At 37.0% G+C, this 576,716-nt stretch overlaps 8 protein-coding genes and 2 long non-coding RNA genes across 22 annotated transcripts; 4 read left to right on the plus strand and 6 right to left on the minus strand.

Moving 5' to 3' along the window:
* Window positions 1-17,800: 17,800 nt before the first annotated feature.
* On the minus strand, window positions 17,801-18,492 carry LOC124166850. Its single transcript, XM_046544556.1, has 2 exons — window positions 18,295-18,492; window positions 17,801-18,054 (listed from the first exon to the last, which is right to left on the minus strand). The coding sequence occupies exons 1-2, from the start codon at window positions 18,416-18,418 to the stop codon at window positions 17,837-17,839; spliced, it is 342 nt and encodes a 113-aa protein (XP_046400512.1). The 5' UTR covers window positions 18,419-18,492; the 3' UTR covers window positions 17,801-17,836.
* Window positions 18,493-26,062: 7,570 nt separating this feature from the next.
* Window positions 26,063-42,421, minus strand: LOC124166968. Of its 3 annotated transcripts, XM_046544713.1 has the most exons (10): window positions 42,101-42,421; window positions 37,336-37,497; window positions 36,600-36,887; window positions 36,446-36,511; window positions 36,181-36,348; window positions 33,870-34,169; window positions 31,814-32,038; window positions 29,962-30,205; window positions 29,743-29,883; window positions 26,503-26,625 (listed from the first exon to the last, which is right to left on the minus strand). In XM_046544713.1, the coding sequence occupies exons 1-9, from the start codon at window positions 42,233-42,235 to the stop codon at window positions 29,777-29,779; spliced, it is 1,695 nt and encodes a 564-aa protein (XP_046400669.1). In that variant the 5' UTR covers window positions 42,236-42,421; the 3' UTR covers window positions 26,503-26,625; window positions 29,743-29,776. The 3 variants fall into 3 exon arrangements, with proteins under 3 accessions (XP_046400668.1, XP_046400669.1, XP_046400670.1); XM_046544714.1 differs by lacking the exon at window positions 29,743-29,883; XM_046544712.1 differs by lacking the exons at window positions 29,743-29,883; window positions 29,962-30,205 and having other exon boundaries at window positions 26,063-26,625.
* Window positions 42,422-47,884: 5,463 nt separating this feature from the next.
* Window positions 47,885-155,997, minus strand: LOC124167191 (sodium channel protein para). 11 transcript variants are annotated; one of them, XM_046545029.1, is made up of 32 exons: window positions 155,742-155,997; window positions 148,215-148,244; window positions 146,094-146,249; window positions 142,137-142,342; window positions 141,130-141,258; window positions 139,773-139,864; window positions 134,110-134,322; window positions 132,340-132,397; window positions 131,240-131,384; window positions 130,035-130,199; window positions 129,332-129,589; window positions 121,305-121,382; window positions 112,179-112,658; window positions 107,944-108,046; window positions 106,377-106,445; window positions 95,314-95,564; window positions 90,667-90,840; window positions 90,410-90,572; window positions 89,779-89,966; window positions 87,744-87,948; window positions 76,873-77,013; window positions 73,073-73,211; window positions 70,879-71,003; window positions 69,318-69,592; window positions 67,928-68,101; window positions 62,032-62,154; window positions 58,134-58,256; window positions 57,083-57,277; window positions 56,853-56,990; window positions 55,319-55,426; window positions 54,962-55,232; window positions 47,885-54,202 (listed from the first exon to the last, which is right to left on the minus strand). In XM_046545029.1, the coding sequence occupies exons 1-32, from the start codon at window positions 155,886-155,888 to the stop codon at window positions 52,941-52,943; spliced, it is 6,384 nt and encodes a 2,127-aa protein (XP_046400985.1). In that variant the 5' UTR covers window positions 155,889-155,997; the 3' UTR covers window positions 47,885-52,940. The 11 variants fall into 11 exon arrangements, with proteins under 11 accessions (XP_046400985.1, XP_046400982.1, XP_046400984.1 ...); XM_046545026.1 differs by having other exon boundaries at window positions 87,714-87,948; XM_046545028.1 differs by having other exon boundaries at window positions 95,314-95,588.
* A 3,512-nt stretch (window positions 155,998-159,509) lies between these two features.
* LOC124166730 lies at window positions 159,510-415,916 on the minus strand. The gene is made up of 5 exons (XR_006866488.1): window positions 415,144-415,916; window positions 289,938-289,973; window positions 231,070-231,175; window positions 177,810-177,874; window positions 159,510-159,589 (listed from the first exon to the last, which is right to left on the minus strand). It is a non-coding gene; the product is annotated as an uncharacterized LOC124166730 (long non-coding RNA).
* Window positions 415,917-454,754: 38,838 nt separating this feature from the next.
* Window positions 454,755-468,317, minus strand: LOC124166401 (glycosylated lysosomal membrane protein A-like). The gene is made up of 6 exons (XM_046543925.1): window positions 468,089-468,317; window positions 467,732-467,986; window positions 467,379-467,561; window positions 462,433-462,669; window positions 459,636-459,919; window positions 454,755-456,445 (listed from the first exon to the last, which is right to left on the minus strand). Exons 1-6 carry the CDS (start codon window positions 468,215-468,217, stop codon window positions 456,274-456,276), a joined length of 1,260 nt encoding a protein of 419 aa, XP_046399881.1. The 5' UTR covers window positions 468,218-468,317; the 3' UTR covers window positions 454,755-456,273.
* A 326-nt stretch (window positions 468,318-468,643) lies between these two features.
* Window positions 468,644-486,858, plus strand: LOC124166400 (conserved oligomeric Golgi complex subunit 1). The gene is made up of 17 exons (XM_046543924.1): window positions 468,644-469,034; window positions 469,251-469,418; window positions 469,495-469,640; window positions 470,908-471,065; window positions 472,153-472,354; window positions 473,430-473,583; window positions 474,594-474,729; window positions 475,167-475,399; window positions 475,883-476,046; window positions 476,134-476,356; window positions 478,312-478,480; window positions 479,960-480,148; window positions 481,816-481,970; window positions 483,585-483,741; window positions 483,889-484,011; window positions 485,105-485,335; window positions 486,550-486,858. Exons 1-17 carry the CDS (start codon window positions 468,898-468,900, stop codon window positions 486,685-486,687), a joined length of 2,883 nt encoding a protein of 960 aa, XP_046399880.1. The 5' UTR covers window positions 468,644-468,897; the 3' UTR covers window positions 486,688-486,858.
* Window positions 486,859-489,477: 2,619 nt separating this feature from the next.
* On the plus strand, window positions 489,478-492,510 carry LOC124166475. Its single transcript, XM_046544005.1, has 3 exons — window positions 489,478-489,500; window positions 489,638-489,767; window positions 490,151-492,510. Exons 1-3 carry the CDS (start codon window positions 489,478-489,480, stop codon window positions 490,754-490,756), a joined length of 759 nt encoding a protein of 252 aa, XP_046399961.1. The 3' UTR covers window positions 490,757-492,510.
* A 3,738-nt stretch (window positions 492,511-496,248) lies between these two features.
* On the plus strand, window positions 496,249-500,331 carry LOC124166956. The gene is made up of 2 exons (XR_006866550.1): window positions 496,249-496,452; window positions 498,636-500,331. It is a non-coding gene; the product is annotated as an uncharacterized LOC124166956 (long non-coding RNA).
* A 16,292-nt stretch (window positions 500,332-516,623) lies between these two features.
* On the plus strand, window positions 516,624-537,710 carry LOC124166768 (tectonic-1). The gene is made up of 9 exons (XM_046544447.1): window positions 516,624-516,740; window positions 521,737-521,945; window positions 522,460-522,692; window positions 525,528-525,773; window positions 527,526-527,685; window positions 528,642-528,886; window positions 529,854-530,237; window positions 533,766-534,061; window positions 534,975-537,710. Exons 1-9 carry the CDS (start codon window positions 516,712-516,714, stop codon window positions 535,564-535,566), a joined length of 2,394 nt encoding a protein of 797 aa, XP_046400403.1. The 5' UTR covers window positions 516,624-516,711; the 3' UTR covers window positions 535,567-537,710.
* A 20,120-nt stretch (window positions 537,711-557,830) lies between these two features.
* Window positions 557,831-574,548, minus strand: LOC124166476 (pyridoxine/pyridoxamine 5'-phosphate oxidase-like). Its single transcript, XM_046544006.1, has 6 exons — window positions 574,510-574,548; window positions 562,609-562,769; window positions 561,307-561,406; window positions 560,881-560,952; window positions 559,077-559,279; window positions 557,831-558,640 (listed from the first exon to the last, which is right to left on the minus strand). Exons 1-6 carry the CDS (start codon window positions 574,546-574,548, stop codon window positions 558,499-558,501), a joined length of 717 nt encoding a protein of 238 aa, XP_046399962.1. The 3' UTR covers window positions 557,831-558,498.
* Between the last annotated feature and the right edge of the window lie 2,168 nt (window positions 574,549-576,716).

Raw genomic sequence — 576,716 nt, forward strand, 5'->3', positions numbered from 1 at the left:
TTATTTTGCATTTTCCTCGCATCGGACTGAAATTCTGTTTCTAGCAATAAAATTTATCTCTGGAGTGTTATTTCGAACTTTTCTCACATCGGACTGAAATTCAGTTTCTTGCAATAAAATTTAATACTGGAGTCTTATTTCGCATTGTTTTCCACATCGCTCTGAAATTCTGTTTATAGCAATAAAATTTAGTTCTGAGTTGTCATTTCGCATTTTTCTCACATCGGACTGAAATTCTGGTTCCAGCAATTAAATTTAATACTGGAGTGTTATTTCGCATTTTTCTCATATATCACTTAAATTCTGTTTCCATCATTAAAATTTAATTCTGGAGTGTTATTTTCCATTTTTCTCGCATCGGATTGAAATTCTGTTTTTTGCAATAAAATTGAATTCTGGAGTTTTCTGAATTTCACATTTCTCTCACATCGGACTGAAATTCTATTTCTAGCAATAAAATTTAATTCTGGAGTTATATTTTGCATTTTTCTTAAATCGGACTGAAATTCTATTTCTAACGATAAAATTAAATCTGGAGTGTTATTTCGCATTTTTCTCACATCGGACTGAAATTCTGTTTCTAGCAATTAAATTTAATTCTAAAGTGTTTTTTCGCATTTTTCTTACAACGGACTGAAATTCTGTTTCTAGCGATAAAATTTAATTCTGGAGAGTTATTTCGCATTTTTCTCACATCGGACTGAAATTCTATTTCTAGCAAAAAAATTTAATTCTCGAGTGTTATTTCGCATTTTTCTCACATCGGACTGAAATTCTGTTTCTACAATAAAATTTAAGACTGGAGTGTTATTTCGCATTTTTTTCTATATCGCTCTGAAGTTCATTTACTAGCAATAAAATTTAACTCTGGAGTGTTATTTCGAATTTTTCTCACATCGGACTGAAATTCTGTTTCTTGCAATAAAATTTAATACTGGATAGTTATTTCGCATTGTTTTCCACATCGCTCTGAAATTCTGTTTCTAGCAATAAAATTTAATTACGAGTTGTCATTTCGAATTATTCTCACATCGGACTGAAATTCATGTTCCAGCAATAAAATTGAATACTGGAGTGTTATTTCGCATTTTTCTCACATATCACTGAAATTCTGTTTCCATCGTTAAAATTTAATTCTGGAGTGTTATTATTATATTTTTCTCGCATCGGCTTGAAATTATCATTCTAGCAATAAAATTGAATACTGGAGTGTTATTTCGCATTTTTCTCACTTATCACTGAAATTATGTTTCTACGATAAAATTTAATACTGGAGTGTTATTTCGCATTTTTCTCACATCGGACTGAAATTCTGTTTCTAGCAATAAAATGTAATTCTGGAGTGTTATTTCGCATTTTTCTCACATATCACTGAAATTCTGTTTCTACGATAAAATTTAATACTGGAGTGTTATTTCGCATTTTTCTCACATCGGACTGAAATTCTATTTCTACGATAAAATTTAATACTGGAGTGTTATTTCGCATTTTTTTCCACATCGCTCTTAAATTCTGTTTCTAGCAATAAAATTTAACTCTGGAGTCTTATTTCGCATTGTTTTCAACATCGCTCTGAAATTCTGTTTCTAGCTATAAAATTTATTTCAGAGTTGTCATTTCGCATTATTCTCACATCGGACTGAAATTCTATTTCTAGCAATAAAATTTAATTCTGGAGTGTTATTTTGCATTTTTCTCAAATCGGACTGAAATTCTATTTCTAACGATAAAATTTAATTCTGGAGTGTTATTTCGCATTTTTCTCACATCGGACTGAAATTCTGTTTCTAGCAATAAAATTTAATTCTGGAGTGTTATTTCGCATTTTTCTTACAACGGACTGAAATTCTGTTTCTAGCGATAAAATTTAATTCTGGAGTGTTATTTCGCATTTTTCTCACATCGGACTGAAATTCTATTTCTAGCAATAAAATTTAATTCTGGAGCGTTATTTCGCATTTTTCTCACATCGGACTGAAATTCTGTTTCTAGCAATAAAATTTAACTCTGGAGTGTTATTTCGAACTTTTCTCACATCGGACTGAAATTCAGTTTCTTGCAATAAAATTTAATACTGGAGTCTTATTTCGCATTGTTTTCCACATCGCTCTGAAATTCTGTTTCTAGCAATAAAATTTAATTCTGAGTTGTCATTTCGCATTTTTCTCACATCGGACTGAAATTCTGGTTCCAGCAATAAAATTGAATACTGGAGTGTTATTTCGCATTTTTCTCATATATCACTGAAATTCTGTTTCCATCATTAAAATTTAATTCTGGAGTGTTATTTTCCATTTTTCTCGCATCGGACTGAAATTCTGTTTTCTGCAATCAAATATAATTCTGGGTTGTCATTTCGCATTTTTCTCACAACTGACTCAAATTCTGATTCTAGCAATAAAATTTAATTCTGGAATGTTATTTTGCATTTTTATCGCATCGGACTGAAAATCTTTTTCCAGCAATAAAATTGAATACTGGAGTGTTATTTCGCATTTTTCTCACATATCACTGAAATTCTGTTTCCATCATTATAATTTAATTCTGGAGTGTTATTTTACATTTTTCATTTCCCATTTCTTTAATCCCATACTGATGCAATAAAATACAATTCTGGAGTGCTATTTCGCATTTTCGTTTTCTCGCAATGAAATCAAGGTTCTAGAAACAAAGTTTAATTCTGCAGTGTCATTTCGCATTCTTTCTTAAAACCTGCAAAGAGATCGTGTTTCTAGCAATAAAATTCAATTCGGGGTATCAATTGGTATTTTTCTTACCTCGCCCTGAAATCGTATTTCTAGCAATAATCTTCAATGCTAGAGTATCATTTCGCATTTTTCTCACATCGCACTGAAAATCAGTTTCTAGCAATAACATTAAACTCTGGAGTGTCTTTTCGTATTTTTTTAATCTAGCATTGAAATCGTGTTTTTAATTATAAAATTCAATTTGGAGTATCATTTCGCCCGCAACTAAATTCAACAACTGTAGTGATATTTCGCAAATTTTTTATCTCGCAATGAAATCGTGTTTCTAGCAATAAAATTCAATCCTGGAGTATCAATTCGTATTTTACTTACCACGCCCTGAAATCGTGTTTCTAGCATTATACCTCAATTCTGGAAAGTCATTTCGCATTTTTTTAAACTTGCACTCAAACCTTCTTTCTAGCAATAAAATTCAATTCTGGATGGTAATTTCGCATTTTTTTATCTCGCACTGAAATCGTGTTTCTAGGAAAAAAAAGTGGAGTACAATTTTGCATTTCTTTCAATTCTGCAGTGTAAGCTTGCATTTCTTTCATTTCGCTTTGCAATCGTCTTTCTAGAAATATTCTTAAATTTTAGAGTATCATTTCGCATTTCTTATACATCTCACTGAAATCGTGTTTCTTGCAATAAAATTCATTCTGGAGTGTCATTCCGCATTACTTTTATCTCTCTCTGGTGTATTCTGGAGTGTCATTTCACATTTTTTTTTACTTCCGTGAAATTGGGTTTCTAGGAATAACATTCAATTTTGGAGTGTCATTTCGCATTTTTTTATCTCGCCCTGAAATCGTGTCTCTAGGAAGCGAATTGAATTCTGAAGTGTCATTTCGCATTTTTTTAGCTCACCCTGAAATCCTGTTTCTAGCATATAAGTTCAACTTTGGAGTGCCATTTCGCATTTTTTTTATCTCACACTGAAATCGTGTTTCTATCATTAAACTTCAATTCTGGAATGTCATTTCGCATTTTTTTTATCTCGCCCTGAAAAACTATTTCTAGCTATAAAATTTAATTCTGGATGGATATTTCGCATTTTTTTATCTCGCACTGAAATCGTGTTTCTAGCAAGAAGAAATTAATTCTTTTGTGTCATTACGAATTTTTTTTCACGCCCTAATATCGTGTTTCTGGAAACAAAATTCAATTCTGGAGTGTCATTTCACATTTTTTTCCGTGAAATTGGGTGTCTAGGAATAACATTCAATTTTGGAGTGTCATATCGCATTTTTCTCACCTCGCATTAAAAATCCTTTTCGAGCAATAACATTTAATTCTAAGTTGTCTTTTCGCATTCTTTATCTCGCACTGACAACGTTTTTTATGCAATAAAATTCAATTTCGTAGTTTCATTTCGCATTTTTCTTACCTGGCGTTGAAATCTAGCATTGTATTAAATTTCCGAAGTGTCATTTTTCATTCGTCTTACCATGCAATGAAATCGTGTTTCTAAAAATAAAATTCAATATTCGAGTGTCATTTTGCATTTTTTTTATCTCGTACTACAATCTTTTAATAGCGATAAAATTTATTCATGAGTGTCATTTCTCATTTTTGATCTCGCACTGATATCGTGTTTTTATCTATAAATTTGTATTTTGGAGTGCCATTTCGCACTTTATTAACTCGCCCTAAATTCGTGTTTCTAGCAATAAAATTCAATTCTGGAGTATCATTTCGCATTTTTAAATCTCGCCCTGAAGTCGTGTCTCTAGCAACTAAATTCAATTCTGGAGTGTCATTTCGCAATTATTTTATCTCGCACTGAAATCGTGTTTCTAGCAATAAAATTCAATCCTGGAGTTTTATTTCGAATTTTTCTTATTTCGCCCTCATATCGTGTGTCTAGCAAAAAATTCGAAACTGGATTTTCATTTCACATTTTCGTTACCTCGCAATGAAATCGCGTTACTAGAAATAATCTTTAATTGTAGTGTCATTTGGCATTCTTTTAATCCTGCACTGAGATCATGTTTCTAGCAAAATATTCAATTCTGGAGTACCAACTCGTATTTTACTTACCTCGCCCTGAAATCGTGTTTCTAGCAATAAAATTTATTCTGGAGTGTCATTTCCCATTTTTTTTACCCATACTGATATCGTGTTTCTAGCAATAAAATTCAATTCTGGAGTGTCATTTTGCAATTTTTTCATATCGCACTGAAATTCTGTTTCTAGAATTAAATGTAATTCTGGAGTGTCAATTCGAATTTTTTTTAAATCGCTCTGATCTCGTGTTTCTAGCAATAAAATTCAACTCTGAATTCTCATTTTTCCCAGGTCGCACTAAAATTCGTTTTCTAGCAATAAATTGAAATTCTGGAGTGTCATTTCGCATTTTTTTCACATCTCCTTGATTTTGTGTTTCTAGCAATAACATTTAATTCTGGAGTGTCATTTTGCATTTTTCTCACATCGCACTGAAATCCCATTTCAAGCACTAAAATTCAACTCTGGTGTATTCAGGAGTGTCATTTCACATTTTTTTTACTTCCGTGAAATTGGGTTTCTAGGAATAACATTCAACTTTGGAGTGCCATTTCGCATTTTTTTATCTCACACTGAAATCGTGTTTCTATCATTAAACTTCAATTCTGGAATGTCATTTCGCATTTTTTTTTTATCTCGCCCTTAAAAACTATTTCTAGCTATAAAATTTAATTCTGGATGGATATTTCGCATTTTTTTATCTCGCACTGAAATCGTGTTTCTAGCAAGAAGAAATTAATTCTTTTGTGTCATTACGAATTTTTTTTCACGCCCTAATATCGTGTTTCTGGAAACAAAATTCAATTCTGGAGTGTCATTTCACATTTTTTTCCGTGAAATTGGGTGTCTAAGAATAACATTCAATTTTGGAGTGTCATATCGCATTTTTCTCACCTCGCATTAAAAATCCTTTTCGAGCAATAACATTTAATTCTAAGTTGTCTTTTCGCATTCTTTATCTCGCACTGACAACGTTTTTTATGCAATAAAATTCAATTTCGTAGTTTCATTTCGCATTTTTCTTACCTGGCGTTGAAATCTAGCATTGTATTAAATTTCCGAAGTGTCATTTTTCATTCGTCTTACCATGCAATGAAATCGTGTTTCTAAAAATAAAATTCAATATTCGAGTGTCATTTTGCATTTTTTTTATCTCGTACTACAATCTTTTAATAGCGATAAAATTTATTCATGAGTGTCATTTCTCATTTTTGATCTCGCACTGATATCGTGTTTTTATCTATAAATTTGTATTTTGGAGTGCCATTTCGCACTTTATTAACTCGCCCTAAATTCGTGTTTCTAGCAATAAATTCAATTCTGGAGTGTCATTTCGCATTTCCTTTATCTGGCACTGAAATCCTGTTTCTAGCAAAAAAATTCAACTCTGTAGTGACACTTCGATTTTTTTTTCTCGCCCTTAATTCGAGTTTCAAGCTATAAAATTCTCTTCTAAAGTGTCATTTCGCATTTTTCTTTCCTTTTCCTGAAATCGTGTTATTAGCAAGAAAATTCAATTCTGGAGTGCCATTTCGCATTTGTTTTTTATTTCGCACTGACGTCGTGTCTCCAGCAATTTAAATCAATTTTGGAGTGTCATTTCACATTATTCTCACTGTAAACCAGTTTCTAGCAATAACATTTAACTCTGGAGTGTCTTTTCGTATTTTTTTATCTCGCATTGAAATCGTTTTTTTAATTAAAAAATTCAATTCTCGAGTATCATTTCGCATTTTTAAATCTCGCCCTGAAGTCGTGTCTCTAGCAACAAAATTCAATTCTGGAGTGTCATTTCGCAATTTTTTTATCTCGCACTGAAATCGTTTTTCTAGCAATAAAATTCAATCCTGGAGTTTTATTTCGAATTTTTCTTATTTCGCCCTAATATCGTGTCTAGCAAAAAATTCAATTCTGGATTGTCATTTCACATTTTCGTTACCTCGCATTGAAATCGTGTTTTTTAGCAATATAATTCAACTCTGGAATGTCATTTTACATTTTTTTTTTATCCCGCCCTTAATTCGTCTTTCTAACAATAAAATTCAATTCTGGAGTGTCATTTCGCATTTCTTTTATTTCGCACTGAATTCTTGGTTATAGCAATAAAGATTAACTCTGGATTGTGATGTCGCATTTTTCTTTTCTCCTTCTGAAAACGAGTTACTAGCAAGAAAATTCAATTCTGGAGTGCCATTTAACATTTTTTTTTATTCGCACTGAATTCCTGGTTCTAGCAATAAAATTTGAACCTGTAGTGTCATTACGAATGTCTTTTTTCTCGCCCTGATATCGTGTTTCTAGTAACAAAATTCATTTCTGTAATGTATTTTGCATTTTTTCAAATTGCACTGAAATCATGTTTCTAGCAATAAAATTCAAATCTGGAGTGCCATTTCAATTTTTTTTTTTTGTATCGCCGGGAAATTGGGTTTCTAGGAATAAGATTCAATTTTGGAGTGTCATCTTGCATTTTTCTCACCTCGTACTGAAAAACTTTTTCTAGCGATAACAATAAATTCTAAGGTGTCTCTTCGCATTTTTCATCTCGCACTGACATCGTGTTTTTTGGAATAAAATTCAATTTTTGAGTTTCATTTCGCATTTTTCTTCCCTGGCATTGAAATCAGGTTTCTAGCATTCAAATTCAATTCCGTAGTGTCATTATGCATTCGTCGTACCACTTTGTACATTAACCCCTTATTATGGTTACTAGTTTAGTAACCTGGGGAAGTTCATCAGGAAGATTTTCCTACATTCATTGCTTTTAAGTTTCTCGCAATTGCAGTAGCATTATTAAGCCTGAATAGCACGCCCTATCGTAACAAGTAAAAAAAGTTTGAAACACGCGCCGAGATGTGCATTCAAACTTCGCGGCAGCCTTGGACCACTGGCACAGATGTATCAAAACTTATACGCATTATCTTTATGGGTATGTCGCCCCCTTGCTAAAGGTACGACCTCGAATATCTCGAATACTTGGAATTTCGCGCCATACACTTTCGCACGCACGTCGTTGGTAGTTGACTCAGAAAATGTTGAGAACTCTAATCGTATAGTGCATGCATCGCCGTTTTAAGCAAGTTGACGAACTACATCAAATTCGCTCTTTAGAGCGGTGAGTGGTGTTCGACGTGGGAAACCGAAAATGATCGGGAGAAAAAATCCGAAAATCCCCGGTTCCCCCCACCAGGAGAACCTCAGTGCCGTGGGATAGTAACTACGTAGCACAATTCACAAAATCCGCCACCCCCTCCATCCATCAGCCCTCGGCCCCTCCTCCGATGCTTTCCTCTTCTCCGAAATCAAACAAAAGGCCCCAGCTCACGCAGGGTTCGTATTACGAAGACCATAAATCAAAAGCTTCAAAAGAAAATATCAAGTTACAGGAGAACAATAGAATCGTGTTCCACCCTTCTTTCTTTCTCCTCCACTGACCTTTTTCTGCCTACCTGCTTCAAAGTTCCCCTTTTTCTGGAGGTCAACTGCTGCAAGATCACTTATTTGCCCTAAAGTTGTCTAACAATGACTTTCGGCTATTGATACTACACCTTTATTGGATTGAAATATAGTAGTGTGTGCGTAATTTAAAAAAAGAACAACAAACACGACGTATTTCTGACTTTATTTAAGCATTTTACGCAAGGAAATAAATGTCCAAATACGACGGAGACTTAGCATTCTGGCGAAACTTGATATCCTCGCAGCTGACGTTCTCGGAAGTTGATATGGTATTTTTTTCGAAAACATATATCAAGTTACAATTTCTGAGTTATGCTATAAATCTCTATTGTCACAGTCACAGACGAAGGGATATTTTCTCAGGATATTTGGTTTCTCCCTGATAGCAATTGGAATTCATTTGCTTATCTCATGGGAACTTACAAATATGGACTGAAAATAATTGAAGAAGAAAATCCGGTGAAGAAGCGCGTGTATTTCGCAAAACGCCTCGTATTGTCCGCTAGCACTTGACAGTAGGAATGGGGGTATAGCGAGCTACCTGTTGAAAATAAGAAGTTGGATGACGCCGAGTAGGTATCAGATGTGCGTGCCGCTGAAATGGCGTTTGGTATATAAGAATGCATACATCAGACTGAAATCCATCGTAGCAGTGTAAATGCCGAGTCGGCAAGCAATCATTTTTTTGCGAGGTGGTGTGTTCCCTTAGGATATTTGAAAGAGATGTTAGTTGAGTCAACTATATGCCCAAATTGTTTCCATAAAATTAAAATATTCCATAAATCAACTTAATTCCTGTTTGAATCCTTTAAAGAAAATCACAATTACTCGCCAAAATCCTGAGTTTCCTGCTGCATAGGCAACCTAGTAAAACATTCCCGAATTCATCGTTTTTTTCGTCCATCCCCTTGAAAAACGATAGATCTTGGTTCCACTGAACACCTTTTTGTTTATGCACTCGTGAAGTGAAATAGAATAAGAATCGTACGTTTAATATGCTTTGCGCAATTCTAGTATTTGAGGTATTCATAATTCGAGGTATATTAGAGCAATAATTTAATATTCGAATTCGATATTCGAGAAATCTGCTATTCACCCATCTGAACTTTAAACCCTTCAGTTTTGAAATGGGATGAGTTTAAAGGGCTAAAAATTGGGTGGTGCTCTCTTGTAAATAGAGGTTTTAAACATCCATATCTCACCGAATATTTATTGTACAGAAAATTTACAAAAAGCAAAATTTTTGTCATTAAATAAGCTATAATTCATTACACTAGCTTTTATATCATATCCCCAGTGTTTTTGGAGTTATGTATTTGGAAAAAAGGTCATTTTTTACAAAATTGTAGAAAATCTTTTTTCACTTTTCGCTCCAATTATTTCAAAATTAAGCATATTAAATTGGTCAAACTTTTGGATCCATTGATAATACCTAAATAAAGGAAACTTATAGATAACTATCAATTTTAATTAGGGTGATAATAAGTGGGTGGTTTTCACTGATTTTTTTCATAGGAAAAAGTAGGGACTGAAATTATTGTTGTCATAACTCATTTAAATTTCATGCTGCAAATTATTTTTCCCTCTCAAAGAAAGATTTCTTGAAGTACACTATTAGTTTTTATTGTACGATGCATAGTTTTCCACTATTTGACATTGAATCTCTTTAATTTAGCATTTAACAAAACTAATTTTAATCATTAACAAGCTGTACCTTGGTTCATATTGATCATTCCCTTCAAAAATGTAGTCAGTAAAGATCATCTACAAAAATCAGTTATACCAATGAAATTCTCACCTTCCGAACTAATGCATTAGTAGTTCCTTGCATCTTTCTGAAATTCGTCTACTTATTGATAAAATCGCAGATTTAGCAGACCACACGCGCAACTTTGCAACTTCCATTTTCCAGAGAACTGTTTTTCTGTGAACTTATACAGATTTTTCATGGGAACAAGTAACTGAGTTACATTGTATGTTAATGCCAATGAGAAATTAGGATTTTAGATTAGTGACTGAAGGGCTTATAGTTATTCTTTTCAAGCTACTAACCAGTAACTTGCACTGTACTAGTTCCCCTTGGTAAACCATTCACTAATTTTACCACTGATGGGTTGTGGTTTATAACCCCAGAACTTATTTGGCCAAACAAAACGATGCTAACATTAAAATCAATCTTGCAATCGGATAATAAAATATTATCCAAAACAGGAAAATATTGGAGTATAGCATGTTTTCTCAATAATTGGAAACGGCTTGATCGTGATATTGAAATCAGTAAGGAAGTTATAAATACAATAAGAGCAAGAGAAGGTTTCGCAAATACTTTGATAGCAGAGGGTGAAAATAAGCATAGGAAACAGGGGAAGCAATAGTTCACAGAGACAATTGCTTCTGACATTTTAGACTTTCCAGAATTTACACTTCCTGGCTTGATAATTTTTTTTACTAGAGTTACCATATCAAACAGAGCCTATCATATATGGCTGAGATTCTGGATGAAAATAAAAAACTGAAAGTTAGTAATTCTTAAGAGAATTATAGAATATTAAGAGTTTCTGTGTCACCTAGGCATTAAATAGAACGAACTGCGATTGTAATATACAGCGAATGGGATCGGATGTGGCAGTATATTGCTGTGATTGTGGTAAGAGAAATTGAAGAATAGGGTGTTGCGCTCATATATCTGAAATAATTATGTAATGCAGGACCAGCCGAGATTTTAAACAGAGTAGTTTTCACAGCCATTTTTGGGACCAGTTTCCACAAAAATCAGTCCCTGTGTTGGGTAATACAATCGGTATGACCCTTTGCGCTCATGAGAGGATGAAATGCTTGTAAAATGGTCTGTAATGGGTGTTATGGTGGGCCAGAACATAGAGAAAACAGGAAAAATTGGCCAAAATCGAATATTCTTCTTTTTTTCGCGATGTTCCACCACAAAAAAATTTCTGATACACTAGCCAAAAAGTATTCAAAAACACCCCTGGAAAACATTTTTTTTGTGGCCCTCTCAAAAATATTTTATGAAAACATGCATTAGAAATTTTCAAGTCGACGCCATTTTTCCTTTTCCCACTGAAAATTCTTGAAAACAATTTGACATTTGCTCCATTGAATAAGCTTTCAAATGCTGCGAACCACATTAAAATATAAGCTTTCTTGACCGAGATATCTGGAAAAAGAGTGAAAATCATATTTTCGAGCTAGCCAGCCCTGGTGGGGCTCTAGCGGGGGACTTTTCACCCTCTTATGCCCTTTATTTTGCTTACCTATCCAAATTAACTCTCAGGGATGTCAATCACATTGAGCTACAACTTTGCATTCTTCCACTTCCGATATAATTCAAGTGTCTTGCTACTTTCGATGAGCATTACCTTCTTTAATATTTTTCAAATAAATGTCCACCCCAAAACCAGTTTTGCCTGCATTTTTTTACAGAGCACTAGTGCTGACAGATTGTCTGCGGACACAGTTTTTGATACAAGTTGTCTACTTATTTTGTATCCATAATAGGGTAGTTTCCTTCATCAAAGAAAACGAAATGCATTGATTGCTATTTGTTACCCACCATTAGGGTTTTCATAATATACAAATTATTTGGTTTTAGAAATCCCAGTTTAGACGAATGGCAATGGTCAATTTTAACCTCATTTGAAAAAGGCCAGATTGGCGCCCATGCGATGCCACTCCACATGACGTCACAGGGACCTAGTTTCTACACAAGTAGATAGAAGTTTTACATCGTCTGAGATTATCAATGCATGCATGAATCACAGAGCTCAGGGAAACATCTCTTAATAATCACTTATTAAAATTATCTAAGGTGGGAAAGTTTTCTTTGTTTGATAAGGTATTAATAATCCTTATTTAAGCCAAGTGCTACCAGCTAGCAGGGTACTCTGCTACCCGCTAGCAGCCTGCATCGTATCAGCGCTCAAGCCTTGCCTTAACGTCACCTCACAGGGCGGCAGCAGGAACCAGAAATACCTCACACGGACTTTTCCCATCATTCCTACTTAGCCGTCGCTTTTTCGCATGCTTGAAAATTTTCACTTTTCATATGATTGCGAAAAATAGATATCGTCATTCGAAAATCTAAGAGCGTGAAATGCGTACTCCAGGAGTAATAATCTTTCGATTTAGGCAATAAAAAATAATAGGAAAGCACCCTATAGCCAGCCAGGGATATGCTCAGAGTGCTAAGGCCAGATGAAAATGAAGAGGTTTGATCCTTAGTTATTTAAAGTACATATTTAGAACATTTTTTGAATTTTCCAAAAACATCACAAATGATTTCCAACATTTTGGCTCTGGAGATTATACTTCTCACTAACAAAATATCCCTGATGTAAGCCAGGGTTCAAGGTTCTTGATTTCTATCTCTATTTCATCTACACTAACTTTAAAGCATTCTGCTAACTCCTGTAATACGTTGATTTTTATTTCAATTTTTGCAGTCAGGATAGGTCACATCCCAAAACAATTATTTTTTTGTGCAGGATTTTATGAACAAATCTTGACATAAAAAAATTTGTTAGTGAGAAAGTTGTACATACTGAGAGAGCCTCAAAATAAAGGGCCACTAGCCTAGGCCCTAGCTGCAGAGGGTGCGATCAGAGGCTGCTCAATGTTCTCCACTCCCAAGATATTTCGGTAGATAGATAGGGAAGATGTTGAAATATTATGCTCCATAGTTCTACTCCTCAATGTTTTCTGTCTGCTAGGATTCTGGAGTAACAATTTTGCCTATTGTGTATGCACGCAACATCCGCAGCATGCTATAAGTGCATGGTTTGTGCTCTTTGTGTAGTTCGTGTATTTGGTGATGTTTATCTCAATACATACCGTATTTCTCCGAACATGGTCCCCTGCCTCTAATTTTGAGACTTCAGTTTTGGGAAAAGTAAAAAAAATGTGCTTGAATATAGTCCCCTTGAATATTGTTTACTTTTACCACAGGCATTTTTGGAAAAAAAGGGGGCACTATATTCAGACATATATGGTATTGAGGAGAGGAGGACCAAGCCCATGTTATCAGAGCGTATGCGTTTTTGACGTAGTTCTGGAGCTGTGGCTCAGATGGCTCAATCGCGTGGGCTATTTGATTCTCGTCCTATAGAGCACTCCACATACAGTTGACAGCATGGGTTCTTATGGAGATTCGTTTCCCATGTTTTTCTCCATACGCGCGGTTCTGGTACGCGGGAGCGCGGTTCCAAGCCGTCAATTACAGCATGAAAATTAATATTGCGCTCTGCATTAGTTAAAAAATGCATTCTAATGTAGAATGAGGCACTGCACTCATTGGTACCAATAGTTTTTCAATAAAAATTATAACAAAAGCTATAAAAAACATTTCCTTAAATTTCCGTTAGAAACGTGTATTTATTTACTTTATCTTCTTCTCGCAATTGTCGCCTAGCCGTTGAGTGTACTGAATTGAATCTTCTGCATATATTTCTTCATACTATTTTCTCTTTGAAGGTTTTCACCTTTTTTCAAAGTTTTAGGGGAAAAAAATTGTTATACCGATGTTACAACCAACAGGACAAGAAAATTTGTAAGGTGAAAAGTAGTCGCCTACTAACTTACGTTTCTTACGTCATAAGTGGCTATATGCTGTGAATCAAATTTGAAGAAAACTATAAAGCTATTTTTAGTGAAAAAATCATTTACTTATCTCAATTTGGAAGGGAGTTACAAGGCTTTGATATTACAAAAAATATTGCGGAGCCACTGAGCCGAGCTTCTCGCTTTGTCTTGCAACCTCCATGTGCGCGGAGGGAAAATTCTCGGGCGGGAAAGGATATTTTTGTCAATGCTTACTAGGAAATATGTACTCCTTCATTACATAACCCTAAAGGAGAATACTGATAAGTTGTCATTTCAATACTTACTTACTTATTAAGGAAATAAAGCAAATTTTGACGGCTTGGAACGACGAATTTCGCCTTTGGTCTTTATAATGAGGTGGCTTCGAATTCTGGGGCCTTGCTACCCAACATATTATATTATTTTCACTCATTTGGGGAGTTATGCTGACCGAAGACAATGTTTTCGGAGGATGAGTAGTGGGTTTCTCGAGAGGATAGCTAAGGTTTATTTTTCATTTTTAAGAAAGTTTATCAATTTTGGTTGTAGGAAGACTTGTCTGCTGTAGAAGGGCTTGTCGGCCCTTGTATGTACTCTAAAAACATCGGTTGCCGTATCATAATTTATAACACAATTTTCAGTGTTCAAGGTTCTTAGCTGCATTTACTATCATTTTACTTCGGCGTTTACCGCGTCGAGAATCTTTAATTTCTGTGTTTGATTGGAGAAGATCTTCTGGTATCCATATTGCGGTAATTAAATCCTATTGATTTTTCAATAGCACCAGTGTGGGATGCTTTATAAATTTTCCCGACATTCACTTCGACAAAAATCCGAAAATTAATATTTCATAGATGAGGAAACCATTTTTGCGACAAGGTATCTATTTTTACCGATAGAAACTCCATATACACGCTCACGTATACTTCCCATCATTTTTGATTAGTTTCTGCATTTTTTCAAAACAGTATTAAAATTACTTGACCGCATTGAATTTTGTCAATTGTACGTGGGTCGTTTAAAACATTTTTATAGAATTCCTTCGTGCAATGTGGGCATTAAATATTTCAAGGCAGTCCATACATATTTTGATAGTACATAATATTTCAGAGGGCTGTTGCCACTATTCATCTGAGTTACCATTTGAACCTTTTTCTCTGCCACTACAATACAGCTACATCAAGTCACACTCTGAATCCATTCGTCTATCTCGTAATAAGTCGAACTCAATTCTTACTTCTTGAATTTTTTCTGCGCCATAGAATTTTTACCACATTCGAAGACAAATATCCTAGAAAGTGAACCTTAAACTTTACTGTTTTAGCTTATGATTGATTCTAAGTATTTTGGAACCATGATTCACTATTTAAGAAATTAATATAGTATTTATTTAATGCAATTAATTGCCATGTTAAGGTCATTTGTCTTCTAACTTATCTCAAAACGTTCAAGCTTGGAATCATTGAAAATTACTTTCCATTTTGGTATGTATAAATAAATCCGATGACCTCCTATATCGTTTTTATGGTCGTTCAAGAGATTTTCAGAGAATAGTTTTAGTAAAGAGTAATTTTATAAAAAATAAGTTTTTTGGTGGAGAGAATAAAATAGCATGATTTGTGTAAAGGATAGTTTACAAACTTCAGTTTTTTACTATAAACACACATTTATCACTTTTTTTTATTTATGAGACAAAATTCTTATCTTTTCTCTGCTATTGCGTTTACCGACTGACATCCATTAACAATTTTTTTAAATTAGGCATGCAAAAAGCAGGTCAAATACATAGAATAGATGCAATTTGCATTCAAGTGGAATGCTCGCGTCAGTGTGGCCCTCTAGTTTCTCTTTCAGATTTCTTTTCAACTTAGAAATTAAAGTTTTTCTTAAATTTTGTTTATGTGAAATTTTTTTTTTTTTTTTGGAAAACTTTCAAGGCAGCTTTAGTAAAAACAAAAAAGTCACTGGATGGGTAATGAAGACCATAAGATGCATTCTTCAGGCCAGGAAAGGTCTTATATAAAATTAGGAGTTGAGACTTATCGCTCATGTCCTCCTTGCCTACAAATATTTCCTTGCGCTTGGGACAGGAAAATCTTTCTATCAGTCTTCTTACCAAGTACCCAGAGAAGTATACGTCGGAGCAATCCTGGAGGGTGACCACATCCGTTCCGATATCAAAGTTGACGTCAACATGCTCCTCGGAGGAGTTTGTTGAAGTGTCTTCTTCACCTTCTTCCATATTCGTAGGCAAAGTTGAAGAGCATGGCTCCATGGATCTAATCCTTTCCTCATTTTGCATGTCCAGCATGTAGCTATCATTCACGTCGTAGCCTGAAGATCTAGGAGGTTTCAGCAAACTTAGCACAGAAACTTGCCTGAAGCTCGTTCTGAATCCCTTTACTGTGGGATTGCGATTAAATCCCCCCTTCTGCCTCATCACGGAGAAAAAGTTTTCCAGGGCGTCTTGGTTTAGTTTTGCTGTCACAACTCCCTCTTCTCTAGATTCTAAAAGTGCCATAATGGACCTAATCGACAATAGAAAGCCGTCAAAACACGGAGGTCGACTTCCGTCTACTTTTGTTATCCCACTCATTATCCGATACCCTTCATGCAGCAGCTCCTTGGTTTTAATATTGCTATCACGAGGGCGGACATTTAATTTTCAGTTGAGCAAATCAAAAATGTTGTTTATCATTTCAATGAAGTCCGCAGTAGAGGTAGCTGATGATAGTGTCAGCTCTCCTGTGGAGCAACTCGCACGGATTGCGGCGGCGACGGACAAACTGAATATTTGAGTAGCCAGCTTCACTGACATCTTCTGAAAGGCATTTGGCCACAAATGAGCCGGCATTAATTTCCGCATCACTCTTGTGGTTGAGCTCGAAGTGTCGCTCCTATAGACACAGCGGATATTTTCAAATGAAATTATTTTTCCATCCACTACAAAGTCACTAGTAAGTAAGTTATTTCTTAAAGATTTGACAAGATGAGGCACATCAAATATACAATGAATTTTTCTATTTTTCACCTCAAAATAAGGTTTCTCAAATGAGACGCCCATGTCTTTTAGTGCTTTTCTGTTTGAGCTTCCCTGATCACAAATAAAACTGTGTGGACTTAATCCAACGTCCAAAACCTTATCACTTAAATCATACAATATTCTTTTTAATTGGGTGCCTCTTAGTCCCTTTTCCGATATGAAATATGCAACAGGTATTTTCCAGTTCTGCTGCATGCCCCTTACAAGAAAGACTGATGCATATTTCCCAACATTTTTCGTCCTGCCAAGATGTCCCAGATCTTCAAATCCCTCGATTATGTCCATCGAGTTTGAATAATCAAAATTTGCCATGAGGGACATCTCATCAAATAAAATTACACAATCTTTGCATTTTTGAGACATCACGGACACTTTGAGCGCAAGCTTTTGGAAGAATAGCTCATTAAACCCGGTCATATATTTGGATGAGCTAGATACCCATTTCCTCAGAGTTGAAACAGCTGGAAGCGTGAGCTTTTCTAATAGGAATCTATACGCAGTAGGGGATTTGAAATATAGAGATATCGCAAAATTCTGCTCCTCCCTACTCCATGGAGTGAACTTCTTGTGGCTCAATTGCATTTGTGTGAGGATGAAAGATTCCCTAGATTTGAAATTCTTCCCCATTAATTCTAGGTTCATACACTTCAAGGCTTTCATAGCTCTGTTGGCTCTCCTTAACCGTGAAATAGATGAGCGTAGTCTGGCAATAACTTTTTATAATTTTCTATGCGATCTTTCAGCTTTTTCTTTTTAGGAGTCTCAACGGCTGTAATTTTCGCTGCAATTTGACGAATGGGAGATGCATTTGGCTTGAGAGGAGAAGAGGGACTTGTTTCAACAGTCCATAACGCCCTGCGAGCAGTATGAAGGGGAGTTGACCTAGTTGTTGAGGAAGAGGCATGTCGACCAGTAGGTGGCGTTAAAAACGACACTTTGGCAGGTGGGCAACGCTGGGACTAGGAAATGTAGTTGCTGGTGATTATTTGGATGGTTGCCTCGTATACAGACGAATATTCTTTTGAGGTGAAATCAATTTCAGCGGCCGCAGGCGTCCTCCGTACTTTGATCTTCCTCGGTTGATTGATGCCCCCTTCCTCAGTCGACCACTCGGATATATATCGTCCTTTTCAAAATGATTCTCACATATCACCTTCTTGTGTAGAGATTTCGGAGACAATGCAATCAAGGAAGTGTTTCCTGTAAAAAAATCAAGGCATACATATAATAACATCTCTTAAATGGAAATAGTTTACTTTCCCAGTTAGAAAAATATTGAAAGAATTTCATTAATGAATATTTGAACGTGCTTTAAAGCCAAGTTTTAATGGTGCAATGAATTTAATATTCTTTGCAAGTGAATTTTAATTTGGAATGCTGTTTAATATTTGCACTGTCATTGCTTTGAAGTAGACCTACACATTTTAGCTTACCACTCACCTGTATTTTCGACCCACTGATTGGAGATATAACAGCTGACAGCCGGGAAACGGAAAAATCTGAGTCCAGGGGATGTTCGACGACTGTTACTGCAACCAGGGTACACGCATTTATTTCCCACCATTGAAGACAGTGAATCCGATGTTAAGAAAATTATGTTCACTCTCGGAAATGAAAGTTGACGAGTCCTATGGACACATTGGTCTGAGAAAATAAAAGAGAATAAAATTAATAAAGTTATTGTTTACATTAATATTACAAATCAAATTAGAAGATACTAATGGTGTAAAATTAAATATTTGCGATGAATAAATATGTAATGGATATTAATTTATTTTTGTATTTAAATAAATGAAATGTGTAGTAAAAATTCCAAGAAGCTTTTTCTTTTAGCATTTGCGCAAACTATCGTCACAGAATACCTACCATACTGGGTGCGTGGTTATCGCCAAATATCTTTTGAGTTAAGTTATCACGCCATAGAAGTTTCTCATAGTAGTCAAAAGTTGAAAGCGAAGAGGATAAATAAAGAAACTTTGAAAATTTTCCGTAAATGGACTCCAAACGGGTATTTCACGAAGGTATCAAAAACTTTTTTCTTTTTTAATTGGGAGAACACCCTACTGCATCGGATACAACGTGATTTCATAGTAAAATTTATAATTGGTAACCAATGAAAAAATTTCAATCATTTAAATATTTTAGTCATTCTCAGTTCAACTATAATTTCTTAACAAATTTGACTAAATTTCCAAGTACATGCCCGATCTCGTTTTTACTCGAAAAACTTAGGAGTCAGACAGCTGGTAGAGTTTTGGAATGATTTCAAAGAAGGAAAATACATCATTTCTCGGTGATATGGTTCTTTATCCATATTTTCCATTATTTTTGAATATTTTGGTTAATATATTGGCGTAGTGTAATGTCAAAAAATGACGGACCCTTTTTCCTAGCAAAACCAGAACCTTCACAACAACCTTTCCTAGCAAAACCAAACCAAAACAATACCTTCAGCACCTCCATCCACAAAAAACCCACCAACCATGAACAATACCTACACTACACCAGTTGCCATCCACCTCACACCAAACACGCAATCCCCTCCTCCCTCTCAGTCCGTGCCCATCGCATCTGCAACAATTCACCATCTCTTCAAAGAGCCACACAGAACCTCCACCATGCTCTCCTCAAACGAGAGTATCCAGAATCCCTGCTTAAAAAGAAAATACTCTCTCCCTCTGAACAGTACACCCCACGCACCAAAAAAGAACAAACTAGCAAACTTAATCTCACCACCACATTCTTCCCTGGCACTCAAAAAATTAAAAAAATATTAAAAGATCTGTACCCCATCATCAGCAAAAACAAAACCACAGCTGCTCTTCTTCCATCCTGCCCCTCCATTGCCTACAGAAGAGCACCTAACTTATGTAATATTTTAAAATCCACCCGCCCCCTCCTCCGGCACACACTCCCCCCACTTTCCTCCCTGACTCCATGCAACCGCCCCCGTTGCAAGTGCTGCCCTCTGCTACGCCCCACCACTTCACCTGTCATCAATAGATCCTCCTCCACACCGTCTTGTACTTCCTTCAACGTTGTCTGCAGGCTGTTTTGTAATTTTTGCCCCTCGTACTACATAGGAGAATGTACCACACCCATATCCATCCAAATGAACAACCACAGGCACTCCTGCAAAACCCCCCCCTTTCATGAACCCATCCCCATTCACACTGCCTCACACAACAGTTCTTTCGATAAATGTTTTTCCCTAACTATCATTGAAATTCTGCCAGAGAAGGCAACCATCATCGAGGTGAGAACGAGGGAAATGGCCCATATTTGGGTTGAAAAGGCGTTTGAAACGCCCGGGCTTAACATTGCCCATTAAGAGTCAAAGCAAACCCTACCCTCCCTTCCCCCCCTCTCCCCTTCTTCCACCCCCACTACTTCACCAAGGACGGCTACTGGAGGATCTGCCTGCAGCAGTCCACTTTCAGCACTGAGGATAGCGGGTCAACCCGCTGAAACGTTTGCAAGATTCTTTGTGAGTGTCCTTTTCTACGTGTTTCTATATTTTTATTAGTGTTTATTTATATATATAACTGAAGATACTGTTTTTTGATACACAGTAAAGTTTTTCGAAGGAAATCGATAACGGGCATGGTTTTGGGGAATATGGTCATGTTTGGTCCTCTGTATCTCAGTAACAGGCAATGAAAAATGACTCATTGTTCTATAATTATCGACTATTTGTGGCCATATACGCCAGGTTTCAAGTCCATTCCTCAGAAAAAGCAATTTTGACTTATTCCAGCTTTTTACGATTTCAGACTAATGTGCAGCGTCGCAAAGTTTCTTTCGCCCAAAATTTGAATCTTTCCTGTAATCAAGGGTATTAATCGGGTAGTTAAGGAGGAAATCTTAATAATAACTCTACAATCAGTAATTTTGATCGACATCGCCGAAAAATTATTTTTGGAAGATAAAATAAGGGAATTTCATTTCTCTTTCAACATATTTTTAGTACACACAACTTTATATAAAAAACAATTATGAAATATTGAGCGATCTAGCGATTGATGAGAATCAGGTGATTGACGTGAAATGCCCCTGCATGGGTGATAAGCATACTCTTAAGATGAAGGGCGAATGTAGAGCGAAAGACAATTTTTTCGGAAAATTAATATTTAATTAGGTCTAATTTTTCCATTATTGCGAGTAGAAATCGTTCAAGGCCAAATTACTACCTTGATTTATTTAATCACTCCCCATATTAATAAACATAATTCTCAATATTGATTGAAAATATCTATAGGCATTCCGCTACGAAATAAATGTGGTGGGATTAAAATTATATGGAAATCCGACATTTGACAAGAATGGAAGGGTCAAAGCACAATGGGAAAAATTAGAAGCATATTAACTAATGATTTTTTGGAATATTGCATATTTACCGAGCCCTAATGGTCGAAAAAGGCCTAATTCCGTTGCAAATTAAATATGAAAGAAACCGAAAAGAAAAGGTACATGGAGGTATGATACAATAATTTAGAATTTCGCTAATTGAAATATCATCTGAATTCTATCCAAGCACAGCTATTGATCACTTGAGAAATAAAATAAGAATAGTAATGAAATGACTTACCAAGCGCCACTTCCGTGGAGATTCAGCGGGGGAAGCTTCAGTAGTGTTTAAGGTGCAGCACCGTTTTTTCTTCTCCTCGGGAAAACATTCAAACCAAATCTTCTAAGTAGATCTTATACCTACACGAGGATATCGGTTCACCGGTGACTTAAGAGTACTTCCACCTTAGAGCGTTTATAGTCTGGCAATGCTCAGTGGTAATTGCACGTGCACTGTTTTTCTCAACCTCCAACTCACACGATGCCGATGAACAGAATGTTGGCAAACTCTGGAGAGACTACCAAAGGAGTTTTGCAATGGTTTCGACGGTCTACCCCTTACTCTACGTTAGTCAACCTCATTGGAGGATTTCTGTTGACAAGAACCAATCAGAAATAAGGTGGCATGTTACCCGGTGGTGGTGTTTCTCATCCAGCTGTACGAGTGGCCACGCATTGAGCTTTCCCGATAATAACCCTCTCCTCTGGGAAAATTATTTATTGCTTCTCCCTTCTGAAATAGACGTGTTTAAGTTGTAGCTTGGAGAGATATTTCTCTCCGCGGAATGTCTCAATCAAGATTCCACAAAAAATATTTCCTAAGAGTTAGAATCTCGAAGTTTCTAAAGGTTGAAACAGAGAAATATTTTAGGTTATGGATTGCAATGCCTTCGCAAAGAAAAAAAGTTGCATGCTGCCTGCGGGTGATCTCGGAATTCCTAGCGAAACTTGGTATCTGGGAATTACCGGTGGAGCTGCCGCTCAGGGTTGGGGCAGGGGCTGTCTTACCGTTTTTTCCCCTTCTGCCAAAACCAAACAAACAGCTTTCAAAAGCCGACCGCAAAGTGAAAATTCACCATGCAATGAAGATATTACCAAACCAAGACACAAATGTCTTTCCTTAATATTTTTGCATTATATAATTAATTATAGCATATAATGAAATAATATTCCTCAATCGGGATTATCATTTTTGTATCTCTTCCATGTAGATTATCATTGATTGAAGGCTTTTTTAGTTTGAATTTAACATCATAAAAACCCTCAGAAATTGGATAGCAAGAACTGAAAGATCATGTCCTTGTTCCACTGCAACCGGAATAGCATATACTTATATTATCGGAAGTACAGTATTGTTAGTTTGATAATAAGAACCGTCCCGGCTAATTATCGTGTATAAATAGAAGTTGAAAGATATTAAGGGTAAATTATCCGTTGATTTTATAATGAAATTACAATAAAAATAATTATTATTTCCTTAGGAAAAGCCAAAAGATATTGAAAATTAAATGAAAAGAAGAAAATTGATTTCATTAATGCTGAACTCTACCAGAAAACTGTGTTTTCAGCACTAAGCCATGCATCTTTCCAGCAAAAAGCGTGAACATCTCAAAGATCCTGGCGTAACAGCATGCAACTTTTTTTCTTTGCGAAGGCATTGCAATCCATAACCTAAAATATTTCTCTGTTTCAACCTTTAGAATCCACGAGATTCTAAAGCTTAGGAAATATTTTTTGTGGAATCTTGATTGAGATTTCAATTTTTTAATAACTTCACTTTAAAAAAAATAATGAAAGGTTCTAAAGACATATTTGCTGCTCCAAATGTATCTGAAAATAATAAGCAACACTCAGAAGTAATTTTACATGAGGAATTTCAAACCCCTGCGCCTGATTTAATGACTTTGGACCACAAAAAATATTATGTACTTTCGAAAAAATGTTTTTAATTTTATCATCCATTTCGGTAACAAATGAACAATTTTGCAATTGACTCAGTACCTTTATTGGCTAATTCGGACAACTAAACTCTTCAAACGGACTCTAATGAAAACCTGGTTACCTTTGATTTTGGATTTGAAAATGTCAGCCTTTCTTACTGAGAACTAAGGTATAATACCGGAAATTTTAGGAAAGCCAAAAATTCTCAACTTCAAAAAAAAAATTTCAACGCATCCGATTACTTGTTAATCATTCTGCTCTGTCATCCACATTCTTTCTCAATAAATCTTCATCCTTCCGTTTGGTAGCCACACTCACTTATGTACCCCACCTCCTCAACACGTGTTTCTTTTTTTCTGGAAACTAACCCTTCCCTTTGCCTCCCTTGTGAATCGTAAAACGAAACGGTACACTCTCCCACAATTTGGATTTCCCGTTTAGTTTTTCTTTCCTCTCCCTTCTACTTCCAGTTGAGCCCCAACTACCGCGTAGTTTCCCTTTGTATATTCCCAACCCTTCCTTCACCGCCGACACTCGCTAATCCCTTAATGGGACGCCGAAACTATCTAAGCTATTCATGTTCTCTCTCCCATTTTTTTCTTTTCCGAACTCGTTAGATTTATGTCAACCCTTTCTTAACCTCGTCTTAGTCTTTGAACTCTCTGCTCTTCTCATTACTTTTCACCTTTTTCCGAAGTAAACGCCCTATGGTGCAGGTTTTTGAAATGGAAATTGCAATCAAAATTTGCATAATGGGGATTTGTAATCCGTCGGTTAAAATACGCCATCGCGTAAGTATTTTGAGTTATCCATTCATTAAAGGCTACAAAATATTTGATGCTATGTACCTTAGATATTTATTGACTTTTTGCAAAGAATGTAACGAGCCAAAACTAATTTTTTGTCTTAGATAACAAATTATTCAACACAATATTGATTTTCAATGTTAGTACAGTATTTGTTCCTAGTGTGCAACATAAAGTTCAAAGTTCTAGCTGCAAACGACCTGTTGACGGCCCCTCCGGAGATACTTTCACTGAGTGGCTGAAATGTAATCTATAAATAATTTTCCCGAGATAAAGCCCTCAATTTCCTCCATTGTTAGGGACTTTTTTCCCTACGATTGAAAACTAGTGAAATGTTTTCAGAAGTTAAAAAAAACTTCCACCAGAGGAAAAACATTTTGTAGGAGTGTATGCTTGGTAGTTTACTTTAGAATTGGCCCGAAAATACCTTATTTTCGGCGTGTATCAAAAACATATGTTCGCAGGAGAATGTTTGTGCTAATCAAATGGATTGAGATAGTGAACTATTTTGTGTGATTCTTTTCGCATGTTGTTGTGCGCCAACTTTTACGTTTTATATGCTCTTCGTTCCTGAAATAATAAACTCCGAACGAAAGATTCCTACTTTCATCAATTTGTCTCCACTTTTGCGTCAACTTATCAGCGGATAATCTTTAATTGCCTCATTTAATGGAGCCCAATAAGTTTCACAAAGTGGCTTATCTCTTCCGAAAAAATACTATAGACGTTATTATTTTTTAAATTTGCCTTTGTGCCAGTACCGTATTGCGGAAGGCTGCAGAACTTCGTCAAAGGACTCATTGAGTCTCACATTGCTGAATATAAAATCCTCTGAACGTCAATTCGATATTCGTGCATCTCCTCTCCAAATTTCATCAAAATCCCTGGAGGTTGAGTGGATACTTCCCTGAAGTTTTCTCACTGATAGCTTATTCGTTTAGTTTTTCAATGTAGAACAAAATTCCCTAAAGGAATATGACCCGGAATGGAGAAGCATTAAGAATTTAAGAATCTGTTCTTTCGGACCGATGGATAATATTTTTGCGGAAAGCGATGATTAATTTAAGGTTAGATTACATAATTTAGAGTTTTCAATAATGAAGGATGCTTCATTTTTCACTTATAACCATCAAATCAGGGGTCCCGGTGCCCCCCTGAAAATTTTTTCTCTCTTCTCTTCGGACCGCATTCTTTGAACTGTATGAGACTGTTTCAACAGTTATTCACAGCTGCATGTTGTAAAATTGTTTTCAGTAGTAACGGGAAGAGCCAAGCAGAGAGAAGAGGGAAGGATTCGTGGAAGACGCAGCTCACCAGGCGATAAGAAAATCCCTCCTATCCACGCTTCTTTTGTCCAAACTCCTCTCTCCCACACACAGCCCGATCGGACTTTGTCTCCCGTCGGACCGAGGTGTCGACTGTCCCCCCGTCAGTTTTTTGAGGGGAAAGGGGAGAGGGAGAGGACCCAAGGTCAGCTTACCCGTGCGGGAGTACGTCACTGCCCTCTCTCGACAGCAATTCACAACAACACATGTACATCTTTTTCCCCATTAGGGCTGGCCCTCTCTTCTCCTCTCTGACGGTATCAAAAACTAATTGTGTGAGTTTTATAACCACTCCCTAAAGTGTAATAACAGAAGATATGTTATAACACAATAAAAGTCTTCCCCATACAGCCATTTACTCATAATTTTAAAATAAAAAAATGCAATATTTGGCTCCCACTTTTCTTGTCTGGTGGTGTCATTAAAGTTCCAGTCATTCTTAGAGACATGATCTTTGACGGAAAGTATTACTCACTAGGGTGTTAAAAACAACGAAATACATTAGATGAGTGTGCAAGGCTGAGAAGTAGAGGAGAAGCAGTGAGCCACTTGGCAAGAGTCATTAACATTATGAACTCATCAGCTAACGGGGCTAGAGCATGGATATTTTGCTGCAAATAGCTTGAGAATCAGGCATCAGATTGTAAAACAGAAAAACATGGATCTTTTCTTTTTTCAACTTCAATCACAATCGACAATAATAAAAATGATGAACAAGCACTTCGTATTTTCTCATAGTACAATCATATTATGCAAACTAATGTTATCAAGAAAGTAAAAACACAAGAATATGGTAAAAAAACATAAATTCTTCATCTTTATTTATGAGAGGGTCACAATGTCACAGATTCATTAAAAACACTGACATTTTAACAAAATGGAGTAATATATGGCACAATTAGTATGATCAAAAGTTTTTCAAGTGAAAAGATTTGTACTAAAACATCATTAGGGGCATAAAACTAATTGTGACAAAAACAGGCAGAGCACCTGCGCTTTGAACTATTACTTAGGAACTTGAATCTACTGCTTGACCTCTTTGGCACTTGGGATTTGGGACTCACCCTGGACGGTTTGGCATGTTTTTGCTGAATGAATTCAACTTTTGTCTTCCTCTTATTCAAGTCGTTTTTATCATTCAGCACACAAGGGTATTTCTCTATTGTCTCCACAGTTCCCATGGGATGTGCCTGGGGCAGACAAGCCACCTTTTCTTTTTGGTCAAACGGCAGTTTAATATGTCTGCTTGAGACTTCACCAGGAATATCACTCTGGCCACCATAATTAAAATCTTTGCAGTCACTCCCATAGCCACAACATTCATTAGAATTGTGAACAGCCAGTTTACGTTTCTGCAAAGGAGAAATGCATAAATCAGTTCATATACCAGAAATCCCACCAACTGCTTAATTTTAAGTACAGTGAAAGCAAGGCTCTAGGCCACAATAAAGAGAACATGTCAGGATAATGTGGAATTTTAAAGTGAAATTGCATATAAAAATATTGTAAAATGATTTGTAAGTGAAAAATTTCTCTATGGAGAGGTCGTTTTCCTGACTGGAAGCCACCAGCCAACTTTGTTTGAGGGAGGTTTTTTTTAATTATAAAGGTGCATTACGGGAGATTTTTCTGCATGGATTATGCATGGGAAGGAATGGATTATGCATATAGCTATTTTTATGGCAAAAATTTTACAAAAATCCTCAAATAAAAAAGTCACAACCCTGTCTTAGGTGTCCCTATATGCAATTCCACTTTTAATTCCACATCAACCTAACATGTTCTCTTACAATACATATACAGTAAAACCTCTTTACATCGTAATGGAGGGGACCAAAATTTGGGCAATTTGATGTATGGAGGTTCACTATATGGAGGTTTCAGTGATAGGCACCATTTTTTCATATCCTTTGGAAATGAAAGGCACTACTGTCTTTTATACCATTATATTTATGTGTTTAAACAAACATGCATACATCAGTGAACATATATTTACTATTTAATAATTACAGAAAGCGAGTGCTATCGCATGATTTTTACTAAGATTTGGGAGAAAATTATGTGATCTTTCTCAATTCAACAGTAACTTAAAATGATTAGGATAGTTGGATACTTTTTTTCTTATTTACTGTTAGGTATGCTCTCATATGGAACAAAATGGCCACAACTAATGGTTAACGTGAAAATTACAGCATATTAAAGATACAGTGCAACCTCGATATAACGACACCCCACGGTGTACTAATAAACACTCGCTATAACGAATTGTCGCTTTACCGGAGGTGGAGCAAATAATAGCCAATATACCTGTTGCGAACAGATATACAGGAACAGGAGTGGTGCGGCGACAGATAAACATCTATCCGATAAACGTAAGCATAAATCCAGACGATAGGCTTTGTTTTTTTTCATCACTAAATTTCCTTACTCAAACAATGACTAACTACTCAATAAATTTATAAGCGCCGCACTGAATAAAAATCATGCAAGGCATTGTTTCGTCAATCATTATGCCAATGCACAACCGACGAAGCCATTTTTTCTATGCACTTAATTAGTTCATTTACGTGATCATTCTATTATTTTGGTATTTTCCACTGAAAATTCAAAAATTAATTGATAAAACAGTATCGCGGTTATTTAATGCCTCAAATGTTTCCATTGGTGTACGTTTATTGTTTCTGTACGTTATGCGGCAGTGAAGTGAAATAACGCATTACATTTGTTTCTACATGCGAAAACGGTAGAAGGTTGTATAACGTTCCCGCCTTGGTAGACTTTTTCTATCAAATAATGTAATACCTACATAATCTACGGTAAAAAGTTTGCTAAGCTTGGAAAATGATGTGATTAAAATTGCCGTTGTTGAAAAAAAGTTTCTTTTTGAGTGTTACGCTCGCGACGTACCTATTTGAAGTAATACACCGAGTTTACTACGGCACTGCAAACGAGAGTTAATTGTTCTGCGAGTTCTTCCAGCGGCCACCAGGGGATGCTCGGCTACCCACGTGACAAAAGAGAGCGCCAGTACGACTCCGACCACTGACGCGAATAGTTCACCCTTGTAAATCCGCAACGGAGAATAAACACGTCCATCCGGGCAATTCACGCTGAGTATCATTGCTTCGTACATCCTAAATCATCGCTAAGGCGCACTACCTACCTTTAGAGGCATCATTGCAAGAAATACCTCATACTGCAAGGGTTTTGTCGAGGAGTTGTATGTAAAAAAGTTCCGTTTCGTCTATGTTATATGACGCGGGGAATACTTCTACAGATACTTACGATCGGAGTCCTTTCTTCCACGACTTCGGGTTTACACCGCAGGCATGACCAGCAATTATGAGGGGAGATAACGCTTTGGTGCTTCGCATTAGTATAATCAACCTTCTGCACTCTTAAAACTCTCGATTCGCAATCTATCCCTGAAAATTTCCGCTTTAGGCTTGGGCGTAGCCCCTTTCTCAGAAGTTCCCGCAGATTGGAATGGGCAAAACCACCCGAACAAAGCTCCTTATAACTATTCATCGTCTGCATTCCTTGGGCGCTTCTGTGTTTTTATAATTTTGCAGAGCGAATAGGAAGATAAATTAATTTCGACACTCTCATATTACTCCTTTATTTTTATTTTCTCACTTAGACGTGTTTGGTGTTTTTTTGGCCATGGTGACTGCCATCAAATGCTTTCTATTCACGCAACTCACGGACGTGCGGGTATGCTGCCGACTGCTTTCTGCCGTCCGAGGAACAAAAGAAGATGAAGCATTCGCGAATGCTAATGCCACAATATTTTCACCTAAATTAACTACTTATTTATCGAACGACAGTTTACCACATAAATTTGAGACTGAGAACTCCATTAACTTCATATCTAACAGATCGCTAGAAATTACAGAGGTTAAGAAGTCTTGATGAAAGTCTTCCGGCGGTGAAACACTTGCTATGGCGAGAGGCAGCACCAAAAGGGTGTCGTAAAAACGAATTTTTTAACACGCTTATTATAGGGTCAATTGACGGTGCATCGGCTATCTCTCGTTATAGCGGGAGTGTCGCTATAGCCCGTACTCGCTTTAACGAGGTTCCACTGTATATAAGAAAAAAAAGAGTGAAACATTCATTGCTGAAAATGTCATTCGATGTAGGTAATCACGGCTGCATTAATGGTCTCTTTTTGTCTCGGTACGATTTGCAGAGGTAGTTAGGCCGTCTCGGGGGTATCTCCTTGGTATGATAAGTGGAGGTTTTACGATATAAAGAGGTTCACTTCATAGAGGTTTGCCTATAAATTTACATGTAAATCAGACGGGACCATAGGGGTGGTATGATGTACGGAGGTTTATGATATAAAGAGGTTCACTACATAGAGGTTTTACTGTATATATAAGAGTAGGATACAGGAAGTGCATTACATACATCAAGCTACAAATTATGGAGATCCCCTAATTGATTGGGTATAAAAGGAACAATACCTCAGGAGTAAAAGCTTGAGCTTTCCACGGATTTTCATTTCCTCGACAGTTCATGAATACGAACGGACAATGCCTGGCGAACGAGTTTCTCATCTTTTTTAGGATACCAGTCAAGAATATCTTGGAATTTAAGAGCTTGAACTGAGGAAAAATATACATTTTAGCCCAGCTTGTATATCAAAAGAGTGAAAACATCAAAAAGAAAACAAAGTAAATTACCAACGATTGCATTCACAGCTTTGGGGCACAAGCATGGTTTGATGTTTGCTCCCTCATTGTAGGCAGCCCTACCCTTTCCTCTGGGAGGTTTGCCCGAAATGCTACAGGCTTGTAATGCAGCCAGAGTAAAAACTCCTTCCAACAGTCTACGGGCTGCCATAGTTGATGACTTTGATTCCCTAGCCTGTTGGTAAGTATACTCCGAGCAGAAAATACTGTTCTCTTCATCAAGGACATGTTTATCCTGTCAAAAGATTGAGAACAGAACTTAGTTTGTGGCACACTGGACATATTGCAGGCATTTATGCATGAAAACCAGACAGATGGCCAGTAATTTACTTCGTGGGGCATTAGGGTGGTACTGAGGGTTGCCTAGACAGGTAATTTGTTGCAATGCACATGGATTAAAAAATCATAAATTTTATTAAATAAGCTATTAATTTTCTATTCATGGTGCAGACATAAAGAGCCATTGGTTTTTACAGATATTAATATAGTTATTATGGCCTTCATAGGCTCCCAAAATCAAAATCAATTTTTCAAAAAGTTTACTTCTTTAGGGCTAGAATTATTGATGTTTCTTCAATGCCATTGAGGGGCAGACATAATGAAATCTAACAGTATCGAAAGATGAGTGTTGCAGGACAGGACTCCAGGTTAGACTTAGATTGCTTGAAAAATTGAGAAAAGATATGTATAACACGTTGCGTACCGGGGTATTTAAATTCCTAGGAACGCCGATTCTGGGTGGAGGTGTTGAGATTGGAAATATGTGCCTATTAGGGCGTAATGCCTTTGGTTTAAACATGGTTAAAAAGCTAATGTTTAGAATATAACTTTACCCAATCAAACGTTATGATGCATCAATTCATTATGAATAACGAACAACAACTGAAAACATACTAACGAATACGTATTGTACACTTTAAAACTGTTTAGGTTGACGCGACTAAATGACAAGAATCTTCGTCATCCGTCCGGAACGTTCGGGAAAAAAATGATGAGAATTCTCGCCATCCGAACGCAACGTGTTAAGAACCACATGGACAATATCATCTCAGAGTCATCACTGTATTTCCAGGTCCGACAGAAGCAATAAATTAACAGTTATTTTGTAAAACAGATAGATATGGAATTCATTTTTCACCCAAACCATTAAGGAATTTCATAAATGCTAGTCGTAACTTTGTTTAAGCATTTGTATTTCATAAGTAAACGGCTGGTATCCTAACACCCATGCCATACAGATTTTTAATGTCGCTTGCGGGGTGGTGTGTAGATGTATCCTACCTACAGCCTCATTCAAATATGACTTCACGGACTTTCCAGACCATTTTTGTAATAACGTTTGGGAATACTTGCATTACTTAGCAATTTAATTTGTACAGGCAATAAAAATTTAATTAAGGCCCACAGAAAATTCTTTCTCAATTCTTTTAGCCTCTAAAATATTTAAATACATCTTGAGATTCAATTCTGTTCACTCTGGATTATCAACGTGACTGAAAAAGAAGTACATGTATTCCACACGCCAATCTGAGGAAATGATTGATATAAGTCGATGTAATCAAATAGTTATTTGATGCAACTAATTTTTAAGATACAATTTAATGTCAAACATAAAAAATCACGTGAAAAATCATGGGCAAGAAAATAGAATTCTAATAGAAATTACCAACCAATTACTTGCTCTTTGACAAATGGTCTGAGGTCTGATCATTAGTCATCATGTGAAAATATCATAGAACTTCAGAGAAAGCCAAAATTTTGCATATCATTTTTTAGAACTTTAGAGAAAGTTCCGCATGCAATTCGCAATAAATAAATAGCATAACTTAATAAAACTTCTCACCTTTTGCTCAAGAGGTAAAAACATTTCCCCGCTGAAGACGCATCTAGATGATGGTGAATGAAAGCCCTCATTACTCGTTGTCTCTGGAGTGCATGTAATCTCCTCAGGAGCAGCATGTTCAGGAGTTTTCTTGGGAGACAAATTATTAGCCGCTTCAGATAATATTGAAGGTGGGAGACTATCAAGTAATATCTTCAATGTTTTTAATTTAAATTGTGAGACCAACTGTGAACAGAAAAGATAATATGCAACATTAAAGGCCGTACATTAAATAGGCTAGAATCAGAAAGTAATGGCACTGTTTTGGGCAGTTGAGTCAAAGTATTTTATATTAGAAAACATAAGATAAATGATTGATTATTTTAACATACCTGGTAAAGAATGGGCATAAAAATAGAATTCCAATAGAAATTACCAACCAATTGCTTCCTCTTTGACAAAAGGTCTGAGGTCTCACTTACTTCAGATAGTATTTATGAGATAATGTTGGTTCATTATGTCTTGCTTGATATCTAGTGACAAAAAATATGGATATACTTCCCTAGGTGCCCTTCGATACTATGGACATAAGGTTTACCTTGAAAAATATCTCTTAGCTTCCAGCATTTCTGATATGCTTCCAAAGATGAATCAACATGGGAGAAAGCCTATTTCTGCCATCTGATCTGCTGTGCACAAGCCTACAGCTTAATTAGTGATTTGCTTTATTTTATAATTTTACAGAGAATAACTAAGATGTAACAATATTTGCATGGAAAAATTTGGCTTCTACCCAAGTGCTCAAACTCAAAAAAATTTCTTCTGTAGATATCCTAAAATAAAAGAGACTCATATTCCCCAGGCATTGCCAATTCACCTTTATGAATTGTAAAAGACTCACAAATCAGTGAAAAGCTCAATCCTACTTGCAACTGAGACAGTTACTTTATTTGTACCATATGAGTACTCTCTTCAATTTTTAATTTTTGAATTAAATTATCCTACGCCTAACCACACTAAGTTGAAGATAAAAATGATAAGCATATAAATAGATACATAGTTCCAACCTCCTACCCATGATAGTTAGAAAATAGTGATTCAACCTAAAAATTGCATATTGCACAAAGCAGTATAACTGTAGACTATTAGAAATAGGTTTTGCAAAAAAATAATTAGAGCAATATTGTCTAAAACTATTAATTGTTTGAGGCGTAACTATGTGAAAGCGATTCATAATTAAATTAAGAAAGAAGAACTTTGTACTTTCACATTAATATTTAATCACGACCATGGTTTCAACGTTAGACGATGATGATGACGTCTAACGTTGAAACCATGGTCGTGATTAAATATTAATGTGAAAGTACAAAGTTCTTCTTTCTTAATTTAATTTCTTAATTTAAGTCTAAAACTATTATGAGCACTCATTTCCGTTGGTTGTGGCCCTAAATGTGTTGCCACTAAGGCATTTGTATTTATTCAAAGTGCTTAAATTGTTAGTAAACTTCTCTCGGGTTTCCCACCGGGTTAAAGGCTTCATAATGGCCCGAGAGAAACCCGAGAGAAGTTTACTCACATCATTCACCGGGAAAGCATCAAATCTTTCTGCTTAAATTGTTTTTGCCAGAAGTGGAAATATGCCGAGTGGATGTGACAAATATAAATATAATGTAAGGAGTGAGTCATTTATAGTACCAAACATACCTAAGTTAGCATTGTATACCTAAATGCTGTTTTCTTTACATGGGGCCAAAGTTATTTCATTCACTGCCCGCTAGAATTAAAAAAATTAAATCCCCAAAAGCCATGTTAAGACTTGTTAAAGACTGGCTTTTCTCGCAAGAAATAGTTGAAAATTTATTTTGATGTAATTTATTTAAAACACTCACGTATCATTTACTCCATTATTATTTTTTTATTGGCATACATTTTGTTATTGATGGTGGTTCAGTTCTGGTCCTATGACCTTGGAGACCACTTAAAGCTCCTGCTCTTGTTTTTTGTACTCAGATGTAAAAACAAAATGCAGGAGTAAATAAGTTATTATTAAATTAATTATTAATAAATATTTACTCACCTCCTTTTCCTCCTTGGACTGTGCACCACTATCTGCAGTTATATCACAATTGCTTTCTTTCTTGGCAAAAATTTGTGAAGTTTTCAAATTTATTTCTCGATCACAGCTGTTTTCGATGATGTCATCACATTGGGACAACTTTTTTGATCCCTCGGTGACAACATCTACATTATTCTGAGAGGTTTCACTATCGGCAACTAACTCCTTGTTCACGCTGACAAGTCCTTTAACAGGGGAGGCCGGCATGAAATTTTCTTCCACAATTCCATCATTTTTCCTCTTTCTGGCCACCATGGAGGGCTGAAAGATAATTTCAAACATATACATATATGATTAAAAAAGTAATAAAATATCTTTCTTGACATATCTCCCATTGCATACATTACTATAGAGGAATTCCACAAAACTTTATTACAAAAGTTGGCACTAGATGATGCAAAATGTTTTTCAACAAAAACAATTTTTCAGATGAATTACAAGAAATTACTTGGATAAAATAATGAATGCCAATCACAGATGACAAATAAAGAGCTAAGTTGCTGTTACCAAAAATACATAAAATACCATATGAGGTGCTTTATTCTAATAAGCACATTTCATTCATCATGAATGCTTATTTAATAAGATGTTACAGAGCAAATGGCTTTCTGTAATTATGTAATAGCTATAGATTTAGCTGAAGGCACCAAGGGGGACCACCACTTAACATCCCATTTGATGGACATACGGCAGACTCCCGATGTGGTACATCCATGTTGCGGATTATCCATGCTGTTGCATGTGTCTTCATGGCCAATATCACTTTTGTATACGTTTAGTTTATTTTCTGTTTTTAAGTTCATTTGTTGTTTGTTTTGTTTATTTGTGAGCATGTTTGTTTTCATTTTGATTTCTTTATTTCTTTGTTTGAGACGATGCTATGGTGATAAAAGATAAATAATGAATTGTTGAGGAGAGAGCCATCTCGAAGTGGATGTAAAATGATAGGATTGAGAATAAAACAGTGTGTCAAGTGATATTTACATTGAATTTAATCGCTGTGATACGTTAGTGCATGATTTTCACTCTTGCTCAATATTTTCCGCAATCTCTATAAAAATAAAATTGGACACAAAATCACCAAAATTACTGTTTTAATGCACACTGGGCTTATTACTTCCGTAGGAATCACCTTCATGTAACGGAAACCATCACGAGCTAGCTGAATTTATGGGAGCACCGTGTTCCTGTTTTCCAAGCCTCGCAGTGCACGACCACGGATACACGTCCTGCAGCAGTTGCAACCCAGGCAACTTGTGCAGGACTAGAATTTTAAAAAATAAATCCTCAAATGTAATGTTAAGACTTGCTAAAGACTGGCTTTTCTCGCAAGAAATAGTTGAAAAATTATTTAGATGTTGTTTATTTAAAACACTCATGTATCATTTACTGCATTATTGTTTTTTATTGGCATACATTTTATTATTGATGGTGGCCACGTGGCGTGATGCCTGACAGTGTAGTTTCCAACGTCGAGCAGAGGTTTTGAAGCTTTCGCGCAAACTACTTTTCTGTATCTGTGATCACACAGCAACACAGGTGTGGTTTTCGAAACCAGGCCTTACATGGAGCATTAATAATACGAGTATAACCATGTTATCGCCACTAAAAAGATCGCGAACTGGTGAAGAAAGCTATCAATGAGTCCGGGAAGCACTCTTAAATAACAGAATAACTGCATAAATAATAATAATAATATATTGTTTGTTTAACGTAAATTATGAACATTACAAGACATAAAAGTGAAAGTTTGTGTTATCTGTGTTTTCCGATTATTCGTGCCGTCTCTCCCCGTCATTAGCCTGGATAATCAGAAGTGTGCTGTACATACTTGAATTGTCCTTCATAAAAACACTCAAGCAGGGAGCCTCTGAAAATTCTTTATCAGCAGCAACATCTAAACTCAGGGCAACAGTGTGTGAAGCCAAAATTCTGTTTACCACACCAACCTGATCCCCCATGATATTTTGGCGATTTTTATTTTTGCTGTTCTTTTGTTTTGAGCTCACCACTAGATGTTGTAGGTTCATTATTTTGGTGTCTTTTAGTGAGTCTTTTCTGGTGGTCATGGAGTCGCGCCATGAGACGAACGCAGACTTTTGCATCCATTTTGGACTTCAAACTTAGTATCCCACAAACAAAAACCCTACATTCTGAAAAAAAGCCATATGCTCAATTTTTTTCACTGCCAACCAGTCCAGCAAAACTTTAATGGCGTAAGACTAACATGCATGCACCTCTATTGAAGTTAAAAGCGTTGCAATCAGCTCACCAGATCATCACAGGCCCAAAATGGTTTCCGACGTACCCTGGCAGGACGCAATTTTCGTGAAGGCGGTTCCACACTTGAGCCCAACTGCAGGGGACACAAACACGGTGATTCTGCATGCACAGATTCCACAGATTTTTTTCCTTCAACTTCCTTTTCATCATTGCAGCGCTACAAGGAATTCCAACAACTACGTTAAAAGCACAAACACAACCTACACCATATGATGGTTTCTCTGCAAACACAATGACCAAAAAAGAGTAAATACCTGAACTAGCACATTTTTAATGGGTACTTCTACAATTGGTTCCAACGTTACATGAAAAGCCTCTTCCTGCAATAAAATGTCAAATCATAGATTTGAGCAATGGAAATGTCCATTCACCAAATGAAGATCAGGTAAATATAAAATGTTAGCTCACCTCTCCTTTCTGTATGGGATATGCATCATTTTCTGTCACAAGGTGGCAGTTTCCAGGTGGCAGGGTATTTTTACCATCAGCGACTCCTTCACAGCTCTTTTCCTGATCCTTAAAATCTGTTGAATTTTCCCTTTCTTCGGGTGCAAAATGCATATTATTCTGAGCACTGATTTCATTTTTGGGAAATAAATCCTTGCTTACCCTGACTAGGCCTCTCACATGGGCAATTTGCATTATTTGTTCTCCCTGAATCCCACCATTTGTATTTTTCAAGGACACCACAGGGGGCTGAAAGATAACTTCAGGCATTAAAATTGACCCATTTCATAAAATAATCTCTTATTTTACATACCACATATGACAACAGAACATGGTCATTTTGGAAATTACAATGAAAATTTCTACATACACCCAAACATAATGCAAGGATAATTTCCTTGAAATAGCCTTGCTTCTACTACTGAATTTGAGTATGAGTAACTCTAAATTTTGCAAATTAGAGGTAATTGCTCGTTCGTGCAATTAAAATACAGAGCCCCACTTAGCAGCGTCAGCGAGTACTTTTGATAAAACAACAGAATTGCACAGACTAATCCAGAATTTTTCAAATGCCATTTATCTATCTAGTTATAACAGGATTTTTTTGGAACTCTGGAGGGAATTAATGATTAAGCTTAAAAAATCCATAGAGATAGAGGGAAAACAATTGATTCAGTGTTTTGAAAAATTCACTCACCTGTACCTTCCCACTATTGTCTAACAGATGAACAGCACTTTGCAGCCTACTCTCGAAGGTGACCTTGCATTCCCAGCAACGCCTCTTAAAAAGCCTAAAATCTGCCAGCTTATCAAGGCAGCTGGAGCATATTTGCCAGGGTAAGCCATTAGTGTTATCAACCTAGAATAAAATTTTTGAGTGAAGTAAGATCATACGTTGTAGGACACTTTCAGTTCTCGGACTTACCATAATCTGTTCACTTTATTTTTTAGGGTGAGCTTTTGAGAGAGCTCAGACACACTCAGAGAGCTTTGCGGATGGGGGAGGGGTACTACCGAGATACAGAGTGGGAGCAAACTTAATGTTGCCAACTGTACATATCCACCCTAGTTTATCAATGAAAATGTGTGAGTTATGGGTGGCCACAGGTATTTTGAGCCCTGCACCGAGACAATATACCTACTCATGGTATGGTATTTAAAGGAGGCGACCGATAGCTTAGGTCATTTGCGGGAAGGGTAAGTAAGGAAGGGTGGAGAGAAGCCCGGCAACATCCCATCCGACTGACGGAGTATTGTCCTTGAAATATCGTCCACACAAAATCCAAGTAGGGATCGGTAAGTCTCTGAAAATTCTTTGACACCGCCAGGATTTGATGCCAAGCCCACAGGGTGGGAAGCCAACACTCTAGCCACCATACCAATCCCCATACCTACTCATTTGAAAGGTATTGAGTATTAGCCCTTTCGAGACGGTGGAGTTCTTCCTTGGCAAGACTGCTATACTGAGCCCCAAGAGACTCTTCTTTCTCGTGGTATGGAGCACTTTTAGAGGACATTCATGAAGAAGAGTCTCGCGGATAATCACACGCTTTCAGCTCCAACCTTTTTCGCCTCTCCCAGCCAGGACTCGCATTATCGTGGACTGCGAGGGTAGTTGTGCTCCCTCCTTTCCGGGTTTATGGCCATACCTGTGGCATTGTTTTGCGGCCAACTTATGGATTGGTTATAAGTGTTTGGCATATGGATAATTGTTGCTTGCACGTAAATTGCAGACTTTGAAATGAATTCCTTATTTTTTTCTGAGCATTGTCAAATTTTAAACAAAGTTCTAAGGTCAATATTAACGCATTTAATGCAGCAACAATTTCCATGTTGATGTTTATGCAGAACTTGAGATATTAGTTAATATTTATCATAGAATTTCGTTTAAAAATTGTAAACGCTGCTCAAAAGACAAATAATTCAATTCCTAGTTTATATTTTTTGAGAAAGGAACAAATATTTATTTTGCAAAATGGCTGGATGCATAATTGTATGACCTAAGAGGGGTAATATAAGATGAGGGGTCTGGGTACCTGCTCTGAGAATTCGAGGGTAAAGCCCAAGCCCTGCTGTGTTGGGTCCCAAAAGAAAGACATCACACACCGGCGACCGTCATAAAAGGGGGAAAGCTAGGAACGTTAGGGCTAGGAAAGCTAGGGCTATTCAGCATTCGTTCACCTGTGTGAGATAATCTCCGATGAAAATTTGCTGCTTTCGTCTCCCAAGTCAAGAAACGTCCAGATGCATATTTTCGTCTTTCGTGGGGAAAAGGTTAAGGTATCTCTTCACAGAAGACCAGACATTGCGATCTACCATGCTGAATGTTACACCATCAGTGAAAGGCATGGTGAACGACATACAAACATGGAGAACACGTGAGGTTTGGCAACACTGCTCCACAAGAAGATTCACGATGTTAATAGGGTAGTTTCCTTCATCAAAGAAAACGAAAGGCATTGATTGCGATTCGTTACCCACCATTAGTGTATTCATAATACACAAATTATTTGGTTTTTGAAATACCGGTTTAGACGAATGGCAAGGGTCAAATTTTATCCTCATTTGAAAAAGGCCAGATTGGCGCCCATGCGATGCCACTCAACATGACGTCACAGGGACCTAGTTTCTACACGAGAGGATAGGAGTTATATATCGTATGAGATTACCAATGCATGCATGAGGCACAGAGCTCAGGGAAACATGTCTTAATAATCACCTATTAAAACTGGCTAAGGTCGGAAAGTTTTCTTTGTTTGATGAGGTATTAATAAACCTTTTTTAAGCCAAGAGCTACCAGCCAGCAAGGTACTCAGCTACCCACTAGCATCCTGCGTCCTATCAGTGCTCAGAGCCTCAATCAAGGTCACCTCACAAGGCGGGAGGGGGAACCAGAAATGCGTCGCACGGACTTTTTCCCATCATTCCTACTTACGCGTCACGTTTTCGCGCGCTTGAAATTTTTCACTTTTCATTTAATCGCAAAAAATAGATATCGTCATTTAAAAATCTAAAAGCATGAAATACGTACTCCAGGAGTAATAATCTTTCGATTTAGGCAATAAAAAAATAATAGGAAACCACCCTATTCAACAGAGGTCTGAGAGCGACTGAATTTCCGAGGTGCTAAGCCATGCCTGTTGTCTGCTGATTGGCAAAGGGAAAGTCAAGCATCGAGAAACTTTCCCTCCTCTCACCCCCACTTACTTCAGCCACACCATCTCACCCACACAGATAAAATGAACAGAGTCTAATTCAGTAAAAACCAGGCTACATGAATCAATTACACATAAAAGTTAATGTGAAAATCCATATACCCAGGAATGAATGCATGAATTCACAAGGACATAACTTCTCCAGGGAGAAAAGTATTTTTCTAGACCAGGATTTGAATCTGGATCCAAAAAATTCATGACAGATGGAATACCACAGTATGAACGCAACTTACTCTGCTTCAGATTTTTATTGGCTTTGGGGCCAATTATGATTTCCACTATCAGACATACACTATCACTTAAGACACCATATCCACATGCAAAACAATACAGTCCCAAGACTAAATCCAGAAATTTGGATGTTAGGGTATTAAAAAATAGATATCATTCAAGGAACAAAATATAAACTAACTTAAAATACAATACCAAGTAAGTTTAAATGTTTGAATGCTGAATTGAGGTGAAACAATGCTGAAGTCCATAAAGTTCAAAAGCAATAAAGAGCAATGCACGAGAAAATGAAGAATGTGAGTCCTACTTTTGAGAAAAAAACAGGAATTGCAAGAAAATTATAGGCAATAAAAAAGAGACAAAAAAAGAAACTCTCAGAGATGCATTGAAAGAATTCAAAACAAAAACATTGGGCAAATATTTAGACTACCCTAAGGCTTTCTGGTCATACACAAGGGGAGTAGAGGGAAATAGTGCTAGTGTCTCATCCCTTATAAATGAAAAAGGAATAGAGGTTGAATAGATTTTACTATAACTATAATAGCTAAAACAATGAGTGAGTGAGTTGAGTGGTCAAAAATCGAGATAAAGTTAATATCTTTAATTCCTTTATTCATTACGCCTTCAATAATGTAACAATAAACATACCAATGCCTTTTCCTCAACTCTACCAAGAACAAATGCCATCTAGCAAGTAATGATTTAGAAAAACAACTCAGATCCATTAATACAAACTAATCTCCAGGTTCAGATCTCATTCCACCTCTCGTATATAAGGAATCCGCGTCAAAATATGACTCCTTACTCCAACCCAGTGTTAAAATAATCCGTTACAGAACACACTGTCCCTTAAGACTGGAAAACCATAAATGTCACACAAATTTATAGGGCAAGGGGATAGGGAAAATCTTAGTAATTATACCCCTATCTCATTTACTTCTAGTTCTTGCAAAATCTTGAGAACATTTTATTTTCAGTTCGATAAAGGGCCATCAAAAAGCGACAGCAAAAGAAAAGTGCGGATTTAGAAAAGGGAGGTCTTTGGGGAGGAGGATCCCAATGTTTTGACGAATTTTTCTTAATGACTAAGCTGATATTTTTCTAACATTAAGAAAATAAAGGATTTACACTGCAAAACAGTGACATTTAAAATGCTATACTTTCCTTGTTCTATAGGGATAACAATAGCGTCTCATGAAATCTTCTCGGGAAATCAGCCGGGTGATTTCCCGAGAAGATTTCATCAACAGCATTCGCCGGGAAAGAACCAAATCCTTCTTCAATAGCGTCTCAGTCAATAAAATTTATGGAACTCGCTACTAAGATGACTCATACATGGCATGTTTATTTTTTTCTATTGTACTAACCTTGAATGGATTTACTAAAGGAATTGTCAATTGTTTACTGCTTTTTTTGTTTTGCCTTTGCATGAATGTGCACGCATTTTTTGTTAGTATGCATAATATTTTTATGACCGTGTGATGTGCCAGTGGGCATTGCCTTGCATATGCTGGTATTTGGTCAGCTCCCGCCAAATATCTCAGAGGTGGCTCGCAGGGATTGTTGATTAAGATCTTTGGGAAACCACACACAACAAGATAACATATTACGGGTTTGCTACAACACAAGTAGGTATCTTTCGTTTGATTTAAATAATGTAATACAAGTCATGAACATCATAACTAGGCGAACAATTAACGTTAAATTACAGAGAGGAAAATTTCACGAATTTGATTGAGAAATAAGCGATGACTCATCACACTTTGATACAATATATCAGCCTCATGGGAGAGAGTGGAATGCCCATAAATTGATGCTCTATCGATTCCAATAAGGAAGAGAAGGTGCGTCGTGCAAACAGAATATGCATATGTAACAGAGCTTGATGAGAATCTGGAAATAGCTTCACTATGCACGAAAATAGAACAAAGAAAAAATTCCCTCCAAACCATTACCGGCTGAAAGAAAATAAATAGCTAAAACAATTGCTCACAGTAGAGCTACCATAAAGCTTACCTCGATCCGCAGCAAATCATTTAGCGCTTCTGTTAGGGAAAACTCCACGCCACAATCATCTTCGAAGATATCCATCAAACGATGGCTGGCACAGAGGCATAATCTACATACACTATATTTGCGGAGTGTGAGCATTTTTAAGAACAAATTCACTTCTGATTGAATTTTCTGGATCACATCCCAATCACAGTAAAAACGACTGTAAAAATATCGATTCCACAATCCACCAATTATCACTCCATTGAAAAAATTACGATAAAATCCAAGGTAAAAACATACAGACTTCTCGTCCCAGTTTGAAGGAAAATAACAATTGCATTACGTCGACTTTTTCTAATCGAGTATATCGCAATCGATCAACAGTCGATAGCTCGCAAATTTCAGATTTGGACGTGCTGATTGGTGGAGGGTATCATCTTTCGGATTCCCCAACTGCGCGTAATTTAAACCTGACTATACTATTATCAACCAATGTTTTGACGTATATTTTTTTAGATGACAAAGCTGATTTTTTGCTGGCATTATATTATGAGAATACGATTCATACACTAATGGTGGAGACACATCGTGGTGAGTGGGATATGATTTGAGTGTTCAAGGCAGTTGTGTATGCTTTGGGGGAGATGGGATGGCCTGCAGGGGTGCTGACCCCTCCCAGGTCCGGGAAATTTTTTGAAAAACTAAATGCCTGGAAATACATTTTACATAATTTTGACACTAAATATTTTACTTTAAGCAGATGCAGTTATTATTACATGTCAAAACTATAGTTTTAAATATTTTTTTTATTTCTCTGCGGCTTTGAAGGGGATCTGTCCCATCATCTCTCCCCATAGTTACACCACTGGTTCAAGGCGTATCCTCTGCAATATTCAATCTGATGGATGGAAGAGTCTCAATAAAAAAAAGAGACAGCTTGCAGACTCGTGCATCTTGAAACTTAATACTATATTAGGTATATTCAGAATCAAACCTTATGAAGGGAGGGGACCAATACCACTCTATCCATACACTGTTATCACACATTTTACCTGCATTTCCTTCCACTTCCATGCCACAGAAGCTGAAAATGGTTTGCAGGTGTATCAACATCATCATGCTACCAATCACTATGCCCACGCTTTGTCCTGGCTCGAAGTTTAATGTCTATACCTTTAGCTCAGTTTTAATGCATAAGAGTTAAGTCAACAGGTCAATTGCTGAGGAAACTTTTACGTGTCTTTTTTAAATCTCATTCAGAAGTTATATAGTAAAGGAATAATTCACAAAAGCAATAATTATGACAATAATGGACCTTTAAGTGTTGCCTCTCAGATTTATGGGACCACACCAGAAATACCTCCACCAGGCGGATGGCTGTTCTTGTTCAACAATCGACAGGACTTCCATTAATTGAGATGTCATATTGGTCGAGGACAAGGGGTCACTCAAAACAAGGCCAACAAAAATGGCTGTCACATGACTGCAGAGAAACTTTATACAAAGATAGATTATTCACTGTTCATGGTATGTATTTGAAAATATTTCATCAAGTAGCATCAGGGTAATGTGAATAATGATAAGGTGATTTATTACCCCTTTACCTCCCTCCTCACTGGCAGAAGTTAAGTAAAAGGAACTCCCAAGTCCAGAGGTCATACTTTTTTATATTTCAACTATTTCATAATCATTTCCGACTTTTCTTTTTGAAATTAATGGGACAATTTACAACAGGGCTATTTTTTACAGATTCAAAAAGATAGTTTAACCGGTACACTTATAACGAGTCTGGATTTTAGGGGGTACCCCGTACCGGCCCAACTACAGCACTGCCTTCAGTCAAATCATGTATGTCTTTACTTCACCACAAATTGGTAATTATGATATTACTCATAGTAATTTTTATTCCTCAGTTACATGCTCTAAATCTTTTCTTTTATTTATTTATCAATATGCATAAATGTTGTCCTGTGGCAAAAGAGAATGAATTATTTTTTTCTTTAAGATGATTTGGTGGTATACAGCATTATGAAATTTAATGAGGTATGTACATATATGGAAAGATAAGTATAAGAGGATAGATGCCCCTGGGTTAGTGGTCTCCTCAGCATATGTACTGGGGGTAGTTGCCACAAGAAAAAAATTTTTAAGGGGGTGTTTCTTAAACCTACTGGCTACTGCCGGGAACCAACCCTAAGTTTACAAGTCTATACTAGGCTCTTGGGTCAACAACCAATAATCTATCATTTTTGAAATAAAAAATATTGGATCTATTTTGGAGATGATTTCCTCACCTTAGTGAGGTTGCAGGCCTCATTTTACTGCAGTTGAACATTCGGAAAAATACAAATGTAAATGCTCAGATACAGTTATTCAGAGGTATAAGCAGCACCAAACTCAAACTTAACAGCAAGGGTTCAATTCATAACATACATATTTGTAATTTTTTCGCAATTCCAGACATACTGAAATGATTCCAATTTGCTGGCTCTTATCTAATCTGCCACAATCAACCATACGTAACAATATATTGTTACATTATGGTTGACTGTGGCATGCTATAGCATTGATTGTGGCTGTTTTTCTTCTCGTTGGTGTGTTCTGTTGAAATGTATGGTTACTATTTCCATTGAAAAATGTTGCCTCACCTTACATTAAAATAACTCTTAATCTAAAAGAACTGCGGAGGAAAGGACATTAACTATTACGTAGACAACCAGGGTAATGGATATCCACATCTGCAACAAGATGGGGACATGTGAATCCACGAAAAATTTTGCTTACAAGTGATTGCTTCATACTTCTCCATAAAAAACTAAGCAACCAAATTGGGAAATGATTAATATTTCATACTTATCAGTTGAAATATTGCAAATAGTTATTAGAAAGTACGTAAGAACATTTGCTTCAAATGTTTAGTTCAGGGATGATACTCCATGCAAGGCCATACAGGCTATCATTTGGTATGGCGACTGATGATCAAATTCTTTCCTCCTAGACATCGCTTCCATTGAACAGTGGCTGTCTAGGACCAACACAATATCATTGAACTATAATAAGGACAACTCAATGAACACAGCAAGAGTTCATGTATATCACATGAAAATAATTTAGCAATTTTAATAGGGGCTCAGTGAATTTGCGAAACTTTGGCACTCACCACCACTGGAAGAGAGCCCTAGTCTATTTAAGTTCTCATAAGAGTCTTACATTAGCATTTACCTAATCTCATTTCTTGTTACATTCTTGCAGTTACACCATTCATTAGTAATACCTAAGTTATACTCAGCAGTTTATGAATCAAAAAACACCACTGCACTCAGTGGCAAGGAATAATATGTGGCGTTACCTACGTCGTTAAATCTGCTAGATTGTTCACGTATAAGCCCAGACATAGGGTAAACTCCAACCGTCGGTCACAAACTGGTGCAGGGAAAGACTCCACAAACAAGAATCAGCACACAAGAAAAAATAGCCAAAAATATTTACGAGTTATTTTTGTTCAATATCAATTTGAAGTAGAGTATTCAAAATCAGAATTATTACAGAAAACAACGATGATAACTAATGATCCCCTAGGAAACATTACCAAACTAAATACCAGCAGTATAATTTGTCTAAAATCGGCCAAGTCAGTCACGCCATCCATCCACAACGAGGGCCCGAGCAGAAGAGAGCTTGGCTATTCCACCACAAGACAGGATTGAGGGGAGGGGTTTTTTCCAAGGAGCGGAGGGGTAGTGAGGGCTTATGTTCCATCAGCTGCGTCACTGCCCCTGTTGACAGGCTGCTCCGCAAAACATCATCCCTGGGTTGGAGTGAACAGCATACCAGCCAGAAATTTCCCCTCAAACTTCTGGGTTGGAGACATCAGTCGAATCAGAGGGATCTTAAATGGAACAGAAGGAGGGGAGAGACATAGTGGGGTGAGGTGTTGGAGGGAGAGAGAGTTGTGATAGGACTATGGTAATACTTCTCACTCCAAACTGCATGCTAGGGACTTAGCACCCATTTCCCCTTGCTTGCCAATGAGTACGTATTCCTCCGCAGTAGTCCTATATAAGTCTTGCACTGCTGGTAGGCTGGGATTTCGGGGCTGGGTTTCTGGGTGCTGGGTTTCTGGATGCAGGGTTTTCTGGAGACAGGAGTTTCCGGAGACAGGAGTTTCCGAGACAGGAGTCTCCGAGCCATTGTCGAAGGGCCTTTGCGCGAAAAGTCCTTAGCAGGAGAAGTTCTGCGGATAAGTTCGGAGGAATTTCTGGGGGGGATGCCAGAAATTTTTTGGGGGGGGGGAACACTAAAAAAATGCCACAAGTTGATCCTTTAAATAATCGATAATTCAAGCTACCCAGTAAAATTTCAATCGAAATACAAATATTTACTTACATGCATAGGTGTACCCAGCAAGGGGCAGCTGCCCCCCCCCCCCCCAGAAGCAAAAATCGCAAATGACTTTAAGGAAAATAATATCTTTTCAAGCAAATAATTTTAAAAGCTAATAAAGAGCTGCTACAATTTCCTTGAAATGTTGGTTTCATTCACCTTTTCCATGCTTAAATCTTACCTATAACTTGAACAACCTTGGCTTGTATGCCCCTAGTTTTGATCCTGATTATGCCCTCGGTAACATCTGCTCATTTTTCTTTCACATTCAGTGGAGTTTAAGTGAGGAAGTTGAATGAGGTCAAGCATATTACCTACATTAGAATTCTAATCTTCCAGTTTGATTTGAATTCCTATAGCTGTATGGATTACTCTCAACATCAATTGAATACCTGCTAACCGAACACACAACAGACCTTTATCCCAATGTTACCACTGCACAAGCCCTTGTATGGAATCCTTAAGAAATCCCAAAAAAAAGAGGTCCTTTAGTGTGTGAGGGCAAGGACGTACCCAGGATCATAACTAGGGGGGAGGGGGCAAGCCATGGTCTATGGGGGGGCAAACCAAGTTGTGACATTAGTTCATGAGATTACGTTTTTCCTTGAAGAAATAGTTTTATTTCAGTTACATATCTCATACTAATACATATCATTTTTAGTGGGTTAAAAGAAAATTTGTTGAATACTTTTGTTTCAATTCAGTACTTATTTTGCTTAAAGACTTTTGCGATTTTTATGGTGGGGGGGGGGGGGGCAGCTTCCCCCCCCCCTGCCCCTCGCTGGGTACGCCCATGTGTGAGCGGAAGGAACTGGCTCTCCATTCTGAATGTGTTACTTATGTGCCTATACGGCAAGTCTTGGGTGGGCTTTACACTTGGCCAGTCCAAACCAACCTTGAGATTGAATTACTGTGATCTCTTCATTGCAAAAAGAAACAAGCATCATTGTTTTTTTAACATTATTTAAAGATAATGGATATAATGGATACTTTTGATAAAAAACAATCATTCCATGGAACAAATTCCAACTTTCTCTGGTGATGCTCCATGATAAATGTTCCACTGTTAAAATTCCCCATGAATTTAGTACAACTAAAAGGTAATTTTTTTTCCAAGCACTACATATTCCTTGAAGTAGTTACACATGGAGCCTATGATATCTGAGCCTGAGATGTGAGTTTCAAGAGATAAAAACTGAGATATCTAACTTCCTTTCCAGCATTAAAATTCAGTGAGCCAACTGCTGAGTTCCTTTAACACGAGCCCACAAGGTCGTACCATCATTTCATTTCATGCTTATTAAAAATGAGCTGGCCTAAAAGAAAGTCAGTATGGAAAATATCATCTCCACACATTATCATTCTACTGTCAAGACTCAAGTGACACAGGAAGACATTGCAATAGCAAACACAACCCAGGAATTTCTGTGGTAAGTTATCAAAAATTTATTCGATGATGTATTATGTACAGATATTATAGTACAAACTGTGAAATCGAAAACATTGGTACAAAGGAAGTGCAAGCATAAAGGCAAAGTGTAGAATTAAAATTAATGGCAAGTTGTTTACTTATTCTTTTGTATGTAAACCAATCTTTAAATAAGACTGGACACATTAGTATTGGCTAGTGGTTTTTTTCAAGTTCTGTCCCTTTCGTGGTTATCTGGTTCAATAACTGAGACCAGATCACAACACTATATGTGTCTACAATCTACAGCAAAGATGGAAAGCTACAAGTGCCCATTGTTGAACCAACATAAAAGCATTGACAAGTTCGATCAGAGTGCTCCGTCGAATGTCTGTCATCAATAACACCATGTGTCTGGATTTTAGCTATACCCAAACTGGGTCCACATCATCAGTACATATCTGGCAATAGTAAAGGCTTTCGGTTTGCAGTTACAAACACGGTAATTATCTGATTTCACCGGATCGTTGTTTTATTTTATGTACATTTGTCTGTGTATATACATAATTATATATTTATTCTTTTCATATAAACACAACTAAAGATATAAATAAGATGCGCAACCAGTCTCACACATCACACCTTTTAAAAAGCAGTCAATTTTTTTATTGAGAAACTAAATTCATTCTTCCCCACCATGCACAACTGTTGTGAGAAGAGGCAAGTTATCAAGAGCCATTTTTACATAGATGTTGACATATTCCCTGGAAGAAATGTTTCAATTTAAAACAAAGTGCAAGCTTTTGCACCAAGCTCTACTGTACGCCACAAAAGGGGTATAAATGCACAGACCTATCGAAAAGTCAAGAAAATGCCTCGACGCAGGCACACAAGCCAGCTCCAACAAAGGATAAACCAGGCGCCAACAACTCCCCAAAGACCATGACCGCACACACCTTTTGCAGCCAAAGCAGGGCTTCCAAAACTAATCCAGTCAAAGCCTCCAACGACATGGTGTAATGATTATCATGCTATGACATCGTTAAAATTCTTCAATTTTGCATTTAGGTGAGAATTTCCACAGGGGAGGAATTACATAATTTATCTACAATATTTTCTTCATTCCATAGCATTCTCAAGTCATTCATCCCACATTCTGTATACCTATTCACTGCTTTTGAAACAGTGTTAGTCACAGAAAAAGAAAATATAGATGCTACAGTTATGTAAGCTCAAAAAGCATCCATGAACCCCATATAATTCAAGTCAACTTTGCAACAGTCAAATCACAGGCATTATAGTTAGCTTTATATATAATTTTTTTGTAAGTTTATGCATATTTCCTTGGGACATAAAAGCCAGTAATCCAGAGGGTAATATAATATCCTTTATTTTGAGCAACAACTTTTAAAGCCCATGCCATCAAATGACTTATGGCATTCAGTGTTCTTAAGAGCATATAACCAGTTTGTGCACCAGTATTTACAGGTTAACCGTGAACATGTCTGAATGTGCCAGTGTAACTTTAAATGAATGTTTTTATTTGGTGTTAATGTAATGATGTTGAATGAGTGCATGTTTCATGTGTTTTGTGTTTCTGAGAGTGTCAATGTGTTAATGATTAATGACTCAGTAATGTGTCAAAATGAAATGAGTAGTTTTTACCATTATGTGCTAATATGCATGGAATTTCATCAATAAACCTGTTGTTTACGAAGATTTCACTTGCATAAATGCATGATTATGTGTCTTGTATTAATAACACTCAATGCAGTATACACAGACATGCATTTTAGCAATTGCAGCAAAGGGAGAAATCCAATACCTGCACATAATGCCTGATGAATGCGATTTAAGGAACCAGATTTAGTTAGACTTATATGTACTACTTTTTGCTGGAAAACAAGCAATCACAATTTATCCTCATCCTTCTCATGGTCCACTTTGTGATTACAACTACAAGTGAAAGCTGTGACACAAAGGATTACTTTCATTTGAAGCCAAAATTGTTATGATTTTATTAATACATTAATTTTTTAAAAGTTTTAAAACAATAATGATTTAAATTTTGTCACCACAGGCCTTTTTAATTCCATATAATGGAGTTAAAAAATATCCCTATATTTGAAGTTGTGAGATGTAAACAAACAACTCGTTACAGAGGTTCAATTTCCTTCCCATATATGTATATATATATATAAGTACAATTTATACCACGGTATACATAGATACGTACATATATATATAATTATACGGCATCCTCACTGAAGAGACAAGATATCTGTGCAAAGCAATTAACTTGTACAGAATGTTGGAGATTACCCAGCTATGGCATGACTATGGTGGAGGGTTGATGGCAATTATGGGCATCCCTGGTGATGATCAACACACTCCTGTTCCGCGCAATCAACAACAACAACAGACAACACTTTCTCTCGCATTCTCTCACTCCCTCTCGCACACACTTTTTTACCACTAGCGCACACACTATCAATTTTCACCACTTCCACGTCCTCTTCTTTGTTTTCTCACTATTCCTCATTTCTTCCGAGTCAGCACTTTCCTTCCTCTCTCTATCTCTCCTGGCTGTTAAACTCGACACCCACTCTTTTTTGTGACCCACTCGTGTTCTTTAAGGGAGGGATGCCAAAACTAGGCACAGTGTGATAAGTTGAATTTCTTTAGAAACACCTCTTTGTGTGCACAAAGATTACACATGTCTTAACAGTTGAGCTTATTTATATTTTTTTTATTTTCCCCCCTCAGCTGAATTTTCACAATGCAGGTTTTATATATATATATTTTTCTTGTTGGCTTGCGGTCATCACTGGGCACAATGATTCCAGAAATGGATTCAACAAAACGCGAAACAACACAAACGGTCGTCTTCACACTGAAAACGTTGACAACTGACAAAAAACAGGAAGCTTCTCATGAGATTGGTGTAACTTTTGGAGGACAAAATGAAACGGGCCCGATGTGCAGCGATACCCCTCGGCTACATCGAGCCACACGACTGACAAGGGGGAAGAGATAGGAACGTGCGGCTCGATGAGCAATGCAAGGGTATCACTCACATCTAACACACAACAGCCCTAAGTTAGATTACACTCTTTATTTATGAAACAAGAAATCCAAATTCAAGCAGTAATGGGAAAAATGCAGGCAGAAATTGGGGATCAGAAAGTAATATCTATAGAACAGCATGAAAATATTTTGGTAAAAAATTTCATTATTTTTGTTTTCATAAGCAAGCAATCTTGATGAAAGATAAAATGGTTATATTCATTACTACTACGTATCATGTTGTGAGTTATTAACCCAATATTTACAAAAATTACTCCCCAAACTAAGCCACACCTAATCCATATGAGGTAATGTTTCTCATTACAACTCTGAAGCAAATATACTTGTCAAGTTGTAAAAAGCATATATTCTCTATAGTCCAATCATTGAAATCAAAGTAAATTTAGAAATGTGAATTAAAAGCAAATTACCCTAGATGTAATCCATCTTGATTTGATGTGCCTTAGTTGAATAATCCAAACCGAAGGGTGATTCATATGCTGAGGATAGCCAAGATTAGAGTTCTAGGTGGACAGTGGTTATAAGTTTCAACAGGGTTATTAAATAGATAACAATAAGTTCAAAAATTTTAAAATATATCTCAGGTCTCCATACCTGCACATTTATAAAATTGCATTAACATATTCCTAAAAAAAAGCCTTCAAAGAATTTATTGTGCTTAATATAGTTGTGCTTGTTGACGAAGTAGAAGCAGAACAACAATTTTACTTGGCAGTAAGATGAAAAGGAAAAAACTCATGAGTGAAAGGAAATAATTAATAGTATCTTAGAACTCTATACTTCAGCTTTCCCCAGACAAGCAGTGAATAATTAGGATATAGCCAACTTAATCATTGCATTCTTCCACACGGTTTGCATATGTACAGGATACAAAGACATTTCTTATTAAAGAAATGGTGTAGAAAAATAACAAGTGAAAAAACATCACAAGAGCATGAACAGAACAACAGATGTATGTTACATTATTTTGTCACTCCCAAAAAACTAGTAACATGCATTTGTTACTTCAGATGCTTCTTTGAGCCAAGTTTAATAGTCATTTCGTCAAAGCGAGTGGCCCAACGATATCAGCAAAATTAATATAAAAAATAACTGATGTGGCAAATTCATCCCGTTTCACATTAACAGAGAATTTGTGATAATGGCAGAGGATAGGATGAATGATCCCTTGAAAAGCCCAAAACTTTCCTCTCAATCAAACACATTTTTGGCATAATGATCAGTGACCCTCCCTTCTGCACTCAATAAAACTCATTATTTTTGGGAATGGACCGAAAACAGAGCGGCAAAACACTCCTCTCTATCTCACTGCCCTACCTGGTTTTTGGGAACACCACTCCCCCTTTGCACCTGCCTTTTGTTTTATGCACCAAACAGCTTATAACACCAACAACAGTCCCCGTTCACTCATTTTAAGCGCACCATCCACACATGTTATGCAGAGACAACCGTGTATACAACCAAAACGCAGCAGCCTCTCTGTGCCACGCATGTCAAAATGGCAGTGGCACCCCTTATGAGCCAAATTTCAACCAGCCACACTCCCCCCCACACCACTTTTAGTCTGATCCCCGCCAGTTGCAATGGAACGTCACCCACTGCACCAAACGCCATCCAGAGAGAGCCACCCCCACCCACACCTCGACGAGGGAGGGCGCAAGCTGCTCTGTTGGGAGCGCGGACGAAAAGAAACAAGGAAAAAAAAAGAGGTGGCAGTGGGGATTTGTTTTACACAATCATTCTGAGTGGTCTTGCTCTCTCTCACTGTCGACGTGGCCCCGTTGCCGTGGCCACGCGAAAGGGGCGGGTGGGGCGATTGGTCTCGAGAGCTCAGGGGCACAAGGGGTGGAGGGAGCTAGGACTGCTGCTTCGGCTGCTGCTGTTGCTGCTGCTAGTGCTGCTGTATGTGAGCCGTGGTGACAGTGGCGGGCACTGCCGACGGCGGAAGAGGCAGGCGGGAGGGGGGGCGGTGCTCCCCGCGCATCAGACATCGGCCGAACGAGACGTCAGACTGGGCGAGCGGGAGTGAATCACGACGCGGTGGCCATTCTTGGTGACAAAGCCGTCGCTCTCGATGAGCACGGCCGTCTGCTGCCCGTTGGTGCCGTTGGCTCCAACACCCCCCCCTCCTCCTCCGTTGCCATTACCACCACCCCGCGCACCGTCCTCCTCCTCGCCATCCTCCTCTTGGATGTCACCAGAGCCATGCCTCGACGAAGACGGCCCACCTCCCCCATCGCCACCACCATCCCCACTCCTTATGCTGCCTCCCCCTCCCCCACCACTCCCACCATCGCTTGACTGAATGCAGCGCTCCCGAAGGCTCTTGTGCTTGCGCCACGCATTCTGGATGAGACGAGCACAGTACTCTTCCCGCTGCCGCCACAAGGTGGACGAGACAGGCTCGTAGCCCACTTCTTCGGGACGGGGCTGAACCTCACTTAGATCTGCAGATTCCTCGATAGGATTACCCTTGCGGGCAAAGAAGTCTTTTGTGAGGGCATCCAGAATGTCCACGCAGAACATGAGGTCTCCCTTGCAAATGGGAATGTCCATCGACACAATCTTGTACTTGTTGGGCTTGTGTATCTGCAATGGAGGTTCAAGGACATCCAAGAAGTCTGACAGCTGGTCGTAACGAATATATTGAGTGCCATCTGGATCAAACTGCTGCCAGATTTCATAGTACATGTCGTAGTCATCATCGGTTAGACCTTCCTGAACATCCTCAGTAGCCTGAGAATAGTTCTCTAAAATGACAGCAATGTACATGTTTATGACAATGAGGAAGCTAATAACCAAGTAAGATAATAGAAAGGTGATGCCTTTAGTACTTGAACCACAATTCCCTGGGAAACCCATCTCATTGTCTGGCTGAAGACAATCTTCTTCATTTATGATACCATCAAGAACTCCATCCCAGCCAGCTGAGGTGGACATTTGAAAGAGCAGTATCATGGACTGGCCAAAAGTCTTGAAGTTATACACATCGTCCAATCCACTTTTGTCCTTAACATGCATGAAAAATGACATTCCAAAGATGGCAAAGATGAACATGACCAGAAAAAGCAGCAAGCAAATGTTGAAGAGAGCTGGCAAGGACATGGCGAGTGCAAAGAGGAGAGTTCTTATGCCCTTAGCTCCCTTCACCAATCGTAGAACTCGACCCACTTTTGCTACCCTCACTACTCGAAGCAGTGTTGGAGATACAAAATACTTCTCTATCAAATCACTCAACACCAATCCTGCAAAATAAAAGTCGTTGATTACAATCTGTACCTTGGATTTGGGTGTACATAGAACATAAAAATGAGAAAGGTAGAGTAAATCACACAGGTCACAATTATATTCTAAAAATAAAAAATGAAGGGAAGATATCATCAAGTCCATCAATTGCATTAATGTCTTCATTTAATTTTTAATTACTACTTAAAAGCGGAAGCCAAAGTGTATCTCTGTCTTTCTTTGGCTCTGAGGTCAACGCATGAACCAAGAGTTGAAAACAATTTCGAAAGTAGTACATATCAATTAAAGAAGCATAAATTGAATGGTATGTAGCTCATGCTATCACACCATTCTAATCTCATATAAATTTTCTTGAACATGTTATACACATATACAGGGAGGACTCAATGATATCATGAATCCAAATACTAAAGAGACATATATTTCAATTTGAAATGAATTGCTAATATTAAGAGTATATTGCAAGTACACTAAAAATCATATATAACAATCAAACAGAATGAAGAGGGTCAAAAGATGCATTTGTTTGGTTTTAAGCATTTTTAGAAAAATTTCTTGGATGACAGACAGTTTCTTGCTTAAACAAAGATGGTTTAAGGAATAAAATTTGTCAATCCAACAACATAATAGGGAAAAATATTTCAGCCCAGATCTAATGCCATCCTACTTAGAGCAAAATAGAAGGCTTGTCCCGTAAATTGTTTATGCATGAATTTTAGAGTAAAAATAGATGTATGAAGTATTAAAATATTTCTTACCCAATATTGACAAAATCACAACCACAAAATCGAAAAGATTCCATGGTTCTTTGAAATAATGGTAACGAAGAGCAAAGATTTTCATAAGGCATTCACTACTAAATATAACAATAAATATCATATTGAGATGATCTAAAATAAAGCTGAAAGTTTCCGATTGTTGATAGTGATCTAAAGTCATTGTGAGCATGTTAAAACCAATGAACAACATGATGATCATGTCAAACTTCTTGTTGGTACATATTTCAAAGACGATTGCTTGTGGTTTCCACTGAAATAAAATTAGAGAAAAGAGTAAGTATGTATAGTTCAAAGAGAAAATTACAAGTTCTGAACCATTCCAACAACATTAGTTACCCTTGGTCTAGGAATAGCTTTGAGTGGTTTCTTTGACCCCATCTTTTTCATTGCATTGTAGTATTTCTTCTGATCTTCTGTCATGAACATCTCCAGGGATCCTCCTGCGTATATTCAAAATATATCTATGATTTTTCAACTACTACACAATAAAGACAGCATGACTACAAAACATGTACATTCCTGAATGAAATTTTAATAAAAAAAAAGAAAGACCAGCACAATATCATAGAAAGAAGAATGTAAAATTATCTTTATAGTGCTTATTGTTCTTAATCCATGGTATAAGAACATTTGATTGCATTTCCATAATAATTATAACATGTTAATATGTAATATTTACTCCATGATAATGTGAAAAACTGGGTACTTCAGCAGTAACTTTGTGGAAAGTTTCAACATTCACGATGGAATAATCACCCAAGATAATGTGTTGGCACAATGTATGTGTGTGACAGTCACTGAAGAAGCGAGGTGGAGGGTTTTGGGGGATAAACCCCCCCCACAGAACTCAGAGAAATTTAAAAATTTAATCCATTTTACTAAACTGAATAAATAGTACATACTTATAGAATAGTGTAAGGATTAATAAAATATCCCTCAGAAAGCCGCATCTCACCATCACCATTCAGAACCATTTATCTTAAAAATTCACCATTTTGAACCATTTATCTTAAAACTTTTCTGGGGGAGGGTACCCACACCTCCCATATTCCATACCCCCAGTATTAGTTGCTCCTAAAACCTCCCTAGCCTTAATTCCTAGCTGCAAGCCTGGTGACAGTTACCTAACACAATTTTTCTGGAAACTCAAGATCTACAGTTACAAAAATATGCTTTCTTGGGGATAATACAATCAAATTTCAGAGCAGGCAAGGGCATAAGTTTACACATTTTAAATCTGATAAATTGATGCCTTCATTGTAAAAATGTAAATTCAATAACGATATACATAGAAACTTTTAATCCATTTCAAGTTGCGGAATGAAAATTATTTTCAATCCGATTGAATGCTGAGAATTGAACACAATACAGTTGAAAAATTTTTCATGCGACTGCCTAGTATGACAGAATTTTCCTTCAGTGGTACAAAAAACTTGAGAAAGTTTGAAAATTTATTTCAAAGAAGATGCTTATAACGTAATGGTAGCTAACTGTTGACCAGTTATGCTAATGCATGTACCAAAAACCAAAGAGACATTCGATTCAGTTGCAGGCTTATTTCATTATTATACCCAGAATACACAAGCAAATTCATTGGAAAATATTTTTCCTCAAACCCCCTTGATATTCCTCAAATCTAAAATTGAAACTTAAGTCACATTCCCAATTTTTTTTAACACAATCAGCACCAAATAAGACGTATCATTTACTTTGATGAAAGCTCCAATTTTTAACCATTCAAAAATTCATTAGAAATTAGTGAAGTTTAATCAGAGATGTCATCACAGTAAAAATTGCCAAAGTTACACATGCTTAAAAATGAAAAGAACATTAAAGGAGAAACAAACACAAAAAATTGAAAAATACTTATCTTTTTCTTCTGTTCATTGAAATTGTCAATGATTACTCCTATAAACAGGTTAAGGGTGAAGAATGAACCAAAAATGATAAAGAATACAAAGTATAAGTACATATAGATGTTTGTCTCTCTGATTGGCTGCTTCCCAACCTGCAAAATGAAAAAAAAATATTTATAAATTACATTTTCGATAACAAAGAACACACATTTATATAATCTGTTGTACTATGGTAAAAACATACCTCTCTGGAGTCTATTGCATCGTTCATGATTTGTATCCATCCCTTGAAGGTGGCTACTTGAAAAAGAGACAGGTATGCTTTCCCAACATGATCGAAGTTCATTGGGGAGTTCTCCCAGGTATAATTCTCAGCTATGCACGCATTTCGATCGGCAATGATTTCATAGCTAAGGGTAGTTTTATTTGCGTTGACACACTGGAAAAAGATTCAATCATAAAGATCATTGAACACTCAGAGGATGAAGACAAATGCATAATACTTTTGTTGGCCATTTCAATGTATTCTCTCATTAGGTTAGTTGTTGATAGTATAATCTGTAGTGACCATAAATATGGACCAATTTTTATTTTTGTACAAGTTAAATTTAGAGTTATACATGACAGATTTATTTTCACAGGAAAAATAACAATGTTCATCAACATAAAGATGAAAGGAGTATCTTTTACTTTGATGACTAAGAACAAAGCATAAACAGTGTACAAATATTAAAACCTGTCATAAGATGGCGTAAACACATCTCCTCCTCTACCATATTTTTTAGTGACAGATTACTTGTGTAGAACTTATGCTATCACCTTGAAGTTTTCAGGCTATGTAGAGTAGACATTGGTCAATATATTTCTATATCTCAAATTTGAAATTTTTACCTCTGTATTGTATCCAATATATTATTTTTTAATATTTGAGAAATATTCAAACGTTGACAAAGGTCTACTAAATACACTCTCAAAAATTTCGAGATGATTTCAAGTTTTAAGATAATAATATGTCAAAACAAAAGACAACTGGCCAAGAAGGAGGGATATTTATACTTAAGTAGCCACAGCTTGATCTAAAATTAACTGGCTACAAATGAAGGTGGCCATTGAAAGCAGAGGAAATATATATGCACAACTTAAAAAGAGATGTAAGTAAAATCTGGTTCAGGAAATAAGGGGCCACTTACAACACTGACTGCTGACTATGTACATACTGGCAATTTAGGCGGATATTTCTGATAGAATATTTGATAATGGAGAGGTTGGAGGCTAAGCTTAGTTTCTTCACATACCTTGAAATATTTTCCGGCAAAAAGCTGGACTCCCATAATGGCAAAAATCAACCAAAATATAAGGCAGACGAGGAGTACATTGAAAATACTGGGAATGGCTTGAACCAGAGCATTGACTACAACCTGGAAGGGATCAATGATAGAGTTATTGTGGGATACGGTATGAGTACACGATTGATAGATGTGAAATTAATTATATTCATTGCAGTCTGCATTTATTTCATGCAGATATGAAGGCCATGCACTCTCAAGATTTATTGCTTTCAATTTGTGTCCTTAGAATTTTTTTTCTAAATCCATTTTAGATCATTGACAAAGTCATGCATTTTCTAAGTCCATTCTCTAATAGAACTTTCCACTATCTCTAAAAATTATTTTTCATTAAAATTCAAATGTTGATGGTGAAAGAGCAGACAAGCCAGAGCAAGTGGTGGCAAATGATCAACTGAAGCTGCTAGATAACTAATTAGAGTATCTGAAAACAATACCTCGTTTAGTACCCAATAAGCTTTTATATATCCCCATAAGGCTAAAGTAAGAGCCAAAGAAAAAAATGAAGTGAAATGATAAAAACTAACTGACAGCTTATTAAAATTAGCAGGAAATGAGCTAAGAGTTTAAAGTATGTGAAATTACAAGTGCTAATCACATTGTGTTGGTTTGGATTTGCCAGAACAATGAATAAACACTCAAAGATAAGTTAATGTGCTTCAAATGATGGCAGGATGTTTTGAACATGTTAGGAGGGAGTGATATAGTTACATCTAACCATATTGAGAACAAAAAGTAACACAACTTGATACAATAATTTTGTAGCAATGGACTACCTACTTCATTAACTTCATGACTATTTGATATATTATCTCTCAACACAGCAGAGTGGTTAAAAAATTTCTTTTTCCAATGTGCTTATGTACCCACTTTAATGAATTGGGAAATCAAACTTACTTTAAAAACTTCAACCTGCACACATATATTTCATCAACAAAGCAACAATTAAATTCACCATTGAAACACATAATGAATATCAACCAAAAAGGTCTCATAATTAATCCCACATTGCTACATTATGAATTTGAACTTTCTTATTGGAACAACTGGCAAAGAGTTGTGGTTTCAGAATGAGAAAAGTAAAGAGAATGTGAATAACAATATCCTGTTCTTTTAAAAGGCAAATCCATTATCATGGCAGATTATGAAAAAACAAAGATATGTACCTAAAACCCAAAAACATATGCATTAAAATATCGAGGTAAAATCCAATATTAAATACAAGTATAAAATTGAATTTTCATAACTAATATAAATACATGCTGGGTCAGCACTGCACACTGTATTAATATGATGAATATCAGGATAATAATGCATGGCATTTGAAGAATTCTCTGAATAATTACGCCAATTAGAACCACCAGCTGAATCACAGCACAAAGTACGTGATACACCTACTTATAGGTGGCAGGTTGCATCATTATTTCTCACAATAATTAATGGACAGCTGCACACTGCCAAATGATATAAAATAAACCAGCTTATGAAGTAATAATTACACAAAAGTCTAAACACTAAACACTTTACATGTGTACTTTATCTTGATCTCAGTGACAAGTGATAGTAAAAGGCTTCAAAAATTATGTTGGGTGTATCATTGGAGGGAGGTAAATTATGATGAAGTATATATACAGGTCACACATATTACAAATAACTGACTTCCAAATAATGAAGGACAGGGTTACACAGAAAGCTTAATAAACTGGGAGTTGAAAATACAGGAAAGGAAAGATAGTTTAATGTTGAATGAGAATTCACCATTGGCTGAATCATACAGTTTGCAGGTGCTTAGTGGAGCCAGAGAACAACTATATAGCTATAGAGAGTGTGTGTGTGAAATATATTTGTTTAAGAAATAGTGAATCATTCGTTTATAAACAACATGCAGGTTCTGGGTTACTAAGGCAAATTACTAGCACAAGATACAAAGGAATGACTAGTATGTATGACACTAGGATAGCAAGTACACCACATAACACTAAAGGAAAGTGAAGAAGAATGGTAAGGAAATTGCATGCAATAGGATACAACGGCAGCTTTACTAATTTGGAAGAATGCTAATCCCAAAGTCTCATGGTAGCCTTACAAGGAGGGTAGCCTTCAAGGGGTTAAGAACTCCAGGTAAAAATTCATTTTAAGCAAGTGTAAAAATGATTGTATTTTTTAGGCATTGTGATCCAGTGCAAAAAACTACACTAATAAGTTATCGAAGTAGCCAAAATCATTTGTGTAAGTTGATTACATAAGCTTGAATGCTCTAGAAATTTTCAAGTCAGTAAATGCTAAATTTTTTATAAATAATTTATCATAGTAAGTGAAAGTTATTTAGCCCTTGGATGCACTAAACTAAAAGCTTTAAAAATAAGTAATGGCACTGTTCAAATTTAGGAACAGAGATATCAACACGTTTAAAATATGAACTGGAATTACTTAAATTTTTTTCCAAGAGGTAAATTAGAACTTCATTTCTGAATCTATGCAGATACAACAGGACGAAGACCAAAACCAAAATTTTGAGACAAAGGTAAAATCTGCATTGATTACTTTCCAAAATAAAAATCTTGTAGCTATAGTTTCAAGGTTTACTTTTCATGGAAAGATTGAGCATATTCATATCTAATACCTCACACCATTCCATCAAAAAATGAATCATTAATATATTATGAGCACGAAAAATTAAAATTTTGTATCAATCTTCAGGATAGCAGTATTAAACATAGTTAACCCTAAATACCTGGTTATAATCATTCAACATGCATCAGACTTGATTGTGAGACATTCATTTATCACTTTCATGGAAAAAATTTTAATACTCCCTGTAAACTAGAAAGTTAATTCCATATTTCTATCGAAAAATCTTCAATGTGTTATAATCATCCACATTAAAAAATTCATTGAAATCCAAACCAACTAATATAATGTCATTTACGTTTTATTTACCATGCATCCGAGGGTTAAAGCAGTGAACTCGTTAAAAAGTCTACATCTTTGGCAAGGTAGCATGCTGAGACTCGAGCTTGGCCTTTTTTCTATGCACTTGTGAGCTAAGTGGTCATAATCCAGGGTGTTCAGCGAGTCCAAAAACCTTTTTCCATCAGTTTTCCAGGTTTTTAAGGAAAAGTTTTGCATTTTTCCAATTTTGTCGAGCTACTTTCAGAATGATTCTCACTGAATTTCTTATAAAAAGCTGTATCAGAATATTGAAGTCTATCAGTTCCTTTGTTATACTCTTGTTGCACTCCTCTTTGCACATTTTTATCAAATTACTTATAAAGAAAATTTACCATTGAGTAAAAACGAAAAACAACAAATTGTGGAACCTACTTTGCCCTGATAATAAGAGTTAGCAATGTACATAGAGCAAGTGATAGTCTCTTTCCCAACAAAAGAGGATAGATGGCTAAAACTGAACTAGGTGCAACTTTGAGCACTGAAAGCTAGTATTAGAACAAGCTCAAAAGCCATGAAGGACATGGGCAATAAAAGTTCAGAGTTGTTCAATTTAGGCTAAATGCGAAGAAGCTAAAAATTATCCTCCTAAATTATTTTAAGGATGGAACAAGAACCGCATAACCACAAGTGAGCGTAATAGTGTGCTAAGCCATACATAAAAGCTATATTTTTCTTACACACTCTTCTTGAAAACGTTCAGGATTTATTGGGAAAATGCATCTATTTCCTGAGTTTTCCAGGAGTAAAACTTTCTTTAAGTTATGCAGATATTTTCTAGCTCGCTGGGCACCCTGAAATCATTTCTCCCAATGGAAAAATAACGAAAGCACGCCTTCATGGACAGGAGCCAATTGCTTGGCTCCTCCCAGGCACCCCATTGAGACTGAGTACATACCCTCATGCCCTGCATTCTAGACATAGCCCTAAGAGGCCTAAGGGCTCTGAGAGTCCTCATTGTTTTGAAGGCTTGAATGCCTCCAGCACCGACCAAGGATGCTACGAAGTTTATGAGGGACACCTGGAGTAGAGATGAAGTTAAGACAGAATGAAGGAAGCACGTCAGTGGGCCACAAACACTACAAAATGGCAGGAAAGTATGAAAGGCATCATCACCAATCTTTGCAGAAATGGATGGGCGAGCATAAATTAAAAAAAAAACATCCCTTTGGTGAGAACATTGACATTACAAAGCAAAACCACACGAATCTAAAGGATATGAATGACACAGATTAAAACAATTTCTCCTTTCACATCTGTCCAACAGCACTACTAGAACAAAAAACACTCTCCATTCTGCATTTCACAATTGGTGATGAACTGGCCCCACTCCGGGCCCTCAGATAGGAGGGCCCATTGGAGGGCCGACAGGGGGATCTACACCCCAGCCCTTCCCAATCCCACCCTACGGAGATGTACCGATGACACACCAAACGATCAACAGCATTCGAGGAAAATTCCTCCCTAGGCTCCTGAAATAAACACACAAAGCTTTTGGGAAAAGGGGGAGGTCACACAGTGAGCACAACATACCATGATTGACATGGCTAAGAAAGACCAAAGCGGCAGTAAAAGAACAGTACAAAAGACAGACTGAGAAAGATAAAGAGAGAAAGAGAGGGGGGAGTAGTATTATGTAGTTCTGGGTTATTTTTGGTGTCTTGGGGTCAAACACACGCACACGAACATTTAGGAGACACAAAGAGAAAAGGGTCGGGTTGTAAGGGGTTCCCAAGGATCAAAAGTCAAGAGCGGACACCAAGAACATGTTGTGGCAGCTGTGTCTCTTTCCTCCGCCCACCTCCGTCGGCTGTACTTACTCTCATGCCTTCCCACCGCGAGACTGCCCTGAGGGGTCTTAGTGCACGCAGAGTTCGCATGGATCGGAATGCAGGGATATCGGCATATCCGGTCCATATGGCCGCAAGGTTAATCAGAGACAGCTAAGTGGTAGCAGGAGGGAAATTCATTAGCAATGGCTATTTTAGGGGTGAAGTGGTTTGGGATCTCCTGGCTAGGGGCAGAAATGATAGTAAATAACTTTTGCTGAACAATACTACAAGGACTTCAATGAGTCAAGAGCAAAACATATTCTTAGATTTTTTTGGAGTTGCTGGGTTTGAAAATATACTTTAAAGCATATGACATAAGTATATATTTCAAAAAGTCTACTCTTACCAGAAAATTCAGGGAATAAATAAAGTGGTGCATAAATCATATCTACCAAAACCAATGTTATGAAGTGTGCAAAACACAAAGCATGGAAAGACTATGGACAAAAAAAATTCCATACCAAATAATTTAACGCCCTAGAGTAGAATCCAAAATTTGATTGAATCTGTATCCCACACTCAAATGTTTTTTTTAAAGCCAAACTGCATATCCTCCTAATGATATCCACATAATTCTTCTATGTCTATAGGAGTCAATCTCTTAATAGAAACTCCTAAATTTTGAATCTTCATCATGGAAAAAGCTTCAAATGTGTGAAACAAGCCAATTAGGTGGTCAAAAATTAAATTTCTTCAGGTTTTAATTTGAGAAGAAAATGTATATTCTTAATACTATTATTAAGCACGGATAATACATATTTTCCTCCTTGAAGCCATGACTTTGAAGGAAAGGAGAGAAAGGACCCATTTTTAGATAGGTACTCTCCATGCTACCACTGAATTGACTGTCCTCAAGAAGTACAAAAATACTTTGTTTATCAGTTTCATAATATCATAATCACCACTAGACAGTGCTTTCATAAATGGGATTCCAAAAATATAACCCTAAAGCTCGTATGGACCAAAGTTATTGATAACTTATTGCAGTAACTTTTTACCTGCAAAGAGAAATTCAAGAAAATCATCACCTTTGTCTTGACGTATTCAGTTTGATCTCAATTGCAGTAACAGAAAGGCGTTTTACACAGGTTGTATAATAGCATTAATTTTTCAACTGATTTGCTGCCTTCCCATTGCTACATTACTGTTAAACAAAATATGATTCTTTAGATAGCAAAAAAACTGCAGATTAAGTTCCTAAGTGCCAAGTTTGATGGATGATGAACCAATTAGCCATCATGTCTTGGCCAAAAATTTGGCCTTTTTACTTCAAAGAAAGGATCAATATTTCAAATAGCAGAGTTGTAAGTGCATGAGGAAAACTGGCAACCAAATATATTTACTGCGATTACTTGCATTTTCAATGTGCTCTACTGTAACTATTGTATGAACTGGTTATAAGACATGGGAAATTGTTGGTAGAAAGTGATTTAAAATAATTTTAAAAGGAAGTGAAGATGTAGTAAAAATGGATAAATACTGGAAGAATTTAGGCAGTTATTTTATTCTAAATTGCATCAAATTAATGGCTACTAACAACAAAAGTATTGCTGTATGCAGAGAATGCTCTCTTTAAATTTATGATAAAAAATCTTCAAATAAGAGAAAACTGCTAAAAAATGGCAGAATTCAAAAAGAATTTAGCAAAAGGTTTCCATTTAAGATTCATATACCTTAAATAGGATACAGAACAGAAAATTATCTTCTGTTACAATACAATTTATATTCTAGCAATGAAGTAAAGGAGACCAATGTCACTTGAGGCTGAATATTGTCCTGGACATTACATTTCCAAGTGGGGTTTCCGTCATTAGCAAAGGAAATATACATTAAAAGATCCTATCTGGTGAATCTGAATAGCCATTTTAATTGTATACCTTTTAATAAATGCTCTCTTCATCAACAATTTCCTATTACCAACCAGTTAATGTGAATCTTATATCCAATAAATCATAAAGTATCTGCCACTTATTTAAGGATAAGGCACAAATGGTAATGAAATCTGTAATCTGTGGATTCAATTAGAATCAACCGAATCTCTAAATCTCTGTCCAATCCTAAACATAAAATAATGTCATTGGAAGAAACTATAAAACCAGCAGTACTCACTCTTAAGGGTGTGATAGTTCAGAGGGATTGGTATGTCTCACCATGCCAATAACTGAGAAACATGGAAGGTTAATTTGAAGGCTGGGAACAGATTAGACCAATTGAAGGATCACGTAAACAAAAAAAAAACAGGAATTTTCACGGGGAAAAAATATGTATATGACACACTATGTAATTATCAAGGTGAAGTTACTTGATCCTTCAATGTTGAATGGTTCCACCAAAATTGTCATTACAACTTCAATAACATAATTATTTAGCAAGACAAGAGACCTCATTCAGTAGAAAACTAACAGCCAGCTCTTGAAAAGTACCATTTTGAAATTAGGAGCAAGGAAGCTAAGAAATTGAATGAATGCTGTCTCAGTATTTATCCCAGAACTGCAAGTTATGATTAAGCCAAAGGCAATAACCAAGATTATGAAAAGACTATGAGTACATTAAAATCCTTAAAAGGTACATTCACAACAATGAGATATAAGCTCCTTATTTCTGATAGTGCAATTTGAGCATGGCTACAGTAATAAAAATATGTAGTTTCAATCTTAAAATACTGATAAACATCGTAGGATAAATAATGACCGATGAATTGAAAATGTTGGAAGATTTGAGATGCAAGAGCCTCACCAGGAGTGCCAGAAAAAAATTAAAATAAAACTCTGACCCTAAAATAAAATGAGACTAGTTTCACTAATTTCAGCAACCGCCATCAACTCTGGAATCTGCATCAATAGAAATCAAAGGAAAAGATCTTCTGATGCAGCTGAAGATTAGAATGAAGTAACAATAGAGGCATGAACAGATAGAAATAAATGATACCACTTTATGAAGACAGTTGACAGCTGAAACGTAACAAACTAGCTAGCATTTTTGAGAGTACCATGGCATGCCCCTCACAAAGGCACATGATGGAACTTCTGCAGCAGTCACAAAGTACTTTTGCAACGGGAGGACCAATAGCATGAGGAAGAGATAAATTGGGAAATAATATCTATAATTTAAAAATGTCAATGCACATGGATAAACAAAAGATAATAAACGCAGAAAAATGTGATTCAATTATTTTCTCTTAGTTCAGTTGATATCGAGTAAATTTTTAAAAGAGGTGATAAGAGAGAATGCCAGAAATATGAGAGTATCATAATTTATCAAAAAGATCTTCCTTGATATACAGTTATGGTACCCAGTTTCATGAAAATACTAATTTGCATACAGAAAGTATGATTTTCAAGTAAAAATATGGAAAAACATACATCACTTGCATAAAATTTAAAAGGCATGATGAAAGCAATCCCCAAGATTAGCAAATAATTTTTCGAGGGATACAGAATCCAAAGAAAATGTATATCTCTGAGAAAAATAAAAATATTACTTATAAATCTAAATTCACAAATAATTGCGATTTAACTCAACAAATACGGACACAATTGAAATATTATGCCATAAATAAAGAAAACTACAGTTAAAAAAATGTCTGAAAGACTAGGTAAATGAAAGTTGGAGCAGTATTTCTTCATAGCTAAGTTTCATAATAATTTTATTTGTATTCAATAACACTGTGGCTAACATAACTGCAACTGAACCCAATTACTTTTTATTCAATATGCAAGCCATCACTGGTAATTATCTGTAGAGTTAGGAAGTAAATATTTTCAGTCAGAGGTACTTATGCTATAATGCAAGGGATTTCAAATCCTATTCTGTCATTCTGAGACACAGTAAATTAACTTTTAGGAGAGAGACTAATTCAGATAAAGACAACATTATTCAAAGTTCAACCTCTAAAGTATCTCAGATAAGACTTGATGACATCTGTGAGGACATGAGTGGATTATTTCGGATATTGTCGAGTATAAGCCCAATAATGCAGTATAACTAAGGATTCTGCCGTGACTGTGGTTTCAGATAAAAACTAACGATGCCAATCATCTGCAGGCCAAAAAAACGACCTAACAACAGAAAATTTCTAGGCTAACTTCCAAAGGAATATTTTCCATTGAAACATTAAATCAATTGTTCAGTCGAGATACAATATCCACAATAAAGGGAAGTTACTGGAGAGAGAAATTGTGGATCTAAAAGCTTCTAGGTAAAAACAAGCTGGCAGCTAGATTGAATTCATAAAATAATTGTAGGAGGAGCGATATAGCAAATCTCAAGTAGTGATTGGGTAATGACAGCAAAGGCACTCAAGAATCACTAACGCTATAATTATACAAATGTATCTGATGGCAGTTCTTAAGCATGGAGACATGGGATGTTTGCTTCACTTCATCTGCACCCAGTGAGATTTCTGTAACAGTATTTGAAGCAGTACATATCTCCAAGAGTTAATTCCACACAAAATATAAACAAAGTATGGATTAATCAACCTCCTTGCCATGTATAAAGTATACATCCTCATTTGTACACTACCGGCAAAAAATTAAGAAAATTTGGTGAGCACTCTATTCAGTCTATAATGAACCACCATAGTTTCCTTCAACTACATCTATGAAGACTATCTCTTTCTGATTCTCAGAGTTTCTGATTTTACAACAATTTGATTAATTCAGATCAGCTCTACACATAATGATGGTCAGCTTCTGATTAAAAATACAGGTAGTTCTAGTCAAATATACATATGGGCCCTTTAAGAATAAAAAAAATGCAATGCTCCAAGGTAAGAAAGATAATTATAGATCAAAAGTGACAGAAAAATATTCAGGGAAGTCTTGCAAAAGATTGTAAGAGACACTAAATAAACCACTCTTATAAAGAATTGCCATCAAAGTTGAAAATGTATGTTCTAGACATGTATTTCAAACAGTAAAATGTAGAAACTAAGGATATGAATTTTAAGGTTTGACTCACCATTACAATGATGAAATCCAACCAGCACCAAGCATTTGTAAAATACTTCTTGAACCCCAAAGCAAGCCACTTTATTAACATCTCCAGGAAGAAAATAACTGTGAATATTCTGTCCATATAATACAAAATATCCTGTAAAATTGGACGCTGAGGAAGGTGAACATCTTCTAAGGCCTAAAATTGGAATGGAGGAGAAAGTAATAAGTTCAATGACCAAGCAACAGCAACCTTTATCAAACAAAAGTACAATTCCTATTAACACCAATAGAAAATAGAATACTCATTAGCATGCTTAAAAAAATTTGATGAAAAACATATTTGATGATGAAAGAGAACAGACTGTTACGCAATCACAGTTGTTTTTTTTCCTAATTCCAAGAAAGTTTGAATTGTTATTTTTTATAACATAAAAGGCACTGCAGAGTTAAATTAGGAAAATTACTTGACTGACAAATGATAGGACCTAATACATCAGGGCCCATAAAATATACCCCAAACACATGAAACCAGATGTTGATGGAGACTTTTGCGGGGTGGTGCAGCATGCGTAGCAAGGCTTTCGGGTTTACCTCCACATCGTTTCATCTTCATGACGACAGTTTTGCCGGTGCTGCAGCTAGCGTCACTTTGTACCTGAAGACGCTAGCTGCAACGCCGGCGAAACTGTCGTCATGAAGATGAAACGACGCGGAGGTTAACCCCAAAACCTTGCTACGCATACATGAAACCAGATTTGATACTTTCAAAGTGAACAATTTGAGTTGATCATAAATTGGTATTCATTTGGTTAAGTTCAGTTGGCACTGATTTTGAAAGTAAAATCTGCCATTACTTCCACTTTCATGAAAACAATGGCAAAGTTATTCTTCAAAGGATTGGAACCGTCACTAATGGTCCACATGGAAATCAATAAAAACTTTGATTAGGGTGAAATCTACTGCACTAAGAGGGAGCATAGCTTTTAACTTATTACATTTGAGAGAGTGACTTATTTCATTGTTTGACTTCCTTCCTTTTTGTCTCTAAATGATCTTTCTATTCAGACTTCCTCCTTCCACTGATTTCTATTCAAAATGTGTTACAAATTTTGATCCTTTTTTTTCATCCCTCATCTATCTTGCATTATCTCCATCAGAATTTTCCCCCACTCCTCATACCACTCTATGAAGTCTACCCTCTTTGTTATTTATTTGTAAATACAGCTGAATAGTATTTTGTTCATTGTTGGTAAAGTTTTACTTAATAATAGGTAATTGTTTTCTTTTTCGTTGGGTACTAACTGTGTATTTCACTGTAATTGACCTCATGCTGTTTTTGGACTGCACAAAATAAATAAATAACCAATTGAGAAATCATTGGAGAAATGGTGAGAATTAGTTAAACAACTCACCAACGCCATACTACTAAGGAGAATCATTGTAATGACAGCCGTTTCAAAGTATTTATTCTCAATTAGCTGGAAAGTTTTCAGTCGAAGGTTAGCCCATCCTTGCCAGAAAGGAGCATTGTCATCACCAGCCAGGAAGGGAAACCGTTTGTAGCAATGGTCTGGACAGCATTCAGCAGGAGAATCCTCTCCAGCCCCTTCCACGATGATGTCACCTTCCTCAATTGGACCATCAACTCCTTCTTCACCCTCATCCTCCTCCTCACCATCTTCTAGTTCTGGAAATTAATTTATTTTCATCAACTTTACAAAAATTTATTCGGCATAAAATCCCAACATGGCTAAGATGACCATTAAATTGGATTTTGAACTATTGATATTATAATAACATTGCACAAAAAATAAAACAAAAAAGCAAATCATACACATAAGTGAAACGAGTGTGTACTGAGATAATACTGATGAAATCCTATGAGGTTTTGCACTGGGTGAGGTGCTTGTAGGCCGATGTTTGGATAGCCACCACTCCCATCGTCCTCAGGGCATAAGATGGCATAGGTATTGAAAAGTCGGCCTACATGCAACTCACCTAATGGAAAACCCCAGGATATTTCACCAGTATCATACACAGGGAAAGAAAAAAATCATATACTGAGATAATGTACAGTAAATCCAATGAAATTAAGACCTCATCCCCTTTGACAATTTATAGAGGGGGAAGGATTCAAATTATTTCCTTAAGAGATAAAATAATGCCTTCACCAAAAATGACAGGACACTCCATAGCATAGGGCAAGGACAAGGAAACATGAGGTAAAAATTCATAAATAAAAATTTACAAAATTATCATTAGCATTTAAATTGATTGAAACTTTGTCACATATTGTTTATTGGTGGAAATTAAGTTCTCAAAAGTGAGATGCACCTACCATGAGGGTATTACATAGCTACAACAGAGAATCTATAAATTGCATTCCTCTGTTTTCTCCCTAATTATGATTATTTTATTAGTTAACAGCCAATATCTCACACTAACTGCCCCTATTCATTTATACTATCAAAGATTTTGCACATCTTTTAAAAAGTGTAAAATACAGTATAAAGTGTAATATAAGTACAAAATTTTTGTTAGAGGAAAAATCATTCGCCTTGACTGAGATTTGAACCCGGATCTCCTGCATTTGTGTCGGGTATTACACCACTTGAACTACCAAGTCACATTAATCCTCTACGGATTTTATGTTGACTTTAGAGAACAAGGTTGAGGTGAATGCCGATTTGGAGACTTCCAGTTCTAATAATGCCTTTTCTTGCAACTTCACCGCTCACAGGTAAATGACCCACAAAAAACCTTGCTGTCCTTTTAACTGTACATTCCAACAAATACTGTATCCTCTTAAGTTCTTTCATATTTTCCCATTGAGAAGTCAATATGAACATGTATTCCAAGTTCTAATTTTCCTCTTCGCGGGGTACTATTCTTCGCAAGTAATGCTGGGTGGCCGGCTAGTATATAATATAAAGATAAAAGATAATGAATAAAAAAGAAAAAAAAAGTTTTTACCTTCATCTTGCTCCAGATCTTCTTTACTAGCATCCCTTTTCTCTTCGCCATCCATTGTCTCTGCACTTCCTTTGTGGCTATCATCCTTGAAAGGTCTGTTGTTATGACTTCCATAAGATTTATTACTGAAATAAAAGGCAATTGTTTAATCCAACATCCTCAGAAATTTGGGCAAAATATATCCCCTGCTTGATGACTCATGATCAAACCATTTTTAGCAAAAAAAAATCCATATGTCACTGCTTCCTACTCACCATCCCTCGCACCTTGTATGTAATTCCTTTTTTATTCCCTGGATGAAAAGGGTGATGAAAGGGAAACGTTTTGATGACATTCCAGAGGTGAAAAGAGAATCAAAGGTGGTGATGTAAGTCATCAGAAAGGACAAGTACCAAAGGTGGAAAAAATGTTTGAACCAATGTATCAATGTAAATAAGGAGTACATCACAGGTGTCTCACATTTGTACACAAAAAAATAATTCCTGATTTTTTTTAAATTTCGTCCGGTTATTTTTGTGTGGAAAAATATATCTTCCCCATTCAGCCAATCCCTCGTAAGTTTAGAACAAAAAAATGAGGAGGTTGCTGCTCATTCTTCATGAGATAGGGACATCACTTGTGTTGTCATACATTAACCCATTAAGGATAAACTCATCATTGAGGGAAGGAAGAGCTCACAAGAGACAACAAGGAACCATATAAGTCCGATGTGTAAGGATGGTGAGTAGCTGAAATGCTATGACCCACTCCACAGAAGTTGGTGATGTCGTCAACTTATTACCAAGAGGGTAAAGGCCAGATGGTGTCCCAGGGGTCATGACCACCCCCAATTTTATAAATTTTAAAAACATTTTATTAGTTTAATGGCTTTTATATCCAAATAATGTCTAAATTTGTACAATTTCATATATTTCTAAGAATGAAAATTAAATTTTAGGCTCCAAAATTCATAAAAAAATGGGTATTTCAAAAAAATTTAGAAGGGGCACACCCCTCTCTCCCACAGAGTATTTCACACTCCCCAGACCTAGGTCATGACCTGCCCCAAAATTTGATACTGAATCTGCCCCTGGTTAAGACCATTAATTTTTCATTGGAAATGGCTCAGGAAGTAAACAACGGGTCACAAAACGGAAAAATATATAACTTATTTTTCAAACTATAGCACAATAGACAGTAAAACAAAATTAGTGAATGAGCTGTTGAAGAGGTCTTGGAATAAGGTAAAAGCCCTCCAAATCATCAGGTTTTGTGAAAGATAGGACACCATAGAAACATAACCAAGGCAAATGGCAACAAGTAATCATTAACTCTGCCTGAAATTATGGAGAAATCAAGCATTTAACAAAGTGATAAAATGTAGTGGTAAATGAGTAGGAAAAGAGGAAAACAGAGCATACATTATTGTATTTTGTGGCACTGATTAACCCTGAAAATAAATTGAAAAATTGTAGGGGTGCTTGAACTTTCATAGACTGTTACATTCCTGCATCCCATAATGGAAAGACAAGATATGGGTCTCATTTTTCACTTACTAACAATCAAAAATAAAATAAGTGTACAAGTCCATCAAGAGACATGGCAGATTTCCTTTCACCATGGCACCTCACATTTTTAGCAAGGCAACTAAGTACTTCTCATGGACCACTATTACATATTTAAGTAATACCAGTGCTGTAGTTGGGCCGGTACGGCGTACCCCCTAAAATCCAAACTCATTAATAAGTGTAACAGTTAAACTACCTTTTTAAATCTGTAAAAAATAGCCCTACTGTAAATTGTCCAATGGATTTCTGATGGAAAAATTTGTACATGATTATTTACTTGTTCAGAGTTGTCTCGTGTCACAACTTGGTACTAGTATAAGAGTTGAAGTTTGACATTTCAATCGCGATCGGATGTATAATACATGTTCAGCTGTTGGCAAATTTTGGTGAGTACCGCCCAAATTTTTTTCCCAACTACAGCACTGAGTAATACCATGAGAAAATGGAAACAATTCAAGTACACTGTCGTTTTCTGTTGTCTAATAGGTGCCATTAAAAATTGCTAAGGAAGAAAGAAACAAGTTTATTCAAACACATATAACAGCAGATTATTCTGAAAGTAATACCAAAACAGGTAAGAATTAATCACATTCTGAAGGAATAATACACAGCTGCTCTCTAAAATGGAATGAGATGACAATAATCACCTAGTGGCATCATCGTCTGGTATCCTCTTCAGTAAGTCATTTTCTATCCTGTTATCCTGGTGACTGGATATTGAATTGCCAATGAATTTGGTGTTGTTCATGGCTAGCTTTCCTTTCTTGAGCTTATTTTTCAAATCTCCTGGGAAAAAAGATACATTGGAGTCATCACAAACAGAAGTAATGATTAGGCTAGTTAAGTAGTATCATGAAAAGCCAATCAAGATGTGCATGAGGCAAACATTAAAAAATGTTCTCCATCAAATTTAGCTTCTATAAAATTCATACTGGAGCCTCAATAACATGATACAAAATCCATAATTACTTAAATGCAGGGCAAAGAAAAATTTCTATACCAACATTCAGTAAAATATTGACTAACTGTTGCTTGATCAAGTGACCATTGGATTGCAAGGATGGCTGGTTTTGATTGGATGATGTATATCTCACCCTCAACTGAGCCACAGGCATGCACATTGCACTAATTTGTCAGTTTCTTTTCCACATCCAACTCATATCATAAATATTTATTCTGAGCATTTAAAAACAACCTCATTTGAGCCAAACACAAGGCTAGAACTTTGCTTTGAGGGTGCTTAAGTGGTTACCTAGAGGGGTAATATTTTTTCTTCTCTATTTCCATGCTTTGGAAAGCCATTAATTTAATTAAATAACCTATACATTTTGTTTGCATATTTTTAAAATTTTTAGTCAAGCATAGAACTAAGGAAACAATTCATCAGATGCTACACATATGGAGCATGTTTCTCTGAGGGAAAGAAAGCTTGTATGCTGACAGCAGCAAAGAAGTCAAGAGTGGAAGCACTCGAAATATGGTACTACCGAAGAATGATGAAGTTAACCCTTTCGAGATGGTGGAGTTTTCGTCTTAGCATGACTGCTGTACTGAGCCCCAAAAGACTCCTCTGTCCCCTCTGTATGGAGCATTTTCAGGACATTCGTTAAGAAGGGTCTCGTGGATAATCACATGCTTTCAGCTCCAACCTTTTTCGACCCCCCCAGCGAGGACTCCGCATTATCGCGGACTCTGAGGGTAGTTGTGCTCCCTCCTTTCCGGGTTTAAGGCCATACCGGTGGCATTGGTTTGCAGTCAACTTATGGATTGCTTATATTTATTTGGCATATGGATAGTTGTTGCTTGCACGTAAATTGCAGACTTAGAAATGAATTCCTCATTTTATTCTGAGCATTGTCAAATTTTAAACAAAGTTCTAAGGTCAATATTAATGCATTTAATGCAGCAACAATTTCCATGTTGATGTTTATACAGAACTTGAGATATAAGTTAATATTTATCATAGAATTTCGTTTAAAAATTGCAAAAGCTGCTCAAAAGAAAAAGAATTCAATTCTTAGTTTATATTTCTTGAGAAAAGAACAAATATTTATTTCGAAAACTCACTGGATAAACAATTGCATGACCGCTGAGAGGGGTAATAAAAGATGAGGGGTCAGGGTACATGCTTCGAGGGTAAAGCCTAAACCCCGCAATATTGGGTCCCAAAACAAAGATGTCGTACACCCGCGACCGTCATAAAAGGGGGAGGGCTAGGAAACGTGTATATATGGCATTCGTTCACTGGTGTAAGAAAATCTTCGACAAAAATATACGGCTTTTGTCTCCCAGGTCAAGAAATGTCCACACATATATTTACGTCTTTAGTAGGGAAAAGGTTAAAATGGATCGACCAAGTAAGCAATGAGGAAGTGCCAAGAAGAGTGGGGGAAAAGAGAGGCCTTCTAAAAACCTTAATGAGAATATGTGACAGCTCAGTTGGCCACATTGTAAGGCATGGTGGCCTGATGAAAACAATCGTAGAGTGGCAAGTGGAAGGATAGAGGGGCAAAGGACGATCTTGAATGAGTTCTATAGGACACGTTATAAAGCATGTAAAAGAGAAGAAATACATCGCTATGAAAAGGCTAGCGGATAAGAGAGTGGGATGGAGAGCTGCATAAAACTAATCTTAGGATTGCTGACTTATGATGACATTAATTTTTGCCAAAATGGTTCCAGTTATAGTGCCTTAGTCTCCATCCGTGTTTTTTCTGAAATCTATCCAATTTTTTGGAAAACCTTGAAAACTATGAGCATGAGAGGTTATAATAGTTGATATAATCTGATTTTGAGAAAATTTCATAACCGAAATGCTGATCTAAGTCCACAACTTTAAATAGTTATGAGAAAGTCAAGGGGTAAGTGCACTGGGGCTAGTTGCCTCCTAAAGGGATGCATGGAGAGCAGTTGCTGAAAGGGAAAAATTCAAGTGCGTGCCTGATGAGCCCTGCACCCTTCAATTGGTCGCCAAATGCTCTGCCCACAAGTACTGAAGCTCGTCAACCAGCAAAGGGCTCAGTTTGAGAAGTCCTGAGGTATGGCTATATTTTGAGTGGATTTCTTCATTATTCACTTCCAATTACCATGTAATATCCTATTTATTCTTACCCTCTAAAAATTATCATGAATAGCAATTTGCTTGGCAGAGACGATCTTTAAATATACACAAACGGCTTTACATGTATATTAACTCTTAAGCTGTGACAGCTAGATTGCAAGTATTTCACTGCAAGAAAATTTGCCAATGAGGCCAAAGCCTTATATTTTTTTTGCTGGGAGGGAGCAGACCAAGTAAAAGACCCTTGTGATCCCTCTCAATCCTTTTTCAGAGGGCCTGCGGAGAGATCCCCAACCAAGACAGATTAAGTTAAATAGAGGATGATTTGGTGCACTTATTTCATCAGCCAAAGTCTACAGAACAAATTTTGTAGGAAAGTAAGTTGGCTAGTAATTTTCTGTTCAAATTTGATGCCAAACACAAAGGAAATCCATTCATATGTATGCACATTAGCCAAAATCCTTCTATTCTCACATCCAGTCTCCCAGGCACATTGCAAGGAAAGTGAAAAGACAGGCTATGGTTGTGGAATATAACTGCCGACAAGCAATGAAGGGGATAGTTTGGGCAAGAAGAGAGGGTTAACAATTTTTCCATTCATGGTAGAAAGAGTTTGCACCATAAAGAAAAGAAGGTTGTGGGAGAGCACACCAGAAGAGACGGTCGTACATTCTCTTATGTTTTTCCTGCATTCAACAGTACACTAGTCAACGCACATTTCCTACAGCTTACGGGGTAATAAGCTTGGTGATAATATCTCAAAAGCCTGCACAGCTGTGTGAATGAATATATTAATGTGCTAAGTAATTGAAAAATGCCTGTATGGCAGCAAGTTAGCCAGTTCTCTTCCTTTTCACAAAACTACCTTGGGAGCTAAACAAAACTCATCCAATCGACCTGCTTGGGCCTCAGGTCTTCATTTTGTGCTTTTTTCCAAAAGTAACCTCAAGTACACTAGTAATTGCAATAACTTAGTTTTAGGAATGGTAACGGGTACATACTTGTAGCTGATTAAAAAAAAAAAAAAAATAATTAGATTTACGATACTTTTTTTTGTTCTTTTATCCATATCTGATGCCAATAGATGTGGACAAATACCAAAAAATGCTACTGTTAATATACATTAGTAACATTTTTATGCTACTGTTATCATAAAATAGTAGCAGTAATACCGTATTTCTCCAAAATATAGTCCCCCCCCCCTAATTTTGAGGCTTCAGTTTTGGGAAAAGTTAAAAAAAATGCGTTTGAATATTGTCCCCCCTTTACTTTTACCATAGGCATTTTTGGAAAAAAGGGGGGACTATATTCAGACATATACGGTAATAAAAATGCAATAATTATTTAATAACAGTAGCATTTTTATGGCTAGAAAATACTACTCACCATGAATAGTAAACTCCATTCCATCCCCGATAGTAACTTCATGAGTGACGTCTTTCGGACTCTTCTTATCTGGATATATAAGACCATCAGCACGAATCTCTTCCGTATTCAGATCTAGATTGGTGTCACGATCATGGGCATCTAGTAGCAAAGAAGTAATTCCAAGGTTAATAGTAAATTAATGTATAAACAAATGGCCATTTTCAATGTACCTCAATATGAATTAAACATTAACTAATGTATTAAATCCAATCAGTTACTTCTTATAAAATGAACAATTATGTCTGAGCCAATAGAAAACAGTTGTAAATGCAACAGATGGATCAAATTTTAATGCAACTGAAAATAATGAAATCATTACGATGAAGAAAACTAAGATAAACATCAGATAATTAAAGAATATTATTTTATGGATTCATGAAAGAGAATCCATGAAATGCAATTGATTTTACAATTAATCAAGCCTCTAGTGAGTGTTAATTTTTATAAGATGAAGAAGTGGAACGAAGAAAAAGTAATAGTAAAAAGAGGTTCTTTTATTAGTTAAAGTAAAATATTGAAATTTGTGCTCTCACTCTGTGCATGCAATGCAATAATGTCAAAGTGTTTCGTATATCATTCCATAGTCACAAAAACTCACATGCCAGTAATGAGTACCTTAATAAGCTGATATGCATTTAAAGTGTTTTTATCATGAGTGCAAGAGGAATGTATAGAATGTTAAAGAAGTGGGCATTCACGATCCATGCGGTTTCATTTTAGAAATATTAATCAAATGGAAAGCAAGGTGCAGAAAATACGATTAAGTTTTTTCTTTCACTCTTCAAAGTTTGAGAAAGACGGTATTAGAGGAAAAAAATTATGCGATGTTTAGTATGATCCTGTTGGCATGTCAAATCGTCAACTTCATCCATGCCATGAGAATTGATTGCATGCCATGGAAAATGGCAATATTGTCACATCAATGTCAGTTAGCCACTGAGAAAATTTTGACACTCTAAAGCAGTGGTATTTTGAGCAAAGATTTCATCTAAAGCAGCCCAAATGAAACTCGTAAAAAAAAGGAAGTCAAATAATTTTGCATGTCATTCACTCTTCCGAAACATAAATATATTCAATTATAGAGGTGACTCTATAGAAAGATTTTCACAAAATATTGGCATGTACTAGGCTGCTTTGCGATTCTATACAGACCTACTCCCGCTACCCACTTCTCAGTGTTTTAAATGAGCAAAGAAATATTTCCAAGTTTGATAAATAAAAAATAATTAGAATATATATATATATTTATACATACTTAGTTATAAAATTTAAATGAAGGAAGAATGTAATGAATATATTTAATGCATTCTCACCATAAAACTACTGTAAATAGGAGATGAAAAAATGATATTTTCGACACAATAATGGATGATATGGTCATAGCAGGAAATATGAATGAATGATGCAACGATTACTAAAAGTCTGGACATCTCTAGAAAATTTATAACCAAAGTCAAATATGCTCCCATCAATTTTAGATGTTGGATATTATTTTTCTAATTTTGATGAATGAGAAATATAACAAACAACAAAAAACATCTAGATTGAACTCCCAGTAACAAGCATAAAAATAGATAAAACATTGTCCCAATGAAATGAGAATACTATCTCTGGGAGTGATGGGTACTTGAATGAGGGCAAAGAAAAATGCATGTTGCAGTGATACTTACAAATATTGAATTTGTTCCTTATTGCTGCAAAATTACAATATTGTACATTCATATTGTGGCTCAAATAAATTTATTCCGTAAAAATTAATTCACTAGTAAGTAATTCTTGGATGTGAATTTACATGAACAACTTATTGAAAGCAAAAGAAATTCAAAGTTAAAAATGTCCTTCAGCAAAAATCAATGAAATGTGATGCAAAATTGGTAACAGGGATACTTGAGTCAACAAATCAAAGAATGGCCCCAATTAAAAAATAAATTTCTGAATATCAAAATCATTAAGTAAAAATGGCCATCTTCATATGTTCTTTTATAAAAGTATCATGAAATTCCTACCATTTATTAGGTAACATCACACAATTAACCATTGAGAATGAATGAAAGTATAGTAAAATAGTTTTCCAACAAATCAACATGCTGCAATTACTTGAAATTGTAATAACTTAAGAACAGCACAAGCATACTAAATATGTGATAAATAATAATTAGAACATTAATAAAATAACAATTAAATGAAAATCTAAAATAAAATTGGAATATAATAGCAAGGTAACTAAAATTTAATTTTTAATCCTGTTAAAACAACTTTTTAAAGGCCATTATCGTAATTGAAGAGTAATAAATTTGATAATCCTCTCCTTCATAGCCTTAATGTTTAAAGTTGCTTAAAATTCATGAAATTTAACAAGTAGAAAAGAAAAAAAATGGTAAAACAAATCTTGTACAAATATCATAAACAATTATTAATCATGTCATATAATACTCCACGGGTTGCACAAAAATCTAGCAAAATCGTCACACAATATAAAGCTGCCTAGAAATTGTCCGCATCTTTCATGGTGCTACTGTTCGGATAATAGTTAATGCATAAATGGAATTCTACAGTTTGATTACAATAATGAACTGTTCCATGTAATCACAAAAACTATGTAAGAATATATTAGGAATGTGTTGTCAATTGGGTATCATTTAATTGCAAGTGGTACAACTGTGAGTGTATTGGTTTTTAGTAGTTTAGAATCTCTTATGAAGGTCATTAAAATGCTTTTTTTTACAGAGTGATGACAGAGAAATATTTTATACCATGCACACCAAGGTCACTACTTTTGAAGTGGTGCAGTCTCCCTTTTTTTTAGAAATGGAATAATGAAGTTTGTAGAAAGAGAAATTATGGAAGAAGACATATTAAGTGAAAAGCAAGAAGGGTTTATTTCCATGGTGAAAAAAGCATGCAGAAGGATTATTTTTAATTGGATGGTAGAGAGAAATGCAAAAGGGGAAATGGCAGTTATGAATTTAATGTCATGAAAAAACACTGCTGCATACAAACCCATGAATTTTCCAAGATGAACGCTGTTTCAAAGTATTTTCATTTGACTGATACCAGACATGACCAATGTTAATGCAATGACACCAAACAGGATACTTATAATAGGATCAAATGGATTTTTGAATAATATATCAGAAATAATGCAAATACTTTGGCAGGGAAAATAACGTTTCATTTGCTGGAAATTTTCTCATCTTTTATAGAGAAAAATATATAAGGGACTTTCTAATACTATCAACATGAAAAAAGGCATCTTCAGACGTTCTTCACAGATTTCACTGCAGGTTGGAGCCTTTAAATCTTCCATAAAATACAATTATGCATACAAAAGCATAGAATTTCAAACAAAAATCTTTAGTGTACCACTCTTTCATATAAAATATGTTTGCTCATATCAAACATGGCTCAACATGTGGAAATATTAAGAGAAGCAGAAACAATTGATACCTGTAAAACTAGTACGTAACACATAATATAATTAACAAACACTCCTTAGCAAAAACTCAAGACGTTATGAAAGAGAACCTAATGAAAAATAAGCAAGCATTGAGTTTTCCACTCATTGTATTTTTGATAATATAAGAAGACTTTCCCTAGTTAAAATGTAAATATTTTAATACAACTGAGTGGCTTCATATCTGCATTGGAAAGGTAGGAAATTAACTAATCATACATGTGCCACAATTGCAATTCTTGCATAATTTTTGGCTCACCCAAAATTTGAGACATATTGCAAACCAGGATGAAATTAATAGAATAATCAAGGATTTGAACATTTAAACGATCCTATCTGGAATGAAGTTAAACAGGAAAAAGACACAATTATAATCAGGTAAATTTTCAAATACTGAATAGAATTCAAAAGTTGCTTTCAAGAAGTCAATCAACAACTTGAAAATCCTTCCCTATTGCAAAGGTTTCCTTTTTCATGGTGAAGTCAAACCGACTGAGCAAACTCAGCTAAATTCACAAAAGAAGGATTTCTATAAATATCATGATACATTCGCATTTACTTGATACATAAAATCAAAGGGAACAAGTCTCTGATTAGTCAGAGTGGGACATTTTGCTACACCTCTTAACTTAGATCTTTAAGCACAACCCGCAAAAAAATGTTTTTGCTGCCTGAATCTCACTGAAAGCTTAGATTTACCCTCAAAAAATTTTATTTAGGAGGCCATGTTACTTGCAAATGTAATTCCAAAAGTATATTTTTATTGGTGATTTTCTATTTCACAGACGATAACTGAAGAAAATACTTAGTAGGTTTGGCATTATGTAAACATAAGCAACAACAAGCAGTCATTACCTAATCAAATTTTGATATTTTAGACACAATTATGACAGATAAATATAATCCTACACCATATAAATGTTCATAAGAGAACTACACAACATATCTAATGAAAGCAGGTATAAAGAACCTTTAATAATATTTGTCATAGGGGACATTCGGACATTAGTACAAGTACTTTGTTTAGAACTAGTAAATTTATCTAAATTGTATTCCATATTTCACATAAATTTTTGACAAATAATACCATCACCCACGCTTTCCCCTAACGTTAATGCAATCCCCAAAAACAACAAATAGTAAGAGGAATACAGCATTAAAGAGAAGATTAAGTAGAAAAATGCAAAAAAGTGATATCCAAAGTTAGCCTTTTCTAGGATGAGTAAAGAATTTCTCCATTACCCATGAAGAGCATTGCGGAAAATATTCCTTCTTGCATTACCACACACAGGTTTCCTTTACAATTAGAAACCAATTTCCTAACTGAAATACAACAGCCTTGATCACTCCCTCCTAAACATTACACTATACACTCACAGCAGGGATTGAAAAAATTTATAGGAATGGCAAGGCTCCTAATAATCACTGCCTTTTCTCCCTACATCAACAATAGCTAAGAATTCACAATAATTACTATTGAAAAAAATTCCCCAAGAAAGAAAATTGAACCACAAAGCTTTGACTTTCTGGAACACTTCGCAGACCACTACGCAGTGTGAGGTTCTTTGATTCTCATGGCAATTTCACAGAGGATCACAGAGGTAGGTTTCTTTCCGTCCATCAAGGAGAATGAACTTAAAAGACACCACTACCAGTGATGACCCCTTTAACTGAGCTCTAGCTGTGCACAGAGGTAGATTAGATGAATTTCTAACCTGCCATGTGAACAGCAGTGGTATTCATATGGCAATGAATCAAGGAACTTAGAAAGCAAAATGATCTGCAGTGACTCATGAAGCCTATGGTCCATGGTTCAATTCTCAATCCAAAGGATTATTTTCCCAAGGTAATTATTGTGAATTTGACCACTGTTCACATGGCAGATCAGAAAAATTTCAGAGCCAGGGAATCCAGAGAAAATCCATTGAAAACTTCTGCATTGAATAATATGTAATAGATGTCTTACTTGCCAATTTTGGTCAACAATTGATCTATTGGAGATAATTTTTGCAATCAGAATCCCTGAAAAACTCATTCCTGATAGTGCACAAATGATAGGAAAACCAAAGGGGCTAAAAAGACAACTCCTGGACTTAAAATGAAAGTTTTTGTTCACGGCTAAACATTTTTTCTTGAAAACTAATTATTGGAACCAAGCATAAACAGAAGAATTTACCCCTCAATCAATTACATGAGTGTATCTTTAAACAGAGTCCAAGGAAATATTCTAAAATTCGCACAACATGTAAGGTAGCATTTCAAGATGTAGCACTAAAGCCAATATTTTTGTCTATTATTGAAAACAAGGCTAAATTGAACCTTGAGGGCCAATTGCAAGAATAAAGTCTGAAGTCATAGTTTAAACTGAGTTCTGACAAGCACAGTTCAGCCTCTGTTCATATTTGGATGGCAAAATAAGTTCTAGTTGCAGTTGAACTTGGAGACTTGATAAACAATGGACACGCTAAAATAATAAGTGACAGCTCTGGAGTCTTAAAAAAAACATAGAAAGCAGTCCGAGTGAGGTTTTAAGAAAAACAGAAACAGAAATTATAAGAGAAGAAAAATCTTATTGTTCATTGTGGCAGAAGGTGTAAAATACTGATGCTGATTGTATACGAGACAAATTCCAATTCGTAATTCCTAATTAGCTCAATAATCTCGATCATACAAATATAAATTTATTAAAAATACTTGAAATGCCAAAAAATGGGGTCATTCATTCAGAAATCACAATTCATAAATAAAATTTGGCAGTAGGAGAGGAAAGATGAATTATGACAAAAAAAAGCTTTTCCATTCAGCCATTATCTTGTAAGTTTAAAATAAGAAAATATGAAATATGCTGCACACTTTTCATGAGTTGGTGTTATAAGTAGATTTCCGGTTGATTTACTTGCTACCCTTTCCTGAGGGGCAGAAATCACTCTCAAAAAAGCATGCAGCAACAAAAAGCAGCCACTATTCAAGGCCAAGCTGCAGCTGAGAAGTGGAGATACACCCAGCATGAGTTCAAGAGGTAATCAAATTTAATGTGAAAGGGTATTGTAATATTGCTGACGAGCCTATGACTTCGCGTTCATCTCTTTTTGCCTGAACTTTTCCCTTCTTGTCACCGAGACGCACCTCTGCCTGTTTAGGCATTCCTTCTTATAATAATAATAATAATAATTTATTTTGTCTAGAGACCTTACAGCAAAAGATATAAGACACGTCATAAAAGGAAAAAAATGCATATATATATATATAGATTATAAATAATTGTATGTTCACAGGATATTAATGCTTAATAGGAGGAATGAAATAGGTATTCGTTAACAGAATAATAATTCTTCTCATGAAGAAAAGATTTTAACTTCCTTTTGAATGACTCCACTGACTGAATTGATTTCAAATGCGCAGGAAGTTTATTATAAATTCTGAGGCCCAGCTCGCGTGGGCCCAGCTTTGATCTGTTAGTCCTAATGGAATGATAATGAAGGTTATTACAATTCCTAGTTTCATATTTGTGAACATCACAATTGAGCATAAACAAATCAAGATTATAACGTACAAAAATTAAAATTGATAATAAATAAACACACGGGAGTGGAAGAATGTTAAGTGCTTTAAAAATAGGCTTGGAGGGAGCATCAAAATGTTTTTTTGCAATGATTCTGATTGCACGTTTTTTTAATGTGAACACCTTGGAGGCATGAGGGGATGAGCCCCAAAAAATTATATTGTATGACATTCGAGAATAAAAGATACCGTAATACAATGTAAGAAGAATATTTAAATCAACAGAGTTCCTAAGGTGTCTTAATAGATAGCAGATTGAACTTAGTTTGTTGGCTAAGAAGTCAATATTCATCTCATAGGACATATTACTACATAAGTATGCACCAAGGAATTTTGTGTGGGACACATTCTCAATAGACTTTTTATCCAATCTAATTAGGATGCTCTCGAGAACATTGCTATTACCACAAAATTGAACAGTGTGTGTCTTTTGTGTGTTTAAAATCAATTTGTTAGCTGTACACCAGCTTAAAATACTATCATTTGCATTTTTAGAGCTCATAATAATGTCATTTTGAGTTGGAGAAGAAAGTAAAATATTCGTATCATCAGCATATAATATGACTTTAGAAGCTGGAATATTACTGAGGGAATGAGCTAAATCATTTATGTAGATTAAAAATAAGATTGGGCCTAAGATTGAACCCTGAGGAACTCCTACGGTGGTAGAAGTACTTTTGGAGGAGTATATACTGCCATTTACAGACAGTGAGACAGCCTGTGTCCGATTCTTCCACCCACTCCCGCCCATTTCCCCCTTTCCACTTGCATTTCTGTACCTCCTTCTCACCTACTGAGTCAGCAGAGCACTGTGTACCAAGATGCATGATGCACTGATGACATCGGGAGACAATGTGGGCATCGGAGAATGTCATGAGGGGTACGCCAAGACACTGAAGTACCGTTGGCACGCGGCAATTGCGCATAGTATGTAATCGAGCAAAGACAATAAACACTATCCACCGTTTGTCTGTCTGTCTGTCATTGCCCTTGATTCCCTTCCTCTCTTCAGCCGAATCCGTTGATCACCATCACTGGTGTTACAGTATCAATTGTTCACCCTGATAGCTTAAGAATCAGCTGAAGAATCGAAAAACAAAAGCCATGGGTCTCTTCATTTTTCAAACTCTTCCACGATAGACATGTACAAAAATAGAGAATGAGACTAAAATGTCAAGACCCTTAATCCTAATCCAAATCAGATGTATGCAGTTCAAATTTTCAGAGCATTGCTATGCGATCATCATATGAATGCGATCCAACTCTTCAGGAATATTAATTATATGCACAGACTCCACACAATTGAGCTGGCTTTCTAAGTGCTAGAGAGAGTAGTAAAATAAACTTCATTAGAGAGCACAAACTGAGCAATGTACTCAATACAGAACAACTAACCCTACCAGTCATGTACAATGCACGAAGGAAAGCAGGGCTGTCAAAGAAATTTCCAATGGCTATCTTGGGCAGAGGAGGAGAGGAAGACCACAAAAGGGCTTGATAACAGAGAGAAAAATTTGAGATAAGAGGGGGCCAGGAGATATGGTGGGTTGCAGACGAATGGAGGCGAAAGGAAGCAGATCATTCAAACTGCCAAAACCACACATGGGCTGCGGTACCATGGGGTAAATAAATACACCTAATGGCTGAATTCTCGTTCATATACTTGTTCACTATGGGAAGGAGTCACTCTCAAAAAAGTATGCAACAACAAACAGCACAAGGCCCCTGTACATCTCCAGATGATGAATTTATGTCATTCGCCATGCAAATGATTTTCTAGCTACAATCCAAGGTATAATTGCCTAAGTTACACTTCGCTACTGCACACTGCATTTCACAATTATTCTATTGCTGAAAAATCATACAAATTTATTTTGATTTGAAAGCCACTGTAAAATATTTAGGAAACTCTGACTCAAATGGGTATATTTCCACAAATACCAGGAGTCTCTATCCTTTCTGAACTGAATAATTAATTGGACACAAAAAAATTAGGTGGATACTTTCCACCTGCACAGCAATATTTTTTTCTTTCTTGCAGTAATAAGCTAACATGTTGGAATACTATATAAAGCATTGGCTGAAAATATAAATATGGCAGGAATCAATCAGTAGAATAGATCCTTAACATTTGGTAACCAAAAAAAAACTCCTCAAACTTCAATGGCCAGGCATAAGAATAGTGCCTTTCAATTGCGATGTGGACTTAGTATATTTCATAAAATTAGGTAAAATGTATCATAAAAATTAAACAGACTACTCCCATAGATGTGCAGAAATGCGCTACAGTAAATGAAATGCCCTGGCAGGGCACTCACATGAGAGGTACAAGTATACAAATACAATTATATTACATCAATACATAACTTTGTACAACCTTTATCACTAGCAGCACCTATATGAACCTAATCCTGTATGCAATTATAACACATTCACCCAGGCAATACTTACAAGCTGAATACTGAACAAATTACAATTACTTATGTATTTAACATACTGAAGCTATGTCAACATAGTGATACTAATCATGAATGAAAAAACTAAGCATAAATACTACTTCCTCTCAAATTAATAAATATAAGATCAGTTTAAAATGAAATGGAAGGAGATAGGTGGATAATAGGTAATCCATGAGGTCAAGAGAGGATGTACCTACATAAGCATTAATGCTGACTTCACAATCATCGTTAGTAATGGTAGCTATTTTCTGATCCCCATGTCTTAGTTAAATTTAAATAATAATAACATCTCGATTATATGACTACATACTATGTCAAGCTTAAATTTCATTCCCGAAAAGGCCTAAATGGAAGGAAATTTGGATCAGACTCAGCCAGAAGATTTATTTATGCTAAATTTTTAGCATGTTACGCAGAGTTTCAACTTACACCCCACTTTATCCTTGCAATCAGCCCTTAGTTTAAGTGAACAAGATCATATAAACATCACATGAACTCAACTTATACGCATCTGTTTAACTCAACTTATACGCATTTGTCAAATAACAAATTTCTTAAGCTGCTTAGCTACAATCAAGATGAAAAATAATATGGTAGAATTGCGTGGCTGATTAGGTAAATTGTTACGACTAATTATCGTTTAAATACAATACTCATAGTGGCCAATAACGGCTTTATGTTAAAAAAAATAAAATATTTTATGGGCATTTAAATGAAATAACTCTATCAAGTACATTTGCATATGTGCAAAAGCAAAGCTCTCCATGGTTACTTTAGATATGCTTGTGAAAAAATTTCAAGCAAATATTCACATATTGAAAAATGATGCAACAATAATTTATAACCAGTAACCAACTTTAAATTATTGAAATTGATATTTTTTTGGAGTATATCTTGGTTCCATCGACATGGATAAGAGTAAAAACTTACATGCAAAGGTACCTAACGATGCAAAAATTAACTCGTGAAGAACAGTAACATTATTACAAAGTATAATATATGATGAGATCAACAGAACAGTCCACAATTCATTTAATTTATGATCATATAGGTAATTTCCATTCCACAAAGTGTTAAGTACACTTAAAGTTTTATATGAAAAAGTGCATGGTCCAAAAGAGTATATCCAACAGTGAAATACTCATAAAAATTAGCCTCAAAAACATAAAAAGAAGCTGAAATGATTCATTAGTGCTGAAAAATAAAATTTAACTGAAAAGTAAGTTTGAATTTAAGCTACAGAAATCTACCAAACTGAAAGCTAAACTATAGCAACATTCAAAAAACATGACACACAAGGACAAGCAAACTGATTGGATATAAACCTTCTTTCCAACTGGAGGAGGGTCCCTCACCTGGCGTCTGATCTGAAATCTGATTGGTTAATTTGGCACGCATCAACTTGGCCAGATTTAATAAATTGCGTTTTATCCAGTTAATGAATCGGCCAATTCTATCAAAAGCTTCAGCTATCTTGTTGGTGTCATTGTCTGCAGCTGGTGCAGACAGATTTGAGGAACCAAAATTGCTCAAAAGCAAAGCTAAGAAGAGATTCAGCACCTGTAAGCATCACAGATAATAGTCAAATATTAGTAACACTTAAACAATAAAAACAACAACGGTGAATGGGTACCTGATATTTTGAATTCCATTCGCATTATGAATACTCATTACATCAATAATAATCTATATTTTTGCATTTTCCACAGGATTACGTAATATAACAACCAATTAATGACCTTTGGCTTCTATTTCTGTTTTATAACCAAAATTTAAGAGAATATAATAAGAAAAGGTACTATTGAGTAGAGAAAACTTTTCTCAGGTCCCCAACAGGGTGAGTAACTCTATCTCCGTAAATGTTTTGATTACCAAGTCAGTAAATAAAACGAAGGTGGAGAAACTTACCCAGTAGGAGACCCAAGAAAAGAAAATATAATTGATTGATTGACCCAAGAAAAGATAATAGAGATAGCATGATATCCTTCATGTTCATATTGAGGTTGACAGCTTGAATAATATCAATAATTATGCCAGAAATTGAGCTCTAAATACAACTACATATGTAGTAAACAGTACTGGCATTAAAACAATCTCATGGTAAAAAATAAAAACTGGTACCCTCATAATCATAAAACCCTCTTTATGCGACAAAACAGACTTAAATTTTGACAAGGTCAATCATATAAAATGCAGAAAAGAGACATGCATAACAATGATGTACATCATGCCATCACAACCAAAAGCCAACTGTGATGTCTTTCATTGGCAAGCCATACACACAGTATTTAAGTTTCAAGGTTTATCGAGGGAGACATATGTTCTGAAAAGCTTTTCCACAAATCTAGAATTAATTTTCTACTTACATTTGAAATTAACATAACCAAAGACTTATTAGCATGTAAATAGTCAGGCACATCAAATCCATTATGAAATATCGGCATGGGCAGCATTCATTAGAATTATTTAATCCACCATAAGAAGTATTGTATTCTATTCTCATTAAATTACTTTCCAGTAAATGATAATGGTAAAAATACTAAGCACTGCTCAGTAAAATTTATTGAACAACGTCAACAGTCACTTCATTCCATTTAAATGCAATGCTTCCCTGTCAAGTGATACTTAAGAAGTTACATATGTAATTACAAATCTAATGGGGAGTTAGTAAAAGAATTTAAGGAGTCCAAAGGCAGTAGCCAGGGATAGGGGCCAGGGGTAAGGTCCTTATTTTGGTTGGGGGACGGTTCTCCACTTGGTACCTTGGAGTTATGTAATACCTCAGTGATAATGCCTTTTCTTAAACAAGTGGCTTTTAGATAATTTAAAATTATCCTTAGAAATTGTTTGTGGAGCTGGTGAAACAAAAACTTACTCAAGAGTCACCTTGATAATTAACATCTATGCAATTTTTCCAGGAATTACTAGGATGGTGCAGTTTGAAAATATTTTTCTGGCTACGACCTCGAGAAGCTCATGTCACGGTGGACTAAGAATAAGGAATTTCATTTGAACATGGAATAATAACAGTAACATCATTTTGATTAATACATACAAACATACCCTGCTGAGAGTACGTTCCAAGGTACCCCAGTATTACATTGGAATATGGCTGCATATATAATAACAACAAAATAAAGGCAGTTCAAAAGTGAACATTTCCATCACAGCTTGAATATAGTTGGAATAGCTAAGAAAACACTGAGCAACTAGCCCACAATCAATAAGTTACCACAAGCACAGGGAAGACAGAGAATATGGTCAGTAAAATTGATACACTATTTCATGCTTTGGTGTTGTCCACATAATTATATAAGATTTTTCTACTCAAATATACCTCAGCTCATTGAGACACACAGGACAAACACACCAGAGTAACCTCATACTCACAACTAAGTTGCCAATAACAACGGTGGCCAAGAAAAATGGGATGCATGACCAATCACCAACAAGCATACAATCCCACATCGACTCGATCCATTCACCACAAAGCACACGGAACACAATCATGAAGGAATGCATGAAATCAGTAAAATTCCAACGAGGCAGCTCCTGACCCGGGAATAGATGAACATTGTCTGAAATTTAAAGCAGCAATCATGAATGGAATGCCATATTCAGTAGAATTGATCCAGAATTAAATAATTGTTACATAATAGATTCATTTCTTTTATTACGCAAAGCATCTAGAACAAATCTAGAGCTGAACATTAATTGATAGAGGATCTCTGAATACATATCCAGCACAGCTGGCAGTGAAGTATTCTATACTATTTACAAAATTGGCTTGTTGCAGATCTACAACAGTTTTTGGAGGAATATTTCAGCCAAGAATTTTCGAACATTTTAACTTCAATCACGTACTTTGTGCCTATATTTACATCTCATTCTTCACAAATTTTGATTGATAATTGTAATCTGTAATTTACTTTTTGATGAAATATAAAATTTTTACATTGAATTAATCATGATTATTTTTATTCTTTAGAAAACAATAAAAATAATCCTTATTCTTACTTACCAGTATAGTTCTTTCCAAACAACTGCATTCCCATCACAGCAAAGATGAAGATGATAATACAAAGTACAAAGGTTAAGTTTCCTAAAGCCCCTACTGTTCTACCCATGATGGAAATCAAAAGATTTAGGGTAGGCCATGATTTGGCTAGTTTAAAAACTCGAAGCTGAGGAGAAATGAACAAATTGTTAGAAATTTTGATTTGGTCAATAAATGATACATCTCACATTAAAAGCATTTGAAACACTTGAACCACCTACCAATCTAAACGATCTCAAGACTGAAAGACCTTGGACACCTTCCAACCCCAATTCCAACAATGATAAAGCAACAATTATGAAATCAAATATATTCCATCCTTCTTGAAAATAATACTTTGGACTCATTGCTATAAGCTTCATTGTTGCTTCAATGGCAAATGTTGCCGTGAAGAACTGAAAAGGAATAGGAAAATCAGATACTGACTTATGGGTAACTACTAGAGATGTGCGAATAGTATCCGCGAATACTCGAATACTAGAAAGTATTCGATATTCGAGATCTAGAATAGTTACGCTAAAGGTACCGTGTGGAATACCTCGAATACTTTGGATTTCGTGTAATACACTGTCGCACGCACGTTGTTGGTAGTTGACTCGGAAAAATGTAGAGAACTGTAGTCGTTTAGTGCACGCAGCGCAGCTTTAGGCAAGTTGACGAATAACATGAAATTCGTGGATTAGAGCGGTGAAAAGAGTTTGACGTGGGGAACCGAAAATGATCCGGTGAAAAAATTTGAAAATCCCCAATTCTCCCCACCAGGAGAACCTCAGTGCCATGGGATAGTAACTACATAGCACAATTCACAAAATCCGCTACCCCCTCCATCCATCAGCCCTTGGGCCCTCCTCCAATACCTTCCTCCTCTCCGAAATCAAACAAAAGGCCCCAGCTCGCGCAAAGTTAGTATTACGAAGACCATAAATCAAAAGCTTCAAAAGAAAATATCAAGTTACAGGAGAATAATAGAATCGTGTTTCACCCTTCCTTCTTTCTCCCCCACTGACCTTTTTCTGCCTACCTGCTACGAAGTTCCCCCATTTCTGGAGGTCAACCGCTGCATAAGTCATCTATTAGCACAAAAGCTGTCTAACAATGACTTTCGTCAATTGATATTACACCTTTATTGGATTGCGATATTAGTAATTTGCGCTTAATTTCAATAAGACCAAACACGACGTATTTCTGACTTTATTTAAGCATTTTACGATAAGAAATAAATGTCAAAATACGACGGAGACTTAGCATTCTGGCAAAACTCGATATGAGCAGCAGAGCTTCTCGGAAGTTGATGCAGTATTTTTTTCTGAAAACATATATCAAGTTACAATTTATGAGTTGTGCTATGAATCTCTATTGTTACAGTCACAGACGAAGGGATATTTTCTCAGGATATTTGGTTTCTCCCTGCTAGCAATACGAATTCATCTGCTTATCTCGTGAGAACTTCCAAAAATGGACAGAAAATAATTGAAGAAGAAAATCCGGTGGAGAAGCGTGTGTATTTTGCAAAACGCCTCGAATTGTCCGCTAGCACTTGACAGTAGAAGTGAGGGTAAAGCGAGCTACCTGTTGAAAATAAGAAGCTGGATGAAGCCGAGTATCAGATTGGCGTGCCGCTGAAATGGCGTTGTTAGATAAGAATATATACTTCAGACAGAAATCCATTGTAGCAGTGTAAAAGCCGAGACGACATGCAATCATTTCTTTGCGAGGTGGTGTGTCCCCTTAGGATATTTGAAAGAGATGTTAGTTTAATCAACTATAAGCCCAAATTGTTTCCATAAAATTAAAATACATATTCCATTAATCGGCTAAATTCCGGTTTGAATACTTTAAAGGAAATCTCAATTACTCGCCAAAATCCTGGGTTTCCTGCTGCATAGGCAACCTAGTCAAACATTCCCGCATTCATCATTTTTTTCGTCCCCCCTGAAAAACGAAAGATCGAGGTTCCACTGTATACCTTTTTATTTATACATTTATCAAGGGAAATAAAAGAAAAAAATGCACGTTTTATATGATTTGTGCAATTCTAGTATTCCAGGTATGTATTCAAAATTCGAGGTATTCGAATATTCGAGCAAGCATTTAATGTTCGAATTAGAGTTTGAGAAATCTGCTATTCCACCCATCTCCAGTAACTACAAACATGGATCAGAATTGAGACAATAAAAGCCACCAACATTCTTACTAATCATACAGCATAAAAATCAACAGCACTTATCAACTAGGTATTTTCTATAAGCCAGACCAGTTTAGGCCCACTCAACATGTTTACAAATGGTCTGTGCTCGATGTGACAAGCACAGAGAAACAGAATAATGCAGGATATTTTTCAACATGTATCCACTTATCAGGTTGAATACGTCAAATATTAAATCATATTAAGAATAGGCAAGAATTTTAAATGCATAGGATATTCTTTAAAGTAAAATGTAATCATTAAAATACTTTAAACAATGAAATTTGAAGATACGAAAGTGCAAATGTATGTATTTAAACCATTTTCCAAATAATTAAAAAGTTTATATTATGATTTTTAAAAGAAAGAAGCTATGAAGAAGTTCAATTGCAATTTTCTACTGAAGTTAACCAATTCCATGTTTTTTCGTAGTATTAAAGTACCACCAATAACTTCCTTCCAACTACCTCTATTTTGGCTGTCATTTGAAGAATTATTAAGTTCACTCAAAGTAGATGGATTTGATGTAGAAGCACTGGTTGAAAATTTATCAGAGGGATGACTGGAAGGATGGTTGGGAAAGAGGACATAACGTGCTGTGGGTAGATTGTAGCATCTGGATTAAAAATTTCATCTGTAGCCAGTATAAAAGTACGACCAGCTAATTCTTGCACATCCTGTTTTATTAATATTGTCCTTCACATATTTATAGGCTACTTTAAAGGTGCTGAACTTCTGGTCTCATGCTTTGGAGGTGGTTTAGTGGCCAAACCAATTTAATTGCTTCGATTTTTTTGCAAAAGATGACTTTTTAAAATTATTGGATCTCAAAGTTTTGCTGCTTCTTTACTGTACTCTCAAATTAATAATTAATAATTTGGAGAATTTATAAACCTAATGTGGTATCCTCCACTGAAGTTTTTACCATTGCTTCCTGCCTGGTTGTTTTTTAAACATCGTTTCTTTCTTTCTTGCTATCGGAGGGTACATTTATTATTTGCGTTAGTGGACAGTTATGAAACGTATCAAATAAAAGGGTAAAAATGAAATAGATTTATAAAATAAAATTTACCACATGTAATAATCATATAAACTGGTCTGTCCTGTTTACAGTAAAATATCAGAGAAAATAGTAAAAATTGATGGTTACCAGATTCCATCAATGGATGCATCGCCTGTAACTGTATGTCTTTCAATCACGAGAAAATTTAAGATCTATCACCTCCTGCCGAGCCATTATTTGTGGAAAATATGTAATATATTACCCTATATTACATATTATATATATTAACCAATAAGTCTGTGAGCATAGGAAAATTTCACTGTTAAAAATTGCGTCTGGTGGAGGTAATGAACTCCTCAGTGGAACAGAAAATGCCAAGTAGAGCTGTCCGCTAGCACAGCCTTAACCTGGGCGAATCTATGCACCCACTATCAAGAACATGATACCTGCCCCACTGAAATTTAAGTATGACATAACAAGTTCCCTCATTGAAACTTTTGATAAAATACATTGGAACCCCAAAAAGCAATGTCATTCATTATAATGTGCTTTTTCAATTTTCAGGGGTTTGGTAACATGGTTAGAAAAGGAATTTTTTAGGTTAAACAGATTTTTTTGGTGGATCCAAGTTTCAAAATTAAATAATTCACTAAGTCACTAAAAAGGTGATAGAGATATAGTGAATGTCGGCAACAAGGATGGCCAATAAAAATTCTATAGACCATAGAAGAGTGAATTTTGCAACCATGCTATCAGTCACAGCTACATAAAATATCTCAAGTTACAAAGTAAAGTTGATTTGAATGATCGGACCACAACAGAAAAAAGTTTCTAGCCCCAGCATTAACTGTGCTTTTACCTTCGGAAATCACAAAAATTCATAACTGCTAATGATAATTCATGTAAGCCCTAAGACCATACAGAGTACCACTGAAAAAATTCATGAGATACATTTAGGATGCATTGCCATATTTTGCAAGTAATCCCTCAGATATCTTTGGGGTAGTACATATCTTAGGCTTTCAAATAAATTTTAGTCATGAATCCAAATGAATGCATAATACTTGTAAGTTGAGGACTACTTGAACATAATGCTGATATATAATTCTACGATAAGTTTTAAAGTATCATATAGAAAGGTTTCTTACCACACAAGAATTTTTTTCAGCACATACATATAGGCTAATAATGGCAATTCTTGAATTAGCAGAAATGAGAAAATATTGCCACTCAAATGAAGAACAAACAATATGAACACTTCCAATACACATATTAAAGTTAAGAAAATATTTGATTTAAACATAATATTTCTTATTTTTTGGAACATAAACATTAAAATTGATATAAGAAGAATAAGAATTGAAGCCAATAATATTAGGCAATTGCTAACAAATTGCATAGATGGAAAAGTAAAGTACATATTACACTTTGAAGGTTACCTAATTACAAACTTAATAGGCACAACCCAGGTTCTATATCAGATACATTTTCCAGACCTGAAGATGCACCTGACAAAGAGTAATTCTTTCACAGGGTACAGCCTGAATTTATCAGTAACAGTAATAATTATGGATAATTCTTCTCCATTGAATACTCATTTTTAAATGAGGAGAATATAATACAAATATATTATTAGCTAATGATAATTAGGTACTGAGATTGTAAATCAAAGATACTTACATAATTACCACTTTTCAGAGCTCTTTCCATGTCCTTGTTCATATCATGATGATCCAAAGCCATAAACAATGTATTGACTACTATACATAACGTAATAAACAATTCAACAAATGGGTCAAAAACAATCAACGCTACTATTTCCTGGAACTTGAGCCAAGGCCAACAGCAGTCCCACACGCAAAACACATCAATGCCCTTGATGCAAAGTGCCAGCAGTTTCTCTTTTAATTTTGGACCTTCATCATCCTCATCTGTAGGAAAATAATAAATAGAAACTGTAGGTGGTATTAGTAATGGTCCTTCAAACCGTTTGGGAGATTTTTTTAGCTAAAAAAGAATACGAAACAGTTGGCTGATTGACACCATGTGTCACTCACCCCATTGCAACCTTCTCCTCTCCAGAGTATGCAAGCCAGTGTTAAATGCATATATAGAGCTTGAAACATAAATGAATGAGCAAACGTCAAGCGAAAGGGTGATAGAGAGAGCAGAAGGGTAGCCATGAGAGGGACAAAAATTTCTGAAATGCTTCTTTAATAAAACTCTGCAACATAAATAAAAGTGTGTACTTGCAAAAAAATGTGCTTATTTAAAAAAAATATATATGTATATAAATTAGAGATGGGTTGAATGCCTTTTTTTTAATTACACATCTGAATAATTGAGCGCATTACAATGTTTAACCTCGAATATCGGAATTGAATTTTAAATAATTGAATGTACAACCATAGCATCTAAAAACTCTAGATAAAAATATTATTTTACAAATTTGAATAATTAGCGCTACTCAACGTTTTACTATGAATATCAAAGTTGAATTTTAAATAATTTAATGTACTATCATACCATCTAAAAACTCTAGATAAAAATATTTTTTTTTACAAATTTGGATAATGAGTCCAATACAATATTTTACCTCAAATATTCGAATTGAATTTAAAATAATTCAATGTACTATCAAACCATCAATAAACTCCGGATAAAAATATTTTCCAATTTTTTTTGCAGAAGGGTAGTTTCCAAATTTTTTCTTGGATCTATAGAAAGTTTATGACGCCTGTATTACGTGTTTGTCACCATTTAATTTGAAATTTACATTTACTATTTTTTATAATCAATAAAAAAATGAAAATATCATTCCCATACACAATGCTTTGCTCTTCTTGAGCATTTTGGGGGATCTATTTATGACGCAGATGACCTCCTATGGAATCTAGTAAAAGCAGGCATGGAAGGAAATATTTTCAGCTACAAATCATTATGATAGCACTAACATTAATGCTGCAGAAATTGTGTTTCAATACTAGAATCCTATTCGCTCTTGTGTTCTCTAGTTTATAATACAACTTACATTATTCATTTATTCACTCAGCTTTGTTAGCAGAATACTGTGTTGTTTATATATGAGGTTTTATAATGTAAAATAATACTTTTCACCCCTAGATACCGTATTTACATGAATCTAAGGCAAACATGATTTTAGATGATCCACTTTTTTTCAGCATTCCGCTAGGGAAAAGAATTAAATTTGGATAGATAATAACTTTATATCTCCAACTATAGCCCCCTCTGTTTTGTCCAACATCTCCGGAGAATAAGTAACAGGATAGACTACATCTGGCTTCATTCAATAATTTAGTTTAAAAGGAGGCAATGCCTATACTGGAGCGCAAATGCTTGAGTGGATAATTAGGCCAACCGAACATCACCATCAAGGTATAAATTACAGTTTGGTGAACATTATCATATGCTTTTCTGTTGTTTTCAAATATTAATTAAGATGTGTCTATTGTTTATTGGAAATCAGAGAGCAGACTTTGAAGGAATAGTTACAAGAATTCGAAGCATGGGCATTGTGATTATGGCGATTATTTTGTTTTGGTAAAGTAACAATTTATTATTTTAAGCATGTTCCTAGCCTCAAGAGCACCAGGAGAACAAGACTACTTGCACTTTTCTAAAAATCTTTTGCCAAGAGAAGTTACGGCTGGCTAATATCTAACTTGTGACACATCAAAGTTATGGAATTGACTTTTCGAAATCATATTTTTGAAATCACTATCTAGTCTCAGGAGGCACCACCCGAACTGTTAAAAAATGGGTACTTTTATAAGCCAAACCCTAGGTAACACAGACGAATTCACAGACTTTACTGAATGCACCCGACGTGCTGGCTAAATCTTTGTCTACAACCAAAAAATGTTTTTTTTTAACTAAAATAACTCAAATCATGGTGCAGCTATTTTTAACATCGGTTTTTGTAGCAAAGCTATCCAGATGCTCACTTGTGTATCCATAATTTATATTACGCGACCTGCATTTGAAGTTGATAATTTAGCATCTGATTTTAAGCCCTTTTTCCTGAAGGAGTAGGTAGGGTAAAAAAAACCTCATCTTAGATTTGTGCAAATACAGTAGTTTCAAGTGATTTTTTCCACAAGTTTCTCTGAGAGCAGTCCTTCTGCATAGCTACAACATGTTCATTTTATGAACACTGCCTATCTCTTGCAACGTAAAATATAACATAAGACGTCATACAGCCGAGAGCTTAATGGCTGTTATTCTGAGCTTTTTCAAATGAGATTCCGTTTGACCTTTGATTTCCAAGTAAACTGATATTTGTCACTATCATGCATTAACCACATTGATACTGGGGCACAAGCTGCAATATATTTTGATTTCTTTGATGAAGGAAACTACCCTATTGAATTATTTCACCCCATAAAACCATATATTCTGAGACATTGATGTAATATATGGGTTATGACGACTCATTTGCCTATTCAACTGAAATGAACTGACAAATTGATAAACTGACAAATCAACACTTGGCTTCAGAATGTTCAATTAATTTCTGATAACGCTGTTAGCTATGAGGAGTTTGAAAAACTCAAACTTGTTAGATCATTTGAATGAATTTTAGTTCAATTATTTAAAAAAATTATCATTAGGCATATACAGATTTTGGTATACGTAGCAAGCAATGCCGATCACTGCCAAAAATGTCAAAGCCATATATTCGAGGCAACATTTTAATTTCTTCCTCCATTATTGAATATCATAAACACTTCATTATTTGTGGTATTTGAGTATTCGACAACAATAGTTACCCATCCCTAATATAAATATATCGTATTAGCCAAGAACTGCAAGAAAATTTGCTGAAAAGGCCACTGGCATTCAACTTTTTAAAATGCCAATGAATGTATGTCATATGTAAGCAGTGCATATTTTAGGCATGGCTCAAAAACAATGATCAAATTGAACTTATGGACCGAACATTCTTATGCCAAAATATCATAAAAATTGTGCATGAGATATAAAATGATTTTAAAAAATTACTTGTAAAATTTTTCCTCACACTAATCTCTTTTCAGTAGCACAGAATTTTCAAAGTGTAAGTTCCAATTTAGCTTTACATTATCATATGGATTAATAAGTATTTTACAAAAGACAACTGAAATAATATTCCTATTCCTAGTCTGGGCCTAACAATACTGAATACTTTTACTTTGAGCTACATCATTAATGCTCATTCCTATTAAAAAAACATAACAGATATTTCAGCTAGTGTAATCAGCCATACTGCCTATGCAACTATGTTCTAGCTTAGCTTAATCAATCTGCAACATAAAGGGAAATTTGTAAAGGAAAAAGCATAGTTAGTAGGTTTCTGCTCAGCCAGGGATCTGAAAAAAGAAGCACCTCCCAGGAAAACTAGCTGGAACAATTTCCCTTTTGTGCAGAGGAAGCATATGTGGCCAAGTGTCCAGAAATTTAACAACTCTTCTAGCCAAATGAGATTTCCATGGCATGAATACGAAAAATCAAATGAATCTTCATGAAAGTGGAATTAAATTCCTCATAAGCCATGCACAATCTCATGTTATTGCTAGAAGAGAGGAGTAAGTAACTATCAGGTCTTACAAAAACACTTAAAAAGTTAATGCTAGCCCAGGTCAAGCACCATTAGAAATGCCTAAGTGAATATCTTGACATGCATTTAATTTATAGCTGGATCACCTAAAAAAAAGTATGAAAATTATTAGGAGGAATGAAAAGTTTTCTTGCAATCACCCCCAGGATTGGAACAGATCAACTATTCAGAGAGAAGGAAGAAAATTTCACATTGAACGGCAAGGCAGACAAAAGTAAAACACTTCACCTAGACAATTCAAAACAAAATAAAACATTTTATCCACACAATGCTTCCACAAAGCCACACTCGAGACCAATAATGACATTAGCACAAAAAAATATGAATTAAGATGATGCTAACCAATGGTTTTCAGTTAGCTAACATAATATGGTGTAACTTTGTGGAATGAATATATTTTCCCAAGTAAAAAGACTCACTTCATTTTTCCAACAGCAAAATTGTAAAAGGAAAAATACAGTGGATATTTTCACTTGCCATGAACTAATGTTTTGCAGCAACTATGAACAGGTAATTATGGGTTATACATACACAGGGACAAAGAAAGTTACCTCCGGAGAAAAATTGTGATGGGATGGGCTAATCTCAGATCACACACGCCTTTTAGGCGGCTTGCGGAGTATTATGTAGATGAATATGGCCTTTCATAAATTATACTAAAATCTAAATAGCTATCAAAATATTAATTTTCCTGATACCTATTCCCAAGTATGTTATAAACCTCAAACTCAAAAAGCAAAGTACAGCGAACTTCCGACTATCTGAGCTAATAACAGGGAAAGGCGGAACAAATAATTGGAAAACAGAGCTAATCCTAACTTTCACTTTGATTTCTTGTAATGTTCATAATTTATGTAAATGTATGTTTATGTTTACAATATATTATTATTATTTATGCACATACTCTGCTATTAAAGATTGCTTCCCTGACTCATTGAGAGCTTTCTTCACTTGCCACAATCTTTTCAGCAGGGTTAACGTGATTGTACAGCATACTCCGATTATCCGGGCAAATGATGAGGAGAGGTGGCACTAAGAATCCAAACTTTCACAGTAATTTATTTTAATTTTCATAATTTAGGCAAATTAAACAATCAATTATTAATTACACACATTGTCTGTTATTTTAGATTGCTTTCCAGAATCATTGAGAGCTTTCTTTTCCCGATCGCGGTCTTTCTAGCGGCGATAACGTGATTTTACTCGTATTCCTATTGCTCCATGTAATATGTACCTGGTTTCCGAAAACCGCGCACCCATATCTGCAAGATCACAGATTTAGGAAATTGGTTTGCACAAATGCTTCAAAACCACTGCATGACGATGCAAACTACACTGTCAGGCACCACGCTATGTAGTCGCATCTCGTGCAAGTTGCCCGGTATGCAACTGCCGTGGGATGCGGTTCCGTGATCACTGAACGCAATCACGCACCGTGATGTTTATATAACATGAACACGGAGCTTCCATGAAGGTAATGGGTGCATGATCATCCCATTGTGCAGTAGCAACAAGTAAAACTACTGTTCTCTAGTTCTACCTAGCTAACCATACCTAATGCAGTGCATCAAGATGAATTTTAGATGCTAAAGTTATTCATTAAGAAGTGAACGTCAAAGAAAGGAAGTCCGGCCATCTCTATGGCAATCTCTTCCAAAGGAAATGAGAAGAAAATAACAGCTGGATGTAGTGCGAGGACAAATTTTTTATGTTCATCATTGACACGATTAAGCTTGCATTAAATTTAGACTAAGCAACTTCTCCAGTATGATTTATTAGGAACAGGTAATATTGCAATGTTTCATCACTATGTACCTCATGATGTCACACTGATAACGATAAGTATCCTGATACCCTGAATTTGTCCTGAGGGCGCTACTTGGATATGAAACTGGTAGCCATTTTAAGTTCACTTTTTAGAATTAGGGAACTTTAAATTTAAAGCGCGATTATCAATTCTCTCAGATGAAGTTTAAACTCCCTTGAAAAAATAACAAGCAGAAGTCATTAAATATTAGGAGTCACTCAATAATAACCAATGATGCCCTAAAATGAATCACACAAATAGCTTTAAAATATAGAGACAAAACAGTTTTAGATGGATTTAATCACATTCAGCTGAATAGTACCCCTCACATAACCCTTGCTACTGACATAGACCAAATATAGGTACCCTGTGGGATAAACAACTATATTAGTTTTCATCTCTTTCATCTTTTCATCTTAAAAAAAAGACTGGGGCAATAAACTAACCTAATTTTTCCATGCTAAAATTTTTTTGTCAAGCTTCATGTACACCTACTATAAATTATACTGCAAAACTCCTGAATTAGTTATAGCACTTAAGGTATATTTAAAAGGAGCTGAGGTTGACATCTCAAAAATAATAAAAATTACTTTAAATTACTAATATTATTTAAGTATTTCCAATGTAGGTCAACTGCTAAAAGTTCCAATTATGACCAAATAATTATTTCAATAATTCATTAGACACGTTGACCATTGAATATATGTAATGAACTCTATTTCACAAATTACAAATCCAAAATTTGGTTTAATTGATGAAACTGACAATTGAAATAGGTCGAGTATGAATCTTTTGTCATCTCTGGTACACACAACGATGATAGGATAACTTATGATTGGTTACTGAGTCAAATACATTGGTTTTTCAAAAAAATCAACTTTTCAGGAACATAATAATTTTAAATTACCAGCAAAATTTCACCTATATTCATCCATTAAATTTTAATTCCAATAATTAAATATCATTTCAAAATACCATCACCTAACATGGAAAATATGACAATCATTCAAAAAATATTCAAAAAATTAATTTTAAATACTGAAATTAATCAGTTTTGTAATGACTGAAAAGGCTAACAAGTAGAAATAATAAATATTATTGTGACTTATGCTCAAGGAAAAATTTTTGCAATAAAATTTCACAGTTAAGTGATCATATTTGAATCATAAAGAAAGAAGAGATAAATAGTGGAATGTTTGCAAATGATTTATTCATAATTGAAATGCTCCATGAAATAGCTGAACCACAGAAATTGGTCCTTTCCAGATTCAGAAACATATATTAAGAGGAAATGGCGAAACAAAAAATTTAATTGACAGGGTTAAAGAATTATAACCCTAGCAAGTCAAAAATATAATGATTTGCAAGAAAAAAACCAAAATATTCAAACAGTATCTCCACCAAAAAAGACAGGACATAGATTTCACACCATAATATCTGTCAACATTCAACTGAAATTGAAGTAAAGAAAAAAGGCAACGTTAGCTGCTTATTTTCCTTTTGCTGTGGATAAAGTATTCATAAAATTATAGTTAAGTCCAACAAACACTGCAACATAACAAGCTAAAAAAAATATCATATTAATTTCTATGCATGGTTACGTAGTTATTTGTCAAGATCTTAAATTAATAGCTACATGTAACAATTGGTTACTCTTGAATGATGGACACTTGACCGACAAATGCACTTTTTATACAATATTGCATTTTTCATCACAAGCTATCAAACAATCTATGCTAGACATTAATTCAAGCAGTACACATTTGAAAACATGCTCATGGTATGTACATATTCATATAGAAATGTCAATGCATCAAGTAGGAAGCTATTTCCTTGTGTATTTACACAAAATAATCATTCCTAGCACAATTTACATTTATGTATATACAGCTAAATATTTGACATGCTCATTAAAACATGCACTAATCTTTACTAAGTGTCAAACTTTGCCAGTTTTTTGCATAGCCAGTGTGGAGACTAGTGGAAATCAAAATGATTCAATGACATATTTTGAAACAAGAAAAATATTTTGAGATTCGCAGTTAAGTGAATTTATTAGGACAGAAATATTTACTAGAAATACAGAAAATTGAATGCATGAAAAATCAACCACTGAATCGCAATTACTTTGCTTGAAGAAAAGGTAGAAATGATGGCATGAAAAAATGTTTTGAGATCGAAAACTTTAACATTTCAAGAGTATATTAAATAAATGCAAGTGAAAACAAAAGATATTCCAGTAAATTTAAAGCTTCCGTTTTAAAAGAATGAAGTAAAAATATGATTTTCCATATTCATTGTCAATTCAACATGGAATGAATTAGGATAGTAAAATAGAATAATGGCTGTTATAAAAAGCATAAATTAGCACAAGCTATAAGGACACTATTTTCAACGGTTCATAAGCAGAAAGAACGCAGAAGATAGCAAGAAGCAAGATTTGGAAGCTACCCACATGGTATAGTTCTTGAAGAATAGTTAAGTCGACAAAATGAACCTGACATACTTTTGAGCATGTCAGATTAGAGAAAGAAACAAGTTTAAAGGACCAACATATGGGGCAACAGTGGTAGATAAATAGAAACAATCCAAATTTAAAGATATAAATATAAAGTAGTGGAGCTCAGAAGTTAAAGAAAAGATGTATAGTCATCATAAAATGTAATAAATATATGTGACCTAATGGGTTCACATTGATAGAAACTTTATTTAAAGTTTTTAAAAAGAGTGTAGAGTGTAAACTATTACTTAGGCACTTTTTCAAAATACTTAAATAAAGGGATTTAAGAGACCCTGGAAAATGAAGCAAACTTATTATCTAAAATGGCAATTTCATTAGGAAACAATACAAACAAAAATCAACCAAATGAAATGAACCTGTGGGTACGGCACAATCAATTCCAGATATGTAAATACACAACTAGAAGAGGAAATATTTTTGACCACATTAAGCTTATTTTGGATGAGTTATAAATGATTTGTTGTATGTACTTTATTATTAAAAGAATTAATTAGGAAGAAGTAGTCACAATGAATGATTTAATGATTGTACTTAAATTGACTTAAGTAAGGAGAAATTAGTGCATGACAGTAAAAGGTTTAATATGAGAGACCGATATTTAGGGGTTTATAGGTACAGTAGAAGTCCATAATAATGACCGTGACCTCAAGTAAGAGAGTAGCTACACCCTGTGATCTTTCATAATTGTTGATTCATGAAGACAGACAATGGCATGTGCTTATTTTTGCTACACAATACTGTGCAATTTTATACAATTTAATTATACCTTAGCTGGCATTTTGGTAGTATCATACGTAGGGATTGGGTAGGATTGGCCCAATTGTAAGTCTATATCAGATGCATTTCATACATGAAGGTCATCATTTTGAAGGGTAAATGAATTCTAATTGGCTTCTGTACACATAATATGATGACGGCAACACACAAAATTACAGAAAAAAAATTCAAAACATTTCAACAGTACACACAGAATGTGCATTAGGGGCAAATAAGCGATCAAAGTAAATTTTTTTACAAGTACTTCTGAAAAAAACCTTAAATAAAAATTTATGAAGGATTTTACCTCAAATTAATAATGCCACTCTTGTGCCATTAGCTTATGATTTTAAGACATTTTTCAGCACTCATTATGATGGACTTCTACAATACTTTCTATAAACAAAATAATTTAATTCAAAAACTTAAATGCGAGAATTTATATTGATTATTCAAAATATAAAGATCACAGAAAATGTTTGTAGGCAACTCAAGCTTAACTCTCTACTTCTTAGTTCATAGTGCCTTTAAAAACAGATATTCCCATGAATTACACAGATTTTGCTTAGAAATAAAAAAGGGGTAAATTAGGAACAAAATTTATCCACTGAGAAATTAGTATAATGTGTCATAACTGCTGGGATATTGTAAATAGTGCCAAAACCTAGTTCTGAAGTGGTAAAATTATATGCTGTGTTACATGTATGCTGTGTGTAAGAGTAGAAGGAGCCTACAAAATCCCTAGTTGCCACAGAAGAGTGTAGTGTGAAATAGAATTTTAAGAATAATTACAGGTAAGCCTACAACAAGAAAGATTTCTAATTTTAATGACTTCTATATGTATTAGTGGTAGTTACTATTGCACCAGAAATCTAAATTTCAAGAGTGTTTTGTATGAGTTATTCAGCTTTGTGGGCAGGAAGTCAATAAAAGACAGGTGAAAATCTCTTTCTTTAATAACTAATGAAGATGAGACATGAACGGTCAAAGTTTCTCTTTTTTCTAACAAAAAATGAATAATGGTTCCGTTTGATTTGCATTTACATTTATGATATACACGATTACATTTGAAAAACTTACTTTCTGCACACTGATTATTTCTATGGAGTATATTTCTCTGGACAAAAAAGCATGGAAAACAGTGCCCCAATAGCTCCATAATTAACTGGTAACAAGGCTATAAATATCCTGCCCTACCTAACTTAAAAAATTAACTCAAATTATGCATCAGAACTAATATTACCCAATAATTGACACGGCAAATCTTGTAACAAAAAGCTAACTTTTATTAAATTTAATGATGCTGTTAATAAGCCATTGTTAGAACTGTATATGTACTTCACCGTATCCTATTTTCAATCATTTGTTTAAATATCTACAAAGTCGACATTATTGCCACAATACAATGATAACAAAGGAAAGATTTGCAGCTTTAAACAATTCTAAATATACATCTCTCAATAACTACCTATACGTATTTATTAATAAATGCCCCAAACTTTGATATTTTGAAACTTATATTGCTGGGAAAACTAAATCCTGATCTTCAGTAAATGATCATTAATTAATTGGGTTGTAAGTTAGTCAATAGTTTATGGTGTGATTTGGTGAGACTGCTTCATGTTGTAATGAAAAACTGTAAATTTCACATGAGTAATTTCAAAAAACTGTTTCATCGGAGTCTGAAATCCTCTGGTACAGATAGAGAAAATACATAACCTCAAATACTTTTAATATGCACCCTAAGCCCAAGTGCATTTAAGATTTTGTATTTACTGCAACTGTACCAGAGGATGTCACATTCTGACGATACCAATCATTTAAATTTTACATGTCAAATTGACAACGTTTTTTTCATCTCAAATTATATGTTTGCGCATGAACGAGTGTCATCATGATTAAAAAAATAAAATATGAGCCATTTATTAACTCCTGCCAACAACAAAGCAAGAGTGTAAGTTAGAACAGCTAGTAAACATCGACACAGACAAACAAGGAGCACGAGCAGTCCAGTACCGCACTGCAAACACTACAACACTCACCAGCATGCTCGCTTGCCGCACTTTGTCTCCCAGCTGCCTGCTCTATGATGTCATTGAGAACCATCACATCTAAAATTAAAAAGAGAGAAAAATAAAAAAAAATAATTCACAAATATACAAAATCAAATGGAGCAGAGATTCAAAATTTTGAGTTGAGATTCACTCAAATGCACTTTCAAATACTGTTGTGAAAATACACTATACTGCTACAATGAGGTCGCTTTCAGACGAAATGACTTTTTGCTGGCTGGCATTCATGGCACGATGCCGCGAAATTCAGGCTGCTTTCAGACGAGATGACTGCCATGCGCCGTGAATGGCGGCTGGTGGAAAGTCATCTCTCTGACAGCGGCCAGCAGAACGTCGTCTCTCTGGAAGTGGCCTTCTGTTCCCAGCCAGCGGCCAAGTTTAAGTCTATAAAATTGTTACATTTGGCCCACACTTAAGGTTTTCTTGCAACAAGTTATCCAATAATGCTGTCTACTGAGTCACGGTGAGTCACCAGAACTACTGCTTGGCATTGTTGCATGCCAGGTGCTTGAGCTTATAATATGTCTGCTCTTCCACTGCCGTGTTAAATTTCTTTCGGCACGTTATTGAATCAGAATATCTAATTCTTCAGGAGAGAAAGCGCATCATTCTAGACATTTTCAAGAATTTCTGGATTGATAAATGTGAATCGAAGAGAAAAACTGTGATGAATTTGACAGCAAATTCCCGTGGATGCATCACTACAGTGCGCAATATTACGCAAATGCGATATCCACAAGACAAAACAAGCCAATTTACCTTTGAATCATAATGAGATAGAGCAAATGAATGTCAGCAGCATTAAACAATATGAAGGCTTTTGAATTAATTGATTATGACTCATTACATGTGATTTTGCTAATTTACGTAAAATTCGTGAGAAAGGCGAAATTTTGTTTTATACACAGCTTTTGCGGTATTTCGTGTTATTTCACACTATACTTTGCGATATCACGTCTCGGGAATTTCACTGATCTCAAATTATTTATTGCTAATTGTTTCAATAAACTGGCCTAAAGGGGTTTTGAGCATAACACCTACCCTCATGATGACAGACATTGGTTAGTACCTGACGTGAGTCCAAGGCTAGAGTTCTACCAATAGTACTGCTTCCATAGATAGAACCCATCGTGAAGCAGTTCATGTAATGAATTTAAGTAACATTTCACAACACTCCGTCCAACTCACAAAATGAGATCATCAACACACGCACTAAGGAAGTAAGAGGGAAGGCCATAGAAGTTTTCTTCAAGCTCAGATTTTTGCATCAACACTAAATTTTTTATCAACCATAAATATCTACCTTACCAAAAACTTGAAGCTGAATGCACACACAGCATGACGTTAGCATATAATGACTGAATTTATACAACTTTGGCATGCATTCAGATTATTTGATGCCAGGTAATGAGGATTCCAGGTAATTGGACAGGAAATATTTATAGGAGGTGGAGGTAAATACGAAAAAATAAGTCAGCATGAAAATTGTAAACTGTAGAGGCATTTGAGCTTATAAAAATTGAAAAAGATTAGGTACCTTTCATATCAACGACGGTTTGATGTTGTGCTGGCTCAATAAATGGATTATCTAAGGAATGCTTCGTTTTGGTGCCACCATCTTCACTTTCCAATGATGACTCCTGTGGAACACATTATTAGATTTTGAACCATGCCAGATAATATATAGAAATAATCATCAAGTATCTATATAATGATTTAAAACACTTCCCAAGTCCTCAAACAAAAATTGACTTTTGGATCAAAATGAAAGTTATATTTCTCAGTTCAACAATCACAATACTTCAATATTTCTTTAACTGTATCATGATCAATGCAAATTTTATGCAATTAAATCATTCTGATAGCTTTGAAGAGTACAATTGTCACTAAAACCTCATTAAAAGAGGTGAAAAAAATTGAATGTAAAATGAATTACATGACATGAAAAAGAATATCAACATGCTTATTGAGATATCAGAAATCATGAGAAAAGGGTGATATTAATCTTAGGATTTTTATTGTGGCACAGTTATCCTGCAAATTACAAAGCACAAGCTAGCCATGCAATGGTAAAACAGAAAGTATATCTCAAGTAGTGCACAGTGGGTGCTTTCCATTCATGATTACAAGTTGACCTATGTCTTGAGTGAGTATTAGTTTTCACTTTCCATTCAACGTGTGTTGCTAAGAGGCCAGACTCAAGTTAACATACACTAACACACATGCAATGGTGAGTTTCCAAAGTGTTATCACCGGTTGACTAATTATTCATGGAACAGAAAGTACCCAGGATGAAGAAAACCTGATTTTGAAGGGACAACTCTTCACATAACACAATGATGAAAGAAAAATTATAGTAGGTGCTCGAAAGAATAATATTTGCAAAAATGTAAACAATTTTCATGATTATGCTTGAGACAGCTACTCACTGAGTCTTTGTCAATGTACTCTAGGGCGATGGCAGGACCAAATACCTCCCTGATAATGCTGTCTATGACATCATCAGCCCCAATGAGTTTCTCACCCTCATTCAACCAGGGGAGCACACTGAGAAATGGGTTGCTTTCAAACTGATTAAATGAAAAGATTCAAAAACTTAAATGGAAAACAATGGCCATGCAATTAAACATACACATGCATCAGAAACATATACATATGGGCAGTGCTCCCTAGGAATCAACCCTTTTGTGCTGAACGTCGGCAATAGCCGAGGAGCATTTTCATAAGCAAAAGACTTAAGGTCTGCTATAGCTGGCATCAATGTTTCAAGACAAACAAATGAATGTCAGCTACAGCTAACGAGAGGGAAGGGAAGTGACCGTTGAGATGGAAATGCTCGGAGGCATTCAGTCCCTGTCACAGACCCAGCTTAGCGAGACTTTAAAACCACTCCTTGGCAATTTGGCCTGCCTCTCCTTACCATTTATGATGCTCCTCAAAGATTTTGAAATGAATTCTTTGCTATGCTTTGTGCATAAACAATTTTTAAACAAAATTTTAGTGTTATTATAAATGGACTCCTGAAGTAAAAGTCTTAGTACCTTGTACGTATTTCTTAACTTTCTAATCATCGATGATAGAAATCCATTTAAAAAACTGGACTAGCAAAACATATCAATTATTCTTATGTAAGTGTAAATAATTGAAAATCATAAGCAATTATTAAAAAAAACACTGCTAATGCCATAAGTTGACTGTGAACTTCTGCCAAGAAAGGGTGGAAGGGTCTAGTCCAGTGTTAACGGCCCTGTTCAGTTGGGTCTCAATTGCTAGGGACTTGAATGCCTGAGAAACTCCACCCCAAAAAAGAGCTTCATAGAAAAAATATTCTCATGCTACTTGTAGCATAAAAATTTTTCCTTTCATAGGCACCGGCAGGAAAGGGCTAAGACAAGAATTTAAACATGCAAGTTCAAAAATATGCAAGGAAAAAAGAAAATGTCCAGTATGATTACATTAAAATGGTTAATCAGTGAACATAATGGTTAGAAGATAATTGTTATCATTAGTCAGATCTTCATACCCAGTTTGAATTAAAGCTAAGAGATTTTTGACACATTAATTTACGATTGGCATTCCAATGTACCATTAATATGAGTGGCATAAGGAGTCTCATATTAATGACATATTGAGGTATCAAAATAATAAGACAAATAATAGTTGACAACCACAATCGCCAAAAATATTCATACATAATTCTTATTTCAGCAGGAGGACAGTTTCATTCTTTTTACTAACACTGTAATATGATTCAAAGTTATACCATTATAAGATTTGAAAAAGCATTTCAAATTGAAGGTCAGCTTGCTACATATGTATTTGATTTTCTTCTGATCTAAAATTTCATCTGCACATGTACCTTATTACAAAAAATAGCACATATGGCTATTGGAGGCAAAAATTGTCACCTGCTTACATGAAATATAAGTATTATTCAATATTTTCTCCAACACAGTTATTTTTTATTAACAAAACTTGCCAATGTAAATTTTAGATGCTAAAGTTATTCATTAAAAAGTGAATGTCAAAGAAAGGAAGTTTGGCCATCTCTAAGGCAATCTCTTCCAAAGGAAATGAGAAGAAAACAGCTGTATGTAGTGCGAGGACAAAAGTTTGAGTTAAAGGAAAGTAGAAAAGTATGGAGGATATACACAGGATACAGAAACAAAATATGGAGAATATTGCTGAATGACAGTAATTATCAAAGTATTAAGAGAAATAAAGTTTCTAACTGCATGAACGATCAAGAAAACCAGTAAGCATTATAGAAATAGTGGAGGAAATAGTGGAGGTAAAATAAATGATTCCTGGGGAAGAAAATGACAAAGAAGACCAGCTTTCTTTGGTGAAAAATGAAACTATCAGCTTGACTTAAATATACCAAAGGTACTAACACCTATGGAAACCATAAAATAAACTCATAATATATATTATCTTACTTTTAATTACTGTTTCTAACAACGGAAAATTTACTTATGGGCCAGAAAATATTTGAGCAGAATTGAGATTACATTAAGAATGATAAAGTTGAGCTCTCATTAAATTGGAAAATAGTAGAAAATTATTATGAAATGCGTAATTTCAATGGCTAATTTTATTAACTATTCATAAATTGCATAGAAATCTTTATAATTAAAATAATTTATACACATGCATTATATAAAAAGAGCCATGCTTTTGTGCGTGCACTGTGAGAGAGTTAACATTCAAGGCACCTTGTTGGTTTACACGGCGATTTCAGTCTACGAGTTCTAAACAGTCAGCCAACCATGGCAATCAATGGCTAAACGCTATAAGCCAACATGATCATCTCACTACAGTAAAGGTAGATGGTGATTTCAGGGATAATTATGGATTTATGCAAGATTAAAATACATCTGATGACTACTTTTTTGTGATAATGGAATTTCCAAAAAAACGTTCCAATTCATCCAAGCAATTTAACAACAGACTATTCCAAAAACATGATGTAACTCTAGTGAGCATAGATCAATGAGTGTGCCACCACATATGCCTAGCTCCAGTCCATTCATCCCGATATGCAGGGTGATTCACAACTGAAGTTCAATACTTTACAGAGATGTAATGAGAAAATGATTTAAGCATTGCTTGTCCCATGAACTCCTAGTTATAGAGCTAACAAAGACAAAACATAAATTTTCAAAGATTAATTTGCAGTTGCCATTGAAAAGTGAATACCGGACCAATTATTAGTAAAACCCATTAGAAAATCGATACCATTATAAATTGAACATCTTCAGTAAATAATGAGATGTGAAATTTAAAAAGGTAGTGCTCGTAGAATGACGGAATTAATTTTATGCAATAATTCATACGATCAAAAACATTTCATGTGAGTTAATGAATGCTCTACGGCCAAGCAGTATTTGGAATATTTCAAATCAAAACCAAACAAAAGTATTTTTTAATCCAATATTCTAAAAGAGTAGTCGAATAAAATATTAAATATATTTCTTCATGAAGGAAAATTTTACCTACTTCTGATTCATTATCATGAAATTTGCAAGAATTGCATGAAAATTTACACAGTAAAAAATAAACTTTATGAATAACAAAGTAAACGGACCAAATTTTATAAATGAAGCTGGGAAACCAAAGTTTTGACTCCATGTTCATAGAACAAAAAAATTGCTTACAATCGCCTCCTCACCACCTCCATAAATATATTCACCATTGGCTGTGAATTACCCAACATGTGAAAAGTATTTAGTTTGGGGAGGGTGTGGGGGCGGCATTTGAATGCAATATCACCTCCGGGACGTAGTTGGTGGGGTTCCGGGAGCGGCCCCGCAGGAGACGGCTCTCCTTGGTCATTGGGATGCCGGCCCCGACCACGGCCCCCTTCCCCCCAGGTCCCAGACCCCCTGCTCCACCACCGTTGAGAACCAGCAGGTCCCCGTGTGACGTGTAGGAGATGCGAGAGGCGTGCGATGTGTACGACGAGTGGCGTGACGAGGAAGCGTTGCCTCCGAGGAGGCTGGCATACACCGGCACCACAATGGCACCGTTCTCCTCCGACATGGGGGTTACCGCATTCGAGTCGTCCGCATACGGCAGGTGCTCCTGAGCATCGAGGTACGTTGACAGCACAAGAGGTTTCCGATCACCGCCAAAACGCCGACCATTGCTACCCCCTCCGGCTCCCCCAACCGCGCCGCGCAATGTGAACTGATGGCTACCCCTGGATCCTCTTCGGATGTTGAATGGTGATCCAGGTAAGCTTAAACTTGCCTTTTGGTGGAAATGAGAGAAACGGGAAGCGAAGGGGGATGGGTTAGGGGAGGAGGGAAATGAAGGAGATGAGTGAATGGAGATTAAGACGGATTAATATTAACGTTAACACAGCGACAAAGAAGCAAACACCAATATCACACATTATGACTGTGACCATGCATTAGATTCTTATAGATGCTCAGAAACACTGAATACATATCGAGTAGAAAGATTTTCCTGTGAAAGATTAAAGTTTCAAATGGAGTGTTAATACACTGTTTATGAATTAGGGAAAGATAAAACATTTCTCTACATCTTCCAAACCCAATGAGCATGACAATCATTCATGCAATATTTTCATTTACACAACAAAAGCACATTCAAAAATCCTCTACCAAACACACACTTGGCCAGTTGAATGAACACATAAATAAAACATTAAATGCAAAGTAAAACATAGAATGTACATATTATCACAAAAAACATCTTGTGGTTATGTCACAATCCAGAGAGCATTACAATATTAAAATGAACAAATTCATTAGCCAAATCCACAAAAAATAAATTATAAAAATATAATACCTTACTGCTGTATCCTTGCATCTGTCCTTGTTTCATCTAATTATGCAACATCCAAATTAACAAAATATTAATGGAATGTAACAAATTTATCACTTAAAATGTAGAATGGTGCATTTGCTATTATTTTACTATACGTATCTGCTACTTACTAGTGTAATTAAAGGTTACACATAAGTTGTTAGAGCTGCATTAATTTAAAGGCAATTGTTCTCAATATACTTGTAATGTCATACTTCAATGATTAAGCTTAGTAGAAAACCTACTTTATAATTAAGTAAATGCATATACTTTATCGTATGGAACACTGAACACAAATTATATTTAATAAGAGGCCATAGAGGACATAAAATTGTAAATATAAAACTATAAAAGTTCACCACAATCATTAAACTATCCCCTTCAAGGCTCTGTTTGCCTTAGTTATACCGACAGTTAACTGAATAAGCAATTCAAAATAAATTAAAATGCAAACTTATGACTGTTCCAACAAAATGTCACAATAAGCTGGAAATAACTGGAATTCAACTAATATGGACTTTCACACATCAGTCTATCTCACATTTGTGTCTGTACAGTGAATATGTGAAAGGGAGGGAAGCACAAAGGTAAAGACAAAAACACAAGAGGAAAATGACAATTGCAGGACTGAAATAAATACTGCAAAGGTAAGTCATCCAACCTTTCTCAAGAGAAGGGGAAGAGAAATTATGAGTAGGGGAGCTGAGAATAAAAGATAAGGATTAGAAATGGGGATTTTTCATGATTTTGATAGTTTTGCCACAGCTAAGGGGACGTGCACACTTCCAAGGCAACTGATTTGAATTCCAAAGACTGTCATTGTTATTGATGCCTAAAGTTTGATGGAATTGGATTATCATGAAAATGGCATGTAATGCAAGGCAATACTTATGTAATCCTGTAGTGTATCACTTTACCTCCGACTGATCATCATGAGCTGTAAATGACATGACAAACAAGGAGGATATGTTTTAAACAAAGGAATTTCTATTTAACCAAGTTACTTATCAATTATTTGACTAAAATTCCTACACTGAAGTGCTCTATTGAGAGAGTGAAACTACCTAACGGGTAGAAAGTTAGGCTACTGACCATAAGGTTCTGTATTCAAATCCCTTACTTAGGAAAGGTGACTTAACCAATGTACATGGGAGGAATGAGAGACAAAAAGAAGTTTACATAGATTTAGCATTTAGGTATTCGCTCAATGTCTCAAACTGTGAAAATGTTAGCAATGTTCTTGATAGATAAGATGCTTCGGGTAACAAATTAATTTCATAGATATTTTTAGACCAGCAAAGAAGACTGACTTTGGGTCAAAATATAAATTAAACTCCACTACCTTAATACATAATGAATCTCTTTACTTAGGTCTGCTTTTGCAAAAAACTCATGCACACCATATTAAATTCTACTCTGGTTGTAAACTGAGTCAGACCTTCCATGATCACCTATGAGGATAAATTACTTCTCCTTGACATGTCCTTCTGCCAGATGTATCGCTTGTTTAAAACTAAACCTATAACCTTAAAATTTTAGGGTGCATATGAAGTACATATGCATATCCTTGTGAATACCTGCCTGCATCTCAAAAATAAAAATTGTTAGGTATTTTATCTGAGGAAAACCTTTCCTCTCCTAAAATTGCTCATATTTTCCAAGAAGGCTGATATCCTCTCTGCCTCAAGTAAGCACTTATTACATCCTCAGTAAAAGTTCACATTTTTTTTACATATTTTTGTGAGTGAATTAAGTAAATATTTGAGCCTGAAATTCGTAAAAATTTTCAAAATTGCATTCCACTGAGAGGAAGGAGAGCCATGAAGAACATTGCAATGATGACGCGTGGATGAGGTGTAGTCTCAATAATATAAGAACTGGTACATAGTAATGCATTTGCATATAAAATTATAAACAGTGTAGATTTAGAACTATGGCCTCAATATAAATGAGAAAAAGATCTGTATGCCAATTGGTACCTATAAAGAAGTCATGGTAATGAATAATACCAGAAAAAATTACACTTATTCCATTTATGATATTAAAAAAAGCTCACTTCTAGAGGAGTATGCAGCCTTACAGGCACATAGGCACGTCATTTAGCATTTTACCAAAATATTCCATTTTTAAATGCTGGGAAGGACTTAGAACAAGCATAGAACTCATAGGTATTTTTCACAAAAGTAAATAATATTAGCATGTGTTTTTTAATCTTAAAAACGCCATGTTAAGTATCCTAAATATATATTCATACAAAGCACCAGCAATAGAGGCTAGTATGTATTTTTAACGATTTTTACCTAACACTCAAAAGCATAAAAAAATTATATGTATCAGGTTATCACTGCCTCCATCCTCACTTGAAAGAATAATATTTGTCATTTAGGGAAACCAATTTTAATGTAAAATAATTAAATTTTAGTAATTTGTGTTTTTAATCGATAATTGTGTGCAAGTAATAGCAATCATTAAAAAATCTACGAGAAAAGGTAAAATATGACATTGGACATAGTGACACATCCTCGTTAGCCTTGCTAAGGCCACTATGAAGACATATGGAGAAATTCAAGAAACATTTACCAACACCATCTTCTGAAAAAACCTGAAATATTCATCTCTTGCGAGTATTTCATCACTTTTAAATATTTACTTTGCTTTTGCACATCCAAGATAAATTCAATATGATTTTCCCAATAGCAAAATCAACTCCTGACAGAGATATTATCATTTTTAACCCATGAATCATCAATTAATTTCCCCTCTTTCGACCATCTGTGCTTCTCTCATTGTCAGTAGCACTGAATTAGCAAGTGCTTATGCATTTGCAGACTTGCTCCTCATGTTCACTACAGTTGGTGCCGTAGGTAGCCAACCTTCTTGAGTTAAACAGGGCTGACAACTTACCCTCCTTCCCTCCCACCACCACCTAATCAATCATCACTGCTCCTGCCCCCTATTGAGAAAGGCACTCAATGTCCCCCAAATGCAACCATTTCTTGTTTCAACTATAGATTGGATAGTTTGCCATGCCAGTGCTTGCCAAATTATGCAAATACTCCTAATGGTTGGAATACACATACACAAATAAGTAGATCCTCACCAACATTGGCGGCAAAGAATTGTGAGTGAGAAGTATGGAGTTTAATTAAGCTCTAAAAAAATTGGGGTGTAGGCTCCCACCACTTAATCATTACCACTTGCTCACTGATATGAACATACTCCTTTACATAAGGAAAAAGGCCTAAATAATAAATATCTTTGGGCGTCCATCTGGGTGGGGTACAATTAGGACCATATCATCCACACATTTCAGTAGGCTTGAAGACCTTAGATCTACCTCTGCTCACTGTGGACTTAGGCCTGAAGACAGGAAATTTAAAAGTCAATTAAAATTGAAAGGGAAATTCTGAAACCAGCTTTTTGATTATGTTAGGCAATGATCAATGGTGAGGAGAACATGAGTCAGACCACCAAGGGCTAGGATTAGAGTGGCCTCTTTGCTTAGCCCTCAGCTCGTGAGCTTAATAAAATACAAAGGAAATCTGTGCAATAGGGTGGTTTCCTAATATTTTTCTATTATCTAAATTGAAAGATTATTACTCCTAGAGTACGCCTGGAGCATTTCACACTTTTAGATTTTTAAATGACGATACCTATTTTTTGCGATCAAATGAAAAGTGAAAATTTTCAAGCGCACGAAAATGGCTAAGTATGAATGCTGGAAATAGCCCATGTGACATCATTCTGGTTCCTGCTGCCGCAAAGTGAGGTGACCTTGGGGCGAGGATGTGTGCACCGTTGCAATGCAGGCTGCTAGCAGGTAGCGCTTGGCTTAAATAAGGGTTATTAATACCTTATTAAATGAAGGAAACTTTCCGACCATAGGCAGTTTTAAAAGGTGATTATTAAGAGATGATTCCCTGAGCTCTGTGCCTCATACATGCATTGGTAACCTCAGACGATGTAAAACTCCTATCTACTCGTATAGAAACTAGGTCCCTGTGACGTCACAAGGAGTGGCATCGCATGGGCGCCAATCTGGCCTTTTTCAAATGCGGTTAAAATTGACCAATGCCATTCATCTACACTGAGATTTCTAAAACCAAATAATTTGTACATTATAAATACACTAGTAGTGGGTAATGTATTGCAATCAATGCCTTTCATTTTCTTTGATGAAGGAAACTACCCTATTCATCAAAAACTGCAATGAGCAAACAGCAATACACAACTTATAATCAAATTAGGCAGGGAGCCATGAGAGACTCGGAGGCTAAATGCAAGGGTAAGACTTCTTGAGCAATAAAGAATAGATTTCTTTCAGACTGACACTGAAAACATCTTCTTAAAACCTCACTAAACATTTAGGTTCAAGAGGAATGATAAATTAAAGGAGATATTTTGCTGAACAGTAAGTATAGGAATATGTTTTAAATCCTATATTGTTCCCTGAACATGTCATAAATAAATACTATGCAAAGATGAATCTTGGTACCCTCATTAGCTTTCATTTTTTTTCTTTTTTTGTTCACGGTTCGATACCTCCACTGCAAAAATGCTCGACAGTTGGTGCCCAAACGCCCCCTACTATGCAATTAATGGAGTAATGAGTAGACGTAATGATTGCCTATGACAATTACACTAGTTTTTAAAATATTTTCCTACCAACTTCATTTGAAATTTGGATTCCATGTCATTAGATATTCACTTCAGCCAATTGGCAGCTCAACTTAATTATTCAAGATGGACTTCATAGAGAATTTCATGGAGAAGAAAAACATCATATGCATGAATTTGCAGGTACACACACACAAAGAGAATTCATCCACTCAATGACAGATGGGTAAAAGTGTATGAAACATGAGGAATAATAATTATGGACACAGACAGTAGTGATGAGAAAGATGGATGATTGGAAATGAAACAAAAGTACTGAATGAGGAATATAAAAATTAAGGCATTAATCAATTGCATTATTGCTTAACATCCACTGAATTTTTCATCCTCATTTCTGGTTGTCTTTCCTTTGCCTTCACATTTTTTCTAAAACATATGGGAATGCATACTAACCAACTTATAAAACTTCAAAGTTTTAGGAGTAGAATGTATCTTTTGAAGTAAAGATATGGGAAGGAAAAATATTATAACCTACTAAATATTTCAAGCCTTAGGGAGTTGTATAGGCACATACAGCTTCATACTTTTGCTTCTTAAAATCTTGCTGATAAAATGTAAAAAGTTAACAAACCCTAATGAAGAAGGCAAATAAAAATGCCAAAGGTGTTGCCAAAAAGAAAGAAATAGGTAGGCAAAGACGTGGCCATTATCCTACATAAAATTTAATAAATATATTCCAAAAAATTCATTAAAGAACCAGGGAGCATTTTATAAGCATACAAGGCTGGGCCTTATACAATCAAGATATAGCGAATTATACTTTTCCAGGAAATAGAATGAATTTATTTGTTCATTTTAAAAACTATCAGGGAAAATAAAATATCATTCAAACAGGGGAACAACAAAAAGGATAGGGAGACTAATGACAGAGATGGGGAATAATGGAATATTTAAATGCTAGCAAAGAAGATTCTACGACAAGAAGTTTGAAAGGACAAAATGATGAGGAGCATCACTGGAATTACCCATCTATCACCTTAAAATTGCCTCATCTATTTTACATTCCTCTTGTCACAATGATTCTATGTTTAATGCTATTAAATAACCCAACAGTAAATATATAATAGTTGAAATCATAATTATCCACTTGATTGTGATAAGTAATTGAAAAAGTCCATGAAAATCATGAAATTTAAAATTTTTACATGCACAAGAGCAAGGGTAAAAAATAAAGAAATGCGTGCAAAAATGTATAGCTCAATGGAACACACTATAATTCAATTATTAGCCAGGACTATTATTTCTGTGTGATCAAATTGAAAGTTGAGTCAATGCTAACTGAAGCAAAAAACTCAACTTGATTTGAATTCTTTTTTTCCAAACTACAGTTGATTCAATAAAGACTGCTTATTACTAAACACTAAGATATACATAAATTAATACCGTTATCATACTGTCTTCAAATATGTATGGGTGTAAATATCTTTACATTGAATTATTCATTTGCTGCATTTTTCCAAATCAAGTGCCAATTTTATTAAATCTTTTAGAGTTTAATTATAGGGATGATTATTCGGATTATTTGAGTGCACATGATTTAACGATATGAATTGCAGCATAGTGAACAGTTTGATACTGATTTAATATCCTGTATTTTTAGGATATTAAGTTTTTGGTTGGAATTTATACACTTAAGTTGTAAACCTACAAGTAAATTTATCCTTAACTTCAAAACTTGAGTAAAAAATGTCTTAAGTCTAGCTGTGCACTCTTGAATTTTAGAAGAAAAGATTAAAATAAGGGGTAGATAAAATCAGGGGAACATTACACATACCTATACAGGATATATGGCATAAAATATACAATATACTATCACCTATTATTTTTATTTAGTGAGTGAAGATGATTACTACTCTATATAAATCTGTATCCATAAGATTGGACAATTAATTAATCATGGTAGCTTTGATGAACAAAATATATGTCTAGAAATGAACATAATGTTTACCAAAAACAAAAAATAGCGCAGAACTTGAACTGAACTGGCAAGCTTTAGCCTATATTGACTCCAGTGAAAAAATTGGCATTCACGCAGCTCTACTAGTGTCAGACTCATTATACACACATAATATGGGTATTTATGATTTCATCGATTTTAGGACACAGAAAAACTACTTTAAGACTAAGGTGATGCATTGATCATGTAAGGGCACTAAATAGGTACTGATTTTCTTGAAAAGGAATTTTCTGCGCTAAAAAAAAATAAAAATGAAATTAATGAATAGCATTACTCCCAGTGAAAATTCCCATTCAAGCAATACATACAGCCTTACCCCTTGTCTTACATTTCATGGACTAGTCCACTACAGCTTATCATTATCATGTATTCATATCTTGTATCATAAATACCTACATACTTATGACTTCGCCATTTATCAGAATTAATTCCTAGAGTATTCACAATGAGTATTAATTAATCACGTATTATAAAATACTAGTGCATAATGACTAAAATAAATTAATCATAAGGTCAAGGCATGCGTACCATACCTTTAGCATTGGCTACACCTTTGGCATTAAAAATTAAGCATTTACATTAATGCACCTGCATATGATACAATTACTAACAAAAAATTCAGAAATTCAACACAGTTCCCTGGAAATATTTAATGATAATAATTCATAACATCTTGCAAAAATAAGAATATGGATGCAAGACAAGTCCAAAAATATAAGTGATATTACATAATGAAGCCCTGATGACTTACAAGTCTCCCAAAGGTACCATGAATTGAACTGCCATGACAAAGAATTTAGCTACTCTGACGTTTTAGCAAGTATGCATGGTGACGCAAATAGACATAACATACAAGGAATTATAGAGCGCACATCTGGTGCTCAGAAGAAAAAGAAAAAAAAAACAATATGGCAGACATTTTATAATTAAACCATTAGCCATACTTTGCATTAGATCAATGCATAATACTTTATGGAAAACTTGCCAATTGAAGTGTTCACAAGAAATTAATGCATTGATAAAAATGAATTCTGGTATGAGGCAATAACTTTAACATATGTAGGTAAGTCAATGCTTTCATTCATTAACTAAGCAAAGGGGAAATAAGGCAAATTTGGGAAAGATAGAGAAGACAGGCCTACCTGAGGCTAGAGAATGAATGAAGATAATATTCATATGAACAAAAGTAAGAAGGGGGAGTGGTATCCATTAAAATACATGAGTAAAGAAGCATAGGCAAACCATTGATTATGAGGAAGAGAATGAATGGGTAATTCAAAATTAAAATAGCAGCTCCACAGAGGGTTACTGCAGAAACTTCCAAAAATTCACAACTAGCTTTTTAGAAGTTTGGAGCCAATTGTGACCCTATTCATCTTTTCAAGATAGTCAAGGTATGACAGATGCATAATGAGTTTTAGTACACATACCTTCATTAGACTGTCCTGGTAAGCAAAAGTAAACTGGCTTTTATTTCCATAATTCGAAACTGTGTACTGACAGGGAACCTTAGAAAAAAAAGAGAAATACCGCCTACAAGAACTCTTATAAATGCCACTTATTTTAGAATCATTACAGATATGAAAACTTTCTTTACACTATTACTTTGCTGCAAAATATGTAAAAATTTTACTTCATCATAGAACATTTTGAAATCATTAGAGAAAGCAATTGAATGAGCAAACTGACTTATGCACTTACAATTAATGCTCATATTTTCTTTTATCAACACGTACATTGTGAAGCGAACGTATTGCTGAACATTCAGGAAGGCAATGGACAGCAGCAGTGAATAATTTCAAAATCATCAAAAAGTAATCAATAAAAGTAGAAATCTTACTTTCTGTTGAACGTGAGCACAAGCAAAACCAACAACCAATTCTACACAGACACACACATATCATGCTTAGCGGAAGTGAACAATTGACTCTGTCACATTTTCCATAAGGGACAGAAAAAATAAAATAAAATCTCAAAATTGAGGGAAATTAAAAGCTCCACAGAACGGTAGGTAGTCTAATGATTAACATCATAGAATATGAAAGATGCTTCAAAAGTAATAACAAGGAAAGAGAGAGAGAGAGAGAGAGAGAGAGAGAGAGAGAGAAAGAAGATGAAATAAGGACAGAAGCTAAGTAGTGATCGGAAATTAGTCAAGACTGCCTTACATGACTGCATCAATAATGAAGTGATCCATTCCAATACTGTTCTTAAAATCAATCCAAATTGGAAATACGTCAACGGCTATATCTGTAACCATGCATATCGAAACCAGCAGATGCACCATTCTACACACCAACAGCAATTATCAATACAATGTTGAAGAAAACAACAGCTATATGAAGAAAGGTATGAATAGTAGTTTTTGAAAGGAAGCATCACATACCCATACATTAATAAGACAAAGAACTAAATTATCATAATTAAAGTGACTTTTAGTTACGAATTAAAACAGAACACAACAAGGATAATACTACAGTAGGCACAAATATCATCCATAGTTACAAAGTACATTCTACATTGAATAATGTATGCAGAAGACCAGTACCGATCAGTAATACCAAACAAGAAATTGGTTGAATATTCAAAACGTTAGCAGGAAATCTCATTAGGGACAGGAATTATCAGCAAAAAATTTATTGCAGAGTGTATCTGTTTAACTGCAATTATTCATTCTGAAAAGTCAACATGAGCTAAAACACAAACTATTTACCATAAGACAACTGCCAATATCCAATAATAATACATAAACAACTACAAACTGAATTGGTATCATTTTAAAATTATGAAGGCTTAATCCATTTTGTCGTGAACAAAGCAAAACAACATATGAATGGTAAAACATAGGTTTTCACGAGCACTTGATATTGCTACCATTTAGAAGACAGAAAAGGACTTAGTACCAAGTGGAACTACATACTATGAATACACACACACACACTCACTAAGTTTATGGAATGAATAATCCTGCACAAAAAAGAGGATAATTTTGCCTTGCAAAGAAGAAAAACAAAGGTGAAAGTACATAACTGAGGAGTAAATACTCAAAGGGAAAAGCAAGAATTAACAATTTGAAAAAGTGATTCATTTGGGAATCTAATAACTTCCCAACTCCAAATATTTACACGTAATTTTTTTTGTAAAATAAAGCATAGTTCACACAATTATTAACATACTTAAGCATTCATAGATTTTTAAAACAGTCTTTTCTCCATTTCTGACAATGATTAAGAATTAATACGGAAGATGAACCAGCTATTGAAGACAATTATAAAGATATTTCTCAGGATTAATAACTTGAGTTAATGACTGGCACATGAGTAGCCTAAAAAGGCAAAAATTTATAATGATTGCTAAGAAAATTAGAGAGGAATACGCTAGAAATAAAAAAAATAAAAACGAAAGAATGAGCATGTAATATTCACAATCATTCAATAATTTATACAGTCCTACTTGACCAATCATTTGAAATATTGGGGCAGGAGTGGCTAATAATAGAACTCTAAGGAATAGGCATTGATTAGGGTCATGATTGCAACCAGTATTTCCAGAGGAATAAGTAAACTTGTTCGCGAAAAATCACCTAAAATTATATATTATTTCTTCACTGAATTCATGCAAAAAGAGAAAATAATTTAGCAGACAGAGGTTGAAGTACGTGAAATGCAAGTACCTACGATGATTCATCATTAAACATTTATGTATTTTATAAGTAATTAGACCACTAAATGCATATTTACGAAGATGAATATCTTCAATTGTGATAAGTCTAACAATAAGCAAACACTCATCTAAATGATCAACCACTGAATAAAATTTGCTAGGCTATAACTAATATTAGAAAATATTAACTATTGTTATAAAACTGAAAATAAATTCACTGGTACCTTATATCTTATGCACACTAGTCTACATTATAGGTAAAATTGACCTCCACTCAAATTAATCATATCTTTCAAGTAAGAAGAGGAGAAGCTACAATATAAATAGTTGTGTATTCATTTCTGAAAAAAGCTAAAAGCACCATGTTACATTTTAGAGCTGACACAAAAAGAATTAAAAACTGGAATACAACTGAAAACATGAGACACTTAAATGCAAATAGGATTAATTACAAATGCCCACTCTCCACTTCAACTGGACTAAAAGCTAGTGACGCAATGGGCAAAATAATGCAGATGTCACAGTAAATTGCATTACTCATCCAAAGTGAAAGAAATTACCACAAAATGCAGATTATTCCTGGCCCTATGACACACACAACTGCAGAGAAGAGCAAAATACAATTAATCAGCAATGAGTGCTAAAATACGGATATGTCCAGATGAACTTCAAATGAAATATCCACACTCGAGATGCAAGCATGCAATGAATCACACCGAAGTCCAACAGGTTTCAGAGAGAAAATTCCTGCTCACTAACACACCAAGCAGTGAAAACAGCAAAGGCATGATTCTCCAGTAACCACACACTTAACGATGGGTCGATTCGATTTGTCGATTCCTTAATTCTTTGAGCCTATTCCCAATGGCATGATTCATAAGGAGGAAAATTGATCCCTAAGGAGATTTCTCAAGATAAGAACCTCATTATCACATTTCATAATATCAATTCAGAAGACTTTAATTATTTATCCTCATGGTACGCTAAGTACATACCACAGCTGTCTCCAAAGCTATAGACAAAATTGTTGGTACATATTTTTCAACCGTGATACGAGTTTACCCAAAATGACACAGCTGAACATCACAGACAGTGAAAGTTTAAAAAAATATCATGTTCTCACAATTTATACTTTGGCTTCTGTACTTAGCTTCCCAGGATTCTAAGCCCCCTTTTGTAAGAAAAACTTTTTGTTTTGAGATGGAGAGGGGTAGATAGGACAGAAAAGGGGAGGGTGGAGAAAAGAGCTGGGAGAAATGTTAGAGGGAATTCACCAGGATAATAATATGCTGATAATCGAATGAACACTTAATAGATGGATGGATAATTGATGCTCTACTGTAATGAGAGATGGTGGGCATTATTGGTGTTATGGAATTAGGTACTTAGCAGTAATTGAGATCATTATGTCCATAATTTTACATACAAAATAACTTCACTCACATAAACAAAAAATTGGGAAGTGTGGTAGCTTAGAAGGTAGAGTGCTTGTCTGTTGATCCAAGTATCCTGGGTTGAAAACCCAGAAAAGCTTTAGGATACCCCTCATAGAACCCTTGTAGGGCAACATGGCCCAGGGATATGAACTGGCCCCCCTACCCTGAATGTGTGGAATATACACCTGCTATGCGGCTACGTCCTGGGTGAACTCTACCCTCACCTATCTAAACCAACCTTCGGTTTGAATCACTGAGTTAGTGAGGCAAAAGGTCTTCTTTGCTCAGAACATCATTTCATGATCATAGCCACAAGTCGATATGCCTGTCCTAGACAGTCTAGGCTGAAGCAAAGTATCATATTGTGCCACAAGAAAAGTTGATCAATAAAAGCGGTCACTATGATGTTCCCACCAAACTTCAGGTTTCAGCATCTTAGGCAGTTTTTTTAGGAATTCATATCAGTCATTTTTTTAAATAGGAATTTTTTTAATGGGAACCTTTATGATGGTAAAACCCATGAGAATCCCCTTCTTTCCCCATAATGTTATACCTAAAACCATGAAAATATACACAATGTGCGCTTGGTGATTATTCTTATTTTAACCTATTTTTGAACTCAACACTGGTTGGAGCAAAGCATTTGCAAGTTGGAGTGGCTTCAGATGCATGATGGATTTTCTATGGCAACCAAATTAGCATTAGAGTGAAGTTATTTTTTGAGACTTATCCACTCTTATTATGCAGGAAATTTTTTCTGCAAATGAGCACTAATTTGTAATTTGCCTAAAGTAAAATAATAAGAGCTTATGCAAAGTGTTTCCTCCATGAAAAGTTTTCTTTTCTTCCACAGCTCCTTTCGAGACTGAGAATAAAATATATTTTTTGAGGAATTGATGATATCATAATAAAAATAAAATCAGAATGAAATTGAGAGAATAGGAATCGGTAAAAATTTGAATTCGACCCATCGGCATATACAATGAAGTGCAAGTTCACACAGTGCATTTTAGGAAATTAGTCATATTTTGGTGTAAAATGGCAGCTTATTAACATTTTCCCACTTCTTAATCATGGATGATTATTAGTGAAACACAGAAAAAATGAAGGATACAAAGTATAAGTGGCGTTAATATGACACAAAATAGACATTGCCCAAGCAGCGCCAAAGTGTATGAAATGCACATAAAGCTTGCTAACAGCCGCCACAGTCCAGGATTTCTCTCATAATAAGTATCCAAATATTACATGCATTTTCTCAATATAAACCAATAGTAGGAACCACACATGGAATACTGATATTACAAACGACGTACGTGGATAAAAATAGTTTTACTGTGGCTGCCTAAAAATTAACTGAATGATAATTTTTTCCGCACTGCGGCATGCAGAAAAAAAGGCCCATTACAATAGAAAAAAATTGTATTATGATGGTAATTCACATTCAAGGCCTAACATTTTTGGACCCATGATGAATTAAATTTATGAATAAAAACCAGTGTCCCCTTAAAACTGTCTATTAATTTTCTTTGTTAGCATTTAAAGTAACTTTTATGAAGAAATACATTTATCAACCCTTATGGTGATACCACAATATGAAGCTTATTGTTAGTTGAACAATAAATTAACATACACACTACAACACCACTGGTTGATATTATCCAGTTATTACAGTAAATGAAAGCCACACTACTATAAACGAGCTATCAAAGCTCTCTATTGAATGAGCTAGCAACTAAAATATTTTTTTAGCCATCAGATAAAAATGAGCTAAAATTGTCAACACCTTTATTCTCTTCTAAATGGTACACCACATTACTTTATTCTTTCATTATCCAAGTTCACCCAACTAAACTAATATTATTCCTTTCATAACTCCTAATGAAATGCTAATAACCAAGTAAATTCCCATTAAGAACCTCCCACAAACTGAATTAACTCCCACCAAACTCCCAATAACTGCAAGAAACCTATATTTTTATGAACAGACAGTCATTCTTTGAATTAAATTCACAGATAGATTAATGGAATGATCATAGAAAATTTGATAGAAAACAAATTAATTTACAGATCATGTGGAGAACTGGTCTGATAAAATCCATACTGAGGTATCCTTTCCAGGAAACAATTAAAGTTAATTTTGCATTGGAATAAAATTCAGCCTAGAATATAAATGCTATAAGCTATCTCTCATATTGATTCCCGAAACATGTAAGATGTACACGAAAGATGTACATGTGAAGTAGATCCTCAATCTATCATTTTTCAATGGAGTAGAAAAGTCAGCAAATGTGGGAAGATGGGTAACTCAGGAAATACTTAACAGGGTGTCTCAGGAGCAAAAATACAGTCAACTGTCTTTAATCTGAAATTTGATTACCCATTCTTCAGGTTTGCCCCTCTAAAATTCATCTTTAATTCCTGCATGAAAAGTTTTATTGTATTTTTTTCACACTAAAGGATTTTCCTGAAGCAGTGAATAAATTAAGTAGATGATAATATAGTTCACAGATGCATCTTGCGAAACATGCTTACTATTAGAATACCCACGGCGAAAGAGTTACAACAATTTTATGTTCGACAAGTTCTCTTCAGATAGAAATGACGACTTGTGTTTGAGATTTGGGATGGCCTGACTTTGACTCAGTTGCTTTTAGAGAGGGCTGAGGATTAGAAACTCATGAGGAGCAATCTTATTTCCGAACACTTGATAATGTTGACATAACAATGTACATGTCATGTTCAATTAAATCCTGTGGAAATATTGCAATGTTTCATTCAACTAACAGGTCTTTTTTTCTCTCCAAAAACCTTCCACGTGCTTTTATTTTCAATCGGCATAACAAAATAGGTTATTTTCATTGATAGGCGATTATTCTACAATTTTGTGAAATTATAGAAAAATAGTTAATGAGAAAGTAAGTCAGTGAAAATTTTACAAACAAGGAAGTGAACAAATGAGAAAATAACCTCAATTAACACATTCAGTGCGGAGCACATCAATTGACGTGGTCTGCCTTTCTCCGCCTCCGTATGTGACCAATATCCATTTCCAAGTCTTCCGATCATGTGGATGCCCTTCAGCAAGCTTCCCTCTTTTGATCCGTGTGCGCCGTTTGAAAATAGCAGTGTTTGAACGGAAGTTATGGCGCAAAAACCACACTATAATTCTTCCTTATTTTATCGGCCGATTCTGATGATGATCATGAAAATCGAGCCTGCATTGAATGTGTTAATCGGTAGCAAATACAGGGATAAGAGTGCAATATACCTGGAAGACTATAATAAAGAAAAAAACATAGCAGGTAGAACAGCACTATGGCATTATCTACGGAGACACTTTTTCAAGATTGAAAAATTCAAAAAAGCACATACTATGTATAAGGAAGCTATTACTGCCAGAATGATAGATTGAGGTTCCAACTTATTCATATCATTTAATATTTTTGCCACAGTAATGAAAGTATTTAATCTGTTGTAATGGTAGAAAAGAATTGAAAAATCTACCTATCACTTCAAGTCAACCCCTTATTAGCTAATACTGCAGATAATTGCAATAAAATTGATACATCTTTGAGAAATACTCAAGGCTACTGAGTATCTAGAATGTGTTACAAGACAATAAGAGTAGGTAGGCAATAAGAGTAAGAAATTAAACTAAGTTTACATGGCATTCCATGTTTTACTTCTTGCACTGTTTTTTCACACACTTAAGTGGTACTACAGATCATTTTCTCGTTATTAACAGTACAACTTTTAGTTGTTAATATGAAAAGCTATATGTGCAATAGCTCTAAGTTACTTAAATTTGAGTGTGTGCATTGAAATAACAACATAAACTATTTTACCATTAATATAAATTAGAAAAATAGGATCAGTTTTCAGTTGCTCATTAAAAGTCCTTGAAGCAGGGGAAATATTTTTAGGTGAATTTACACTTTTCAAGAAAACCATTAAAGCACATGAAATGCACATAACATGCACTTTGGCACCCAGAGGCATAGTGGATTCAAGGTTAAGGTAGATACACGATTTCAAGCAAAAGTGATTAAGAAGTTGAACCAGATGCTCTTTGAATAACTGAATTGAGCAAAGCTGCAACAATAAACATATGAAAAAAATTAAGTAGCCATTTATCCTAAATATTTCAATACCAAATGATTCTGCTGCACAACTACAGTATGCCAGGGTACCTCTGCTACCGGCACAATCAAAAACTGCCCATTACAAAGCCACACCAAATGAAAAATAGAATCAGTCATTACAAAAGAGAGTGCTTGATAAGAGAAGGACAGTGAGATGGAAAGACAGTTGTTTACCATTTCTCGAGTGGCTAGAGTGGCGAAGGGTGTGCTTACCTTCCTCACTTTTCCATTTGTCCTGCCCCTCGTCTCGCTTATTGAATCGCCCCCTTCTGATTTTATACTCATCTTCTCCTTGTTGTTGTCATCATTCCCTTTCTCTTGGCCCACAAACAACTCATAACTATGGCAGGAAAAATCAGAAGGGGACTTGACGACGCTTTCGGGTGCGGCCGCGGCTGCTGCCGCAGCTGCCGCGGCCGCTGCAGCTGCGGCATTCTTGTTCTCTTTCGCTAACGCCGCTTCCTCCGCTTCCTGTACCCCACACGCAAAAGAATTAACAAATCCGTCAGGGAAAGCATTTCATCAACACAATAAATGAAATAATAACTATGGTCATATTAGAACTTTTAGATTCAAAGATCGGCCAATATTATATTACCCCCAATGACCCCTTTCTAAACCCATTTTTGCTTCTGATAAAAATCAAATTTAAAGATCTTTTAATTAAAATACAAACATTTTTAACCTAATCATAATTGTCATGCCATTTAAAAATAATGATCATTTAACTTTATAACAAAAAATAACTTTTGAGCCAATGGTATGAATTTTCATGGATATTGTATCAAGCATTTACACATCAGCACAAAGAACACATTTTCGGGATCAAGAAAAGGTAGACGTGGAAGCCAAAAGCATAAAATTTCACAAGATAGCTTATTTCTGTAAACACAACATACATATCAATGGAACATACTCTTATTGCTTCTTCCTCAGCAGCCTCTTCTTCTTCAGCTTTCTTTTGCAACTCATCATATGACATGGCTACAATAGCCAATATCAAGTTAACGAGATAAAATGACCCAAGGAATATAATAACAATAAAAAACAGCATATGCCATGGGCCAGCTGATCGCAGGACCTGAGGAAAAATAAAATTACACATGTAATCTTTCTTGCACAAAAATGTAAAAAATTGAGAAAATTCCTTTCCAAATACCGTCAACAAGAATTCTCAAGCTAGCGCAAATCAGTCGTTTGATACTCACTTTAGGCTATATTAGGCTATATCGACTATAATGCAGATGAGAATTGATGTCTTTACATCATTGCTGTACACAATACATCATAAATATGCCAAAGTAAGCCAAAACAGGGTGGCCACTCAAATATCAACCTGAAACTGCCCGACTTTTCCAGACAATTTTGGTAACTTTCCATATTTAATGGAAAATTCATATTCACAGGAGATGAAATGTGGTGAAGGATAGTAAACCATTAACATAAAAATTAATTCAATTCAATAAACGATATAAAAATTAATTTTAGCACCGAAGAAGCACCAGCTTAATAACATGTTTGGAATAGGATGATTGAGTTATTGAATGTCTTCGATATTATACATCTTTAAATAGGTGAGGAAAAATCATCACTAAAATTTACATAAAATATGATTTTTTTGACTCTTATGTCCTTCTCCCATAAATTCCATGACTTTCCAGAAGAGTGGTAGCTATGTAAAAGGTAGTAAAATATCAAGCAAAAGAATTGCTGTTCTAACTAGCAAGCCAACTGGAGAGCTACTAGTCATCTTGAATTTCATGGTGAAAAATTCAAAATATAAGTGATAGTGTTGATATTAAACCTGCATCACCAAGAGGTATCAGAATGCAACCCAAATAAGCTAATCCATTCAGCCACTTGGGCCATTGACAATGGCATTGCTCTGATATTTTTTTTTCATAACCTATTACACCTTGAAATAAAACTTTAACCAGTGCAGCAATATTATTAGTTTGATGAACAACCACAATAGAAAATAAATGAATGAGTTGCTAAGTAGACTCAAAGAATTTTTAACAGGAGAAACTTTACTTTATATTGGTATCAATCCAAAAAATTAAGTCTAAAAATAAGAAGTAAATAATTTCTAAGAAAAGAGTGTACGCCACTGATACTCACTAACTGATAAAGGTTTTCCCAGTAGTCCTGAGTCATTAGTCTGAAAGCAGATAAGAAGGCCCACCCAAATGTGTCAAAACTTGTATACCCGTAATTAGGGTTATCACCAAAACCTTGTAAACAAGTGTAGCCCGGTGGACAGGTCCTAGAATTAAAAAAAAATTATACGAATAAATATCCCACACAATCAAATTTATTCAAATAAAAAGTCCTCCATTAGATCAAATAGCTATGAATGTTTACAATACTGATTCAAGAGAGGAATATCACCCAATCTAAAATTAAGAATACACTTTAATTTTTTCCTATTAAATCAATAAGAATTTAAAATGGTACACCAATAGGGTGGTTTCCTATTATTTTTTTATTGCGTAAATCAAAAGATTATTATTCCTGGAGTACGAATTTCACACTTTTAGATTTTTAAATGACGATATCTATTTTTCGCGCCTAAACGAAAAGTGAAAAATTTCAAGCGCGCGAAAACGCGACGGCTAAGTAGGAATGATGGGAAAAAGTCCGTGTGACGTATTTCTGGCTCCCCCTGCCGCCTTGTGAGGTGACCTTGGGGCGAGGCTTGAGCGCTGATACGAAGCAGGCTGCTAGCAGGTAGCTGAGTACCCTGCTAGCTGGTAGCGCTTGGCTTAAATAAGGATTATTATTCCCCTATCAAACAAAGGAAACTTTCCGAACTTCGGTATTTTTAATGTGTGATTATTAAGAGATGTTTTCCTGAGCTCTGTGCTTCATGCATGCATTAGTAATCTCAGACGATGTAAAACTCCTGCCTACTCGTATAGAAACTAGGTCCCTGTGACGTCACTTGGAGCGGAATGCATTGGTGCCAATCTGGCCTTTTTCAAGTGAGGTTAAAATTGACCGTTGCCATTTGTGTAAACTGGGATTTCTAAAACCAAATATTTTGTATATTATGAATACACTAATGGTGGGTAAGGAATCGCAATCATTGCATTTCGTTTTCTTCGATGAAGGAAACCACCCTATAGGTAAGAAAAAACCCCTTTCCTAAATATTAATTCAAAATATTCGAGCAGTCTATAATTACTAGCATTGAAAATTTTAATAGAACAAATACTTACCCAGCCCCTGATGAGTTTCCACACAGTGGATAGTCATCGTTTGCTTCATACCAATTTGCTGTAAAGTAAAATGGAAAAAAAGATGAGACATGATCAAATTTACCTCCTCTTATACATACCCAATCATTCTTTACAGAGAGCTGTGACCAATGTACTTTGAATCCAACAGATCACTCCAATCAGATATTTCAAATTTCATCTACTTGAGTTACAATTATTGTATGAAAGAAATGAAGAATAGGTATAGGGATTTGTAATTATTTTCTCACTCCACCTAAATTGCAGAAGTAACTACATGCAATTCAATCTGATATAATTCTTGATAAGCAAGCTTAACATGGAAACTCAGCCATTTCTAAGCATTATCTTACGTGACATTATGACAACAGAACTCGATCATCGTCACTCCTCAATATCATGGGAAGCTTGTCTTGATAATTGGATTCTAACTAATCAAGAATAAGTTTTGTTCCATTCTCACATAAAGGAGATGATCATTGTGGCTTTACGAAAGTCAAATAAGCAAATTTATAAGGTAGCATATTGTGGTATGTATTTGGAGGAGGTAACCGACAGCTACAGTCATTTGTGCTAGGAGGAACTGGTCGGGAAGGAAGGCTAGGTATCAACATTAGCCGACTCTTAGCGAAAGGTACAAAGGGACTTAAAGAGGCTTAACATCCCAACTGATGTTTAAAGTGCTGCACCCAAAATTTCACATACACTACGTTTGAGGGATGGTTGGCAACCCCTGGAAAATTTTACCATCACCAGGATTTGAACCCATGATCATGAGGGAAAACGTACTCTGAAGCCAAAACACCAACATTTTACCATAAAATTTCCAAGGGATAGTCTTTATCAGCATATTGCTTTTCAGTAAAATAAAACAATTTATTTGCGAAACAAAAGCTATGAATAAGTGGTGGTATGTGATCAGGATATGTAGTTGGTAAGCAATCATGGATTGCCACAAGTAAACTATCACAGAGTCACCTGAAAGTCCATTTGAAGTTCAGAGGAAAAACCATTTTTCTAGACCCCTACTTCATTAATTATCCCCCTGCTGAATGCTTTACCCCTGCTAATTAATCATCCTATCATGTCATCTTCTTCATCAGTGTAATCATAATTTTTGGTTGAGAAGAATATTTGATCAAAAGGAATTTCATACGAATGAATGTCATACACAAAATACGACAAAAAAATAACGTATGCATGTATATAAAAAAACCTATTTTTTGTTATTCCTACCCAAATTATTTTCTTTTTGGTCATCTGTTAGACTTAGTGAACAAAGACATCTGATTGATGCAGGCACTTTGGATTCCAAGTTTTTCAAAGCTCACAGTGTCTTCATAAAGATAATTTTAATATAAAAATCCCAAGTGCCCAAGAGAAATGAAATCACAAAATGACAAAAATTTACTGCATCAAGACTCTCTAAGGATTTTACCTATAGTGAACAAATATAAAAATTTCAAGTTATTTCAAAGTCTCCAAGAAATAAAAAATATGCAGTAGCTGAATACTTCATCATATCATTCTATAAATAAAATGGCTACTTTTTTCAGTGATCAATTGGTTAATGTTATAGGAGTTATGAGGCATTGCAATAGTATTGAATTATACTACAGTGAAACTCATCTCCTAAGAGTTTGTTAGTCATCTACAGGAGAGAGCTATGCAATGAGATACATTCATCATCGTGTATTCATTTCAAAGTTTAGCACTATGTAAAGTTTCCAGTCTCAGGTAAATTATACTTACTGCTATTCTTAACAAATGCCAACCAATTTTCATCAGTCAGATTTCCCCAACTATCATCATTTGGAAAGTTTCTAATGCATTTCTGTGTTAAGACCCCCATATATATCTGAAGGCCTAATAAGGCAAACACTGACAGGGAAAACATTGTCAAGATGATCACATCACGAAGATTTTTCACTGATTCTATAACTGCTCCGACGATAGTCTTCAGCCCTGCAGAGTAGAGCACAGTATTAGTTTTCAATCAGAATATTGATGCCACTGACATTTGAACCTTCCCACATTTCCAATAGCAAATCAACATCAAATCCCACATTAGATCAAGCAGCCATTGCCTTTGTATCAAAAAATTTTAAACCATCATAATGATACACACTAAGAAATGGAACTTATCAATGGAAAACTTGGCTTAAATCATGTGATGAATTTATACATTATTATTTCATATTTGTGATGAGGTAAGTCAAAAAACAATAACACACAGCTCACCATTATACAACTAATTCAGGACAGCTCACATTGAATTTTACAACACAAATATAAATATAACATTTATGAAAGTATTATTTTTTTAACTGTGCCTCATAATGACTTTTGTATGCAAAGCTCAATGAGAACCAAACATAATTATAGTAAATATGAAACTGAATAGATAAACAACCTTTGTAAATTTTTAAAGAATTTTTAACTGGTACGAAGCATTTTGACACTTATAGGTATCATTCTTGAGTATGATGCATTTTGTTGCCTTAACATCCCTAATGCCTCGTATGAATAAAAAATTCAGAGAAAATTTACAACGATTGTTTGTCTTCATTTAGCATTAATTTTCACCAATAAAAAGTCAAATCTATCAATCCCAAAAATCAACCTTTTTGTTCTACATTGTGACACTAAAAATATTGATTAGAAACACCACAACTTTTCCTAAACTTTCCTTGATCAACAAATTACGTTTATAACCATAATTTGACCATATTTTTAATGGTTAGCTGATGTTCATGATAAAATTTAATCCCATTTAAAATTTAATTTAATTATGTATCTGTACACAAGTATTGCTTGTGATTGTGAATTCCAAAGTTTAAAAAATTGAAGACATGATTGCAAATATAGATCACAAGATGACGATGTAATTTAAAGTTTAATAAATGCTTTTCTCAGCACTGAAAAGTGAAGAGGGTCATTGATTAAAGCTGATTAAAATTAAAATGAATGGCGATATTATAAATAAAAAATAAAGGAAAAATTAGGACATATAATAACATTGAGCGAGAGTCAATGAAATAAATTAGAGGCATACCTATTACGAAAAACTGTCAAACAGCCAAAATTTTACTTTTAGAATATTTTCATAAAAACAGAATCAAAATCTCGATTTTAATGACCATAAGGCAGCTGTTTTCAAGCAAAAGCACTCAAGTAACAAAACATATTTTTAGAGAACCACACATTTTCGAAATAAGTCCAGGATCATATTTATAGTCATTACTCGAAAGTTTCTAGGAGGACCTAAAGATAAATAATGATATTATCTATCAATAGCAAGTGATTATTAACTATTGTATTTGTGTAGGATCTTAGTTTTATTCATAGTCCCCCGTGCATGGAAGATAAATATTTTATTGATAACATACTCGATGAAATCGACTTTATATGATACATTCAAATTGAGTATTCTGCGACAATTTGCACAAATTATACCATTGCAGTTAAAACTCATCTAATGCATTATTTCACAAATTTTGAAGCACATGCACCTTCTGTGTAGGTGCATAGGGGATGAATAAGTAAATTGAACATATTATGTATTCTGAAAAAGTACACATTAATTGTAAAGCTAGTTGTTTCCATGTGTGCATAACACTTTCCAGCTTTTTAACCAAAAAGAGAAGTAAGCTGTATTAAAACAAAAAAGGAACGGTTATAAAATGCAAAAATGGACTAAGTCTTATCACAGTGTTTATGTAAAACAGTACTTTTGAGACCACACTAAAAAGGTATTTACAGTACACACCAAACACTGTTTGGACTTAATCATTACAATGCATGACTGAGGAAATATTAATCAAGATATATGATAAATACCCATGTTCTTGAATGGAAGTGGAAACAACCAGTTTCCAAAGTAAAGGACTATCACAAGTTGGGGCGAGTTCAAATACTTTTATGAATAAATACAGTTTACACATCACCAAGCATGTCAATATTACCTTTAAAAACTCTCAGCAAAGGATTAAAGAGCTGTTACTCAAGATTTAACTGAGTAAAATGTTTGATAACAACATCTGAACAAGCCACACGGACTAGGGTGAGGTAGGAGGTGCCGAATTAGTTAGTAACAATTTTTTGTGCATAAAATATTTATACTCGAGCATGTTAATTTATAAAAGTAAACTTTTATTTATATTTTAATTATATTAAACAGCCATAAATTTACATTTCGAGGCCTCAACAACCTTTTCAATTTGTTCTTCATCGTGCCTGTGTGAGAGCCTTTTTTGACACTAATGCAATTTTGTAACTGTTCCTTTTTTGTCCATTTTGATATAAGTGTAATTTCTCACCATTCCTCCCATTAAGCTATTTACATGAAATCATATAACAAGCTTCAATAATAGCTTAACTGAACTATTAACATGAAAATTTTCACATCTAATGATAAATAATGCAGCTTTTGAAGGCAATTGGTATCATTAAATTCAAAAGTATTTATCAAAGAGAAGAGACATTTCTTTTCACAGGTACAAAATTTCTCTCTAATGCTGCGACAAAAACTTATCGGATTGACTGAGACCAAGAGTGACAGACCCTCTGCTGTAATGCATAATAGGATGAATAGTATCTTTCTTCATCTCAAAGTCACGATTACAATGCATGGCAAAGTGAAAGTAAGAAGGAAAAACAATGAAACAATCAGCTTGAGTGACTGTCCGAATTTGCCCCACATGCCTGAACTTAAAGCTCAAACTATCAAAAAATGAACAACAATGCAAATCAGGCATAAATGTCTCAGAAATAAGAGCAACTTAACATTACATGTTTTACTCACTCAAGAAATCACAAACTGGTATCTATTCTTTTCAGGTTATCGCTTTTTAAAAATTTCAGATTCTTCAAAACCATAGATGAGAATGACTTTGAATAACAAACAAAAAGAAAATTAAGAAAATAAGCACAGTTATCAATAAAACTAAAGTCTATAAATATTAGGTACACTGATATTAATACGCATCCATTTTATTATAGAGGCAAAGAAAACATAATGAGTTTTCTTGAATTCCTGAGCCCTGAAATTCTATAAAGGCTAACATATAAGAACATTCTAACTATGAATGTTATGGAAAAATGTCATATAAATAACAATCCTAATTAATTTTACAAGTGGAAAGAGTAATAAATATTGATTTTAACTAAGTCAACTAATTACACCAAAATGAATCCAAACTTTACATACAGCCTACTTCTTAAATTCTGCTAATACATAATTGATAGAAAAGATTGAATATTTTATTCTGGCACAACAACCATCTTTCTTCTAAATAGCTAAGACTTTTTCTAAATACCTAAGAATGTTTGGCCACAATATTCATCTCCTAAATGAAATTACAATATACGATAAAAAACTAGAGAAGGATATCAACAAAAGTGAATGCTGTTTCAAAGAGGAACTATGAAAAGTTCCAGCTTCATTGGGAAAATTAAATTCTAATACAATGGAGCATCTTTAATTCACAACTGTTAGGACTCAAATGAAGACCTATTAGGATTTGTATGGACTACAGGTACTGCATAAAATAACCAGTTGAAAAATTTTTTATTAGGAAATAGAATTCCACAAGACAAATTCTATTGGCTTAGTAAATTTAACGTGACTTTTACAGAATGAATTAATCAGATAGCAATCATTTCTAAATTCATGAAATCTATCATCAGTTCAGATTGAGAAATTCATGGTGAGTGAAGAGGATGATGACAAAGATCACGCATCATAAAATAAAAAATTATGCAAAGCTACCTTTCTAAAAGTAAAACACAACTAGATGAAGAAAGGCTAAATTAAATATTTTGACCATTGCCTGGAACGAATATGCTCATATGCTTGCTAGCCGATTCAGAAAAATGTCAATACTTAGTGCTACTATGTATCTCTAACACCATTCATCAATAGAATATAGGGATTAAGAGAGGAGGCACAAAAAGTATTCAAGGAGAATGTTTGAAAATATCAATCCTTATCATTTAATTCTGACATAGTGCATTGATTTTTCCTACATGATTATGATGTTAGTTTTATATAGATGTAGTAAGATCATCAGAGCTGACAAGAAGATACATAGTTATGTTTGAGTTTAAAGTAAAGCCTAGTCAGGAGTCTGATATAGAGTGTAGTCCTTTGCAGACAGAAACATGGACACTTAGGAAGGTGACAAAAAAAGACTGGAGGTGTTTGAGATATGAGTCAAGAGAAGAATGGAGAAGGTGTAGTGGACACAGAGGAAGAGAAACAATGATTTGCTAGACATTATGAGGATGGAGACAAAACTTCTAGAGGAGATATGGAGGACTCAGAAAGTTCGGATCAAGCGTGTATTGAGCTGGTAAAGGATGATAAAATCCACGTTAGGGGGATGAATATGCAAGTGAGAGAGAGGAATGAGGAGAATATGTCATGTAGAATGAATGAAAGGAAGTAGGTCTTACTGTGAATTAAAGAGGGAATAGGAATTTGGGAGGGGAGACAGGCCAGAGTAATTAGCAAAATGCTTCATGTAAACCTGCCTTAAAAGGTAAAATATTTTAAAGGAAGAGACATGATTCAGGACGTACACATGCAAATAATATATTCCTTCACCAAATGATGGTGCCAAGTATCAAGTAATAATGTGTTAGCAAAGTGATGTAGCTGAAAGTTAAATAACTGAAAGGTAATATCTATAATCATAGAGAATGTAATTTAATCCTATCCGTCTTGAAAGGGAGAATTCATATAAAAAAATACAATAAAATGCCAGCAAGTTAAGAAATAACCACTCACTTAGAATTTATAGCTCTCCAATAATATTTCCAATGGTCCGTCCACCTAGGCATTATTGCCATTAGTGCTTCTGGATAATGGATTTCATATTAAGGATGCTCGACTGTACTACAATATCAATAACTGCCTATATTTATGTCCTATGTTCCAAAATCAACTTAAGCATATCGACAACAACACATTAATCTAAATTAACTACATAGCATGCAAAATATAAAATCTAAGAAGTTGTGTGGATTTGTGCCTAAAGTATTATGGTACCTGGGAACTTGAGTGCTTAGCATATTCATTAGCCAGCCCTAAAACTTAGCCAAGTTTTCAAAATTGTGCAAGTTCATTGGATATAGGGTAAGCATGATTTAGGACAACGTTTTAAAATTCCGTCAGACTACACATAAAACTGGTATTTAAAAAGCATAATATGGGACAATTTCCTGGCTGTTAACATCAGGTCATTTGTTCCACATTTGGACAGAAGCGTACAACTGAGGAAACACACTGCTTTGGAATGAATTTCAAAGCATAGGGGCTCATTACCAACTACCAACTCTAGCCTTAATTGCAACTGGAAGGAGTATGGTTAAGTCACTGCAACTGAACATTAGCATTGAGTTATATAACTTACCAGGGACAATGGCTACAGTCTTCAAAGCTCGAAGAACCCTAAAAGTTCGCAGGGCTGCCAAGTTGCCCAGATCAATCCCCATAGTTACGTAACTGCAAACAGGATCGTTTAGAATCACTATCTCAAATACATTCCTCAAGATTCGTTCATTAGTTAGGTTTTAAAATCTAAGGGAGTAAGCTGAATCAAGCAACAAAATAATACTCTGACTTGAAGTTCCATTAGGTCTCCATTATTACCTTGGAAGGATGCTAGTCAAAAATTACTTTATGTAAATCATTTAAAACTCTCAGTATTATGACATTTATACTGGAAAATATTCTACGTATTGTGTATGGTGATTTTTATAATCAAGAAATGATTATGTATTCATATGCATGGCACTATCTATAAAGAAAAACATCAAACATGTTAGAATAATCTAAGAGTATTAGATCTACAAAGTGTGCACTATAATTTGATTTCAAAATGTCTTAATCATCTCAAAAAGAACTTCCATGGTGTTACGTACAAAAAGCATAGGATAAAATGTTCTATATTTCTAAACAAACACCAATTTTTATGTAACATCAACATCATAAAAATTACACTAAAATTCTATATTATTCAAATTTACGTTCAAAACACGGACACAGCTTATCACAATCATGATAACCACAGGATAACTACTCATATGATTTCAATATTTTCTTTAACTCAGATGAGTAAATTTTTCAAAAAAATGCTCACTTTTTGCTCGTCTAAAAATAATTGTATGTTACAATTTCTGAACATTATGGAGCAACTTCAACGAGGGTATATTTGATTGTTTTGATAACTACTCCTACCAGAGTCCTCAAAGCTATAAGAGTATTATAACGAAAAACAGCATCTGGAAGTCCAAATGGCCACACACTAACCAAAGATATTAATTATTTCAGCCAGCGAAAAAATACCATTGTGATCAGGGACCGAATAAAGATAGTAATTAAAAATTTCTAGAGAACACTGTTAATACTAATTGTACATTGATATGTACATATGCTAGCTCTTAATTGTGACAAATCATAAAATTACACATATGACATTAATATGCTAGTAGAATCACTGTCTCTAAAATGTAGACACTATATGATTAAGTGCATTTGTTGAAAAATATGACACTTTGATCAATCCAATTCAGTATTTAAAAGTACATGATCCACAATATGAGAAAGGAAGGCACTACAATGTTTCTTTGAATAGCAACTTGGACTCCAGACCTGCATGCCAATATACTCATGTAACCCAAGGAACTCTACTCCTACACAGATAGTTACTCATCTACGGTATGCTAGCTCTATATCTTATGAGCTTGCTACCAAAAACAACTACTCACGCTAAAGCTATAACTACGAAGTCCAGCCAGTTCCATGCATCTCTAAGGTATGTAAATGGTTGAAGTATGAACCCTCGTGCCATCACCTTTACAGCAGACTCAAAGGTGTAGATGCCAGTAAAAATTACTCTGGAAGAGAAGGCTTTAGATTAGACTACTCTTCTATCATAGAAAAGAAAATGCAGAGAAGAAATATTATCTCTTGATGTGTAATTTCACCGAAATAGAATTCCAATCCCTCAATTGGTGGCCAAGTCTGCACTGTGCCATAGATAAAGGGGATGGCATAAATTTATCTAAAGATTGAATGAACATTCATTCATAAAAAAATAAGAACAGACAATTTGAAGAGAAAGAGACAAAGAAAAATATAACCCTGGATATGATATAAACATTTGGAATGATAAATATTCTAAGTCTAATCAAAATCCAATTTTTATCTACAAAGCAGCCACAAAAAGTTTACTTGATATAGACAAAAGTTACTCAAATGATCATTTTCTCAAAAAAGAATAACTGTATGGTCAACATCACAAAACAGTTTCTTGCAGTATGAATATAAGTATTAATATCAACCCCACCTAGACCTCTATACTGACTACACATAAAATACTTATAGTACGAGACACACCTACACAATAATTAACTAAAAGTAACTAAATTAAGAAAAGAGCCCATTAAAAAGGTATAATATCAGGGCACTGGAATTGAGCCATGTAAAGACTGTAGGCAGCAAGAGTAAATTATACACAATTGATCATAACTTTTTACAAACTCTACGTAAGACTTTCCAAAAATGTTGGCAAAAATGTGCAAAAAAAATCATTAGCAATTGTTTTCTAAGAAAGAGAACAAACATGTCAATAAAGATGAAGGATTATAAGAGTTCAAAAAGTTGAATGCGGCACAGAGTAAATTCTGTCTTGCCTCTTGTGAGCTGAGCAAATAAAGATGCCAATTTTATGCACCTAAAAACATCACGCACCATTCTCACTGCTATTACTCACTCTGTGGATTCAATGGTGGGTGAGGTCGGCATGATCATAAGAATACAGTTGACCAAAATAGTGGTGATGATAAAAAGGGAGAATAGAGGATGCACCAGGATGTAGATGGCGACTCGGCGAATGGGGTTAAAAGGATCTAAAATCCACAAGGCATCGGTGGCACTAAACCGGAAGATGTCCTTCCCTTTGCTGATAACAACAAAGGTCTGTAAAGAGACAAATTAGAATAATTAGCATGAGGAAACCAAGAGGGCGATTCATAAATTTTATGTTCTCATATCTCCATTTTTTAAAACACAATGACAAATAAATTAAATAATTTAATATACATAAAACAATTAATGTATCCATTATGTAGCACATAGCAAAAAATACAGTGATGTCATTTTTTGTCAGACAATTGTTTTGTCATTTTTTGTGCATTGAGGCCACTTTCAGACGATTTGAATTTTTGCTGGCTGCCATTCACCTAAAATTCAGGCGACTTTCAAACCAGACAACTCTCTGCAACGCTGTGTGCTGTGCCGTGAACGGCGGCCAACGGAAAATCGTTTCGTCTGAATTTGGTCTTGCGATTGAATCATGTACATAATAATAATAATTCTTTGACACATGATCAAGATGCGTTCCAAGAGCTTGTTGGTAAGCTAATAAACCTATGCAAGGCATCGAAAATTGTTGTCATCCTGCAGAATGCAACTCTGCAATACAAGTTTGCGTTACCTCACGGCCGTTCAGTGGTGTCGCTGTACCTGCGTGTTAAGCAGTTTATTGTTGAGGTTATAAGAACTGTGACAGTGAAGCATGTGAATATGTTGTCAATTAAAGTAAAAATTAAAGTAATGTAAACTTCTCAGAATACAGAATATATTTTGAATTGACTCACAGGTTACAATAAATTCACGGATGTCGTCGTCAGAAGTTGGGGAGTTTCACTACTGATCCTGATGTTATGCATTATGTAAACTGTGCTCCAAGCACATTTTGTGTGGGCCTTCAAAATCAAAATCGACCACTACTATTTTAAGCAAACGCCTGATCTGTACTGCAGGCAATATTTCGATCAAAAAAAAAAGAATGTACATAAATAGGGTAAAAATGTTGAATTTTAAAATCAAAACCTGGAGAAAGAACCAGTGGCTACCAGATGTAATGCGACATATTGGTCGATCATGCATTCTTTAAGAAAATATTCAAACTCTTTTCTTGGCAAATAAAATTATGGAGACGATCTTAAATTTTCTTATAGAGCTTTCCTGCTTATTTACATCTTCAGTGAAACTATTTTCATCCACTTCTTGTGGTTGTTCATTTATTTATTTATTTCACACACCACCGAAAACAGCACTGTTCGGCCTTTATATCGGGGTTGATAACATTTAACAATCACAAACATCCATGCCCTGGATAAGGGTAACTTACCCAGGCAGGACTCGAACCCGCGACCTTCAGTTTGGCAGGCGAGGACTTTACCCCTCCGCCACCTAGGCCAAGTTTAAATTTGCCATCAATTCAGAGAGTAAGAGTTCATCATTGGAACTGAGTATCGAGAACCAATTGGGGAGAACCGGACCGGTACTGAGAACCAAAAAAATTTAAGAACCGAATCATCCTAAATAAGAATGATTAATTTTTGCCTTAAGATCTTAAGATATAAGATTCAGTACACTCCCGATCATCTGGGCTAATGATGGGGAGGGACGGCTCGAATAATCGGAAAACGTGGATAACCCAAACTTTCACTTAAATGTCTTGCAACGTTCATAGTTTACCTGAAACAAACAATATATTATTATTTATGATGTTATTCTGTTTTTTTTGGGTGCTTCTAGGACTCATTGACAGCTTTCTTCACCAGTTCTCGATCTTTTTAGTGGTGACAACATGGTTGTATTCGTATTGTTAATGCTCCATGTAAGGCCTGGTTTCAAAAACCACACATCAGTATCTGCGTGATGATGGATATAGAAAAGTGGTATGCACAAATGCTTCAAAACCACTGATCGACATCGGAAACTACACTGTCAGGCACCACACCACATAGTCGCGTCTTGCTCAAGTTGCCCGGGTTGCAACTGCTGCGGGACGTGTATCCATGATCACGGAGGGCGGTCGTGCAGTGCGAAGCTTGGAAAACAGAAGCACAGTGCTCCCGTGAATGCAGCTAGTGTGCGATTGCTTCCATTTTATGAAGGGGATTCTAATGGAATTAATAAGCCCGGTGTATCCTACCATAAATGCAGTAATTCTAATGATTTTGCATCCGGTTTTATTTTTTAAAAATAAAGATCGCGGAAAAAATTGAGTGAGAGTGAAAATCATGCATGGATAATCCGCAACCCGGATACACCGCAGCCAGATAATTGGGAGTCTGCTGTATACCGAAGATATAATACATGTCATGATAAGGTACAATAGATTAATAAATGATGTTATGTTTAAGCCTGAATCACACGATCAATTATTCCATCCCTTTAGAGGGAGCTCCAGCGATCTCTCCAGCAATGGTGGAAAAAATTACCGTAGCAATCATTTTCCATGATGGCTAGAGGGATGTGGTTTCCATTTCTTTTATCACCACTTGGCATGTCCCTTTTTCCATAGCTGAAACCATAGCTGGCCCCTTCCTTAGCCAAGAAAATCAGAACGTAAGGTCCCTAACAGTGATTGCAATGCCACGCTCGGCATTTACATAATTGAATCACAGTTGTGAATACGGAAAATGATGGAGAAAGCAATGGAAAAAGGGACGGAGGGAATGACCGCGAAATTTGGAAAATGATGGGTCAAGCGATCACTCTTTAGGTCGCTGAAAACCTATCCCTGGAGCTAACATTCTGAGGGACAGAAAAAATAATCGTGTGATTCAGGCTTTACAAAGTACATAATAAGAATACTAATGATAAGAAGGAACAATCAAACAGGTATTCTTTCTGGGGGAATAACAATTCTTTTCCTGAAGGAAAAAAACTTCCATTTAAATGACACCATAGAATGATTTGCTTTCAAGTGACTAGGAAGTTTATTGCAAATTCTGAGGCCCAGTTTATGTGGGCACGAATTTGATCTGATAGTCCTGATTAAATGATAGTATAGGTTGCTGCTATTTCTAGTAGTGAACATCACAACAACATGAACATGTCAAGATTAAAATTAAAATAAAAGATTAAATTAAAAAAGTTAAAATTGATAATAAATAAACCTCGGGGAATGGGAGAATAATCAGTGTTTTGAAAATAGGCTTAGAAGGACCATCAAAAAGTTTTTTTTGCAATGATTCTACATAATTGCATTTTTTTGTAAGGTGAACACTTTGGAAGCATGAGAGGATGAGCCCCAAAAAATTATATTATATGGCATGCGTGAATAGAAAACACCACAATACAGAGTAAGAAGAATGCTTATGTTCACAGACTTTCTTAGGTGGCGTGAGAGATAACAAATCACTCTTGTATAGGTTTTATCCCAGCTTTATTAGGATTATTTCTGGTGCAAACTCATTGGAGCATTGTAAACCACTTTTTATTAAATTGGGTACTATGACCCTTTATGGTCACTATATTCATAAGTGTGTATGTGAGGTCAAGGAAAACCTGAACTCTCTGGTAACAGAGGTCAATGTTCACCATCACTGCACTCGGAGAAAGGACATTTTAGTTGTCCCCCACTGTAGACTATCAAAGGGTATGAAATCTTTCAATGTATTAAAGCTAAATTATTTTAATATGTTACCTAATGAGGCCAGGCTTGTCAGCCTACAAAGATTTAAAACGATTATTTACCACTGGCTTTTGTCAAGAGCATTTTACTCATTAGAGGAATTTGTTCTGTGACACCTCTGTAATCAAATTTTAATTACTTGTTCATGTGTTATTTATTCTTCCTGACGATGACCATTACAGTGTATTTCTGTTTATAAGTCTAATAAATATTATTATTATTTACACAAGCACTCACTCTTTGGTTATGATAGAAGGTGTCAATGTCTTCGATTGGTGTAGCTGCTAGCTCAGGGGGATATCCGCTTTGGAGGCGAACTGGAAGGGGCACACCCTGCTCCAGGGTTGGGTCCGGTTGGGGACCTTCATCTTCGTCCTCGTCATCATACCGAACCTGCAAGCCAACGGACAAGAGAAAAAGGTTAAGTGCTTGTAAATGTGGTTGCAGAGATGTAGTCATACAGTGAACGACTTTCAGAACTTCTTGGCAAGTGAGAGAAAAGATGAAAAATGGCTAGAGGACAGCTAAAATAGGGTAAAATCAGTTAAATGAACAAACAAAATAATCAACTGATAGTATGCTGGCCCACACTGACTTTGAAAACTCTTGTTCAAACTCATTGGCAGCATTTACTTCATAACATCTATAAAGTTTAATTATTAAAATGAATGCTTAGTCATGGCAAACAAATAAAGCAAAACTATTAATGAAAATTATATTTTGATCTTAATTGAATAAAAATCAATTAAAATGCAAAGTTCTTCACAAAAAAATTGCAATCATGCATAGCAGATGGCTGGAAAAGTGCATGACAGATTTTAAGTTTATCCAGTGATTTGAAAAAAATTTAGGCAATGGCCAGCCTCTTGCTACATTCAAAAGTCTTTTTTTTTACCACAGCAAGTAAGCTGAAAAAAAGTATTGATAAAATACATCCTAAAAATTTTAATAATTGACATGTTGTAAACTATTATGCCAACATATTTCAAACGCGTTCAGAAAATATTAGGTATAGCATGTGGTGTTCTTCAATCATGTACACTATTTTTCCTGAGGTTTATTCTAGAAAAAAAACATTTTGAATGAGCATGAGTATAATAAGCACTAATAAGATGCGATGAATAGCAGGTAGTATACCAATCCCTTCTGGCACTCCTCTCATAACTTTCAAATGATCATCCATCAATACCAGACGCATATCATTGGAGAATGCCAGCAGAGTGAGGTAGGTGAGATGTGTTCTCTTTAGGCCATCATATCATGCATAAGAAATCAGCTAGGCAGTTACTCTCATGAGAGGCTCATGGTTACCAGACATGGATGGTTTGAGAACCTGTCCAGTTTGGTACCATAGCCAAAATTTTTCTGAGATACAAGGCAATCAAGTGACTATCAACTGCTCAAGTAGTCCACTAGGTGACTTCATCATCACTTTATCCTTAAACACTAAGCTGTGCAGCCTGTTAATCACTTCTACTCATTAGCACGGTGCACTACTGAAATGCGACTACAAAAGTACATAATTTCTTTCTATTCTTTGTTGCTTAAGGAATCACTATTTCACTGCATGTGGGCAACCATGGAATAAATTTCTACGATTTCACGTTAGTGTACCATACATGGTATACATGATAGTGTGAAGCCATTTATGATACTGAGTGTTTCACAATACTACCAACATTAAAAAACGTATTTTAGAAGAGGCCCAATAGCATCAGTGCAATAGATTGTAAAGGCAGTTAATGCTATTCATGAGATCACTGATATTTCAACAGAATTTTGACTCACACTGAAGATAACCATCAAATAATTACATTCACTGTTGATTCTAGCAGAGGTGGAGCTCCAATAAATTCCAGCTACATCTTCACGGTTTTGAGGTGGGCATGGGTGAAAGGCCAAATTTACGAGGAATTTGCAATTTACTCTTGATACAAATTGCAATACAAGATAACAATGCAATTGTCTCTTTTCCTCCAACATAGTCTCACAAAGAATACATTAGTCATGCAGCAATTTAAGGAATAATGTCTACAATAAAGAAGAGTATTCACAGAGAATCCTCAGCTTTTTGTACCTGATTCACACATAGTATTTGTGTGTGCAGAATATTAGATAACGGATGCAATTATCTAAATATTGTCCTAAAAATTTAGACTAGAAAATTCATTACACATAGGTCGTGCATAGAAAACAGCTGCTGCAGAGTGGAAAAAGCGACAAAGTTCATACTCAACTGACACATATTACAAGTGCTAGAGGGGGGATATACATGGCATTAAAGAGATGCAGGGTGGATTTGCAAGCTTTTAAGTGGTAATAAAGGGGAAGAGAAGTGTTACTTAGAAAAAGTCTTACTTCTTTTTTCTTTTTCTTCCGTCCAAAATCCTGCAATTGAGAACGGAAGTTGTAGATTGAAGTCCACAAAGACAGCACAACATAGACTCAGATTTGAATAAGAACAGGAGAAATAAAGAGAGGGGGTAAGTTGATGAATTATATATTTAAATATAGTAGGAATGGTGAAACAGCCATGTAAAATAAAAGCGGACAAAAATGGAGTTTGGTGTGATGATCAGGGATTAAGTGAGATGATGGAGATAGAATTTATGAGGAAAGATTAATCGACACACATTAGGTAAATATTCAACACAGGAGATATTAAAAATATATATCCAAGAAATGAATGTCACACATATAGCAATACTTTGTGGGTCACACAAAAAATGCAAATGGAAACTAAAACATGCACACAAGAAAAAGAAAGGCTGTATATATATATGAATTAAATTGATATCATATTTATGAGGACATATATATATGTATATATTAAAAAATTCTATTGATTAGTAAGTCATGGGGGTTACATTGCTAAACTAAAAGGATGAAATAGACACAATATACACTATGTCCAAACCTGCAGAATATATCTACACACAATAAGCATGTTGCACACACAATAGATAAGCACACCAACCACATTGGCAATTAGAAATAATCCTCAAATTAAAAAAAAAAACACTTGAGGGGATGAGAAGGAATGAAACAACGCAGATAGCATGATATGATTGAGTCTATTCTTTAAACATTAGGGAACAATTACATTTTTCATGCATTTAATGTTTTTTAATGTCATGCTTAACATCTATCACTACACCTGACATGATACTCCAGATATTCCTGAATTTATGCTCAAAGAAATAACATGTAACTATCACAAGAGACAAGTGATCAATAGTGTCCTTCCGAGAAATATAAAAATAATGACCATATAGCAAGATGACTAGATTTCTTGACGATGACAAAGGCTTTCACATCTGTAAATTCTATGTGCTACAACAATGAGTGTTTTGTAATATTCCCAAGATGCAAATGATTCCGATGAGGCTAACAACTCTTGTAAAACTGAATTAGAAGGGGATAGTAATTCTAAAAAACCAGGAACCTGAAGGAAATCAATGGCAAGGGAAAAATAATATCACATAAATGCTAACAACAATAATGTAGTAAGTAGTATAAGCAAGTGGGGAAATACCAATTTTACATTCGTATTCTTGCTACCGCATGTAAGCCACACATCCTAACATATCCCACTATGTTAAAATAGCTAAATAAATTGATATTATACCTACAGTTAATAAAGTATTTTCTCATTCTGAAAAATATTCATCACAGATACTTATTACCGCACCTGATATAGTATAACTCTATAGATTACTACTGTATAACTCTTTTGTAAGGGAACAAACTGATTCATTACATTAAAAAATTGACATTAAATATTCATAAAAATCAAGGTTTTTCATGTATTTGGCACAGCAGAACAACATTTCATATTATGAGGAAACATCATTCCAGTTAGACTTGTTTCACTTAACTTTTTTCACAAAATATTACTAGTTTACAGTCTATGCTATCACAATGAAATATTCAGAGAGTAATTAGTTAAGATTTTTTCAATATTTGATAGTTCATATTTCTTGCATACGTAATTTTACATTTGAGAGATGCAGATTATATTAAATAATGTCTGCTCTTTATACTTGGAAAATATCAAGATGATACCATATGCATTGAGCAAAACGGTTAGATTTCACCAGCAAAACTGGCTTAGTGGGAGAGATGTGATCTCGTAAAGAAATTTCACAGAGAAATGATTCTTGTTTAATGCTCTAAAAATTTCAAAATATTCTTCACTAATTATACCTACTTCATCAGCTGATGGCTTAAACATATGCTTTCAAAGCTACATTTTTTAGAAATTGCATTTGTACTAGAAAAGCTGCATGTTTATATGTACTGTCTCTCATATGGATACTAGTCTAAGGAAAGAAAAAAATGTTGATCACTGAGAATTTATGGGTCAATTTGACAAAAACTGATATAAGGTGTGCCCTAACATAGCAATCATGATAAAAATAAAACTTAGGCTAGTCACATGACTAATTGTTGAGTAACGAGTATGCTGTAATTGAAATCAAACCAAGTTAGTCACATGAAAATTGAGCGATGGTTGCCTCAAATTGATGGAAAGATTATTACTTTATTCAGATTAAATTACACAACCTGTTTGCTATACCCTTACTGTTCTTTTCAAAAAGAGAGATGCCATCTAACAAGATGTCCATAACTTTTGTGATGATGTAGGCAAAAAATATTTATTTGCTTCACCCAGTACTTACGCTATACTGCTTTCACCCAGTGAAAGCAGTATGGCGTAAATCCATTTATGCTAAGATTATTATTTATTAACCTATATGGACTCCCACAATAACGCATTCTATTATAGAATTAAATTATTTCCCGGTGAATATAATCTTTACCAGGTTACTGGCAGAAATGATGCCAATAACCTGATGTGGAGCTCAAGGAGAATTATTAAATGCAAACCTACTACATATTATTTACAAGCTTCTTCTTAATAACATAGAGGGTGCAAGGAAATGTTGACCCATTTCCCAAGAATTTACTTCATAATGTACAATATTATACAATGATATCCATAGAATACATTATGCCGCACATTTTACACCAAAATAATTGAGTTGGCAAAACTTATAGACACATAATATCAAATGTCAGCTAAAAAATACAAATATTAAAGGCTCAATTTTTTGGCCTTTCCTTGAATTAAATAAACCCAAGTTCATACCACAACCAAGCAGTTTTTCTAATTCCTTTTAGAGAATTCTCCTCTTAGATTTAAATTAGATGGACACAAGGGGATTAAATAAGGCACAAGGTATTATATGAAGACCTCTAAAGGATTCATATTTGGGATTCAGCAAAAAGAAAGGATTTAAACATATTTGATCAAATGTTGAAATTGAACCATCACTAAGTAATACCGTAAAGAGTTATCAAAAGCAGCTACTGTAATATACACCACAAAACTGAATAATTCTATCATGGATGTATTTAATAGTATAAATAACAGATGGGGGGTATAGCCTATAGGTATTGATACTCAACACAGGTAAAGAATCATCACAATTTCATTCAGTAGATATGCCAGAAAGCACGAGAGCTGTCTTTCACATGGCACACACTGATTTTAGCAGTTTTATATTTAATTTTAATTACAATTTTAAAATCATCATCATCCAGAGCTCTATAACCTGGTGAGAGCAAAATTCCTCGTATGCATTTCTAGGACAGTAAATTTTTTATGCTTACTATGAAATATTTAATATGGAAATATAATATGGAAAAAAAGAACAAGGAAATGTGAGAATTTCCTACCACCCTGGAAAATGTACAAATGAAATAGAGAACCTTTTGGGTTAGTAACAACCACCAACAAGCCTTTGATGGGGCTTAATGGAGTAAGTTGTAGGTGAACTGCAGATACAAAATCCACAGAAGAAAAATCATTTGCTCTGCCTGGACTCAAAATACCATCTCACTGGTTTCCACCAAGTGGTTTAAAAAGATAAATTACACAAAATGTAGGAAAGTAGAGGGTGGTACCTTCAAAATGATCAAAGGCAACCAATGTACAACATAAAGTGTATAAATGTGTCCATAATTTCTTTGTAAAATTTCTGCTACTCAAAATGAAATTACTTCGAGAAAAAAAAATTTCAGCCTCTCAACAGTACCTTAAAGAATTTATTTTAAGAAAGCACCAAAGAAATTCATAGATAAACCCAAAACATTTGAGGAAAACCGCAGAACATGAATTCAGTAAGTGTTCAAAGTAGGTACTCCGCCTATCCTGGCCTCCCTGGTATTGAATGGCACGGATTTGGGGCATCCTGATTTGAGCCCAGGTGTAGGCAAATTATACGTATATATCTCTAACAATGATTAAACCTTAGACAGCGGGAACGTTTTTATATGTTTGGTAGGCTGACGGTGGAAAAACTTTTTTAATCATTCAACTACCTCCTTTGGTTTCCCTATATTTTTTTTCTACCATGGTAGAGCCCAGGTGTACTTTCCCTCACTGTATGGATTGATAATGCGGCTTAACTCTCCTCGGCAATCCCAGAAAAAAAAGGTTTAAAAACATTCCTGCAGTCTAAGGGTTAAAGATAGGTATATAAAATTAGATAAACACAGCTATATCAACCCCAGAAAACCTCCAAATGAAAATTTTCACACTTAGCAGCTTGGTCACATGGTGCAAACCAAAATTTTTTTTACAATACGCCCAATGCCTGTACCAAAAAAAAATAGAAACTAAATGAAAGTGAACTTGGGCTATGACGACTAAGTGGGAGAGGGATAAAAAGACGAGGAAAATTAAGCATAATTTCATTTTTCTAATTAATGGTTCAATTTGGAGGCAAGAGGAACTGAAATGGGCTTTAAATGTTAAATGGCAACAACACGGAATATTATCAGGAAAAAGTTGTCTACTATTGTGGGAATGACCCGGTAGTTGTTCCAGGGGTTGTTTCCCAATATTCTGCTCCACCAGCCCTCGCTGATTTTAAGCTAAATCTGTTGGTAACAGTATACTCTTATTGAAACGCCAATTTTTATTGGATCTTTTACAAACTTAGTACATGTAACTTATTCTACATTCCAAACAATCCTAAGATGGGCACTATGAAGTATCAATGTGTACTAGAGTTATTCAAACTTTATACTTCACGACCCCTTATTATATATATATATATATATATATATATTTTTTTTTATATCACGAGATGTGGGTTTTGACCCACATCTCGTGATATAAAAAAAAATATACTAGAGTTATTATAATGCATTCCTGGATTATTATGCCAATTATATCAAGGTAAAATCATTGCAAAGTTGACGGAAATTAAATACCTAAATGGTAAGCATAAATAATCGTAGCAGTTCTTATTCATGATGACAGAGGGAACATTACAAATGTTTGATGTTGAAATAAAAAGGCAATTATGGTTATTCAATCGCTCCATAGGCTCATTAACTATTTAAAATTCTAAGCAGGATATTATACAACTTTAAAGGCGATATTTGATTGTATTATATGTAATACATAGCTCAACTAGTTGCATGAAAGACTGTAGCACAGAAACTGGGTAATCATATTTCAACAACTTCAAAAGCTCAAATTAAAAAATTCGAACGAAAAAGCATTAAAAACATTACTTATAAAAACTGACTGGCTCTATGAATGAAATACAGTTCTGCAGATGGCAAAAACCATTCATAACTCAAAAATAAGTCTCAGTTTTTCGAAACAAATTTTATAGAAAAACAGACTGATGAAAAAATTTGGAAAGATATGCACCGCGCAAATTTTTATAACTGAAATCAATAGCGATATTATCTGTGAGTTGATTATGTCTGATTAAGGCCCCACGGCAATCATTGACTTAATCAAAAACAGCGCGCATTTGACACAGTTATCATGCCGGTCACCACCGATGTTTAAAATATTTGGCTCACTCACCTAATATTTGTTTAAAAATGTTTCACAGAGGAAATGAGCTCATAGACTGCGGCGTAATGACTAGAAAACTCGGCAAAAACTAAGAATAACCGTAACACTAGGTGCTAGACTTGAGTTTCCACATTGTCGCACAAAATCCTTAGAACAAGGTATTTTAGATGAGACCTAAATTCAAAGAATAAATTTCACCTGAGACAATAACCGGAGAAAACTCCCATATCTCCAGTATGCATTTCGGGACGGCGAGATGAGTTTACGGAGTTAGACACAACAAATAATCAAAGAGGTTGTGAATACACTCCGTATTTACAAGTTTACAACCTCCTTGCAAATAACAAACTTAACAAAACACAGTCGCAATTCAAAACTTCGAAAACTTCCTAATGGTTGGCCATAACGATCCTAGATGTCTCTACTCACTCTTCTAGCGACAGAAACCAATTATACCGCGTAATATGAATACCAATTCATGCAGGTTCAAATATTATAATGCTAATTTTTTGTATTAAAAAGAGAGTAATTGCGGAATATTTGCAGTTTTTTAGATTTTAAAGTGCTAATTACACTTCATATTTACATTAATTTTATAAATTTGACCATTATCATAGTTATTAATTGAATTTTTACGATCGCACAACTGTAAAAACTCGGGAAAAAGTGACACAAATAAATAGTTGTATTTTTGAGGGACCAGAGAAATTTTCTGCATTAAAGTTCTGCGGTTGGGAAAAGAAGACATTTTTGAGTTTAAAAAAATGTCAATTAACTTTTTTCAAACACTTCATTTCTGAATTGGCCCAAAATGTTATTTTATAAACAAAAAACATCTACCCTAATATTCGAATAAATAAAATTTAGTAGTAACTCATAAATGGATTTTTAGAGAATGTTTAAACATCTGTAATTTTCTCTCATGTTGCACTGCAACACTTCTTTTGGAAATACATAAGTATGAGTGTGAAGCTTTGAATTGCTTGCAGTTCATACGTTATCTTGAAAATATACCTACCATACTTGACCTATTCTGGAATTTTATGATTTTTTAAACTCTATGAAGCTTTGCAAAAGAAGTCTGTATAAGTCACCACGAGTCCAAGAAAAGAATGAAGTCTCAAAATCCATTTTAACCAATACATTTATTTATTTTCCTACTTCCCCGTAAACAGCACATAGAGGCCTTTACAACGGATGATTAACAAAGCATGACACAAACATCCATGCCCAGGATAAGGACTACCTACCCAGGTGGGATTCGATCCCGCAGCCTAAAGTTTAGCAGGCGAGGACTTTACCCCAACGCCACATTTTAAACATTTAGATAACAACTGAAACCTTGAGCCAATTCTTAGATGGAGAATTTGAGAAAAGTGTATTGACAACTTTTTAAACATTTTAATGTAAAATTAATGAGACGGGGTATTTAATAAATTTTTACCCATACTGTCTTACAAAAAGTAATAGCCTTAAAATGTAAGCCATAATAATCTGTGTTGTATTACAATGGGTAAAAATAGGTAATTTTTATAAAAATCTCTGAAAAGAGCTTTTGTATGGGTACAGAGTTAACAACAAAAATTTTCACTGTGTTGAAGCTGCGACCATGATACCCTCCAGCTGTATCAAGTTTTATCAATTATCTAATAAAAACTATAGTTATTTAGAGTAATGCATACCAGGGAAGAACATTTGAGTAGTAAATGCTGATGCTATCTATAACCAGAATCCTTTGTCACCATTACAGCAACATTTAGGATAGAATTCACAAAAGAAGACCAAATTCACAGGTTATGCCAGGCAAGATAGAAGGAAAACCACAAGCCCGTTAGATCCGAAGAACTAAAGAGAATGGATGGATGCCAAACCCGCATTTACAGATGGATATGTGACTAGAAGATCAACTTGACTGTATTGCCTGAAAGCATCCAGTTTGTTGCCGAGTTGATATGGTGTTACCCATTCTGCTGCACAAGACTGGAATGTGTGGAACATACCTCTCCTTCAGCTCTCTTCTTCTCCAGCTCCTTCTGCTTGGCATATTCCTCCGCGATGCGCGCCTCGATAGCAGCCAAAGACTCCCGCGTGAACGGACGGAACAGGCAGCGTTCTTCCTCTGACGCACTCTCTGAGTCCTCGGACATTTTCTCAGACCTCCCCCTCGGTCCAACACCACCTCCCCCGCCTCCACTGTCACACCCTCCTGGCCACGCCTCTTCTTATTGACACCGACACGCCACCGACAACAACACCACCAAACCACCACAACCCCCACCACCACCGTCTTCCTCCGTCCCCGCCCCCTTCCCCACGCCGCTTCTTTCCTCCGCCACCCTCCCTCCGCTCCTCCTCCTATGCTAATCTGATGGACTAGGAGCTGTTGTCCATCTCATTGCGGGACAACGACGCTGCGATGTCCTGATGCGCAACACACCATCACAGCCAAAATGAGCAGCCATTGCGTCAGGTAGACAGTCAGCATAAAGGTGAGAGGCCATGGAAAAGAAAAAAAAGGAGTTATCAGAGACAAAGAGGTGTGTGAAGTCCTAAGTACCAGTTGGAAACAAGTTTCCACATGAATACCTTTTAGTATCATGAAGAAAACTCCTGGAAATTTACTTTAATATGGAAAATATAAGTAATCTTGTCATCCAAGGTGAATGGTAGGGAAGAAGTGGTCATAATACACATGAGGATAGGCCATTGCAGGCATACTTATTCACTGAGAAGAAGATACAACCTCTCTGTGATGAGTGTGATGCCCACCTTACCATTAAACACATCCAAGTACAGATTAATAAGTATTCACCCTGAAGGGATAAACTCATGATGAGAGAAGATATTTCTGAAATACCATGTGATAATACTAATAAAATTGATTGATACATTTCCCAAGAGACACTAGTCTTATCGCAAAAATATAATGAATATATTTGAGGGAAATAACAAAAATGTAAGTAAAATAAATGTGTAACGACATGTCACCTGTACTATTTCTCGACTGAAATGATGCAAAAAGACCGCAGCCATCAATGAACCTTAAGAAATATTATAACCAGTAATCAGAAGGCATTTGGAGCCACCGACAGTTGCAGCCACATTATGACAAAAATTAGCCAATTTATTTTTTCATGGATAATGAATGAGAAAGTGCCAAGACTGATGGCTTCAAAGTCTGTGTAACCAACAGCATTTGTAGTTGTAATCTGTACTTGAGTGGATTGGATTTGAGGACGACCTCAGGTGAACCCACAACAAAATTATTGTAGGCAATACTTCATTACACAAGAAATCAGACTAAAAAGGGTGCCTCAACATAAGGTTGATGCCTTCACATTTCAGGCAACTGTTTTCTATCGCTTGCACTTATGCCAAAAATAAAAAAAAGTCGCAGTTCAACTTGCATAATAATCATGAATTTTATCCCGCAGCAGTGACAGGAAAGGCAATGGCAGCTGGAAAAGCATGGATTTAAAAGGGGGTAATATCACTCATGGATGGTTTTCCTCTTAATTGCCTTTCCGAGGATACATAAGTGTATGAAAAGTTTATGAATAGCGAGAAGAAATCGAAATATATCTTTTTCTCAATGAGTGACCACTTACCTTGATAAGCACCAGCTAAGCAGCAATAGAAGCAGTAGTTAAAAAAATGCTTAGAAAACAACATTGTATATCGCCATTAGAATGAGAAAATAGTGCTCTGGATGTTCCGAGCCTGAACTCATGGAACCCAGGATCTTATCACTGGCACATCACCATATTGTAGTATTGGCAGAATGCTCTTGCCCTGACAATGACCCCTTTCGGTGGTTGTTTGTCAAACCAACTTGGCAATATGGATTTGTGAAAGCTTTGACAAATGTTTCCTTCATTCAGGGTAGCATTGAAGCCATTCTTTTCGGGCTTTATTTCTGTCTGAGTTACCTATGGAGTTTGGAATGCCTCTCATCAAAACTAGCGCATATGTGATAATCTCCTTAAAAAATGATGAAGCAAATAAAATTTTTAAACTTTTACGAATGATGAAATTAAAATTCAGCATTATGCAAAAAAAATATATATGTAGCTGACATGTAAATGCACGATATTCCAATGCATGCGAAATGACAACAAAATATCAGTTTAGGCAACCCGCCCAACCCCAAAGCACTGCCAAACCAAATTTCTGCCTACTTGTCTGGATATGAGCTTAACTAATTCTCTCAAATAGTTAAATATTTCAATTGAATATTTTATTTTATAAAAATGAAATGATGCACATAAAAGTAAAAAGTAACTTTTTTCGTAGGAAGTCACATTTTAAGTTATTTATTTCCTTTCCGGTATGATTTTCTTCGAAGTTATGTGTTTTATGGAATAAGTACATTTTAATAAATAACGGTATTATTAGAAGACGGATGAGTACTCTGAGAAAAAGATCCGTTATCATTCCCTTTGTTCTATCGGGCAATCATTGCCTAAATTCGGTCTGTATGGAATATGCAAAGTGAATTTTTTGTACGGTTTCGTAGTTCCACAAGGCTATTGCGGATATGATAAAGAGAGCAATATTTTGAAGCCTGCCGCGCGAATGGCGGTGAAGTATACATGAATTTCCATGAAAAGAAATTCCCCTGGACCGGGAATATGTAATACATTCAATGGGTCCACCGGTTACTTGGGGCAGCCGCTTAATTGGGGCATTTCTTGAAGAACAGAACCCAATAGAGGAATATTCCAGAGTATTCTCCGCTTAATTGGGACAGCATGCCGCTTTATTGGGCCATGAGTCGGCGACATAGACTCTATACTCGCGACCAAATTAAAATTTTTTTGTTTTCAGAATGCTATTTTTTTATATTTTCCTCCTTTGATTTACTCTTATTTATCACAAATGTTCCTATTCTTGCCCTATTTTGAAAGCTCTTGTGGTTATATTATCCGCAAGAGGATAGGGCTTTCTTTAATAGGGCTTAGTAAAAGACATTCATTCAGCGTCGCCCGAGGCTGTGAAAAATTATTTTAACTAAATTGTTATAATTCTTAAAAATGATAATAAATAACTAAAATAGCTGATTTTTTAATCCAATTAATAGTTTATTAAACTTATGTTGCAGTGTAAACATTATTTAAAAGTTTTTTATGTCCATCTATAGGATAGTTAATTAATGCCTAATTGGGGCAAAGTGCACAAGTCCCGATATGTCCCAATTAACCGGAATCTACTGTATCTGGTACCATGAGCCTCGCAAAAATTGCCAAGGGAATCAAAGAACCTGGATAGCGTTAAGAAGGATTGGGTGCTTTCCCGGCGAATGCTGTTGATAAAATCTTCACGGGAAATCAGCCGGGTAAGGATGGACATTGCTGCCAAGGTTTCAATGGCCTTCTCTACCATCGTCTTCAGGGGGAATCGGCCCGGCTGATTTCCCGTGAAGACTTTATCAACTGGATAGCGTTGTAATCTGCGCAGTGTTCCGTAAAGCTAAAGGTCCTAGTCTAGGGGGAATTTTTTCAAATAGCAATTCATGCATATTGTAATAAGTGTTTCAACTAATTTTTCACTTTGCGGACAATTTTCTCGTTGGGAACATTTCATTCATAAACATACCGGGGCAGCGACCGCGGGGGCAGCATTCCTCGGTGGGGGCGGCGGAGGCGGTGGAGGGCGGATGGCGCGGTGGGGCAGCGGCGGCCGCCTCCGGGATCAGGCCATCGCCCCGGTGCATCGGGAGGCGGAGGGGCGGAAGGCGGGAGCGGGGCGGAGGGGGGCGGGGTAGGTGGCGGGAGGGGAGGGGGGGACGAGGGGCGAGGGAGCAGATGTGGGTCCAGCGAGGCCTCCACGAAGGCTGACGTGCTTACACCTGAAAACACAAACAGCACAATGGTAGAGGCCGTCCGATATGTGACAAATTTGTATTAAATTTAAATTAACACTATATTTAACTAAAAACAATTGCAATAAATTTGAATTAAAACTATTGAAATTCAAAAAATAGAAACAATTTGAAATTAGCACTGTTTTGATAAAAAAAATAAAGGCGTGCTAACAACTGCAAACACAACACAGCAGCACAATGCTAGAGGCCTGCCGCTAAGTGAGAAATTTGTATTAACTTTAAATTAACAGTATTAAACTAAAAAAATTGCTATCAATTTGAATTAAAACTATTGAAATTAAAAAATAGAAATAATTTTAAAGTAACACTATTTTAATTAATAAAAAATAAGGGCGTGCTAACAACTGCAAATACAACACAACAGCACAATGCTAGAGGCCTGCCGCTATGTGAAAAATTTGTATTAAATTTAAATTAAAACTATTAAAATAAAAAAGAATAATTTTAAATAAATTATTGTTAGAGTGGGATTAAAAATTCCAGCAGCAGTGATGGTTGGAAAAAATTACCATTCTGTCGGGTGTAAATTGGATACCCAAGGGGGGCCTATAGCCCTCTTAACCCCTCTTCATAAATCCGCCACTGACTACAACCACACTATTTTGCATTTCGAGTTGACTTCGTCCATTTTCACGGTTACAATTCACAAAACGCTGATGCGAAGCGTATGAAAAATTGACTACGGCACTCCGCGTTCCATAGTATCACGCTAATTTTCCCGTAAGTTCAAAATCGACCGAACACGACGATAATTTCACCAGGGTCACCAATCTCACACTAAGTGCTCCCCATGGATAACAAGTTGCTAATTTTAGTGGTTAACCGACCTTACATCCAGTGGCGTAGCGAGGGGGGGGGGGGTCGAGGGCGCCCGAACCCCCACCCTCCCCTCCGAAACATAAAAACACATATACTTGGCTTCATGAAAGAAAACCAAATATTTGAAAATCATGAATTTACAAAATATTTCTTTGAAAAATGAAGTTTTTTCGATAATGAAAAGTGTTAGAATTAGTTTAAAACCCTCTACTTGGTAACCCGTTTTTTTATAAATCACACCACCCCTCGTTTTGGACCCCCCTACAAGCGAAATTCCTGACTATGCCACCGCCTACAACGATCGGTTAACATAAAATGTTCGCAATCAACGCAAATGCGTTCACATGATGCATTCGCCTTGGCAGAGGCACACTACGTATCAGAACCTTGGACTATCGGTTTAGCAGACCATAATAGACTTGAAGATTTGCAATCATCATCACTGATCAACAATCCTAGGATTGGTTTGACGCAGCTCTCCACTCAGATCTCCTATCAGCTAATCTTTTCACACCTACGTATTTCTTCTCTTTCACATCTCTCTTTACTTGTTCCATATATTTTGTTCGGGGTCTTCCTTTTCCATTCTTGCCTTCCACTTGTCCTTCGACGATTGTCTTCATCAGGCCATCATGTCTCAAGATGTGGCCTATAAGGTTGTTCCGTCTTCTTATTAAGGTTTTCATGAGGCTTCTCTTCTCTCCTACCCATCTTAGGACTTCCTCGTTACTAACTCGGTCGATCCATTTGATTTTCATCATTCTTCTGTAGCACCACATTTCAAAGGCCTCTATCCTTGCTTTCTCCGCTGCGGTCATTGTCCATGCCTCACTTCCGTATAGGAGCATACTCCAGATGTAGGTTCTTATAAATTGTTTCTTTACTTCCATATTTAAGTTTCCCGCTGTAAGCAGGTCTCTCTTTTGGTGGAATGCTCTCTTCGCCTGGGCTATTCTGCTGATAATTTCTTTCTTGCTTCTCCCGTCACTGGTTATCTTGCTTTCCAAATAACAGAATTCATCCACCTCTATCAGTTTTTGCCTCCCTATTTTAATGTTGGTCTTGACTTCTTCTCTTCTGCTGCATATAGAATAAAATAAAATAACTTTGTTTTATTCCACACTTTATTTTAAATAGCACGACCCGGGTTTCAACATCTAGTGTTATCATCAGTTGCAATTAGATGGGTGGCATGCTCTTAAATAGGTAATCGTGGGTGGAGGGGGGGGGGACCGAAAAAGGGGGAGGTGGGAAGGAGCATTGAGGACGGGTAAAGCTGTTTTTTTGAAGAAAGGAGTGTAGGGGGCCTTGGGCTGGCTTGCATGGGATAAACGACAAGGAAAAAGATAAAGGGGGGAGGGGTTCTCAAAAGGTTTAAAAGACATGAGGGAATCAAGGTTGAGGGTCGTAGGGGGATGGTAGCGTGACGTTAGGTAATGGTGACTGGGAGGGGAACATATGGTCATTACAAAGTTTAGTGGGGCAATTCACTATCTCAAACTGTTCTAAAAAGTCCATTTTTCTCCCCTTGTCAATGCAATGTAAAATCCTGGGTTCAAAATTACACCAATGGTTTTCGTCACATAAATGTTTTGCTATTCCAGAGGATTCGTCATTATTTAAAAGACATCGTCGATGTTCTTTCATTCTTACGTTAAAGTTTCTCCCAGTTTGTCCAATATATTTAATATCACAGGTATCACACTTCAACTGATAAACACCACTTTTCTGTAGATCGTCATATTATTGTCGTGCTATTTAAAATAAAGTGTGGAATAAAAGAAAGTTATTTTATTTTATTCTATAATGAAGCAATTCCACAAAATAACGCCTGAGACCGTGTCTTATATTGAAGATTTTCCTTTGAGACCTGGCGGTGTTGGCGAGTGCTGAAGATCAATCGGACGAATAGGGCGAGAAACGGGAAGTACCGAAGAATATGAGAGGAAAGGAAAACGTGGAATACCATAAGGTCCTGGTGAATAGGTCATGCCATAGGGTGTATCAGTTACATGCGGAATAACATTATGGTATAAAATGAAGGAATGGCCCTCCGAGGAAGACCTAGAGATAAGAACTTGAGTGAAATAAAGGACACAAGGTAAAAGAATATCAAGGAACAGAAGGAACCAGCTTGGAAAAGGTGAAATGGAAGGCTTCAGTACACCAAACTTTGTTACACTTAATATGGATCTCTGTATTAAATATTAGCATGTTATCACGCAGAGAAAATAATAGGGTAAAATCTTTATTTTTGGATATTCAGAAAAATAATCATATGGATCAATTACGTTTACCCTGGTAATTTTACATGATAGCGCAACCCTTACAGCAAGTTTTGTAAACATGGTTTGAACAAGTAAATACGCCAGGATGCTGCGTCCTCAAGGATTATTCCGTCGCGCCAGAAAAAATTAAAGCATTCACCTCTCTTGTATTAAAAAATGCTTAGCTTTCACAGATGAAATCTATCGATAAATACAAATAGTGGCGAATCTATGGGGGGCGGAGGGAGGGGTATAAAAGGGATATAGCCCCCGCTTGAAAATCCAATTTACATTAGATAGAATGGTAATTTTGTTCGTACCCGCAATACTGCTGGAAGTTTACACCCTACTTAGCCTCCCCCTCGTCCCTATCCTGAATCTGCCAATGCATACAACGTAAACTACGCTATATTACTAGGGTCACTGGTGGTGTGTTTGTGAGAATAACCTGGTATCCTTAGTGGGGTCCCATAAGCCCCACGAAGGCCTCCCAGGTTACAACCTAAGGTTACCTTGGCGTCTCTACAGCCTAGCAAAGGTTTCTTACCTGGTTTGAATGTTGGTCTCAACTTTTAGTTACTACGCATCCAATAGAATGAGTAAACATTTCTCAGGTTTCCGTGCGGGTAAGAAAATCTAAGAGCGCCGACGTTTCGGTTACCGTCTCGTCAACCATTATCAAGGCTGCTAAGGCTACTTGTCTCCAGGGTGATGCGACGGAATTGCACCGTTTTAACACCCAGATAACGGTAATGCATGAATGCATATCCAGGAAATAGCCCCTGTCCTAATTTAGTGCATTTAGCCGAGAATTTGTCCACTCACGTACTTGAACGGGTAAATGTAAACGTGTAAACACGTCTTTATGGTCTAATGCGAATGAAATAACTTAAAATAAAATTAACAAGAACGGTGCAGATAAACGAAACACAAAAAAACCTAAATGTACTCGGGTGGTTTGTCTGCGGCTGTGGCAGTCCCTGGTGAGGAAGTAAAACTCCCATAACCTGCCGCAGCAGGGTTATTCGGGTAGGGTAGTTGTTTAATTAGACGGGTGGTGTGAAATTTTATGGCCATTGGAGACTCTCTTTTTGCATTGCTTGGAAGCCGCAGAGCTCAATTTCCCCTTATTTACAATATGTTAGACTATCCTTACATTAATGCTTAAAATTTTAAATTAGCACTAACAAGCCTTGTAATCCAAACCATAACAATTGTTAACGCAGCTCAAATGCGACCGTAGAAACTCGATAAAAGTTCGTCGTTCTAATCAGTAAAATATTTAGTATAAAAAAAACTCAATTTTACCTTAGAATAACTGTATTGTAAGAAAATCACACACAAATTTATCGCAATGATTTTAAAATTATTTTCACCTAAATTTAAGGAATAAATTATTACGATATATTGCGTTCTAGCGCTAGAAAATTTCATATAAAATGAAGAACAGACAGTGTTTTGAAGTAAACCAAAATGTATCATAATATGCATAAATCCATACTTAATTTTATAAATGAACAATAAGAAAAGCTCTTTTTTCAAACGCAGCTCAAATGCGACCGCTGAAACTCAAAATATCCGTCCTATCTATTTCTCTAAGTTCGTCGTTCTCGTCAGTAAAATATCCCATCGTTATAGTATTAAAAACTCAATTTTAGCAAAGAATACTTGTATGATAAGAAAAATTACACACAAATTTATCGTAATGATTTTAAAATTATTTTCACTTAAATTTAAGGAATAAATTATTACGATATATTGTTTTCTGGAGCTAGTCAATTTCATCTATAGCGAAGACCAGAAAGTCTATTAAACGAATGGAGAGCCGATGAGTCTAAGCCACGGAGTGCGAGAAATACGTTGTATTAACGTACAGGGAACGAGGCCGCAGGAGAGTATTTAAGTACATCTAAAAACAACCGACACGGAGGGCTCAAGTGGCCACAGGATTACCTTACTGCACGCCGACTGGGTGGAGATTTCGACGCTTCCCGTTTGACTTAAAAGAGTCGTTGTTTTACCGCGGTGACGGTTGACGGGTGGTTTGGAGGAAGGGGTAGGCTAATAGAGGAAATGGCGGATATAAGAGGGGGGAAAGGGACGGAAAGAGATTTTTTTAAATAATAAAAGAATTTGCAGAAAGGAAGACAGAAGGTGGTCCAGGGAGTAGCTTAGATTAAATTCGAACAAGAGCGCTTGAATTGGCTGTGTAGTATAAATAAACTTAAATAAAATAAGACCTGTTTACACGTTTACATTTACTCGTTCAAGTACGTGAGTGGACAAGTTCTCGGCTAAATGCAGTAAATTAGGCCAGGGGCTATTTACTGGATATGCATTCATGCATTACCGTTATCTGGGTGTTAAAACGGTGCAATTTTGACGGTAAAAGTGTTTACGCATGCACCCGCGCGTATGCACGCATCGTGCAACTTTTAGTTACTACGAATCCAATAGAATGAGTAAACATTTCTCGGGTTTCCGTGCGGGTAAGAAAATCTAAGAGCGCCGACGTTTCGGTTACCGTCTCGTCAACCATTATCAAGGCTACTAAGGCTATTTGCTTCTAGGCCTTGCCTCCGTAAGCCAAAATGTCGGCATTCTTAGATTTTCTTCCCCGCTCAGAAACCCGAGAAATGTTTACTCATTCTATTTGATGCGTAGTAACTAAAATTTGAGACCAACATCCAAACCACATGGCTTCGAAATTATTCCTTATTCATTATCAATGAAACTGGAAATTGAAAGTTAATTGAACCTTAATGCTATTTTAATTCAGAGCCTGATATCACTCTTGAAACGAGTCTAAATTTGTGTTTACACGATGCATGCATACGCGCGGGTACATGCGGAAACACATTTACCGTCAAAATTGCACCGTTTTAACACCCAGATAACGGTAATGCATGAATGCATATCCAGGTAATAGCCCCTGGCCTAATTCAGTGCATTTAGCCGAGAATTTGTCCACTCACGTACTTGAACGGGTAAATGTAAACGTGTAAACACTTCTTTATGGTCTAATGCGAATGAAATCACTTAAAATAAAATTAACACATTGCGGTGCAGATAAACGAAACACAAAAAAAGCCTAAATGTGCTCGAATAAAAAAATTGGAGGATCCCACCTCACCTAATACTTCAGTATCCATCATGCCATAAATATATAGTGCATTAATTCATAAAATCCATAAAATAACAAGTCTACCTATCATCTATAATATTTAAACACAATAACAGATAATTTGTGACGGAATATACAGCGATAAACCAGAACATATTGTACCTTGGGTCGAAATGAACCTTTGAGCGTTCTAGGTAGAATAAATTTCTTTAAAGAAACTAATTCACCTATCCTGAAATCAATTCACTAAAATAACATGTTTATAGAGTTATGGTAATGACATTATTTTACGGTAAAAAATAAATTATAGGTGGCCATTTGAAATCTCAACTGCTGTCAAAATGTCGGCTACGGCATTCTAGTGCTTAACTAGCTACAGGCCTCACAACTTTTTAGAGAGAAAGCGAGTCCAACAATTGGGGACGACGGGGTAGGAAATTCTGACGATAAAACATGTTTCCACGGTAAAACTAGCCCAAGATGACAGCAATGTTCCTCCACACTGTTAGAATGGGACTGGAAACCAGGGGACCTCGGAATGCATGTGGGCAAGTAAATTCATATTTCCGGAAAAGTTACTAGTAAACCAACATATTAATAGTACAATGAAGAATAAGAAATAATATCCAGAAAGACTTCATCCATGAAGTTAATTTAATTCAAAGCAAAGCTGCGCGATTCATCAAAAACTCCTACGGGCGCATAGAAAGCGTCACAGGGATTTTGAACGAATAAGGCTGGGAGCCGCTATAGTCTCGAAAGCCACACACTAGACTTTGATTTATGTGAGCAAATGAAAATGAATAGCTTCTTTGAAAAAAATATTCGTGCACTCTTTATGGACATTTTAATTCTTTCAAATTTTGGGAAATAATTATTTAAATATCAAAATAATCACAGAGATCATCACGTTAGAGCCTTAGTATGTGTACAGGTCTGACAGAAACAATAAATTAAAGTGAAGAAATTAAGAGTATTTTTCAGAAAGGATAGATGTAGGAATTCGTTTTTTTGTGCAATATTGAACCTGCACATATTGAAGTTCAGTTCGTTAACTATAATCTTATTACTCTGTTGAAATTATCTCGGTGCTGTGTAAGTGATATCTTTATTGACCCACGTAGATTTTCCAATTCGAAAATGCAGCCCAATCGTAAAGTCAATTTGAGCAAGCACGAAGTTGGCAAGAAAAGTTCTCCAACCAATTGTAAAGAGAGAATCATTATTTAAAGAGACCTGACTGTTATTGCCAGCGAATATATCTGAAGATAGATTGCCTAAGAGAATATAGAAATCGATCCATGAGATTTTAATATTTAGTGAAAAAAATGGAAATTTTTAATGATTTCATTTTGAATGAATTAAAATGACTTTGAATGAAAAGGAAAATGAGTGAAAATGCAGAATGAACTTTGAATGAAAAATGTTCATCAGAAATGGAATTTAAATCAGGAAAAGGTACTGAAAAACACTCCTTCCGCAATAGAACATCAAAAATACAATTAAACATGGCGTATGTCATGCGTATAAGTGTAACAAATATATGATGTGCCTGGTTTATTTAGTTCGATTCACATTCTAAATTCCTAGAACGGAAAATTCATTCGCGCTGACAGGAAACCGAACCCGGATCTCCAAACATTGTCTCAATGGAGCCTACCTCGTGACCAAACAGGAAGTAGCAGTTGGAATCCAAGAGATGGAAAATGACTTTTCCACAGCTAAGTTTTCACTCTTAATGTGCACTAGCGAGTGTACCTGTATATATTAGCCGCTGGCCTGGCCGCGATTAAATCGTTGCTGGGTATATATAGAGGAATATCGTCATGATAATGGGAGTAATGACGACTTCGTAATTTCTCACACAGCAGTTAACCCGTTCGGGTTCGTCACTTTTCGCGTCATTCTCAAGGGTGCTGTTGAGCTACGTGAGATATATCCTAAGAGCACATAACAAAACAATCAAGAAGATTTTCACATCTAATGAATATAAATGGGAAATAATGAATGAAATTGGAATGAAGGAAATGACACAAGCAAGCAATTGCAATAGGATGAACTAGCAATCATTGCGGAGTTGTACCATTTAGATTTAGTATGAGCGTGGACATAATAAGTAAGTAATATAGAAAGTGTGGAAACCAGTTGGATCAAAAAGACGTTGTATGGAAAATTACTTCGTCGCGAATATATCCTTGAATAAAGTCACTATGTCATGACGCTTTTAAGTGACGTTATCAACTCACCTGTGATCGTCTATTTGTCGTCGCGAATAGCTCGAGAATTAGGCAACGAATCGGAAAACAAAAAAATATATTCTCTTTATTTTTAAAGTTTTATAGCAATTGACAATAAAATAAAATTGGTGAACGAGTCCATTAAAGTCCAATCACGTCAGTAGCGAGAAAATGGCGCTAATTCTGAATAAAATACATGGCTAACAACGTATGAGCGTTAAAATATAAGGATTGAATTCTCAAGATTCTCTGTTCCCTAATTCTAATTTTTAATCCGTAAAATGTACCCTATGGCGTAAAAATTCTTGGTAATAATAAGAGCGAAAGTATGAAAATTGACCCACGCATTCAGGGGCCTAGCTCCTTAACACAATCCTTCCGCACTACCACTTCCATCCCCTCCACTCCACTTTACCCCCACCTCCCCTTTACAACCGAGACTGAGAGCATGCGAGAACAGAACGGTTTCCATGGTAACATTTAATGGGGTTCGTGGTCTGGAACTTCGATAACTCCATCGTCGAATAACTCGTTTAGTCGAATTTCGGAAAGTCCTTTGAAGAGAAAATGACTGCTTCTTCCCCCGACCTCGCTTGTTTTTGGAAACGTTTGTTATTTTTCTGTAATCCACCCACAAAGAAAGCCCGATGCACCGACTTGGTTTCTAGTATTTTTTTTTCTTGTACCCAGAATAGTTTCAAAGTAAATAATTTCATTGATGAAACTTAGGTGTGCCATAGCTAGCCGCTGATTCCATAAAAATTTTCACAAAAGGTGTTATTAAGAGAAATCCATGCAGCGGAGTTTAATTCCCTCAAAATCTCGGGACTTGGGAGTTTAAACAAAACAAAAGCACTACATTGTATAACTCAATGCATCAAGTATATAAATAATTGTCGATAACTTATCTTAATACCTTAAGTTACAATTTACGTATTTTTTGATTGATTATTTGGGGTATTTAATTTTTTGGTTTCCTTTCTTTTCAAATGCGCAAACATATGTTTTTGAATGCCATAACCTATATTTTTGCTATGAGGCTAAGTTACTTATTCTGCTTCAACAACAACCAACTACCTCGCCATGCTATCAAATTCACGAAAAAAGACAGTATATATGCACAGTATTTATTGACTGTATTTTCATTTTTCTAGCACGAGATAAATGGTAGTTTTTCGTCTTTCAATTGTTTATGGTGAAGTAAACTATATATAAAGTGTGCGTAGAAAATGGGATGGGAAAGCTAATGCTGTTTTTCGAAATTCCGCCAGTTGAAAAGTAGAGGTTTATTAAATTTTGGCAAAGATAATTGTGCAGTAAAATAAAACTTATCTTACAATTTCGATAAATTCGATAAAGAGTAAGAGGATTTGAACATAAGCGATCATCACAAAGCAGAACACCCTTATAATTGACGTTCAACATATCATTTAAAATGTCAGTTTTCAGTAATTTTTAAAATTGCAGATGTTCTATTGAATAAGTTATTTACTCGAGGCGATCTATAGTCGGCATTCTTTTTTAATTATTAATAGAGAAATATGATGCATCACCGCAAAAAGCTTTGAATTTCTTGTGAGACACATCACAAGCTAAAGTTAGCAAGACCGACAATCCAGGCCGAAGCATTAGATGAAGTTTAGGCAATGGGTTTCTTTTTGGCATTAGTAGGGGCTCTTGGCTTGTCTTCTTCACGAATTACGCAAAACCACAAATAAAGGAATAATATGAAGTCTACTAAATTACGCAATACATTTTGGGAAGCACAATAGCCTTCAAACATTGCGAGAGCCAAATCCTATTTAAAGAAACAACCCAATCCTCTTTTCGGGAAATTCCACGGGAAAGATGACGTAAACAGTTTTGTTTCTTGAAAGGCATCGATTTTTAAGGAAAGGTCATTCAAGCAGCAGAGGAGAATCCGAATTTTCTTAGGAAACACCTTTTATTGATTTTTTTGCATCGGATAAGTTGCCTCTTGTAAACCTTGTAATCTGTGTAATCATGTAAAACAAGAAACCATAGATAATTGACTATACATTTCAAAAAAAGAAGGCAAATGGCGGTATTGTAATATAATTGAGAAAGAAGTAACCCACATTCTATTCTGTCGCACGTTTGGCCACCTCTTTAACGAGATGAAGAATATCAATAGTTTGCTAAAGGTGAAAATTATGAAAAAAATACAATTAGGCACAAAATACAAGCAGTTCAAACAAAAGCCGTACAACCTAACGTTAAGGTGTTACCCTTATGAACTTCAGTTCAAACGAATACTTGGGATAGCAGCAATCTGAGAATGCATTGTTGAACTATTCATCTCAATGAAATATATGTATATTGCTCTCAGTCCTCTAGATTGTAACCTAAAAAATTAATAAAATTCAAACAATAGTATCGCGACTCGTTTCTTTTCGATTTTTCGTGACTAAAATACTGTAATATTTAATTCTGTTTCCAGTATATTTTAGTGGTAATTTACATTTTTTGTGCGTGTGTACTAACATATCCAATAGAGTTCATTATGATTAGAGCGAGAAATAAAATTTCCATGAAATAAATCATGGAGAGCTATTTTAATAGTATTTTTTGCATTGTAATGGATAGGGTGCAATGTCATCTTCTCATTTAATTTTAATTTACCTTCACAAAAAGTATGAACTTTGACTGAATAGTGTAAATGAATTAATGGAATAACTGCAATACATAATCGATTACCATTTGACTTTCTCGTGATCAGACTTTTAAACATTAACTGTGATGAAATTTCCGTTTTATGACAATTTTGTCAAACCAATCTCAGCTAATTCAATGAAAATATATTTTACAAGAATCTATGATGAATTACATCGGCAAAAATAAATATGAATGCACTAAATAAGATATATTTTACCATTCATACTTTCAATTGCGAAAGTTGTTTGGTAAATATTTTTCAATGTCTCTAAGATGGTGTCGTTTTTATTTTCTCCTGTAATAAATGATATTTTTTTTTAAACACCGAGGATTGAAATTTTCTTTTTCTGTAGTAAATATCAACCCGTTATTTTATTTCTTAATGGCCTCAAATATATTTTAGTTTGAACATAAGAAGTGAGAAAAAATACAATAATCAAATAGAGCATGATTACTGTTAATAAGGACTAAAATTGAAGACTCGCAAAAATGAGGATACATGACAAACAAAAAAGGAACTAATAGGAAGAAGGAGATTTATCCAAGGATACATCCATCTGTGCACTAGTAAATGTACTCAATGTGGAAGTAAAATCATTAAAGGACATATTCTGTCCATTAGAAAGAGACTAAAAAATGAACTTTCTTACGGGAGTGAAAATAAATCCAAAGATCTTCCCCAGCTCACGTTTGTTTTCTGGAAGTGGTTATCCTCGGACGGTAGCTGTGAACTACAATACGGTCGTAAGCTGGGTTTCCTAATGAAATTTTACTCTTATAGCCGCCAACTATAGACAGCAATTACGCCTAAACGTACGAGATGCGAAGCAATTTAAAAATACCACGAATCGATTAACCAAGCGGCTGATCTCGATTAGATATATTATCTTATTATATTCTATAAATTTGAGCGCAAAAAGGATATAATTACGGATTTATATGGCAAGCCTCAACGTTGGTTAACAGTAAACAAAGGATATGATTCGATTAATTACTCATATAGGGGAAATGGGAAGCCAAAAAAGTGTGTTATCTCATTAACTAGAGGAGATGACGGTTTAAAGTGTTTTCCACATCCTCCATCAAAAAGCGTTTTGGCACTCTTAGAACACTTTGGTGCTGAAAATAGACACTAGATATCACTTTTGATCGAGCATATTAGCAGACAACCATTTTTTGAGTGAAAAAGCTGTAGAACAATCTCCCAATTATCATTGACTCCCTTTGCTCACCACTAGCTGGAGCCAATACATAAAGGAACCCCAAATTCTATTGACAATGCCATTCACTACACAGTCCTGGACGGTAAACTTTCATTATATTAGCGACGATCACCTGGAAAACTTTGCTATGGATACGGAATTACCATCATAGCTATAGTGTAAAAGTCTAAGAGAGAAAAAGCCGCAATTTTATTTTTTTAACTATCATATATGCTCATCTTTTTAGCAACTACTGCGTGTACAGAATTCCAGAACATGTAAAAGGGAGTGTGGTGCATTAAAATTGATATGAGTATAAAAAAATTGATATGTATCACCTTTTATTTTCAAATTACTCGATTTATATCCAAGACAAAAAGGTTTTCAAATATGATAATTTTTGATTTATGAATTATAGAGAGGCCGCTCTTTTTACAGACTCTCAAGAGTGCTTGTCCTGAGGGGGTCATTGAATGGAACCATGCCGGTATTACCGGAAAACCGCGCTACAGTCACGTGGTTTATGCTGGTCTCACTCTGCCATTGGATCCTTTGTGTACTTCCCTCTCTATAAGGCTATTTACTATTCAAAGGTCCACTCTGTTAAGCGAACGGTGTTCCCTCCGCGAGTTCCAGGACTGTCTCCAGCAGCGAAAGGCGATGCTCAGCTGAGCGTGAGAAGTGCGGGGACGATTCTAGCCGGGGGAGAGGTGGAGGGAGGGGATTAAATGAGAGGGGTTGGAGGGGAGGAACGAGAGAGGGAAGTGACGCAGCGTTGGCTGCTGCCAATGCGGCCTATTGTGGCGACGCTGCCACGGAGACGGACGCCAATGGAACTTCGATCCCCGTGCATACGTGCGCTGGAGATACGGGTTCGTGTACAGCTAAGTTGAGCCGAATCACGGCAAGCGGCATAAAAAATTCAGGAATTTTAATGCAAACAGTAAAAATTCTAGGTATCATCTCTCATAAATGTCACAAATCCCTTTTTACCAACGTATTTATGAAGTAAATGGTAATAAAATAATATAGTAAATAACCCACTAAAGCAATGAATCTAGTAGAATTTAATGAATTAATTATTTAAATTAAATAACAAGAGTTTGCAAAAATGGAAGAAATCCTCATGTTATTCATCAATTTACTACTAATGAATTTTAATTTGAAAAATATGGATAAAATACCTTTTCAGATATTCTGTGGTCTATTTTAAGTTCTTAAGTTCTCACTATATCATAAAGCGTTAGATAAGTATCGGCTATGGGCAAAAGCTAATAAATTACTAAGTATCTCTTATTTTGTATCTGTACGAGCCAATTAGCAAATGCCGGAGTAAATGTAATTTTAACTCCTTATTAATCCTCTATAACTCATAATACTACTTTATCTGAAGTTACTTGTTTGAAAAACAAGGAATTAGAAATTATTGAATATAACACAATTTTTCAAGTTAAAATAAAGTAGTTTACTAGTTTATTGAATATGGAATTTTCAACTATTCTATCCTTTTCCATTCCATGGACATTACTTTTTCAGAGTGAATTATTGAGCTAAAGCGAGTAAATAGAGAATAGCCTCACCAAAAGCATTAGAAAAACTACTGAATAATTAATTGTTAGTACATTTCTAAGTTTGAAATTTAACAGTGCACGCCAAATACTATAAAATATCATTTGGTTACTAAATTATTAAAATAGTGAATTCTTAAATAATAATTCTGAAATAATTGATGTTAATAAATAAATAACATTAGATAACATTACTTAAATATTTGAACTCACTCTTAAAATAATTCAACAGCACGCGTCATTAAATCCTAAAATAATTTATACTAATGCCAATTCATTCTGACTTAAAATTAATCAGGATAATAGCAATGCATTGAACTCTCTGTCAAAATAGTAAATAATTTGCAATGGAACATTAGATAGTTTAGCGATCACCACTAATATTCTATAAATGCTACATTCGGCAACATTTTTCATAAAATATCGACTACTGTTGCACGTTCTAGTAATATTTCTATATACACGGAGATGTATCCGTGAATGTATGCAACACTCGATGTACACGTGTTAATTCGGGAATAAAGATTCAGGGATAAAATGACTCGGAGGTCATAGGAAGCACTTTATTTAGGAACTACCTTCGACCAATTTACGACCAAACCCGGCATTAGCTGACAGCTAAATAATGGAAGATAAATCAAAATTTTTTCACCTAAAGGCATAGATAGCAATAATACATTTGAGCATTCACGTGCCATGAAAGTGATTACAAAGTAGACGGAGACTAAACTACACACAATAAAATTCCTAAAAGAAGGCAAGACTTATCTTCATGCACAAAAAAAAAATTGTTCGTCACACCCGAGAAGTAAAAGAATGAGCCCTTTTCATCCATTAAATATTAATCTTTGACAACTATTTACCATATTATATTCTGAAAACAACACTTTATTTGGAGAACGATGAAAACAATTTTATTTGGGTATTTTAGTAAACTTGAAAGTACTAGTGGTTTAGCAAAAGTATTTTCATAGAAGTGCATTCTTTTCAGTTATGTTTAAAGCACACGTAATTTGTCTTCAATACCTTTTCAAGGGTATCATTATATCCACTGCTTTTCTTTGAATATGCACCTCTATAACTCTCGTATTCCCTTAATTTTTCCTTATTATACTTCTTTTGGGAAGTACCTTCTTGTGAGATGATGTAATTTGTGGAGTTTCGTCACTTTCTTTAATATTCGAAGTGCTTATTTTCGTCGATTTCCAAATTCTTTAATGCGTCGTTTGCGAAGCAGCTAACCACGACGGATGCACTGTTTTGCAAAAGATTCGAAAATTGTTGATTTTCATAGATGTAATATAAGTGATAAAGCATAAAAAACATGAAATCATAAAGAATATTTTTCTTTCATAGCCGGGCAACGTAAAAATTATGCCTATGTAATTATCTGATTTTCAGGCACTGGTGTGTAATTCATCGTGGCAAGAATATTTATTTGATGTAGTATATAGGGGAAGGTTGCCTAAATGGCACCAATTTTGGAAAAAAACGAATTAACTCAAAAATAAGTGACACAATATAAGTTTTTAATGCTGCTGAATATGAGGAAGAATGTCTACTTCTCTCACAATTTTTGGGCACAATCAATTCCAATTTTAACACACGTATAAAAATTTTATTTCAAACCTCTGCTAAAGGTGCGATTTAGGCATCCGGTTTCCCAAATCGCACCACTGGAGGCCGAAATTAGGAAATGATGTTTCAACGACAATGAGAGGCAGAGAGGCAAGTTATTTCAGGTTATTTTTTGATTCATTAACAGAGCAAAAATTTGCATTGAAATACCCGTTTTACAAGGAAAGAAAATAGTTAAATAAGTCATGTCTTTGGCATTAATAATAGATGCAGATTTTGCTTGGTAAACAATCTGCGATATTTGAAACAAAATCTACAAGTCTTTTGGATAAGTGTTTATGCATTGGAATAGTCTTTTCACGGCAGCATTTTTTTAGGACTTCTTGCATCGCACAGGTGTAGAGAGACGTGGTGCGATTTGGGAGCGACCGCCATTTTATATTAAATCATTTACACTACTTGAACACGTGATCATACCACGCTGTTAATTGCACGAAATGAAACACAATAGACTTAAAAAATATGATATGTAGCTAAAACTATGTAATTAAAACTTATTTGTTTTCAATATTCTTGTGAAAAGACGAAAGAAATAGCAGAAGAGATACTTATTTTCTTAATACCTACGCATCTGGCTTGTCACTACACCGGTGGCCACAATTGAAGTGTGGTGTTCTTGGTGATGCAGGAAGTGCCAAATGTAGCCATTATATTGCATATATATACAGTGATGCCGACTCCATGGGGCCTGGGGGGCCCGAGCCCCCTCAAAGATTCGTTTGGGGGGGCGGAGCCCCCTCAATAATTCAATAAAATAATTAAGTTATATTATGCTTTGTGAAATCACAAAAATATATTTTTATAATAATATTTTTATTTCCCATGCTTGACGATAGTTAACTTTTAAAATAAATTCAACAATGTGTTAAAACAAATAATTATAAGGTTAAGCAAAACTGAATCAAGTGGTGTGAATCATGGTAGTGTTTCGGTGCTGCGACACACTTTGAATTTAATCTCTTCCCGGGGCAAGACCTCCGATATGGGCCCCCCCAATATTTTTTATAAGTCGGCGCCCCTGTATATATATCTATTAAATTGGTTTCTAGGATGGTGGTGTCATTTGGGTAGCGGTGCGATTTAGGCAACTCTCCCCTAACGCAAAGCACCTCAAAGCTCTTATAGCGCTCTCAGGTTATAAAGTTATGATGATAATATGGTTTTCTTTCGAGTTTTCAGATTGATATTTCTCCGGCATCAACATAATTCTACTTGAGCCCCTGCAGGGACGTATCTCAGGATATCCGTGGGCTAGGGCAACATGAGGATATGTGAGAGAGAGGCGTTGCGATTTCAAAGTGCGTCGAGAATGGATGAGCCCTTGAAAACTATGGATTTAATGTACGAAAATGATATATTTCCAGAATTTATGCAAGTAAATAAATTTTTTAAGCGTTTAATTATTTCAAAAAGTTGCATTTCCTTTGATTTCACAGTCAAAAGCTCAATCAAATTAAATCGCGTGAGACAATGCCTTTTAATGCTATTTCGAAATTTTAAAAGTCGTGCAATAGAATTGAAAATGGAAATCCACGAAAAGCAATTTTTCCCTAGTTAAAAGAATCACCGCTCTAAAAGAGTCGGAATGTTGATAGTCAAGCTCATACTAAACAATCAACCTTCTCAAATCTCAATTTTTACAGATGAAATGCTAATGTGGAAAATAATTAGCTTATAAGTGCTGTTGAATGATGAAACAGCCAAACAGCATTGGGCTGAGAAGTAAACCGATCAGGACAAACTTTCGTCGAGATATCAATAATAATAAATTCAATCGAAAAAATGAAATGGAACATCATTTAAAATACTTTTGCAATATATACCATCAAACGCGTAGAATCTCAACTGCCAATATTTGCTTTTGTGTTAGAGAAAAAAACCTTTCTTGAGTGATCATTCAATAAGAAGTCTTGCCATTTAAGTAATCTGTGATGTGAATTCTACGTTCAAATAGAGCTTTAGACCCACTTCAATGAATAATTTGACTTAATACTTTTATTCAAGAATTTTCAGCTTTTCCTGATAACAGTTACACATGGGTGAATGCTTTCTAAGTATTTTCGATCTGTCTTCCGCAAATATTGGGTGCTTAATTATAAGATCGACATTCCACTCTACTCAATTTAGCGGATGAGGATTACAAAACTATTTTGACTCGCAGCCTATCCGATACACAAAAAAATACAGCGCAAGGTTTGTGACCTCTACTGAATTGAATTATATTTATTCAGGAAAAATGATATTTTACGTAGGCACGTGAGAAAATACATGCACATGAATATTATCCAAGTGAAATATATTGTAAAAATATCAATAGAGTCTTACAGTGGCTAGTTAACAATGAAACATGGGTTTTAGGAGATGCATGGTAATTCAAATAAAGAAATAAAATTTTCACAATTTTCTATGAAGATTGTCGTTGCCATATAAACGCCCATTGGGAGTAAAATTTTAAATGAGTAACAAGCTGGATAGGTAGGCCGTGGGGAATAAATATTGATGCATGATTTTTTTCTTAAGTAGCTAACACTTTTTTAGATTAGATTAACTTTTTGCGGAGATTTTTAGATTAGATTTTGAGGCAAGTTATGCTTGGAATTTTAAGGGTAAAAATGGAGACAGAGTTAAATCAGCGATGAAAAACTCTTCTTACCTTGTGGTTCGGATGTGGCATGTCAATATGAAGTCCTTGCTAAATATGTCCAGGAGGCGAGCAATCTGCAAGATAAAAATTAAAATATTAGTTTTACAGAGTAGCGTGACAAAAAAAATGATTTAAGCATTAACGTATAAAAACTGAATGGTACTGGATCATTTTTTAATAATAATTCCACCCATAAATATATTGTACAAAATAGCATTCGCCATAAAGGTAAAAGCGCAAAGATTAATGACCAAGCCTAAGCCATACGACTTCTTTATCTGGCTGTCGAGGAGATCACTTTAACAATAGCTTTTCAGAGGTCGAAAAAATATTACATCTTGAGGTAGCCTTTTATATATTACATTATTTAAATATAAATAAATACCTCTCTATTCTATTTAACCTCGGTCTGCTTCCCAGAATAAGCGCAATATAATCTTGTCTGTAAGCCGCGATGCTTCATTAATATTTTTCCTCAATTTTTTACGTAAAATTTCAACCCCTAATACCTCAGTATCGAATTCAGGACACAAAAGGCTGTTTTATCAATTAATACTGAATTATGGAGGGATAACAGGGTTTGATGTACCCTCAGTTTGTGTGATGTTTAATGTTTTAAGAGGAATAGTAGGCCACTCCTCTAGACACGCTAAGTAACTAAGCCAAAAGTCTAAGACAATAATCGATAGCGCAGTCATTACTATATGATTTTCTTAGAGAATATTGATTAATACTTAAAGTAATACTAGCTTTTAAGTAAGAAGAGACAATTTTCGTTACTCTAGCTCTAAGCCTTCATACTTAGACACAACAAATATAAGAAAAAAATTTTGATGAAATAATTCAAACGTAAAATAGTTCATTCAGTACTTTTTAAATTATATTTCAAAAAATGATTCATTTTTTTAATGTTCAAACAAATTAAATAGGTATTTTGCTGAAGGGTAAATAATGTGTGAAAATGAGAATGAATAATGACTGTCCACTTTTTGTGCCCACACATTTCGGTTGGCGGTTGAGGGGAAGGTTTTGAGGGATTGTTTTGGGGTTTGACATCATGATAAAGATAAAAGAGTTGTTTTATTTTCACAGATTTTTATTTTCTTTTTTCTTCAGTACACGCCCACCTTGATAATGACAGTGCATATTGTCGACCTGTAGGTCGGTTAAGAAATAAAATCCGTGGAAACAAAGCAACCGTTTTATCTTTATCATGATATCGATTCTCGATTTCCACAACGCATGGCCTAAAACGTTAAAATCAATTGTTTTTGGGACCTAAGAATAATTTTTTTCATGCTATATTTGCTAAAAGTCTTTCTGGTTTTTGAGGTTCATTCAAGTGTACGTGTTTTAAAATTTCAACAGATCAGCTGTCGTAGCTCGTGAAACAAATAGGCATATAAGGAAATGGCAATGGTTCCATGGGGAAATGACGGTTTCAATTCAGCTTTCTATTTTCCGATGGAAAGACTTATTTCCTCCGGGAGAGTCACTTTTCCAGCGGTAATGAGTCGCTGGTAGATGCCGCCACATCCTTTCACATCAGAATCAATCAGTCGATCTCTAAGTCGACTTCACTCCCCATCTACTGAAATTGATGTGCCAGAGCGATCAAAGGCTTTGCACATATTTGTACTTTCTACTTCCTAGAGATCAATTCATGTGACAAAATATTTGAATTCTCTTTATACTTGTCCACCCCGCCTTTTCAAGATATCTTGTCTTCCAACAAATCTTAAGTGAATTTTTGGGATCTTTTCGTATAATACTGATACACGTTTAACAAACTAAAATAAACCATCATTAAAACTTTCGCGGGGACTCGTTGTGCTGAATAAAAACTTTTCGGCTATGCCGCCGCGTCAATTTTGTGGGTGGTCTCAACGTTTCCCGGCCAATACTGGTCACTTTCTCAAGGGAATTTCCCAATGGAATCAGATTCCCTTGGAAAAGCGACCAGCATTGGTCGGGAAACGTTGAGGCCACCCAAAAATTGACGCGGCGGCATCGCCCAAAAGTTTTTATTCTAGCATAAAATAAACCAATCAAAAGAATGAATATAGTTTAATGTATAAATAAAAATATAGAAGTGATTATTGGTTATAAGTACCCTGAAATAACTATAGTATGTACAAAAGCACCAAAGGTGGCTAAGTCAAAATATTTATGCCAATATTATACCCCTATGCTTAAAACTCAATGCAATATATCGAAGAATGATATGTTACGTAGGAGGAAAAAGTTGAAGACAGAATGGGCCTTTTCAATGTGACTCATGATAATTGTCTGTATAAATAGCAATCTTTTACTAACTAAACGACCTGATATGATGAATATTAGAGGTTGGAAATCGTCCCCTTGCATTTCAATAGAATGCAATGGTGAGAGATCCTTCACAATGATCGGATACGCAATAATCTGCCTTAAATAGATGGTGAGGAATCATTATCCTATTGATTTGAATTCGTTGGTCCCCCTTATACACTATGAATGATGATTAAGACGTTGAAAAAAAATTATTTTTGACCAACGTCGAAAGAAACAGAAAAACTCCATCGAGCACACATTGAGGAATGACGGTCTGATGAACGCAGACAGTGAACGGATTCGCGGATGAACCGATGTCTCGTATCAAAAGTCTCTGATGAGACGCATGGAACAGTTGATGGAGTATGCCAAAGAAGATAGGTTTCTAACACTTACCGTGCTGGCTGTAGTACGGTAGATCTCTATTCAAATACTAACCATTTTCGATACTTTTCATTATTTCTTAACAACCAACCTTAAATGCGAGGAATAGATGTTTGGCATCATTTTAAAGAACGAACTGTTGCTTTTTTCATTTGTTTATTTAGAGGCTGGTGCCAATTTGTTCAAAAAATGGTATAAAAAGATGAAAAAAAGAAGTACGGCGTAATATTTCGCCCGCAGCAAAAATGAAAGGTTCACGTGGCGTAATACTGGGACCATGTTATATGAAGTGTTAAATACTAAACATTGAGCCGATGTAAGAACTGGGTGAAGCGCAGGATTCTTGACTGATTAAGATGAAATCACATACGTTGATAGGAGTATTTCCAATTCGGGTTCATCAGATTTGTGATTGATTCAAATGCTGGTTTTTAAAATTAGATCTATGAAACCGTTATTATATGACATTCAAACGCCATAAACTCTCTATAATACTGAGTGAGTTATTCAATTACTTACTAGAGTTTCTAGGCGAAGCACTAGAGTGAATTGATGCGGAAAATGGAAAAGGTCAGCAAAATCAAGCCTATGTCATTCTATTTAAAGCCTGGTATCGCCTTAACGAGCCCTAAATTTAGTAGAAATGATATTTTCCCTAGAAACAGACAATCTGTTCGCTTCAATTCAAACCATTTTATTCATTTAGAGAAGCGGTTTTCTTTGACACGCAAATGTGACGGAGCTGGGAAGGGAATCATGTGGCTTCGGGGATTTCCTTTTCTGGTATCTGTCACATGCCCGAATTCCGAAAATCGCTCTTCTCTATCGTTACTATAAGATTCATGATGATTGGTATTAATTTCAACTGTCCTACGCCACCAGATACCTAATGTTTGCCTCTGGAGAGGGATCTATGAAATACGCAGCCATTGGAGGAAGGAATGATGGTCAAGGTCGAAGGAAACAAAGCAAAGTCGCCACAGTGGGTAGTGCATGGCCTAATATAACTTCGGCAGTTACAAATCAATTAACACTTTGGGGTAACTTCTGGATCCATTTATGAGGATGCCATTGAGATTAAGACGGGGCAACTATGCTTTGTTGGAATTTTAGGTTTTAGATGCGATACGGAGGAGACAGAAGGTATGGATGGAGTTAGTGCTTATCTGGGAGGGGATGTTGAAAATGGTGTTAGAGGGTAGAATGTTAGGGAAACGAGGAAGGGGAAGGAAAAGAATAGGATTTTTAGATAGATTGAAAGGGATTAGGCCTTACAGTGAATTGAAGAAGGCAGTGCTAAAAGGTAAGGGAGGCTTCCAGATCACTTCTTGAACACTCCATGGAAATCTACCTTAATCGGTAGAATACTATAATAATAATAATTAAATAACTCACTCAGCGCTTCAACATAGTAATTTTGACTGGCCATAGGACAGCTCAACCGAGAATAGGTCAAGAGAATGTGATCTTCACACATTCAGGATATGAGAGCATTTCCTCTCACGGTCACCTCGCACTATGAGGATTTTAGTTGAAGGTACCCGTAAGATTCATTCGGTATATGAAACGAGACCTTTCGTCAAGAAACCAACCACTCTACCCACAGGGCCACTATGTCCACTAAATTCTACTTGTTTCGTGGCTCATTTGGGTGAAATCAAAGAGTGAAATTCCTAGTTGGTTAAGACGTTCGCAAACTTAGTTATAACCAGAGATAAGAAAACGGACGCTCAATCTTCTAACACTTTCTACCACAGTGTTGCTTCTGAGTAGCATGAAGAAACGTCATTTACAAATGTGGACGTGGTGGATTATCAACTGCACTAAATATAGATTTGAACTACTAGTTTATTATATTGCAAAATGGAATGGTCAAATATAAATATGTTGTTGATAATTGTGATTGACCAGAAAATTTTCATATTTTCTAAATGAAAAATCTTCAAGTTTGATTTTCCCGAAAATGACGCAGGGCTATAAAGGATCAATATTCCCCCAGACCGACATGTGAATTTCATTGATCACTAAAGGGATTTTTCTAAGATATTAGAAGTCAGCACTTTGTTAATGTTATATAAATGGAAAAATTGCCTATGCATTCGATTTCCACAATATTTGCTCAAAGGTAATTTTTAGCTCTCCATTTACTCTCGAATAAATTTTATTCACCATATTGTACTCGATGCTATGCGTCAATCCAGCACAATAACAATGCATTTGAATACCTTTAAGGAATCATCAAGCCAGTTTTGAACTGCGAGTATAAATATCGGCCACGCTAATTGATTTCGTCGCGGTATCCAATAAAAGAAGGGAACCATGCGAAGCAGTGAATTTTTGTAAGAAATGGTCGAAAAGTTTTAAATTACTTTATCAGTTTTGCGGGTATATTAAAAATTAGTAACACTGTATTTTCCTATTAGCAGACGACATAAAAATGAAAATAATGAAAAACGGCCAAAAATTTTACAAATTTTATCTTATTTGATTTACTCTACCTGGTTTATTACTGCCTCCAAGTCAGTATTTAGGTATTTTCTTACGATACATTAGCCCTAAAATCTATTAAGTAAAAACATGAACACAAATTTAACAAACTTTATCCCAATACAGTTAATAAATATGCTAGGTTCTTTTGAAAACATACAAGGTTTTGAAATAATTAACTAATACACAAATAGCCGACAGGAGCACTCGGTATAACTATGATTTATAAATTAGTGGTTCCATCCTCTTCCGCATAGTAGCACAAAGTGTACTGTGCATTGGACTTTGATGTGAATAGCAGATTATTGGAATCACGATTGAGTCGCTTTCCAACGGGTCGATGGGCGTCCATATTCTCTCTACAAGCTTGTCCATGAATAGATACTGAATTCTCAACGTCGTCGCCGAATAGGTGATTTCCAAGCGATTTCATATGACACGCTGCCACGGTAAAGTTACACCATGCCGATCACAATCCAATTAATATGGTCCCGCAAACGTAGAATGTGGGTATTTTTGCGTCCTTAGAAAACGAAAACAAATTTTAAGACCGTCGAGTTTATTTAATTTTTCAGACTTATGGGTATCTCCTTTTATGGCCATTTTTACTCACTCATTTTTATACCCGAGGTCTATTATATCAAAATTAGCCTCTTAACAACAAATTATCACCGTTTACAAATGATGAATAAGACTTGAAATGTATTTATTTTCCTTATGTCAGTCGATATGCAATTAGTATAATAAAAATTAGCATATTTTAGTTAGATCGATTTTCAAGAGAAAGTAAGTTAAGGTTGTTACCTAACGGTGATTTGTAGATCATCACAGTGCAAATTTATGGATATATGTACTGTATATAACTAAATCATCAGGACTGAATAACTGCTGTGTGTATCTTTGAAACGACGGCTGTATCTATCTTTTTACGCAATTAATAACTGATTAACCCCAAGGTAATATCAATGAAAATGGCTATTACCTCAATTGCGGTAACTCTGATAAAATAAAAAAATCCTGAGATTGTAATGTTTATTTTTTATTACAATATGATCCTCGTAATAATCAGTAACAAAGTCGCAAGGGCGGTTAATCGTGTGAGGGTCGTTCAGGGATTCCACATTCACAACGGCTTAAGTCGACGTAACTCACAGAAAAGTAATTTAACTTAGTAAAATTTCGCTCAGTAATTCTAATTCATTCCAGTCACCATTATTCACTGCACTGCGACATCATCAGGGCTAAATATTTCCTTTCAACCCATGCTTATTTTTACAAATTGTGCCATTGTCGTGGATACTCATAGATCCATAGATCCTAAAGAACTTCGGGGACGTGAACATTATGGGGAATATTTGGTGACATCATGGAGTATTTGGAATCAGACGCTCGAATGCAGTGCCCCCTTTTTATGATGATGCACCATTCTTATTCGAGATGATGTTCAGAGACTATATCTAGCCGGGGCGAGTGGCCTGCAATACCCGCTGGGACCCCAGGGCCGAAGACTCCAAGGCCTCAGTGAGCCCTGGGCTCTTTCAGCACCTTCCATTTCCCTTCGAACCTGTAGGTACGTGAACTGTAAAATGAAGGAACATGCGAAACCCCAGCAGACCCCTCAGTGGTTACATCCCGATTATCTTTCTTCTCGCACTCGCCAACGCTCTGACACAGTCATTATCTCCTGATCCCTTTTCTGTTTAGCTTTCACATGTTAACTAACGAATATTGAAAGAATTTTAGCTTTTAGAGAAAAATGAAATTATTGATAGATTTGAACATTTGATCAGAATCACTGTCAGTACTGAATACACTGCTAATTTGAGTTTCTTTGTTTACTTCGTTTGTTTTTTATATTAACGTGCTAATCTAAATTGAGGGGGTGAGAAGCCAAGGGGTGTATGTGATTTTAACACGTTGACCGCCATGCCGGTCATAATGACCGGAGTCGAGTGGCTCCTGTCACGCCACGCCGGTCGTACTGACCGGCTTCCGTGCGACTGTTTCAAGTGAATTTCTGACGCCGGAGTGACCAGAATATCTTGTAAACGTATGGGCCATGATCGTTGAGGCGTCAGAATATAAATATTTATTTTAAAATAAAGTAAAAAATTCACATTTAATGTTTTATGATCCGGGAATAGTTAACGGAACGAAAAACACTAATGGCGTCAGAGGACATATCTACTAAAAACATCATGGCGGTCAACGTGTTAAATAGAGTTTGGAACAGAAATTAGGTAAAGAAAACAAATGAGATCAGCTACTTATTATAAGTGCATTAGGTTTTCCCCTCGATGCCAGCACAGCACAGGGACCCACTCGTATCCCTTGGCCACCAAGTCTTTGTATATTCCTTCTATCGATTTCTGTACCCAACTCCATCTAGAAGAAAAATCACTTGGATTCTCACCCCTCAATTTGTCACCTCCATTTTTTAGGGGAGATTTGCCCTTTGTGTCCCTTTGACCACGTCGTCGCCCGTGCCCTTGGGCAACCAGTCTGTCCCTCAGCCAATCACTGAAACGACCTCAGGATCAGAACGCAAAATGCTATGTGGGATTGATTCAAGAAGTGGTGCAGAAATGGAGAGATGGGGAATAAATGTACGCGTCTAGGTCTCGAAACGAGCGACTGAAAATGCCAAGTGAGCCTTAAGAGTGGAGGAAAGCCATGGAGAGAAAAGGAAAAGGACATCTATGTGGTCACTCCCGTGGGTGCAAACATGTACGCGAATGCACGCGCCTTGAAATGTAGGCGTTTCCTCATAGTTCATATACACAAGATCACAGAAAGGATTGTAAGTAGCGCAGAAAAGTAATAGGGTGGTTTCCTATTATTTTTTTATTGCCTAAATCAAAAGATCATTACTCCTGGAGTACGTATTTCGCGCTTTTAGATTTTTTAATGACGAAATCTATTTTTCACGATTAAATGAAAAGTGAAAATTTTCAAGCATGCGAAAAAGCGACGGCTAAGTAGGAATGATGGGAAAAGTCCGTGTGAGGTATTTCTGGTTCCCGCTGCCGCCCTGAGAGGTGACCTTAAGGCGAGGCTTGAGCGCTGATACGATGCAGGCCGCTAGCTTGTAGCAGAGCACCCTGCTAGCAGGTAGCGCTTGGCTTAAATAAGGATTATTAATACCCTATCAAACGAAGAAAACTTTCCGACCTTAGGCAGTTTTAATAGGTGATTATTAAGACATGTTCCCATGAGCTCTGTGCCTCATGCATACACTGGTAATCTCAGACGATGTAAAACTCCTATCTACTCGTACAGCATCTAGGTCCCTGTGACGTCACGTGGAGTGGAATCGCATGGGCGCCAAATGGGCTTTTTTCAAATGCTCTTAAAATTAACCATTAGCATTCGTCTAAACTGGGATATCTAAAACCGAATAATTTTTATATTATGAATATGCTAATGGTGAATAACGAATGGCAATGCCTTTATTTTCTTTGACGAAGGAAACTACCCTATTGGCTGCATGTCTCCCGTCATATTCAGAAGGTCCCCTGTGGATGAAGAGCGAGTCGTCCTTCGAAACATCGGGACACATGGAGCCAATTATCCTGTGGAAAACCCGAGATTCATTTCTCCACTTGATACGCCACGAAAATCTTAGATCTTACATACACAAGAGCGCACACATTCACTGCCGAGGATGGCCCGAGAATGCAATAATTTATTAGTCATAAAGTTTACTCATGGTGGAAAAGTTGTGTACTGATAACGAGGGACAGCATTCAACATTTTCACATGAAAGTTTAAATTTGGCCAATGTTGAAGTGAAAACTGGTAAATGAAATCCATGGAAGCAATTCACTTAAACGACGGCTAAATCAGCAGAAAATACGATGATCATAATTTTCGGTTTATATTTTCATTGCATATGGTGATGGAATTGGAATAGGGCGATAATAAATTAATTAATGTATCTTTTTACGAACTTGGTCGACGTATTATACAAGAGAGTTATCAAAAAAGTTAGAAAAAAACAGGAATAGATGTAGACGATATTTTGAAAGAGAGAGAGAGAGATGATACGTTGATAAATGTAAGCTATGCATCGTTTCACCCAATGTATTTATAACCCAACCGCTATCGTACACATATGAGTTTTCAAATGCAGCGCGTAAGAGCTGAAATAAGAAAGATTATTGAGATGGATTAGTTACTAACTAATGTTATACCATCGTATGCTTTTATATTAGCCTAAATCATTTTGCGGAATTTATCCAGATCGCCTCATTGCCTAACCACTTTATTTATCCCACTGAGGAAAACCTCAAGCAATACATTCTCAGGGACCGTGAAAATTTGATAGTGTGAGCTATAGATTTTCATGTACTTTTCTTTGCATCATTTTTTTCCACAAAATTTCAAGTCACCTAAACGTTTACAACTCTGCTTGAATTCGAACAAGGTATCCAAAGAAGTCTTGGCGATCTTGGAGCTATCTGACGAGGTAAAGTTTTCGGGGAGATTAAAAGGGGCGAGGTAAACGATGAAAAGCTATGTAAATCTGTGGGAGTCATCCATAAAATATTTACTCCTCGGGTGAAATTTTCTTCGAAAAATTTCGTTTGGCAGAACTGGGATAGAAACCCACATCTTCTATTTGCTAATCATGTATGCTACTACTTACACCACCCATCCATCATTATTCTATGGAAATTTCAGGAAGGTTTTCCGAAAAAGGTGTTTGCGTCTCAAATAATATTACGGCACAAGAGACGAATTTTTTGGTAACTATGCCACCGCCCCGGCAGAAAAACCCTATACTATCACTATTCAGAGATGAGCGTTTAACAAACTACTGGATGAAACATGTAACTTTACACGCATTCACGCATATGGGTGAAAAATTATTTAATTTTTTAAATTTTTATTGGCTAATCTTTTAATCTAATTGGCTTTACTCCGTCTTTGAAGTCCGGAAGGATTAATTTGGTGAAATAATTCTTCAAGCACTTCACAGAAGGAATATTAATTCAAATTATTTACAGACGTAATTTGACATGAAAAAATTAATAACATAAAAAAACATTTCTCACATTTTTAATCTTATTCAGCCAAATTTTAGCTGTGCGAGTCATCATCGGAGATACCCATCAAATGGGACGTGTGTCTTCGTCGAATAGTGATCGCGCATTTTAGGTTTTATGTGACTGGAGCTCGGGTGCGTTATGAGAGCATCATAAGTAAGGATGAACACTCAAAACGAGAGCGAAATGAGCGTGTGAGCAGTTGTACCCAGGGTGCCAATACCTTCATATCCCCAAGCGTTCTACACTCAATTTCTGGGGTTCGAACATTTAATATGCTCCGCCCCGAACATTTACGAGTGCACACTCTCCGTATTTACACGCATCGCACAAGTACATGTGTCCGTAAAGGCTTTGCCGTAGGCATCCTCTCCGGCGCAGGTCAAATTGCGCACTCGGGCATTTGACGCGGTGGCCGCCACAGTGCCCGCACGGAATGAAATGCGCCCGCGAACACGCCGGCCGGATTTGGATTATCGTCGACGAGAGAGGCATTTGACCGCCGGTATCAGTTCCCGCGCAAATGCGTCGCCGAGGTTGGACTCGAGAGATAACGACACGGCAGTGTCTGCATACGTGTCATTTTGTCGGGATTGTAGGGATGAATAAAAATGATGCAAATGGTATGCGATATATGGAAAGGGACCAGGATGAATCGGAAATTATAAACTCAGCACGTCCCAAAATTTGAGTATTCAAATGCGCATTTGAGCATTCAAATTCAAATGTGAGTAATAAGATAACAAAGAGCAGAACGAGAGAGAGAAAATGAAAGGTGGGAAAATGAAAGCATGAGGTCAGGCGTGGCACAGTCTTGTCCTAACGGTCCTCAAAGAAAAGAAAGTATAAACAAGGTGCAGCTACGCAGCAAGGAATAGCTGAGGTCAAGATCTAATTAATTCCCAACTTAATTTCAAATATAAATTTTATAAAAGCTGACTTGCTGTGGAAAACAGAAAACGTTGAAAAATTAAATACTTGTAAATAATTTTTGTTGAAATTCTATCACTATTCCTCACCACTTTTCATTCAATACTATTTTCAAGTTTATTTTATTTTCAAAATTCATTCAATACTATTTTCTTTGAGCATTAGCTTAAAAGGAATTTAAATTATTAGTAAACCTGAAGAACTCATAAACAAAGTTATCGCTGACATTGGCCAATCAGGGTCACCGATCACATGATTTGGGCTTTTGCTGTTTCAATTATGGGTGCATTAGTTGAAGCCTGAATGCTCTTGCTTACATTTACCCTGATTTCGTATCAATAATGGAAGAATATCGCCAAAAATATGTTTAGGAGAATCAGCTGATCTACTTGGTAAGCACGTAAGAGGAAAACGGAGACAGCAGTAATGATATCCGGAAGGTTTACAATCTCTGAAAACCTGAATGTTCTCGCGCGAAGGACAATTTGGTGCCTTGCCATTATGGTGGCAGATTTCTATCCCAAAATAAGTCGAAATAAATATTTACTAGTCTTCAAACAATAATCTAATGCTCTATCCCCAAATTTGGAGCAGAAATGGGATTATTTATGCATCTAGTGCAATAGGTGATTACGCGAGTACCTGGCAATCCTTTCTCTTCGTTTTAAGGCATCACTCCTTCATTTTACTGAAAAGTTAGAGTTTATCACGAGGGACAGCTATGAAGCCTACAATAAAAATAAATGTGTGAGTAAAGTGTAAAATATTTTAATACACTTCATTTAGATTTGTACCTGATTTTTCCTCCGCAGTTTGTTGATGTATCAAAAATAATAGATTAATCTTACGTGTGTTTATGCAAGTTTCTTGGCCTTAGCAGTGTTTATGCTAGCTTAGTGATGTGTCAAAAATAATCGATGATCTCACGCGTGTTTATGCAAGTTTCTTGGTCTAACCAATGTTTATGCTAGATTGTTGATGTGACAATAATAAATAAAAATAATTGGTGTCAGGCGTGTTTTGAGCATGCTCATTGGTCAAAATTCAATATCATTGCGGTAAACGCAAGATGCACTGCGTTCCTTTTAAATTTAATTAATTATTTCCTACAGATTCTCTCGGCACCATGCTCCATTTTGAACTGGCGCGTTAAATTTCCCTCATCAAGTGGTACACGTTTTTACTGAAGAGGGTGCCAGCTACGGGTCCTCTGCTAATCCTCACTATAAGGCAATAACGGTGACAATGCTCAGTCACCACCCCACCCATTGTCCCACCCCGAACCCTTTCCCGATCAACACTTTCCCACGCCTTCCTCCCCCCCTCCACCACCACCGAGTCGCAAATCACCCCTTCCACCAGTCCTCTTCAGTTTGGCGACAAAAGTCTCCCGGCACACTTTCCGCTCCGCGGGTGATGATCTTCTTCTCCTCTCCGCGACCAGGAAGGGAGAGGAGGGGTTGGTGGTGTGCAGACCTCTCCCTCCTCCCTTGCGGATGCTCTCCCCTACCGCTGCAGGGCAGCCCCGAGTATTGATTTTGGGTGGGTGCGGAGGAAGGGTGGAGCCGTGGGAATGGGAAGGGGGGGGGGGAGCCAAGGGAGAGAAATTGAGGCCGATGCTGGCGTGTGAAGGCCGTTCGGGGACTCCACATTCACAACAGCTTAAGTTGACGTAACTCACGAGAAAGTAATTTAACTTTGCAAAATTCCTAACAATAAGAGTAACTTATGCAACTCAACATATTTCACTACACTGCAGCATCATGAGGAAGGTCATGGCAATAAAATCAGCTATCCAATCATATTTTAGTAATGTTGTTGAGGATATAATTAATGTAAAAACAACTTAAGTTGAAGTAACTCACAAAAATTAATTTAATTTTGAAAATTTTCACTTCGTAACAAAATCTTATTCCACTCAACGTGTTTCACTACACTTCAGCATCATCAGGACTGAATAACTGCTGTTTATATCTTGAAAACGACGGCTGTTTCTATATTTTTACGTAGTTAATAACCGAGTAACCCCAAGGTAATGCCAACATAAATGACAATTCCCACAATTGCAGCAATGCTGATAAAATTAAAAATTCTGAGGTTGTAACGTTAATTTTTTACCACAATTTTATCCACATAATCATCAGTAACAAAGTCGCCAGGGAAGTTAATCGTGTGAGGGTCATTCGGGGACTCCACATTCACCACGACTAAAGTTGACGTAACTCACAGAAAAGTAATTTAACTTTGTAAAATTTCGCTCAGTAATTATATTTTATTCTATTAAAAATTTTTCACAGCACTACAGTATCATCATGACTGAATCGCTGCTGTTTATATCTTAAAAACTACGGCTGTTTCTATCCTGTTTCCTTTTTAGTAGCTGAGTAACCCCTGGGTAATGGTAATGGCAACAACTATTCCATCAATTGCAGGAATGTTGATAAATAAAAAAATCCTGAGGTTGCAATGCTCATTTTTATTACAGTTTTAGCCTCATCATCATTATAAACAAATTCGCTAGGGTATTGAAGCGTGTGTCGGCCGTTTGAGGATAACACATTCACAACAACTTAAGTTGGCGTAACTCACAGGAAAGTAATTTAATTTTGCAAAATTTATCACGATAATAATAATTTATCATTCCAGTGATGATGTTTCACTTCACTTCTGCATTATCAGAACTCAATTATGCACTCCACTCTAGTTGATGTGACTCACGGAAAAGTGATTTAACATTGCAAAATTCCTCACAATAACAATAACTTATTTCACTCAACATGCTTTACCACACTGCTGCATTATCAGGACGGAATCACGCACTCCACTTAAGTTGACATAACTCGCTGAAAGATAATTTAACTTTGCAAAAATCCTCTCAGGAATAAAAATTTATTTCACTCAAACATTTTCACTGCAGTGTAGTATCAACAGGACTGCATCATTGTTATTTCCACCTCTAAAAAATTTCGGATGTTTCTATTTCGTTTTGTTGTTAGTAGCTGAATAACCCCCAGTTAATTGCAATAAAAACGGCTATCGCAGCAACTTTAAGTTGACGTAACTCAAAGTAAAGTAATTTAACTAGGTAAAATTTTACTCAGTAATATTAATTTATTCCAGTCAGCATGTTTCACTGCACTGCAGCATCATCAGGACTAAATCACTGCTGTTTCTTTCTTGAAACTACGACCATTTATAGTTTGTTACGCAGTTAATAGCTTAGTAACTCCAAGGCAATGAGAACGGCTATTCTCTCAATTGCGGTAATGTAATAACATTTAAAAAATCCTGAGCTTGCTGTGTTTTTTCATTTATTTTATCGTCATCATCATTAAGAACAGTCACTTGAGCGTTTAAGTGTGTGAAGGCCTATCGGGGACAACTCATCAACAACAACTTAAGCTGACGTAACTCACAGAAAAGTAATTTAACTTCGCAAAATTTTGCTCAGTAATTATAATTTATTCCAGCCAGCATTTTTCATTCCACTGCAGCATCATCAGGATTGAATCACTACTGTTTCGACCTTGATACGTAGTAAGTAGTTTAGTAATCCCTAGGCAATTAAAATGAAAACGGCTATTCCCTCAATTGCGGTAGTGCTGTTGAGGATAAAATTGACGTAACAAATACTTAAGTTGACGTAACTCACATAAAAATTATAAAAACGTTTGCAAATTTTCACTCAGTAATAGTAATTTACTTCAGTCAACATGTTTCACTGCATCGCAGCATCATCATGACTGAATCACAACTAATCTCGAAATCTACGGCTGTTTCTATCTTATAAAGTAATCAGTAGCTTATGAACCCCAAGAAAAATTTCAGTACCAATGGCTCATACTCCAATTACGGTACAATAATGAGGCTGTACTGTTTATTTTTTATTAAAATTTTATCCTCATCATCATGACGAACAAAGTCGCTGTGGCGATGAAGGGTGTGAAGGCCGTTCGGGGACTCCATATCGACTCCACATTCGCAATAACTTAAGTAGAAGTAGCCCAAAGAAAAGTTATTTAACTTTGTAAAACTCGTCTCAATAATAATAACTTATTCCACTCAACGTGTTTTACCTCACATCATCTGGACTGAATCTCTCACTCCACATTGACTTCTCAACAGTTTAAGTGGACGTAACCCACACTCAAGTAATTTAGCTTTGCGAAATCTCACTCAGTAATAATAATTTATTCCAGTCAATATGTTTCGCTACACTAAATCATCATTAGGACTGGATAACTGCTGTTTTTATCTCGAAAACCAAGGCTGTTTCTATCTTTTTACGTAGTTAGTAGCTGAGTGTAATGTCAATAAAAACGGCTATTCTCACAATTGCGAGAATTTTGATAAAATAACAAATCATGAGGTTGTATTTCTTTATTTTTTATTTTCAATTTAATCCTTATCATCATCAGGAAAAAATTGGCTTGGCCGCTTAAGCATCTGAAGGCCGTTTGCGGACTTCAAATTAAAAAAAACTTAAGTCTACCTAACTCGCAGCAAAGTAATTTAACTTTAAAAATTCCCCTTAATAATAATAATGTATTCCAGTCAACTTGTTTTTCTACGCTATACCATCATCAGGACGGAATAAACACTGTTTATATCTCAAAAACTACGGCTGTATCTATCTTGTTACATAGTTATTAGCTAAGTTACCCCAAGGTAATGCCCACGGAAACGGGTCTTCCATTATTTGCCATAATGTTGATAAAATAATAAATCTCTGTGTTGTATTCCTCATTTTTGACAATATTATCCTCATAATCATCAGGAATAAAGTCACAAGGGTGTTTAAGGTTGTGAAGACCGTGGCTGCGGGTGGGACCCCACATTCACAACAACTGAAGTTGATATAAGATATAGTTTCCGGCTTAATTTCGGTGGAAATCTTAGATAATTAACATTATGAAAAGTACTTGCCTAATCCAAACTTTTTTATCAAAACCCAATACATCAAAAGCAATTTACATTTGTAAAATTCCTCTGAATAATAATGAATTAGTTCAGTCAACATGTTTCACTGCATTGCAGCATCATCAGGTGTTTCCATCTTGAAAACTACGAATCTTTCTTTCTTGTCACGTAGTTGGTAGCCTAGTAACCCCAATGAAAACAGTTATTTCCTCAACGGCGGTAATGCCTACAAAATAACATATCTTGAGTTTGTACGGCTCATTTTTTTACAATTTCATCCTCATCATCACCAGGGTCAAAGTCGCTAGGACGTTTAAGTAGCAATCGACAGAGGGAAGTGAAATATTTTATGCTTAACAATCATGTTGTTCCACAAAATATCGGCAAGTTTAGCTGAATTGTTACACGTGTCAGGATCAGATATGCCAGTAACGCCCAAATGTCTTGTTATTCACACAATATCCTGAGTCAAACGTAAAATGAGGCATGTAGGAATAAAGCATGAAACTCAAATACTCGGACACACGATGTCATCTGATATTCTTCTTTGGCTCTATTAAGTCATACGTTGTTAAAGTAAATTATTGGACCCAGAATAATCTCATAATAATTTTAGTCAAATCTTTGGCATCATAGCCGGAATACTGCGTTCAAAGATTTTCGCAGGATAGACCGTGATATGCAATCGACTCAACATCGCTAACTCAGTATTCCAATCCTGAGATAGTTTCGATTTCATAGCTGTAAATACCATAGACTCGTGAGAACATTAATGTTAACAAGGCAATTTTTTTCATGTGCCATCTCGTACGACGAGAATTTCATTGAAGGTGTCCAAAGACATCACCCGGAATTCAAACTCCGAACCCTATGAACAGGTGAAATAATGTCTATCAACAAGACTACTTCAGTGAAATCAGCATTCAACGCAAATATTTCAAGATTTATTTTATGAAATAAAAACATTTACTTAATAAGTGCAATAAAAATGTATATTTTTGAGTACCTTCCTCTGATTATCAAGTAAAACTGCTTATTAGCCAACGCAAAAATGTCCAAAGACATTCCGAATGCCAATTAAAGGTGAAAAAATACCGAAACGATTTTACATTGACTATGAAATCATTCGCAAGGAGGAGTATCTGTGTTATCTCACCAAGGACTAGGATGAGAATCAATACGGATGAGGGTGCTAATGGGAGTATTTGTAACGTATTCGATTGAAGCACTTGACTTTGGGCATATAAATATGGCAACTACTCGAATTCAGGGCCGTTCTATCCGACGTCCGACTCTACAGAGAGAGAGAGACTAATGAAGCGCACGGGCCTTGTGCCCACCCTCCTCGGCGCATACTGCCGCCTACCCGCCACCTGGCGCTAATCACCTCTGACCTCTGCTCTCCACTCGGAACAGATTTGGCAGCGCGGCGGGTGCGCCAACGAGGTCAAGGGTAAGATACGCCATGCAGGACACGATCCTCTATTCATCCACTAAGTGGGGAGGCTGAGGAATGCACACGGTTTTTCTATGCAATATCACCTTTGTTGATCTCAATTATTGCATTATTTAGGTATAAAACTCTAAGGTGTAAAGAAATGTAAAAAAAACTTAATAATTTCACATAAATTAAATTCTGTGCGACTTAGGTTTCGATGTGACTCGTCATCATCTCCTATATTTGCATCCAAGACAAAAAATAAATAGTCACATACTAATGCATTTCAAAAATAAAAAAAATTCCCGATTGAAATTGATTTGTGTGTGACTGTTTATTTTGTGCATTCGATGCAAATCTACGATATGATGGCGAGCCACGTCGAAACCTTGGTTGCGAACAATTTAATTTATATGAAATTATAAAGTTAATATAATTCAATACGTGAAGTCGATTCCATAAAGTCACGCCTGAGACAACGAATCACCTCTAAGATAAGTCTGAGCTAAGTAAAATCCTTTATTTCCTGCCTACATTTCAGAATTGATGTTTTTCTACCATCAAAGCTTCACATTACTAAATTAATGTAATTAAAATTCCTTTAGATAGTACATATTTTATGCCGTCCATCAAATTAGACGTTGCATTTAAATGTAAAAGCAGTATTTAGGAAAACAACTAAGTGATTGTTTAAAAATGCAGAGAGGGACTGAAAACTTGCATGGAATCAAACTGCAGGTCGAGTAGAAATGTTCAGTTTTAGTTAACATAACTGACATTGAATGAGTGTTTAAAAAAAAACACAAATTTTGACATTTCTGTAAAGCCGGACACATGATTTGGAAAAAATTGCGTAGAAATAACTCTAAATAACTGCAATTCATCGGAAAATATCAGGATATAAAATGCGGAGAGTTATAAATCGTTCATTTATCGTTCTCCGGAAAATTAAACTTTAGAAACTCTTAATTTTTGAACCTATTCTCTCAATTGTATGACCATTGCTCATATTTCCGTCGTAATTGCTATGTTTCGGAATATCTGGGATGAATTTTAAAACCTTTCACCCAGTAACTTACTTATATCATTAATTTAAAAATGTATGCCGCAGTAATAGAATGGTGCCAATCCTAAGGGGTTTGTAAGAGGTATTTCATTATACATCAAACTGATAACGTAAGTGATAAACATGATGGTGTAGCCGGAAGACGAAATATGATAGTAAAAATGTATGTGAAAATTTTATATACTTTTCATTTCATAAAGAAGCAATGTAACCACTTCATTCAGGAAACTTTGCACTTTGGCATTGCAAACAAGTTTACTTGAGGTTTTTTGAACTTTCTCCCCAAATGCAGACCTTTCATGCCATTTCCATCTCTCTAAGGTTCACATCATCGTGACAGTGAGCATTGTTTATTCACCCAAGAGGTGGTGGTATTTGGAGAGGGTTAATTTAGAAAAGGCATTGAAAATAATGTAATGTACGAAAGAATGATACCGAGAAAACGCCCAGCAAATTTATTGGTTTCTTATGGTTTCTAATACCACAAAACATTTAAAATGGTATAGTCATTTCACTTTCAGGGTCCAGAATGTTTCAGTTAATACTTAAATTCCATTCTTGTTCTTATTTTCTAGTTCCAAAATTTGTTATTTTATACGCTCGGTCCTTTAAATCCAATGCAATAAATGAAAATAGATATTTATATAGATATAGGTTATGCATAACATTCAATAATGAATTTTAGAGCATGAAACTAAAAATAAAGGGGCCAAATCTTCCAAATTTGAGTATGTAAAAACCCTACATTGAGGTACATATCGGTTAAATTCTAAAGTCATTTCTATCAAAGGTTATATTGTTGTTGTTACTAATAATGCACATTAGAATATCAACATTAATATAGCAACAACATCATTTTCATGTCATCACAATGGACATGATTAACATAATTTCCTATCCAAGAAGCAAATATAAACTTTTTAGCGCTTTCGAAACATCAGAAAAACTAATATAATGCCTTTATGAGTTATTCTCTACAAATAAGTTATGGAATATCTTATGCAAATATCCTTTCTGAGAGATGAGGCTTCCAGAAATACCAAATTCATTCCAGAAATACGATTCGTCCGGTGCACACTCAGCGTGACGTGGAGGGCGTGGATCAAAATAATCAATGAGCTCGAATCTCGGAATCGAGAGAATAACCAGACTGCGGTGAGGGAGTGGGCGAGTATTCTATCGGACAGTCTACCCTGATTGCTGTTGCGACAGTCCGACGGCTGGTTTGAGGAGAGCCAGTCCCACTGCAAATGAAATAGCCCTGGAGGATGAACCACGAGTGACCGAATCTTTTGGTGTTTAGCAAAGGGAGTGCGCCAGTGTGATGCAAGAGCAAAAATAAGGGAATGCAATAAATTTATCATTTTATCTGATCACTTCCAAGAGAATGGAATTCAGTGCACTTAAATATGTTCCATTTTTCCAGCCTTTATATCAACTCACCAACCTGTCTGTTTGTTTGTCTGGTACAAATCTTGTAACTCAAATTTGACTCACTTCCTGTGAAGCAAAAACGCTGAAATTTTGCACACTTCTTCATTTCCGATGACAATACATGAAAATATAACTTTTTCTCTCCAATCTTCCTTTAACCACCCCCCAGTCAACCTATAGCCCCCCAAAACATGTTTTTGATCTAAGAAGTTCCAAATGGTCGATTTAACCTTAGTAACATAGGGGTAGGCATTTAAAAGCATAGGGGTGGCATTTTGAAACATAGGGGGCTTACCATTCACTGAAAATTTAATAAATATAGTGACTTTTTTAATACGTCACTTTTGGTTTTTCGGGGTCACTGAGTTTTTTTGCTTTGTGTCATATATAAACGTTGCTCATCCCCTGTAATCTAAATATAAAGGCTGGTTTTAAAAAAATTTTTTTTTATAAGAGCTTATTATGAATATATTGAAGATAATCAATACCTACATATGTTTCAAAATAATAAATTCTCTTCCCAACGTTTAAAAATAGTATTTTTACGCCACCAGGTACTGGGAATTTAAATTAACTAATACATAGCCGAAAAAGTTCTACTCCTCCATTAGACTTGAGCTTTACTCATTCGGAACAATTCAAACCCTGTTGATGCAATAATACAATTGCAAACATTGGAAAGGAAATTCGTTGCTTTGAAAAAGATAGGTATTTATCCACCTCCAAATAATTCAACAAAATTATAATTTTAAAATATCAAGACCATTTCTTCCATATTATATATTTTATTGCAATGCAAATAAAAGTATCGGTGAAGTAGCTGAAGGTAATGGCCGTAAATGTTGTCACCACTGAATTTTTCAATAAAAATCATAAATACATCTTGGAGTCCTTCATATACTTTTTTAGGCGCGGGGCGTGGGATTTTCTTCAGAAATCATTGACAACTGTGGCAGTTATTCCAAATACCAAGAAAAAGACGATATCATCCCTCAAATCGGCGGTTCCGTGCGATTCGGGAAATCAGGATTCATTGGAACTCTCTCCTTGGAACTTCGCGACATAGCGCCAAAGTACTTATACCATTTGAGAATTTCTTTATTTTTAGTAAATTAGTGGTAATCAAGACAATATATCCAAAGGAATAGCTGGAATCATTCAGAGATAGTAACTTTCACGCCGCGGACAATTTTGAGAGAGCCAAAATTCGATATATTTTTTATTTTAATTTTATTATACACGGTCTCAATCACCAACCTTGGGAGATTCATTACCACGGATGGAAAAAGTACAGGTGACATAAAAAGTCAAGTATCTCAAACTAATATGGCATCCATTTATAAAAAGTCGCTACTCTTCCCCAAGAGAATTAAAATGGAGACACGGAAACAGAATGTAGAAAAATCCGTGCGGGCTATTGTACTCAATGGATCAGAGAGTTGCACAATCGTAAAAGTTGACTAGAAAAGACTTGAGACCTGGTGCTGGCGGAAAAATTGAGGGGAGAGTTCCTTGAGGAAGACCTAGAGATAAGTAGGTACTTGGAAAAGAATAAGGAGGAAATTAGGAAAAAGAACATCAAGGAACTAGCTTGGGAAAGGAAGAAATGGATTGCAAGGCCTGTGTAACTAGGCTTGACGACGAAACGTTATAGGTACCTATTTTATTTATTTGCACAGTACTTCTGAAGAATGGCAGGACGCGGTTTTCCTTCGAGTCCTAACTTATCGAGGTAAAAATACCGTAAGTAATACACGAAGAGAATGTAAAGAAAGTTTGCAGCAGGTTGCAGTGAGCGCTGGCAAAGTTTACTGACGTCACTGCAGAAGGAAGGTGGCGATTGTTCGTTTCAGCGCAAGATCTGAAACACGATTTTTAAGTCGCTATGGCTGAATGAAAACTAAATATGCGCAGGTAAATACTTCACCAAATAGTTTTAATTCTAGCTCCGTCGCCAATTTTTCCTAAAAATTTTAGGCATTAATTTAATTTTTAAAAAATTCGGAATTTTTAAAAAAGAAATTGGGTAGAAGAATCAGCCGAAATTCGGGAAAATCTAAAACGGGAAAAGGAAGGACAGAGGTTTTGGTGGGTTACGCTGATAATGCAGTGCTAATCGTTTCACACAATTTTCTTAGCCTTTTCCTGCCGGCGGCTACAATATGAAAACGTTTACCGTGCCACAAGTAGCATGAGAATATTTTGAACCCTTCTGTGCGTAGCTCTTTTTTGGGGTTGAGTGCCCTGATATTTTCGTCCTTCTCATTTGGGACCCAACTCTATGGGGCGCCCGGCCCTTACTCCGGCCAATGGACTAGACCCTCTATCCCTATCATTGCACGAATTCACGGTCAACTAATTGCGTTACCACTGTTTTTTAACCAAATACTGTTCTCATCCTTTACGCTTCTCAGTAACTCATTGTGCCTATATAATGTTGATAGTATTCTACTTCTTCTCCTTTGCTTCATGAATGACAAATCTAGCCGTTAATGTTGAATTGCTAAAATACTTATTCTTGACGTGAGGTTCCATTGAAATCTTGAAGTTTGCCAATTACATAGTACGAGAATTTTTATTAAATTTAATTTGTTTTTATACATTTATGATGGAGGATAAATAATGTGCATAAATGTCACAGGTCTAATTTACTAGGATAATATTTACATGTACCTATCATCGGCAAATAACAACGAGAAAAGCAAAGGCGTTTAGAAGAAACGTCTTTAATACTTACTCCATTCTTAATATGTGTAATGATAAACAATAAAAAAGCAACAGGACTAATATCCAACGTAGGCTGGTGTCAGCCCATCGGTCCTATTTGATTTCATCAAAATTATTTGGAAGCAACCTACTGATCAGAAGAACTAAACTACAGATACAACCATTCAAACTGTATGAAGGGGAAGTCTGGGCACTTAGCAAAACCGCGTGAAAAGAAACTAATCACCTCAGAAAATAAAATTGTACAAAGAGTGTTTGGACCGATTACAGAAAATGGAGAATGGCGATAAGGCAGAATCATGAATTAGGGAAATTAACAAGATTCCTGGCATATGTAGTACCGGTGAATATTAGGATATTGAGGTGGCTGGGACTTGTGCAAAGAAGAGAGATAAACCAGATGATGAAAACAGCAAGGATAGGGCTAGTAAGACGGCCGTTATGAAGACCACGGCTTAGATGGAAGGCCCAAGTGAAGCAGGACCTTAGGAAGCTAGGAAAAAATTAGCGCTGTAGGTCGCCTCCTACAAACGATCCTACAGTAACGGTCATAACATTATCAAGGTGCCTATGTCGAAAAAACTGAAAAACTTCGGGAATTGAGTATTTCCTATTAATTTTTGATTGCTTAAATCGAAAGATGACTACTATTGGAGTACGTATTCCACACGTTTAGATTTTTAAATGACGATATCTATTTATCGCGATTAAATGAAAATCGTAAATTTTCAAGCGCGCGAAAACGCGACGGCTAAGTATGAATGCTGGGAAAAACCCGTGTGAAGTCATTCTGGTAGCAGAGTACCCTGCTAACAGGTAGCGCTCGGCACAAATAAGAATTATTATTACCCTAACAATCGAAGGAAAATTTCCGACCTTGGGCAATTTTGACAGGTGAATATGTAGAGATGTTTCCCTGAGCTCTTTGCCTCATGTATACATTGGTAATCTTAGACGATGTAAAACTCCTATCTACTCGTATGGCATCTAGGTCCCAGCGACGTCACGTGGAGTGGCATCGCATGGGCGCTAATCTGTTTTTTTTTTCAAATGAGGTTAAGATTGACCATTGCCATTCGTTTAAACTGGGATTTCTAAAACCAAATAATTTATATATTATGAAGACAAAAATGGTGGGTAACGAATCGCAATCAATGCATTTCGTTTTCTTTGATGAAGGAAACTTCCCTATTGTTACCAATATAGTTTTTTTAATGCAGATTTGCTTAATGCTAATTTGTAAAAAAATAAGGAAACATCCTTTCTGGATGAGCCTCGTACACTTGGGTTTCCCTGGCAGCGAGGCTCCGCTGTTTTGACGCCCGGTGATCGCTTAGAGTCCCCCCTCCCTCCTTTCCCTTTGCCCCCGGGGGGCAGGAGGAGGCCATCGCACTCCACTCACTCCCTCTTTCTTCCTCTCTCGCACGCAGTCATCGCCGCAGAGAGGGGCGGCGGGGGCGGACGGGGGCAGCGCACGCAATGCCGTCCCCATTTCCCTGCCCTCCCCCCCACACTTCCCTGCCTCCGCCGCAGGGCTGCGCTAGACCTGCAGCACGGAGAGTCACACCAGGGGATCATGTCTGGGGTGATTATTTGATGTGAAAATACTGTGCCTAAAATGCTTATACGTCAGCATGACCCTATGTAAATGATGGTAGCCATAAAACACGTTGTCCTTAATGGCTACCTAAAGTTACTCCGTTTTATGTAAATAATTCTATTCTTACTTTTAATTTTTTTTGGAGTAATAAACAATTATTATTACTATTATTACTATGGGGATAAGGTCAGGATGGAAGAAGACCTCCCTCCCAATCAAATACATTGAAAAGTTTATTCTCACTCACTCACTGAATCAACCCAAAAGTTTGTTTGGATAAGTAAGGTTAGAGCTCACCGCAGACTAAGCCATAGACTTTTGAAATTCGAAATACCATGAAAAAGAAGGCAGATCCTCTTCGTACCACTTATTAGGTTTTTTTTTTGTTTCAGTGGAGTTGGTATGACATTTGGAGGAGGCGACCGAGAGCTGAGGTCATTTGCGCCATGAGGAAAAGGTAGGTAAGGAAGGGTGGAGAGAAACCCGGTGTCGGCATTAGCCTGCTCTTAGCGAAAGTCGTTAGAACTTAGCCATCGATATGTGCATTTGACGTTGCTTTGGTGTGGGTAAATGGTATGTTATGGTATTTTGGGGAGGTGACCGACAGCTGAGGTCATTTGCGCCATGTGGGAAGGCTATGGAAGGAAGGGTAGAGAGAAACCTGGGGTCGGCATAAGCCTGCTCTTAACGAAAGGCGCCAAAGGTATCACGAATTAACGTCCCATCCGACGGACGGAGTGTTACGCTTGAAATGTCCTCCACACAATACTCAAGCAGGGATCGGGCAGTCTGCCACCGCCGCACAGTGGTCCCAAATCGAAAAAAGCTGGCCAAAATTAATGACGTCGTAATTTTAGCTGAAACTGCAAGAAAAGTGGGTGTCTCTTACTGATTTTGATCGTCTGAATATGATTTTGGTATTACTTTTACGATGTCTCTTCATTTTAGCATTTTTTGAGCTGTTATTATTTAAACAATTTTTAGAAAATCTCGATATAGATGTCATTTCGATTGGCGATAACTTGGTGTTCATGGAGAGCTTAAAATAGTATAATTTTAAGGTAAAAGATGTATAAATTGTTATTAAAACCCATTATAGAATTTACACATGAAACTGGTGAGATTCGATCCCGCGACCATCAGCATAGTCGGTGAGATACCAAATACGCACAATCTCTCATTTTTGGCTTCCATGTGTTTGATAAGTCACATTAGATGAAATAAATGACTGATATTAAGAACATTAAGGAAAATAATGTTCAAATTGCAATAAAATCGCTTTCATGTATCACAAAGAACAAAGTTTAAAAGAATCGTCGTCCGATGTCACCACATCGGACTCATTGTCGCTCTGCGAATCACTTAAAATTAGATAATTTTCACCGAACTTAATAGGCTGACATCGTTTTTTTGTAACTCCTGATGCAATTAAAATGTACGATTCAGATATTTAAAGGAGTCTTCGAAAGATATCTTCATAATTTAACGTCCTTTGGTATTTTCTTGTACAATGCTCTCGGAATTTCCTCATGTCTATGTTCCTGATCTCCAATGCTTCCTCCGTTAAAACTTCAATTGTAAGAAAGGATTCTTTGGAAATTGCTGTTCCATGTATCAGCACTTTATGTACCATGAGCAGAGTATACTAATACCAACCATAATTGATGCACAGCTCAGCTATTTCAATGCAATACTGGCTGAAGGCTTCATTATTTATCTCATAGCCGCAGGACAGAGATTTTAATACGAGGGTCAGTCAAAAAGTAATGCCTCCCATTTTTTTTCTACTTAAAAAAATTAAGTTAAGTGAAAAATTTGAATTTGGCGCCATTCCTCAAACCTTCTTCTGCAATCCACTGCAGTAGTAACTTTCTGTGTCAACAGGTGGCAGCACAGCAGAAGTTTGTAAGATGGCCGACATCGATGTTCGTTTGAGACAGCGTTGTGTGATTGAATTCTTGAATGCAGAAGGTGAAACGCCCATACGCATTCATGAAAGACTGAAGAAGGTGTATGGTGTTGTGACAGTGGATGTCAGCACTGTTAGACGATGGGTTCGTCGTTGTAAGGAAGCTGAAGGGCAAACACCGTTGACTGACGAAAAGCGGAGCGGCAGGCCGGTGAGTGCAGTGACTCCACACAACATTCAGCAAGTTGATGACATCATTCGTGGTGACCGTCGGGTGACTGCAGATGAAGTGTGTCGCATTATTTCTCTCAGTAAAGGCAGTGTGATCACGATTATTAAACAATTGGGGTACTCAAAAGTTTGTGCACGGTGGGTTCCAAGAATGTTAACCGATCAGAATAAAGAGGCAAGGAAAACAATAGCCTCCCAACACTTGCAGCGCTTCCGTTTGGAGGGAGATGAGTTTCTGAAAAAAATTGTGACCGGGGACGAAACATGGGTGCATTTTTTTGAACCCGAATCAAAGAGGCAGTCAATGGAGTGGCATCACACAAGCTCGCCGAGGAAGAAAAAATTCAAAACTGTGCGATCGGCAGGGAAAGTTATGGCAACAGTTTTCTGGGATACAGAGGGTGTGATTCTGGTTGATTTTTTGGAGCAGGGATGCACAATAAATTCTGTTCAATACGTCACAACCCTCAAAAAACTTAAAGCACGTCTTCAGCGAGTTCGCCCAACAAAATCAATGGCAGATGTTCTTCTTTTGCATGACAATGCAAGACCACACACCAGTCGTCACACCTCTGACGAGATTGTCAAAATTGGATGGGAAGTTTTGCCTCATCCCCCATACAGCCCTGACCTGGCACCATCAGACTTCCATCTGTTCGGGCCACTAAAAGAAGCTCATCGTGGGATTCATTTTGAAGATGAGGAGGCCGTCAAAACATCCGTGCGTCAATGGCTTAGCAAGCAGAGCTGTGATTTTTACCGTGCTGGGATACATGCCCTTGTTCAAAGATGGACCAAAACTGTAGAGATGGGCGGAGATTACATTGAAAAATGACAAAATGATCCTCAATGTTGTGGTTTTCAACCTATGTAATTGCATTTAAATTTCCTGACAATTAAACATAGAAAAAAAATAGGAGGCATTACTTTTTGACTGACCCTCGTATCACTGAAAGTCTATGAATAAGTCTTTCATCGATACATGTAGTGAAAATTACAAATGACATTAATAATTACATTTCATACACATAAAGCATTTATTCGTAGATTTTTCAAAATTATGGAAACGGGTCCAATATTTCTTACTTATTGATTATAATTTTATATTTACACGTAATTTCATCCTGTCTGAAATGAAATCCTGAATTAAAACTTCACTTTTAAAAATATGATAATTGAGATTAATGAGTGATTATTTTTATACACTGCTTATATTCGCCGACTGTGCATACACGGTAATCATTTGCACTCACTAGATGCGAGAGGGAGGTATTGATGTGCTTCTGGAGGGAATTTCATTTCCTTCTACAACCAGCTTTTGAACATCTCTTTGAAATGCTCATCTGTCCTCGAGCTTTGATTCCACTTTCTCAGGTATTTCGAGGAAACATTCTTATCACAAAACGCGTCATAATATTTTTTGCATGCTTGATTTCATTCAGTCGAAATCTTGTTTTCAAATATTCCACGACATATTCCTTCTTCTTCGCTTATTAATATTCTTTTCTCTCTGTATTTTTATTGTACACCGCAAGGTACGAAAAAATTTGCGGCACCCATAATTCAAATTTAACACGAGTATTTACGGCTGTAACGATGAATGTGATTTCTAAAAGTTGTCTTTTTTTAACCAATAATAAACCGGAAATTATGAGTTGACATTGAATAAAAGATATACAAGCTTATATAGACTTGCCTCTGAGTTTCCGGTGTATCCTGAAATTTGAATGCCAAACATTGCCAAACCAAGTGCTTTAATTATCTGGACAGGAGAAGTTTCTCGAGTTAGCTGTGTTAACACAGTTCGGAGCACAGCACTTTTTCACTAAGAAAATCATTAATTATTACTGAGCGGGAAATATTCACCACATCCATGCAATGGCTCTGGTGAGGGAGGCCGTCATCCTCATTCCATAATTATTAAAACTGCACTTGCAGGATTCACGCTCCATTGGTGGGTTTAGACGAATGTTTCCCTCCAAATTCAATCCTATCTACGTCTATGGAATGTTGAAATGATTCTGTGAACAATTCTTGGCATTAGGGAGCATTTATTTCTCTCAGCGCCAATACCTTATTTCGGAATAACGTGCTGACAACGCTGTAGAGCATGTAAGGGATCTTTCTCTATAAAAATGTAAGGAAGGCTTTGCAGAGAATAGCATCTTGTGGTTACTGTAAGGTTCTCGCATAAGGACTTAGGTAGTTGCTTTTGATCACTCATAATGTTTCTCATTAAGAGCATGAAAACCGGCCCTCATTGGTTTCATGAATATTTGAAGGTGAGTGCACAAACGAGAAGTGTGCATACGATAGGCGTGAAGCGCTTGATTTATATAATCGCACAGGATGTAGAATTATACTAAATATACACCATGCAAGTTTGACCACCGATACAGGAATATTTGAGCGATAATGCCACTGTCTCCCGCCGGCCGCCGGCCAGCCGCCCTCAGCGGAGCGGTGCACCACTCAACTTAAAACCCTCTAGATGTCGGATAGGCAAGTATAGGCAAGATTTTTTTTCTCCATCTTGTTGTACACACTCTTCCTAAGGATTCAGCATAGGAATCTTCGAGGGGCACGGAGGGGCACAAAACTATATCGACACATTTGACTAAAAACAGGCCCAAAAACAGCTAAAATTATAAATAATTAAATATTGTTATAATAAATTCTGAAACGAGCAAAAAATACTATTATACTGTGAAAACATATGCAAAATTACCGTATTAAAATTGACAGATGAATCCTATGAAATTAAAATAGTCATTTATTAAGTTGAATTACCCTAAAATCGACTATTTCTACGCCTCGGGCGTTTTAGGCTGAACATGCCCATGTTTGACGGGTTACACAGGTCAACATAATAATCACACAGACCTATCAGGTACGAAATATTATAGGCCATATTCTGTAGAATCCTAATACATAATTCAAAACTTCCTCGTAAAAAGTCGAAAAAATGACTTTTGGCCAGCTTTTTTCGATTTGGGACCACTGTGCGCCGCGATTTGAACCGAGCCCTTGGGGTGGGAAGCCAACACTCTAGACTCCACACCAACCCGATCCCCCCTCAGTGGAGATACTTACGGGAATTACACCGCGTTTGTCATTCTGTGCAGACATTTTCATAGACTTCAGTGACCTGAAGAAACCAGTTGCAATGCCGGCGAAAATAATGTCCACACAGATGGACGTGCGCTGCGTTGATCCCGTCAGCCTCTCCGTTGAATCTTCGCCACACCGTGAAAGCCGGCCCAAGGAATTTTTTTAGTAGTGTCCGTCTTCGTCCAGGATTTTAAGCCGGGCCCTATTGGCCAGCATCCAAGCGCTCTACCCGCTAAACTACCACTCTCCCCCTGCAAAATCTAAAATATGTCTTACTCCCACCAAGGTGATTGATTGTAAAATGGAAGTGTCACATTTAATGATACCTGATTCAAAATTCCTATGGACAGCACCCCTGGCGTATCTAAATGGCTGTGAAAAGGGAGGCACCCAGATGGTATCTATACGGGGGGGCACCGGGAATTTTGAAAAAATGTACACGCTATAATGCCGTTTTGAAATTGCTTTGAGCATAAAAATGCCCTTAGTAATCGTCTGTTTTGAATCAGTGTTTAAAAAAACTTATACACATCTTTGTATGGATCGAAGGACTAAGACTGTATTACAACCTTCAAAACCCTCCTCAGACTTGCTTTGGTAGGTACGTTGTAGTTTGCTGGTCAGTAAGTGAACCACGAAAAAAAATGCCGGAAATTTGTCGGAAATGGACTCTGCACAAAGCGTTTCAATCCTCTCCTGCCCATTGCGCGATTTCACGCTATTTGTCAGAACAAGTTTGCTTAGTAGGTTAGAAGAGGTCAAAAATCCATTGATGTTGAGTATCCTAGGAGGTTCAAAGGTTATTATCGCTATCTAATTAACATACAATGTAAATTACGTACCCCTTTACTACCGTATTAACTCACTTTTACTGAAATAGCCCTCTAATTTTAGATAAGAGTCATCTGATTCGACTCGTAGGTCTATCGGTAAGCAATGACTGGATGTGTGCACCGCTGACACTAACGACTTGTCCGATTCGTGACGAGACGCCGAGAGTGCTAAGAATATTATCGTGAATCTCCTAAAATTTACTCAGTTAAGGATGCATAATTTCTATTTCATCTTTATTTTGACTTGAGCTTCATAACACATGGGACTCAAATTTTAGCCGTCAGTAAATAATTCAAGCCGTTGTGACCATCGGGGTGGACGCTGGCGTACCTCGTCACGCCATCGCTGGCCGCAGAAATAACCTCCGAATGCTGCCGCCATCGAAATCTATAGTTGATGCACTGGTATAGCGAACGGTATTTCATCTTAGAACTAAATTTCGATATCTGGTCCAGTAAACGACTTGTTGTTGATGTTATGAAAAACAGAGTTGACTGCCTTGTTCTAATAATATACTGATTTTGAATCCGGAGAAGTGTATAGAATTGTTTGAGTTACATCGGCGGAATTGAAAAAGAGTTATTGTATGACTTTTATTTTGTCTGTGTTTAAATATTTATTAAAACTAAGTGTCCCATGATCTTTTGTTGTAATTTTCACAATTATCTAGCTCCCTGAATACTTAAAAAAAGAAGTTCTCCCCTGTTCTAATATTTTAACCTTAAACTATATTAGGAAATTTACACGAAGTGTGAAATTCGGCATGAAAAAAATCATTTTGCAACACCGGTGTTCGGACCCGGTTCACCAAATTACCGATGGAGCATGCAACCAATTACGTCTTCCTCCAGGGCAAATTTCAGACTGTATTTCCTAAACAAGCCATTTTCAAGTCCACACTATGGCACAGAAAACAGAGACCATGCTTACTAAACCACGGTCGAGGAGAAAAATACTGCTTGGTCGCTTTTCCACGCAGGACGTTTGTCAAAGTGCTGGACGAAGCCAACTATGTACGCAGTCACGCGTGCGGTTGCCTGTCCGTAAACTCCAAAGAGTTACACGGAAGTACTCCTGATTGAGCCGGCATTTGGGATACCATTTGGGCAAGTAAAGGAGACGTGCAGATGGAATAGTGGCTCACCGCTTCCTGGTTACCTTACAGTCGTTCGAGTGTTTGCTTCCACTTACCCGGGAGGGCAGCGTATCCAAATGTGAAGAGAATAAGGAGACCAGTGTAGATTATGGGGGCGAGACGAGGACAGATCAATGGTACAGCGAAGGACCCTTTAGGAGGCAGTCCCATAGCGACAGCACATCTCAAAACAATTACTTCTCGTATATTTCGAAACGACGGGTGTATGTAAGTAAATGTGATTATGTGAATATATATCTGTTTTCGATTACCGGAAAATTTTAGGAAAAAACGCAAAACAAATAGTAAAAATTCGTATTTTGAATTGGAAGAGCCAAAAAATCCTCAAAAACTCAGTTAACGAGACGCGAAGGCCACAAAAACCTCGTGTTGCGAACAAAAAAAAGGAAAAAGAAATCAGCTCTCTTTTTCAAAAAATTGTTACGAGTGAAGTGAGAGCTTTACACGGCTTTCACACGAATTAGGCTGAGAATTTGGGACAGCGATCTTGACTTAGATTGTTTAATCAATTAAGAGTTGATATATTTCTGAGGGACTTGGAGGATATCATCTTAGAACCGCACTTCATTTCTTGAACCGAGAGTAACAACGAAATACGATAGATCTTCGGCTGAACTGACAGGTATATTAGTTTTTACTCTTAATAACAAATGACTTGAAAAAATACTGGGCATAACTCAAGAGGTGGTCAAATCTCTCATCGGTCACAATAAGCATATAATTTTTTAAGTAAGTAATATACGAGGTATATTCATAAAGTAAGGGCTGTTTGGTCACAGGAAAATATATACTCCCAAAAAATACATTTTATCGGCACTGTCAGTTAGGTAAAAACCTACTTCACTTCTCTACATAGTTGCCTTTCACTCCTACGAATTATTCGTACCGCAGCACTAGCATCTCTAATTTCTCTGCATAGATGCTCGCCGCCTGAGAGTTAAACCAATTGACAACGACGTTGAGTTCCTCTTCGGTTTCGAAATGTTGTCCACCGAGCCAATATTTCAAGTGCAAGAAGAGAAAGTATTCGCTAGGAGCAAGGTCAGGACTGTACGGTGAGTGGTCAAAGAGCTCCCAACGAACATATGAGTTTTCTTATTGGTTTTGACAGCAATCTAAGCCTGTGGCTTATTGTTAGTCCAATCGGATCAACCCTCAGGCGGCGGGCTTCTATACAGAGGGGTTAAAGAAGCTGGCACAGCGGTGCGAAAAATGCTTAGGAGTGAACGGTAATTGCGTAGAGAAGTGAAGCAGGTTTGTAGCCAACTAAAATGCCAATAAAATATAAGCAAAGTGTGTTTCATAGGTGTTTATTTTTTCCTGTGACGAAATGGCCCTTAATAAATGAATATGCCACGTAGTATTTTAGTAGTAGCAGGTTAACTTATGGCACTCTAACATTTTCCGCCACACGCATGTTGAGGAGGCTTGGCGATGTAATCTGGAAATGCAGATGTTTCTTAATCAAAAGTTAATGAAATGCTTATTAATTTAATACCAATGACTTGCCAAGCTTCTACGAGTATAGCTAACCGCCGCGCCACTGATTTCATGCAAGTAGGATACATTGACTTTTTCAGCATAAGGTTACCGCATTAATTTACTAACAACTCCAAAATAACTAATTTTACTTTTATTATTATAATGGTGCTATAGTAGTAGGAACTCACATCAGCTTGTTGTCACGACAATACTTATAATATAATTGGAATAAACATGTTCAAAATTATTGGACAGGCTTTGTCAAAAGGGGCTTTTATAAACAATTCTCATATTCGAAGGCGATTCACATGAAAAAACCAAAGAAATCTCAGTGCAGAACTACGATTAGAATATTTTTGCCTGAGAATTTTTATGAAAATGGCATAATTCTTGTTTCTAGATAACCCATCGTTAAAATAGTTCCATACAGAAATTAAACAGTTGTAGGAGTTAACTCGCTTCGTAATTCGGGCTTTGGATTCCACAAAATATAAATTATACGTGATAAAATTTGATATTTTTCACTTTGCTTGGTTGCAATTTTCATTAATTGCCGCTAATGCTAATTTTTACCTTGATCACTCATTGTTTTTTTGCTCTTATTTTTATCACAGAAGTAGTTAACTGTTGTTCTGCTTTGACTTTTGAGTTGGACAATCATTTACTTCAATATTGTAAAGTGGTTTGCATTTAGACACGGCCATTTTTATTTAATAGGTAGCTATCGTAGATAATAATATATTTTATTTAGATTTTAGCATGCATTTAAAATGGTGATAAAAAAGAAACGTAGGAGTGTGTTTAAATTGACGTAACAACGGATTTTTTTCTACTAGAAAGATAAAGATATCTATTTCTCTGAAGCTGGTGCACTGAGCCTCCAGCATGTGCTTCCAGTCTCTATCAGCAGAGTCTGAGTGGGGTGTACGTGCGAGCAAGTCCTCGAGTCCTCAAGAGCAGCAGAAAGAGAGAAAGAGTAAGCAAATGTCAGCAGCCCCACTTAACCATGACGAATAAGGTGAGGGGTATGGTGAGGGGGCTTTTTTTATTTTCGGTGAATTAGCACCGGAATGCCACGCGCGAGGGTGGCGCCGCTCCACGGAGGGTGGTGCAAGCATATAGGTCAAAACTCTTGAGTAAGGATAGGAATGAGAGAGTTTTGGCATCCGAGCATGTGGCCAGGATTGAAAAGAAAATTCCCGAATTCACGTGATCCATCCCACACCTACCACGATAGAGCATGTCGCTGGTTGGCTGATTCCGTCCTCGGAGAAAACGTATGTAAGATTTTTAAGAGAAGAAATAGGATACTAACAGTGAGACCAAGAGGAAATGGCTATATTTGAGATCACGTGATGTGTGTCCGACTAGCCGAATAACCGAAAATCCCCGAATTCACGTTATCCTCCCACACCTACCACATCCTATACCACTGATTGGCTGAGACCGTCCTCCGAGAAAACGTATTTATGAGAGATAATAGGATACTGACAATTGGACTAATATTAAGCAGCTATCTGAGATCACGTAATGTACCTTATGTGCCCGAATGGCTGTTTACTTGGATAGCGTTTGTTTTCATTCTTTTTTATTTCTATTGGAACTTTAATTTTCGTTGAATTTAATTCTTACTGAGACGGAGAGGCATCACAATTTCGATTACAATGTAGCGAATGCGCGATTATAATTGTTTGAAAGAATTACGTTCGAGTCTAATTAAACGAGATCTTAGCGCGTTTGTCAACAATACGATTGCGCAGTTTCATCCGTTTTGATATTAGTAGTTTTAGATAGTTATAATCGCAAATTTTCGTCAAATATTAATTATAAAAAGTCATTAAAATTCAGAGTATTGAATTAAATGTCGAAAAGGTTGAAAAACAGTTTTCATGGTAACTACAACAAGTATAACAAATGTTTGTGTTGCTATATTCAAGTAACTAAGGAGTTGCGACCCCATGTTTATGGATAAAGAATGCTTAAAATTGTCTTCCCAACAAACTTCTGAAGTATTGCAGATTCATCCTTAAACACCCTGTGCAATCACTCAGAGATTCCGTCAACAACAATGTTTGAATTGAATTTGCCGGTTTGTTCTTTCGGGTGAAAATTTTATTTCCATTAAATTTATAACTAAAGTAAAAGAATCATCACCAGACATAAAAACTTTTTATCCACTAAAATTTTATTCTCAATCCTTTCATTGTAATCAAATCGGGGTTGCTCTGCTTGATCACGGAGTATTATAATGTCTACTCAGCTTTAACTGGAAATTGCTACAACCATTACCGTTACTTGAATGTGTTTGAAGTAATGTTGTCAAAATTAACGCTCAGTTAAACTAATGACCTTAAATGGAAAAAAACCATCAGCGTTGTTTTTCGTACTCTGCAAAACCTTATGCAGGCAATATAAAACCGGCCAACATAAGTTCTACATATTCGGTACCAGTCTCACAAACAGATCGATATAACCAATGATTTCTTTCATTATTACCAAGCTCCGTTCAAAAATTTAACACCTAGCTGGCAATTCGATATTTTACCGTGGTCATCGAGGGAAATTATTAAGTACCTTTTAAATAGCTCCAAAACTTGTACACAGTAAAAAAAACTGGGACACAAGGTTCTGAAAAAATGGTCAAAACGGGCATATTCGATCTATCGAAACCGCCTCTAACCTTCGATTAGACCATTCCACATTTTATCATGGGAACCGTGGAAAATTTTTACCTTTAATATATCTCCAATATTTGCGCATTTTACAGAACAATTGACGAAAAGCTCAGAAAAAATTGTCGAAACGGGAATATCGATGTATCGAACTCGGCTCTCACCTTCGATTAATATCGATTCAGGCAAAAAGGGTGTGCCCCCGTCGCCGACGGCTTTCGTGACTAGCTGTCATCCAACGAGAGGCGAGAGAAGATATTAAGGTTGATGCAATGTACCCCCCCCCCCCTCCGACCGCTTCTCCTACTCCACAGGGCGACAAGAAAAAGGGGGCGGGGACATGGAGGGGTATTCCAAAGAGGGGTACTCCCTCAAGGACACTAGCGGACTCTACTGGGCGGCCCCCGAATCGATACGACGACAGATCGGATCCGTCTCTCGTATTCGAAGAAGACAAAGTGTGTTTTCAGTGAGGTGCAAACAGGAGATCATCAGCCAGGATCGGCTTTCACTTCAGAGGGGGGTCCAATGACTGCCTTGTCCGATGCAAGTCGCCGTACGGTGGGCCAGAGTGCCAATATTCGCGCCAAAAGAGCGTTGTTTAACAGCGCCAAAAGTCATAACAACACATTCCTCAAATTTCCTAATATAGCTAAGTGTCACAATGGCAGAAAAGGGAAGGACAATAAAACTCGCTAATATCGAATTTTAGGGGACCATCGTTTTACTTTGTTATTAGCTGTCTTTCGTTTTATTCATAATGAAGGATTTAGCTGTATACATCACAAGATTGCTGGCTAATATTCCGGCGTGTATCGTTTCCATTAAGGCAAAATATTCGTAATATTTAACCATCGTCTCATTCTTTCCATCGAACGGTTGTAAAGGGAAGGATTTTAAGACCAACAGTAGAACTATGCGGTGATGGCCACAAGTAAGAACAACTAATGATGAATTAAGGAACGGTTAAGAAGCAAAGATGGCCGTAATTTCTTTATAAAAGAGGAAATAAAAAAAAATCCCCAAGGGACCAAAGAATAGTTCGTGATAGCGGGGATTTCGTATCATCCGAACTAGTTACATGCGGGAAAATTAAAATTAGCGATCATGGGAAAGCCTTAGGGACCGAGAACTCAGCTTGTTTTATGCAGGATTTCGTCACATTCGTCTTCATTACAAGCAAGGTTTACTGTACTTCGATTTTTATTATTTAGTGGGCTGGATACTTTTGGAATTTGTTGCAAAATTTCATAGGACACTTACGATTAGTAAATATTTTAACAAAAACAATATGAAAATCGAACAACAGCTCTTCTTCAATTAAAAAAATGTATCTGAAACAACTCTACATAATATCCTGTACCAGTTACAAAGTTATAAACTCCAGCCAAGGCTGTTGACATTATAATCGTGTTGTAAAATTTAACACAAAAACATTTTTATAGTGATTATGAAGTTAAATTGAATCGATCTATTGAACGATCCATTGAAGCGATGCTGCACATTTAGCAGAAATCAAGGTTTGAAGTATTTACTAGTTGAACTGTTTTACTCATTATCATTGTTTTCAATGCCATCTGGAAGTTATATCAACTCATTAAACGCTGATTATCAACAGAGAATAATATATGAGAGCACACTGAAGTATTAAAATAAAATTAAATGCTATTAAATTCCTCTATACAATTCTGGGACATAAAAAATCCCAGTATTTCAATTATTTGTGAAATATCAAGAGTAGAAAAGATGGAAAGAATTACAACGTTTGCCTCATGATCGAAGCCACATGCAGGTAGGTACTTGAGAATGCACGATTTTCTCCGGCCACGTAAGAACGCTATGACAATTTTATTAGATTTCTAAGAGTAACCTAATGCATAGGCAACCCAAAAATATGAATGTTTAACATGTGTTATACACCACAGGATACGAGAGAGTTTAGCTGATGGGAGCAGTATTTTAGGTATCGGAGGATATTTACCTGACTTGCCATCAGTACAAAATTTCGTCAAAATTCTGACCAGGTGTCATCTGTAGATAATTCCTTTGTTGCAAAAAAAAACAAATTCTACGTCCTCCTTTGAAATACTAAGCATAAGAATATTAAAATTAAATGGGCTCGCCTACACAATTCGCACCAAATACCATTTTCATTCGTTACATGGCATTATGACCTAATTTTCAGGCCATTGAAAGTTCGGCTAATACAAAACTAAGAGTCAACATGCAACAATCAGATGAAAGCGTCAGTGATCGCGAAACAAGTTTAGATAGAAACCAGACGCTCGGTGAACTAGAAATGACCTCGGAGTGAAATAAATATTTCCCACGAAAAAGAAGGGAAAATGCACGTACATTGAGCCTAATGAGGAGAAAGAGTAGTTTCTAACGGATTACACCAACTTTTCCATCACCATGTAAGTAGTGTTCAAGATCGTGTTTTAACGAAATAAATGGACTTTAGAGCTGAAGTGAAGGCTAAGTAAGGAGTGAGATAAGAAAAAAGGTTAGGTATTGCATTCATATAATGCCATGACAATCATAAGTACCAGTTAATATTATTTAATATTGCTCTTGAAGTGAATTACTGAAATATTATCTTACTTTTATCAGTATTACTAAAAATGGTGAGATAGACCATTTAGGTGAAAGAATAAAAGCTAGTAGGTATATTATTTATTCTCACGTATAGATATTGTTTTAAAAGTATTTATTTAAGGAAAAATAACACATTGGGGCGACTTTTTGATGCATACTTTTTTAGGGTAGCAATTTGAAAGGTGAGCTAGAAGGTTTATAAATGTTACAAAAATTATTCTGATCAATATTTAGGTTAAAATATTTACATATGAGACACGGTGTACAAAAATCAAGCAAGATAAGTTAGCTTAAGAAAAATTGTGGAATTAATTGAAATAACATCTGAGGAATTATAAGGAGGTTGTATTTTTAGTTTTTTTTCATGAGGAATGGAAGAGAGTTTATGCGAGATGGCAACCGGGTGAAAAATATGTCATGCTAAGTTTCGATCGCAATTCATTCCATCGTAAGTTTTTATATGATGTGGGAAAGTTACGTCTCTATACACTAAATTAAACTCCTATCCCTGGCAAAATTTGGAGCTCCAACATGGAAATTCACGAACATAGCATGAACGGATACATTCTTTTTTTGTTTTTTTTTCATCATTCAGTGGAAATGAGGACAGAAATAAATCAGAGGGATTTATTTCGGTCTTAGGTTGAGAAAGAAAATTGAGCGTAAGGGGGTCGATCGATATTTCCAGGAAGAAGAGCAGCACGCCGATTACAGGAATGGGTTCCTCTCAAAACTTTCCAACCCTTCCCTCCACCGCGGCCGTGTTCTCCGCTATAAGCACTCGCGGCCCGTGGAAATTATGTGTACATTTGTGCGAAGGGTAAAGGGAAAGAATGAAAAAGGCGAACCACCACGCCTCCAACACACTCGCCCGCGCTGTTTGTTATTCCGTCTCCATGGCGACGACGAAAGGTCACGGTGTTAGGCGACGCACCGCAAATCGAATGTCACAATGGCGATTGCGTTCTGCACCGTGAAGAAGAGTCGTGTGAGGCGAAGAGAAAAGAAGAGAGGACAGCACCAGGAGTGAGAGGTAATGAACGATCGTTTAATAAGGCCGTTTCAGTCACTAGAGAGGATGCACAGAAGAGTCCTCACACATATCCGGGAGTCAGAGAGGAGAGACTGAAGCCATTAACCGATTGCGCAGGAAGCGTGTGACGAATAGCAAGACGAACGGCCATTAGACACTCACGCATCTTCAAATAGGGGACACTGAGTCTTGTCGTCGGAAGGGCGCCGTTCTCCGATGATACTTCTACAGGGGCGGTATAATCACTAGATAAATGATGAATGAAAATGAACTTTGTTTTTCCATATAAATATTTATTTAATCACGACATGAGGATGACACAGTGCGTCGGAACCGCGGTCGTGATTAAATAAATATTTATGTGGAAAAACAAAGTTCAATTTTCATTCATCATGAGTAAATTCCACAAAGTGACGCCTCAAACCACCAACTTCACTAGATTAAGTGATGACAGTCGAGGGTAAATAACGTCGAACAAGGGTGAGAAACCAAGAGGTATGCTAAACATTGTACACACTCATTTTAGAATAGTTTTTAAGAATATTAATTTATTGCATTTGAATATATATTAAAAATTCATAGTTTTTTGTTATGCATTAAAAAGGTTGTAGGCAAGGAGTTGGAATTGATTGGCGCACATTTTCATCGGTGTTGGGTTTAAAAATGGACTGTTGTTTTTTTAGAACTTCTATTGATTTATAAACATTTTCGTGATTTTTTTTACATTTAGCGAAACTAAATACATATTACCTATGGAAAAATATCCACCTGTCCACCACCTGTAATCCACCTGTTTCCCCTGCTTCCATAATGATAATATTTGAATTAATACAAATATTAATCAAGAAAATTCTTATTGGTACCGAGGCAATAATGATAAATATGACGGCAAATGGAAAAGAAAGATTCTAGGAAACAGACATAAAATTCATTATTTTTAGAATAATGCAAGCCTTTCAAAAATTAAAAAAAAACATTCAACCTTCGGCTCTGCTATTAATTATTTTATTTCTTTGCCAGTCATAAGAGCTCAATTCTGTCCATCGATTATTCATGTGAATACCATGTAAACTCGCACCTCATGTCCAACAATATATATTGAAGACACAAAATTAGCCTTATTTACTGTAGATTCACATCTCACAATATTGATTGCAATAGCCGCCCTAAGATAATCACCCAGTTACTGCTATTCCCACATAAATAACTGCTTTCATTCCTTCTTACTGTTTACTTATTTGCAAAGAAGTGGGTGCGAAAAATCAATTGAAAACCTATACCTCAATTACGACTTTCCGCAGCATTTTTCGGTCTTCCAAATGAGCCTTTCATGAGTGAAGGAACCGTTAATCGATCAAAGCGGAGAATTCTCCATTTGTATGGAAATTAAAAACTCAGGAAATACCATTTATGTATTCCGGAAAGACATTTCCTCTAAATCTCGAGACGGATCACACGATATTGAACATTTACTTCATACCTCTAGCATAAAAGAGTGGAAGTTTATCTGTCAATTGCTAGTCACAATAAAATTTGTAAAGGTATTTGTAGTAAATTCCATCCATCCAAATCCATTCCATCCGAATTTCAAGGTATTTGTAGAGATTCCATCATTAAATCATTGAATAATCACTACAGTTTTCCGCGAATACGTATTTTCTTCAACGTTAAAGCTAAAAATTTCGTTCCCAACTCTTAATCACGCAGTAATCGTATAGCTAAAATATTACGGAAACCAAAATGAAGACATGCAAACCTAAGTGTCGATCTTTTAAGCTGAGATGGTAAAAACCAATTTCATTTATTACACAGAAGTTAAAAGCAATGTCAAAACATTTTCCAAATTGTAAAGTGCAATACAATCAGCTGCAGGTCTTTCCTTGAATTTCACTTGCAATGAAACTCGTAACGTGCCTCATAATCTATTACTCATCTGATTCAGCGGGATGAGGATTCTGAGAAGCTAACTCATAATCCGCGTCGTTTCCAGAAAGTGCGTGCAGGAAGGGAAAGTGTGACGTGTCTTTCGTTTGTTAATTACATTGGTCCCTGAGTGCTGTAATCCATTTGCAAAAGGTGGCACGTCTCCACGTTTGGTAGAAAATGCACGCATAACTTATGCTAATTTGATCAATTAATTTATAATGAAGGATAAATTAAATTTATTCTCATCTGTCGCTCCTTTTGAAAAAAGCACATGTTTACATTCCAACATAAATTGGGCTGATAAAAGTTTAGATGCAAAAATATTTACTGTTTACATTGTACACCCAAGATATAATCAGCCTTGATATTCTATTTCTCCGGAAGTTCAAATTTCAAAATTCTATGCTTATTTTTATGTAATATTTGGAAATAAGACCTCTTAAATGCGGTTTTGGATTCAAAAATTGATTTCACGAATTATTTTTTCAGAATCTGCGGAATCTGTACCGTATGTTTTCAACCATCATGTATCATTGAGTCTTACACAATGTGAATAAATCATCAATTGTAATGAGAGTTAGAGTGAAGTTATAGGCATAATGGCTCATAAAGTATAAATACACGAAGAGAGGCGCTTTATATGCAGGGGAGAAAAAGCAAATAATTGGCCTTATCTTCATCTGAGGTTCAAAATCAAACAAAACATTGCATTTTTTTCCAAAACAACGTTCATTTCGATGGAATTTAAACCAAATGTAGGGCATGAAGTTCAAGCAAAAAGAATCTATTAGTTTCGTCCAAAAAGGAACTTATTATTAGATACCCCTAATATCTTTATGATAGATATCCTTAATATGTAATCAACCTCAATTGCTGAGGAAGTTAAAGGTAAAACGTTTACTTATTATGTATCTTATATGAAGACGGGCAGCAGTGGGTGACAATTTATTTCAAAGAATTTTACAAAACATGGAAAAAGCATCATGCGTGAATTACTGCTTCGAGTTGATTCGTTTCTTTGGTGATTTTGACAACGTTGTCAGTGCCTGTCAATAACCAGCAATCACCACCCTGTAATGAAAGTATCCATTTGATTGGATGGAATTCTTCGAGTAGCGCGACCCGTGAAATAAATATATAAAAAGGCATATACGAGCAATCACTCAGTCAATGCTTAGACGCAAAGGCTGGTTCAAATATAACTCATCTTTATCGAAGGTATAAGTGTGCAGACTGGGCTGACTAATTCCGTTACCACGGTATATTCACGCGGTGCTTGAAACCAATGGTTCGGAAAGGTTAGGATTTAGCTCAGAGGAACTAAGCTGCAGGCGTTTAGAATTCACACCCTACGAGAAGAAAGGCTTCTCCACCTGGACTACCTCGCACTCAAAGGATATTTTGTTGGGAATGTTCGAAGTTTTCATTCGAATGTGAACACAGGACGCTGCAATTTGGTCGCTAACTCCGAACTGAAATGACAATTATTTTTAAAAATTTGGTAAATGGTAGGGGTTACTATTTACGAATAAAACACGATCTTGGAAAACTCAGTGGTATTCCATCACAAACTTTATTACGTGAGGATGCTTTTACTAAACCACATCAATAAAAGCTAGGACATGGCCTGGGTTTCAACGTCTTTGCGTCATCATTAGGTGGTCAGCGCTGCATATACCGCAACTCCTTATATACCCAAATTATACTAATTATAATTAGATGGAGGAGGTGGAGGTTAAACAGGAGGGGCTTAATGTGTTACAACGTCACATTTTTGAGATTGGGTTGATTAATTCATTGAGAGAGATAACCCTAACAGAGCGAATGAATAGGTAAGGATAGTGGAAACAACAATAAGCGAGGGAGGCTGAGGAGTAGCGGACAGAAGCTAACGAGTAGTAGCGGTTATTTGCTCATCTGGAGTGTGTGGCGTCATGAACTCACCAGCGAAAGGTTTGTTTCATCATTCAATTTTTTTCGTGGATAGACGGAGAAGTACCTACACGACTGATCGATATGTGGAAAATGTGGAGTTTAATTATTTTTCAAACTCTCTCTAAACAAAATCGATGCTAAAAAATTGGGTCTCACCCCACTAGGCCACGACGCTAGTAGAGGCGAACTAATCAATTACATTCCGCTATCAATAAAAATGATATTAATACATTTCAGGATAAAAAGTTGAGCGGCGGTTACTTTGTGTTCGTATTTCTAAGAGACGTCCTGCAATCGCGAGTACTTTGCACTTGATACTATCGTTTTTAAGTAATTGAGTGCTGAGTAATTAATTAGTAAGTGATTGAGTATCTGAGAAGCGAGTACCGATTCTTTTTGTAGCGATCAAAGATACCTGGTCACACTTCTGCACGATATCCTCACACGCACCGGAGAGGACTGTTTTCTGGGAATGTCCAAAGTCTTCAAGCGGGTTTTTAACTGGAAACCTTTCGGATGAGAGGCAAACGCATCCACCCACTAGTCTACCGCGATCCCCAAATCAAACGCAAGAATTGTAAATTAAAGGAGAGAGGCGTAGGGTAGGAAGAGAGAAGAGGGTAGGCAAAGAAAACAGGAGAGTAGGGAGGGGAAAAGGGAGTCATGACAGATGGAGAACTTCCCACCACAGAAATATTTTCCTTTCCTTTTTATTACACGCTTTTTCTAAACCTACTTCGTCTGTTTGTCTATTTCATCGATGGAATCTTGTGATTGATTTTTAACCAACTTTCCACCGGGGGATCGGCTTGAAACTTAGCCCATAAGCTTGCATTTGCTGAAAACAAAATATCCAATGCACACAAATTTGAAATTTTGATCCATCGTGATCAAATCAATTAACTAAATCTGAATATGGAAAAAGAACAGTAAATTTTCTCAATAGATGGCGTGAGTTATTAACTTTTTGGATCAAATGTCTTCAAACAGCCCTGGTTTAATCGATTTTTTGATTCACCACTAAAATGTAGAAAATGCCTATAAGTAAAATAAATGATACTACAAAAACAAACTTATTCCAAAAACAGCATAAAATGCCCTAATGGTGAGAAATAAACTTTTCATCACTTGGAGAATAAAACTTGGGTGCTGAATAGGTTTAGGTATTAATATTGCGAGCCGATCCATGCTCAACTATCAGGCTAATCTACATTCATTTCTAATAACCCTAATCAGCATCTATGCTTTATTTTACGAGTGATGAAAAGCTCATTTTTGAATTTTTAGTGCTTTTTAAACAGTTTTTGGAAAGATTTGTTTTTCTTAAATCCTATTTTATTTTTATTCCACTTAATTTGTTCCCCTTTGGTGCCCAGAAGAAGAGGGGGGAAGGGAAATGCCATACACGCAGCATACCAAAAGGGGCAGGCCAAAAAAATTGATATTTTATCCGTGTGGTGGGGAAGGGTAGCAGGGTCGTGCCGTGTCGCAACTTCCGTGCCTCAGTAGCACGAGCGTGATGGCCCATTAGCACTGGAATCACGCACCGTGTGGCGTCGGCGCCGTCCGAAATATCGAATTTTTCCGCCGTAATTTCTCCTTGATATTGATCACGCGGGTCCGCTGCTGGGAGCGGCAATTGGCCCCGCGGCTGGAAGAAGGCAACAACTGTCGAGGAACTGCAATGCCGTAGAAAGAGAGCGATATCCCCTCTCTTTTCACTCTTCCCACTCATTATTTTCCACGAGCAGTTCCGGCAGTGGCAGACTACTGCAGCCAACACGGTGCGATTGAGATCTGGCATCATTTTACATCTGTTGGGGATTTCCACGGTTTTTATAAATCATGGCATCGTTTTAAGGACATTTATAAAAATACACATTTCCAAAATTTATCATCGAAAATTCCAGTTCTTATGAAAGAGTAAATTTTACAGAAAACGAAGCTGATACATAAAGAATAGTATATTAAAAATATAGTGTGTACCTCTCGCAACATTAATATCACAAAGAAAACTATAGGTACTGAGTTCTAGCATTTTTTTTCTGTTAGGGATTTCCATAATTTTTAGAAATCTTGGCATCGTTTTAAGGACCTTCCAAAATAGGTAATCGAATACTTAAGTTGGTATAAAAGAATAAAGTTTATAGAAAAGGAAACTGAGCAGGTTTCAAGAAGGGTGTATCAAAATATAGTATGTACCTCTCGCAACATAACTATTACTACGAAAACGATGGGTAAAAATAGGGATATTTAGGCCGAGAAACTAATAAAGCGCGTTTAAATATTCTTTCTGGGCAATAGCCTTTTGGTAGGTTAGCTCCTGGTAATGAAAAAAATGCTGGAATAAAATATACATGGGCTGAGAGGAGTATATGCCAATCAAACATATACCATTATATCATGCACGTAAAAATCCACCAAAATAATCCTACAATTAAGACAGTTGAGGTCTCAATTGTCTCTCATAAAGCCTCCATTGTGACAATTGAGGCTTTATTAGAGGCTTATTATTTATTGAGGCTTTAGACACATTGGCAATCCTTCGAGACTAGAGTTGAGAACTTTTGCTATCGTTTCTTGAGCTGCATAATTCTCAGCACTCACTAAAATACAGCTCAAGTAACTTAATGCCCACAAGGTCTACTAAAGCTTTACAATCTTTTTATTTCCAATATCCTTTAGAATCACTTCTTGTTTCTTTTCTTTCTAGTCATCTATGTACTCTTAAAAATAAAAGCAATAAAAATATCGCCCATATACTTGCAATACATTCCCATCAAATTAAATTTTAATAGATGAATTAACCTGATATTAAGGTAAAATATCTACTGACTTTGATTTGATGACTTTAGCTAATTAACAAGTTACTTCATTTTGTAATAAAAGTTTGGTGCACAGTATTTGTTCAAATTTCAATTGTTGCAATGCATTAACAATCTGATCATCGGATTTTATTTCAAATATGCCAAATTTTGGGGATTCAGAGTGACTTTTTGCATAATTATTTAAATTCAAAATGCCTTGTTCAGCGATTTCAGTGATTAAGATCATCTTGCAAAACATCTACCCGTAAAAAATAGAAGGAGCGGCTTTACTTCCAAAAGGAATAATATTTAAAATTGGATATACTACCGGGGGAACCTTTAGCTGGGCCAAACACCCAAAACGAGGGTGATTACGATTGTATGCATGAGCTTAGTTCAGAGCAATATTTATATAAAATTGATTAGATGTGTTGATCAAAACATTTTTTATTTATCTCAAATGGAGTTTGAATAAACCACACGCTGTTTAAAAAATAGTAATTAGGTAGAATAACAGTTCTTTATTAAAAAAACATTCCTCCTCTGGAAATCTTTAATCATGCAGCCCGCCCTGATAAAACTTTTACTGATACATTTTAGGAATTACACCATGACAAGTAATGGCAGTCACGTAAAACGTAAATTACAGGGTATCTATAGAAAAAGATTACTTACCCTGGTAAAAACCTAGTGTATTAAACGTATCATAGCAATGCAAACCCGAAAGAATAGCGTTTCTATATTTCATGAATGTTATCCCGTACCTAGAATCGTAAGAATCAGATGTATTCAAGCCATGAATCCATTGACAGTGTGGAATTTACTGGAGGGCATTATCCTATACATATATGTAATCGTGAAAGTCGTTCAGTTTCAATTATTGGAAATTCACAAGATCCTCTGGGTATCTGGAGTCTCTTTTTAAGAAAACGGCAGGATTCATCTATCGATTATCCGCTGCAAGCACTCTCGCAGATAATTCAAACCCGCAGGAAGAAATGGCGGTGAGGAAAAACTTGAGCATCGCGAAGCGGAATACGACTAAACAGTCAGGGGAGGGAAGCCTTCTGTTGCAGAGATTAGGAGAAAGCGATGAGAACAATTGCTAGAGAGAAATGGATCATTACAACGAGTCAAAAGACAGAATCAGGCTGCCTTGTAAGTATTTGAGAAGATTATTAAAGCCGAGGCACAGAGAATATGCGCTCAAAGTTGGTATCATTGGAAAAGGGAACACACGACACACATTGTTTAAATGCAGAGGAAGCGTGGAGAGGAAAAAAGTGTTGGATTCATGCGCCAAAATCTCATTTGAACTATAGAATACAGAACCACGCGTTAAAAATAAAGTTTAACCGGTAATCCATGAATTTTTAATGAAGCTATTTCTTCGAAGCGGTAAATGTAAAGTTTAGAATGATAAAACAGCACCTTAAACGATGCCAAGGAAAAAATATAAACATGGTTATATCGACAGATGGTACCGCAAATTAGAGAATGTATGAATTTTAGGGCATTTTGTCTCATTTTTTTGCGTTTAGGTAAATGCTTTTAGTAGAACAATAGCTTTAAACTCTCTTTAAATCAATGTTGAGATGTAGTTAATGCAGGGACTTTTTAGAGTGTATACTTTGGATTTTATGACACACAGCATTTGAATTACCGTTAAAAGTGCTATAAATGGATTTTTGCAAGTGGATATAATTGTAAGGTTTCTAAAACATGAATAGAGTTACGAAGAATAGCATTCAAATGTCTTGAAATGGAATTAATTAACTCCCTCATTGTATTACTAACATAAAAGAAGATTCATTCTAGTCAAAGTCAAAAATCGGGCATAGCAAATGCCTCTCTATCAAAAGAATAGCTTGAGTGACATCAAAAGGAGAATATAGATATAATAAAATGATGCGACGAAGATAGCTCGCAGTATAACGGTTCGTATATTCATCATATACTCTTCACACAATTGCCCGTCAGACTATTATCAGCTAATGTACTTAGAGATAGACTTATCTCTCAGAATCCCAAATTGACATGATGTGACAGTAGATCTATTCAAGAGACCTCTCATCGCCCATCACCACGACCTTATCTCTCTTTCGACAAAAAAAAAATCCACTCACGCAGACACAAGTCCTATTTACCGATTGTGAGCTTTATCTATGGGTTCTTGAAGTGGTTGATAAAGTGCACTGAGAATTAAGTGCTCATAAAAAAATAACATGCTCAAAGAGAAGTGTCTCTGGTAATATTAACTCATGTATTTGAGCGTCAAGTTCACAACTGCTCGAAAACTATACCTGACGTTTACACAAAATAATACGGTCAGCTAAAAGGGAATCTAGAGGCTCTAATTTAATTATGCTGGTAGTCATTTTTATGCTACAAATTTTCTTGGTGAGGGATACATAACCACCCGAAGACCATAAAAGGGCTGACGGGAGTTAATATCTATCTCCGAACTTTACGAACGATCTTACGAACTATACCTGACGTTTACACTAAACAATACGGTCGTCTAAAAGATAATCTAAAGGCTCTAATTTAATTATGCTGGTAATAATTTTTATGTAAAAATTTCCTTGAGGGATACAAAACGAGCCGAAGACAGAAAAAAAGGGCTGACGGCAGTCAATATCGATCTCCGACATTTATTTCAAATCAAAAACTGTCCAACCTCGATAAGTGAGAGTTCAAGGGTCCGGAATATTTTTCTCGCTGATAGAAGTTTCACACTTACGTAAGTTACTTACTGGACTTACCTTTCTCATTTATAGAGTTAAAAATAAGAGCGTGCGGAAAAGTGCAGTTATATACTCATTATGCATGCAATTATATGTAAACTTTAAATTATTCACAATTTTTATTAAAAGGAATCACTTGAAGGCTTTGAAGATTCCCTTATGGTATATTAATATATTTTTTTATCTAATTTCTCGTGCCAAAAAAAGAGATTGTTACCTTAATTAAACGACGTTATAGCAGCATGTCACGATTCACTTAATTCGAAGATGCAACTATGTACATTTCTAAAATTTTCTTAGAGAAAATATCCCTGTCTTTCTTTTTTAACTTCCGTCAAGGTATTCGTTAGGAATTGATAGAGTATTGAAGAATGTGCTCTCTTCAACCTTAACTAAAATATATACAAATCTCAAGTTTGAGGGCGAAATTGGTTTACCGTCAAATGGTATTGAGTCGGACACCGTGCACACATTTCCCTATATGAAGTCGGCCAATAGATGTGGAGCTTCCTAGATTATTACTTATAGAGGCTTTCAAGAGTAAAATTGGCTGGATCTTGCGATGAGTCTCACTCATGAAAATTTCTCACTTATCCAGTTCTCACTTATAGAGATGTGACTGTATTCAACATATTATTATTAAACAAATATTCCTACGATGGTTATATTTGTGCATTATAGTGATCGGTACAGTAACCGTGAGCTGACGAAGTCTACATTATTTAATATTGAGTTAGATATTTCGAGATACCTTCACTGCACAAACGCTCAACAATCGCCCACCGAATCAAATCCTCTCATCTAGTACTACTAGGGCTACTAGATGAGCGGATTTGATTCGGTGGGCGATTGTTGAGCGTTTGTGCAGCGTAGGTTCAGGTAGGATCAGAATATTTCAAATTAAAGCTCGTGAAAAATAGTACAGTGGAACTTGGTTATAACGGCATCGGCTGTGACGTCAACTCGGGTTAAACGTCACATTTTATACAGACCAGCCAAAATTGAACATTTTTTGTTGTACGAAAACCCGTTTATATGGCCGACAAATATTGCGACGCTCGGGTATAGCGTCAAAAATTTTGCGATTCTTAGGTTGCAAAAGTGCTTCACCGCTGCACTGCTTCAACACTCAGCGCGCTTCAAGACGTTTGTTGCACAACGGAGAGAATTTATATTTCTGAAAGGACCGATCAAAAGAAGATCGCAGATTTTTTTCGACAGTAAAGTAAGGTTTTTATTAGACTGTAAAATATTTAACTGTGAATATCATTTTTTTACTAACGTTTTTTTATTATACATATTCCAATGTACGAGTAGATTTCAATAAACAGTGTTGTATGTAGCAGAAAATTTGCGTCTTTACTTTGTCCTTTCATTCAGATTAAAGGCTGCTTTTTTCATAACGTCACTCGGATATAACGTTAAAAATCTTCTGGTACCTTTTATGACGTTATAACCAAGTTCCACTGTATTAATTCAAAATTGAAAACGCCTACCGCTTCTCAACAGCAATCATGACATAAGTGCTATTGTTAAGATCAAACTAATGTCGAAGCCAGGTTTCCCTTCTAACTTTCTTCATGGCGCAAATGACCTTATCTGTCGTTCGCTTTCTCCAAAAAATAATGCCAAAAAGACACGAGGTAAATGCTTGTAGAGGAGTCTATAGGAAGGTGTAGGGGTACTGGCCACAATGAAGAGAGGGGCGATCGACCTAGGCGCCAGTGCTGTGCCTGGCGGAGGCTGCAAACTGCCGCGGCGTGGTGGGTGGGGTGGAAAAAGGGGAGCACGGGATATGATGATGATGACGCTTTATCTGGGGCGCATTACAAAATCCACATCCACCGGGTTGGAATGACACACATTAACCTCCTAATTCGCGACAAGTCGGAAAGATATAGGTGCCTAGCAAAAGCAGGGATGGAGAGTGAAACGAAACGAAAATGATTCGTTTCGACCCGGAGGGAAACGAAAATACGAGGCCTATGTTTAGTTTCGTTCCCGCACGAAATTAAAATCACCAAGGAGTTTAGTTTCCACCCGGAACGACACTTTACTTCTGAGAACAAAACTAAATTAATCGAAATTCCGCTACTCTTAGTTAAGTTTCGATCCCAGAAGTTGAGTGGATGGGGATATGAGTGAATAGTTTCGTCCCATTACGTTTTACATACGTGTGGAGAGGTTAAAGCATTGAGCTTAAAAATAGAATTCTCAGTTTTCGTTCTCCTTTCTCCTGTTAGTGGTAAAGATATGATTGCCCCATGCATCTAATGGCCGCAGGCCGAGCCTCTACTTCATTCAACCATACTTCGTACTCGGTGTGTTGGTCGAAACTTAACTGTTCGAAGGTGAAGCACGTGGTCCCTCCGGTGCGAAAAATTATCTGCGTTTCGTTTCGTCCCAGAGTTTTAGTTTAGTTTCGACCCGAAGTAGTTTTGACTCCGATTTTGTTTCGACCCTGAGTTTAGCTCTCCGGGATTAAATCCATTTTGTTTCGTTTCTACATGTCGCTCCCGGGAACGAAACTATTGAAATTTTACTGGTTTTTACTTTCAATTGCTATCCCTGAGCAAAATGCTCTCCCCATAGTTTTCAGGTTGGCTGCATCATAGTTGTTTTTAAGACGATATTTCGTCGTCTATGCTGGCCACATCTTCAGAAGGTCTGAGTGCCGACAAATGGAAATGGCTCCCTATATATACCACTCTTAGGGTGGCCTACCACTGGCGCGACCAATCAGCGTCGAGGATTTTGGCGTGCTTTTGCGTCTATCCCATGGGGTATTTAGTCTATGCTCATTGTCTACATTGCAATTGTCAGGCTCATATCTGATTTGAAGATGTGGCCAACATAGGCCACGTAAAATCATCTTAAGAACAACTTCAACACAGTTAATCCGAAAACTATGGAGAGAACAGCAATCCCGCGCCGCGAAAGCCTTAAGTAGAAGTTTAGCAAGAGATGTTGAGGCACAAGAAAAAGGGATCAATAGATGAATTTTAAATAGCTTATGAATAGGAATGATCGAACCACGAAAATTACAAATGAGGATCCTCAAGTCGATTTCTAAATGTGTCGTCAACCATCGCGCATTTAAATGGGTTTACTAAAGTCGCCACTCGCTTCCCAGACAGACAAATTGATCCGACTTTCACGGGGAAATAAGGTATAATTAAGGGTGTTAACCAAAATTTACATTCATGATGATGTGATTTATCGAATTCATAACCGTCAATGCTATTCGTCGCAATTACAAACACTTTACTGCAACATATTGGAAAAACGTGGATCGCATTGCACTCTTCACCGCGCCGCGGACAATTTTGGAAACCGAATAAGACCGAAGTGGCAACAGAAATCAACCTTCTTTGGGATGGAATTGGGCCTCCTCTACGCAGTCCCCTTGGCTGGAACCCTAGGTTTTAATGTGAAAACGAGCCGAGAAGAGTTAGCGAATTTTAGCCCATATCAAATAATATCAGTTGAAAATGAGAATTAATATCCCCTCCTTTACAGAAAACACTACAAAAAGACATGACAACTTCCTTTCTCATATAATGGGAAATGTTGGTCTCGGCACCCAGAAAAACTAAATTTAGCATGTAATGTAAACCTGTGTCACCCTAGATTATATGCCTGAAAGCAAACAGCCGAAGCTGGTTGTTTGTGAAATAAACAGAAGAGGTCACTGAGTCACTAACTTCATCACGATCATGAAGGCCTTAGATAGATAGAGTCAGAAATTTCGGTGTCGATACAGTTGGAGCATATTTATACATTTCTTCTCTTATATCTCACCCTTTGGGGGGATATATGCCTTATGACTCATCATCATACGACCTTGGCCACCAGATAATCAGGCGAATTGGAGCCAAATTTACAAACTAAAATATTTACCTCCTTCAATAAATTCGTTCTTTAAAATGGCCACAAGCGGCCGACAACTTGAAGAAACTAGTTTTTATACACCTCAGAATAACTTATACACCATTATAAAGTTACAAATATATCCTCCAAAAATCAGTTAGCAACTTTTTTCATGAAATGAAATGAATGACCGCCAAATGAAATGGATTTCTATCTTCCAATATCCTCAAAGAATCATCGAGAAGATAATATGTGATAATTTTTCTTATGATCCTGCCGGACCTCAAGAACTAGCATCAGATATTCTACGCCAGAACTATGCAGATTATGGCATCGAAATGTGGGGGACAGATTACAGCTACAGTTTATGAGGAGTCAATGCGATTGTAAATGTTGAATTGCGCAAAAGAATTATTCCCAACAAATTTGATCAGATGGAAATGAAGAATGTCATAACCAAAATTGCACTTTATTACCTGATTACTGCAGACAAATTATGTAACTAAAATAAAAATACACTACAGGGTCTCGGAATACTTGAAAAATGAGAGTTTCATCACTCTAAGGAGCCAATTGTATGCAATTCCATCATGAGGATAGCGAAATGGACTTACGTTTGTTGAGCGTTGAGGTTTTTTTCTAGCGCTTTGCAGTTTATCCAAGGTTAGCAGTTGTTTTCGCGGCGTACATGAAGTGCAGGAAGTTGAGTCACATTTCCAACTGCAAAGAAGAAGAAAAACATAATCATTTATTGAAAACAATATTTCATGGCTTTAATCAATTTATCCTCGATTTTATTCGCAATTTGATACAAAATTAAAATTAAATCCGTCATCATGTGTCACTTTATAAAGAACTACGTGGTAATGATCCAATGCATTTAATTGCTGGAGAAGAATTTTCTCACAGAAAAGCAGGTTGTAGGTATTGCGGAGAAAAATATTTTGCTTAGTTTGGATATATTAATACTGTCAAGGAATGAAAGATATATTTAGCGTGGTATTTTATGGATTGCACATTGATAGAAATATAAAATAAAAACATAATTTTTATTCCTCAAGGAAACAATAGAAAATTATATATGCAATCTAAATATAAATAAACAAGCCTATACTCTGCCCTAAAATATAAAAAAATACTTATAGGGTACTTTTCAGACAATTTTCACCATATAAGTCCTTCAAATATAAAAAATATACGACATCTAAGATAACCTCTAATAATAAACTAGAGAGGAAGGGCAGCAAGAAATAGGCATAGATTTCATAACTATATATATGTTGTTGGCATTATAATTTGCAAAACTAGATTGAAATAGTTTATTGCACCGGAAAAATGTACACTTGCAAATCGATTTTAGACGAACTTACTCTCTTAATTACACACTGGTAAAAGAAAAACAATAAAACACAACTTTATGCATAAATAATTTTAATTTTTTTACAACGGGATTTATTTATTTAATAATAATTTATCACGGTTATGAAATAATAAATACCTGAATATGGATATAATTTTCATGCTCTAAAAGAAAATTACCTTTACTGAACACGGACAAAAGAATTATATCTCAAGGATATGAATTCCACAATAAAAGTTTATACTTCCTGATATGAAGTTTTAAATCGACTTCTATTATCCTTATCAGTTCTATTGCAAGAAAATTCAAATTAGTGAAAAAACTACCTGTGCTGAACATTGACAAGAGAATTAATTCTAATAGATTTGAATTCCGCAATATAAGTTTACATTTCCATTTATGAATAAAACGGAATTTTAGCATATTGCGCAAGAAATCTTACTCCTCATGTGCCCTATTTTCCGGGAAAATACTGCAAATTCTGCTCTACGTAAAGCTACCCGCTTGTTCACGTTTCAATGCTTGAATCGGGTCTTGCTTCGCGACAAATGGTGGCAAATAGTAGATTGTCACGCAAGTAAGGGATGAGTTTTGAAACCTTAGAAGGAAATCCTAAGGCCTGAGTGAACGGTGGACAAATCAAAGCAATTATTTACGGCTCCAGCGAAAGCATTTCTCGAGCGTAAATATATCGCTAGTCTTGACGGTTACTATGTCTAAGCTGATGAAGCCTAAGAGCAGCTCCACGTTGCTTTCCTTCCCTTTCCGTGTGGCACAATAGATGGAAGGACTGGTAAATTTCCTATCCAGAGTCTATAATTTAAAATGGTTCGAAGTAATTGCTGTGTTTGAATGATTGCATATTAATCCTTAATTGTCTGAAGAAAACGAAAAAATCATTCCCTCCACAAAATGGGAGACGGCTAGAACTCAAGGAGCTATAAAGAAATTATCTGCAAACAAACTTTTGATACGAAGTGTGATTTCAAGGCAGGAATTAAGAAAGACATATATTTTTTATCCATTTATAGCTTAAAAATAAAGAAATATCGGGCAAATAAGGTCTTTTGAGGCATTGACGCCATATTAAGCTAGATTTCATGCTACTCAGGTCAGATTGGAAATAACTATTTCATAAAAATTTCAATATCTTACGCTCGCGAGTTCAAAGTTTATCAATAAGTAATTTCCACTGTAATAATCTCATAGGAACAATTCTTCTTTGACGGAACTAATAAAATAATGCATAATTATCCTAGTGCATGGGTGAAAACGCCACCAAATCACAGAAGTTATTAGTGAGGTGCTCAACGGGTATTTTTGGAATGGTTGATTACAGTTTTTCTGCGGCAGTTTCTTTCAATTTCACATGATTTCATTTCACGCAGATATGGGAAAATACGCTGAGATTCCTATATTGGATGGTCTTAAATGAAGCAACGTAGCATAACTATAACTTTAGGCTTAAAAAAGTCAACAAGCAAAATATGAACCAGTAATATAACACCACTCTTTTATCATAACAAAAATATGAGTAAACTCAACAGTCGTATTTTTCATATAGTCATCATACCAACGCAATCCTTTGGCTTTATTACCAGAAGATCACTTTTATCCTGAATCACCTTAAATAGTAAAGTCATTTTTTGACGGCAGAAAACTTTTATTAGGAAGAACCAATGTAAAGTTTTATTGAAAAATTAAACACTACTCTTAACAAAAAAAGGAGCTCAGATACAGTTGTGCCCAAACTAAATTTTAAGAAACACTCAGATTTTTGGTGAGAAAAAATATAATGATAAACTACTTTTATGAATATTCTCATTCTTTATCAATAATATAATATTTTTTGATTGCAAATGGAACTTCTATTTCTTTTTATGCAATTTCTCTGTATGTAATTTCATGAGCAACTTGACAGCGTATTTAACTGTATACATTTCATGTTTGACGAGGGGATGGATGGAAGATGGGACTTTCTAGTCCCAATCTCGCCCAATAAAGACGTTTTATTATTATTATTCTTGTGTGGGCGTTTTCCTGCAGTGGGTTAATAAAGGCATCGATAATTATTATTTATATTTATTAAATACACATATATTTCAGTATTTTTTGGGGAAAATAATAATTCTTCATATTGAATTGCAAGGCGCAGGAAAGTAATAGGATTGAGAGATTGTAGTGACATGTAAGCCTACTCAGAACAAGTTACATTCGGAAGTAATCTCTTACAAGCAAAGGACTTAATTAAAGCGTTAAAATAAGCCATAATGAGCCAGTGAGACTAGATTGAAATACGACAGGGGAGCAACATGAAATAAAGAATAAACTCAAAGACGATAACGATCCTCAGGCTATAAAATAAGATGTTGATGCTGGCGGGAGAAGATGAAAGAAAAATGAACCGAAGAAGATGATGAAGTTGTATAGCTAAGGAGGAGACTCATTTCATGGGCACCTCTTCTAATTAAAAGACTGACAAAGAAAATCTGCGACTACATTGGAAGACAAAAAGGGTTTTAATGAACCTCAGCCATGGATGTCACGAAATCAATCGCAAAAAAATTCTGCACTTCAGGCTTGTCTCGGAAGAGGTTCCATGAACTCCATTGGTAACAGTAAAAAATCAAATGAATAAGGTCATGAAAATAAATTCATAATATAGAAGAAAAAACCGTAATTATACGGTAATAATTAAAAATAGAGGAGGTATTAAGCAAAAAGAACCAACGATCCCATTGTTTACAAATGAAAAGTTCCACAAAAATGAAATCTCTTTACCATGATCATTGTGCGACTTGAAAGAAATATTGTAAGCTGGTAGTCATCGCACTCCGATATGCTTACAACTCTTTCCATGGATTTTCCTCTTATTGATGAGCAAATATTTACTATAAAAAGCGTGCGTTAGGTGATCCTTTCGTAGAATACAACAGTTTACTATCTTTAGGCTGAGAATTATTTTCTTAAAGCTCAAGTAACTTTCTATACAGATCAAGAATAATTATAAATTCATTAACTAAATTTAAAAAAAAGTAAGCGAATCATTTCCGTCATACCGCACTCAGGCTCTTTGGATATTCCACCCAATATTATTCACTGGAAAAAAGGCTTTTTCATTGCTCTATTCACTGTACTACTAACCCATGGCGTCTATCACGTTTATTTCAATTTTTCACGACTTGATAGAAACATGTGAATAGACCTCAACCGACTATCACGTGTAGGAATCAATTGTTCCCAATCAAAAAGACCGATAATATGAGACGTAGTGGTAAAATCAATTAAGCGTGAGATCATTCCGCTCCCTCCTGCAAAATTTGCCCATATAGCATGAAGGAAAGAAGATAAAGCCCTAGCAAAATCTCACGGTAGTAGTCTTTGGTGCCAAAAAATCTCATTTATAGAAACCTATCATCGCGGAGTGAAGGATGGGATTTATTTGCTACGATGATATTTTTGGACATGAAAGAACAATCGAAAATGTAATTTACACCGAAATTTTATTTTAAACACATGCAATGCATTAAATTACACTGTGACATATTCATTCTCCATGGAACGCAAGAGCACAGGGATAGTGTGGTAAAACGCGTTGTGCGAGTTAAAAATAAGTTTTGAAATTCCCATCAAAATAGTTAAATATTTACACAAATTTACTCCAGAAGTAAATAATTTCGTTAGCTTAAGATTTCAATGGCTAAATTTGTAATCGACTTTTAGTTTTTAATTTGAAATTTGAGTGCCTTTCGACGTTCGGCACAGCGGGTTACGGAATAAATCATCTGCATCTACATACTAACCCCGCGAGCCGCCTCAATAAGCATATGTGGAGGCTTATCGGACACCAGCCGTTTACTTTTAAATAGGGAATTTGTATTTCGTAAATTCGTTATGTTATGATATTAAGTATAAATTGAGTGTTACAGAGGAACATGCTCTCAACGTTATTTTGCATTTGAATTGAATGATTTACTGACTCTACTCAGATAACTGAGCTCTGGGGGGGAGAGGGGGGGGGGTTATACCCCAAAACCCCCCCTCGCTGCGCCACTGATAGTGACTGCTCATAGAAAAATGAGCACGAAAATGTGGTAAATTAACCGACAAAAATTACCGTAAGATCAGATGAATTCTATCTGCGTTAAATTACGCGGAAGCCATTTTCAGCGCTTTTGCTTTTTTTAAACTCTCACTGAAGGCAATTGCCTTTGATAACGCATTTGCTCATATGAATTCATAAACATGTACCTGCCTGGACCCACGGGGAGCATGGGGAAACGTAAAAAACACACTTGCAAGAGGCGCTCTCGCACAATTACCGCACACGGTTTTCTGCCACTTATACTTGCCATGGATAACTAATCCCAGCAAAAAAATTCCAATCCCTGTCCTTTCGGCAGAATATCTCCCTAAAGTTATCGTTTCTGTCAGAGCTGGAAATGAAGTGGTGTTCTATTATGATGTTCTCCGTGTTGCTCTTAAAAATATCCATTCTCAATTGCTCAAGCAACAAAACCCTGGCGCATATCATATTCTTCTACCCAGAGAACCGGATGGATACTTCACGACGATTCTGTTCATTACGACTAAGAATTTATTTACTATTTTATGCTGACCACCCCGCTCACCATTTCACTTTCTCCGCCGTTCCTTTCCCTACCCCCAGCATCGAATTTCGAAATCTCTTTAGCATGCATTAGAAAACATAAGCTTTCGTGTGGACTGAACTAACTACTGAGTTAACACGATCCGACGAAGTATCCAAGGTTTTCTAGGAAAATTGTCTGCAGTGAGAATCCCCTGGTTTCGTACCGAGTCTAGGGGTCGTTTGGCATCGATACTGTGTTCCGGAAGCTTGGTCTGCCATCGCATCTATTTACCCTGAAGACGATGGCAGACGAGTGTGGGATGTAAGGGGGCTATAGCCCCCCATTCGGTCAAAACACACACTAGATAAAATCAAAATTTTTGGAGGTTGCCACTTTGTACCAAAGTATTCAGTTATGCTTTCCGATAAATTTTAAAAAGGGGGATACCCAAATGTCGACAGTAAATGACGTTCAGACTTTCCATTGTGTCATTAAAAATGAATGTCTTCGTCATAATGTGTCAAGCTCAAGTGGCTGATGGGCCATAGTTTTCGAGATATTATCGATATGAAGTCGAAGTTGAACGCTTAGCTTTATGCAAACGTCGATACGGCAATGCCGCAATGCAATGGTTATATACCCCTGTACACATAGAGGTACACTTGGGTACAGTCTTCATCCGTTGCTAGGCTCGAAGAAAAGTGCGGAAGGGGCTTTATTGCGGTATTGATGAAATGTGAGTTCCAAAAATGTAGCCATTTCACTATTACATACTTTCTATCGATAATACCTCGAAACTACATTGGACACTACAGAAAGGTTATGTCCCTTAAACTTTCATTTCCCCCCACGCTGCGAAGTTGGAAAGCGATTGGTTGCGACACCTGAGTACCTTTCTTCGAAGGCTGAGTACTTGTTCGTAATGTTTCTATTGTGACAAAAATAAGATATGTGATAAGATATGAGAATGTTGGAAGCCAACGGGTACAAGTGATTTCTCTATTCTATACAGAGTTACGTACAGAACACATTACAGTTACAGAAATTAGGTATAGGAAACAAACGAGATCAATTATATAATAAGTAGTGCATTTGATTTTCCACTCGATGTCAGCACAGCGCAGAGACTCACACGTTTCCCTTTACAACCAGGTTTTTGTGTATTTATTCTAACAATTAACTTCACCTAAATCTACTGAGAAAAAAATCACTTGTACCCCTTGTCCTCCAACCCATTCATGTCTTCGTCGGGACATGTGCGACGTTATCCGTTTCCTAATGGGAGGGGAACGGTCGCCGAGTAGTCGCCTTTTGGGGATTATGGGTGGTGGTCCAAAATAGACAGCAATGGGCAAGCGGCGTTTGCTTTTCGGACGCCACCGCCATGTGTGTTTCCCGTATGGGAGTGGGAGAAAGGAGAAGAGAATGCCCAGTCACTTTCGGGGAACTGAAGAATCGACGCTTCCGTCACCGAAATTGATGGATTAGTCTCAGATTTCTTCGCAGAAAAGGGCCTTCCGTGCACTGCTCAATAAGTGAGAGCCCTCACCGTGGGAAGATAAACATTTATAAGGTCAGCCACCCAGTGCACATCAAGTCGCGTCCGTGGTTGGAAGGGAACAACTTTTACAAATTGGACAATAATCAATAAAAACTAGAAAACGATTTGCAGAAATAATTTAAAGTTTTTGGACCGAAGAACATATTTGGAAGAATGATTTCATATTGTCTTTCCATATAGCATAAATTCCATTGGAAACATTCAAGTAATTCTCACTAAAATTTACTTAGAGATCAGAGTGATTGTCGACGTGTTAAATTCGTGGAAATCCATAGATAGTAATAATTGAAACAGCTGCACTAATTTTCCACACTTTTTTAATCTTACTCGACCGGTTACAATGCTTACGCATCATTTAAGAGACAGCTCTTGGAAATGATGCGTAAGCATTACGTACCGGTCGAGTAAGATTAAATAAGTGTGGAAACTTACAACAGCTGTTTCAATTATTATTACTTAGAGATACTTGCTTAATTAAATTATTTTATATTCCTAAATTTTCTCTATATTATTCATCAGTTTTCAAACTTTTAACGTACATAAGAATATTAATATTCTATCTAATATGCAATTTTTTCTACTCCAAGCCATACCCAAATTATAAAGAATTTATAAATCAATTAATAATATATACTAACATCTCAACCTTTTTTACGTGGTTAGAGGAGAACAATGAGGAAAGAAGAATTTAAAATTAAATTTAAACAGATTATACAGAGAGCCCAAAAAAGGTCAAAAATGGTCAGAAAAGAACAAGGAGAAATAAAACTCGAATTTCTTTGCGAATTGGACGAACGATTTGTTCGTCGGTGGGACTTTCAGTAGACAGCAGCAGGAAACAAGGCAGCTATCCCGTTCGAAGAAATTGCCGTCGAAAAGAGCAATGAAATCTCGGTGATATTGAGAGGGGAGCGGAAAGACGAGGGTGGAGAAGGTATCCTTGGGGTCGACGCAAGGTCTTGTAGCAGCTCTTGAGGTCAATGAACTCCGGAATGGGGATCCGCCCTTCGTGGGGCTTCTTCCATGAATTCATATACTTCATTTTCTCGAATCGTTAAGAAGACCTTACAATACTCAATGGAACCTATTTCCTGAGAGGTTTTCATGTAAATATAATCCTCAAAAACATTTAATCAACTTCCAAAACACATTTGTCGAATCTATAAGTTCTATTTAATGGTCAAATACTGAGTATTTTTGAATAGGGATATATTGATATCAATTCTCTTGAGATAAGCGTATGAAGTTCATTACATATCGGCTTTTCATCCTGGTTCGTTTTTTATACATAGGTATCACATATTTGTAATGATTCTGCAACGCGATTAGGGCTAAAACTAAATTGATTATATCAAACTTTTTGTCCAAAACCAATACCATGAAGAGGTAAAGATCTTAAAAAGTCTAGCTGCACCACACCACACGTCATTTTCGGGAGGTCAACAACATTTTTTTTAAAGTTGCAAGTGCCAATGGAATTTTGAGTGGTTTCTCTGTCACTATGTCACATTCTGTCACTATGTCATCTAAACAATGAGAAATACAACTCGAAATATTTACAAATTTGTAGTAATTTTTTAAATGAATGTCAGCACATTTTTCAATCAAAGAGCAAAACCTTTCTAACGATGGCTTACGAAGCCTTGCATTAACTTGTCCATAGGACGCCTCCAGCACAGTAGGAGAAAATTTACCACCACCAATTGCAGAGAGCAGACGAAACTCGAAAAACTACTCAGATTATTAGCAAATAAGTTTGGGGTATTAATATTTTAAAAGCTTTTTTCCTTCACTCGATACGATTCAACTTGGAGTGCTGCACGTGAAAATTAAAACATAAAATTAATCAAACTTTCATTTTCCTTCTCATCAAAATGGGTTTAAAGTTTTCGTAAAGCTTCCCTTGTCTTCTGCTCCTTTTTTTCTTTGATGAATTTTGCCTTTGATCCCGCGGCCAATACATTTCCTTTTTATTAATCTTCGGTAGACTAAAAATTCAATTAATTAAGATTTATTGCCATTTATTTATATTTTTCAAAAAGGAAAATCTTCGACGCAGCACAGGAATACAAATAATAAATTTTCCTTTCGTAGAAATTTGAATTTTGTGTACCGTGATAGATGGACGTGATGATTTACCAATGCATTTGAAATACCTACAAAGAAGGAAGCGTGTAAGTACGAGTAGGGTAACACTATTATTAAAGTATTCTGTCGATTAAGGTAGGTTTGCATGGAGCTTCACGAAGCATTCCGGCAGTGTCCCCTCCCCTCATGGAATTCCCTCTTCAATTCAAAATAAGGCCTACTTCCTTTAATTCTACCTAAAAAATCTTATTCTCTTCCTTCCTCTCCCTCGTTTACCCAACATTCTACCCTCTAACGCTGTTTTCAGCATGCCCTCCCCGCTTAGTAGTCGCTCCATCCATACCTCCTGTCTCCTCCGTATCTCATCAAGAAGCTGCCTCTCCTCACCGACCATATCCAGCACTTCTTCGTTCCTCTTCCTTTCCACACATTTCACCCTCTCCATGCTTCTCCACACCCACATCTCGAATGCGCAACGCCTCCAGTCTTCTCCCGTCCTCCTTCGTAAGTGTCCACGTTTCCGCACCGTAAAGCGCTACACTCCAGGTCAGAATCTTCACTAGCATTTTATTTTATCTGTTACACAACGATCCTATCATGAACTCCTTCCTTTTCATGAACGTTTCGTTTGCTGAGGCAATTCTTTTCCTGAAGTCCTTTTGGGTAACATTGACACCCAATAATTGAAGAATAACCTTGAATAGGATTTTACGTTCTCGTTGATAATGAATCGGACGTTATCTGCGCGGTAAATACTTCCGAATATCATTTGGAAATAAGGGTAGAATAGGCAGTGACAAGGTTGACCCAGATAAGAGGTGGTCGCAACCCTGCACAGTGTTACGGGATCGAAACTAGGCGAAGGTAACTAAGTGGTGGAAATGATTAAATTCCGCCTTCCGTCTTTTCAAACATTGAAGCTGTAAAAGACAATGAGGGAAATGAGAATTGTACCTCGGTTCTATCTTATTCCTTCGAGATCTATTCCGGTAAGCAGGAGATGCTTTTAATTTTTACGGAAGAATACTTACAAAGGTCATTTGATTATGTCTCAAAAGTCCATGTATAGGAAAATTGCTATTTATTTCTTGAATAAATACTTAATTTATCCTTTCCAAAAGATTAAAAAAATATTTTACCATCTGTGATGCCCAAACTGGACGGCGAAAATTTAATTTATGACAAGAATAATGCAAAATAATTGTAACAAAAAACTGCGGTTTTAAAGAAACGAAAAATTAGGGAAAAGTAATTAAACCGTATTTCATATTAAAATAAACGCGCATTGAAAAAGTACACATTAAAATAATTTTGGACAAGTGCAACCATCTTTTACTTCAATGTGCCGGACTTCCACCATATCACGCCGGAATCGGTTAATTGTATTTCATTGCATTCTAAAATAAATACATGGTTTTATTTTCTCACCAGAAAATGATAACAAATACTCTCATAACTCTTGAATTTAAATTCCATCGTGAATGAAAATCATTGAGTTCTAGACACTATTAAAAGTTCCCTATTGGAAGAATACGAGATGACTCAGCACTATGTGAAGTAAGTGAAATGGACATACAGGCACGACGAGCGAGAAAGTTCTAGATGTTGAGAGTGGAGATGAGAATCTTCCAGATATGATAGGGGGGCAAAGAGAAAGCTGATGGCATGAGTAGGTATTAATGGGCGTGTGGAAGCTGGAGACTGTGACGGCGGGAACGATGCCAGGTCGTCGGGAGGGCAGGAAAACCTTGTGGGAGTTGGGAAAAAGTAGGACGAATCCACCCAGTTGAGTAGTGAAGCCTTTTACTGAAACAAGAAGCCTCAGATGTAAATTAGAGCTGTTCACTGTTTCCTATTAAACCAAAGCCAAAATGAAAATTACTTCACACAATCATGAAGTCATGAATTCTGGACTCTTCCAGGAAATCAATACCGCATGTACTTGTGTATGAGACAGCACCCAATTTTAAAATTGTTTGCAATATTTTGCCGTGGAAGGAGGTGCATCTTGATAATATTTTAAAATACCCATTTCCTTACCGTCACCAAAATTTGAATAGTTTCTAACTTATTTCAAATGAACATGAGGCATTTGAAGCTTTACATGATAAGACTTAAAAATATGCTCTTGGTCTAATCATCGAGAAGTTCTTCGCAGTTTTTTTGACCATTGAATACATGTTTTCATAGAATTACTGAACAAAAAACACGTTTTATAGCATAATAACCTATCAATGTCCCCCCCAGCACGGGATCGTATTACTTCTATTCGGCGCAGCGTCAGCGGGCTTCGGACGATGCCTTATACACTACCTACTGAGATGAGAAAAACACAGCTTTCACGTGGCTAACTTGTGCGCATTTGGCATTAGCATAATTCATTATTGACTTAGTTGGTTCAAAATGACTCACACTAATAAGTAAAATATTTCAGCGATCAAAACTCAGGCAACCCAACAATATTAATAATTTTTAGAAGACTTTCGATAGTTTTTAGGAACACATATCGATAAACTAGCCAATCGCTGTTGGCTACTGTAATATAGGTCATTGAAGGAGGGCACTATTTTATGTTAGATATGAATTCAGCTTGCTCCAGGGCACAAATATAATTATTTATTCTCATGTGTGAGCGAACATAATAATCATAACTCGATTTTGCTCGCTGGGGGGGTTCTGCCTACCCAGCTATACCTCCCCAATAAAGGCCTGCGGCCTCTTATGTTCACTGTATATGGTCATATACTTTTTGTCTGCCATTTGTGTAAAGTCTGGAAATTAGCACTTTCAGTTTATATTTTATCAGGGATATATCGTATTTCCACCATATCAAGCCTAAAAAAAATCTTTCTTGACAGAAAAAAATTTCAAACATTTCTTGACTGATATCTACAGCAAGTCGACCCCCGCGCTTTAATTTGCTGTGTCCCGGAAAACTCTCGTCTCAAATTGTTTTTATTTATATATTTCACCACCAAAAACGGCACAAAGGCTTTTAAATTGGCTTTTTACGTAAATTAATAATAGCTAAAAGATAACAGTAAAACAATTTAAAAGAAAACAAAATTTTTTAACATAAGAAGGGACATTATGAATTAGACAGCGGTAAATTGTTCAGGTGGCATTTTATGGAGGATTTGCATATAGTGGCAGAGGAAAAGAGGTTGAGGGAAGGGATTTTTGAAGCCATGGAGTTAAACTAGGACGGGATGTGGTAGAAAATAGAGCGTTAAGAGATGGAAAGACGCAATCGCGGAATGTGAAGCAGATAGTTATTACGTAAGGAGCGAGGATGAACATGAAAACGAGTTAGAATTTCGTAAGTCCGGAGAGAGGCGCTAATTCTTAAGTAACGAAAATTTAAGGTCACTAAAGTAGCTATGGACCAGGCCTATGCTGGAAGGAGGGAGAAGGAGAAAGAGGCCCGCCGAAAATTCCAAGAAAAGATATTAAAGTGAGAGAGTTTCGCGAGAGGAGGGAGTCGTAAAAGGAGGGGCCATGAATTATTTCGGACGCACATGTGCGCAGACGGAGGAGGGCCTCCTGCTGAAATAAATAAAAAAAACTATGGGCGCTTTCCCTTCTTCTCGACCATCCCTGCCATTTTCGGAGCCATTCTTCCGCTACAGTGACGCCATGGCGGTCGGAGAGGGAACTAGACTCCAAAAGGGGTGGGTGGGTAGGGGACAAGATATCATGTGGAATTTTCATGATTTTACGATATAATCATGTAACTTTCATGGCCATTACTGTGCACATTCTCAAAATAAGTCATCCGTGTTCTGAAACCGTTGTGAAATTAACGAAAGATAGAATAATACGAATAAAGTTTGAAAATTGGAAATATCTTTGACATCGGTTCAATTCCCAATGATCAACTGAGATAATTATATTTTTTAAGGTTTTCCTGGCGTATAACATAGAAAATATTTTCCCAGGCTTTATGTCGGGTTAAAATAGCCTTAGCGACCAAATTTTTTTAGATTACGTCGTCAAAACTAATCGAAAAACTGTTGCGGGAGACAAATTTTTCATGGTCTTTATAGTGTACATTTCCGTAATAAGTCAAATGAGTTACGAAAACAATTGGAAATCTTGAAGCCTAGAGTCCGGTGAGAGCTCTCACGTAAAAACAGCGAGTCATTATAGGCGCATGGTCTTAAAAATGTGCACTAAGGATGGAATCCTCCTTAAATACATCATTTGATTTAGCCAGGATGTGAATTCGGATATCCAAAATTCCAAATTACGATATTTGTTTTTTTTTTAATCTCCGAAATCATTTTACAGATTAATGATGAAATCCGGACTATAGATCACTATTTAGTCATCATAGTCACTCCTTTGTGCGGGTAATAGACGTAGTAAAAATATTTAAAAGAATCTCTTTTTTCGTTTCTTAGCATTTAGCAAGAGTTTAAGAGTTTACTAACAGTCACGAACCCCAAAAGAATGATTTTACGTACTCGTAACAACGATTAGTCCTTAATATTCGCATAAAAACATCATGTAATTCATTAGTGAATACTCAACGAGAATACGCAATGCATGGACGATTATTACGAGTTTTTTTACTGGTAGGGAGTTAGCAAAAAAACTTAATTTGCATTCGTATATTCCTTACTGTAGCTTATTTGTTAAAGGCGTGGTACTGTATGTAATTATAATAAAAAGATGAAGAACTAATCGCTGCTATTGCTTTTCGTGCTTTTCGCCTTCCACTTTGTAGCTAAGAATACTTGTTCCTTCCAATACTTCTACCACCGCTTAAGAATATTACTTCCTTCAACTCTTTGTAATCTCAGATCGCATCCCCGCGATCGGAAAAGTTCCAATACGTACACAATAGAGTTCCACAATGGCAGTGACTCTTATAAATATAGAGCTCCCGCACTTCCTTCTTTCAAACCGTTGGCTCACAAAATCTTGAGCGACTTGAGCGCCGGACGCATGTCGGAACAGGAAGCAACGTCGTCGTCTAGGAGACGGGAAGCGAGCACACGATACGAGGTGGAGAGGTGGGGAAAGAGGAAGAGGGGAGGGGAAAGGATTTGAGACCCTTCGCCACTCTCCCCCCTCTTCCCACGGATCCTAAAAATGGGAGAACCCTACTTTCGCAGAGAGGTCAACGAGAACCCAGTTTTTTCAATCGATTTGAGAGACGATCACCTTGTTGCATAACGAAAGAGAATATGTAGTTTATGCACCAATTCAAGCCCTCCATTTATCTGAAATACTAACTTGGATTATTGGGGAACTATTTCCATGTATAATCATAACCTTATCGAATCGCCGTGAATTATTTTATGCATATTGTTTATTACAAACAATATGCACAAAACCCATTTTCATCCCAGTAGGCAAGTGCTATTAAACTATTAAAATATGAAAAGGCGTTTATAATTATCCTCAGAGAATATAAAACACCGACTTGGGGAAAATTATATATTTTTACGATCCCTCGTCTCACACACAACAGGTACAGCAATGGGGTATGAGGTCTATAACAATACTTCCGAGACATTTGTGCAGATCGGCCTTCGAATAGATAATGGATTTTTACTATTACAATGGTCTGCTACTCATGGTAGAAATATCAACTTTAAAAGAGAAATTTTAAAATAATAAAGCTTAATTTTGCCTGGTAATACTGGTGCAAGGGTCTAGAAAGACGGTAATATATACTTTTAAGCCCAGGTACGGTCTCCTAGCATGCTAATGTGGAAATAAAAGGGCTTGAGAGTATTTGATGTATAGTGTAATCTCTCAACAGAAATTCTTAATTAGTCATAAGAAAATAAACCCAACACATAAACTGGCGTTAAAAAAATACGAAAGAAAGGGGGATAACCATTTTTTTAAAATAGAAAAGAATAAATCATAAGCGTTTTGATTGGCAACCCTCCACTCAAGTTATAAAGCGAAATTTAAGTAGTAATTTGTGTGGTGAGCTTTACTCGAGGCAAAGAGGAAAAAGAAGAATTATATTTGAGGGAAGCGGAATATAATAAAATAGTGTGAGAAAGCAGTGGAAAAATTATCATTCCGACAGATCAGTTCAAGTATCAATTTAAAATCTTATAAAAAATTGCAATAATAGGTTTTTAACTCAGTAAAACATATTAATTTAATTAGATAATAGTAAATCATGCTCGTAATATGCATTGATAGGACCCGTGGGGCGACGGGATAATTTTCCCCAATCAATGGATGCAGAATACGGCAAGGGACATTTCCGTAATCAGCAATTTATCTTAAAAATACCGTTGTAGGTTTAATTACATTACTGATACCAATTTTTTTGTTGCTCGACATATGTTCACTTATACTACATTCTCATCTACGGATACAGAAAAAATTCAATGGGGGGGGGGGGGGGGGGAAGCGCACAAATATTATGAGCCGCCTATACTTTTAACCTAATAAAAAATAATCAAGGTAAATGGAAAGTTCAAGACAATTTTATTTAAACTGACTATACGCATATACAACACAATGATATCTTATGGCGCAAAAAATTTACATTTGGGAACATGCATGAAACTTGTTCATCATGCTAGTAAGTCTCGCTGAATAGACAATTTTCTCACGAGTCCAAATATATAAGCCAAAACTCACCTAGTATTCCATAAAGGCCATTAAATGCTAATTTAAATTACTCGAATATCGCTTGAAGTCACGTGACCTGAAACAGCTTCTGACGTCATCGGACGGTACACCATTCACTTCGCTAAGAGAGTGGAGCGGTAGAGCCTTGAATGCAAGATATCGAAGTAAAAATAGCAATAATTTTCGCTAAATTTTCGTTTTAGCCCTGCATAAACCGATTTTCTATCCACTTCCTATGTCTGTTATCAGTGGATACCGTACCGTGACGTCACGCTGTGTTTTCAAGCAGCCGATGAAGATTAATTTTTAAAGACTCATAACTCAGCTAAAAAGCATTATTCATCCGCCAGATTTTCGGCGAGTACATTTGAGGTAGGGACCTCCATGTTACAGAACTTTAAAAAAATGGTCCATGTTCCCCATTGTGGTTCTGCAATGTTCGGCAATGCAGGCAGATCCGCAAAGGGGAGAAGGATCGCTCCCTGAGCCCCTCATATGTATTCGCCACCGACTCTCATACATAATTGTGCGGGACTATTAATAAAAGCGTGCTTCTGAAGATGGTCTTCTTCTTCCTTCCCATGGGATGGATGACATATAAAACGACTCCAATCTTCAAATCGATAAGAAGTGAACAGCGTAATACTCTCACGATAGAGGTCATCGCGAAGAGCTGGAAGGAGGCTACGTTGAGGAGTCACGTATGAAGTATTCCTTCGGTAAATCAAAAACAGGGATTTGTACTGATGCCATGAACGTTGCCCTTATTTATCTACTATTGATCTAACAAAACTTAAACTCCAAATATGTAGTTCTCCTTATGATATCTAACTATTAAGATCGCGGTTCACTGCTCTCCGCAAGAAATCTTCTTACACAACACAACCAAGGCATCAAATAAAAAATATGAAACAAAAGTAAAAATAAAATAAAATAAATTTTCTGGTAATAATTATACCGCTTTTGTAATAATTTAGAATAATTATTAAAAGTGTAACGATCGCATGCAATCTGAGCGCAGAACATTCTAGTTTAAATATTCAAGAATAATTCTCCTTAAAAGTATGAATTACATGAGCGCCTAGTTATATAAAGAAACATTTGTTTTCTGCGGCGAATAGAATACCTAGAAGTGAAGTGCTTATCACAAAAACAAGGCATATTACCACTCAAATACTTCTAAAATTGCATTCTCAATAAAAGGCATTTTAATGATTTTGAAAAGGAACGCAGGATAAACATGTAATATATATATATATATCAATTCGATTCATTTATAACATTCATCACTGTAAGTATCGAGTGAAAACGGGGTTGTGTTGGTGTGGAGGCTGGAGTGGTGGCTTCCCATCCAAAAGGTCCACGTTCAAATCCCGGCGATAGTAGAGATTTCCATAGATTACTCGATCCCTGCACGAGCGGTATGTGGAGAATATTTCTCCTTAAACGTATTAAATTATTTCAGTGCCTAATTATAAATAGGAAAACTGGTATTCTTAAAAGTTCTATTCTCCGTAGTGCAGTATTATAAAGTATAGAACTTCGTTCTTTGGATGGGGTACTAAGCCGTGGTCCACTTTGCGTCTGTGGCTAAGTTCAGGCTAATGCCGACACTGGGTTTCTCTCCACCCTTCCATTCCACCCCTTCATTCATGGCGCCAATTACCTCAGCTGTCATAAACGCCATCCAAGTCCCATACCGTTATAGGCGGATTTAGGGGAGTGGCACGAAGTCACGTGCCCCCTCCCCAGACGCTTAAACAACAGATAAGATTTTTAATACGGTTAAAATTACGTTTGTTTTGTTTTGTGTATTACGGAGCCTCGATCATTTAATTTCCTACAAATAATTTTCATGTTAAATTGAAGAGAAATTTTCGTACAAAAATGTTGGTATGTGTTTTTAATCTCGAATATGAGAAGACCAATTGCCTGTTAGACCCTTGTGCCCCCCTCTCCAGAAAAAAATCTTGGATCCACCCTTGCATACCATCGAGTGTAAAGGGCCGAAACTAGCGACGTAAATCTTTCGTGCACAGTCTTCCTGGTTCCTTCCTACCGCAATCCACCCTTTATCCACAGGTTGGTGTGGTGGCTAGAGATTGGATTCCCACACCGTGGGCTCGGTTTCAAATTCCAGCAGTGGCAGAGAATTTTCAGAGACTGCCCGATCCCTGCTTGAATGTTGTGTGGAGACATTTCAAACGCAACACTCCGTCCGTCGGATGGGACGTTAAGCCGTGGTCCCCTTGGCGCCTTTTGTTAAGAGCAGGCTAATGCCGACGCCAGGTTTCTCTCTACCCTTCCTTCCACAGCCTTCCCACATGGCGCAAATGACCTCAGCTGTCGGTCGCCTCCCCAAAATACCATACCATACCCTTTACCCACACTAAAGCAACGTCAAATGCACATATCGATGGCTAAGTTCTAACAATATGTATCTCAAAAAATAGCCACTTTTCAGGAGAGCAAAAAACGATTATTTTTTTTAAATTTTATATAATTTTATGAGAAATTAAAAACCAAAAATTCATAAAACTGAAAAATAAGCATACATTTGCAGGGATAGAAGGATCAACAACTTTGCTATTTCCACATAGTAGTTTATTAACACCGACCATGGTTTCGTTACACCTTGATAATGTTACTCTGTAAGGTAACTCTTGTGGTATGGTATTTTGGGGAGGCGACCGACAGCTGAGGTCATTTGCGCCATGTGGGAAGGCTGTGGAAGGAAGGGTAGAGAGAAACCTGGCGTCGGCATTAGCCTGCTCTAGCAAAGTTGTTGATCATTCTATCCCTGCAAATGTATGCTTCTTTTTCAGTTTTATGTATTTTTGGTTTTTAATTTCTCATAAAATTATATAACATTTAAAAAGAAATAATTGTTTTTTGCTCTCCTGAAAAGTGGCTATTTTTTAAAATACATGTTGTTAGAACTTAGCCATCGATATGTGCATTTGACGTTGCTTTGGTGTGGGTAAGGGTATGGTATGGTATTTTGGGGAGGCGACCGACAGCTGAGGTCATTTACAGAGTAACATTATCAAGGTGTAACGAAACCATGGTCCGTGTTAATAAACTACTATGTGGAAATAGCAAAGTTTTTGATCCTTTTATTCCTGCGATTATGGATTTCCACCAAGTTACGCCCGCTACGATTAATTTAGCATACATTTGCTAACAAAGAGTTGTTTTATGCTTGAATTTTACTGTTTATTATCAGTATTAGCAGTATTAACTCAGAACGGCCAAATTTTGAGATACGTGAGGTCAGAACTTAGCCATCGATATCCGACGCGTAACTATTCGGAGTGTGAAGGCGCGGTGGGGAACAGGTCGCGGCGAAGGAGCAGACTTGCCTGGTGGGGTGCGCGGGATGCTGCAATGGCGAGAGGAGCTGGGAAGGAAGACAGACGAGAGAAGTAATTGCCACACGAGGGGAGATGAAAAATGGAAAGGAGAAGGCTGATAAGCGTGAAGAGCGGAGAGGAAGGAAGGTACGGGGCGGAGAACTGGAGCGTGGAGAGGGATGAGGGGAGGGTGGGGGAGACCGCATTGAAGAATCGAAGGAAAGGGGGGGGGAGGATGAACTTTGGAGAGGAGGGGAGGGGGTATTGGGATGCGCAGGTCGAGGCGATGAATGTGTGCGCGAGTTGGATGGATACGTGACTCGGTCCAGCTCCCACAGCGAGCATACCGAAGCTCCCATGCTGCGAACGCCTTGAGCGGTTATTTATTCTTGGTCAGACACTGGAATAGATTCTATGGAATGTAACGGTGGTCACAAGGGTGCCTCGTTTTGCCACTTTTTTTTTTAGGAGCGAATCGCAATACCCGGCAAAAGTTGCGTACCCGGGTGGGTATTACAGATATGATTTTTTTTCAAAATCGGTTAGTATCTTCTGTGCGCCATTTTGTATTGAAATTTCGAAATTTTTAACGAAAAACGTTAAAAATGTAAATAATTTAAATTTAGTTTTAGCAAGCTCTCATTTTTTCCAATGGAGTGCAGAAATGGTCTTTCCTTGATATTTTAGACCAAAAACGTCAGCTCTTTTGATTTTAATTATCGAGAAAATGACCTTTTATCGTGTCCCCGCAAGAAGTTTTGTGTGGTTGGCAACCCGCAGTCTCATTTTACGCTATGCATGCGATGAATGACGCGAAATAGAGATGTTTTTCAGTCAACAACGTGAAAATCATGTCTGATCATATCTGTAATACCCACCCGGGTACGTAACTTTTGCCGGGTATTACGATTCGCTCCTAAAAAAAGTGGCAAAACGGGGCACCCTAGTGGTCACGAAAATCGGAATATATTTAGGGGTACTGAAGTTTAGAAGGTTATCCATATTTTGTTTCATTGCTATATCCCATAGCATAATTTTTCATTAGTTTTTGTCGTCCAACAGTGTTTGTAACTAGCCATGATGGCAGTCTGAATAAGGGTTATAAATTACTAAGCTATGCATTAAATTACGGCGTAAAGTATGCCTAAATGCTTTAGATTTTTTCAAACTTTTTCCTTGCCATTCATCATCTTTGAAAATCAACTAATTCATGCCTTAAAATATTTGCCTATTTAAGTGGTAGTGGAAACATTTAATTCGGGCTACATTTGTATATGCCAGCAATGCTCCTTTATATTTTCATCTACGAGGGACATTTTTCTTTTCAACCTCCGATGAATTATGCTTTATGAATTAGTTATCATAATAATTTATGCATATCACATAGAGTAAGCTATATCTTCATACTTAAAACAAAGTCGTAAATCCTTTTAGTTACACCGTTCATAACTCAAGGGTGGTACCGATTTGTATGATATTTGCTTTTTTGGATTCACAGTCCCAATTAACAGAAAAACCACAAATATATCGTCAATTTTCTCAAAAAAACCTTAATCCTAGGGGTATTTTTTAGGAATTGGTAACACTACAACAACTGTCTAGCTGGTCATATCTACTAACTAAATTATTTTATTATGTTTTTACCAATTCATTGATTAAGCTTCGTGAAAATATTAAATAGATTTTAATATATTGAGAATTCAACTCGAGTAAATTCGAGCTAAGCCCAGGTCGAGTTTACACGTCACAACCGTGTTTGTAAGCAAACCATAGGCAACAAACAAACATTTAGGACACCAGTCAATTTGTTTGTTTCATCGGTTACGCAATAATTCTTCCGCTTTTCATTTTCAACAAACCACAGCCAGTGATTCCAAGATCGACTATAGATTATATAAACACTTGCCTGAAATCACCAAACCTGTGGCGTTAGATTGGGATTACAGAGTTTTTACAAAAGTACAATTACAATCTCTGTATAGAAACCCCGACCCCAGAGCCTTGAGCATATTTAAACGTCTTACCGCTTTCCAGCAGTCTTTGAGGGATCTAAAAATTATCATTTAAAATATTATTTCGCTCTCAGTTGAAACACTTTTTTTCCACGGAAGTAATTCACGGAACCTTTCCGTCAAGCGGCCTTGTGAAAAACTTTTATGCGAATTTAAACGCGAGCTAAGGAGAAAAGGGAATGATGGGCCTCAACGATAAGGAACTTTGCGTTGGTAGAAAAATTAGGGCCCTGTATAAATGTCAAACGCTAAGAAGGGCCTTGAGATTTCCTACGTGTGGGACATCCAGATAAGCAGACTTGAAATAAATGAGAACAAGAAGAAGAAAAAAACTCCATAAAACAAAAGCAGAGAGGGTGAGTCAAACTGACGCTATTTAAAAAGGAGTACAGCCTTATGTATGGCAATAGTATTCAATCAAATTATGTATCAGACATCATTATTATTGGACATTTTTCCTCATCATTAAAAAGTCTAGTATTTTGGCAGAATAACGGCAAAAATAGTGCAGAGAGGCTTAGATTTCGATGGAATAGAAATCAATTGATTTGCCTCGGATAAAACTTTATATCTACTTTTGAATCGCATAATTTACCTGTCAAAATAATGCGGGAAGAAATCAGTACTAACTCTAACAGTAAAGATATTGACTATTCCATAGGAAAAATATCAGATTTGTGGGCAAAATATTTTTACTAGTGTGGCTGATGATGGAGATTATTCGCTGAAATCCGGGTCCCCTACTGTAAAGTAAAAGCTGTATTTGTATATCTTGTTTTTGTTATACAAACCTAATAAATTAATACCACTAAGCAAAAGGAGTAATAGCGTCTTTTGGGACAAATCCTTCACGGGGTCCAAGTAAAAGGTATGCCTTAGAAATATTTTCTTATCAGCAAAGTGGTACCTATTTCTCAAATCCATCTTCAAAAGCTTTCTTAAATGTAATGGCTAATTCCGAATGAGTTGGAACGAATGCTCTTTCGCTAAGTACAAGGGTTTATGAAATACGTTACGTTAAGAAAAATATATCATGTATTTCCGCATTGAACTACTTGTGGGATAAAAATCAGAATTAGCAAAGTTTGTGGTAAACTTGATTGTTTCAGGCCTAAATTTGTGAAAATGCATTGTAAACAATTAAAAAGTTTGGTACTTTTTCACACAATTTGAAATTTGTGGTGTGTTTGTGGTGTTTGGGTTAAGGAAAAGTAAGCAAATGGTAAAAGATCGCAGCCCTGATGCCGACGTCGGGGTTTCTCATCGAAACGTTGGACATAAACAACATTACCCAATGCCAACGCCGAGAATATTTCATCAATAAGCAAATTCTCTGTTAAAACTTCCGCGATTGCCGAGACCGTCTCAAAAACTGGGCGCCCGCAGTAGAACTGGTATTAAAACCAATGGCTACCAAGGCGAATGGGAGCGTGTTTCATACGTTTAATGAAGAGAAAAAGTCATTCGGCGTCTGATATAATGGTAGACACAAGACTTTAGCGAATGGCACGATCTATAATTATATGTTTCCCATGAAGAAATACAGAAATAAAATAATGGTAATAAATTTGAGCCAAGAATTTGCTGAAGTGGCATTGAAGTAAGACAGTACTATACGAAGTTTGAAATTGGGAAATATCTCTGAAATAGGTATTTCGATTCAATTGACAATAATCAACTGAGATAAGAATATTAATTAAGGTTTTCCGGGCGTATAGCATTTATGTGGAAATTGTTTCAAGGTTTTGCACCGGGCTAATACATTCATAATTGGAGACATTTCGTTATATTACTTATTTAACGTCCTCAGTACTAATCGAAAAACTGTTAGGGGAGACAATTTTTTCCCAAATTAGCTAAAATTTGGATTTTCTCGTCTTCGGACGATTTCCAGTCAGAAGTATTCTTGCAAACCAGATCCCCGTCCTCAAATTTGAGGATCCTTGGATGCACTTTGATGCACTTGTAGATAACTCGTAGATAACTTGTAGATAACTTGTAGATAATGAATGAAGTTATTAAAATTAGCTATTCCTCTGTTATTAAAAAAATTCAGATTAAAGCAGCGGGCATAGTATTGGCCCCCTCACGAAATGAGGAATATCTTTGGCGTAGTAGATGTTTGCCTCCCCTTAATAGTGCTGTCGAAGTACTACTAATTTGTCTACTATTGCTACAAAACTTCCTTTTTTTAAATTCATATTTATCCTAAGTCTAAAATATCATGCTCAATTAGTGTTTCAGCCTGAAGGTTAGTTAGGTTAGGTGAGGGTAGATCTCATACCAGACTTAGCCACAGACGTGGATATCACACTTTCAGGTTAAGGGGGCCAGTTCCTTTCCCTGGGCCACCGCGATCTTCGAGGATTTTGATTTTAGTGTCCAAAGGCTTCATCCGGTTTTGAACCCGGAATCCTTCGATCAGCAGCTACATTCTCTACCCACCAGGATCAGCGAGAGGGAGATCCGGGGAGTCCGGAACCCCCGTTCCGAATTATAAAAACACAATTTCTTTCCTTAATAAAAGATAACAAAAAGTTGAAAAACCATGAATTTACAAAAAAAAGATTTCTTTCTAAAATGAAATTTTTTCGATTATAAAAAGTGTTAAAATTAGTTTAAAACCCTCTATTTAGCAAACCCTCAACTTAACCGAAAAAGGCTGTTCCGGCTTCCAGCCGGGTGGTCTCCCTCCATTCTGCCGACGTTTCGGAACACGAGTCGGGTTCCATGCTCAGGGATAATGGTGAGTGGATGAAGTTTGCCAGCTTATATAGTCCTCAATACCTATAAGCTATAGGCTAGAAGCCCGAATAGCCTTTTTCGAATATATTCGCCGGGGAAGCATCATATTTTACTTCCTCCACTTAACCCTCTACCTTATTTGTAAAATATGTCCACCCCGGTTTTGGAGCCCATCCCCCCGAACGAAATTCCTGGCTACGCCACTAACGAGGATTTTACAAATTACGGGATATGAAACACAATACTTAACACTTTTCCACATAAATATTTATTTAAAAATGAGTCACCATATTTCACTGCACTTTCACTTCACTAAGGGAATCTTAATGATGCTGCACTGCAGCATTTTTAAATAAATATTTATGTGAAAAGTGCAAAGTATTTGACTTAATATCCTACAAAGGATTTCCGTAAAGTCACAGCCTCCGCCATTCATTCCATAACCATGGGGAGCTCCCACTTAAAATTACATAACCGTTCAATTTATCTTGGCCCCCACCCCCAAAGATATAATCCATATACTGGTTGAAGCACTGAGCGATTCCTGGACTAGGAAGACGTAAACAGGAGTAAGGGGAGGGTAGGGGAGGGGAGAGGATCGAGGGAGGGGTTGGAGGGGGTGATCGCGGCTGCGCGGGTCGATGGGCGCAGAAGGCGAGAGGAGGGGAGGGGAGTGTTGAGGGGAGGGAGGGGAGAGAGGGGTGGGGGAAAAGAAAGGCCTTCTCACGCAACCCACGCCCAGCCCCGACAGTGCACATGTACCCGGACGATGGAGGGACGCATATCTGGAGGGCAACACTCCCTCCCACCCGCCCCGTAATGTCCCCGCAATGCTGAGATGTCCCCGCGATCTCCCGCCTTACTCCTTGCCTCTCCTTCAATTGGCAAAACACGTAATAATAACAATTTCGTTTATTTTCGTAGGCACTGGGGCCCATGAGAAAATAAATGTACAGCTTACTACATTTCCAGCATAGGTAGATAAATAGAAAAAAAGAAGTAAGTAAATAAAATTGCAGACAAATGCAACCAGTGCAGATCGCCAAGAGCATGAAAAAAAATCAGCAAAACAATCATTTCAACAAAAAAATAAATGATCGCACTTAGAGATAACAGACAAATTACAATAATTTAAGATGATAATTCGTTACGACAATTATGTCAAACAAACAATTTTTTTAAAGAAACCATAACATTAGGATAACCCTGTGATTTAGCACAATTCTAAATTTATTTGACCATTTATTCACATGTGTATCAATAAAAATAACAATGATAAGAAGAATTAGGCTAAAAATGAATATAAACAAAAGAAATTCAACTTGAGGTTATGGAGGCATTTTTCAGAAACCCATATGTGCTATGTTTAAACCTATTGATATTTGTACTGCTTCTTATTTGGGCTGGGAGAGAGTTCCATATTCGTGAGGCGGTTACTATGAACGATTTGTTCATATGAGCCGTGTGATGTTTTGGAATATAGAGGTCAATGGTATGATTACGGGTAGGTATATTACGTACTTCAGTTTTTCTTACAAATTTCTCGTACAGGTATGGCGGGTAACCGGTCGTTAAGACACTAAAGGCTATAGTTATTATAAGAGGCATAGTCCTCTCTGATGACTCAGTTGGTTTGAGGTTGAAAGAGTAATCGAGGAATGACGAATATTCTAATATTAGCACCTGTAGCACTAGATCCTAGGTGAACTGAACCTCAATTAGGGGTGGTAAAAAAATAATTTGAGGAAATAACTAGCATATACGTGAATTGTCGTGAGAAAAAATTACCCTCCACCGGGAATCGAACCACAGACCTTTGTCTTTCCGTCGACGACATGACTAACATTAAAAAAATAGCCCTAAATCCAATAAACTCGTGATTTATGGATTTTAATTTTTTTCGGCCTAGTTTCACCAATATGAACTGGACGTCGGAGGTCGGATTGGCGAAATTTTTTTTATCTGTACTCCACATTTCCGAGGGTAGGCTAGTCTAGAGATGAGACACCGTTACATAGATAATGCAAATATTTGATGCACTTAATCGTCGCGTATTCTAAAAAAATCTAAAGTTTTTGGACAGTATAAGTGAATTCACAATTAATTCGATGTATAAATAAATTTGTTTTGTAGATGTCTCATATTAGATGAATTTTTTTCGTATCCCTCAGTGATTCGTCCCGAAGATTGATTGATTATACAGGTAAAGGAATATAGTTATTTTTATCTACTGTGATATAAAAATTGGTCCCAGGTAAACTGGACATATCAATTAGCAAAGAAAATAATTTAGGGAAAAATTAGTAGTAAAAATAATAGCCCTACTTTCATCCATCACATCATTTAACTATGGATTTTAATTTTTCTCCGGCCTAGTTTCGCCAATATGAACTGGACGAATTGGCAAAGTTTTTTTTAACTCCATACTTGCGAGGGTAGACATGCCCAGGGAAGAGACACAGTTAACATAGAGAATGCAAATATTTGATGCACTTAATCGTCGCGTATTCTAAGAAAAAAAAACTCCCTGGCTTCGTTTTCGCTCTCGCGCGAATGGAGGCGGCCATTATTCCCTTTCAATCTCGTTCTTTCTCCATGCGCTGCCCTGCCGCCGGCCATGCTCATCCCTCGCGTTCATAAATAAATCATCGCGCACTCCTCAATTCCAGTTTCTTTCAATCCACTCGCGCTCAATTCCCTCTTTCTCGCCAGTCACCTGAATACTGCATGCGCGCAAGATACCCTCCCTCATCCCCCTCGCCCTCCTCCTAATCCGCGTCTCAAATAACCCTTTACGAGGACCCTTAAGCCCTGTTTACAGCAACTTAACTCGGCATAACTTGAATAAATACGCTTCCAAACCTACATCTGACATATTAGCTCGAACTATCCATCCATTTTGAAATACAATTTATAGGGTTAATGACATGAAAAGCTTGTACGCTGCATTCGACCAATTTATTTTAAGGAACGACTAATTTCCTCACACAAACGCACCTTCAGGTACGTTAACACAAATACAGGAACATTTCGTCGCAACTGCGTCTAAACTAGTTGAACCTTAAAAGAAATTGGTGGAATATAACAAAATGTTTCATTTCGTTAACGTTAAAATGAACTTGCACAAAGTGGAGCCTTAGACGATAGGGATAAACAATTTATAAGTTTATGCTTGAGACTTTCGTGGCGCTGAATTCCAGTTATCTCCATGGTTATCGGGTTGGCTGCGTCGAAGTTATTTTTAAGATGACGTTTCGTAGGTTATTAGGATGTAACGTATTGTAACTCAAGCTGTCACGTGGCGTCTACCAGACCCCAAAAACAGCAAAATGTCAAAATGTATTCCTTTAATGTGACAAAACACGTAATCATATTGGTGACCATTAGGGTGCCTCGTTTTGCCACTTTTTTTTAGGAGCGAATCGTAATACCCGGCAAAAGTTGCGTACCCGGGTGGGTATTACAGATGTGATTTTTTTTCAAAATCGGTTAATATCTTCTGTTCGCCATTTTGTCTTGAAATTTCGAAATTTTTAACGAAAAACGTTAAAAATTTAAATAATTTTAATTTGGTTGTAGAAAGCACTCATTTTTTCCAGTGGGATACAACATTGGTCTTCCCTTGATATTTTAGACTAAATACGTCAGCTCTATTGCTTTCAATTATCGAGAAAATGACCTTTTTATCGTACTCCGAAAGCAGTTTTGTGGGGTAGGCAACCCGCAACACGCAGTCTCCTTTTATGCTATGCATGCGATAAATGACGCAAAATAGAGATTTTTTTCGGTCTAAAACGTGGAAATCATGTCTGAAGTTGTCAAGGGCAGTCACTAGGATGGGAGTATGCTCTTTTATGCAATCGCCGACTATATTGACCATATTTTCGAGTAAGAAGGTATCACTGAAGATGGAAAATATCATTTGGGATTCACTATGACTGTTTTATGTCCCTTAAGGATCAAATTCACCTCCCCTGCGGTCAGGAAAGGGGTTTATTTTAGTATAATCTAGCAAATGTGGAGATCCTCGCTCACCTACCCAGAGAAGCTAGCCAATCTACCCAAAGCCCACCGCGTGGAGGTGGTTGCACCTTGGGCGCCTCCGCCTCCTCTACCCAACCAACCAACGTAATACATACAAGTTTATTTGATCTGAATCGTCACCGTCCGCGCAATTATCGTGAAAAATTAAGATTTCGATTGACATTTTGGCAGAACTTTCCCTGAAATCAAAGTGGATCTGATGACGCCATCCCTGTTGTTATTGCCACATACATGGGTAGCCGCTTCGGAGACTAGCTTTGGATGTATGAATCTACTGCTTGGCGCTTTCTTGGCAAGCATCAAATACTTTAAATGGTCTCACAGGCGTCACAATCACCATCGGCGATGGAAGATTGAGTCCTGATTCTGCATTGCATCAGCATACAGGCTTTTAATATAAATGTCCCTATTTCGATGAATTTCTTGGTAAGTTTCTTATTCGAAATGTATAACCTAAGAACTCTGTTATTGTGGTCAACCAACAGACTTTATTTAGTTTCCCATGCATCATAGCGACTATCCCTTCTCAACATATTCCAGACGCAATGGTTTGGGATATCTTGACGAAGTACCTCAGTTCCTTATTAAGATTTCAGATTTCTTCTTGGTTGTCGTTTGGCAAGTCAATATATATGAGATGAAATGACACCACCGGAAGCTTTTCACATACTGGCAGTTTTAAAACTATGTTACCTGCGTATTAACGCGGGCTGGAAAAAGCGCGGTCAATATGAGCGGAGGAAACGGGAACTCTATGCAATGCAGAAGGCAAGTAGCCCATTGCACAGGTTTTCCCGACATTGCTTCAAATTTTTGCAGGAAACTGCCCTTTCATCCCGCATTGGTGTTCATCCCGTCATAGCCAAGAACACCAATCTCATCGAATCCACCATTGTTAGTTGACTGATTATGAACTCGAAAATAGCTGTAGCATCATTATGTGCTAAACCGGAAGATGGTGCGACGTGACCTACGTATTGTGCATTAGATTCTGCCACAAGTGATATATGCTCTTCCCTGACGGTACCGGTGGGTGTTTTTGCCTTGTCAAGACGTCCATCAAAGTACAGGGTTTTGATGGGATAATCATCCCTAAAACAGCGCTTTCGATATAGAGAACTTTTTAATTTAGCACACCGAATTTTGCTCTTATCTATAAATAATGCTGATGTTATGTCATTATATTGCTTTTGAGACATAATTCCATCGTTTAAAGATAAGTGGAGTACTGTGCATGCAATGTGTGCTGCAGCCCCGCCATTTAGGCTATATCTCTGGGGAATAATGGCAGTCTCAGTCAAGTCTTATTTGACTGTGGACTTTGTTTCCCTTGGTTTGATGAATACCACATCCTTAGTGCACCATTCGTTACGATTTTCCTCATCAACTTGAGTATCATCAAAGTATTCACTATCATTCAAAAACGACATTTGTTGATTCAGATGAGTTGAGTTTAAGCCTCTCATTTATATGATTACTTTCAGGCCTTTCTTGCATTTTTTGACATAGGGATGTCAATAGTTCCTATCCGGGATATTCATGGACCTCGCTGAGCCACAAGGAACTGGTACCCTAGGATAGAAACATTTTTTTCTTATGAAAGACACATTTGGGAAAGTTGGCACATTTGCAGAAAGATATATCAAATAGTTTCTTTGCCTCCTTAGTAAATGACCTCAACAAGTCATCTTATGTTTTCTGAACTACCGTTTTACTCAGTAGGACTTAATTTGCCCTATTGTTTTTATCATGTAGCGTGAGATGGGTTAAGGTTCTCTGGTTTGCGTGATAGCTGGAAGAGAAGCTTATTTCCAAATGGAACATGCATTGACAGAAACTTCAGTGATACCTTCTTACCCGAAAATATGGTCAATATAGTCGGCGATTGCATAAAAGAGCATACTCCCATCCTAGTGACTGCCCTTGACAACTTCAGACATGATTTCCACGTTTTAGACCGAAAAAAATCTCTATTTTGCGTCATTTATCGCATGCATAGCATAAAAGGAGACTGCGTGTTGCGGGTTGCCTACCCCACAAAACTGCTTTCGGAGTACGATAAAAAGGTCATTTTCTCGATAATTGAAAGCAATAGAGCTGACGTATTTAGTCTAAAATATCAAGGGAAGACCAATGTTGTATCCCACTGGAAAAAATGAGTGCTTTCTACAACCAAATTAAAATTATTTAAATTTTTAACGTTTTTCGTTAAAAATTTCGAAATTTCAAGACAAAATGGCGAACAGAAGATATTAACCGATTTTGAAAAAAAATCACATCTGTAATACCCACCCGGGTACGCAACTTTTGCCGGGTATTACGATTCGCTCCTAAAAAAAAGTGGCAAAACGAGGCACCCTAGTGACCATTTAAAAATCATAAAATAATGAGACACAAGTAATATGAGTTACACTGGCCACACTTTCAAATCAGGCATGTGCACCGGCTGTTGGAAATGGCTCTCTATACATAAATGTACATGTATAAATACAACTATACATGTATAAATCATTGGGGTGGTCCTTATTTTTAAAAGTTTCGAATTTCTTTTGGGACGCCCCCCAGTTTTGTTCCGTTTGGTGAGAAAATAAACCATGAAAATTATTTTTGCAATCGGATACCGGGGAAACGTGCCGCATTGCACTTAAAAGTTTTGAAATTTTGGTATTTTTGGGTGTTTTTCGGACGTAAGTGAATATGATCTCACTCACGGATTATTCTATCACTTTTTTGTCTTCTACAACGACTTCTTAGACATTTGCAGAGTATCACCTCAAATTTCTTTCATTTCTTCCCTTTGGTTCCCGAGATATCACACCGAGAGTGAGCGCGCGCCATCCCAGTCAGACACTTTGGGTGGCACGCGGGTTGAATACTCTCATTTTTTGTAGATCATTCTCACTCGTCATAAAAAGCATACAATTCTTTAGATGAACATTAAACTTCGTCAAATTAACTTTGAATGTTATATTTACAACTTTTTATTATCAAAACGGGCTTACTAGCAGTGGTTTATTCTCCTTATATTATATCATACTCAGGGTGGCCTACCAGGCTAATGGATCGCGTCACTGCCGTTTGGTAAGCACAATAAATCCCATTTTTCCTATCATCTACGTACCTAAAATGTTTTTCGTGGCGAATGATTAAAAGGGAAATATTTAAAACTAGACATCACGAATACGAAGCTTTTAATATATCGCCATAATATCAATTCGTATCACCTCTCGAAAGCGTTTGTCATTGGGAAAAAATATGCAATGAGACATGGACGATGTTGTCAAGAAACCCCACTACCGTCACGTGGTCCATATTGGTCACATTTTCCCACTGAGCATTGTTTCAGTGACAGGACCGAGACTTCCTGGACGCTTAACGTTTTGTGAGTGGGTCTTTTCCATATATGTTTGGGAGGGTTTGGAAGGTAAGCAGCTCGCTACTCCGGTTCTAAAACAAAGAAGAAAATTTATGGGAAAAAATCGTTAGTAGAGTTGCACTCTAAGGAACAGATAGATAGACCATTGGAAAAGCTGATTAGAATACTTGAGGCCATGGAAACCTGGTGCTGGATGATTAAGATCAAATAGATGGAGAGAGTAAATAATAGGATGTTCACTGGGAAATATAATATAAGAGAGAATCGTGGAGTACTATAAGCAAGAGAAGGATCGGGTGGATAGGAGTCGTCATGGGATACATAAATTACGTGAAAAACTTAATGAAGAAATACATGGAAGGAAATGGCCTCCGTGGAAGGCCTAGTACCTACAGCCGATAAAAAAATGTAATAAGAATATCAAGGAAATACAGGAACTAGCATGGGAAAGGAAAATGGGAAGGCTGATTTAAATACCAATCTTAGATTTACATAAATATGGATGAACGTCATTTACTGTCCGCGGTTGAATTTTTTTTATTTCGATAATCAATTAATTCCATGTAGTGGTAAGACTTCAATCTACACTTCCTTCCTATTGCGGTATAATTTTCTGAATCATCCTAGCAACCTTAAGCTTCATCTTTACCCATCCCTTTGTCTAATAGCCTGCTTATTCTGTTATATTCCCATTTTAAAACTACTAAGACCTAATAAAAAGCAAAAATAATCCGTTTAATGGTTATTACAGTTAATTTACACGTAAATAGTCTTATAAATTTTTCAATATGAAGGGTATTTTATTAATTATCCCGCTTAAAAAATACTTTACCTTAATTAATTCTTTGACAGATATAAAAATCAAATTTGAGGTATATTTTACAGTTGTTCGATAAGTAATTTAAATTAACTTAAGAAGCAATCCAGCAATGGTTATTCATCCGAGTAGCTGCCTCTGATTGCACTCGAGCTCTTTTATCTTCGAGTCTCCTCATACTCTAATTATCGCATTGAAAACGGGAGTCAGACATTCACCTTCGTCAACGCTCCATTGAGAGAACGCCACTTGACTGCAGTCAAATGGGCCACGTTGTCTCGTTCAATTAAACCCCTCTCTCCCACCTCTAGATGGTCGACGCAATCCATGAACCCCCGCCATCTACCGGTCGATATTCAAATCACATTCAACGAGGTCGTCTTCTCCTTATGATCTGTCCTCTGATTAGTCTCCGACTCCCTTGTCTTTCGAAATAGAAATAAAAAAGCCTACGTTATTCCCAACCAGTTAAGAGCTGACTTTAACCTCAGAATAAAGATATAAATAAGTTATTATAAGCTTCTGGGCCTCACATGATGATGAAAATGACAAAATGCAAGATCACGTGACGAATCGGATGGGCTTGATTGGTCTGACTTCAACGATAGTATTATTTTCCAGATTCTAATTTCGAGAGTAAATTTTGTTTCGAATGAATTAAAATCTTCCAAAGAAGGAGAGGTATCACGGCACTAATGAAATCTATGTAAAATTAATTCATTTGAAACATTTTTCCATCCCCATTGATAATGATGAAATTGGGGTATCAATTTAGGCTTTTGTTGTTATATTTACTACGCAGCAACCCAGAGTGCTATTGGATGCATAAAATCTGACTGTTTTAACCAAGGAATCATCAAAGCTTGGCGCATTGAAGCCAATCATATAGGTGTGGATGCACCATCACAAAATATTATGTAAAAAATAAAATTTATGAGTAAAAACGTAAGTCACTGATTTTTAAAATTTTGACGCCAATATAAGGATTATTTTGTTTACAGCGTGAAACATGACACCATTGGTACGTTTATAAGCAGCAATATACCTATTTATGATATTGCGAATCGTAAATTCTTCTTCCGGTCAAGATACCTTAATCCACACGGAAACCGCTTCAGGTTCTCGTATCACGCATCGAAGCATTAGCGATGGAAGAGACATCATGTGGCCTTCACATCATCATTCCGTCATCATTGAAAGTCGTAACTCCCCACTCGAATCTAGCTAAGCTAATCGTTTCAGACGCCTGTAATCACTTGTCCTGCATAGCAGATTCGAGGCCTTACTAAACCGCTTTTTAGGTGCACCTGTCATTTGATCATTTTCTTTTTATTAAGCAGTCAATTTTGTTATCTTGTCTGCTTCTCAAAGTTTTCAGGAAACTTAGCACTTCTCTCTCTTCTTGGGGCTTCCTTATATCGTTGATCTCTTTAACTGTCATCATTCTGCAGTTAACACCCCTTCTAGAATACAATCATTCTAGAATTTCGATTAAATGCTTCCTTCTTGGAATTTTCAGCTGCTGCAAAAGTGGCAACCACGAGGAAATGGCATTCAGAGGTTATATAGTTAATTGTTCCATCACTTCTACAATAAAATTATCAGCTTTTGATACCTTTGTCTATAGTGTAATTCCCTCTTCTCCTTTGGTTATTCATAGTTTCTTCATAGCTTTATCCAAAGAGGGTGTTTAGTCGACTTTCCGGGGATCAGAAGTATTAAACTATAAATGGCAATTTTTCAGTTTATCTGGTAAAAGTATTTACCTACTTCATCAAATAAGTAAAATAATCTACTCTTTAAAAAATATCTAACAAATATACTTCGAGTTATTATTTCGTATTTGAAGCGTGTCCTCTTATTTAATCACCGGCTAACTATCCCACTAGGGAAGTTAACAAGAAGGAAATGCAAAATGAAAAGATTTTTTAGAAAAATGAGGAAATGGTATTTCATGAAATCTCGAATTCAAAGAAGAGCCGAAGGAAGAATTCATACTGAAAATAACCGTAGGATGAACAAAAGTTACAAGGACCATTCTATAATTTCTCAGAAAAAAATATAAAGTCGTATAAGGTTTCCAAGTAAAATGATAAGATTTTCATCAGAAAAGAGGAAAGGGTATTTCATGAAATAGTCCCTCGAATTGAAAGACGAGCCGAAAGAAGACTTAATAATGAAAATAAACGTAGGATGAACAAAAATTACAAGGAACATTCTAGAATTTCTCAGAAAAAATATATAAAATCATTTAAGGTTTTCAAGCAGAATCCAGAGTATGGGGGACGATGACCTAGAAATCTAGTTCGGTCCAGCTGAGCAATTCAATTTATAAATTTCCTCTGAAAGCATTCAAACAAGGGAATGCCCCAGCAGCTCACAAACGGTTGTGTATACTCCATTCCCTCAATCATCTCTATGTGCGGCATTCCTATATTTCTCGACGCGGTCATTCCCACGACCGTCAAGCAGGCGAGCGAGAAAAAATTCCAGGCTTCAAGTCTGAAACATATTCTGTGTTAGTTGAACCACTGGACGCTTAATAATCCCTTAATATAATAAAGACCTTTAAAAAAATAAAAATATCATGCTATTAAATCTGAAAAACTGGTTATGCATGTCTGTGAAAAATATTAGGTCTCTGTTAATTGTTGGGAGCTCTGATATTAGAAATTAATAATTTAAACGAAGGAGGTTAATATTTTAAGTTAAATGCAGCATGTATTCCACCGTCCGCTCATTGTTTTATGACATATTCAATTTTTCAGGTAGGTGGGAGCTCACACTATCTGCATGTAAAAGCATTAGGCAGAGAAACGTTTTAAAAATTAATAATACGGTAGATAGAGCTTTGAGGTGGCTGACATCCTTCACTTCATTGCATTACGGATCTGCCTCTAAATAGAAGATACCATAAGTTGACATGCGAGCACGGTGAAATCGAAATTCAACAAGCCATACTATAGTAGCGTGAATGCAATTGATGCGTGTTAGCAATGGTACGAAAAATTTCTTGGCGGGATATGAAAAAGATAATAGAATTATTTTTCTCTTTTGTTTATTTTTTTTAAGTTTAAACGCAGATATGGAAAAATTATGGAAAATATTCCATAAACAACGGTTTTAATAAAGATTCATACTCATTATTAATTACTCATATACTAAACTAATGCTCATTACTAATTCACGTATACCTCAGAATGCTTAAGCGAAAGGGATCAACAGAGAATCAGAGAATGCGATAAGAGGTCGGAGTAAAAGAAGAGGTTGCACTTGACCAGAACTACTTTTCGCTATCCACTAAAAAAATAATTTGCAAAGAGCGACAGAGATGTGGAAGAAGTTGCACTTAAAGCAGATGACAAAAATTTTTAGGCGTATAATTACATTCACCGACAAATAAGAGCTAATGCCAAACACTCAAACCAAGGCTAGCGAGGATAGCATTATATTTCAAGCAGGCGTTGCTGAAAATTAGGGAATAAATGAATCTTCAGAATACTCAAATTAGTGAAGAGAGAATCATATTTATGCTTAGGTAGCATGCAGAACGTTACCGAAGTCCACAGAAAGAGGGGGGCTGATGCATGGACAAAGAATAAAGTAAATTTAAGGGTACAAGACAAAGATGCAGGAACAATTGCCGTCGTATTGGAGCCGTGGAAAAAATTCAGAAGGGAAAATTTTTTGCCAGGGACTATATGTGGAAGTGCGATAAAAAAATTGGCAGAGAGACTTATTTTGGAAGTAGGACTGAGTTTATTAACGATTACTTCGGTGAAAACTGAGTGGATTTGAAAAATGAAAATGGGAATGGAGCAAATAAATAGGCTAGAGGAAACCGAGATGAAAAAGAGACATCCAATTACCTTTTTCTCATTATTATCATTATTTTTGGCAGATTCTGGCCCCAAATCATCATCATATGATTTCATCATTGCTTCAAAACAGAACGAAAATCTAGATCTATGGAAGAAAAGCTTCTTTAGGCAAAATGCTATATTTGTTTTAGATATCTCGCCCAAAAGTCAACGATGTGAGTAATAAATAGTTGAAAAATGCGTGCGTATAATCTAAACTCTGCCTTAATATTGATAAAAATCGTACTGGGCTGTTTCCATACGATGGTACCATAAGAATCAGCCACAACAATAACATTCCCAGATTTAGATGTCCCGTTGCGGCAATTAACCCCCTTTAACGTTTTCAGTGAAAACTCTCAAGCAAAGCGGGTAAACCTAAGCAGTCAGCAAGAGTAGAAAGCGGGGTGAGAGAGGGTTTTTGTAGAGTAGGGTGCGTTTGTGAATTAGCCATGTGAGTGTGAATGGGAGCGAAGGAGCATTGCTAAATAATGCAAGGAAGGGGCGGGTAGGGGTAAATTGTGGATTAGCCAAGGGGGTGAATGGAGGGAGGGGAGGTGGGGGGGGAGGGGGAATTTTAGAATGGGAGGGGATATAGGGAGAGACAAGGGGAGGGGGCGCCTGCTCACCTTATAGGGCCAGACAGCAAGATCAATTCCCATTTACACTATCACTTTTGTTTCCTTTACGCTTTGCTTTTGGAATCCGTGATTTATTATTGTTTTTTTGGATCGAAACAGCTATCGATCGCTCCCGGCCGAAAAGTAGTGTATCAAAAAATCATTTCAGGTTTTTCTGGAATTTCTCATGCAGAAAAAAATATGCGTATACTTTGAATCATATATTCGTATCTGAAATGTCGTTCATAAAATCCTTTGTCTAAATATCAGTCAAAAAAGCTATATTAAAGTTAAAAAGAAGAACTTTGCCCTTTCACATTAATATTTATTCACAAATTTACGACCATGGTTTCAACGTTAGACGTCATCATCATGTAATTTCACCTGATGATGACGTCTAATGTGAAAGCACAAAGTTCTTCTATTTAATTTTAATAATGAATCGCTTTAACCAAGTTACGCCTCAAACAATCAATTTTTTAAAAGCTGTACCTCTGCTATCTGTACTGACCTTTCCAGATGCGGCTTTGTGGACTGTTATTCTGACACACGATTTTATGGACGAAAATTTCAGATCCGATTATATGGCTCAAATTTTGCATATACGATTTTCTGGACCTGGAAATTCAAGATACGCGTGAATGGAGTGATTTTTTGATATGCTACCTTGCGGCTAGAAGCAGTTGCTATTTCTTATTAATGAACATGAAAAACGAACCACGGATGATACTTTAAGCTCGTAAATCTCCATGGGATCAATTCCCAATTACACCCTCACTTTTGATTCCTTTACGTTTTGTTTTTGGAATCTGTCATTTCTCGCTGTTGTTTGTATTTAATTTAATAATAATATATGTTCACACAGCATGAAAGTACAATAATAGGATAAACTATTTTTATAATTAACATATATAACTACGTAACCAGTGCGAAAGTTTCAAACTTTCACGCTATCATGGGATTAGTATGTAAGTAAGGAAATAATGTAATTGGGTATTAAATAGAGAAGTGTGTATCATAAAGTACTGTCTTTACATGGGCGTACCCAGCGGGGAACAGGAGAGGGCAGCTGCCCCCCCCCAACAAGCAAAAATTGCATAAGTTATTAGGAAAATCAGGACTAGATAGAAACGAAAGTTTTAAAAAAAATTTCTCTAAACCCACGAAAAATGATATTAGTATATTACAAGTAACTAAAGTAACTTTTTCGAGCATACATTTTCAAAAAATAATAAAGCGCTGTTATAATTTTCTTAAAATGTTGGTTTCATTCACATTTTCCGTGTACAAATATTAAAACTTGAACGACCATGGCTTTCCCACCCCCCTTATTTTTGATCCTGGGTACACCCTTGTGTGTTTATACTTATTTTCTTCCAAAAATATGCTTAACATATGAATGTGATGCGGGGAAGAGAGTATAGTACCAGTGGGAACAATAATGACGTCTGTTACAGAATATTGGCACGAAATTTACAAAACTTTTGGACTTTTAATGGACGAGAACGGTTTCCCTCCCATTCTCTTGAAAACGCTCCCAGTAAGAGGAGTGAAATATCGAGCAGATAATGTTACCGACGCAGCATTTCCCGGAAGCATTCACCAAAATTGATAAAAGAAGATGTGAAAATGTTCATGCAAAAATTTACAAAACTTCTTTCAAGACAATATTAGAAGTAACACTATTGCCGCCTGTAACTTTTTGGTCTTGAGTTTCTTTAACCCAAAAATATAAATCACGGAAATAGGAAACTAGAAAATGATACATTCCATTTTATGCTATTTTTATTTTTAGTTTTCAATTCCCGCTGATATATTTCTTGAATATTTTCAACACGATAATTTTATTTATTCGTGATACACGTTAACTTTTATGCTCCTTACGCGCGATGTTCCTTTTAGAGAACGTCTAGCATTCTTCATACTTCCTAGATGTTATTTTTTAAATTTTAGCCTGCTTACGCGACGTTTCTTTGGTTTAGTAATCGATTAAATGGGTTTTTGTTAACCGTTTTTTGATGCTTACAATAAAAAAATTCAAAAATTCAAGTCAATATACCTTGAGAAAGTAATCGACATGGAAAAATCGAAACTTTTAAGTCAAATGAAAGGGTAATGCTGCACCACATGTGCAGTATTAACGGACGATATATGGAATGACAAGGAAAAGACCTTTCTGAAAAAATATGTATGATTTGCATTCACCCGGCATGGAAATCCAATAAAAGGGTAAACTATTTTGACAATAAATCATTATTTCAATCATAGCACAAAAAAATTTAATGCACTAATAGTGAAATTAATTAGCAAAAAAGTCATGGCCAGCTGAATGCCACGTACAAAATTCCGTAAAAAATTATATGGCCACAATCAAAAAGGATATCTGACTGCAAAAACTTTCCTTAGGTATTTTTATATTTAATTCACTTGAAAGACAAATGAATGATATACATATTTAATAAATAGGTGCATTCATACAGAAATTTGTATTTTCACTTCTTGTATAGAAAGACTTTTAAGCCTCACTTTTTTGTTAGGATTAAAAAGTTCAATTTCCCAGCCAATAGGGTAGTTTCCTTCAACAAAGAAAACGAAAGCCATTGATTGCGATTCGTTACCCACCATTAGTGTATTTATAATATACAAATTATTTGGTTTTAGAATTCCCAGTTTAGACGAATGGCAATGGTCAATTTTAATCTCATTTGAAAAAGGCCAGATTGGCGCCCATACAATGCCACTCCACATGACGTCACAGGGACCTAGTTTCTACACGAGTAGATAGGAGTTTGACATATTCTGAGATTACCAATGCATGCATCAGGCACAGAAGTCAGGGAAACATGTCTTAATAATCACCTATTAACACTGGCTAAGGTCGGAAAGTTTTCTTCGTTCGATAGAGTATTAATAATCCTTATTTAAGCCAAGCGCTACCTGCTAGCAGGGTACTCTGCTACCTGCTAGCAGCCTGCATCGTATCAGCGCTCAAAGCCTCGCTCCAAGATCACCTCACTTGGCGACAGCGGGAACCAGAATGACGTCACATGGCGTTTTCCCGGCATTAATAGTTAGCCGTCGCGTTTTCGCGAGGTTGAAAATTTTCACTTTTCATTTAATCGCTAAAAATAGATATCGTCATTTAAAAATCTAAAAGAGTGGCATTCGTACTCCAGGAGTAACAATCTTTCGATATAGGCAATAAAAATATTGGGAAACCACCTTATTCAATAAATTTACCTTTATTTATTACATCATGTAGAAAACTTTGAATTGAATCACCTATGCCTAAATCATGAATATGAGAAACGAACCACGGATGATACTGGGAGCTCGTAAGTCTCAATAGGTTTTGATCTGGTATGATGGCTACAGTGTTGGTCTCTTAGCGTGGGATCAAATCTCCGCCGTGGCCGAGATTTTTCAGAGGTTTCCCGATCTCTTATTGACTGTTGAGTGGAGAGCGCTTCAAGTACCCTACTATGTCCGTCGCCTCCGTACGTGAAGCCGAAATCTCCTTGGCGCTTTCATTTAGGAAAGAGCACAAAAGTGAACCATTCTGCACCCTTCTTTACGTACTTTTCCCTATAGCGCGAATGGCCTAAGCTGTCGAACGCTTCTTACCAAATACATACTTAGCCTGATTCCTTATGTCATAGGCGTGATTTTAGGTGCAATAGTGATTTGGAGAATCGCCCCAATCGGTTATTTTACAAATAAAGTTCTTTATATTAAAAGCATCGGTGCTGTAAACCTAAACGTGGTATTTATGGGGAAACACTTGCCCACGTAAATGAGATGTATTAGATACAACGATAATACTGACAAAACTAGTGGAAATGTTTCCAATGTATTTTATATGAGTGGACATTCTAAGCGGCTGGATTTCCGGGTATCCGCATTTGGGAGAAGTGTGTATGAGTGTTTTCATGGGTATATATATTTTTATTCTTCTCTTTTTTCTTTGTATTTGCACTTTATTGAGCCTTTTTCGTGGATTTTTTAAATCTATATTAATTGATTTTCCTGAATTGCAGTGTCATTTAAAAAATACCTCATGGTCTAGATAAGCCCACGATAATTAACGAATCGAATCGAATTAAAAACATTTTCCGAACAAATACAAGTTTAGCTAGCAAGAGAGCAAGGATTTTACTTCACCTAAACTTCAAAATCAAGTGACGTACGGCTGAAGTAAGGTGATCACTACAACGCGCTATTATGGTGCTAAAAGAAAAGAACGCTGACCGTGGTGTTTGTGCCTCTTTCATAACAGTACCTATAAACTTCAGGATAGCTCAAGGACTTATTTACTCACTGCTGAAGAGGGAAGTTCAAAGTTTTCTTTGTACGCGCTGAAAATAGGTTATTTAAGAAATGACATGAAGTACGCGAAGCTCGGAAGAAGCAAAGGGAACTTACGGACATATTTCCGAAAAAAGGAAGGAAGTTCACAATCAGCAAGCTCACATGTAGTGACTTCTTACTACGGAGATCCAGTATTTATATTAATGACCTCTCCATAAAGCCTTAATCACAACAAGTAAAAGGTTACTTAAAAATCAGACTAGGGTGTAAAATAGTTCTTTAATAATAACGCAAACCTCGCATCACTAGTACAATCTATTTTGGAAGATCAATAAAATCATTTTCCTAGTTACTGCTTAATTTATGAAGAAATTTAATCTTTGTTAATCTAATGAGCATGAAAATTATATTCGCGTAATTTTAATTCGCTCTTAATCAGCAGGTGTTCTTGACCAACAGATTCTCTATTTTTTCATGGCAAAATTTCGACCTTTTTCATAAAAAAAGAAAAACGGCAACCGACTAGCGATAGTTTTTATTATTATTATTATTATTATTAGACCAATATGTAAGATAATCCTAATGATAATAAACAGCACAAGCGTCGCATCAATTGTGCAACAGATTTAAGAGGACCTATGAAAGTCAGTACGTCTCCAGATAGATAAAAGTATAACCGTAAATTCAATTCAAGTTACAGAGGGAAAGGCTTTAACCTTTTTCTCCACAAAAACAGAAAAACGACAACCAACTAGAATTTATGTGAATCTTTAATTCCTCTCATTATTCATAACCTTGGAAAAAAGTCTCCTCGAGCATTTGTTTAATTTTTGTAAAAAGAAAATCTATTTCAAACATTTTTTCCTCACATCTCCTTCCCATCGTCACACACATATTTCCAGCATGTTAATCTCTGAATAACTCTCAACGTGCCGTCACCCCTCAAATGCTAGCTCCAGCCACTTGCGTCGCTCAGTGATTCCTTCCACCCACTCCAAAGACAACACTTCACTCTAACTCCCCACTCCGCTGATCCCCTCTAATATTCCTCTTTCGAAAATATTTAGTCTAAGCTAAATGATTTTTTTCCTCTGCGGCGAGAATGAGAGAGATTTACAACCTTGTGGTTACTCCTAACTTCATTTTTTCATTACACTATTGTTTCTTTCCTTAATTACATGAATTGACGAAGAATCCCTTTATAAAGTGCACTGTAACGTTTGAAATATATCTTTATGCTTTGATAACTGTTATTGATTGGATATTTATGTTTGATTTGATGTGAATATTTAATGAATACTGATGGAATGTATCCAGGGAGGAGTTGCTGAATGGGGAAAGGGGATTGTAGAGGAAAAAGGAGCTGTAAGAAGGGGGAGAAGAAAAGATAAGTATAACTTGAAAGGAAGAAAGAGGTCTTTGGAAGAAAAAATTGTCTGACGTTACAGCACCAACTAATCGCAACAATTTATGGACATCCTATGTGTCTCACCTCTATCCTAACTTGAATGTTTTGACGTTAATTTTTGCATAATAGCCTTCATAGTTCTGGAAAATTCATTTCAATATCACGCTCTTTCGTTATGACTTTCGTTTTTGAAGGTATTAACGCTTTATGGAGTTTTTTCTAAGCTTTCAATAACCTTTTGTGATTCTCTCTACGTATTTGTACAGTGTGTTTTAATTTTAAAACCACATAAAGCGAGTAAAAAAAAATATTCTATCACTAGCATAATCTATTTTCCAAATAGTATGCTATATTAATGCTAACTTTACGGTCTAACATGAGGTTTTACTATCAAATAGAATAATTTAATATTTTGTCTCTACGAAGCCGAAAATTAATTTGCACTCAGCGAATGATTTTCGTAACTTCCGTCATTCCCTGCAAAAGTTCTAGGATACGCTGACAGGTAATGAATGCATTGTGGATAAATGAAACCTCCTGGTCAATTAATAAACATACGATAGCAATTTAAAAGAAATGATAAAAAACAAAAAGAAATTGTGTAGTGTGAGGTGGAACATTTTGTTTTTTTTCCAGCTTTGTGAACGCATCCAGCAACAGGAGCCGATTGATTTTGCTGGACTTTTTTCACAAATGCAGAGCCTTGACCACAGGTTATATACAGATACAGACTTGGCATCCAGCCTTTTTGACATTTTATTTAATTACAATTAATATGTATGTATTTAATGACAACAAATATTATATTTAATTAAAACAAATATAATACTTGTTCTCATGGTGTTGTAAAAGTGGGTTTTTGGAAGGTGACTTTGGAATGTAATAAGAAGTTCAAGTGATCAAATTTATGCAGTTAAAATATTTCTTCTTCCCAAAAAATAATACTCAAAGGAGATTTTTGATTGAAAATTAAGGATACAGCGCCACCAGGCAGCGAGGCATTAATGATCATACGGATTATAATGCTAATGAAATCATTCGCCGTGTATGGCGGAAAAATTCGCGAATGAACCGTCATGCGCATGATAATTCAATGAAAATTGGAACATGATATGTATTTGGCTCGCATGATCTCATGAATGATGGCAGTGAGAATGATTTCATCCGCATGATCATTCACCGTGTATAGCGGCCTTTACATCGAGTACTGCGAAAGAATGCAAAGATTTATTTGGATGTACGTTGCAGTTGTCATGAAAACGGTTTTTCTTAAGTATCCAGCCTTTTCGACATTTTATTTACTCTGGATTTTTAAGGACATTAAATAATTAAGATCGGACGTAATTTTTCTTCTTCCCCGACTGGATAGCGAAAATACCTAAAGGAAAGTTTTGATTGAAAAGTTAGGGTACAAAGCTTACCAGACATGGAGGCGTTACATCGTGTATCGCGAGAGATGACGAGTCCACACAGAGAAAAGAAGCGTTTCGATCGAAACGGTGAGGCCTGCATTAGGGTGACACGAGAACGCGGGGAATATTCCCCACATGCACAAGGACGATGGCGATGCCGTTTTATATTTTCTCCCTCCCCCCTTGGGCCCTTTAGGGCGATGGGAGTGGCTGTAGAGCAAGCGGACGAAAGAAAAACCGAGTCACGGAAACAAAGACGGGATCTAAGGGAGGAAGGGGGGGATAAGGGTGGTAGGAGGAGCTCTGCGTCATGCAAGGGGGAGGGGGGAGGGGAGGGAAAAGAGCTGTGCCGCATTGGAGGGGAAGGGAGGAAATTAGGAGGGGGGTTTGAGGGGAGGGTTTGGGTGGAAAAATTTATTCGCATTCCCGTTCACGTATTGCGGTGAAGCATCGGGAAACACTGGAAACTACATGTTATGGAGCAAGGTATTTGCTTTTAAGAAATTATATTGTATGAATTGGCAATATTAGCAGTGAAGCAGTGGGAAACACTAGAAACTACACGTTATGGAACAAAGTATTTGATTTTAAGCAATTACATTAAATATGAATTGGCTATATTAGCGGTGAGGCATCGCGAAATGATTAAAACTACATGTTATGGAACATAGTATTTGCTTTTTTTTAAAATTGTATTGCATAAATTCAAAATATTAGCTGTAGCATGATGAGTAATTTATTATTTGTATCCGTCGCTCATAGTTGTCATTAATCATCATCACCATCAATGGTCAACAATCCTGAGATTGTCAATTCAAAATTGATCCGCCAGCTAAAATTTCGTTGTAACGCATAATGAATTTCCTCGTGTATTTTGACAGCACAGTATTTACTTTCACAGTATTTTTATTGGTTGTTTCTTCAATTTAGAAGAGTTGTTATTTATTGTGACGCTGCTGTCAAATTTTGTCATCAATTATCATCATTAAAAGAATCATTAAAAAAAGGGATATCTCGCATCTCTATCTATCTCGGCCTGTCACTATCTCTCACTATCCTGGCCTGTGGGGAGAAGTCGCGTTGAGTTGTCACTGTTCACTTACCTAGCCGACGTTTCGGACGCGATGCTCCATTTTTTGGGCCCACCAAGCTATCAACTCTGATTAAATTGCAACAGCTGAAACGTCGGTCAGGTATGTGAACAGCGACAACATGACGCGAATTCACCCCGTAGATCAAGATAGTGCAATGGTTAATCCTAAGATTAGTTTGAAGCAGTTCTCCACTCAATTTTCTTATCAGCTTATATTTTCACACCTATATATTTCTTATATTTCACATCCTTCTTAACCTGTTCCATGTATTTTATTCGATATCTTCCTTTCCTTTTCTTGCCATCTATTTGTCCCTCGACGACTGCCTTCATCAGGCTATCATATCTCAAGATATGGACTATAAGGTTAAACTGTCTTCTTATCAAGTATTCTAATGGCCTTCTCTCCTATTCACCTCAGGAATTCCTCATTATTAGTCATTAAATCGACTTTCTCAGACACAAAAAATTTAATGCTTTCGCTATGGAAATAGTCGGTATTCCACGGGGTTCCTCGCATGGTATAAACGAATCGTAACCAAGATATATGGAAATCTGCTATACTTGCAAACTTCGGTTAACCAAAAGTAAGCTGAGGTAGGAAAACATTTATTATAAGTATGTACAGTATAATTGATAACGTAATTGAAGCGTAATTTCAAGAATCATAAGTGCTATGACATTTTATATTACAATTTTGGAATAGGAAATAAAAATATGTTATAAATAGTTTAATTTGGTCAGAAAGCATACGAATAATAAAGGATTTATTCCAGTTTTATGAAAACCTTCCATTTACATAGAGCTCAAATAAAGGTAAAAGTGTTCCAAATTTAGCAAACGATTTCAAACCCATTTTAATGAGATTTGCAATAATCCACAGCGGAAAAAGCATTTCGCGCTTTTGGCAGTACGTACGCCGCTGCCTATTTCAAGATTATTTCCTTGAATGATTAATCAGACGACTATGAGTACAGTTAATAGGAATGACCATTTCTATAGATATGGCAGGATTGTTTTGTCAAGGTAGGCTCGCATAACCGTCAGTAAAGGTAAAAAATGATCGATGACCACATTCTTTCATCATGTATAGTTGAAAAAAAGGAGTCCTTGACTGCAAAGGGCAGCATAGAAGAAAGTGGGTCAGTTGTAATTCAATGAAATATTTAAGAATATCGATGTAGTATCTCATTCATGTGAATATTGAAAATCCCCCTTACAATATCAATATCCATCGAATGTCTTGCTTTAAATTTAGCCACCTACTGTGTTTTAAAATACATATAAAATGTATTTACTCTATACTTCTATCCTATGCTTTGGAATATTATAGCTGAATTACAGTGATATAATATTTCCAGGAAAAAATGAAAAATACATAAATAAATCCGGCATCGGTGGTGGCGGCGTATCGTCCTTGCCTGTCAAACGAGAGGTCGCGGTTTAAGTCCCGTCTGGGTAAATTTTCCCTATCCAGGGCACGGTTGTTCGTGTATATACATTTTTAAATTTATTAAATACCCAGATATGAAATGGCCGATATGAGTTGCATTCATTGGTTTGGAAATAAAAAAATAAATAAAAGTAAAAACTTAAAATAAAAGTCACAGTCTAAACTGCAAACACTAGGAGAGAAACAATTGTACAGAGAATAGCGCAATATCATCCGCAAGCAGTAAACTGATAAAAGAAATTCAAAGCAACCAGAATGGAGGGAATAATGAATTAAAACTACAATGCAAGAAGACTAGAAAAGCTCAGAAAAAAATTCCTAGTGTTCCGAGGATGTTTATGCAGATGATCTTTGCTGCTTATTTACTTTCTGCACTCGAAAAACGTTTCCTAGGAATTATGTCCAAAAAGTGTCGAAGGATGGGGCAAGTGTATCACAATAGAAAACAGCGAATCTCTAATTTAGGAACATATACCAGGACATGTCGTTCGTGTGGCTAATGCGCATGCCAAGCTAACGAAATTTGTGCTAGGTGAGAACTAGGTGAACATTTCAAGAGCGTATGGGCTGGAAAAGAATTTAGTTAGAAAATGTTCACAGCCAATTAATTTCACGACAAAGGCTTGCGATACTTGAGTAAGATAAAAGGAATATCCGTATGATATATTCCTGTATAGCTCATTACATATGAATCAGATTTAATTTATCAATGGATCAAAGACTTTCTTTCCAAATCCTTTCCACCCGTTAACAGAGCTACTTTGCGCGCATGGTAATTCCAGTGATAAATTCAGTGGAAAGGGGCAAATGCAATAACAAAGACCATCAACTTAAAAGGTGATAAAAAAGCTGGAGGAATGACAGAAATTCAATTGAATTGCCTTGAGAAAACAAAATGAAATATATGATTAAATTAAAGAAAATCATCGATAACAGATAAAAAATAAATGTGTATAAGTGATTATAACGGTTGAAATTTACCATTAAAATATTTTATCCCAATTTATGGCCCAAAAATACTACTTATTGGATTTGGAAACCAAGATATTCCGCCAAAGACAGATTGCTGAAAATTATTTGACAGTTTTTTTTCTGAAGAGCATGGAAAAATAGTAGTCCACCGTAAATAAAAAAAATATCCATGTGAGGAATAAAATAACCACATAATAATGAGCATAATTCATTTGAAATATAGCCCTTAGATTCTATAAATATGCAGAAAAATGATAAAATTGACTAAATAAGAATAAAATTCATATGAATATAACATACCCAATACTATCGATATGGTATCCCAATACGCGCTTAGTTACATAGTTGAAATATTACATATGGTATCTAATATAGAAAATAGTAGAGTTACTACTACATGGTAAAATTATAAACCCTATGATATAATCATAATAACTAACTTCGAAAATGATCTTCTTTTTTAAAAATTTCCATCACCTTTTTTGGAAGTATTATCAAGAGACTCCCATCTATATGTAGTAAGACTTGATAAATACGTGAATGCGTTGAATATTGTAGACAACGGAGATAAGAAGACTGGAAAATTTAAGGGTACAAGTATCATAAATATTCGTAAATAAAATAAGCCTGATACAATGCTTAGTATTTTTCATTATTTTTAAGCAATAACGCGGAACACTTCAAACAAAGAATTTCCGAGAAGAAATTCGATAAAATGTATCCCTCCAAAACATGCAAATGCAACTGTGTTTTTCAAAAAAATGTCACGTTCACCTCCGTGCCATTTAACCGAGGCTATTTCATTAAGCAATTGGGCTCTGTAGCGTGGGCTTTCCAGTCTGCCAGAATCGTTTCGCGGAATATTGCATTCTGGGAAGCGTGCGGAAGCGGAAGTTCGCAACCCACGCGATCACTCCACCGAGGAGCACTTACCGCTTCGATAAAAGGCAATATCGCTTATCGTGTCCGCACAATGTGCAGGCAATACGTACTGTATTTTGAACAGGCTTTCCAAATTAATCTTCTGATGTTGATTCATTTTATTCTTTCACCCTATCCCTGTATTACAGCCGAATATTTCTTTACGATGGGTTCTACTTTCGATGGATGCGACTTAAGATTTGGGCTGATTTTTCGCAAGCTTTTTATAATTTCAAAGATTTAAAAAAGCCAATAGAAACGCAAAGATTTATATCACCCTTAATGAAGAGTTCTCGGGATCGCCACCGGGTCAGGAACTCCATATCTGCCGACGTTTCGATGTCCGACTCGGTCATCGAAACGTCGGCAGATATGGAGTTCCTGACCCGGTGGTGATCCTGAGAACTCTTCATTATGTCTCCCTGGTTCTCTCCCTGTTTCACAGCCCTGAGGACGATGACCAAGTCGGGCATCGAAACGTCGACAGATATGGAGTTCCTGACCCGGTGGCGATCCCGAGAACTCTTCATTATGTCTCCCTGGTTCTCTCCCTGTTTCACAGCCCTGAGGACGATGACCGAGTCGGACATCGAAACGTCGGCAGATATGGAGTTCCTGACCCGGTGGCGATCCCGAGAACACTTCATTAAGTCCATTCGCCGGGAAAGCACGAAATCTTTCTATTTATATCACCTTGTCAAATGGATCATTTCCACCAAGCTGCGCCGGAGAATCAAACCTTGAACTTAATATACTGTGCCCTTGGTTATAAAAAACCTTTCTTTCATGATGCCACCGAACTTGTTAAATTGGTTGGGCTACTCAAATGTCGAGGAATATTACCAAATATAATTTTACCGTTTTTATACCTTCTTCAGCCTACAGTTTGGTTATTCAGCCCAAGAAAAGCATTGAAAAATTAAGACAGCATGCAACAAATTTGGAGTAAACGTACAACCTACATTAAGCATAGAAACAGTGTTTTACCATTCTTTGTTTTTTTTAACGTCATATTGAAAAGTTAGCCATAACTCAAGATTCAGTCATAATATATAATTAACCCTTAAGTAAGTATAACCTTAATTAAGTAATACCCTTCTAAAACTTGAAAAACTGATACTAAATTCAATTCAACCAAATCACTAAAAAATAAGATAGAATATAAAAATACTTCTCGGTGGGATGTATTCAACACTTACTCAGCTAAACTCGCCAATGCATAATAGTAACTTTTAAAACGTGGACGAATCTATAGGACCCTCATCATTAAAAATAACTCAAATTTGTGTCAAAAAACCAGAGTTTTTATGTGAATTGCAGCAATATTATAATAATACCTTAGATTGAATATATGGATCAAGTTTGAACCAGAGAAGAACTGCGTTAGTGCCAAAAAATTATCTGATGAGGGAACTGAGTGCATACCTGTGTGAAAATAATCCTAAAACTATCGGGGTAGCCAATTAAACGTCTTCCTATACTCACCCCCTCCCTGCCAATTTTCACCCCCTCCTCCTCCCTTATGCTATCTTCCTCCCCCCCCCCCCCCCAAAATCCGCATTCTCACGCATCCGCGGGTCGATATCCGTGCACTGCACCACCGGAGTGAGGACAGTCGCCGCCGCGGCCATCCTGCGAAAAGGCTCTTTCGCATTTCCCCTAACTCACTCCGGCAACCATCTTTTCTCTAAACCTCCCAACCTTCACTTGATTAGAGAAAATGCTCCCTTTATAATGGTACAGAATTTAAAAATTAAATGGTGCTATTTCAAGCACATAATTTCAAGGTATAAAATTTCCCGCCTTATATAGGCGGCGGCGGCTCCTAATCCCGCTGCTGCTCTCTCATTTTAAAAAAATGTTATGCCTATAAAAGGCAGAAAATTTTCCGAGTTGCCTTAACTTCGACCTGAAGACGCTGACTGCAATGTCAGCGGAACTGCTGTCGCCAAAACACAACGGACGCGGTGAAAACCCGAGCAGAATGCAGAGATCATCTAATCAACGCCGCGAAATCTTCGAACCTACACACACAAGTATTGACACCAGCCACTAGATTTACGCCAATAACTCAAAAGAAAATATAAAATGGTATAATAATGGCACAGGAAGTAGTATAAAAGTCTTAAGAGCAATGGGGGAGAAGAGAGGCCAAATGAAAACTCAAGGAGATGACTAAACAACTAAATCAGTCTAATCATAAGACATTATGGTTTGATGAAGACATCATAAAAGGAAAAGTGAATTGTAAGAATGCATAAGAGAGGACTTTGGTTGAATGCATTGAACAAGTATTAAGGCATTTAAAAAGGAAAGAACAACCCTGGTGTCACAAACTAATAATTTTCCACGCTTTTACCAGCTCATATATTTTCCGAGAACTCATAGAAACATTTAAAAGGTAATAACTGTTAATAATGCAGAAGGGAGGACATTTGCATAATGGTATCTTTGATTCCTGATAACTCAAAAAAAAAAACAATGAGCAAGTCATGATAAGGGTGGGGAAGAAGCTTAATGAAGCGTTGAGAAACTTTATCGACCTCACCACGAGAAATGATGATGATATGATGAAGGTAATTGTCGAAGAACAAGTGGACGTCAAGAGCAGAAAAGGAAACTACAACTTAGGCGGGTAGCCCCAGGGATGAAGAAAGTATAAAACTAGAAGTATTTTTCAAAGGAATAATTAGCTAATAGTAGAAATAATTGGATAGGAACATAAAATCAATCCTAGGATTGTTGATCAGTTCGAATGAGATTCTAAGGGCTCAATTACGGAGGCATTATGGCCTGATTAAGACAATACTCGAGGGACAAGAAGAGAAAACGAAAACATCAGATAAAATTTATAAAATAGGAAATGAAGCATGCGAAAAATACGAAGTACTTAAGCAGGAAAAGATTTATTAGCGTGAGAAAAGATTGGAGAGCTGCGTCATACCAATCTCAGCCATTGGGAAGTGATATCGGTTAAAAAAATTTAGAGATCGACCTAGATTGAAATAATGAAAATTATAGAACATATTGGCTGCACCTCCTATACAAAATGAAGCGAGGAGCAGAACATACTGCTTTGTGCAAGAATTTGAAAAGATGCCAAATAACTGCAAGCCTAAAACCAGAGAGGAAATCGGTTTTGAAAAACGAAGTCTTATTTACTGGGGAAAGGCTAATAGAGAATCTGAGTCAGTAGAACGAGAGGGAATTCACCTGGTGGAGGAGGATGGATTGAGGGATAATGAATTTGAGATTGATGTCTTACGGAACTGAATAGGCAATTGAAAATATCTTGAACGTGGGCGGAAGTCATTCAAAAACACATGCGAGATTAAATATTTACTCATACACCCCGTAATCCAAACCGTCGTTTAGTTAGGATAGGTGCGGGTAGAGCTCACACCAGTCTTAGCCGCAAGGATGTGTACCTCCCACATTCGGAGTACTTTCCCAAAGCCCAGCTCTTCGAGGGTCTTTATTTAGTGGCGTCGAGATGCTCGCCCGAGTATTGTAAGTGGTCTAAAATCCTACGGGCCTTGTGAATTTCTTGGAATATCTGCACGAAAATACTAGACATATATCACCACTGCCTCGGTTGCAAATAAATAGGAATCTAATCACACGACGGTCTTCTTTCTGTTTTATGTTATGACATTAATCCAAAATTGTTCTAGCCAGACGGGTACCTTTACGGAATCATCCGCGAGTACAAATATGTGAAAATTCCTAGGAAGAAAATGTATTCTAAAGCCAAAGATTCTTCGCAAGTGAAAAAGATTTCTTGGTAGCTCTAGAATTAGGGAGCCCGGTGGATATCTGAAAGATTCCGTTCAAGGCAAATTATTCTTCTTCTGTGAGAAATTACAAGAAATTAGATGATCAAAGTCAGTAGAAGGTGAATGAGAGATATTATTGATCATAAATGGTAAAAAATATATGTCGTAAATAAAATATTAAGAGTGAGAATATGAAAACGGCGGAATTATTGATGAACATTCCAGACACAAATATTAAATTGATATTCGCCGAGAATCATTGGAATGCAAACAAGATAATCAGTCAATAAAATGCGACTATTCGACTCCAATCTCATGCGATTACTTCTCAACTGGTAGGGAAGCACTTAATTGAAATACGCCATTTTGCGTAAATTAACAGGAGCGGTTGGGGTAAATGTTAATGGGGTAAAATAAGTTAATCCGGTACAAAATATTGGGTAAAACTTCGAGAATAAGCTGAAAGAACGGAAATAAAATAATACATAAGGTGTAGCAAAGAAGGTATAGGTGTCTCAACTTAGATTTTGGTTGCTGATTTGAGCCATGCACTCACAAATTACTTTCGGAATACGAGGCAACTGAGGTGGCTGATGGATTTTGGAAAACTACCCTTGCCAACTAAGAGATAAACTCCCCTAAAACATCGCGACTACACCTTCACCACCAAGTGCCGAAAATCAAAATAAGATAACGAAGAAAACGCCCAAAGCTTGATGCTAAAAAATGCTAAATATGGAAACTTCAATAGCATCAAAACGGCAATAATGCTATAATTATGCAAATGGTAATTTCTCCAAAAGCGGCGTTAAAAATGAAAGTGAGAAATTAGGAATAGAACGGTGACAGTGGTATTATATCATTAGCTTAATTTCTCAACGTAATAATGCACCCTCTTCAGATTATCACTTAGATTAGGAGCATGGCGGACATATCGACTAGTGAAACCACCATCTTGCGTTCCCCCAGGGTACTTGAATATCTATACTTGAACACATTTGGCACACTGCAGTCTATGATTTGGACTTCCACTAACATATACCGAGCTGACCTTAGTACTGTGGATCTTTACCGCAGCGCAGGCCATTTTCAATAATTTTGTGCCATTTCTTAACGACCAACTTTGATGCGAGGAATAGATGTTTGGTATCATTTAAAAAAACCAAATTGTGCTTTCGTTTTTTTTTATTCGTTCATTTAGAGGTTAGTACCAGTTTGTTAAAAGATGATAAACTACGATTTTTCAAAAGATGGATGGGATACTATTACGCCCGTAGCAAAACTCGAAGGATTTCACATGGCGTAATATTATGCCCAGAACCAGTGGCGTAGCCAGGAATTACGTTCGGGGGGTCCAAAATCAGGGGGAAAATTTTTGAAAAACAGGGTAATGATTGTAATGGGTTTTAAACTAATTTCAACACTTTTTATAACAGAAAATAACTTCATTTGTTAAAGAAATAATTTGTAAATTCATTATTTTTCAATGTTTTGTTTTATTTTATGAAGAAAAATAATTGTGTGTTTTTTATATTTCGGTGGCCACTCCACTGCCTAGAACACGTATTGTTGAAATGATGACTAATGATAACCTCATGCCAAAAATTAAAATTACCTCCGCATCACCGATTGCGATACGCACCGACGATGACGTCCATTGATTGATATATCGGAGAGGGTTAAGGCTGAACCACAAGGTACTTGACCATGTGGCGGATTAAGAGGGAGAACGGCCGCCCCTGCAGAAATTACCCTGTAGTAATTTCTGGAGGTAATTTTTAATGTGGCATTCTAATAAAAGTTTTCATGCTATGTATATCCTACCGTCTGTGTGAGTGTGACAATTTTCCATTTCTAATATAAGACACGGTCTCAGGCGTTATTTTGTGAAATTGCTTCATTATTGAATGAAATAAAATAGCTTTGTTTTATTCCACACTTTATTTTAAATAGCACGACCCGGGTTTCAACATCTAGTGTTATCATCAGGTCATCTAGTTTATCTACATCTTATAGTTTACAGACATCTTATAGTTTATAGACATCTAGACCCGGGTTTCAACATCTAGTGTAATCATCAGACCTGATGATAACACTAGATGTTGAAACCCGGGTCGTGCTATTTAAAAGAAAGTGTAGAATAAAACAAGGTTATTTTATTTCATTCAATAATATTCCATTTCATTTATTCTTCTGTGTGTGTATGATTTCAAACTGTGCCCAGAGCCATCTCTTGCATCTTAGCACATGCGTTTCGGTGACCGCCAATCCCAGCAGCGGATGAAGACCCAAAGTAGGTCTTTATAAGTATACAACGCACGAGGTCCAGGAACCAAGCACCTTAACTATTGCTCCTAGTCATCCTAAGGAGGGAGTTGGAGAGTACGGAAAAAAAGAAAGAAGTGCCTCCGCTATTGGGAGCTCGCCGACGCCTCCGGAGTGAGGATAGGGTTGGAGGGAAGGGGATAGGGAAATCCCAATCTTCAGGATGGCATGGGCCACTACTAGGAAAACCATGATTGGAGGGGAGGGGATAGGGATATCCCACGCTGTCATTAGGGCGACATGGGCCACTACTGACGAAAACATAATTTGATGCTATTACGGAAGGGTCAGTTTTTCAACGGAGAAGGAATATCGCCTGGTGGAGGTGGAGTACCCAGTAGAGTAGTTTCCTTCATCAAAGAAAACGAAAGGCATTGATTGCGATTCGTTACCCACCGTAACATGATATGTGAAACATCTGAACTCATATCCTTATTTAAAACAGTGAATGGAATTATAGGGGCCCTTATCTCCTGAGAAGGTTGACATCAATATACATGCAGGAACTCGTTCCAGTACAAAATTCACCAGAAAGTACCAACCTGTCTTTTATGCCTATAACTGTTTCTTTTCAAGGCTCTTTCGTCTTGGTGGAGATACACCATCAGAAGTTAACGTTTTTGGAATTAGTGCTTTCAAGTTCAAGGGTGACATTCGTAAAATATTGGCTTGATATAGATTGGGTGCATGTGTACTAAAACCACCTAATTATTTTAGTATTGTTATGCACAATTTTTACTTATATGAACTATTTATTGCTGGTTGAGATCAGATAAAGATTTGAGCCTTGAAAAGCCACAGTTATAGGCATAAATGACAGGTTGTTAATTTAGGGTGAGGATTGTCCTAGAATGTGTTCCTGCATGTGTCTTGCTGTCAACCTTCCCCAGGAGATCAAGGCAGTCTACAATGCCATTTACTGTTTTGAATTAGAACATAAGGTCAGATGGATTATCAAGTTTTATCTATTAAGAATTATTTTTTGTATTATTTCTAAGTTAATGGATAAATTTTGCATTTTTTTATGTTTCTTAGATAAATATGTTGTTTTGTAAATGATGGATCCGTTGACAATAAACGAATGAATTGTTTTCATATTAGGATTGGCCGTGGAGATGCTGTGTTTACTAGAAAGCATCCTCACTCATCTCCAAGGCAAAGTGTCGTCTGACTCAGGCCTTAAATGCAGGGGGTGAGTGACGTAGAGGCAGATGCAAGAGGGATGGGGTGGATTAGTGGAGATGGAGAGGGTGGGGATATATATTAGGGGAGAGGGTGTCGGGGGATGAAACTGGGTCAAAGTTCGAGGGAGGAGGTGGGGGAAGAGGAAGTAGGGGGGCCAAATGAAGAATTATGGGAAGGGAGGGAGAGTTTTAAGTGGTTGGGGGAAGAGGGATGGGTCCAGAGACGGAATCAAACGTAAATTGTCGGGGAGGCGGAACTTCCGGGGAGAGTGGAGAATTCAGTATGTCAAGAGTTAGGATCCTGCGATGAGCGTTTCTCAACCTTTCATCCCTCCCGTACTCTCTATACATATATAACTAATATTGTACTCCCAATAATATGACGTGCACCTTTCGTTACATAATTTAACTACGGGTAGGTGATACTTTTTGTGCTAAATATTTTATTTTAATAGAAACTTTGTTTTAAATACCCCATGTAATAGGCTTGCACATTTCCTAGTTAAGACTTACGGCGCGCAACTGTTGACAGGTTACCACTAGGGAACGTAGCGTTCGCCATCACCTATTATTTTCGGCATAACCCCTTCAACCCTATCATATCACCATCACTCTTCTTAGCCCTAGCTCTCTGACGTGCCTTCTGTCATCAAAATCCATCGCCATCAATACGTTCTCTTGGTGAGTAAAGTAAGAGTTCCGTTCAAATACACAAAATACTACTTTCTTCAGTTAAGTATCGAGAGGTTTCTATTGCTCTGTACACATGAATGAACCCCCGACTTGTTCGTCGCGTAACCCCAAGGGGTACGCGTACTACCGGTGGGGAACCGCTACTCTAGATGACAAATTAATTTTTTTGCCAGAGAAAACTAAAATTATTTCTATACATTAAAGTTAGGGCTGCGAAGATAAGTGGAACGAATAAAATTTTCTCGAGTTTTCGCGCGAGTAAGAAGATCTTAGGCAGCCAGCGTTTATACTTCTGTCCCAGTACTCATTCTCAATACCGATTAAAAATTATGTCATTTCAAATTTTTAATAAATAGCCTTAAGAATGAATATCAAGGTGGAGCCCGAAACGCCGGCTGCTTTAGATTTTATTACCAGCGCGCTAATCCGAGAAGAGTTTATTCATTCCATTGCGCAGGGAAAGTGATAAGTCATACATGAGCAAAACGCCCGCATTCGGACAGCAAGCAATAAATAGTTCATATAAGTAATTGAGCATAAAAATAATTGGTATAGATAATATCAAGATATCAACTTAATTACCGTAAAATGTTTTTACGGTCCATGCACTTTTGTTTACAGACTCAGATTTCAGAAAGATTTTCAATTTTTCAAGTTTTATATTCACAGACGTAATCTGTCGAAACCTGAGTTATTAGTTAAATATCTGTGGAACACGAATATATTTTTGCTATCATATTACCTTTACTAGATTATAGAAAATAGCGCCATCGTCTCACATGCTCGATCATCAAGACGTAAATACGAGAAGGAAATACTTAAACGTTAAGGAAAAAATAAGCCACGAAGCGCGTTTTAAAAGAAAATTTAGGACGACAAAATTCGAAGGAATGCTACAGAAGACGGAAGTATTGATTAAGGTAAAGTTAGATGAGAGTGGTCATGAAGATGAAAAGTAGCTAGAAGGGGTAGAAATAGGATGAAAAACGGTTGCAAAGAAATATTAAGTAATCACGCATGTTTAAATCATGTAAACCAGCATCATTCGACAGTGGGGAACTTGCATGTTTTTTTTTATTTCAGAGGCACAGGGTATTATGTAGATGTAGATGAATTTCAGGTGTACTATTCGAACGAGCGGCAACGTTATCATCCATTTTTCTGATAACTAAAAATGCGAAGTGAAACGCTTGTAATTCATCATCCCGATGTTGCATTAATAATATCCCAAGTAATAATCGTGGCACAATAGCAATAGGAAAACTTTCCCAATAATAGCAGAACAAAATAAAGTGACGATGAGCGGCAAAATACTCCCTCAAAAAAATAAAACATTTTACAGCATGCGCTCAGCGTATTTCCCTACGTTTGTTTAGGCACCTATGACGTCACGCCTGGCCTCGCCAACGCTCGGGTGTCTTCGCGCGGTGGTCGTCTCAGAGAAATTTTTCTCGATTTTAGTCAATTTTTTTATTTCTTTTGATGATGAATGGAGAAACTTTAGGTATTTTTGCGAGCTAATGTATCCATTTCAGTTATTAAAAATAGTTTTCAGAGCAATCGACGACCGATGCAAGTCCCCCATTTTGCTTGAGTATTTAACCTTATTATTTTCAAACAAGTTATCAAAGGTAGGCTTCGCGCGTCCGCCTTTCAGGATGTTTATAAGGAGAAGGTACGTATTCGCATTCAGTGACGAAAGAAGGTTGTGACCCGGCAGAAGCAACATGCATGCTTGAGCCACTACGCGTCGAGGTTTTGTGCAAGGACGCTTGATTCTCAAGTGCGCATTCAAATATGAGTACGAGTTGATGAAAGACGTGGTCAAGATCATTAAGACGTGTAGGGGTGCAAGATGGAAAAGAGCTTGAGTGCAAGATGGAAAAGGGCCTTCAGCTACATGATAAAAATGCGTACTCCTCTCGGGAACTTTTCACACAGGATAAGTAGAGGAATGTTTGGCTATGGCGCACGTTTCTGCTCGTTTCTTCGGGCAAGAAAATACATAGTTAAAATCACTGATAAGGGTGGAATAACACCATGTTTTGGTTTCATCCTCGTCGCGCGGGGAGTTGAGAAAATTCACATTTAAGAATGTAGACTGATTTCAAATATATTGGTCAATCTATTCATGGTCAAAAATTATTTACTTGAAGAAAATACCGATAGCTAGTTGTCAATGACAGTAATTAAAAACCATATTTTGGAGTAATCATCGTATAAATACCATTGAAAGATGTCCATAGAACTATGGACCACAGTCGTAAAATTAGTCTGTATTGATTCTAATCTGTTTTAAAGACTGAAGACTAATATACACGCCAGTTTCTTTGTACGCACAATATAAGATATAATTATGGATTTTACAAATTGAAGAATTATAGCAGTCACCACATTCACAGGAAAAAAGAAAAAAGCCTATTTTTAAATATGTATTTCGCAACTAATTTCAATAAAATATTTGTTTTTAAATTTCTATCATGCACAGTTACGTTCAAGAGTCATAAAATCCTTGCGTCTTTCTCCCTAAGTTTTTTTTATATCCACTGTTAATAAATATGAATCTACCCTTTGCAATACTGTGAAAGCATTTTACCGGTTTCTGTAAGCAATAAACTTGATGTTAATGAAATTAGCTAGTCTCATAAATTAAGACAGTTTATTAAATTAGTAGCGATTCCGTAAGGATGAAATTTGCTGGGTACCAAAAACATTACGTTCTCGGGACTAACAGAGCCTTATGGACTTAAACTGGATTGAAAAACTAAGAGCAAAGAGGCTTTTACATTTCTCAGTTTTATGCAAACATTTCATTAAGGAGCTCCAAATAATTAATTGAGCTTAAGGAGCTACCAAAATGTAAGAATAATATACAACATATAAAAGTGGTTAACACTTACCAATACTCTTAGTTGCTTAGTTTGATGGTTCTGGATCTATAAAGAAAAGAGAAGACGATTTCATGAAATTCTGATTGTGACAGCATACTTCAGTAATCACCAATTACAAATCTAACGATACAATTCAGCAATAAAGTGTTAAATTAAACTTCCCTTAATGCAAACCATTGCAATATATACCACAAATATCAAAATATTAATATTTAAAGAAATACTTATCCTATTTAATCTCCCCATCACGTCTAAGGGCACGAACATTAAATATGAGTGGGAATAATTACTTTGTAAAATTTCAGCAACAAAGATTACCATTTTGTTTATTAAATAACCTGAATGCTGCAAAAAGTAGTGTAGAGCAGCGACACAAATGGACAATCGAAGGAGCACGGTGAAAATCATTAAAATATTACCATTTTCTTGGACGAAGTAGTATGACGCAAAGTTTGAATGAAAATTAAAAAAATATGTTTGACAAAAATTTTATTATATTACACCCAGCAACTTCCATTGAATAAGGCAAGACTCTATGTACCGCAATAAAACACCATCAATTCTTCAAAGAATTAAAATATAAGAATTTGGATTTTAACGATAGTCTATACCATACACACTCTTAAAAAGACGAGTTTTGGCATAAAAAATTGGCTGTATTATTAAGGCTCACAAATATAAAGCCATATCCGCGAGAAGATGTTTACGAACTGTTGTGACTATGATATGTCTAACACTTTGCTGTAATATCTTTTATAAGCATTTTACCCCCTTTTCTCGCCTAAATAAGTAAAATGATAACGTAGAAATGGAGGACTTTGCTGAAACAGTATTTATTGCACGAATAAACTAAGAAACATTCCCGTAATTTCATTCAAATTTCATGCATTACGAAGACGATGGTTCAAATTACGTAGTAATAAATACTTATGAAAGTTAAAATTCATAATACATCAGTGTACAGACAAAATCATAATACTTCTTCACAAAAGAGCCACAATTTTCAGAATCATGAACATTTGCGGAAGTTCTTTTCCATTATATTTTTACTTAATTCAAGGTACTTCCATGGCACGACATGAAAGTAGTCTGATTTAATCCCCAAGCCGGTATCATTAATAAAATGCGGACCTGACAAGACCAACTAAAACGTTAATGAAACATCGTTTCGACCAATTGATCCACGTGGACACAAGCCAGGAAAACTAGCCTCTCAAGCCTAATTATAATATGGCATAACGATATTAAAAACTTGAAAACAGAAAGCTAATAGACAGTGAAGGTGATAATTAGGATTCATCAGTTATTTTTGAAAACAAATTAAAAGAACGTCACCATGAACTCTCGCGATCACCTACGGCGATAACATAGGTCACCAATAAACATGATACTTGTCTCCAAATGAAATTTGAAGACAACTACGCTAAACTGATTAATTTGAAATTTCATACAATATTGACTGTATTCTTAATGCGCACCAGTAAAAATACTGTGTGACCATACTGACCATGAATACACTCGTTTAAAATATAACTTTTTATTTACCCGATCTGTGATTCAACTCGAAAGTTGGTTTGGATTGGTGAGGTTTGAGATCAGCCTGGACTATGCTACAGGTGTGGATATTGTGCGATAATTCTACTGAGAAAAAATCTTTCACTTTGACTGGGATTCGAACCCGTATTCCCCGAATTGGAATCGAAATTGGAATCCTTTTAAACGTGAATGGTTTTTTCTCTTTGGAACTGTCGCACAATTTATGCATTGCTGGTGACTCCGTTATAATAATCACCGTGGCTAGTCCCGGTCAACTTAAAACGGCGTGGAATTTTCCAGAATCTTGATTGACCCCCAGTGACTTGGTGATTAAAATTATAGGCTGGTCTGGATAGATAAGGCGGAACCTAAGTGCATGGATAGAGCTCACCTCAATCAGCATGACAATCAGGGTGGAGGAATGCTTCCTTTCTCTTGGCCGCCTTGAAAATGGAAGATTTATTTGGTCTCAAATTTAAGATAAAAAATTATTTATGTTTTTGGACCGCCTTTCACTCAAGGATTTTTATTTTAGGATGTCCTAAGGCTTCATTGGAGATTTAAACATGGGATCTTTCGATCATCATCCAACCACTAATACTCTCTAGTCAACAATTTAACGTATTTCCTACGGCCACTAAAATTATGCGAGGTGATGTGCCGATTCTATTCAATATTGGTCTTAAATAAATAGTCCGATGCATCAGTGTGCAATGCCTCTCTCTCCAACAAGAAAAAGAATCTCGTAAATGCCGACGCTTAAGGAGCATTAAGTAGGAGCAGGCAGGTATGGAGAGGGAAGCCTTTCAAAGAACTAACTCCTCCCCGCTCAGGCTGCGTACGAAGAAGCCCCTGAGCGATATTGAAACAGAACTCCACGTTACAATGTTATTCCTGGGGCCGTTTAATACCGAGATATCGGAAAGAGAATGTGTACGTCGGTACACGCGGATCCTAGGAGTCGATGCACTCTAGGGATATGAGAAGGCGGAAGTAAGTGGGATGGAACAGCCACTGGCCTCTGCCCACAATGAACGAAGGTTTAACGGCCGGCTGGGGAATTTAAGAGGCACACGCAGTCGACGTGCGGTACGTGTGACGATATTCCATGGTAGGCTCGCTAGACAGGGGTCGAAGGCTTATATATTGGCGAGTGGACTCTACTCGGGATTGAGCACAGCGCGAGGTGGAGGTATTAATAGAATGTCAGCGAGAGGCGAATGAACTTTATAGAAACTTATACGGGAGGATCACAAGTCACAAAGGCTAAGAAGGAAGTAAGTTCAATCGCGGAGTTCATTGAGAAGAGATGGCAAGTGACTCAGCAAAAGGAAATCATTTACTTGAATTCAGGATATCTGATGAGATACTTAATTCTGATTAAAGTGATATATCATTTGATATTGGTTAGTTGATAAGGTCGCGTAAACGCTGAAACCGGTTGAGTCATTAAATAAGTGTGAAAAATTACTACGGCTGTGACTCACTAATTGCAATGATTTTCCACAAACAAGTGAAAAATCGATTTGATTTCTGGCCTCTAATTGGTGAGACTTGGATAATTGGTGAAATGAAAGTGTAGAAAATCAGAAAAGAACTTTGCTGGTGGATATAAATTGTAAAAATATTCCTCATTATTGAAATTGAAGGTATCATAAAATAGGAGAATCATATAGTTATATACCATCTTATGCATTATGACTTTTAGCTATTATGATATTTTCAACTCTCAATCATTAAACTTATAAAAGGCGAAGTTTTTTAACCAAGAGGCAATCGAAATAGCTATTTGTGTTTTAAATGAACAATGGTCAAGACACAGCAGGAGGAAAATATATCTGATTAAATTTATGAATTGTAACGGATCGTTAATTTTTTTATTATTTTTTAACTGACTTTCTTTGATTGACTTATTTTGAAATAAATCATGTGAAAATCCAAAAAGCAAAGCCAAATTATAACAAATTGAAAGGAAAATAAATTTGAAAATATACCTGCACAAGAGTGATAAAAATAACGGACAATTCCTTTACTGAGTCAACTAACGTACATGTAAGATGATCATATAATATATGAGTATATAACCTTAAAAATCCATTTATTATAAAATTCAATGATGAAATTACGGTTGGGAGCCGAAAAATGGTAGTTGGAAAAGAAAGGTAGATATTTTTCAAATGCTTCCTCACCAAATATTCATGAGGTCATGCCCGTAATATTTACATGAATTTTCATTTAATAAAGGTTTATTAATAACTATAACTATCATGCAATGTCTACAGAGCTATATGAAAGAGAAAAAAATTGGCCAACAATTATTATTAACGCTTAATTAGTATCAATAAAATTTTTTACGATTTCTACAATAGAGAATATTAAGCAGAGGATTTCAGAAGAACTACCTAGATTAAAACCAAATAAGATAATAAGAAGAGACCGTACCCATGATGGCATTTTATATAATTTCACAATTTTTATATTTGGAAAATTCTGGCTGTAATACAAGTCAAGGCAACTATGTTCCCCTATTTGGGTTTTTATATTTTCGTATTCACTTTTGCGTGCCTTTATAAAGGTTTGCCACTTAGCGATATGCACGTATTTATAAATTATAAAAATTATATGTTTCTCCCATCTAGTACTGTTGAAAACCATATTCTACTCACGAAAACATTTATCGTACCGAGAGAAAATAGATATCAATTGGGCACAACCGAGGGAGTATGTCAGATGCAATGATTAAAGAAAGAATATGGGCTGATTGAATGGCAGCTTCTTGAAATAATTGCCCATATGTCGATGGCAGCGAACGGTTCTGACGTAGGCGATGAATATTGGGGACTGGCGTCATCGCTGTCTCCGAAATAGACAGAATCGGGCATCGCGTGACTCAATGATGGCATTGGGGAATAGTTGGCGCAGCAAGGAATATAGGGGATTCACCCGCAAGTGACCAGCAGTCATCAAAGATTCCAACTTTTCCTCAAACGTTGTCTTATTGCACACAAAAAATCTCCAACGCCACATACCTACATTAGGTCATTAATATAATTAATTTTTTTACTTTATATAATCTTTATAGCCAAGATACATACATTTATGCTAACAGTTTTATTATCCATTTAGTTTCATGGTTAAGAGCCTCGAATGAACTATTTTCAAGCCTGATTAAAAGCCTAAATAGGAGTGCAGGACAAGTAACAATTACTTATTCATAAAATACGAAAAGCAGCCGTACGCATGAAATTGACTACGAGCGAATTGTGCATGTGACACATCTTTTGCAAAGAATTAAAATTGAAATTATTAGAGACTCAAGAGGATACGCTATTATAGGCGATAGAATACTTAAAGTATTGGAAGCTGACGTATTTCTGGATTCTGGTAATAAAAATATTGCGTGATAAGGAAATAAAAAAATAAAAAGAATTATTTCCAATACTCAAAACGGAACTGCGAACTGATGCAGATAAAAAAATTATAGCACCGAGATTAACAATATAGATTCCATTAGTTCTCCATTAGCCACTGCATTACATAATTTTATAATTCCTTATGAAGAAAGCTTGTCCTTTAGAAACTAATGCACTGTAACATTCAAGCATCAAAACTTTTATAAGAGTTCAGCGGTTTTGTTAATAAAAATATTTGTGATTTATTGCTTCAACAATGTAGCCAGAGACCGATCAAATCAATTTATATCTCTAAGAAATGCAAATTCTGAAACTGTAAAGAAGGATAGCATTAGCGTTTTAGAAATAGCGATGCAAACGGCTTCTTTAGATTGGAATGATTCCATCGCCTCAATTTTATGATTCTTATGGCTAAACCATCCGTTGAACATAGGTGATAGAAATTTCCTAACTTTTAAATAAATAATAAATACATATTAAGAATGAAAATGGAAAAAAATTCATTTCACGTACCAAATTCAGTGCTTGCTTGGTCTAAGTAAGACTTTTTATCACATGTAATATGATTTATCTAAACATTTTTCAAATTAAAATGCAAATTATTTTCACTCCATTCAATTAAGTCTAATAGTATCATTAAGCTTATACTTAAAGTTTTTTTTTAAGGCCTGCCAAAATTAAATTCTGAACTTTTTTCTTACGCAAAGTAAAACGTAATTTTATGCTGTAGAATATTTTTCAACCAGAGGTACGATAATTGCAGAGAAACGTCGTAAAATTTTCATATTCCAGGGCCGAAGAAATAAATAAAATCATAACTAGACTTTTATAAAAGGTAATAAATTTTTGAAAAATTTTATGCTAATGAGAAACAAAGATTATCAAAGAAGAATATCATTCAAGATCATCACGCTTTGATTTTTGAACACGGAAAACGAATTATGCTGAGAAAAAAGAGGCTGATGATATCAAAGACGGTTGACGGCTGATATCAAATGACCCAAGGGTTCATCAGAGGGAGCACACACAATAAGCCCGAATTTTCCGCTGCCTATTGAATCAAATTCTCATAGAAGAAACTCCAATGGAATATGAAGAGGATTTGATCCATTAACATAAACAATTTTGCTAAACTGAAAAAGTTTAGGAAAACGTATAGGAATAAATTGGTTAAAAAAAATAGAAGCGTAGTTCATACAGGCATGACGCGTAAAAATGCAAACAGAACTGGTTAGGCTTATTCGACCAGAAACGAAAAAAAAAATTTATTTCCTCCAGTGTACTAAGAGCCCATCCTAAACCTAGCGCTACGTTTTATAAACGATGTTTCTCATCTATAGGACCCAAAATGAATCATTTATCGTCGGCGAGATTTCTGTAATTGAAAAACCGTACATAAATCATGAAAAATGTCTTGTTTTGGTAGCTTAATAGACGAATTTTGGAGAGAATTTCCCTTTCATTGTAACATCAACTTAAATTTATACGTTCTGCACTTCAAATGAAGTTCCTCTTAATGTTCACTTGTGTGTATATCCATATTGTGCCTGATGGTAGCATAGGTTATCCTTCATGGCTACCGAATTAATTTCGTTGAGAGTGTTATCAAGGCTCTATCCTGAATGAATTCTTTGGAGTAGAAAAATAATTTATTATTATTATTATTATTATAGCCGTTGCAAGCATGTAATAAGCAATTTTCCCGTTAGTTCAAAATCGATCGTAAACGCCGCTAATTTTACTTTATAATAACCACTCTACACACGAACATTTGACTTACGAATTCTCAGGGATACGATCATCCAAAAACTTGAAGATGAAGCATGCCCGAAATATCAAATTTGGCGCTTTTGGGGTAGGCCGACTCAACGCGGTGAGGTGTAGAGGGCACAGACACAGTTGGCACGATAAAAACTAAGTATCAGTTAAAGAAAATCGATCAAAATTAATTTTATCGCCTCCAGTCACGTCGCACGCGCTGTTAGATCAGTTCGTCAAAATCGTGAGTTAACACAACATTGTGATGTAGTGTTGCATTCCGCAGGATAACCATTCTTCTCGATGACTTGCATAGGTTTATAAACTTACGAACAGGATCTCGGAACACATCTTGTACCCTTATCGAGGATTTACTCTATTTGTTCATAATTTAATCACGTGCACCATACACATGACTCTGAAGCTATTCCGCAGCGCGACTATTAGTACGGGAGATTGAGGAGACAAGGAATATTAGCAAGGCATGCGATGATTCCTAAACGAAACGATCTTGCAAAGTACGTCATCATGGTGAGTTAACGCAAAATTGTAATGCAGTGTTGTATTGTAAAGGATAATAATACTTTACGTTGCCTTTCTAAGGTTTTTTAACTTACAAAAAAGGCCTCGGCCATCTTCCTAGTATGCCGAGGAGTTACTGCATTCCGCACAAACTAATTTCCATGAGCGTCAATATTGACGCATGGGAAATGGAATTTCACGCTTTGTGCTTGCTCCCTACGGATAATTGATCGCTAATTTTTTCTCTAAACCGGCTTTCCAACCTAAGTTGCGACCCCCTAAAGTTCATGTAGTCGACCGAGAACTAAACGCGCAGCGCCTCGTGTCACCCGTCCGAAACAACCTCACGCCACCCTCCGCCTGGGGTGGTCTCCTTTTTTTGAAAGCAATTTCCTAATTTTTCCGCCCCTGCGGTGCCCCCGTACTTCCTGCAGAGGGGGTGAGGTGGGGGGTTAAGGTTGGCGTGACTTACCTCAGGGACGGCGAGGGCTTTTGTCGGTCGGGCGAAGGGAAGGGAAGAGTGAGATAATGACCGTTTTTGAAGGAGAGAGTGAGCGTTGTTTTTCAACACGGCGGTGATCACGAATGTAAGACCGTGCATTATCGACGCCACCGTATAGATGATCCCTAACTTCCCTTTTAAATGGTGCCTTAGCGCCGTTTGTCGAAGTTATGCCACGACGATCGCTACACCACATCGAAAAAAAGTTAAAATACGAGACATATACTAGAGATGTGTATTGGGCATGCTTGACAGTACCTGGACATGCATTGCGACATTAAAAATTCGCTGTCGGCGAAGTACGGGGGAATATTTTGCAGCCCGCAGCTTGCGACGCAACTAATAATAATAAATTACTTTACTTCTGAAAGAATTCATGCGGGGTGGAACCTTGATTACAGGCTTAGGAAAATATATTTAGGTAGTCAAGGAGAAGATAGCCTGTGCTACCATCAGACGCAAATAGGTTATGCACACAAATTACCGTTAAGAGGAATATTATTTGAAGCACAGTTTATATAAATTTTAATATGTCTCAAAATTTCGAATGCTCATTGTCATATTCACGAATATTGTAAAAGAGGATCCTCAAGTCACCCTCTATACGTGTTGTCACCCTCCGCGCATTTAAATAGGTTTACAGAAGGCGCCACTCGCGTCGATGACGGACAAATTTGACCCGATTTTCGCGGGGAAATAAGGTATAATTAGGGGTATCAACCGAAATTTACATTCATGATGATGTGAATTATCAAATTCATACCTTCACAATGCTATTCCTCGTATTTGCGAAGACCATACTGAAAAATATTGGAAAAAAGTGGATCGCATTGCACTCATCGGACGTTTTTGGAAGCTGATTAAAATGCGACCGAATTGGCCACAGAAATCAGCCTTTTTGGGATGGAATTGGGCTCCCCTATGTAATCCCTTTAGTCATAGTGATTTATTTTAATCCGCTTTTTGTTAGTTCCTACCGTGAAAATTGGAAGAAGACAGCTTGGAATAAATATAACGTGGATAAAATATGGTACTGAGCAAATAACTCTGAAAAGACGTTGTGACTACGAAACAACACAACTCAGTTTCAATAACTTGCGTGCAGCAGTTTCTAATGTAGTTCTGATGATGAATGATAAATGGCATTTAGTGCACAATAAGTGTTTTTTTTTACTACCCTGCGAAGCTTTGAAGGTAATTTATTCGTTAATTATCAATTTATATCTACTGATATTTTTTCTAAAATTCTTACCTTAGCGCTCTGGATCGCCACAGCATTTTTGTAGCTTGATTCCGAATTCGGAGAGCTTATAGTGTTTAGCTCAGAGCCATTTTATAAAAGTGCGTTCAAGATGTCTACCCAGTACTTAACCAAATCTGGGGGTTACATTGAAATTCCTACTTTAATATCAAGACGGGCAACAGATTAAGTAAGCAACTCAAATACTAATAAATACGTAGGTATGATTAATATTCTGGCGATAGGCGGATTTAGTGGGGGACACGGGGGCACGTGCAGGGGCTTGAAATATCGATACATTTTTTTTCTGTTATCATTACGATCCAACGATTTGATCCATGGGTTTTTCTCTTTAATAGGAAAATCCTCCAAAATAGTTGGTACATTAATGGCTGATGCCGGGTTTCGCTAGTTAGTGGGCCCTTTCCGCTTCTATAGCGGTGAGGTGTTTACCCTGTCCCTTCCCTCCAACCTTCTCCCTACCCCAGTGGCGTCGACGGGCTCCTATCGCGGCGGCGCCTCTTTCCTTGTCCCTTCCCATCCAAACCCCTACCCGGGAGCGCGGGCGTATAATGCCTCGTTCACATTACGATCGTCCGAGCCGTCGTCCTAACGATAGTTGACCGAACTAGCCGTGTGAATGCAAGTCCTGACTATAGTTGACGTAGTTCCGAACGTTGCCACTTTACTATGGTTAGGCGCTGGGAGATCGGAAACGGAATCGACAAGAGAAAGATAAAAAGGTCGTGAAGCTCTATTTTTTTCATGGATTTGTCCTAGGAGGGAAGAATATGGGCGGAAGAAAAATTATTCGGTAAATACACGTTGAACACGGTAATATATTGTCCATGCATATCTCAACAGCTTTGCCAATCGTCAATTTCCCATTCACTTTAGATGTCAGCACTAGAGGGCAGCACAGGTTTTAACCATCGTTGTGTGAATGCACGATAGTTCCGACGACGGCTGGAACTATCGTAATGTGAATGAGGCATAAGTCTCGGACTTGGATCCCGGCCCCGGTGTGTCGTATCCTTCAGAGGAGTCCTGATCTATTTGTTATCATTATGTTTGTTTTGTTTTGTTTATTACAAATCCTCAATCATTTGATTTAGTAGTGATAACTTTCATTTTAAAATAATGGAATTATTTCGTAAATTAATTTTCGTATCTTGTTTTTAATCTCAAGTATGAGAAGATCGTATGCCTTTCGGAGCCTTGCGCCTCCCCAGAGAAAAAACAGGATCCACCCCTAGCACTCCTTCTTTAAGAGTATTATATTTTATTGCAATAAAAATTCCAATCCAAATTCCAATTGACAGCATTGAAATACGCTTACGCAATATTCGGCTTATCAAACCAATCAAGTGACTTCGGATTTTGCAACTTCAACCTTGGTCCCATGCGCGGAAGTATAAAATTGGTACAATTACTTGCTTTACCCTGAGGTTTTTAATCTATATTTCGGAAAGAGTAGATCAGTGTAAGATTTGTAGCATACTAACATCTATCTTATTTTCATTTTTTAGCATGATCAAATGGAAGATATCTCTCAACAACAGCAAATATCACCCCTCTATCTTCATATTAAAATAAAAGGAAATACTAAGTAATTATATCGGCACTAACTACGGCGATAACTTTTTTGAATCACCCGCAATGCAAAAAGTGTGCAAAAATTCCACAGTGAATAAGTCTTTCGCCTTGACCGGGACCCCGGCCACGGCGAATGATTTTTCCTCTGTGTAATTTTCGTGCCAATGAAATACTGTTTTTCATGAAAACTATGCTGCAAATTGTAGTATACGAAGAGTTTATCGTGTTTTTCTCTAACAATTCCACGATATCAGTAAATTAACCCCAAAAATGAGATAGGTAATCCGCATATCGTAGCATTTAATCGCGAATGAAGTATTCAATCCGTGCTATTAAAAGATAAGGGCTCAACTATTTCCGCTACTTTCCGAGCTTTATGCAATTCACACAAGAATAATGTCCAATGAGAGCCTAAGCTTTTGTCATTTTTGTAAATATACCCATTTTTTATTTCTCCATCTTTCTCGTTAAAAATATTTATCGCAATTTACCCTTAAAAATGTATTGGAAACACCGAAAATTAATAAATTTCTCTCCTTTTTTCTCTGTGGCTTTTTCGCACAATTGGTGCATTGTGGGTGACTCCCGTAAGAGTTATCCCCTTGGCTAGTCCCGGTATATTTAAAACGACAATGATGGTAATTTTTAGCGTTGAGTAAAACCTGTACGTAACGATTAAAAAATGAATATGATGTCATCATTACATTGAGCCTCAATCACACGATTACGTTTTCTGTCACTCTGAGGAATGGTTTTAGCTATCTTGGTGATTGTATGTATCTTGGTGCTGTGAAAATAATAACTCGAACTATCATTTTCTAACAATTGGCGTTGAGCAGAAAAGTTTCTTTTCCCGTTGCCTTCGTGGACTCGATCTCTACCTTACTCATCAGATTGTTTGTCTGCTTGCTTCGCTGATATATATATATATATATAGCATCCTAACCTGCTCTATATAAAATATGCTTACTTAGGAAAAATAACACACTTTTTTTATACAACTTAACTTTTCATCGCCGACTAGTTTCGATTTTATGTATCATTTTAAATACTAGTGTTGAAAACACTAACTAAAACACTGGTCTTGAAAATCATAGATTTATTTTTTTCTAAATTAAAATCGAAATTTACTAGACAAAGGCCTCACCAATTCAGTGCAAAAATTATGCTGTTTGAGTAAAAATATGACTGCTTGAGCCGTTCGCGCCTAATATCACTGTTAGTTTCAGAAGGAACCACTAGAGGCACTGCTACACCGATCGCCCGAGACGAGGAGCGATGTATTACTCGGTACTTGAACGGAACCAGTCAACCCGGGCAGTTACAAGCAGTCATTAGTCAGTCACCAAGTCGCCTAGAAGCCCCTTATCTCATTATCAGTCTTTTGTATCTTGAACTTTGTTCCAAGCAAATAAATTTTTAAGTTATCCGAATAAACTCATGTCGGTATCGACCAGGGGCGCAGCTAGAAATTGAGACTGGCGGGGGATTTAGGTGCAAATAATACAGGGTTGTGTGGGGGGGTATGGTATACCCACCAGGATAAGCGATAGGTGCGAGATTAATAAATTGCGGAATTTTAAAGATATATGATTCAAAATGGTGAGTTTTACGGCTTTCTGAGGGATATTATATTAATCCTCACACTATTCTACTAGTAATATCAGTCCAATTACGTAAAATGGATTAAACTTAAAAATTTCTCTGAGCTCTGGGGGGGGGGGGGGGGAGTTTATCCCCCAAAAACCCCCTTCGCTGCGCCACTGGTATCGATATCCAGTCCAGAGATATTCTGAGAGCAGTATCCGAGCAATGACTCCACAAATATAACTAGACTACGTGTGGTGTCTATATTGTATTTGGGGAAGTAGTGACGGCGGCGCGCTAAGCGTTGGGTTGCCCATACTTTTCATGAAGTTAAATGGGAGTGGCTCCTGGTCAGCAAGGTGTGGGGTACGTGAGGGGAGAATTGGCCCTCCCACCCTCTTCCTACCCTCTTTTCCTGCTTTCCGTGCGTGCGTCGCGGGAACCTTCGACCCTAAAAAGGTCTTTCCTCTGGCTCGAAGTTCATCGACGTCTCCAGTAATGCTTCGCTCACGAGCCTAGACACACTGTCGCGGTCAAAGCTAGCTCATGCCAGCTGATTCCGCTGATAATCCAAGAGCGCCTAAGCGTGGCTGCGAGGTAATGAAAACCTGAGTTCAGCATTGAAAACAGAGAAAAAAATGGAACTTTCTAAATAAATAATTATAAGACATATCATATTGATCAATAACTGAATAAATCAGTAAATACTTAAATATGCTGACGATGATGCAGTATATGAAATGTACTGACATTTTATTTTGTATTTTTGTATTTGATATATGTATTTTTGTTTTTTTGTTATGCTATAATGTATCTATTTTTGTTTATATATGAATGTGTTTTTGATATGCTGAGGTGAATTTTCCAAGTTTCGTTAATTTTCTGTTTTGCTGGAGCTCCAATGAGCATGGGCTGCTGAAATTACTTCCATTAACAATTGAAGCCCTAATTTTAGAACAAAAAATATTAAATAAAATAGCCACTTTTAATAAGATTCAATCGAAATCCTGATAACTTTCCTTCTCTAAGATCAATAAAAATAAATTTCTAAATTTAAATGAACAACATAAAAGCTAGTGCTATCGTCGTAGTTGGCCAATCAGACCCATCCGACTCATCACATGATCTCGCTTTTTCATTGATATTTTCGATGTTTCCATCTCTGACGTTTTCAGTCGCCATTTCAATCAGGCAATCGAGGTGTCATGCACAGAGTCCAAAAATGTGTACTCTGGGAGTAAAGCCCACTCGGACTAAAATTTAAAATTTGGACTACGACAATTTTGTGAATACAAGGTGGTGACCTCGGGGTGAATCATAGAAGTGAATGATGATAGCTTATGTAAATGGTGACGACAGGGATAACGGGGGATCACTGAATCTATAAACGTGGGATTCCTAAATATTGAAAAAGTGTGACTTCCTTCGTTAATTTCAATTATCAAGTCTAAGAAATGAATCATATCGTTACCTACTTCAGCCGAAAATGTTATACAGGCGTGTAGTTTATTTGAAAGAGAAATTTAAAAATCTATTTTACGAAGGGTGCCAGTCCATTGACACAGTACATCATCAACACATCGATATCAGTAAAAAAAATTTTAATGGGTCGCTGCAATTAGAAAGTTTTTTTACATTATTTATAAAAACATCAGCTAAAATCGGGGAGACAGAGGACCCCATATCCAGGGCATGAGTTTATTTATAAAAATCATCATTGAATAAAGAGTAGTCTTGTCTTATTTGCAGCTGTGATAAAATTTCTAATTACAAGCCAATGCTGGGTATGCGCCAGTACATTTCACTGACTCCTTGGGAAACTGCTTCCCTGGCGGGTACTAAAACGAACAGGTTTTTTTTACATCAAAATAAACGAGGCTTGCAGTTGTTGAAGTACATGTGCAAGCTTGCGATTTGGAACTAAATGGATAATTTTCGATATATTTATGGCTTATTATTATTTATTCTATTTATTATAGCTTCACGAATTAACTGCATTTTATCCATTTTCTGTGAATGCGGCTCCAGGAAGTCACGCCGTAATATTCACTCGGGGTATAATCTCGGAGTCTTTGAAAGAGTGGCTAAGTGTTCTACCCAGTAGAGTATCTGGCCTCCAATTCATCTCGAATTCTTCCATAAATTCGCGCAAAGTAGTGACAAGTTGCTGTGAACGAGGCGTGAGGGTATTTTTTTTCATTATTTAGTGAAGTAATTCCATGTTTCCCCTTCCAACTATCCACCCTGGAGGTCAAACACGCACGCAGACGACGCCCTAAAGTAATTCGAAGAATGGCACACGCCCCTGTTGACACGTGCCACAGCACCAACGATCAATTCTCACTGCGGTCGGGCAATACACCCTCTCCCGCATGCGGCCACATCATACGGTGGAATTTAGAGTAGGCTCACCCTTTCACTAATTTTTTTTATTTTCGATTGCGATAGAAACTGACAAATAAGGACACCCACCAGGTACGCTGCCAGGTTTTTTTTCCCTTGACTCGACTTCCCGTAATAAAACTGTCGAAGAGACGACTGGACTATCATCTGATTTTCAATTTTTCGACATAGCTATATTTCACAATATCTGCTAATAACCAATGATGAATTGACCTCTAAGCATTATGTAAGACACGGTCGCCGGCGTTACTTTGTGGAGCTGTTTCATGTTCATCATCATCATGTGACGTTAACATGTTGTTCGGTAAAACCCATCCCGAAGTTCACTCTGCGAAAATGGCTTGGTGGCGGCACTGGTTAATACGCCTGACCCGCAATCGGGAGATCCGGGTTCGAATCCCGGCTATGTCAAATATTTTTTCATGGCGAACTTCATCTTTGGTGTGTTTAACTTTGCACCCGTGCGCGTGACTGCGTACAAAGTCACTTGTTCCAGCAGTGCTCTGTCCTATGTAACTCATTCTGGGCCGTTCTTTGCCCTTCTTCCCTTCCACCTGTCTTTACTATAGTCTTCATCAGGTCGTCGTGCCTCAAAATGTGGCCAACTAAGTTGTTCCATCTTCTGCCAAAGGTTTTTAGAAGGCCTCTCTTTTCTTCCACTCTTCTTAGCACTTCCCCGTTATTTAAACGGTCAATCCATTTTATCTTCATCATTCTTCGGTAACACCACATTTCGAGTGCTTTCACTCTTGACTTCTTTGCTGCTGTCAACGTCCAAGCCTCACTTTCATAGAGAAACATACTTCATATGTAGCATCTTATGAATTTTTTCCTTACTTTTATGCTTGTATTCTCAGCTGTAAGAATATTCTTCTTTTTTTAGAAAGCCCTCTTCGCCTGCGCTATTCTACTGACTATTTCTTTCTTGTTTTGTCCATCGTTGGTAATTCGGCTTCCCAAGTAAGAAAGCTCTTTCACCTCTTCAAGCTTATGCTTTCCTAGGTTAATCTTCGTCTTAGCCTCCTGTCTTTTGCTGCAGACTAATATCTTAGTCTTCTTTTTGTTGATATTCAGCTGATAGCTGGCCATTGTCCTTTCCATATTTGTCAAAGTCTTATGTTTCATTTTACAAAAAAATACTTTGTTATATCCCACACTTCATTTCAAATAGTAAGACCCGTGTTTCTGCATATCATGCAATCATCAGGCGAGATATCTACGACATTGAGCTTTTTGCTGGTCAGTTGACGTCACGAGTTGCTTGCCATGACTAATCAAAGGAAACCTAATGATATGCAGAAACTCGGGTCGTCCTCAGGGATGACGACTTACAAAAATATTGGGGGGCCCAAACTGGAGATCTTGCCCGGGAAATTTTATAAGTAGTGAGTTTTAAGTTTTTTAAGCATTTAAGAAGAGTCATATGATCAACATTAGAACCCTGATAACTCGAATCTCGATATCTGGACACTCCGGGGAAAATCGACAAGCCTGACACATTTTTTCCTCACACCCACGACGAATTTTAGAGGGGGCTAGGACCCCCTAAAGCCCCATGGAGTTGGCGCCATTGGTCGTCCTATTTGAAATAAAGTGCGGAATATAACAAGTATTTTTTAACCTAAGCATTATGCAACGATTAATATAGCTGATGCAATTGAATGAATGATTTTACGCGTGAGAATTGGCAACAAAATATCAGTGTAGGCAATCCGCATACCATCCAAGCTACCCTTCCTCCTCCAGGAGAACACCTGGCTACGTTTCTAAGATCCGTATTTTTCTGTTTCTAGAACCGTCGCCTATTATTGAGTTATTCACGGTGAAATATTGACCCTTTTGTTTGAAAGTTGATGACGTCAAGGGCTTCCTGCCATGAATAATCAAAGGGAAAATATCGATTAATGCTGGAAAATAGAATTAATTTAGGCAAATACTGATGAAATGTTCATTACATCCTGAAAAAGTGGTAAAATAAAAATTAAGTTTGTTAGATTGGAATTATTCGCAAATAAATACTGTAATTATGTCAAACCATGTTAGTTAAATGGAAATAACGCAGCGGACGGCTCTCATGCATGGAAAAAGTCTTTTCTGAAAAATTTAAGGATCTTATTGTCTACGTCATCTGTGCCCTGATTTCGCATTTAGCCTTGAAGGATGTTGCCTATGACGGCAAAAAAATTTCTTGTATTTGCGAATTATTATTACTAAAGTTACTGTAGCTAATCAGCGAACTGTTTGTTTTGAATCAAGCAGTCGCGAACCAAGCTTCTTAATTCAAAATAATTTACAAGGGAAAAACTGCCATGCACTGGATACCGAACCATGAACCTATGAATTTAGAAGTCACATTGAATACCACTATACTATCCAGGTTCATTAATTCCCCTCACCCGGGAATTGAACCCCGGATCTCCATATCCAATACTTGTTTATTTACTTCCCTATGGTCCGTATTTCCCACGATGCTTATTGGCTTGTCCCTATTTCTTGCATCTTGGACTGATTCAGAGCACTTTCCCTAAAGTTTTGACCCCAAATATCCTTCCAATACAATTATTATGGGTAAATTTGGACGCAATTTGCTAGGCGTTACTGCTTTCTGGGTCAGCGCGCATGGGCGTACCCAGCGGGGGGCAGGAGAGGGCAGCTGCCCCCCCTAGAAGCAAAATGAAATATGGTTCAAAGAAATTTTTGAATTTTTTTTAATCTGAGAAAATTGATATTAGTATAAAACAATTATTTGAAATAAAAATATTTTTTCTGGGCAGATAATTATAAAAAATGACAAAGCGCTGTCATTTTTTTGTTGAAATTTAGGTTTCTATAACCTTTTCTGTGTTACAACCTGAACGACCTCGGCTTTTCCCTCTCTAGTTTTGATCCTGGGTACGCCCTTGTCATTGCGTAGACAAACACCCTATTCAAGTTCCTTGACTCCCATAGTAACTTCATCGCAAAATTAATGTCGATTTCACCGCCGATTGCGCGACAGGCTTGACACTCCTTAAATTTAGTAAAATCACCAGAGCCCATTGCCAGCGATTGTTATGAGGCTAGCTGCAACTCGCTCCAGGAAGTTCAACTGATTCAGGCGTGAAATAATGGAATTTCGACATATTGAAATGAAAGGTAGTTGCACTTTTCCGCGATAATTCAATTCGTAAGACGCGTTTCGGCTCAAAGAGTCATCATCTTGTACAAGATTATGTCGAACAAAGTCTTGTAGAATAACTTGTACCAAATCTTGTACCAGATGTCGGCTATGAGCCGAAACACGTCGTACGCGTTAAATTCTGGAAAAGTGCAACTAACTCGCTGAAGTAGTTTGTACGTCCTCGCGGACTCCGACCTATATTCTTTATCCGAGCGACCCCGCCCTCCAGAACATTGCTGTGTGTATTCCGACGGCTGATATGCCCTTCCCTGACCCTTTAGAGCCCCCTCCCCTCGCATCCCCTGCCAAACACCCCTCTGACGGTGCACGCGCACCTAACACCAAACCTCTTCCCCTCCATCCCATTCTTTACCCCTCCATCCGCCCATGAGACTTTCCCCTCTCGCCACAACTGCCGTCTCCCGGAATACGCGCGTACGGACACGCAAACTCATGCATACACAAATAGTATTAAAATCCTATGATTGATTCACTGCAACCCACCACTTCTCCTTACCCAACGCTTGTTCATTTTCTTAACCCTATGTTCTTTTTTCCCAGTGTCCTTATGGACTTGCTCCAGTCATTTGCCATGGAGCTCAACGTAAAACTTCTCGGCCTAAATAACTGTAATATGATTTCTGCATTCTCTTCGGGTTTACACCGCTTCCGTTGGCTTTTGGCGCCAACAGCCAATAGACGCGGTGAAAACCCGAAGAGAATGGAGAGATCACCTGATCAACGCCGCGAAAGTCTTCGAACCTACATAACTATAATATTTTGGGAATTTATTTTATTCTTTATTTATTACCATACCACCGAAAACAGCTCATATAGGCATTTCATATCGGGGCTTTTAACAAATTTACCAATTGCATGTGCACGAACAACCATTCCCAGGAGATGGGTAACCTAAGCAGGCGGGAGTCGAACCCGTTACCTCTTGGTTGGAAAACCGCCTCCACCGAGGCCAACGGATTTCTATAGTAGTCGAATATACTAAAACAGGAAAGTTTACTTACGCTAGGGGGTATAACATACTATAAATTCTTTAAATCAGTAATGATCGTACGTATAAAAACGATTCTACGCTTGAGCACCCCTATAGATAAAACTGTGTTCATATTCTTTTTACAAATTCCACTAGCCTCTCAACAAATGAAGCCTATTTGGCTTACTCTGAGGACTTTCCCTAAAGTTACTTCCGCCATTTTTCGTGCCACAAAATTACAACATACTGCGAATTCTTTCAATGAGTAATGATCGTACGTATAAAAACGATTCTACGCTTGAGCTCCATTATAGATGAAACTGCGCTCATATTCATTTTACAAATTCATCTAGCTTCTTAACGAATTAAATCTGTTACTTACTCGGAGGACTTTTCTTGAAGTTAATCCCATCATTTTCGTATCGTTAAGTTATAATGGGCAATGGAGAAGTCCTAAGAAGTGTGAAAAAGAAGAGAAACTGCGTTAATACCTTAAGAAGATTACGTAACAAACTGATCGACATATTTTGAGGAAATGTGGCCGTTGTGTGATGGAGACAATCGTCGAGGCACAAGTGAGTGGCGAGAACGGAAAAATAGACCTCCGATCACTTCGAGAGAGCGCACCGAATGAAACTGTAATCAGAGTGACTCTCACTTGTTTTCCTACTTTCTGCTCCATAGGCGGATTTAATATGAGCATTACGGAGCCTGAATCATTTAATATAATAACTTTCATAAGAATAAAAGAGAATATATTCTACAGTAATTGTTACATTTTGTTTCTAATCTCAAATATGAAAAGACCTGTCAAACCCTAGTGCCCCCCCACCCAAGAAAAATATCCTGGATCCTCTCCTGTTCTGCTCTGTGGTGATCAGTAGCGATGGAAGGTTAACTTCAGAACACTGCATTGCCCAAGCAGCAGACGATATTCACCGGATATCAAATTGAGGCCGATTTATCCAAAACACATGGCAAGGCTTTTGCCCGAGCAAGCTTCTGTCTCTCTCATTAGCAATTATGCCTCCCTGCAATTGTTGCAACGTCCAAAATTGGGAAAATTTATTAGGTATAGAATACATCATTTTTGTAATTCGTCCTATTGCGTTCATTCATGGCGCATGAAGTTTCTTCTTCCATCAAAGCAAATACGATTAGTGAAAGGAAGCAAACTGCAGGAAGCAAACTGTTGGACAAGCTCTCTACCCGAGGTTAATCAGGTGCTTATGAATTCTCAGGGTTCCGATTTTTTTATTAACATTTTTGATGAAATTCCATCCACAGAAATTATTAGTGGGAGAGTACTGACTACATCTAGTTTCCAAATTATCATTATTTTCATTTTTAATATCATTGTTTTTATCATTATTTATCCCTACAGAATTTTTACTGATTTTAGGCGAGGCACTGGTTACACGAAGCACTCAAGGTCTTTTAATTTTAAATTTAAACATTTTCTGACAATTCGAAAAGTATTTAAAATTGCTGTTATTTGCATCGTAAGGAACCAGTTTTTCATTAATCCGATATTTTTGAGACCTTATGCCTTGAGTGAGGCACAACACCCGTGGTAGAGGTAAAAATTATAATGATGTGTAATTTTATTTCTATAATCTCTTCATTTCCTCTATAAGTTATTCATATTTTTTCCATTTTGGTGATATGGGATTTCATGACATTGTGTGTATTAGGTACAGCAATATCTATCAAGTACGTTGTATTGCTGCTTTTATCGTGTAGCACCATATCAGGAATATTGCTTTGGATGTTTTTATCAGTGATAATTTATCGGTCGCAATAAATCTTACAGAAATAATTTTCAGGGATGATTTTAGGCGTTTATTTACAGTAGGGTACCTACTGCATTTTCAATGAATTTATATTTTAGAGCTAATATCTGGTGGACGATAACACGTGTCTGCGCAGATAGTCTTTTTGGGATAAGTTAGTGCATTCACTTGTAATGTGCTATATTGTTTCGAAGGCATTATGACATTTGCGGCATTTGTCATCCAATACTTGTGAAGTTTTTTATTACATATTTTTCAAAATTTTTTGTTTCCATCACCTGGTATTGCATTGCCACCACACATCCTTCTGTTTCTGGGAAGAGTTGCCCATGCCTTAGCCATACGTGCGATTCATCTTTATCGACTTAGGGTGCCGCCAATTCATGAGGGTATCTACCATGATGGGATTGAGCTTTTCACATTGACATATTATGGTCTACAGCGATATTGGTGCCACTCATTATTATCATTCTTATTATTATCGTATTTTTCCTTAAATTTTCTTCAGTTTTTACTGAGTTGTTTTAGTGTAAAGAGCATGGGTTCTTACAAAGGTAACTCTTTACTGTTCTATTGCGTTGAGAAATTTTCTTGTGATATGGCAGGTTGAAATTATTACCGTCTTTAGCAATTTTATGACTGTATTTGGATGAAGGTTGAGTATTTTGAAACTATTTTGTATATGTTTTGGGATGATACCAGAGATGACATTTGGAGATTTAAAACCTGTTCCATATTCCGTATTATTTTTATTTCCATTGCCAATTATTGGTACTTATTTATTTTCCGGCTATTGTCTTTTCGATGTGATGCGAAAGTGGTACAGCATATATCAGCTATGTAACAAGTTCTATATTTCTTGTCAATAAACATTATATATGGTCTATTATTGACCATAGTTTTATCTGTTTGGATCGGCAAATCGTAGTAAAGTTTAAATGAACTCTATTCAAACTCTGTTTCGGGGTGGTATTCATAGTATGGAGTCTTGGTATTCATCAACTTGTGTTGGTAGGCCAGTTTTTGGTGTATAATTTTTACAACTTGAGTACGTTTATTGAAATATTCTGTATTACCTAACATATTATTACTATTATTATTATTGTTATCATTACCATTTACAATAAATAATTTATTTTTATTATTGTATGCAATTATTATTATTATTCCTTTCTTCTATTATTATTACTATTTCCACTATAACATCCCATATCCCGTTAATGAATGTGTATTCATGTGTATAGATTTTCGGGCGACATATACACACTTATCGGCAGTTCCTTGAAAGTGACCTCCGCCCTCATCTGCTCGAGAGGGACCAACCAACCGCCCCTCCCTCTCTCTTTCCACGGCAGCCCGCTAGAGGCGCCAGTATCGACCGGTGGCGCAGAAGGGCAGGGAGGGAGTTTTCCTTGTGCATGTGTGTGAGTGAGGCGCCGCATATCACTGGGCGAAAGGCAAGAAGAGGTAGCGCCAGCAGGGAGAAGGGGTCAACGGAAGCGAAATGGGGGAAGGGTTTCCCGTGACAGGAAAGAGGGAGGGGGGGAATGGTCGCAGACAGGGGAGGAATACGCATTCGCATGCCCTGGCGCATTTCGCTCCTCATTTTTTATTCGACGAAGCGAGGGCGAGCGGGGAGATGAGGAAAGCGGAGGCAGCATTTTGAACGCGGGAAAACACGCGGTACTGTTCATCTAGAGGGGATTGTGTCAGACTAGATTGGTTACTAGTTACCGCACTAGATTGGGTAGATACAAGGCTTGAGTACTGATAAAATAGTCCCGGATTCAATTCCCGACTGTCAGTTCATTCAAATTTCCATGCAAAAATTTCTCAACAAAACTGACAAAAGTGCAAGTATGATCATGGGAAAGTATTAGCCCCACGCCCTGAGTGTGTGAAATTCTCACGCTTGTGACTAAGTCTGCGGTGAAATGTACAAATCCAATATCAAGAGGGGATTGTGTTAGACTAGGTTGGGTTGTAGTTACCGTACTAGATTGGGTAGATGGCTTGGATACTGATAAAATGGTCCCGGATTCAATTCCCGAGTGTGAATTCATCCAAATTTCCATGCAAAAATTCTCAACAAAACCGGAAAAAGTGCAAGTATGATCAATTAGCCCTATGCCCAGAGTATGTGAAAGTCTCACGCCTGTAACTAAGTCTTCGGTGAAATGTACAAATCCAACATCAAGAGGGGATTGTACAAATACAGGTAGAAATACAGGTACAAATATAGGTCTTGTACAAATCTCATGTGAAGTGAGTATTATGGTGCTCTAGTAAGTACATCAATTGGTTAGTGATACAATAGCCCCGGATTCAATTCCTGGGTGATGCTTCTGGACTCTCCACGCAATAGTTCTCCGCAGAACTATACAGAAGCGCAAGTACGTCCAGGGAACATATAGCCCCATACCCTCAATCAAGGGACTGCATAGAGGAGGCCATCCCTTAGAAGGCTGATTACTGTTGTCACTTCGATCGCATTTTAATCTGTTTAAAAAATGTCCGCGGCGCGGTGATGAGTGCAATACGATCCACTTTTTTCCAATAGTTTGCAGTATAGTTTTATAATTGCGAGGAATGGCTTTGAAAAGTTATGAATTCAATAGACCACATCATCATGTATATAAATTTCGGTTAATACCCCGAATTCCTTAATTCTCCGTAACCATCGGATCACTTTGCCAGTCAGTGACACGAGTGGCGACTTTTGTAAACTCACTTAAATTCTCAGTGGGTGAAAACACATTTAGAGACCGATTTAAGGATCCTCTTTCATAATATTCGCCTCCTCAATATTTGATATTCTCACGCTTGTGATTCAGTCTGCGGTGAAATGTATAAATCCAACATCAAGAGGGGATTGCGTCAGGCGAATGAGTAGATCACTTGGCTTCTACAAACTTTAGAGTAGATCACTTCGACAAACATTAGCAATATAATTTTTAAAAACGAATGCTAGTAGGTTTAGGGAACAGAAATAGCCTGAATATTTTATATTTATGCGCTCGAAGCTTACTATGCGGTGAAATGTATAAATTCTATTTCAAGAGGGGATTGTGTTCGACTAGATGGGCAATAAATACTTTACTAGACTGGGTAGATTGCTTGGCTAATGTTAAAAAAGTCCCGGGTTTGATTCCCGCATGACACCTTCAGACTCTCCACACGAAAAAAGTCTCAAAAATATTGATTAAAACGAAATTCAAGTGGGTCTAGGGAACAGAAAAATCCCCATACCCTGAATATTTTATATTCACACGCTCTTGGCTTAACCTTTATTGATATGTCTCCTCACAAAATTTTCGCGTTGATCACAACGAAAAAGGAAGTGAGTGATCATTAAGAATGAGATGTATTCGGTGTTTAGCCGGATTAGAACTTGCATAAACCCAATATGAAGAGTGGCTTGTTGTACAATGGTGAGTAGATCAGTTGAATAATGATATAATGGCCCTGGATTCAATTCCCCGATGATGCCTTCGGCCTTTTCAAACGAAAATTCACCACAAAGCTAAAAATAGAAGTGTAAGTTGATTCAGAGAACAGAAAAATCCCCATACCCTGAATATTTAATTATTCCTACACTTATGGCTTAGCCTGCGGTGAAATATATCTTCAAAAAACATTTTCGGGTTGGTTACTAAGAAAATTGAAATGTGATATAATTTAGAATGAGATTCCTGTGATGATTAGCCCGATACATAATTGTTGGCAATCCAAAAGCAATATTAGTGAGTTAACTTAAAAAGAAAGTACAAAAACGCCAATTAATTACCCTTTTAGCATATCTGTCAACGAGCATATCAAAAATACTTGGAAATCATTAAGGCCGTTTTCGGGCTTCCCATGAGGCTATTTCACAATAATTAGAAATATGCTAGCATTTATAAATCCAAAGCGCCTTTCACGAAATTGATCAAGGAAATATAAATAATTTTAACGGATATATTGCCATATAAAGGCCCAAACTTTTCAAATCAGGAAACCTGTACAGTAGATAATAAATTAGTCATTGTCTAGTTACGGAGCGTGGCGTATTGAATATATTTAACAAATTAATACTTTTTTAGTTATCAATGAACATATATTGCGCATTTCTTAGTTATAGAACTGTTAACGGAAATTTTCGAAGAATAAAGAAAAAGAGGAAAGTGGGGGTGAATAATGATTTTGAATGGGTAGAGGGGAAAAATAGAAATAGGTATACTTTGTTGAACACTTAGGGTAAAATTTCAGCAATGGAAATCCAAGGGGTCTACTAAATTGAGGAGATACTAAAGTAGGATGAATTGGTAAAAATATGGTGAAATTTGGTGTTTTGCAAAAGGTAAAAAATGAGAGAAATATTACTATATTATAATTATTTTATGAGATATATTAAAAAAATGTTTTAAAGAAACTATGAACTCTAAGCTATGAAAACTAAGAACATTTTGCGAGCACGTCCAACATAACGTATCCACTTTTTTTAGGTATCGTGGTCCCTAGGTCTATCTATATGATCTCAAGACAACTCTTGGATCAGTGGCGAGGAAATATAGAGCACTTTGGTATTAAATCATACAGAATAATTCGCCTACAATATTAATTTTTCACATTTTATTCACAAACTAATACTTTTAGATCACTATAAGAAAAATATTACTTATAATTTAAACATGGTATACAAGTAAATATCAACTTTCCGATTTTTAATTTAAGTATACCGGAATTAGCCACGTTGATAACTTTTTGAAGTAACCCGCAACGCACAAATTGCACTCGAGCGGAAAGAAGGGGATCTGGGTTCAAATCCCGGTCAAGATGAATGGTTTTTCTCTGTGAATTTTTTGCTCAATTTTTCGAGGTTCATTTATTTAAATTATCTCTCTGTACACGTCCTAAATGAAAGAAAAGCGATCTATGTTCATGGTTAGACCCAATAGACGCGGGAAACGAATTAATAAAATTTTATTTGGAATGACAAGGATAATTTTAATACAGTGATATTCCAAAATGATTAGAGAGATCAAAAAGGCGGGCATGTTTTCTAAAAAGATTATTTATTGTTCAACCAGTCAAGGCATAAACTGCGACATTTGGAATTGAAATTTACAAATCCATCTGTAATCCAGGCTACAGCTAGGGCAAGATAACAAAGGCTGAGGAAAGATCCGAAAGACTTATTTAGAAATATAGTAAAACGCAAAAAAAAGTACTTGAAAGGAAGGCACGGAAATTATTAAGCATTAAAATATTTTTAGCCAATGTGGTAATTATGAAAAATAGGGGGTGAAAAGCGTTAGTTTACGATTGGAACGCAAAACATTCAGAAAAGTATATTTCCTTGCTGCAACGTTTACCTAAAGGAAAAAGGAAGACACTCCAATGAACTTCAAGACTCGAGCAAAAATTTGGAAGAGCTAGGAAATTGCAATCTATAATTTATTTCAGCCTTTCAATGTATTAAAAAAGACAGGAAAAAGATGGCGCGAAAGCGTTAAGATAATACACAGTTTATAAAACACTTTAGATGAAAAACATTTAGATTCACTGTCTTAAGCTGTGGAATGAACTAGTTAAAAGGTAGTTTCTCTACGATTTATAATGAAAAATTTACATAAAAACTATCTGTCTCGAAATCAGGTATTAATTTTATTGAATAAAAGAATAGTATGCATAGAACTCTCTCCGTACCTTATACAATTGATTTGACTGCATTTAGACTAATTAATCTATGAAGGGATATGAAGTCACCAAATGCTTTCAGTATATATCAAGTCCAATAAGTAAGCCCTAAGAATCTTCACTATGGTTAGGGATACAATGTGTTGAGGACAGGGAAGGATATAAATCGCCACAACAAAGGTAATCGGTTTCGCTCTAAAGGGAAGTATTTAGGGAAAATTGTTCGGTAAGGACTCGAATTGGATTCAGAACTTTACTCATATAGATGTTAGTTTGAAGCGACTCGTCCCGACGGCTGTAGTAGTTCGGAAGAGACATGGAAAGTATTTTATCTGAAGTGTTCCCCTCCAAAGATTTGTGATCATATAGCTGACTTAAATACTCGAAGCTGTTATTGCCTAATTCTATTATAATTTCCCCTGCACCACAAACATAGCATACCTTTAAAATCTACCTAATGGGCTGTAGAGTGTTTTCAAGAATTAATATGGAGAATTTCTTACGTATTAGTAAATTAAAAGTGACGGCTACGAGCAGATACGGCATTTCAGGTTTAGTTAATAAATGCTAAGCCGGAATTCCATTAAAAAATTAAGTATACTCTATGAATTCTATTATATTCCATCAAGTAAAATACACTGCAAGATACTCACTCACTCACAAGAGCAACACTGTTCCGTCGTATGATAAGTAGCGAATACGTATAAATTAATCATAATTACAGAGCCCCATCACTGAATAAAAAATGTAATCATACAAGAAATAAGACCTCGTCTCACTCATGAAATAGCGTTGGGCTCCGCAAATATTAGTAAAAACGTAAAGGTGATTTAGGAGTCCTTTATCTGACACAGATCAGAGCCTTGATCAAAGAGTACCTCCATATATCAAATGGTGTAAACATGAAGCTTTCCCTTCCTCCGTACAAATATCACACCAACATTACAGACATCACTCCGAAAATTTATTACGAGGCCGAAAAAGGTTTAAAATCACATTACAATTAAACTTACTTCGTGGCAAAGAGGTTCTGTAGAGTAGTAATTGCAATTGAGCATGGCTAGGCGCATTTGAAGACTTATTTGTCCTATTATTTATTATGACTTCAAAAACTGTAATTATAAAAATGTTTCCATTGATTCAAATTTAGAGCAAATAATCTTCTTCAAATCAAAGGCTCCAAAATATGAATCCCAATCTGCAGAAAGGAATCGGGTCGAAGTTGGATGATTTTTCTTTTTTCGTCTTTAATTTGTTGCTAGGAGTAAGACAACGTTTCCAACTAAAACGAACTATGCATTGGTAACAAATGCTCGGTATTACAGGCTAATAGATGCTCAATCACTTCGTAAGATGGACATTTTACCCATTATATGGTATTTTAATTTGTGTGAGCAAGATATGTGGCCACATTATTTTACCAGTTATAACTGTCCTCGTTAATTTTTTAAGTTGACATTGCATTTTTATCTTCTTCTTAAAGTTTTCGATGCTGAATATCTGTATAAAATTCTCTTTTGAGTCACAATTGATAATTATAGAATGGGCAAGAATAGGAGCGCTAGCAATAAATACTATTTTTGTAGCAATACCGAATCAAAACATGCGATAAATAGTTTTTTTTTATAATTAGGTGAAATTATAATAAAAATCTCCAATGTGATAAATATAAAATACATTTAATGTACACTGAGAGAACTTTTTAGAGGCAACAAATTGTTTCCAATGTTGTTAAAAAGGAAGGGTAAATATCTATAAAAATCAATCTTGATATTTTTTAACTTATGATGATTAATAATTCGAGATCCAAACTCCTTCCAATCCATCTATATTTATTTAATACCATGATGATAGAAAAGTTAAACGTTCGGAAGCAAAGGGTCAAAACAATCTTCACTAATGCGTTACAGAAATGTCCATACAGGAAGAGATTTAAAAAATAACTGCCTTTTTATGAGTATATTGATATAAATAGGCATTATTTTACAGTATTGAAGGAAGAAGTTAGCAAACTTTAATATTATTTACGGATAGTCAGAACTTCAAAATTCAAAGGTCAAATTAAAATGCATCAATATTCGGGCCTCTGTACTGTTGCAACGGTTAACGTGAACCTCATTCGTTGTCTCTACGCTATTACATTACGGTAGAAATTTTAAATTTCAACACGTTATTTAAGAAATACGCTCGAAAAAATTGTATAACACATGCATATTGATACGTGTATTCAAAATATATGCTTAGATCCTGAGTGGCAGTCGTTTTAATCCCGGGGCCAGTACAAGTAAGCTGAGGAGAGAACTTGGTATATGAGGAAATCTTTGGACAAGCTCTGCCTAGTGAAAAATGTATACCTTAAAATATCTTTGCGACTAAACCAACAGTAGAGTTGCAAAGCGCAATATCCACAATCAAACTCACCATTTGAAAAATTAATCGTATTAATCATTGGTTTCCATTTTTTATAAGCTAAAGTAAACTTTAGCAAGAGATAATTAATTTATTTTCTTTTAGTTTTCTCAATACTTTATATCTTAATTGGTAGATACGTGTTTTACTCACAGATTTCCCGTACTCCCAAGTGGGGATGATTTCAACCTCAGGCATAGGGAGATGGATAAAACTTACCTGGAATGGAAAAGACAGAAAATCAATATGGCATCGCAATCAACTAAGAACAAATATGGTTGGAATACATGAGTCACTCAGCTCAGTGTATTGATAGAAAGGAATAAGCCAAATTACTTATTACATATTCTTATGACAAATAATGGCGGCAATGATAAAATAATCTAAATTGTAGCAATGATAATATATGCTATATTTAGGAGAGTTCACGGTGTAAAAAATTCGTAATTTATGGATTCACTGTTGAGGTAGAAGGGGAACTCTAAAACCATATATTTATACCGCGCATACGTATTGTGTTGACCGTCCTGGTAACACGGAATGAATCTTTGGAATGAATCAATCTGAAATTCTCTATTTGTGTAAAATAAATGGGAAATAATTTTAGGGAAAAATAAGGGGCCCCATTAATTCAGCATTTTATTAAAGTTGTGAATAGGAGAGGAATTGATATAGGAAAAAAATCAAAAAAGTCTTTTTTTAAACAATTTAGAAAAATATTAGTTTTTTACGGAAAACAACGCTAATAAACATAAAAACATAAACTAAATTATTTGTTGACGCTGAAGGTATGCTTTTACAGCGACGAAAGATATTTATGAACGTTTACAGACATCGTTGACACATGTTTTTGGTTCTTTTCCTTGATGAAGTTTCATTAAAAAAAAGCACTAGGCTGGCAACTATGCGGTTATTTGAATCGTTACACACCAAAGATTCACAAAAAACCGTTCCAAATAATAATTTATCGGTCAACAATACCCAAACAAAATTTAAAATTAACTGTAGTAAAAAACGGAGTGATATGGGGCACTCAATTATCTAGACTCCCTAGTGCATACACGCCCAATTAATCGTAATTGCGCTGCGATGAGTAACTATGGTGGAAGAGCGGTGGAGTCCATCGCATATTCAATTAGTGTCACCAAAGCAGTACGTCAGGCTCGAATAATTGCGGCTTTCCCATAATCATAGGCGTAGCGACGATGCGCGATAACCACTGAACTCACTAAATAGAGTCTTTCTGCTATCCACATCTGCGTCATCGAATCGAAAACAAAGCACGGCATAAAAAGAGGATAAGCCATAGGATTTTTCAATAGGGAATTAGCACTTATCGGGAGCAAATCTTTAGCTCCCACTGATATCACCTACCACTTGAATTTTTGGACATATCAAGTAGGATAATAATAAAAATTTGTCTGTTCTGGTTCATATAAAATAATTAAACTAATATTATAATTTATAAGATGGAATTTTATAACTTTACGTTCAAGTAAAAATTAAGGAAATCAAAATTTTAGTTCAATATATACAGATGTAACCTGATTTCTAGGTAAAGAAAAAAATAAATATATTAACAATTAATTAATAACGTGAAGTACAACCTTTTTGTTAGAGGCAAGATGATTCACAATTATTTACTTTTTCGCTTTGTTGAACTGATCGCGGTATTCAAATTTAAGAGAGTGAAGTGGGGCTGAAAGTCTATATGAACCAGTGGTTAGTTGAGGTAACAAAATATTTTTACAGTCAGAAGGAGGTTTATGGTGTCTGCAATGCGAGAAGAGTATCAAAAAAATCTAGTCACTGTCTGTCTGATACACACAATCATTTCACGAACAAGTTTCTTGATGAAATTTAAGGTGCAATTTTAATAGCATTATAACGATTATTAAACGCATTTTTGCTCCTGGACAAATGTGTGAAATCCTTAATTCTAATTGGTGCACAGAATCATATATGTACTGATTGGCCACCGCAGCCGACGCGCAATTTTTACAAACCGGCCGGCGCGCCGGTACGTAAAAATTATGGCAACATTAATTGCAGGCCTGGATATGACGATTCCAACAGCTGTAAAATTGACATTTTTGTTTCAATTAGTGACAATTCATTTCTGCATTTAAGAATTTTGAACTAAGCCTAACTAGAGGTTTATTGCTATACAGGCTACCTTACTCGCAACTGAATTGAAATAACTACCTGTATGTACATATTTATAGACGGTAATATTTATTATTATTACGTTATTTTCGAGATGCCTCCACCCGCACCCCTAAGTTATTGCGAACGCTTGCAAAAATGTGCGTCTAACGCAAACGGAATTGTTTACTAATACTAATTACTATGAAAGCGATTCCCAATTCTGTTTTCAAGCAATATATTAGAAAATAAAACTGATAACCCAACGACATGATTAAATAAAAATATCATTCCTGATCAATGAAGAGCAAAGTGTGTCAGGGGGGCGGTTTCTAAAGGTTCCCGCCTCAAGGCGGCCGAAAGTCCGGCCTTGTCGACCTCCTTTTCCCGCCAATACAACCCACACCATCCAGGACACCTCGACCCCTTTTGTGGGAAAGCGTCCGCTTATGCTCCTTAACCCTGCATCGCATTTTTCCTCTCCAGGGACGCTTCCAGACCACTCCAAAGAAGACCTATTTCCACCCCTCAGAGAAAAAGAAATACGCTGAATTTGCTGCCAAATTGTTCGCTAGTGCATTATTTTTTTTTTACTGGCGACGCTTCTGTTCTCTCTAAATATCCCTCAAAAGAATATGTACTCACGAGGGATAAACTAGGGTGTGGAGTTGAGCTTCTACCGTTGTTAAGCCATTAAGATAATCTCTTAAAGCATTTGCAGATGCATTAATCTTGGCTCAATGTTATTTAGTATCCTTACCAGAGTTTTAGGCAGAATGCGACACAGTGTTAAAGAGGGACAGACGGTTGGCTCAGCAATGCGTAAAACGTTTTTGGCCTCCCTCCTTCGTTTTTTCCCTATAAAAGGTTTCATATAATTGAAATATGACTTGGTGCTTTCCCGGCGAATGGAATTCGGGAACTGTTCTCGGGTTTCCTGCCGCGTCAATATCTTAATGGCCGCCAACTTTTTGGCTCGTGACTCGGACAAAGTCTTCAGAAATGAGTGAATCGAGGAAATTATGGTACCCGAGTCGGAAGCCAAACCGTCGGTGGTCATGAAGATACTAACCAGGCTATTCACGCGAGATCAGTTTACTATAGTAAATTGCGTATTTTTTACATTTTAAAACAATATTCCTTAGAAAATGACTCTAGGGATGATTTAATAAGTTCAAATAATAAAAGAAATGCCAATGAAGAAGCATGATTCTACGATGTAATTGCCGTGTAAAAATAGACATGAAAAAATTTGACATGAATTCGTGTATGGATATCGGACCGCGCCTTGGAGTCTAATTAAATGGCCAGTGATCGAATGAAACACCCCTGTTACTTGAGATGTATTAAGGCCGTTTTACACGGGGCACGGAATTGCGTAGGTTAGAACTGCATTAATTTCTAACATGGCATGGAATTGCGCGAATGCATTAACGAAATTAGAACAGAGGCTATTTTGCCATCTCACATTCACTCATTCTCGCATGTGTTCTAGCAATTCACCGCTTTACACGACGCAATTTTGATTGCGCCTTCATACATACGTTGGATTGTGAAAGTAAGTGCCCCGTGTAAAATGGCCTTTATTATGGGAAAACTTACCTAAGGGGAGGACCAAGAAACAAGTTCTTGCGACAGTAAAGATGAACAGGGCGAAGATGAGCGATAAGGTATTTCTAAAATGCATAATATGTTTAAAAACCATATAGATCAAATACACGCCGTATTATTTTCTAGTATTGCTGCTTTCCATTATAAGTGCAATTGTTTGTAAAAGGTATTATGCTTTAAAATTATTTCCAATGTTCCAATACGTCACAATATTACACATTCATTAAGAAATTTTGATACATTTTATTGTATATTTTACGATTTTCAAAATAGACCTCACGCTATCTTCATGCAAGGGATTGTGTTTGGAAACTTAAAATGACCTTGAGGATGTTTCATGAGCACAACGGAGGCATTTGTCCGGGTATCGCTTTTCGTTCCATATTTTTTCTTTCTGACAGTTCGCCGTATTTTCCATATATGACTCGTATCTCTTTGTGCCCTGTTCAAATAGAGGACTCTCCAAGTGTCCTTTCAAGGAAGACCTTGCTCGCTCCACCGTTACCACTTGTTCCCGTCTTCCCGCACGGCTATAAATAAATTCCCGGAACTTCGGCCGCTTCGACTGTCAGGAGCGCGTGGAGGGGAAAAAGAGGAAGGGGGAGGGCAAGGAGGGGAAGGGATATGTCCCGGCAATGCCCGCACCGGAGGGGGGGAAAGTTGCTCCAAAAATTGCTTGCGGCACAAGTTCGCGGAATAAAGTAACGCTGATGTAGGGAGAGGCGTTCTGATCTGTACGCCCACGAACTACTCTTCGAAATGCCTTCAGGGCGTGTCATTGGATGCGTTCACTCAAACTCGATGGAATGGAATCATGGTCGCTGTAAACCGCACACAGGACTGAAATAATCATTGAGGCTATGTTGGGAAAACCTAAACTAATGCATTTAGAATGGCCAACTGTTCAAATACATAAATAAATCATAAAATATTTTGTATGTATATAGATATATTTTACATTTCCCCCAATTATTTAGAAATAACATCAAAACAAACGCGGCTGGAAGTCTGCTTCGAGTCAAAAATTCACATCATGGTAATTTCTCTTCTTGAATTTTCGTTTTACAAAAGTTTTCCTAATTTCTGAGGAAAGACTCATGAACAGCCTAAGGGAACGATATTTTCATCGTGTTTATACTCTTTCGCGTGATTATACCAGCTAATGCCAATATTTTAAGTCGAATAATAGCGCAGTTCATATTATCTTAATTACACAGAACAAAATTTTTTAAATAACATTATAGGCAATCAAATTCAAAAAGCCAACAAAAACGTAAGATCACGAGCGTACAGCTATATTGTTAATAATGGGAACCCGTATTTCATAAGTACTTCGTTATCTAAACACCTATGATGTTACCATCATAGGTTCTGGCAATGAGTGAGAAGAGTTAGAAAAATAAAATTAACCAAATATTCATCAGTGTCAACCATACAGCAGCTTATCTCATAGGTATTTGACCTCTATTAGACAAATTACTGTCAAAATTACTCATAATAGGACAGTGGACGAGTCTTAGTATTTTATTATAGCACTTGAAAGCAAATTAAACACATAACCCTAATAATCGGAAGTAATTTAGTGGAATTGGTGAAATTTATAAGCAATAATTAAAAGTGAACTTCCGCAAACATATCCCAAAAAGAATGTATTTACTCTAGTTGAATGTATTCCCAAACAATAGATGAAAATACTTAAAAAGAAATTAGAAAAATAAGGTTATTTGCAAATGACGCATTCGACGCCATGCGGGAAATACGACACTTAATTTTAAAAGCATGCAATAAAATATTTTTCGGAGGCTTTTTGTTGCGTTTTTCAATTTTTTTATGACTAACCAGGCAGTCAATACTTTAATCGCTCCCTAAATAATAGAGCCACTACTCACTTTAAATTCCAAAAATTATGCTATTAAATAAAAAATGTTTCCATTTACTCCATGCTTTGGCATCGATTGCCAACAAATTGGTTGTAAAATAGAGGTTGAGGTCAGGAAATGAACTAACAGTTAACGTGACCGTAACACTTATCTCTGATAAAAGGAATTCCACCACGTAAGTGCTAAAGGACAAGTGAATAAGCAGGTAAAATCCGCCGGATGTTAGAGACATGTTTCGGATACAATATCCAGCCATGACAATAGCTTAATTTGACAATGGTATTAAAGTGACAATGTTCAAGTAGTAAAAATAATACCGCTTAAAGGTTTTCATAGAATTTATTTACACAACTGGCCCATGTTTCAACTAAACTAACGTAATTCGACCTAGATATGTAGTATTGAAATGTTGATTGGCATTTCAGGGGGAAAAATTGTCCGAAAATAAACTTCCATAAACTATCGCCAAAAGTTATTACAATTTGCTGAGAAAGAACAAACTAACTTCGTAGTAATTACATTTTAAAATTCATTTTTATTTAGCATTCTTCCGGATTCCCACGGAGTTTAGCAAAAGTGTAAAATAGCAATATCCTGAAATGGTTAGATTAGACAAACGAAATATTTAATGGAATCCATGTTATACTTTTTTAGACATTATCAAAAATTTCAATTTCTTTACTAATTTCTTCATATTTGATCACCGTACCCTAAGTACCTTATTGGAGATATATCAAGTAAATTTTAACATTGTTGTCGATAAGAAGTCCATGAAGAAGATTCGTTTTTACTCCTTCTTGAGAAAAAATATCAATCCTCCCAAAGAGAAAAAACATTTTTATGTATTTTAGAGAAAATAATTTCTGATCCGAAAACGTTTCGCTCGACGATTGGAGTCCTTATTGCGTCACGCTTTTACTCGCTGATTCTACCAGACCCACCTCTTTCCTCCCCTCTTAACCACGCTCCAGCAAAATCGAATTTCAATTGCTGCACTAATTTTTTTCTATAATTTAATCACCGTGCGCAATTTATTGGATATCTTTCAAGTTAAATGCAGGATTGCAATGGATGATAAAATTCATTTTTGCCCCTTACGTGAGAATAAAATATTTCATCCCAAAGAGAAAAACTCGTATTTTAGAGAAAATTATTTTTGTCCCAAAAACGTTTCGAGTCCTTCTTCCATCATGCTCTCTGTCTCTCTCGCCGCTTCCACCTCTACCCTCTCCCCTTAACCACACTCCAGTCGGCTTAACCCCATCCCTCCAGGCGGCGGTCATTATTTCACAAACAACCGCCCTTTACAACCCTCCCGCTTCGCTCCCCAACACATTATCCGCGACCGACCCACGGCCGGCTCCACCCACCCAGACCCTTCCGACTCCCCGCGTTTATTCCACGGCCGCCGCTCACGCGACAGCCGACGTGGCGGCAGTATTTGCGGATGCTCACGACACCGCAGACTTCGTCCGACCGGGGAACACACGAGAAAGGGGGGAACATATCTAAAACACACCACGAAAGAGGCTAACACATACTCGTACACACGTATATATATATATGTATAAAAAGCACGTCGGGGGCGTGTTCGTACTGGGACGGAGGGAGGGTACGCTGTTTTGCGACAAAAAGACTAAAGGACTCCCCTTCCACTCACTCCTGAGACGGGTGGATATGGACGCACAATAAACCTCTCTTAAGCGATTGGTTCTACGTTCTCAGAAAAAAGACCCATGAGACAAACACATCAGCACTTGAATAACAGGATTTTTCCATATTGATCATCAATAAACATAGTAAAAAAGTTGTACCCGATTAAACCGCAATATAAACAATAACCACACTTTTTATTTTGAAAATATCAATTTCATTTTATTTATCAAAACTATTCTCATTGGACACGATTTATTTATTATAGAAAAAAATCTTGAAAGAGATAAAATGCACAATAAAAGAAAAATATGTGATAATAAATTAAAGAAAATTCATATGCAAGCACGTAAAAGCACATATACCTCTTTACATGAAAGGATTGTACCAAAATTCTAAATTCTTTTCCGTCAATTTGCTGATAAATTGCTGTTTGTAATTTTTTTTCGCCGCAAATGATTGCAAACTTTTACACATCATATATCACTAAATTTCTATCATCATTTTATTGAAATAATGATGTGTAATAATTAACCTCCGAAACTTAAGACGAACATGAATTCATAAATGAAAAAATATAGAGACCTATGCTCCGAAAAATAGTCCACATATGCAATAGGAGGTCAAGAAGAATACTCATTATTTTAATTTTTTTTGGACATTGACACAAAAGAACACGCTGTCTTACAGCGAGTCCATCAGCTCGGCATGGAATCTTCCAGGGTAATCTCCATGGGTGGATAATGGGAAAAGAAACAAAATTCCAGATTCCAAACAAGGATGATCCACGAAAGTCTATGCTGCACGCGAATTATTTCCTTGGGGAACAGGAATAACATGATCTGTCTAGAATACGAAAGGAATTCCAGCAAACCCATAACAGCCTATGACGCCTTCAATTATCTTAATTAATCCCGCAGGTTCGGTCCCCGCAGTTGTCGCTCCAATGGTTCCGTAATATCCTGAAGGTTATGCAGCGTTTCTGTTTTCCTGCATGGAAAGAAACGAAACTCTCAGGCGTTATCGATGCTGTGGCCGTATATCTTAAAGAATAGATTCGTGATCGTAGTTATCCTTAGGGTGCACTGCCGTGAAGACATGAAAGTGAATTCAATCTAATAATCTAATGATTGTAAAAGCTCAGCATTGTTTTTCAAAGAAGTTGTAACGGTCGTGACTAACTGCAAAATTATATTCACATAAAGGCATAAATAAGGTTCAAGTTGAACACAAGAAACTAATCTAATTCATTACCATCACCCTTCGATCCTTACATAATTACGTACGTGAGAATTACCCTGAAACATCCTAACGCTACCTTGAAAGGAGTAAGTGACAGCTGCTGGGAAAGTGATACTGTCGAATTAAAAACACGTTTATTTTCTCTAATGGATTAGAGGAGATTGCTACAATTAATGTAAATCCCATTTTATTGCAAAAACTATTTCACTGGTTAAATAAACGGCGGCTATTTTTTATACATATAAATATACTTATAGATCTGTGGCACAGAGGATTCGTCTCGTCATATAATCGGTGTTATCTTGGAACCAAGAGTTTGCCTAAGCGCTAGGATGGTTATCAGATATTTTTATAGGGAAGAAAAAACAATAGGGTAGTAATTAAGCAATTTAAAATGATATCTGCAAAATTTAATAATTTGAGTCAGCAGCAACCATAGAGAAAATTCTAAACATTCATCAAACGAAAAAATGATGCGAGGTTTTGGATGCCAATACTGAACAAACAAACAAGGATGTTTTAAAGGGGAAGACGCATTACGGATAACAGTAAATAAGGAAGTTGCCAAAATAGTGATGATCAGCACAGGAACTCAGAGAGCAAGCGAGAAATTTTATAACCGCAGTCAGCAGTCCGTGGGCGCCCGTCTTCTAAAGCCAGAAATAGCAGAAGGAATCGATACATGAATAAATATGTCCACGGAAAGAAAAAGCAAGGGGAATAACTTGGGATGGCGCTTTTAGCTGTTTGTGCAAGTCAAATAATACAAATTCGAGCAACCTTTGATGGAAAAACTTGCATGGCGCTCGGATAACATGAATATCATTAAAAATGTATGTTTTGTTCAATATTCGTACATTAAAGGTGTATTTGTTAATTCTATGTCTCACACATAGTCCAATTTTTTTTTAAAAGAAACAACCCAAACATATGTATTTCTGAAATAAAGTTTAGAAACAAAAATAATGAGCAAACGGGTAATTGCATGCATGATCCATGTGAGGAAGAGAAAGTATCCAAATGCATGTGAATAAGGCTCTGAATGATATGTTCCTCTGCATTTCTATTTACATTTAAATAATATCGCGTTCACGTCTTTCATATTATTATATGCATACTTTTGAAACTACGCTATTCCTAGTTCAATTGTTTATGCCTAAATTTTTAGAGTTCGTTTCAAGTTTTAGACAAGGTTTTGCCCATTCTTAAAATTTACCTGGCAGCTTCACTGAAGAAATGATTCAAAGTTGGAGCTACAGGCGAGGGTTGTCATAACTTAAACATATTGTCGTTTCGTGCCCTCATTCCAGGATTAGACTCACTTCGATGAAAATTAGAGACAGTTAATTTTAACCAATAGAATGAAGGAATAATGATCCCCTTCTACGAATTGAGAGCCGAGAACGGTCTTCGATTGGCCCACAAGCGACAGATTTCTAGGACCAATGAACACGAGAATACTTCGACTAAGACTTACATCATCGCAACACGCATGAATATTAATTTAGCGGTCGCGTCCCCCTTCTCCGATAGTGGTCGAGAAAAAGAGGTCACCCATACCACGTGTCTGAAATAATATTCTCGAAAGGGATGAAAATACCCCTACAGAACGAGGATGGAATAGAGGAAATTTTGAAAAAATTAATAGAATTATTCTCCATAAAAAAACCATATTTCTTGGTCCGAGGGTAGCTATATCATTTTCTGGAAAAATTAAACTTCAAGTAAGTACGTCTAGCGAGAAGTGTATGGTTCTCGTTTTGATTTCTTAGAGCTTAATTCAATTTACTGTCGAAATTATTCCATAAAAAATGAACTATACAATACCATAGCTATGTTGGAGGTAAATAAAATCTAAATGAATTAAGAAGACCTAATACGAGAAAGTTAATAAAATAGTTTTTGCAAAGTAAAAGTTTTGCCTTGGCCTACTTGAATAATACTTATTGACCTAGATTATCTCAAAGTATAAAGCCTGCGGATAGCTACGTATTAGATATAGATAATGATACAGTAACTGTGATTAAATTTATGATTCGTTCATAAGGTCATTTGATAGTTAAGACAATGCAGGGAAGGAAAGATGGAAAGAAATCTGGTGTCCGTATTTCCCTGCTCTCAACGAGAGATGACAAGGGTACCAGAACTCAACGTCCCATCTGACGGACGGGTTGCTAAACTTAATAGGTCCCACACAAAACACTCAATCAACTATCGAGCAGTCTGAAAACTCACCGCAGGGATCACTGGGATTTGCACCTAGAGCCACGATTCAATTCGAAGCCATGATTCAATCTTCCACACCAACCAAATCCTTATTCGTAAAGGTACAAAATACATCATAAAAATGACTCTTATAGCCTGTTTTTTTTATCACTTCTGGTTAGCATTGACTAGAAAATGATACAACCGTAACCTTAAATGAAGATTATTTGAAACTTAGCGCAAATCAAACCTACTCATAACAACATTTACTTTGCCTCATGACCTTAAATTGGAAGAATTTGTAAGCTCCCGTCTTCATGCTCCGCAATTTTCCCGATAAAAATTATAAAATCGGCCCTTAGAGTATATCTAAAGGATAGGAAGCGAATGGTGAGAATATTCAAGAGAGACACATGCACAAGATGAGAGATTTACGGGTCGATATGAGTGATGGCGCTAATCGCGGGGAGCAAATGATGAGTCTCCTTGATGAGGCCAGATGATCTCCCCGTCTGCCTATATGACGAGCCAGAAAACCCTCCCACTCCACTATCGCCCCCTCCCACGCCCTCCTCCCCCTTCCAAACGGACGGAAAAATGTCAGGGTGGCAAGCCTCCACTCTTTCAACCCTCCGCCGCGTCACCTGCAGTGGCGCTGCGATCGCGCATCTTTCCCTTCTCTCTCTCTCTCTCTTCCCCTTTAACTTCCCCTCCCCCATCGCCAATAAGACAAACTCCAGCGCATGCGCAAGAAAAGGCAGGGCCGAGCTGAAAGGACTCAGGGCCGGAAACGAAGGGGAACAGGCAACGATCCGCATGGAAAAATAAACCAGTCCCATCCCTCAGTGTGGATATTTCAGGCATCGGAAGAAAGCGAACACTTGGGATCAAAGCATTTGAGATGAAAAAAGCTACTACATGACTCGAGGAATAAAACAATTACTGCACTCCAGTTAAAAAGTTGATAGTGTCCACTTTGAAGTGCCATTTCTCGGAAACGAATTGGACAATTGGGATAAAATAAATTGAATAAAAAACATAAGGGTAATTGGTGAGAGAAAACATACATTTCGCTCATATATAAGACGATGACAATTTATAATTTAAGAAGATAAATGCATTTACTGAAATTCACATTTAAACGCAGAGGAAATGAGAAATTGAAATTACAATTAATAAAGAAAATAATAGTGAAAAGCAATCATTAAATAGAAATACAGGATCTTCAGCCATATTTTGAGGCATTTATAATTTGTAACTTTAACGAAGAATGAGAAAAGCCAACTTTAAGGACCACAAGAAAATGAACTGAAATGACTGAAATGGTATGTGATCCAAAACATTTATCAAGCCATGAAGCATTCATAGGGGAACAATCAAGTGGGACAGTTTCCGCCAAGTAATCGAAGAGATTGCCTGACTTTCATTCACGAAGATTCTAAAAAAATAAGAAAATTTTCTCAGAATTAATATGCACTCGTTTGAGTTGTATTAAAAAGCTTTATGCATAGAACGTAATCCACAGAAATGATTTATTCAAATAAATTAAGTATGATATGGAAACCGATACTATGATCAACTTTAGGAAGATTTGCAAAGTGTTGTAGAGACTATTTACGAGTCATTCAAGTAAGTAAGCCCGGAAAAGTCAGCGGCGTAACTTAACGGAGTTACCTGCAAGTGCACGTAATATGCAAAAATGTTGCTGAGGTTAAATCACTTTCCTTTACTGGGATTCGGATTATTGAATGTAGATCAATTTCTCAGCCACTAAAAGCACTGTTTTCCTCTACAAAACTTTGTAAAATAAGAATGGTAAGCTTTATTTACATATGTTATAAATAAAAAAGAATACGTGGGGATAGCGGTGCCCTAACACACGGATTATTTGCATGTAAACCGATTAGTCCCGAGTTAAAATTATGGGTAAACTTGAGTACCTTTCAAAACACAATCATTGGATATGTGAAGTGACCTAAGGAAAAGAACTGGCCCTCTGTGGCATGATGTGTCATATTTTAACTCTTTTGACCTCATTTGGGAAGATTAATGTCATCGCCTAATCAAAACAACCTTCGGATTGAAGCACTGATGAATAAATTGATAAATTCTATCAAAATATATAAAATACTAAAAAGCCCCACACAATACAGAACTCCAATATGATTATTAATATAGTAACTTTCCGTTGCGAGAAACAAATTTTTTACTGATTTTATTCTCTGCGTTTTTTGCAGCGATTAGGTACACTAGTATAAATCATTCTCCAGTGTGTGGATAATACTGTAATTGCTCAAAGTTTCGTTCCTCTCGCTAATAACGTCGTTAGAACCACTGAATGAAATATGACTGTAATTATCTGGACGTTTTTTTTTGGAAAATATCCTGTGGAGGCCTCTAATTTTTTATGTATTTATTTTTGCAGCGATCAAGTCAAGATAAATATGGCAACATCTTCCTCCATCTCCTTGAGACGATCTCAGTAGTAGGAACGGATCGTTGAGAATTTAAAGTCAATTTCACGCGAAAGAATACCCGAAAATGGTTCACGGAAGTGAAAATGTGTTAACTAGTTTATTTTGTAAAATGCGATGGTGGGTGGCGTAACATGGTAGAACTCCATCATGATGCACAAAGGGTAAAAAAAAAGACTTTGCTATACCAAAAAATATTATTAATATTATTTTGTGGAACAGCAAAGTCTTTTTTTATCATGATTTGTCATAAGAAGTTCAGACTATTAACCTTTTTTAGTATATTATCATATTAATAGAGATGCACAAAGCGTAAGAAAAAAGACTTTGCTGTACCACAAAATATTATTAATATTATTTTGTGGAACAGCAAAGTCTTTTTTTAATTATAATTTGTCATAAGAAGTTAAGATTGTTAGCCTTTTTAATATAATATTATTAATATTATTTCGTGGAACAGCAAAGTCTTTTTTTCTTACCCTTTGTGCATGTTAGTTTATTTTGTTTATTTGTCTTTGTCGATGCATGTTACCCAAAATGAGTTCGTGTGTCACCTTCAGCGCGCGTATTATAGGCTTGCCAACACTGTTCTAGAGCGATAAATTCCTTTCTCCCTTCGCGAAGCCAAGGAGCGTGCCGTAAGCCGCGTAGCAGGAAGATACGGCATACGGCCGCCGCAGTGGGGAATGTGGATAGAGAGATGACAGCTCTTCCGACGCATTCCGTTTCGCCGTAAACGTCTGAGGCGAGGAACTTCCACGAAATAGCGCCGTTTCCCGGAAAACTGGGAGTAAGATGTGAGTGCCCTCGGAAACGCATTGCGCTTTTGGACCAAATGGACCTGCCTCCTTCCATTTGCGTCCACGATACGCGCGCGCGAATTCTCAGAGATCGGCTCCTATTCTAAATATTTACACCCGTTCTCGTCAAATCATTTTCCTTAGGAAAAAAACCCTCAAAATAGGCATTGAGTTTACACTACTTTGGTAAAAAATACAAAAGATTTTTCTAGGTTAGTTATAGGTTCTAGTTATACCATCTAGCCAATTAGCCATTATAACATCTAGCCAGTATTATACTCAAAAATATTAGTAAAGATTACCTCTTATATCACTTAGCAGTTTTTAGGAGTTTGTTGCAATTTTCAAGTTACACTCCTGCCATATAATGATTTTATGTCATTTTAAGATAATTTCCTCATAAAATTTACTAATTTCTTTAATTTTCTGACCGGTTAAGCTTCAAAGTTCAGCTCAGTCTAAATTATATAGCCAGTGTTTCCAAATTTTGTTGGTGCTTAATTAAAGTAAAAATATCACTTCAAATTGTACATGTTAACGAATGCAATAAAATTGAATGGCAACGCGAATAAGATGATTATAAATTAAAAACGGTTAACGCTGTTAACTTCTTATGGCAAATTATAATGAGAAAATTATTAATCAACATGATGGTAAATAATACCACATCCCACGATTCATTGCTCTAATTCAATTTTAATTAAATTGGTGGCGACAATGTAAATATCTATGCAACTATGAAATCTCTTCAATGAACGCTACTTAGAAACAATTATGGTCACATTTATACCAGCGAAAGTCTCCCTTACAGTTCCTCGTTCAGAGAGACTAGTAACACACACAGGCAACGCAAAATCAGACAGAGAATTCATGAAATCAATCTGAAAGGATATCCAATGGCATTAAGGAATTTTAATAAACATAGCTAGCTCTATTAATAAACAGCTAGTTTAATTGTCGAATTTGAATCTTTAGATAATTTTACATGCGCTTCATCTGAGCGTATCGATACTTATATATCTTTCTCGATACTCAGTAGATAATATATATTCAGATCGTTGAGCTCATTATGATTAAGGCACTAATGCCTCTCGTCTTCAAAGGCAACAGTTCTACGATTTATTTCAAAGAGAATAAGTCAAATTCAACCACAATCAGGTGTTTGAACTATTTAAAAAAAAACATATCCGACTATATATAATTAATTTGATTGAACTTCATAACCAGTAGGATAATAATTCACTATTAGGTTATAATAATTTCATAAAGGACTTAAATGGGCTGCCTGGCTTGTGTAGCGGAGCTGTATTCTCAACTATCCAAAAGTTCTACGGGTTGATCAACTGAGTAATGTGTTCAATGTGAAAAACTATTAAACGTAATGCCATCATCTAACTTAAAAACTAATAGTTAAAATTTCTCCACCAAACGAGATATCAAAAACATATTTTAAGTAAATTACCCACATAAACTTTCACCCACTGCTAATGAAAACTATGGTGATATTTAAGGCATTCCAGCCAAACGAACTTTCCATATATATTGCTGGCGATGACCTGGAAAGATGAGAAACACTCTAGGGTTCCCGAAATCGCGTTTGGCTTTAATATCCATGATCTCACCTTGGCCACAATTTCGGACGGGACTCCGACATGCGAATATTGATCAAATGCCTGCGGAACTTGGAGTACGTCAAACCGCGTAGGAGTTGAATTTCATCACCTTGATGGAATTTTTTACATATATATTAATCAATTTTTACCTCTCACTATTCATAGCACTCAGGCTAAATTTGAAAAGAAGCATTCAAATTTATAACAATGGAACATCAAAGCATTCATTTACATCCCCCGACAGTTTACCCATAAATGTGGAATAATTTATTGCTTCTTATATTTACACGTTTTCATTATTTTTCAATGAGCCGAATCCAATCATTTCACAAAATTCGTTTACTATTCTCATCCCAAAAAATGATATAGATTTCAAATGAGGTATAAAAATTTCACTAACGTTCCGGAGGAGAGATTTTTTTCAAATTACTATAAAGAACAAAATAAAGGGGCTTTGAAATTTCATGAAAAACAGTTCTCATCCTAATTCCGAAAAAGAAGAAAAAAGTAAAGTGTGAAGCCATTAGGACTCTAGCCTGCGGGTAAAGTAGTATTGAGAGCTATAAAAATATACATTACTAGAGTACAGGGATAATTACTGCTTGGGAGACAGTCAGTTAAAATTATGGATTATCTTTCTCAACCAAACAAAAGGCGACAGTTTGCCTATGCTGCGGCTGTCTCACAACCGTATTAAATACTGCGCTATTTAAAGTTATTTATTAAAAATAGATTTTCCAGCCTCTTCTAAGTGATGAGTAATGTTTTGATCCATGTAGACGTGATCTAACCTCGAGCTTCCCTTTACCATTGACGTTCAACTACCTCGCATATGACCCATGTTGCCGCCTTTTCAATCTCCTACCGCACTGAGTAAAGCTCGTGGTGTCTTGCTCTCAATACTATCATGAAACTATCACATAATTATTTCAATAATGTTTCCATGTGAATTACTAATCCAAAGAATTTTGATTTCTGGGATTTAATGAACTTGATTTCATTTGAGAAAAATATACCAAAATTTGAAGCTATTTCTCGACGCCAGTTATTGCAAAGAGACGTGGCTATTGACAAAATTCTAATTTAAATTAACAAAGAGGTGCAAAAATAAAGTGCGAACGAGAATACGCGAGGCTTCTCGATACAACAGAAGTTATTGATAGCTGCGCATATCGTTGGATATCTACGCATTTTGGCTATACCTCCTAACCATATCGAACCAAAGAGTCTATTAAAAAAAATAAGGCCTATGACTGCATTCATCGATTCAACGTTTTATCTGTGGTCCTATATTTATTCCTGCCACAGAAACGTAACCACGTTTGACAAGTTACACTCTTAACACTATTAGCATAGAAAATCCTACCATGGTTAACTTTCCACATTTTTAGACCCAAGACCACCGTTAATGGATCGAAATGAATATCGCACAAATATCCCACAGCTATATACATATGGATTTATAAATTTGTGGGATAAATAATGAATAAATGCGATACAGAATAAGAAATAACGATGAAATTATTAAATGTATGCTTAAGTATATATATTATCTATTAAAATTTAAATGTTTTGAAGTGTACTTATGTACTAACTAATCTAACTCTCTATATATCTAACAATAGTGATATCATGCGCCTTAGGGCAAGCCCAAGGTTGAATTCACGTAAGCTACAGAAAAATAAAACACCTATTTTATGTTGCGTGCAGAAACAAACTAAATAAATTAGTTAAGGCAAATACAATGTAATGGATTAGTATAATGCTCTCTAAGTTTGTAAAGTTTCTTGTTGAATAAGGAAGGCTAGCGCTAATCTTCACAGATTTAATCTAGAAATTTTTATCGAGATTCAAATGTAAAATTTGAGATTTTCAACTAATCCAACATTGAAATCTATAATATTATTTAGCCGTTTCTCTTCTTCTCCAGCCAAAATTGTAAACTTTTATGCTCACCTTGTGTTTATTAGCTGAAAATGTATAAAGTGTAACCTTCTCCATTCACCCATGTAGTTAGTCTTCCAATGTTCATCTTATTTCTCAATCTGATAACTTAGCATACATATAAGGAACAAAGGTATTATTTTCAAACCCCGATAAACGCGTATGGAGAGAAAACGCGTTCCAAGTAACGAAAAGACTATAAAAGTCTACAAAATTCATTCCACTTGGAATATCAACTACTTTAGTCAAGCTAAGCCTGCGCCGTAACAAACAATAACTTAATGTCATATTCTAATAAATATCCCACAAAATTTCAACATGTTACGTAGCCCCACAATATTTGAAAAGGATTAAGACCGCGTCGAATAAAATCCCGTATTTCTCCTAACGTAAATAGAGAAAACGCGAGAAAGGGATTCGAGGATTCACTCACGGCGTCGCCGTGCAGACGGGAACAAAGAAAAGCGTAGGGAAAGAGAAGAGAAGCGAGGGAAAACGAACAAGAGGGGAGAGGTAGACCTATCTCGGGGCGAGTCCGATTACATCGTCCCGGCAACCCCCTTCAGCGTTGTTGCTATACACTCTCGGCTTGTTGTTGTTGTTGTTGAGCGATGAGGAGGGTGGGGGAGGGGAGAGGATGGCAAGGTAGCAAGGGACCGGCTTATTTCTTGGTGGAGGCGCCGGGTAAGGCGGCAAAGGGGATCTGCAATGCGGCTGGCGGAGAGAGATAGGGAAGCAGACGGAGAGGCAGGCCGCCGCCGCCGTCGTCGGTCCGGCTCCGCCAAGGAGGGGCACCGCCCACAATATGAACTCCTCTCCCATTTCATTCCACGACCCCCCCTCCCCCACCCTTCGATCCGCCGACGACGACCGAGGGCAAGGGGGAAGTGAGGGGGGCACCGCGCCTTCGCGAATGGGGAATGTGTGTAAATGCGATGATAAACGATAGGGCAAGGAGAAAGAGAGGCCTCATCGCGTACTGCTCTGCGGAAGAACATAGGTTTTTGCAGACGGCGCACAGACGCGCATCTGGCTGTTAGAGACCGCGTCATATGGAGCGATTTTTACAGCTGTTACTAGGGCAACAGTGAATAATCGTCGCAAGTGATAGAGAACTCAATGCTACTGCCCCTACTGTCAGCAATTAATTACAAGTGGCGGTTGGATTTGATTGAATTGAATTTAATTCTTCCAATACATCTACACGATTATAATTTTCATTAGAGACGAGGGCTAATATATTTATGTGCCCCCCAATATATAATCACTTTTAGCTACTGGTTTGAACAAGTAAGTAAAAGATATTGAAACGTCATTAAGGCGCATACTTTGTTTGCTGCCTACCTTCGGGAACTTTTGAAACTTTCAAATAATAAAACGATTTATTCATAAATTATTCTGGAAATCTGCTGGAGACGGATACTGTGCCTTCCAGAAGGGGGAATGCGTGTGAATGCGGCAATAAAGCGAAAAGCAAGGAGAGAAAAAAAGCTTCTTCGTCTACTGCTCTGCGGAAGAATAGGTTTGCAGACGGCGAACAGACAAGCATCCAGTATTTAAAGGCCGTGACACATGAGACGATTTTTGTTAATCTCTATTTATAATTGTTTCTACGCAAGCAGAAATGGTTATTTATCACGTAACCAAGTCTCAGCAACGGATAAAAAATTGCTAATTGTTATCTCATTGAAAATTGGCGTCATGTGTTAAATATTTTTATTGGTTTAACTTTTTAATGCTTTTATCTAATTTATATCTATGCCATACAATTCAATTGCTTTCAAAATAAATTTAAAGGCTTCCCAATATATCTTTTTGCCTAATCCATTGATCCACACATTGTTTTATGATACTTGTATTTCATCCATATCAGCGAAGCATGAATGAATTTGACATTTCGAAGTTTGTGGCATTGTAAGATCGAAGAGGTATTTTATGTAAGGAGTGCACCTCATCGGCAATAACCTGCTCGTTTGGGGCGATCGGAATTTCCTTTGTGTAATCGCTAATACCTATTCACGCAGACTTATTGGTTTGCATGAATATCTGCGGAAGTATCATTAAAACAGCATTCTTTGATTAATATGGCATATAAGAACTTGGTTTAGTATTGAAGTTACAATTTACTGTGTTGGGCTTAGCGTTTGTAGAGAATACGCAAAGACCACAAAAAAAGAAACTTGCGTCTTAGTAGCTTAGTATACGAAAAAAGTGGAGGTTTCATCAGACAAAAATTTTCTCAAAAGAGCGCTTAAAAATCTTTTGAAAATACATTATCTCAAGAAAATATGACGTACAATTAATATGAATTTAGATTCTTAAATTCAAAAAGTAATCAGGAAGATCGAAAAAAGATAATTCCATTAATTTTAGAATATGTCGGCATTAATGTGCAAATAGACTTATTGCAATGTTATTGCAGTAAACCATTACCTTAGATTTTTCCATTCATGTTATTCACTACAGGATTTCCTCATCATTAGAACATAATTAAGGTCAGGTAAAAGATGAAAGAACTCATTTAAATTAGAAAAATGGAAAAAATAGGCAATTAATAGAGTGAAAAATCTAGAATTGCTCGCAAAAATAGATACGAAAATAAAAAAATCTCTTTAACCGTGTTAAAAATGGTTAGAAAATTTTACCGATAAGCTCTGTGTCACGCTATTCAAGTTTTATAGTTTAATTGAAATTCAGTGGAGGAGTAAAATTAATATGTGACCTAAAAGAGTCATCGTCACTCTCTTCCACCAAATATGAACTCAATAAAACATCGGAAATAATTTTTCTTTTAGTGAAATCAACAGTTCTAAATGCTTTCTCCGAAGGATTCATCATGCAAACAATCCGTTACCAAATCTGCCCATTTACTGCCACCATGCAATAACAACTACCACGTGAATTATTAACGAAAAGGCGAAAAATACGGCGCTAAAGTCATAAAAGCTTTTAACCCGTACGTACTTTAAATACAACAGTAGTTTTTTCGCTAAATTATGTAAACTAAAACAGCATTGCAACTGGGTTAAAAAAAGTACTATCCAAATCGACACTATCTAAGTCAAAAAATTCGTGTATAGATAATGATAATTGTTAGTTTTCCATATCTAATGACTGTTTTCTGAATTTTCTTTCTAAGGAGATTCGAAATGGGTGGATTGTAATTACGAATCGTTTAACTTTTGAACGGTTCTCACTCTTCCCTGGTAACGCAAATAGTTGCTAGATGAGAAGCTAAAAATTTTTATAGGAGTCATTGATTCATTGTTAAAATAATATTTTGATTGATTTCAGTTATTATGGTGGTTGGAACCTTATTATTTTAATTGAAAATTATTGGATTTATTTTGGAAACGCCGATATCCAAAGTTACAACCAGGAAAATCACCCAATTATAACTATTTTGATTCAAAATTAAAAATAATATTCCATTCGAGAAAAACGATCTTTCATACTTGTCAACAGAATTATTCACGATTTTATATTCTTTATACCTCTTTCTATAACTTTTCATACAGCCTAATGGTATCCAAAGTACTTTTATTAGATTTAGAAAACTTAATCTAAAGCTAATCAAACGAAAATATAACACTAAGAGTTAAAATTACACCAGAGACGCACATAAAGCTCACCCTTTAGTCACATGACAGTCCAAATGTTTTCGAGCGAGCACTAATGGGACGATGGAAGTCACGATGAAATTAATGACGAACGCGAGGAAAAGCGACGGAAATGGGGATGAGAGAGGCGAAAATGGAGGAAGGGCGAGGAAGGAATAAGGACGAAAAAGCGAAACAGGAAATGAGGGAAGCGAAAAAACTCGGAGTGGCGGTAGCGAAGGGGAAGATGGCTGTCACACGCACGCGGAAAGTATGGGAGGAGTACGGGAGGGGTGAAGTGATGGGGGATGGGGATCGCGGAGAGTCACTGGAAGGAGGAGGGGCCGAGTGGTATAAGAGGACACACACGCACGATAATGGTCACGCCCACCCAACCAGGAGCTTTTCAAAAGCGTATCAATACGCCTCCAGGGTTTGATATAAAACGGTCGCCACACGGATGCGTTATACCGAATTAAACTTGTAGCCTAGCAACAAATGTGATATTTTTAGAAATCATTCAGGGTTAAAACCCGGTGATCCAAGCGTGATGGAGTGGAATTTTTCCATATTGCCGACCTCGGTGGCGTTGGGGTAAAGACCTCGCCTGCCAATCCGTAGGTCGCGGCTTCGAATCCCGCCTGGGTAGGTGGTCCCTAACCGGGGCATGGATGTTGGTGTCGCACTTTGTTAATCCTCTGTTGTAAAGCCCACTATGTGCTGTTTACGGGAAAGCTGGATATAGATATTGAAATGGGCACTTGCAATTTTCCACGAATATAAAATTTCCGGCCTAGGTTACTGCATCATTTATAATTATTAATGATATTTCTACAACGTTAATAACATCATCTATGAACATAGATGATGTTATTATACATCATCTATGATCAATGACGTATAAACATCGAAATCTAGGTCGAAATAAATTTTAGAATTGTGTAAAATTGCGTTTATTTCAGCATTGAGAGTGTTTGGAGGGAGCATCAAAAGTGCTTCAATCTAATAAATTTGCAAACTGATGCGTCTTTTGGCATAAAGTCATGGAGCAATGATGGGGTGGACCACATTTTAGTCGCTGCGCAGTAAGCCAACATGGGACCACGTGACTGTCACCCTTTTCCAGGGTTCCCGAGAGTAATTTACTCGCTTACATTTACACAACACCAATATAATGAATAAATCGTCGCCATTACGTCTTTTAATAATCTAGAGATCTAATGTTTACTTTCACCACTGCGCAGCCAGGACGAGTACACTAAACTATTTGTGTAGATAAAACGAAAGGAAACGTATCATAGGAATGCTGCTCATTAATACCACAAAGATTCATTGTAAAAACACTATATTTTTATTAAATAACGTTGAACTGACTTTTGAAATAAAGGTGGGGAATTGCCAATATGCGATGAAATAAGGCTCGTAAAAATATTGTAGCAAAAGACACGATAACAGTACCCCCTACCCTGGCAGCTTTCAATGGCCAATTAATATTCACTAGCTTCAGGACGATATTTTTACCGAAAAAACTGTTTTGTATGACCTTAGTAACGAATTACTACGTGTAATTACAAACTTATTTTGCCATCAAACAGTTTTTCCTAACAAAATATTGATGTTATTTAACAATAAAGAGCAGCTGTAACCGCGTGTCATCCTAAAATGTAGGGTATTTGAAGATATGGCCGCTACTAATTGCAGTAGTTTCGGTACTATATATAACCCAAGGACCAAAAAAAAAATTCAACTTAAGGATCTGGAATGGGTCAACAGTACATTGCAGTCGTGCATCAAAGGTTGGGAAGTGAGAAAATTGAAATGTACGCCGGAGATATTTACGAATTAATGATACATCAACCCAAATCCCTTTCTCTTTTAATTTAGATGAACTAATGTCCAAAGGATGAAAAGACTCCAGAAAGCACTGGCTTCTAAACGCATCTATTTTTTTTTTATTTTATCACCTCAATTAAGTCATGAAATTGACCCTTGCATGAGTCGAAACAACACCCACTCACTCACTGTGTCACTAGAATACTCACACCAATGATTATGTTTAAATAATTATTTTCTGCAGCAGAATATTATATTTTTAGCGCTCTGAGGTGAATGATATCAGCTTCATTTTGCGACATGTCTAGAAAGAGTTTAAACCTTTTATTACTTAAAAAAATACAATTGCTAAAGTGATCTAACCCCTTGAATTCCGAGTGCCGCCTATGTTTCAGATAACACTGACTCATAATGTCAAATTGGCTCGGACTCAGCCAAAGGTTTCAGTTTTACAAACCATTTATTTAGTAACATCTTTAATAGTGTCGAAGATAATCCGGCTAGAGCTCTAAATAATACCTGAGCATCCAGACCACATGTCGCGAATTAAAAACGAGGAGACATAATTAAATTACACTTAAAATTTAGAACTTTTAAAATTTAATTCCTAACTTTCCTTAAGCGCATTGAAGTCTTTGCTCTCGCGGGCTGACCAACATATAATATAATTCACTTGTTTGTTTTCAAAGACTCTTTACCATGCCGATTCATCACTTAAGAAAAAAATTAATTTCCCCTGCATCAAAGATGACTATTGCCGATCACTATAGAAAGGCACAATCTTTATGGTTGGGATATGAAAATATTCATTTCTACGACTGGCGAGTATTTATCGAGGAGATTTTTTTTAATCCGTGAACAAATGAAATAATTGAAGAGTATAAGAGGTAAAATAACAAAAAAATTAAAATTTTATGGGGTATAAGACTAAGGAGAATTTATCACATATGACACTAGAGTTATGAAATTCCACGATCGTTAAACAGAATTCAGCGGTCATAAAATCCTCTCTGAATACAATTTTATCCTTTGGCTACTATTTGAATTCATAGAACGTTTTTTCTCACGTGCATCTACGTTACTTATTTTTATTTCGCGCTTCCTTGTCTATTTACCCTTCAGTGGGCTCATCACAAATAATCACTGTTCATCATATAATCTAAAAGCACAGAATATCCAATAATAGGCAGTGCGGCAACTAAACTAGGACAGAATTCAATATACAACCCAGTTATTCACCTAAATAGGCTTGCGGCTAGGCATTTTTAAAAACCATCCGTTAACCTGGGTAAAACGTATAGCTCGTATCTTCACAATGAACTAATTTTATTTTTTTTCAGTTTGATTTACAACCCAACAAGTTAACTCAGTAGGAGCCCTTTACTTTAAAATAGTAATTAATTGGCCACGGGAAAAAATGCTTTCCTACAGATAACTGTTAAGTAAGTCTTTTGTTTTATCTAAGCTGTAGAAGTTGCAGCTTCGGCGCAAAAAGAGTGGGGTGTCGAAGAAGAATAAGAAGTGAGAGAATGGGATATGAGAACGGCGAAAGGGGAAGGAAGGATAGGAATGAATAATGGATGTGGGATGAAGAGGCACGCAGGTGGCTCCTACCCCCCTGGGACGGACCCGCTATCTACTTGTGCGAACACTCGTCCCTCCGATCGCAAACGCTAGCTCATGAAAATCACCCCGCTTCCTCACGAGACACCACAAGGATAGACTTGATGGTGTTAGACATAACGTTGTGGAACTTCACTGCATGAAAAGAATTCAAATTTGTTATTACCTCTCAATTTTTAACTCATTTCCGTCCAGAAAACCGTTTGATTGCGATTGTAAAGATATTTATAATTTATTCACTTTATGTTTGAAGGTAAGCTTTTGTGAGAAATAGGGATACTATCGGAAGGTTTCGCTAATAAGGGTACTCGCATAGTGAGGAGGTAAGAGGTGGAGGTAGAGGTAGAGGTCGCGGTACCTCGAGTCAACACAAATACGTTGTGTGTTACGGGCGCGCACATTGTGAGCAGATCGAGGTAGAGGTGTACCTCGCGGTTCACCAGGAGGTCGCGCGGGACCGCTTTCAAAGACAAACGAGTTTGTCTTTCGGGCGGTGTGTCGCGAGGTATATCGAGAGGCTTCTCCGTGATTGGTGCGTTAACGGCCCATTTCATATGATATCCTAATGTTTTCCTGAAATATGTGCGGGTAATAATTAAGTAGCAAATACAGATGGTGATATTCTCCCAGATCTTGTCGCGCTTGATTTATGGGATGAGCACTGAATTCGCGATTACTTAACGACCAGTCAGCCACCACTTACATGCTGATGACATGTCGTCACCATCACCATTACCATCGCTTAACATTGGGAAAATACTACAACTAACCAATAACCATTATACTTGATGCCACACGGTGAAAGACTGGCACGTGATCGAGGCTATGGGAAAGCTGTGTGCGTAATCTCTTTACTATGCGATACTACCTCTACCTTCAACTCAATCTTCATCTCTGCCTCTATCTCCACCTCCATCTCTACCTCCTCACTATGCGAGTACCCTTGGGAGGGGTAGTATCAAGAGAGAGGAGGAGGAGCGAACTCAACGTTGCCAAATGTACATTGCCGCCCTAGTCTGTCACAGAAAACGTGTGAGTCCTGGGCGGCCACAGGTATTTTGGGCCCAGCGCCGAGACAATATGCCTACTCATTTGGAAGACATTGAGGATAATCCTTTCACAGAAGCCCATGACATTGTCAGCTACCACGCTGAATGTGGCACCGATGGTGAAAGGCAAACTTAAAGACACACAAGGAGAACGCGTGAGGTTTGGCAACACCAGCACCACTGCTCTACGATCAGATTCACGATCAAGGGGACTGCATAGAGGAGGCCTAATTCCATCCCATAGATGCTGATTTATGTTGCCAATTGATTTGCAATTTAATTAGTTTTAAAAAATCTCCGCGGCGTGGTGATAAGTGATATGCAATCCACTTTTTTCTAATATTTTGCATTATAATGCTTGCGATGAATAGCATTCAAAAGTTATGAATGCCATAGATCATATAGTCATGTACATAAATCTCAGTCAACACCCCTAAGTATAGCTCATTTTTTTCCGTGAAACTCGGATCACCTTGCCCGTCAGCGACGCGAGTGGCGACTTTTGTAAACCCATTTAAATGCGTAGGGTGTTTGACAAGATATTTAGAGGACGACTTGAGGATCCTCCTTTATAATCTTCGTGTTCATGATATTAACTCGACGGAGGTCTGAGAGCTACCGACTGAGGCCACGCCTGGTGTTTGCCGATTGGCAAAGGGAAAGTCACGTGTCGAGAAACTTCCCCTCCCCTCACCCTCCCTTGCTTTAGCCACACCAGCTCACCCACAAAGCTAAAATTAACAGAGAATAGGCATGTTGCTCCTATTGTCGTCTTTAGTAATCCAGAGAAACACTTTATTATACAAGGAATATTGATGAATAAAGGATAATTAAAAAATATATGCATTGCCAATCCATATTTGCTGTTATGATAGTTGAATATACTTTACCGAACGTAGGTGTCAATATTGAATTTCCGTCTCGCACCCATGTCTTTCCGTCAGTTGGCTCATTTCGACCGGCTTCAAACATAAACTAGTAAGTAGACTAAGTTATTGCAGGCTTCAAAAACAGATTTGTGACAATTCGATACCAAAAAGAAATGCGGATTTTTTTCGATCGCCTTATATGCACAGAATAGGACTGTGGGCGAAAATGGATTAATCTTTCCGATCGAGGTATTGACGTTTGCGCGTAAATGCTCTGCTTTGATCAATAGTTTGAAGCATCACCTGGTGAAATTACTTCATTTTCAGTTTTTAAAACTTCTTAATTATGTGAAATTTACAATTTATTTTGTTGTAATTTTTTACGATTCTAAATAGTTGTATATTTTATGCTAAAACCTGGATCGGAAATATTAAAAGTTTATTTCAAAGACTATGAAAGGGAGTTCATTTTAGGCACCTTCACATTGAAATTTAGCTTTCTTAGCGTTTAAAATATAGTAATACAATTTTTTTACTGGCAGCAAATTTTCCATCTGACTAAACAGGTGAGTGTAACGTTGTGGAAGTTTACTATGTGTAATGAATTCAACTTTGTTATTTCCCCTTCATTTTTAAATTTTCCGATCGAGGTATCGACGTTTTCATGGATATGTTATTAGTAATACTTTGAGGTGTAATATCTTCGTTATAAATATAAAAAACTTTGCAGTCACGTGAAATTCACAAATTTCTTTATTTCAAACGTTTGAAAATTCAAAATACCTGTATATTTCAGGACATAGCCTGGACCGGAAAGATTAAAAGTTTATTTCAAATGCCACCACAGCGAGTTTATTTTAAACACCTTCACATTGTGATTTACCTTGCTTAAAGTCCCTCCTTATGTTTTAGCATATAACAATGCAAACAAATATTTTACTGACATCAAATTTTCCGTTAGACGAAACAAATGCTCTTTTTTCATCACGAGTGATCATTGCGACTAAGGTATATCACTTATTAAATACTCACGTTAACCCCACACCGCAGTTTTTTTATTTCCTTACATTCTAATGATTAAAAGTCTAATTCAAGTATCAATGAAATGAGTTAATTTTAAACACCGAAAATGTGATAGAATTTCGCAGAGGATTATTTATTTTCCAGGATAGCGATGAGGCAAATAATTGCTCCTCGAAATTTTTGCAGCCGAATGTGAAATCCCGGGTGACTCCGCAAAAGCACTCCCCGATTATCAATAGAATGGTTTCAAAGATTTTTAAGATATCTATGGAGTCTCAGTTAAGGCCACGAACAAATTGATAAAAAATTGTACGCTAGGATTGCGTGTCACCGTAGATCGGTGGAAAATACACATCGCTCTACTGCATGCAGTATCAGCAGAGATGAGTACCAAATACCTACGCGGTTCAAAGTCATTCGATACCTATTTTATATGTATTTATGGCTAAATTGCCATTTACAAAGTTCTGAATGTTGATTTAAAATTTTTTTGGCATGAAAATATCCATGAGATAGTGTAAAATGATCATTCAGTACAAACTTGGAACTGGCTTGAATTAAACGGTAAAACCTGTGAATAGCTAGAATCAGATGCTGATAATAAAATCAATATAATTGTACATCAAAGTACAATTTATTATTTATAGGCGACAGAAAAATAAGTGGTGTAACAATTTTTATAGTTTTATATTTTAACGTAATTACCAGGTAAAAACAGAATTAATAATTTTTGACTTGAAATTGTATGACGGAATAGTACCTGTATGTCATAAATTCCTCCAATTAGTATCCCTTACTCTGGATAAGTTGAGGTTGGAAATTAAGTGACAATAATTATGTGACAATAATTAAAATTAATTAACAATATTTCCTGAACCTATAATTACTTTAAATAAAATGTATGCATAGGATATATGCTGTAAATACAAGTGAAAATAAGGGAAACTAATCATATGGAAAATCAGTTTGTCTATTTAGCATTTAAATATTTGAAAATTCGAATACAGCGGAAATTTAACATTGAGAAAGTAACACTGTTCACCAGTATCGGGGGCACGTACACCCATGCCCCGCCCCTAAACCCGCCTATGAGTGAGACTATTCATACTTAAATTAAAATATCCATTAAATTTAATTAATAAATCCATTTTGGCCTTATCGCTTTGCTAATTTCATACTAGCCATCCGTCGATCAATATTGAATGAATGGAAGACATAAACAAGTAAAATATTCAGTTTATAAATAATTCGATTTTCTAGAATGTTTTGATGTAATACATAGAGTAATATAATAATTAAAAATATACAAGCCGAGTGGATTACTTGTATTCGAGAAAATAAAATAGTTAATTGTATCAATATTGTTTCCGTAATGCTATTCCTGGATAGGGTAGAAATTTACAACTAAGAGACACTGATCCTACATTGGAAGGCTTTCATTAAGCCAATTAATATTTGTTCGCTCCGTGATAAAGCACATGGATCAAAAGATAAATCACTCAATTATCAGTACGGCCAAATGAGGCACTGAGACCCGGGAGCCTACAATTACAGAACCGATATTCACGAAGGAGATCATGTGCAGATGCGACCGAAAATTATTTCAAATATTCTCACAAGAAAATCATACCTGTAATGCAAATATATTTGGCCTCTAAATTAACGACAATGGAATTAATAATCAAGTAACGTATAAAATATATCTGTGGTTTTAGTAAAAATCTTGCAAATAACATTGCGAAATAACTATTAATATAATATCTAGCCGTTTTATAACAGAATAATATTAAAATGCCCCCTCGCAGTATGCTAATAAATAAATGGCTATATTTGCCATTCAAAATTAATTTTTCCCATAAAAATTCTTCTCGTGTATCAGTACAAGTACCGAAACTACTACAGAAGAGTAATTTAAAGTAAAACAGAAGAATACTAAGTTGAACTTAGTAACAGTCCAGTGGCTCAAAACAGTAACTACTAAAACGTAAGTAAAATTTAATTGTATTTCTTTTAAAAATAAAGGATTTATTTACTCACAATACTATTTGACCCCATATCGCTTTTAATTACAAAAATTTGAATGGAAGTGGAAGATAAGTTACGACGAAAGAGTAAATCTTCCTCAGTCATATATTTGCACAAAAGTTGAAATATAAAATAATGCAAAAGTTGCGGACCACATTTCATGAATTGATAACGTCATTAATGTTCTAGTTCGGTAAGTCGATCTGGATAAACTGCTCATCGATGGATGAATAAGAGTAAAAATGAGAGATAACCACGCGAGTCCATGAGGACAAGGCCGAGTAGTAAATGAGACGCGATGATCCACTCGGTTTGAGCTCATGACGTCATCAACATATTGGCGAAAGGGCCATAGGCATTTCGTCTCGAAAAACCTAAAAATGGCTATACACATGTCTCTCAGTCATTTAAACTCTATTAAAATCAGCAATCTATGAAAGTTGGCGAAGGAGCGTATCTAAATGATTGAAAAACTTGATAAGCAAAATTCCATACAATAGAAAATTCAAATGAAAAATTATATTTTAAAATGAAAAGTAACTGAATAAAATCCAGAATAATAGAAGAAGAAACAACATCCGGCTAAAATCATTTATTCAGATATAAAGAACAACCCTATGTGGGCCTGCATTTCGGCTTTCGTATAATTTGGAATGGGATTGTGGACTTTTGGCGAAGATGACATGAATAAGCGTATCGAAATGAAGCGTAACATATCTTAACGTAAGAATGCAGATATTTAGGCTGAGAGAAGAAGAAACATAGAAAGTTTCGTTAACTTTCCACAAGTTATTATATAGCAGAACTAATGAAATAAGAAATAAAATGATCAAACATTAGCTAGGAATGAAATTAATGGATCGAACGCGTATTTCACACTAAAACAAATTTACTTCTGACCGAAGGATCCAATACAAAGCATTTATTTTTCATGTGTATTTTCCATTAGTGCGAGTCTGCTAATAGAGAGGGAGAAGTCTGTACGGTCAATTAACGCCAGAGACATGCATCACAGCCAGGTTCGGTCATGGGAGGACGTGGAAGGGGAAAGGTATGGGAAAGCATGAGTGCAAAACGCATTTTGCAGTTTGACGATGTCGTCATCAATCCGACACCCTCTCTATTCCCTACACATGGGGTCGATAATTATGCTAACTGTACCTTAAATAATATGATATAAAAATAATTTCTCATAAAAAACAGCGTTTTTATCGCGAAACAAAAAGAATTTAAAAAATTTCCTATCACCCTTACAGTCTCTAAATTATTTGCTTCTATTATAACTAAAAAGGTTGGACGCATGTTCCACTGTAATACTCGTTTTGTAAACACATATGTTGCTATGGCTCTCTATCATTCTCGTTCTTTTACATGATAGCAGCGCCGCCATCGGATTTTGGTGGCATTTTTCGGACTTATTTCCATATTTAATTTCAATTGTGAATACCAAAGAAATGATGAAATAGTTAGAATATTGCATTGTCATTTGGCGCTGATTTATTCTGAAAATTTCGGCTTGATTGTTAATCGCAAAATGGGTGAAAATTGAGTTGTAAGATTTGACCCGGACAAGATGACAAATAACAAAGGGAGTTTATAATAACGTTATGAAATAATAGGTGTGTGATGAAAGCGTGAAACAGAAGTAGCCTTTTAAATGTGAGGTATAGAAAAAGTAAAGTTTTGTTCGCTAAGAAATGAAATACTTGTGGAGAGAACAATCCAGAGAAAAAGAATTAATGGTACGCATTGCAGAGTAAGACCCTGACCAGACTAAATAAAACAGGAATTTGAATATTATGAAACGCTGAGCACTATGCGAAAGGAAACAGGAAAACGTTAACAAAAATGTTTACCCTATTATGCACCAACTCAATGGCTAAAATGGAGAATTTTGATGTTTGTTACATTTTATTTAGCAAATATTGGGTTCATTTCACCATAAATATTTCATTATTTTTAGGCACTGTGGAAATGCCTCTTATCGTACAATAATAGAGTGCATGTTAATAACAGCAAGAAGAAGGCAAAAGTATTGTGAAAAGGTTAGCAAAGGGGAAATACCATATCATAAGTAAAATGGCATTGTGATCTTGCATGCGGCAATTAATAGGAGTGATGGCTTTGCCAAAATAAGCGTTTCAGAATAATAGAGAGGATCTCGTCTATATAATAGAGAAATTTGTAACGGAAATGAATTCAATGGACATATTTTGGTACACAGTTTTACATGGAGGCAAGACATTTACAATCAAAAAAGCAGAAATAGTCAACCTTGAGGCGATGTCATGTAAACCTAGCTGAAAATGATCAAAACAAAGCGGCAAAAAAAAAACAGAATCAGCAAGTGATAGCTGAATTCGAATTTTTCCCAATATTCCGGGAGACTGATTTCTTATTGGTTTTAATTGGTTAACTTAGGGACTCAACCACTCTCATATGAAGTTGAGATTGGTGTTGTTGACCTCTATCTAAAAACCAAGAAACATAATACACTACTATTGAATAAATATCATTAAATAAAAAAATAAGCATTTACACCATATATTTTTAAAAATTCTCAAGGGTTTAGAAGTGGAAATTCCACTTGTCCTGAATTAAATATTCAGGTCCCAGGTAAAGTGGAGGGCAAAAAATCAATCTGTTTGCTCAAGGAGGTTTACTTTATGGAATTGATACGGTACCCTCGTAAATGCTTTAATTAAACACATTCTACTATGAGGTTAATATCGATTCTATTAAAACCTCTAGCTGAAAACCAAGCAAAAGAATATGCTCCACTTAAACCAATACTACTAAGCAAATGCAGGTATAAATAAATATTTTTACGTTATCGTTTTGAAAGTAATTAATGAAACCTAGGTATCTATACAATTTTTCGAATCGCCAGCAATGACACGATTATTAATTAAGCAACTACGCCCGAATCTACATGAATTTAAAACGTATTCGTAAAAATGTATTCGAAAAAATATCCTAGAGCTTAGACCGCGCGTATAATAGGGCCATATCTCTATCATAAGCGCTCACTGATGGACACGCAGGGGCGTGGAGACTTCTCTGCATAATATTAACGCTCCTCGAACGAAAAAAAAAACAAAAACAAAAGAAATCCTCCGGACGAAGTTTCCCGAACGCTCTCACCCAAGAGTCGCCAGACCCACACCACGGTCATTGACGGCCCCGTTTTCCCCCTCCTCCCATACTTCCCCCACCCCTCGTTCCCACCCTACCCCACCCCACCCACCTCTCCGGCAGTCCGACCATCATCGCATTGCCGCCTCACGCAAACTCTCCTTCTCCTCTTACCACTCCTCCAACCCCCTTACCCTAGGACCCAAAGAGGAAGGGGTGTGAGGGAGAGTAACCCCCTCCCCTCCATACCCCTCCTGTTTCCCCTTTCCGTCCATACGCGGCAGCACCGATCGATAAAACAACGCCAAGGCTCGGAGGGATTCGGAGGCAGCACACTCGCTGTGCCATCTATGAACGGTTCCCTCAAACTTCCCCCTCCTCATCCGAGCTTTCCCCTTGCCCCTCTGACCTAGTGTCCTTCCCTATCGTCCTTTCAGGCGAGGGGTTCACCGCCGACCCCCCCCACCTCTCCCCTGTTTTACCCGAGACGACCCAGCCCCTTATTTTTCGGGATCCATGGCAGGAACCGCGGGGATCAGCCACAGCAGGGTGCCGTGTTTCGCCCGTTTTCTTTTTTCTCGGAGTTAATTTTAATATAGGCTAAAACTTTTTCATTCACATCGATGTTTCCTCCCAAATCGGAATTTATGTTCCAAACTTTTGTAATATTTGCAAAACACCAGCTTAATTACAAGTATTTTTTTCAGAATGAGTGGCAAGGTTATAGGCGAAGAGATATGTAGCACGGTAAAATTTCATTGGTACCGTGTTTTCCGCATACATATTATATATATCCACCCAAATCGAAATTTATTTTCAAAACTTTTGAAATTTTGGCCAAAAAATCGCAAAATATAATTGTTTTTTAAAGAATAAATGGCATGAATATAGGCTAAGAAATTTAACATGATGACATGGAAAAGACAATATCGTATAGTATACATGACGCAGTGCGATTTTCTGATAATATTTCATGAAAAATATTTTAATCAGGCAGGAAAGAATGAAAGAAATTATTAGCTAGGCGGCATTGATTTGCCACGTACATACGATTCATTTATAATTTTTTGACAGAATTACTGTCACAGAAATTAAAGAACACTTTTACTTTATACTGGATAAAAACAGATTTTTATCGATAACTGAAATTTAGGCAATCAAATTCTCGTCAGAGAAGCTTGCATTTATGAAGGACAATGTTTTGTCCTCAAACAAAGCCGGCCTACTTTAGGGCGCATTTGTGAGTAAATAAAGAGGCTTATGAAACGGGAAATGCTGTATTCATGTCTCAATGATGGGTAAAATAATCTTCTACGGCGTCCTTCAGGGCCACATTTGTATGTAGTGGCAGCGCGCAACGAAAGCAAACCTGTACTTTTACTTCTGAAGAAAATAACTCGATGTAAAGGCATGTGATTCTAAAAATATTTCACTATTCATGATAAAAAATTGAAAGCATGTCAAAGAGATAAGGAAAATATTACATACTGCTAGTGCTTGTCATGAAAACAAAAGAGGCGGAAAAACACAAATAAATTCCTATGATGAAAAATACACAGCCAACATTATGTTTCCATCTCCATTCCCTTATGATTAATATTTGAGAGATCACTTCGTATACTTGTTTCATTTGAAAATGTAAATATATGTGAAATTTTCCGCAGTCTCCCTTTTTTACGCTGGAATTACTTAATATCTCAGTCAAAATTTGTCAAAAAAGCTTTTCATAATTTCCATTGCAGTATATAAATTATAAAATAAGCTATTGAATTATTTTATAATAATATAACTTCAACAGGTGAATTGGTATTTTTTTTACAATGTTCCTCTAAGAAAAAAGTAGAACGTTACTAGAGCGCGCATAAACACATTTCGCGGACCTCAACAATATCTTTCAGGCAGTATTATCATAACATCATAGGCAGTATTATCATAGTTATCTAACTCCATAATTTATGGAGTATATGTTCGATGAGTATGTTCAATTTAAAATTAATAGTTTATTCCAATGTTTGCACACAATGCGCAAAAAACGACTACTGTCACATTTAACGTCTTCTAATGCTTTGCGGATTTGCTACCTAGACAAAAAGAGTAACTGCAGACAACCGTGATATCACGGCGAAATATGTACCGAAGCATTTTAATTCCACAAAGCTTTCCATAAACAAACGTCGGTTTCAACACTTCCGAGTCATTATCAGGAGGGAATAAAATTTTCCTCATGATGAGTTTTTAACGTACCGACTGGTTACATGCATTTTTGTTATTTATTGGGCGGAAATGAAGGTACAATGTAGTAGCAGCAAATACTGGGAGATTCTCTTTTCATGGGCACAATTAAGATACTCCGCAAATTGTATGCCACATAATTGAGTGTACGGAAAGATATTTTGGCATTTTAAAAATATTTGTTTCCATGGCGCTGGTGAAATAACTTCCAAATATGAGTTCCTTTATTCCATATGGCAGGTTTTTATTCATAATGTTGATTAGGTATCATGATTAGGTATCATAACATGCTATTCGTCTCTTGAAGGACCCCCCTTAAGATATAAAAAATTATCATTTTAATTAATAAAAATTGATAGGTAAAGATGAAATGCCTCAGCTTAGTTACAATCATTAAACAATTCCAATTCAGTGGAATAAAAAGTATAACGAAACTCTTTTTACACCGAAACTCATTTTTTTAGTCATTAATCCTGAATTTTCCCAGTGGGCTAAAATTTGAATATGAATATCTAGAAAAAAACTTTTCTTATAGATATATTCGAAAAGCTGATATTGATATATCTACAAAATCTCTAGATGTCCAGATGGTATAAAAAAAGATATTTTCTAGACATTAGATGAAGACGTTCTAGATTTTTTGTAGACACCTTGTAGATATTTTGTGGGAAGGGGCCCTAATAGGCTAAGGAAAATACAATACAATAGTGAATTAAAACATTTAGGTCAGCATTTTTAATGGCTTTATCTAAAGGCTTATATTTAAAATTTAAAGAAGCGAAGTTTTCAGCTCAATTGCTACCTTGGAAAATGTGTTCACAAAAGTATTCTTGTTTAAGGAAAAAAACCTAAGAGAAACTCAAAACGAAAAATTTTCAAAAAATTTTCTTGGGATAAAGAACTAATCAAATCGAAAGTTAGAATCTTGACTTTAAAGAAAACACGCTCACACGATATTAGGGTAAGCGGGACGGTCAGCACAAATGCATTATAGAGATAAAGGCCCTGGCCCTCCTCAGGGTCGGAGGCGAGAACCCCAGTCTCTACTTTCCGGAAGAAGTTTCGATTCGTCATACGCATTATGGGAAGATTTCCAAATGAGAAAGTAAAAAAAGGGTGTCATTTTGCACGCATCTGACCACTCCTTGAATATGCATCGAGCATGTGGGATCCGGTGACGAAAGACTTAATCCATGAACTGAATAAAATACAAATGAAAAATGCGTGATACGTTAAAAACTGTTACGGCGGCTACAGACAGTGTTACGCATATGTTTAGTGAATTAGGCTAAGCCGCTAGAGAGTCGGAGGCTGCGATCTATGCTTACATTGCTAGAGTAAATGAGAATAAGTATCTTTGAGCGACACGGAGAACATCATATTAGAGCCCATCTATATGTCAAGGTCTTACAGAAGCGATAAATTGAGAGAGATATTTTGTCGAACGGATAGATATAGGAATTCGTTTTTCCCCCAAACCATTAAGGACTTCGATAAATAATATTCGTGATTTTGTTAGAGTATATGCTTTTGTGTAAGTGGCTGGTGTCCTAACATCCCCTGCCACACGCCTTTTTAGGCGGCTTGCGGGGTAGTATGTTGATGAAGATATAGATGTAGATAGTATGACACTCATGTCTGGCTATAGTTACATTCTAAAGTTTCGAACGGATCGCGTACAAAAATTCCCCCTTCGGCGCTTTATAGGCCAACGTCCTGAAAACGGATTATCCCTGTGTAGTATGCAGCCCCTGTAATTGGCGATTAACTAGGCTGGACTGCAGCGGGGTGATAAGATAATTGGACAGCGGATCGGAGAGGACTCAAGCACGGATGTCGCAAGCGAATAATCGATCGGAAGGGACTCCGGTTTTGATGGGTGGCCCAGCTGAAATTGAAAGCCACCGACCGCGTCTTCGGCTAAACTTTCACTGCAGGACAATGGCGCATATACGCACACTTTTAAGGGGCTGTGAAAATTTGCGTTTATCCCATTGGCCCCCCCAATCAACCCTGAGGCTGGTTTGGACGTGCAGAAGGCTGCCGCAAACAAATGGAGACACAGCAGAATAGGAAATCACTGCATATAAAAAGTGACTTTGCACGCAGTTACGTGAGCGGTTGCTAAGTTGTGTAAACCAACGATGAAATTCGCCATAAAAAATCATTTGGCGTAGCCGAGATTCTAACCCGGAATTCATATTAGGATATGAGTTTCACCTTGAAAGAACATAACTAGGTGGTATAACTAGTAGCATCCCTGGTCGGAAATCGGGATATCCGGGTTCGAATTCCAGCTAAGTCCAGAAATTATTTTCCTAGCGAGTTCCATTCACGGTGTATAGAAGTAAAAACTTTTCAAAAAAGCAAATTTGAAAGCAAAGCTGAAACAATAATTTTTTTTTGTATTTTCCTAAGATATATCATTACATTTTCACTACTACCAAACTAAGTAATTACATTATTTCAGTACAATATTTCATTTCCGAGTGACATCAGTAAGTACTTATTTAACAAATGTGATAGTTCATTTGCGATAATTGAGCATTCGTCACTGCTATAACACGAAGATTCACTAACACAAGTTTTGCTCAATCTAGAGTATGGATTTTTTTGTATAATTTGTTTGCCGACCTTTTTTGCATGAACGGGAATAGCAAAATGCAGATTAACAACAGAAGAGAAAACTTTTCATAAAATTATCTTAGACTTGATACTTATTGGGCACTCCTCACCACTGCCCCGCTAAGAATTCACCTAAAATTACGACGAATTTTATATTTCACAGGTTTAGGTTCTCAAGAGCACAATCGTATATGCTAAAAACATTTGCGCCAACTTTAAACCATGACTAGCTCCAAATTTTTACAAGTTTGTCCCGAACCAGCCCGATCACATCGCACATACTTGCGATGTCACTTTCACTGTCTCTATCGATAGGCATAAGATTTTTAAGCATAAAATACATGCGGTAGGGGTAAATAAAATAAAAGATATCAAATATTGAACTTCGTGGTATGGAAATGAAGTAAAAATTTCATTTCCAATATTTTTCGAGTTAAAATGAAGAATTTATAATCGCTTGAAAATGCTCGGCACAAATAGCGACTTCGTGTATATATATATAACTTGAAGCGAAAGAAGCCCGGGTAGATGTTGGGTAAATGTATTTGTGTATGCATTCCTTGAGGTCCATTTAAAATGCCATGTGTGTGAAGTTAGTTCAGTTTCATATGGGCGTATATTTATATCCATAATATTGTATATTTGTGCATACATGATACCTGAAAGCCTCCGTAATATAAGATTAATGCAGACCAGATTGCCATGGTTGAGAGGTATAAGTATAAACTGTTATATTGACTAGAAATATTTTCACATAATAAACTGCACTTCGTCGTTGTAATGATTTCTTCGAATAAAAAATGCTCCTCGCAGAATCAATCGGAGTTAAAAATGAACTTGTCTTCCTCTGAACCTCTTTAAAATGCCCTCTTTTGTGGAACGAAAGTTATTTCATCAAGATATTCCTATAGAAAATACATTTAAATACGTCAAATGAAACTGAAATCGGCTCATGGTGCATAGACACTATTACATATAGCAGAGAGAGAAATACGTTCTGGAGACCGCCCGACACATATTCCTAAAACTACCATATAGAGACAGAAATATTAATTAAATAAATATTCGCATTCATAATCAAACATAGAGGTAATGTTTGTACTATAAAAAGCGCTAAACGCTATTTTTCGAGGAAAACTAACTGACTGTGTATGCCCGTGATTAAGCACTCAGAGGAAGCCCATGCATTAGAACTTCTTGGAATCAGTCGAATAACATCGCAGGGACATATCATAAGGGATAACATCGGGAAGGAAAGACAGTGTTATATCGTTAAAATATCTGATCAATTATTATAAAACTTTACTGTCCTATTGACTTGCCATTAATACAAACTTAAGGGTCATAGGATATGATACAATGCTGAAATCTAGAGCGTGTAGCAAGTAGAGATGAAAATAATACTTACACGACAAATCTATCAAGTTAGCCACCTAGTAAAAACATTTCAGACGATACTCGTGGCAACGGGAGTTTAGCAAATCAATCAATGAGATATGAGTCAGACGTCGACTACCTTGACAAGTATTCAGGGAGTCAACGCTGGCAGGAGTGGGAAATGGCCTTGGAATGACGCAGTCACATGGAAAGGCAATTATGCAAGAAGACAAACCGTGCTAAGCGAGGAGCGATTTAAGCAGAAAACCGCCCACTTTTTCCCTCCATTCAGTTCTCAGCTTCCTATTCGTCACGTGTCAGGCGCGAGACTAGTCCCAGAGGCTCAACCATGCACACTTCTCGGAAGCCTTCCAAATTCCACTAGCGCCCTCGAAGCACCTCAAAGAGCAGTTGAGTCAGAGAAGAAAATTATGCGTCGATGTTTTTAAGACGGCTGTAAGAGGCTCTTCAATATTTAGCCCATAAACACACACACACACCGACTTATTCATTCATGCAACAGTATACACGGCAAAAACTCGTTAAGTAGGACTATCAATGTTATAATCCTGCGTCTTCGTTTGCCTGTAGTTCTTAGTATTGTCTTGGTATATGCAAAAATGAGTATGAGTGAGTTTGGTGAGCCTATGCACGAAGTAGAAAGGTTTAATGACACGGTTACAACAGAAATTTTTAAAACAAAACATGCACTGTTTTAAAAAGGGCTTTTTTCGGCTATGAAGTAAAAATTTCCATTCGTAAAAAGCATTCTCAATCCTGAAATATCACTCATCCAACCCAGATCAATTTGCATCTCGCCAGATACCTCACTCTTGAGATACGATTAGCCTGTCATGAAATTAGTACAAGGAAATTTTGCATGAATAAATCTCGCTCCTATGATGTTATTATTCCTTTACTTACATAAAAGATCTAAACATTTAAGTAGGCAGTTATCAATTGATGTTAACGGTATGTTTGCTAATAATCAATACCCTCGATGTAAATGAATGAAAGCTACGTTTGTGGATATTGCAAGCCACAAAAAATTATTTCTAAGTACGAAACTTAGACGATTTTTAAAATCGCTCTTACAAATCACTTTTAGAGGGGGCAGAGTAAAAGGTCAAGGAGACATACCACCCATATGAAGACAGGTGTTAAAGAGAAGGACTAAAGAAGAGAGAAATAGATTAGATGAAGGAGAAGGGCTGTTTCAGACCTATCTCAGGATTAAGACCGCTGACGATGATATAAAATCATCACAAAAAGTAAATTAAGAGGCTAAAATATTTTAAGAAAATCTAAAATAATACTTGAGAATATTTTAGGAAGAACTATACGGCGAAAAGTCTGCCAAAGAAAAAAGTATTTCTCAATCCATTCACGATACTTACTTTCTGTACAGCCTTTGCAATGGGGTCTCTATTGAATGCGTTACTACCGCACATAATAAAGAGAGAGAGAGAAAGCAATAATGGGAGAGAGAGACTGTGGTCGCACTGCAAACACTGGCTGACACGGGCTGGCACCAGAAGGCGAGGCAGAGAAGGAGAGGCACAAGTGGAGGATCAAGTTGGGGATGGGAAACGAATGAAAAACCCCATACATCCACCTTACCCAAATTCAGCACTAATCCTGGATCGTTATAATGTGCGTTAATCATAATTATTCTCTACTCATGCAATATTACAGGATAACGCTTAATTATTTTCAAAAAATATCGCATTATGTATTTTAGCATAGCCTTGGTGGCGGCAAGGCTGACAAACAAGAGGTTGCGGATTCGATTCCAGCCATGGTATGACGCCCCTATCTAGGGCATAGTTAATCGTGCAAGTTAAATTGTTAAATTGTTGATAAATTCCGATATAAAAGTCCAATTGGTGATGTTTTCGATGGTATGAGAGTCCAAAAAAATATTAAAAAGTATCTAAACTCCTCACACTCAATGTTTTTTTATTGCATTGTTTGTTATTGATGTTCCATTAATATTTTGCATTTCGATGCAATGTTGAGTTTTTATTTGTTTATTCATGAAAAAAAAACATCGCTTCCTTTTTACCTCACTATAATTTAGCTTGGATTTAAAACAAAGTATCTACGCATACTTTATTTTCTCTCTGATAATCAAATCATGTAATCAATAGAAAGTTACATTACGTCTATTACTATTAGCACTTGTTGTTAAAAGACTTATGTGCCTTCTGAAATGTTTATCACTTAGCTAAATCCAAGGTATCAACTTAGCATTAGGGCATTTTTTGATTAAATTCCTTCCTGCCAAGCGTTTGCGAAACTACTTGAGCGCCATGAATCTCTATCCCCCGGTGAACACATTGACAACGCATGATGCATAAGTTTGAGGATGTATTCAAATTTTGTCTCTGAGAGTTAGTAATCAGCATTCTAACGCATGAACTTGGTACTTGGTGGACATAAATGACTGGTTTATGTAATTTAATCGAGCTTTATTAAGCTAGCTATTTACATTGCGCATTCGTTATGGCTATTTTATGGCTACATTGCGCATTCGGTAGTGATAAATATTACGAATAAAAGATTCAATTCTGACCGTCGAATAAGTGAAAGGAAAATGAACGTGGTATACAAAAGTTTTTAATAAAGTGGAAGGAGCGTACAATATATGCATGCAATGCAATAAATGAGGAAGTTCTAAAATGCCATAAATTCATGAGGATAAAATTGAAGAACTATAAAAATGCATGTAAGTGCTGCGAGAAAATGTGCATGACGGGTGAAGCCAATTTAAAAAATTGCATATCTTTTTAATGACCCCTAAATTATTTTTATGACGACTATTTTAAGAAAATTAATAAATGAAAACAATGAATTAGTACCTGACGATTAATCTAATACATCGATATAATATGTAAGTAAAAATAATGAAGTGAAATCTTTTATGAAAATCTTCAATCCATTTTGAAAGTGCATTTCACTGATGTGACCTTTTCCAAAAGGTAAAATAGATAAGGAATTTCTCCAAGAGAGAAGATAAAGAATAACAATTAAAAGGCAACGAAAAGGAATTTCAGGTGAATTTCAATTCAAATTAGAACAAGAAAAGCTAAATCTATCTACATGGTAAGGGAAATCAAAATTACTTGGGAAAGTGATGCATATCGATGTTGCTATCACAGATCAATGAAAAATTGAAATTAAGATTAAATTTCATGTAATTTTCAAACGATAATGATTTCATGGTCTTATTAATCGCAGTACAATAATACAGCTGCCGAAGAAAAGGTGCGCTTATCAAATGTGCTGGAAATACGACAAAAGTCAAAATGTATGCTAAATAAATATGCAACGTATACAAGTGGGAAGTTTCTTAAATATTTTGAAAGAGAAAAACACTTTTCAATACAAAAAATAAAAAAGCTAACAAGATGTGAAAACTTTTACACGTCAATGTGTACATTAAATACATCGAAAAACGAAAAGTTTCACTTCAAAAGTCTGTAAAATATCGATAGAATATCTCTGTCAATTCCGGAAGTCTATATACCCCTGAGATTTAAAAAATAGGCGTTGAATTTTCTTTCGATTCCCAGGGGCAGAAAGTCTTAGTCAGTTACCAACGCTCACATCCTCAACAAATAAATTGAATGAAAGATCAGAGAAGAACAGAGAAAAACTGGGGAGCACAGAATTCCCAACAGGGATCCTAAAAAAGGCACAAACGATCAAGGTTACCTTTCCAAGCGGTTCGCAAAAATTGTGAGAGTAAAAGTAAAGATCTGCACGTGAGAGCTTTGGAAAAAAGTAAACAGAGTTAAAGTCGTAAGGGTAACAACTCCGAGGACGAAAAATCATGCGTGTATGTGAAAATGTATACGCAGATGGAATAGAGCTAGCCCCAGAGTAGATTATCTATTATTGTCTTTTGCAAGGATTGTGATAAAATTAATATCACCCTAAAATTACAACATATCTGCTACTTATCATAAAAATCCGTTTACATTCCTAATAATAAAACAATCATTGCTGTTATTGCCCAACAGAAAACCATCACGTCTCAATCAAAGAAACTTACTTCGTAATGGTTGAAAAGAAACATTTCAACAAATTATATTTCTTACGAAAGTTAATTTAAACTAAAAATTGAAATTTTCAATGAGCGAGTTGGATATATTTCATAGTTTTTCACCTCTATGCTTTTATCAACGTTATTCGGAAAGGACTTTTTTCGGCTCTATGAACCACTTATTAAGATACAGAAATTGTTCATCCTGAGGAAGAGGATAAACAATAAGATAAGAAGAAAAATAAATGCTAATAAATCTGAGAAATACAACCAAAGCAATTGTAGTATCGCCTTATTGAATGAATTCCAATACACGTTTTAAATATTATGCATAATAAACTAAAATAAGCAAAGTTTTTTGTTTGCTTTCAATTCAAATAAATCAATTTTTGAGAACCACATCTAAAAAAAAATATGGTCACTAACCCAGCCCAGACAACTTCACTAAGTATTTCAAACGAATGATAATAAATAGAGGTTTTTGGTGTTTCCCGCGTCAGCTCTTGTAGAATCTAATATCAATTCTCTTCCATGTCTGCTAAATCAAATTCTGAGTTACAGAGTATTTATTGTTGTCGCACATCAATGAGATGCCTTAATAGCTGATAGTTTATCAACTCTACAAGTCAACTATTATGCTCCTCAAGCTCAGAGTTACATTTTTCTGCGATGAAATGAACTTCGAAACTAGATATTAGAAGATATTAGAAACAAACCGTGAGAAATATGTGGCACTCCACGGATCAAATGAACCACAATCAACCATGACCATGAATCAAAATATGGAATAAGAAATATTGATTGAGCACGGATCCAATAATTTGATACCTGGTACAAGAGAAGAATACTGAAGAAAAAATAGATGCATAGGTCAAAGAAAAGAATGAGATAAACAAATAAAAAGAAAGAAAGAAGGGATGTGTGGAAAAAATGCAAAATAAAAATAGGGCGGATTTCCTTTTACAAGAAATACAGCTGAAATATAGATAGATTATAGCCTAGGCAAAGATCTCAGAAGTAGCTCCCAGAATTAGAAAAAGACATAAGTATTTGGGGAAAGTGAAGAGAAATTCAGGGAATATCTGGCATGTTGGAGGAAGTGCTGCGGTTCGGTACGCCAATCCTTAGAGTTTAACACTATGGAATAGATTTGTGCGCCGAAAATAAAAATTCGATGAAGGCGGCTTACGGGGACATTAGTTATGACGTGCGGCGCGCGCTGGCGTCCACGCCAACGGTCTCAAAGGCGCAACTTCGTCTCTAACGATTAATAATTAAGTTTTAAGAATTATGAAGAGCAAAACTAAGGTTAAATAGTGAGTATGGATCCAATAAAAACAGTACATTCAAGAATATTCATGAAATTAAAGCCGATTATAGAAAACATCAGCAACAATATTTAAATTAAAAACTCCACAAAAAATTATATTCCTGCATTGTGGTGTTAATAGAAAAAAATTTTGTTCAATTCAGTTTCAGTACTGTAGGCAGTTTAAATATTCTATTCTCAGAAAATATAATATTATAACTCTCTGTGGTGCATAAAAAGAGGCAAGAATGATTGACTTTCCAAAATTCACGTATTATTATAGGAAGCCATCGATAAATCTTATGAGTATTCAATCGCAAACTGTTGCTCATATTGTATTGAAATTGAGTTTAGTGAGTTCTTAGCGGCCTCAATGTCTTTGGAAGTTAACTTCTCCATTCCATTATTATATCCATGTTATTTTTGGTCCCGATATGTCTTGTCATGTAAACAGCGTATGAAAATGTTCAAAGGAAGGCTACGGCACTGCGAATTACGAAAATTTCACTCTAATTTCTCAGTTACCGTGTTTACTGGTATAGGCCGCGCCCTCGAGTGCCCACGCACCAATATTTCTGGGCCAGCTCGAGCGGGAAAAAAAAATTCATAAGGCTTTTTGGGTGCGGTCTATTCGTTGCAAAATCGAGAAATTTACGTTTTCATGATTAATAAGCTTACATAACGTTAGAAATGTAATTCTTGTGAAGGTTTCCTAGTTTCAATGCTAAACTCTGGAGTAATTGGCGATAAGAATTTGAGGGAAAATGGAGCGCAGCTTACATTAAAATTTGGATGAATCGTGTAAACCGCGCACACGCATTCTATTCACCAGCATTTCTATAAAAAAGGTTCGCGGCTTCTACAGATAAATACAGTAATTCAAAATCAAACCCTGCGCTAATTTTCACGCCAAATATTTCTATGAACCTCGCCATTTGATGAATTGGCATTGGGCCCTAACGCTATGTGATCCCGAAGAGTTATTGAATGCCATAATTTTATCACCGACCTTTGTTTCTAACGGACTCGGTAGCGGCGTCCCGTTGTAGACTCGTTTTCGCTGTGGTCGGCAGAACATGGTAAACAACGTGGTGCCGAATTTTGCAAAAAAAAAAGAGAGATAACTATGTATTATATTTTGGTTCCTCCCCAAATCAAATAATTAGCAGGCTCCACGCCTGCGTTAGGAGTCTGTAGTCCGTCTGGAACATCAACCTGCTCCAATTACGGGCTAATCAATCGTGTATGTTGGGGGATGGACGTGTCAGCCATTTATCGACAAATGGCTGACACGTCCATCCCCCAACATACACGATTGATCATTGGATCTACAAATGGAGTTCGAGAGAAATACCTACCAGTCAACATGCGTAGGAATGCGTCGCCATATCATAACTCTTGCAAAATCTGCGTTTGAAAACCTGTTTTTCACGTATTTAATTGAAATGTTATGTTAAATTTCAATCTTTAGTTAACATAATTTGTTTAAGTTCAGCTCATTTCGAGCACATTAGGCATTTTTTAAATTCTACACACTGCAGAAAACATACTACTTCAACTCCCTGTGATACATATGATCAGGCAAGACTGGTATGCATTACAAAATTCTCATGTTGTAAATTTGTAACTCGCTTTTTGAAATTGATCACCACTCATATATATATAAAGATAAAATGATGTCCATATGTCGAGATCAAAATGCTCATCATTTTTGATCAAAATATTCAGATGATTGTTTAAGCTATATTTCTGGACGTTGTAGAAGTTTTAAAATTATATATTGAATTTTTTACCTATATCTCCGCATACTCCGACATGCATTTTGATGAATGCTTAAATTAAAGGTAAGGATTTTGAACGCACAGCTTCGATATCATAACGCAACGATAGCCAAAAACATTTTAAAATATACATAATGAGGGTGCAGTTAGAATAAAAAAACACGAGACCAAGAATGCAATTGCAGAATTGAATTGTTAAAAGTGAAAATCGATGGCTTTAAAAAAATATCAAATTACATGAATAAGTGATCCTAGTTTCGGTACATAACCACTAACGTAAGACACTAACCAATGGTGTATACCTGCTGATGGTGGTACCTCAAAGCTTCATTTTTCCATAAAGGTGTTTGATAAATTGAAATGAATACTTTATTGTTTATGTTTATACAATAAGGTGAGCATATTTAGAGATAAGATGAGTCGCTTGCTGTACAAAGTGATAAATTTTCGACCCCTAGGTTACAGTTCGACATCAATGACCTTCCCTATGAGCTGATAGTACACCGAAACTATTGGTTGATCATCCGACTCTTCATAGAGCACATTTCCATTCAAGATTCAGGTATTTCGGGCTTGACTTCGCTTTTGTCCTTGTCTTTGAAAGACAGTTTCGCCGGGTTCACACTCGACTTCTACAGGTCACAGTCACCGGTTTGTGAAACTAGTTGTAGCAAAGTTATTTATCTGAGAATTATAGATTCTTTACATAGGCCTCCGCCGGTTGTCGTTTGTGAAGATACAGATCTTCCGGGTGACTATGACCTGTAGAAGTCGAGTGTGAACCCGGCGAAACTGTCCCTGAAGTAATGCAGTCCCTGACCCGGTGGCGGTCCCGAGAACATTTTACGAAGTCTATTCGCCGGGAAAGCACTAAATCTTTATTTACAATGTTTCATATTGAAACATTTACGATGTAGTAGTAGTGGAACTAATCGTACGAAAGTTATTTCTACGTAAAAATTACAATGCTTCATTTTGAAACATTCACGAGAATGTCATTCCCTCCGTTTCTCGCTGGGAACTCCTTAAGTGGTCGTGGATATGTCTCCCGCGCACTCGGGAAATTCCGGGGAAGCTCCGATAGGAGGGGGAATCCGTCGTCTGTGGCATGGGTTAGGCGCCAGCCGGGGTCAGGGGGAGGGGAGGGAGCGAGAGGGGTTATAGGCGCCCGGCCCCAGAGCGCGACTCTGCTGTTCTCGGCCTGCGAACGTTTTCGTCCCCTCCTCCGACGCTATCGATTCAACTGCCGGGATCGAAGTGACGCGAGAGGAGGGGTGGGAGAGACGCAGGGAGGGGGTGAGGGTTCCGTGGGGTGAGTAGCCGGCCGTCATGCATACAGAGGGAGGGAGGGTGGTAGAGAAAGGGGAGTTCCTTCCTGGAATCAGCCCGCTGGCGGTTTCCACACACACTACACGGACGTTTGGTCAATCGTAGAGGGTGTCCGCCCACGACTTCACAACCGCATCTATTCTCGGGACAGCACCGATGAGGATATCAGGAAGAAATTGAGATCGGAGGCGGGTGACTACGCTATGGCTAAATAGCGAAAACAAACCGGCGTGAAAGATAATGATACTCCAGTAAATTTTTCTGTAGCTTCGAGAGCAAGAACCAGGAGGATCAAAATTGTTTTTGAAGGTCATAAGCTTAAGCAATAAGGGATAATAAGGTAAACAGAGAGAAAAATACGGCACAAAGATTAATCATGTGACAACTCGAGTCAATTTTTGTACAGTTTGAAGATTAAGAATCAGGAGGCTTGTTAAAAAAATTTAAGGTCATAAAGTTGAACAGAATGAAATATGTCTCGGTTTAGACGGAATATAAGAAGAAATATAATAAATTGCTAGGAAAATTATAAATGGGACTGATTTGGAGTTGATAAATGGGAAAGAATTTAAAACCGCATCTAATTTTGAGGACATTAGCAAAAACACCGATGAAGATATCAGGATGAAAATATTTAGGATTACGATTTCAGGCTCACGGTTGAGCTTTAAGCCACCGAGTACGTCCACCGGGTTGCGGATGGTGAGTCAACCTCTAGATATAGAGGTTGGGTGCGATATAAGCGAGTTTACTTGTCGAAGAAGCAGTCGTGGACAAAAAGCGGCGGCATTCCGAGATGGTATGGCTCTATCCCTGGGTAAGATAGGCCATCTAAATGATACATTTAGCCTGTGCCGTAACTTGGCGACGGAAGGCCGCCAACAATTATGCCTCACATCTCCCGGGGGAGAGGGCAGCAGCTCTTCTTCATGTGAGTGAAGGTGGAGAGCACGGTGATCAGTACAACGACACTCATTTCACTGCAGGCGTGGTAACATTTACTTTAACGGCTGTAGTAATGCGATGTGGAAGGCAAGGGGAATCCTCCACATTATTATCCCGTATATTCGCAGCTAATCCAACTTTAAATAATAAAAAAAGCATTCCAGAAAAAATTCTATAATGTTTTTGCTTGTAATTGGGCCACTTAGAATTGAAAATGTTGCTGTATGCGGGCATTGTTTATAGAATAACAAATGAGATTGAAGGCGTAGGCCAAGGACTTCATAAACAGTAAAAAGCAGTCGGGGTATATCATAAGAAGACTTGAGTCGAGATTTTATTGCTGGAAAAGCGAGGATCAGGAGGTTCAACAAAAAACTTGAAAGTCATCAAGTTGAACAGAAGGAAAAATGTCTCAAATTAGATACTATATAAGAGGATGTATAATAAATCGCTGGGAAAATTAGAAACAGGACTGATTTGGCATCGTCAGAGTTTATGAATGTGGAAAAAGCCACAATCACATCTATTTTCAGGACAGCAGCGAACACACCGTTAAGGATATCAGGAATAATTTGAGATTGGAGACGCAGGAAGACGCTCTGGTTAAATTATGAAAGCAACGCGGCACGAGGGTTAATACTAAAATACTAATTAATACTAATATTAATAGTAATAAGTTAATATCAATAGACTAAAGTAAGGTTTTGTAAATGCTCAATAGCAAGGGGGCTTCACAAAACAATTTGAACGTCACAGGCTTGATATAATGTTTGGTTCTTTCCCGGCGGACAATAGAAATAAAGATTTCTCGGGTTTAGCACCGGGTCAGGTCCTCCATGTTTAATTACAACGTTTCGATAAGCAACTCGCCCATCGTCTTCAGGGATTCAAGAATGCAATGATTCCTAGATCTCTGGATGGGCGAGTTGCTCATAGAAACGTTGAATTGAGTGAAACACGGAGTACCTGGCACGGTGCAAAATCCAAAATATCTTTACTTCCGTCATAAGCTTGAGCTTGATTAAAATTTAATGTATCACTGGGAAAATTAGAAATAGGACTGATTTGGCAACGGTGTAATTAATTAATGGAAAAGAATTGTTGAGAGGATCATTGTTTAGCATTTTGAATAAAATGCTAGCTAGAGGAGCCCGTGTAGGAATGTGGAAACTTGTTCACTGAGATGGAAGATGATAGGCTAAGGGCATCCGATATGTAGACGTGGAAAATTCAAAATTCATTTAATCAAAAGGATAGCAAAAAAAAGAACAAAAACTTAGTCAAAGTCAGTCATCAAAGAGCCGGAAATCCTTGATCCTTGAAATTTCTGTGGAATCTAACAGCAATGAGAAATGAAAACATTGTAAAAAATAACATATTCTACATAATATCAGATACGAATACAAATCATGAATAATTATAATTTCAAAATATGTGCTGGAACTATTATATACATGGAATTCCTAAGTAAAAATTCCATCACTAACCTGAAATTCTAAGATTTACACCGAAGTATATTCAGTATTTTTAACCGGAAAGAAAATACGAATAGGAAACCATTAGGGAACACCGGAAAAGCCTTAAATAATTCATAAGCATTTATGGAACCATAAATTTTTCGATCACATTTCAATGTTGAGCTATGATATATCCCTTATAGGTACTATTAGCTTATTTCGCATTCTGGGAGCCCTTACCACATGGAGCAGTCGTGCATGTATTTACTTAAAAAAAATACGTGTACTATACCTTTTACTACACTAAAAAAACTTAAATCATTAATAAAAATTGTGGAACCAGAAGGTAGTCAACTAGATTTCAATTTTCAGCTGCAACATATCGCTTAGGCTATTGACAAGTTCGACATTCGGCGAACTCTGACCACATGGAGTAGTCGTGTTTGTATTTGCCTCTGAGGGAAAAGTCACGAATACCTTATATTACACCCCGCGGCAAAATACGGACAGCTCAAGCAAACGAAAAGCTCAAGGACTTACGAGAAGCTGCGGAGAGAGAGTGAGAGGGATGAGATGGAAGAGAGGAAAAGAGAGTTCGCAGTCGGCTTAAGAAAGTTGCGCACTCGCGTTTGAAGGACACACTTCAAACATCTCACGGAAAATACTTGGCTTGATCGTAAATTCCTCTTATCTACCATGTGAAGTATTGTTTTTAATCTTCCAATATCGGGCATCTGTTCACAGTTTTGATCAACTAATGGAAAAAATTCACTTTAAATACCATCAGAAAAAAATTCCCTGGACTCGAAATCGAATCACGGACTTGCCGGGCCACTTTGTAGACCACCTCGCATTTCAGGTTCTTTATTTCCCATAGTAATTTTGACGAGGTTCAACGATGCCAATGGAAATCTATATATATATAAAAGAAAGTCGAAAATCGTGTTAGTTAGAACACTTATAACTCGAGAACGGCTGCACCGATTTCAATGAGATTTGGTCCTTTGGATTCGTCTCAGGCGGGGTTAACATATAGGCCATTAAAAAAGGATAATTTCACAAAAAAAATTCATCTCTTTCCTATGGACATGCTTTTAGGAGTTATAGTAACACAACAATTGATAAGTCGGTCAAAACTACAAATTAAATAATTTGTTTTGTTTTTACCACTATAATAACTGAATTTGGTAACAATATATCATTTCAATTACTAAATATATTCAAAATATTAATTAAATTGAAATTACATTTTAAAAATTTAATTCGAGTTAATTGTAAGCCCAGCCGTGGCCCAGCTCGAGTTGACACTTCACTACCGTGTTTGTAAACAAATCTCCAAGCAATTGTTGACAAACGGTAATGTCCGTGTTCCTGTCGAGGAGTCGAGTAGTTTTAACTCATTTCCTTGGAATGATTGAGGTGAGCTCATCAACAAAGAGTTTCAGAATATGATTGATCGCCAAAAGAATCAAAGATGGTTGATTTAGCGAGCAAGTACGAAGATGTGGATGACTAAAACGAGGTAAATTCAAATAGTTCGTACTCTGCATGAATTCGAATCTTTTAAATGTGTTACAAACGAAGACGAAATCACCAACTATCTATCTGAATATTTTAATTCCTTGGACGTACCTGGCTTACCAACGCGCGATTTACAGCAAAGTGTAGTTTCTGTGTTCATGATCTTTCGAAGCCTAAACCAACCATAACTATCCAACGGAACGTGTTTGGTGATTAAAATAATTGGTAATGAATGCGATTCACGCAACTTTACTCAAAGGAAAATTCAAAGGTGAGGAAGTCCTTATTCCGTAGATTCCATGATCTCAACTCATATGCCCTTTTGAGCTTAAACATATTCAATTTCCAATTCGTGTTGCATTCGTGATAACGATTAAAAAATCGCATGGTCAGTCTTTCAGTTTTTGTGTTGTTTGTGCTCATGTACTAATGAAAACCCATGATTTTCTCATGGTCAATTTAACGTGCTATGTTCACGAGTCGATAAACCATCCTCTGTATTTCTTCCTTCGCTTCAAGTGCGTAGCTAGGATAGGGGTTTTGGGCGCAGCTAATACCACGGGTCTGTAGGGTATAGAAAACTCGCTAAGGTAAGCGGGAAGCGTGGGGGCATTTCCCTCAGACATTTTTTAAGATAAATGGTTCAAAATAGTGGGTTTTGCGGCTGTGTGAATAGTTAAATCTGTTTTGTTTGTTAGTCATCCGTCCCCCTAATATTAATAACAAAATCTTTCATAAAAAAATTCTCTAAGCTCTTGGGGGGTGGGGAGGGTTTATCTCCCAAAACCTCCCCTCGCTGCGTCACTGCTTTGCTTCGCTATATTTATTTAGCTTCATCCGTTTCATCTTGCGCCTGATAACAAAACAAAAATTGTTGTTTATCAGAAGGTGCTTGACGCAAGACATTAAACCCGAATGTGTAGGGCTCACCGTGGTGCGTTTACGCAGTGCATTTTTTCCAAAACAGAGATGCTAAAACTGGCGCGCCTTAAGTCATTTAATGCGAATGCTGCCTCATCGGGGCTTTTCTTGCACGATTTTGAGCATCAGTCAAGCGTCGGTCTGGGGTTGTGTCAACCTCCCCCCTGAATGGGCCAAGTGTATGCAACAGACTTGGACCTAAAAACATTTTTTTTACAGCTAATAACGCAAATAGCCAACAACTGAATGCGTATAATTTTTATTTAATGAACTGCTTTATTAAACCACAATGCCCAAAATTTCTTAAGCTAAAACGTAAAAAAATTTGTTGAAAAAAATCCGCGTAAACGTGCTCCGATCCACCCTATCTAGATTCAATGAAGAAAATGTCTTTCTGACAAGCAATTTTGGTACTCAATTACGTAGTTTTATTGAATTTGTATCCTTATTTTATTATAATAAATTAAACATGATTAAAACGATACAGCCGCTCTTGATTTATAAATGGTGTAAGTAAACTGTAAGTTCATTGATTGTTAGGCGGTACGAAGTTCGCCGGGTCAGCTAGTATTAGCATATAAAACCCAGTAATAAAATTAATATCTAAATACAAGAAGAGAGTGGAAAAGGGTCGAACTAACACAAAACAGAAGTCAAGTCTTTATGTTTCCAGAAACGCATTTGAGATCATTTTCTTCCATGGAATACGAATCAATCAAAATGCGGGATTAAGTGAAACGTACGCAATTTACTGTGCAAACTTATGTTTTTGAACGACGACAAATTATTATAATATTCCTGAAAACTTAACTTTATTAGAGATTATTTTCTGTTGCACGATGATTATCAAATTTGATGTGAGTGGTGTAAAACCTACCGCTACTTGACCTAAAATGTTAATATTAACTTACATTAAAAACTAAGTGACCTTTCAAGGAGATTATTGATTATTATTGTCATTTTAACGCGATCAAGAGAGATGGGTATAAGTATATGAATACATTGCCAAAAACGGCAGTTAAGTAACGTATTGGCATAAAGATATAACCATATAGCATAGCAGACTCAAACAGTGTAGAAATTCATGTATTCATTTACATGCTTAACGAGCTCCTGGCTTCTTTGTTGAATACATCAGGTAATTCCACGCTAAAGTTTTGAATTAATTAATTCTATTGAGTGATAATACGTGCTGTATTATGTAATGTAGAAAAAAGAACATCAGAATAACTCTAAATGAAAGTACTAACTATGATTAGGTAGTGAAATCATTCGCATTAAGAAGAAAAATTACGATAAATATCTTCTAATGACTACAGCCGAACTTCGAGAAAGAACTTTTCTTGTGAAACCGCCACAAGAAAAACTTCTTAGTCAGCGACACAGACGCTGAAAAACCATCCACGCGCTTTGAGGGGAAGCCGAGGAAGCCAAATAATGATAAAGTCGGTCGCTTACGAAACTCGAGGAAAAAAAGGGGCAAAGTGTTTTCAAGAGCTGTGTGGAATAACCCTCCACTCAGGAGCGTCGAGGCGGCAGAAGCATTACTTTAACGGACGGATCAGTATGGACTTTTGCACGTGAGTTTTCATCTACATCTACATAATACCCCGCAAGCCGCCTAAAAGGCGTGTGGCAGGGGGTGTTAGGACACCAGCCGTTTACAGCTATCTAAAAAAAAAAAAAAGAAGTGCTCTAACGAGGTTGGGACAAGCGTTTATTAAAGTCCTTTATTGTTCGGGGGAAAAACGAATTCTTATATCTATCCGTTCGGCAAAAAATCTCTCTTAATTTATCGCTTCTGTCGGACCTGGAAATATAGTGTGGCTCTAAGATTATGTTCTCTGTGTCGCTCTTAAAGACATCCATTCTTAATTGTTCAAGCAATCTAAGCCTAGCGAGAGCCAGTTTTGTGATATCTAAGTACAAATGTTACAATTCAGCGGCTATTTTTATAGATAATCAAAGTATAATTGGAAATAGATATTGACTCCAACATCGCACATCAACTCCTGAGTACATACAAGTCGTAAAATATGGATATGATGGTTCCCAAAATCAGATAAATTTATTTTTAGCAAATATCAAATGCATCAAATTATTTTTTTCGAGTTACAAATCATTAAATTTTCAACATCTTTTTCAACTGAAATGCACAAAAAATTGAATTCTTATTTAATTTTTCGTCCCAAGTTTAAAACATGCATATGTCATCACTCGCAAAGAGAACTTAATACTTGTGAACTTATTTTAGTTGAGCATTCGGGTACCGAGATATTTTATGGCAAATCGTGGAGCAATGATATCAGAGGCTTGATATTTACTACCTTTCATTTGTACTCTTCCATCAAAGGCGATTACACCATGAATGGAAGTGCGCTAATAACGCTGACAGCATTTGCATACAAAAAGGAAGTTATCACCCACATGCGTAACATCTTGCAAGATATGACTTGCAAGACGCAGCATGAAACATAATCAAACTCCACCCCTTTATTCATAAAGGTAACGCATGCATTATAAAATTTCACAAGGATTGTAATGTGTGAACAGTCGATAAATTAATCTCAAGAAAAACACACTGTGGCGACTTGTGATTACGGTACTAGCTTCTAATTCCTCTGGCCTAGTTGGAAATCAAGTTCCATAGACCCTGGCAGTTTATTTTTAAGGGCTTAAATAACGTACAAACAATTTAAAAGTTAACTATTACCCTACATATTAATTTACAAAAGTACAATTTTACTATCATTCATAAGACTCACTAATTCCCCAACACTATCGTCCCTAAAAGCTTTTAAAGAATAGTAACTTTCCTCGACATTTTCTCCAATGGTCGCAGAAGTTTTCACAGAGTTTGCTTGGCGTAACAGGCAAAATCAGGTCAAAATGTAGAAGTTATTGAGCTAGAGCTAAATGACTAGCATTTATAAAGAATTTTAAAAAGTCTTAGCACTTGCGAAAAACTGGAAATTTATGTCAATAATTTCATAAAAAACGGTGTTAAAATGGAGAAAGTTAGCAAGTGACCTCCGCATTGCGCGAGATTTGGGGCATAGGGAAATTCAAAGGTCATGGTTCAATGGCTATGCCACAGCCTGGGGATGTACGCCGCGTGGGTTTGGTCTCAAATCGATTACTGCCGTCCCCGTTACGCCCACCAACATAATAGCGCAAAGTGAGGGAGTTTCATCTGTGACAAGGAAGTTCAGAAATAACACTTCAAAATAAGTCCTATACACATAGGAAATAAAAACCAACTTCAGTACGTTTTTTATAACATCTATTGAATCCAGGTAGAGATGACAGCTAACACTAAGACACAATTTCTCACTGCACTAAGTTATGTTGAACCATAAATACACCCTATTAAAAATCTGAATAGTAGCTCGTTTTTTCCCACATTTTCTGAGAAATTCTACTTTCATTGATAACATCCTTTAGAGTTAAAACAAATGTTATATGATTGATATAGGGGTCAGCATGTACATAAGCAGACGTATGTTGTAATTTGAAATTCTTCCAGCCGCTTGGGGCAACTGTAGTCTAATTATCTTGTAATTAATCATTTATGGCTCAAATTGCAACTTAAATTATAAATATAAAAAAATATCTTGGTAAGGTTTATAAAATAAAGTTTTAGAGTGAACCTCAAAATATAGCGCACCCTCCATCAGTTATTTGTGAAATGACGAATAATTTTATTTATCATGAATATTTATTAGCACAGGCAAACACTGCTTCAGAACATGTGAGTCGCGAATTATTTTGCTTCAAAAAAAAATAACGTAGCAAGTCCAAATTTCTCAAACAATAGCCGATACAAAGCTTTATGAAGCTGATCTGCCCAAATTTTCAAGTTTCCATCGATTCTTAGTTGAAGTTACCCAAGGGAATAATTTGCAGTGTTTAGATATTTAAAAATAATTAACCTTAATAGGTTAGATATTAAAAATAATTCGCCCAAGGCGAATGATTTTTCCTCTGTGGATTTTTCGCACAATTTGTGCATTGCGGGTGACTCCGTAAAATTTATCACCGTGGCTAGTCCCGGTATACTTAAACCAACCTGTTAGTTGTATTCAGTCTTTTCAATTTGATCCATGACGTTTTAATTTTTAGGGTTCTAAATCTAGACCATGGAATAAAGTTATCAATCACACAGTGAAAGACTGCAAATAATATACATCAGTTAGGTAAATAGATAGCGAAGAGAAAAATGTACGAATATTTTTAGTAAAGGATTAGTGGAAGAAATAAAAGGAGAGGGCAACCCGCTACTGGAGTACATAAATAATATTAGACAAGGTGTGAAACAGGTAAAATAACCAAATAAGACTATCGGATGACGGAATATGAAGGAGGATGGTTAATGCATGCCAACCACGTGTTAATTATCAGAGAGACAGAAATATTTCAAAACAGTCCCAAAGGAGTGATTATTCTCTTGATTTCAGGGTGCAACGAGTCACGGTTTCGATGGAAGCATTGTATTATTCCGCGGCGGGTATTCGGGACTTTATTATGAGAGCGCGCGAATCGGGGAAAATTTCAAAGCAGGCGTTGACGTCATTGACTCAGGGGTGGTTGGGGCGTGATAGAAGGGAGGGGGGGTTCCTCAGTCCCTCCCTCCACCCTGTGGATCGAAGCGACCCCAATACTCGGAGGCCGCCCGGTCCGAGTGGGCCATCTTCAGCCGTATATCCGGCACCAACAAATCAACCAAACCCCTAACAACTGCCTCAGCTTGCAAACCTCATGCCTTTACAGAGGCCCATCATCGCTCACTCAACGATTCAATTCGAAGGTTGGTTTGAGTAGGTGAAGGTAAAGCTCGCCCAGAATTAAGTCTCAGGCGGGGATCGGGTTGGTGTGGTGGATAGAGTGTTGGCTTCCCACCCGGCAGGCTCGAGTTCAAATCCCGGCGGTGGCAGAGAATTTTCAGACTGCCCGATCCCTGCTTGAATGTTATGCGGAGGACATTTCAAGTGCAACAGTCCGTCCGTCGGATGGGACGTTAATCCGTGGTCTCCCAGGCGCCTTTCGATAAAAGGTCAGAATTCCGCCATCTTGGTTTGACCATTTTCGGACTTAGTCTCAAACAGTGTACGTATGTAATCTAGTATTCTATTCCTTATATCGCCTCTGAGTTGAATGAAAATGCAACAATTACTTCTTGATTGTCGTAGGAGTTTTCCGATCGTTCTTCATACTACTGTGTATATTAAACTGTCCATATAGTCATATCGTGGTGATAATATTCGTCGTGAGCATACTTTCATACTATTATTGCGACCGGTCCGCTATCGTAAGATTTCCACTGTCTGTAATCTTATTAATTACAAGTAGAAGTGCAGGAGAATGGATATATTACACTTGTAAAATGTTATTTTCGGCTAAGCTAGCTGCACAGCCGAGCCTTGGTGATTGACAATAATTTTTCCTTGGGAAAAGATATTCGAGGCATATTTTCACGAAGCCTTCCCATAATGATACAAAAAAGGTTTACTGTGTTCGTTTGCTGCGATAGTTTATTTTAACGTAACAAAGATCATGACCGAATGCTTCACCAAATAGTTAGCATTGACTCTTATGGAATTATCAATGTCTTAGTCAAAGTAGGCGTGGCTTTCCTACCCAAGCACCCCCATTCCTGCCAACACTCGGAACCAGTTATGCCCCCTCCAGTATATTTACAACATCCTTGCTCGCAAGTCATTGTAGCTATTGGTGACGTTTTTTTTTCGGGCATACCTCCCGTACTTATTCGGTTTGTCACCCGACGTTTCGCCAACGTGACAAACTTCAAACTCCGGCGAGGACTTGGAGATGAAAAAAATGCGACCAGTATTTCAACAGGGATTGGTGCTTAAAAATCAGCCTCGGTGGCACCGGGGTAAAGTCCCCGACTGCTAACCTAGAGGTCGCGGGTTCGAATCCCGCCTGGGTGGTTTGACCACCATCCAGGGCATGGATGTATGTGATTGTGAAACAAGCATGTAGTCCTAAATTCGCTTGTGAAATAAAGACGACATTATTATTATTATTATAAGAACTTCCCCTTTCAAACTCCCTCTCCATGAACCATTTTAAATACCCTCCACGGAAAAACTATCCTTATTCCCTAAAAAAAAGTGACTAGCAACGGCCACGAAACTTCGGGCGACAAGCCGAATAAGTACGCGAGGCACACCCGAAAAAACATCACCAATATCTTCACTCGTTGATTTAAATTTTTTTAAACGAGCATAAAATCCACTGGTCCTTTATAGGTCAAGAGAGCTTAGAAAATAACTCAAAATGAGTCTCCATGAAAACACAGAAACTGATGCAAGGAAATATGCACTGCTTCCGGAAATCACTCATATGCGTATTGTAATTGACACCCTTGTTGGTTGGTTCAATTGGAACGTAAATTTAGCGCGTTCACCCAAAGCAAGAGGCCCCCGTTGAGTCGCTGAGATTACGGTTTTGCAGGATGGCAGAGGTGGGAAATGGGAATTTCATTAAAAATGCGTATCAAATCACTCAGTGATCCATCCCGTAGTATGGTCAAGATAGGTGAAGGTATAAACCATCTCGATCTAAACCACAGCCGTGCAAATTTCACATATTCATGGTAGGGCACCTCGCATTACGAGGAGCATTTGTTCGGAAATATCTATCTAGACTATCCGGACGCTATCACTTTTTCCTCTGATGGGTTTGGGAAGTACGATGAATTTCGATGGTATCAGGTCAAAACAATTACAATAACGTCGTGACAATAAATCAGTATAAATCACACCGTTACATTGAATACAATGAAAAAATAGAAAGGTTTCAAATGGATTTGATAGTCTGGGTCAAAATGAGCCATCCGGGCATGGCAGGTATAAGTGATGAGAAAAAAATAGAAAAAATAATAACACCAGGCCTAACTTTTGCTCAGAGGTGAATCAAACTAAATAGTTAAAAGTCATAAAATAAGAGTGTAAAATATTTCTTCCTTTCAAAATAATCAGCATAAATATTCTATTTCGGGTCAAATTGACCCAGCCGGGCATTCTAGTGTTGAGCTCCACATTCTATAAGCTAAAACTCAACGTTGCGAGAAGTTTGTTTTTTGCAGACTTTTGACTGTGGACTATTGGTTATGCAATATATGTGTTACGACAATTGGACAAGCACAGTGGCGCCGACTCCATGGGGATTGAGGGGGCCCGAGCCTCCTCAAAAATTCATTATTGGTGTGAGGAAAAAATGTGTCAGGCTTGTCGATTTTCCCCGAAGTGTCCAGATATCGAGATTCGAGTTATTAGGGTTCTAATATCGATCATATGACTCTTCTAAAATTCTTAAAAAACTTAAAACTCATTACTTATAACATTTACCGGGGCAAAATCCCCGGTTTGGACCCCCCCAATATTTTTTGTGAGTTGGCATCCCTGGATAAGCATGATCAAACGTTGGGCAACAGGTTTATTCCGAGTGGATATCAACATATATGCTGCCCCATAATCCACCCTTCCATCGACAATATTGCCGCACTTTAGGACGGTCTGAACACGTTTGTCTCACTTTTAAGGTATCGCCCGTCGGGGAAAGTCATGAAACTCAATTACAGCGGAAGTTATAAGAAACCGTAGGAGTTCCAGCGATTAGTCAGGCATTCAAGTGGCATTCGGTCGATGGGGAAGTGCCTCGATGCATTAAAAACAAAAGAGGAGTGAAAAGCGCATGGGGAACCGCGAAAGGGGAGAGTAATTAAAGCACGGCTGGAAGTGAGCGAGAGTGGATCGCGGGATGGCCGTAAGCGGCAGCACCATCGCCCTCAAACGATCATAGCAACTTTAGAGCGTTAAATAGGTCCTACCGTGACTGCAATATTCAAAATAAATCCCATATTACAAGTTTGCATTATCCATTGTCTAAAAAGAAATATTGCTTTCACATAGGGCATGCTTCGTCTACGTCGTTGCTAGACAAAATTAGGTCAAGCTATGTGCATAGTGAATATTTAAATTAATATTTTAAAATTAATCCATTCTCCACTTTTTGAAACAACACTTTTACCATTTTCATTCCATGCACGCGTATTGATATTAATTCCATTAATTTTTCAAAATATCAAAAGCCAGTATGGTGACGTTCCTATACTTTACTTATATATTCACCTTTATATATTTTATGATGTACCATTTATTAACATGGCTTTATCACCGCAAATTGACCCAAAAAATAAATAAAGCATGCGCAAACATCGCCCCATTAGACCGGCATCATGCTGTACGTGAAGTGGTCTTCACACGGAATTTATACGGAGGTCTTGGTTTCGCTGAAATCTAAACACCGCGCTCGACTTTGAACCGAGGGCTGATGTTCAAATACTGAAGCCCACGCAATATAAAGCCAAAAGTCTAGCCATCACATCCACCAGATTCCATTACAGAGGGGAAAATCGAACTCAGAGAAGGGATCTTCGAGCAGCTAAATCGCCAATACTCAGGAATTACTATGGCACAACAGTTGCAAAGACAACTTATTGCAATTTAAATCTTGTTTTGCTCTTTAATTTACACAATATACTAGATTGACTAGAATAGTACATTCTACTGGAGTTACTTATCAGAAAATATATGAGAATAATATGTACAACAATGTGGAATGACGTTTTGAATCTTTGTTATGATGAAATTGGTATTTTATTGGCACTCATAAATCAAGTTAACTAGAATAAGCTGCAACGCTAATATACCTTATGACATCTCACCACAATGACCTCCTGATTTTCCTATACCAACGCAAGATTTTTCGGATGAATAATCTCAAATGGATCATAACAGTTGAAAATTAATAAATTCACTCTATCCACATTTCCATATCACCTCTTCACCACGTATTCTCCAATTTATTCAAACGTGTTAAAAACAAGGTAATCTATCCGAAGAATTTATGAGACATCTCCACTTATTGTACATTTTAAAAGAATACCATTGATGCATTGAGTCCACCGCTGAAAATCACAACCATTTTCTGCCTCAGTTTTACGTATTATTTTCTGCTCGGAAACACAGATTTTTCCGTTCCCCTCAAGGATACCTACATGTGTTGGCTTCCTCACGCCATCACTATTTATAAGGACTCTTTATCCCTCCGAGCAGGTGACAAAACTGTCGCTTGTGAAAATGAGATTTCTCGAAAAAAAATACACCTTTTCCTTCCTCCATTGAGAAACTCTGTCATAGGAAAAAAGAGTGTGGTAAAAGTGAACAGGAATCAAACCAACAAGAAATAAATGATAGAAAAAACATTGTACAATTTCATATGAATACGTATTAATATAACATGTTTGAAATGTAAAAACATAATATCGAATAAAAATCAGCGGCAAAAGAAATTACTCTAAGCTAAAGTTCCAATCACTCACTAAGAGATTCAACTAGTAGATTGATTTGCATTGTTTGGAGGGTAGAGCTCACCCCGATCTTAGGTGCAGCCCTGTAAATTCACATATTTAGGTTAAGGGGGCTTGTTTCCTGAACCATTCACATTATAAGTATTTGGAACGGGGTGTCCAAAAGTTTCACCTGGGATTTGAACCCGCACCCCTTTGCTCAGCAGCCACTACGTTTCACTATTTCGATATTCCTTAAGAGTTTCCTTCCTTATTTTCGTCTTACAAACTTCGATAATCTCGATACCTAAAAGCGCCATCAGCTGCCAGGTTAGATTTCGTTGGAATTCAACACCAAATAACGAGGTAAACAGGCAGAGTAAATGATCCCATATTGGTAAAAAGTGTAGAAGTTTTTCAATGCTTTTTACATAATATGCAGAAAATAAATTTTCTTTCTGCCTTGCTACCAGAATGGACTTAAACTAATGACGGAATGACTAAACTATTGACGGAATTAAACAAAAATTAAACCTAGCAAGTAGGCATAAAGCATCGGTCGCGGCGAATTTAATCGTTTCTCGCCTCAGCATATTATAAAACGGATATTATCTTCTAACTTGAGCCCTAAAATCTAGATTCACATATACTGTTATTATGCACCAAGAATCGCCTTAATCCTCAGATGATCGTACGAAATAAAATATTAAATCAGGTCAGCATTGAATCACACAACGCTAAGCGTTACAAATTCTTCTCATTTAGAGAGACTATTGTTTTCAATACCAATTCCCCGTATTCATAGGAGGATTATCGGGAGCTACATGGAAAAATCCTTATCGAACAGATATAGATTTACAACTTCACACTGTTTAAGGACTCAGCACTGCTAAGATTATGTGCGACCATGTGAGCAACTCCGATCCAAGTGTTCATTTGAACACAAAAACCAAATTTATGAGTACATAAAGATAACTAATGCATGAGGACCGTTTTTGAGCAAAACCTGGAAAGATAAAAATGACTTTGAACTCATTTTTCTATTCCAAAAATGGATTCGTCAAATTTTATATCATGTATCTCAATGGTTCCTTATTTTCACTGAAACGGAGGATGGCATCAAACTCTAAAGAAGGTATTTTCCATACAGACTCATATGTGATCAAACTGGCAGGAAGATCTAAGCTCAATTTATGTTTCTAATATTTCATAGAATGTCTCTAAAATATATTTTATTATACACTCGGTTATTTGGAACAGTATTGATAATTATTCATAAACACCTCGGAGACAAAATTATTTTCCCCCAAGAGGGCTAAAGAAATATTTTTGAACATTTAATTGAATTGATGGTGACACCAACCACGATTGCAGCTATTATAGCGTGTGGCTACACTGCTACTGTAATCATTGCCTAATAAAGCCAAATCTTGACATAATTTATCATTGCCTCCTTAATATTCTATTGCTATGTAGTTAATTTCTTGTTAGCAGGTACAGAGATCGAAGTCCAAATAAGATTTACCGCATAAACTCATCTTTTATCAAACTAAAATTGACAATTCGGTCAAATTTATGGCTTTTGGTCTCTATATAACAGATGTAGATTGAAATATCCACTAAATGCTGTAAAGCATTATTGGAAAATGTACAAAAACTCCATGAGCGAAATATTATTTGTTTTCACCAGGGCCCAGGCAAATGATTTTTCCTCGAAATGCGAAATTTTCGCGCTCTTCATGAACTTGTGAGTGACATCCTAAAGGTATCCTATTGGCTAATCCATGGGTATTTCCCTGAATTATACTATAGGAAAGAATTCACTACCTCGTATTTAACTGTGTGGTATTCCGTTATAAAGTTTCGCGGTTAGCTAACTTTCACTTATGCCACCTCTTTGTGTAAAAAAAAGCCACCCGGTATTCGATGATTATTCACATCATTCGATGATTATTCCTTACATTTAATATTTGTAAATTGGGTTTAATCCCGCAAAATAAATATTATTATTATCATCAGGCGTAAATTGTTATTTATTTATCTTATTATTGGGCAATTCATTTGTGACGGAATTACCTTCAGAGAAAACTATTCGATAGGATATTTCGATAAATTGTAAAATACTAAAAAAATGCAAAACTTCTAACTGTACATGGCCAAAAAACATTTATAAAGGTGATTTTCATATACAGAAACAGAATTAATTATCGAAATATCTTCTAAATATGCCCAAAATGTACATGTGACGGAATTACTGCCGGGTCAACCTCCCAAGTGTAGTGATATCAAACATCTTCAAATACTCGGTGAATCGAAGTATAATTTGAAAACTTTCAATAGGCTCTGAATAATTTTTCAAATACAGATTTCATAAAGTTCAATAATTTAGCTGTTGATTTATCAAGATAAAATATTTCCAGCCTAAATTTTAATTTGAGATAAAAAGTTGACATTTTCATGGAAATGCCCATATCGTTTTAATATCATACCGTTCAATGGATCATTGAACATTGTTAAAACGTAAAATTTTAGCTTCTACGATCGAAATAGTGAAAAAGAACACGCGATAAACTATGAGAACGGCGAAACGGTCATCTTCTTCATCTAATCAGGGGCAAAATTTTTGATTGGTGAGTTTCATTGTATTTTTTTTTACAGAGAAAAAGATGTCTTCGCATTAAAAATAGCTTTTTAAAATTAAATTTAATCCATCAGTTGATTTCTTTTATAATCAAAAGGTGAATTTAAATTTCCGAGGTGTAGAAAAGAAAATGAAGATCGCAGTTCCGTATGCTGCATGTAAAAATATTTCCGAACTTTTCATGTAAGGAAATGTTTATATTGTTCCTCTGACTTAAAATAAACCAAAAAGACGAGATGTTCCCCGTGGTAATGCACGCTACCAAAACGACGAATTTAATGTTTACATGAAAATTTTTGGTTCAGCTTTTGAAAGAGCCAATATCATCAGTCATGTCCGTGGACAGGTAAAAATTAGTAAAAGTAAAATCTTTTAGTAACTACAGTTGAGATATCTTTTGTAGCAATAAAATGCAAGTTCAATGTAGTAAGGACAGTGCCCTAACTTATATTAAGTCCCAAATATAACTTAATTTAGAGGAAATCGTCATGTACGTGGACGTCATGTCCGTGGACATCATGTTCGTGAAATCTGCAGTCCATGGACATGACAGATGGTTACGGACATGATGATACCTACACTATGACTAAGTACAGAATGTCCAATTACAAATTTTAAAAAAATTCTCGTAAGTAAACACAGTATTCCTCTTCTGCTATGTCCGTGGATATATATATCATGTTCGTAGACAGCGCAAAAGTATAAATAATAAAAATGTAAACATTACTTACGATCTCTGCCACTTACGTCATTAGATTGAGTGATTGACAAACTGTAATTACACAATTTTGGTTCTCAATAAACAAAAATTATTTTTTTTTAATTTCGCCTGTAGAAAATGCACGTTTTTTTGGAGATTGAACCGTAAATGTAATGGTATGAGTAAAAGTTAACTAACCAAGAAACCTTAATATTGGAAAGGCCTCTTACGACCTCATGTCATCGGTAGGCAAGGTACAATTTTCTCTCCAGGTTACACCTCCTGTTCGACCACTTTTTTCAGTCCCCTCTTCTCATGACGTTCCTCCTCCTATTTCTCCTCCCTCCCCTCCCCCCTCTCCTCCGGAGAGAATGGAACTGCCGACTGCGCATGCGCCAGTCACTGCCGTCAATTCCTCCCCTGCTGCAAAACCTTCCGCGCGCCTCCCCCTTTACCTTCCTCCCCTTCTCCATGACTCGAAGGACCGACCATCACCATCTTATATTCACGAATGCAACACTCCCACATTATGTATATCCCAGCGTCGCTGGCCCAATGGATCACAAAAAAAGCGAGTGGCACAGAAGGTTTTGAGCATATTCCCAGCGGATTTCAGATATTTCGCGAGAATCTTTTCAAATCTCATTGTTGAGCATGTCTCACAAATGTTTTCACCAATTTTGGAAAGGTAAAAATGTTTCAAAATACAAAAGTATGCTTATATAGTCATATGAAAGACAACCTTAAGTCATAAAGAAGACAAACCTACCTTCACAAGATGAGGTATCATGTGAAGGTTAATCATTCAAATTAAGACAAAGAATTAGTACGTGAAAATCTACAGTTTTAAAATTTATCTTCATTGATAAGTAGATGAAAAATAAAGCTTTCACGCCATAAAGATAGAAAAATTAAGATTTGTTATATTTTTGAAAATGAGATTGGGCTATCGGAAATAAATGTTTTGTAAACCCTTACGAGTCCTGAACAAGGTCCTCAATCCTGATTGGAATAACCATGTTAACTATCCTGTAATTTACATCCTATTTCCATAATAAAAGTAACTTAGCGTTTAGCATTACTTGATTTTAAACATGCACGGTTAATTTTTTTGTACTTTTAAAAAAGGTAATTTTGGATTATTAGAAAGAATGGCTACTGCATTGGATGAATTGTAACGAAAAATTCATTTTTCCCACGAAAGATAGGAGACTAGATAGGAATTCACTGCAGAACTAAATACCTTCCGGTGGCCCTTAACCGTTAATTGTTAATTTCCCACCCATTGAGACTCAAATGTGCCAAATTGCACTGACGGTTCAACATGATCAAAGTTCTAGCATGTCCATAGATGTTTATCGTACAACAATGTGATCTTAATACTTAATTTGCGGAATGAGTTGTGAATACTTCGTAAGAGCAAATCCCGCCACACTATATCACTTGTTTATGTTATTTGCTACGCCCAACTTTATTGCATACGTCATGATGGCATCCCATACCTAGCGCAATACAGGAAGCCTTCAGGATGACATAAAATGTTGACATTAACATCTTGGCTTAACGTCCTATATAAAAGGTGCTGTTCAGAGATCACTCCAAAAACCCCAACATATCCTCTAGTAACTACTTTCTTTGGCCAAAAATTAAAATTTAAAAACGCCAACTTAGAGATAAAATATATACATTCAGTCAATCCCATAATGATTGCCTTTTTACCTAACTTACTGTCAAAATACTGCGTCAAAACAACAAAAAAATTGGTTGCATTCATCCAAATTTTGTAAATAACTACCCCTGTAAGCTAAGTAGAATGGAAATGAGCAAATGGTACATTTGATCAGTTATAGATGTTCCTCTCTGACCATGAAATTCAATAAGTACTTTCAACATATGGCATTTTTAAAAATTTTTCGTTCCAGAGCAAATATCGGTAGATATTAAAAATATGTAAAAAGAGTACACATAATACGGAAAATCGCTAAACACTCTCATTGTTTGAGTTACTTGTCTAGCCAACTTCATCAAAAGAACGTATTTCAACTTCACCAAGAATATTTATGATCAAATACTCAAGTATTAGTGTAGTACGCGCCTGAGTTAAATTATTTAACGATTATTACTTCTCAATGGAATTTTTCGCCAAATCTGGCTATGAATTTTAATTATTATTTAAATTGCACCTCAGCGCAGACGATAATCCCATTAGAACTCAAAAAAGTGTAATTTTTAAAAGCTATTTATAAAGCATAAAACACGGATAGCTTGATATTTTTTAGCGTCAGTATATCAAACGAAAAGAAAAAGTATACTTAGGAATAAATATTAAATTCATATTTGCGTCGTTTCTATATTCACTTAAATAAGTTGAATTACACAAGGAAGATGATATATACTACGAACTGGGCTTAGCTTGCTTCAAAGCTCTTCAGTTCGTTTGATCAAAATCAGTGTCAAGCAAATTTTTTGTTGTTTTATGTTCCCTTACGTTCGGAACTTGATCATATCCAGATCCTATTATATTTCTCCATCCACACGATTTCATTTGAACTTTCAAACTTTGTAGACGATAAGGAAGTCCGTAAAGCAGAAGATGTACGAGTAATGTACCAAAGATATTGTGATGATGAAAGGGAGGCGGAATTATCGTCAGAGAGTTGATGTATAAGCATTAATTCCTACAACGAAAATAACTACCTTCATTCTCGTTTAAAAGGTGGTGAAATTAAAAAAAAAGCCAATATAAAGATAAATGCAAATAAAAATAATTATAAGCAAAAGGTCACAATCCCACAGACACTTGCTTATTTAATGGACAGCAATTTCGTCCTTGTGTATCTGTACTCTCCCCGGACGAAAAAAAAAAGGATTCTATCGTTAGAACTGAAATTTTATGTTCTACGCTATTTGGTTCGCCAAGCCTTGCAATTGTGATATTAATACTTCTCGCGTGCTGTGTAGAATATCTTTACAATATCGTTGTTTTAGTCTTTCTGGATGTCGAGATTCTACCACGTGTTTTTAACCATACGCTTTAGCCTCAGTTATTTTAATTGTATATTATATTTCTAATCCCAATTAAGAAAGAAAAGGACAGTTTTATTAACTATCACTAAGAAACAGCATGTGCAATTTGAATCGGGTACTTAAAAAAAACCTTTCTGCCTTCCTGAAACTTAAAAACTTTCGCAAAAGTATTTTTCAGCATCCATCATTCTCTATATTTAACCGTTTATGATCCTTAAACCAACCATATTTATAGTTTCTCCATATTTCCGGTGCAACCGCGTCGGTTTGTTGGTGATGACAACAGTTTCGCTGGCACTGCTGCCAGCGTCTTCAGGTCGAAGATGATGCCGGTCCACGATTTTCGTCCTCCTTATATAGGGGGTCAGTCCCGCCAGTTGTGGCTGCCGCTCTCTTATTGGTCCGCATAATGGGCATCCAGATGGTAGCCGTCGTCTCTGTTAAAATTGTCCGTCCGGGCTATCTCAATGGATTCGCGGATGAGTCTGGGAAAATATCTGCCTTCTTTCACTATTACCTTGGCGTCGTCAAACTTAATGTCATGTCCCGGGGTCCAGGCGTGCTCCGATATGGCAGACAGCTGGAATTGCCTGTTTTTCGTTGCCCTTCGGTGCTCTTGCATCCGTATCTTGAGTGAACGGCAAGTCTCACCGATGTATGCTTTTCCACACGAGCAAGGGACCTTGTAAACACCTTCATGAAGGTCATGCTGTAGTCTGTCTTTGGCTGTGGGCAGCAAGTCACCAATTTTTGTCGCACAGTTAAACCTGGTGGTGATGCCGTGCTTTTTCAGGGCCCTGGCAATCCTTTCGGTGGTCCCTTCGACCTGAAGACGCTGGCAGCAGTGCCAGCGAAACTGTTGTCATCACCAACAAACCGACGCGGTTGCACCGGAAATATGGAGAAACTGGAACCTGAACACCGCGGAAATCTACGTAGTCACAAACCATATTTATAGAACAAACATAGAAACATGAATTTATAATTAGAATCAAATTTCTGCGAAAATGTTTCCCGGACCATTCCATTTCAAAACTACATGCGAGATGTAATATGTAGTTGTAACACAACAAATACTCCCTCTACATTTGCTTTCTTCCCTTGTTATCCTTTCTGATAATTATTAGAAGCGCCTCTGGACTAATATGTTAATTATAATGAGAAGAGTGAAGAGGTTGAGCGACACCCAAGGTGAGTGTTCTTCAGGAAAATGTTTTCACCCCAGGCTACTACTTCCTTAATTTGAAATATTCAACTCTCAGAGACTCATTAAGAAGATGGAATATGAAAATGAAAGGGAAAACTCTAAATCTCAAGAGCAATAATTGTAACGCTGGGAAAACAGGAAATGAGGGAAGTATTTCGGCTTGTGACATGCTCTGATGAATCATATGAAAGTTTTAAATATTTTAAGAGGAGCAAGGCAGACACGGTTCTACCCTCGCAGGTCAATATATTCTTTCATGACTCAAATTCAAGATATATGTAAGTATAAACCTAAATTTTCGCTATATACTCAACATCACAGAAAATGAACTATGATTTGCCAAAGAATGCATACATTTGGTTTCAATTAAGAGTAATAGTCATTTTTTATCCTACATGTACAAAAAATATTTTTTTCCATACGATTCCAGAATTACTCAAGCTTGAAGCTGTAACGGATCACTTTCATGTTCTTATAACCCCAAATCAACCCATTTTCAAAGTTATCAGTACACATCCTTACGAGGGAATCTGGAGGAGTATCTTCAATTATGAAAAGTAACTTAAAATATAAATGCTATTCAAAGCAATCCACAAGTGAATGACTAAAATAACTTTTTAAGTTAATCAAATTCCAAATCATTACTTAAGATAAGTAACTTAAATACCCTACCTTCATAATTCTTCACTCTTAAATTGATATTTGGACAATGGCCTCAAAAAGAACACGGGAACAGTTACTGCCCAACTTGCAGCCCAACGCTGTGTAATTTAACAGCAGGTTTTTACACAATTCATTAATATAATAGTGCTGTTTGGAGGCAAAAATACATAGAAGCAGTGGGATAGATGTGCAACGTGCGTCTGACATGCGCTTGGAGGAAAACAATGTGCTCTGCTGGCTGTAATTAAAATTAAAGTGAGAAGCGTTGCTATTAACTCAATGGGAGGAACGCAACAAAGCACGCAATGCCATGAGAGAGGCACGCAAAATAACTTAATGATAATGAAATTTTGGCATAAGTAATCTAATTTCAAAAGAATCAGCCATGAAAAGTCTCCGGGAGTCAAGAGAAACTAACCATAATATCCAAAACGGTTCTTTGCACTTTTGCTTCAATGTGGAACAGCACAATTAGGAAATTGAAGAGGAAAAATGCATTACAAATTCATATTGACTTTATGCAAAATAATAACTCAATTCTAATAATGATGAAAACAAATAAATTTTCTATCTCGCTTCTAAATGTTTTTTTCTCAAAAAAAATTTCATATCATCGCCTTGCTTTAACGAAAAATACCTACTCCGCACCCTATAACTGCTGAGAGAGAAGCGAGGGCATTACAAGGCTTTTGCAGCGACTACGTTACGAAAGCGCTAGGCTTTGACTCCTTGTGTTACCGATAATAGACGTTATAAAACGATAAACAGAGGATATCTTTTTGGATCCGCACGCTCTTGGCGAGACAGAAATGACATACCTAATAAAATGATACATTATATAATGGCAATGAGTGGGTAGGAATTGGTTATTTCTTGCGCTACACAAGGTCATAAGAAACGTTGAGCCACAGTAAAAATTACTTTGCCGTCACTCCTGAAATTTCAATAATTAACATTTCACGCGAAAATTTCAAGTTCTAACATTATGGAATTAGTTCGTAAGATAGTTCATATTATACGCAATTGTTTGGACAAAAAACAACAATATTAAGAGAAAATGGTCGCTAGGTATAAAAATTACTCTTAGAAAAATAAATCATGAAACCAGCGAGAGATTTGCTGCATTAGGTATAAGGATCAAAATATCTTATCCTTTCAATTTGTTTCCAAAACCCATATCGGAATTAATGATTTCTGAACTCTCTGCGTGAAACTTCAGAAGCCAGGTTAACAAATCACTGAATTTTTTTAATCTATCAAAAACCGATAGCCAAATCATAAACTAATTGAATTTAAAGGTACTGTAAAGAGTCATTTAGTTCGGTATTTGAAGCGGGTATAAAATGATATCCAAAATGAACTATTTATACTCTTAGATTTTTGTTTGCTAAAGAGATTTTAAAATTTGTTTCTCTCGAATTATTTTCGCGTAGCCACAAAAGAATATTGTATCACTTCCCATTGGAGTAAACCAGATGGATTCGTGTTGTTGCCTTCTTTGATTAAGTATATGCCCTCCAAAATTAATAGTTGGGGATGCTACAGTAAATTTTTATGATTAATTAATAACATCTTATTTTCTAACGCTCATCTATTTTAGACATTAAAGAATTGATAAACCATCCAACGAAAACTAACGGACCTATTATAATATATTCAGGAGAAATATACAATGAAAATTAAAAAACAAGGAATGGGGACTGCAAAAATAATGGTTTTGCGCATTTAGATAAGAAAAAACTAGTTATTACAGTAATTAGTGAAAATATAATACTCACTTCATATAAGAAATTATAAGCGGTTAAACAAAACACTGAGAGTGGAATAAGAAATAGGTGGAATAAAAATATACGCAAGAGAGGCGATCTTATATTGGTTGAGATAACTAGAGGCCTCAACAGAAGATAAATAAATGGAAAGACATCAATTAAGGTAAAAAAAGACTATGGGCTAAAAAATGTAGAGAAGAAAACAAAAAATCCATTGCCATGTGATAAGTAGAAACGCCATTTACGAATGTACACTATCTCGATCTGGTATAACCGTGGTCACTCATTCACTAACCGTGATGCATGTCATTAACAGTTGTAAAATTTAAACAGAATTATATTCCAAGAGCAGAAAATAACTATAATACAGTAAGAAAACAATCCATCATAATTCACATCTGGAGTATATTTTTTTAAAGCAGTGAGGCATGGAAAATAACTACAGCAGAGACATCGAGGGTTCGATATTAGATATTACAAGAGAATCATTGAGATGAAAAAATCTACTACATGAGCAATAATGATTTCCTTAAAACTCAGGAGAAAAGAGGCATTGAACATTCGGAGGAAAAGATCATATCCCATATACGTATTTTCCTCAAAATCGACTACATTGAGAAATGATGGTCTAATGATGATAATTTTCGATGGAACATTTATACAGAAATAGTAAATTCATTGATGGGAGCATTCGAAATGTTCCGCTAGAGCGAAGGCTGAAGATCAAATGTATCTACCGAGTGAGTAATGAGGAAATCCTGAGGATAGTAGATGAGTCATCTATAAATCCGAATACGAAGATGAGCCAACTACATTGGCCACATCATGAGGTTGATGATCTGATAAAGAAAATCGACAAAAAATGAAAATGGACGGGAAAAAAACATCCATTTGCGGTCTTGTATTATATGCCTATTGCAGATAATGATGGCCATGAAGAGAAAAATACATATTATGAGAAAGTTATCTAATTGGAAAAATAAAGGGGAGAGCAGCGTAAAAATAATCTCTGAATATTCCTCACAAGATTGCAAAACCTTGCAATTGAAACATTTTCAGAAATTTAAATCGATGCTGATGATAATTAACGTAAACGGCTTGTATTAGCTACTTAGTGGAGGTGATGAATGCCAAAAAGAGAAAAATGTACAAGCAGAAGAAAGACAGAAAATATGCAATTTCAGAGGAGAGCTGCTCCATTAGTCTCATCATTATCTTCGCAGGTTTAAAAAAATATAGGATACCATAGGACTGGTAAAGCGATGGTTATGGCGATGTGATAAATACCTTAATAGTCCTAAACACTGGTGATTGCTTTTCGGGTTCATTCCGCGATGACTCATATTTTGCGGACGACAGTTTCGGGCGCGTTCAAGTTCCCGTCTTCGGATCCAAATGATCTGCAGAGCTGAAATCCTTTATATATAAGGCTAGTCAGGTGGCCGTTGGTTTGAATTCCATTGCCTGAAGAGCCGTTTGAATGATGACGCTAAAGGATAGCCGTCCTCCCTACTGAAGCTCTTTCCATGACTTGCTATTTCATACAATTCTATTTCTCGCTATTTCGGAATTGTCGTCCGCAAAATATGAGTCAACGCGGAATGAACCCGATAAACAATCACCAATTAACTCACTGAGGAAGCCTCCGTTATAATTTTAGTCCTAAGAGTCCTCTAAAATATATTTCATCCTAGGTGCGAATTTAAAGTTCAGGTGATGATTACCAAAAAGAGAAAAATGTACGAGCATGAGAAAATACGAAAATTTAATACGAAAATACGAGAGCTTTTCGGAATCAACCTTACAAATATCTCCACCGGTTTAAAAAAACAAACGGTTTGGTGAGAGTGGTAACGCGATAATTATGACATTGTGATAAATGCCTTAACAGTCCCAAAACTATCGAGAGTCCTCAAACATCTAAGTCATCCTGGGTGCGTATTTAGAACTGCAGGTGATGAATACCAAAGAGGGAAAAATTTTCAAGCAGGACAGAGGCAGATAATATGAAAATCAGAGGGCAGAGCTCCTCCAAATCAACCTCACAATTTTCTCCGCAAGTTTACTAAAGGGTGGGATTCAATAATAGCGGTAAATCGATGATTATAACACTGTGATAAATACCTTAATAGCCCTAAACACTATCAAGAGTCTACTAATATCTATTTCATCCTAGGTGCGAAGTTTGAAGTGCAGTTGATGAATACCAAAAAGAGAAAAATGTACCCGCAGAAGAAAGACGGAAAATATTAAAATTAGGGGGGAGAGCTTTTTGAAATCAACCTTACAAATATCTCCTTAGAATAAAGAAAAACAAATATCTCCTATAAATACCTTAATAGTCCTAAACACTACCGAGAGTCCTCTAAATTCTATTTCATCCTTGGTGCAGAGTCAGAGTAGGCTATGATAGGTAGATTATTTCACTCACTGTCCCCTGTCATGTAATAAAGCCATGCTACACCAAGTTCAGTCGGAGCGAACGGGGCTTCACTCTGTGGTAGGGCCATGCGTCAGCGGCAAGGATCGTGGAAAGGGAAGGGTATTCCAGAGTGGACATCATCTGTTGCGGCCCACGAGGGCAGCAGTGGCCAGAAATGGGGTCAAAGACCTAGACGTCGCCACTGATTCCACGCACGGCTTCCCCAATGCGGTAAATGTGTGCACTGCACACTCTCATACCCCGCCTCCCCTATCCTCCCCCCTTCCCTCCCCTCTTTCCCGCGTCATTACACCAACCCCCCTACCCCTCCCTCTTCTTCCCCGACTAACCCATTCCCAAATACGACGACGACCTGGCTCGATTATCCGCACTGCCTCCTGAGAAACTCTCTCGCCTCCGCATAGACGTGGCATTCGTCGGATCGCTAGACGTATACCCACAAAAATGCCAGACATGCCCCGCTATTAAAATTCTTCATGACCGTTATCGACCATAGAGATATCTACTCGGGAAAAAGAGTGTCTTGAGAGTTTGGTCAGAGCAACACGCTTCATGTATTTCCCAGCATTTCAGTACAAATTCAAAATTACTTTCTGAGTCTAACATAGGAAAGGCCATGCTAAATCGGTGTTGAGCTCTTGGTCAAAGCAACAACCTACTTATATTTTCCAGCTTATTAGTCCACATGCATATTACCTTCTGAGTTCTATATAGAAAAGGAGTATATAATAATTACATAGTTGAAGTACGAATGAATATGACCCTGATACGGACTACCAAAGTTATAGCCGCACTTTTATGCTCCTTCTCTCTAGACATATAATCCTATAGATAATATATAGCCCTAATGGTAACCACAAAATAGAATTATGTGTTAGCTAGGTCATGCGCAAGGTAGAGATGGGAAAAATAAGGCATATCGATGAATCATATATGGATCATAGTCATCAGTTTATGTAAAACTTCGTGATCAGAAAATTTGAGGCTTGCAATAAGAAGATTGAAGGGCAGAAGTTTTAAATTATACGGGAAAAAAGTCTGAAAAAGAGTAAGCTGTTTTTTTTAAATAATTTCTGTAAAAATAACATCAATACTAAAACTAAAGAGAAAATACTAAGATCCCCAAATATAAATAAAATATAAAATTCAGGTATAACATACGTATGTAAACAGTTTGTTCCTACTCGCAGAAGTAATGGATTAGAAATACTTGCAGTGGGGATGATATAAGATATTGCAGAAAAAAATAAGCGAAATAACCATATAAACGGTGAGATTGAGCGACTCAAGTCAACTAACGCCATGCTAACATGCTGACACCGTAACGCAATAGCACGTGCTGGCGATGAGTCGACCATTGACGAATATATACATAAATTACTTTTCTTTTTTTATGATTAACCTTGTAACAGTTCAGGAACAGAAAAATGCCAGAAACGTAAAACGTATTAGATACTAGAGAGCTTAGAAATAAATTCATTTTAGTTCATGCGAGAAACGTTTCCATTGCAAAGTCTATTAATCAATTTTATAGAGTAGTTTCCATCAAAGATAAAAGCAGACTACGCCATTGAATCGCTGGTTACCATCAATACCGAAATTTGGCTGAAAATACGTGAAAACTTTTCAAGAAACGGTTAAGGCTAATCAGATTTTAACCCACTACCCAAATTAAACTCATTAAATCCAAATCAAGAAAACGGAGACAGAATTAAAACAGTAAAACAATATTCAAATACTTAGCGAAAAACTTTCGCACGGGGTGTGTCATTTTCCATGACAATGGTTCGAACCCAGAGGCCCTAACCTCGGGTCCTCTTTCCACAAAGATTATCTGAAAAGCCTTTCTAATTTCAGAAGCTTTAGTATTTTCATTGAAAAATCTGGGGGATTTGCGGTCAAAATACGGTAAAGGCAAACGATTCTTCTAATGTGAAATAATTTAACCTTGTCTGCGACTTTATCGGTTTATCAAACACGGTTTTCACCTTAAAATTGGATAAATTTATTCAAATTTTGTAGATTTTGTAACCCTAAAGTGGAATATTTTAACCTCGTCTGCACTCTCGGGCGACTGTAACTGTATTCAGGGCTCAAACCTTTAAATTGAATAATTTTATTCAAATTTCTAGATATTTTCCACGGAACATCGGCAAGAGTAATGTAGACTCTAAAGGTAAAAAGAGGCAAATTTGATTTATTCATTCGCGTGCGGCCTCCGGCACATCAAACCAAAGACGTTACATAAGGAGAGAAACGTGTATTATATCCGAATGCAAAAGGGTGCTTTGATCAGGACATCCAATCGGTTGACGCCTTCGTCGCATTTCGACGTTCACTCTATCGAGCGAAGTATTTCCGGACACTTCCGAGAAGGGCGCGGCGAGGGAAGAACTAACCAGGGGCCAGAGTGATCGACCGCAGCCGGCTGGACGACGAGTCTCTTTGTCCCGAGTAAACTCTAAAAGGCGAAGAGACGCTCCACTGTTTGGCCTCTCCGCTGTGACAACGGTCAAACAAATAGTCAACACAGGCCTCCGCGTTTTAGACACAATACCCCATCAAACTAGCATCTCTCTATCAAAGTATCCTATTTAAACTCTTAATTATGGTGATATTTCGACGTCCATCGTCATCAAAGCATTCGTTGTATGCCTTAATGGTACGGTACGACACACTGGCATGTCACGACAGTGGCGCAGCGAGGGGGGGTTTTGAGGGTTAAAACCCCCCCAGAGCTCAGAGAAATATTTAAGTTTAATCCATTTACTTAATTGGATTGATATCATTAAAAGAATAGAGTAAGGATTAAAAAAATATCCGTCAGAAAGCCGTAAAACTCACCATTTTGAACCGTTTATCTTAAAATTCCGCAATTTAATAATCTCGCACCTACCGCTTATCCTGGTGGGTATTCCATACCCCCACACATCCCGGTATTAGTTGCACCTAAACCCCCCCCCAGCCTTAATTCCTGGCTGCGCCCCTGTGTCAAGATGTCAGTTAGAACTTACATAAAAACGTCTACATTTCTCCAGGATGCTTCGTAGGGAGAAAGCAATGAAACTATCATTTTGGTTTTACTACTATTATAGCTTTTCAGGGCTAATTTTAAATGCCAAACGAAAGAAACGCTCTACTGTTCTTTGGTCTACCGGAAAAAAGGCCGGTCGTGAAAAAAGCCTGACATAGGCCTTCGTACTTCAGGTACGACATCTCTTCTCACTAGCGACTGTCGGTCTAAGAATTCGAGTCGTGTTTGTTACGGGGTCAAACTCAAATTCAAAAGTCAAACATTTTTTTATATATTTCGACGTGCGTGTCGTCCATTGTCATCAAAGCAATCGTCATATGCCCTTATGATGAAGTACGACACACCAGAACATCGAAAAGTAGGCAAGGTCTTCGACATAAATGTACATACATGTGTAAGACGCAATATCCCTTGGAACTGTCATGTCTCTGCCAAAGAACCCTATTTGGGTTAACTGCCGGGTCAAACTCGTTCCTGTCGAACGTTGTCACGGAAGCAATACTCATATTCTGCTCAGGTTTACTACCGGGTCAAACTATGCATTTTGCAGTTGCATCGGCTTCAATGACCATCAAAGCAATTGTCACATGCCCTTATGTTGTTTTACGACACAACGGCACGTCGAAAATTCATCCAAACCTTAGGCAAAAACGACCACTTATCAGGCCGGTGTATCTATTAACCCATTTTGCTTCTAACAGACATAAAAGACTTATAAATATTCAGCACTATACTGGAAAGATTTTAAACTACGAGTTCTTTTGTGTTGTAAAGTTTAATGACGAAATATTTGGCCGCCGCAATAACCATGATGGATTAGAAAATTTTCACATTTTTCAGACGAGAATTTTTGAAATTTAATTTCTCCCAGAAGCAGCTCTGGGTTTGAAAGGTTTGAAAATGCTTCGAAATTCAGGTCAAAAAGAATGCATCGAAAAGTTTACAGTTTCCAATTTAATCAAAATTATATGTAAACTCGAAATGGTGGAGATATAAGAGGCGATCTACTGCTAGTTGGTCTTTTAAGAGTGACGATGGTCAAACAAGTTGTCAACACACGCCTCCAGGCTTTAGACACACTATCCCTTCAAACCGACACCTCTCTGTCAAAGAATTCGACTCGGGATTTTCACCACGAAATGTTCTGCATTTTGGATAAAAAAAACGTAGTCGCAAAATAAACCACGTTTTCCGTGACTTCGCGGTATTACAGTTTATTTCCAGTAGGAAATTCTTAAAAAGGTGGACATGCAATTTAAATTAATGAAAAGCATTAAAAAACGTAAACCTTTTTCTCCTGCTGTTTTTGTTTGCTGTTTCTTATTGAAAATAATCTATCGTGATACTTCATTATGTTTTGCACACAGCTAGCATGCAACAGAAACAGCAGCAAACCACACTCGGGCGTCATGGACATAAAAGGAAATTACATCCGTTTTCTCCTCCTTTCATCGTTCAAATATCAAGTAGATGCGTTACCGAAATAAAATATTAGTCCCGACATCACAACCATTTCAAGAATATGAGGATATCGGCCCGGGCTACCCATGTCAAGCGTATACGCCAGCCAGCATCTTTCCAAACGAGATGAGAGTGGTTTTGTTAAAAGAAGGTAAATAATTGAAACAATGACGATTAATGCTTTGTAAATAACTTAATATTGAGGAATCACAATGAATAAATATAAATTCATACCTAAATGCTTTCAGTTTTAAAACAAGTGGTAACTATTTCATTTCTGACGAAATAATGGCACAAATAGCCAGCGTGCATAAATGGCGACCGTTTGATATCAAGGAACCGGACTCATTTGGTACAGAAAGCCGCTACGGAGAAGAGTACGTTTGGGCATATCTAATGACACATAAGACCGAAGTCTCCTTTCCTAAACAAACACTCCCGGGTGGGCAAGAGAATCATTCGCAAACGGCTCTAAAGGAGCTTTCGACAACGGGGCTCTGAGCACTACGAGAAGAAAGTCAACTATTTGCATCACCTCAGGGATCCACATACGACAGTTGACTTCCCCTTATGACCCACGACCCCCTCAATCCTTTGCAAGCAAACTGGATTACATTTTCCGATCCCTATCTAAACTGGGCGGGAGGGTGATCAAACCATGGAAGACCCCGCAACTGTTAACTATCCATTCCCACACACACATTTGATCCCTCATCGTCCATGTGCAGGATCAATGAAGCTGCCTCTGACACCGGAAGTTCGAGGTGGTGGCCACTCTAAACGGGACGAGAACTCAAACACAAAACGTATCACAGGAATATTCCAAGGAATGGGACTCAGGCCGCATTGAGATGCGAGAGAATAACGAGGCGTGGGAAGTGTGGACATTCCGTTCGGAACTGAAGTTACCCAAATAGTGCCACCACGACCGTCGCTAATCAATCCATTACGCTTGATCAAGTAAAAGATTTGAAAGGCTGACTAATACAACTCGCGGGAATGCAATTGAGAAGAGGGTTCCTTTAAGTATCCATTTTTGTAAAGGTGTAAAGGTTTTGTGTTAATTTTATTGTTATTATTACCATTTATCATTACTTTTTTCTCCTCCCCCTCCCACGACGTACTATATTGTCCTTATTAGTGACATTTAATGTACATTTAAAAAAAACAGCATTGCAATTATCGTACAGCATACATCATTATCAATCAATTTTCTACTGACCCATTGGTTTCTAAGTTATCAGAGGGTTTGCGTTGTTTACAACAAATCTATCAATTTTAGTAGCATAAACTATTTGTTTTATGCAAAAAGTTGACACTAGATCTGGCTTTCTTACATAAAAATTGCACGATACTGAAACGAGGACTACGGGAATACCAAGCGCTCAAAGTTAGGCAACTAGATTTCACGCGCAAAAAACGGGTCATTTTATGAGAAAAAATTAAGTTTAGGAAATACTATAAAGCCGAGTTTTTTATGCAATCCAATGTAGAAATGAACTCTATTTCGTATGCTTTTTGTTGTATTGCATTTGATTGCTTCGTTTAGGCGATACAGCTCTTCAAACTTGGTGTCTTGCTTTTTTTACCGACAGTAAATTGACCGTCCACCAGCTGTTGACAAAACATAGAATAATCATCAATTCCATGATCAATAATGCTACTGCAGCTGAAACTTATGCCAAGAAGTCTTTTCTTGAAAGAAAAACTGCATTACATTGAGATTTGACATTATTGAGAAATTTGGGACAATTGAGCCTTCACAGCACCTCTTATAAATAACCAAATTGTACTCATAGAGATGAATCCCAATTTTTGACGTAACGATGAAAGCTAAGACTGCAACAAGTATATATATTAAACACAGGTCTTATGGAATCGATCGATTTGATTCGAGATTTTAAAGGTTAAGTTTAAAATGTTCATCAAATATTGAAACAAAATTTTATTCCACCGTTAAGCGAAAACGTACATAAGGAGATACCAAAATATTTGGTCTATAAGAAGATACTCATTCCACAGAACTATGCATGCTATCAAATGTAATTGTGAGCATTTAATTATAATGAAAAGAACACGGAAGAAAATAGCCAAAAATTGCATGGAGCAAACAGTCAGCGTATTCTATCTTTTACGTGGATTAGATAAGCCGCGAGAGACTGAGATTCTCGGGAAAAAGTGAGATTGTCATATTGATTAAAAATAGATTTCCATTTCGCCGTACAATATTATTGACCAGAGATGTATTATTTAAAAAAATTTGAAGCTTTAGGAAGGTGATTTTTGTCAGTGATACCTACTAATACTGGTTTTAAAACATTTTCAATAACAAATTTGCAATATGTAAATTTTTATGGCAATAGGTACGATCGCATCGCAGTATCTATCATGTGGTGGAAGGTACCGCTACATGGAAATAACTCGCTCAACCATGTGACGTGATTCTTTTTTTATATAGCTTCAAATTAAAATTTAGATCAAACCATCAAGATTGACAGCAATCATAATGTGGAACGGAATAATAATGATGAAGGTAAAATGGACGGACCGCGTGATAAATAAGAAAAATGGAGGAAAATGGATGGAACCCAATGGAAAAGATAGAAAAATGTGATCATTTAAATCATGAGGCATGATAGCCTAATAAAGATAATGTTGTAGGACAAGATTATAGGATAAAAGGTAACGGAAAGCTTCGATAGTTTAAAAAAAAATCACAGGTTGGAGGAGAACGAGAAAATTTGGAATGGGGAAGTACAAACGAACCTGTATTATTTCTGCGAATTTTATAAACGGCAGAAGTAAGAATATTTTACACTTCGAGTGCTAATGAGGAAATATTACGTTCTCACGAAGCTTCGTAGAACTGTGGGAAAAGTAATATTATGTCTGTTTGATTTTGATCGTCTTTTATTGTGCCAACGAAATATTACGGTCGGATACAACCCTAAAATTGTTCTGTAGAGGAGTTACTGCATAAAAAATGCACTTCATGGTTTAGTCTGAATAATATGGCAGTTTTTATTTCAGATTTTTATGTACTGTAGTAAAATTACTAAAAATTTCTAAAATTTGGGGAAAATGCCCAGCCCTGAGGTAATGGATTGTATCTACAGAGCTATCTCTAATAGTGTCAAGTAATTGAAAAAAGTCTACCGTAACGAATTTTCCCAAATCACTACGCCAGTTATACAAAACATGTCATTAACACCCCACTGCATTTTGTATCATATATGATACACTACACTCATTGCCGGTTATTTCTGAAGGGCACAATTCTTCCTCTCTAACGCATGGGGTATCATATCTGATATGCACTACTGAACATCTAATTGATCTCGTTTGTTTTCTATACCTAATTTCTGTACCTAACTCTGTATAGACGGTGGGGTAAAGTCCTTGCTTGCCAATCCGTAGGTCGCGGGTTCGAATCCCGCCTGGGTGGGTGGTTCCTATCCAGGGCATGGATGTTTGTGATAGTCTATTGTTAATGTTGCAACCCACGCTGTAGAGGCCATTCTGTGCTGTTTGCGGGGAATTGAGAAATAAATAAAAGAAATAAATAAATAAAAAATCACTTGTACCCCTTGGCTTCCAACCCACTTATACTTGATATAGTGCATTTGATTTTCCACTCGATGTCAGCGCAGAACAGAGACTCACTCGTATCCTTTGGCAACCAATTTTTGTGCATTTCCTCTAGCAATTAACTTTACCTAACTCTGTTGAGAAAAAAATCATTTGTACCCCTTAGCTTCTCACCACCTCATATGTGATACATATTAAAAAATTTCTTAAAAATAAAAAAAATATAGACAAAACTTTTGAAATGTAGTTATTGAAGCGCTCCAGGATATATTTTATAAAGAAAAAAAAATTGCTGGCACGTATTTAGACATTCGTGCAGCTAATGGTTAAGGAGGTATAAATGTTTTATCAGAATGTACTCGTGGGGGATGAGCTTAAGCAGAAACGCGGGAAAAGCAAGGAGGGGAATGAGCTGTGATGACTCAACTCGAAACGTCCCAACCGGAATAACAGAGGAAGAGCGCGCTCGTTGTCGAAGCCCCCGCGTGTCTCGAGGCGGTAGGGTCAGGCAAAGGGGTTAAGCGAGGGGATTTAACCCAAAGGGGGTCCACTCCGAAATGAGAGGATCTATTCGGGGGCACAGTGTGCTCGCTGCTGGCACTTCCATTGGTCCATTTTGTTTTGCCGAAGGGGGACAGCAGAGAGCGAGCCGGTGAATGGTGTGGCGGCCAGAATCGATTTCTGGGTCTACCACCTGCAAAAGCCAGCCAGTACAACGCGCCGCGCCTTCCTGCGCTTTTCCACTCGGGCCCATTTGAACATTCGGTGACCCACTGTCCGCAAAATATACTACTGAGTGATTACCTGTTGATGGGACAGTTTCTAATATTTGCACTTTAATTATACTGTTTATAATATCTGTACTTAGGTTTCCGCAGGTTTTTCACGCCCCCCTTCTTGTGTGGGCATTTTTCTGCAGTGGATTTTTTCCAATAAGGACAACAGTCAATATCCTTAGGTTTTTCCCACGTCCATTAACATCTTTTTACGCTTGGTAAATGATAACTTTTTTTAATTATAATTTTATTTGTTGATTGAAAATGGAACTTCTATGTCTCTTTATGTAATTTCTTTATGTATTTTTCTGTAAATTTCTTCTCTGCATGTAATTTCATGAGCAACTTCATTATGAATTTAAACGCATATATTTTATGCTTGATGAGGGGTTAGATGGAAGATGGGACTTTCAAGTCCCAATCTCGCCCAATAAAGACGTTTTTTTATTATTATTTCTTTGTATGAGACAAGTGACTTTGTATGCAGTCACGAAAAATATTAACTAGCTCATTTTTAACTGTGTGATTGTCCATTTTGAGGTCCCTTAGTTGGATAACTATTATGCCACTTTTTTTATAAAACAATCCATTTTATAAATAAGTGCTATCAGAAATACCTACCGAACCAAGAAACCTTGAAATGGAACTTATTTACATCATATTTCGTTATGACTATTTCTTCTATCTACTTCTTCATAAAAGCAATTGAAGCATGTCCTTACGGTGATGTACGACACACCGTTACGTCGCGAAGCAAGCAAGAACTTAGGTGAAAATGTCTACTGGATGCTTCCTCGTGAAATGGCAATAAAACTATCACTTTGATCACACTATTATTATCACTTTTCAGGGCTAGTTCACTTATGCCATTATCCTATTACTTATACCATTTCTTTATAAAAGAATTGGACTAATTAATAGTTATCTAACCAAGAAACCCTTGTATCCAGTCACGCGTAAGGGTGCAAAGTTATATACAACAAGAATGAATTTCGCCATAAAAAATACCTGGCTTAACCGAAGTTCCACTTCAACTAACCGAAGCTAAACCCAACCTGAAGTTCGCTCTGAGTAAATGGCTTGGTGGTGTAATTGGCTAACACCCGTCGGTGTTACAGGGCCTCATTGGTATTTCTGATACAAAATACTGAAATTACATTCCTAAAAGATACGAAATAGAGAAAATCTAGTAATATTAGAGCCGAGAGCAAGCGTAGGTCCTTACTGGCATTTCTGATCATAAAGGTTGAAGGTGCATACCTTAGAGGCATGAAATGTGGGAGCCCCAAAAATATCCTTCCACAAAAGGTTTATTTTAGGTCTGCCGCGCCATCCGCTCCGATTACGTTTCCCTAATTGGTGAGCCAATTCCCGCAAAATACGCATGAGACTGAGATGGAGAGTTCGGGAGATCCGGGTTCGAATCCCGACTAAACCAAATATTTTTTCATGGCAAACTTCATCCTTGATAAATATATGTTATCTCTCTTTTCATAATGATTGGAGCTAGCATGGCCACTTCAACTAACAGTTAACTCCTCTATTTTTGCAGGGAAGAATGTCACATGTGCTAATAAATTAAATCAGGCCGCACTTGGTGGTAGTTCCAAACATCCGTAATAAACATCGATTCATTTCAACTCCAATTCATTACAAATATCCAATGCACCTAATGAAAAATCAAAGTAACCCAAACAATATGAACTTTGTGCTCAAATTTTCCCTCACTCTGTAAAGCCCTGTCAGGAGCTAACGTCTAAAACCATGTAATTTCTTGCGGGGAATATGTCAAAGGCCAAGTCTTCGCGCCGTCACTCCCGAATAATTGCGAGAAATTGAGTGTCCTCTTTACTTATGGGTTTAAAAAAATTAACTACTGAAGAACTTCACGAAGTGTGGGAGAATTTTCAATGCCCTAGACCTTGTTTGGTTTACTCAAAGAAGACATCTTGAACGGATGAGATGGTATTTTAGAACAAAATCATAGAATACACCGTTTATAGTTAGATGCCATATAAATACGTAGCCTATCACATTTGAAAAATATAGATCATTGAAACACATATTATTTTCGAAGCACCCAGTTTACGTGTGACATAAGAGGAGGACGGGACAGAGAAATTGTTTACACGCGCCAAACAAATCGATGTATTGCAAATTTTGACAAGATAATGTCATGAATTATACAATCTCTGCCATAACTTTCGCCTTAGCAGCCCAACCTTAAGTTTTCCTATTTGGTGGCCCAGCGTCCAACTGTTCACATGATATATACTATGTGAGAGTGCGGAGGAAAGATGGTTTGAGTTCTTTCGACGAATATATAGACACGTTTCTGCTAAGAGCTAATCAATGTCAGCCTACATGAGCCTTTCTGAATCGCGTGACATGTATTTGACAGCAATTAAAACAGCAAATCGTGTTAAAAGTTGTCAGGTTCAGCTCTGGGGCAGCTTATTTTCTCAAATGAAAAAATGACGTTCTCTTCCCCTGATTTTATTGCAGAGTGTGATGTGATTTGTCATATTGCTGCTGAGAATCAAACCGATGGGTCTTCCCTTGAAAATATACATTTTTAAGAAAAGTAAGACATTTGATTGACACACAATTGATCCTCAGGACTGAAAAACTCTTGACCAAAATAAGGAGCTTTTATAGGAGGAATTCAATCAGAGATTTTTTCAAATTTGACCAAGTGAAATTTCATTTCATCCCTTCCAAAAACCGCTTTCACTGCGTTAGCGAGACAAACTAATATATCCAAGACTTTCATCTCAAATAACCCAGCAATAGGCGCCAGCAAATGGAATAAAACACTGGCTTGTTCAATTATCCTCTACTTCATATTGCCCTCCCTCCTCTCGCTTTTCCGCTTGGGGCAGATAAAAATAAGAATAAAAACTTTCTCAGTCAAATTCCCTTGAATATTCCACCAGCATCAGTCTAGAAACTTTTTTATCCCCCTAATATAGACCCGGCATTGAAATACAAAACCCCCAATTTATAGTAACATAAATTGCGCTCGCGAAACTTTTAACGACGACTTGTAAATAATAATTAATCCGCTCTTCTGAAGCACAAACACTAAAATTGAACTGGCATCAAAGAAGGAAATTTACCCTAAAAATCATAGGAATTGACCAGAATTCGAATCCAGATCTTCCAATTGATAGCAAAATATATGAGCAATGTCACAACTGACTTCTCGTTCTTCGAAATGAATTTCTGTGAGAGTCCCCCGCAAACGCGTTGCAAGTCCACAGGTAAAGAGATCATACTGGCAAAGCTACTGCCGAATTAACAAAGACTATTTTGTCGCCCCTGAAAGACACTTTTGATAGAACTGCATACACATCCAGAACCACGAAGAATATGCCCACTTAAATTGAAGTAATCAGGCTATACTTAGCTACGAAGTGAGACGATACTTCGCATCGTATTGCATAACTTCCTTACATTAATTGCCACCGACTTTCCTCTATATCTCCAGCGTTTCGAGACCAAAAAGAGCATGAATGAAAACAACCATATAGCGAATTAGGCTGAACGAGAGGATTTGAGTTTCCGGAGAACAAAATATGTTGTATTAATTTTTCCTGTCAATATCATAATCTGCGGAGGAGGAAAGTACGGATACTTTAATCGTTGACAGTGGTCATCAGCAACGAATTTTCCCAGAAGAATAAGTACATTTCAACCGTGCTCAGCTAATAGCTATGAACTGATAATACGGTCCTATAGACGAAATCTTTCAATATCCGTAGTTAAAAGATGAACAGAGGACTCAATTTTTCCCTTTACCACTCATAGGTAACCTAAATACTTTCAAAACCGCATCAATGTCCCTCCAATGATTTTCTCAAGGTCCATATCGCACAGCCTATACTATCTAGGAAACCACTCTGTTTTTAAAATTTGAAGCCAAGTTGCTGGGAAAAAATTCTCTAAAAACACATGAAGGATGTGCATGAATATTTGAAAACTGCATGTATATAATATAAATAGACTAATATATTTTCTCTCGGTAGCCCATTTACTGATATTTCTTATTATTGAGTTATTTCTTAAAAATTGTATTTTGATAACTTCCTCTGTATATTTTATTAATGTAAACTGGAGCCAAGGTATAACTGTGTACACTTTCCCGGCTAATAGAATGAATAAACTTCTCTCGAGTTTGCGCGCGGGTAAGAAAAACTGGCAAAATTGTTTGAAAAACGGTAATTGTCAATGTCATTTTATAAATAAATCATCCATATAGTATTTTTAGAGCCGGAGGAAAACTTTATGTATCCAATCGTAAGGGTTGAAAGCGCATACCTTAGAGGAGCGAAATATGTGAACACCAAAAATATCCATCCTCAAAAGGTTAATTAGGACTGCCGCACCAGCCCCTGCCAATCCGTTTCCCTAATTGGTGACCCAATGTCCGCAAAATATGCATGAGACAGAGAGAGAGATAGTTTGAGTTGGCCCGCCAAATAAATAGACACGCTTCCGCAATCAGCTATATGATTTAATCAAACAAGAGTCTTCCTCGATCGCATTTTATATTTTTGAATGCGACGACAAAAAATGCATCTTTCCAACCTACAATGAGTCGTTCATCAAAAAAATTAATTTGTCTTAGATTATGAAATCAGATTTAAGCCTTCATGAGTCATCTTGAGTTATACATTGAGAATTTTAATACAGTAAACACGGATGATTTTCAATTCACAATACCTGATTCACATAAAATCTGTGTTTTATAACGATCCATATGAAACTTCATGAGTCCTTCACAATCATGAAATTTTTCCCACTGTAGCAAAGACAGACATCCGAACTACCATACGCATTGAAAAGAATAATATTAGCTTCACTGCTTGTTAGACTACACTAGCCGCATAAACTGAATTTCACGGAAGTAGTAAAAAAGGAAAGCTAATGTCACCATCTATCTGACGCTATATATAACGGATATATTAAATAAAATATATTATTGCTATAAAAAACTCAATTTTAGCCTTAATGACCCATTTTCAATCATATTCCTTGGATTTTACTGCGGCAGAGACAGTTTATTGTCAATATCTAACGTTCAGGTATTCCTTAGAATATAAACAAAGCTGTCGTTTAAAAAAAAAGCTTGTTTAACCGTTGATAAAAAGTGTCAATTGAAAAACTTGCAAATAATTTTGTACGAAAAATTTATGCCGGCAATATTCTTATAACAAATCTCATTGATGTAACTTTATCCGCAATCACACGCACAATTGCAAAGATGCAATAATCATGGAAAGAAATTCCGTAAAAAATGTGATCCAAAATGAATTAAAGGATAACGGTTTTTTCGGCCGGATATTTAACTAATAATTCCGTCATATAATGTGAACTATCTCGGAAATTTGATACGAAAACTAATGACTTGTTGGCGTCTTCGGAGTCATATTTGACAGTCGATTGAGAGTACTGAGTTTGAATACAAATCAAGTGAAATGATTTTTATGAATTGGATTTCTCCCATGAATGTTCAAAATTTATTAGACGTAGGTCATCGATATACCCATTATGATTATGCTAACTATCTCATCACACTATCGTTAAATTCGTCCTATACGTTAGAACGTGGCCTCCACGGAAACGATCATGCAATTGTGCTGTAACCAGCGTTGCTGGAATGATGTCGCGTTAAACTCGTATATAAGCATATTCAAACGGAGCACTGCTCAATCACGACGGATCAAGTGCTTTATACATCTGATTTTCTATTTAGGTCATCCTGTATTAGGATCTTTATGGGATCTTCCACTTGGTTCAGTGTAGTAATAACGCGTTTCAACTCTAAGGTTATAATCTGCTAAGTGTAAGCCAGGATGTTATAACGATCAAAACTCAAAACACAAATACTGATCCTAGTAGAAAACAGCGCACTTTTATCATTATAATTTAAATTAATTCTACCACATCTCACTTGTCTCAGTCACTCTAACATGTACCCATTGGTAATCCCTGCACTCTTTATAGTTCACGAACAAATATATTGTATCGACCAGATCAAATTCCATGAAATCATTTTAAGATTCCCGATAATGACCCCAATGTAGATAAAAACCTTGCATTCTAAAAAAAAAACTTTCTACGCAGATAAATTTTAGCGTGCTAAAACAAAAGTATGGACCATAATGAGTATGCTTTTTTATTGAGATTGGAATATCACCGAGAAATACCTGAAAGTAACACGTGTATGTATTTCGTTTCTACATATTCATTAGTGTTAGTTTTAAGTATAAACACCTGCCTTCATTCCAAAAAGCACTCCAACGGCGAAGCTAATGATAGATTGAGTCGCAATATTATTCATTGCCGATGAAAATTACAGTAAATTCCCATCATTTTTCCCAGAAATTAATCAAGAGAGATTAATATCCTCAAGAAGTTAATGAGCCTAACGATAACAAAGATTTCATAATAAACATTTCGAGACTTAACATTAACAAAGCATGTCCTTTTGCAATTTCGTGTTACTCCATTTCAAGTCACTCAAAATGAAATTTTCTAACTCACAAAAAAATAAAAGTCTCTCATTGCCCGACTTCTGACAGGGTAACAAGCACTACCCCCGATGATGGTCGCCTAAGTCAATCGAAAAATCGACTACGGAGATTTTGTTCTAGGATTCATTGGCCATTTGGTTACACCTTTCATAATTTCACCAGAGCCCATTTAACAGCTCACAGTGAGTTGGGAAGCGAATGCGTGAAACCAACATATATTCGTCGCAGATTGATATTGCAGTACGGTGATTCTATTTAAGACTGATATTTTATTATTTTTCTGGGCTTATTTAAAAAAATACTACATATATCCATCTAAAACATTAAAACGAGCCATATCTCAATGCATCGGCATACTCATCAAGTTATGCCAATTAATGCATTGGATTGCGGGTCGTGTGAATGGTTTTTCCTGTATTCCTGTTTTGTAAAGCGCGTTTGTCATAACGAGTGTAAACTCCAAGGTAATTATATGCTACGTGCGAGGTAGGATGATCTAAAGGTCAAAACACATTATATCAATACTATGCCTAGTAGTTAACAGGGATGTTACATCATTATAAATTAAATCACTTCAACTTCGTCCCGCTTCCATCGGCAATCTTACACATATCACTCCCATTGGGGACCCCTGCACTCTTTATAGTTCACGTACAAATATTTGCTAAATATTTAAGACTGAAATTTTATTCTTTTTCTAGGCCTATTTTAGAATAAAATACATAATCTAGAACATTGAAACAAGCCATATCTCAATGCATTGGCATCCTCGTCAATTTGTGCCAACTTTTGTGCATTGGATTCCGGGTTATTCGTGGTGAGTATAAATTACATTTTGGGTAAACAGAACGGAGCACGCCAAAAAAAATCCGAGGTGATTGAGCCAGTGACTGCAGCGCAGCGTGACCCTGCGTCGGTCGAGGCGGTTGGCAGGCACGGTGCCGCAGTGACCCGTGCATGAAAGGTGCAGATGTTTCGCATTCTCTCGGCGACCTCGTGAAGGAATAGGCCCGCTTACACTGCAGCGCCATACTTCCTGCGGAACTTCTTTACTTCACTACACTGCCATCGGAGTAGATTATTTGCGATCCGGAAGGTTTAGCTTTTGAGGGCCCAAATTAATGACGATGTTCATGAAATAATAAGCCTTTATTAAGAACAATTAGTTTAAGGCTGGGACTCGGAATACCGTAAGAATGCAAGCCAGACAATAATTATATTGTAGATAATAGTCCTTAATCGACTCACTATTAAATCATGAATCGAATCACTGTAGTCCATTACTGCAAATAAGATATTAAAATAAGTTTATCAGACGCTGTTAAACCTTTGCAATCATCTTTTATCAATGAAATATTGATAAAAAGAACATTTTTTCTAGCATGATTGATATATGTCGTGTCCCATAAGACTTTGTGCCAGAACTGCCTTAGATATCTTATAAACTAGACTATGGAATATAATTTTTCACTTTTATCCAGGGATATCACTTAATATATTACAATTACCAAGTTTCACTTGCATATGGGCATTTTAAAACGCTATAGTAACCTCAAATATCGCCCTTTTCAACATATATTAAACGCAAACCACTGGAAATGAAAATATTTTTTTTTATTCGAGGAATAAGAAATTTTATTATCCTCCCCTAACTATTCACAATGAATTTTAATTCGTTTTACCCAAAATGGCTATATGCGGGCTGAAACGGAACAGGATATCCCAAGATATGTAAAGGTAAGGAAAGTTTCCTCGAACCAGAGAGAATTCCTTATCGATATTCTCTGCTGTCGCAACCCTGTTATATATAAATGTTATCTCATAAAGACTTAGACACCCCTAAAACGTTCCATGGTAAGATGAAAACAATCAGAAGAGTGTAATGCGGTAAATATTTATCGAAAATCTCTTGACACCCAGTGGTTTTCCTTCCAAGTTATTGACAAGTTACTGGATTATATGTATTGCTAGGAAGTTTAACGTGGTCAACATAATTAAATTATTCTTATGGTCAGCTGTACTAAAACTCTTGATTCACTTGGTTTATGAACTTGGTCATATTATTGAGAAAATTTTTATTTAATGCAATAAAATAAATATTTTTCTTCAAAAACTGCTTTCGACTGATATTTTTCAGAGTGATGCTATTTATGAACCTTTCAATGCAAATAAAATCTAAGATATGAGTAAGTAACTACTTTTCCAAAATGACAAATTATTTGATAGTGCCAAATGTTTCGGTTAGTGTCTCACATATCATGCAAGTTAATAGTAAATTCTTTCCGTTTATCAGAAGATTATTAGACCTACATTATATGATTGTCAACAAATCTTTTGTAAGTATTCAAAAAAATGAATCCTTCCGCAATAAGAATTTTGGTGCGTTGTACACTTTCTATATCGTTTTATATTTTAAAATTTGCCATGCTAAATAAAAATCTCCCGATGTAAGAATAATCACAGAACAGAAATATTCGTAAAAGCTAGAAATTCATTGAACAAATGCGACCGTCAAGCCCATCCCTATAATTTTCATTATACGAAGACCAGTCCTCTGGATAAGCCACCTAGTAATTTGCACTAATAGATTACAATGCGACCTTTGACCGCTTTGAAGTTAACTTTGAAATATAAAAAATTGAAGCTAAAAATACTATGAAATGTGATTAAATCTACATATTAATTATGGATTAGGTTGTCATTGGTAATAGTTTCGTTATTTTGATGCAGAACAGCAATTCTAAAGACCAAATGATCAAAGAAACATTCAAACGTTCGTTAACACATCGTTTTCTATACCTCAAGGTTAAAATATTCATAGCGTGAAAGAAAACCTGCACCGTACAATGTACCGTATTATTCATATTTCGATTTTTTTTTAATTATGCGGCAGGATACAAAACAATGCATACTCAACATAGAACGATCCCATAATAGACGTGTCCCTAGAATACTCGCGGCCTTACTACGAAAGGAAGCCTTTGCAATGGAATAGCGCTGCTCCTAACGGTAATCGAGGGAACATAACGGGATATCAAAAATGGGAGAGATTTGTTTTTTCCGCCGGACTGAAGGGAAGCCCAGCGATAGAGCGGCTTAATCCATGTCACCTGCATGATATCACTCACTTATGCCGTCATTCGAGTACTAAGCGATGATTCCCTCGAATTCATCCGATTTCATAAGGGTAAAATATGAGACCTGCGGCTGAGATTACGCCTCGTGGAACTCAATCGCCACTGCCCCAACCGTTGACAATTTATTTCTTCGATGCGGACTACATGAATGAAAGAAATATTTTTATCTATAAATTTAATATATTGAGCTGCTTGCCAATGCTATAATCTATTTTCTGGTACTTCCGTGCGCTAGAGAACCTGGGTAACATCAGCGAATTGACAATCCTTGTGTTGCTGTGATCTTTAAACATTTTTCTGATAAAAGTATTTCCATAAATCAGAAGTGAATTTTTTATCTCGTAAAAGGAAAATAAATTAAAGCTTCGATAGAAAATTCGTGTAACACAATAACTTTGTTCATATGAAAGAAATCGCTTGATAAGAATTAACTTAGCTTACGATGCATTAGTTTCAGCTCTCCAAATTCACAAAGTAACTGAGTGAAATAAAAATTAACGTGAATAAAGAATATCCCTGGACAATTTAATGAATACCCACGCATTGATAGATGAAAATATTCTTCACTTTCAAGTTAATCTCCTAAATAAAATAAATACGCTAATACCTCATCCACGATGGAATTTCGAAAAGGTGAAGAGCCTAAAATGCCAAAATCAATATCTATTAATATTTTTCTACTCCACAACGAGTTATGATTGACATTTCAGAGTCTAGACCGAGTCCGCGCGAGACCTGGAAGCTGTTAGCTACCCCACAGCGTTGCGGGGATTTGTCTCATGAGCGAGGAGCACGTTTTAACGCTTAGAACTTTGTGAATGCCACTGTGGAGAGGATGATAAGCTTTCCTGCCACACATACAGGAATCGCGAGTCGTCAAAAAGACTCAAGAATCCTGATTCCCTGGTTTAGTTACCCGCAAGGACGCGAACCGCAACCCTGGTATGTGCGGGATGAGTAATACCCGTAATGACATAATCGCGGGGATATCTTTCACATCTTTTATACTTGTTTTTTTGTTTTATATACTTTTTTATTTTTCGTGAGGTATTTAAAAAAAAGCGTTGTTGGCAACCTTGGAGAGAAAACCGCAGTTTCCACACCTACCAACCTACTTGAGGCATTAAAGTCACTGTATTCCTGCAGCAGTGTGGCCCAACACCGCAGAGCCCTTCCTCCTAACCTCCCCCCCCCGACAACCCCCACCCCTTCCCCTCCCACCCTGTTCGACCTCTCTAACCCCCCCCCCCCCTACGTCCCCGCGAACCCCTTCTCCCCCACCAGCCCCCCCGACCCCCCGCGACTCTCCAGCAGCGACTCGGGATCAATATAGGGACCCCACCTCCAAACTCACCGCATGGACCTCCCCTCTTCCTCCACACTACCTACGCCACACCGAGAAAGGGTTCTGGGTGGGAGGCCAGATGGAAGGGGTTCAGGAATGGTAAGGGGGGGGTTTGAGAGGGGGCAAGAGTTTCGGGTTGAGGTGGTGTTGGGGCACCAGGGTTTTGAAGGGAATAAAGAAGGATAATGGTCCAAAAAAGACGGATTCCCCAATTAGTAACGCCGCTCACCGAACGAGATTTGAGGTGGGGGAGGTTTAGGTTTGAGGAGCCACCTTCTCAGACGCAAATGGAGAGGTCGGCCTGAATTCTGGCGAGATATGCATGTAGCAGCGCGCTAGGGCTGGTTGGTTGGCATGGGGATGGTTTTTTTCAGCTAAATGGGTCACTATTCAATGGGTTCGGAAAATGTACACATTTTTATGTAGACGCTCACGTAAATATATATGTATGTATACATTTCTATGCATCGTATGTACAGATAATACCCTGCTCGGTTTTCCCAAGGATCGATGAATAAAATACCTTTTCCCCGCCCCTTGCGATAACATCCTGGAGCACATTTCATTTTCGTCCTCTTTCTCCCCGACAAACTTCATTGCTTGCCCCTCAGCCGACGATGAAACATGACCTCTTGCTCGATATTTTAAATGCGCAACACTCGCTCCTTTATCAGGAGCTAATCGTTGCGACTGGATTAGAGGCCATTCAAACTATGATGGGGAAGAACATTTGCTATACATTCTCATTACCCTACCATTATGTTCGATTCATTAACATATATAACGCTTCAACATCTCGTTTTGAATTAAAAGGTGATGATTGAGCCTAAACGATTGTTAAATTCAAGCACTCTGAGATACAGGCATGAACTCTGTCCAATACACTTCGTGTTCCCGTTAGCACCGCTAATTATCAATTTAGGAGGACGTTAATTCCACGATACTTGCAAAGGATATGCTATGATGGTTCCATATCCAAGACTATTTCACTTGCATTCCGTAGAAGTTTGTTTTTGTGACTGTTCTCGAAAATGCATAATGGACTAGAACACTCGTGAATCATCTATGGCGACCAAGATGGGCAAGGAACTGCGCGAGGTGGAGCTCGCTTCGGTATAAGCGAGGCAATACAGCAAGAGAGGAACCTACATTGAAAGGATAACATTGGACAACGGCAAAAGAGCTAAAATGTTCATAAATATTAAGAACTACAAGATAAATCCCATAAAACAACTCAAAAAATAAGTAGTTCCTTTTGAATTCTGTGTTGCTCCCGCCTCTTTCGATAGAAGGCCGTCCTGGTATCGACCGATATAAAACCGAGAGATAATCCTTCTCACTAAACGACACACCATGGGAGTTTTCATGAAAATTTTCCACCCAAAGCAAAATGTAGCAATGCGGACAGCATATTCAAGGCTTGCATGCAATGCTCGCTGAGCAACAGAACAGCACAGGACGGCTGAAACTAAATGGTTCATTGATCCCGGTTGCACTGCGGATAATCCAATGGCGTGGAAATCCAGGGGAAAGAAAAATCCTCGGCTCTTTTCCACGAGCAGAAGACGAACTGCAACACAGATATATATTTCTCGAGCACATTCTCGATTGATGTATATCCATAGCTATTCCGTTGGCATTGCAAAAGCATATGCTGAGTTCAGATTCCGTGAACTATTAGAAACTAAAAATAAAAAAAAAACAGTAAAACGTGACGGCACTAGCAAAAATGCGCTTTCGTCATACTTCATTAAGGAGGTAAGGTTATTGATAATGATTTTCATGCATCCAAACAGTTTGTGCGGTCATATCAGTTTTTGGTCAGGTCAGTCATTCATTTGAGGTCAGTGCAGTTATTTTTTTTACATTTTTTTTCAAGCACATAGAGATGTGTTGGGTAGCCAAAAAAATGGAGTGGATGGTCGGGAAAAAAATCCGGTTTGCAGGGACCGGATTCCGTTGGTTGGCCAGGATGAATGGAGGCTTCGATTTCGGAATCGATGGAGGGGTGTAGGGGGGGTTTTACAGGACGGGGGAGGGGGTGCGAGGTGGGGGGTGTGAGGCCAAGTGTGCAGAAAGCGGGGTTAGCATAGCGGTGACGGCAGGGAGGGGGTGGGGGAAAGCGCAGAGGGGTGGGGTTTGGGGCCCCGCGAGGGCCTTCAGGGCCCCCCCTCGCGAGCCGTCATGGAGACCGCACTCCGTCCAGGGGCTCCTCGCACCCCCGACTTAAGGACCCCCCCCCCCCCAAAAAGGTAGGACGCGCACTCAAAAAGCACAGATGTCATAAAAACATAAAGTGGAGAAGACGAACATACTTGGCGGCTATTGCAAAAATAAAGCACCATTATCACACGCTCACACACATTTTAGGATAGATTTATATATATATAAATGTATTTTATATATATTTTCATATATATAAAAGGCACCACACAAAACACTTGCACAGGCGTACTTTTTTCTGTGTGAAGGAATAGCAATATAAAACAAAGCAACCAAAACAATCGCAAAGTCAGCGAAACGTTCATTTTTTGAGGGTGTTTGGGGGAAAAATCAAGGTTATGAAAGCAGCATGAAAAAATTGCCACTAACTCAAGGCGTTTTAACAGCCGGCATTGATAAAAAAATGGATCACTCGCTTTGAGAACTCACCTTGACGAATTAATTCTTATCGTAATAGCGTGAAAACCGGGACGGAGAAGATGACGATGAAAGGTATTTTCCTCTTTTTCAGCGGAGAGGGTTGTTTTCTCGCCGAATTTTGATGTTTAAGGGGGGTTGATGATGGTTATAATCGGAGATAGTGTCTTCTTAGCCTCCCCCGTGAGAGAACAGCGGTGTTCGCTGAAGAATGTCGATTCGAAGTTGAGTACGTCTCCTCCGTAGATCACCAGCCGGGACGAAGAACACCACCGGGCGACACCAAACAACAGCAGCCGAGCGCCACCATGGCCTGCCCTTTGCACCACAGTAAGGGGGACCTCCTGCGACTAGCCTCGACTTGACCACACACCACCGAAGAAGTTAACAATCCACCGAAGATCACCAGCACTTAATAGAGGTCGACCGACGCGCTATCTCCAGACGAAGCCCTGATATTACTCCGCGTTTTACTGTCCAGTCACGCCGCAAGCACGTTCATACGTAATATATACGTTCATATATATATGTATACTGCATCCTGCTCCGACAAATATATAAATCATATAAATCTCTCCTTCCCCAGGTTCGCGCTGAGGGAGGAAGAGACAAGAACTGCGTACAGTAGAGAAGAAGGTCCCCCTGGTTCTTTTTCCCTTGGGCGTGCACGAGAGGCGAACCCGGCACTTCTAGGCCACCGCACGAGGAGCCAAGCAGGCGCCTCCAAACCCGCTCGCCCTGGTCCCGTGTCTCTTGCGCTGGCCGCTCTGCTCTCAAACAGTGCGGCGCTGTGACCAAGAGCCGACTGGCGCCTATATCGACCGATGGAGGGGCGGGAGGAGGGTGGTAGGGGGAGTTGGGACGACGTCGTTCAGGGAGGAGGGGGTAAGGGGCGAGGAGGAGAGGGGTCGGATTCCGCGTCCAAGGCGCCGGCGCCTCATGGCCCTCCGCCTGGTGTCGCCCATGTCTGCTGCCGCGGGTAGCGCTCGACTTGTAACGAACACCCTTTCTCGAGATCCAATGCGACTTTGGGAGGGCAGTTAAATGGTCCCCTCCTGGCCCTTTGCACCCGGGGAAAACAGTACGTCCGCACTTGCGGCTCAAAACACGTGATGGGTAATGAGGTGCGTTATTCTCTCCATATTTCGGGTTTTCGCCGCATTGTCTGTCATAGGTCGACGACAGTTTCGCCGGAATTCCACCAGGTGCCTTCGACCTGAAGTGGCTTTGGGAGGGCAGTTAAATGGTCCTCTCCTGGCCCATCACATCCGGGGAAAACGTTGTCTAATGCTGCTCAAAACTCACGACAGTTAATGAGATACGTTAATCTCTCCATCTTTCGGGTGTTCGCCGCGTTATTTGTCATAGGTCGACGACAGATAGGCTGGGGATTCTGCCAGATGTCTTCGACCTGAAGTGGCTTTGGGAGGGCAGTCAAATGGTCCCCTTCTGGCCTATCGCACCCGGGGAAAACGTTGTCACTTGCTCCTCAAAACACACTACAATTAATGAGATATGTTATTCTCTCCATCTTTCGGGAAAAATGGATACCCATGCTTAACCGTTTGGCAAGATATCTCACTTAACTTATCGCTTCTGTCACCCCTGGAAATGTGTTGGAGTTCTGATATGATGTTCTCCGCGTCGCTCTTCAAAATATCTAATTCTTAATTGCTCAAGCAATCTATGCCTAGGTATCGGAACTCTTTCTTAAATTCCACTGCGGCTTTTGGATGGCGGTCTAATAGTCCCTTGACCCGTGTGATAAGTTTATTCGCTCTTGCTGCTCAAAATCAACGCAGCGAATGGGCCTCCCGGAGTTAGAGTAAGACATGAACTGACAGCAACCTTAATATGGCAAATGAGGTAAATAAACTATCCATATTTATCGTACGTCCCATACTAAATCCTTTATTCTAGGACGATGGATAAGGCATGACGCTTACAGAATCGTATGAAACAGAGGGTAAAAAGTCTACTGCTATGGTGTGCTCTAGGCTGAGCCACTTCGTGAAGTCATCTTGAAATTATATACACATCAAATGCACATAGGGTGGTTTCCTATTATTTTTTTATTGCCTAAATCGAAAGATTATTACTCCTGGAGTACGCATTTCACGCTCTTAGATTTTCGAATGCCGATATCTATTTTTCGCGATTAAACGAAAAGTGAAAATTTTCAAGTGCGCGAAAACGCGACGGCTAAGTAGGAATGCCGAGAAAAGTCCATGTGACGTATTTCTGGCTCCTGCCTTCGCCGTGTGAGGTGACCTTGGTCATTCTTGTTCAGGCTGCCGCCGTGTTAGGCCACCTTGTGCGAGGCTCTGAGCGCTGATACGACGCAATCTGCTAGCAGGTAGCAGAGTACCCTGCTAGCAGGTAGCGCTTGGCTTAAATAAGGATTATTATTACCCTATAAAACTAAGGAAACTTTCCGAGCTTAGGTAATTTTAATGGGTGATTATTAAGGGACGTTTTCCTGAGCTCTGTGCCTCATGCATGCATTAGTAATCTCAGACAATGTAAAACTCCTATCTACTCGTATAGAAACTAGGTCCCTGTGACGTCACGTGGAGTGGCATCACATGGGCGCCAATCTGGCCTTTTTCAAATGCGGTTAAAATTGACCATTGCCATTCGTCTAAACTGGGATTTCTAAAACTAAATAATTTGTATATTATGAATACACTAATGGCGGGTAAGGAATCGCATTCAATGCATTTCGTTTTCTTTGATGAAGGAAACTACCCTATTGTAAAGGAGTGAAGTATCCCATGAAACATGAAAAAACGGAGACATATCGTATTTCAGAGTCGAGTCTCCATTTGGAGAAAAAATAACAAAATTGAGCACAAAGCCCCGCTGAGTGAGGATTCATAAGATTATCGGTGGTATCCTGGAGCTATACAACCTACTACGCATTATTATGCTGGTAATCGGCACAAAATGCCTCCTTGGCGTTGATGGGTAACAAGTTCTCTGAGCTCTCTGAGGTCTCTGAGCTCCAACCTAGTAAGCAGGATGGCTATCACAAAATTAGTTTCGCTAACTATCCTATATCTAGTAATTTTGCATCAAACATGTCACATTTCAGTTACATTTGAATATTTCAATATTAGAATAAAGTGTACTTTGTTAATTAAATCATATTTAACAAGGCTTTTGGTTGTTCCGCAGGTTACATTTCTTTACAATTTAGCCTTATGATAACTGTATTGCCATAGTTACACGATTTTCAATTATGATTTCTCAAAAACTTCCCGAACTATACCATTGTGTGAAATAATCTGCGGAAAAAAGCCACAAATATATAAACTTTGAAATAAATATTTATTCGTGTATTTTAAAATTACCTCTTTTTTGCCTGTGAGAAGAATGCTCTACCGCCGGAATTGAGAAATTTTTATTGAAATAAATTTTGCAACGAACTTGTAGATATGTTAAAATTTATAATGATGCCTCTTATGAGTTTTTTTCTATCAAGACTAGCGAGTCGAATGTTGACTGTACAAATATTTCATTCTTCAAATATTCCAAGTTCCATATTTATATATGTACCTATAACAAACCGCTGTCATATCTGTTTAAAGATACATTAATATTGCTACGATTGGCTATTAGAGCGAAAAATAGTAGCCATAAGCAAAGCTTATGGCTGCTAGTTTTTGTTACAGCCGTAAGCAAAGTGATACCATAGACAGAAAGTAGGCCTCCACGGTCCTGCGTTTAAATACTGGAGGTGGAGGAGATTTTTCAGAAACACCCCGGTTCCTACTATAGTATCGTACAAAATAAAACATTAGCAACGAGGAAGGAGTGTGGCGAAATTTAATGAGTGCTGAATAAATCATGCCAGACCACAACAAAATTTTACGTTGTATTGTATGGTACTATATTTTGAGGAGGCTACCTGAAGCAACAGTCACATGAGCCATAATTCTAATAATGATAAAAATCGTTAGTCTTTATTGGGCGATATTGGGACTAGAACCCATCTAATGTCTGTGAGGACTTATGTCCAATCTTCCATCTAACCCCTCGTAATGCTTTAAGTATTTGCAGAGGAATAAAGTATCAAGTTATTTTTTAAATTAAATTAAGTCAAATTAGTACAATAAAGACATAGAGGTATGCTTTTAAAAAAATGCAAGGTGAACAAGGTTAAATTTAGCTGATTTGGGCGTTACTTGGTGGAACGATGAAATGTTCATGGTGAAACAAAACCCAGTACTGTCCCCCCCCCCCCCCAGCTTTTATGTTTTGACCCTCCATTCAACCAAGAATGCCCAACCCCTCTCCTCCTCTTTTAGTTCCCCCCTCCTTCCCTCACACTATTTTTGGGTTATAAGGCTGGACGTTGTACGCTATTGCTTTGTTAGTCTTGATAATGACGGTATGAACGTTGAAAGTAGTTGACATCTAATAATAAAAAGTCTGTGGAATAGTACTGGGTTTTGTTTCTCCATGAAAAAGATTAAATTTACCTAGTGTATAAAGATATGAACAAAAGTGGAAAAAACCTAGGGGTATTGACTTTCGACCTCATTGGAAAACACCTAAAGCCGGGAAACGAGAAGAGGGAAAGAAAAATCTGCGCAAAACTACTGAGACTGAGCTAATGCAAATATTCATACAAACAAATACAAGAAAATTTCACTCAGTACCTGGAAAGAGTAAAAAATCCATGAGGGGAGTCTGGAGGGCGGAGGGATACCCGGCGATGGCGTTTGCCAACCATCAATGAAAGGCGCCAAGGGGACTGCGGCTTAACGTCCCATCCGACGGACGGAGTGGCATGCTTTAAATGTCCTGCATAAAGTCCTCGTGCAGGGATCGAACATTATGTGAAAAATATACGCCATCGCAAGAATTTTAACCCGAACCCACATGGAGGAAAGCCAGCACACCAGCCACCCCATTTTGATTCTTCGTAATACGTAATTTCATGATATGTCACGCTGAGCCATGCTTACCACAACCAGCCAGTTTACAATGACAAATTTTTGTGCGCATTTTTTTGTTGCACGTGAAGTGTGTTGCTTGTGTTAGCAGAAACTCACAAACTCTTTGATCAAATTATTATATATTTGAATCATTGAGCACTATGCACTCAAACCATGAGTAGGTAATATTAGCAATTAATCAATTTTTCAAACTTTTTTCTTTTTTCAATTCCAGATATTCCACACATTATTTATTTAAAAACTTAACCGGCTTCAGCTTTTTTAGGTCATTAATATATCTCTTTATAATAAGGTGAACCAATTAAAATCCGTTGAGTTCTTTTTATAGACACTGTTTGGGATAGAAAACAGCTCAATTATTATCGTATCATGACACCATTTTACAAAGTGGACTCGTAAACCTAGTATTTATTTCACTGCCCAAAAATTACACTAAAATACATAGATAACTCGTGAAATTAGGCAACCTAGAAGGTACAATATTACGTAGGGGTTGCCATTCAATGAATGTAAGGCAATTCTAGGCAGTACATTCGACAAATAATATTTAAACAAAAGCTCATCTATGACTCATAATATATAGTAACATGTATCCATATATTATGAACAAATATGTATATGAACAAAGTCTTTGTAAAGCTACTTAGCAGACACGTGGGTGAAAGGCAGCTGAAGTAAGGTATGTGCGAACTTCTAGCTGCAAAAGTGAAAAAATACGTGGCATCTATCGCATCAGGGGTCACTTGTTTCTCCCACACCACTTCAGCCAAGCCAGGAGTCGTAGGAAATGAGAGTGATTACTGTGGGGCTGCGACCTTTCTCCAAGTGAGGCTGCACAGACAACGAAGCTTAAAAGTCGGAATTTAATAACTCAAGGAGTGCGTGGTGACACCTAAGAAAATATCCCCTTTGTGGAATTCCACGACAGCAAATGAAAAAGGATCTTCTGGACAAGGAAGGGTGGAAAAAGTTAGAAAAAAGGTGGGAAAGAAAAATAAAAGGATGCTTCTAAGTCGTCAGTATAATTTCTAAGAGGGACAGAAGAGCAAAGGTTTTTTCTTGTTAAGGCCAGGCATGTAGCCAAAAATTTTCTTGTGGTTGTACTAAGGAGGATTTCGGGTGGTATTATACCGAAGATTTGTTATCAACTTACACGTATGGGAAAACCATAAATTTGATTTAGTTACTTATATATCTAACTTGCACAATGCAGAAAATTCAATTGATAGCTTTTAGTTAGTTTGGTAATCGATAGTTGCTTTCAGATGAATTAAATACAGGTTTTTAACTTTTCGTGTAATAATAACGCCTTCTCGATTTAAATATTTGAACAAATGCATCCTCGTGTTTCAGTTAAATTTCTTAACTACGATTTATTGTTGAATTAACAAAAGTGTTACAGACCAATATTTCAACCCCTCACTTATAACCCCAAGTAACAATGGACACCATACACGCAAGTACTATGTATAAGAGTTACATTAATACTGCATCCATGGTAGGGAGCTTAGAATTTGCGTTTGAACCGAAGTTCAATTCTAATCAGTACCTACCTATGCCAAATTACACAGTGTGCTTCAAGAGTCATACGCTATCATACGGTCAATGCTTCGTCTTTTTCTGAAGTCTGTAGATTCTAAAGAAAATCACGTTTATGCATAATTGATAGTCCTAGTAATCTTTTTATTAATAAGGAGAATCAAACATAGAGTAAAGGCTAATAACTCTTGGATTTCGGCTGCGATTGTAGTCACAGAATCTGCAAGCAGCAAAGTCATTTATTAATAATAGATTAAAATATGAAACATTTTGAATGAACGGGCCGTAATTTTTGTAACTTCAAAAATAAAAGGGCGTAATGTCAAACTACAATCCTGTTGGCAAACTGATAAAAAGAGCATAAAACGCATATGAATATGAGTTCACGAGAGATGTTTAAGCTGTAGATATCTGACAATAATTAATACCCCGCCAGTGTCACCTACAGAAAATTGTTCCCCAGGCTTTTTCAAGGAAAATCGCGAGGAGGACCTAGGGTAGTAACGAGGTGTGCAGGACTAATCAGATGACCGTGACTGCGGCCCACGAGGTCCCAGCTCAGTGTTTAGGGTATAGCGCTCGGTGGTCTTCCACACTAAAGCAATCAGCACTAATACGGTAGTTTCCTTCATCAAAGAAAACGAAAGGCATTGATTGCGATTCGTTACCTACCATTAGTGTATTCACAATATACAAATTATTTGGTTTTACAATTCCCAGTTTAGACGAATGGCAATGGTCAATTTTAACCCCATTTGAAAAAGGCCAGATTGGCGCCCATGCGGTGCCACTCCACGTGAAGTCACAGGGACCTAGTTTCTATACGAGTAGATAGGAGTTTTACATCGTCTGAGATTACCAATGCATGCATGAGGCACAGAGCTCAGGGAAACATCTCTTAATAATCAACTATTAAAACTGGCTAAGGTCGGAAAGATTTCTTCGTTTGATAGGGTATTAATAATCCTTATTTAAGCATAGCGCTACCATGTAGCAGGGTACTCTGCTACCTGCTAGCATCCTGCGTCGCATCAGCGCTAAAAGCCTCGCCCCGAGGTCACCTCACTTACGGCAGCGGAAACCAGAACGACGTCAAACGGAGTTTTTCCAGCATTCATACTTGGCCGTCGCGTTTTCGCGCGCTTGAAATTTTTCACTTTTCATTTGATCGCGAAAAATAGATATCTTCATTTAAAAATCTAAAAGCGTGAAATACCTACTCCAGGAGTAATAATCTTTCGATTTAGGCAATAAAAAATAATAGGAAACCACCCCATAGGTGACATAAAAACGAAATGAACTTTGGCCGCAAAAACTCTAAATTATTGTTTTGCATATAATTCGTTGTCTTAGGTGTGACTTCAAGGAATCGACTTAATAAAATGAAATGTAAAAAACGTTACAATTCCGCATAAATTTAATACTGTGCGATATAGGTTTCCACGTAGTACGTCATCACCTAGTGATGACATGCCAAATTACGTGGTGCACACCAAGAGTCATACGCAGAAAAAAAATTCATAGATTTAAGTAAATGTTATATTCTAGATGTATTTGAATCTATAAAGATATATCGAGACCGTAAACATTTATTTGTCGCACTGTATTAAATTTATGTGGAATTATAAAGTTTTTTTCATTTTTTTATCCCTAAAAAATACACTGTCTTTATGAATAAAAATAATAAACTTTTACTGCATTTAGAGGCTTGAAGTGACTTCTATATGTTAAGTAATTGACCTGATTTATAGCATACATATATATAACTTTCACTCCCTGCAGCATATTTTAAGAATTTAATATCAACAATCCGAGAAAAAAAGAAGCCACATTCTAGTGTACAGTGTACATAGTACAGTTTTCACATAGTTAAAATATCCTTTACCATAGCTACAAAAGTGCCAAACCCTCCAGATCCCACAAACTCTACGGTTCATTCTCCTTAACCTGGTGAATAAATCTCCCTAAAAACAGATGAATAACCATCGTTTACCAATATTATAGGCTATTCATTACATCAGGTTCCACTCTTCTTATATTTTCTAGAAAATTTAATTGATTTTTTACACTTAAATTTAGGTAACTCCCCCAACTTTAGTTTTAAAAGATTTTTAATACTTTCAACCACTTCTTGTTGCGTGAGTACCCCAAGAAATTACTCGTTTTTCTTTTGAACTACTCGTTAAACGGTTCATGGACACTCGCTCTCCTATTGATTTCTAAAGATTCAGGAACAATTATGGCTCAATGTTTAGCCTGCATATTCCCCTTATAAGCTTGTCAACTGATTTAAAAGAATGCAAACAGCCACCATGATTGCGTAAGCAAAACAATAAACCAGGGAGAAGTACATAAAGTATAGGTTTAAGGCCAAAAGAATTCAAATTTCCAATTGAAATTTGGAAAGTTAGAGAATTTGAAACTCATGACCATTCTTTCTATTTCAAATTTTTAGGGTAATAGTAAATATGTCATTATTTCCTAGATTCTCATTCCATTCCCGAAAACAAAGTGGTTATTGATGAACCATTCCAGGCAATCACGCGATGGATGTCTGAACATCGTATGGTAAATAAATTGCTCAATCTGCTCAAAATTTCAATTTGTGGTTAGTTAAGGTAGATTATTACTAACTTCGATATATTAATGTGATTCAGTTGTCTGAGTACTTGTGGCTTATCCTCGAATCCCAGCAGATGCTTTAATATTCGAATTTCACACTCATTTACATCATTACGTACTGAGCGTTGATTCCGTAATTTTACATTTTTATTGTGTGTTCTAAAACACTTAATTTGATTTTTAGACAAACCTTACTGCTGAAATATATCTGAATATACATATTTAATGTAGTTTAAAAGAGCTATAGTGTTATGAAAATTATATTGATACATTAAATTATTATGTGGGAATATTAAAACATGGGGTGATTTTAAGAGAAAGATAATCATATAATTATATAATTAATCAAGGTTACTCAAGTTTTACTAACTTAGGATAATTATAATCATAATCGGACTCGTATTTTCGGAGCTATCACACTTAAGCGTAAAATAATTTCGGAAAATTTGGCTCCAGTTAACTTGTCGAAGTAAGACTGAGAAGAATGTTGATCAACTGGTGAACGAAAACACTTGGGATGCGGCAGAACTGTGAAATGGATCACTTACTCTGGTGACCTGAATTGATATTCTCCATCTGAACCCTGACCTAAATTTAAGCTCTGCCAGGTTTTCCAACACAATTTTTAGGTCAAGATCGCAACGTGACCTATAAGAAATCATTCATGATCAATATGTAAGGCATGATGTACCCGCAGAATAGTCTATAAAAACAGAAGGATGCTGACATTTACAAAACGTCTGCTTTGCGCTAGTTTGGAGTATTTTTTGTTCTACGACAAAAATCATCCTTAACAGGATATAGACGAAAAATGCTTCACCAAGCTTAATGAGGTTCTTCAGTTATTACAACTGTCCAGATATAAATTAAACGAAATGCTATCCATCGACACAACGAAAAAATAACACGGGAAGAATATAAACTTTCATATGTCCGATCAAAATGCAGTAGGGTAACTTATATGCTAAAATTATTTAATAACTTTAAACAAATACCGTGCAAACCATTACGTTGGAAGTCAAACATATAAAAAAGCCAACAAAAATACCATGAATGACGTAAACATTATTAATTTTTTCATCGTAGGTATATAAAAGAAGGTCTCTTTCCGGATTAAGATCGTTCATGTTATTTTCTCTCCCGATAAGTTCTTAGCTAACGAGCGTTGGAGGTGGATGCAATTTCTATAATTTTACTATAACGCTCGTTAATTAATCTGCCTCCTAGAAGTTTTTCCGTTAGTTACTACATGGAAGATCAACTTGAGGAGGATAGAAGGAGAAATGTATTTAATGAAAACTCAGCCCAGATGGAATGATATGTCCTTCTATAGCGTGGTCGGAAAATAATTGGACGATACTACAAATAACTAGAGATGAATAAAAATTAGAATTTGTCAACATACGGATTTACGAAGGGCAAGAGGATAGTAATAAACTCACATATAAATGGTAGACGGAATTACTCAAAGTACTGAATAAATTAGCGATTTTTTTAATAAATCGCAATGGGGCTAAGATATACACATCAAACAAAAGAAACAAATCCAATGCGTAAAACATTATTGCCTATGACTGGGATTAGAGCCTTTAATCCAGGTTAATTGTCGATAAATCTGAGTTCAATCCCTGTTCAAGCCATATGAATTTAACGCAACGAATTTATTCCTCTGGTTCATAAAAATTACTTTTCTGCTGCACAAAGTAAACTTATTCTTATGTTTTTTTTCTCTTAAGGAACCCAAATATCTAAATTCAACGCATAGAACATCATTCTATATGATCGAGAATAAATTCTTCAATCTATGTCAATCGAAGTTATAGCCAAGTTCGATTCCTTGTCAAGCCATATGGATATGCAATGAATATTAAATGCAACGAAGTTTTCTGTTATTTACAAATATGATATTTTTTACAACACAAAATAAACTTATTCTTGTTTATTTTCTGCTAATTAGCCCAAAATTTACCATTGAAAACCTTTATCTCTAATGAATGTAACGACATTCTGACATAGATGTCCCTAAAAACTTTCTTTGTGCCGGAAACTTCTCTTGATGAAGCGATAGCGTTAATATTGACCGAATAAACGAGGAATGTAACGACAGAATTACTAATTTCCTTATAATTTAGCTTTTTTGCGTGGATAACGCGACATTAAGTTACGTATTAAAACTAAATGTGACCTTGTGGTAACTGTATCATTAATCATTCGATTTTGGATGTTTAATCCATAGCATATGTTTTATTTTTATGAATTTTACAAAATAATGAGTCGAACAGAGCATATAAAAGTAAATAATGAAGAATTGCAAGAGTAATTAGAAAAAATAACTGCGTACTATCTAGCGGAAAACCTTGATGCACCTTCAAGTACTCGCAGTAGATGAAAAGAAAATCATTCTCCCTCACATGTGCTCAAACCAGGATTTACACTGAGCGGTTTGGGCCTAGGTGGTTTAATTGGTTAAAATACTCCGTACAAACTTCGGTGGCCATTGCTCGACTTCAGGTCAAGGCTGGTGATTTTACCTCTGTAGAATTTCTGAACTTCCCGTTCCGGAGGAATAAAGGCAAAGAGATAACCGAAGAGCTTCGAATGAATGTGAATTCTGACACAGATGTCCCTAAAAACTTTCTTTGTGCCGGGAACTTCTCTTGATGAAGCGATAGCGTTAGTGTTGATCGTATAAACGAGGCCTGAAGACGCATAATAATCATTAATACTAGAGTCGTTCGATAAGTCTTTATAAAAAGACATAAAAATATTGGGTCAATTTTTTCATTATAATCATCTCTTAGCCATATAAAGTTTTTCATGCATTTTTCCAAACATTTTAAGCCGTCCAAAAAGTATGACTTCGGGATCCCCTCAAAATAGGCATTGGTTTGGGCGATGACCTCTTCCTTAAACGTAAACCATTGTCTGCAAAGCAATTTCTTCAAGTTGTGAAATTATAAAAAGTCACTGAAGGCTAAATCTGGCAAATGCGGTGAATTTTGTAATGAATGAGACTTTAATTCTATAATTTTGGCTATTAACTCTAAACAGGTGTGCAACCGTGCATTTTCTTGTTGAAGGAAGAAAGTTTTTTTGCTTCACATGAGGGCGCTTCTCTTGATTGCTAACATCAACCGGTCCAATAACGATGCATACTACTCTCCTTTCATCGATTTTCCTTTTTCCAATTAATCGATGTAAATAATTCCCCATACATTCCAAAATATCGTTACCATGACTTGACCGGCACGTTTCAACATCTTCGCCTGCTTTGGAGCCAGTTCATCATCGAAATTACATTGTTTTACCTGTTATTTTGTATCTGTAGTGCAGTGATGATTACATATTTCATCTAAAGATATAAAGTGAAGCGAAAAATCCTCAGGAGTACGAAAGAAAAGCGCCAAAACAGCCTTTCAGTTGACCACACGATTTTGATTATTCTCCAATGTGTGAAAACGCGGAAGCTATCTAGCCGATAATTTTTTCACACCCAAATTTTCGTGCAAAATTGAATCAATCGCGCATTGCTATATGCCTGTGGCCTTACCTATATCGCGCAATTTGATTCATGCAGCACTTAAAACCATATCGTGGATTTTGTGAATCATTTTGGGGGTTAGACACTTTCACAGAGCGTGAGGAATAATGTTCATTATGAGGACGTACGGCAACGTTTTAACTCATTTACCCAATTGTAAATAGCTTCAAAAACAAGAGCACGTCTTCCATAAGCTTCATGCAACTTATCTTTGAATTATTTCGACGTTAACCCTTCAAAAAACAAATGTATTATCATCGTACAAAACTCAATTTTATCCATTTTTCCACTACAATCGGCAACAACAATGAAACCATGGCATAGAAACAGCTGAAACTTAAACAGCTGACTATTCACGAGCGCTACTTTCTAGTCAACATTAATTTTTTATACTTAGAGAGCAATTTCTTGGAGATTCTAAGGACTTATTGAACGACCCTCGTAGCAGGAGCCAGTCGGGAAATGATCGAAGGGCTAAAAAGGGATAAAAATACTATATAAAAAGGGATAAAAGATATAATATATAAAAGATATAAGAAGGGATAAAAATACTATATAGCTGCAGCATCTCTAAAGTCAAACGAGTTGCATAGCCTGAAGGATGAGGATTCAAAAGCACAAGATGAAAGAAAGTGGAGAAATGATTTTAGCACGCAATAAAATAAGAATACAAGTTTAATACGCAAAATAACCTTCTCCTTCAGATATTATACCATGCTCATCATTAATACGCCGAAATCATTCGTACAGCATATAAGTACATGTGGCACATCAGCGAGTATGTTGATTGAGGTCATAAGAGATTGAGATGCTGGCACAAATAAGGAACATAAAATACTAATGATCATTCGGATTTATATTGTTTTGAGCAGCAGTGTTTTCTATTATCTCACAATTTTCATATATTTCATGCACTTTCCATACACAATCATGATCACCATAACGGTCCCAGTTAAATATCTGAGAATACTTTAACGTTTAAACCTAATTTTTAATTTTGCTGTTGGCCATAGAATTAAAGATGTTTTATTTACCAATTACCTAAGGAAATTCATCGGCAGAGGGGAAAATTGATTAAATAATGGTAAATACGAGATAGTACGCAAGAAAAGATCGTGCTAAAAATCGTAATTATAGGAGATTTTATAAATAGTTTCCAGCCTTTTTTCAAATCTTTTTCTTTTAACTGAAGAAATGATAATATGGCGGAATTTCAACCATCAAAAACGATGCATTAGTTCCAAAATAATATCGAAATCTCAATAACCTCAACTTAATAATTATGAACGGTTCAAATTAGGATGTATGCAATACCTTAATCATTAGTCTGGTTCATAAAGGGATAAGCCACTGGAAGTCAAGTGGTAACCGTGGATTTCTCCTTGATTTGAAATTTGATCGGTGTAAATTGAAATTTGGCCTTACCTTAAAGTAAGTTGAGTGAGGTCAAAGAGAAAAACTCTACCAAATTCAAGTCATTTCCAAATATCGAGTTTAACGTGAAAATTATAACATTCAATTAATAAAGAGGAAGGTATTATTATTCCCCACTATGTCTACATATCATAAAATAATTGCATTTTAAAACTTCGAAATTCGACGGTCAAGATTTGAATAAAAATTGCAACACTTACTTTCAACATGATAACCGATGCATTATGAACCTTTGTCTGCATTCTTGATCCAATCTTAGACATGAAGGCGATAATTTGCGTCCCACTCGTACGTGATGCAGAAAAAATTGTAGTTAAGCCTGTAACGAGAAAATGTGAGAAAATATAAATTTATATATTCATAACAGTTTTCAAGATTGCCTTAAGCCATTCCAATTAATGGCGATTGAGCCCCGAGGCTGTTCACAATTAAAATAAACACACAAGAGATAAAAAAGAAATTTTGGTCAATTAAGGAATTATATTGAAGTAAGTATGGAGAAAACTGATAATTATTGAGAATTATTACATTACATATGAGTGGGTGAGAAGCCAAGGGGTACAAATGATTTTGTCTTAAAGACAGATTAAGTACAGAAGTTAGGTAAAGAAAACAAACGAGATCAACTAGATATTTAGTTGTTAATTTTATTTTCCACTCGTTTTCAATATAGAACAGAGACTCACTCGTATCCATTGGTCACCAAGTTTTTCTATATTTCTTATATCAATTTCTGTACCTAACTCTGTTTAAAAAATCACTAGTACCCCTTGGTTTCTAACCCCCTCATTTAACATTCTTCATCTGGAAACGTTTTCAAATTTTACAACGTCATTTTCAGGAACCAAGGACATTCTTTTTACAGGAGAATGACGCTTTAGCGTAGAAACTCCTCCCACGAAATAAAAAAATGGTCAAAATTTACAAAGATTGTATACCGATGCCTAAGTTCTAACAACACGTATCCCAAATAATAGCAACTTTTCAGGAAAGCCAAAAAAACAATTTATTTGTTTAATTGTACATAATTTTAATTGAAACTAAAAACCAAGAATACATATAACTGAAAAAGAAGCATACATTTGCGAACTAAGAGTTGTTTTTAACTTGAATTTTATTTTTTTATTAACAGTATTAGCAGTATTGGAGTTAAACTCACAAGGAACATTCACGAAGTGTCCTCGGCCGATTTCGTTCAAATTTGGTAGTATGGCAGTCTTCCATAATAAAAGCACATCTGCAAAATTTCCCGTGCCCTTAAGCCCTGTAAGCCGAGACATCCGCACCCAAAGTTGCGGGCCGGCAACCCATTTTGAGGCGAGGGCCCCCCAACCACGGGCCGGCAGCGAGGCCTCTCTGCCGGCAAGCGCTGGGGGAAGGCCCGGGTGCGGACCGGTCGTCGGCGGTCCAATATCTTCTCACTAACAAGAGAAGCGGTGGGAGATCCAAGGACCTCACGATGACAGTGGCATCACGAGCTACGAGAAATACTGCTTGTTGCCCATGAGGAATCCGTATCCAGGTCTAACTTACCCACGAAGACAAGGCTTGCTTATGTATTTTTTTTCTTCGTTTATTTTGATTTTACTCCGTATTTCTACTTTTTACATACGGAGAATTATCAAGTGATACCGCTCTAAGATGAAAAGATGGTAATGATTGATTTTTCGGGCATCCAAGAATGACCATCACTACAGCCCAGTCTCCTTCAAATTCAAAAATGATAAATACAAACGATTTTCTTGTCAGACCGGCCAAATTTGTGAGATACGTGTCGTTAGAACTTAGCCATCGTTATCTTCATTCAGCATGAGTTTTCACCTGGTGAAAGCCAAATCGATCGATTTCAGCAAAGAGAAGTTACTATTCGCTCCACATAGCTAGAAACGAGCTAGAATATCCAAGTGAAAAGGAGAGGACCTCCAAATACACAAGAATTTTTATATTGGAGAGGAGAGTGAACAAAAGATGGAGAGAAATCTGTGAATTCAAGGAATTTCCGGTGCCTCGTATTAATCTCATCCGGTGAGAAGAATGTGAGATTAAACGGCGACCCCGCGGTAGTTGTGTCCCTGATGGAAGCAGCTCAGAGCTATGGGAATCTGGAGCACTTTTGAAGCGACCCGACGCTCGACCATTACAGTTTGTTTCCGTGGACAATTTGTTCCGGAGCTCTGACGACCCAGTTTCAAAAAGAAGAGCCTCTTTTTCCCATCCTGCTCGCTAGGCTGAATCGAAAGTCAAATGTTGACAGAAGAAGACGACTCCCGACCAACGGGCACTTGCTCTTTGTATCCTCTAGGCGAACGGAATTGATTTTCCAAAGACTCTCCTCAAGAATGGGAATCATCGATAAGAAAAGGCCGGTCACTCATGGATTTTTGTCGCTCCAATGATCTTCACTGCCTATGCGCAACGCATATACTGAGTCATTCTAAATATATATCATTAATATATTCATGTATAGAAAGACTAGTATGTAAGCTAAGAAAAATAACAACTTTACCTCCGATAACTTAGCCTTTAACCTTGGTCTAGTTTCAATGAACTGCATCATTTTCAAGAATAGTGTCAGTGAATATAATGATACAGTATATCGAAACTATTATATGATTAAACGTTAAGTTTTAGAAGGCAAAGTTGTAATATTTGCTAGCTTAATAACAGCTTTACTGTCAATAACTTAGCCTTTAGTCTTCGTCTAGTTTCAATAAGATATGAAGTGAAACACTTTGCACTTTCCACATAAAAATTTATTAAACTAGAGTCGACATGTTTTGATGCAGTGCAGCATTATCAAGACTAAACCAAGAAATTAACCATACCAATATATATACACAAATTGCACACTCGCAAACATTTGAGAAATTGGGGGTGGAAGGGAGGGTTGGGAATTTTAAACTGACCGTTGGTCTGTTTAAAAGTCAGTTCAGTCAGTCAACGGTCAATCACTGCAGCGAAACATGTCGACTCTAGTTTAATAAATTTTTTTGTGGAAAGTGCAAAGTGTTTCACTTCATATCTCATAATGGATCTCCACAAAGTATCTGCCTCATCCACCTAATTCATAGTTTCAATAAATTGCATCATTTTCAAGACTAGTGACTACAATGATATAGTCTATTGAAAATATTCGACGATTAAAGTTTACGTTGTAGAATGCAAAGTTGTAATATTTGCTAACTTAATAACAGCTTTACCTTCGATAACATAGCATTTAATCTTCGTCTAGTTTCAGTAAACTGCATCATTTTCAAGGCTAGTTTCAGTGACCATAATGATACAGTATATCGAAACTATTCGATTATTAAGGGTTAAGTTGTGAAAATCAAAGTTATAATATTTCCTAACGTTGAAAATGGAATATTACAAGGCTAAGGACTACAAAGTGCAGACTTGTATGTGTACACATGTTGTTGAGCAGTGGCGGATCCAGGATAGGGGCAAGTGGGGGCTAAGTGAGCGTTAAAATTCCAGCAGTGGTGGGGTCGGAAAAAAGTACCATTCTATCTAGTGTAAAATTGGGTACCCAAGTAGGGGCCTATTGTCCCCTTACTCCCCCCCCCATAGATTCGCCACTGGTGTTGTGGTAGATGGAAAAACCCAGAAATCAGGGGTTAAAATTGCGGCCTGACAGAGACTCGAATCCAGAACCTTCCCATTGTCAGTTGGATATTCTACCAGTTGGGCTACCAGGACGCTTACATTCACTATGAATTCGGCGCGGATTAATAGGATAGGACAGAAAAGTCTACCTTTACTTTCATTGTAGTGTCCTGGTCCATTTTTTTCTGTTGGTGAGTGGTGAGCTTCCCCAGTACCATCTGTTTCGTGTTAGTTTGAAATATTGTAATTCGTGTTTCAGCACTTAACGATAGTATATAAATTACATTTTAAAGCTAAAATGATAAATAACATGTTAAAATAGGAAAGTAGCAGTTTTCCAGCTTTAATAATGAACACTTAAAATAAACGAAAACGGAAAGATCATCACCCAAACTAATGCCTATATAGAGAAGATCACGAAATTCTACTTTTTGAACCTCTTAAGATGCTTGGAAAATGCTTGCAAAAATTTATAGATCTCAAAGGAGACTATCATGATAAACAAAATTAAATTGAACCGATATAATCTGTTTTTCTGCCTCTTTGTAAAGACTTTGTACCAACCTCGCGCTTAAAGAAGTATGTTGGTGATGTTATAAAAGCTTAAAAAATACAACTACCAGCAAACTCATTCCTTCAGATTATAGTGACATTATTTAAACGGATAACGTTAACCATTTCACAAGCAGTTTGAGTGCACCAAACTCCTTAACCATTGAATCATTGTTTTTTTTTCAAAAAGACTACTAAATTTACGTTCTAGTGAATATCGAGTATAACTTGGCAATGACGTGCCCAGGAAAACAAACAAATTTAATGGTTGAAAGTTTAAAAGTAACCGAAGCTGAAATGTAGAGAGAAATACTTTATATCCTGAATGAGAGGTCAAGAAATTTTTAGAGTGAATATAAAGGAGTATGGACAGATTTCAAAAAAATATTAAAATTTTATTAAATTATTTTTAAGCTCCTAAACTTATTTTAACGCAATCTCTCTTCATCGGATATTAAATCATAAAAGGAACCGATAGTTCTCTTGGAAAGATACAGTCCTCTCGTGTGATTACACCCTCAGATCCCCGTAAAAATGTGTGGGAGGGATGAGAGGTAAGGATGTAGGGGAAATTTAGCACATGACAGGCAAAATGATGAATATTAAAATGGAGTAGGCCACTAAACGTGTTATCATTCGCCGCGCATTTAAATGAATTTACAAAAGTCGCCATCCTCGATGGTCGCTGACAGGTGGAGCGATTCGGATTTCACGGGGAACTAAGATATTACTATGACTGTTAATCCAAATTTATATTCGCGATTATGGGATTTTCAATGCTGACGATTCTAAATTCCTCGAACGAATTCCTAAACGATCCTCACGATTGTAAATATATTTATAATGAATGGATCACTCTTCAGTCATCGCCCTGAAGCAGCATTGTTGAAAATCTATTAACACTTACCTTGCTGATCTTAGAACTGTAAATCTATACGCCAGTGCTAGTCATTTTTAACGCTTGTGTTATTTCTTAACAACCAACCTTTTATGCAAGGAATAGGTGCTTGCAGTGGCGCAGCGAGGGGGTGGTTTTGGGGGATAACCCCCCCCCCGCCCCCTCAGAGCTCAGAAACGTTTTTACGTTTAATCCATTTTACTTAATTGGATTAATATTACTTACAGAATAGTGTACATATTATTAATATATTATTAAATATCCCTCCGAAAGCCGTAAAACTCACCATTTTGAACTAATTATCTTGAAATTTTTCTGAAGGAGTGCCCCTGCACCTCTCGCTTACCCTGATGGGTATTCCACACCCCCAGACACCCCAGACACCCTAGCCTTAATTCCTAGCTGCGCCCCTGGGTGTTTGGTATCATTTCAAAAAATCGTTTTTTTTTTCATTTTTTTAATTAGAGGTTAGAATTAGAGGTTTATCGCTTTGCTAAAAAATTAATAACCTACGATTTTTCAAAAGACGAATGCGTCATATTACGCCCGAAGCTAAATCAAAGGATTTCACGTGGCGTAATTTATTCCTTTATTTCAAACTTCCACGTAAACAGCACATAAAGGCCTTTACAACGGAGGATTGACAAAGAACAACACAAAAATCCATGCCCTGGATAGGGACCACCTACCCAGGCGGGATTCGAACCCACAACCTACGGTTAGGCAGGCGAGGACTTTACCTTGCCGCCAACGAGGCCGGCAAAATAACATTACACCCATAGGATGCAAAGTATAAAAATGCGCCAAAAAAGGCAACGTAAACCAAGGTTCTACGGGACGTACCGGGGCCTCCTTCTTGTAGTCTCTTGGGCAGAATAGTTATCACAGCTCTTCAGAGAACAAATGGAATTCCGAGCCCAATTGGCCAGTTCGACTGGTTGTGAAGCACCCACAGAGCATGTGCACAGCTCGATAGAAGCAACGAGCAGGTAGCCGACACATTCCCGCCTTTCTACCGCCAACTCTGTAAAGGATGGGACTACGACCATCCATAACCAATTGCGGAGAATTGCTGGAGGCATTCAAACTCATTGAAAGCAAAGTTCAATGCTCAACGTTGGCAAAGAAAAAAGTAAATATCCTGTTGGTGCAACACTTACACTCGCAACAACCGGTTTAAAAAAAACACACAAACTGACCTATAGATCATAACCATCCACTGCAATACGTGAGCTTTCAAAAGGATGTATTTCATACGCCAGTCCATTTCGCCAGAGGCTTTATTGTTGCAACCAAGCACGCGGCCTCGGGGGGAGGCTTTGCGTTAGTTTCCCCAAACTCCGAAATTTGTTGTGGCCCTTTGTATCGACTGCGCACCATTCATCTGATGAAGAGGCCACTACCCCAGAGGCATCTCGCCTCCCACACTCCGTTCATCAATACAGTTACACTTCATAATGTCTGCCACCCCAAATCACATTGAAGAAATATATCGATGACTCCAGCCCAAAGGTTGAAAATTTTTGAGAAAAATCAGGCGGATTTCGAGAGAAAACACCAATGGAGACCAAGGCATATTAACTACATCCGCTTTGGTAAAAAAAACAACGATTACCAAAAAACTTCCACTCTATGTGTACGAAATTTAAAGCATATTTAATTTATTTAACTTTTTGGCTTTGCGATGCATGCAAATCGATGGAAAATTAATAATATAGGCCACCCGCGTTCCTCCTAAGCAAGGCCCCCTCCAGGAAGAAAATTCCTGGCTGCGTGCCTGGTTGTAACGAGAGATGATAAATGCAGATTGGGCTTGTTTGGTGGTCTTCAGGTTGGTTCTGGGTATTAATCAAGTTCCTCCGGCAACAATATGGTATTCAATCAAAGAATTCAAATACACAGTCGTAAGAGAAACCTCTTTCATTGCACCAACCCTGAAATTTACCTATTCAACATTAACATTTTTCCGCCTGAAACTCCTTTTTGTTGTTCCGCAACAAATTTAAACGGCGTGAATCGACTTGGAAAACTCATAGATGGGAATGGCTCTAATTTAACGATCAATTAGTTATTAGCCGGGAATATAATTCCGCCGATAGAGAACATAAAAACTACCGCAAGTCCTCTTAAACAGATTTCAAGATTGACGATTCATTTTCAATCCAATGAACGTTGTAATCGAGTGAATTTGTCATCCATTTGTCTGCTTCTAAATAAGTAAAGTTAGGCCGAGTTAAACTGCTGAAAATGAGGCTTTAGGCCTCGCCCAGTAACGAAGGTGAGTATGAAAGTAAAGACGTTAGCGTAGCTGTACAGCAAGATAAGACCCAAGCAAACACCTGTCACACAGGCGCATATTTCATGGAGACAGCTCCAAAATATACGCAATATGTGGCGTATGCATGAGTGAAAGTACTACTTGCCTAACACCCTTGAGGTGGCTCTGAACGTGCCATATAGGGGCGGGTCTAAATGCTAACAACGAATGAAATTTTCAGCTTTTTCATCTCAATTACCCAACAAATTGTATTGTGCTCAAGGGACAGAAACTCTTGCTGAAAGTTAAAGTTAAGGTACAATATAAGATTAAAGTCAAAGAAAAATAATGCAGTTACATTCGAAGTTATATTCGATACAAGCGTGCATTCGATATATCCCTTTTGCAGGCACATTTTTATAGTAATTAGTATAACACATCAATGTACTAATGACGCATATTAATTATTTTGATTATATTCGTTTCTTTATGAAGATATATCGATATGAAGTTATATCGGTAGGTTTCATTTTCTCCTATGATATTGATTTTACCTGTCCGAAATTTTCAGCGTAATACCTGATTGACAATATGGTTTTTTAGTGATAATTACGTCTCCATGCACTCTATCATTTTAATTTTATATCGATATCTAATATCAATGCAAACTAAAGGGGTAAAACCTCAAATTCTTCTCCATACGATTCTAATTATGCGAGATGAACGAAATTTTCCTTATCACCGAGGTCACATTTTTGAATGATGGGCACTCCAAATAATCAAGTTTTCTGCGAGTTAGATCAAATCGACTTTCCCTGGATTCGACTTTTCGCTAATACTTTTTTCATTTGGCGAGATATAAGGCCTTAACTCACATTGCAACTTAATATTACGCTACCTTATCAAATTAATGTTACATCACACAAATCCAGGTAATGCAGTTAAAATTATGATCGATAAATAATACATTCCATAGTGCACGCAGCAGCGTTACTATTATTGCTGCGGAAATTAATTTCATACTGTGTACTTGGACAACAATGAATACATGCCACGTATCATTTATAATTATCCATATTGATTTACTGCGAAGATATAACGATTTACAGATATATTGATGCCATCAAATATCGCCTACTATTTTAAATGCACAACAAATAAGAGAAAATAAAAAGGCAGAATGATGCCTTTAAATCGGGAGTTTGAACAATCAGCAACAGACGACCACAAACACCCATGTCCTGGAAGGGGCAACTTATCCAGGTGAGACTCGAACCCGCGACCTACGATATGGTAGGCGATGACTTATCCCAATCGCCACCGAGGCCGACAATTATGTGTCGTCATTAATAAAGATATGGAATAATTAGAGGAATATCAAATTAATGAGTAAGGTGAGGAACGAATACGTGTACCAGAAAACAATGTCGGATCCAGGATAGGGACAGGGGGGGGGCTAAGTAGGGGGTAACCTCCCAGCAGTAGTGGGTATCCGAACAAACTAACCATTCTATTATGGGGAGATTATAGCCCCCAATAGATCCGTCACTGCCTGAGAATAGGAGAGAAAGATATTGTAGAGCACCATTCACCAGACAAGGCCCCAGAGGATAGGTCATATCATAAGTCATCTAAATAGGGTGGTTTCCTATTATTTTTTATTGCCTAAATGGAAATATTATTACTCCTGGAGTGTGCATTTCACGCTCTTAGATTTTCGAATGACGATATCTATTTTTCGCGATTAAACGAAAAGTGAAAAATTTCAAGCGCGCGAAAACGCGACGGCTATGTAGGAATGATGGGAAAAGTCCGTGTGACGTATTTCTGGTTCCAGCTGTCGGCGTATGAGGTGATCTTGGGGCGAGGCTTGAGCGCTGATACGACGCAGGCTGCAAGCAGGTAGTTGAGTACCCTGCTAGCAGGTAGCGCTTGGCTTAAATAAGGATTATTATTCCCCTATCAAAGGAAGGAAACTTTCCGAACTTAGGTAATTTTAATGTGTAATTATGAAGAGATGTTTCCTTGAGCTCTGTGCCTCATGAATGCATTAGTAATCTCAGACAATGTAAAACTATCTATCTACTCGTATAGAAACTAGGCCCCTGTGACGTCACGTGGAGTGGCATCGCATGGGCGCCAATATGGCCTTTTTCAAATAAGGTTAAAATTGACCGTTGCCATTCGTCTAAACTGGAATTTCTAAAACCAAATAATTTGTGTATTATGAATACACTAATGGTAGACAAGGAATCGCAATCAATGCCTTTCGTTTTCTTTGATGAAGGAAACTACCCTATTACGAGAGGAATATGATGGAGGGGCAAATTTAAGAGAAAAGAAAATTGGAGACATAGATGTAAGCACTGGGGACAGACATAGAAGGGCATAAGGAAAAAGATTATCACTAACCCGTAGGAACTAGCTTGGGAATGGGAGAAATGCAGGTTTGTAGTGTATTAGTTTCTTAATACTCTAGTACTATGAATGAATTAAAGATATTCACAAGGCACATTATGCTAATTGCATAACAGTACAGGAGCATTTTGTTTCAACGTTTGGTCATAATCTAGCTTGCACTCCAACGACTGCTACACTATTTCTGGATGGGGCACAAATCACGGTTACTTCTCCTCTTGTATCGCCGTAAAAATCTTCAATTCATAAAATTTCTAACCCTTTCATCCGCAGTCTCCACCAATCAAAAGTATTTCGTCGTATTTTCTAGTTCAAAGGTGGCCAGCAAAAATAATCTTGCGTGCTACTATGGAAATGCATCCACACTCCGATAGCCAAGCATTAAATTACATAATTTTTGGTTTTTTTCGCGGCGAACAATTGCAGTGAAGTTTTCTCGGGTTTTGCACCGGGTCAGGCCCTCCATTTCTCCTTCCAACGTTTCGATGGACAACTCACCCATCGTCATCAGGGATTCAGGAATCCAATGATCCAATCATCCAATCAAATGATCCAGTCATTGGATTCCTGAATCCCTGATGACGATGGGCGAGTTGTCCATCGAAACGTGGGAAGGAGAAATGGAGGACCTGACCCGGTGCGAAACCCGAGAAAACTTCACTGCACGCATAAAATTTTCATCCCCATATTATATTTAGACATTTTTGGAGTAAAAATGTGAAAATAACAAGCATAAAGAATAAAAACATTATGATTTGAAAAATACTGACGAATCTCGAGGGTTGCAAATATTTTTCCAAGCGGGTTGGCCACCCCTGATATAGTTCATTATGAAGATCGAAATAATCGCAGTCCTTTTCTCTCCCACTACCTTAAAATCAGTGGGGACACTTCCATACCAACGACATGAGAGATACGCCTTCTAACCTTCCCTTCTTAATTGCCTCTTATTCAGCGGCGCCGACTCCATGGGGCTTGAGGGGGTCCAAGCCCCCTCAAAAATTCGTTATGGGTGTGAGAAAAAAATGTGTCAGGCTTGTAGATTTTCCCCGAAGTGTCCAGATATCGAGATTCGAGTTATCAGGGTTCTTATGTTGATCATGTGACTATTCTAAAATGCTTAAAAGACTTAAAACTCACTACTTATAAAATTTCCCGGGGCAAGATCCCCGGTTTGCCCCCCCCCCCCCAATATTTTTTGTAAGTCGGCATCCCTGCTCTTATTCCGTGAAACTCTGTATAAAATAGCTAATTTGAGGTTAACTTACGAGATGAGAACTTGAAAGAGTGCCCGCTAACTCACAACAACATACGGTTTAACTCCACTTGGCGCAAACATTAGTTGAGGAAAACTCAACTTTCTCCCAATTATGACGATCGCAAATAAAAAACCTTGACCACCGACAATATTACAAGGTTTAATAAGTCCTCTGATTTTATTAATGATTTTTTTAACGGTGCAAGTGAGGTGTAATTGGTCAAATACGCACCTAATTATAAAGGGTCAAAATGAGTCCAGTTACGCCAAGTTTGTTAACTTGCTACTGATTACTTTGTCAACCAATACTTAGTTATATACTGATTAGTCACTTTGTCTACCGATAGTCTCCTAAGCCATCATTTGTCTTTGTCATTGTTTGATATTTATTTTATGATTTTTGTGCTGTTTGAGCCGTAGTCGGTAAAATATTTCCCTATTCAAACAAGATTAAAATGAGTCAAGTTTTCCATTTCAAAGAAAGTTAAAATGACACAACAAAAAAAGTTCACAACAACTCAACTTGGTGCAACGTCACTCATTAATAACACACATACTAATGAAATAAATATTTCTGTATTAAGAATAAGGATCACGCCTCGGTCGTAAAATCGATTTTAGAGGACTTATGACGTTTTCTTAAGCCTCGATACACAAAACTCTCGAAATTGTCGTTTATTAAAAGAATTCGGTAGATGGGAAGAAAATGATACCAGCAGGGACGAAAAATAATCTCGTTTATTCAGCCAATCTGTCGTGATTTTAAAAGAATAATAAAATTAATTTACGGGTGTGTAACTTAAATTTATTTTTCTTAAATAAGTTTATATCGTGGGTTGGTGACGTCATTCGATTTTCCGTTCATTGACTCGTTCAGAAAGAGACACCTTTTGAAAGATGGCACCACTAAAAAGAGTATAAACAAAAATGAACAACGTGCGGTCGAAGCGCGAGGCCGAGGTATAGCTGAAAAGCGGTGAACCACTATACAGGGGTTGGCGACGTTATCAACTTATCTCCGAAAGAGTAAAATCCTCGCCTGTCAAACCGAAGGTCGTGAGTTCGAGTCCCGCCAGGGTAGGTTGCCCCTATCCAGAGCCCGGGTTTTGTGATAGTTATTGTTATTTGTTAAATTACGCGCTCTAAAGCCCCTAAATGCGCTGTTTCCGGGCGTTTAAGATAAATAAAAAAGACAGTCGATTTTGCGCCTCGAATCGCACGAGAAGTAGGCGAAGGATCTCTCTGTTTTCTGAAAGTCTCTTTGTTTTTTTTTTGAATCTATCATAATCGACAAAAATTAGTGAGCGAGTCCATTGTTTCGCATCCATTGAATTATTCGAAAAATAATCCATTCTTAAAAATCAATAACTTATGCGACCATAATAAACTGCTCTTTCTCCACCCTTCCCTATCTCCACTTCTTGATATCAATATATAAAGTACACATTTCCCATGGTATGATATGGTAGTTGGCGGAGGCGACGGGCAGTTGAAGTCATTCGCCCCGTAAAAGGAAGGGATGGAAGGGTGGAGAGAAACCCGGCGTCGGCATTAGCCTGCTCTTAACGAAAGGCGCCAAGGGGACCACGGCTTAACGTCCCATCCGACTGACGGAGTTTTGTGCCTGAAATGTCCTCCACACATCATTCAAGTAAGGATCGGGCAGTATCTGAAAATTCTCTTCCACCACTGGGTTTTAAACCTCAGGCTGGGAATCCAATTATCTAGCCATCACACCAACCCGACCTCTATATTGCTACAAAGTGTCAAAACGATGGCCGCTTTTATGATAAAAACACGAATATTAAAAAAGAGGATCCTCAAGTTGACTTCTAATTATGTTTTCAACCACCGCGCATTTAAATGGGTTTCAAAATTCGCCATTCGCGACGCTGACGGGCAAAGTGATCCGAGTTTCACGGGAAAATGAGTACCTAATAAATAGGGGGTTTTAACCGAAATTCGTGTGTGTGACTATATGATCTATGACAGTGGAAACGAGACTCCAGGGCGGGCTTGCAAGGCTACACTCCTGGGGCAGGGACTGTAAGCGCGAGCTTTTCTCCTCTGCACCCAGAAGGGGAAGGACGGGAAGGAACAAGGAAGGAGGCGCCGCCGCGATAGGAGCCCGACGACGCCTCCTGGGAGGGGATAGGGAAGGAAGGGAAGGGACGAGGAACCGTCACAAAGGCGGGCGGGTCCTACTATTAGCGAAACCAAGCATACGCAATTAATGTACCAGCGGTTTTAGTGCATTTTCCTATGAGGAAGAAAAGTCCATCGATTAAATCGCTAGATATATGATCTATGACACTCATAACTTTTTATTGCTATTCCTCGCAATTAAAAGCATTATAATTAGGGATGGTCGGATCGGATACCTCGGATACAAATATCCGCGTATATTGCCCTTCATCGGATACATCGGATCCAAAGTCGCGGAAGACATCGGATCAGGATCCGAAATTTTAAATAATAGCTTCAGTGAATGCAACCCCATAAGGGTGGAAAGAGTTCCGATTCTATCCTCGAATGCGCCGTCACATGCGATTCATGAACCGTTTTGTTTGAAAGCTCTCGCAGAGGTTACGTAGGATAATTTCAGCCGTGGAAAATAAAAAAGGCAAAATACGACTCGCACATATTTTGACTCTTCCCAAGAGATTGAACAATCTTGGGGGAATCTCAGCGTCAGGAATTTGAAAATGCATTTGGATCCGAAAGATCCGGCTCCGATAATCAAGGATCCGATCCGAATCCGAAAAAAATCTTGGATTCGTCCATTCCTAATTATAATGCAAAATATTGGAAAAAGTGGATCGCATTGAACTCATCGCCGCGTCGCAGACATTTTTGAAAACCTATTAAAATGCGACCTAAGTGGAAACAGAAATCAGTCTTCTGTAAGATGGAATTAGGACTCCTCTATGCAGTCCCCTCCAATAAAAAGGAGGGATGTGTCCATTCCACTTTTTCTCGACTCCGATTCCGATTCTATCAAATCGATTCCCGATTCTCGATTCCGATCCCATCGATTCTTATTCATACGCCTTGTTCACATTACGATTGTCCGAGCGATCGTCCTAACGATAGTTGGCCGAATTAGCCGTGTGAATGCATGTCCTGACAATAGTTCACGTAGTTCCGAACGTTTCCACTTCAGGATGGTTAGGCGCTGGGAGACCGAAAAAGGAAGCGACAAGAGAAAGACGAAAAGTTTGTGAAGCTCTCTTCGCTCTATTTTTTCATGGATTTGTCCTAGGAAGTAAGAATATGGGTGGAAGAAAAATTGTTCGGTAAATACACGTTGAACACAGTAATATCTTGACCCTGTATACCTCATCAGCTTTGCTAACCGTCAATTTCACGTTCGCTTTAGGTGTCAGCACTAGAGGGCAGCACAAGTTTTAACCATCGTCGTGTAAATGCACGATAGTTCCAACGATTGCTGGAACAGTCGTAATCTGAACGAGGCAATAATGACAGATGGGATATTAACTTTTCGATGGCATTGTTGTCATTAAAATTTATGAAATATGTAAGTGCATCTCATGCTCCCAAAGCCCGTAGTGCTACTTTTGGCTGTGTCCGACTGGTTCTTTGCGTCGTTTTCTCACTAAAGTTTGTTACGTCGCATGATACAACTTCTGTAGTTAGACATCCTACCGGGTAGACACACCCATTGACACGCTAAAAAGGGAAATTATAACTCATTTGATTCTACATTTAATTATGTATTAATCCTCTTAAACCTTTATGCTGGGATATGCGTTCACCCAACGTTTTTGGTCTACCCACGTACGGACATACATAATGTTTGCATTGACGCTATCGAGGGGTTAGATGGAAGAGGGGACTTCTAAGTCTCCACCTCGCCCGAATAAATACATCTTATTATTATGATCTTTTGGAACAGGGTATCAGCTGGTTCAGTGCGCGGTATGCGGAAATCGTTGATTCCAATATTTTTTGTTGCCTATGTATACAACCATCATACCTGCTAATTTCCTTTATCCAAATATCCTACCATGTGACCATGAAATCCATATCCTGTGGGTACTATTCTTCCCGAGCAACGCCGGGTGGCCTGCTAGTCCCTAATAAAAAGATATGATAAAAACAAAATAGCCATCAGTACGAGTGAGAAAACCCGATAACACCAATAACCTACATATTCTGCCAACCGTGATCCTTTTTTCACTCTCTCCCGTTACATTTTACCATGGTACACGATACAGACAAGGCGGTCGATAATTTTACCCTCCCATTCCCCACGTTTCCTTTTCCACGGGTCACAGCAATGTCGCAGTGGAAAGGCTTGCGCGTTCCGATGACCCCCATACTGGTGGGAGAACATGTGTTGATTGCAAGAGGTAAGGCCACCCATTTTAGGTAGGTCAGAGAGTATAAGCCAGGTAAAATGTAATCGACGAGAATCTGACGCGTTTAATGGTTTTTTTCATAAAAACTAAACCTATTTGCGAAAACGCATTTGAGATGGCCAAAATTATTTTTTGCGGAATTACCTTAAAATATTGAGATCAATATCTTCAAAAAAGCCCATGAAAATTGAATTTTCTTTGTTTTGCGAACTCAGATAATAACTGGTGATAATAATTCTTTAAATATAAGTGGAAAGTTAAGTACAAAATTAAGAGTGTTATCAATGTTTCATATTTTAATTCAGGTCAGCGAATACTGTTCTTTAAAATAAATTACGAAAACTACGCATAAATGCATAACATCCATTAAATTATTTGATTAAAGAATAAAAGCTACGAAGTCCCTTTTCCCCATCACAAACTAATGAAAAGTAAATACATCGTTGATCGTAATATAAAACTGAAAGTTTATCGGAGGGTTACGGAAATGTTAATGAATATCATTTATTTTTTTAATGTATGTAATAATGAAAATTTACATGAAATACTTTGAAATTTTCTAAGATGAGAAAGTTTAATGAACCAGAGCCACAGTTCCACAGACCTATGAAGGCTCGACACTCAAGCTCGGCTTCTTCTTTGGTGTCAAATAACTCCTCTAAAACTTATGACACCATTTTGAAATTTTAACTAGACCCCAGTATATATTTACCAGTATCTCAAATTTGAAGATTTAAGCTAAGTATTATCTTAAGTTTAAAATGTTTAAGTTAAAAAAAACACATTTAAATATTTGAAAAGGTACACTGTATGCATCCTAAAAATTTCGAGATAGTAACGGATATTTTAACGAGTAAAACTACAAGAAAGTAGGCAACACATGACCGATCCAGTTGGAGAAATGCATCCCTTGAAGGAAAAGAACTGTATAACAACAACTGCCATTACTACCTAATATAAATGTCTCTTGCAGATAAAAACTTAGCGAATTCTTCCCCACCATGTAATTGAGTTCCTGATTCGCGCTGTAGTTTTTTACGGACTAAGCTGGGAACTAAAAGCATAAGAACTCGAAAATACGTGTAATTTCTTGAATTTTCATTAAAACTCGGAGAGAGATAATACTTTATCTGGACGTTAAAAAAGTAGAAAGTATAGTAAAACAATATATTACCACTCTTCGCCAGTGGTTTGCTGGTTAAAAACAGGGAAATTGTAACGAATCACGGATACAGATACAAAAAATTGAGGGCGAAGTTTAAGTAAAGCAAATTAATTAATAAAGTAACTGAGTAATATTACGAACCAGGGCTACACATTATTTCCCGATAGGACAGAGACTAATGGGATATAGAGATTTGATTTCGATGAAAGCAATGGAGTTGTATATTACTAAAGAAAAAATTATATCCTGCGTTTAAAACTAAATTGGGGACCTTAGTAACCTGGAACTAATGAGTAAGCCAAAAGGTTCCGTTGATGAAGGGAAATGGTGGAGAGAAGGTGGTGGATAGTTTCAGGGGTGAACATAAGGGAGGACCCAGGGGCCTAACCTCCCCACGAAATGAGAAAAAAATTAGCGTTTAAGCTGCCCACTACACGAATTTCCACATAAGAGACTATCGTACTATTTCCTATCCTCTACAGTTACACATCATCGTCATATGTCCACAATACTAAAGCCGATGTCCCACGGTCAAATTTGCGTCAAAATATTTTGATCAAAATTTGATGCAACTGACGCGCACCCTGTCCCACGGTCAAAATTTTGTCCAACTGGCTTTTGGTCCTATCGTTTGTACAAATCACCGATTTGTACAAATGGATAGGACAGGTTCTAAATTTTCATCCAATTGGATGAAACCAACCAATCACAGGGCCTTTGACAAAAAAGCATCGCCAAGCGCTGACACACAGGCCAAATACGTTAAACTTATTTATCGTCTGCATGAGTATTTTAATTAATAATTATGTATATTATGGACACAAAAATAAACTTTGTTGTATTCCACACAGTATGCATTAAAAACCCAACCGGTTTCCACATTTTCAGGTCGTTATCTTAATCGTAAACCTCTAGATAAGGACCTGAAAAGATCGAAACCGGTTGAGTTTTTTCATTAGTATTGTATGGAATACTAAAAGGTTTAGTTTTAAATTTATAATATCACGATACCACGAAGTGAATAGGGTGGTTTCCTATTATTTTTTTATTGCCTAAATCGAAAGATTATTACTCCTGGAGTACGTATTTCACGCTTTTAGATTTTTAAATGACGATATCTATTTTTCGCGATTAAATGAAAAGTGAAAATTTTCAAGCGCGCGAAAACGCGACGCTTAAGTATGAATGTCGGGAAGTCTCTCCACGTGACGTATTTCTGGTTCCCCCTCCCGCCCTGCGAGGTGACCTTGAGGCGAGGCTTAGCGCTGATACGACGCAGGCTGCTAGCGGCTAGCCTAGTACCCTGCTGGCTGGTAGCGCTTGGCTTAAATAAGGATTATTAATAACTTATCAAACGAGGAAAACTTTCCGACCTTAGCCAGTTTTAATAAGTGATTGTTAAGACATGTTTCCCTGAGCTCTGCGCCTCATGCATGCAATGGTAACCTCAGACGACGTGTAACTCCTATCTTCTCGTATAGAAACTAGGTCCCTGTGACGTCACGTGGAGTGGCATCGCATGGGCGCCAATCTGGCCCTTTTCAAATGAGGATAAAAATGGACCATTGCCATTCGTCTAACCCGGTATTTCTAAAACCAAATAATTTGTATATTATGAATACACTAATGGTGGGTAACGAATCGCAATCAATGCCTTTCGTTTTCTTTGATGAAGGAAACCACCCTATTCACAAAACATTATTTCAAATATATATATATGTTCGTGATCGTCTATTTCATCGCCTGGTGTGGCCCTAAAGGTAAATATGAGCAAAAATTTGTGATAGGCGATGGAAGCTCTCAACTAGGAAATCCGTAATAATCAGTTGATCTTAAATAGAAAGGAAGCGATCTTTAGAATCGCAATACCAGGAGGGATGTTTTGGAAATAATAAAAGATTTACTTAAGGTATCGAGGCCGAATTTTACGCTTTATGGAAGGCATACAATGCGAGCGAGCAGCTGGAGAAATGACTAATATGAACTGACGATTGTACCTGTGAAACACTACAGCTGCCCGTTTCTATTACTATGATTATAGGATAAGGACCTTATTTTAGAAACTGCTAGATTAGGAGAGAAAAATGTGATTTATATGCACGCTTACAGCACTATTCATAACATCTCCTCAACCACAATGTCCATCATTTATTAATAACATTTTCCTCGCGGGAATAAACTGCCTCACGTTTGTATCCTGGCGTTTTATTCTGCCCTCAACCTTGCTGATAAGGGACATGAAAATATATTGACTTGTCGTCAATTATTATCGATAATAAACGGGAAAATCGGCGACCAACTCCTTCTCCAACATGTTTAGCATGCTTATTCCAACGCTTTCATACCCCTTTTCCAGCCAAGGCCAAGTTCAGCATTCCTTCTGTTTTCTTTTTTTCGCATCTTTAATGTTCAAGAGGCCTGTTCAAACAATTTCGCCTGCTTAAAAAGAAAGAATCCTCCACCTCCACAAGTTTCCTAGTTGTTTACATAAATATCGTCTTTCGTTTGTTTTTGATCAAAATGAGATGCATCGTGGGACACCCCCAGTCCAGTTGTATCAAAATATTTGCATCAAAATTTTTGGACAAAAATTTTGATCAAAATATTTTGACGCAAATTTGACCGTGGGACATCGGCTTAAGATTGGTTTAACGCAGCTCTCCACCCCTCCCTCATATCCCCTAGCCTTTTCATAGCGACGCATTTCTTCTCTTTTACAATCGCCATAACCTGTCCTATGCAACTCAATGGGGGCCGTCCCTTGCCCTTCTTCTCTTCCACCTTTCCTCTAAACGATTATTTTCATCAGGTCACCATGCCTCATAATGTAGCCAACTGAGTTGTCCCGTCCAGGGGCGCAGCTAGGAATTAAGGCTGGGGAGGGTTTAGGTGCAACTAATACCGGGGTGTGTGGGGGTAAGAAATACCCACCAGGATAATCGGTAGGTGCGAGATTAATAAATTGCGGAATTTTAAGATAAATGGTTCAAAATGGTGAGTTATACGGCTTTCTGAAGGATATTTTTATTATTCCTTACACTTTTCTATAAGTAATATCAATCCAATTAAGTAAAATGGATTAAACTTAAAAATTTCTCTGAGTTCTGAGGGGGGTTTTATCCCCCAAACCCCCCCCCCCTCGCTGCGCCACTGTCGTCTTCTACTTAAGGTTTATAGAGCATTCTTTTTTCTCCCACTCTTCTCAGCACTTCCTCGTTACTAACGCGGTCGATCCATTTTATCTTCATCATATTTCGAATGCTTGCACCTGTCAATGTCCAAGCCTCACGCCAATAGAGAGATAGGCTCCATATTTAGCATCTGATGAATTGTTTCCTCACTTCTATTATTGCATTTTCATCTGTAAGTAGATTCTTCTTTACGTAGAAAGCCCTCTTCGCCGATGCTTTTCTACTATTACTATCTTACTTTATTAACTATTTTGTTTACTTAAAATTTATCTCAAATAAAAAATATCATGGGGTGACCTAATCAAAAACTATTTTCCTTCACCTTAATTGATATTTCCTTCCCCTCTAAATGCATACTGTAGATAACCAACAAAAAAACTGTCAACACTTTAATGGAGGAAGTAGTAAAATTGAAATTAACATCTGCCTTTGACAAGAATAGAATCCATCATCATCACTGGTTCATCGATCCTAACAATGTTTTCACTCAATTCTCCTATCAGCTAATATTTTCACAGCTACGTATTTCTTCTTTGTCGCATCATTCTTTACCTGTTAAATATCTTTTGCACGAGGTCTTCCTTTTGCATTGTTGCCATATACTTGTCCCTCGACCATTGCCTTCATCAGGCCATCATGTATCAATATTTGACCTATAAGGTTGTTCCGTTTTCTTCTTAAAGTTTTCATGAGGCTTCTCTTCTCTCCTACTCTTCTTAGGACTTCCCCATTACGAATTTCGTCAATCCATTTGATTCTCATCATTCTTCTGTAGCACCACATTTCGAAGGCCTCTACTCTTGATTTCTCCGCAGCTGTAATTGTCCATGCTTCACTTCCGTAGAAAAGCATACTCCAAATGTAAGTTCTAATAAAGTGTTTTCTCACTTCAATGGTTAAATTTTCTGCTGTAAGTAGATCTTACTTTTGTTGGTATGTCCTCTTCGCGTGAGCTATTCTGCTACTTATAAGTTATATATAGAATATATTCTGCTAAAAAAAGTTAGGTGAATGGGTAAATGCATTGAAATGGAGACAGGGGCTTTCCAGGATTCAGGATTGTGCCCCCCCCCCCCCCCCAGAAAGAAATCCAGGATTTCTTTCTGGGGGGGGGGCACAAGCATGGCCGTATCCAAGATTTTATTCTGGGGGGGCACAAGGATACCTCGTAATACAAAACGAACGCAATGATAACAGGACTGTATTGAAAATCTTGCGTATTTTTTAAGGGTCTGAGGTGGGGGGCACGTGCCCCCGTGTCCCCCCCCCCTAGATCCGCTTATGAATAGAAGAATGAGGGGAAGGTTAGGGTGTAGAGAAGAAGACGCTATCGGGAGTGAAAAGGGGGCATGAATACTTGCATTGGAGTACAACGGCTTCTTTTAGACCTTCCTTCACCATAGGATTCACCTGGGTGGATAATATTTTTCCCACTCCCTCGTAAGCATGTTATACGCAATATAGCGCCCCGATTGTTAGACCCCACACCTTGAATATGCAGTGAGCCTATGGGACTCGGTTGAGAAAGACTTCTCCGTGAACTAAATAAAATACGTGATTCGTCAAAACCTGCTACGGGCGTACAGATAGAGTTACCAAAATGTTATGAGAATTAGGATGGGATCCGCTAGGGATTCGGAAGCTGTGCGCTAGGCTTAGATTGCTTGAACCAGTGTGGCGTAGCCAGGAATTTCGTTCGGGAGAGGGGGGGTCCAAAATCAGGGGGAAATAAAAAAAACAGGGTACTAAGTAACTAATTTTAACACTTTTGATAATCGAAAAACCTTAATATGTTAAGAAAATATTTTTTTCAATTCATGATTTTTCAATATTTTGTTTTCTTTTATGAAGAAAAATAATTGTTTATATATTTCGGGGGGGTTCGGACCCCCTCCCCTGGCTACGCCACTGGCTTGAACAATTGAGAATAGATATCTTTAGGAGCGACACGGAGAACATCATCTTAGAGCCCCACTATATTTCCAGGTCCGACAGAAGCGATAAATTAAGAGAGATATTTTGCCGATCGGATAGATATAGGAATTCGTTATTCCCCCGGAACATAAAGGACTTTAATAAATGCTAGTCGTAATGTTGTTAAAGCATTTGCTTTTAATATCTAAACGGCTAGTTTTTTTAACACCCCCTGCCATACGCGTTCCGGGCGTGAATTTTCACTGATGCATCAACGTGGCAACGTAAGCTTACATGGCTAGATCCGTGACTGAAAAAATGGGTGAGGGTAGCCAGGAGAGGTTTAGGGGCCTCGAACCCCCCACATTTTTTTACCTTGTGGCGACTATCCGAGATACATCTACTGAGACCACTTTCCCAGATGCATCTATCCTCTGTCACTCCATTTTTCGATACATTTCATAATGTATGCCAATAAAGAAGGTAAAAAATCATGGACAAGGAAGGTATGGGCTAGCCAAGACCCTTACAATTGTGGCACAGATTCGAAATTTTTCAAAATCGGACATTATTTATCAACGCCGCTTGAGCCTAAAAGTTAAACATTTTGCGAACATTCAGGCTGAATTTAGATAGAAGCACTTAGATATCATATTTACCTATGGAGAATAAACCACTGTTACTTATTGATATTGACGAAGTTTAAAGTTTATCTAAAGAATTTTATGCTTTTACGATGAGTGAGAATGATCAACAAATATTGAGCGTATGCAACCCGCGTGCCATCCCAAATGTCTGACTGGGGGGGCGCGCGCTCACTCTCGGTGCGATATCTCGGGAACCAAATGGCAGAAATGAAAGAAATTTGAGGTGATACTCTGCAAATGTCTAAAGAGTCGTTGTAGAAGACAAAAAAGTGATAGCATAATCCGAGAGTGACATCATCTTAACTTATGTCCAAAAAAACACCCAAAAATACCAAAATTTCAAAACTTAAGTGCGATGCGGCATGTTTTCCCGGTATCTGATTGCAAAAATAATTTTCATGATTTATTTTCTCGCTAAATGGAACAAAACTGGTCAGTGTAATGCGCAATGCTGCCGTCAGACATAAAATAGATTTTGAAAAATCTCAAGTTTGTGCCAGGCAGGGGCGCAGCTAAGAATTAAGGCTAGGGGGGTTTTAGGCACAACTAATACTTAGGGGTGTGGGGGTATTGCATACCCGCCAGGGTAACCAGGAATTGCGGGGGGCCTTCCTTCAGAAAAAATTTAAGAATAATGGTTCAAAATGGCGAGTTTTACGTCTTTCTGAGGGATATTTGATTAATCCTAACACTATTCTATAAGTAATTGTGATCCAATTAAGTAAAATGGATTAAATTTAAAAATTTCTCTGAGCTCTGGGGGGGATTTTATCCCCAAAACCACCACCTCGCTGCACCACTGGTGCCAGGGATACCAAATTTAAACCTTGAGGTTTTTGAGAGGCCATTGGGGTAACAAAATAGACTGTTTAACAACTGATAACAAACTCTGTTTATTGCTAAAATGGGCTTAGTAACAGTGGTTTATTCTCCATATCTAAATATTATATCTTAGTGCTTCTATCTAAATTCAGCCTGAATGTTCGCAAAATCTTTAACTTTTGTGCTCAAGCGGCGTTGATAAATATTGTCCGATTTTGAGAAATTTTGGATCTGTGCCCCTGATGTCATTTGGCAACTATCCCGCATAGGGCATATTTGATATCTTTCATTTCTGCCCTTCGGTTCCTGAACTTTCAAATATGAACTTTCCATCTTGTCACTCAACCCAAAGATATCCAGGAGACAGGCTTTGTGATCTTGATGATGTCAGATTGCAAGGCCATGTTACCTGTTGTTTCTGATTGCCCTTATCATTGATTTCTCTAAAACCTCAGAAGATAACTCATCACTGACCCCATTCTGGCATAAAATGGCTAATAATTTCTGCTTTTTGGCAGGATAGTTTCACTAGTGACTATTCCGCATTGACAGTTGGATTCAAAGGGTCATAACACAATTCATTTGGGACAGATGCTGTTGCATCGTGACATGAAGATATTGGTGGGTCAGAGTTGGCTTCCTTTGTACTGATACATACATGTATTGATGATGGAAGTCACATTTCCCATCTCTGCCTTCCTGCAAAACACTCATATCAGCAAATCCAAGAACCCCTTCCTCTGAACAAACATGAAAATTTCGTGGTCTCATTGAACCTACCACGACCACGGGAGTGTGTTACAAAATGCGCACAAGTGAGCCTCAGAAAAGGTGCATATTCCACTCTATCCATTATGTACTGTGTTCTCTTAACATTAGAAGGACCGGGGTTGTACGGCTACCCAGAAGGAACAATACCAGTCATTCTGACAGGTAGTAATCATTTTAATTAGGAGTGTGAGACTTAAGATAAAAGTGGGTGGTGAAAAACTTGAGCAGGTTGAGCAGTTCAACTATTTAGGCAGTACGTTAGAGGAAATCGGATACAGTAGTAAGGACATTAGGAAGAGAATTGCATTAGCAAAGGAGGCATTCATGAACAGGAAGGAGCTTCTGAGAGGATCGTTATGTAAGAGTTTAAAGAAAAGGTTAGTGAAGAGCTTGATCTGTATTGTAGCTCTGTACGGTGCGGAAACGTAGACACTGAGGAAAGAAGACGAGAAGAGATTGGAGGCATTCGAGATGTGGGTATGGAGAAGAATGGAGAGGGTAAGGAACGACGAAGTGCTGGATATGGTTGGCGAGGAGAGGCAGATTTTAGATGAGGTACGGAGGAGACAGAAGGTATGGATGGAGGGAGTACTTAGCGGGGAGGGGATGTTGAAAATGGTGTTAGAGGGTAGAATGTTAGGGAAACAAGGGAGGGGAAGGAAAAGGATTTTTAGAAAGACTGAAAGGGAGTAGGCCTTACAGTGAACTGAAGAAGGTAGCGCTGGAAGGAAAGGGATTCTCCCAGATCACTTCTTTAGTACTCCATGGAAACCTACCTTAATCGGCAGAATACTGTAATAATAAAATCTTCGTTTATGTTACAATGAATTGATAACTTCATTAAATACCGTATTTACTCCTGTAAGCTGTGCCCTCATGTATCTTGCACACCCCCATTTCTGGGCCGTCTCGTGAGGAAAGAAAAAATTCCTAACGTTTTTGGGGTGCAGTCTAATCTAGGAACTTGCTAAATCGATAAATTTACGTAAGGTTAAATAATGTATAGAAATGTATTTCCTGCGAAGGTTTCCTAATTTCAATGCTAAACTCTGGAGAAATAAGCGAAAATAATTTGAGGGAAAATGGAACTTAAAAGGCTCACATGAAAATTTGGAGGATTCGTGTGATCCACACACCATTTTTTCACCATCATTTCTGGAAAAAAAGGTGTGCACCTTCTACGGGCAAATACAGTATAATGTTTTTCTTAGTTCATCAATACAGCTGAGTATTTTTTTTTAACAAATCATATTGCAATAAAAAATTTAAAATGAACAGCGGTCATATTACTCCTCCTTCCGCAGCCTTGGCCTACCACACGCTCCATGCTATGTGAAGAAGTCCCTACATCTATCTGAGGCCCAAAGAGAAACACAAGAGTAGGTGCAGAGGAATGTGCAATCTTTCTGAGAATTACATATATATGTATTTTAGCTGATACTCCAATGGTCCCCTTGGGTTCAGAGGGATCATGAATTTTGCAAGTTCGCTTGGAGCAAGAGGCTCTCAGATTTGCTCAAATTAAGGTTTTGCTGGAGTGCAGAGAAGGTAATTCTGAAATACTACATACATATAATACACCTGTATTGGGGCTATTGGTTAATGACAGGATAAAGAGAGGCTAAGTCAAAACATTTAAAACTAATTGATAAACCATATATTTCAGATTCAATATTTTTATAAGTTTCTAATTCCATCCACATGCATTACATTTCAAACCAAAGGTTTTTTTTCCCACATACTCGTGGACAAATATGAGATACATCAATAATATACACAAACATGTCATTTACAATCCCAAGAAATTTCTAGACCAAAGCAGGACAATACATTCAATATGGATAATTTCACAGTACTGGTATTACTATCAGCCACATTGAATGCCTAACCAAAGGTCCCAAGTTGATTTTGTATTAATTGTTCACAAAGAAATGCTAAGCAAAAATCAAGGTACTTCTCCAAATCCAATCAACAAGTAGTAGATATAAAATTTCAGATTGTTGAGAGAAAAAATTTTACCCTGAAAAGCCACCATACGTCATAAATTTGAATTGAGGCTTCAATTGTTTGATATAGTTGATTAATAAATTTAACCTTTCATTACAAACTTTATTTACACAAAGCATATCTTGATCTCACCATGGCAAGGGCCACATAACTTAAAACCAACAATAGAAAAGAAATTTCACATGGATTACCGACCTGGAAAATCATTTTCAAAGATGATCAAAATGTGTACATTTGATAGGAAATCGTATACAATGCTATTCCTGAATATAACTAAAGGATTGTCACATCAAGGGAATGTCAAGTTATAGATCTATCCTTATAACTAAAAAACAATACCAAAACATGATAAAATAAAAGAAAATCATTTTTTCCTCCCACTAGATTAATAAAAACTCTGGACAGTTGGAGGAAAGTGAAGACATTTTCTTTCACAAAAGTATCACAGCACCAACACTTATTACTATAAAATTCATTGCTAATATCATCAAGGGAGACGGATAAAATTAAAAGCTGAGAATATGAACTGAGCATAAAGGCAAACAAAGCACGCTACCAAAAAAAAAAAACAAAAAATAAACACCGAAAAAATTCATAATGAATGCAAAATACTCCTACAAGCACTATAGTTGATTTGATTACACTCTTCCCTCAAATAATGATATCATTTTGGGTCAACACAAAGACACATCCAAGATCCATTGAATGCTACAACATTTTCAGGGTGAAGTATCAGCCACCCCATGGCATAATTTCTTGAATAAATTACAGCAATTTACAAAAGCAAAACATTCATTTCTTCAATCACTCTGATTACCTAGATGATAACATTTCTTAACAGATGGGATGTTTCAGAAGTATGAATTACATTATGTACAAAAATATGAAGCCATACAATGATTTATAGAGAATATTAACATCACAGAGTGTCTCACTGAACATTTCATTCAGGAAAATATAGTCTTTTTGATGGAGTTACAAATTTCTTGAGATCATTCAAAATAAGGCAATTTTGTATACACAAGGAGGTATATTTACATTCTTTTACTCTCCATAATCAGCAAATAAATTCAAATCGACAGTTTGCACTTTACACTCACAGGTAATAAGATAACTTCATTCACAGTATTTACTAACTAATGGAAAAACTTCTATCATCTACTCAGGAACAGTTCATCTCTATTGGTAGAAAATCCTCGAATTATCATGTATATTCCTCCAATGATGATTAACATGGCCGGAACTCCTAATCCAATACTAACAACTAAAATAACCAGCAGGGAAAATTCTTCTTCCAATGGGTAGCCATAACCCACAAGAAAGGTCCTGAAAAATGGAATTTAAGAAAATAAAGTAATTTGTAAATTACAGCACAGAGAAAAGGTAACCCACCTTGCAAAATATATTACCATGCACATAATACAATTGGTGACTGGCCGCACAAATATTTTACAAGATATCAGCATGCTGGAGCCTCTCATTTAACATTTCTTGATAGCATTTTTTGTGGAAAAAATTATTCCAAGTTCATTGTCATCTAAATGCGAATACATGAACTGATAGAACAAACCACCTTCCAATCAAAAGCTGAAATATTCCCATGAACCCAAGAATTTTCAAAGTTCATACACTCCATACAAATTAAGATAAATCATAGGTACGTATCGCAAAATATCAATTAGTAGATGTACCACAAGTGCAAAAACTATAAATTAGAAAATCAATAGACTTGACAGAGATTCAAACCCAGATTTCCCAAATTTGTGGCAAGATCTTCCTCCACCACCGAGTCTAATAGAGTGGTTTCCTATTTTTTTCCAATTATTATTCCTGGAGTATGTATTTCATGCATTTAGATTTTTAAATAATGATATCTATTTTTTGGGAATGAATTACAAGTGAAAATTTTCAAGCACGCGAAAACGTGACGGCTAGGTATGAATGCTGGGTAAAGCCTTTGTGATGTCATTCTGGTTCCAGCTGCCTCCGTGTGAGGCCATCTTGGTGCGAGGCTATGAGCGCCGCTACAATGCAGGCTGCTAGCAGGTAGCGCTTAGTTTACCTAAATAAGGATTATTAATACCCTGTCAAACGAAGGAAATTTTCCGACCACAGGCAATTTTAATGGGTGATTATTAACAAATGCTTCCCTCAGCTCTGTTCCTCATGCATGAATTGGTTATCTCAGACCGCGTAAAACTCCTGAAGACTCGTATAGCATCTAGGTCCCTGTGACGTCACATGGAGTGGCATCGCATGGCCGCCAATCTAACCTTTTTCAAATGATGTCATAATTGACCTTTAACATTCGTCTAAACTGGGATTTCTAAAACCAAATATGTAATTTGCATATTATGAATACACTAATTGAGGGGGTAACAAATCGCAATCAATGCCTTTCGTTTTCTTTGATGAAAGAAACCACCCCATTACCTTTATTTTACAAATTTGGGAGATCTGGGTTTGAATACCGGTCAAGGCATATGATTTTTTCCTCAATAGTAATTTTGCCGGGGACTCAAAGGTATGGCACTATTCTCCGATTATTCCTCGAATAAAATACGAACAAATATCAGTTTCATCTTTCTTTTTTGATAACCAATATTTTCATTTCACTGTGAGTGATGTGGCAGTGGCGCAGGGGGGTGGGGGGGGGGGTTTGGGGGATAAACCCCCCCCCAGAGCTCAGAAAAAATATTCAAGTTTAATCCATTTTACTTAATTGGATTAATATTACTTATAGAATAGTGTAAGGATTAATAAAATATCCCTCAGAAGGCCGTAAAAACTCACCTTTTTGAACAATTTATCTAAACATTTTTCGGGGGGAGGGCCAATGCATCTCTCGCTTACCCTGGTGGGTATTCCATGCCCCCCCAGACACCCCAGAATTTGTTGCCCCTAAAACCCCACCAGCCTTAATTCCTAACTGCGCCCCTGCGATGAGGAGCATAACATCACTCAAGCAATATGATACAGTATGCAATAAACTAACCTCATTCACCTGCTTCAATGCTTAGGTGACATAGCCCATATGTAGGTAAAAACATAATTTTTATTCATTTTCGTCTCCCTTTTAATAGCACACAGGCCTCTACAGCAGGGAATTTACAACAATCAACAACGTAGGAACAATCACGAAAACCCGTGCCCTTGATAGGAGAAACCTACCAAGGCAGGTCTCGAATCCATGACTTTCAATTTGGTAGACAAAGACTTTATCCCGCCACCACCAAGGCCAGTCAAATACAGTAAGTCCGCCACATACGAACAACATGCGTGCCGAGAGCATTTTCGTCAGTTGAATTTGTTTGTAAGCCAAAAAACCTAAGCAAGGCAACGAAAGTATAGTTCATCCTGCAGAATGCAATGCTGTATTACAAATTTGTGTTGACCCGTGATGATGATGAACTGATCTAATTGATCGGAGCCGAAAAAATTTTGGTGCTGGCTGGTAGGAAAAATACGTAAAACACTGAACAGTTCTTGACTTCACATTTTTGACTGTGCCCAATAAGCAAGTTCCTCTACACCACACCGTTTTGGGTCGGCCAACCTCATAGGTGCCAAATTTGAAACTTCGGGCATGCTTCAATTCTTTAAATGTTCGTAACACTGAAAGTTTCTAATCCAAATATTCGTAAGTAGAGGACTTATTGCTTAATAAGTCAGACCAAAACAAGAAAGTTAAAGCCTTGCAAAGCAGTCCATTACATGCTTCACAGCAATTTCATCATTTTGCAGTAAATCCTTTTTTGAATGACACAGCAGAACCTTGCAATAGTTGAAACCCTATCATCTCATGAAAACATATCAGTCAAATATCAAACTGGAGTTCCCCACTTGAATATCATTACTTTCATGGCACAAAGAGAGGCTAAATAATTGTAAAACTTGGAATGGGTGCCAAGGTCAAAACAAACAGAAAATCGGCCCTAAAGGGCTTTGCTTTTACGTTTTACATAGAAATAGTACTTTTTCAGCCACAAAAATCTCAATTGAGGGTCCTCAGTACTTAGGGCCCTTGGGGCACGGGTTGCCATTATTTTAAAGTAACCAAATTTTAACACGTGAATATGAACCTCATTTGGACCATTTTGAGACTAGGAAAACATAACTTTTCTCAATTCTGAAAAATAAGGGCCGGCCTACTGTATATGGTACTTACCATTTGGTATGGGTAGAGATTTCAAGGGATACCAATGGAACAAAGTTCTCCTTGTTTATCATTTGTTTACCAACAGAAAGAGATATCTAATCTACATGCTTTACCGTCAGTGGCACTAAGGCTCAATTTTCCAAACTACATAGTGCAGGTACTAAAATGATTCATACTTCCTCAAAATGTCATGTAAATAAACTGATATGGATATCAACCAATGATAATGTAGGCTACATAATGATATTTTCAATCCGTGTTGAAAAATAAGACAATCTTAGTCAGTTTATGAGAGAAACTTCAAATCAATAAGCTCGATAGGTAAACTGAGGTAAATAAGCAAAAATAAATACATACCACGTAGTGTAATTATTCTTTCTGTAGAAACCATCCTGTGTGGCACCAAAGGAGACCTTAGTTGACTGCACCAGATAGCTTTCCACCATATCACCATAAAATGTATGCAGCAGAGTCCCATTCAGTACAGACACAGGATTCATGACGTTCTCCACAGCATAATCATTGATTTCCGTGGAGTTATTAATGTCTCTTGAATCTGATGTGTACGAAACCCTTCTCCACAGCAGCCAGCCTCCACCTTTACTTCTTTCAGATGCTGATGGAGACACTAGGTCATTGACCTGAAAGTAATTTGTAATGCTCTGAATGATAAATTGTTTCAAGCAGAAAAGAAACCAAGATAGAATCAAAGAGAGACAAATCCAAGACATTATCACATGCAGCGAGTCCCCTTTTATCTCAATGGGCCTTTAACCTAATGCCCAAAGGGTCGTTAGTGATTTTTTTATTTATTTCACACACCACAGAAAACAGCACTGTTCGGCCTCTACATCAGGGTTGATAACATTTTAACAATAAAGTATTCACAAGCACTTAAAATTTAACGCATAAAATATGATTGGCTTTAATCAAAAAATATTTTTATCAGTTTCCTAAAACTTCAAGGCTACATTTTTCACAAAATTAAAAATCAAAGGGCACACAAGAATACACAGGATTTTATGGAAAATCCTCAGTTTGAAACAACCAAGCCTTTCCTGGAACAATTGCTTTCTTAATGTTATTATCCATGAATTTTTTCCCTAATGGTAATATTTACCTAGAATAGGTTCAAAGAAAATTATTTATAAGCTTATAAATAAATTAATGGGAGACAAAGTTATTACTGTTTATTCTGGTGGGGGTAACTAACCATCCCTCCCATTTCCTACTCCAAGCGCAAGAATTACAGCACAACCCTGAAAATCAGGTTTCCCAAGCTTGGTGTTTCACATGCTTTAGATTAAAAGTCCGATTTAGAACATTTATACGGCCTAAGGTCATAGTTATGTAGACATGTGATAAACAGGTTTAAATATGTAGTCTCTCTCACTAACCTTTAATTTCTCTGCATTTTGATATTATACATTATAAATGTGGGAGATGCAGGTGATATCTCATCCCTACCACTTCCCACCCCAAGTGCAAGGGCTAGAAATACCGCAATAATATCAGATAATTCTTCAGTACAGTGTGAGGGTAGAAGAAAGGGTACTGTACTGCATGTAGAACAGTTGAAATGGCTCAAGCAAATACGAAACACGCGGATGAATCCTCAGTCTGTGACATTTCCTTAAAGATGAATCATAAAAACTTGGGCTAATTTATTAATGATTCATAGACAATTCACTGTTACGAAGTGTTTATTAGAGAGTAACTAATAATTGGAACCGTAAAATTAACCATTGAAAGCAGGTTCAAAGAATTCCTTAATTTTCAACTTGCTGTACAGAAGACGTGCTGTTTCATTGGAGTTTTACACTAGACTAGTTACGTCCCAATTTCCCATCAACATATGTACAGAGGGGGTAACAGATAATATCCTGAATTTATTCAACGATGTAGATTCAATGATGAGGGATCAATTTAAGGGAATTTTAAGATGTAACAACACCAGGGGACAGAGAGAGCTAAATGAGACCTTTTCGAAATATTTGAATACATCTTCCACTACAGACAGATGAGAGACTCATATCAGTTGATGAGTCCACGATTCATAATTTGGAAAGGTAAGGAAGCAAATATGTAATACATATATTAGAGGAAAAACAATACCTCTCACATTTAAAGCGTGGGTAGCCACTGAACATCACGGGTACTACCTTGACAAAGATTTGCAGAATCGAATAGAGAGGATCACTGTCCCATACCATATCAGTGTCAAATTGATGTGCTGCTATAATTTGCAAATTTATATCTAGACTTCAGTGCATGTCATACTAATGAATAATACCTCATTTGAAAGGAAATTTTATTCTCAATTCTGATTTATTGTTTGTTTTATGAAATATTCAAAAATCAAGACAAGCGAGTGCAATAAATGACTCCGCACACCATAATATTAGCCGTTTTGTCAACTTCATGAACTTTATAACGCAACCCAGGGAAAACTGCAGCGTCTACAATATTCATCTTCCACGATAAGTTGCAATCATTAATATAGATTAATGAATTGACTTTTGCATATTTTTAAAATGCATATTTTGTTGTAAAATAATGAAAATGTTTAAACACTATCTAGTCCAACATTTTACCCCGAAAGAAAAAATAAAATTGATAGCATCACTTCTAAATTTATTTGCAATTTTTATATGATAAGAAAATACATGATATTTTTGTATTATAGATTATATATGGGCATTAAAAAAATATGCCGGAGCGAACGAATGCTGCATTGCAACGCCTTGCGTGCGAAACTTTGCTTTATGGTAACCGACACTGGCCCGGCACAGGCCTGTTTGGCAACATGACATTAATAGAAGTTATTAACACTCACAAATATAAATATTTTTATAGATTATGAATCATAGAAAAATTGCAAATAAATTAAGAAGTGTTTCTTTTGGGCGCCAATCTGGCCTTTTTCAAATGCGGTTAAAATTGACCATTGCCATTCGTCTAAACTGGGATTTCTAAAACCAAATATGTATTTAATTTGTATATTATGAATACACTAATGGAGGGGGTAACGAATCGAAATCAATGCCTTTCGTTTTCTTTGATGAAGGAAACTACCCCAAAGTCAAAGGCAAAGTCCATATGTCTCGGGGAAACTGCAAGAGGAAAACATAAGGGACTAAAATTACCAACATACCGTGAAAACCCCTGGAGTGTGTTCATCATCCAAACTCTTGCGGGTGAGTATTTTGAAAGACTTGCTGTTCCCTTTCAACTCCTGACTTATCACTACCAATTCAAAAGCAAATCGTGAACTTGTGTAGTCGGGATTGGTGCCCAAGTTGTTCACAACTATGTCCATTTGGCTGGAATTTGATGAGTGGAACAGATGAGGCAGCACTTGCCCATGGTCCTTGTCTCCAAACGAAGTCACCTGCAGCAAAATTCATGCATTGAAATACTCTCACAAAATCTTAACGAATTTTACGCAAGCACCTATGCTACAATGATAATGCGACTTAAATGAAATAAAAGAGGTAGTTATCATGAACTCGATTGTTTCTGGCTTAACTTTGTAAAAATCCATTGCAAACAATTAAAAAGATATGGTACTTTTTCACAAAATTTATTTAAATTCTCCACCTTGAGAAAAAGGGAAGAAGGATGGACTGAAGGAGTTGGAGATACGAAAAAACATCAGGAATGAAATTTTAGCAAATGAGAATATTTTTGTCAACCATTGGAAATAGGGTGGTTTCCTATTATTTTTTTATTGCTTTAATCGAAAGATTATTACTCCTGGAGTACGTATTTCACGCTTTTAGATTTTTAAATGACAACATCTATTTTTCGCGATTAAATGAAAAGTGAAAATTTTCAAGCGCGCGAAAACGCGACGCTTAAGTATGAATGCCGGGAAATATCTCCGTACGTCGTATTTCTGGTTCCCCCTCCCACCCGGTGAGGTGACCTTGAGGCGAGGCTTAGCGCTGATACGTCGCAGGATGCTAGCGGATAGCTGAGTACCTTGCTGGATGGTAGCGCTTGGCTTAAAAAAGGTTTATTAATACCTTATCAAACGAAGAAAACTTTCCGAACTTAGCCAGTTTTTATAGGTGATTATTAAGACATGTTTCCCTGAGCTCTGTGCCTCATGCATGCATTGGTAACCTCAGACGATGTATAACTCCTATCCTCTCGTGTAGAAACTAGGTCCCTGTGACGTCATGCGGAGTGGAATCGCATGGGCGCCAATCTGGCCTTTTTCAAAAGAGGATAAAATTTGACCCTTGCCATTCGTCTAAACCGGTATTTCAAAAACCAAATAATTTGTGTATTATGAATACACTAATGGTGGGTAACGAATCGCAATCAATGCCTTTCGTTTTCTTTGATGAAGGAAACTACCCTATTGGAAATTCCCCTGAAGTTGAGTAAGGCTCCAACCCCAACGCAACCCTCCCTTAACAACACATAATAGCAACCATATAAACAGCAACATAACTATAAAAATAACGATTTATGTACCTGAAGATGTCGCCTCTGCGACGAAAGCGGTCGTCTTAAATAAATTGTGTGAAAAAGTACCATCCCTTTTTAATTGGTTATCATGAAGGTAATTAATAACGTGACGAACTCAAAGTAATTCAAGCAATTACGTTGAAGAAGTAATACATGATTCAATACACATGGTTGTATGGTATTTTGATGAGGTGAATAACAGCTGAGGCAGGCAGACTTACAAAAAATATTGGGGGATCTTAACCTGGGAAATTTTATAAGTAGTGAGTTTTAAGTTTTTTAAGCATTTTAAAAGAGTCATATGATCAATATTAGAACCCTGATAAGTCGAATCTCGATATCTGAACACTCCAGGAAAAATCGACAAGCCTGACACATTTTTTCCTCACACCCATAACGAATTTTTGAGGGGGCTCGAGCCCCCTCAGGCCCCATGGAGTCGGCGCCTATGAGCTGAGGTCATTTGTGCCAAGAGGGATGGAGACCTGGACTTAAGAAGCGCAAAGGGGACCATGGCTTAATTTCCAAGCTGACAGGTCAAGTGCTGTAACTGCCCTCCACAAAGCACTCAGAAGGGATTGGGCAGTCTGAAAACTTAAAGCCATTGCTGGGATTTGAACCCAGACCCATAGGGTGAGAAGCCAATACTCCAACACACCAACCTGAACCCCACAAATGTTTCATTCAGTATTTGCTTGCACATGGATTCAAAAGCAGATTATGCAAAAACTGGATCTGGTAGAGGAATTAAGATGGAACAGTGGAAAAACACTTTGCCTATATTTTATTTTTATTGACAAATGATGTATACCCTTCAACACATGAGAGCTCCTCAGAGCTAACCACTCTTGCATTAGTAGCAGGTCGGTAATTACATAATCTAATTATAATAAGGGTGGGATGGAGCTAGATTATTTTGATCCAAGTTCAGTGGCGCCGACTCCATGGGGCCTGAGCCCCCTCAAAAATTCATTATGGGTGTGAGGAAAAAATGTGTCAGGCTTGTCGATTTTCCCCGGAGTATCCAGATGTCAAGACTCAAGTCATCAGGGTTCTAATATTGATCATATGACTCTTCTAAAATGCTTAAAAAACTTAAAACTCACTACTTATCAAATTTCCCGGGGCAAGATCCCCGATTCGGGCCCCCCCAATATTTTATGTAAGTCGGCGTCCCTGTCCATGTTTCTCTTTCTAAGAATTGGTTACCTAAATCAAAGGCTGAATTCCAATCCAAGTACATACACCACTTAGGTGTATACCATGTCGGTACTAACTCAGGCATACGTTCAGGATGTACAAACAAATCATAATGTACCAACGTACACCTAAGTGGTCATACATTCGTGCAGCCGTTGAAAAACCATGTACCAAAACAAATTGCTAGGTGTTCTATTGTGCTCCAGGATAAGTAAAAAAAAACATAGGGATAAAAGTAGTGATTTGTACATAACTAACCACCATAGTAAATTTTTACTTCATCCCAGCTAGCAAAGATTTGAACTTATCCTTGAAGAAATCAGATATTGTGCAGATAAGCTAATCCCCCACATTCAATATCTCTTTTTCCACGATTTCAAGCATTTGGGGAGGGGTTGTCACAGTAACATACTGCCAAAATTGGCCGCACAGCGGTGCTGACGTCCTCCAATACCGTTAGTATCATTAATGGCTTCGTGTTTACATTTGAGTTGTTGTATATAGTGGTGTTCATGAGTAAAACCATTTATTCATTTGTCTGTATAGTTAAAGTGATAATGCAACCTAAGCACCATTGCTGTGTTCCTGGGTTCGATGTGGGCTACGACGGTATGCACGTGCATGTGAAGATGTTTTGGCATATTAAGTACAACACCCTGGATTGTCATGGATATTAATGAAGGAATCATCGACAGTGCTGTGATTGTGAACGAATGCCAGGTATTAGTGATTGCAAATGTCAATTCCTAGGGTACCTAACAATAATGGATTTTGAATGTCTGCTTTTAAAAACCAAACTTAAGGTACTTCACCAGTAAGATTTGCAATTTATCGGTGAAGGTATGAAGATCGCTAGAGTAATCGCTCCGTGTTCTAGAGTAATGTATGTCATTTCATGATGAATTATTCATTAAATGTATCATTTTTAGAGCAATCATTTTGTTTATTTTCCACCTTCTTCTATCGGATATTTTGTATATACCTAAACTTGCGTAATGTGTAACATAGTGTAAAAACCCTTATTTTTAAGACTAATGCGGTATTGGCTTTCGATAGTGAAAGATTCTTTGGATTATATTTCATCATTGCATGTTATTATATTTCAGTATCCTGTTTAGTATCAAATATCTCAAAGGTGTCTCACGAGACATGATCTGACAGGCATACAGACCTCTCTGAGTGGTCATATATGCTTCCTGAGATGTCTCTGACATATTCGATGCTATATGGGATATTGAAATATAATAAAATGCAGTAATGAAATATAATGTTCGTAGTTCTCATGAATCTCACGTTCCGGACTAGCGATCGTATGCCACGCCGCCACCACCTACCGGTCATTATGGCGTAAGGATGGGTGTATCTCCAAAAATGTGGACTTTCATCTCCGATTCATCCGCGAATACACTGTGGATTCTTCATACTTTATCTCTGCATCCAGATAGATTTCATTATGGCATATATCCTCGTATTTAGGGATAGGCTAAATCTGTGCTAGCTGGGATGTCTATTATACCTCAAAGGGAATTGGAATTTGGCTCAAGGATAAGCTATTCATTGGTGAAGCACAGGTTAGGAAGAAATACAGTAAAGGGGTGAGGGACATTTGAAGCCTTTCTAGCTACAAAAATGTAGTGATTTCATCGACTTTAGCACAGCTGCTGTCTGCAAGAAAGAACAGATGCAGAAGCCAAAATGGAGGACTCGGACTGGGTAAACGGAGGAGAGGCTGAGGGAATTTCTGAGGGATCAGTGGAGCATACCTATATCCAAAGAATGGTGATTATGTTGGATAATCAGTACTCAAATATACTTGATGTTTGATGAGAAGTTTTATGATGAATTCTCAAAGAAAGAAAGCTAGAGCCAGAATGGAGGTCAGGAGGTGCAGCTGTGCAAGTTTTTTAATATTTTCAACAAATCTGCAATTTCAATGTGGACAATCCACAGAGCAAATTATCGACATGCGTATTTCACATCAAAATTCTACTTAAGAAAATAACTTAAGAAATGGCTTCTTCATTAATCAAGTCTAAGCCCATAAAACAGGAGCTGAGAACTGGTTTATTAGGAATGAACTAGCTGAAACTTTTCCTTAAAAAATGTCATGCATATTGGAATGCTTATGAAACCAAAATAGTACATTGGTAAATTTACCCTACCATGAGAAATTAAACTAACTGATTATACACTTTGTATGCTTGATTGCCAAAGAGAAATTAGAGTTAATACTTAACAGCTAAAAATTTTTTAAGCTCACACTCAAAATTATGAAGCAGTGAGTCTATTTATGTACAACTATTATACCATATACTATTACATAATATTATAACATGTATGCATAAGTATTTCTGTGACATCACACTCTTTCAAGAAAGAGATGGAGCGTCAAAAAATATGTAGTGTAGACTTAAGTATTACCGTTATGTCAATACTTCCAGAGCGGACCCCATGATATGATTTCATTTTCAAAATGCTACTATGGTTCTGGATTGCTAGGTCCACATACTCCCAGGAGAATTCATCCAAGCCAATTGCAGTCTTGTTTTCATTATTTACAGACACGATAGACCCAGTATCATTGAGATCATTGAATTCCCAGATCTAAAGAAGAAAAGAACAATTATTTCTCAAATCGATTGAAGACAACATCAAAAATACCTTCAAATTATTACCAAAACTTTAATACAAAACAGCTCAAGAAAATGAGGCTAGATAAAGATTACAAGACACTGATGAAGCATTTTTCCACAGCCTGCAAGCAGTAAACAGACCTTGTCAACTACCATTCCAAAAGAATATGTTGGTATTTCCGTAAAATTCATGTGGGGATCCGTCGTGTTCCATTGGTGATCACCCCAAGAAATAGTTAGATTGGCACTTAGAGATGTTAATGCTATGAGGACATTGGGTTTTCGTGAGAAATCCCACAAATAATGGAGAGAGTCATTTGAACCATCAGCTCGGATGTAAAGCAGCACTAAGGCATCACAATGATCATCACAACCTGGATTTTTTACGGTTGTCAGCTAAAATAAAATTAGAAAGAAAGGTATATCAATGAGATGAACAATGATCATCACTGGATGACTCAGTCATACAGAGCCCCCAAACCACATCTTTCACGGTACCTTACGCTCCAATCCATAGCAGGAAGAGATGAAAGTTAAAAATGCCAAAGTCACAAAAATAGTCATTGCACCACGAAATTTTAACATCATCCTAAAACTCCTCATATCAACATACAACTTCACGGACATTGCTTGACGCACTGCAACCACTGCGTCTACCTCCTTCTTCTAGCGACTTGACACATAGCCCGATGACCCCACCACCACAACAACACGAAGAACCTAATGAAAGGATCAGTGATTGGTTTCGAAGAACGGATCAACTGGGCGGACAACTACAACCATAGAGGTAGGAGCTATACGTTGATGTGACAATAATTTTCACGATAGAGAGGAATTTATCACTCAACATCAGAACCAAAAACGAATAATTGGAATGAAAAATTAAATTATGAATCCCATTTACATTCTCCCTTTAGCAATCCTTTCAAATTTGGTTATAAACGGAACCGGTGCGAGTAGAAGAAGTACATAGTCACATAGCACTCCATGCGGTGAACTTGAAAACCTCTCTCGAATACCTATATCTTGATGATCTTGACTCCATGATAAATAAACAACAGCGTAGCAATTTTGAGAATTTCGAGATTTTCTGCTAGCGGGGAATGCGTGGCTCAGTAAGACAATGTTTTCTGATTTTAATGTTTTTACACTGGAGATGGTTGATAAGTGATGGCATAATGTATTCTGAGTTGTAACTCTGCTGATGCCTGAGCGAAAAGCGGCTTCTCAGTCGTGGACTTAAGATTAGTTTCTGTACATGTTAAGAATTAGTTAGTACCGCCTCCATTTGGAGTAAATATTTTAAAATGTCCACGCATAATCTGAGCAGCATTTCCCCAGACAAATTGTTTGAGGAAAGCTCTATTTCGGAGATAAAAACTCTTCAGGTTAAATTGAAGATTGAAGTGGAAAAGAAACGGGAAGAGTTGCGAACAATGGTTGGGTAAGTTGACTTCTAAGACTATAAATTTATTGTGTGTTGCATGAACATATTCCCCTCATATGCATGCATATATTAATTTATACCGAATTAATGTATAAATGTAATGAGATTACAACGGATAATCACTCATTTTGTGTTATCACTCATTATTTTCGGCAGTAACTTGCTGTGGTGACAAGTGTGTCAAATCGATTTATACTTTTCCTTTACCTACAGAGAAAGATATCGAGATCTTATTGAAGCTGCGGATACCATTAGTGTGATGAAATCCAACTCGGAAAAAGTCATTCAGCACGTCGATGGCATGAGTGCCAAATGCCTTGAATTGCAAGAGAAACATCTATTAGGTTTTAAGCTGGAATCAAACCAATGTTTTTCTGAAAGGTATATGAAATGCAGTTATAGCGATGTTAATTGTTTTATTCATCTTTATTGTTTTGTAAGTTTAATATTTTTAAAGGTTTATAAAAAGGAAGCCCTTCATAATGTTGGCAGTTCAAGTGAAGTTATTAATGGTTATTCCTGAAGAAATTTGGTCGGCAATGGACGAAGAAGATTATCTGTTGGCTGCGCAGCTATTCCTTCTTGCCCGTCACGTAAATACGAGTAAGTTAGCGGTAAATTATCAATGGTACTATCAAGATTGTTCAAAATGTCTACCCTTAATTTGTGAGATACGTATGCATTTATTTTTCTGTTCATTTTTTCGCATGGAAAAAGGGATACATTTAATAAAACTGAGAGAAAAAGTGCGCCTACTCTAGTTTCCAATTAAATTTTGCCCTGATCTGCTTTTTTCGATTGTATCCCCTCGAATGAACAACTGATATATTAGGTACTTAAATATTTCAAAATTCATCGATTGATTGTCATTCTATTTCCAATAGATTTTCCGTCTTGCCTCCTAGTGTAGAGTAAACCCCAAATAGGTAAATTGAATCAGATAATACATTCATGATCATTTTCTAAGATTTTTGCTATGGTTTCTGTGGCATACTGCACACACTAAAGGCTTGGTTACATGGTACATTGGCGTGTAAGAGTTAATGCCTATTTGCTTGAATGACTTTTGTGCACCGGAATGGAATGTGTTCAAATGCACAAACCAAATTAGAACAGGTTCTATTTTCCGTTTTGTTCGCACAAGTTGGGTGGTTATACGGTGCATTTTCGTGTTCATTCACGCATTCATATCATTTTGACATAACTTGTACGTGTTAATGTATCATGTAACAAGACCTTAAATATCAGGAATCCATTTCACCCATTGAAATTCTTATAATTTTATTTTGATATTGATGTGGTGAAGGATACTAAAGGAAAATAGAGAAATATTAGAAAGGGAAAGTTGGGGAGTGTTTGATGTGACTGGTGAAGAAAGTAATAGGCAGATAATGCTATAAACAGTAAATCAAAATTGTGGTGAAAGATTTACTGTCCGTTCAACTTATGAATGTCTTTTTTGAATGAATTTGTCTGTAACGAGTGGGCTAAGGTGTTAGACATTTCCCCCCTCTCCCAAATGTTGCTAGTAAAGTGTAAGGTGAGGTGTCCCCCTCCTTGTGGATCCCCCTGAAAACACAAACCTACCTCTAAAACAAACTGAAAACATTTTGTGACTACAGCTTTAAAACCAGAAATAATCACCAATCAATGATACATGCAATACATCAATCATACAATACACAATCAGAATGATACATGCATATTTTAATATTGTTGATTTATTAAATGTGATGAGCCTATTAGCTAGTACATATTTCAGCCAAAAAAGGCATGTGAATGGCCACAAAGATACTGTTATTCTTGTTTGGTAAACTGCATAAATCCATATTAAGCCTTTATTGTATGTATTCTTCTCATCTCTCAATAGGCCTTCAGTTCAGCAGCGGAGAAGATTATATAGACTCCCGAAAAGTTCTCACGTGGTTTCCTGTACTTGTTCACCAGTGGAATACAACCAGTCTTTTCCGGAATTACATCTTGAATGGTTGTAAAGGAAAGCTAAAGCTCACTGATTTAACTATTGAGGTATGTATGTATCATCAACATTATCCCAGTTCCTGCCCTCAAAATGATATTGGTATCGGAAAATCCTGCAGAGGTGCATCTGCTCATTCATAGATGCAGCCATCCTTATCCCTTCGTACCATTTTTTGAGCTTCAGACTTGCTCTCTCATCTATAAAGGAAAAATGAGAAGATAATGCATAAATTTGAATGTCTATAGGGAAAAAGAAAGAAAGAATGACCAATTACATGATGGCGAGGGTTTGACTCAGTAATTTTCCAACTGCATATAAGCTCAGAACACTTGAAAATGACGTATGTAATACATAATATGTTGAAACCATGGTTGGTAGGAAATTACCATTTGTGTTTTAGTCATGGATGCATCAAACTTCCACCAAGTCAAGCCTGAAACAATTTTATTGGTTAGTAATTCAAATTTCCCATGGCCTCATTAGAGCGATTTCAGTCATCTGTTTTCTCATTGTGTCTGAATGATGGGTACGGCACCATTTGTACAGCTTGCAAAAAACCCATACCAGTGTAGATGATATGCCTATGTAAACAGTACTTACACCATTATGGCTGGAGCAGAATGCTTGAAATGGAATTTAGTGCTATGCATTGACTTTTTCATTCAACTACATGTGCATCAGAGTCTGGTTTAAGCTTTGAAATGGAGTTTGTTTCATTTTTGTCGGCTTTGGAGTATTTTATTAATGCATTATTTTTATTATTGCTATTGCATTACTTATTTTAATAAGTAGCAATTTTTGATCAATTATATTTGTTAAATAATTTTTAGCAAAAAATAATCCTGTGATATGAATGTTTTTAATGGTATTATGTGAATTTTCAAAAGTGTATTCTAAAAAAAATTTGGTCCCTCAAGCACTTAGCACTGTCATCTGAGTGCAGGCAGTATCTTCGTAACTGATAGGGTTAGAACCATAAAATTTTATCCTTATATCAGAACCGAGGCATATTAAAGCATTAGAAAATTAAATGGTTTTTTAGAGAAAGTTTTAGACACTTCCGTTATAGAGGTCATGAAAATTTATTTTAAAGTTTATAAAAAAGTATGTTCTAATTTCATTTATTTTTATCAGTCCGCTTCAAGTTGTCTTGCAACTAGTCTCCTGCTTGAAGTATGTTCCCTAGAAGCAGCAGAAGATATGTTTTTGAACCTGAGGATGGAAAGTTTGCAGAATATTTTGGCAAATGATGCAGAAACAAGCATCAAAGAGCAAATTTGTCAAAGTCTAAAACTGCTGGCTCAAACTCTATACTTCCGTCATGTCTGCTTCATTGGTGAGATACAAAAGATATTTTCATGTAATATGTTAGTGTTGACACTATTTTGATTTGTGATGCAATCCTCGTCTATTCTATCAATAAAGTTTCCCCAATATCATTTACCTACATATGTTGATTTTCACTTCATGGTACGGTTTTTGGATCCTTTCTGGATCAAGTAATTTTTCAATAAGGCTAATAATAGTATAGATTAAGACAAGGTTTTGTAATGGAAGTGCCTCTTCCTTTCGACAAAAAAAATATTTTCATATGTACTTAGATTCTTAAATAATACTAAGTATAGCCATTCTGGGCATTACAAAAGGGGATGTGTAAACATTAGGCAAGCTGCATTAGTCAAATTTTTTTCAACCACTACATATATGCCTAAGATATTTAGAACTGCAAAAAAATGTGAATTACGTTTTCAGCAGATGTAGTGGATATCGTTGGTTATATCTTTCAAACCTCCCCCAAATTTCTCTCATAGGGGCAACTTGATCCATACATCCCTCCCGTCGACAGACCAGAATCAGTCTTTTTATGTAAATGTTATATCAGGATAATAACATACCTGTAGTTAAAAACAATGCATGGAATGTCATTCATGGAGTTTCTTTTCTCTCTAGATACTCTTGAAATTGATTACCGTCATACTCATGGGCATATTTAAGATTTCTTGCATGTGTCCCAAGAGTGCCCTCCATATGAATTTAGTTCTGAAGGGAACGATCATAAACCTAGCATCATAACAGATATAAAATTTGATCAACATATATTTTCAAAATAAATGCAAATATGACATTTAATAAAGCTTAAAAATATTAATTGAAAATGTAATAGATAAATAAAGTATGTAGAAGAAGTAGCTTTTGTGTATTTCTTATCTTGGGTTGGGATTTTATAGCTAAAGGTTATGTTTTATACTAGATTTTTTTGGGTTTACAAGGCTATTTTTGTGTCCCTTGGAGATATGCCTATGTGTATCCATACAATCCATGAGCATGTAATCAATATCATTGTATTACATTAATAATATCCTTGTGTGGTTTTTTTTTGGACCAGTAAAGCATTTCATATTTGTTTACAGAGGAAGAGAATCATGATGGAAAACATTCAGGAAATCTTGTAGCCAGAAAACTCAATGAAATTGTTGGAAGTGAGACTCCAAAAACCTTCAGCATTTTGTCTGTAACGAATGAGCATTTTCACAAATATTTACCATCCATCGTCAAGGAATTCAGGTAAGCGGAAAATGATCCTAGAATAGATTAGGTATCAAATAAAAATTGTTCATTGGAAAAAAAATTGTCTTAAACCTTGGAAATAGAAATTAAGTGTATTAAGAGATTAAGAAAAGAAATGCCATGTGTTTCGAATGATAAATTTGAGCATTTAAATTGTAGCATCAAATTTCATAATGGCCGAAAAAAAGACAATACATAAATGAATGGTAGCTTAACAGACTAAAGCACTCGACCGGAAATCTTTAAATTAGCTTGTGCGCACAACAATCCTTTATAGTGTAATCTTCATATCTCCACTTTCGGAATAAGACTGCGTCTATATTTAAAGTTACGATGGCAATAAAAAATTTCTCCTGCCTAGGCTTGCTGTTATTGAAATTAATTGAGACTGTGCAAAAATGATCTGACTGTTGACGGCTAAATATCTTGCCATAGTGGAGCTGTGAACCATGGTCTGGGAGTGGTAATGCTAACCACTACACAATCTTTGTGTACTTAATCCGGGGCTGCTATAGTTAAATAATGTAAGGCATGTTGAATGTATTGCTTGAAAAATAATTGTTTACAGCCAATCTATGGCCCATTTTATGAAACCATTACCCATCTCAAGAATCATTCGGCATTCCGAATGCCATAAAAAATATAGATGGATATTTACTACCTCTTCTGCAGACTTCTCATCCACCATTGGAAGTGCTTTTAGATCATTCAAGTTTTCATTTTGCGCATGAAACAGGTTCTATTCAACAATTTTGAAATCTTTTTTTAAAATCTGAATTGAAATCTGGATTGTATGTAGACTGTATGTACAGTTTTATTTCCCTTTTACATACTGTATTATGAAGTTTTTATTTACTGCAATCAAGGAGCCCTTACTGTGTGTCATGAATCTTAAGGAAGCTTTCAGTTGTGTTATCAATGTAATGCTAATAAGTGTAATGTATGGAAGGAGCAAGTTGTCATGGTATTTTAATGAGTGCTAGATCTAATTATTTTATGGCTTGCAGGCCTTCATGGTCTCCCGATAAAGCTGCAAAATCCACAAGAAACTCAGATGAAAGGCTAACACAGTGGCTTGACTCAGTAAAGACTTTTCTTCAAGAAAAATTAGTCAGTCTTTTAGAGCTTGTCACATCCATTAAGGTAAGACATTTTTAGTAGTGATCGAGCTGATTTTAATCATTCTTTCAATGGTCCTCAGGATATTATTGTGGCATTATTTTTCTCAGGAGTACATGCTTACTTGTACCATCTGATAAAGATATTAGTATGCGTTAGTCTGATTCTGAATATAAGATAACATGATATATATGCGAAAGATGGAAGAATACAAATACGGTAAATGAAAGTTGTAATGTGTAAGCTAATAGCATGAAAATTATGTGCTTAAAATGCCAAAAATAGTTGAATCTCAGACCCTCATTGCTTTTGTTAAGTATTTTATGAAAATGAAAGACTATGAAGAACTGGAGCTGAGAGAAATGGCCAGGAACTGAAAAGGGATGAGAATGTACAAAGCAGTGCAACTGAACAGTTCTTAATTATCGTTTTATTAATTTTAATATTTTTGTTTATGGCAGGGCCTATATGCCATTAGGGAGGGAGCTTGGGAAGTACTGAGCAGAAGTGAGAACAAAATTGTGGCATCCTCACTGCCCACTGGAATGGAAAATGGAGGACTGTGGGAAGTGCTTATCCGTCCACTGGTTACCAGTCGTGCAATTCAGCTTATTTCCAGCTCTTTGGAAAGGGCCTTAGACGATTTGAAATCGGCTCTCCTGGAATCAATATCTACTGCTGGCTTTAGTCGTGGGTATGTTGTTTCAAATTATATTCGTTTCCCTCTGCAACATTTTCTATGATCACAATTTGAAATAATCAAAATGGTGATAGCCATTAATCAAGAAAAAGTAGTCAAACAGTAGCTACATATTTGACGATTTTTGAATGTTTATTCCTTGTTATTGCAATGGAAAAGCAATCATTACCCATGATTAGATGACTTGTACTCCATTACAGCCATCACTGCTCCCCATTTATATTTTGTATACATTACAATCATGTTTTTAAAAAGTAAGTCATCAATTACTGTCTCTAGCCTTTTTCAATTCTATTGTGCAATCAACAGCAGTCTTCTCAGTTGTTGTGTTTATGCAAAAAGAGCCGCATAGACAAAGGTGATAAAACCAAGCTGTCTCAAAAAGTACCTAAATTTTATTGTCCATAATTCTGCACCAGCAGACATTTTGCCCATGCCATCCAATATAAATGCCTGAGAATAAACCTTTCCTTATAGCAACTCTGTAAGTAATTCAGAGTATAATATTGATTGGTATATATGGAAAGAGTGGCCTCAAGACCTCTATGTTGCCGAAACTCCATTCATTGAATCGAAAGACAATACTAGCCAACTTAATGGATGGATGTTGACCTCTTCAAGATCTCAGAAAACTCCTAGTGGTGAGCATGGATAATTTTAGAAAAATCAAATCATTTTGATTCTTTGTACAGTGAGCCCCGTTAATATGTTAGCTTTACTTATTCTAGGTTTGGAAATGAAAGCCAAAGGCTATTCACCTGTGGTCCAGAAGTTATGTCGAAATTTTGATAGCCATTTTGAATATTTGCTCGAAGATTTTATGTGGTACGTCAGTGGCGATAAAGACCTGACAACTGCTAAAGTGGCAACAGCACCTCCATTCAACAAATTTATTGATAGAGGAGAGTTAAAGCAACAGCTTCAGAGCAAGACATTTGAGTGCATTAAAAGGTAAAGTGCATGCTGTGTATTTGAGCATTGAAAATACTTGTAAATGCAGGAAAATATAAAGCTTGGGTCGATTTTTACTCTAATCCCTGTAAAATGTAAATCAAATTCAATTTTCTAGCCAGTTTTAGTGATATAAATTCACGTATAATTTTGTTGCCAGTATGTGCTAGTAAAAATGTATAAATTTGCGTATTGCTTTTGCAGTACTTATGTATTACATTTCTCGATCTCTAATTTAATCTCACCATTTCAGTTATCTGAAGTTTATTTGTGATTGAGTGAATTAAATCAACTGCCAATGTTTTGAAACTCAGTTTTTTCCATTATTTACATCAGCATCTAAGCTGGAACAAATTGAATTATACCCAGCAAACTGTCACAATAGGCATAGGGTGGGGGTGTTAAGACACCAGCCATTGTCAAAAAAGAAGATACAAAATAAAGAGGAAATGAGATTTGTGTAAAGTCTCACCTATAAGTTATGAAAGTCCCTAGTTGTTTTGTGGAAAAAGAATTCTCATATCTATGTACGTGGAAAAATATCTCTCTTGTCAATGAATAAAACTTATGGGTTAATCCGAGTATTGTGGCTTAAAAGGCAACGTTTCTTCCCCTTTGCTAGGACCTCTTCAGGCCTAATGTGTACTAATATGTAATGTAAATGTGGGCTAATGTGTAAAGTAGGGATTTCATTTGGCCTGCAGAACTACGTTTTAGGGATGGGTTGGTTTCACATTTTTGTTAATTCTGATTCCGGCTTTAGTTCCTGCCATCAGATCACAGTCCAGTTCTCACTTTAGCTTCTCAATCAACTGTTTCATTTTCATTACTTGATTTTTCAACAGCTATGAATGATTTTTGTTTTGTGTGTAATGAAATCTACCAAAAATAATATATAAATTAATCTCGCGAGTGATCGGTTACGTAAAATCATTCTATTTCAAATATGTAGTATAAGTATTGCTCATTATATAATTTCAAACTGGTTTTTGCCCAAATTTATTTGGTAATGATTCTTTTTGGTTTCCATTCTGATTCGAGTGCTAAGCTCAAGAAATGGTAGAAACAAACCAACCCATCCCTGCAATTACTTTAACAAACCATAAAGCTCTAAATTTCATTTGAATGACTGAAATTTCCATGTTACATGGTGAATGATGATCATTTGCAAGATCATTCGAATGAAAATTCACCATGTAAAATGGCCTTGTACAGTGGAACCTTGTTAAAGCGAGTACGGGCTATAGCGACACCCCCGCTATTACGAGAGATAGCCGATGCACCGTCAATTGACCCTATAATAAGCGTGTTAAAAAATTCGTTTTTACGAGACCCTTTCGGTGTTGGCTCTCGCCATAGCGAGGGTTTCACCGCCGGAAGACTTTCATCAAGACTCCTTAACCTCTGTAATTGCTAGCGATCTGTCAGAAATGAAGTTAATGGAGTGCTCAGTCTCAAATTTGTGGTAAACTGTTGTTCGATAAATATAACGATTGACGAAACAATGCTTTGCATTATTTTTATCCAGTGCGGCGCCTATAAATTGTTTGAATAGTTAGTCGTTATTTGAGTAAGGAAATTTAGTGATGCAAAAAAACATCGCCTTTCGTCTGGATTTATGCTTACGTTTATCGGATAGATGTTTATCTGTCGCCGCACCACTCCTGTTCCTGTATATCTGTTCGCAACAGGTATATTGGCTATTATTTGCTCCACCTCCGGTAAAGCGACAATTCGCTATAGCGAGTGTTTATTAGTGCACCGTGGGATGTCGTTATATCGAGGTTGCACTGTATATAGTGAAATTTTTTTCATGTTGGAAACTGATAAAAATTATTCCAATTTTACTTACAATGTTTGTTCATGACCAAGGTTTCAATATATCACTTGACCTTTAAGAGCTGTATTTAAATACCCAATGGTTGATCCTAATTAAAATGCATATCATTTTTCAGTCTGATTACCTTTGTGAAAGAGGAGGTGCTCAAGAGTTCTCCTGATGATCAACATGGTGATACAGTCGAGGCAGGTGCTGTGGTGGTTGGAAGGTTTCTTATGGGTCTGATGGAGCTTTGTCCACAACTGCAGAAGTGCATGTGCCCTTCAAATATCGGAGACTCCAAAGTATGTCTACACTCACCCTGTTTCATGTTTTTTTATGTGTAAAGTTAAGCCATGCTCACTGCCTGTCTTAATGCGCTACCTTAGGGTGACCGTATGTGCTCATTAATCGATGGTATAATAATTCTTGGAGTATAGGTCAAATGTATGTGATGCAAAAAAGTTGTTAGCCAACGTTTCCGTTTATTTAAAATTATCATCAGGGCTTAGCTTTGCACAAATTTATTGATATTAATAAATATCAATAAATTTGTAATCAGGTTGCAACTGCTGCAGGAAGTGTATCCATGATCACAGTGTGTGGTCACATGCTGCGAGGCTTGGAAAACAGGAAAATGGAGCTCCCATGAATGCAGATAGCACGTGATTGCTTCCCTTTTACTAAGGGGATTCTAATGGAAAGAAGCCTGGTGTATGCTAGCTTTAAAATGCATAATTCCATTATTTTGTGTTCAATTTTATTTTTTAATAAAGATCGCTGAAAGCATTGGACGAGAGTGAAAATCATGCATGGATAATTTGCAACACGGAAATGTCGCAGCTGGATAATCGGGAGTCTGCTGTATGTGGGATGCAAAAATACCAGAATTATTTCCAATAGAATTCCCTCAGTGAAACATAATTATTTTCTTTACTTGCTGTCAAGGATTATTTCCAGTTTACTTTGACTTCTACCTTATTATTGCAGAAGACGATGAGCAGGGAAAAAAAACTTTGTTTTAGAAGATTTAAAAAGACGTTTGACTTTGAAAATTATGTATGCAAAAGTTTTGCCTTTAAATGCTATAAGAATGCATTTAATATCTTGCATTGAGCCACCCAAAGGGAAGGGTTGCCTATGCATTCCTCAAGTACATAATTTCCAAGAATTACTTTAAATTATCAAAACTAATTAAGCCATTTACTAAATGGTTGCATCTAACCAAATTTTATGTATGAGAATTGCATTGAGCCAAGAGCTAATTATTTACCTTCCAAGGAATCATAACTTATTTGCTAATTTGGGTCCGGACGAGAAGCTATGTAAATGCCCATATCATCTAAGCTCTACTTTGATTGATAGGAAAGGGATTGGATAATAAAATCAAGTTATGAACACTTTCTGGAAGATAGGTATCTTTAAACTGAAAAGTTGGTACGTAATATTCTTTGGAAGTAGGTTAACTTTAAGTTAACATGTACTCTTACCTATTTCTGGTGTACGACAAATAACCTATTCCTCACTTTTATCACCCTCGTTGAGATTAACAGGTTTTTCTGCTTGTGTGCATGCATAAGCAAAGAGCCTAAAAATGTGAAATAATCCATGTATGTGTTCTTGGGCATTAGAACTTCACTATGGCTTGACATGAGGAAAATTCTGTCACACTGGAAATTTTTAAGGCTCCTTTCTGAAATTTCATCTGGCCTCATCTTTCATGTATGAAAAAAGTGGAGGAAACCTTCAAATGAAAGATATATGTATTTGCTTCTCTATTGCAGGCAAGCTATGGAATTATGCGCTCAGGGCTGGAAACCAATTGTTGGGTGGAGGCCTGCCATCTATTGGTGGAGCTCAGCACTGAATCCCTTCGAGTATGGAGGAAGGCAGCTGGCAAGAGAATGCACCTCAGGGTGAAAAGATCGTTAACAATCCCACCATCCTCAGTCGATCTACTTAGATTACTTCCTGTAAGTTCTCATCTAGTTTTTATTCCTTCTTTGCATTCATTCACTTTCATTTAGCAATTAACTTTTAAAATAACTTTAATACCATCTTCTCTCTCTCCCAGAGTTTGAATTTTGAAGTTGAGAGATTAATCCAGCATTTAATGAGTGTTCCACATTGTTCTGATAGGAACACACAATGTTGCCACAATGTTCGTGTGATTGTCATAGCATTTTCAAGGAGATCTTTTGGGGATATGTATTTCAAAACTTTTATTTTGAAATAACTTTTGTGAAAATAGAAAACAAAAGACCAATCATTGAGTATAGATTTTGTCATAGCAAGCACCCAATAGTTACAACCAAAATTTCAAAACCATGTGTCAGAGGCAAAATCTAATTTTTTCTTTGATCATAGAATATCACAATACCCTTTTGGTATTTCAAAAATGTCCATAAAAGTTACCTCCTCGCACACTGTTTTTATCATGTAAATGGTTTCCTGAACACTTTGGATACCTAAGCTTGTAATATTTGTACAGTAGATTCTCGTTATTACGCAGTTCACAGGACCAAAAAACCGGAGGTTCGTAAGAACGAAGTTCATATGAACGTTTCTTTTAGGAATCCTCGAAAGAAAAAAATTCTTTGTCAAGATTTCTTGCTTCTTCAATCTCCCGCACTTATAATCTTCAGAGTTAAGTGTATAATTAGCACGATTAAATTATGCACAAGTCCTCAGTATACAGGGAAGATGCGTTCCGAAACCTTGCATCTAAGTAGATAAACCTATACAAGGCATCAAGGGGAGTGGTTATCCTGCAGAATGCAACACTGCATCACAGTCGTGCATTAACTCACGATTGTGATGAACTGATCTAGCTTGCAACGTAGCCGAAGCTGAAAAATATCGCTGTCCGCGGGAAGAAGGATAGGCAAAATGCTGAATAGTTCCTGACTTCACATCGGATTAAATGATACTTTGTTCATATTATGCCCAAAGTGGGAGTTCCTCTACGCCACGTCGTGTCGCATCGGCTTACTCCGAAGGCACCATATTTGAAATTTCGGGCGTGCTAGAATTTTTTGAATGTCCGTATTCTGAAAGTTTGTAAATCAAATGTGTGTAGGACGGGGACTAAATGTACAATTTACCAGCGTTAATGAGTGGGTCACCATAATTCCACAGGAATGAAGCTTATTATATGATGTTGTGTGCATATTGAAGTATCTCCTACTGAAGGAAGAACCAAAGTTGACGCTCTTGGGCACAGTACAGAAAGAAAACTTAAACATAGATCAATGATGATAACGTAGCGCAGTGTATATCCACCTAAATGCCATTACTTACACTGGGACCGGGAATGAGGTTCGTAATTTCGTAATAACGATTCTTTTACTATAGATTGTGTAGGCCTTTTTGTCGGGATCAACTAATTACTTCATAATAACAAGAACTTCATTATAAGATTAATCATATTAAGTAGTCCACTGTATTTAGTGTTTTATGTAGTATTTATAATGGATTTTATTCTAAGCTCACTGCTGTTTAATTGAAATTTTTTATTATGACTGTGCCCCATGCCTTTATAGACTACGTGAATGAAAATAAATGTTATTTCTCTTTTATTTGATATTGTGACTGTTACAGTTGGCCATCCGTAATGCTAACAAAACTTGTCTCTTTGCAGGCATGGGATCATGTTACCATTGAGGAGGGTCCAGAAGAGGGACAAAGCATCAAGTCAACAATTAGAGTTCCATGCCACCCTAGCTTTGCTCTTCACTCTGTCCTGTTTGCATCTTGCCAGGAAATCAATGGACTTACCCCTCACACATTGCCGAGGTTAGCATTTTATTATTCTGAGTGAATGCACTAGTAGCGGGAAAGTAGACTGTTTTTCTCCTAAAATCATCATCTGTATGCCTTATCAACTGGAGCGTGACTTTGTTTTAGACTGCTGTCAAAGTAAGGCTGTGGATATTTTTTCCTGAATATGGTAGTTTCCTATTTCTTTTTTATTGCCTAAATCGAAAGATTATCCTCCTGGAGTACGTATTACACGCTTTTAGATTTTTAAATGATGATATCTATTTTTTGCGATTAAATGAAAAGTGAAAAATTTAAAGCACACGAAAATGGGATGGCTAAGTATGAATGCTGGGAAAAGCCCATGTGATGTCATTCTGGTTCTGGCTGCCGCTGTGTGAGGCCACCTTGGTGCAAGGCTATGAGCGCCGCCACAATGCAGGCTGCTAGCAGGTAGCAGAGAACCCAGCTAGCAGGTAGCACTTGACTTAAATAAGGATTATTAATACCCTATCAAATGAAGGAAACTTTCTGACCATAGGCAATTTTAATAGGTGATTATTAAGAGATGTTTCCCTGAGCTCTGTACCACATGCATGCATTTTTAATGTCAGACGATGTAAAACTCCTATCTACTTGTATAGAAACAAGGTCCCTGTGACGTCAAGTGGAGTGGAATCGCATGGTCACCAATCTGGCCTTTTTCAAATGAGGTGAAAATTGACCATTAGCATTCATCTAAATTGGGATTTCTAGCACCAAATAATTTTTATATTATGAAAACACTAATGTTGGGTAACGAATCGCAATCAATGCCTTTCGTTTTCTTTGATGAAGGAAACTAACCTATGCTTCATAATCATTGTCATTAATCCAAATATTGGTTTGATGCAGATTTCAACTTAATTATCTTGTCAAGTAGTCTTTTAATCCCTACATAATTCTTCTGTTTTACATCATTAATCACCCGCTTAATGCATCTCACTTAAGTACTCCCATTCAATGATAATATGTATTCATCATACATGTCATGTTTCATGATGAGGCCAATTTTGTCCCATCTTCTTCCCAAGAGTTTTTAAAGTATTTTCGTCTATTCTTCTGAGAACTTCCACTGTACTTGCAAAATCTATCCATTTGATCTTCATCATTCTTCTGTAACACTAAATTTTGAAAGATTCCAACCTTGACTTTTCTACAGCTGACATTCACCACTACCACAAAATACTGTGCTACCATGAAGAAGCATGCTTTTAGCACAAGTCCGCATAAATTGCTCCGTAGCTTCAGGGCTTATATCCCCAGCAGTTAAGAGACTCCTCTTTATGAGGAATACTTTCTTCTCTTGGACCATTCTATTGAATATTTCCTTCTTGCTTCTTCCATTGCTCATCATTCAGATTTTGGGAATAACATTGTAACTATGTATTTCAAATTGTGATTCAGAGCATTTTGATTTTCAATTCATGAAAGAAAGACTGCGGTGTACAGCCTTACTATCTCTTCCTGTCTGACTTGGCCAACCCATGTCAGTATTTCATTGGGATTAGTTATCCTCAAAGTTTAAGAGCCAAAAATTCAAATGTTTGTGCAAATGCACATTCATACTGCCTAGTTTGTTTTAATTAATTTGTTTACTTCAACTTTCAGTAAAATTCACCAAGAGCTGATCGAAGATCTTGCACAGTCACTGCTTGAAAACTATGAACCAATTTGTACCCAAGAAAACATTCCTCAAGTACAAGCCTTGCAATTTTTCTTTGATGTAGAATATATCATCCATCTATTTTTAGGCAGAGATAATAAGGTAAGAAAAAGTTTTCCTGTAACATATTTCCAGTTCAATCAGATTTTCATGAATAAATGCTTAACTCTGCAATTGTTGTTTTTGGCACACATTTTGTTTTAACTAACTTTAGTAACAGCCTGCTTTTATTTTGGTATTCCACTCAAGGTTTTAATGGAACGGGCACGCAAGATATGTGATAAAATGAAAACCTTCATTGATCCCTTTGATTATGATGTGTTCTATCCGCACATAATGAAGAATATAAAAGCAAGTGTGAGGAAGACTCAGGTATGGTATCACTCAATTATTACTGTTAAATTTTTAGGCAAAAAACAGAGGATATACTTAATGTGATCATCAACAAATTGCTTACCCATTAGTTTTCTATAGTAGTGCTAATATGTATACGTATTTTTTTGTTGGTGACCACTAGGAAATCTTTTGACTTCACATGCTTATCCTGAAATCAATCATGTTTTGTTGAAGATATTTCAGTGGGTAGCATAATTTTTTAGATAACAAAATACATTCAAAATATGGTAGCCTATTTTTATAAGATATATACATAGTATACTGTATAAACAACTTACTCCATCCTAAGAAATTTTGACTATTATTTCTCGATCCTGGACTCTGCAGGCATTAACGTAGCCATTTGTAAAAAATCCCAAGATGTGGTCTCATAATAAAAGGTGGACTACCCAAAAGGCTTGAAATAAGTACTATCAAATTCAACATAACTGCCAAATGCGTACACTACGTTTAAGGGCATATGCCTTATTAGAATCTGTATTCTTATGATAACAAATAATGAGTATGAGAGACAGTAGAGAAGAATTGTAACTCAGGCCGAATTCAAATTGTACACCTCTTTTCAAGTGCAATTTTACCGGATCAAGTATAATGTGATCAAGCTGATTTCTTATCTGGGGATTGGGTTGGTGTGGTTGCTAGAGTGTTGGCTTCCCACCCGGTGGGCCCAGGTTCAAATCCCGGAAGTGGCAGAGAATTTTCAAAGACTGCCCGATCACTGCTTGAGTGTTGTGTGGAGGACATTTCAAGCGCAACACTCCGTCTGTCGGATGGGACTTTAAGCTGTGGTCCCCTTGGCATCTTTTGTTAAGAGCAGGCTAATACCGACGCCAGGTTTCTCTCCACCCTTCCTTACCTACCCCTTCCCTCATGGCGCAAATGACCTCAGCTGTGGGTCACCTCCTCCAAATACCATACCATACTAATTAATCTAGACAAAAAATATTTTCCATGCTTACTAGTTTTTTTTAAAATTGGGCCACCTTAGTCCTGTCTCAGCAAATGTGTTAATGGACTCTTGCATAAAATTCTTGATTCCATCCTGATGTCCAATAAATATCTTTTCCAGACACTGCTCGGTGTGGCCCTATCCCAGGACAAGATTGTGGCTCTGAGTAGAGCAAGCAGTCAGGGTGGGAAGGAGAATGCACCCCCTGAGCCTAAGGACCCCTCCATCATGCCTCTGCCGACACCTGCACCTCCCTGTTTACCCCTGCTGCCACTGTCTTACTCAGGTGCCACCCAAAGGATGAGCCCTGGAAGAGAAAAAGCAGGCATCACAATGCTGGCTGAAAAAACGGTTAGTTCTTCGAAGAAAACATATTTCTTTTGAAAAATCTATGCATCATTCTTATCATAATAAGTTGTTCCCTTACTCTAGGAACATCGTATCTAGTGTTGGTGGTTGTAGCTTGCTTCATCTTATTTAATAATAATAGTAATAATTTTTATTCACTTAGGGCAAGAATAGTTGCATAGTTTCGTCAAATTGAATCAAATTAAATTTACAGAGTATCAAAAAGAAAATTACCCATATCACACAATACATTCACAACACAATATATATACATAGAATGGTACAGTTGTATTATACAGACTTTGCCTTACAAAGGATTTCCCTTGCAAAGTAAAAAAATTCTTCTGATGTATAAAGCGGTTTTTTGAGCACAAAATTTTTCAGTTCAGTTTTGAATTTATTCAGAGAGCTTATGCCCTTAATATTGTGAGGGAGTGAGTTATGCAGCTTGGCCCCTTTGTGATAGGGTCCATCTGAATTTAATCTAGAAGATCTTTGCTCAACATGTATATTCATCTTAGATCTCGTGTTACATTGGTGAATGTCTCAATTTAACTCATGCATACTCATATTCCCCTATTCCCATATATTTAGGGTTCATACAAGTCAGAAAGGTCATTAAAATATGTGGGAAATTTGATTATGGTCAGGGAATAACGCCAGAGGCACAGCAAAAAGAAAAAAGTGGTTAAATCCACTGACCATTGCTGCGTTTGAGCTCTGGGTGTATTGTTGCCATTTTGACCAGAGCCAGATGTATGCAAATCTCAAGCCGTAAGGTTCAATCTTTGTAAAATAATGGTAGTATGATCCACATATCATTTCCTGGTGAGTTTTAATCACATTTTGCAGAACAGAAACCAACCTCTCATTTATTCACATATAATTAACTTTTAGGTGGGCATTGTTGGTTTGTGATCCTTTTGTATTTTCCGCGCTCTACAAAAGCCGATGACTTGAGAAGTTTAAACTATACTTTGAGCTACTATATATATCACACTTTGAAACAGTAGTAAATAATGAACAAACTATTGTATGTTACTAATTGATCTATCCTCACAAAAGCAGATGTGGATGTGATTACCCGTGTGAGCTCAAATGTGTTGTAATGTATGATAAGATAAATTAGCCCAATCTATGTACATATCATTTCATGGAAGACCTCATTAGCCATTTACTTTCTAACTTTGATATGAACTCTTTTCTCTTGCATTTAGGGCAAAAAGGTGGGGAAGCCATCCAGTATGCAATCCACCTCTGCACAGAAGAAAGGAAGCTCAGAACAGGCATCATCCAGCGGTCTGATTGCTCGTTCTGGAGCCTTTTTTGGTGCTATGGGATCAGATTGGTTTTAAAAGACAATTTTTGAATCCCTACTAGAGCATTCATGTGATTCTTCCAAAACACTATTTTTATTGTTTTTTTCTGTTTGAGTGTGCTTATTTCCCTCTTTACGAGAGGGAAAGGATTAGGTTTTCTGTAACTATGTAAATACTGGGCTATTAAATGAAGACCATGTGCCTTAAGCAATGTTTGTAGAGTTATGACTTTTGAAAGGTTTTTCAACATTTCAATAGTCAAGCATCTTTCAAAGCTGATATTTTGTGCAAGTGAGCATGTGGTGGTCAACACATGAAGAAAACCCTGTTAAAGTTGTGTACTACAGTTTTGAATTACAGTACACTCTCGATAATCCGCGCTAATGATGGGGAGAGACGGCAGGAATAATTGAAAAACATGGATAACCCAAACTTTTACTTTAATGTCTTGTAATGTTCATAATTTACGTAAGACAAACAATATATTATTATTTATACAGTTATTATTTCATTTTAGAGTGCTTCCCGGACTCATTGAGAGCTTTCTTCCCCAGTTGGTGATCTTTATAGCGGTGATAACGTGGTTGTACTCGTATTATTAATGCTCCATGTTAGGCCTGACTATGAAAACCACACATCCGTGGCTGTGTGATCACGGATACAGATAAGTGGTTTGCATTAATGCTTCAAAACCACTGCTTGACGTTAAAAACAACACTGTCAGGCACCACGCCACGTATACGTGACGTAACTACGTAGTCTCCTCTTACATAAGCTGCCCGGGTTGCAACTGCTGCGGGACATGTACCCGTGATCACGGAGTGAGGTCGTGCACTGCAAGGCTTGGAAAACAGGGACACAGTGTTCCCGTGAATGCAGCTAGCGCGCAATTGCTTCCGTTTTACGAAGGGGATTCTAACGGAAAAAATAAGCCTGGTGTATCCCAGCATTAATGCAGTAATTCCAGTGATTTTGCGTCCGATTTTATTTTTTTATAAAATCACGGAAGATATTGAGCGAGAGTGAAAATCATGCACGGATAATCCACAACACAGATATACCACAGCCGGATAATCGGGAGTCTGCAGTATTTCAAAGATCTGCTCTTGTGGGCTAATCTAGGCTAAATCTAGACTGAAGATGGTATAAAATGATTTTAATGGGCTTAAGAAATTCACGAGAATGTGGCTGGTTATATCACCTCGTCTAACCAAAATGGAGGCAGTAACAATCAGGAGCTGCTTGCAATCATGTTCATGTATTTGAGAATGTTTACGGCAACAGTTGTGGAGCAACTTACATTCTGTAGCAGGATCGGCTATATTTTACTTGTGCTGGTTTTACTTGTAGTATCTACCGATTCGATCGATGGATTTTTCTTCCTCATAGGAAAATCCACTAGGATCGGTAGAATATTATTAGCGTACACTTGGTTTCGTTAGTAGTAGGACCCGCCCGCCTTTGTGACGGTGCGGGATTCCTCGTCCCTTCCCCTCCTACCCTATCCCCTCCCAGGAGGCGTCGTCGGGCTCCTATCGCTAGCTAGCGCTTACAGTCCCTGCCCCAGGAGTGTATCCTTGCGAGCCCGCCCTGGAGTCTTGTTTCCACTGGAAGTCTGTAGTATTGTTTATTTCAATGACGGAAAGATCTTAGGAAAATGTAATCTTCGCGTGTTTTATGCTATGGTGTCATCGGTACTTTATGCTTTAAACGTAGAGATGGAAAGTTTGACATCAAGGTTACTAAGTTTGTGAATCACGTTCTTGGTACAGAAATATTTGCTGGGAAGTCTGATTATTTAGCAATATAGAATTTCAACAGTAGCTGATCATTTAATCGTTACCGAACCTTGCTTATAGTTATGAATTAGGCAAGAGTAACTGAAGTGAGGGTATATTCATTACATCTCGTGTTACGTTCAATATTATCCCATATAGTAAGGTATCAATGAAGGGAATTATGTTGTCATTTTTAATTTCAAATGATCTTCTTTCATAAGATGCTGATATAAGATTTTAGAAGTTTTATGTATTAAATATAAGAAGTAAAGAAAAGTATACTATGCATAGATAATCAGGAGTGGAAATTTTGAAATCATGTTAAGTTCACATAGAATTTCTTGCAGGTGTAATCTATATGAGCTATACTTTTGAGTGCTAGATTATGAGTAAGCTGTTGCACTGTGTGTGTCAGAAAAGACATAGTAAAATAGGCTATGTACTTTTGATCACAGATGGATGCACACTTAGATTGAGATATTTAATCCGCCAGTTAAACTTTCTATGTACCGATGTGTAGCGTATATGTAAGATTGTGGAAGGCGTAATTACTGGAGGTATTTGTGTCTTCCTCTCAACAGTAATGGTGCATGGCTGCAAGGCTATCTTCAAGCAAATCTTTTGATATCAGAGGTGAGAGGGATGATGACCTATTATTTTTCTACTGCAGGAAACTATGTTTAACGATCCATGATGAACAGCTTTTATGAACTGCCTTTGCGCAAATAACTTAAATGCTTATTTCTGAATTCATTTTGTACTTGATGGGTGTGTGTTCTTATTTATTGTTAGATCATAACAAGGATCTGATGAATTAAATGTAAATGAAGCCAGTCATTTTCTAAGATATACGTTAATGCAATTCCTTGGTGGTCACATAGTGTGCATTGGTATTTGAACTGCTATTTCAATTGCTGAGTAAATTTAATTATCTGTCATTGCCAAATTATTTCAACTGTGTAATTACTGACCCAGTCGACAGTATTAAATTATCAACCTTAGAGTGGTGAATAAAATATTCCAAATGTTGCTAACTTCTTATGATAGAATGGGTGAAAATGCTGCTAATAAGTACATAGCAAATTATGGCTCATTGCATTAGTTGGGTGGAATTTGGTACTCCACTATTTATTTTCAAGTTCTCCTAAGAATGAGACACGGAGGGCAGCTTGGGTGAAAGCAGTGAGGAGGAAGGATTGATCCCCAAGCAACAGAAGTGTTCTAAGCTCTGAGCATTTCCATCCTAATGACTTTGACAGGACAACCCAGAGTTGTGTTTGCTTGCGGGATGGTGCTGTGCCATCAGTTTTTCCATCATTTCCATCATACTTATCTCCGGTGAATAGCAAGGAAGAAGTTTTGGAGTAAAATGATAGTTGCATCACCTAATAAAATGGTATGTATTATTAACTGACCTGATGAATATCTCCATTTAAGCTGTTCCCCTGAATCATTAACAGTTGGAGAGATTGGACTTAACTCTTGCTGTAGGCAGACTTAAATGGTAAACTAAATGATATATTTTAGCCACAATGCCAATTACTCCCTAAAATAGTCAAGAGAGGAGTTCCTGCGATTACTTTCAGGGATTTTTCCTGCCAGTTATATCATTCAGTTACCGAAAATTTTTGAATGAGTTTTTGAATTACTTGGATTGTTGCTGAAGAATGTTTTCCATTACTCTGTTTTCCATACGTATTTCATGATTGCTTTTCTTCCAGAAAGTATCAAAGAGAGAGGGTACTTCACAAAGGAGGGCGGAGGAGGCTGGAGGACTAAATAAAAGGAAGTTGGTGGAGGAGGTAGCTGTTGTCTATGCCCCAGCTTCACCTCAGCAATACATAAGTGACGTCTGTGCCTCAGCTTCAACCGAGCAATGCACAAGGGACACCTGTGCCATTGAGCCTGTGCAACCTGTTACTTTATGTCATGGGGTTGACTGCTATAAGGAAGTTCTTAAGCTACGAATGGAACTGGAGAGGATGACGAAGCTATATCAGGATGCCAGGAGAAAGATTAAGGTGTTGCAGCAAGTGAAGAGGAGGGGTGGGAAGGCCAATAAGAAATTGGCCAATATTGTGGGCAACTTGGAGAAGAAGAATTTCATGGATGCAGGTGGCCTCGGCATCCTGAAGAATATTCTTGGCTTACGCAGATTTTTAATGCAGAGGCTTATATCCAGTGGAGAGGAAAGGGCACTCCCCCAAAAGTATGAGGCAGAATTGAGAGCTTTTGCATTAACTTTACATTTCTATTCGCCCAAGGTATATCGTTATGTAAGGTATCACTTCAATACATGCTTGCCTCACCCAAGGACCATATCTTAGTGGTATGGTAGTGTTCATGGGAATACTGGGATGACCTTGGAGGCTCTCAGCACATTGAAAAGCAGGGTAGATAATTGTAAATATAAATTATTTGTAAATATTATCATTGATGAAATGTCCATAAGGCAGCATGTGGAGTGGGATGGCCGCAGGTATCATGGCTACGTGGACTTTGGCCACGACTTCAATAGTGACAGTACGCCTGATGCAAAGGAGGTGCTTGTAGTGATGGCTGTAGGCATCAACGACGAGTGGAAACTGCCTGTGGCCTACTACTTTACAAATGGTATCTCCGGGGAACAGCGGGCAAATATTGTCACTCAGGTGATAACAGAAATTCATCACACAGGAGTCAATATTAGTTCCCTTACTTTCGATGGGGCAGCATCGAATGATACAATGGCCAATATACTGGGTTGTTGCTTCAATGATAACCTATTTCCAGCATCCAGTAACCAGGATCCCAGTTTGTGTTTCTCGATCCATCCCATATGTTAAAATTGGCGAGAAACACTTTGGGGGATTAGAGACTGCTCTGGGATGGTAATGATGGAGGGATAGACTGGAAATTTCTTGAGGCATTGAAAAATCTTCAGGATATGGAGGGTGTTCATCTGGGTAACAAACTGAGGGCTGCCCACATGGAGTGGAGGAGACAGAAGATGAAGGTGCGACTGGCAGCACAAGTCCTAAGTGACTCTGAGGCTGATGCCCTTGCATTTTGTGAACAATTGGATCTTCCAGATTTCCAAGGTTCTGCACCTTTGTGTTTGTTCCTAAAGATTTTTAACCGTCTCTTTGATATCTTCAATTCCAGGAACACACGCCAAAAGGGATAGCAAAACCGATCCACCGGGGTAATATTGAGGATGTGACAGAATTTTTTGTACGAGCAAAGCAATATATTTTGAAACAGAGATACAAATGGTAATTTGATGGCCGAGTCTAATCGGAAAATGGTTTTCCTAGGCTTTTTAATGTCATTTCAAGTACTCTTGGTCTGTATCAATCATTACTGAAGGAGGGCAGTACATAATTAAGTACGTTTTCTCCCTACGTACAGGATCTGCCAGGACCACTTGGGAATCTTCTTTTCCAGCGTAAGGTCACAAGGCAGGTTCAATAACAACCCCACTGCGAGACGGTTTCGGGCAACATATAAAAAGCTGATTATCCACTGCCAAGTAGTTGGGAATGCAAGAGCCAATTGCATTCCCATCCTAAACATATCAATTTTGTAGGCAAGCAGTTCTTTTGGCAACAGTTCCGTAAATACTATCAATGATTCCACAGACACAGTCGACATGGATATAGACGATCCTACTCCACTAGATCACTCCTACCTCACTGTGCCACACCTATTGGAGCTTACCGAAGAACATATCTGAAAATGTTGTAGTGTATATAGCTGGATTTGTGGCAGCAAGTTGAGGTGCACATTGAAGTGTTCCATTTGTAGTTCACTTCTAATGGATAAGGATTCAGGAAGCCAGCTTTAAAAAAAAGGACAGAGGGGGGTTAACACATCCATCTCTTGTTGTGATTAAAATCTGCAGGATTAATGAAAAGATTGTGCGAGTAGGAGTTAAGACAGGCAAACCTTAACTTTTGGCATTGGTTGTTCGTGGACAAGAACAATGTGGAACTTCCAACAATATTCCCCATATCAAAAGATCATTCTCATAATCAGCATCCTCACCCCTATGAAAAAATTGTATAAACCTGTTTCAAATTTTTATACATTCTTATACATTACCATGGCAATGTATAAAAATTTGAAACAGGTTTATACAATTTTTTCATAGGGGCAGGATGACCACCAAATACACCTCGTCAGGGCGGTGCCCATAGCATATTGTAAAATAAGGTTGGCACACCATGCCAAATGTGCAACTGAGGCACTACATAAAAATAAGACATTTTCAGAAAACTTATCAAGTTTGGAGGACAATGAAACATTGTTCTTTTATATTGTGTTCCTCTTACTATTCTCCCAAGGCTGCCCTCCCTTAGGGTGAATGTGTTGTGGACTCTTAAATGAACAGACATTATGTTCTTTTATATTGAGTGGCTCTTACTATTCTCTATAATTTTGTATCGTTAATTTATGTTTTTGAAATTTGCCTGTTAAATAAATGTTTATGCTTGATTTTGTTTTTCTTTGACAATCAAAATGTTTTGACCTTTTCACCAAGTTAAATTTAGAAGCTTTTTGTGACCTTTTAATCAAGTTAAATTTAGAAGAAATTCGTACTAAATTTTTTACCAATTCCCCTCATATTGCTATCCTTCTGGAGGGCAAGTCGGTAACTTGGGGCGCCTCGTTTGGGAGAGAGAGTTGTCGCCCAAAATTGTCTCCCCACCCAAGTCCGTAACTCGGTAGAGAGAACTGTTTCTCCCGTTCGGATGGGAGAAAACTCTCTCCGATGGGTAGTATGAAAAATTTCTAAGGCGAATCTGATATTGGAGCTTGATTTATCGAAAAATTAACCGTGTGCAATTTAAAAATGTTTTTAATTTTATTTCAAACTCATCCATGCAAATATTTTCTAAATTAAATGCATAATAACCTCATTATGACTTACTAAAGTCGGGACTACTTTTTTGACCGCGCGCAGTGATTCCTCGCTTGCAAGCGGCTGCTAGGCTAAATCCAAGTGCCGGTATATTTTGCTTGTCACCATGTAAATTCTTCATTTCGTATCAATTACAACCTCACCAAAGTTGAAAATTAAGAGTATATTTCTAATGTGAATACAGCTTTTGCTCGCTGCTTGCAGATTTGTGCAAACATCTTTTGTGCCAAAATTGTGTTATTGTCAATGTGACAACTCCCGTAAATCTTCTGCTGATAATCACAGTGCCAGTGGTTGCAATGTACAAAAATATCGGCTAAGAGTTGTAATTATCAGTGCTCCATCGTGATTGAATTGTAAGCAGTGTTATTACCATATCGATTAATGTCTGACAGCAATGTAAACATTGTCAGTGGCGTGTTCACCTCCGTTGTTCATCGTATAGGTACATTGACATTTCACGATCAAGCTATCAAGATCAAAGCTGTGTGTGAAGTTTCTTTTTCTAGTATATTAACGAATAATAGTCAGAAAAGTCACCTGTGCCTCTTTCGTGGGCTAATTTCTGGCTTTAAATCAGTGAATTAATAGTTGTTTTTATCATAACGAGCTTAGTGATTGTAAGTTGTTCGTGATGAATAAAAGAGTGGAAGTGATTTCCAGTTTTTTTTTATTTTATTTGCCTATGTCTCACTTTATATTTACGGTGTGTGCTAGTACTTAGTTTGTGGATATTCATTTATTATTGAAGTACATTTATAGCTTCTGTATGTGTTGACAGCGGAACCGATTCGCGATCTCATGTTGTGTGCACACGGTTATGCTGAGCAGTCGTATTCGTGAAACCAATGAAATGGTGAAACTCTATTACATTGTCGTGGAATAAGTTCTTTTAACAATAAGGGCATGTCTTGTGTTTCATTAACTATCTGTTGCTTTTCATAGGTAACTGTTTAGAAGTTATTTTCCATTATTTAAAGTGCTTTTCTTGCGCTCTCTGAATTAGCATTAGCTTTCTAAACCCCGCTACTTACACGAAAAGAATTCAGAGCTACAGATAATTGTTATTTCATAGGATTGCGGTGTTTTTGTCTGCTATTGAGGGTGATGGATTTTCAGCAGGAAGAGAATCGGACCATCGAAGGACGGATAGGACAACCTTCTCCGCTAATGCGGCCGGAAATCTTCCTCCCTCGCCTCAAACGGTTTATTAATATCCCGCAACAATTTCTCACTGGTGTTAATTGCCCCACTTCTCTTAAATGCACCTCATATACGAGCAATAATATTCTATGGTTTGAAAGAAAACGCGCCATATTGAGAAAATACAACAAAACACTGTCGAGATACGCACTTTCTCCATGGGAGAAAGAGATACGTCGGGCTCTTGAGGGGGACGTAACTGAAGCGCCCGTCTGGGGCGCCAAAGGCGCTTGAGGGGGCTTACGGACTTGGGTCGAGAGACTAGTACTCTCCCAGGCGACAAATAGTCTCCTTTCTCCGGCGGGGCGCCCTAGAGACTTGGGGCGGGCGACAACTCTCGCGCAGGCGCTTCACGAATCTCCTTTCTCCCATTTTCGGGAGAGAACAGAGTTACAGACTTGCCCTCCTGGGGCACTGCCGAGAAATGTGGAGGATATTTTAATAAAATCTAGCAACTAGGAAAAACACAATACAAAGCTATTTATTAAATCTGCAGTTATTTTAAACTGATTAATTTTGATATAATATAATTTTTACATTTACGGAAATGTAAATCTTTTTATTTCAATGTCATTAATGCCCCGTTCACATTACCATCTTTCTTAACCAGCGTAAGATGACGTCAGAACCAACGCGCGTTCACACTCAACCATGGTCAGAGTCCTCTATATTGCCATATAATAACTACGAAGTTGAGTCGTCGCAACCTGCCATGTTTAGTCATATCATTAATGGCGGGCTGTGTTGTTGCATAGGAGGAACGTCGAGTTGGTGCAGTTTTTTCCATTTTTGTAATTGATAAATAAGAGAGATGGGCGGTTCTTCTGCACCAAACTCTTCCATTAGTTGTGGGGATGTGTATCGCGCTTTTGTTTTTCCTTGTAATCCTCAGGTAAGGGCTAAATGGCTACAAATGTGGGAGATGGATGAGTGGCAACCGTAGTCGTCTTCCACTATTTGTGAGGTGAGTTAGAAGATGATGTAATTCAATGTATTGGGTAAGTATTCATATGAAGATCAAGTTCTTACTTAGTTTCGGCTTAATTTGATGAAAGGCTGTGATTTACTTCAAAGATTAATACCTTTGCCAATCAGTTTTACGTTGTACGTAATGTAAACAGAAGAGTGCATTCCTGCTATTGTTGAGAGTTTTTCATGTATAGGTATAAGGTTATTTGTGTCAATGGTTTTTAAACTTTGATAGTGCCGTAATACTGATATAAGTAACCCGTGCTACATTCAATTGATTAATTGAAACTATAAACTAGAATACGCAACTTATTTACATGATGGAATGTGGTAAGTTGTTATTATTTCGTCACGTGAAAGTTATACTTGTAAATGTCCTTGAAAGTTATACCTGTAACATATAAGTACTTTCACGTTTGAAATATCATGAGGAACTTTACGTGTGATACAATCAATGATACCAGTTTTTATTAAAGACTTACTGAAATCATGTAATATTCATATCCTTTTTGGAACTATGTTGTTGGTAACGAATGTTTGTAGGCAATTGAACTCGAATCCATGTCGGATTTCACACCTTGTAATTTCATGCGATTTAGAAGCCGCAAAACCTTACTTGATTAATATTATAGTCAACATACATTACATAATGCATGCACGTAATTATTTAGCCATTTAATCATTATTAAAACATATTCCTGCGAGTTATCTTCGTTTTCCTTGCCACAGGTTCACTTATACGAATCAAAATTTGAATCCACTCGGAAGGAAGGCTGGAAAATATTAAAAGCCCAATGATGTTCCGACGATTTTCGACGTCGCAAATTGTCCTAAGCCTATTACGCCAAAGAGGAGGCGTCTAATATTCGATTGCCGGCTGATAAGGACATGCCACTGGTGTCGCCTGAAGTCTTTTCCTTTGCTGAAGTTGAAGAGCCATCGAGTGTGGTATGTACGTATTAAGGTTGTACTGTTATTCAAACCATTCTTGGCATTTGCTGAGAGAGTGTGTTTATGTTGTTATCAGTGTCAGTGCATTTTGATGAAAGGTATTACTATTGGTGATAACGAAGTATTGTGTCACCGTTATATTGGGTTACTGTCTTTCAGTCATCTGGTTGTTGGACTTTGTTTTCTTTTGTTCATCTTGAGTAGCATTTTCAATTCCATCATCCTTTGCTTTCACCAACATACCTTCGGTCAACAGGTAGCACTTTTTTAACACAAGTTTACTGCCCACTTATCTCTTCTTATGATGACTAAATTTTGAAATTATTCAATAGTAGCACTAACGGTTGTCCTGTTTAGATTATTAACCAGCCTGAGAAACAATTACCTATTAGATCTAGGCTGTACAAATATGATTGTACAAGTAATATCGATCCCTTTATAAATGGGTTTATTGGAAATGTTTCTTACAAACAACTGGTGGATTGATAAAGTGATGCCAGGGCATTTATTAGGGAATTGCATCAACAAAGCATTCATGTATCCTTATCGTCCATTCAATAGTTTAGGTTCTCAAAGTCAGGCACTGCCTGAAGTATAATTATTAAAATAAAGTGGTAATTAAACATACTCTTTAATTATTGGTTCACATTTGTACTAATTGTAAGTAAAAAGTGGCAAGCATGCACAAGCAAGTGATATCTCTACTTTCCCTTCATAGCTTCATTGTATTCTTGGGGTCTGTGAACTAATTTACAAATCAAAAACATTGCTGATATTGACAATTCAAATGATGTTGAAACTACCTTCATTTTGTGATACCATATTTGAACTAACTGCGGCTAAAAGTACAAAAGAAAGAAGACTTTTTAATAATTAATTAAGAGGTACCTAATTGCTATTTTCATTGTTAAAAGTCCTATTTGTTTACTTCTTTATAAGAGAGTATACTTAAATGTTATATTAAAATGTGAATTGATACAATTTTTTTTGCTTGCAACCAAAATCATTGACCATTGGTTTCTCGATAGTTTTCCTTGGAAAAAAATCATCTGTGTGTTTTGTATAGTCGATGGCTGGATGAATCCAAGGTTTCGTTTCTTGGAGAGGTTTAGTGTTTTTTGAAGACTACATGCAGTCTTAGGAGCTGGAGATATTGAGCATGTCTTTATTTGTGTGTTTATTCATGTCATAAGCACCTATTACCCTGGGTCATGGTCTTCTAAAATCTGTTGTACATAGTTTGTCTGTTTCTATTATGCCTCATTTTAGTGTATTTAGGTGGTGTAAGTCTTTCTTTCTTATATTCCATATATGTCACACGCACTTGGTATTTTGCTGGGATATGACCACGTATGTATATTTTTAAATGAAGTATTTGTAAACATTCTCATTCATCCATTATATTTTGAGAAATCAGCACAGTTGTTGAAAAATAAGCACGCAGTCTTTGCTAATGCTTATCATCTATCAAATAAGGTAGCTTCTCAAATTGACAAGTTTGTTCGAATGTAAGATTGAACTATCCATTGCAAGTTCTTTTCTTTCATATTTCCTTTGTTTATATTCTGACAATTTTTCAGTTATACCATTTTTCATTACTTCCATAGCATCCACATTGGTACTTTACATTGAAAAAGTGTTTTCAAAATCCTTCTGGAGTAATTAAATTGAGTCACTGGTTACTCTTATGTTAAGCTGTTTTGGTGGCCCATGACTGTGTCGGATTTGAGAACTACCATCGTGTTTGCTAAATTCATTCTGACACTTTGATATTCAGTATCCTTTCTTGATTAATATACTTTGGATTCAATTATAATTATGCTTCTACTGCATTAAACTTGAGTGTCTTATTCAATAATGTGCTTAAATGTTTCTTCATATCTTGGCTCATCATCTGGGTGCATCAGTTAGAGTAACAGGGTGGGCAATATCTTGAATTCAGGTCCCCCTAAATTGAGTGCCTAAGAATATTTTGGTACTAAATTCCACCCTTAATATTGTATGGATGAGTTTTATTTATTTTCTAAGTGGATAGTCCTTTTACCAAGGTATTCTGCAGTACATATATTTTGCATTAAATTGTAGTGCATGTTATGTGAATGCCAGTGGTGATTGTTTTATTCTCATATTTTACTCAAGTTCACTCAGTTAATGTCACCAAGATTATTCCTTTGTTCCAGATTCATCGCTGCCTGTTGCATCAGGTTTTTCTGAATTGATGGCTGTATAATGGAACAACTGCTACAACGATAAGATACAATTATTGCATTTCAAGTCCAAATAACCTAAGCAGGAGAAGCATGTGCAGCATTATATTCCCAGCAATCATCTTCTGCATTGGCTTTGTGGTGTCACCTTGTATTTTGCCTAATGAGAGAATATATCAGGAGTAGCAAAATGTATTTTTTTCTTAAATTTTCTAGCTTGTTGTCTGTTTTTCTATATTCATTTTCAAAGGCCAGACTGAATGATATTGAACTTATATATGTTAAAACTGATTCCATGGGTTGTCATCCGGACTATTATTTATAGCAAGTGTTTGATGTTGCTCCACATAGCTAGTTATAACAGAGTCACATCTGTTAGTGTTTACCTGTCCTTGATGTATTTTATTCAAAAGTAATTTTTTAAATGATTACCTCTTAACTACCTGTTCCGTTGCTTTAATCTGGTAATTCACATATGTGGGTATATTTTTGTGCTCTTTACATCAAATTTGATGGTGAGTTGCTGATATGGAATTCTCAATCTATTCAATAGCATGGAAGCTCCTTTATTCTAATGCTCTAGAGCAGCTGACATATATTTGGCCTGGTTAACTAGTTTTTCCCTCTTTGCTTGTTGTGTGTTGATACGATGACTCTAATGAGTTCTTAATGCATATATCCCTCTTTGGCATATACACATTTCATCATTACCAATATGTGCAACTTTTATGCCATGAGTGCTTGGTTATCTACCAGTTGAGTAGTGGTTAATGTGGATTGTTGACGGCTTTACACATTCGAGTGAAACATGATTGCCTTAAGTTGTCTGATAGAGGTCTACAAGCAACTGTTAAATCAGATATTTCATTATTTTGGCATAAAAAGAGCAAAGTTTATTATAATTTACCACCTAGTATCAGAGCTTTCTTGTTTAAATATCCTTAGAAGTCCTTAATTTGCGGGAATGATTTCCAAGAACACTCCTTACCTAAGATTTTAATGAATGTTCAAGTCTGAGAAAGATTCTTACATCACTTTTAAAAGGTGCATGGTATGTTCTTTTAAAATATTATTTACCTTCTGTATAATATCTTGTCAAAAGTATGAGCCATTTTTCTCATTTATTACCATACAATACTGCTACCAGTCCACTTGTTTAGAGAGAACACATCAAAGGACTTGTGAATAAACTTAGGTGATTCATGCATGCTAAATTTTTGTAACTATTATTCAGATGTATGGCAATCATTCTATAATTATGTTAATTTCCCAAGTGTATGATGAGGTAGTAAAAAATAACAACTAAGCTATTTATGCCATTCACATTTATCTCCTTTAGGATATTGATACCTAAGTGTGTGGAAATTGTAAGTTTATTCCATGGCATATTTCAGTTAGGCTAACAGAGATGTCATGTAGTAAATCTTTCACGGAATTGCATTGAGACAAAAGTGGACTGAATGAAGAGCCTGCTGTTGACAAAAGTCATATCAATATCTAGCTGACTTGAAGCTAACTAAGAAGGAAGATTTAGTTTCATATCTTATCATACACTTTTGAGTGTTTTCTTGCAAAATACATGGGCATGCCATTACAGGAGTTGTGCCCTGGTCATAAAAAACTTCAGTGATCTTTTTTGGATTAATAATAAAATAGTTCATGTCATTTATAGATTGACTTTTATTCCTGCATTAGTGCCCTGGTATATGTTATAATTTTGGCCTTAATATGTGCACTTTGGTTCTCCTTTATTTATCTTATGTTTCACTTGTTTCACCTTAAGCAGAGATGGGAATTGCTTATACATAATTACAAATATATTACCCGGGATTGGGGTATTGTGGGAGGAATGATCTATTTTTCAGTCATAGATAATTTTTTGCCAAATGCATCTGCTTGGAATTTGAAAGTTAGTACCCTTGTGTCAACTCAGATTATAGAAGTTAATATCTTTTGTCTAGTTAAGTATTACCTACTTTTGTTATAAATCACAACTCACTAGTTCACAGGGTTATGATGTGTTATTAGGTGTTCATTTATTGTATCCCACAAGTTTTTATGTTGATTTAATTGCAAGAGTACCTCTTTCTGTACCTACTAGGCTTTTTGAGAATGATCTGACATGATTCCTGTTAGATTATTTTCTGTTTTTACTTCTCAAGGTATTGTACGAATGTTTTAGAATTGTTTTCTTTTGTTATTGTTTCTCTATTCCAAGTACATATTTCCCAGGAAATTACCCGAGTGGTTCACCTAGGCTTGTATTTATTACATTTTATTTCCATTAGAAATGCACTAAACAATGGAAGGGCTGGCATTGGTGTGTTAATAAGCAAGGTGTCTAAACCGTGATTCAGGTTTGTTTTTTCTAGGTTGCTGCAAGCTTGATTCTGGCTTGCATTGCTATATGGGTACAAGGGCGGACTGGCCAGGTTGGCAATCTCTGAGGCACCCAAGGTTAGGGGGGCCCTGCTGCATCTTGAAGGGATATTAAAGGTGTAATTAAAAATGATATTCATTACTTATATTACTTGAACCAAGGTTTTTTGTAATTATAAAATTTTTCGTATTCATTTGTTGCTTTCTTAACTGCATACTCATTGTAAAAAAATGAAGTGATTTAGGTGTCCCGAAGACAAAAAAGAAACTGCAAGTGCTTATTTGGAAGGGTTATTTGAAAAGATTGTATTTCGTTTCTTTTTTTAGATTTCATTGCCGTTTATGGGGCAAATTCACGAAAGAGATATCAGCTCCCTAATACATTAATAATTTTCTCACTTTTCACAGTATTTTTTCATGCTAAACTTCTTTTTTATCAGCTTTATCTACTATTTAAGAGTGAGAATAGTGTCAAAGTCCATTTTCGGGCATGCAGTTTCCTAAAATTTTCCAAGAAGGACCTCCGAATTCCCCCATCAGGACCCAAATCACCCCAGACCGCTAAATACTACCATCATTGGAACAGATATACCCTCTGTCTGTTTCTATCATTCACGTTTGGTATTGAGCACATCTATTCATGTGAGTACCCAGTAGGGATGCACCTAGGAATTAAGGCTGGGGGGGGGGGGGGTTAGGTGCAACTAATACATGTGTGTGGGGGTATAGAATACCCTCCAGGATTAGTGATAGGGGCGAGATTAGTAAATTGGCGAATTTTAAGATAAATGGTGAGTTTTACTGCTTTCTGAGGGATATTTTATTAGTCATTACACTATTCTCTTGGTAATATTAATCCAATAAAGTAAAATGGATTAAACGTAAAAATTTCTCTTGAGCTCTGGGGGGGGGGGGGGGGGGAGAATTTATCCCCCAAAACCCCCCTCGCTGCTCCACTGGTATCCTGGATCAAAAAAGGAGGGCATGTCCTGGTCTTTCAATTAGTAACATTTTTGCAAATAAAGAAGAAACCAAAATTGTAAGTAAATTATGACAGCGTTTCATTGGCCTATACAATGAAGAGAATGATTTTTAAATTTGTTCCATGCCATATGCGAGTATAATTTTTAAATAATTTCTTTAAAATTTTCGTTACGAGCTTAATTTATTTTCGCTTCTAAGGGGGGGGGGGGGCGTAGCCAGGAATTTCGTTCGGGTTAATGATCGAAAAAACTTTATTTGTCAAAGAAATCTTTTGTAAACTCGTCATTTCTCAATATTTTGTTTTTATATTAATCAAAGTAACTGTGTTTTCATATTGTCGGGGGGGGGGGGCAGATCCCACCGCGCTACGCCGCTGAAGGGCTGTTTCCAGCTGGTTACGCCCATTCATGTACCCGCTGTCCTACTATCTGATTTCAGTCATTAAACTCGCGACGGAATTGCTTGTGTCAGTACATATTTTGCAAAGAGCCTTTTTATTGAGGGTAAGAGTTTCCGTTAATAGTACTTTCAGTGATTATTTAGCGCAATTGGGTGTCAACCCATTAAAATAAGGGTTCAATCAGGTCGTAATACGCTTAGCCTTTGCCGTGATTTTATTTTTATTATCGTCGTTTCCATTGTTGTCATGCCTAGAAAATTTGTATTTATGCTACTGAAGGTTTCGAGAATCAATATCAACTATCCGAAAATTACCAACATTCTTCGCTTACCAAAAAAACAAAGAAATTTTACCACATCTCCTTATGGGAAAACGGGGTGTTTGTACTAACAATGGCGGACGTCGTGAATCCCATAGTGGAAGCCTATGCGACGACTCGACATGATGAGAGAGTAGTGTTGAGAGAGCAATCTAGAGGACTCTGAACCATGGTTAGACCCTGGCGACATCTGATGAGTGGTAGAGTAATTCCAAGTGAAAAATGAATTGACAAGAGCGAATAACTTGTTGGAAGGAAATAGCATAAATACTCTACACAGGATTCTACACTCCCTTAGTGTCAGTGATTCCCACCCGTCGCATCAAATAGCGGCGCTGATGTAGCGAGCCCCGGTTGTCACGCCCACAAGAGGCACGCTACGCGGCGAATTTGAATCCACGTTTCGCAACGCAGAGCTGTGAAGGGCAAAATTTGCTGGCGGAGCGGGAGCTCTCGTGGCGTCGACGCAACGCGGAGCTGTGAAGGCACCCTAATATGGCCGCGAGAGGCACGCTTTGCGGCGAATTTGAATCCATGTCTCAATCGTTCATTGCTAAGAAATAAAGTTCGTGTCAACTGTCCACGAAAATATAACTATCACCGTGAGTTTATGTAGTTTCCTGGTGGTGAAAATGTACGTAATCACAAAATCGGTACGCTAATTCACGTTGAGAGAAGGGAAGAATAAGTGGGTAAGGAAACGCTGTTAACTTTCCCTAGCCTGAATTAAGTTTGAGGGCCCATAGATATCAACCATGTCTTTAAACTTCCGACACCTATGTTTTAGAGAATTAAGAATGATTCCTGCGCAGCTCATAAAGAAGAGCACTCGTTGACATCATTACCAGACCACCTAGGCACACTTGGGGAAGGGTCAGATCCGGTATTAGGACCATAGCAAGAATTTTTATCATACAGACTGTCCCAAGGGTCGTGTGTCATTTTTGACCTGTAATTTTAGTAACTTTGCATGGAGCAATATTCATGAAAATTGTCACACTTATGGGGAAAGGTCCTAAGTTTTGTTGAGTGTAAGCAAAATTTTACAATTTTGACCTTTTGACCTCACAAAGTGGGTCCAAACCAAAAATTTGAATTTGCCTTATGGGGTTTCAATGTTAAAAAAATCAAGATAGACAAAAGTGTGAATTTCATTGACCAATATGTCAATTCTTAGGTTTTCGGACACGAGAGAACCGAAAATAACACTTTTATTTACGAATATTCAACCGTTGACCCAGTAAGGCCACCGTCAAGGTCATAAGGGTGGCAAAAGGAATAGCATACCAACAAAGGTGTCGATCCATGGGTTTTGTAGGGTGCCCAAGTCATTGGTATTGTCCAAATACCCGTATTATTCACTAATTGACCTCCGAGGGTCACCACGGGGGTCAAAGGTCATAGAGTTAAAAGTGGGGCAATCATAAAAACCAAGGGGTCAAACCATAGGTTTTGAAGGGTGCCAAAGTCGGTTAGGCTGTTCGTAGATCCGTATTGTTGATATTTTGACCTCCGAAGGTCACAATTGGGGTCAAAGGTCATAGAGTCAAACGTCGAGCCATCATGACAACCAAGGTGTCAAACCATAGGTTTTCAAGGGTGCCAAAGTCGGTTAGGCTGTTCGTAGATCCGTATTGTTGATTTTTTGACCTCCGAAGGTCACAATTGGGGTCAAAGGTCATAGAGTCAAACGTCGAGCAATCATGACAACCAAGGTGTCAAACCATAGGTTTTGAAGGGTGCCAAAGTCGGTTAGACTGTTCGTAGATCCGTATTGTTGATTTTTTGACCTCCGAAGGTCACAATTGGGGTCAAAGGTCATAGAGTCAAACGTCGAGCCATCATGTCAACCAAGGTGTCAAACCATAGGTTTTGAAGGAAGCCAAAGTCGGTTAGGCTGTTCGTACATCCGTATTGTTGATATTTTGACCTCCGAAGGTCATAATGGGGGTCAAGGGTCATAGAGTTAAATCGGCCCACCATGACAGCAAAAGAGTGTAACAATGTGTTTTAAAGGGTGCCCAAGTCAGTTTTGCTGTTTTCAAATCCATATTGTCGACTTTTTATTACCAGCGAGGGTCACAATGGGGTCAGAGGTCATAGAGGTATGTTTTGAAATAATAGGAAAACTAATATCCCCAACCAAAGGTTGTTTTGTTGTTTGTTTCCTATTATTTCAAAACATGCCTCTATGACCTCTGACCCCATTGTGACCCTCGCTGGTAATAAAAAGTCGACAATATGGTTTTGAAAACAGCAAAACTGACTTGGGCACCCTTTAAAACACATTGTTACACTCTTTTGCTGTCATGGTGGGCCGATTTAACTCTATGACCCTTGACCCCCATTATGACCTTCGGAGGTCAAAATATCAACAATACGGATGTACGAACAGCCTAACCGACTTTGGCACCCTTCAAAACCTATGGTTTGACACCTTGGTTGACATGATGGCTCGACGTTTGACTCTATGACCTTTGACCCCAATTGTGACCTTCGGAGGTCAAAAAATCAACAATACGGATCTACGAACAGCCTAACCGACTTTGGCACCCTTCAAAACCTATGGTTTGACACCTTGGTTGTCATGATTGCTCGACGTTTGACTCTATGACCTTTGACCCCAATTGTGACCTTCGGAGGTCAAAAAATCAACAATACGGATCTACGAACAGCCTAACCGACTTTGGCACCCTTGAAAACCTATGGTTTGACACCTTGGTTGTCATGATGGCTCGACGTTTGACTCTATGACCTTTGACCCCAATTGTGACCTTCGGAGGTCAAAATATCAACAATACGGATCTACGAACAGCCTAACCGACTTTGGCACCCTTCAAAACCTATGGTTTGACCCCTTGGTTTTTATGATTGCCCCACTTTTAACTCTATGACCTTTGACCCCCGTGGTGACCCTCGGAGGTCAATTAGTGAATAATAAGGGTATTTGGACAATACCAATGACTTGGGCACCCTACAAAACCCATGGATCGACACCTTTGTTGGTATGCTATTCCTTTTGCCACCCTTATGACCTTGACGGTGGCCTTACTGGGTCAACGGTTGAATATTCGTAAATAAAAGTGTTATTTTCGGTTCTCTCGTGTCCAAAAACTTAAGAATTGACATATTGGTCAATGAAATTCACACTTTTGTCTATCTCGATTTTTTTAACATTGAAACCCCATAAGGCAAATTCAAATATTTGGTTTGGACCCACTTTGTGAGGTCAAAAGGTCAAAATTGTAAAATTTTGCTTACACTCAACAAAACTTAGGACCTTTCCCCATAAGTGTGACAATTTTCATGAATATTGCTCCATGCAAAGTTACTAAAATTACAGGTCAAAAATGACACACGACCCTTGGGACAGTCTGTATGATAAAAATTCTTGCTATGGTCCTGTATCCCCAACCGCTTATTTTCCCTCAGCTCCCAATCGTAGCCTGAGCTGCATCCGGGCACAAAACACCGAGATTTACCCATGATATTTCGTAAATATCTTACTGGTGGAGAAATACTAAAAAAAAACACCAAAATCGGTGAAATTCTCGGCTCACAGAGGATGATAACAGCCGCTCACTCATAAGCCGCCACTGACAACAAGCCTAATGAAAGGAATAGTAGTGTCGGTCGCGCCACAAGTGGCAAAAGTTGGAACTTGAATTAATGCGCGGGACCATGGCCACCTATAATACAGGCCGGAACATGGAATTTTGGCAACGCTGTGCCGGGGTGCGATTGTGTTTGCTCAAGAGCATGGCGACTTATGCGTGAAGAGTGTCCGTGTGACCTAAGAAGCATTAAATCTCTTGTTAAAAAGGCAGAACTGGACTTATTTTGTGGATATCCCATTGGCTAAAGGTACGTACAATAGTTTAAAGATATTTTTTGGGAGCTGAAGGAGGAAAATCACGTTTATTACTTCAAAAGTATTGTGATCACATGCCGGCCGGCCATTAATGGAGGGGAATTGAGAGTGCAACAATACTGGTTTTAAATGGGGAAAAAGAATTATTTTTCTGTACTGTGTTTTGCCTTACGGCAAGTAAAATAGTTAAAAGATATTCTCAGTGTATTGTGAGTGGATATTCAGCAGTATTTCATCCAAAGCATTGCGTCTCTTGGCGGCCGGCCACGAAGGAACATTAAGAGAACACAAATGAAACGAAGTGTATTTGTCGGGTATTTAAATGCTGCGTTGTTTTTTATAATATTATTATTCTTGAGTTAACAGTGATTGCTATATTTGGTTGCCTTATGAATAACTATGTGTAGCTGTATCTATAATAACGTCGTATATTATTGAAGGAAGAATGGCTACTCATTAACTCTATTAATGTTTCTAGGTACTAATGTCATTCATATTTTCCAAACTAATCATGAATGCACTCCTTTTTTTCTGTAATCAGCGAAACTATTTTTATTCATGCAACTTTCCATTGTTTTCATTTAAGGTGCCCAAACGTTATCGTGTGCCATATTGCAGAAGCAACTACCTATCCACCAAGAACAAGGGGTATGTGACTGTGTTCCAGTTCACCAAAGATGAACGCAGTTGACAGAAGTGGCTGAAGAATATCCCTCGGAAGGATTGGAATCTTTCTTCAAGCGCAATAGTTTGCGTCAAGCATTTTGCTGAGCAGGATATCCTACACCGTGTAACTTACATGAATAAGAACGTTGAAGTGAAAAGTTACGAGTTAGATCGCCTAAAGTTGTCCCCTGGTGCTACTCCCACAGTGTTTCAGGCCCTCTCCTCTTCTTAAAACTTCTTATTGTGATCAGTGAACCATGAAAATCTGTGAAAATAAGTAGATGAGTTGTACTTCTAAGAAATGAAATCAGGAAATATTGTATGAATCAGTGGAACAGGAAAAGACTGCTGATGAAATGATAATATTTATCATTATTTCCGAAATGCATGCTAATTTGACATCTGGCCGCCTTCTACTACTGAAGGTATATTGGAAAATCAATTGCTACTAAGTGATACGGAATATATAAGTGGTATTTTGAACTAATTCATCTTTCCCTTGCAGGTAGAACTTCTTGTTGTGATCAGTGAACTATGAAAACCTGTGAACATAAGTAGATGTAAATCTTGGAAATGAGATCAACAAATATTTTATGAATCGGTGGAACATGAAAGAACATTGATGAAATGTCAATATTTGTTCTCTTATCGATAAGGGCACCTTAATTGATAATTATCCGCCTTACAATATTCTAGGTATATTGAAAATCCAAGGGTACTGAGTGATATATCTATACGTGGTATTTTTGAACTAATCCATCTTTCTCTTGCAGGTAAAACTCCTTATTGTGATCAGTGAAGCATGAAAATCTGTGGAAATAATTAAAGATGAAATGAACGAATATTGTATGAATTAGTGGAACATGAAAGAACTTCTGAGGAAATGACTATATAAGTTTTCATATTGAAAATACTTAGTAAATTGACGTCTAGCCGCCTTCCAATACAGTAGGTATATTGGAAAATCCATGAGTGCTGAGTGAAATTACATATATGTATGTAGTATTTAGAACAATATAATAATTTTCTCTGCAGCTAAAACTCCCTTTTGAGTGACGTTTGTTAGTGAACCTTGAAAATTTGGCCATATAATCAATTATGAAGAACCTGTTGTGGCTACCATTATCGAGATTAATTCAATAATTTCCTCTCGTTTGTAAAATTTGATTTTCTTTTAATAAGTATTGAGTTAAATGTTAGTATAATGTTATTTGTTGAGATATTTTTCCAATTCGGAAGTCGTTAATATTTCATTATACTGATCTTGTTGTTAAGAAATATTAGATTGAATATATATTTATCTTCCTTGTGGCTTCATATTTTTTAAACGTTGTCCAATTTATATAATGCTAAGACTAGTTTTTTTTTATATCACATAGTTTTCTAATTAGCCCTAACATTTGTACTGATCATTTTTTTCCATCAGGTAATGTGGTGCCTGTGAAACTGATAGCTGTTGCTGGTGACGGTTCATCGGTGAACTTCAAATGGCAAGATCTGTGGAGGTTGTTTCTAGCTGAAATTGAAATTAAGAACCTGTGGCAGCTTTTATTTATTCCACTTTCTGGAGTAATATTTATGCTTTTATGGCCATGTCTTGTGACATTGTGAGGTTGTTTGACCTCTTCAATATGAAATGTTTACCGGAAAATGTATATATCTGATTTTTAGTTTAAATAAATGTTGTTGAACTTCATAAATTATTTTTCTCTCCTGAAATACCGCGACGAAAGGTGCTAGAAAATAACGAATTACTTTTTAACATGTTAATTTTTTAGGTTATGCAGGGAGGTGAAATGATGTTTATTTAAAAGCCGCTCTTTATTTCTAAGTCAATAAATTTTATAGGGTGTTCTTCCATATTAACAACCAATGGGTTAAGTAGTAAACTAAACGGTATTTCCTTCTTGGTCTGAACTTCTGGGACGTCGATCGCAGTACTTAAATATATTTCCGTGAATAATCTCTCGTATCCCTTGGCTTTTATTAGTTCTCACGATTACTTTTAATAAATAGCTGTTAAAATACGAAATATAACTACTCGAATAACTCAACCCTACCGTAATTTTTAGCTTAACTTTAGGGAAGGTGAACGGAGGTCCAACCGTATTAACGTCAACAGCTGAGAGGCCGATCCACCGCACCCCAGGCGATGTGCAGAGTAGCACCCCTGACGTCACGTAAAGCGCTGTCGCCAAATTGCATGTTCCGGCCTGTATTATAGGTGGCCATGGCGGGACCCGTGTTCAAATTATGACTGCTACCGCCACCTAGTGGGGCCTCCTTAGTAATGTAAACTCTATGGGAAATAGAATAGAATCTCAGAGTAAGGATGGGGGAGAGTGCGCTTTGGCTACTGCGCACGCAGGCAAGATGGTGTCACGTGACATTGAAACGTTGGATACCGTATCGCCGTAAGATAAACAAACATACGAATTTCCGACAAGGTGAGTAGTTTTTAAAGTAAAACCGTGATCTTAGAGTGAATGATAATTATTTCCTTTCTCGATGTATTTCATTTGTTATACTGAATATATCTGGGGCGTTTAGATTCTTGTCTCCCCTTAATTTCTAAAATACCGTAGCGTCAGCATGGTAATGTTTTGCTATGCATTGAGTTGTAAACAATGTTTCGCGAAAGGAAGTGGAATTCATTTTCATTGATAATTTCTTTAGATTGATTCTTCATAGTGTCAGTGTTCATATAATTTCCGTATCCTTCTAGCCTCAACGGTATTCCTTTTATAATGGAATTTGTGTGTAGTGTGTTTGGAATGTTTGATGCGCCTTGAAATGGGGATATTTTAACCTTTTATCATTCCTTTAAAATATGGGCTTTTACTTAGATATTTCTTGCGGCTGACGTGTATTAACTATAAAAAGTGTCTCTTTAGGTTTCCTGCATGTGAAGAAGAAGGAAATCATCGATGAGGAATGTAAAAGGAGCATATTTCGTGCCCAGCAAGTGCACCAAAATGTGTTTTATCAAAAAAGTTCATAATTAAAATATGCATTTATCTCCAAATAAAAGTGGAAAACATCAAGTGCATTGTTTAGTCCAGAAGGAATCGTATTAAACTTGAAAAATGTATTATTTTAATGCTTTGGTGGATATGCAAATACTATAGACTAGTAATAGTGGGAATTTAAAACTATGCATTCTTTTACTTTCCATGGTGAAATAATTTTACTATCATTATATAAATTACATGTTTAATATTATAAATACAGCCAAATCTTGGAACGTTCTATTCTTGACGCAATTTATGAGGTGCGAGTCGTAAATTAAGCCCCTAGTTTAGAAAAAGGTATATTTTACTGAAGTAGCTGTTGGGGATCTTACGCAAAATTTGAATTTAGACTTTGCTGTTTCTGATATTCTTTTGAAAAATTTAATTGTTGACCATTTTAGATGCTGAAAGCATACAAAAGAAAAGCAAAGCTTTACGACATAAATTTCGTAGTTGAAAATTTAAATCATATATGAGAGAAAAATGTAAATTAATTGTAGATATAATTCAACTAATTACTTTTTCTAAGAGTCTTTGTTACTATTTTCGATTTTTTTGAAGTAATTGAGCCCGATTGTATTCATTTAGTCCTCATTGTATCACCGTAATACGGTAACTTCATGCCACCCGTGCTACGGTAGATTTAAATTTCCCGCACTTCTTCCCACCGTCACGTGGTAACCATGTTGACTACAAGAATCTGCTACTGCGCAGCCTGAAAGCGCCCTCTACCCCAATCCTTACTCTGAGTATAGAATGTGCAGGAAAAAGTTCTTGTGTTAATTGCAATGATATTGATGATGAATTTAAACATATGTGCATATTATGAGCTGCTTATGAATTAAAAATTGCATTCCAGCGTCGACAATCATTGTTCCTAGCTACGTAGAAGGTAATTCAAATGTGTTCGTCCAACTAATCATTTCATCCATAGTGTGGCTTGCATTCTTCTACTGCTCTATTTAATACGAATGAAAGCGAATATTGCTGATAATTAGGTTGGTATCAACAACATATACTACTACTTGCCCTTGATTCGGATTTGTCGACATATCATTGATGTAGGTGAAGAAAATCGAGGACCTAATCTTGAGACTTGAGCCTCAATTTGAGACACTTGTGATTTGGGATGGAGATACACTTTTCGCTGCATTACATTCTTAGCTATTATTGTTTTCTGACTTTGACAAAGGACATGATCCACTCTGATGCTATACCGTAAATTAAAACTCTTTTACCTCTTCTTCAAATGTGGACGAATAACTTGGAGAAATGTGACGATTGTTGAAATTTAACTTATGAAATAAGAGAGAGAACGTGGTAATTTTTGCGATATGTGGTATCACCCGACGTTTCTAAATTTATTTTCTATCGTTACATCTGACTAGCCGTTGGCCTGATACTTTTATTGATATGGGAAGAACTTTTGTTCAAGGATGAACATAAGTGATCTTTTTCAAACTGGGACAAAGAACTCTTACCAAAACATTAAAATCATTGTGACCTTCGGATTTTTATTATGGTAGTTTCGCACATTTTACTTAATTCTAGCAAAATATTAATATAGATTATTCAATCTGTCCGTAACAATACGAGCTAATAGCTAATTCACTACGAACTATAAAGTGTATCGCATAACTTAAATCAGGTTTAAAATCTCATACTATACAACACATTACGGAATGAATCAATAGTACTTTCCTTTGAATTAATTCTGACGAATATAATTCAACAATAACGACCGTCTCCTCTTAGAAACTTTATTTTCTGTTTTCTTTCCTCCTATCCCACTTCGTTGCTGCTTCGCCTTCTTCTTTTTCTAACCAGCTTTTAACCAACTTGCGTTCACACACGCATGAACTACCGCCAACCATGGTCGGAAAACGGTGGTCAGAATCCCAACCACGGTTAACGGGAACTTGCGTTCACACCTCGTTTTGTAGCCATGGTCGGGGCTAACCGGCGTAAAAAGGACGTAGTGTGAACGGGGCATAAGTTGAACAAACTTTTCTTGACAATAATTTGATAGCCGATATATCGGCCCGGCGCACTGACAGGGATAATTTACCAACTATCAAAAAAATAATAGTGGGGGTTAACCCATGCCATGGTAATGTATAAAAATTTGAAACAGGTTTATACAATTTTTTCATAGGAGTTATCTTTCGCCTCAATGCAAGTTTTTGAACCCCTGAACTAAAACACTTACATCCTCATTTTATAGAACACCAATTTCATCTTCTCTAACTATTCTCACAGTTTATATTTTTATTTGATAACATTTTCAACCGTGGACCATGCAAATATATAATTAATTAAAGAATAGAATCGTAAATCACACTCAAAAAGAGCGCTAGCAACGATTCGATTACCCAATGCCTTCTTAAGCTATTACCGCATTGTGAGGAAGTAGTGTTGATACATTAGTCTAGAGGACTCTAGCGACGAATTTATTAGTGGCGTCATCTTACGCCGAAAATTCTAACTCACTTGAGGAAAGGTGAATCATTTTATCGTCTGTCATTTGAAATAAACATCCTGTTTTTGATTTCGGGATTTCGGCAAGCATCAAGCATTCGACTGGACATTTATGGCAATAATTAGGGAACTTGCTTAGATTTTATTTTTTCTACATTAACGAAATGTGTTCCGTAGAGCTAAAAATTATCCTGTTCTATCTTTTCGCCCCGCTGCTATAGATTATGTCAAGTATTACGAGCGAGAGTATATTTTCTTCGTATGAATTTCTACAGGACGCCACGGAAATGAGATGGCCGAAGTTCATATCATTGGCCAAATTGTAGGCGGTAGATCATTTCCTCGCAAGAGTATTTTCTGTAAATGGGGTATCTGCGCCGGTCAGATGATTAATTATGCCCTCGTAAATTCGCTTGTGCGTGGGAATGAAGCAACGTTTCTTTATTATCCGTATCTGATTACAGGGAGTGGCTGGAAATTGATAGAAGGGTTAAAAGAAGGGCAAACACAAGTGGACGACCCAGCTGTGGAAGACGTATCCTATTGGTGTCATCCAATTGATGTGCATTTTGCGTTGAAAACCATTCAAGGTATTTACTCTTTTTTATCTATATTACTCACGGTGTTATTTTCATTGCGCAATATTGAAGGAATATTCGCATGACTTTTAAATAGTGTATTTCCTGACATTTTATTCTGTATAGTAACCAATTAGCTCGCTACGTTTTTAAATATTTTCGAATTCTATTTTCATTTTAATATCATGTAATTAATACTCAAAAACTAAACTATTTTGAAACGAATGCTTAATAGATATTTATCTTTCGTTAATATCTACTGATATTTCATGGTCTAATTTTGGCACATCATCTTTAGGTATGTTATGTAATATTTTTATAGGTTGGCCAAAGATACATCTTCAAGTATACCACCTGGATGAATTTGGAAGAGTTGAAATATTTGGCTATGGATTTTGCCATGTCCCCACATCCCCTGGTATCCATGAAATTTCATGTTTAACTTGGAGACCTGCTGGTAATCATAAGAGTTTAAAGATAGAAATTATTTAAGTTTTGGTGGATTAATGGAAAACATCTTTGAGGATTTCTCAATTGTATTCTTTTCCTGGCTAATTATGGAATCCTACACCCAAGACATTGGATTTAAATTCTCAAATTACGCTTCCATCTCATGAAAATATATTATACACCTGATATTCAAGCTTTCATACAAAACTTATTTAATATTGATTCCAATCATTTTTTGCTTTATACTCGCCCCAATTGCTTCTTCCTAACCATTAATTTCATGTATTGGTGTGGTGATCCATCATGAAAGCCTGTAATTTGTAGACCACTGTTTTGAATGAGGTTTCACACAGTTTAGGTGACCTACTCATCACTGGTCAACAATCCTAGGATTGGTTTGACGCAGCTCTCCACTCAGTTCTCCCATCAGCTAATCTTTTCACTCCTACGTATTTCTTCTCTTTCACATCTCTCTTTACTTGTTCCATATATTTTGTTCGAGGTCTTCCTTTTCCATTCTTGCCTTCCACCTGTCCTTCGACGATTGTCTTCATCAGGCCATCATGTCTCAAGATGTGGCCTATAAGGTTGTTCCGTCTTCTTATTAAGGTTTTCATGAGGCTTCTCTTCTCTCCTACCCTTCTTAGGACTTCCTCGTTACTAACTCGGTCGATCCATTTGATTTTCATCATTCTTCTGTAGCACCACATTTCAAAGGCCTCTATCCTTGCTTTCTCCGCTGCGGTCATTGTCCATGCCTCACTCCCGTATAGGAGCATACTCCAGATGTAGGTTCTTATAAATTGTTTCTTTACATCCATATTTAAGTTTCCCGCTGTAAGCAGGTCTCTCTTTTGGTGGAATGCTCTCTTCGCCTGGGCTATTCTGCTGATAATTTCTTTCTTGCTTCTCCCGTCACTAGTTATCTTGCTTCCCAAATGCTTCAGGGAAATGTAATTTTACTCACCCAGAGAATATTCCGCTAGCAATGTTAGCCGATGAACGCAGACAAATTCGTTCAATGGCCATCACAAATACATTGAAATCGAGAGAAACTCAGCAGGAGGAATTAAGGAAATTCGAATTTTCCAAAGCTAACCTTCGATGGAGTGAAGAGTTCTCGGGATCGCCACCGGGTCAGGAACTCCATATCTGCCGACGTTTCGATGTCCGGCACGGTCATCGTCCTCAGGGCTATGAATAAACATTTCGGCAGATATGGAGTTCCTGACCCGGTGGCGATCCCGAGAACTCTTCCCTCAGTCCATTCAACGGGAAAGCACAAAATCTTTCTAAACTTCGATGCTCAAAATTAAATCGACTTGGTTGACTTTGAACCAATTGAGTCAAAATCAACCACCAATAGTAGCTGGGATGACAAACAAAAACTTGGAAGACCTTGTTACGGAAAGATCTGTATTTGAAGTACCTTTTCCCTGCTATACACAAGCAGTTGAAAGGATGGTACAAATGATAATGTTAGCATAAAAATCCGTGTGCAGTATAGAACTTAGGCATGGATGGGCATTATCGTGCATAAGAGACGGATAATAATAATAATCATAGAATAGAATAATTTTCTCAGAGTAATTGATGTGCTTTCACAATCGTGTCCTTCGGAAGGTTGGCTGGGGGACACGGGTGGAACTCGATGGTAGCCTCTTCCTCGTGGTGAGTTCTGGGTATTTTCTTTACGAAACTAGCAGAGAGATACTTAGTGAAATGCTTGGTGTCCAGGTTCTGTTTTTTCTAAGCCTTGGCTGAATTTCTTGTTGAAAATAGCTCCACAGGTACGTTATTCGTCATTATGATCGATGTTAATTTCAAATAATTTACCTTATTATTACTTTTTGTCGGATTATTTACAACCATATGATGACTTATTTGATAAGAAATGAAATTCAATGGAAATAAATATTATTTTACCTGCAATTTAGCCCCCAAAATGGTGTTTTAGAAATGGAGGCAAAAATGAGTTGTGTTGTGCGGGTGGTCTATACTATAATTTTGTTGTTAATTCATAGACATTTTGTTAACCATAGATTTTGTCAAAAAAACTTCAAATTTCATTTTCATAAACTATAAACATGTATCCACTCTTTGTTATTATCCATTATCCCATATTTTCATAAAATTCGTCTTCATAGCCGTTTGATTCTGAAATCAGCCTGATTTTTCGCAAAATTTTAAACTTTAGAGCTCGGGCGGCAGTGGTTAATATTATCCGATTTGAAAAAAATTTTGTGTGCGAGATCCTTATATCATTTCGCAACTTTCCCACATAGGGCAAATTTGATCAGGAGAAAAAACCTTTTTTCGGCCCACCCTAATATACACATGCTTTTGTACAAGTCACGCATATATTCAGTGTATCACTCAAGGCATTGCAACGCCTTTTATTGAGGCCACTACAGAATGGAGGTTTGAGAGCGAAACGTGAAAATGCATTGAAGAAGCAGAAACTGGGTGGCACAACAGTAAATGCACAAGACAGTGACCTCAGCTAGACTCGCAGAGGGGTAATGGATAATATTAAATTAAAAGGGATATGTGCAAGTCATAATTAGTCATAACTGAGTTCCAAATGGAGTTGGGAGTGGATTGGATCTTATGGATTTGTATAATTTTATGACACATTTCTACTTTCAAAATATATCCGTCAGCTCAGGAGTCAATTGCGTTTACCCAACCCTTCATTTTCATGTTTCCTTCTTTTCAGCCGGTTCAATCCTCCAGAGAATTCGTCGTTATTTCTTGGGTGGAGGCCCATATTTGAGGAATCCTGATTTAGTTTTATCAAGTGGTGAACGGTATCGCTTAAAGACAGAAAGCATGGGTGAAGTTTATCTCCAGCTTGGTATTATACTTAGAAACTTCAACTCTCTGGGCATTGAGGTCTGAGCATATCCTCCTATGATAACTCCTATTTGTGGATTATTCAGGTGAGTTTTGTTAAATATTATGAGCCTAGTCTTGACCACACATGTAAGGATAACCATGTACGCACCTGTTTGATTTATGAAACCTCCATTGCAGTGGCATAGCCAGGAATTTCGTTTGGGGGAGTCCAAAATCAGGGGGAAAATTTTTGAAAAACAGAGTACTAAGTAGAGGGTTATATACTAATTTTAACACTTTTCTTAATCTAAAAAACTTCATTTGTCAAAGAAATCTTTTGTAAATTCACGATTTTTCAATATTTTTTTTCTTTTGTGAAGCAAATTACAGCAGACTCCCGATTATCCGGCAGCGGTTCATCCGGGTTGCAGATGATCCGTGCATGATTTCCACTCTCGCTCAATTTTTTCCGCGATCTTTATAAAAATAATAAAATTGGACGTAAAATCATCGGAATTACTGCATTAATGGTAGGACACACCAGGCTTGTTATTTCCACTAGAATCCCCTTCGTAAAACAGAAGTGATCACGTACTAGCTGCATTCATGGGGGCACAGTGTTCCTGTTTTCCAAGCCTCGCAGTGCGCAACCGTGCTCCGTGATCACGGATACACGTCACGCACCAGTTGCAAACCGGGCAACTTGTGCGAGACACGACTACGTGGCGTGGTGCCTGAAAGTGTAGTTTCCGACGTCGTGCAGTGGTTTTGAAGCATTCATGCAAACCTTTTTCTGCATCTGTATTCACACAGCCACGGATGTGTGGTTTTCGAAACCAGGCCTTAACGTGGCGCATTAATAATACGAGTAAAACCAAATTATCGCCACTAAAAAGGTTGTGAACAGGCAAAGAAAGCTCTCATTAAGTCCGCGAAGCACTCTAAAATAACTGAATAATAATATATTGTTTGTTTTAAATAAATTATGAACATTATAAGACATTAAAGTGAAAGTTTAGGTTATCTGTGTTTTCGGATTATTCGTGCAGTCTCTCCCCAACATTAGCCCGGATAATCGGGAGTGTACCGTAATTTTTGTTTTTTAATTTTGATGGTGGGTCCGGACCCCCCACACTAGGGCGGATCGCAAAAATCGATTTTTTTCAAATCCATCTGGCCCAATGAAAAAAAGTTGTGGGACCGATCAAAAATAAGGCCTGAAAAATTTGAGACCTCTACGTGAACCCCTGACCCTCGCTCAAATGCGATTTAGGGGGGGAAGGTCAAAATTCGAAAAATATACAATTTTATGGTCATTTCCTATAGATTTTGCCGAGTTACTGCCCTTCTAGGGCAAAAATTTCGTGCATTTTGACGTATCTGCCACCATTTAGCCACAAAATGCCTAATTTGAGTCCGCGCCCGCGAAGAAAATATTACAACGCCCGCGCAGCGTCGCGGATACAAGAGCTGCTAGCCGATCCCGTCCCCTCCCCGCTCGCTTCTCCCCCTCCCATGCCTCGAATGCAGCAAAATTCATCTCGCGTGTGCTGCTAGGAGGGCGTTTATCTTTGATAATATAAATCGGAAGATGGTAGAAGGTAAAAAACGGTGCGTAGTGAGACGACTTGTCCCTTATTTGGAGCCTCGTCGGCGTTAAACAAATCGATGTTACCAACTTATAGAGAAGTGATGAAACATTTTTAGATCTGCGAACGCAGGAAAGGAGCCTGCGGTCTATGAAGACGCCTCTCGAGCGGCTATAAGGTGTGCGAACTATGGTGACGCGCTTCTCTTCCATTGTGAATGTGACTAAATGGATTTAGCGGTACCACAGGAAGTACTATAACTTACGGAAAATTAGAATAGACAAAAAGTAGGGTTTTATTGAAGTATAAAGCTCAAACAATTTTAAAGGAACATGTACAATTATGCGATATTTTTGCGTGTAAGTGCAAGGAGGAGCATAAGTTTCCCCCAATGAAGAAGTAGTTTGAAAGACAAGCTGACGAAAAGAAAGATGATAGCTGCTGGATTGAATCCTAAAGAAACTCGACAACTGAGGAAAAAAGGGAATAATCGGTGATCGATGAGTCAACATCGTCAATTCTTGTACGGGAAAATAGTATCAAAAATTTTCTTCATCAATTCATTCAAAGAAAATGAAATTAGCCGATTTGTATCTCTACTTTCCTCATAAAATAAACATTAAGGACTATAAACTCAAATTGGAACTTCTTCGGGGAAAATGCGTCTGCCAACTGTGATAGAGGTATATGCAAGAACCAAACAACAGCAATTATCGTTCCCGCAACTTTAGCCGACGCAAATGTCATAACTTCGTAAGATACATCAAAGCTAGTGTACCAGAATCACTTACGTACACAGAAAAAGATGCTACATACTGACAAATCGCTGTCGAGTTTACAAAATTATCCGAATATTAAGAAAATGTTCATCAGATTTAATACAAGCCTATGCTCATCTTCACCAGTGGAAAGACTTATTTTCACTTGCTGGGTTTATCCATTTCCCTGTGAGGGGAGCTCTGTCAGACAAACTTTTTGAAAAACTTGTATTCCTCAAGGGGAATAATACATTCATAGAGAGCAACATTTGATAATTTTTATTTTGAAAAATCTCAAATGTATATGTGTATGTTAGAATTTTTATGTTTATTTATGTGTTAGAACTTTTTAAAAGATGTCTTATTGTTAGTTTCCTTACAAGCGTATTTTGTATTTTAAAAAGTATTTAAAATACTATTTTGTATTTTGTATTTCAAATACCGAAGTCCAAAGTATTTTTTATTTTGCATTTCAAATACATTTTGTGCAGTATTTTGTATTTCAAATACTCCTCGGCCTGTATTTTGCCCAGCCCTGCCTACTGTGGGCAAGAAAAGAGAGATTTCATCAAAGGGCTCCATTTTATTGGAACGAAAGACTATACTCTTGTCTGATGAAAAAAGGCAAGAGGACTTATCAATACAAGTTTCGAGGGGAATGTGTGGTGTTAATTGAAGAAACAGGGTCCCACTTTTGGAGGTTTGCTTCGCCCGTCAGAGGATTAGCAAAAGTTATAAAATTATTATTATGCGATTATCGATTCCTTTCGGAATGAAAAGTAGATACACAAAATTAAAAAAGGAGGCACCTTCCCTTTGCTATAATCATAATTCCAACATCCCTTAAAGAGTAAACTCAACTCGGGATTCCCACCGGGTTAATTTTTCCATAATGGCCAACATTTCAATCTCCGACTCGGGGCTCATCATAAGAGATAAATTTTGTTGAATCCCGAAAAGAGTTAACCCACATCATTCGTCGGGAAAGCATTAAATCCGTGTTTCATCCCTTACTGTGGTCTATTTTCTAATTGCACTATGCTGACTTGGATTTGCGACATAAACATTGGGAGGGTAATCTAGGGACCCAATTTGCGTTGCTGCAAGGATGCGTTCGGCAACAAATCCGAGATTTTTTTAATTGCTGGGTTTTAATATCGACGTAAAGGACTACACGCTGATGATATATTGGAGAGAGACTCCGGTTCCTTCGGCTATATCTGACATTAGCGCTGTGGAAATGAAAAATCTATTAGTGAACGTTCAAAATTGAAGTTAAATATTCTTTTTATTATACATGCGGACGAGATATTCGTGAAAGAATTCACCAAAACTTTGTTGACAGCAGCGAAAGACGAGGAATGACACTGATATAAGAAATATAGACTGGAAAGAAGATAATTGAGTAATTCTTTCGTGATTGTTCCTCACCGGACGATGCTGAAACATCAAATATTAGTAAGAAAGACGAAGAAAGACGCACTTGGTGTGAATTTTGGTGCATTTTGGGCGTGGAAGAGGCGAGCGGGGAGGGGACGCGATCGGCCTTCACCCAAAATCCATTTAGACACAGCTGTCGGACAATACCGGAATAGAAGTGTATATCCTAAGTTCCCACACCTTATAGCCGCTCGAGAGGCGTCTTCATAGACCGCAGGCTCCTTTCCTGCGTTCGCAGATCTAAAAATGTTTCATCACTTCTCTATAAGTTGGTAACATCGATTTGTTTAACGCCGACGAGGCTCCAAATAAGGGACAAGTCGTCTCACTACGCACCGTTTTTTACCTTCTACCATCTTCCGATTTATATTATCAAAGATAAACGCCCTCCTAGCAGCACACGCGAGATGAATTTTGCTGCATTCGAGGCATGGGAGGGGGAGAAGCGAGCGGGGAGGGGACGGGATCGGCTAGCAGCTCTTGTATCCGCGACGCTGCGCGGGCGTTGTAATATTTTCTTCGCGGGCGCGGACTCAAATTAGGCATTTTGTGGCTAAATGGTGGCAGATACGTCAAAATGCACGAAATTTTTGTCCTAGAAGGGCAGTAACTCGGCAAAATCTATAGGAAATGACCATAAAATTGTATATTTTTCAAATTTTGACCTTCCCCCCCTAAATCGCATTTGAGCGAGGGTCAGGGGTTCACGTAGAGGTCTCAAATTTTTCAGGCCTTATTTTTGATCGGTCCCACAACTTTTTTTCATTGGGCCAGATGGATTTGAAAAAAATCGATTTTTGCGATCCGCCCTACCCCACACCTCTCTCCTGGCAACGCCGCTGCTCTATTGTATCAATTTACAAAGTACATATCTGGTACGTAGCAGTAACAATCATCCCCATTTTATGAAGTAGAACATTCATGACTACCCAAGGCAACTAATGTGATTTGCAATGTTTTGACAAAATAAAAAAATGCTCTATTCCAAGATAGAACTAATGAATTCAGACAAGTTATGTAGGGGAAATTTTATGAAAATGGCTCACTTTAAATTGTGTTGTTTGTGATGCCACATAATTTATCATTCTAGCCACAGTATCTGGCCTAAGTGAATCACTTTGTGCCTTCACATCAAATGGTGATTTTAAATCTATGAATATTTCAAAGTGTGGTGTAGCAAAATATGTTGTCATAATAAATTTTTTGGTACTTTTTATCTTATGCTGTACTAATTATTTTATGGTCCAAGTATAGATTTTTTTATATTGCTTGTATTGCTGTAAATATTTGTGATGATTCATATCTCATTATAGTTTACGGTTATCACCTGGTGCATGTGACTCAACTATGTTGTCTTGGCCTAATATTGGGGAAAAATTGCAGCTGTGGCTATTCCTTGTCATATTGTCCAGTAAAGCTATTCTGTGTGAGTTGGAAAATGTGACTTGCCTAGATGGGGACTGTGGACCATCTACTCTTAGCCCAGTACAGATTAGTTCAATGCATGAACAAGGAATCTCAGGTATGTGACTAAATGACCAGACCAATCTAGGCAGGTCATTTTTAGGCATGCCGCAATGGGATCTGAATTTATTTTTTTTTTAATTTGTAAATATCCTGTTTATTCATATTTAATGCTCAGTGAAACCCCTGAGAACTGATTCTTAAAGGAAAAAAATTTGAGTTTCACTATAGGGAGGATTTCTAAAGATGTTATACATACTGGTATTTTTTTAAATGTATACATATTTGAATAAGTTTGGAAAAAAGAGTCACTCCTGTAGCCTTCTCTTTGACTTCATTGTTCATCTTTCAGACATGTAAAAGTCAAACACAAAAAATATGGTCAAAGAGGAATACATATATATGAGCTGCCACCAAGGAAATAATTAGTCATAAAGTGATATGTAATGTTGTCATTAATTTTTAGTATCCTTTTTTCCCTTGTCACCTTTGTGAATATGGTATAGCCCCAAGGAAAAGGAGGAGAGGGCAAAAAACTGATGAAACCAGCAAGAGAACCGTTTTTGTTTCAGTGACTACAGAAGTTTCTACCACTCCTACTGAAGCAACTACTGGCAGCTTGATATCAACAACAGAGATTTTTACTTCTACCAGAGATTCAAAGGATCAGATGGTTGCCACCTCATCAAATAAGTTATCTCCACCAACTCAGACTCCAGCTCTGGATTCTCCCATGGGAAGCAGGCGAATCAAGACAACAAACAGGACTCACCCATATGGCGATCTTTGTCCCTGTGACTTACTGGTTAGTTCAGTTAGAGACTGTTTACACTGGCGGATCAATTGGTAACGACTAGAAATGGGTCAAATTGCATTTTTCTTGAATGAAAATATAAAATTCATGCATGTATCTAATTTTTTTCAATACCTCACTTGCATATATAAATAGTATGCTATTTATATGGACAATGCTACTTACTTGTCTGCCTGATCATGGCCCTTAATGTGCCTCTCAAAAGTATGTGGGGGTCAGTCCTGCCAACCTGTCCCGTCTTGGCCCACTTTTCAGCACTTCACCATGCAACGGAAAGTTCTTGTCTCTCCTCTCCCCTGATACATCTAATTACCTCAGCCATGAAAAAGGTGCTCGTTCTTTCAGGAAAGCCACTGCTTGAATCTGAAGTCTTTTTTCTTCATCATAGGTGTTCAGGAAAATGCCATGTCACTAGTAAGGAAAATTTAGACAGAAACAAAAAGTAAAGTGGCAACTGAATATAGTGTGTAAATAATACCAACAGTAATTATAATAATACATAATATGTACTTTTACAATAGTATGTTTTAAAAACCTCCAAATACTTACACATTAACTTAAGAATGTGTAGGGTAGTGTAATAACATATTGTATTGTTTGTCAACTATTCATCATATAAATTGAATGCTCAAAATTAACTTCAGGAACAAAGCAGTTGATCTTAATCTCCAATGCCCAGTGCAACCCTTATTAATTTATACATCTGCTTCTCAGATTTGCCTGGCATCATGTGTTATAAAAGAATGTACATAACAACATATCTTTCTCATTATCTGAGGACCAATTGGAATAATTTCAATCATATTTTTCAAATTTCACTAGTAATGTTTAATTCGTGACATATCAAGGAAGCTGATGCATGACTAAATTTTGACTCGGTCACTTCCTTCATCTCAAGCTCCAGCTGGCATATGTCTTAAGAAAGGAAACAAGTTGAAAATCCAAAATGCCTTGAGTGTGTTTGGGGTTTTAGAGAACTAGCAAAGATCTCTTTCAGGTTGCTTACTATCCTACTATGTACAAATATGACCTTGGGGCCTAGCGGAGGGTCATCAAATCAATCAAATATGGGCTTATAATTTAGTATTTTCTCAAATTTTGGAAGCAACTGGAAAAAATAATTGAGGCATACAACATCCATGCCAAAATAGTAATATCAAAAAATTTACCCCAAATATTTCATACTCATTTAGAATTCAGTTCAAAAGTCATGCTTTAGATCTTGCACTGAAATGAATGGTTATCACCTTCCTCATTTAGTGACTTAAGAAAAACTCTGCCAGCCTAAGTACCTATTTATTGCCTTAAACAGTTAACATTAAGCTTTGCAATCATGTTATACTATATAATGGAAACGCCAAGAAGGAGAAGAAAAAACTTAGGGGGGTGCCTAAGATATCTTGAGTTACATTCACTTTTATTGTAATAAAAATACAATCAAGTCTCCTGCAAAGTTTAAGCAAGTTTTATTTAAACTGATTTAACACATATACTAGATAGCATCGTCCTATGATATAAAAAAGTCGGAATTGTGGTCCTGCAATCATCTGCAATGCAGGCGGCCCTCTCAAGGAGGGAGGTGGTGCCCCCGTATATAACCGCCACCGACTCTGATCCATGCAAATATGTAATCTATAAGTACAGTACACTCTCGATTATCCGGGCTAATGATGGGGAGAGAAGGCACGAATAATCGGAAAACACGGATAACCCAAATTTTCACGTAATTTTTTGCCGTGTTCATAATTTACCTAAAACAAACAATATATTGTTATTTTATTTTAGAGTGCTTCCCGGACTTAATGAGAGCTTTCTTCGCCAGTTCGCGATCTTTTTATCGGCGGTAACATGGTTGTACTCGTATTATTAATGCTCCATGTAAGGCCTGGTTTCAAAAACCACACATCCTTGGCTGTGCGATCACGGATACAGAAAAGTGGTTTGCATGAATGCTTCAAAACATATGCTTGACGTCAGAAACTACACTGTCAGGCACCATGCCACGTAGTCGCGTCTCGCACAAGTTGCCCGGGTTGTAATTGCTGCGGGACGTGTATCCGCGATCACGGAGTGCGGTCGCGCACAGCGAGGCTTGGGAAACAGGAACACGGTGCTCCCTTGAATGCAGCTAGTACGTGATCGCTTCTGTTTTACAAAGGGGATTCTAGTGGAAATAACAAGCCTGGTGTATCCTACCATTAATGCAGTAATTCTGATGATTTTACGTCCAATTTTATTATTTTTATAAAGATCGTAGAAAAAATTGAGCGAGAGTGGAAATCATGCACGGATCATCTGCAACCCGGATAAACAGCAACCGGATAATCGGGAGTCTGCTGTAAAATGAAGTTAAAGGCCAATATTCAATGTATTTTGTACCACCTTTTTGAGCATACCATAACTCTAATTGAAAGAAGTGAATAAAAATTATACTTGTAATAAAAATTTCCGACATGAAATTCAAAACTTAGCAGCAAAAAATCTAAAAATCAATCTACAACATGGTTTTGGAAAAAAAAGCATGTTTGTGATATTAGTACTTGTTGGCATATGTGAGAATGCACTGTGAGAGAAATGTGGACAAATAAAGCACCCCACCCTGGTTGTACTTGATAACCTCTATGGTTCGAAACATGTCGTACAGACGAAATAAATCAGTGGAAGTCAACGAAATCTCCTTTTCATTTTCGAGTATTAACTCCTGCATAGTTGAGCCTAATACCATGGAACACCCCTGGGTATATAATAAGCCTGAGTGCATGAATGCATTTTTTTGCTGAAGTGAAGAATGCCGTATATTTTTACTTTATTCTGAATAATCTTCAGGTGGGCTCCTGTGATCCAAACTGCTGCTGTGATGTTTTGGATTGCACTGAGGAGGAAAAGGAGGCATTTTCCTATTGCTTGCCTCTCCCCTCTGCTGTGCCTGACCCAAGGTTATGCCAGCAATATAAGTGGATTTCCACACCAAACCACACAATGGAGCTGCAAGCAAAGGACAATGACCAGAAAAGCCTACTGTGCATCAGCCGTGATAACAATCCCAGTCGACTGGCTCTAGCAGACTATAGTGTGAGTCTTTAATCCCTTGAAGCATCAATACTCTCTTAGCACAAAAGATATTGGATTAAGAGCACTTTGAGGATTCAGCAATGACAGTGGAACTGAATTCCTTGTGCTCAACTTTAATGTAATCCAGTGACAATGTTGTCATTCCATTATAAATTCTCTACTCTTACTGCTTCTATAGTGCTGCTACTCTTCTATGTGAGTGGTGTGTTCACAATTCCCTTAGTTTGAATGTTGATAAATCTAATCTAATTTATTTTGCAAACAAAAACAAGCCTCAGGCAAACATTACTATTAAAATTAATGGTGAACTAATACCACAGAATACCACTTCTCATTTCTTAGGAATCAAAATTGATAGCAGGTTGTCCTGGGACAGTCATATTCACCATTTACGGAATAAATTGAGTTCAGTTTGTTACCTTATAAGATCTATTCGGCATACGGTTAGCATTGATGTGTTATTGTCAGTCTATTTTGGTGAATTTTACGCCCATGTAATCTATAGTATTCTTTTCTGAGGTTCTTCACCAAAGGCTAATGTTATATTTAAAATACAGAAAAGAGTTGTTCGACTTATGTGTAATGCACCCTTCAATGTACCATGTCGCCCTCTTTTTAAAAAACTTTGCATCCTGCCTCTTCCTTGTATCTATATATATATGCTGCAATCACCTGTGCTAAACTGAATCTCTCCAGTTATAGCCAAAATGACTTACATCACAGTTATAACACTAGAAGTGCTACAAACCTACGTCAGGACTAGACATACTGCACTAGGACCAAAAAATATGGGTCTTATACTATTTAACAAGTTACCCACTGGAATAAAAACTGTGAATCGAAAAGTTCATTCAAGTATGCACTTAATCAATATTTAAAAATAAATGTCTTCTACTCAGTCGACAAATTTATGCAGCACACATAACTTGCATTAATTATATCTTGACCTGGTATGTATTTGTTTGCAATTACAAATTGCTGGACAGTTTACTAAAGTACTTGTATTAAAATGTGTTTATGTGTATATATTTCATTTTTTGTATTGGGTTAGTATTTTCTGTATTTGTAAATGACGAATCCCATACCTACACATGTTTGTACGGTCTTTGAAGAATAAATTCTATTCTATAAATATGAAGTTCACCATCAACAGAGGGTAATAAACATCCTTCAGAGTAAACTTGCTTAGATATGCATGAATCAAGTTGGTTGAGGTATGGTAGGTTCTGTTATATTATTTAATCTTAAAATCCAATTTTATGTCCTAAGTTTTACGTGTAAAAATTCCATGTTCTATTTATTTTGGTAGTTCGGTACAGGAGAGTATGCAATCCTTTGACCAGTGGCTTGTTGTCTTTTTTGGCAACATATACAGTAGACTCATTATTATTAGACATTCATCTTTTGCTTTCCAGGCTACTGTTCAGATCCCTACGCTATCCAGGTTCCATGATTCCTCTGACAATTTACCTGGATAGGGTTTTGGTCAAGGAGCAAATTCAAGGAACCAGAAGGATAGCAGAGAGATCTGTGAAGTGGCCCAGAAAGTCAAAGGCTTGAGAGGAATTTTGGCAATGAATGTGAATTTCACCACTGTTTGTGTGGCAGCTGAAATATTTCTCATGTATCTTGATGTACATATATCCTGATGAATCTTAAATTGGAAGCTGTTAAGAATCTTGTCTTTCATTTTGAGCGCTATAATCATAATCATAGGTTAATCACTTGTTTTATTTTTAACTATTATTACAGCCTGCTAGGTCGCTGAAGGAGTTCAGAGAGTTGATTGGGAAGAAACAAGTGTTTAAGTGGCCCAGTCTCTCACATAATGGTGTGTTGTTTTCTGGGAACTCATCTTATAAGGTTGGAGATGTGCTGTGGGCAGTGGAGGAGTCAACCCTTCTTCCCTTGGGTAAGCATTGATTCTGCCATCTATCTAGGTTATTTGGTGTGAAAGAAATACATATGGAAAGGATGATTGATATACTTTCACTGTGTTGGTAACATTATTCTTCCCTGTCTTGCCGGAAAGTGCACTTTTAAACATCAGAAAAAAATATTATTTCCCCTAACTGTACATGTGCCGATTTTTTACTTACAGTTACTGTAGGCTAGCAATGGTACTAATTTATTAAATATGTATGTACTATGTGAATGACATACCATGTATGTATGTATATGTACATGTATTACGAGAAAACCTTTTAGCTTGGACTCATGTTAGGATCATTTACACTTTCAAATCTTGGAAAAAGATGTTTACATGTCAGGTTCTCACCTTTGTTAGTGTATGAAATCACTTATGATGATTATATGTAAAGATATTTGGTGAATAAAATCTTAAACTATTGTCAAATAAATCTTTTCTTCTGATATGTAATTTTGAGGAAAATTTTAAGACTGTTATCAAGTAAATGATTTTGTTTTTAGCGGTATTGGTTTTGAAGATAGATATGTGGCATACTTTTTTCACCCTCAGAAAGTTGATAAAAAAGTTTCAATCAAGAATTATCTAATGGGCAACCTTCATTAGTGTGATTGGTAAAGGGAGTTAACTTCATCATCAATTCTTGCATAGGTTTCCTTGGTGCTTTTCATGATGAAAGAGTGATTCCAGATTTTTCAGCTGCTTCACTGTCTTATGGTGACAACAGTTTCCGAAGCCATCTTGCTTTTATGGTCAGGACAAAGGTTTGTCGACCTGATGATGAAAGCAGAATGGTTTTCAAAACTATTTTCACCATAAGTCAACAAACACACCAGAAAAACCCCAAATCCTACACTCTTCATCGTCAATATGTACTTCATTGAAGTTTTCCGATGTGATGATTCCTTTTCAATCAGCAAGAGAATATCTTAAATTTTCAGAATTAATGTCCAGTGGTTTCAACAGTCTTTGCCAGAGAAAGAAGTTGGTGCGATTTCTGGAAAATTGGAAGTCTTCATGTGTTCTACCCCTTCCATTTGTTGAAGAGAAAAGTGGAGAGTTGAGAATCTCACAACATAGAGCTGTATTGAGACAGAGATGCTCAGCACTTGGAGCTGAAGCTATCTCAAGAAATCTAACAATATTGAGTTCTCCTCTTCTGTGGCCCAACTCATCTACTTCCTATGTAAGTGCACCATGAGTGTGATAATATGGAAATTTGGAAAATTAATGAAAATAATCTTAGAAAAGGAAAAAACTTTGTGTGCAGTTATGGAATACTCTGTATAGGTTTACTTCTTGGGATTATTTCTAAATAACAGTGACTTAAACCTGGTAATAATGCCTTGACCTATTGAACCACTGGATAGTAGAAGCTCGTTCTAATGAGTACACCAAGAATTGTATTTTAAATGAGTACTTGGCAGTGTGAAAAAATATGGATATAGCGAGGCATAGAAATCCCTGCCACCTCAATTTTCAATAGCAAAGGAGTTTTTCATTCAATTACATAGTATGCTCTTCTAGGAGAGCATTAATTGCATGAGGAACTTTTCTTTTACTAGTGTTAAAAGCTTCATAAGGCATAGCGATTAGATTATTCCATAAAGTAAGATCTGATCCTTTTCCGGCAAATATATTCGAAAAAAGCTATTTGGGCTTCCAGCTGGGTGGTCTTTTTCCATTCTGCAGACATTTTGGAACCCGACTCATGTTCTGAAACATTAGCAGATTGGAGAGAGACCACCCAGCTGGTAGCCCGAATCACGATTTTTTGCATACCTGTTACTTTCAACAAGTGAACAGTGATTACTCAGGTTTTCCCACAATTTATTTTGGCATTGTTTCTTTTTTGTACGTGCTCAAGTCCTGGGTCCATCAACTAAATCAATTCATGGTTTTTTGTAAGCCCTTTTGTTTCATAGAGTAAACAGCATTCAAAATTTTTCCCACCATTGTTTTGGTTGCAGTTCTTTTTGGTATCTATTAAGGTTCCGGTTCAAACAGCAAGAATCAGTGGAACTGAGAGTAAAAGAATCAAACCCACCAATCCATATAAAATACCAGTCCAAGTAATCATGCAAGCATCTTTGTGTGGAAGTGCCTTTTTTGGTCCTTGTAGAGTTGCCAGCGAAAATTTCTTCTCATTCAAGGCGTGTCCCCCGGAGTCATGTATCCGTGCCCAGCAGTGGGTGTGTGGTAGCCGAGGTTTTGACGACTGCATTGAAGTGGATGACTTGCCTTATTCTGAGCTACAGGGAGACATTTGCAAGAACGTGGTCATGGCTGTTCGTCTGGTGGTGGACGTTCTGGGAGTCAACATTCATTCCGCCCAGGCGTATTTTGTTTTGTCAAACATCTCCTTTGGCGGGGAAGCTAGTGCTATATCCCGTGTGCACTTGGTCTCCTTCAAGTGGTGGAGTTCAGAGGAGGATATTGGTGCTGAGTATGACAAGGACCGGATGGTGTGGAGGCGGAGTGGCAGCCCAGGTTATATCACAGGAGAACCTGTAATGGCAGGATGGAAGGAGACAGTGGTGTGTGGATATTTTATCCTACTCTTTCTAATTACTATTACTCTTTCTAAAGTAGTGCCAACCAGTGGGGGCTTCTATTACTTGGATAGATTGTAGGACAGTGTAAAATTTCCAATGAAAGATGCATTCCTTCTTTTACTATGATTAGAAATCTCATTACCCTTTTCTACTCCATGATGAAAAAACTGTTAAGTTCACCAGTTTAAGAGGAAAGCTAAAATTTATGCTTAATAAGATGAACATTGTACAGGATCAATGTTCCTACAGCATCATATTGATCAATAGAGTTTATAATATGAAAAAGCTAATATTTTCTATGGATACTTGGCGGAAAATATACTGGTTATGGTATCCCTATATATATGAGAATTTTGACACTAGCTAATATTTTAATATGTTTTTTCCAAGTGTTAACTTCTGAAAACTTGTTTGTGTTTCCATTATTTATAATTTAGCTTTTATTATTAACATGTTCATTACGGTATGGCCCACTGGTGGTTTACACCCAACTTCCTTCCTGTGCAACAGCAAACTTACTGCAATTTATAAATGAAATGCATACAGTCCACGTGTAACACCACCCTACTCCCTAACATAACTTCAGAATGGAATTTGACAGCTAAAGTTGAAAAAAATGGGACTGGTGCCACCTGGGTGGTGCTTCCATGTGGCTACACTGTACACTGCCTCATTCTAACATCCAGATTGTGAAAGCCCCAAAATTAACAGCACTGAATCTTGGTAGTGAGCCTTTGCCACATTCCTGAGGCACTTGACTGAGAGTACTCTAGTGCATTCTGTAGCTGCATTGGGGACAAACGGTGGCTGCCCCATGTTCCTTGCTTCCCTTATACAACAACAACATCCCACTCCTAGTGGTAGAAAGCCCCTGAGTGCGGTGCCAACTCTGAGCAGGGGCTAGAAGGTGAGCCAAGGCATGATCCTCTGGTTGGTCATAGAAATAAGTATATCCACAGTGCTTCGGTGGATACTACCACAGCCTAAACTCGGGAAGGTAGATTCAGCTCGTGGACATGTTACATAATAACAAATTTCTGAGGTTAGTCTACCACTGTCTTGTCAGGAGTGGTTGCCTCTGTCATACCACGGTCCAAGACTTCTCAGTTGATACAATGAGCTCTTGCTTGAATTTCATCTTCCTAGTAAATCTGAGCTAAATTCAGATTTGAACTTTCAGATTCAGTTTTCCATTGCTATAGTTGTTTTTATTGTTCTTGTGATACATAAATTTTCTCTGATTGTAAGTGGTGAGCCAAGTTGCAGATGGGCGGCCATTTTGCATGATGCCACCAAGTCTAGCAAGTGTGTGACCCACCGGTAGATCAATCTGAGCTTCAGTCGCACCACGGAGGTAACTATGTATATTGTGGACACATTAAGTCTCTAACGTCTCAGTTTGCTAAATGGCAACAGCTGCAAACTGAAGAAATACGGTTAATTTTAGAGATGGGTCGAATAGCAGATTTCTCGAACTCTAATATCGAATTCGAATATTAAATCATTGCTCAAATATTCGAATACCTCAAATTTTGAATACCTCGAATACTAAACGATGAATGCTGGAATGTTTGACTCGGTTGCCTAAGCAGCAGGCAACTCAAGATTTTGGGGAGTAATTTTGATTTCCTTTAAAGGATTTGCACAGGAATTTAGCTGATTAATGGAATATTTTAATTTCATGGAAACAATTGGGCATATAATTAATTCAACTAACATCGTTTTACCCTCACGCCTGCTGCCAAGTGCTAGCTGACAATCTGAAGCATTTTGTAAAATACAAGCTCTTCTCCACCGGATTTTCTTCAATTATTTTCAGTCCATCTTTGGGAGTTCTCACGAGACAAGAAGATGAATTGGAAATGATATCAGGGAGAACCCAAAAATCCTGAGAAAATATCCCTTCCTCTGGGGCTTTAACAATAAAGATTTATAGCACCACTCATAAATTGTAGCTTGATATATGTTTTCGGAAAAAAATACCGCATCAACTTCCGAGAAACTCTGCTACTCATATCGAGTCTCGCCAGAATGCCAAGTCTCCGTCCTATTTTGACATTTATTTCCTCGCGTAAAATGCTTAAATAAAGTCAGAAATTCATCGCGTTTGGTCTTGTTCTTTTTTAAATTACGCGCACATTACTAATATTTCAATCCAACAAAGGTGTAATATCAATTGCAGAAAGTCATTATAAGACACCTTTTGGGCTAATAGGTGATTCATGCAGCAGTTTACCTCCAGAAAATGGAAACTTAGAAGCAGGTAGGCTGAAAAAGGTCAGCGGGTGAGAGAGGGGGGTGGGGCACGAAACACATTTCTTTTGTTCTTGTGTAACTTGATATTTTTTTCGAAGCTAAGGTCTTCGTAATACAATCCCTGCGCGAGCTGGGACATTTTTTTATTTCGGAGAAGAGGAAAGCCTCAGAGGGGGGCTAGTGCTGAATGGAGGGGGATAGCGGATCTTGGGAAATGCGCTAATGTAACTATCCCATGGTACTCATGCAGCAGTTGACCTCCAGAAATGGGGAACTTCGAAGCAGGTAGGCAGAAAAAGGTCAGTGGGTTAGAAAAGGGGGGCGTGAGACACGTCTTTATTGTTCTCGTGTAATTTGATATTTTTTTTTCGAAGCTAAGGTCTTCGTAATAAGATCCCTGCGCGAGCGAGAACCTTTTGTTTGATTTTGGAGAAGAGGAAAGCGTCAGACTGGGTGAGGCGAATGCTGAATGGAGGGGGATAGCAGATCGTGGGAAATGCGTCAATGTTACTATCCCACGGCACTGAGTTTCTCCCTATGGTAGTTTCATCGCCTGGAAAAGATTCAAACTAATTGTAAGTGCCTGTCCTTATTAGCCATAAATGACACATGGTAAACTCTTCGTCTCATTTATAGGAAACCTGCGCGAGCTGGGGCCTTTTGTTTGATTTCGAAGAGGAGGAAAGCGTCGGAGGAGGGGCCGAGGGCTGACAGATAGAGGGGGAAGCAGATTTTGGGAGTTGCGCAACGTAGATACTATCCCACGGCACTAAGGGGTTTTCCTGGTGGGGGAAACCGGGGATTTTCGGATTTTTTTCACCCGGATCAATTTAGGTTCCCCACTTCAAACTCTTTTCACCGCTCTAACCCGCGAATTTGATGTAGTTCGTTAACTTGCCTAAAACGGTGCTGCATGCACTAAAAGACTAGAGTTCTCTACATTTTTCCGAGTCGACTACAAACGACGTGCGTGCGACAGTGTACGACGCGAAATTGAAAGTATTCGAGGTATTCGAGGCGGTACTTTTCGCATAACTATTCGAGACCTTGAATATCGAATACTTTCTAGTATTCGAGTATTCACGGATACTATTCGCACATCTCTAGTTACCTAATTTATTACTGCTCTAGGAGGAAGTGGGGTATGACCCAATAGTGGGTCACTCCACAGTGAACTAGTTTACGATTTTACAATTGCTTCTGTCATCCAATCAGAATGTTTTGAACACAAAGAGTACTTTGATATTTTGGTAGGTCCTTGGTGGGGAGGACGTGAAGCAGCGAGAGGAAGGTGTTGAGGGAGGAGGGGTGTTGGAGGCGATTCACGTGACCCCTCATGCAGATGGCTGGCTGACAATGTTGGGACCAGTGGCTGGCACGCATATTTGTGGGGGTCCGAGGAAATCAGTGCGCTTCCGACACTCTGCTCGATGGAGCTGCTCTCTTCCTGTCTTCTTGGCAGACTTCTCAGCTAGTGGATGTGTGGCCCTAAAGAGGAAAGCACTCTCATTGCTCCTCGGCTTGGATTCTATGGGCAATCTATCAGAGCGGTAAGTCCTTTTCTTGTGAATTGTGGATGAACCAATTCCCTAGTTAAAAAACCAGTGGGGTGAGGACATGCAACAAAAAGTATAAGAGGCCACTAATATATGCAATTGAGTGTAATTGATTAATAATATACCCTCAGGATGTTCTACTGCTGACCGAAGTTTAGGAATGAAAAACTATTTTCTGGGTATTTTTAGGCAAAAATCATTTCAATAAGCATTTCCTCTTCCCCTTGATATTCTCCTCAATTAGGTTCCTTGTTGTTCATGGAGGTGAACTTTTCTCCTCTTTTGCTCCCCTTTTACCCCTTCCTCTGTCGCCATGTGACATCAGTGTGATCATCCTTTCATTTTTCCACCTCAAAAAGCACTTTAGTGCTCATTATGTAACAGAACTCCTAATTATATCATCCTCAGAAAACTTTACAACACACCTATGATTTATTTTTGGCTCTTTCTCATGCCTTTAAAACAGTTATCCCCATTTCTCACAGTTGCCACCCAACACATCTTTTTTGTCATAGTCATACACCACATCTCTTCATCCCATAAAAAAACACAAAAATATTTTCTGCCATGATAAAATATGTGTACTAATAGGACTCTAAAATAAGTACTTGTTTGGAAACAATTTCATCCCTGGTTTGGAAATGTAACTAGTTCCATGCTTGATCGATGATAGGGAGATCCAGGAAATCTGGTCAAATCAAGTGAATTTTTTTTTTGCAGCTACTTTCCCTCTTTTCTGTTTATATTGTGAGCCTAATAGCCCCTATTGTCAATACCAAACTGTGCAGTGTATGTCTTATTGTTAGATAGGTATTATTTTTATTTAGAAAATAGAATGTGGTAAAATTTTGCCAGATAACCCCCTTATTCTTTCTATTCTTCATATTTTCATTTCATATATTTTAAGATTCATCGCAATGTATGGTGATTCTGCTCCGGAGCGACTAGTCGAGTGGTTGCCATTGAAAATGGTGTCGCATGATGGAAAGGAGCTGAGCGAGATGGCGTTGGAGGATGGGAAGGGGGACAGGAGCTCGAGCGAAACCAGAGGGACGTATTGCAGAGGAATTCACAGCAGCGTGCACTTGGAGATAGCCACTGCCTTGGTTGGTGCAGCCAGCAATCCTCAGGCCAAGGTGCTGGGTGCAGTCCTTCGAATGGGGCCCCCTATCGACCTCAAATCATACAAACTGCGACTCACAGGGAAGGGAGAGGTTGTGGCAATGCCGCCTGCAAACCAAACGTCGGGTGGAGTGGTGCAAAACAAGAGAGGGGAGGTGGTTCTTCACTTGGGTCTGGTGTCATCCGTGACATTTGCAGATGTCACCAATCCCCCTGTGATGGAAGTGGCTCCCCCTCCGGTCTATCACATCCGCCTGCCTCATGATTTCTTCCATCCATTCCTCTCAAGTGTGGCACCATCTCTCCAGAAGTCTCATATGCTAGCGTTGACCCTCCCTTTTGTTACATTAATGACATACTCAGGAATGAGGGTATGATGCCTTTTGTGGACATACAGTTGTTTAATCTAGTCAAATGGCAACATACCAAAGAGCACATATCTATTTTACTATTTATTGAGTGTAATTCTATAATATTGTCCATGCCCTGTGTGCACTATCCCTACTCAAAGCCTGAGTGAGGGCTGTGATGGTCCTTTGTGTTATATTAAAAGCATAATCAAGAATGAGTTTGTGGTGCCTACTGCAGATGTGGAATTGTTTCATCTAGTCAAATGGCAATGTACCAAAGAGCACATATTTTACTATTGACCTAGTATTAATAATGTTCCGTCCATAGCTAGTAAAAAAAAACTTCACAATTTTCAAGGTTGAAAGTTGAGTGTGGCACGTGTGCCAGCCAAGACTATTTGTTTTGTTATATTGTTATCATGCTCCAAATTAGGGCGTGATGACTACTTCAGATATGAAACTGTTTAATCTTGTGAAATGGAAACATGACAAAGAGCACATTTTTTTGCTATCTATCAAGTGTTTTATAACATTCTGTCCATGACCAGTAGAAAAACTTCCCATGATTAGTCTTTAAGTATGGAGAATATTTATGTATGTGCTTCTAATAGATGATTGATTTCCTTATCGAGTCTATACTCATTTTCTTTCTCAGTGCTGTGGCTGATAATTACACAGCACTGCATTCTATCTAACACTGTCCTCTGTGGGTTCAAATGACAATTGATCTCCTCATCGCTAGGATACATTTAAACCCTCAAATCAACAGAAAGAGTACCTTATCTTGCCATAGCATGAGTAGGAACTAGGTTGAGCCCTATACCTTGAAAAACATAAAGGTTACTAAGAAGTATCACATTTAAATTTGATGCTTGATAATCTATCAGTATGTAACTGTTCAATAAGTGGGAATTGGAAGTGCATATGTAATAAGCTTTATTTTTATACTTAGTTCCTGAAAGATTTTCCACCATTCTCCCATGTCTGTCTCTCTTGGAAGACTTACTGACATTAATATGTGTGTCACTGTCTCTCACTCTCAACACTTACTCCAATGGCATTTCCCTTATTTCTAACTGATAAGAATATTGTGTACATTAAATTATGCCACGGATTGTCATGAAGCCCATTGACATTTGAATTTGTACTAGTCCAATGAGCACCTTCCCAATGTTACGGGAGCATATTGCCTCTCTATTCCGTCCGTGCATTTCAGAGGCCACAAAATTATATTCTAGTCTTTTCTCATAATATAATGTGAAAGCCGCACATATATATGTTAAAAAAAATAGATATCAATGTTATGCTGAGAGAATATAGTGTGGCTCTAATATTTCACTACCCTTGCAGTTCAGTATTTCACTGATTTCGCAGATAGATGAATTGTACTTCTGTTGAACATCACATTATTCTGGAATGACATAAGCAGATTCAGCCCAAGTACGTCTACCACAAGATACAATTCTTGTGCCAATCCATTAACTTTGCTGCATATTTAATGGGTGGAGATATTTCTGTTTTATAGCAAACTTGTCAGGGAAATTCCAAAGGAAGCTTGACAGTAGATTAAAGAGTTTGCTAATTATGTTTGCGATTGGCTAATTCTTCGATTGCAACAGCCTTTTAACTATTTATTTGGTCTCCGGCTTAATTTAAGAAACAAATATTTGTTCTATAATGCCTCTTTTGGAGCAAATATTTCAACAGATAGCTTTGAAAGTGGGTAGCATACTGTGTTCATATCAAACAAAAAAGCCAATTTGTTTTCATTACATATTCAAAATGAATTTGAATACATATTTATGAAAACTATGATAATATTAAGGGATCATCATATGCTTGAGGTACCTAAAAGAGTCTTTATCGATTTATGCTGGTTCCAGACTAATAAGCACGTATAGTTTTAATAATTAGCATGCAAATTTCATGCATGGTTTGGAGAAATATTTTGTTCCAGGTAAGCATTTAAATCCTTACCTATTATAAAATATGATGTGACACCTATTCATGTAACAAAATCTATTGAAACCAAATGTCAAACAGATTTCATAATTTTTACAAATATTTCAAAAACGTTTTGTAACACAATTTTGTTCCTCAAAACCTGAGTATTGTAATCTGTTGGATGTTGGCGTAAGTGATGGTGACCATCAACAATAAACTAAAAGTAAATTGATAATAATAATAATAATATTTATTTGCCCAAGGATACAATATGTCATGATAAAATCATTAAACAAGTATATAGGGCACGTCAAAATTAACAAATTAACATAAGAAAATGCTACATTTCAGATTGAAGATATTCTTTTATACTATAAAAACACTTCTCTATTAAGTAAGCAAAGACCCTCTTTTTAAAAACATCAATATTTTCTATACTTTTAATGTTTACAGGTAGGTTATTATACAATTTTGTACACATGTGCTCAGGCCCTCTAGATACCAGAGCTAGGTTCGATTGTTTGACATGAACGTCATAACATCTCCTTGTTTCATAGGAATGTATCTTATTATTCATAGTAAAACAACCTTTATACCTTTTTACATATATGACACTCTGATATATATATACGCAAGGTACAGTGAGTAATTTAAGGCTTTTAAAAAAAGGGCGACAATGAGCTCGATACTTTAGTTTGCACATACTTCTCACAAATTTCTTTTGTATAACAAACACATCATGAAGTTGGGGCGAAGATCCCCATATTATAATTCCATATGAAATTCTTGAGTAGAATAGTCCATAGTAGAGGGTTTTCAGAACATACTGGCTTACACTATGCTTTAATACTGATATAAGATAAAACACTGTATTCAGTTTTTTACATAGGTGCTCTATATGTGCATCCCACTTCATATTTCTATCCACATAAATTCCTAGAAACTTTACACATTCCATATCATTAAGATAATTATTTTTACATTGCAGTAGATCATTGTCCTTTGGGCTGTGCCCAGCAGAAAACAATATCACTTGGGTTTTATCATCATTAAGCCTTAGTTCATTGACATCACACCAAGTTTGCATGCATTTTATTATATATTGACTGGAATCAATTAACGCGGTCAGATTTTTTCTTTTTGATAAGATGGTTACATCATCTGCATATAATACACACTTATTATCTTGGGTTACAATTTTATTAGGTAGGTCATTGATGAATATTAGAAAGAGAAGAGGACCCAATACTGACCCCTGTGGTACACCCTTTTTGACTTCTAATGTGGAGGAGAAATAGACCGTCCCATCTTTCCTGTATGCTACTTTCTGTTTTCTTCCATGAAGATATGTCTTAAGCCAATTTAGAGGAATGCCCCTAATACCTATTGATTCACATTTTTTTAGCAATTTGTCATGATCCACAGCATCAAAGGCTCGGCTCATGTCAAAAAATATCCCCATTACCTTATTTTTACTATTTATTTCCTGTGTAATATTATCAATTGCATTAAATAGAGCCAATTCTGTCGATTTTCCCTGCTGAAAGCCATATTGATGGAGTGATATTATGTTTTGCTTATCAAGATAGTCAATGAGCCTTTTACAGAATACATACTCAAATAATTTACCAAATTGTGGCACTATAGATACTGGCCTGTAGTTTTGCAGATTATTTCTATTGTCTTTGTTCTTATACACTGGGACCACCTTAGATACCTTCAAGGAATCAGGATATACACCTTCTGACAAGGACTGGTTGACTAACGAGAGTAAGGGTCTTCGTATGAGGGACTCACAGTCTTTAATTACTTTTCCCGTTATTCCCTCAATGTCAGCAGACTTTTTCTTTCCTATCTTGGCTATATAGAGAGACAACTCTCTTTCTGAGCAAGGCTTAAGATACAATGAGCTACTTATTTTATGGTTTTCGAGAGTAGCTCCACTTTGGGTGGTAATCACCCTCTTAGGAAGTTGCAAGAATGAGTGGTTTAGGGCATTGGAGATTTCAATGGGATTTGTAGTAATTTCCCCTTGTTCATTTGTAACTTGATCTGGCAGAACTGTTGGGTTGGCATTGACATTACTTTTTATGATGTCCCAGGCTACTTTAGAATAATTAGAGGCATTCCTAAACCTTTGGTCATTATACTCCCTTTTTGCTTTTCTTATAAATATCTTATATTCTTTCTTAAGTTGAGAGTACTTCTGTCGCAACCCATCATCATTTGAGTACCGTATTTGCAAAAATGTTTGTTTTAGAACTCTGGATAAGTTTTGAACTTCTTTTGTAACCCATTTTTTTGTGCTGACACTCCTGTGTTCCACGGACTGCAGCGGAAAAGCTAAGTTGAAGTAATACTTAAATCTACAAAGATATTCATCAAAGTTAACATTCAGAGGTCTTCCACCATATATGTCTTTCCAATCTTCTTGATTCAACAATACACAAAAATAATTCATATTATGCTCATTAAAGAACCTACATTGATTTAGGGTTTTTGATTGAGGATGCTCCTCATGTATATGAAAGATGGATACAATAGCTGAATGATCAGATATTGCTGGGTCAAATACTGAAGTATTAACATTAGATTCATTGTAATCAGTGAAAACGTTATCCAGTAGTGTCCCTGTGCCATTAGTAATCCTTGTTGGAGTATTTACCAGTGGTTTCATTTGATAGGACTGTAAAATTCGCAAAAATCTTCTTTTATCTTGTCCGTCCTTTAAAAGGTTACAGTTGAAGTCTCCTGCCAATATAATATTTGGTCTTGACAATTGACTTGTCAAGGTGTACAACAGATTATCTAAAATTTCTAGGAAACTATTAAAGCTACTAACAGGGGATCTATATACAGATAATACAATAAAATCATTACTTGCTACAGTGTACCTCACTGCTGCACATTCAAAAATAAGTTCAGCATTTAGATTATGCACCAAATGCGACATATTAGAAAAAACTAATGTACTTTTTACAAAAATAACACCTCCATTACGATGATCTTTCCGACAATAAAAGTCACCAATCACATAGCCTGGTATTGATATAATTATATCACTCATCCAATGTTCACTTAAACATATAATTTCTGGTTTCTCTGCCTCTGCTAGTGCTTCAAGCTCTGCTATTTTGTTACTCAGGCACTGAATGTTTAAAACCAGTAATTTAAACCCTGAGTGTGTCTTTTGCTGATTTGAGTCACAGAAAGCTAGTCAGGAAGACTTACCCTTAGGTTCGACTCTCGTGTCAGTCGACTGTTGTCTTGGTCTTGTAAATTTGTTGATGATCACGCCAGAAGGCCAGTGAAGCGGATTAATCACCTGTTTAAAATCACTGTATTCCACGCCGAGTTTGAATGCACCATGTACACTTTTACCTTCTATTTTTTCACAAGAAACACACGTGACGTCAAACTTATTTTTTACATATTTTACCACTTCATCTTCAGTGGAATCGCTGGCCAAGCGGCCCACATATACGTACGTTATCATTTTCGCAGCTCGGAGACCTGCACCGTTGTTTTCAGTCGCACCTTTTCCGATACCAAAGAAGTTTCGTTTCTTTCTTCTGTGTTGCACTCGGGTATAGCCGTCGTCATCTGATTCTCTTCGTGATTGTTCATGGTTTAGGCGCACTATTCCGCAGCTGGTTTGATCAACATGGGTCGTTTTTTCCTTTTTTGCCGAAGGTTTTGAGTCAGAAACAGTGTTTGCTCCAAACTCATCCTCTTTTCCATCTCTTTGACGATGTTTCACCGGCTTAGCTACGTCATGTGAGGCCTCTGTTACGTGATTTGCCACTTCAGCAAAACTAAACTTTTTCACACGATTTTCATTCCCCGCGTGAAACTTAGGGTTATCCTTTAGATTGTTAATCTCTTCTTTTAATAATTCGATGTCGCACGCCATCTTGCTTAGTCGGTTTCCTTCAATAACGCGACATGAAAGACATTTCCAGAATAATCCGGGAACTTCCTCCAAAGCTCTCAAAGCAATTTCTTTAAGGCCCGTACACTTATAATGATAAAATTGCTTGCAATTTTCACAAGGAAGGGCTTTTTCACAATCCTTTAAATGGTTTTTACAAGCGTGACATTCAATGTTTACTTGACCGGCCGCCATGTTGTTACGCAACACTAGGTTGATTAGGCTTTAATTCCCTCTTCCCCTAAACTACCCTCCTCCACCCATTATATGTGCCATCAGCTCATTCATAGTATATTTATAAAGTGTCTGTTTGGTAAATTCAAAATACGCAATACATATATTGTAAAATGTATAACCATGGGCAGTTCTTGGACCATGTCGAAAGGGTGCTAAGGAAAGTGTAAGGTGGTGATGGCTACAGTGCACGGTATTTGTAATTGATTTGAAATACAGTTCAGTCTGCATCAGTGTTTTAGAAAAATATAGGATTCATCCTATTAAATTAAAGCTTGAAATTATAACAAACATATTTTCGAGGTCTTTACTAGGTCATTATCTATTTTTCTCGAGTACATGCTGGCATTAAACTTTGAAATAAGTATGTAGCATATTTCTGAATTTTAAGCAATATTGAATCAATTTAATATTTTAAATGTAGCTGAGGATTTGCTGGAATACACGAGTGCTCCGAATTATTAGACTTTCGATTGCAGTCAAGATCTACCAACCCTAACCACTAGCAAGTTTAGAAAGAAGAAAAGTTGAGCACCAATGAAATCCTAATTGATGGTCAAGTAAGAACCATCTTATTGTGGTAGATAGCTACTAAATGTTTTCACAAGTGCTAATCATATTCTGTAGGGATGATGTTTGCCAAACAGCTAACAAATTACCCCTAATAAGTCATGTGTTACAGTATTATGAGTGATGAGATACAAATGAATATTTTGTGGGTTATTTTACTGTGTTGTCCCTGGGTGATTCTGATATTCATTTTTAAATGAATTTCTATCAAGTAACATTCATTTGATGTATTAATTGCTTGTAAATATTTTTTCTGTACTCTTAAGTTGTTTTGGAGAATAAAGGAAGGTGAAAGGACTTATGATATCATTTTTTTAAAGCAATTTTCTTTGGAGCTGAATTTTCATAGAAACTTCCAGTTTCATTTAACTGGTAGTGTCAAGTGAGATGTCGTGGAATTCTGCTCCATTATAAATTAAGGCCCTAAATACCTAGCAAATTTAAGAGTTAAAGTAATAATTTCTGAGAGTGGAGGAAAAATGAGCCTTCGTGCTCATGGATTGCAGTATTTAAATGCCGTTTTGCACGGGACACGTACTTGCACAATCTTACAAATGTATGAAGGTACAGTCAAAATTGCATCGTGCAAAGCGGTGATTTGCTAGAACACATGCGAGTATGCATGGACGTGAGTTGGCAAAATAGCTCGTACTAATTTCATTCATTCGTGCAGTTCACGCCATTTTAGAAATTAATGCATTTCTAGCCTGTGCAATTCCGTGCCCGGTGTAAAACAGCCTTAGTGTCCATCCAGTAAGTTATTTAAAAAATTATACAATATCCGTAAAAAGCAGCTGAACATGAAATATGCATTGTGTATTCAATTATTTACCATTTTGCCAAAATATGGACAATGACTTAGTCATAAAAAAACAATACTAACCGTCATAGTGGGTGACTTGGGACAATTTGGTAGGACTTTATTTAGGGTTGGACTACTGCAAAGTGCCTAATGTAATTGAAAAAGTTACTGTCACTTTGCCTTCTCTGACCACATCGTAGTTTCCAGAGCTATTTTACATATATAGTTAGTGGGTTCTATGCGAGAAACAGTGACCTTAAACTAAGATTGTATGCTGACCAGCCAGCATGGTGTTATAAGACAATGCAATTTGATGAAGTGTACGTTACCATGTGAATACAAGGGTGAAGTATGTAACACCGAAATAGTATGAAGACTGATACTATCTTAGAGCTCGTCATATAATATTCAGTGTTTACCTAAATTTCAGCATTGTGACCGAAGTGAGCCGGTATACTCCATGCGTAAGGTCTTGAGACTTACCCGAACCCATAGCACCTTAACGTACCTACCCTATAGTAGCACAAGAAATGTTGAGCATATGCTCAGATTATGTCAGGGAAATATGTTTTGCACACAACATTAGCATATGCTGAAAATATGTTCAGCAGATGTTTAAAACCACATGTTTTCAACATATGCTCGAAATATTTCCAGCATATGTTCAGACGATGTGTTGAGCATATTTTCATAGAAATATGCTCCACATGTGTTCAACGAAACATGCTGAGCATATATACGTAGACATATGCTCCACATGTGTTCAACGAAATATGTTGAGCATATAGGTACTCGTAGACATATGCTCCACATGTGTTCAACAAAATATGTTGACCATATTTTCAAGAAAATATCTATGCGTTCTGAGAAATATTTCGTCAACAAATCAGCGATCAGGATGCGAATACTGCATGATATAGTTTTATAACTAATGTAAAGGAATATATCTAGTTCTAGTTTATTCTAATTCAAGTATATCAATTCATAATTTTAACCAAGGCCCTGATTTATAACTCTTGATTTTAACACTTTTAAAATAATTGAAGAGCGAGACGCATGCCACGCATGCGTCGACGTTGTTGTGTGTGTTCATGTTGCTATGATTTCATTGCTCAGATCGCACGTTGTTTACGTTACTACAAGAGGAGAGAGCCCAGTTACCTCGGAATCATCCAGAAGCATGAAATGTAAGTACATTGGTAGATAAATATATGAAATTACTATTTTACAATTAGTACTAACTGTTCTTGGGTGATATCGTAAAAGTTCTCAATCGCTGTTTATGAACGGATGAATGTATGATATTACTATTTTAGTTCTAACTGTTCTTGTGTGGTATGGTAAAAGTTCTCAATGGCTATTTATGAACTGAATTGTGGTCGTAAATGCCGTATTAAGTTATTCCTGCCCAATGTAAATACTTGGATCGAATATGATGCATGTAACCGAGTGAGTGCGAAAATGTTCGATCAAAATCAATCATAGCCACAATAAAATGTGAAGGAAGTAATAAATTCTTGTTCGAGGCTTAGAGCCTGTTCTAATTTCGTTTGTGAATCTATTCATAAACTTTTTTTATTCATGTTAATATTGTAACAAGGCCATAAAATTATGATAACTGCACCATTTCATGAATGCTAAACTAATCGCTGGATGATGAATTTGCCCTCTCTTTCATGATATCATTTTGAGGCATAATTAACTAATTTGTAACCAAGTATCATTAACGAACTTATTTTGTAAATAACTGTCGCAGCGAAGTGCTAACAGTAAATATGAGTAGTCTCGACTAGGAATCATGTTAACTCAGTTGCACTCTGATATGAGGGAACGAAGCAAAGAATTGGCATAGGTAACCCATGGGGATGGCTCAAAAGGTGTGCATGATACGTACTATCGTTAGTTTTTCCATCAGATTACTAAAAATTTACTTTAGCACTTAGGCGATTCACTCAGAAGTAAGGGGACCAAAATAATCGAGTTGATTTGCAGTATCTACAGTATCCCTGTGGTTCGTGCCTCAAATACTAACCAAATCCGGCATATATATTGCTTGGGTTTCACGGATTTCAAGACATACACCATATGCCCATTGGTATTTATAATTTCATGGACAATTAGAGACCAAAGTCACATAATGTGTATCTTAAGCGATTTTTTATGGAATATAAGGCTCCATATTATAGTGGAATTAAATTTAATGTTGTCAATTGAACCGTTTGTTCTGTCAAACATGATATTCTCAGGTTCATCATAATTTTCTTGCTTTCTATATTTCATTACATATTTTAAGCAATGCAAAATCTGTCAATGAGAAATGTCTGTTTAGTCTAGCAAAAAAATGACATTTTTATTTTTTGAAGAACTTCACCCTCTTGCATGGAAATGAATCGGTGTCTTAAAATGTTCATGACCTCACTAATCTATTAGTATTATCTTCATCTAGCACTCAATAATTGTATTATGATGATGGACTTACATGGAAATGTATTGTAGGATTATTGATATTTAAGACCAATGTATATACACTAGCTGACATGAATAACTTTTACATTACATATTGTGTGAACTTATGATGCAATACTTCCCTTACTGCTGCTTCCTCTCCTTAGTCTGTCTCATGCAAATTTTAAATTTTGCAACTTAATGTTAATTTACCATTCATGAAAGATGTCAATATTCACCATTTTCAGGTTAAAGAAGTAATAATTTTTTGCTGTTTAGTGCTTGTTTAGTGGATAAATATTGATTTCTGTTTATTTTAATCTACAGATGCTCTCCACTCTTGTCTTATGTTTAGCAGTGCTGATAAATGTGCCTTTCTTGAGTTAACTGGGGAGTGGCTACGATGGTCGTGCTGCCTGAGGAAGACTGAGAGAAATCAAGGAAAAGAATAGGCTTGAAATATTTGTTGATAATGTTAAATGCTTATGTTTTTTTATTAGAATAAATCTACTTCATTATCAAATTGCAGAACTATGTCATACTTGATTCTCCTATTATATCCTATGTAATCCATTATCTACCAATTGATTACATATTCCGTAGGAGCTCCATCAAAGGATAAAGTGGCAGTAGACTTTAATAATTACAAATAATTTGGGCTAAAGCATTAGTGGCTCATGATACCACCTATGTATCAATATTCTAATTAATGTTACTAAAACATGCCTTAGCCCTTTTCCTTGTTCGTTCAATCTTTCGTACGTTGTAATCTAGCAGTGTGGAGTGTAATGCTTTCAGATGCACATGTGCAGTGGAGCTGGTGAGAGCTGTACGATGACAGGGCTAAAGAGGATGTTGAAGGGTTAGACAACATGAATGATTTTGCAGGCAGTCGCTATTACCCAAATATACCTTTCACCCTTGCCTACTCATACAATTTCGTCACAGGAAAAAGGTAATAGTGACTGCATTCCTCTTGTTTGCCCTTCTCTCTCCATCCTCTTTTCTGGATTGTCTTCATAAACCCTTTGTACACCTTCCGTGGGAGTTTCCCATCCTGACCAGGCAGCATTGCTGCCTACCACTGACTTGCCTCTTCTGCCTATCATCAGACAACTCTCGTTGGCTCAACTTTAGCAATGATCGGTGATCAAATTACGTACATTATATGGCTAATTAATTACATTATTTGGAATGCATAAAATTTTCATTGTTTTCAAACAATAGAAGTGGGGAAATCTCAGTTGAACAATTTGTGGGAGACTTTTTTTTCAGAGATTCACTTATTCCTTACTGTTCCTTATGGTTGATTAACCATTTTATTTTGCAATATTTTCAGCTTTTCTGAAAGGCATCACATGTAACTAAAACTTTATTGCTTCTCATAGTAGAAGGTTAATCTATTTTTTATGTAATAAGTTTCAGGGTGTAGTACTCCCTCATGACTATCTCATGTGTAGGATTTGCTCTTAAATCACTATGGGATGTAGACTGTTTAGATGCAGCAGCAATTAAGTTGGTAATTAATTAATCTTTGGTCATTATAAGGATGTTGGATCAGAAGCAGGATCATGGTTATTTCCTTCTGATAATCAGTACCATCGATGCTTTATTCTGTCGAATGCTTATCATTTATAAATTTTAAATTAACATTGGCGATTTCAAATCATTGACCAAATTTAGTTGTATTAATGATTAAACATTTTCAATTTAAAGTGCTAATCTGATAACTTGAGTGAATGCATTGTGTAGGTCTGACATCATGCCCTAAGTCCACAGTGAAAGGCAGGAGCGGTAAAAAGGAGAGGATTTGTGCATCTACCCAGATAGCACAAAGTAAGTGAGTTAACCGTTTCTTATGGTTTTCTTACGGAAAAAATTGATAAGCAGCTTATCGTAAGCTAAGGGACTTATATAAGGCAAGGGTAAGACGTTAGGGACGTTTAGGTAAGGAATGCCGTCAAATATCCTCAGGCAATGTAAGTCACTTCTGTTGGAGCGCCAAAGGCGGCTGAACAGCGTACTACACATGCTACGCGGCTCATCTTGACATGAATTTAAAGGCTATTGGGGAAATTTAGCGAGTTTTTATAAGGTCTGAACAACTTATAACAGATTTTCCCGTAAATAGAAAAAAATTAATAACTGCAAGCAACCGGCTAGTGAAGATATAAAGCATAGTACAAGTACTCTATCCATGCGGCGGAAAGAAAAAAAATTACACCAGGATGGGTCCGAACGTGCGACCCTCGTAACCGAAGTACTACACGCTAACCACTACACCACGGCAATTGTTAGAAATAGGTGGCGTAGTTACTAATTAAATATCCAATTATGTAAAAAAAAACTTGTTTGGCATGTGCATGAAAAACTGAATTTATTCAAGGTCCATACATTTTAACATTTATGAATTTTAAATTATGGTTTGATAACCCGATGACTACAATACGTATATTAGATGTTCCTTCCTATATTATTATACGTTGGTATTCTTGTGAATTTGTGTTTTTCTTACGACCTTCGTTAAGCTATCAGTTCATAAATGTGAATGATTTTCAAATTATGGCGGTATGATGTTATTTCTCCTCATAATATAGAAGCGCCAATAATAAAAACATTGTTTTAATGCATAAAGGCCTGAATTAACACTCTGTAACGATGGGATAATAACAGCATCTACGGAAGTGCTGAAAGTTTGGCATCCATTTTGCCATTACTCTGGATGTTTGCCCTGGCCGTAAGAAACCCATAACAAGCTTACTTGAGAAGCGACTTCCTTATTTCTTCCTTTCACCTTATCTCAATGACTTATAATGTGCTAGCTGGGTATAGGTATTGCAAGGTTGTAAGGGAATACTTTTCATAAGGGGGATAAATGGATGCAACCTCACGCTAGTGAAAATCTCCATAGGATTTCTTTTTCCTTTAGTAATTTGACAATGGGAAATGATTGTTCCTATAGGAAAATTCTAGATTCCTATGGGAAAATAAAATTTTCCTGTAGGAACATAAAAATTTCCTATAGAAACAAATGTTTCCCATTGTCAAATTACTATTGGAAAAAAAATCCTGTAGATATTTTCACTGGGGTATGCTGAGCATATTTTGGGAGAATGATGGGCATATGTTAAAAACATATGTTGGGCATAATTGGATACCATGCTGAGCATATGTTAAAAACATATGTTGAGCATAAGTGGGTAATATGCTGAGCATATGTTAAAAACATATGTTGAGCATGTGTGGAAAACATGCTGAGCATATGTTGAAAACTTGTGTTGAACATATGTTGAGCATATGCCTTGCCGGACATTTACATATGCTCAGCATGTGCTCAAATTATGTTGAACACATCTTACATATGTGTTGAAAATGCCCTGAGCATACTCTGAACACAAATTGTGCTACTAGGGTAAGAAGGTCATGCCTCTGCCCAGAACAGTCGAACTTAAAGGGTGCAATTTGAAATGTGTTCACAGTATGCACAGAGTGCATATAATGATACATTATCTACACAACAATTTTCAGCACGTTTTCTCTACGCAGGAACAATATTCATACTCTCGCCAAACACCAGAAAAGTAAATATGATCCAAAATGACTTTATCCGTAGAAGAAGATACGTCAACTAATAAAATGTATTCGTAAAGACGCACAAGGCGAACGGGAACTGAATTGTTGTTTTTTTGGCACGAAATAATTAAAAATAAAAGTATATCATACGTAAATGAAGATATAGCTCAACTCACAGTGATGTTCTTAGATGTAGGGAATTTAAAAAGCCGGTAAATATGTTCACTACACAGACGAACTCCATTTCACAAGGCAATACAAATCAAAGGACCGATCTCCAACGTATGCGACTCAAAAGTAGTTCCCGACATTGACTCATGAGTTATCGATTTTCTGGCAAATTTCACAAATTAACAGAATCGTTCTTTTTTAACATTCGATTCAACAGCACAGCTAGTCCTTTCCAACACAAAAACTTCACGTTTTGGCACATTTCAAAACATGATGCATGGCTAGTCAGTGCGCCATCTAACTGATAAATATAAAACTAAAAATAGGAATTTAATATTATATGGCGGCGATTCAAATCTTGTTCAAATTGCAACAGGGAGCGCCACGGTCTGAAGATCATGGATGCAAGCAAACTAGGCATTTTACAGGCATAAATGAAGCCAATGGTGATTATTTTTTAGTGCTGAATCTATTGAGTAGATTTTTTGTATTGCACGGATTCTAAGCAAAAGAAACCTGTAAACAGCCAAAATAAAATTCCTGACAGAACGGAGGCGATTCATTTTAAATTACTTTTAGGTGAAAAATGATATGACTCGTGACGAAAGGGTCACTTCATGTAATTAACGAGCTAAAGAGGTCAGTCCTCACCAATGTCCTCGTAATCCGGCACATTTAATAAACCTTTTAAGAAACTAAAAAATTAAAATTTGCAAAGGTTTGAAATAATTAATTAAGAAGTTACAAAGCATTACTTTGAGCAATTAATGCTAGACTTCATATAAAAAAATAAAAAACTATAGCTTTATTTTCCAGGAAGAAGTCAAATGTAAACCTACACTATTATAATTAAGATCTTTATAAAGAGGCATGCAGAGCTATATATTAACTGATATGAAAGGTGGCCTATTTAAAAGAATTTAAAAATGATTGACGGACTCTGGCGTTACTACATGGAACCGTTTTCATCATGTAAATGATAAGAATGAATTTTTTGTTCCACATAAAAAGCTTTATTTAAACAACCAACTTTCAAAGCTAAAATTATAAATGTTACTTAAACCCCCTTGTCTTGGGTGGAACAACGAAGTCAGTCATACCATTTAATACTACTTTTTAAAACTCTGGTAATTGATTTCAAAAGTTACCTGATATAATTTGAGACATTGCCCTTCAATATTTTAGAAATTATAAATTTTATTTCTCTAGTGTAATGCTTGATGTCAACTGTCAACCCAAATTGATTTTATAAGGCTCTATACGTTCTTCCACGAATTTCAAGATTGAGTATCCCTGGCTTTGGAACTATAATGATTTTTTTATTCATGGAAATGTAAATGTTTAAGAAAAACTTCTAAAAATGAAGTAAATCCGATTGAAACTCCTTTTTTCTATGGCATATACTTACATATTGTAACCGGTGCATTCTGCCCGCTTACATAGTGGCGCATGAGACGGGAGTGCGAGGTAAAGGAAGGCCGTTTTTTTTTCTTTTGATGTGTGTTCGTGTGAATGTGTGCGTGAGTATCATGAATCATTGAGTCCCCATTTGATGTTTCCCTATTTTCCTCCCCACAATGTGTAATGCTCTCCCTTCCCCCCCCCCTCCTAATGTGTGCAAGTCGAATTCTTAAGACGAAGAAGAGCGTGGTTTCTCCCCCCCCCCCCGTGTCCTTGGTGAAGTGACCGTCCAGCCCTAAGTGCATCATCCCTTTCTTTCCCCTGACCCCCCCCTCCCCGGTGTTTCCTCCCCTCAATGGCTATATAACGTGGTGCACCGGAGGAAAAGGGGCTTAGATGATTTTCTTTTTTTTTGGCGATTCCGAAAAAAAAAACGCTCCCAAGAGTAGGCGGAGTGTGGGGAGGCAGAGAAAAAAGTTGGTGGAGAGATCCCGAGAGAGAGAGAGAGAGAGGGTGCCCAACACGAGTCGGAGTTGCAAGGTAGACTCGTGGTGCCGATGAAAGGATCTCCCAACTGTCGCAGAGAAGCCATCTCCCACTCGTGAACCTGCCGGAGTTGACGCAGAGCAGCCTACGCCGCGGAACCGAATCGCCACGATCAGCAGATCGAGAGCCCCGAAAATTCGACAAACTGTAAGAGAAAAGCCACGAAATCCCATTCCCCCCCCCCAACCCCCCCCTTCAAGGAACAGAAGAAAATTCCCACTTCACCAAGTCAAGAAGAGAATTCATTAAAAACATTGATAAAATTCCCCCCGCACAAATAGAGAAGAGGACAGTACTTCCCCCTATTACCGTGTGAATTTCTGTGCAATATCTATTTCGTTGTTTCATATTTCCATCCCCGCCCCGTTTCTTGTTTTTTTTATTTGTCCCCTTTTCTTGTGGTTTTTGTATGGGTTATGAATGTGAAAACGTGTAGCGTGATTTTTTTTTTGGGTTTAGGTTAAGGACTGAAATTTTTCTGTTGTGCAGCATAGTGAATTATGCGTTGTATTTCATTGAATTCAAGGAGAAGAGGTTAATTGTTACTTTTGCCATTGATTTGCTTGTATTTGTAAATGATCATATTTAAACTCATTAAATTTATGTTGAGCGAACTACGCAGTCGAACGGCTTTCTTTATCCGAACGCTCCTGTCTCAGGTCTCATCACCCCTAAACTTCCCCTCCTACCCTTTCCCAAAATCCCATTCCCTCGCCCCAGGTGCACGGAATATCCCCGCTACACCTCCGCCCCCCCCTTTTGCCCTCCAATCTCCCCCTCCCCGAATGTGCCCCGCACGGTGGGGTTACATCATTGGCGCCCGAACAGGGACATTAGACACGAGTGACTCAAGCGGAGTGATAAGTAAATTCGTTTCGTTTTGCATTGATCGCGGAAATTTCGTGGAGCGATTTTTTCTTAAATTTGTGAATCAGATTCCCAATTTTGTATGCGTCCCTTTCATTTCTGCTCATGTTCTTGTAAGATGTCCGGATTTAATTGTGTTTTTGGTGGGCGTCAGTCAGTTGGCCACCGTATTAGATAAAGTGTGGGTAACTTGTGTTGCGGTGGTAGCCTTGATTGCGATTTGCTTTAGCGTGATTTTCATGATTGTTACTCTTTCAGCGAAGTGCGAATTTCATTGTTATTTTTTCCTTGTGTATTTTGTTGTAATAATTACTCTCGTACGCGATGGAACCGGAAGGTAAGAGTTTTAGAGAATATCGCGAACCCCCTAGGTACGATGAGGACGGGTCCGATGCCAGTAGCGAGGTGAAAATCATTGACGTTTCTAACTGGGATGAGGAGCCGCAAGCGGAGAAGGCGGAGGATAGAATAGAGCACAGGAGTGGAGGTACCGAAATTACCAGCCTTAATGAGTTATTTAAAAAACTTGAGGAAGCTAGGAGGGAAGATAAGAGAAAAGCTGAGGAAGCTAGGAGGGAGGATATTAATAAATTTGAAAGACTAGAGGAGAAATTTGACGAGAGATTCGGAAGAGCTGAGGAAAGACTTGATGAGAGATTTGAAAAAGCTGAGCGAGCTAGAAAGGAGGATATCAAGAAATTTGAAAGACTAGAGGAGAAACTTGACGAGAAATTCGAACGAATCATGAAGGATATGAAAGAGCGTTTCGATACTGAGAAAGATGAAAGGGGGAAACTAGAAGGGAAGTTGGAGGCAATTAATGGGAAGATTGAAGGAATTGGGGAAATAGTGGACGAACGCGTTCAGGAGGTAAAAAGGGAAGTAAGCGAGAAGGTAGAGGTTGTGAGGGAGCAAGTTGTAATAATTTCCCGAGATGTACAGGAGGAGAAGATCCACCACGAAAAAAGAATTAAAGATCTTGCGGAAGAGGTAGCGGGGATCCGTCGAATGAAGGTAGGCGGTACGGGTTCTCCGACTAATTTTCCGAGTCCCCCAGCTAATTTGCAATTCCGTGGCAAACCACATGAACACCCCATAGCATTTATGAGGGGAGTTGAAAACTACTATTCCGTTCACGCCATCCCGCCCGAGATACGATCGCGGTTTTTCTATCAGATGTTGGATGAAGGGGCAAAGGGATGGGCAGATACAATTTTTCCTTTTCCGGAGGAGATGGAAGTATTCAAACAACTATTTGTCGCGCGGTATTGGAGTAAAGAGCATCGGATAAATTATAAAATTAAAGTTATGTCGGGAATGTACAGGAGGACGCCGGGAAGTAGCATGCAAGAGTACGCGACTCGGAAAATCGCAGCGATCAAACTGTGTGAGCCGCCGGAGAATGAGGAGGAAATGGTGGCATTATTGGTAAGACATTTCCCACCATATGTTCAGGATTTGCTCCGTAGTTTGGAAGTTGCCACTTACGACAAGCTCTTAATTATGCTCGGACGATTCGATCAGTCCCAAAATCATTTTGGAAGGGCAGAAGAGACCCACCCTAACGTAAACGCGATAAGAAATCCGTCACGCAGGGGGTTTAGCTCGTGGCACCACGGTGGAAGCCGAGGAGGAGGGCAGACTCAGGCAGTTAGACAGGAGGGAAATGAGAGAGAAGGGGGCGAAGTGAATCGGAATGAGGATAATATGCCCCAATCTCTTATGGATTTTTCCTTTCCACCTCCGCGGGCGGAAAACTTACGGAGTTTGGGTCGAGCGACTTCCCCCACCCAAACCTGCCGAGCATAAGAGTGGAAGTCCCCATTTTATCAACACTACGGATAGGAAGGATCCCAGCCCACGAGTTGAATCATGAGGAGAAGGAGAGGCTCCATTTATGTCCAGAAATTAAAAGTATGCTTCAAAAAGGTATCAGGGATATCTTCAACCGTTTTGAGAAAGCAAATTTAAGGTTAAATATAACAAAATCTAATTTCCTCAGGAAAGAAATCCATTTTTTGGGATACGTTATCGATACCAAGGGAACGAAGGCCAACCCAGACAAGATGAAGGCGATAGTGGATTGCGAACGGCCGAAAAACGTTCGGAGCCTTCGTGCATTCCTTGGAATGAGCAACTATTACGCGCGCTGTTGTAAAAATTATTCTGATACAATCAGCCCAATGTTATTTTTTCCCATTGTACAGCGGACCATATGTCATTCGCCGTATCGTTGCCCCAAATGCCGTCGAGTTGGAAGGAGAAGACGGCGGATTGATAGGTCCGTACAATTTCGGGAATCTAATTCCGTACATGTCCGAGGTCTAATATTTTTTTTCCTTTGCCAGACGCGTTCCCTAGGCGATGTTTTGTATTCCGCCTTTGTTTACTGTGTGTTGCTCCGCCTGAGTAGGAGGGCGTTCCCCTCGCGAATCGCGATTTTTTTTTGTGGGCGGATTGCCTGTATATTTTTTTTCGTAAATACGTTCCCCGTATTTCCTCCTTTTGAGAGGAGGGCATATGTAACCGGTGCATTCTGCCCGCTTACATAGTGGCGCATGAGACGGGAGTGCGAGGTAAAGGAAGGCCGTTTTTTTTTCTTTTGATGTGTGTTCGTGTGAATGTGTGCGTGAGTATCATGAATCATTGAGTCCCCATTTGATGTTTCCCTATTTTCCTCCCCACAATGTGTAATGCTCTCCCTTCCCCCCCCCCTCCTAATGTGTGCAAGTCGAATTCTTAAGACGAAGAAGAGCGTGGTTTTTCCCCCCCCCCCGTGTCCTTGGTGAAGTGACCGTCCAGCCCTAAGTGCATCATCCCTTTCTTTCCCCTGACCCCCCCCTCCCCGGTGTTTCCTCCCCTCAATGGCTATATAACGTGGTGCACCGGAGGAAAAGGGGCTTAGATGATTTTCTTTTTTTTTGGCGATTCCGAAAAAAAAACGCTCCCAAGAGTAGGCGGAGTGTGGGGAGGCAGAGAAAAAAGTTGGTGGAGAGATCCCGAGAGAGAGAGAGAGAGAGGGTGCCCAATACGAGTAGGAGTTGCAAGGTAGACTCGTGGTGCCGATGAAAGGATCTCCCAACTGTCGCAGAGAAGCCATCTCCCACTCGTGAACCTGCCGGAGTTGACGCAGAGCAGCCTACGCCGCGGAACCGAATCGCCACGATCAGCAGATCGAGAGCCCCGAAAATTCGACAAACTGTAAGAGAAAAGCCACGAAATCCCATTCCCCCCCCCAACCCCCCCTTCAAGGAACAGAAGAAAATTCCCACTTCACCAAGTCAAGAAGAGAATTCATTAAAAACATTGATAAAATTCCCCCCGCACAAATAGAGAAGAGGACAGTACTTCCCCCTATTACCGTGTGAATTTCTGTGCAATATCAATTTCGTTGTTTCATATTTCCATCCCCGCCCCGTTTCTTGTTTTTTTTATTTGTCCCCTTTTCTTGTGGTTTTTGTATGGGTTATGAATGTGAAAACGTGTAGCGTGATTTTTTTTTTGGGTTTAGGTTAAGGACTGAAATTTTTCTGTTGTGCAGCATAGTGAATTATGCGTTGTATTTCATTGAATTCAAGGAGAAGAGGTTAATTGTTACTTTTGCCATTGATTTGCTTGTATTTGTAAATGATCATATTTAAACTCATTAAATTTATGTTGAGCGAACTACGCAGTCGAACGGCTTTCTTTATCCGAACGCTCCTGTCTCAGGTCTCATCACCCCTAAACTTCCCCTCCTACCCTTTCCCAAAATCCCATTCCCTCGCCCCAGGTGCACGGAATATCCCCGCTACACCTCCGCCCCCCCCTTTTGCCCTCCAATCTCCCCCCTCCCCGAATGTGCCCCGCACGGTGGGGTTACAATATGTAGTGAGTATTACAAGTCCATAAATCTGTATTAAAATCCAATCATCTACTGTACCTTAAACCAACCGATTAAAAATAAATGAATACCTATATAGTCATGAAAAAAATATTTTAAAGTTTAATGGCCCAAACATTAATTTTTCTTTTTCCACTTGGGCTATGTCAGGGCAAACTTGTGATTTCTTTTCTTTTCATTTATTGAAGACATTTCTTATAGATAGAGCTCACTGGCTTATGTAAAACTCAAGGTGTTTTTCCTTGTATTGTTAATTGAAGAATCCTAGTGTTCAAAATGCAGAAAAAAAATTAGCCTTTGAAAATTTTTCAGAGTTAAAGTAAATTCACCATATGTGGCTTTTAGGGCAAAAATGATGTCTATCTTGCACTTACCTCTCCCTCCTTCCATTTCAACAAACCTAACCCTTCCAATAAGATCCATTTGTCATTCCTTCTTTATTAGTTTGCATTAAAATTGCCATTTCTTCTTCTCACAAATGAAAAGGCATTTATAAATATGAAAAAGTTGATGAGAAGATAGATGAGTAAAGGAAAGGATAGTAAATGGTCTGATTTTGAGTGTAGCACTTATCTAATATTAGAAATGCGTATGCAGTTGAAGGAAGATGAGAGAAGGCTGGAAGAATTTAAAGTTGGTTTTGGAGGAGGATGGAGAAGGCAAGCTGTCAAATGACAAACCTGGCAATAAGAATGTGTATGCAGTTAAAGGAAGATAAGAGAAGGCTGGAAGAATTTAAAGTTGGTTATGGAGGACGATGGAGAATTCAAGATGTCAAATGACAAACCTGGCAATAAGAAGCCTAGTAGATTAGACCAATAAAGGTTTTATAGTGCTAATGATGAGCAATTTGAGCAATATAAACAGGATTCTGCAGTGAGATTCATTTATATTGGAGGCTTCCAGGAGCAGCTACATATTACACTTTGTCAAGCGAGCTTTTGCTGCTATTACAGGGCACATTATGACTGGTATGGCATTTGGAGGAGGTGATCAACAGCTTTGCCTGATGATATTACCTATAATGGCCACAAAAGCTTGCTTGACAAAGCATAATACACAGCAGCTCTCGAAAGCCTCCAATCAACCTCTCATAGTGGTGATTGAAGAGAGCATATAGCAATCCAAATGCTTGTTGATTCAAGCGGATTTCACTTCCAGTGCAACCTCTTTGTGAGAGCCACTAGGATCTGAGCCAGGGCCTCAGAAAACTCATTTGCAATACACTTATTGTATAGAACCAATGCTGTGCAACAGTAGCCCATGGGGAGGGGGGATAAGGGGTATAGATCAGCCCCCAAGGCCTCAGAGAATTGTAGAAAACCTATAATACCAATTTTTTCCCTGTTGTGATGATTTCCGTGGAATCACAAGTGAAACCCAAATATAAGTGCCAAAATAATGTAAAATGTACCTATTTTCAGGCATCTCATTTTTCAAAAATTTTCCCTGGACCCTCCATTGCCGAGGGTGTGGGGGTTGCATACCCAGGTCACCCATACCACCTGAAGCATATTCCTAGTTGTGTGCAATATAAGACAGATATATGTATCATTCTTTAAATGATATCCATAGTATGAGGAGTCAAAGCAGGGAAATGAGAGTATAGTACTTGGAGGAGGTCACCAACAGCTTTGCCTGATGATGCACCCTGTAATGGCCGCAAATGCTTCAATAGGTCTCTGCAAACAATTCACTTTTTGCAAAATAATGTCACAAGAAAATTACCGCAAAAATAGCCTTTATATGCAAGTTACTAATTTTTTCTCAAAATAATCTCATAAAGACATGGTATGCATTAATTTCACTTTTACTTATTTAAACGAGCACTCAACCCTGTAAATATTTGGGGATTTTCTACTCCCGAGAGTTTAATTTTGATGCGACAATATGAAAAAAAATATAAAATTTTTTTAAAGATTGGAAAATGAGGGGAAGGTCTCAGTATATGATCATGTTTCCTCCTATAATTTTGTTAGTTTTTTTTACAGTCATCTTCATTCACATTTGTGTGCATGCATATTTATTGCATTCACAACACACTTTCATGTAGAACCAGGGGTGTCATGGTGCTGGAATGTGCCGGAATGCTGTTCCAGCACTGGTTAAGAAAAGACATAATAGTCAAATAGCACTTTCATCAATTTTGGTGCCTCAAAATTTCAAATGTTATTCTTAATCAAAATAAAAATATTTTTCGATCTGTTTATTCTATATTTGCTGAAATAATTGAAATTCAAAGAGTAGCATTTCCAATGTAACAAGGGTTGAGGAAAGTGCATTCTGGCACTGCTAATTTTGCTATGACCTCCCCGTGTAGAACCATATGAAACAAGGCATGGAAAAAATTTAGTGCATATTCAACATATACTGATTGAAATCATATTTATGAGAGAGCAAAACTGTTATAGTTGCATACATTCTTAACAACTCATTACCATCTTGTGCAAGTCCATAAGTTTGAACTCAGGTTTCTCCTTTAGAATTTTAGAACTTGTATTTGGCCACTGAACCAATTGCATAACTAGGCGTGGATGCTGCTGAAGTTGCTTGAACTCCTAGAAAGACATGATATCTCAGCATTAAAACCTCCTATGCAGCAATGTGATGATGCTTCCAGCTGCCTTTCCATTCACCCATGGCATCATCTCTGGAGAATACGACCCGATCTCCGATGGATATATCATCAGCATCAAAAAACTCCATCATGTTCGGGTGCAGTTTGTACACGATACTGAAAATATTAGGAAAAAAGTGCATTTATTAACATTATATAATGAACTAAAGGAATATCATAGGTGTGTGGAGGAGCTTCAAAGTCTTAGCTCCACCACTAGGCTGGCTGAGGTAGCAACACAAGTCAACTCTGTCCAAGAGGTGTATCAGAAATCTTGCTTAGGGCCACCTACAACATCTATAAATGTATGATATAAAAATTATTGTAAAAAAAGTGATACAATTCAATATTTACGACTCTTTCTTCACTGGCGTTCATAAATAAATTGTTATGAGTTTTATCCACACTTTTTATGCCAAAAATATCAGAAATACTAGTATTTTTCACTTTTATTAATTGTCTGCACAATCCTCATGCATTTGGAGTGAGAAAAAATTGTTCGAATTCAACCACAGGCCACCAAATCAAGTAGAAGACCTGAATTAATTCTTACATGTGTTCTGGCATGGGAAGGCTTCTCAAACCAGCCTTAACATCATTCAGGAGATCGTCATGAGATGCCTTTAGTTCATCCCATTCCACCCTCTGTCCCTGGTTGCAAATGTGGGACCTGATCTTGCAGTACAGCGGCTCCCTTTCATAAAGGTGTGCATATGCAAGATTGGAGAGTTCTTCCATTCTTCCCTCAACTCGCACCTGTGAGAAAGAATAATTGCAATTAATAGACAACTTTTCTGCTGGTCTACAATTTGAAGTATGAATTGCATAATAATTATTCATACTAAAGCCCAAGGATTACCTGAGCCATGCTTTATAATGGTATGGTGCCAGAAGACCTATCATGCCTCACAATTTTAACCCTTAGGCTCCATTTTTAAACGTTTTGCATTTTTGTGATGGTCAGGAAGAGTTAAGCTGAAATAAAAATCCCTATATTGTGGAAAAGTGCACTTGGGCTCAAGCCAAGTGGCAATGAAAGTGTTAGGAAACTGAAGGAGGCAGTCGAGCAATGGTCAAACGTTTAAAAACCTTTTTCTTTAGTCAGCATACAAAGCATATAAAAACGTTCCCGCAGTATAAGGGTTTATACTCGATATCATTTTTATATTGCTAGATGTCATTTCCGCTATTATATTTTTTGCTCTTGTTTCATGTTAAATTTGGAATATTCAATTGTAAATGCAGTACATCAAGCATAAAATTCCAAAATAATGAAGCATATCATGGAGGAAAAATCAAAACTCATGCCATCATTTGCCTATTTGTGTTAGTTTGTATCCTAATTGTATTTATCATTATCAAACCAAGATTCAAATTATTTTTATGACCAATGGAGAATATTACTGATGTATTTGTTGCTGTATACTGGTTAACAGCAGGAATTTTTCTCAGGCATATGCTCAGGATGAGTACAAGTAACCGTTTCAATTGGGTAGGTGCCCCTATGAAAAAATTGTATAAAACTCTTTCAAATTTTTATACATTGCCATGGCAATGTATAAAATTTTGAATTTGGCAATTGGACAACACAAAGGCAAATACAGCAGACTCCCGATTATCCGGCTGCGGTATATCCGCGTTGCGGATTATCCGTGCATGATTTTCACTCTCGCACAAATTTTTACGCGATTTTTATGAAAAAATAAAATCGGACAAAAAATCATCGGAATTACTGCATTTTTGTAGGATACACCGGGCTTATAATTTCCGTTTATTTACAATCTTATTATTTAGAATCCCCTTCGTAAAACGGAAGCGATCGCGCGCTAGCTGCATGTACGGTAGTACCGTGTTCCTGTTTTCCAAGCCTCGCAGAGCGCGACCGCGCTCCTGCGGATACACTTCCCGCAGCCGTTGCAACCTGGGAAACTTGTGCGATACGCGACTACGTGGCATGGTGCCTGAAAGTGTAGTTTCCAACGTCAAGCAAGCATTCGTGCCTCAAAACCACTTTTCAGTATCCGTGATCACACAGCCACGGATATGTGGTTTTCGAAACCATGCCTTACATAAAGCATTAATAATACGAGTAAAACCATGTTATCGCCGCTAAAAAGATCGCGAACTGGCGAGGAAAGCTCTCATTGAGTCCGGGAAGACCTCTAAAATAACAGAATAACGGCATAAATATTATATATAGATTATTTACGGAATTATGAACATTACAGGACATTAAATTGAAATTTTGGGTTATCCGTACTTTCCAATTATTCGTGCCGTCTCTCCCCATCATTAGCCCGGATAATCGGGAGTTTACTATATCTTGAAGGAATATCGAGTGAAAATGAAATGCTCACCTGTCTTGCCAAAATTCTGTCCCCTTGAGTATAGCCCCAAAAGAAATGAAAAGCTGCACGCGGATTTTCCTCCTGTGAATGCAAAAATGAATGTTAAACTTCATTAAAAATGAAATTCCATGATATAAAAGATATACTTAACCACATATTTTAGATAAGTTTATGTTCCAATTCATCCACAAAGAAACCTCAAAATAGTATTTAATTATATGTGGCACAAAATCCTTTGATAAACAGAGACCAAAAAAAGAACTTTATTCAACATTAAATTTTAGTAAAATTTTCTCTGAAATTAAAATAAAGAATAAAATAAATAATGCCTCATTTATAATAAGATATGTATGTATAAAAGGGGTTTCTATAAAAATAGCTGAAATATGGTATATATTGGAATAGGGTTTATATTTTGCATATAAGGCAACATACCCATTGTTTGACTTTCAGACTCCTCCTATCGGTCATGACAATAAATCCATCATCATCCAGCTGCCGCACCACGAGGCTCCTAGAAGTGACGTAACCAGAGCTGAAAAATAGGTGCAGGAAATTTAGTCAAGATAGTTATGTACACTACATGCAGGGGTGGATTATGGTCAATGTGTTTTTTGTTTTTAAGTGTATGGGTTAGGTGTGACCAATTTTCACGTGTATTTTCCAATTTTTAAATTGCATAATTATTTACCATCACTATTATATCCTTAATTTTTTCCCTGATAACATCAAATGAATTTGACAAAATATTGGTGTAACTCAGTATCCCCTTACTTACTTCAACCCTAACAGCATTAATAGAAATTTGTGCACATCATACATTTATTAATGGTCTCCTTTTCTTTTAAATAAATCCTCATTGACAATATCTAAAGCGTGCCAATGACAGCAATATAATAATAATTAGCTCTGAATTTGCTTAAAATTGTCCTTGCTTTGCCATACACACTTACAGAAAAAATGTAGCTATCCAGACGAATCTATTGAGGCCTTCATGAAGAACTGCACAAATAGTAATCGTGCATTTAATGAAAATAAAAAGCATATTATAGACTGGCATACCATCAAAAATTTGTTTTTGAAAATACTATGCCACATATCTATTCAAGTATCAAAAATTAATAAAAATTAGCGGACTACCTACAGTCAATAGGGGAGAAGATGATAGCCAGAAGGGAAAAGGGAGATCTCAGATCAAATATATGGAACAGATAATCAAGGATTGAAAATGGAAGATACACATGGAGGTGAAAATATTACTTGATAGGAGAATTGAGTAAAGAGAGCGTCAAAATAGTCTAATGATTGCACTGTTACATTCCATTTTTCGGGTGTACGTCTACGTGCTTAATACGTATTTAACTTGAATCGTTCCTCCTGCTTGGAACATCGTCAGTCTAATGATTGTTGATCACTGATAATCAGTAGCGGATACAGAAAAACTCAAGGGCGGCGCAAAAGATATCTTGAGCTACCTTTAATTTTGTTGTAATGACAAATAATTAAGTCGAATGCAAAGTTTAAGAAACGTTCATTTAAACTGATAATAGGTACGCATGTACAAGACAGTGCCATCTAATGATATAAAAAGAGTTACAACTGTGGCTTTGCAACATTCGGCAATGCGAGCAGCCCCGCAAGGGTGGGGCGCGCACCCCCTGTACCCCCATATGTATTCGCCACTGCTGATAATAATGATGAGGTAGACAATATTTTTTCTGCTAAGTAAGTTCTTACCTGGATGAGGAGGCAACGCATACGCTGCTATGGTGGGGAATTTTAGCTTCCTTGGCCGCTTCGTACCACTCCTTGAAAAGATCCATTGGGTCACTTGATGGCAGCGTGATCTTGCATAGATTTGAAGACTCATTCTCCGTAGCAGATGTTGGAAAGGGTGCCTGATGGGAAAAAGGAATGTAGCCGAGGGTTAGAGTGTTTATAAAGTGGTAAAGTGATTTAAAATTACAATTATTAAGAGAGCGTAAATTGAACCAATAAAAGGGAGTTCAAAGTATGAAATGAATGGAAAATAACATTGAAATTCCTTCAATGTGTCATTAAAATAGTATAAATTCCTAAAAAAAAGAAGAACTTAGTGCTTTCACATAAATATTTATTCACGACCATGGTTTCACCGCTAGACGTCATATTCAGGTGAACTCTTCAGAGGTCCATCACATCCTTTTATACCAGGGTAGGAGGGGTAGGGAGGAAGGTAACTAGGATGAACGGATTGGTCAACAGAGAAGAGGGAGGGGGAAAAAACATGGTCATATGGTATGAAAGAAGTTAGGGGGAGGAGGCTCCCATAGGGAGGTCATGGCAGGTGGAGGGGGGATGGGCCAGGGGAGAGAGAGGCCGAAGAGTTCGTCATGTCATTAGCCCAGGAATTTAGGAGTGTGAGGCTTAAAAGTGGGGAGTGGGAGTCGTACAAAAATTTGTTAACAATAATGTCATTGGAACGTCCGTGCTGCAAAACTTCCATCTCTTCCAAAGCTTCTAATCTAGGTCCTTTAGGTTCATAATGAAACACTTCAAAAACAAAATCACTTTGATGATTTTTATCTAAAAAATTTATAGCAAATTGTGAAGTAGTCTTTTTATTTCTCAGGCAGGCTTGGTGTTCTTTCACCCGTTCTTGAAATTGTCGCCCCGTTTGCCCAACATACACCGCGTTGCATTCACATTTTAGTCTATACACCCCACTCCTTTCTTCTCTTCGTCACTTAAAATGGGAGCTGCCACACGTTTCTGGACGAGAATAGATTCTGCTCTGTCTACGACTTCTTTGGGTGGGACACAGGTGAAAAGATTGCACACATCGAAAGACACTAGCAAGCACTTATTGGGGATATCAATTTTAGATACGTGTTGGATGAAGTCAATGGCATTAGTAACTCCATACTTAGGGGTAAACTTTGAGTGATGTCTTAGCATACAGTTGAGTTTTTTCGCCAAGAGCAAGTTTTTTGGAGCCCTGACGTTGGAAACAACGGGTCTAATTGGACCATCACTCTTGTTAATTTTAGGAAGCCCAAAAAAACGTGGAGCTGAGGGATTCATTTGGTGTAACCTAATCACTTCATTCCACTTAAATAACGCTGAAACTGATTTTAAGGCTCTTTTGCACTCTATTTGCAACTTTTCACCAAGTTACGCCTCAAACAATCAATTGTATAAATTCGTGTTTCAGTATTGCGGTACAATAAATGTCACACCACAGAAAACATAAACGTGCTTCTCATTGAATGGTTCTACTTCTTCAAACACACTGTCTCGTGATATTTTACCTGAAATTGTTGAATTTACATTCGGAGAATTGCATTAAATTGGTACTAAGAACATCTGAGCTCAGGAGAGAAATGAGAATGTGTCACTTAGACTGCCTACCATGGCCTAAGCTAACAGGCCAATACAGAATCAATCAGTAACTAAATGATTATAAAAATTTCCAACCACTTCTAAAAGAATTAATTAATAACCTACTTTAAATACTTTGAAGTGGTTAAAACGAGAACAAAGGTAGCCAATAATAGGAGAAGAAAATTGAAGTCATAACTTACCATTCCATCCCGCAAAAAAAGTCAAAATAGGGAATTTGGTGATTTTTATCATGCTAAAGTTTGCACCACTTCCAAATCAAGGATTCTGGCTCCTTAACAATGATAATATCCCGAAGTGTTAGTATTTTTAAATAGCTAATAGACATAATTTTTACATGGATGTTTAATTATTTACGTCAGTCCAATGTAATTTCTGGAAAAATCTGACGATGGAAATCAATGTAATTTACGAATTTTACATAATGAATTTAAATTATTACCCGGGTCGTATTACAATTGAAATTCTAAAATTGTATTTCCACTTATGAAAAATTTCGCATAATCAACCCACAAAACCGTTCTATTCATTGCATATAATCAGACTATTTCAAATTCGGTCCGAATAATTTGCTGGAGACTTCAACGGGTGATATCATGCCATAATTAGGTATAGATAGGCATGCAACCCGACTCACTTACTCATAAAAAAATTCAACTACGTTTGGCCATAGAGTAAATATAGTATCTTCTCTCTATATGTACTTACTCTAAGGTATGGCTGAGTTGCAGACTTGAAATTTGGTAGAATACTGCATTACTGGGAGTGAATAATAGGAAACATCGAAAAGCGGAAGTTTTCCACCGTTCACCCTAAAAAATAATCAGAACACAAAAAGATGTACACCAAAACATGAAACTTTCCTCGCATCTTGTCATCCTACGATGCCGTCCTCATGAGTATTGCAATCGAACGGAGACGACAGCAAAAGTGAAACAGCCTCGGGATAGAGCAAATTTGACTACGAAACTGAAAGAAATTGTGAAATAAAAGCCCTAAAACTGTTTCGATTTATGATAAAATATTTCTTGAAGTCATGGTTTTTATTATGTTGATAATGAAACTTCTCCAACTAGAGTTCTATTTAACGTAAATAAAATTTTCAAAATAAGCTATACAGAGTGTAAATAACGCTCGTAAATTTAAATAATGACTCAATAAAATTTTAATTGTTACTCAGCAATAAAACTTTTAAAGGATCTTTATCTTGACCCAGTTACCAGTTTTTAGCAGTTAACCCATTTCTGGTTATATGTATAGTTACATATATCGAATGGGGTAGTTTCCATCATTAAAGAAAATGAAAGGCATTGATTGAGATTCGTTACCCAACATTAGTGCATTCATAATATACAGATGATTTAGCTGTAGAAGTCCCAGTTTAGACGAATGTCAACGGTCAATTTTAACCTCATTTGAAAAAGGCCAGACTGGCGCCCATGCGATGCCACTTGCGATGTCACAGGGACCTAGATGAGTCATAGAGTAGTCAGGAGTTATACATGGTCTGAGATAACCAATTCATGCTTGAGGAACAGAGATCAGGGAAACATTTCTTAATTCTCTTTCATTAAAATTGCTTATGTTCGGAAAGTTTCCTTCACTTGATATGGCATTAATAATCCTTATTTAGGCCAAGCGCTACCTGCTAGCAGGGTAATCTGCTACCTGGTAGCAGCCTACATCGTGTCGGCGCTCATGGCCTCGCACCAAGGTGGCCTCACAAAGCGGCAGCCGGAACCAAAATGACGTCACACAGGCTTTTCCCATTATTCATACTTAGCCGTCGTGTTTTCGCGTGCTTTAAAATTTTCACTTTTCATTTAATCGCGAAAAATAGATATCGTAATTTAAAAACCGGAAGGTAGTAGATAACCTGTTTGAAATCACCTTTCATTCGCTTCTTAGCGGCCCGTTTATAGTCGATATTCATCTTATGTCCATGGCTCGACCATTAAATGTGTTCGATTTTGCGCGCGACTCGCTGCTATAAGGCCGTCCAGCCAAATATAAGACGGGTGTCACCTTCTCAACATGACCTCGGTTGAGGAAGGCCCGCAAAATTTCCCCGAGTCCAGACTGCGTCGTTCAGCGGCTTCCAAGCTCACGGTCGTCTCATGCAGACCTCGCCAACGAAATGGAAAGTAGGCCGGGCACAGCAGTACGTCCATGCCCTGCCCCGAATCAAGCAGGTTGGTCGTAGAGCCGGATTCTGTGTTTTACTCGAACTTTTCGAAATATGATCTTCCAATAGAATCTTTCTCACGGATCGCAATTCGATGGCTAAGTTTTAACAACACGTATCTCAAAATTAGGCCGGTTTGAGGCAGGTATCTTCAACAAAGTGTAATGACATTAAAAAAATAAAATTCAGGCAAAAACCAACACTTTGTTCGTAAATGTATGCTTCTTTTTCAGTTTTATGAATTTTTTGTTTTTAATTTTCGTGTATAATTAAAAATATAAGTAATTTCCTTTGCTCTCCTGAAAAGTTGAGACACGTGCTATTTTTGAGACACGTGCAATTAAAACTTAGCCATCGAATTCGTTTAAAGAATCAGGTTGATGGATATTCCATTTCTCATCTAGCTTTCAACGTTAAGTCTAGGCCGATGGGCTCATAGAATAAACGTTTTTAGTACATTTTGGATTACGGTCCAATGGTCTAATGCATATACTCACTCTATCATCAAATTTCTCTTTTATGAGGTTTTTCTACGTCTTAACCCCCTTTTAATCATAAGTCTTCATTTATAAATGTTTTGTTTCTTATATCAAAATTACAAAATGGAAGAAGTGCAGAAAAAATGAGAAAAGAATCAAACAAAATTACTAGTTTGATTCAAAATAAAAATATATGTAAAATCCAAAAATCACAAAAATAATGATCATTTTCACGTCTAGTAATATCAATTGTTCTTGAGAAAATGTTAAATGAGTAGTATTAAGATTCCTCTTCATAAATAACAAAAACCGGCAAAGATGCGCAATTAAATTTTATAATTGTAAAGTGGCTGGTTAAATGTCAGTTATGACCTACTGGAACGGCAGAACTGAACCCCTGACGTGAGTCGAATCTTTCTACTGAAGGATTTAAGGAAAATACTCGTAAATGTGAAAAGAATAATTGGTATTTAGAAGAGATGGTCCAGTTCCGGTACAGGTTCTCGGTATTATTACTATTTCTTGGCTTATAGAATCGGTATCAGGAACCAGTGAAGTCGGAACTGAATATCAGGCCGAATTTTTCTAGTCTGCCGCCCCCTACTGAGATTTTGGGCGAGGAATGCAGAGTAGGGTGGAGGAAAACACGCCGGAAAGGATATTGGCAGCTCTTAACGTGAGGTGATATCGGGGTATAGCGAGAAACCATGGTTACACGTTGAAAACGAATGCATATTTTTCTCACAAACAATTGTTGCTTTTATAGATGACATCCAAATTCCAAAAGGACGATGAGGATAAAGAGAGGGCGTTGAAGTTCATGCCGATATTTTTAAATTAATACATTTTCAAGCATTGTAAGCCGAACGTAGTGTCTTTTTATGAAACCACCATTATTGTACTTCAATCACAGCGTTCAAATACTAATGACGCAGTGTTATGTCCACTATACTAGCACTAATGAAGGCCAAATCCATTCTATTCTATGGATGTTACGCTCTTCCTTCCCTTTCCTCGTGTTTGAAATAAAATATAGGTACAAAAAATTCTACCTTAGAGTTAGTATCATAGGAAAGCTGTAACCACATTACGTGAAAACGGAGCTACAGTCGACACAAGGAGCTTGAAGAAGCATTACTTAAAAAATGTGATATTTAAATTGTGCAAAAACTGCACATGCGTATAAAGATTTCTAGCATTACTGAAAGCCGTCAATTGAAGCCAAAATTTTTAACAAATCTTGCTACTCGTCTCTTTATCCTATCTACATTAATAAATAAAAACAAACAAAAATAAATAAATAAAATAATCAATAAAATAAAAATATTTCATCAATAAATTTAAAAATAGCACATATGGGTTTCTGAAAAATGCCTCCTTAACTCCAAGTTGAATTCCTCTTGTTTATATTCATGTTTAGCCTAATTATTAGTATTAATATTATTTATATTGATGCACGTTGAATAACACGTGTGTATAATAATAACTGTCAATTAAGTTTAGAATTGTGCTAAATCACAGTGTTATTTTAATTTTTTGGTTTCTTTTTGAAAAAAAAATATTTGTTTGACACCATTGTCATAAGGAATTATCACCTTAGATTCTTGCAATTAGCCTGTTATATCTTAGTGAAATTTTTCTTTCTTTTTTTTCTTTTGTTGAAATATTGTTTTGCTGAATTGTTTTCATGCTCTTGGCGATCTGCACTGGTTGCATTTGTCTGTAATTCTATTTATTCACTTCTTTCCTCCTATTTATCTACCAATGGTGAAAATGTAAAAAGCTGTACATTTTTTTTCTCATGACCCAAAGTGCCCACAAAAATAAACGAAATTATTATTTTTTTTATTACATCCGAAATCATTCCTTTTCATACGGTTCCTATACTCTAAAGGCGTACTCCATGTGGGGTCTCATGAGTCAATAATAACATCGTTATTTTACTTTTTCATCGCATTCTCAAATAAATAGTTTAGTAAATCCTAATATTCGATTTTCGTGCCCGAAAATTTTGCTGAATCAACTTTCCCCATTTCACTCTTGCGTCAACTGTTAAATAATTAACGAATTCTTCATTTAATACTTTGCTCGATTAATTGAATACGTGTCGTAGGGAAGGTCATTTTCCAAAAATTCGTTGCAACACACTTGTTATTAAAAGATTTTACTTTAACTACCAAATACCACCTATCGTTTAAAGTATTGATATATCTGTTAAGCGCAATTTTTTCGGACTCGTTGTCCATATCTCTATACAGCAGTGCGTTGTGAGCGAAAAGTCGAATTTTACTAGATATTACGGTAGTGATATCATTAATATACAAAAGGTATAGTAGGGGACCAGCAAGGAATAATATATGGTACGTTCGGTAAGTAAGTTCCGTTTGGAAATTAGAAAAGAGCAAGTACAGATATTTCAAAGAAATTTATTGCAAACATTTCCACCCATCATTTGAATGTTATAATGTTTAACGTTTTTATTCCAACTTTTAAGCATCCGATTTATGTTCATGATCTTCACTGATTGGTGAGAATGCAGCCTATACTTTTATATATATTCAAGGTATTTGTTTTTTATATTGATTCAATTAATTATGCATTTTTTTATTTTTATATGCACAACGTATATGCTGGATTTCCTGAGATGAACTCGAATGAAGCAAAGAAAAGACTCGACCAACCCGACATTCAATGACCATTGAATGTCCACGAAGCTGAACCAAATGTACTAAAAAAAGAAAATAATGCATACCGATATCATATTTTGTACTGCAAGAATGAACTTAAATACCTAAGTAAATGAGCCCTGGCTCGTGGGAAGAGGGGGGCCGGATTGTGGCCTCACCCGAGCCAGGTAAAATAAAACAAAAGTCAAGTCAATACCTCTCTCGTACTATTTTTCGACCGATCCTTTGATTTAAATTTCCAGGTATTTGTCATAGCGTGGCACAAGTTTTTGTGCATCGTCTTCGTAGAATGTTGCCGCCAGTGCAGTCATGCATGAGGTAACATGTTCTCTCAGCTCTTCGTCCCTCTTTGTTAATTTTTTTGACAGGGTTGGCAAGTGAAACGAAACGAAAATAAAAAATAGTAAAATTTCAATAGTTAGGTACGTTCCCGGAAGCGAGATGCAGAAGTGAAACGAAAAACAATTAAACCCGGGGAGCTAAACTCAGGGTCGAAACGAATTCAGAGTCGAAACTACCTCTGGTAGAAACTAAAGTAATACTCTAGGACGAAGCGACACACAGATAAATGTTTCGCACCGGAGGGACCACGTGCTTCACCTTCGAAGGGTTTAGTTTCGACCCACACACCGAGTACGAAGCATGGTTGAATGAAGTAGAGGTTCGGCCTACCGCCATTAGATGAATGGGGCACTCATATTTCCACCACTAACAGGAGAACGGTGAACGGAAAATGGAAATTCGATTTTTAAGCTCAACTCTTTTAACCTCTCTACACGCATGTCAAATTGTAATGGGTCGAAACTATTCCCTCTTTTCCTCCTCCACTCAACTTATGGGTTCGAAACTCAACTATGAGCAGCGGAGTTTCGATTTATTTAGTTCCGTTCCCTGGAGTAAAGTTTCGTCCCGGATCGAACACTTCTGTTCGGAAGACTCAGGTGATGAAATGACATTGAACGGAGAGTTATGTAATGCAAGTAAAGGAGAGGACTTCATGGAAAAAGGTTATTGTAAGTAATTTGAAATTGCCAAGATTTGCATCATCCTGTGAATAATTCTGCATATCAAACCATACCTCTGCAGCACTTGCATCTGCGCACCTAATAGATATCTGGTTGGTTACTCAAGGATTCGATGCACTTTTTGTTGACAAGAACAAAGTTAGAAGGGAAAGAGAAAGATTGCGCACGTCTCTTCGGAGGAATGTGGGAACTGTTAAACTGCAAACGCTTTACTTCGACGAGAGGAAAGGCTCTACTTTCGTTTATAGTCAATCAAAGTGAAAAACAATAGGTGAGGAGCATGTAACTCTCGTTCAAGAGCCCGGTTCACGCTACTTATGGCATGCCACCCCATGTGTCAGCAAAGCTATTGGCCTCTAAGATTCGATAACGAATTTTCTTGGGGATGAAATGATCATTATCGATGGACTCCAAGCAATTGTGTGTGATGGAACTGAGGTTAACACCGAAAGCCATGCCGGAGTAATCAGGAGAATGGAAATTGCCCTAACAAGACCTTTGCATTGGTTTGTTTGCCTGCTTCATTGCAATGAACTATCGTTCAGCACCGTCAAAAGAACTGATGACACTGGCAACATTTGTTATCGAAGTTAACGCTCCAATGCGGTTTTCAATAAAATTGAGACAATATTGAACAGACGGCCCGAAGCATATTATGAACATGATCCTTCTTATGAAATATATAGATAGAGACATCAAATTACGCCGCTTCTCTATGATTCAGGGAAATGTTATTTTGCTCACCCAGAGAATATTCTGCTTGCAATGTTAGCCGATGAAAGCAGACAAATTCGTGCAATGGCCATCACAAATACATTGAAATCGAGAGAAACTCAGCAGGAGGAATTGAGGAAATTCGAATTTTCCAAAGCTAACCTTCGATGGAGTGAAGAGTTCTCGGGATCGCCACCGGGTCAGGAACTCCATATCTACCGACGTTTCGATGTCCGACTCGGTCATCGAAACGTCGGCAGATATGGAGTTCCTGACCCGTTGGCGATCCCGAGTACACTTCACTCAGTCCATTCGCCGGGAAAGCACAAAATCTTTCTAAACTTCGATGCTCAAAATTGTATTGACTTGGTTGACTGGGAACCAATTAAGGTAAATCAACCACCAATGGAGGCCGGGATGACAAACAAAAACTTGGAAGACCTTGTTACGGAAAGATCTGTATTACAAGTACCTTTTCCCTGCCATACACAAGCAGTTGAAAGGATGGTACAAATGATAATGTTAGCATCAAAATCCATGTGCAGTATAGAACGCAGGCATGGATGGGCATTATCGAGCATAAAATACGGAGAAATTCAGCCGAAATTTGAAAAAAATCACAAAATAATTTTGTCAGAGTAATTGATGTGCTTTCACAATCATGTCCTATGGAAGGTTGGCTGGGGGGGACACGGGTGGAACTCGATGGTAGCCTCTTCCTCGTGGTGAGTTCTGGGCAGTTTCTTTACGAAACTAGCAGAGAGCTACTCAGTAAAATTCTTGGTGTTCAGGTTCTGATTTTTCTCAGCCTTGGCTGAATTTCTTGTTGAAAATAGCTCCACAGGTACGTTATTCGTCATTATGATTGATGTTAATTTCAAATAATTTAACTTATTATTACTTTTTGTGGGATTATTTGCTACCATATGATGACTCATTAGATAAGAAATGAAATTCAATCGAAATAAATATTATTTTACTTGCAATTTAGCCCCCAAAATGGAGTTTTAGAAATGAAGGCAAAATGAGTTGTGTTGTGCGGGTGGTCTATACTACAATTTTGTTGTTAATTCATAGACATTTTTTTAACCATAGATTTTGTCAAAAAAAATTCAAATTTCATTTTCATAAACTATAAACATGTATCCACTCTTTGATATTATCCATTATCCCATACTTTCATAAAATTCGTCTTCATAGCTATTTGATTCTGAAATCAGCCTGATTTTTCGCAAAATTTTAAACTTTAGAGCTCGGGCGGCAGTGGTTAATATTATCCGATTTGAAAAAAATTTTGTGTGCGAGATGCTTATATCATTTCGCAACTTTCCCGCATAAGGCAAATTTGATCAGGAAAAAAAACCTTTTTCGGCCCACCCTACTGTACAGCCCTTGCCTCGCTCCAAGCGAAATTCACTTGTTCCTGCATCTGAAGTCTTTTCTTGGGGGCCAGAGGTACAACTGCGACGAGGTGTTGAGAGAACTAGCTACCTCATGGATGGACTACACTGGCGGCAATATTCTACGAAGAGGTTGTACAAAAAATTATGCCGCGCTTTGACAATTACCTGGAAAATCACGGGATCTACGTAAAAAAAAATAGAGAAAGAGTGGCAGAGTTGTGAACTATACATTTCTTTGAAATATCTGCAGGGTTATTCCTCTAATGGTATGGCCGGGCCATAAGTCGAAATCGACCATAACTACGGCCTCGAGACATACGTATGGCTTCAATCGATTCTACTCTGAGCGAAAGGCCATAAGCCGGGCGGTAGCTATAGCCTTAAGGCCGTAATACTATGGCCTGCATAAGAGGCGGTCAAAACACAGGCCATACGAAATAGCATTGCTCGCCTAAGGAGTTACAAAAGAAATTTACGAGGTGTCATCGATTATGTAGCGTATGTTTCAAGAAATATATGAATATTGCGGGGAAGCACGTACGGATTCAACGGGCATTGGCTAGATGGCTACGAAAGAAAGACGTCTATTTCATAAGGAGGATACGGGACACGTGTAGGTAATGCGTTCGCATACGATGATGATATTTTCATCAAATATTTCCGCGCGTCAAAAGTTGTTACTTACTTTTTAAGTAGATATAGTGGATGATCTAAAAGTTCGCTTGTAGTTAAAAAGTTAGAAATACTTTTTCAATGGATGCTCTGTTGAAGTGAACGGAGGAACGGGATTTTATTTGCTTTCTGTGCTACATTTGCTAGCAGATTTCTTATTTATTTGTTTCGAAAAGCTGTAGGTAGCTTGAAATATCCGCTATTAAATGTTTTATATTTTAAGATTCTCCTAGCATTACGGTTCATGAGGGAGGATATCTAAGAAACACAGAGTAAGACATTTTTTTGGCAGTAAGGTAATCTTCAGTAAGTCGATGCGTAAAGGACAAATGTCGTCCACAGATCAAGGAAAGAATGATAGTCTCATATTGATGTTTTAATTTTATACAGCCACCTTAACATAAGCCTCTGATAATAAAATTAATGAAACTTAAAGTTTCAATTTCATCTTTAGATTTCGTGCATTGGCTGGATTTCTACGGCTTTTTGGGGCAAATCATTGCGGCCATGAGACAATAGTTACACCATTGGAAGGAGAGGAAGGGGGTTAGAGCTACAATAGGATGTCATGTTCTAACTCTATCCATTACATATACAATTTACGAATTTTATAATACTGTACGGTACAAATCGTGTGCAAATATCTTCTGCTTCTTCTCATCCGTGATTTGCGTTCTTCACTTTTTTTAAAGATCTCCAGCGTCTGCCGCCAGGTCAGAGTTTAAAGAAAATCCAAATTTATCCTTTAATAAGATTCCATTTCGGTTTAGGAACATAGTATTTTTTTATCCATGTTGGAACTAACTTCCTTCTCAAAAAATGACTAGTGTTAAAAAAAGTTAACCCAACTTATAGTACCAATTATATTGCTATGTTCCTGCCGGTCACCCCTTCCCGGTGGCCCCCGAATTCTATTCCCCTTCACAGTCTCCCCCGCATTCCGTTCTCGGGAGACGAGACTCCGGAGGTGTGACTCCAGATTGAATACTCTTTTATTCGACTAAGCTAGAGCCACCGCCAGGTGGACCGGCTCAGGGCCGCTTTCCCAAACTTTCTATAGCTATTCCTTAAGAATAAAAATTCCTTTCTCACGGTGCAGGCCGCTCCCATGATGTCGCAAGCCACCTGCATAGCGCTAGGCTATTATCTATTGGGCTGTGGTCTGGGAGTCCCCCTTAGTGTTGCATTCACAACCGCGTTCTTCCGTTCGTTATGGCGATGCATCATTAGTTATGTGCCTACGTGACTCCCTCTCCCAAGCTTGGTATTTTTCCATGCCCCCCAAAAGGACAGTGTATAGAGGTCAGAGGGATGCGTCTCTGACGCCACCTACCGCCCCACGTGTAACCTCCAGGGCGTGGCATAGAGTGCTTCTAGACGCTTCTACTGCGAGGGTATAAATATCCCGTCTTCTGATGAAGACGCTTTCTCTTTGGTAAATCTCTGACGGCGAAGCTACGCTCCGCGAGACACCCTCTGCCGACCGCCACTTCGACGCCACGCCCTACGCCGAGTACGTTGCCTGACCTCCGCTCCGTCAGTCACCTCTTCTCCGCATCACCAAGACGCTGCCGCGCTACCCACTCGACTTCCCCGCCGGTGACCCTCGTCCCCTTAACCTCGACGCCATGTCTCATAATTTAAGAGTAAATGTATTATTTGTAACTGAGCATTAAATGGAACTATCTAAGATATTGTGTGTAATTCTTTCCAAAGACTACCTCTGCTGACATGCGATCCTGAATCTGAGCAATTACGTCCCTAACTTCAGCGACCGTCTTTTCGGTACGCGACAATATAATTAATTAAATTCTCATACTCGACTGCAGAAAGGGCGTTAAGACTTTTGACAGGGCCATACGATATGGCCCCTCGAGAGTTCTTTATTTTTTTCAAAACGGAACTTACTTTCCGAGCATACCACGCTCTGCACTCATCAGAGCGCAGCGGATATTTTTGATAACTGATAACAATGATATAACTGATGAGGTTGCGGTAGAAATCAACCTTCTACGGGACGGGCTTTTGCATCCTCCTGATTGTGCACTTGAATTAAACCAAGAATATTACAGAAGAGGATCCTCAAGTCGGCCTCTAAATCTGTGAAACGAAATGAAAATGTTTCGTTTCGACCCAGAGGTAAACGAAAATACGAGCCCTTGGTTTAGTTTCATTCCTGTATTAAATTAAAATCACCAAGGATTTAGTTTCGACCCGGGACAAAACTTTACTCTCAGGAACAGTGGCGCAGCCAGGTTGAGAGTTTTGGGGGATATACCCCCCCACCCCCCAGGGCAAGAGAAATTATTAAGTTTACTCCATTTTACTTAATTGTATTAAGTTAACTTACAGAATAGTGTTAAGGCTACTAAAATATCCCTCAGAATGCCGTAAAACTCACCATTTTGGACCATTTACCTTAAAAATTTCTTGGGAAGGGCCTCCGCACCACTCGATTACCCTGGAGGGTTTTCCATGACTCCCATATCCCCCAGTATAAGTTGCGCGTAAAACCCCCGCTAGCCTTAAATCTCAGCTGCGCCCCTCCTCGAGAATGAAAATAAATTAATCGAAGTTCCGCTGCTAATAGTTAAATTTTGATCTCAAGTTGAGTGGAGACGGATAAGAGAGAATAGTTTCGACCCATTTCGTTTGACATTCGTGTAGACTGGTTAAAACATTGAGCTTAAAAATCGAATGGCCGGTTAGCATTCACCGTTCTCCAGTTAGTGGTAAAAACATAGAAGTGCCCCTTGCATCTAATGGCGGTAGGCCGAGCCTCTACTTCATTCAAACATACTTCGTACTCGGTGTGTGGGTCGAAACTAAACCTTCCGGAGGAGAAGCACGTGGTCCCTCCGGTGCAAAACATTATCTCCGTTTCGTTTCGTCCTAGAGTTTTACTTTAGTTTCTACCAGAGGTAGTTTTGACTCCGATTTCGTTTCGACCCTGAGTTTAGATCCGTGGGTTGGAATCCATTTCGTTTCGTTTCCACATTTCGCTCACGGTAACGAAACTACAGAAATTTTACTGCTTTTGCCTTTCGTTTAGTATCTTTTGCCATCCCTGGTTGTCACCCACCGCGCATTTTTATGAGTTTACAGAAGTCGCCACTCTCGTCATTAGACGGGCTAATTAATCTGAGTTTTATGGGAAAATAAGGTATGATTAGGGGTGTCGACCGAAATTTACATTCATAATGATGTGCTTTTTCAAATTCTTAACTCTTCAATGCAATTCCTTGCATTTGCAAAGACCATACCGCAAAATATTTGAATAAAATGGATCGCATTGCACT

The sequence above is a fragment of the Ischnura elegans genome, chromosome 10 (genome assembly GCF_921293095.1).
Source record: "Ischnura elegans chromosome 10, ioIscEleg1.1, whole genome shotgun sequence".
Lineage (NCBI taxonomy): Eukaryota > Metazoa > Arthropoda > Insecta > Odonata > Coenagrionidae > Ischnura > Ischnura elegans.

Coding starts and splice junctions, on each gene's coding strand:
- LOC124166850 (XM_046544556.1), bottom strand. CDS start 18,418: ATGGTGGGAAATAAATGCGTGTACCCTGGTTGCAGTAACAGTCGTCGA. Junction 18,055..18,294: donor TCAGTGGGTCGAAAATACAG/GTGAGTGGTAAG, acceptor ATTTTTTTACAG/GAAACACTTCCTTGATTGCA.
- LOC124166968 (XM_046544712.1), bottom strand. CDS start 42,235: ATGCTCACACTCCGCAAATATAGTGTATGTAGATTATGCCTCTGTGCC. Junction 36,349..36,445: donor TTAAAAATGTGCTAGTTCAG/GTATTTACTCTT, acceptor AATTCCTTGTAG/CGCTGCAATGATGAAAAGGA. Junction 32,039..33,869: donor AGTCCAAGGAGGAAAAGGAG/GTGAGTAAATAT, acceptor TTCTGTTCACAG/TTGGTCTCACAATTTAAATT.
- LOC124167191 (XM_046545024.1), bottom strand. CDS start 155,888: ATGTCCGAGGACTCAGAGAGTGCGTCAGAGGAAGAACGCTGCCTGTTC. Junction 58,257..62,031: donor CTAGAATGCAGGGCATGAGG/GTATGTACTCAG, acceptor GATCCCTTCCAG/GTTGTAGTCAATGCTCTGGT. Junction 54,203..54,961: donor TGTGATTTTGTCAATATTGG/GTAAGAAATATT, acceptor TTTATTTTGCAG/GATTGGTGTTGAGTGATTTG.
- LOC124166401 (XM_046543925.1), bottom strand. CDS start 468,217: ATGTCCGTGAAGTTGTATGTTGATATGAGGAGTTTTAGGATGATGTTA. Junction 459,920..462,432: donor ACACTCCAGGGGTTTTCACG/GTATGTTGGTAA, acceptor AATTACTTTCAG/GTCAATGACCTAGTGTCTCC. Junction 456,446..459,635: donor AAGAATAATTACACTACGTG/GTATGTATTTAT, acceptor TCCATTTTTCAG/GACCTTTCTTGTGGGTTATG.
- LOC124166400 (XM_046543924.1), top strand. CDS start 468,898: ATGTCCACGCATAATCTGAGCAGCATTTCCCCAGACAAATTGTTTGAG. Junction 472,355..473,429: donor CCGTCATGTCTGCTTCATTG/GTGAGATACAAA, acceptor ATTTGTTTACAG/AGGAAGAGAATCATGATGGA. Junction 476,357..478,311: donor ACATTTGAGTGCATTAAAAG/GTAAAGTGCATG, acceptor ATCATTTTTCAG/TCTGATTACCTTTGTGAAAG.
- LOC124166475 (XM_046544005.1), top strand. CDS start 489,478: ATGGGTGAAAATGCTGCTAATAA. Junction 489,501..489,637: donor GGTGAAAATGCTGCTAATAA/GTACATAGCAAA, acceptor TTGATCCCCAAG/CAACAGAAGTGTTCTAAGCT. Junction 489,768..490,150: donor TTCCATCATACTTATCTCCG/GTGAATAGCAAG, acceptor CTTTTCTTCCAG/AAAGTATCAAAGAGAGAGGG.
- LOC124166768 (XM_046544447.1), top strand. CDS start 516,712: ATGATAACTCCTATTTGTGGATTATTCAG. Junction 522,693..525,527: donor TTTGTCCCTGTGACTTACTG/GTTAGTTCAGTT, acceptor AATAATCTTCAG/GTGGGCTCCTGTGATCCAAA. Junction 534,062..534,974: donor ATGGGCAATCTATCAGAGCG/GTAAGTCCTTTT, acceptor ATATATTTTAAG/ATTCATCGCAATGTATGGTG.
- LOC124166476 (XM_046544006.1), bottom strand. CDS start 574,548: ATGCAGGTGGCTTGCGACATCATGGGAGCGGCCTGCACC. Junction 561,407..562,608: donor TGCGTTGCCTCCTCATCCAG/GTAAGAACTTAC, acceptor CCTATTTTTCAG/CTCTGGTTACGTCACTTCTA. Junction 560,953..561,306: donor GTCTGAAAGTCAAACAATGG/GTATGTTGCCTT, acceptor TTGCATTCACAG/GAGGAAAATCCGCGTGCAGC.